Below are 576,716 nucleotides of genomic sequence, written 5' to 3'. Positions count from 1 at the left end.
TCTTTAGATTTGAATTTCCCTCTAGATTCCATTCATTCTGAAGAACTTCTTTCAGTATTAACTGTAGCATAGGTCTGACAGTGACAAACTTTCATTTATCTGAAGCTACCTTCATTTTCCCCTCATTTTTAACAGATTGACTGAGATTCAATTCACATAGCACACAATTCATCCATTTAAAGTGTACCGTAGTTTGGGGTACATTGCATAACTGATTTTTCAAATTGTGATAAATAATTATAGAATTTTCCATTTGAACCATTTTTTTAATGTTTATTTTTGAGAGAGAGAGAGAGAGAGAGAGCGCTCCAGCAAGGAAGGGGCAGAGACAAAGGGAGACACAATCTGAGGCAGGCTCCAGGTTCTGAGCTGTCAGCACAGAGCCCGACGCGGGGCTCGAACTCACGCACCGTGAGATCATGACCTGAGCTGAAGTCGGACGCCGAACCGACTGAGCCACCCAGGCGCCCCTCCATTTTAACCATTTTTAATGTACAATTCAGTGGCATTAATTATGCCCACAATGCTGTGCAACCATCACCACCGTTTCCAGTACTTTTTCATCACCCCAAATAAGAAATATAAGCATTAAGCAATAACTCCCCATGTCTTCCCTTCTGGTTTACGTTCTGTCTCTATGAATTTGCCTAGTGTAGGTACCTCATATAAGTGGAAGCGGGCAATATTTGTCCTCTTGTGTATGCTTTATTTCACTTAGCATATCTTTTCAAAGATCATCCTTGTTGGAGCAGGTATCAACAGTACTTCATTCCTTTTTAAGGCTGAATAATATACTCCTTCGTCTGGCTATACCACATTATCCGCATCCATCCGTTCACAACGGACGCACGAGTTGTTTCCACCTTTCAGCTATTGTGAATACTGCTGCTGTGAGCATGAGTGCACGAACATGTTTGAGTCCTTGCTTTCAATTACTTTGAGTTCATCCATATTTTTGAAAGGTATAGAATTCTATGTTGACGGTTTTTTTTTTTTCTTTCTCTGCCTCAAAGCTCTCATTCCAGGGGCACGCGGGTGGCTCAGTCGGTTGAGGGTCCGACTACGGCTCAGGTCATGATCTCGCGGTTTGTGAGTTGGAGCCCCACATCCGGCTCACTGCTATCAGCACCGAGCCTGCCTGGGATCCTCTGTCCCCCTCTTTGCCCCTCCCCCACTCACACACACACACTCCCTCGCTCTCTCTCTAAAAAAAATAATAAATGTTAAAAAAAATAAAGATCTTATTCCATTTTCCTTTGGGTTTCCACTGTTTCTGATAAGATGTGAGCCCTGATTTTTGTTGTCCCTCCAAGTGTGATGTGCCGTTTTTGTCTGGCTGCTTTCAAGGTTTTGGTCTTTATATTTGATTTTCAAAAGTTTGACTAAATTGTTTTCTAGGTGTGGTTTTCAAAGGCTTGGTGAGCTTCTTGGATCTGCCAATTAACGTTTTTCATCAAATTTCATCAAATTTTCATCAACTTTTATTTCTCCAAATACTTTTCTGCCTTATTTTCTGTCTCCGTGCCTTCTAGAACTCTAATCCATGTGGGTTACACTGCTTGATATTGGCTCAGAGGTCACTGAGGTGCTGTTCATTTATTTTTAATCTTCTTTTTCTTTTCTCTGTTCTTCACATGGGATATTTTCTGTGGACTGTCTTCAAGTTCACTGACTCTCCAATCTGATGTTGGAGAGTGAATGTGGATGCATCATCTCATTTTTCTGGGCTAAAACATTCATATGGTTCCTTTGTTTCTGTTTCTGCTGTGATTCATCATCTGTTTACTCAATCAGATCATCTTTCCTTTCAAACCTTTGAAAATATTTATAATAGCTTCTTCAATGTACTTGTCTGCTAATTCTAACATCTGGGTGTCTCTGAGTTCCTACTCACTTCTTTCTTTCTTAATTATTGGACACACAGGGACTCAAATAAAATCTTCTCACTTTTTATCTGTGTGACCAGGAGTGGACCAGGCAGAGAAGGAGGCAGGAGAGAGATCTAGGCCTAGCGATAGGGAAGAAAAGGCCCATTGGGGAGATGCAAATTAATGAATTCCTCTGGGTCTCAGTTCTTTCATCTGTGAAATGGGAATAATAGTTATCCCACAGGATGGCTGTGAGGACTAAGGAAGACAATGTAGGTCAATTGCTCAGTGTGTGCTCTGGCTCCAACTGGTCCTCAACAAATGACATCTGTCGTTACAATTGTTGTGTGGATTGGCCCCTGCTCCCTCAAGGTACCCTGGGTTACCCCACCCACCCTATTCACTCACTCTACCAAAGAGAGTCATACCCCTTTTATAAACATCACTGTTCAGAGCTTCATGAACCATGAGCACCTTGATGTGACCGGTGGGGTGAGGCATGTGCCCCTGTCCATGGAGTCAGAGAGAACTAAGCACCATGAACAGTCAGCCGAAAGAAACACTGGCCGAAGAGTCTGCAGAACTGGGCTTTCATACGACCTTGGGCAAGTCCATTATCTCCCTGAGCCCCCCAAATCCTCTCTTGTTAAATGAGAATAGTGACACCTACCTCTTGGAGTGATAAGGATTAAGTGGAATAACATGCTTAGTGTCTAGAACATAGTAACCCTCAGTTCATTCGCGTTGGTCTTCCTCATTCTGTTTATCATCATCTTCACCATCACCAGTATCTGCCTCCCAAGTTCACTGAAAGAAACAGTGGGCCAGGAGTCATGCATTTGAGTTAAAGGGGCTGGGGAGGACTGGGAATGACTTCAGATAGGAGAGGGCCACATGGGGAGGAAAGCCTAATGCATGAACCAGGTACTTATGGTCTTAGGGCAGAAGCAATGAGTAATCATGAGACGTTGATGCCATGAAAACGAAATGTCAGTAGCACATTACAGGCAAAGTGTAACTGCAGCCTCCACGAGACCTGATACAATTCACGCTAAATGCAGTATGAGCTTCAATTACAGCCTTACAGCGCTGGACGCACAGGGGCCCCCAGGTTTCCTGGCCTATGGGGAGTTCCCAAAACATTGCAGCTTCCTCCCCATGTAACAAACTGTATGTAATAAGCTGTTCAGACTGTATAACTGCTCCTGGCTTCTCCAAGAAGGGCCACTTCTGTTGAGAGCAACAGGTGTGCACTGAGGACCTACTGTGAGTCAGGGACACAGTAATGAGCACACTTTGTCCCTACTTTGGAGACCTCACAGCCTAGTAGGAGACCCTGGGGTGAGCAGATAATACAAGAACGTGCGGTTGGGAGGTAAGCCCAAGATATTGAGGGCACAGGGAAGGGGCAACCAACTCCAGATGGAGTCATCAGAAAGAGCTTCTTGTAAGAGAGAGTTCTCATGAGCTTAATCTTGAAGGCCAATAATAGCCACCCTTCATTAAACACCTATTATGTGCCAGGCTCTTCACATACGTTATCTTACTTGATCCATAAGACAATCCTGCAAAGTAGCTGTTATCATTCTTTTTATATGGAAGGGGAAACAACTCCAAAAGATGTTAAGTTGCTTTACATGGGTAAATATCATTTTATATGACTAGGTCCGTATATTAGTTTAGGGACCAGGGCCTGGTCCTAGAAAACTGGTTCCTTTGGTGGAGGCCCTGAGATCCCCCACTCTAGATGCAGTATACATCACGGACAGGACACCTGGGATCTTATCCAATCTGCCTTTCAAACCTGAGGCTGCCAATTTCCCAGATCCATCCACCAAGCTGAATTTTCTTAGGCATGGACACTGGCCCAAACTGGGTCCAGGTGCATTCCAATACCTGGACACTGGGTGTGGCTCATGGGATCTGCCCTTAGGGCCAGTCCAGCAGGCCAAAACAGCCTTGTCATTTTCCCCTTCCCCAAGTTTATGCCCAAGTTCCCAGCCTGCTTCGTGGCCAAGAGAGGGTAACAGCATGAATTCCCCATTTGGCCCACCCACAGTGACAAAGTCTACCCAATAAGTGATTAATTACATACTTTAATTGGCTTGGTGACCACCACCATCCTGGGCTGCCTCCCCAATTCTTTTCCTCCCATCATCCTCTTTAGTTTTTATAAAAGGTGGGATTACATGGAAGCATCAAGGGTATGACTCTTATTGAGAAAGTCCACGTAGAGACATGGTTATTTTGTTAAGGCCATAAGAGGAAATCTATGCCCTTTAGAGCAAAGTTGAGGCTCCCCTATGGAGAGGATGGTGTTCCCATTACTATGGCGGCAAATCAAACATGGCGGCATAAGATAGCCCTTTGCTCATCGATTCTGTAGGTCAGGGATTTGGGAAGAGCTCGGCTGCAGTTCTTGCTTGGATCCCCTGATAGGTGCAGTCAGATGTCGGTGGCAGCTGCCATGTGAAGGCTTGATGGGGGCTGGAGGATCCTCTTCCAAAGTGGATCAGTCATGTGGTTGGCACGTTGGCACTGGCTGTTGGCCAAGAGTCTTGGTTTCTTCTCCATGAAGCTGCTTGAGTGTTGCTCTCCTGGCGTGGCAGTTGGCTTCCTCCAGAGTAAGATATCCAAGAGGCCAAGTTGGAAGCTGCAAGAAATAAGCTCCCTTTTATGGCCTAGTCTTAGAGGTCACACACTGTCACTTTCACCATATCGTAAGGGTGACCCAGGCCAGACATGATCCATTGCCATTTTGTGTGGGAAGAGGCCACACAAACTCATGACTACCAGAAGACAATACTCATCAGGGCCATCTTGGGTTCTGGCTTCCATAGATGTCATTCCCAAGAAGAAAGGAGGATCCCCCCCAGGTGGGAATGAAAACAATGGGACCCAAAAGGAGGTGCCACATCCCTCCCGAGGTTCTAGATTTAGAGGTGTCGAGATGTCCAGCCATGCTCTCCTAAACTGTGGGTGCCATATAGTGCTCACCGCATGAAATTAGACTGCGGTCTGATGCCAGCCGCAGCTTTGGTGAACAGTTCCTGGTCACGCTGCATAGTCCCACCTACAGTGCCAGCTACATTTTGCTCTCCTGCCTGGTGCTTGCTTGGCCCCCACACAGGGCAGCCCAGAAATACAGAAGGGTTAACCCCTACCAATGGGAGTCAATGGATCCAAGCCCTAGCCCCTCTTAATCCCCAGAAACAATTCTGAGGCTCACTCTACCCTGTTTCTTGAGGGCGCCCGGTGGACATGAGCCCCAGTTGCCCACAGCAGCCCAGTCATGCCCTCATAGCTGCCCTTGTTCTCCTTGTCTGTCTCTCCCTCCCTATTCTCTCCCTTTAAGAACCAATTCCATTCATCCAACTGCCCGACTCTACTTTCCGGAGAACCTAAACTAAGACAGCCAGCTTCCCCTCATTTCCTTGTGGGTCCCATTTTCTAAATTCATAATATTCTCAGCTGCTTCTCCTACTCAGCAGACACTTTTTAAACACTTGATCTGCACCAGGCACTGGGACTCAAAGGAAAACCAGACATGATGTCAGCCCCAAAAGACCTCAGCCTCACGCACGGCAGTCCTAGACAGGGGAGTCAAAGATTGGAGCGTGGACCCAGTGTCCCAGGCAAGGACCTCATGTCCCAGGATGTGACAGGAACCCAGAAGAGGGGTCTCAAAATCAGACAGGGGTCTGGGAAGTCTTAGATCATTTATATTTGAGCTGAGAGGTAGCGAGGATGAAAAGTCGTTAATGAAACAAAGCAAGGGGTGAGGTTCATTTGGGCCAAGGGAAATGCTCGAGAGAAACAAAAGGGAACAACATTGTCAAGAAACTACTGCTAAGGCTCGTGGCTGTTTGAACACTTCTGGAGAGCTTTTCTAAATGCCCAGTCCTCCATGGATTATTTTATGCAATCCTCATAACAGCTTTGTGTTATATGCATAATTATCCCCATTTATTTTTTTTTCAAAGTTTATTTATTTTGACAGGGGGAAAGGGGCAGAGAGAGAGAGAATCCCAAGGAGGCTCCGCAATTACACTGAGATTGCAACATGGACTCGAACCCACGAACCCGCGAGATCATGATCTGAGCCAAAATCAGGAGTCAGAGGCTTACCTGACTGAGCCACTCAGGCACCCTGATGATCCCCATTTTATAGATGGGAAAATGTTGGCAAGGGTTAAGTAGCTTGCCTGTGGTGACCCAGCTGGCAAATGGCAGACCTATAATTCAAACAAACACGGATCAATCTGACTCTACATCCCAAGGTCTTAAGCCCAGAGTGTGTCTGCCTCTCGGGTCAGTGGTGCGTGTGGAGAGGCGGGGGCGGGGTGGGGGGGCAGAGCTGGAAAACAGCAGACTCTGAGAGCTGAAATGAGGGGGTGACAAGACCACATTTGGGATTTTCCAAAGATAATTTTGGGCGTTTCTAGGACATTCCCTTCCCTGCTCCAGAGGATGCGAAAAAGGTCCTTGTCCATACCGGGCCTAGAGGGGTAAAAGGCACACAGCATCCCCAGAAGCTGGAGTGTGGGTGGCGGCCATTATCAACATGGTCCCCCTCCCGAGCCATGGTGACTTTGTCCCAGCGAGGTTCAGCAACACCTCCCCACTCAAGCAACTGCGCCCCCCCCCCCCCATACTAACCTTCCAGGGTCTAGGATTTTATTATGGACAGTGACATGCTCTTTCAGGTTTCTCCCTCTTGGAAAGCATAACAAGCGTCACCTAATGAGCAACGAGGGCCTCCAGGGTGCAATGATATACACTATGACTATTTTTGACTCACTCTGCTCTTTTCCAGAACAATCTTAATTAAGTGGAAGGTGCCAGCAGCTCTAAAAGAATTTACCAACTGCCTCTCAAAGTAACTCTGATTAATAGCAAAGGCACAAAAGTGTCACCATAACCAGGTCACATGACATAATACAAATGACTGTCTGTTGCTATTTTTAAGTGATGTTTATTAGAATCCCTCGGCGCATAATAAATTTAATTTACGGCCGCTTGCAGCCCAACTTACACATGGCCTCCTGTGGCTTAGCTCATTAACACACTCAGGGAAGAAATGAGTTTTCTCTTGAATTCTCTCGTTCTATTTCTCCTTTCTAATAAGGCCAGATTGTGAAACTCTTCGGGAGAGAATTTCTCCATCGTCCCCAGTAAAAATCGGCTTAAATGCTCAATCTCTTTAATTATCACAGAAGTACACAGCACAAATTCACGTTAGGTGGCTCAGGGCGGAGCTGGAGGAAGAGACAGTGAATCATCCGTGCCCACGTGAGGGAGTGTGAACCCTCAGAAGGGAGGGCCAGAGTGGGAGGCCTGTAGAGGCCTGTGGGGACCAAGAATATTCCAGCTGGAGAGGTGGAAGCCTGTCAACAAATGCAACTATTGTCATTGGCCCTTCTAGAGAGCAGCAGGTGAGCTCTGATCTAGGAGGCCAGGGACCCAGGGTCTAATTCTGTTTCTGAGGTTGGATTAGAAGTCCTCCGAGGGCCTCCCATGCTGTTAACAGTCTGATTCTTTCCATTTCTTTTTTTTTTTTTAAGTTTATTTATTGATTTTGACAGAGAGGATGTGTGAGCATGAGCAGGGGAGGGACAAAGAAAGGGGGAGGGAGAGAGAATCCCAAGCAGGTTCCTCACTGTCAGCACAGAGCCCGACGTGGGGTCACGACCTCAGCCGAGATCAAGAGTCAGACGCTTAACGAACAGAGCCACCCAGGCACCCTTGATTCTTTCCATTTCTTGGCCTGAGGACCAAATTCAAAGATCAACATCTCAACCGAACTATCCTACAAGAACAGGAGTCTAGAAGCTTGTTCTGTAAAGAGCCAGATAGCAGATATTTTGGTCTTCGCAGGCCAAGAGGCTACATCAAGGATACAACAGAGATACTTACATAGTAAGAGGGAAGACATTTTCACAAATTATTAATGATGAAATACAAAGTATAATATAGGAATTAAATATAATACTAATTAATTAATTATTAATTAATTAATTAAATTATAACAGCAGACTTAGGTCTACCAAGGAGAAGGATGGGATTCCTCTTATGGGACAGCATTTGTTTAATTGGGGTTCAAAGCTAATGTTTACTTACCTATCATCACCCTGATGGAAAATATTCATCTGTAATAACCGTTCTTAGCACACAAGGTGCATAAATCAGGTGGTGGGCTGGATTTGGCCTCCAGGCCATAGTTTGCCAACAACTAGCCTACAATAGTATCTAAGAGTATAAGATCGCAGTCGGACTACCTGGGCTCAACCCTGGCTGCTCCAGTGATTAGTTGGCAAGTTATGTAATCTCTCTTTCTTTTTTTTTAATGTTTATTTTGTTTTTGAGAAAGAGAGAGACAGATCGTGAGCAGGGGAGGGGCAGAGAGAGAGGGAGACTCCGAATCTGAAACGGGCTCCAGGCCCTGAGCTGTCAGCACAGAGCCCAACGTGGGGCTCGAACTCATGAACTGGAAAATCATGACCTGAGCTGAAGTCAGACGCTCAACCGACTGAGCCACCCAGCCACCCATCACTTGGTGCCCCAAGTTATGTAATCTCTTGTATCAGCAATGTACCATCTCAATCAGGCTGCTAGACTTCAGTGGTTGATACTGAGAAGTATTTGCTTGGCTCCTGAATCTGCCGGACCCCCTGATCTGGGCTGGGTTCTGCAGATCTAGGTGGGCTTGCTCATGCCCCCGCAGGCAGTGCCGAAGGACTAAGCAGCTTTGCTGATCTTGGCGGGGCTCGCCCACAGGCCGGAGGTTGTTGCTTTGGCTGAACTAGGGTGGCCTTGGCTGGGAGGCCTTGACAACTCAACTCTGTTCCATAGCTCTTTCCACCTTCTGACAGGCTAGGCAGGTGTGTTCCTACCTCTGGGACACAGCAAAGGCGGGCGTAAGAGGGAAGTATATAGCAGTCCAGGCCTTTCCACAGAAGGAAGAAAGGTCTCAGATACACAACCTAACCTTATACCTTAAAGAGCTGGAAAAAGAACAGCAAACAAAACCCCAAACCCGCAGAAGACAGGAAAGAATAAAGATTAGAGCAGAAATCAATGCTATCGAAATCAAAACAGATCGATGAAACCAGGAGCTGGTTCTTTGAAAGAATTAACAAAATTGATAAACCACCAGCCAGTTTGATCAAAAAGAAAAAGGAAAGGACCCTAATAAATAAAATCAAGAATGAACGAGGAGAGATCACAACCAACACAGCAGAAATAAAAACAACAACAAGAGAATATTATGAGCAATCATATGCCAATGAAATGGGCAATCTGGAAGAAATGGACAAATTCCTAGAAATATATAAACTACCAAAACCGAAACAGGAAGAAATAGGCCAGGCCCTGTTCTTCATGCGGCCCCGGAAAGAGAAGCGAAAAGAAGACAGAGACAAACCCAGTGACGGGGCGCCCTCCAGGCTTCCGCTTGCCTCACACTGTCCAGTGTCCCATGGGTCCAGAGCACGGCCCAGGGGTCCAGACTCGGAGTGGGAGGGCAGTACCAAAGTCACAGGGCAAAGGGGTGGATGCCACAAGGGGTAGAATCACTGATGCAGACTCACTGTTCTTTGCGTTTTTCCCTATCTATGAAATGGTCAGCAACAGTAGCTTCCTTAAAAGGTGCCGCAAGGGCTCTTTCCGCCATGTGAGGATATAATGAAGAGTCTGTAACCCCCAAGAGAGCTCTCAGGAGCTGACCATGCTGCTACTGTGATCCCAGACTGCCATCCAGCCTCCAGAACTTTTCTCAGATGACAAATGCCTCCTGATACGAGCCTTCCACCATACAAAGATTACTAGGTGATGTGCCCAGGATGATCCTCCCTGCATCAAAAACATGCTGAGAGGCGCCTGGGTGGCTCAGTCGGTTAAGCGTCTGACTTCAGCTCAGGTCATGATCTCGTGGTTTGCGAGTTCGAGCCCCGCATCAGTTCTGTGCTGACAGCTCAGAGCCTGGAGCCTGCTTCGGATTCTGTGTCTCCCTCTCTCTCTGCCCCTCCCCTGGCTCACACTCTGTCTCTCTCTCCCTCTCAAAAATAAATAAACATTAAAAAAAAAAACATGTTGAAATGTCAGAACTTCAAGAAAGCAACAGGTCTCTCACTTTTCAGCTTGTGAAAGGTTTCCTAGGAACGCTCTGTTTCCAGAACATCGGGAGGAACCCGTATGTGAGGTTTTGCTGAGCCTCCCTATGGAGAAAGCATACGTGAACATGAAGAAGACAGAGAGGAAAACAGAGCCAAGGAATGGAGAGAGACCAAGTCCTCATTTTAACCCAGGAGCCAGCCACACCTGGAGGTTGTTTTATTTGTATGAGCTCATAAATTCCCCTTTTTTTTTTTTTGGCTTAACGCAATACGTTAGTGTTTCTGAAATAATTCTAATTTTCAAAAGTTTCCAGAAGCAGAATTGCATTATCAAACTGCTTTCCCAGGAAGCTGTATAAGTATCTCACCACCACCAAAGGTGTTTGAGTGCTTCTTCCATTGCGTTTCCAGCATGAAATGTTGTTACTTTGGGGGAAAAGAAAAAGGTTGCCATGAGGATAGAGGGGGTTAATATTGTAATGCCTTTAGAACACAGTCTGCCACTTAGTAAATAGCCAAGATGTCATTTTTATTGCCTGGTTTACCTACGTTTGGTATTAGCATCTTAATTCTAATAGCCTGGTAGAATCCATGCATGCTAAGGATCTAAAAATAAAAGTGCTTGGAAGAATGATTTACCCTAGGGCTCTTTCAGAGTGTCGTCTATACTCAGGTAAGTGTGAACCATGGGGGCGCCTGGTGGCTCAGTCGGTGGAGCATCCAACTCTTGATTTCGGCTCAGGTTATGATCCCAGGGTCGTGGGATCAAGCCCTGCGTCAGGCTCTGCACTGAGTGTGGAGCCTGCTTAAGATTCTCTCTCTTCTTCTGTCCTTCCCTTACCGCCCCCCCCCACCGCCAACTCAACTAAAAAAAATTAAAAAAGAAAAATTCTTAAAAAAAAAATAAAGTATGAATCACGGATGCAAGAGGAGGTCTGGTAGTACCTCGTCTCGGTTCTCTGCTCCACCCATGAAGGAAGTACAGAGGGGCTGAGAGAGGATCTCGTCTTCCAGGGACACACTCTAGGTTGTCTGGCCCCACTCCATCTTGCATGGGCTGGCTGCTTCTTCCTAGACTCCTCTTTCCCTCTCCCCAAGGTCAGTGTCTCCGTTGGTTGGCTGTATGAAGGGTTTGCCTCCCTCCCAACTGTCCTCCTGGCCAGCTGCTGCCATGCGGAACTCGCCCCCTCGCCCTGCCTCCCTGACCTGAGGCTGTTGTCTCTTCTGTTCATCATGATTGTGTCGACGCGAGGGGCTTCTCAAGCCTCCCCTAAGGAGGTAGGTGTCTCCTTCTGCTTGGAGTCGGACCCAAAAAAGGGCCCACGTTATGGGAGGAAAAGGGAAATCTTTGAGTAAGTAAGTCCCTTGTAACATATGGAAGCGTCCTTCCCTCAACACTGCCTCTGGGGTTCCTGTTTCTTGTCCCATGTCCTGTGGGTGATATATCACTTTAAAGAAACCTAGCTTATGAAACTCTATAATGAAATCGTCAAAAAGCGGTGAGAGAAATTGCTAGTTGTCTAGTTGTTCCCCAGCATCAATATGTCTGTTAATTACTCATAATGGATTTTCTGATTTTCAGCTGGGCACGTGGCTACTCTAAATAGGAAATGTGTTTTCCAGCCTCCCTTGTACCTAGGCGTCGTCATGTGATTATGCCCAGGTCAGTAGGAGATAAGCAGAAGTGTCATTTGAAACTAGTGGAAAGTGACCCCAAAGGGAGGAACATAGCCTTCTTTCTCTCTTGCTTTTTCCTACTGGCTGGAATGTGAATCTGAGGGCTGGAGTTCAAGCAGCCATATTGGACCACGGGGTGAAAAGAAACCTACATGCTGAAAATGGCAGATCAACAAGCTAGAAAAAGCCTTCACCCTGCTCTGTGGAGCACCACGATAGCCCCAAACTCCCTTTTGCGAGAAATAAACTTCTGTCATGTTTAAGCCTCTTCTGATCACTTCTAGGATTTGCATGGCACTTTAGAATCGACAAAACCCATTCCCATTTATGTTCTCTTGCGATCTCCCCAGGCAAAGAAAGTAATAGTGTTCTTCCCATTTTACAGATGAAGAAACTGAGGTTCAGGGAGTTTTAGATGATTGCCCAAGATCATACAGCTAGGCAAAAGCTGCTATCCCAACGTAGACTGGGTAACTCTAGGTGGAGGCTCTCAATCAGCACTTGGCTCCCATCTGCCCACCCCGTACGCACGTCCCCCTCCCCGGTGTTGCCAGTGTGTGTACAATGCCGCTCTCTTGCTTAAAACCGTTCGGTGCTTCCCCACTGCCCCCAGAGTGAATTCCAAACTGTCTCAGCAGAGCTCAAGAGTCCCACCCTGGTGGAACCTTTCCCTTCTGCAGGCTCGTCTCTGTTCTCTCTACTCTCCCCCGAGCCAGGCCCGAGAACACAGGCAGGAAACAACAGTCCTAAGATTCAAACCCAGTCCTGTTTGACACCAGAGTCAGTACGTTTTCCTCCTAAATCATGAGTCTCCCCATTGCTCATTATTCGCCCAAGAGGGTAAAAGGACAGCTGGACAGGTCCCCCCTATAACGCAGACTTCAGACAGCACAGAGGATGAACGAGCTTGGCGGGGTGTGGACACAGGGGAGGGGGTTTCAGCTGGGATCTGAAGTGATGAGGACTTTGCCAGGAAGACGGAAGGAAAGCTTCCAGGCAGAGGAAATGGCTTGTGCAAAAGCAGGGAGGCATAACCAGCAATGTGTGCAGAAAACCGGTTTAGTGAGTCTAAAGCAGAAGGTGCAATGGTGCCGAGACACCGCTGCACAGATCCTTCCTGCAAGTTTGCATCCTGTGCCCCCTTCTCCCTCAGTCCTCCCCACACCGTGTCTGTCATCACCTCATCCCTTCTCTGCCTCTCTGCCAGCCCAGGAGCTCCTGGAGGGAGGACAAGGATCCTGTCTTGGGCAATTCTGATCCCCAGTGCCCAAGCCTGGGACACGACGTGCATTCTACACACGTTTGAGGAGTGCCTAAATAAGCACACATTCTCTCAACCACATTTCAGGGACGATCAGACCAAATTAATCCTCCTACATCACACTCTGAGATAGGCGCGCTCTTAGAAAAGTTATAATGAGTAGCTGAGTGTTGGGCCGGTCAACTCAGGGGTTCGTAGGAGCTCTTCCGGCTCCTGGATGGCTTCTGACATTTCTGACTAAAGTAAATGGCAAAATCCTCATTCCCTGAAATATGTACAAAGCTCACAGACAGACAGGTTTCCAGTCAGAAGCCATTCTCTGAAAATCCCAGTGTAAACACCAAGAAACAGAGCTCGGCAAGCTTGCCCCACGATGAAAATTCACCCAGACGGTCCATCATAAGACGCAAAATGTAAAACTTTGTAAATGGTTTTTCTTTTCATTCACTCGTCCATTCACTCATTCAGCAAATACGTACCAGGCCAGAGTAGGTCAATGCCATTCTATGGGGAGGTGAGGCAGCTTGGGCCTGCGGGTTTGAGAAGCAGGGAGGTGGCAGGAAGGGTAATAGAAGGCGAGGTCCCTAGGCGAGGGGACCCTTCCCCAGAGGTCCAGTGGCACATGCTTTGAGCTGTCGCTCTCCAAGATGTCCGGAGCTATTACACATGGGGCGTTGTCAGGAGCCTGAACTCAAAGATGAATAAAACAGGGGCGTCTGGGTGGCTCAGCTAATTGAGTGTCTGACTCTTGATTTCAGCTCAGGTCACGGTCTCAAGGTTTGCGGGTTCAAGTCCCACATCGAGCTCTGCGTAAGCATGGAGCCTACTTGGGATCTCTCTCTCTCTCTCTCTCTCTCTCTCTCTCTCTCTCTCTCTCTCTCACACACACACACACACACACACACACACACACAAAATAAATAAATAAGCTTTAACAACAACAACAACAAACATGAGTAAAACACAGTCCTGCCCCCCATGGTCCACACAATTAGGAGAGGAGGCAGCCTCAGTCAGATGGGGTTCCTATGAGGCCTGCCCCGCAAAGGCATGAGGATCAAAGCTTTACAAACTTTGTTTCTAGTATTCCCCGTTGTAGCCCAGCAAGGTGAACATCAGCATCCTTGTTTTAGAGTCAGGGAAACTGAGGCTCAGAGAGGTTAAGGGAGCTTTCCAGATTCCATTCAACTGACATCAAAACCGAGGTTCTTTCCACTAAGCCCATGCTCTGCACACCCCTGACTGCATATGTCCCAATAATTAGAGTCCAGTAGGAGGGGTACCGTGATGGAGGGGTGCGTAAGACTGAGAGAAGGGAGCCCCAGGCTATTCTGGGGAACTGCAGGGACAAAGCACAAAGGGGCGAATGAGTGGGGAGGGGCTGGAGGGTGGTTGGGTGCTAAGATAGGGAGCCTTCTGGGGAGTTTTAATCAGGGAGGAGGGATGCCCCTATTTGTAGTTAGAACACGTGTATATTTCTCCTCCCTCTAATACAATGTGAGATCTTGGAGAATAGGACTTATCTGCTTTACTCTGTCAGCTCCTGCTTGGTGTAGCATATGTTGGAGCTCCGTTGAGTTAGCTCTCCTGGCTGCGTTGGCATTTGGATTTCACTGGCCTGCCCGAAGGGGTGGTCACCAAGTCAGTCCAATCAAATGTCCTCTTAAGTTATATCTGTTCAGAGTCTCCGTTGACATAGGAAAATGGCACTGGTCCAGATAATTTTTTCCTGATAATTTTTTCCAAAATTTTAGTTTTTTCTTAGGGTTTAAGAAAAGATGACAAGGGAAAGAAGATGCAGGTAGTTTTAAAGTGAAGTTTAAAGTCTGGGCTTCTTTCTGACTCTCTTCCACATCCAAACATCTAAGTTCAAGGGATTTGGACCAAAATATTCTTGGGGAACAGAGTTAACTCAGAGTTTGGGACAAGGCAAATCTACCCACCTGGCCCCACATAATGAGTCCTGCTCAGCTTCTAGGTGACTGGCTAGGGCGTGGGACCAAGCCGGGAAGGCCAAGTGTGGCTGGCCAGGTCTCAGACAAAGCCTAGAGGAGATTGGGTTCCCCTTCCCCCACACCTGGTCAATCAGGAAAACGTCCTCTCTGGACAGACTCGCAGCTGACCCATAAAATGTGACACTGACAATTACATATTTAATTCAAGCTTAAGTGATGAACAATTTGGCCAATCCCAATGTCTTTTTCAATAATTGCATGTTTATCTGCAGCATTTCAAAACATAATTAGCCTGCATGATCTCATGGTTCAATAATGAGTACTCGTAACGCATTTCCTTTGTTTTTTTGTGTGTGTCTTACTCAAAAAAGATCCCTGATGTCAAGGAGTGCTCTTACAAAAGGGCAGCGTCTTTGCCCCTCTATCCTTCAAAATAATTAGTGATGGCCTTTTTTGAGCAGTTACTTTGTGCCAGACTCAGTGTTTATATGAATTATCTGTTAATTCTTCCAAGAACGCTGAAATCTAATTACAGTTGACTGTTGAACAACATGGGTTTGAACTGCCCGGGGCCACTTACACAGATATTTTTCGATAAACACAGTACAGTACCATAAATGTATTTTCTCTCCCTTATGGTTTCCTTTTATAAACTTTTTTTAAAAGTTTATTGATTCGTTTTGAGAGAGAGGGGGGGAGTGTGCATGAGTTGGGGAAGGGCAGAGAGACAGGAAGACAGAATCCCGAGCAGGCCCCTCACCGTCAGCAAAGAGCCGGATGTGGGGCGCGAACTCACGAACTGCGAGTTGAATTTAGGGGAACACACTCAGTTCGTACCACCAGGGGTGCTCCGCCCTGTGCCCACTTTGTGACCGTAAGCCTCGATCCTCCTGGTAATCAAGGATGATCGGCCTGCCAGTGCAACAACTCTTCTCTGACTGTTGTGTCCTTAGCACGAGGAGCCCAGGGAGCCCGGTAGTGTTACAGCTTCTGGTCCAGTGGAACTCTGTGTTCAGTGCAGGAACAGAAGCACGGAGTAGCACTTGGGCTCTGAGGGGCCAATCCTACTTCTACACCTAGATTTGTGTATTCTAGCTATTGGAGACACTTCTTAGTTTGTTGTTGATTTTTTTTTTTTTTTTTCAAGAGAGAGCACACGCATGAGTGGAGGAGGCAGAGAGAGAGAGAGAGTGAGAGAACAGAAGATCTGAACTGGGCTCTGTGCTGACAGCAGAGAGTCTGATGTGGGGCTCGAACTCACGAACTATGGAATCATGACCTAAGCCAAAGTCGCAGGCTTAACTGACTGAGCCGCCCAGGCGCCCCTGGAGGCATTTCTATCAACTCACGCCTCATTCGGGAGAACGTTGCCGCAAATGCCGTGAGCCTCCATCTCCGAGCTGATGCCATGGCTGTGCCTTCAGCAGACCATTCGGGAAACACAAGGCTGGCCAGAGAGAGAGGCTGGTTGACCTCCAGAGCATGGGTCATCCTATCCAACTAATTGCTGAGAGCTTCCTTGGCAACGATGTTCTCTGGTATTAATATGGGACAGAAATGTGCCGGAGCTCATACCTCTACAGTTTTCCTGACCTCTATGCCCCTGGGTTTCTAGTCTCATTCTCTCCATGCTCCTAAACACTTACCCCTGAACACAGGAGCCAGTGTATGTCTGCACTCAGGCCCCTCTCCTTCCGCCCCTGAACGCGGATGTGATGTAGCCGTGCCGTTCCCAACGGGCACCAACATATTGTGTTGATCCGTGTGTCAATGAGGCCCGGTGCCTTCTTGCTCCAACGGACTATTGTACAAAACTCCCCTTTGAGACTCCAGGTACGAGTTAAGGAAGAATCTCAGCAGAGTTGGGTGAGAGAAGAATCGGGGCCATCTGTCTGGGTAATGTAACTGTTCCTTCTGGACCTGTTAGAGCCTGGTCCTGAGTGGACCACGTCCATCGCATGTCAGGTGGCTGCTGGTCGTGACTGATCTCAGGACTCAGTGGCATTGCGTGTCCTTCAAAGGAACCCAGCCTCCCCTTCAAGCCATGGGCTTTGCGCCGTGAAAAAACTCAGAAAATTTTCCACTGCAGTAGCTGATGTCATCTTTTTGCTCTAACGTTCTTGATTATTTTAAAGAAAATTCATACAAGTTGAGCAATAACCTTGTTAACTCTCCATCGATCTCCTCCCTAGTGACACCGTGATCTTCGAGCCATGGACGTAGACACCTACCGCTCAAGGCACCCTAACTGCCACTCCGGCGTTGTTTTCCATGTGGTCATCACATCCCCTTTGCCTCTCATGACCTAGAAGGCCAGCTGGCCTTGGATGCCAGGGAGTCAGCTTCACCACCACTTCCGGTCATTGAACCCGGCCTTCCTTCCTTCGGAGGATCGACACCACTGAACTTCTCAAAGATGCTGCTGCTTCCCTGACTCCCACCTCGCACTGGGCTTTTCTCTCCAGCTCAGTGAAGAGAATGCCCTCAGGGCCACCCCAGGAAACTTAGCCACAGGGTAGATTCTCAGGTCTTGGGATTCTAATATTTGCAGCTCTCTGGGCCCTCTGTTGTTTTTTTCAACACTGTGCCAAACAAGTTCCGGCATCTCACCTTATTTCCTACAGGCCATTGTCATGAGAACCAGCACCGTGGTGCAAGGCACCTGCTGCCATTAGGTCATTGCTTGGTCTCCAGGCCAAGAGGAGCTGTTTTTTGTTTGTTTGTTTGTTTTCTGACAAAGGGAGAGAGAGATGCTTCTACCAGCCAGCAGACTTAGGGAGATCTGGGGCGGGGGGGGGGTCTAAGATTTTTCAGGGCTTGTCACCCAAATGTCTCTATTCCAGATCACAAGGTCCACCTCTCTCCCCATCAGAGCCCTGCCTTGGACACGGGACACGTGCGTGGTTGCACGCCAAGCCTCCTTGTCAGTTCTGCCAGCCCACACACCAGTTCTGGAGCCTGACCTTCACACAGTCTGTCTTGTGGATGTCAGTTGGCAAATGGCTTCCCTGAGCCTATCATTGGCTTTCCAGTGCTGTCAGAAGCCATCTGACCCCACAGTCCTTATGATTATCATTTCCCCCACGTCGATCACGCACAGCAGCCACGTGACCTTCCAAAGCCTGGCTTTCTACCTGCATCTCATTCCAAGTAGCCACGGGTGGAGCTTCAGAAATTGTAGGGTCGCTCTATGCCATATACGACCCTGCTTACCATCAGTAATGGGGCTCGTATTGCTTCCAGACAGATCGCAGTCCGGCTCCAACATTCTATCCTGAAGCTCGGCTTTCTAGGGTCACTTGTGGTACCAATTGTCTGTAGTTCCTGGGGAGACAGAGCATGAAGCAATGCTTGCTTGCTAATCCTTTATTGAGGGATATGACCCTCGGGCAACAGACGTGGGCAGGCAAGGGGAGTGGAACAAGCAAGGGAACACAAGGCTGTGTGCTACTGAGCTGGCCATCTCTTCAGAAGAACACACTGTCGGTTGCCCAGTCGTGCCTACTCGAATCTCCTGACAGGCCCAGTGAGACCACTACGATCCAAGCACCAGATCTTTCCTCCTTTCACTGGTCAAAATTTGCCCTGCAGTTCTGAGCAGTTGCCCGGTCCCCTGTAGGCAGATCCCAGGGACTGTGGTGTGCGGTTGCCATTTGAGTCCAGAAAGGGTGAGAGGAACCCGAGCCCCGCCTCAGCCCTGCTATGGGGGGAGGGGGCCCATACCAGAGGCTGCTCTTTGCCATAAGGCTGTGATGCTCCACAGTGTTAGGAAGGCCAGGAGGTTATGGGCCCAGAGGTACACAGAGAGGGCCGAGCACAGGAGTCCTGAAGACCAGAATGTATAATGCAGGCCTTCCAACACATAAAACCTGCCCAGGTCCTTCCAAAGAACGGGACGACTGCCTGGGGCTCAGTCCTTCTCAATCCCAGGTGAGTGGCTGTGTGAGCCCGGACAAGTTCCTCACGTCTCTGAACCTGTCGAATGGAGCAATTGCCTTCACCTCGAAGAGTTGTGAGAATGGCATTAAATGTGATACGAAGAACGTTTTTTAAGTGGTAAAGAGCTCCGTGTACAAACATGACAGGTTGCTGTCACATCTAAAGACTGGAATCACCAACAGCACAAAACACCCTGACTGGCTTAAGTAGAAAGGCATTAGCATAATCAATGTTGTTTTGACCTCAGCTGATGCATAGTGGCTCAATTTTGTGACTCATCCTTCTGCTTCAAACTATTAGTGAGAGAAAGTCACCTGGGAAGCCCCCTCTTTCAATATTTTCTTACCATCCCTCCTCCCTTCATGGTTGTCGCACAGGACAGCACCAATATCTCGCTTGTGCCCTGGTGTATACCCCTCCTCAAATGCTCCGTCTGACCTTAGTAGGCACTCAAAGACACTGTGTATGGAATGGATGAATGAGTGAGTGCATGAATGAATGAGTGAATGCACAAGTATCTCCACCGCTTTGCCCAAGGGATTCCCAACACTTGAAATACTCTCCCATTCCCAGAGGCCATTTTCCTCTGGAAGCCTCGACTGCCTTCTGCCTCATCCACATTCCTCTACCCCTGCTTACAGCAGACCCCCTCTTGCACCACAGCTGGAGGGCAGAATGGCTGATTTCATGATCTGTCTCCTTGACTGCACCCCGGGCTCGCGGGGGCGGGGGTGGGGGGGTGGGGGGGTGGGAAGGCACAGAGTCCCATTCACGTTTCTCCCCCCATGCCTCCTTGGTTCAGATGTGGCTCTAAAGAGTTTACCCGGAGAATAGTCTTGGGTGAGCACTCTGCATGCAAGAGGTCCCTAGAAAACTGGTCGGAAAACTGGTCTGCAGGGCACTTTATACTCGGAGTGGGTGTCTATATGGGGTGATGCAGGGTGCCCACAGAGACTGTGAGAAGGAACTGAGTGAATGTTTCTTCAGTGAGTCAACTACAGTGTCTGACTCTCCACTCTTAGTCCTGGGCTCTTGGTTCCCTCCTTCCCCCCACCTAAGAATAGGATTGTCCACGCTTTGGGGGACCTTCTGGAAGGCCATCCATCAAAGCGCTTCCCAAGCGCTTACACGGGATAAACAGAGCGGCTGCGCGTACCTGCGGTGCGGTCTGGGAGGCCGGGGGCAGCGGGTTTGAACGAAACGTGGCAGGCTACTTCGTGACCGACTTGTTGATAATCTTGCCTCCAACAGAGGAGTTGGAGACGGTTGAGGAAAAGCAGTGGTGGAGAGGTCCTCCCCAGGGCCGCAGGCAACTCCCTCCAAGACGCAGCGTGTGGTTGGAGAGGTCCCTGCACTGAGACTACAGAAGGGACAACAGGGCCCTTGGCCCCGGGAGGGCCGGCTTGCCCCTTCCAGCCACGACACCCAGGGGACACCGCCGTTCCGAATGGGGCGGGGGAGGGGAGACAGTCCGCAAGGACGGAGCGCAGGAAGGGGTCTCCGCGAGTCAGTCCTTGCCCCCTTCCCGCAGCCCCGGAGAAACTCGGGGGAAGGGCGGGCGTGGAGCCAGACCCCCTGGGGCCGGGAGTCCTCTTCCTCGCGGGTGAATAAATAAATTATTAAGCTCCCAATACACAATAGCCTCGCTAGATGGAGACGAGGAATCACTGCAGCGGCGCTGGCGGCGACGGCGGGGAGCGCGGGCGGGAGCGCAGCTCCGGGCGGGAGGCGGGCGAGGCTCTGGCGAGGCTCACGTCTGTTTTCCTTTTTCGTGCATTATTTATTTCGCCTCCGCCCGCGGCCCTGCTGCCCGAGCGGGCGCACCCGGGCAGCGCCTCCCGCGGGCCGGCGTGACGGACGAGGACGGCTCCGGCACCCCCGCGCCCCGGGCAGCCGCGCGGCGCCACCGGGAAGGGCGGGGATCCGGGGAGGCTCGCGCCGCCCGCTCCCGGCGGCTCGGAGGAGACTTTCCCCGCCCTCCCCTCCGCCTCGGCAGCCCGCCCCGGCCCCGGGCGCGGGGTGCCGCCCCTCCCGACCCGCGCGCGGCCGGGAGCAGCCCGGAGCCGCCGCGCCCTGCGCCCCGTGCGAGCGCGCCGCGCCCGGCCCCCGCTCGGCAGCCCGCGAGGCCCCAGCCGCGCGCAAACTTTTGCTCCAGTGCCCGGCGCTCCTCCCCGGCACGTGAAGCCCCCAGGCGCCCGCGCAGTCGCCAGGGTGAGGACCGAGGCCCCGCCTAGAGGGCGGGGGACCGGGGAGGCGGCTGGCTTTAAATGGGGGCCGTCCGGCGGCTCGGCGACAGTCTGCCGCGGGGGGAACGCGGACCTCCCTTCCCCGCGCCGAGGATCTGCTGGGGCCGCCGCCAGGCAAGGTGGCGTGAGGCACTGGAGGGGTGCGGGCGGAGAGGGAGGCCGGAGGGAGGCTCACGCCCGGAAGCGGGAGGCCCGGGCTGGGGAGAGCGCGCGAGGGCGAACGGGGTGCGCACGGAGGTGCCTATGTTGCAGTGTGCGCAGTGGGGGCCGGCGGGGCAGGGAGGGTGCACGCAGCGTGTGATTTCCCGGTGTTGTGCATGCAGGGTCAGCGAGTGTGCAGGCATGAGTCGGTGGGTGTGCACAGCCGTATCTGTGGGTGTGCAGGCAGGGTGAGCGGTGCCCGCGGGGTTTGAAGTGTGCTCACAGTGGGAGTGAGTTGTGCATGGCTGGGGAGGTTTCTGGGGAGATGCACTGGGCTAGGTTAAGTGTGCTTGGCTGTTTCTGGAGGTGTGCATGGAGCTAAAGTGTGCACGCAGGATTCTGGGGGTGTGCACGGGGCCAAGGTATACACAGAGGGTTCTGGGGGTGTGCGCCAGGACAGAGTGTTCTGGGATGCCGGCTTCTGTGAGTGTGCACGAAGGGTCAGCGAATGTGCCAGCTGGAGTGAAGGGGCAGGCTTGGTTTATGAGGGTGCCCGCCCAACCGGGACTGCTACGTGTGCGGGTGCGCGCGGGAGACGGTGCCCGCGCGGCCTCCGCCTGACCAGGGCTTTGCTCCCCTGACAGTTCGCCCCGAGTGCGCGGGTGCCGCGGGCCGAGATGCTCCTCCGGGACTTGGTGCTGCGCCGTGGCTGCTGCTGGCCTTCTTTGCTGCTGCACTGCGCGCTCCACCCGCTCTGGGGCTTCGTGCAGGTGAGCGGCGGCAGGGGGTTGTGGGCTCCTAGGCAGGGAGGTGCGGGCTCGGCGGGCTGGACCGGGGGTGGGGGTGGGGGGTGGCCCTGCTTCCAGCAGGCGCCCTCTGGTTGCCCCTGGGGAGAGTTTAGGAAAAGAAGAGGTGCAAGCCCTCCCGCTCTCCCCACCCCTCCATACTCCTGCCGTGAAAAGATGGGGCAAAACTCCAGGGGGAGGCCTCAGTCCTGGCGCGCTAAGGCCTGCAGGACAGGGCCTGGGAACAGAAAGGGCTTGGGAGTGCCTTCTTGATGACAACATTCTGTTGCAGAAATGCGGGAAAAGAAACCGTAGAGCGCTAGCACACTTACAAAGAAAATGGTCCCAACAATATACATTCTTTATTTCCCACCAGAATCACTAGTAAACTTCCACTCGGGCTTCTTACACTGGAATTGACACAGCAGAGGCTGTGCTACTTGTAGGCGGCGGAGTTGGACAAGTGCAGGGATGGTGCCCGGTGGCCACTGGTGGGGATGGAGGAAGGAGCTGTCTGTAAGGACTGCCTGGGGCTGGAGTCCTCACCCTGGGCCCCCTAGACCCCCAGGGCAGAGGCCAGGAGGCCAGCAGCTGGAGTTCTGTCAGTTGGGGTCAGGGAGAGGGTTAGATGGCATGGCCCCTAGTACCTCCCAGGATGCCCACGGTCAGTGGTACGGTGGAGTGGTGAAGTGGACTTTGGTGTCAGCGCTGAATTTGGAGCCCCGGCTCTGGCCCTCGCCGGCTCAGGACCTCAGGCAATGCCTCTCGGGGCCTCGGTTTCTTGTTCCTCTCTGTGCTGTTACAAGACTGGGATGAGATCAAGCGAGTAAAGATCGCTTAAAGCCGTGCCTGGACCATAATCAACACTAAACGGTAGCTGCTGCGAGTAATTGATACTAGTAATGGTAATGCTGCTCTTCTGTCTTCGTGGCCGGGCAGTCCGTTGATCATGACAGAGTCTGTTGGAGATTTTTGAATTCTCAGTGGCTCAGCAGGCGCTGGAGGGCATTTTTATTGTTTTGAGCATTGAACCGCCCAACCCTGGGGTCTTTGCGTCGTCATGTTCTTCTGGTGGCATTTTGGGGGTCGGGGATCGTTCGGATGGTTGCCCTGAACAGGGAGGGAGAAATCAAAGAAAAGAGGATAGGGGGAGACCCCTTGCCAGTCTGCTGCGGTCCGTGAGCTGTCCCAAGTGATGGGGCCCCCCTGGGAACCAGCTGTCGTCTGTCCCGCTCAGATGGTGGCCTGGGTGATTATTGGGGAGCACCAGGGGTTCTCATGCTGGAAGGAGTGTGCTGGTTGAGCGGGTGGGTCAACCAGAGTCTGCCCCCCACCCTCAGCACCAGGCTCATCTTCTCCGCTCTCTTGTCTGGCTTGCCTCTGTCTCCCTCACCATTGTTTTCCTTTTGGAATTGACAGCTTTGTTTAATGTGTGAAACAGCAGTTATTAAACTCAGCTGTGCCGCCTCGGGATTCAGGGTTTTGTCACTTGTAAACACTCGGGCGGTTTGGGACCAGCTTCCCTTGTTCAACTTTTAGTGGAACCTCAGATGTTAAGTTCACTGTGTTTTTATATTCGTTTGTTTACCGTTTTCCCTAACACTTTTTTCAGCTGATATGTATAGACAGCCGCATGATGATGTTGTCAGTCTCCAAGACTGGAATTCTGTGGTGTCGGCTAGCAAGACTGAGGCAGCAGACCCCCTGTCTCCCCACCATGACCACCAAAAGAAATAATTTTGTGACAGCAGCTCAGTTTTTTTAACCACCTCTTTCAGCCAGGCTGTACTTACCCAGGCGTGTGTGCGTGCGTGCGTGTGTGTGTGTGTGTGTGTGTGTGTGCGCTTCAGATGCTGTTACTTAATACAAATCAATTTTTGTGAAAATCAATTAGAAAAGGAGTCCTCCAGACAAGTAAAATGGGTAAAATCTTGGCAGGAGGCTCTGGAAAAATTAATCTACAAATGATAAGGACCGAGAAGCCAGGGGAAGAGGGGCTTTAGAATGGATGGATCTGGTTGTCAAGCGGAAGAGCTGAATCCACGGGAACAGAGGGGAGAAGAGAAAAATACAAGTGCGCAAAGCCATGTATTTTCCTTTAAGTGGAGAGGTTAAAATCTGTCACATCATAGGAGTTCCTTGAATATAGAGAAAGAACTCAGAGCTATCTGTGTTTTCATAAGCATTTTGCCAGAAGAGTCCCCCAAAGTTGTAAGCGTTTGCGAGACAGAGACCGACATATCAAAGTGCTGTAATTAATAGGGTAATTGGTGAAGCAAGAGACCTGTGGTCCCCCCAAAGCACCAGGTTCCCACCTTGCAATCCGCCTGACGCCTCTGGCTGCCGCCCAGATGATAAGGAACTTAATCATTAAAGTCAGATGACATTTAAATTGCCACAAGGTTGGTGGGGGCATTCCCTAGCCTTTCCCCTTTCTTCTTTAATGTGTCTGGAAGAGCGATTCTGAGCTTTTGTGATTTAGGGTTCTTCTAAGTTCACTTCCCGATGATTCCTTTTTTTTTGCAAGCAAAGAGGATGACAGGCTGGCAAATTTATTAGGTGTGACAGGAGTGTGTCTCATCAAGTTACTGTGGTGCTGGCCTGTCTCCATAAAAGATGCCAGAAGCCATCATCTTTGTGGGCGTCCTCCAGGGAGACAGGCTCTGATCCGGGCCAGTGGGTCTCTGTGCGCTAAAGAGGAGCCACCAGCAAGGCTGAGCTCATTTCATCAGTAGCATTTATTGGGCACCTACTGTTTGCCAGGCCCTTTGTGAAGTGCGGGGGGCAGTCCCTGCCCTCATGGCACTGACAGTCTGGCACTGGAGAGATAATTAAGTAATGATATGTAAGAGAACTCAGCAGGAGCAGACAGCTTGGAGATGAGACCCGATGGAGGGGTCAGAGAAGCCTGGCAGGTGGAGGGCTTCAGCTGAGGCATGAACAAGGACAAGATAGGAGCAGGATGCCGTGTGAAGGAAGCCTCCAGGCAGAGGGAATAACCCTGAGCCCAGAGGAGAGAATGGGGCACTGGAAGAACCTTGGGGAGGGGAGGGAAGTCCCAGGTAAGGCTACTATTATAAGCCACTAGCATAGTGTCTCACAGCTTGGACTTGATCCTGAGGGCCATGGGAGCTGTCGAAGGTTTTCAGCAAGAAATGACATAATCTCAGCCTGGCATTTTAGAAATCTTGGTCCAGCCCCACTGACAAGATAGATTTGGAGAGGTGGGGGTGAGGCAAGAGGCAAGGAGGCCGCGGAGGGGAGCAGTTGCCAGATTTAGCAGGTAAAATTGCAGGACATCCAGTTAAACTTGAATTTCAAATCAACAGTGGCTCATGCTTTTAGTGTAAGTATATCCCATACGATATTTGGGACATACTTCTACTAAAAATTGCTGTTCGTCGAAAATTTCCCAAGGTGTCCTATATTTTATCTCACAATCCTAAGTCAGAGGCAGGTGCTGCCCTGGGAAGATACAATGGTGTCCTGGTTTAGGGCAGTAGTAGTGGGAGTGGGGAGACATTGATGGAGTTCAGGGCTATTCAGGAGGTAACATCCACCGACCCGAAAAGCTGCGCTGATTGGCCGGGAGTGAGCGGGAACCAGCAACCATGGAGCACCGTGGCCCCCAAACCACAGTGGCAGGTACCAAATCCAGGTGACTGTGGGACTTACCTGTCCCTCAGCCCACTGTCCATGACAGCAGCATTGACAAGATTCTGGCCCCAGGGGAATGCTGCAGAGCAGGGGCAGGAAGGCAGGAGACAGCAAAACGGGACCAGAAGTGGTCACAGGAAGTAATGGTGTCAGCTTTTGTTCGGCGGGCTTTAGGCAGGTCGTTGACCTCCCTGGGCCTCTGCCCATTTTTAGTCAAGTCCAGCCAAGAGCAGGTGACCTCAGGGGTAACTTTCTTCTCCTTGTGGGACTCCCCACGATTCAAAGCAAGCAAGCCAGGTGTTGAGACAAGCTCCCAGTGCTGAGATTTGTCTTCTCTACTGGTCTAAACACAACAACCACCAATCTGCAGAACCCCCGAGGGGACCCAGAGTTGGGGAACAGAAGAGATCTTGTGTTTCTCCACTGGTGGGCAGACCATCCCCCAACACATCTTTTCATTGTGCACCAACTGAATGCAGGGCCCTGTGAAATCTTAGTGCGTTACTTAGCCTTTCTGGGTCTGTCGTCCCTATCCGAGCCCCCGCCCCACCATAAGCACGGATGACAATACTTGCCTCTCTCCATGATCTTCATGAGAGTGAAACGAGAGCCTGTTTCCCATGGCTGACACACAGTAGGGCTCAGGAAGTCTCACTTGGTCAGGACTAATAAAGCACAGACCCACCCACCACCTGCCTGCCCCAAACGCTCAAGGCTCAGTGTGGGCAGCAGACGTTGCCAAACAGTGGGGAAAGTGCCCAGAGAGAAGGGTTTACGAGGTGAAGAAGCTACCCTGGGCAGATGGATCTATTTTCTGGGGTGGGGGTGGGGGACGTGGGGCTCAGGAAGTTGGCAAGTAACCAGTCAAGAGAGGCTCGGTAGCCACAGGCTTGCACTGGACCACACCCCAGTGAGGGGCCCCAAGTGGGGTCCACCCCCCAGGGAGAAGGACAGACAGCCAGACACCAAGGAACCATGGATTTTTTTTAAGTGCCATGCGTTCCTTTGTTCCCTCCCCCTTCAGCCTTGAAACTTGGCCCCGGCTCCCCCACTGATAATTTCATCGCATTAAACTCTCTTATACATCCGTACCCTTATATCCTCTCACAGAAAAATGGGTCATCGTGTTGGGCTGGGTTAAGCAGACGTGCTCCTCTTGAACTCTTGCATAAATTGCCCCTCAGAGAGAGGGAGAGTAATTGCTTTAGCAGTGGCATTGCTTGACGTTTGCACACTGGTGGAATCCAGCAGAGGAATGCCCTCGGAGGCCAGCATTGGCAGAATGGAGCCTTCGAGCAACCCCCGTGGTCTTAGAAGGTCTTAGAAGGTCGGAACCAAGAGGAGGGCAGCTCAATGGCCACAGGAGAGCTGACAGGCACACTGGTGAAGCTGCTATGCTACGGGTTAGGCATCTCCACGGACTGACTAGGAGAGGCCCACCATCTGACGATCTGCCCTTCCCGGCGGGTGATGAGATTGCCTTTGGAGTTTGAAACTCACTCCATGGCCCTCTGAAAGCATGCACCCTCTAAACAGTCGCAAGCAGCAGCTTCTTGGCCCGGTAGATATTAAGTTAGGGCTGTAAATCAGTCCACCTCCTGCTGCCATCCCCCAGTGGTCATTACCCAGCCTGTTCAAGGCCTCCAAGTGGGAAGGGAGCGTCGGAGCCCCGTGGGGTCTCTCTGCCGGGCCGGGGACACGCACAGAGGAGGAGGCTGCCTTGGGCCTCCAAAGGCCGTCTGCAAAATGCCTTTCCCGATGGCAGGCTGCATTGCAGGTGGCTGGTTGCAGAGAACCTGGGGTTTTGGGTTTTCTACTCCCCTGAGATGACAGCCAGAGAAGTTACGGTGGGCTTCGTTGAGGTGAGGGTGACCGCCAACTCTTCCCTCCAGGCCGTTGAAGCCACTTGTTCCCTGGGACGGGCACAGAGCCGGAGGCTTATGGGTTAGGGCCCTCTGCTGCAGGGAGGGACGCTGGCGGTGTGTCTAAGCCAGCAGTTCTCACGCGGGCTAAACAGTAGAAGTCTAGCCTGGGGACATTAAACAAAATAGTCATGCCCAGCTCCACCTGCAAAAATTTTGATTTAACTGGTCTTGGGAAAGGCTCCGGCACGAGTTTTTTTTTTTTTTTTTTTTAAGCTGCCCGGGAGGTTCTAATGTGCCATCAGGGTTTGGAACTACTGGTCAAGCACAGCCCCCGTCCTTGTTTACAAGTGACGTAATGAAGGCTGGTGTGGAAAGAGTACAGACCAGGAGTCAAGAGCTATGGATTCTGGTCCAGTTTTTAATACTCATCCATTCATCCATCCGTCCGTCCATCCATCCATTCACCAAGTATTTACTGAATGCCAGGCATTCCCTTAGTGGCAGAAAATCCAAGGCCCAGCCGCCACCCCCATAGAGCTTATAGTCCAGTGGTGAAAACAGGTGGGAACCAGGCAATCACCCAAATGTAGATTTTTGCCCCACAGAGTGGAACCTGGTACCAGGAGAGCCTATAAAAGGAGAGCTGACCTGGTCAGACATGCTTTCCTGAGGAGGTGATAGCCACTCTGAGTAATGGACAAAGCGAGAGAAAGGTGTTGGAGAACATTCCGGGACACTGGAGCAGCATATGCAAAGTGGAGGGGGGAGGGGCGATGCACGGCCAGGGTCCAGGGAGTAGAAGAAGGGCATTGAAGGCAGAGCGGGAGCTGAGAGCATGGGGTGCAGTGGGGCTGGAAACGTTGTCAGGGGCCTCCTGAGCACGGCCCTGTGGCCACATGATCTCCTGAGCTGTGGGCAAGCACTCGGGGATTGCTGGGAGGATGTGGATGGTTTGGTCCTGTGTTTCCCACAAGACCCCTCCGGCTCTCTTGCTCACATGGCCTGGGAAGGTAGGCTTCCTTCCTCAAGATGGGGGCACCTTGGCCTGAGTTGACGGAGGAAGGCTGTCAGGAGCTGTGGACAGAGAGAAGGCGAGGGCTTCTGGAGACTGGAAGAACGGTTGGCTAGGGTTACTGAGGAGGTACAATCAGTATCCTGTCACCACATGGTGTGGGAACCTTGGGCAGCCACTTCTCCTGCCTGGGTCTCAGTTTCCTCATGTGTACAGGAGGGAAATTCTGAGAGTTAACCATCAAATTCTTGTCGACCTCTCACTAATACCCAAGTTACTTGTCAGCGGGTCCCTGGCAGAGCTGGGAATAACACCTTGGTCTCTAAACCTGCCCTGCCAGCCTCCCACAACATCGTTCCCTTTGAGCCAAGCCCACGCCTTCATTCTTCCCCGCGGCGGTCTTCGGTCTTCGGGAAGGATCCCGGGTTCCACCCTGGCTGGGATCGGGTGGCGTGGGTCCATTTCCCTCCTGGTGGCCTCATTGTCTTCTCTCGGGCGCGTGTGCCCGTTTCTGCAGGTGACGCACGGTGAGCCCCAGAAGTCCTGCTCCAAGGTGACCGATAGCTGTCAACACATCTGCCAGTGCCGGCCCCCTCCCTTGCTGCCCCCACCGCCCCCGCCCCCACCGCCTCCCAGACTCCTCTCCGCCCCAGGTAAGTAAAGGTTTGTTTCTGGGGTTCTCTCTGTGTTTTCCGGGCCCAGAAAGGCCCCGGGAGCAGAGCAGAGGGCAGCCTTGCTTCCTTTGTAATTTTCCACTGGCCGAGCAGGAGGGAAGCCAAGGCCCAACTTTTCCCTGCAGTCTGCAGAACGCCTTTCCCACAGAATGTTCCTGCGGGATGGAGGAGGATGCCTCCATCGGTTAATCAGATAAAAGTCAATCTCCATTTGATGAGTAACTCGGCCTGGATTGTTCTGAAGGCCAGAGCTTGAGAGGGGTGCAGCCATCGGGCCAGTCTTAAATACCCTCCCCATGCGCATGCTTTCATGTCTGTATTTTAATTCGCGCTTGAGGAGGTGATTGGTTAGGAGCCCAAGCGGAGGCTCTGGGAGCGAACTTACACAGATGCCTGACAGCCATTTGCAGCGAGTTCTGCTAGAAACCTCCCTTTCAGCTAGAAACCTCCCTTTCACTTGTTTGCCTTGATTTCATCTACGAACAGGTTGATTGCCTGGTCATTCAAACAAAGGAGGGTTTTTCTTTAGCCGGAAATGGCCTCATCCTGATTCTCAGGGGTTAAGCCTCCTGCTTACAATTGCTGGTTGAGAAGGTCACTAAACAGAGATTCTGCATCTTGGATGGTACGGCCTCTAGACCACCTGTGATCGTGTGTGGCTGTCTCTCGCTGAACACATCTCCGTTGAGTTATTCGGGGCATATGTTAAATAACCTTGACGACGCTTATTCTCCGGTAGATGGTGTCTTCAGGCTCTCAGTGTCCAGACAGTGATGCAATGTTCTAGAGGATCTTTGCAGTTCAGATGCATTTCTGAGTTTGGTCTGCTAGGCCCTTACCTGTTCCCATTCTTCCGTGACACCTGTAGCCCGGTGCTTCTCTGAGTGTGGCCCTCAACGTCACCTGAAGCATTCCTTTTAAAGTGTAGCTCAGGACCCACTTCTAACCCACCCAGTCAGTCTTTGGGTGCGGCTTAGGAATTGGCATTATAACAAGTTCAGAGATGATCCAAATATAAGTTAAGGTTGAGAACCTTGGCCTACCGGGCTCTCTGCTCCAGGCCTCCGAAGGACCCTGTAGCCCAGCATGTTCACCTCCCTCTCTCTCCTGAGGGAACCCCTGGGTTGTACCGGGGGGGCCCAGCCTCAGGCACCTGCCTCTGCAGATCACTCCCTTCCCCCTTTGCTTCCTTTGGAAGCCCTCCTCTTTCCACTTTTTGGGCAACGAGCCTATGCCATCTCCTGTGCAAGCCTATGCTTGCATCTGATTGGTCCACGTCCCCCAGCAGGGGTCCCTTCCATCCGCCCTGCTCTAACTGAGCCTCTGTGCCAGACACAGAGGTGAAAGACCATTCTGGTCTTCGGGGGGTCTCTCAGCCTCAAAGAAGAGGCTCAAAAAGTGGCCTGAGAGAGCACAGGTAGCCTTCAAATCTTTGAGTAGTTGGGCCACAGTAGACAGTAACATTGACCTGAGTCTTAACATGGATAGGGTTGTTCTAAGTTGATAAGGAAGGTGTGGGGAAAGGACATCAGACAGAAGGAATAGCATGGGCAGAAGGTTGGAAGCATGGCTTTGTGAGACTCAATCATGGGAGTCCCAAGCCCTTCAGTGGGTTGGAAGGAGTTGTCAAGGGGCGGAACGTGAAGGGCCTTGTGTGCCTGGCTGAGGAGATCACATTTCATCCTGTGAATTGTTGTTTGCCAAACATCATTCACCATATCCAAATACATCCTGTTATTTGCCTTAGTTTTTATTTCGTTAATGTTTATTTACTCTTGAGAGAGAGAGAGAGAGACAGAGAGAGACAGAGCATGAGCAGAGGAGGGACAGAGAGAGAGGGAGACACTGAACCCGAAGCAGGCTTCAGGCTCTGAGCTGTCAGCACAGAGCCCGACATGGGGCTTGAACCCACGATCCATGAGATCGTGACCTGAGCCAAAGCCCGACACTTAACCGACTGAGCCACCCAGGCGCCCCTGCCTTAGTGTTTCTTTAAATAGATTCATTTTTTTTGTTTATATTAACCAATTTCCAAAAAAAAATCTTTATATAACTACTGAAATGAGTCAATGAAAAACCAGTATCATTGGCATAATTAGAGGGTGACCATAAAAATAAATGCAACGAACACAAAGCAGCGTTTCAGAGTTCTAGCTTGTTGTGGAAGGTTCCGAGCTCAAGGCTTTCCCTCTTCTTGTTAAAAAGGGAGAGGGTGCGCCTGGGTGGCTCAGTCAGTTAAGCATCAGACTCTTGGTTTCGGCTCAGCTCATGATCTCACAGTTTTGTGAGTTTGAGCCCCCCTTTGGGCTCAGTGCTGACAGCACAGAGCCTGCTTAGGATTCTCTGTCCCCTTCTCTCTCTCTGTCCTTCCCACTCTCACGCTGTCTCTGGCTCTTCCAAAATAAATAAATAAACTTTAAATACATTTAAAAAAATAAAAAGGGAGAGAAGCAAGTGGTAGAAAGATAGATGTCAGAGCTCGAGCAGGGACTGCGTGGAGATTTTTCTCTGTAAAGAAATCAGAAGGCTTGTGAGAGAACCCAAAGGGGCCTAAGTTTCTTGCTCCGTGTCTCAGTGTGTTGGTGTGCTGGGTCCACCTGCCACCTGCAGTCAGCTCACTTACCTGCAGGGACACGCACCCCACCCTTTAGAAAACTGCTGGCTGCGGGTAGCAGTGAGCCCACAGAGGTGTTAAGCGGGAAGGCGGCAGGATTCCGTATCGTCTTCTTCAGAAAGGTCAGCTTTCCCGACCATGTGGAGGGTGGCTTGGGGGGTGAGCTGCCGGACCGGAGTCGAGTGGGGAACTCGTCGGAGACTGCAAGCCCCAGACCACCCATCAGGGCCTGGAGCCAGGCTGGGAGCTGCAGAGAAGGGGAGGCAGGCAGAGAGTGCCTCGTGTGAGGCGAGAGAGGCCTTCTGGTGGGCTTTGGGCCTGAGGGCTTCTGGGGGCGAGGAAAGCAGACGCAGTCTGGTCCTGTGGCGGGGCTCTTTCAGTTACACATAGCTGTGATACCAAAACCGGGGAGAGAGATGTTAGTTTCTCAGTTCATGTGTCGGGACGTTCTAGAAGCAGGTCTTGTATGATGATAGCATTGGATCTCTGTCTCTGCCTCTCTGTCTTCTGAGTTCTCCTGGGTTGCCTCTTCTCTCAGGCTGGCCCAGTGTCTGTGGCTCCAGGCTCTGGGATTCCATCACCCTTACAGTTAGTAATCTTCCTACAAGGGGAGCTTCACTTTCTGAATCCTTCAACTGAAGTCCCGGGGCTGACTGTCATCGGACCAGCTTGGGTCACATGTCTGTCCTTGGACCAGTCGAGGTGGCCTCTGATGGGATGGAATAAGCTGATTGGTCAGGCCTGGGCCATGTGACCACCCTTGGCGTTGGCATGTAGGGACAGAGGTTAAAGGACAGATCGCTTTCCAAGGGAGGAGCTAGGTAGAGGGGCTGTATACAGCCCAAGGACGAGGATGTGGACCCTGGGCAGGTCAGACAGGGGAGGCACCCCACAGCCATGGCCTCCCTGAGGACGTGCGAGGCAGATTAGACCAGTGGCAGAGAAAATATTTTGCACAATTCGCTCTGTCCTTGTCGAGCCCAGCCTAGACCTTGCACACGGTGGTGCCCAGTAAATGTCAGGCACCTATAGAGCCACATTGCAACTTCAGCCTGTTCTGTAATCCCCAAGGGAGTCGCCTCTCCCAGCAGGCACGGGGCTTCAGAGCTATGAAGCTGCTGTTGTCATTTCGTTCAGTAGGCGTACATGGGGCTCAGCAGGGCTGGGCACTGTGCCAGCGGCTGGGGAGCCAGTGTAGAGCAAGAGAGGAGCCGTTCCTGCCCTCATGCAGCTCAGTTTGCAAGAGGTATTGGCAGGAGCGTCCTTTTCTGCTATCTTTCTGGAGACACTGCGTGTAGGCACGTGTCGCCTTTTGCCCATCGGATGTGCCTTTCATCCCTTGTGCTGACACGGGCCTCTCCTTCACTGGCCAGCATTTGCCAAGCGCCTGCGTTGGGCACACTGGAGGCACACAGAGGTGCACAGGGACTTGTGCACCCTTGCAGCAGGGGCTGGAAGGGAGCATCTGGGAAAGAATTCTCCAGTAGATGTTGGATGAGGTGGAGCAGAGGGAGGCCAGCCAGTCCGTGGAGGAGGGGGAGTGGCTGAAGCCCGGAGTTAGGAGCCCAAGGATCAGGCAGAGGACTCCCTGCTGAAGGCATGTTTGTCTGTAGGAGTGGGGGTCTGGGGTAGAGGGAGAAAGAGGGAAGGGAGAAACCTCTATGCGTCTTCAGGCAGACCTGTCCAGTCTCCCATGAAAGCGACTGCCAGAAATGCATATTGGAATTGTTGGATGTTCTGCATGCGGCCAGGCAGGCAGGCCTCCCTCTTCATCCAAACAGCACCCTGCTGCTCAAGGTGACCACCTTGTCATGTTTTGCCCAATCCTGTCCTGGTTTTACCCCTGAAAATCCTATATCCCGTGAAAGCCGCCAGTCCTGGGCTAACCGGGACAGCTGGTCTCCCTTTTGCTGAGCCACTCTTGTCTGGCAAAGGCAAGGTGGTGTGTTTGGGTGTTGATTTGTTTGGTTTTGGCATGTTTGTTTTGTTTTGTTTTATCACGAAACTTTCAAGGACGCTGCCTCCCCCCCATCTCCATCTGGAACTCATTGCTCATGGGGGCAGCTCAGCTGTGCGTTCCTCTGTTGGGGGCGGGGGGAACCCAACCCTGTGCCACCCCTCCCAGCAGCCCTGAGAAGTCTGTTGAGTCCCACCTGTCACTGGAAAGGAGCGTGGAAAAGCATCTCCACTGTCTGCCCTTTGTTCCTCCGACTCTGCCTACCACCCTTTGCACTTAAAAGGGGCAGCTGGACTTCGTAAACTTTTACAAGCTGTGGGCCAGAGGGAGAGGCTTGACCAGTGGTTCCCAAACATGAGTGTGGTCAGAATCCCCTGGAGGGCTTGTTTAATAAACCCAGGTTGCTGGAGCCGGTCCCCAGAATTCCTGATTAGGTGGGTCTGGGGTGGGGCCTGAGGATTTGCCTCATTCCCACATTCTCAGCTGTTTCTCCTGCTGGCCCGGGTGCACACTCTTGAGAACCAGTGTCGGAGAGAATGGCAATCAGGGCAGGGAACCTTAGAGTCAGACCCAGCCCTTCCACTCCTCGCTCTGTGACCCTGGGCACATCCCATCCCTCTCAGAGCCTCAGTTCCCGCATCTGTAAAGTGGGGCTAGTGATACCTCCTAGAGAAAGCATTGCTGTGAAGGCTGGAAATTATATAGGCTGCACTTGGCAGAAGGTATGTGCTTGAAAAGCACTGTTACAGCCCAATGACTCATAGCCTGGCTTTCCTGCCCTCCAGACCTGGTGGCAAATCCTTCTCATTAGCTAAGTGATTTGGGCAAGGTACCCTTTTTCTTTTTAATTTTTTAAAGTTTATTTACTTATTTTGAGAGAGAGAGAGAGAGAGAGAGAGAGCGCGCGTGCACAGGGAAGGGGCAGAGAGGGAGGGAGAGAGAATCCCAAGCAGGATCCCAAGAATCTGTCATCGCAGAACCCGATGTGGGGCTCGAACTCACGAACCATGAGATCATGACCTGATCCAAAATCAGGAGTCGGACGCTTAACCAACTGAGCCACCCAGGCACCCCTGAATAAGGTATCCTTAACTGCTTGGGACCTCAACTTCTGCATCTGCAAAATGGGGCTAATGACGCTACCTGGGGCATGTGCGTGGTCGTGAGGCTTCGGTGACATGTGGTAACCACCTTGCGGAACCCAAGTAACACTCCATAAATGGAAGCTAATAAATAATACTGGACATGCCTGGGTGGCTCAGTCGGTTACATGCCTGGCTCTTGGTTTCAGCTCAGGTCACAATCTCGAGGTTTTGTGAACTCGGGCCCCACGTCGGGGTCTGTGCTGGCAGCGTGGAGCCTGCTTGGGATTCTCTCTCTCCCTCTCTCTCTGCCCCTCTGCCACTCATGCTGTCTCTGTCTCTCTCTGTCTCTCAAAATAAATAAATAAACTTTAAAAAATAAAAAAAAAATAATACTAACAGTAACAGTCATGATAATGAAAGGTCACTGGCCTCCAGGCTGGGCTGGTGCCTCTCTGTTGTCCAAGGGGCATCAGGTTAGAAGCTTGAGGATGAAGTTGGCTCTTGAAGGGTGTGTAGGCTCCCCTAGGTATTCGACAGGAAGGAAAAGGTTTCCAGAGAGTTCCGCCCATGCCCCTTGCCAGGTTCACAGTCAACCAGAGTCCTGGGTGTTTCCGGAAGGCGTGGGCAGGGGTGAATCCTGGCAAAGGTGACGGCGTGCTGGGGGCCTGAGCAGAAAGCCCACACGGCAGCCGCCGGAGTTCAGGACCTGGACTCACTTGGTGGATGTCGGCGATGCCCACTCGTCCCTGCATGTGACTCAGACGGCGGAGGCCACGGAAGGAGACATGTACTAGCCCTCAAGGAAGAACACGGGCAGCCCTCCGTGCGACCTGCTTCTGAGGCTGATTGGGCCAAAAATAGCTGTGGCAGAACAGAGGCGGGCGCCTGCGTTTCCACAGTGCCTGTCTTCACGGAGTCGAGTCACCGATAGAGATTTTATTTTTGCATCTATTTTATTCTTAGAAAAACCAGAAGAGAGGTTAAGTGACTCCCCAGAGGTCACACAGCAGTGGTGGAGCTAGAATGGGGTCACCTGGTTCCCAGACCTGTGTGCCAAGGGCCAAGTTTTAACAAAGAGAAGCAAATGGGAGTGTGGGAGTTCTAGAATCCTTTTTTTTTTTTTTTTTTCCCCACTCACCCAGAACACTAGAAGGAAACCAGTGTTTGGTTCCCGGTGCTGAGGTGGAAGCTTGCTTTCCTCATCTCATTTACTCCTTAAACACTCTTTAGAGTAAGTGGTATCATCCCCAATTTCTGTGAGGAGCTTAGGGCTCAGAGAGGGTGAGTTACTTGTTCCAGGCTGCCCAGCTGGTAAGAAGGGGAGGTAATTCCTGCTTCCCGCTGCATCTTTTGCCCACCTCTGCCCCTCTGTGGCTGACCGTCAGGGTCAGGACCCCCTTTCCTTTCCTTGATCGGGCCTTCCTCCTTCCTGTCTCAGAGTCTTTGCATATGTGAGTCCTTCTGTTCCAGGCTCCCCCTCAAAGTGGTTGACCTTAACTCCCGCAGACCTCAGCCCAGGAAAATCCTCCCTGACCTCCACAGAGGTCACGCCATTCCCAGGTCCATCTATGGCCAAGGAACAAATCACCCCAACAGTTAGTGTTTAAAAGCACAACACGTGCATCATCCTTTCCTCTCACAGTGACGGGGTTGACGGGGCTCCACCAGGAGGCTCTCGCCTGAGGTCCTTCCTGTGATTTCAGTCCCTTGGCTGGGGCTGGATCCATCTTGACGGCCTCGCTGCTCACGTCTGGTGGTTGGTTCCGGCTGGTGGTTGGGTCCCCAGCTCACCGTGTCCACCTCCAGACAGTTTTGAGCAGAGGTGCGGTGTGGCCTCTGCAGAGACCAGTTCCCTAGTGAGGAGGCTGTCCTTGGGTCCAGGCCAGAACCGGTGGGGGGGGTGGGGAGCTGGATGTGGGGGCAATGGTGAGGTGGCAGTCTTAAGCCCCGGTCCAATTTAAGATGGTTTTGGAGGCCGGGGCGATAGGACTCGCCTGGTGGCTGTGGTTGTAGGGGAGGATTGGGGCCAGGGATTCTGCTGGGTTTTGTCGATGAAGGAGCAGAGAAGCCACAGGACGTCACCCACACTGCCCCCTCTCCTTGGTGCTCAGGACGTTGGTGATCTCACCAGTGGGGTCGTCGAGCAGACTCATACGGTGCCACGCAGGGGTCGGCAGAGGCTCCGATGTCCCGCAGTGTGTTTCAGCAGCTGCCGTTTTAAGGACACAACCTCTGGGGCTTTAGCACAAGTCCAGGGGTTAACGACACTTCATTGCTATAAAGAAGCCAACGAGAGTTTCTTCTTGGTTGTAAGGAGTTTGGGGCAAGCGGAGGAGGAGGCCCTCAGAGGCCTCTAAAGCCGAGGGTGGGTGTCCCAGGTGAGGCCGACCCCTGGGACCAGCCTTCTCCACAGGCTCCTTACGAGAGCATGGCTGCCATGGTGCTGTCCTTGCCAAGAGTGAGACCTGATGAGGGACCGGAGGTGTCATCTAGGACCCATGTCGCTTTGCACGTGTTTCGCTTCATGGCTGCATTGGCGAAGCTGGTCTTCACCGTCACATGCCTTTGGACCCGCATTCATCCAATTTGTGGGAGACGGTTTCCATCCTGTCACCTGTGAGGCACTTGCAGGCTTGCGCATAGGAGGACCGGGGGGCTGGGCCTGGCTCTGGCCCTTAACAGCCATGCACTGGTCACTCAGCACCTCTCTGAGCTTTATGCTTATCTCCCTCCAAAAGTGGCTGTGGAAGTGGAAATAATATGTGAGGGCCTTGCTTCGCATCTGGCACGTTCTCACTCTTAGTAGATAGGACCTCTTAGTCAACATAATCCTGGCTTGAGCAAATCTCGTATCCAGACTGGCCTTGGCTCCCCCATCCATGAAATGGGCTGGCTCCGTCTCGCATCCCACTCTGTGCTGAGCACAGTGCGTGCGTGAGCCTGATTTTTGTCTCTGGACGTGAGCGTCTGGTATCCGGAAGAGCTCTAATAGTTGCTGGCTCTTTCTTTTAAGTGATTTTATTTTTTTTTAAGTACTGAATTTTCTTCTCCCAATTCAATAAATGGAATTGTCTTCCATTTATTTGTTTGTATCCAGCAAATAAAATATTACACATTTATTTGGACTCTAATTTACTCAACCAACCTTTATTTGTTGATTTACTGAGCAAACCGAGTGCCAAGAGGTTGTGCCTTGGCAGGTCCTGGGGCTGCAGAGATGAATTATCCACAGCCCTGCGCCTCCAGTTGGATGCCGGAGCTTTGGCTGCTGGGAGGTGTTGGCATCACCTGGGAGTGTTAAAAATGACTGATGCTTGGGCCGAGCCTGGAGGGAGGTGGTTCTTGTCTGAATCGAGGTTGAGACCCTTGGCTGTAACCAGAGGCATGAGGCAGGAAGGGCTCTGTGCCAAAAGGAGAGGAACAGGTGTGTGCAATGGAGTTAGGGGCTGGAAGGCCGGTGAAACTTGCACACGAGTGAGTGACCTCCCAGCGCCACCATAGGCGCTGGGATGTCCCCAGAGTCAAGGCCAAACTGGACTCTGGGGACATCCAAGAATCCGGGATCTTAGGAGGGGTCGACTCGGCACAGGGGCGGAGATGGGGAAATATACATGTTGGCCAGTGCTCACTTCCAGCCCCGACGTGGACCTCCAGGGTGCTCTAGATTCATACAATATAAAGTTCACCATTTTACAACGTACAGTCAGTGCTGTTTTTAATATAGTCATGAGGCTGTGCAGCCATCACCCCCTATCTAATTGCAGAGCATTTTCATCACCCCACAAGGAAACCCCAAACCTCCTAAGAGAGTCCCCCTCCCAGTCCCTATTCTGGACATTTCACATAAACCTGGGTGCCTCGGTTTCCTCATCTCCTAGCAGGGATGAAGCCTCCTTCCTCAGGGTGGTTGTGAGGAGGAATCCAGACACTGTGTGCGGGCTCAGCCCCCTGCCTGGCGCAGGGCAGGTGTTCGGAGAGTGTGGCCTCCATAATGGAAAGGGATCCTGCAGGCGCACGATCCTGGCTGAAAGGCCCCGTCTGCTGCATTGGGATCAAAAGCTGGTTCTGGCTAATTCTGGCCTTGTGTGGACCTCGTGGGGCCCTTGAGTGGGTTGGCCAGGCTTGTATGCAACCATGGTTAAAACAGTGCCAGCCCCAGGTGATCACCCTGTCAATGTTAGCGACTTCATATTATGGCAGAATTCATATAGGATGTCTCACTTGTGTCCGGGACAAAGCAGCCATTCTGACCTATTAAGTTTCGGGTCCGACCCCTGAGAACCAGGACTATTGAATTCATCTTCATCCGCTGAGACAGCCCAGAGCCTGACGCAGGGAAGGTGCACACTGAGTATTTGAATAAATGAATGCGTGTGTGACTGGCGTGAAGACAGAAGATAAACTCTCCAGGAGCAAGAGGGTTGAGGGGGGACTAACAGTTTTGAGCGTGCCATTTGCCAGGGAGCATCTGGGACGGTGTCTTAGTTCGGGCTCCAGAAATAGATACTGAGACAAGAATTCGGGTACAGGTGGCTATTTGGGAGTTGAGCCCAGAAAACACCCATAAGGAGTGGGGGAGGGAGACAGGGCAAGGGGTGATGTCAAGACAGTTATCCCTGTGGGCAGCCCGAGGGAGCTCAGTCCTGCTGGGGAGCTCTGGGAAATGGTGTGGGACAGCACCTAAGAGGGACCCGACCTGAGGGCCGAGGTTAAGAGCTGATCCCGGAGGGAGTGGTTCCTCGGCAGTTGGAGCCGAGTCAGTGAGCCCTGGAAGGACACCAGTATCCGCTACAGGCTGTGACCTTATTCCCCTGTTCTTGCCATGGGTGACCTCGCCCCTGGCCAGACCCAGATGGGTCTATGCCTTCCAGGAGTCCGCACCCCGCTTTCCCACAGATGAAAGCACATCAGCGCTCATTGGGATACCTAATTTACATATTTAAAGAGCAGTAAATCATTCACTGCTCATTTACTCATTCAACAAAGACGTGTAGATGTCTCCATCGCGGTCAGAGCACGACTCAGTGGGTAGGGCAGGGAGAGCCCATAGGGAAGGTTCATGGGGGAAGATTGGGGTTCCGTTTTTTTCTCACGTGGAATGTGGGATGCGCGTGGAGGGCTCGAGGAGGCAGAATACGGGAATTGCGGACAAAACGGAGCACCAAGAATCCCCAAGCAGTCAAGCTGAGTGGAAAGTGTCCCACCCTGAGCAGGTGTCCTGCAGGAGGTGGTGGGAGCGGAGCTGAGGGGGAACGATTGGCCAGGTGAAGGCTGGGCGCAGAAGTGGGGAAGAGCAGCGCGCTCCTGGCAGAAAGTTTGGCAGGGCCAAAGGATTGGAGGCCACAGAGTCTGTCCATCCCAGGACTGCAGATGCGCACAGGGCTCGAGAGAGAAGCTAGAGGAACATGGGCAAGGCACCGCATGAACAAGTCCTGGACTTGAACCTCAGGCAGTGCAGAGCCCTGGACGGTGTGCGTGGAGAGTTACCAGCTGAGGAGCCTTCAGACAGCCCCGGTGAGGGGCTAAGTGGCAGGGACGGAAGACAGGAAGCAGGGAGGAGACGGTGGCCCAGGGGGAAGAGTGATGGTCTGGGTCAGGTGGTGGCTGTGAGCAAGGGGGTCCGGGGCTTGAGAAACTTCTGGACTAGCGACCCACATTTGTCCGGGATGAGCGGAAAGGAAGACTCCTGGATGACACTATCCGACCAGATGCCTCTCATGGAGACCGGACACAGAGGGGGGGTGTTCCAAGGGCTTAGCAGGTCCAGATTTTGTCACGTGGTGTTGGAGGTGACCTGTGATAGGAGGACGCAGTCGTCTGGTGGGTCTGGAGTTGAGGGCGAGGCCTGAGCTGGCCCTAAGGGGGAGGGGGTGGGGGCAGTGACACTGAAGCCACCAGAGGTCACCCAGAGAGAGAGTGGGGAGGACAGAGCCTGAGGTTCGGGAGGAAGAGGCTCCTGAGAAAGGGTAGCTAGAGAGAGGGGAAGAGAAAGACCAGAAGAGGTGACTCGAGAGGAGGGAAGGAGCCAGGTCTTGGAAGAGTTCACAGGATTAGTAACCAAACACTGTCTACCCTCCCCATCCACTTCTCTGTGCCTCCAGAGTAGAGAATGATGAAGTTTAAGGACTTAGAGCTCAAACAGGTGGGTGGCTCCCACTTGGGGGCCATGGGGAAGCAGGCGGGGATATAAAGCAGCATCCTTCAGGGGGCCCCCAGGAAGGCGTTGGAGCTCACTGTGGGCCTGGAAGGTGGGGAGAGGTCCGACTGGCCTCCCAGAGTGGGAAGGCCATGAAGAAGGTAAGGGAGCCAGCTGCACGTGACTGGGAGCAACCAAGGGCCCCCAGTGGAGGTGTGGGTTGTCTCAGGAGTGTGTGCCGAGGCAGGGCGGGGGGGGGGCAGGGGTCAGAGGCTGACTTTCCGAGACTCTGAGAGGGAAGCTGGGGGAGGTGATCACAGGGCAGGCAGACCTTTATTCATTCAAACATTTCTCGACCATTCCTACGTTCTAGGGGCTTGGGGTACGCCACAGAACAAAATAGATGCAGAGCAGAGCAAAGCGAATAGGATACACCTGTGAGTTGCATGGTGTGCTAGAAGCAGCAGGGGCTGGGGAGCTGGGGAGTGAAATGGAGCAAGTCGGGGCTGGGCCAGGGCAATCTGAACAGAGGGTGGCATTGGAGGAAAGCCTCACGGTCAGTGAGGGAATGGAGCTCGCTGGCCCCTGGGAGCCTGTCCAGGTGGAGAGCACAGCCAGCTGGGGCCTGGGTCAGGGACTCGCCCCGGAGAGGTTGAGAAGCAGCCAGGGGCCCGTGTGGCTGGAGCAGAGTCAAGGGAAGGGGCTAAGAAATGAAAGTGAGGAGAAGCAGAGTGGATCATGTACAGGCCCACCGCGAGGGTGTCATCGGCACTGGGAGTGAAATGCGGGGCCAAGCAGGGCGTAGGGGAGGGGCGTGATCGGACTAGTTCCTGATAGGATTGCTCTGGCTGCTGTGTAGACCAGACCACAGGGGTCGGGATGGAAGCAGGGGGAGCAGTTTGGAGTCCTGTTGCAGCCGTCCAGGTGAAAGGTGATGGCCACTGGGAACGGAGGGCACCAATAGGTGGTGAAAATGGTCACATTCCGGATGGGAGCCCACTGTGTTTCTGAATAAGCCAGGTTCCGAAGCGCTGCATTCTGGGGGCCCAGGACTTGCTCCAAAGCAAGTGCCACAGTGGACTCTTCTCTGGAGCGGCCCCAGCGATGGTAGGCTGGGGCTGTCCTCGAGTCAGGACTGAGCCATTTGGTTTCTGAGTGGCCTGGTGTTGGTCTAATTAAAAGGGGAAATGACTTCTGCACCTGCTGGTTTGGGGGGACTCTATCACCCAGTGCTTCCAAGAGGGAAGCCCAGAGTCCTTCATCGCTGTCATGGGTGCTGGGACCAGGCTCTGCAGCCTGGATCCACTCTGGGTCTGCCCTCACAGGGCCCCAGGACTGGTGTTTCGAAAACTGCCTCCATACTGGCACCCAGGCCTGGCCCAGGGCAGAGGTCCACCATGGAGGGACCGTCATGGGTGTTCTTCCTGTGGCTATGGGAAGAGAGTCGAAACATGGGGACAGTTTCTCTGAAGTAAGTCAATGCTGACAAATGACAGTAACAATGAAGAGGCTAACTATGGTCAGAAGCAAGAAGCCAGTCTTGGTTTCTGCTAAAAAAAAAAAAAAAAAAAAAGTTCACAACACCAAACTCTTCTAACTTTGTTAGTCGAGAAGCAAATGAAACTAGAATTTGGATGCCCAGAGGGAGACCACTGCAGGTGTTCAAGAGGACCATTCACTCACTCACACACTCATTCACTCAACAAATCACCTCCTGAACATTTACTGTGGGCCAGATACAGTGGTAGGCGCTGGGGATGTGAGCTGTAATGGTGGTTAAAGGCAGAAATGGAGGCTACAGGGAGGGCTCTGCCTTGGACAGAAGGCCAAGGCCAAAGAAGGCCCTTCAAGCTGCCTGAAACTTGAAGGAAGAGCCTTGTGTAGACTGGGGAGGGCATGCCAGGCAGCGGGTACAGCACATACAAAGGCCCTGTGGTGGGACAGCTCTGCTGGGCTTAGTGATCAAGGGCAAGAGTGGCATTATATGAGCATGGGGGCGGGGGATAGCACCGAATCTCGCAAGGCCTCATAAACCATGCTTTCCATAGCACAAAGCTGGATTTTATCCCCCAAAGTGCCATGGGAAGCCATTGAAGAGGCTTGGACCATGTAGGTGGCACTAATGGATTAAGTTTTTAAGGCAGTCATTGGTGGCTGAGAGGAGAACGGGTTGGAGGGGCAAGAGGACCATGGGGAAGACTCTTCAGGGAGCTACGGCAGCTGATAGAAGATGGGGGCCAGGCCTGGGGCAGTGGCTGAGGGGAACGTGATCCCAAGTGCAGTTTGGACACAGAGCCAGCAGGATGGGATGGAGGAGGATGAGGAAGGAAAGGAAGGAGTCGAAGGGAGGAGGTCCGGAGATGAGTTGGTGCCAGCCGGTGTCTGCGAAGAGTCTGGTGGCCCTGGGATCATCTGCTGATTTACCCAGCTAGTGTGAGATGAGTTTCTCCTGTGTCCTGGGCTCTGGGTCGTGTGACCCGGAGATGAGTAAGAATGGCTCCAGGCCCTGGCTGAGCTCCCTGGTCAGGGGACGGGGATGAGAAGTTGTCACCCAGCAGAGAGTACAGCGGGTACAAAGCACTGCAGAAGCCTGGAGGCCGCGGGCCCTGAGCCATCAGGGATGACTGCTTGGAGGAGGTGGCGTTGAGGTATCTCAGAGAGCAGTTGGGATTTTGAAAGGCAGATGCAGGGAAGGATATAAAGGTGCTTCTTCTGGTGGGAGGAACGGCCTGAGCAGAGGTGGGGAATCAAGAAGGTCCGAGGCCTTTTGGGAACCTGTGATTTTCCCTTTCAGGACTGTAGGATGCCAGGGAGGGTAATGGGAGTAGAAGTGCCTCAGGGCGGATGGCCCAAGGAGTTGGGATGTGATTCTAGAATAGCGGAAGGTTTTTGAGCAGCTGAGGTAAGCGACCGAGGTGGTGTTCGAAAACTATTAATCTTACAGAGATGGGAAGGAGGCAGGGTCCACCGCACATTTGTGTGTCTGTGCTCAGTCCCTGGCTGTGGCAGCCATCTTCTTCCAAGATGGCACCAAGACGTTGGCCTTCACAGATCAGTTTATGGGGATTGATTTAGGCTGCCTCTCTGTCCCATTTCTCTCTCTATGGTTAGGTTGCACGTGGGGATGGTGTCTTTTAGTCCTGCAGCATGGGCCTTCCACAGTGTATCAAGACTGGGCATGACCTGGCAGTGGCATCTAGCCTGCCCTTTGGCCTCGGGAGAAGGAACTCAGTGGAAGTTCAAGGTGTCTTGGACCAGACTGTCTGCGAAGCTTCCAGACCGTGTGTTCACACCAGGGCCTCTGCTGACCTCAGAGTGGGGTGGTGACACTTAGTCCCACATGGTTGGTTGCTCGCCTTTCAGGAAGGCCTCCTCTCCTTGACGTGTGATAGTTGAGATTATGAATGGCCCTCCAGTTGGCATGTGGGGCGGGGGGGGGGGGGCACAGCAGCCGCTTCCTTTCTTACTCCATCGGCTCTACCAGGAGAATTACCGGGTTTAAGAGATTCTAAACTGTGTGTTGGAAATTCAAGGCTACCTTGAGTACGCAAGGAGTGTTTTAATTCTTTCTCCTTCCCCTCCCTTTCAAGCCCTTTCCCTCTTATTCCAAGTTCATACTTTTCCAAGCTCAGATGAGTCTCCTGCACGCAGCGCACACACATGCACGCGCGCGCGCGCACACACACACACACACACACACACACACATTGGCAGGAAAACAAAAGGAAGGGATGGGGGGAGGACTGTGCTTAAGAAGACTTCAGGTCATGGGGCTGTTATCATGGCGCACTTGTCACATTTGTTCAAGATGGTGTCAATCTGGTTCACACACTCGTTCCCTCTCTCACCTTGAGTTGACTTTTATCCTACCAGTGGTTCCAAATCAGGGTTAAAACACCCCTTAGACTAAGTACATTTGGAAATGTGGGGATATTCATTTTTTGGTTGCTATAGTGACTGGAGGGGGGGAGACGAGTGTTACCTGCCTTTAGTGGGCAGGGGTCAGGGCTGATAAATGTCATGCAAGGGACAGTTTTACACAATGAAGTCCCTCCCCTTTATGCTGATAGAGACCCTGCTGAGAAAGTGCTTAGCCAATAAGCCTTCTTTTGAACCAGCCAGGTTTCACATCCTAACCTGATGTCCCAAGGAAAGCAGATTCTTTCCATGTTTTGGAAAACTCAGTGACCCGCCTTGCTACCGTGGAAGACAGTTCCTGTCTCTTTGGATGATTCTTTTTCACCCTCGTATGATGGCGTTGGGCTAGTCCACATTCATTTATGAAGTATTTACGAAACACCTTGCCAACAACAGAGAAGCAAGGTATCTAAGACCTGGTCCAGTCCTAGCAGTCTTTGAGGACCCACTAACTTGCAGGCCCCTGGAAGGCAGAGAATGGGTCCCACTTCATCCCTGCATCGACCCCATGGAGCCGACCGCGTGGTGCCTTGCTCACAGAGCACTAAGTAAATTTGTGTGTGTTGAATTGACCCAAGGACTCCCGCCATGGTTGTTGATATTCTGGTTGGCTGAAGGACACGGCTCTTTGGGTCCATCACCGGGGCTCTGCTCTACTCAATGCTTTTGAATGTTAACACGTGAGACTGAACTTTTACACATAGTCTTATGTGGTCAGCTACTTTATTAGGGTGCATCTTTATAGACTTCATGGCTTTCTTGATTTTCCTTAGCCGTCCAGTCTTAGATCAGGTGCCCTGGAAGCAGAGCCTGAGGCAGGGATTCAGGTATGCTGTTAGTGAAGGTGTGCTTTCAGGAAGAAGTGGCAGGGGTGTGAGGGAAACAGGGCAAGAAAGGGGAAGGAGTCCATTAAGGGTATGGCTTCAGCTAGAATCTAACTTCAGGAGAGCCTATAGGGAGTGCTGGCTTGTGAACAGCTCCAAAGAGGAGACCATGAAGCGAGGGATATGGTGTTTATGCCACCATATCAATGAGTCAGTGGCCATTGACTGTGCCAGTGATCTGGGGGGGGCCCAATAGCAAATACTACACTTCCCTCTTAGAAGTGAGGAGAGGGCTGCCTGGGTGACTTAGTCGGTTAAGCATCCAACTTCGGCTTAGGCCATGATCTCATGGTTCGTGAGTTCGAGCCCCACGTCGGGCTCTGTGCTGACAGCTCAGAGCCTGGAGACTGCTTTGGATTCTGTGTCTCCCTCTCCCTCTCTCTGTCTCTCTGCCCCTGTCCCTCTCATGCTGTGTCTGTCTCTCTTTCTCTTAAAAATAAATAAACATTCAAAACGAATTAAAAAGAAGTGAGGAGAGCCTCCATCCAGCTAGATACTACACCATGTGCGCTAAATTTCTTGGCCCCAATATGGCGCATCCTGCTGCTATAAAGATGGACCAAATTTCCTCCTCCTACTTTAAAAAAATGTATATATATATATATATATTTTTTTGTTTGTTTGTTTGAGAGAGTGCAATGGGGGAGGAGCAGACGGGGGTGGGGAGGGGGAGAGAGAGAGAGAGAGAGAGCGGGGGGGAGAGAGAATCTCAAGCAGGCTCCACACTCAGCATGGAGCTCAACATGGGGCTTGATCCCATGACCCTGGGATTATGACCTGAGCTGAAATCAAGAGTCAGATGCCCAACCCACTGAGCCATCCAGGCACCCCTACTCTTTCTGCTTTTGAGATGGACAGGTATCTCTCTCAGCTTCTCTCCCCTCTGGTTCCTTTCATTCCTTCCTTTCCCCACTTCTGCTGAACTTCGGCTCCCAGAAGGCCAGAGCCCAGCGCCCTGAAGCGCCTTGGGGAGCCTGAAGTGCATCCTGCGGCCTTGTGCCCTCCTGGGAACCCTGCATTCCTGCACAGTCAGAAACACACAAAAGGATTTTCGTTTCATCTCTGAGAACATTCTGGGCCTTATAGCCAGCAAAGCAGTTTATCTCCTTATTCAACTCTAAGATGCTTTCTGCCGGCCACTTAAAGCCCTGTGGGATTAGCCGGCTCTGCCATTTCCACCAAAGTGCTGCTCTTTCCCGGACAGTTCTCAGGAGGGTGGGCAGGAGGCGGCGGTGGCTGACGTTTATTAAGCGCTGCTGCCTCTGAGGGGCGGCCACTAAGTAATACGACTAATTCCTTTCTTGCTTTTTTTTTTTTTCTTTCTAACACACATCCCACAACTTATCCATCCTCCCTTTGGAAGTTATCCCACGAAGTGCCGGCTCTGGCAGTTTTGTCACTGCCTGGAAAGTTTCTAGATTCTTCCCTACAAGGGTTTGAACCGGCCAAAATGGGGAGCGAAGTTCAGCAAAGACCGTGGGGAAAAGATGGGATTTTATTCTACATTTGGTAAGAAACTGGTGAAGGGTATTGAGCAGGAGCGTGATACGATCTGATTTACATTTTATGGGGAATCTTCCAGCGGGCAGAGAATGGATTGGGGGAAGGGAGGACGTGTAGCTAGGAGGCTGTTGTAAAGGGTGGAGGAAAGGACTGGAGGGGGGGCCAAATCTGAAGGCAGAACTGATGAGAGGCATTTGTTCGAACGGAGGGGCCAGTGAGGGAGGTTGTCAGGAAGGACCCCCAAGTCTCTGAGTTGAGCCGCCGGGTAAGTGGGTGATTGGGAGGGAAGGAGGCTGAGGGGTGAAAAATGAAGTGTTCAGTCTGGGGCATATAAAATACGAGCTGGCCTGTGGACCGTCCAGGTGGAGATACTGAGTCATGGTTGGAGGTATGAATCAGCAGCTTGAGGAAGGTGCTGGAGCTGAAGCCATAAATATGGGAGCTGTCGGCACCTGACTGGTCTTTGAAGCCAGCGGCCTGGAGAGATCTTCTGGGGAAAGAGTACAGATAGAGACAGGGGCCAGGTGCCCGCAGCTGCAGGACCTTTGCCCCCCACCCCTTGGGTAGGAAGTCAAGGTCAGACAGGGCAAGGCCAACGGCAGCCTTAGGACCTAAGAACACTACATGAACTTTTCTTCCCATTTTTCTGGACGACAGCTTCCTTTTCCCCCTTTATTCCCCAAAGAGGTGGAGTAAAGCTGACCGTTACCCTAGTCGCTGCCTCCCAAGAGGTACGGGAATGGCAGCCATGGTGGATGCCACACCAGTGGGCCGTGGCCACGCCCAGTGTTTGAAAAGAAAAAGAGAGAAATGATATTTAACCATCAAAGATGTCTCACATTTTGCAGATCCTGATTTCTGTATTCTCTTCTAAAAATCAGCATCTTGAAATGCTTTTGAAAGGCAGTGCTTTGAAAGGAAAGGCAAGGTTCCTGGCAAAGGCCAGGAACTCAGAGTGGTGTTCCTCAAGGTGACAAGGGGGAGTTCGGGGCAGTGTTGGGTCAGGAAGGGGAAGAGCAGAGGAGGATGGCCTTTGGAGGCGGGGGAGGAGGGTAGGGTGCCTGCAGAACCAGAAAGTGTGTCTGTCCTGTGGTTTGCATGGTGGTCCCTTCCCTGCACTGGCCCCAGGACACCTTCAGCAAATGCCCGGCCCTCATCACTGCCTGAGAGTTGGCTCTGGAGGTGAGGGTAGGGGGTAGGAGGGACGCTGAGTTGGCCTCAGGGTGCATTTGGCCCTAAGAGCCCATCACCTCTGGTTGACCACACCTCCATCCAACACAAGTACTAGAAAAGCTCCACGTTGCCTGTCAGCTTGCAGCCGGGTGTATTTCCGAAATCTGAATACTTCAGATTTTAGATAAGCGGGATCGCGTATCTACTGTGGATTAAGGAGCACTACCAGAAGCCCAGCAGCATTGGTGGGTATCAGGGCATCTGGGTGGCTCAGTCAGTTAAGTGTCGGACTTCAGCTCAAGTCACGATCTCACGGTCCGTGGGTTCAAGCCCCGCATCGGGCTCTGTGCGGACAGCTCAGAGCCTGGAGCCTGCTTCCAATTCTGTGTCTCCCTCCCTCTCTCTCTCTGCCTCTGCCCTGCTCACATTCTGTCTCTGTCTCTCTGAAAAATAAATAAACATTAAAAAAATTTTTTTTAAGAAATAGGTGGGTACCACACTAAATGAGACCATATCCCATCAAGACCATAAAGGACCCCGCTTCTTGGAAGCTGAGGTTTTGCCACCACATTTGTTTGGGCAGCAAACTACCTTTTGGGTTTGGAAATGACAAATAAGGAGTTGAGGTCCTTGAAAAACAGTTTCTCCCAAACTGGTTATATAAAGCATGGCACAGCCAACAGTGACACTCCATTCAGCTCTTCAAGAAAAAAAAAAAAAAAAAAAAAGCAGTTTGGTTCGTACCAATGTGAAAGCATTGCCAAAGTATATTAAATGGAATATATATTTTGCGTCACCAATGATAGCAGCCCCGATGTGTATGGGTCTGTTAGAGCTGCTGTAGACTGGGGAGCTTATAAACAGCAGAAACTTAATTCCCATAGGTCTGGAGGCTGGGAAGTCCCAAGATCAAGGTACAGGCAGATTTGGTGTCTGGTGAGGGCCCCTTTCCTGGTTCACAGACGTCGCCGTCTTGCTGTGCCCTCTCATGGCAGGAGGGGCGAGAGCTCCCTGAGGTCCCTTTTATGAGGGCACTATCCATTCGTGGGGACCCCACCCGCATGGGCCTAATCACGTCTCAAAGACCCCACTTCCTAGTCACCTTAGGGATTAGGTTTCAATGAATGAATTCTGGGGGGGCAAAAGCGATCCGGCCCTTAGAGGGTCTCTCACACAGCCTGCTCTCTCAAAGGCTGCGTCAGGAATCGGTGACACTAGTGGTGACCTCTGGAGAGGGGAACTGCATGCCTGAACTGACCCCTGGGCCTCCTTTTCCTTCGCCGACCAGTTTCTGGGCATCTCGAGAACCTTCAGGGTTATTGATCCTATTTTAGGGTTCAGAAGATTCCCCAGAACTGGGGAATGTCGGCATCAGAAGAGCTCTTGAGACTTCCTCCTGTCTGGACGAGGCCGTCCTCACCTCCAAGGCCCCATCGATGTCCCTGTCAAAGGAAGATGATGGGACAGTCAGTTAGGGTGACCTGTCTGGCCAGCTGTCATGAGAAATAAAGAGCAGACGGCAGTGGTGGGGTCCTTGAGATGCTCCATGCCCGCTGGGGTTTAGAACAGTGTGTCCGGGGAGCCGGTGACTGTAAGGAATTCAAGTGAGGGCAGATTTCATCCTGTGTGTGATATAAAAAGTTACTCTCTAATTTCTCCCTCGTGGGGAGCGTTGCTTCTATGTCTCAACACTCCTGGGGTCCGAGGTGGGCATGAGGCAAACCTTGTGCTCCTAGGCCTTCCTCCTCCCAGACTCTTTTGCTGAGGATGTCCTGCCCTCAAGAGGATTAACTCAAGGGCTGGAGAAGCCTGGGGGCACGGCTAGGGACACCCTCACAGAGGCCACAGGTTCGAGGTCACAGCATCTCCAGGCAGTGTTAGAATCTGTTCCCCCAGTTGGGCCAAGGTGCTCTGCCAGTAAAATCTAGTTAACGGTGGTCTTTACCAGATTTGCAGTAGGACAGGGGACGAGGCGGATGGGCTTTGGCATCCGATTGCCCTGGAATGCTGGCTTCTCTGCTGACTTTTCCTCACAGAGTTTGTCCTCTCTTCTGTAAGTGGGGACAGTGACATCCACGTCTCCTGACGGAGCGGGAGACTTAAATCACGTAATACGTGTGCACGCAGTGTGGCTCGACAGGTACGTAGCAAAGGGGGCTGCTGTTATTACCATTATGTTCCTATGAAGCTCCTTGAAATATTTTGAAAATAGAAAGCTATTCCGCCATAAAGTTTTCTGGAACCTCGGGCATTTGCTTGTCTGCCCGTGGATGACAAATAACAAACACTAGTGAAGGCTCAGAAACAGCCTGGCAGGCCCGGGCCAGAGGTGTGGCGTTTTGCATGAACGTAGGTGATGGTGACGTGACCGTGTAGGTAGGTGGCGGTCCTGGCGTCTTTTTACCACGGCAAAGATGTTCCCGGTTCGCACGACGGGACTGAACGCGTTTGGCCTCCTGCCCTCGGATACGGAGCGGGTCAGAGAAGCCATGCTCCAAAGTGCTTTCCATTTATATCACGAGGGGAGAGGGCGGGACCATCCCTGCAGCCAGGCCAGGGTCGGTTCCAGGGGCCTGTGAGAAGGGCCCCTATTGTTGGGCTTCCCCCCAGGGAAAGATGATGCCGTTCTACCAGGCGGGTCAGAGGAGCGTCCTCCGAGCGCAGCCCCTTCTCCCACCAAGAAAACAGGGCAATATGAGCAGCGCCTGTTCCCTGCTCCCCAGTTCTGTGTCAGCCTTGCCAGCCACCCAGGCCAAAGGCCACCGTTTCCTGGAAGAGATGTTGGCCTGCCCCCTGCCCCTCCGGAGAGTAAAAGGGCTCCTTGTTCTCGGATGGAGAATGAACTGGCCTGTGGGTGGCAAAGGCACATTGTCTCCTGCTTTGGCAGAGAGAATTGTGGATGCCTGCGAAATAAGGCATTCGACTCTTCTTGGACCCTGTTCCAGGCAGTTCCGCCGTGGAAACTCTGAGCAGTTGGCGGGGTTGGCGGGGGTGGGGGTGGGGGGTCAGCGTGGAGGCAACTGGCCTGGAATCGTCGGTTCCAGCTGGAAGGCCGTCAAGCTTAACTCCTTGAGTCGCTGGCTGGGGTCGGTGAGGTGCACTCTGGGAGCTGAGTCAGGTCTGCACCACTGGCTGTGCGCGCGTGGGAGGCATCGTCTCTGCACCAAGTGTAGGAGCCAGGGAGGAGCACTGGAGACCTTCCAGGGCCCCGGTTTGCAAGTGGGAGGTTTTGCTCCCCGGGGAACATTTGGGCACCACGGTCGGGAGAGGGGAGCTGCTGGCATCTAGTGGGTAGAAGCCAGGAATGCTGCCCGCCAGCCCACAGGGCACAGGCCAGCTGCCCACAGCAAGAATGATCCAGCCCAAAATGTCAGCAGTGCCGAGGCTGAGGGACCCCGCTGCTCTAAGGTCATCACTTTCGTTTGGCAGATGGGCATTCGAGGTCCAGATTGATGAAGTGCTTGCAAAAGTTCAAAGGGTTTCCAAGACAACGCCGGAAGCCAGGTTGTGTGGCCCTTTGGAGCGAGCCGCTCGTCCAGAAAGAGAAGGAAATTCCCAGACAGGAGCTTGTTGCCAGGTCGGGACCTTCTGCCCAGTCCCAGCACGCCCCGTCCCTTGGACAGGCTTGTCCACGGGTAGCGTGGCTGCGGGGTCTCTGGGCCGCAGACTTGGCCCCATTTCGCCGCAGTGACACCCGCAGTCATCACAGGGGGTGCAGCCGGGAGCGGTCTTCTGCTTGGTTATCAGTCGTCTCAGAGACACAGCGGCCACTTTTTGGATTGCAGCTGTCGGTCTACTCACCAAGCCTTGTGGCTATAAAAGGAGCGAGCCTTTGCACCGAGCGTGGCATTAGAACTCGCCTCTGCAAACTTACAGGGTGCCCTCGGCGTTAGAACAGAACGTGCCCTGCATACTCACGGGATGCCCTTGGTGTCATACCGTGCCCCAGCACCCTCCCGGCCGCCCCAGCAGCGGCCCCAGCAGCCTTATCACTCACAAGCTGTGACTCTGTCCCTTCTTGGGCAGCTCGGTGACTTGGCCTCTTTGGCTCTAGGAATCCTCAGTTTCATTACCTAGAAAATGGCGCTAATAGTCCCCGCCTTGCCCTTTTTGGTGGGAGGGGATATGAGCATAAAAGGACCTAAGAGGGAGGTGCTTTGGAAACATCTGTGTCAGCAGGTTTGTGGCTCTTGCTTCGCTTTCGGGGGGCGGGGGGGGGGCACCAAACTAGTCTTGCTGCCTTTTTAGAAAGGGAAGCAGAGCGTCTCCCCTCTCATCGCCTGGCCCAGCGCCATCCAAGCAACCTGCTGCGATGGTGGAAATGATCTATGTCCGTGCTGTCCCGTGTGGTAGCCGTCAGTGACATGTGGCTATTGGATTTTTAATTCAGTTTGTTTTAATTAATTTACATTTAAAGTAGTTGCATGTTTTATATATATCATAGTGCAGCCATGGACCGTTGGTATGGGTTTGTTTCCCTCTTTAATATATGGTTTTGTCCCGAAGCCACACACATTTCACATTCCTCTTCCTTCCTTCCTTCCTTCCTTCCTTCCTTCCTTCCTTCCTTCCTTCCTTCCTTTCTTTCTTTTTCTCCCTTCCCTTTCTTCCTCTCCTCTCCTCTCCTCTCCTCTCCTCTCCTCTCCTCTCCTCTCCTCTCCTCTCCTCTCCTCTCTTTCCTTCCTCCCTCCCTCCCTCCCTCCCTCTCTTTCTTTCTCTCTTTCTTTCTTAACAAAGATCAACTAAACAGTAGTGATTTTTCTCAGCTGTGTCCCCATCCCTTTTGGGTCACAACCTGGACAAAAATCATTCTTAGCTTAAGCCAGCAGGGACCTTTAAACAGGACTTAGGCTCTGTCTGGAGAGATCGCAAAAGGTGGTTCTGGGAAGGAATCTGGAACATAGAAAGCTCACAGGAACCTCATAGGGATGTAATTTCACCTATTCGATGCTTGAGAAAGCAGGGCAGGATCCTTTGCAACTTGGGGACCTGATGCCTACGGTTCTTGACGTGGAACCTGTCCTCAGAGCCAGCTATCCCAGAGGAAACTGGAAGGCAACGGAAGATATGGGACAGGGAAGGGCAGGAAGCCAAGTGAGAGTCCTGGAGGCCTGAGCGCGATCCTGGGTGGGGGGGTGGGGGGGAGTCTGGAGGACCGCTTACGCTCTACCATTGCTCCCAGCCAGCCTCAGGGAGCCAGACTGTCTCGTCTAGCCCCTGTTGGTCACTGGTCAGGGACTGTCCGAGGTATGGGGGAGTAAACTTCCAGGCTCCCCGCCTCGTGCCTATCCACTCCAGCAGCCCGGAGGCAGCCTTCCAAAGAAGGGCTCCAGGGGCCCGGGAAAGTCAAATGTAGCTGCACATTCCCTTGCAGCCCAGCACAGGTGGGAAGCACCCCACCTTACAGTGCGCACCTCCATGGCCAAGACAGAGTGGGGTAGCTGCCGAAGATGCTGTCTGAGTGCCAAACAAACAAAAAGCCCCCGGGCTGCCCCACAAGGGATCGGTGGGAGAGAGGAGGGGCCAGCGGCTCTCTCATGTGCCTGAAACCACCGCCCCAGGAATGGCGGGAGCTGCCTGTCCCACAGCTAAGCTTCTTATCAGATTGGGAGCCAGAAAGAGTCTTGGAGGCTGGCACCAAAGCGGCGGGCTCTACCTGCCTTAGAAACCAGCCTGTTCCACTGTTGGACAGTTGAAGAGTGTAGACAGTTCCCAGGGATATCAGTCCTAAATCTGCCCAGTGTCATTGCCTCTGCCATTGGGAGAAGGCGTTCTTGTAACCCCCGGGGTGATACTTGGCGCATGACTACGGCTGATCCTCTCCACCAATGTTCCAGGGAATGGATGGGGGGCTTGTGCAATTTCAGTGCTTTATCTACGGTCACTTGGCACGTGTGGTCTGCCCAAGTCGGGATCCAAACTCGGGTCTGTCTGTCCTCTGTGCTTCTGCTGTCTCCTCACGGTGCCATTGCTAAAATCTCAGACTGGACAGAACCTGAGGCACATGCCTCGAGACCTCCCAGCAAGCCATTGGTATGACGTTTGGAGTGAAGCGCCCTTCTGAAAAATAATAGAGAAGGAGTGAAATGTTTACTTGCAAGATGCAAATGGGGTATCCTTGCAGGATGCTCTCAGGTCACTCTCCTAAGCTTGTCTAGTAATCTCAGGTTAAGATCACCCCAAGTTAGGTAGAAATAAGACACTTTGTTTCTGTAAAAGGCCAGATGGTAAATAATTTAGGCTCTGCAGAGCCACCAGCCAGAAAGCAGCCATGACCACATATGCACACGTGGGCGTGTCTGTGTTCCAACAAAACTTTATTCCCAAAGCAGGTGGTGGGCCGGGTTTGGCCTGGGGCTCAGAGTTTGTGCTGCACCCCTCTTGAACATGAGGGACGGAGCTGTTTAGACGGAGAAGGCTCTACCTGACTAGGTACTCTTGAGGCCCCATCATGTATTAAGTGCCCTCAGGAAGGGAAGAAAGGAATTCACCATCTGATATACTGTATCAATTTAGTTGATACTCAGTATCAACGAGCTAAGGGGGCGCTGCTGAGCATTTAATACACGCCCTCGGGAGCTTTTTCCCATCCCAAGGTCATGAGCCTCTCACAAAGAAAGGCAAGCTCATTATTCTCCGTCAACCTGCGCCGTCTCTGTGTTTTGCTTTGTGGTGCCCTGCTCTTTGTACCTAAGGCACAGGCACAACGAAGAGCCTTGGGGAGATAGGAATCGCTGTAAGCATTTACCTAGTGATTACTGAATCCGTGTCCATCCTCCGGTAGACTGTAAGCATCGTGGGGGCAGGGTCCCTGTTCTGTTTCGCTGACCCTCTTGTCCCCAGTACCTAGGTCAGTGCAGGTGCCACACAGAGTAGGCTCTTCGCAGATATGAGTGAGCGAGTGGATGGGTCCGCGAGGGGTGAGGAGTCAGGGCCAGGGCAATGAGGGTGGGCTCCGGGGGTCACCCAGGGCTGTCCCGATGTGGCACCATCTCGTCACTTTCGCGGTGTTCCAAAGCTGGCGCGTGTGGACCGTCTGGACAGCGGTGCGTCCGCAGCCCTGGGTGGGAACAGGAGGCTCGGCAGATCTGGGGAGGGTCCCCCAGAGCAAGGAACAGAGAAAGGATGAATCGCAGCAACTAAAAACGAAGGGTGCTGTTGAGTAACAAGTCCTGGCCTGAAGGAGCCTCACGAAGAGGGCTGTTTGGCCAAGGAACAAGGGGAGGGGTGTTCTGCACTCGCCGCCAGAAGCATAATTAATGGCACCAGGCAGCGGCCTGCTGTTCTCGGCTCCTGCCCCGGCCTCTGCCCAGATCTCTCCCTCGCATCAGGAAAAGCCGTGGCCGCCCCCACCATGGAGACCGAAACCGATTCATAATTTTCCTTTCCTAATTAGGCACGGGAATGATGGAGACAATTATTAATAATGTATTGGGTTTTTTTTTTTTTTTTTAAATGCCCCCTCAGGAGTCGGGCCTGAGAACAGCGTCCTTGATGATAAGCAGCCACACTGCCACCACGCTGGGCTCCGTGCCCGGGATGTTAGGCAGAAACAAATAAAGCAGAGAAGTGAGTGTCCCGTGGAGCTCGGGCAACAGTCTGGGAGTCACAGATGGAAAGGCGCGGAGCCCCTCACCGGGGCTGCAGTGGTGGGGGGGGGGGGTGGGAGGTGGAGCAGGGAGGCTTGGGTGCCAACTGCCCGCACCCCCTTTCCTTCCCCGGCTGGCCTAGGCCAACCCGCGTAGGACCTTTCCGTAGGGCTGCCCCCGCTTGCCCACCCAGTAGGGCTCAGCCTAACAGAAGCTTCCCTGATGCCCAGGGTGACACCCATGATCCCTTTCTGTGCACGGCATCAATCCCTCCACGTGACCCTGTGTGTTTGTCCCAAGTGTGTCTTTCCACGGTCTGGAGCCCGGCGTGGATCTGCTTCCTTGTTTTTGTCTGTGTAGCAATTGTGTGTCGGCCCTGGGACCAGATGTCTGGGTTCAGATCCCAGCTTGACCGCCTGCCCGAGTGAAGTTGGGCACCTTCACGAATCATTTCCCCTTCTGGCCCGGCACTGCACACACCCCCTGGGCACACGGCAACCCCCTGCCCGGCCCCCGCGTCATCACACACCGTGGGGGAACCCGTCCTGCCCCCCTCGCCCGGTCCCCGGCAGCTGAAGGTGGCTGGGCTGAAAAGACTGGCCCTGGACTGGACTCACCTCAGGTTCACAGCCTCAAGCCCACTGCCCCCATGCACCTCCCTGCCCCAGTCCATTTGCTCGCCTGCCCTCTAGAACACCAGTTCACACCTTCCCTGCCCCACGGAGGCCCAACACCTCCCCCATTCTCGCTCAGCTGCTGACCTCGCTTCCTGCTTCGCTCAGACAGCTGACACTTGTTGGAAGGAAAGAAAGAAGCAGCCACCGACCCCACCCGGTCACCCACCCACACACTCTCCTCTCACCTTTCCTACACATCGGGGGCCCGTGTACGGGGACCCACCCTCTCCTGGGTCACACCCAGCATGCGCGCACACTCACGTGCACAGGTGCGTGCACACACACATTCCATCTCCCATCTTAAAATCCTTCCGTGGCCACCACCTGTCCCCTCAGCTGTGGCTCCCTGTTCTGCTCCCCTCGGCATCAAGGTTCCACCAACAAGCTGTGCGTAATTGCTGTTCTCTCTTAAATGGCCCCACTCAGACTTCCTCCACCGGTCCCCCAGCACCGCCTCTGCATGGGCAATGGTGCCGCCATGTTGCTCCGTCTAACAGTTGGCTCTCGGTCCTGCCGCATTTGCCCATCTGTCAGCTGCAGTGGACACAGCTGACCGCCCCCTCCTCCTCCTCCATGTTCTTCCCTGACCTGGCTGCAGGACTCCCCATCACCTTGGGCTCCCCCCCAACCCCGCCCGTCCTTGCTGGCCTCTCTTCCCAGCCTCCTCTGTCCTTGGCCTCTGCATGGAGGTGCCCCAGGGTTCAAGTCCGACCCTCTTCTCTGCTCCGTCTGTGCTCCCGCACTTGGTGATCTCAGGGCGGGGTGCCGACAGCTCCCAGGTTTATGCCTCCAGCTGAGGCTTGGTTCTGAGCTCAGAATCTGCTGCTTGCTCGCCGTCTCTCTCGGGGTGTGATGGGATTGTCAGTCCTCACTCCCGATCTGCACACCCAGCAGGCCTGCCCTGCCTTGGCCTTCCCCATCGTTGATGGCAGCTCCATCCTTCCACCTGCTCAGAGTCACCTTTAATTCTTCCCTGACTCTCACACACACACAGCCACATTTCCATGCACTCGACCTTCCGGAAGTATCCAGAATCCACCCTTTCTCCCCGCCTCCGCTGCTGACCCCCATCTGAGCCATCATCCTCTCTGTCCTGGGCTACTGGCAATGACCTCGCAGCTTCCCACACTGTGCCACCCTACCGCGTGCATGCGTGTGTCCACTCTAAACAGAGTGATTGAGCCGACATGCAAGTCAGACCTGACCGCCCCCCCTCCACACCCACAACTGGCACCTGGTTTCTCAGTGTAAAAGCCCAAACCCTTCTCGTCTCCTCCGTCCTTCCCTTGCCTGCTTCATCCCAGCCACACGGGCCTCCTTGCTGGTCTTCAGACATGCCAAGCCCCCACTGGCCTCAGGGCCTTTGCTTCGGCTCTTCCCCCAGGTAGCTGCGTGATGAACCCCCTTATCAAGTCCCAGTCTCTGCTCACGTGTTGCCCCTTGAAGCCACATGGCTGTCCTGGTTCACATTGCAACCCACCCACCCTGCACCCCAGCACCCTCAGCCCCCCAAAGCCACTCTGTTTAGGGGTAAAGAAGCACATGGCAGTGTCCAAGAGAACAAGAGGCCTTTCTCTTCCCGTGCTTCTCCCTTAACAGCAAGGAGACCGTTCAGGAAGCCCCTGCAGACTTTTCCTCTCGTGTCTTTGGCCAGATCTGATGATGTGCCCACCTCTGAAGCAGTTAGGGGCAGGAGGGCTGGAATGACTGAGCCCGGCTCACAGCATGGAAAACACACCTCTGGGCTGGACACGCCTCCCCGGAGCCTGAGCCCTGTGGAGGGTGGGGGACGTAGAGGAACCTCCGGCCTCGGGGGGGGGGGGGGGGGGGGATTGGGAAGACTGTACCGTACCCAAAGCCTGAACCAGATTCCGGCAAAGAAAGGGGGGAGGCCCCCCCGACCCCCTTCATTCTGAGGTGCACATGCTTGCTGTTTTCATCGGGAACAACTCCAGAGGAGACTTTTTTTCTCCAGAAATGGGGGTTTATTTCAGAGGTTTGCATAGGGTGCCAAGGTCCGATCTTGTATTTGTGGCTGTAAAGTCCGGCCAACACACTCTGGCACCTTCAGGGTGGGAGATGAGCGGCCCCACACCCAAGCTGGCCTGCATGGGAGTGTGGACGCCCCTGGCACAGGCCTCCCCGTGGATGCCCTGTGCCCATGAATGGATATGGCAGCGGGCTGAGTCGGCCCCTTGTGTTCTGGAGACAATGGGCTCTGTGTGGGGGTGGGGGGGTGGGGGAGGAGGCCGCGCCATACCCCCTCCTTCCACGGCAGGGCTGGGGACACTGAGGCAGAGGCAGGGAAAGGGCTTCCAGCCACGAAGGAACTTCTGAGAACCCGTGTCCTTCGTGGGCCCCGGGGGCAGGACCTAAGGCAGGGCTGAGGTGTGGGGACAGGTCTGCCCCTCTGTTCCTCCCCTCCTCTGAGCTCAGCACCCTCCTTTGGCCACATGAAATGGATTCTGCTGCCACATGAATGTTTCAGCAAAGCTCCTGGACCCCTCACCGTCCTCACGAGCCTCATAAACCAGCGGTGCTTTACGTGAGGAGGCTGAGGCAGGGGCAGAGAGTGAGCAGCTCAGAAGCACTCTCCAGAGCTTCCCGGTATGTGTATGTTCCCAGACGGCTGCACAGCGTCCTCAAGTTCCTTCCTGTGGGCAAGAGGGCATGGTACAGAAGGGACAGAAAGGGCCCCCCCCCCCCCAGCTGTGCCAGGAGGCTGTCCGTTGGAGCGGGGCTGTGTGAGCGAGGCCCGGGTCAGCGTCCGACCAGTTCCCCACGGTAGTGGCTGTACGTGTCCTCTGGTTGGGAAGCAAGTTCATGGACATCAGCCCCTCGGAGGAAGCGGGTCACAGCTCAGGGGACCCTTGACAAGCCTGTGCTCAGCGGTTGTGACCCACTGATGGGTTGATACCACGGCTGCCAGCACCAGGCAGCAGGAGGCCACCGTGGGCCCCATCTCCTCTGCGACCACAACCCAGGCCAGGTCAGGAGGCTGACATTTCAGCGCCGAGGGGTCGGTCAGGAAACTGCAGAGGCAGCCTGGGCAGAGGCCCAGTGTGTGCCCATGGTATCACCAGCTGTAGCGGGCACTCAGGCTGTACTCAAGAGACAAGGAGCCATGAGGGTGAGTGGCTGGACGCCCCAGGTGGCCACATTCAGGGTCAAGAGATCAAGCCGCGGATAAATCCACAGGCTCCATCTCACCATAGGTAAAGTGTCAAAACGGAGGACGTGACTGTATCTCCCTTCTTCTGGGAACCGTTGGAAAATATCTTGCAAAACTGAATTGTTGCCACGCTGCTTGCTGTCCCCTTGATTCATTCACGCCCCGCTCGGTACCCTCCGGTCCCTCAGGCATCTTCTGCGTACAGCCGGCAAGGAGACAGAAGCGGCAGGTTCCCCTTGGCACGGATGCGTTGAGTTGGCCGTGAGTGCCGGCCAAGGCACATCTGGGTTCACATCTTGATGGCTCCGCTGGCTGTGTGGCCTCGGTCTCCCCACTCCCCAAGGGGGGTATCAGTGGGCTCTGCCCTGTCGTCACTGATCGTGTACCTTGGAATCGGTGCTCAGCTGTACCCTCGGGAACCCTGCCTCCGCTGTCTCATCTGATGGTCACAAGAACCCGCAAGCAACGCAGGGAAGGCACTGGTCCCCGAGAGCGCCTGGGGGGCCCCCTGGCCTCACACAGCTCCTCTGTGGCGCGGGGCCACCAGCCCGCGGGAATCTCGTTGGTCTGCGCAGGCTCCCTGATACCGTTCGGACGGGCACGTTCTCAGTTCCCCCGTCCCCAGCCGCTTCTTCTCCAGACACTTGCACAAGGTGTGGGGGCATCGTGGCCTCTTTTTCATCTCTTTCCAAGCGCTTGCCACACGTGTAATTATGCACTCCCTGGTGGATTTCCTTACCTGCTATTAGCCTCCTCCCCTCCTCCGGAAGCTCCCTGCCGAGCCATCTCCCCTGTCCTGCTCACTCCCCGAACTCTCAGCTCTGTCTCCCCCACTTACCCAGTTGTCTGGGCCCTGCTGGCTTCTCCCTTCCGGTCCGCTCTTTGCAGACTCTCGGGCAGCCAGCGGGGGCAGCCACAACTCCCTTCTTTGTTTCTTGTTCTTCAGAGATCGCTGCCTTCTGTTGCCTTGATGTCCACTATTTTGAAAGCATTGCTGTATGTATTGGTATATTTTTGAGATGTTTGTGGTGTCTGTGTAGGGGTGGGGGGCAAATCTGGCCCCGTTACTGTGTCTTGCTAGAAAGCAGAGGTCCCGAATTTAAGTTCTTAATGATGCATCTCTTGACTGAAACGACAGCGGCTCCTTTGATAAAGCAAAACGGAGCCTGGGTGGTTCTCCACTGTCCTCTAGTTGCCACTTTTATCATCTTTACAGGCGTCAGGAGTGGTTAATGTATACAGCAGACAGAGCCTTACTGAGTCCCAGGAGAGAGGGTATTTCGACCCCGGAGAGGTCATGACAGCTGCCGCCTTTCTGTCAGTGTTTGCAGAGTCTTGGCCACGAGCAAGGGGACGTGTTGGAGGGGGCGGAGCTCCACAGCCTCAGGTCCTGCCTCAGCCTCCCGGGTCTGATCACCTGCCTCTCAGGAACATGGCCCTCCCCCTTAATCCTCAGCACCAAATGGCCTCCTCTCCTCAGCCACTGATCACCCTCACCTTGTGCACATTAGCAAATCTACGTGTCTGGTCCCCTCTTGGAGCCTGCGGGTGGCTTGAGCGAGGCGACCAGGTCTCAGCCAGCTCTGCAGTGATCCATGGGCGGCTCATACCAGACCTGGTAAGGGCACAGTTTCTGCTGAATCCATATTTGTGCTCCCAGCTCCTAGCATGGTGCCAGGCACAGAGGGTTGATAGCAGATGGTTGGTGGATGAACGAACGAACGAACGAACGAGCACCTTCATGATGCCATCTTCTCAAACATGCACCATCAGTCTGCTCGCGTGGTAAGCTGATCACATCTGCAAAGGAGTGCTGGCCACACCAATGGGAAGGACGTTTAGGCAGGAGCAGACCTGGACTGCAGCCCAGAGCCTGGTGTCCTGACCCCGGCCCCTGGGAAAGCTGCTTCTTGATCCCGAGGGTCAGTATTTCTCCCTTTGCGGAAATGATCCGGCTCTGAGAGTCCCTGATCCTTTCTAATGCAAAAAGAATGACTGGGGCAGGGATAAATAAGGATGCATTCTTTGAACACAAGAGCTGTTTTCTTGGCAAAATCCAAGATGTATGCTTTGGACTGGATTCACAAAATACTTCCCTCTTTTTCATATCTGTTAGCTTTTTGCCTTGAGTAGTTTCCCCACATGCCCTGCTGAAGGGGGCCCTCCCCATAAGGACCCTCTCGAGTCTCCCTGTTTTCTGTATCAGCTGTGTTTGAAAAACATAAGCAAGAAGGAAATCCCCACCTCATTACCAACAAATGTGAGGAGCATCAAAAGAGGTGCTCTGAAATTAACTCTCAAATTGCAAATGAGGTTTGGAATCAACTCTTCTGTTTCCAGTGGATGGATTTTTCTCAGCAAAGGCCCTGGTGGCATTTTTGGAGGGACAATTCTACCTTGTAGGAATTTCCAGGTCATTGTTGTTAACCTCTGTAGCTCTTTGGCTCAGTTATTGTGGCAATCATCGTCAGCCTCCCTCCCCATATTTCCAAGTGCCCTCTGGAGGGGGGCTGCCCCCAGCTGAGAACACATTCTGGGGATGTGTGCCCCAGCCACCTGTGGGCCATTGGTGGGCAGGTGTGAGCGTCCCCTTGGGCTGTAGGCATGGCCCTTGGGACTTGCCCGGAGGTGTTACAGCCTGAAGTGGAATTGGCAGAAACCAAAATTGCTTCTCTTTGCAGTGATAACAAGGAGGCAAGCCCTTTGGGGTTGGGACTCAATGTATCTGGCTGCATTTCTGAGTGTCCTGCAGTGACCATGTAGGGAAGACCCAGCCTTGATCTGTGCTGAGTCACCCTGGGGAAGACTCAGGGACACCCCAAAATGAGGAACTGAGTGGGGGGAAGGATTTTGTATTTGGTACCTCACCAAAAAAGAAAAGCACTGAAGGGATTCATCATGGGAAAACGAGAATTCCATTGGATTTCCTTTCCCCTATCTTAGAGTTTATTCCTATGTTGAGTTCCATATTGTATATCTTTTCAGTGTTGGGGTTTCTAAAGGCCAGATCTCACCCTGGCTGAGGGCAGCCATGTGACTCAGTGACATCCTGGTCCCGGGCATTTCTCAGGAAGCATTTCTGAACCTGCTTGGTTGTGTGATGATCTGAGCCCCACCTCTGGGGACCTTGCAATTTGTTAAAGGCTTTAGCACCTGCTCCCTGTGAAGCACATAACGGCTCTCTGCATCTCCCCACCCAGCGGCAGCAATGCCACAATCTGATAACAATTCAGGAACCTGTAACCCCTCCTCGCTTGTTCCTCTCTCCTGGTTCAAGAGTAAAAGCACTTTGGAAAACAAGAGTGGCAGCTCCTTATAAAGTTACTCGCACGCACCATAGGACCCAGCGAGCCCACTCCCAGATATTTATCCAAGGAAAACCCGAAAACATGTCTATATCATATATGCAAGTGATTATAGCAACTTTATTTTCCATCCCAAACCTGGAAAGAGCCTAGGAGTCCACAGCGGGTGAACAGATAAACAGATTGTGGTTTATTCCTACAGCAGACTATCCCTCAGCCATCAAAGAGAAGGGACTACTGAAATTTGCAACAACGTGGATGAATCTCAAAAAAATTTGCTAAATAAAGGGAGCAAACACACACACACACACACACACACATACACACACACACACACACACACACACACACACACACTGCAGGATCCATTTTGTGACTTTCAAGAACAAGCAAATCTAATCTATGATTTTAGAAAGCAGAATAGTGGTCGGGGCACCTGGGTGGCTTAGCCGGTTAAGTGTCTGACTTCGGCTCAGGTCATGATCTCACAGTTTGTGGGTTCGAGCACCGCATCGGGCTCTGACAGCTCAGAGCCTGGAGCCTGTTTCCAATTCTGTGTCTCCCTCTCTCTCTCTCTCTCTCTCTCTCTCTCTTTCAAAAATAAAGATTTTGGGACACCTGGGTGGAGCAGTCGGTTAAGCGTCCGACTTCAGCCAGGTCACGATCTCGCGGTCCGGGAGTTCGAGCCCCGCGTCAGGCTCTGGGCTGATGGCTCAGAGCCTGGAGCCTGTTTCCGATTCTGTGTCTCCCTCTCTCTCTGACCCTCCCCCGTTCATGCTCTGTCTCTCTCTGTCCCAAAAATAAATAAACGTTGAAAAAAAAATTCAAAAATAAAGATTAAAAAAAAATTTTAGAAAGCAGAATAGTGGTTGCCTGCAGGGCAGGGATTGACTAGAAGGAGGCACAGGGAAACTTTCTGGAGTGATGGGAAAATTCTGCGTCACAATAGAGGTGTGGCTTACGCTGGCTAACTCATTTGTCAAAGCCAATCAGACCACACGCATCAGATGGGTAAGAGTCACCGTATGTAAATTACACCTTGATGATTATGACAACATCAGTAATAATGGTGATGATGGTGACAAAGCCATCCATGGTATCCTTTGGGAAGTCATTCACTTTATTCCCCATGTAGTGTTGCACCCCTGAAGGTATCTGTTATTAAGTAGACACAGATCTAGGGCAGTGTCTTGATTCCCTTTACATTTAGTCACAGGTCTTGAAGACCTGCCCAAAGCTAGTAGTGTCCGTATATCTGTCCATCCATATGTCCCTCCCTCCCACCCTCACCAGCCCCCCTCTTTCCCTCCCTCTCTCCCTCTCCCTTCTCTTTTGCAATTTGGGGCACTTCTTTACAATCGTCTCTGAACCTGTCAGAGCCTCCAGGATGAGGCTGTGTGATGTCTCTGCTTTCCTCAGAAGAGCGAACCAGCTTTGCCGTGAGCCTCGTCTACACCAGTGCTGCGGTCCGCCGCACACAGCTGGTGCCGAGAGGGAGGACAGGATCACCCCCAAGGACCCCATGGATTGAGTAACGACAGAGGGGCCCCATGGCAGCCAGAGTCAGATGCTTTGTCAGTGACAGACTTTTCCAAATTTTGGCCGCCCGTGCAGATTGAGACAGCTGTAGGCGCTCACCTCATGGGCCAAATCCAAGAGGGGAGACAGCCTGCCTCTTAGAAGAAATCAGCTTACCAAACTGACATCGAGGGGCCTCCTCCCGCCATGTGCCCTGTGAGCCCTGCTCCCCACCCCCGCCCTCAGAGCAAGCGGATTTAATGCCTCAACTGAGAGAATGAGATGCTCTGTTATTTTTCATGGGAAATTAAACCTGACCCTGCCGTCAGTTAGCTCATGCCAGGGGAGGATGGATGGCCCGGGGCTCAGCGCTTAACCCCTGCTCGGAGCACCCGCCTGGCGGGGGGCCAGCCATGATGTCACCTGCCGCCGGGGTGGGGGCAGGGACGGCAGAACAGGTCATTCTGGTGAATGAAGGATGGTGAGGCCACCGTGGTGTCACCACCCCCGTCCGCCAGTGACACGGCCGGCACCCGCTCATCCAGAGGATACTCAGCCTGTGCCTGTGTTTTTCAGCCCCCAACTCTACCTCGTGCCCCGCTGAGGAAAGTTGGTGGTCAGGGCTGGTGATCGTCATCGCGGTATGCTGTGCCTCCCTGGTGTTTCTCACTGTGCTTGTCATCATTTGCTACAAAGCCATCAAAAGGTGAGTGTTTACCCAGCTCTGAGCCCCAAGGGGGCGCCACCTGGGCCGGGGGCTGCTCGGCCCAGCCCCATCATGCTTTTTTTTAAACTATAAGAATTGTCAAGCATTTAATAAGCAGAATATATGATGAATGCCCATCTTCCTTCAGCAAACACTGAATGAGTGCCCCTTGTCAGGCCTAGTGTAGCGTGTGTGTGTGTGTGTGTGTGTGTGTGTGTGTGTGTGTGTAGTGACCCTATCTGGAAGTCACAAGCCCTGCCGTTGGGAGCTCACTCAGGGCGCCTAGGAGTAGAGTTTGGAAATGATCCTTGCAGGGTGGCTGAGGGAGGCGCCATGCTTCTTTGGAGCAGGAACTGGGTTTCGGAGTCAGATCGAAATTCAGATACCAGTTCAAACGGTGTGACCAGGAAGAAATCACTTTAACCTCTTTGGCCCTCAGTTTCCCTATTTGTAAAATGGGGGGACAGCGTGCCAACCTAATACTGTTGTGAGGAATGGTGACGTGCTTCTCTAAACAGTACGCACGACACGTTTACTCTGCAGTGCGCGGCATATAGTAAGTGCTCACCGAGTACTGCCCCAGCGTCCCTTGTCCCGGTAATTCCAGACAGAGGAAGAAGGATGACAGAGGAGCCATGCTTCTCTGGGGGGAAGAGAGAGGTTGAGATGCCTCAGAGAAGGTTTTCAGCGAATGTGACACCGAAGCTGGGTTTTGGAGGATGAAGAGGAGTGTTCCCGGGGAGTCGTAAATGATCCAAACAGCAAACTCTCTTTCAGTAATACTCGCTGTCATTTCTGTGACTACCAACTCACTTTGCCCTTCCAAAGCGATTACCAGTCACCATCCCCTTGTCAAATTGGGGTCCTGCCGCAGAGTGTGGCTATTGTTGGGTCTGAGGAGTATTGAGGGTCCTAAGTATGGTAGAATAGGCCATTCTGTGGACGGTACCCCCTGGAGATACAGCACAGCAGCTCCAGCTAGAGCCTCCAGGCTCCAAACAAAATGCAACCCCCAGCCCCCAAGGACCTTGGGGGAAGATAGAGTTTAAAAGACAAACAAAAATGTTGCAAAATGCCCAAGTGTCCGAGGCATTGTACATAGATTTCTTTTTTTTTTTTTAAGTTTTAAAACTTATTTTGAGAGAGACAGAGACTGTGAGCGGGGGAGGGGCAGAGAGAAAGGGAGAGAGAGAGAGAATTCCAATCAGGCTCCAAACTGTCAGCACAGAGCCTAATATGGGGCTCGAACCCATGAAATTATGAGATCAAGACCAGAGCCAAAACCAAGAGTCGGGCCCTTAGCCCACTGAGCCACCCAGGTGCCCCATAGATTTTTAAAAAAGGTTTTGGAAATTCCCGAAGGCCCAAAGTTAGGGGATCTATATTAAGAACAATTGTAAAACCTGACATATTTCACCATAGCCTTTTAATCCGTTGTTCTATGTGATTTGCTTTAATACTTGAAAAGCAGAAAGAGTAAAATATCAAGTTCAAAGTCTTAAAATGAATGCATGGTCGGGCACGGAGGGTGAAGGGCTGTTTTCAGGCAACAGCCTGTGCGCGTCCCAGTGGCCTGGTGGGAGAGGCAGGACAGGGGGCCGGGTCCAGGAAGTCCACGTGGACAGGCCAAGCCCCAGGGATCTGCCTCCCAGCCAGGAGCCCCTTCTGCTCCCTGCTCTCATGTTGTGAGGTCCCGTCCAAAGCGATGACCAGTCACAAAGAGTAGCTGTCATCCAGTGTCTCTTCCACAGCCGGGGGCTCATGGCCTCACCAGCATTCCCTCAGTTCATCCTTGCCACACCTTTTTCCAATCTGCTGCGTTTTATAGGCGAGGAAACTGAGATTCAAAGGGGTAAAGGGAGCTGCCCCGGATGGCATAACCAGGGAGCAATGGACTCAGAATTGGAACCCAGAACCACAGGACTCCAAAGCCCAGCCCTGACCATGGCTGGTGGTGATGAGGCTGCTGGATGTTTGCGAGGACGAGCATGCCATCCACCAGTAGACTGCCTGGGGGTGGGCACTAGTCCCCTGGAGGACGTCCCTCCTCCGCTGCCCCAAACCTCTTCTCAAAAAACATGCTGTCTGCTCCAACGTCAGGAGGGCAAGAGGGCAGCATCAGGAGAACTAACTGACATTAAGAGCTGACTGTGGCAGTGTCGGCAGCTGTAGCTGCTAGGCTTTGTTTCAGTGGAGCTAGGGGTCTCCCAGGAAGGCGTGTGGGGGCGCCTCCTCACCTCCCCTCAGAGCAGCCTGAGGGGGCCTCGTGTCTGCCCTCTGTCCCCTCCCACAGGCTCTGAGTTCTTGGGAACAGCTAAGATCTGTTCTTAGCTGAATACTTGCACACTCACTACTGTGCCTGGAGAGACAAGGAACTCAAGCCACATGGCTCAGGGTATCCCTTCCGGGTGTGTGGGCGGGGCTCCTTCCAGGGGTTGTAGGCGGGGATTCCTCCAAGGTGTGGGCGGGTCTCCCCTCCAGGGGCGTAGGCTGGGCTTCCCTCCGGGAGTGTCTGCTGGGCTCCTTTCCAGGGAATGTGGACAGGGCTCCCTTCCAGGTGTGTGCGTGGGGCTCCTTCGTGGGTGTGGTGAGTTCAGGGAGCCAATGGTGCTGGTGAAGCACTCCAGGACTAGTAGCAGTGGGGGTGGTCAGCACCCCTAGGACCAGGACAAGGGGAGGAAATTGTGCCACAGGGACTAGGGAACTGGAGAGCCCAAGACTCAAAAGAGGGGCCGCTTACCAGGATCTATGCTTGGAACAGCGGGAGATGAGCCCCAAAACAGGAAAGGAAGAGGAGAAACACCCCAGATTTTCTCCACACTCCCTGGTCTCCTGAGCGTGCTCTCTCATTAGCCAAACCCAAGGAACAGGAGAGGCCAGGACCAGCACTGGTAGGCATCAGCCCCCAGGGCACAGAGCAGGGAGAGAGGAGGGAATGGGTGAGGGGGGGCAGTAAAGAGACCAGCACAGTCCCTGTCCCATGTGCATCCGCACCGTGATCTGCATCCATCCTCTTCTGGGCAAGCCCTGGGACTTGGGGTGAAGACCCAGCCCTCTGCCCCTCCAGACCTCGTAATCCATCTGGCACACAAGGATGGACAGTCAGTGACAGGAGGGGGCTCCGTTCACAGTCAAGTGGAGACAGAAATAGAGGCCAGCACTTCCAGAACTGGCCTGGAAGGACTCCGTGGGAGAGGCTTAACCCTGTGGGGGAGGGAGAAGGAGGCAGCCCATGTTACAGCCATGGAGGAGAGCAAACGGCCCCCACTGCTGACCGAGCTGACCTCTGCCGGGGGCCGTAAGAGATAGCATCGTGCAAGCCAGCTGTCTGTCTGCATTTTTCTCCAGAGTCAATGGAGGATTTCTTGCTCACGGCCAATTCCTTTTGGTTAATAATTCATTGGAAACATGCCTTTTCTCTCAGGAAACAAAAGCATTTCATGTCACTGTAAAACCATTAAAAGGAAAAACCAGTGATAAACCCGGCTCTTTTTTTAACGCTCACAGCCTGGAGTCCCTAGGGGAGGATTTCTGAGAGATCTTTGTGAATGGCCCAACACAGCCTTTGGGAGTCAGATTGCTGGGAGGATGGTTCTAGAATCAGCTGGGGTAGGAAGGTGGTTCTGGAGATGCCAGCTTGGCTTGGCATCTGGGGTGCAGGCCACAGGGTCCACAGGCCTCTGCAGGGATGGGAGGAGACAGGAGCAGGTGCAGAAGCAGCACCCTGAGGTGCCCCCACTGGGCGCGACCTTGGGGGGAAGTGGGAGGTCTAATCAGCACTTCCTACACATAGACTTAGTGAATCAGACCTCGTCCTGTGACTCAACAGATGCACTTGAGGTCCGAACTCTGTGCTGGGTGAAATGGTGCTTGAGAGTGGGGTCTCCCAGACGAGTACCCTGAGGAGGGGCATCTCACCCAGACCTGGGGCCCTGAGAGGTTTCTTGGAAGTTGGGGGGGGGGGGGGGACGGGTGTTAACCAGACCAAGATGCTGAGAAGGGGAGTTGCTCACGGTGGGACCAGCACATGCAGTGCCCTCCAGGTCCCCTGCCAGTGACCCCAAACTCTGCGGGTCCCCAGCATGGGAGCCCACACAGCTTGCATTTCGGTGGCCTCACTGCCGTGAGCTGGCTGTGAGCAGCTTCTTTATGCATAGCTGCAGGATGATTGAGCCCCACACCCCTTGGGTGGTCTATACACTTGTGCCCCCCCCAGGCCTCCGCCCCACCACCCCGCCCTGGGCCTGGCGTGCACATGACATCAGACAGCCTGGGGTTGTTAAAAGAACCTGGGACTGGGAGTCCAGACCCCTGAGCCCCATTCCCAGCCTCAGCACAGCTCAGTGAGGTCGCTGTCTTCCCTGGGCCTGTCTCCCTTACCTGTAACATGAGGGTCCTCTAAGTCTCTGTCCAGCTCCTGAGCCTTTGTTTCCATCCCTAGATGACAAAGAGGATTGCCCCGAGGGCATTCCACATCTCAGAGGTATGAATGCTGATGGAAATGCTTGCCAAGGGCTAGGCCAGGCGGCAGGGCCATGCATGCTTGGCACAGGGGCTCCCGTCGTGGGGTGGGTGCTTCAGGCACAGTCCCTGCCCTCAATGCACACACCTCCTCCTGTGGGGAGGAGAGGGTATTGATCAGACCACCCTCGGAAGGACCACGTATTACAATCAGAGAAGAGTATCTGAAGGGAAGAGAGGAGTATCTGAGGGAAGAGAGGAGTATCTGAAGGGACTACTAAGGGGTGCCTGGGTGGCTCAGTTGGTTAAGCATGCGACTTCAGCTCAGGTCATGATGTCACGGCTCATGAGCTTGAGCCCCGCGTCTGGCTCTGTGCTGACAGCCCAGAGCCTGGAGCCTGCTTCGGAGTCTGTGTCTCCCTCTCTCTCTCTCTGCTCTCCCCTGCTCACGCTCAGTCTCTCTCTCTCAAAAATTAAAATTAAAATAATAATGATGATAATAAATGAAGGGACTACAAAGTGAAATAATGCTGTAAGCAGAAATAACAGAAGAAGCTGTCGGCCCAGGGTGGGGTAGGAACCTCAAACGAGCAGTGATCAGTGAGAGGCATCTAGACAAAGCTCCAGGGCACAACGTGCCCACAGCCCAGGTAGGAGGGCCAGGCCTCAGACCCCAGCCAGGCCAGGGCGAGGGAGTTCACAGGCCTGTGGACTCTTAAGAGTGACGCCACCCTCCTAGAGTGGCATTTGCAGCTTCTCTGGCAGCCACACCCTTCCTGCAGGGAACACCGTGTGTGGCAGAGAGATGACGCCCACCCTCTCCAAGCCCCTCGCCTGGAGCCACCCCCGTACCCCAGGTACATGCAGAGCACCTTTCCTCCTGGGGCCATCCGTGGCGCGGGTCCTTCACCTTCCCCCGCCGATTTGCTGTTAAGCCACTAGACAGCCGTTTCCTTCTAATTTACAAGGTATTGGCTGAAAGACCGATCAAGGGACTGCAGAACAGTTTGGCTCATCCTGCAGACCATTAATCGCAGACAACTAGGGCGCACACTGCTCGCTGGGAGTGAGCTCATGCGCGCATGGGCCGGAGTGAGCCTGAGCACACACGTTATTGTGGGACTCTGGTGCTCCTTGGCTTGGTCCACAAATATTGACTGAGTACCTACTATGTGTTGAGGACTCGACTAGGCTCCAGGGATGTAGAGGTCTACACCATGAGTCCAAGCCCCCTCACCAGTGGAGGAAATGGATTGAATACACACACACACCTACAAGTTAATACCTGAGGTGCTTTTAATGAGTGCTGTGAAGGAGGGGAGAAGCCTGAGAGTAATGGAGAGAGAGAGAAGGGGGTGGGAGAGGGGTTGCTCCCCTAACTCCGAGTCAGGAGCACTGTGCCCATTTCCCGATGGGGCTTTATGGTTAGGAAGTACCGTTAGGAGGGCGCCTGGGCAGCTCAGTTGGTTAAGCATCCGACTTCGGCTCAGGTTCGTGGGTTCGACACCCATGTCGGGCTCTGTGCTGACAGCTCGGAGCCTGGAGCCTGCTTCGATTCTGTGTCTCTCTCTGTCTCTGCCCCTCCTCTGCTCGTGCTCTGTCTCTGTCTCTATCTCTCAAAAATGAATAAACATTAAAAAAAAAAAAAGAAAGTAAAGTTAGGGCTTTGTAAATCCACTACCACATTTTAATTTTTATTTTTATCAAGGTAATGCGTGCACAAAGCTTAAAATATCAAATGTGGGGAGCACCTGGGTGGTTCAGTTGGTAAAGCATCCGACTTCGACTTAGGTCATGATCTCACAGTTTGTGAGTTCAAGCCCTGAGTCGGGCTCTGTGCTGACAGCTCGGAGCCTGGAGCCTGCTTTGATTCTGTGTCTCCCTCTCTCTCTGCCCCTCCCCTGCTCATGCTGTCTGTCTGTCTCTCTCTCTCAAAAGTGAATGAGCATTAAAAAAATTTTTTTAATGTCAAATGTGCCACAAGTCTGTTAAGAAAAACAGCGGTCCCTGACTGCCCCCCCCTGTTTTCTCCCCCAAGTCACATTCTTGAGAGGCAACCATTTCTGGGTGTCAGCTCTTCTTCTGGTATTTTCTCTCCATATTCTTCTCCTCCTCCTCCTCTTCTTCTTCTTCTTCTTCTTCTTCTTCTTCTTCTTCTTCTTCTTCTTCTTTTTCTTCTTCTTCTTGTTCTTCTTCTTCTTTTAAGTGTTTATTTATTGAGAGGAAGAGAGAGCAGGGGAGGGGCAGAGAGAGAGAGGGAGAGAGAGAGAATCCCAAGCAGGCTCCACCCTGTAGGGCAGAGCCCTATGTGGGGCTCAACCCCATGAACCATGAGGTCATGACCTGAGCCAAAATCAAGAGTCAGATGCTTAACTGGCTGAGCCACCCAGGCGCCCCTGTCCCCATATTCTAAGTGATAGTGTATACTGCTGTGAGAATTCTTGTTCAATTTCACACACTATCTGTTGACTTTCCAGTCTGGAAGATGCAAGTCTCAACCTCCCAACACAGCACCCACAGATGTACAAAACACTGCCCCTCTCCCTGTCCCCTGCCTACAGGTGTCTCCCAGGGGGGCGATCAGTGACAAGTGTCTGCCTTAGCACGATACATGTATTGTCTGCCGCTGACTCATTTCTTGTACTCTGATGTGTTTGCTGCCTTGCAGTGAGAGCTCCTCCTCTCAGTGTGGGCTAATACATCAGGTGATCTGTCCCTCAGTTCCATGTTCGCCTGGAGGCTCTGTCATCTCCAGGAGGATGGTTGCTCCCTGGGAACTTGGCTACACTCAGTTCTCTCCCTCTCCCATCCTCCGTTTCTCTCTCCAGCCTGACGCCACGGTGGAGTTTTTTCAGGACCTTTCCTGAATCATAGACTCCACAGCAAATCAGCCAGTGAAATTAATTTTCTTTTTAACATTGACATTCTCTTTGGAGCTTGGGGGGGTTGCCGAGAAGGGTTGGTTCTTACAGAACGTGTGGCAAGTAGAGCAGGCCTGGTGGCCTGGGGCTGTGGCATGCCACCGAGGGGTGGGAATGAGTTTCCTGTGGTGTCTGAGCCAGAGTGAGCCTCCAAGGTCAGGAGGAAACTGAGGCCTGGCTGGGGAAGAGAGCCGCTCAGGTCGCAGACGTTTCTAGCCCCTCCTCTCTGACGGCTGAGCCCCTCCAGCTCCTCACTCAGGCCCCAGCTCTAAAACCACCTCCTCTGACCAGCATCCTGGCCTGGCCTAGACCCTTCTTTCCTGCCCAAGCCCCGGAGTTGTAGCTCTCCTTGATTCATGTTTCTGCTTTCTGCTCTAGGTAGGTTAATGGTGGTGTCTTTTTTTAAATGTTTTGTTTCTTTTAACTTTGAGAGAGAAAGAGCGTGAGCAGGGAAGGGGCAGAGAGAGAAAAGGGAGTCACAGAATCCAAAGAGGCTCTAGGCTCTGAGCTGTCAGCACGGAGCCCGACGCGGGGCTCAAACTCACAGACGGAGAGATCATGACTTGAGCCGAAGTCAGACCCTTAACCGACTGAGCTACCCAGGCGCCCCATAATGTTGGTGTTTACACGTGCATGTGCCCCTGCGTGTGTGAGGGGCTGTGTGCACACACACGCCCACCCTTGCACACGCATCAGAGGTGGAAAGCGGTCACGTCTTCCTCATCCCTGTCCCCAGTGCACCTGGCATGTAGTAACTATTCCATGACTTTCTACGGCTTGAATGGAGGCTTGTTTACATAGACTTGCCAGATTCTACCTTTCAAATGAGCAAACTCTACTTAGAATTTCAGTAAACTCAGTTCTGTTTTGTTTTTTTCTCTGTCTCTGGGTAAGTGGAGGAGGAGCTGCTTTAGAGTACATAACATGCGCCCGATTTTAAGTGCCAGGCCCATCCCCTTCACTAGTTTGGGTGACCCTTTGCCAGCTGTGCTCCCCTTCCTCTGACCCTCGTGTCTTGAGCCCCTCGCTGTACTCAAGTACTCAAGCTGGAGTACATGTGCGGTGATTCAGCAGCCCCCTCCCCACGTCCAGAGTGGCCCAGCCTCCCCCACCCCACTCCCCCCCCCCCCCCCGGGCATAACACTCTCAGAGGAGCCCCCTCCCCTTCCTCCCCAGCACACACACCACCAGCCCAGCCCTCTCCCCCTGGCTTCTGCCGACCTGCAGAATCAAGGGCAGGGCTGGGCAGGAGGAAGACAAGATAGGTGGGGCCCAGGGACTGGGGACAGGAGTGGGACGTCTTTTTTTTTTTTTTTTTTTTTTTTTTAATGTTTATTTCTTTTTGAGAGAGACAGAGACAGAATGCAAGTGGGTTAGAGGCAGAGAGAGAGGGAGACACAGAAGCAGAAGCAGGCTCCAGGCTCCGAGCTGTCAGCACAGAGCCCGACGCAGGGCTGAACTCACCAGCTGTGAGATCATGACCTGAGCCGAAGTCAGACGCTCAACTGACTGAGCCACCCGGGCGCCCCAGGAGTGGGACGTCTTCATCCGGCCTCATCTCGCATGAACTTCTGGGAGTGAGATATTCACGTTGAGTGCACTTTGGATTCCTGGGGTCTCGAGACTGGGGCTACCTCGTGCGCCAAAACCTCTTGGGCCATGTAGGGCCCCGTGCCAATGATTGGGCACCTGAGACCCAGCCATTCCCATCTGTCACTTCTCCCTGCTGCCCCCGTATGTTCTTGTAGCAACACCACCCCCAGGGGCCAAATCCAGCCTCTCCGGCTGGGAATCAAGAGCAGCACGTCTGGCTATACCACGAGTCAAGTCAAAGCCAGTGCGCTCCGAGGAGGGACCGCCTTTGGCCGAGTGCTGAGCATGGGATACGTGACCTTTGCTGCTCCGAGACCATCTGACCTCCTTCGGGACCTCGGCTGGATTCAGGGAGCTGGTGCTTGTGCTTTGTTGCAGGCCCGAGACTCAATCCTCTCACTCCGGGGCCACTGCCATCCTCCAGGTGGTCCAGGGCTCGCTGTTCCCCACTGGTGGGGTCAACACACAGGCTTCTTCTGAGTCCCCTATGCCGCAGTATCTCATTATTGTCACCTCCACAACCCTTCCTCCAAAAGAAGATTGGGCCCAGAAAGGGTGGAGGCAATATGTGTCCCCACCTGCCTTGGGCTGAGACGTTTATTGGGCTCATTTCTTACCACCAGCCCCCCACGCCCCCAGAAGGGACCCACCTGCTGTGGTGGGTGATGAAATCCTGTCCTGGCGGGAGGAGGTGGGCAGCAGGGATGAGCTGCTTTTTGTAGCGGGGACCACATGGCGCTACCGGCCAGTCATTGACAGAAAGGCAGGCAGATTGTGGGCGCTCTCGGTGCCAGTGGGTAGGCCCCTGCTTCTCGGGGGCCCTTTTGTCACCAGGAAGCTGTATCCCTCTCTGAACTCATCTCTCTAGACATGCTGGTTGGAGGTCGCGAGGCAGGGTGAGGGGATAGACTGGGATCCCTGGCGTAAGGAGTCCTCCAATGGCTCCCCATGGCATGCAGAATGAGATCCAGATGCCTCGCCCTGCTGGCTGGGTCCCAGGGGCGAGCCGAAGCCTGGGAGACTCACAGACGCCAGCCTTCGACTTGCTCAGCCAGAGGTGGCTGAACAAGGAAGCCCTAGGGAGATGGTCAAACAGCGGGGCCAGCTGGAGCGTGAGGGTGCCGATGGGCTGCGTCCCTGACTCCCCTTCACCCAGGTGGTGGGGAAAAGTGTGCTGGGCTGGAAAGGAGGCCGCTGCTCCTCCTGGTCGACGACTTCCTTGGTGGCTCGGAAGGGCTCTTTTTGGCTTCTTCACCCAGGTTTGGAGAAGTCTGCAGGCCACAAAGGCATCTCATCGTGGAAGGGGGTGTGTGTTTGTGAAGGGGTATGTATGGACGTGCGTGTGTGTGTGTGTGTGTGTGCGCATGTATGGGTGTGGTGTGTGTGTATATGGGTGGGGTGGGCTGTGTTTGCGTATGGGTGTGTTTGTGTGTGTGTGTTTCGGGGACGATGCCTTCGGAAGAAGGGAGTCTGAAACTGCTACACTTGACTGAGAGCAGCCCCTTCCGCGGGGTGCACCCTGCGGAAGGGGGGTGCGTGAGACCAGAAGTGAGCCAGGCAGCCCTCCCTTCTTAGGGTGGGACCTGTCATAACATTGTCAGCAGGGCCCAAGAGGGGCAGCTGGGTCCTGGCCTTTCCTGTCCTGGCCCTTCCTGCCCGGCCCGGCGTGCGGGCGGAGGCGGCTCCCGTGGAGGCCATGGCTCGTGGCCCGAGCCCCCCGGAACTGTCAGCACAGCGCCCCGTGTAAAGAACAAGGAGTGCCTGCTGTTTGCCGGGATGGGGGCGAGGGGGGAAGGAGTCTCGGGGTGGAGAGCCCACCCTCCGACAAGCAGGAATCCCGGACATGGCCAAGGAAATCTCACCTCCCTTTCTCTTGGTTTTAGGAACCAGGCCTTGTAGGGAGTCGTCCGAGGCCATCTCTTCCCACACCAGGGTGCACATGCCTTACTTTGGTTTAGCGGGACCAGCCCTGGCTGGCTCACAGCGCTGCAGAGCCATGCTGGGTCCCGGCGAGCCTCTCTGGCCTTTCCTGAGCCCCACGGGCATCCATTAGGTAGGAAGTCTGTGCAGACTGGAGAGCGCTGGCCGTTGCCGGCCAACAGGACAGCTCCCCGCTGCCACCTTTCCAACAGCAGTGCTGAGAGCTAACAAACACTTATGGAGCACTTGCTGTATGCCAGATGCTCATCTAAGTGCTCGACCTGCATTAACATATCTAATCCTCCCAACAAGCCTATGAAATGGACACCGTTATTGTGCCCATTTTATAGACCAGGAAACTGAGGCACAGAGAGGTTAAGTGGCTTGCCCAAGGTCACATGGCTGGAAGTGGTGGGGCCTGGGTTCACTGAGGCATGACATCTCAGCACTCGGGCAGCATCACCCTGTAGTGCCCTTTAATGGAAGGATGGTGCGGGGAGGGGGGAGGTAGAGCCATCTCCTGTTGTAGGTAAAACTCCAGATTCCACTGGGCTCCTGTGACTCCCAGACAGGCTTTGGGAGGGGGCTGGGGCAGCAGTCCAGGGAGTAGAGCGGTTGGGAGCTTAGCTCTAGTAGAGGAGGGGAGCAGACCGAGCCCACTTCTCAGGAGAACCTTTGGGACACTAACCCCTCCCCTTGCCATGCCCAGGCTCCTGGAATGTTCCTGTAGGGGGCGCTGGGCCAGCCACCGGGTGCTACTTTGCTGGGTGGAGCCCCTATCCAGACGCCCTTTGTCCTGGGACAAAGCTGGTCTTTGGTGGGAAGCTGGCTGGGGCCATTGAGAAGGCCCTGGGGCTGTCTCCTGGCCTTGTCCTCAGTGTCCCTCTGGCCAGGCCTGCTTCCTGCCAGGCCCTCTGGGCCAACATTTCCCTCCAAGGCCCCAGGAACGCAAAGGGGTGTCCTAGCCAGCAGCCTGGCTTTAAGAAATTTCACCTCTTCTCCTGGCAGAAGAAGTCCTGCAGATTTCCTACCCTCACCCTGAAAAGGTGGGAACTCTGTGCCCTCCATGCTTTGCCCATTTCCATGGGAGTTCCAGACACATCTCTCCATTATCCACTCCTGAAGGCCCTTCATTCAGCCTCATCTCCCCTGACCTGGACCCATTCCAGTTGATTTTTCAGACTAGCCCAAGATTGAATATTTATTAGGGAGAAAAGCCGTGAAGCAGTGTGGGTTTGGGCTCAGAGATTTTTGCCTGTTAATATTTTCTGGAATCCCGATCCTGATGTCCCTCTCCCCCGTCCTCATATATTGATGATGAATGTAGGAATCTCACTTAAGTCCATCGGTGGCCTCATGGCGAGAGCAACACAGGATCTCACTGTAAGAAAATATACCCTCCACCCGAGTTTCCGGGCCATGCATGCTCAGAGTCAGAAATGACGCCCACCCAGCAGAGTCAGAGCCACTGGGAAGGAGTGGGCACAGGGGAGACATGAAGGAGACTGAGGGAGAAAAGGCCCAGGGGCAGAGGTTGGCTCAGAAACCATACTTCCACAAGCCCATCACAAACAAGGACACTCGTCTGACCCCTACACACCTGGGGGTTCCAGAAAGTGTCTGTAGCATCTAAATTAAGCGGGGCTCTTGGGATATGCTGGGTTAAAGCAAAACGAGACGGGCTTCTTGGAGAACTCTCGAGAACTTTTGGAACTCTCCAGGAGGAGGGAGGTGGGAGGCCTTTCCAAGCTGATGGGACCATAGAGCCTGTTTGCAGAGATAATGCCCTGCTGGGAATGCTGACTTAAGGGAAAGATGTCTGGACCAGGATATGGCGGAAGCAGATGGCGGTCCAGGCCGCAGCACCAACCAACTGGGAGCCCATGGGCAAGTCACAGCTATCCCTAAGCCTCAGTTTCCCCACGTAATGGATCTCTTAACCCCAGGCCTAGCTTCTTCAGGGGACCATCGTGAGAGGGGCCAGGAACATCTGTAGCTGAGAGTGCTTTGTCCAAAGCGTAATGCGCCACGGGAGGAAGTGCTGGTTTGCATCTCACACTTCTAGAAGCCACCGTGGCTGAGCCTGACACCCAGAGTCAGTGAACTTGGGTTTCTCTCTGTGGTTTGTGAGCTATTTTCTGCAGCAAGAAAAAAAGGGAAGGGAAGTTACTAGATTTGATCTCAGGGTGTTGTCTCTGAGCGGGCCTAATAATCCCACCCATGAAACTACCGATAACCACCTTGCAGACCCTGCCTCCCCTAAACTAATTCACCTCAGACTTTATTCCATAGGCAGCAGACTAGGCTCCAAGTACCAGTCCTCAGGCTGGGTTCCTAGAGGCTCCGGGGACGTTGGAGAAGGCAGAAGCAATCAATCACCAGGTTTTCAGAGATGGCCTTAGACATTCAACGGAGACAATACACAACAAAGGCCAGGTCAGGCTCAGCCCCAGAGTTCCTGGGGACAGAGGTGACTGAGCTACGGCCCCATGGGCCTCAGATTCACCCAAGAGAACAGCAGTATTGTGATATGGGACTGGGCTCCACAGCATGTGTGGCCTAGATCCAGAGGCTGTCGCCAGGGGCCTGGAGGCCTCCTGAACCAGCCAGGAGAGGAGGTCAGATTGGAGCCAGGCCAGAAAGTAGTGCTGCGAATTCAGAACCTCTGCGAGTGAGCAAGAGCCTTCTGAAAGCCTCCCAGCCAGCCTTCCTGAGCCTTGTATGTATGGGAGAAATGGCTCTTGGGGTCAAATAGCCTCTGGAATGGTCTTCAAATGGCCTGACATTAAGTGCTTGAGAACCACTAGTATGCACTTAGTTTGGACACTCGCCATTACATCACCGCTGCCATTGACACAACCATAACCATCAGCATCACCACCGCCATTACCATAACCGCCGCCGTTGACACAACCATAACCACCACCACCATCACTTCCACCGCCAACTCTACCACCATTTCCACCCCCATTACTCTTCCCACCGCCCCAAGCCACCATGGCCACCACCAGGTGTCACCATCACCGCCATCCTCTTTGTCACCTTTTCCATGTACCTCTGACCACACAGAGGCAAGGCTGCAAAATCCAACCTCTGGCGCCTCAACTCTGCACCCCCAGGTATTCATCTTCACAACTGCTTGCTCATAATCAGAGATCAACCAAAGCCTGACCGTACGTCTTACACAGGTTCTCCACTCTTGTTTGTCCCAGACAGTCCCAATTCATTATGAACAGCTGTTGTCCCTGCTTCATTATTAACAGCTCTCCTCTCTCACTCAATTGTGTCCTGGTGTGTACTACACACTGTGTGGTCCCCCTCATTAAGACCACCTCCAGCTCCTGATTGGCCCCCACAAGGACCAGCAGCCCAAGGATACTAACCCAGAACCGAGTCTGGTGGCCTGCCTGGAAGGACATGATGCACCTACCCCTGCCATTGGTCATTAACGGATGTCCCTGCCTCCCCTCCCAGGAAACCACTGAGAAAAGAGGAGAATGGCACCAGCGTTGCTGAGTATCCCATGACCTCCTCGCAGAGCAACAAAGGGGTGGACGTGAACAGCGCTGTGGTGTGAGTCTGCAGACCCCGGACTCGCTGGCCAGAGGGGCACATTGGTGGCATTAGTGGACACGGGAAAGCAGGAGGACACGAGCTGACTCTGGGCTTGTCCAGGATTTCCCAGGGAGAAACCATCCCGTTCCCAGCCTGCCCCTGGTCAGCTCGCGGGCCAGCTCACCGGCGTGCAGCAGCCGGGGCCGCACCGCCACACCCACTCTTCACGTCTCTTCTCCATCTTGGATTTGATTTACTGTCTCCCAGCTGCGCTCTGACAAAGGCAGGGAGTCCATCTGTCTGCTGGGGTAGGGGGGCATCCTACCTTAGCCAAGAGAAAGGTGATCCAGGAGTCACTTGCCTGCCAGAAAACCTCTCCTCCTCCCCAGGAAGACTGCTCTCCATTCACCATGCGTTCCAGCAGAAGCCATCAGCACAGCCATGAGATGTCCCCTTCCAAAGGTGCTTCCCACACATCTGTCTGTCACCCCATTGGCGACTTGTCTTTAGTCTTCAGGGCCTGCCTCCTTTCTTCCTGTTCCCTCCCACATCCCCGGCGCCTGGCTCTTGACTTCTGACCCCTGCCACGGCGGGCTGTGAGCCCAGCCTGCAAGGTCCCCTCCTGACTGAGCAGACAGAGGGGCTCTTTTACACCCAGAGCTAGTGTCTGACCTTCCAGGGGCAAAACAAGTCACTGAACGCCACACCAAGGACCCGGGAAGGACAGAGCCCCCTCTACCCACTTGCAGACTCATTTCCACCCCTGATCCTCGTAGGAACTGATGCCTCCATGTGAGCCACGCCCTGCCTTCATCCGGAGAGGCCACCGCTCATGCCAAGCCCAGCACTTTGGGTTAGGCTGACCCGGCCTGGCGCTGGGTCTCCCCGATGACCCCCTAAGGCCTTTCCCAGGTACTCAGACCCTCTCTGGAGAGTCACCAGCCTCTCTTCATCCGGAAGGAGGTGGTGGTCTCCCAGCGGCCCCCTTCGAATGTCTTGTGTTCTAAAAATGCTGAACCGTCCAGAGGGGTTGGTGGACGAAGGGAAGGAAGGGGAGGGAGGGAGGGAGAGAGGGAGGGAGAGGACCCTCCAGGCCTGGTAATCTTGGTCCCCTGGCCTGTTTCCCAGGTGGCCACCCGACCTGTGGGCACATCACTAGGCCCGTGGGGACAGAGGCCTGTGGTCTGGCATCGCCCGGATTGGGAGAACACTCCTGACCCCGTGGTTCCCTCACCTCCCATACACTTGCTCAGAAGGAAGTGGACACATTTAACGGTTCCGCTCTCTCTGTGTAGGAACTGAGCTAGGTGGACTCCGTCCACTTTCCAGACCACCAGTGTGGTTTTCCAGACCACCAGTGTGGTTCTCTGAAGGGTCTTTGGGCCACGGTGAGACTTTGCCATCCAGGTAAGCCTGACAAGACAGTAAACAAATCCCCGTTTGGGCTGAACCTTGGAAATCCACCTTGGGTTGGGAATCCCTTTGCCCATGGAGCTGTGTTCCATTGTGTTTCAGAGAGCAGAGGGGAGAAGGTGAATTTGCTGTGACCCTCACCCGGGTCCTCCCCGCAGGTCAGCAGGAACAGGCTGAGGACAGGCCCAGGCCCATACCCTCCCAGAAAGGGCTCTGTTCTTCCTTTCGGTTTTCCTTCTGCGTGAGGACCTGTGTTTGGTTTGGATTTGTGTTCTGCTTTCCCTGCCTACCTTGGCATGGCACGGTGCCACCAGTGGCCTTTGTCACTGCCTCGAGCTGGTGACAAAGGACCAGGGGATGTGGGTCTGCAGCAAGGCTCTTTCCCTTACTGCCTGTAGCCTGCCACCGAGTCCCCTGCGTGTTCCCTGAACAGACACTCGGGTGGGACCCCAGCTCTATGCACACGGCACCGTGGGCTCAGAAGTGATGGGAAGACACCTTCGGTCAGAGGGGAAGGCCCTGACTAAGGGGTCATGACGTGATGGGCATCCAGCCTGGGGAGACCTCAAGGGAGGCAGGGCACAGCCCAGCTTTGCACAACCCCACAACTCCCACCTTCCCTCACCCTGGCTGAAACCTAGGAGGTTTTACAGTTGGCCTAACCCTCCAGCTGCAGGCAGGGTTTCCCAACCGTCCACCCTTGGCATCCACCTCGCTCTAGGGACACGGCCAGGGCTCCACGAAAAGCTAACATTTGCGCATAAATTCCCCCCACATCGGGTTTGTAAAGTCTCCTCTCTTGGCTAGTGCAAGCCAAGAGAAGAACCCAGTTTTTAAAAACGAAGTCACACGAGAATTCAACCCCACAAACCTAGAACTGGCCATTTGGATACTGTCCTGTGTGCCGCAAGGAGGCCTCACTGGATTTTTCGCTTAAGTGACAAGAAGCATCTGTAAAACCACACCAACCTGGTCTTTGAAATCGGAACTTTTGTTTAAGGAACGTATCTGCAGCCCCTAAACGCAGACCAATCTTCAGGCTAGCCCAAACTTTGAGGTCGAGAAATGCACATTTCTTCTCTGCATTTTCTCAAATGGATATTTTTTAACTGTCTCCTAGTTGAGCCCGACTTAGAATGGCATATAGGATCTCCCAGAGTTTTTAGGTGTTATTTAGAAGCTTCTAAAGCAAGTTTTGGAAGAAAGACTAATAGCTATAAAAATATAGACATATATATTATATATAGTTATATATATATATTTAAAGAGATATCTATATCTATATAAAATTACTGTACTCTCTGAATCTGTACACAGTCTGACTTAAACAGCCCAGGTAGTATGGGATATCTAATGCATGAATGTAAATATCCTGAGATCTGCCTTCCTCGCAATGTGCCGTGTGCATACGGGGAGAGGGCTCTTGTCTCTCGTTCTGTCTCAATGGACAAATGTACAAGTGGTGCCGTCTTGTCCACCAGCGAGCCACTAATGTGGATTTTGTGCTGAGACCACGCAGGAAGCAGGACCGGTAGCACTGGGGGGGCAGACTGGATGCTACTTATGAGGAAGAAAGTACCATGCCTTTTTTATTTTCAATAAAAATACACTTATACAGATGATTATCAGCTGTCTTTTGTGGCAGGGGCCTGGTTCTGGGCAGTGGGGGGCATGGGAAGGAGAGAGTGGGCTGAGTGTGCGGTGTGACCCTTCTTTGAGGGCCCGGGGGGACCTGCTTCATTTCCATATGGTTTCATCATAATACCCAAGACTGGCATTGATGGGGACTCTAAGGTACCAACCTTGTCTCTCCTCCCCCGCACTCAGCCATCCTGATCCTTGACTCAGCTGAAAAGACCAACCCTCCCAGTTTGCCTGAGACTGGGAGGTTTCCCTAAAACATGGCACTTCCAGAAAAGTGCCTGGGTGGCTCAGTCAGTGAAGTGTCCCACTTCAGCTCAGGTCATGATCTCACGGTTCATGGGTTTGAGCCGTGCCATTGGGTTCTGTGCTGACAGCTCAGAGCCTGGAGCCTGCTTCAGATTCTGTGTCTCCCTCTCTCTCCCCTCCCCCATTTGTGCTCTCTCTCTCTCTCTCTCTCAAAAATAAATTTTTAAAAAGTTAAAAAATTTAAAAAGAAAAAAAACTAGAAGCAACTAGGAATTTTTCTGTGTTGCTCCTTCCATCCCCACCCTACACCTCCTAATTTAAAAACAAATGTCCTCCCTTCCAGACTCTGACACAGGGATAACAACATTCCGAAAAGGGATTCCTAGAAGGGCAATGCCCTGCTGCAAAGAGAGGGGCGCTCTGATGGCGACCTTACAGGCTGGCAGATATTCTGCTCACGTGGGCTCGCGGCCTGGAAGTGAGCCCAGCCCAGGGAAGTACAGTCCCTGCCCAGGAACACGGAAGGGTCCAAAGGGTATGAGGTCGTTCTGAAGCTGCCCTCAAAGAGCAGGGCGGAGGAAGATCTGGTGTCTGGGCACTTGTTCTGTGGAGTTCCAGGTGATGCTAGCTTCAGTGCCACTGACTTCTGCCTGGAGGGTTGCCCTTAACCTTTGAAACAGGATATAGTCTCAGGGGCTCGCATGTTCTTTATGAGAACTTGCGGTTTCATTTTTATGCCAGACTTCAAAAAACAAATGTAATAAGCATGCCTGGATCATGGGAATACACACAGAGATTTTCAGAGCCCGTATGTGTGTTCACAGCCCGACGGTGACAAACGTCGCGGTGGGGGATGAGAAAAGAAGCCAGCTGGGCGCCATGGCCAGCTTGCCTCCCCTCTGCCAGGCCTCGGCACCCATCGTGCCTGGACACTGCCTTGAGTGATCTCCCTTCTGTGTCCCCCCACGCTCCCCCAGCAAGCTCATCCAGGCCCGGGCGGCAAATCCCCTCATAGGCACCTGATTCCACGTGTGCACCTCCAGCCCCAGCTGTCCCTGTCATCTCCAGACTGGGGTTTGTCCAGCAGCTCACTTGCTGTGAACAGGCGGCTCATCTCAGCCCAGCAGGACTCCCAGATCCCCCTCCACTGCCATCTTCCTCAGCTCCACTCGTGGCCTCGTTGGCCACCACCGTGTCTCATGCAAACCCCGACAGGCATGCTTTATGCCCCTGTGCCTTGGGCCAGTGACCGATAAATCAGCAAGTCCTACCACCTCCCATCTCCACGTCTCTGAGATCCAGCCACTTAACACAGCTCCCCCTACCCGGGTCCAAGCCACCGCTGCTTCCTGCCCGGACTACAGTGAGATCCTGACCTCAGCTTCCTGCTTCCACCTCTGTTGTCCCCACCATCAGCTCCCACAAACGCTGGGGGAATCTTTACAAAACACAGGTCAAATCATACATGAATTAAAAACCTGCCCATGGGGGCGCGTGGGTGGCTCAGTTGGTTAAGCGTCCAACTCCTGGTTTTGGCTCAGGTCACCATCTTGCAGACTGTGGGGTTGAGCCCCACGTCTGACTCTGTGCTGACAGTGTGGAGCCTGCTTGGGATTCTCTCCCTCTCTCTTGGCCCCTCCCCTGCTCTCCCTTTCTCAAAATAAATAAACATAAAAATTAAAAAAAAAAAACAAAACTGCCCACAACTTCTACAATTATAATAAAAGCCACACTCCTTCCCCTGGCTCACGAGGCCCTTCCTGACCTGCCCCTTGTTTCTCCCTCACCCCCAACCCGACCCCTCCTCCTGTTCCCCTCCTCTCCCTTGGCCACCCTGGCCTTCCTGCTGCTCCTTATGTGCCAGCTGATGCGCTTACAGTCACTCTTTCCCCAGTGGTCACCTTGTGGCTTTCTTAGGCCACTTAGTCATTCTCCCTTCTATTGCCTTAGTTTATTTCCGTACAACGCTTCTCACCCCTAAGAACCCTTGCTGACACATGCATGCATTTACTGTCTTTTTCCTCCCACGAGAATAGAAGTTACCTGGGGTGCCTGGGTGGCTCAGGTGGTTAAGCATCTAACTCTTGATTTCGGCTCAGGTCATTACCTCATGGGCCGCGTTGGGCTCTGCATTGAGCGTGGAGCCTGCTTGGGAGTCTCTCTCTCTCTCTCTCTCTCTCTCTCTCTCTGTCTCTCAAGATAAATAAACCATTTACAAACAATAGAAGGTGCCTGAGAACAGGGACCCCACTCTGGTGTTTGGTCTTATTCATTGCTGAATCTCCAGCCCCTCAAACATTGCCTGGCACAAGAAATACTTGTAGAATTAATTGAGTAACTGTGGGTTGTGAATGTAACACCATACACACAGCATAGAGAAAAAAATACAGCATTTTATTGCATATAACTTTCGAGAGTCTCCACCTCATTGTGGATGGGGGTGTGAGAGGCAGAAAAACCTGGATTTGCAAAATCAATGGGATTCAGGCCTCTTCCTGTTTAGTGGGTCTCTTTGGGCTGTCTCTTGGGTGGACCGTCTTCCCAGGCCTGCTCCCTTCTAGAAGGCACCCAGGTGTACCCCTGAGCAGGTGCCGGGGTCTCTGGTGCAGAGGGAACCAAGCTCAGATGGAGTGGTTGAGGTCCTGGCAGGTGTTGGGGCCAGACCGGGCTGCCTCCCCTTCAGGTGACAGCAGGGCTGTGCCTGGGCCCTTCTAATCTCTGAGGGTGAGCAGTCTGCCCCCACTGCTCCAGATACAAATGTCTGGGTTGCAGCAATCTCTTCTCCTGACCGTGGCCTCTGCCCAGCTTCCTGCTCTCAGCCCCAGCCGCGGGGACCCTGGAATCTGCGCCCTGATGCAGGCTGGGAGAGGGTTGCCGGGGCTGGGGTGCAGACTCCTGTGTGCAGCCACCCCCTTCCTGTGTGCAGCCACCAAGGCTGCCCACGGCCACAGGCACTTCTGAGGATGGCATGCCACAATGTTGTGGGGCTCCCGGGTGCATATCCATCTGGGTATTTTTACGACCTCCTCACCCCCATGAGAGAGGATGCAGACATGCCCGCCTGGCCTCTCAGCCCTGCCCTACATTGGTCTCCCTTTTTCTTTTGTCAACGATCCACTAGGGTCTAGAAGAGCTGGGCTCTCTGCTTCCTCCTCCGATCTGAGCAGAACTTGCCCTACATCTGAACCTCATCCTGGCTCATGCCATCCATGAAGCTAGACTGGGGACTGTGGTTTCCTGGAGAAGAAGAAAGAACATATCCATTTATTATTTTCAAAATACTATTCCCATGACAAACACAAAGACATGTTCATACCATGTGAAGTCCAAATGATGACAGAACAAGCCATATGGAGGAGGATTTCCCCGTTGCTCATTCAAACAGAGGAACGTGGAGCCTTGAGTCACCACATGGAGCACCGCAGCGTGGGAACGCCCGCACTTGGAAGAATTGGAACCAAATTCCCATTGCAAGCTGTGATTTCATTTCAGCAAAACACCAGCTGTCACCTGGCATTACAGTCTGAAGAATAAATGGCTGCATGAACGTCGGGCGCTTAGCACAGAGCCCGGCATACCTAGGAGTCATGAGTGCTCCTTAAAGGCTAGCTGTCATTCTTGTTTATGATCCTCTCTCTGCTAAGTACCTGACAGATATCATCATGTTTACTCTTCACAGAAAGACTGGAAGAGAGGAATTACCACCTCCATTTTGTTACCGATGAAACCAAGGCTTAGCAAGATCAAGTGACTTGCCCGTGGTCAGAGAACAGGTCTGCGGCAAAGTCTCGAACCGATCTGGCTTCCCGGCCTGTGTGCACCTGACTCCCCCAGCCCTCGGCCCAGCGTTCAGCAGTCTGAGCTGCGGGCTCTGGGTACACCCTGCTGTCTGGAACTGGCCCGATCCCCCCCTCTGCAGAGCACCCCCACGCCCCCGCACCCCCAGCTCAGCGGGGGCCTGATTGTCCTCACCTGGAGTGTTTCTGTCCTTCATGCTTGATTACTTGCTGGTTCCTTTCTTTTCCAAGTGGCCACTTGAAGGAGCGGAAATCAGGGCGTCTGCCAGCCAGCCCCCGGGAGGCTCCCCTCTCCACCGCCCTCTCCACCGGGCTGCTGGTGGGGGCCTGTCTGGGCTGCATAATTAAAAAGCCAGCTCTTTGTTCAACCAAATCCGCGGCTTCTGCCAGCGTCCTGTGCACCCTGCAGGGAAGAGCTGGTGCCTGACATCACCCGCTGACCTCCAGTGCTCTGAGATGGGAGAAACCAGGATGGTGGTAGACTGGACAGACCAGCCCCAACCTGAAATGAGGTCAAATGGATGGATGGGTGGCTGTGGGGAGCACCAGGGGCTCCAGCCAGTGGCCATGCAGGTGGGGGCTGAGGAATGATGCTGGGGGAGCAAGGCTACTATGGGCTGAGAAAACAGCCCCAAATCCTGCTTTGCCACTGGCTTGCGGAGGGAGCCCATAAAATGCGAGGTTAGGCTAAACTGGGTGGCGAACGCACACGCCTGCAGGGTGGGACAGGTAAACGCGTGAAGCAAGCCAGGCCCTGTACATCAACCCAGATGCAACACGACTTTTGCTGAGAGGCTTTTGGATTAGGGTTAGGGTCTGCTTGCTTGGGAGGCAGAGGTCAGAGGTCAGTAATGGAGCCCGTGTGCTCCATCAAAGAGGTTTCAAACCAAAACGAGAAATGACAAATTGAAGCTCGTCAAACAGAACATGGGATGGATGGGCCAAGTTCAACCAGTTGTCTGCCAGGTGGTGACTTTTGGCCTACATTATTCTACCTTGTTGGTCAGGTGAGTAGCAAAGGACTCCACACATCATTGACTATCAGATTATGTATCAGAAAGAATCAGGGATTTAGGAGGCAGGCAGATCTGGCTCGAATTTTGTTCTACCTTCTACTGAGTGACTCCTACAAGCATTTGGTCTCTCTGTGCCTCAGTTTCCTCATCTGTAACATGGGGTTGATAATAGAAGTGCCTTTCTCCCATCATGGTTGTGGAGACTAAATGAGATGCTGTATCTGAAGTGCCTGACATGTAGTAAGCCTTTATATATGGCAGCTATGATTATAGTTAATTGGGGCCAGTGTCCGTAGGGCTGCGAGAACTCTCAACAGGCCTCCAATCTAAGAGTTCATCATCATGCTTTTAAATTCATACATTTTTATCCTTTTCCATAAAACTGTTATATTAAGTGGAAAACTATAAATGACATATTTTGCGAGCATAATTTTTTTCCCCAAATAAATGAATTCCCAAAGCAAAGGGGAAAATGCCCTTGTCAGAAGATGCGACGCTGGCTTGATGGAAATTTATGATGGATGATCAATAAACAGAAACACCAAGATTGAGCTGCTCCAAGAAGCCCTTAGATTTCTCTATCCCATGCTCTTAGCACATGTTAATCAAAAAAGCCCAGAAGCAGAAAAAGGTAAGAGAAATGAACATTTACGGAGTCTGACTTGGGAGTCAGACTCCGTCCAGTCCTAACGTTATTACAGCTGGCTGCATGACCTTGGATAAATTATATAATCTCTGGTCCTCAGCTGTCTCATCTGCAAAATGGGAATACTAGCGTGGGGGGTGCACTAAGAAGAGAGAAGGTAATATGTGTAACGTGTTCAGGACCTAGTACATCCCCAATAAATGATGGCTCTTGTGGTTTCTCTTGGATCCTATTCAAGAGGCTTACTGCTTGTTGCTCCTGCTGGTGGAATGAACCGGCCAACCTTTCATGCATAACATTTCAGTCCCCAGGGGGGTCAACTCTCATTAAAAACATGGCCTGGTACTATTCCATTGAGTTCCAACCACTCCCATTACTGTCAAAACACTCAACCCGCCTGATATACATATTTGCATGTTAATTGTATTAAAGAAGTATATGAAACAATCTGCATTGTCCAAATTATCACCGGAGGCCCTTCGACCCCAGCTCAGGGAAGAGTCTTGGTGGGTAACCCATCTTCTCCCATCCGATCCAATCTTAGCTGGCCTGTCGCAGCAAACGGCACAGTTGCTGCAACCGCTTGACTTCAGATGAGACTCTCTGGGAAGAGATTTGCTGAAAACACCCAGTGAGAGGCAGAATGACACGCTTGTAAAGGGAGGATACACGGTGGAGACTGGACACCTTTGGCTAATGACCACGTTTGGCTCTCATGGCCTGTAGGTCTTGCTTCTGAGGGACTAGCGGAAGGAAAAACCAGGTGACTCTGCAGCTGGGAGCTGTTCCCTTGAGTGGTCTTCACAAGGCGAAGGCGTCCCCAGTCTTCCTGGCGGTCCATATCTCCCAAGTGCCATGTGAGCTTTCCATCACCCCTGGGAGATGGGTAGATATCTCCATTTTATAGATAAGGAAAAACAGAGGTCCACAGAGGTTTAGTATCTTGTCCAAGGTCACCCAACTAGTAAGAGGCATGCTGATGGCAAACAATCATGGGATCTATGCGTTTGCAGATTTTGGTTCATTCTACCCTTGGGAATCTCAGAATGTTCTGTTCACACTCTAAGCCAGTAGGACTCCATGGGGGAAGGAACACTGACTGTATGCCTTGACCCTCTCCAAGCCAATAGTTAACACTGGCCAAATCTGGATCAGGAAAAGTGTGTTGGACTCCCTCTGCCTTCTGTGGCTGCCAGACTGTCACTGGGGGCTGGGGGGGTGGTATAGCCGGAGTCAACATGGGCAGTGATTGAGAGACCAGTCCTTGGCGTTAGCCAGCCTGTGGTCAGGTTCCAGCTTTGCCTCTTATTAGCCATGTGACCTTGGGCAAGCAGCTTTACTTCCCTAGGCTTTAACATGACAAAAAGAATAACTCATAACTTTTATTGAGTGCTTACCACGTGCCAGGCACTGCTCTCTTTGTTTGCGTCCTTGTATCACCTCAACAACCCTATGAATTAGAATGTGCCATTACCCCCATCATACAGATGAGGAAATATTAGTAATGACATTTCAAAAGCCCTGAGGTGGCAGGAAGCTACATCCATGCAAAGGTTCAACGCGGTTTCTCTCAGTGGCCTTCAGCTAGGCCAGGGGTCAGCAGACTTCTCTGCAAAGGGCCAGATGGTGAATGTTTTAGGCTCTCAGGGCTGCACGTCTCTGTCCTACCTCTTCAACTCTGCCCTTGTAGCACAAAAGCATCATAGACAGGATGTACATGGCGGGTGTGACTGTGTTCCGATAAAACCTTACAAAAACAGGCAGTGGGCCCACCCCTGATCTAGGTGAATGGCTTCTCCTCTTGTTAGGGCCAGTCCTGCTAAACTCCCATCTGTCCCCTCTTTTCTCCACTTTTTTCTTCTAAGAACCTGAGTCCGACTCACCCCGGGAGTGAAGGGGGGTGAGTGGCTAACATAAGGATATAAAAAGAAGATGAGGACACTGGGGAATGGGGGTGAGGGCAGTGTCGGTCAGAGAAGAGGCTTACTGGTCTCTCTAAACCAGTGACGTAGGCAGGGTCCCATCAAGGACAGTATTTGGGTCAGGTTGGCAGGAAGGTGGGTCACGGTTCTCAGGGGCAAGGAGGCAGACCTGGAGTAAAGGAAACATGTCTGGACAGTAGGAAGCTTTAGATGGGGGCCCAGTCAAGAGGGCTGAATTGAGGGTCCATCTCCGGCCCTTGGAGGGAGGGGAGGGGGGAAATGCAAATACAAAGGGACACTGAGCCCATTGAAAGAACTGGAGCTGGAGAAGAGCCTGTGGAGGACTCTGGACTTTGTTGGTAGGATGGGACTGCTAAGATCCCGGCTGTCTGCAGCAGGGTGGGCTCAGGACCAGCAAAGGGTTGGGCTACAGCTGAGCCGAGATGGGGAAGTCAGTTAAACCCCTCATGGGGAAAGCAGCGAAGGCCTCCCACTCTGGCCTGTGTCTGTTACCCGCTCCAGGAATCGCTGCTCAAAAAAAAGTCACAATTCAGCCCTTGCTGAGCCCACTGGGTGGCTCAAGAAAGACCTGTTGCTTAATCAAGTGCATTCAGTTCAACAGACATTAGTTAAACCCGTACTACGTGCCAGACCATGGGGATACAGAGACAGGACATAACCTCAAAGCTGTCACAGTTTACAAGTGAGAGAAATACACGCACAACTTCCTATACGAGACAGAACATTCACGGAGGCATAACCAAGCCCAACGGGGAGCCTTCTACCTGGGGATGGCCTTTCAGAAGAGCTCATTCGGAAAATATGAAGAATGATCATTGCTATGTTCTTAATCTAGGAACCGAGTGGCTCCCTGCAAATTTTCATAGGGACGAAGCTCTCCCACCTTGTCTTTCTAGAACTCACGTGAAACACTTAAACAATTGAGGACTTGTTTCCCCCTGAGAAGCATGAAGAGATCGGACTTCCCAGCAGAAAAGAGAAGCCTCCTAATAACCAACATAAATAAGTAAGTAAGTAAGTAAATAAATAAATAAATAAATAAATAAATAAATAAATAAAATGGCCTTGTGCCCTCAGGTCCTTCCTGGAGAACAGACTTCAAGTAAATTGTGTATTTCTCTTACCAAAATGACCCGAAAGAAAGCCTTTCCTCTCAATAGTTGTACTTAAGTGTTAAGGGAAGTTAGAGGAGTTTTCCAAGTTTACAAGAAACGTATAAACTGATTTTAAAAAACCCCAGGCTCACAGAGATAATAAAAAATGCATTTAATAGCATTTCAATATACAGCTTAAATGTATAGTAAGTCTTCTTGTCGTCAGTGCATTACAGGGATAGAGAAGAGAAAGATCATTTGTGAATGCACAGTCAAATGCTAAGTAGGAGTGCTGATAAATCTTGGTGTTCTTACACTATTAAAATTCTGTTTTATGAAACATAACTTCAGGTGCAGTGTTCTGTGCCAGCGTGGGGAGTCGTCTGGTCCAGTGTGCGATCTACAGTTTTAAATTGAATTGTATTACAAGTATTAACAAAAGAATAAAATTTATTATTCACAAAACTTAAGTGGTTGTCATAAAGCTTACAAGAAAGTACAGCCTAGAACGAATGAGTTGAAAAATTAGTTTTAAAAATAATAAAACTTACTGGACAGTTTTGGAAAATGAGATTATAAAACAAAGAAAAAAACAATTGGCACAGGTTAACCACCTAATTTCTAAGTGCACTTTGTAATGGTCCTTGCAAGCTGCCACTTTTCCCAGGATAATGACAAAAAGCTTCAGTCAAGTGTCACTGGCTTGTGGTGACGGGTTTTTTATTGCATTGCCAAGAGTGGATTTTAAGAAAAAACACTACAAAGGTTTCAAAAACCCTATTTATTCTCTATCATCAAAAATAGCAACAGGGGGACTTATACAACTTTTCTGTGAGTACCCACCAGTCTATTTTTTTTCTTAAAAAAAATAGAAGTTAGTTAAAGAAAAATGATTTGGTTTTTTAAAAAATAATGTAAGGAAACACTTAATCAGATAGCCCAAGGAGTCATCAGAAATATGTGTAGCAAGAAAGCTTCATTGTTGGCCCTCTCTGGCCTTTGCACGTCTTTTACTAGACTAGAAAGAGAATGGACAGTACCAGTATGTTCCCCAACCTGCTTGGATCAAATTGTTTTGTTTTGAAACCCATTATTGCTAAACCAGAGTGTTGACACTGAGAGCCGAGGAGTCCACTCATAGAGGATAAAATTGAGAGGCTGCTTCCGAGGACTGGATCTCCACCTGGGCCATTTTGAACTGGGTGCACTGCAGCCACTTGCGAAGGGCCACCAGGCCGGCACTGCTCTGGGTGGAGCCCGGCAGCGTCCGTAAGCTGTGGTGGTTCACGTGGTTCTGAATGGCCTGGAGGCGAAGCTGGAGTCCGGCGGATAAGTGCTGTTAAGAAAGGGCAAGACATCTAAGTTTAGTTTCTTTCCTCCAAGTGGGCACGGTCAACCCAGGGAGCGCCGGCTTGGGCATCTTCTGCAGGCAGAACTCCTACGTGGTTCAAGCGCTGTCTGGCCTGAACAGGAAGGCCAGCTCTCCAATTTGGCAGCGTGCAGGGCAGGGGATGTGGGCAGGCAGCATGATTCTAAAGTCACTCTGGCCCAGATCCATCCCAGTAATGCCAGTCCCAGCTTGACTCATCCATCGCAACGGGCACTGACAGCTGACACGTATTCTTGACCCCTGGGCGCTTATTCACCACGAGCGCCTGGGACAGCGGCGAAGGGCCTGGGCTCTGCAGCCAGCTCCCTGGGTTCAAATCCTAGCTCCTTTGTGGACAACCCTGGGAACAAGATTTTCCGGGCTGCGTTTGGATTTTCTCATGGACAGACTGGGGATAGTAACACCTCGTGGGTTTGTTTGTTTGTTTTTTAAGGATAAATGAGTTAACGGAGGGTTTAGAACGGAAGTTGGCGCGTAATATGTGCTCATTACATTTTAATCATGGTTACAGTCTCTCTGTTTTCGTGTTAGCGCACACAGAGAAGCTAGGTCCAAAGCTCTCTGGGCCTCCTCAGAGTTCCACAAAGCAGGGGCAGGGGCAATCCAATGCCTCAAGGAGGAAGTACAAGTGACTGTTTTCATAGTAAAAGCTAGCGGGAGATAGGACTTCGGCGGTGTCGGGGCCCCCACCTGTGGCCACAAACTGCACCAACACCACGAATAAGACCACGCCTGCAGTCACTGCAGATGGCTGCATTTCTCTCTCCGTGTCTGGGTACCTTGAGGTCACCCCCCCCTTATTGCAGCCAACATCCCTCCCCACCTCTGAGAAGAAATTCAGGCAGAAGGTTTCCATCTTCTGCCCCCTGCTTGTCCTGTAATCCTCACGCCATAGACGGAGCCCAGGTTTGGGTGGAGCAGGTGGCTAAGCTCTGCCATCATAATGTCAAGTAACTTTACTAGTCATGGAGTAGGTTTTGCCCAAGTGATGACAGTGTGTCACTCGAGGCGGGGTCTGGCAGCAGAAAAGTCACTGGGACAGGGTCTTTCCCTTCCTGACTGCACCCCCCCCCCCCCCCCCCCAGTTACCCTTCTTTCTGGTCCTATGTTTCCTCATATGTAAAACAAAGGATGGGGCCAGATCCTTGCCCTTCTAGCTCAAGTCCATCATTCATTCAATGTTATCCTTCCTTAATAGAATTCTTCTTGTCACAAAAAGTCCATTTTAGGGGCACTTGCGTGGCTCGGCTGGTTGAATGTCTGATTTCAACTCAGGTCATGATCTCACAGTTTGTGAGTTCAAGTCTCGCATGGGGCTCTCCGCTGTCAGTGCAGAGCCCACATCGCATCTTCTGTCTTCCTCTCTCGGTACCCGCCCCCTCCAACTTGCACTCTCTCAAGAATAAATAAGCATTTTTTTAAAGCCCATTTTATTTAAAAAAAAAAACAACAACAACCTTTTTAATGTTTATTTTTGAAAGAGAGAGAGAGAGAGAGAGCATGGGCGAGCAGGGGAGGGGCAGTGAGAGAGAGACACACAGAATCCGAACAGGCTCCAGGCTCTGAGCTGTCAGCACAGCTGACATGGGGCTCAAACTCACAAACTGTGAGATGATGACCTGAGCCAAAGTCAGACACTTAACTGACTAAGCCACCCAGGTGCCCCACAAGTCCATTTTATTTTTTACAGTTCATTTAGGTAATCTCTACACCCCACGTGGGGCTTGAAGTCACAACCCCGAGATCAAGGGTCATACGCTCTATTGTCTGTCTGAGCCAGCCAGGCGCCCCACAAAAAGTCCATTTTAGTGGCCAGGAGATAGCAATGAACACGCGCGGGCCCAGATCCCTACCTAAAGATAGGGTAGGCCTGTGTTCTGGTCAGGAACTGAGCCTCGTCCGGACTCTGGGATCCCCCCTCCACCCACATCCTCATAGAGAGCGAACAGGACGCGCGTGGCCCCTGCTATCATCTCGGCCTGCACGGCCCTTACCTGGCCCACAGTCTCCCACTTTATCAGCACTGGGCGGCCGAGAGCAGGGTGAATTCACCTTGCTCCATGGTAAGTGGAGCATCAGTGAGCCCTGGTAATGTCACGACCCTTCTCTGGAGGGGACTGGGCTTCCAGTCCACCAGGGATGACTTACCTTGGTATTTGACTGGATCATCGGCAACCACATAGGTATCAGCTGTGTGGAGAAACACAGAGGCCTTGTTATTAGCGGTCTCCATCCCCACCCCCATTCGCTTCCATTACTGCACAGGAGAGCAGAGCACACAGAACCCCTTTGACATCACAAAAGGGTGGGACCCTGCTGCGGAGTTATCCATTAACAGGAAAACATCTTTCTGAGGCCAGACCCTGCTGAGCTGGTGGCATTTGGAGGTTAATAAGTGCCCCATGAGTGCCTGAAACACACACTTTAGAGTAAATGACTGATTGTCTCTTGAAAGCGACCACACATGGGAAATTAAATGTGTATTTATTTAATTAAATCCTCACTTTCTTGAAACAGAATTTCCTCCACGGGATCTCTGAGACGGAGTCTCCGAGTAGGATGGCGACTCTATTTGCCCAGAGTCGTTAAGAAAATATCGCTGGGAATTGGTTGAAATGCTTCAGTGATGGAAAAAAAAAAAAATTAAGCCCCAAAGTAGCCTGGCTGTGATTTGGAAGGTGGGAATACAGCAAGAGTGACTTGGGGCGGAGGTTTGGACGGCACAGGTCACATGCAGGCGAGCAGCGGGGTCCCTGCTCCAACAGAGGGCGAGCCGCTCAAACTGCAGGCATCTAGGGAGCCCCGCCCTTCTGCTGCCTCTCTGGCCCACCCTGAGCCCCTCTGCTGTGCCTTTCCTAGGAAGCCACATGGTGTCTGGCCCAAGGGCCTCCAGGAGCAGCTCCCCTCTCCCTGCTTTGGTCTCTCAGCCACGTTTCAGCCCTCTGGAATATAAGGCTGCCTCGTAAATCCACAAGTTAGGGACAGAAGACAGTGTTTCCCAAAGTGTGTCCCATAGGACTCTAGTTTGGTGGGTTTAAATGGGGGAGCACTGGTATAGTAAGTCTGGAGATGCTAGGTTCCTTATTACAGCATTGCTCAGACCTTTACTGTACTAAATATGCATCATATCACTTCACTCTGTTCCTTCCAACCCTCTCTACTCCGAATTCAACAGAGAAGTACAGTGTCATGGGTTGAATTGTGCCCCCTCATGGTCCCTACCCACACTGCTTCAGAATGGGAATTTATTTGGAAGAGGGGTCAATGCAGATGTAATTGAGTTAAGGTGAGGTCCTTCTGTGGTAGGTAGCCCCTACCAGTATGACTGATGCTCTTAGAAAAAGGGGAAGATTTGGACACAAGCCAAAGAAAGCCAAAGACTGCCAACCAACCTCCCGAAGCTAGGGGGTCAGGATAGAGCAGATTCTCCCTCACAGCCCTCAGAAGGAACAGCCCTGCTGCCCCCTGACCTCGGACTTCTGGCTTCCGGACTGTGGGATAAGAAGTTTCCATGTTTCAGCTGCCGATTCTGTGGTGCTCTCACAGCAGTCCTAGCAAGCGAATTCCAGGGCACACTCCAGGAAGCACAGCCCACAGTTGGGAGTGTGCCAAGGGTGAGGAGGTGTTAGGGATTCAGTTGATGCTGAAGCGTGAGGTTCTCAGGAGGGGGGGGTCACGAGAAACATGTTTAGAAAAGCAGAGGTGAGGCCCCTCATCATCCGCCCATGATGCCTTGGGAGGCCACATCAAGGGATTTGGATTTGTTTCCAAATCCAATATAACTTTGAAGAGGGAAGCCCCATTCACCATGAGTGGAGCTGTGTTCCAGAAAAGTCACTGTGGCAGCAATCTGCAGACTAGGATGAGGAAGAGGATGGACCATGGAGGCCAGATGGAGGCTGCCTCGATGGTCCAGGTAAGACCAGGCATGGCTTCCAGGAGGGAGAAGGGTGGCTGCCTGCAGATACAACCTGAGAGGGTCTGAGGACAGGTCTGCTCTTTGGAGCAAGGAAAAGGTCAGAGCAGAAGGTGAGGTTTCTTTTTTTTATATATTTTTTTAATGTTTATTTATTTTTGACAGAGAGAGAGAGAGAAAGAGCATGAGCGGGGGAGGGGCAGAGAGAGAGGGAGACAGAATCCGAAGCAGGCTCCAGGCCCTGAGCTGTCAGCACAGAGCTCGACGCGGGGCTCAAACTGTGAGATCATGAGCTGAGCCGAAGTCAGATGTTCAGCCCCCCAGGCGCCCCGAAGGTGAGGTTTCAAAGTGTCGGCAAATGGGAGGGGAGCTGTGCCATGAACAAAATGAAAGAATTAGTGGGAGGACTGCTGGGATGCAGGATAATGACCTGTCTGTTTACTACTCATGGCCACGGGCTGCAAGGCTCATGTGATTCATCAACACACACACACACACACACACACACACAAACTTGGTGAAGTGACAAATTACATTTCTCTCTATGCTTTTGTTCCCAAGGCTCAATCTGGTTGCAGTTCTGCTTTGAGCATTTTGTTGAGATACACAATTTGCTAATTTGACTTCCACTGATGTTCACCCCTAAGCACATGGCTCATGTTGCAGCCATGTAATACTCCATCTCTAGCATAAATATTGTGTTTAGGAATGTGGTATGATATGTACCAGATGATATAATTGGACAAAAACTCAAAATATCAGAAAATGACATTTTCTCTCTGCCTCCTCCAACCACCAACCCTTATAAAAAACTTGTGGGATTACAAACGTCAGAGACAGATAAGGCTATGCTCTCTGGCCATTAGCAGGATTGGCTCATGTAAACATTCTGACTGGGAAAAAATAAACTAGTCTAACCACTTCCTCTCCAATGTCTGTACAGCAAAAAACAAGCTCTAAGGGTCCTAATGTCTACAAACTTGCATTGACTTTTGACCTATGTAATATGGAGCAAGCCTATATGCCTCTTGATATTTAGGAAATGCCCAAACTAACCTCCTGCTAAGATCCTGAGGGACCAAGGAGGGTAGAAGCCAGGAGGCACTGAGTACTCTGACCCTGGGTGGACACCTCTCCCAGTGCTGTTCTTGGGGCTAATGGCCTGTATGAGGCAATCAAGGGGAATAGTGAGGTTGGGTTTAGAAGGGTTTTTGCTATTAGCCCATTTACAAAACACGTGACCATATCATTCTAAAATATATCTGCAAAGGCCCTTCAGGTTTGTGACTTAAGAATCACATGACTGAAGTCTTCAAGTTAAATCTCATTATTATTGATAGCATTATATAAGCCAGCAGTCATCCTATTTCAGGAATGCTAATTTGACTTACTGAATAACAGTCATTTCAGTTCTCTTTTCCTAGTGGCTCCCACAAAGCTGTCAGTAGGAATTAGATGTAATTTATTCTGGGTTGTGTAATGTCATAATAAAGTTGGTTGGATTTTTTTTTTCCTCTGCAGAAACAATATCCAGAAAATGGAAGGACAATAAAAAAAAAAAATAGGTTGCTTTCCACCAAAATAAAAGTGATACATTTCCTTTTATCTCAGTTTATGCTACAGGATAAATGAAGACTTTCTGCTCAGTTAGACTGTATTCATTTCACTCCATGTTTGTTCTAGCCCTCAAAACTAAAATTAGTTGTAAAACTTTCTCTTTCAGCAAAGATGGACTAACAAAGACCAGATTTTACCCTCTTGCCTAGAACGAGTAAAATTCCAGATGGAGTGTATGAAACAATGATTTTCAGACACTGGGCATCAGCAATGCAGCACAGTGATCCCCGAGGGAGAGGAAACAAGGTAAGCCCTACAATATCTTAGCTAACTGCTAGAAAGCTTGCCAGCAGTAGCACAGGAGGAGGGACCTGGGAAGAGCCTAACTATCTTCCTGAGTTGAGATGGAGCTGGGAGTCCAGGGAGGTCAAGGTGTGTAGTCTGTCAGGCAGAATACTGCAGAGGAGAGAGCTTCACAGAAAGAGAGCACAAGAGAGAACTCTGAAGATGCATAAAGGGTCCCCCTTGAGTCTTCAGCTAAATACTGACCAGTGCACACATGTAAGAAAAACTACCCGAGGCTGAAGAAAAACAACCCCAGGAGATTAGAGAGATGATCACATGGCACCAGCAACAGTTTGTGTTCCCACAAACTGGTGACAGTAGACAATTCTTACATTTAATAGAACATCACGTAGAATACTTAGAAGGTTAGTCCCTTCATAGTGAAGAAACATTAGCTCTAGACAAAATGCAGCTCTGATCACCTGGCAAGGCTTACAAGCAAGTTTCAAAAGGAAAATAACTATTTCTAAATAATTTAACTATAACACAGAATACAGCTCAAAAATATTTATAGGGATACAAAAATATCCAGCACTCAAGAAAGTCAAATTCAAAATGTCAAGAATGTAATAAAAAATTACCAGGCATACAAAGAAGCAGGAAAAGGTGACCTATAATGAGAATAAAAATCAATCAACTGGAAAAGACCCCAAATGATACAGGTAACAGAATTAATAAAGAAGGACATTAGAACAGTTATTATAACTATATTCAATGGGGTCAAGAAACTAGAGGAAATATTGAGTGTGTCAAGTAGAGGCACAGAAGGAAATATTTGAAGAAACAATAGCTGATACTTTTCCAAATATAAAGAAAACTATAAATCCACGGATGCAAGAAGTTCAACAAACCCAAGCACAAGAAACACAAAGGAAACTACACTAAGGTGTTTCACCATCAAATTGCTTAACAATAATGGTAGAGACAAGATCTTAGAAGAGACCAAACAACAACAACAACAACAAAACCATATATTACATACAGGAGAAAAAAAGATTAGAATAATACAGATTTCTTGTTGGAAACAATGGAAGCAAGAAGACTGGAGGAGAAACATCTTTACAGCACTGAAAACAAACAAATCTTTGAACCTAAAATTCACTACCCAGTGAAAATATCTTCCAAAAATGAAGGCAAAATAAAAACATTCTCATACACAAAAGCTGAAGCAATCAGTCACCAGCAGACTTGTGTAAAAAATGGGTTTTTTTTTTTTAATGTTTATTTATTTTTGAGAGAGACAGAGACAGAATGCAAGTGGGTTAGGGGCAGAGAGAGAGGGAGACACAGAATCCGAAGCAGGCTCCAGGCTCTGAGCTGCCAGCACAGAGCCCAACGCGGGGCTTGAACTAACGAGCCATGAGATCATGACTTGAGCCAAAGTCAGATGCTCAACCAACTGAACCACCCAGGCGCTTCAGACCTGTGTAAGAAATAGTAAAGGAGGGGCGCCTGGGTGGCTCAGTTGGTTGAGCATCTGACTTTAGCTCAGATCGTGATCTCACAGTTCGTGAGTTCAAGCCCTGCATCAGGCTCGCTGCTGTCGGCTCAGAGCCTGCTTCAGATTCTCTATTCTCCTCCCTCTCTGCCCCTCCCCTGCTCTCAAAAACAAATAAAACATCAAAAAAAAAAAAATTAAAGAAAGAATAAGGAAGTCCTTTGAGCAGAAAAAAGATAGAAGTTTAGATCCATAAAAGGAAAGAAAAACACTGAAAATGGCAAATATAAATATGGCAATAATAGCAAATATAAGTTAATATTGAAAAAAAGTTTAAGTCTCTTTAAGAGATAATTATTTAAAGAACAAATAATAATAATGTATGGTTTGGTTTATTTCTACACATGTTTATAACATACACAAAGTGGTATAATATTACTTGAAGGTGGTAAGTCAAAAATGGATACTATAAACTCTAAATCAACCACAAAAAAAAACCCTAAGACAGGTAGCTAATAAGATAACTAAAAAACACACTTCTACTTCTAAATGACTTGTCGGAAAAGAAGAAATCAAAAGGGAAATGAGAAAGTATTTTGAACGGAATGGAAATGAGAACATATAAAAATTTGGAAGAACGCAGCTAAAGGAAGAAATTCAGTGCATTAAATATTGATGATAGAACAGAGGTTTCTCAAAATAACAACCTTAGCTTCGATCTTAAGAAACTAGAAAAAGAAGAGGAAATTATAGTCAGAGTTTAATCATTATAAATTCAATCCAAAAGAAGGCAAAAGAAAAAAAAAGAGGAACAAGAAACAAAGAACAGATGGGAATTACAGAAAACAAATGGCAAGGTGATAGATTTAGGCCCCAAAATGGCACAAAACACATTAAATGAAGATGGTTTAAAGACTCCTAATTAAAAGGAAGTGATTGTCAGATTGGATTTTTTAAAAAAACAAAACCCAGCTACATGCTGCCTATAAGAAATATACTTGAAAAATATAAAGACACAAATAGGGTAAAAAGTAAAAGAATGGAAAAAGATATACCATCCTAACACCAGCCAAAAGAAAACTGGACTACCTTTATTAATATCAAAGTATGGTTCACGGCAAAGAATATTAATAAAGATTAAGACAGCCATTTCAAAACTCATTTCATTAAGAAGACATAATAATCCTAAATATTTATGCACTTAATAACAGAGATTCACAACACATGAAGCAAAACTGATAAACCTGAAAAGACAAAGAAATCCATAATTACAGAGATATATCAATACCACTTTGTCAACAGTTGATAGAATAAGTAGACAGATATATGGAAGACTTGAACAACACTATCAATAAGCTTGAACCAACTGGCATAGGAAACTACCTGACAACAGCAGAGGACATATTCTTTTCTAGGGCACACTGAGCATTTACCAAGAACAACTATATTCTGGGACATAAACAAGTCTCAGTAAGTTTAAGATGACTGGAATTATATACAGTATGTTCTCTGAACACAAATGGAATTAAAAATCCGTGGGCACCTGGGTGGCCCAGCTGGTGAAGCATTCAACTTTGGCTCAGGTTATGACCTTGCTGTTAGTGAGTTCGAGCCCCACATTGGGCTCTGTGCTGACAGCTCAGAGCCTGGAGCCTGCTTTGAATTTTGTGTCTCCCTCTCTCTCTGACCCTCCCCCGCTTGTGCTCTGTCTCTGTCTCTGTCTCTGTCCCTCTCTCAAAAATAAACATCAAAAATTTTTTAAATTTGAACTGAATGTAAATGAGAACACAGAATATCGAATGGTGGGATACCGCTAAACCAGTGCTTACAAAGAAATTTATAAAAGACAAAAAAGATATTGTTTATAATAGACAAGAGTGAATTAAATCTAAAGTAATCAGAAGAAAGAAAATAATAAATAGAAATGAATAAATAGAAGAAAGAAAATAATAAATAAAAAAACAAAGAGAAAAATCAATGAAAACAACCCAAAAGCCTGGTTACTGTAGTTTGTTAGTCAAAAGCTCACTAAAATTGATATGTCTCTATACAGACTGACAAGAAAAAAGAAAAGAAAAGAAGTCACAAATCCCCAGTGTCAGGAATTAAAGAGGTAGCATAACTACTGATCCTACAGATATTAAAAGTATATTATAAACAATTTCATGCCAATAAAGCTGACTACTTTGATGAAATGGACAAATTCTTTGACACTACACCAAAGATGACTCAAGAATAAACAGGAAACTTAAATAGCACTATCTATTGAAAAAAATTGAATCCATAATTTAAAACTCTTCTGCAAAGAAAATTTCAAGACCAGGCAGTTCCAATGGTGAATTCTATCAAATATTTAAGTGAAAAATAATAATAAATCTACAAAAACTTTTCCAAGAAACAGAGGAGAGCCAGGAGTTAAGATGGCAGATAAGTAGGGGGACCAGAATTTCCCTTGTCCCTCAAACACAGCTGTACTGAAGTCAGACACTTGGAATACCCAAGGATACAGGCTGTGGAGTGACAGAGAAATCTCTACAGGTGGACAAAGCTTGGTGGGACAGAGGTGCCTATTCACGAATTGGAAGAGAGAAAACGGTGTCATAGGTACAAAGAGGGGGAACCCCTTCTATGGAGAGACAAAAGGAGGTAAAGAGTGGCTGTGGAAGTGTGGTTTTGTGTTTGGACAAGAGAAAAACCTCTCTGGACCATGGACTAAGGAACGAAGAATAGGGAGAGAGCCAGTTTCTACTTTGCAAACAGGCTTAAGAGCTAAAGACTGGAGTTTTCAGGGGTGCGTGACTTTCCCAGGACTAGAGTGTTGCCGTGTGCATTTGCCTGGCGGGGAGGGAGCCCTGGGGTACTGGAGCGATCTCGGGGGGCATGCTGGGAGAGAGCAATCCCCTCCCTTGATTACTGTGGGAAGAGGGTGTAGTGACCCCCAATGACAAAAGATCCTGCAGGCAACAGCCAGAGGCCCTTTGTTGGCTGCACAGCATGGAGCTACCCCAGAACGAGGTCCACGGGGTGTGGGATCCTTTAAGACATCAGGTTTTGAATCCCAGCCAAGTGCCTAGGAGGACACACCAGCTGCCTGAGCTACTCTGTGAGGGCTGCCTGAACAGGGTGGTTTGAGACACCTGGTCTGGGGAGGAGATATTCAGGTGTCACTATTTTTCTCCCCATAATCAACGTGGTGGGGCTTCAGGGAACAGCACAGTGGCCCCCAGTGGAGGTGGGACCCGCTTACACCAAACCCCACCTCTCCATGCCTGGTAACTATTTATCTACCAGAGTGAGATTGACACTGACCTAACCAGACGGCCTCTCCTCTAGACCATCACAGCCACCCATCCCAGGCACCAACAGACAACTGTCCTGTAGTTTTGAATGTTAGTCTGTTTAAAAAAAATTTTTTTTTAATTATTTTTTTCCCTCTTTTCTTTCCTTCTCTTCTCTTTTCCCTTCTTTTTCTTTCTACCCTCCTCTATTCTTTTTTCTTTCCTTTGGAATCAAGCTCATAGTTTCTGATTTGATTTTTGGTCAATTCTTATTTTCTTTCTTTCTTTTGTCTTTCTTTTTTTCTTTCTTTCTTCCTTTCTTTCTGTTGTTTTTTTAATGAGGAATGCTTATTCTTTTTATACCTTTTCTGTATCTCCTTCCTCTTTATTTTCCTCTCCCTCTCTCTGGATTAAGTCTTATAGTTTCTCTGATTCTCTGCCTATATTTCCCCCCCACCCCCTTTCATTTCTCTTCTTGTATGGGATAAGGCTCCCCCCACCCCCGCCCACCACCACTTTGCTTTCCTTTTTTCCAGGGATACTTCAATGAACAAATCAAAGCACACTTGGTAGAAGATCCAAACAATCCACCACTACAAGCAGTGGAAGTGAGCAGCCAAAGACAACAGAGTGCATACAACACACTCCAAAAACACTTACTGAAGTGCCTGGCCCTGGACAGTGTGTGACCCCTTCTTAAGATAGTAGTACTTGCAGGTGCAGGACATAAAACAAGCTATTACATCATGTAAATGACAGAAGGCTAGCCAAAATGATGAAGTGGAAGAATTCTCCTTGAAAGAAATTCCAGGAAGAAATGACAGCCAGAGAATCGCCCAAAACAGATACAAACAATATATCTGAACAACAATTTAGAAAAATAGTCATAAGACTAAGAGCTGGGCTTGAATAAAGCATAGAAGACAGCAGAGAATGTATATTGGTGCATAGATCAAGGACATAAGAAGTAGTCACGATCAATTAAGAAATTTTGTAAATGAGATGGAAAATAAACTAGATGCAGTGACAGCAAGGATGGAAGAAACAGAGGAGAGAATAGGTGAAATAGAAGACAAAATTATGAAAAATGATGAAGCTGAAAAAAAGAGGGAACAGAAATTACTAGACCATGAAGGGATAATTGAAGACTAAGTGATTCAATGAAATGAAATAATATTATCTGTATCATAGGAGTTCCAGAAGAAGAGAGAGAAAGGGGGAAAAGGTTTATTTGAACAAATTATAGTTGAGAACTTCCCTAATCTGGGGAAGGAAACAAACATCCAAGTCCAGGGGGACACAGAGAACTCCTTTCAAAATCAACTAAAACAGGTTAACACCATGACATATCATAGTGAAACTGGAAAAATACAAAGATAAAGAGAATTCTGAAAGCAGCTAGGGAAAAATGGGTCTTAACCTACAAGGGTAGACACATAAGGGTAGTAGCAGACCTGTCTATTGAAACTTGGCAGGCCAGAAAGGAGTGGCAGAAAATATTCAAAGTGCTGAACAGGAAAAATATGTAGCCAAGAATCCTTTATCCAGCAAGGCTGTCATGCAGAATAGAAAGAGAGATAAAGAGTTTCCCAGATGAACAAAAACTAAAGGAGTTCATGACCACCAAACCAGCCCTGCAGGAGATCCTAAGGGGGACTCTGTGAGTGAAAAGCAGCAAAGACTACAAAGACCAAAGACATCACCATAAACACAAAACCTACAGATAATGCAATGACACTAAATCCTTACCTTTCAATAATCACTCTGAATGTAAATGGACTAACTGCCTCAATCAAAAGACATAGCATACCAGAACGGATAAAATAACAAGATTCATCTATACGCTGCCTACAAGAGACTCATTTTAGACCCGAAGACACCTGCAGATTGAAAGCAAGGGGATGGAGGACCATCTATCATGCTACTGGATGTCAAAAGACAGTACAGCCATACTTATATCAGACAAACTAGATTTTAAAACAAAGACTGTAACAAGAGATGAAGAAGGGCACTATGTCATAATTAACAGGTCTATCCATCAAGAAGAGCTAACAATTGTAAATGTTTATGACCCCAACGTGAAGCAACCAAGTATATAAATCAATCACAAACATAAATAAATGTAGAGATAATAATACCATGATTGTAGGGGACTTTAATATTCCACTTACAACAATGGACAGATCATCTAGGCAGAAAATCAATAAGGAAACAACAGCTCTGAATGACATATTGGACGAGATGGACTTAACAGATATATTCAGAACTTTTCATCCAAAAGAATACACATTCTTCTTGAGGGCACATGGAACATTCTCCAAAATAGATCACACACTGGTTCACAAAACATCCCTCAACAAATACAAAAGGACTGAGATCATACCATACATATTTTCAGATCACAACACTATGAAACTTGAAATCAACCCCAAGAAAAAATTTGGAAAGCCCCCAAATACATGAAGGTTAAAGAATATCCTACTAAAGAATGAATGGGTCAACCAGGAAATTAAAGAAGACATTTAAAATATATGCAAACAAATGAAAATGAAAACACGGCAGTCCAAACCCTTTGGGATGCAGCAAAGGCAGTCCTAAGAGGAAAATACACTGCAATCCAGACCTATCTCAAGAAGCAAGAAAGGTCCCAAATACAGAACCTAACCTCACACCTAAAGGAACTAGAAAGACAGCAGCAAAGAAAGCCCAAAGCCAGCAGAAGAAGAGAAAATAATAAAGATTAGAGCACAAATAAACAGTATAGAATAAAATAAAAAGCAACCAGTAGAACAGATCAATGAATCTAAGAGCTAATTTTTTGAAAGAATAAGCAAAATTGATAATCCCCTAAGGAGACTTCTCAAAAAGAAAAGAGAGAAGACCCAAATAGATAAAATCATGAATGAAAGAGGAGAGATCACAACCAACACCACAGCAATACGAACAATTATTAGAGAATACTACGAAAAATTATATACCAACAAACTGGACAATTTGGAAGAAATGGACAAATCCCTAGATACTCACACACTACCAAAACTCAAAAGGGAAGAAATAGAAAATTTGAACAGACCCATAACCAGCAAAGAAATTGAATCAGTTATCAAAAATCTCCCAAGAAATAAGAGTCCTGGGCCAGAGGCTTCCCAGAGGAATTCTACCACACATTTAAAGCAAGTTAATACCTATTCTTCTCAAGCTGTTCCAAATAATAGAAACAGAAGGAAAGCTTCCAGATGCATCCTATGAAGCCAACATTATCTTGATTTCCAAACCAGAGACCCCACTAAAAAGGAGAGTTACAGGCCAATACCCCTGATGAAAAATGGGTGCAAAAATTCTCAACAAGATACTAGCAAATCGAATTAAACAGTATATTAAAGGAATTTTTCACCGTGATCAAGTGGGATTCATGCCTGAGCTGCAGGGCTGGTTCAATATCTGCAAATCAATCAACATGATACATCACATTAACAGGAGAAAGGATAAGAACCATATGATTCTGTCAATAGATGCAGAAAAGCATTTGACAAAATACAGCATCGTGTCTTAATATAAACCCTCAAGAAAGTCAGAATAGAAAGAACATACCTTAACGTCATAAAAGCCAGATATGAAAGGCCCACAGCTAATATCATCCTCAATGGGAAAAAACTGAGGGCTTTCCCCCTGAGATCAGAAACACAACAGGGACGTCCACTCTCACCACTGTTGTTTAACATAGTGTTGGAAGTCTTAGCCTTAGTAATCAGACAACAAAATGAAATGAAAGGCATCCAAATTGGCAAAGAATTCAAACTTTCACTTGTCACAAATGACATGATACTCTACATGGGAAACCTGAACGACTCCACCAAAAAGCTGCTAGAACTGATACATGAATTCAGCAAAGTCACAGGATATAAAATCGATGTACAGAAATTGGTTGTGTGATATACACCCATAATGAAGGAACAGAAAGAGATACCAAGGAACCAGTCTCATTTACAATTGCACCAAGAACCATAAAATACCTAGGAATAAACCTAAACAAAGAGGTAAAAGATCTGTATGCTGAAAATTACAGAAAGCTTATGAAAGCAATTAAAGAAGACACAAAGAAATGGAAAAATATTTCATGCTCATGGATTGGAAAAACAAATTACCCAAAGCAATGTACACATCCAATGCAATCCCAATCAAAATTGCACCAGCATTCTTTACAGAGCTAGAACAAACAATCCTAAAATTTTTATGGAACCACAAAGGACCCTGAAAAGCCAAAGTAATGTTGAAAAAGTAAACCAAAACTGGAGGCATCACAATCCCAGACTTTAGCCTGTATTACAATGCTGTAATCATCAAGACAGTATGATATTGGCACAAAAACAGACACATAGACCAATGCAATAGAATAGAGAACCCAGAAATGGACCCACAAACGTATGGCCAACCAATCTTTGACAAAGCAGGAAACAGTATCCAATGGAAAAAAGACAGTCTCTTTAGCAAACAGTGTTGGGAGAACTGGACAGCAACATGCAGAAGAATGAAACTGGACCACTTTCTTACACCATACGCAAAAATAAATTCAAAATGGATGAAATACCTAAATGTGAGACAGGAAACCATCAAAATCCTAGAAGAGAAAACAGGCAACAACCTCTTTGACCTCAGCCATAGCAACTTCTTATTTGACATGTCTCCAAAGGCAAGGGAAATAAAAGCAAAATTGAACTATTGGGACCTCATCAAGATAAAAAGCTCTGCACAGCAAAGGAAACAGTCAACAAAATTAAAAGGCAACTGACAGAATGGGGAAAGATATGTGCAAATGACACATTGGATAAAGGATTAGTATCAAAAATCTATAAAAATTTTACCAAACTCAACACCTAAAAAAACAAATAATCCAGTGAAGAAATGGGTAGAAGACATGAATAGACACTTTTCCAAAGAAGACATCCAGATGGCAAACAGACACATGAAAAGATGCTCAACACTACTCATCATCAGGGAAATACAAATCAAAACCACAATGAGATACCACCTCACACCTGTCAGAGTGGCTAAAATTAACAACCTAGGAAACAACAGATGTTGGCGAGGCTATGGAGAAAGGGTAACTCTTTTGCACTGTTGGTGGGAGTGCAAACTGGTGCAGCCATTCTGGAAAACAGTGTAGAGGTTCCTCAAAAAATTAAAAATAGAATTACCCTATGACCCAGCAATAGCACTACTAGGAATCTATCCAAAGATATAGGAGTGCTGATTCATAGCGGACATGTGCCCCAATCTTTATAGCAGTGCTATCAACAATAGCCAAAGTATGGAAAGAGCCCAAATGTCCATCAACTGATGAATGGATAAAGGAGGTGTGGTATATATACACAATGGAATACTACTCGGTGATGAAAAAGAATGAAAGCTTGACATTTGCAACAATGTGGATGGAAGTTGAGGGTATTATGCTAAGTTAAGTAAGTCAGTCAGAGAAAGACAGATATCACATGTTTTCCTTCACATGTGGAATTTGAGAAACTTAACAGAAGACCATCGGGGAAGAAAAGGAAAAATAAGCTACAAATAGAGAGGGAGGCAAACCAGAAGAGACTCTTAAATACAGCGAACAAACTTAGGGTTAATGGCGGTGGTGGAGGTTGCGGGGTGGGGGAGTGGGAAAATGGGTGATGGGCATTGAGGAAGGCACTTATTGGGATAAGTACCGGGTGTTGTATGTTAGTAATGAATTACGGGAATCTACTCCTGAAGCCAAGACTACACTGTATGTTAGCTAGCTTGACAATAAATTATTAAAGAAAAAAAAAAAACAGAAGAGGAAAGAATACTACCCAAATCATTATATAAGGCCATCATTACCCTGATACCAAAACCAAAAATAGTTATTACCAGAAAAGAAAATTACAATCCAACATCCCTCATGAACATCAATGCAAAAATTATTTTAAAATGTTAGCAAATAGAATTCAGCAAGATATAAAAAGGATAATACACATCACAACCACATATGGCTTGTCCCAGAAATACAAGATTTGTTTAACATTCAAAAATCAATCCATAAAAAAGAATACTCAAATGACCATCTCAATAAATGTAGAAGAAGTATTGGAAAGTCCTGCATTTATTTCTGACAAAATTCCTTAGCAAACCAGGAATAGAAGAGAACCTTACTCAACTTGACAAAGGGTATCTACGAAAAACTGACAGCTAACATTTATATTTAATGAGGAAATACAGATGCTTTCCTACTAGGAAAGCAAGGTTTTTCACTCTCATAACGTCTATTCGACTTGTACTAGAGGATCTAGCCAGAGCAATGTGACAAGGCAAAGAAATAGAAGGTAGAAAGACTGGAAAGGAAGAAATAAAACTGCCTTTATTTGCACATGACATAATTGTCTGTACAGAAAAGCTGATGAGATCCACAAAAAAGCTACTAGCACTAATAAATGAGTTTAACAGCTTATAGGTTATAAGGTCAATACAAAATCAGTTATATTTCTAGATACTAGCAATGAACAATCAGAAATTTAAATATAAAAACCCAAAACATTTATAATACCCTAGGATTATGATAATGTAGCGATAAATTTGACAAAATATGCTAATCTTGTATATGGAAACCTACAAAATATTGCTGGAAAAAGTATTTTTTTAAAAAATAGTAAGATAGGGGCGCCTGGGTGGCTCAGTCGGTTGAGCATCCGACCTTGGCTCAGGTCATGATCTCACAGTTTGTGGGTTCGAGCCCCGCTTCGGGCTCTGTGCTGACAGCTTGGAGCCTGGAGCCTGCTTCGGATTCTGTGTCTCCCTCCCTCTGCCTCTTCCCCACTCATGCTCTGTCTCTCTCTGTCTCTCAAAAATGAATAAATGTTGAAAAAATTTTTAAAAACTAAAAAAATAGAAAGATATACTGTGTTCGTGAATTGGAAGACTCAATATTGTTTAACATCTCAGTTCTCCTTGGGTTAGGCAAAGGTTTGTAAAAACACATTAAGGCATGATCCATAAAAGAAACATTTGATAAATGTTAGTTCTTCAAAATTAAGACCTTCTGCTCTTCACAGGACACTCTTAAGATAATGAAAAGACAACTGCAGGGAAAATCTTTGCAAATCACCTATCAGATAAAGGACTTTGCCTTAAAACTCAATTATAACAACAACAAAAAATCCAACCCAATATTAAATGCACAAATAATTTTAACAGATACTTCACCAAGCAGACATATGGATGGCAGATAAGCACATGAAAAGCTGTTTAACGTCATCTGTCAATAGGGAAATGCAATTTAAAACCATGATGAGATACCAATACACAATTCTTAGGGTGTCTAAAGTGAAAGATGGACTATACTAAGTATTGACAAAGATGTGCAGGAACTGAAATGCTCATACACTGCTGGTGTGAATGTAACAGGGCACAATCACTTGGAAACCTGTTTGTCAATTTCTTGAAAAATTATACACATATCATATGGCTTAGCCATTCTGCTCCTAGGTATTTATTCAATGTACATGACAGCATATCTTTACACAAAGACTTGTACATGAATATTCATAGCAGCTTTATTTGTAATAGCCCCAAACTGAAAACAGCCCAGATGTCCGTGAACTGATGAATGGAAAAACAAAAGGTGATATATCCATGGGGCGCCTGGGTGGCTCAGTCAGTTAAGCGTCTGACTCTTGATTTTGGCTCAGGTCATGATCTCACAGTTTCATGAGTTCGAGTCCCTGCAGAGCCTGCTTGGGACTCTCTCCCTCTCTCTCTCTGACCCTCCCTTGCTCACACTCTCCCCGTCTCTCTCAAAATAAATAAATAAACTTAAAAAAGTATTTTAAAAAGGTGATATATCCATACAATGGAATACTACTCAGAAAGAAAAAGAAATGATCTACTGATACATGCAACAAAATGGATTAATCTCAATGTTACTCTGAATGAGAGAAGGCAGGAAAAAAGTCTAACTATTGTATAAATCCATTTATATAAAATTCTAGAAAATGATAGGTAGCCTATGGTGAGGGAAAACAGACCAGTAGTTGGGGTGCCTGGGTGGCTCAGTCGGTTGGGTGTCCAACTTCAGCTCAGGTCATGATCTCACAGTTGGTGAGTTTGAGCCCCACATCAGGCTCTGAGCTCTCAGCCTGCTTCAGATTCTGTGTCTCCCTCTCTCTCTGCTCTTCCCCTGCTCACACACTGTCTCTCTCTCTCAAAAATGAATAAAGATAAAAAAAAAAAAAAGAAAGAAAACAGACCAGTAGCTGCCTGGGGACAGGGATGTAGGATACAGGAGTGGTGGAAAAGAGCAACTAGAAAGAATACGGGAAACCTTTAGGGGTATGAGGGACATGTTCATTAACTTGATTATGGTGGTGTTTTCATGGATATCATCTATGTGAAGACTTACCAAATTGTGCATTTTAAATATGTAGAGTTTATATAAATTATACTTCAATGAAGCTTTTGTAAAAAAGAAAATCAGGTATGATCATCTGAGTGTCAGTCAGATCGTTTCTCTCATGGTGTTGACTTTTGCTGTTGACTATCAAACTAGGGAAGCTCTCTCTACCCCATTTGAACCAGCTACCTTGCAGTGTTTGGACAACAGTTAAGTTTTCCCTGAAAATGGGTTGCTTTTCTCCAGCACTGTGTGAGTTAACTTGACAAGTGACCATAACTGAAGAATAGAGACAACCAAGGAGTGAAATTGCAAGTTATAAGGTCCCAAACTGACCCACTTTGTGTGGTGGGGGTGGGGGCGATGGCTGAGACACTGGAATCCAGACATGGCAGGTAAACAGGGAGTGCTGCAGGTAGAGGAAGGACAAATAAAAAGCAGGGAGTGAGAAACCCAGTTCTCCTTTACTCTCATTTTTTATCATACTAGTATGCTTCTGAGGTCCTTGGACAGATAACAAATACTTAAATTACACCCATAGACTAAACAGTGATTTAAGATAGTAATATTAGAAAGGAACTTAATTTATCTTAGAGAAAAGTGCTAGCTACCAAGTCAAACAATTAAAGACCATTTGCCTTGGTTTTCTGGCTATCTTGTAAGGTGAGGCATCACCAACCAATTTCTATGACCATCAGATCATTTTCAGATCGACGTTCCCCAGTAATATTTTAATGACTTGTGTTCACATGCAATATTGGGCCAACATATTTAACCCAGGTAGACTTGGTTACAATGGTAGAACGAGAGCAAAAATAAGATGATAACCATTTGGTGAAGGGTTGTCCCATGAGCCTGAGTCCTCCAGCCCCCAACTCTGTCAAAACTAAATCAGTTTCTTTTCCTCTTCAAAGTCACATTCAAAGTAAATCCACATTTGTTTTCAGCAGCAAGAATCAGTCTCATAAAAATCGTAAGATTTTCCTACCTTGACAAAAATTGTTGAATTGCACTCTTGCAATGCCTCCATTAAACTAATCACGTGGAGGCACACCATTTCCACCATCTGAAACAACAAGCATGAAAATCAGTTCCACTCCCAGTAGTGCAGAAACCTCGAAAGCTAGTCTGCAGCCACAGAGGATCCATGCCATGTGCCCGCGAGGCTTTTGGCACAATGACCAGAGGGGACCACAAGCAGTAGTGCTTATTCACCTCTAAAACTTCAACTAGAAAGTGACTTTAAAAAGCTCCAGAGGTTTTTCATTTGGCATGCCTTCCTTATCTAACTCGGGGCTGCCAGTGCAATGGGGTATTGATCTTGCTAATCTGCACTGAATTGTGATTCATACCAGAGGATAAATGCCTTCTGCTTCCCTCCTTCCAACTACAGAACTTGGGCTTATGTCCTTTTCTTCATCTTGACCCTTTTTCCACAGTTTCTTCACCTGGAGCAGCTGTTTAATTTATTACACACCTGTCTTTGTGGCTTTGTTCTCTAGGGAACAAGGTAGCCACGCTGATGACAGTTCAAAAGTCCCTGATCAGAAATTCCTAAGGCTGGATTTTAAACACTACAAGGGAATTTTACCAGACTAGCATACATAGTTTAACACATTTTTCAGAAAAAAGTTAACTCAAATCTGTTAGTAGCATTATTTGTACAAAACTCATTTGTAACATTCATTTCTAACATTTATATGTCAAAGAGATTTGGAGCAAAGATATTAATGGTGTCAAAAAACTAGTATCAACAGAAGGAAACCGAATCTCTATTTAAGGTCCCAGTTTCATTGCCTGTAAAGTAACAGAATGCTTGATCTCCAAGTTCTTCTTCAGTCTCAGACTCTATGATCCAATAAATGTTTCTCAGAACTGTTTGTGCACCCTAAAATTGCCACATAAATTTCCTCTAAATTGAACTAAAATACCTCTCTCCATACAGAATTGCCTCATAACATCTGCTTCTCTAAAGAAAAGAAAGTGCTTCACTAAAGGAAATATATAATCCCCTTTCCAATTAGAGCTGAAAGAAACTGTTTCTTAGAGTAGTATCAATCAATCAAAAGTCATTTCCGTTATGCCTTTTGTGGACGGTGCATTGTTGGGTTTCTGGGCACACTGGGATCATCGTTATGATGTTCTTCCAGATCCCCTGCCCCTCACAGAGGAGAATTAGCCTGATAAAGCCCCCCATAACCAAGATACTAACTGTTGCTTTCTCCACTGAGGATCCTCCTTCAAAGTAGCAAAGGACTTCCTTGTAAATTCCTTCCATACACCCTCCGAGCCTGACTTCACAGGACTAATCCAAGCTTGTTCGATGAAGTGGGCTCATGCTAACAATACCTCAGATATTTTCCAGTGAGGGTTAGAGCAGCCCCTCTCTTGGTGAGCCATCTGAGCTAAAACTGAACTGGATTTGAAGACTGGGGGAGCTCAGGTCCTCCTAGGGCAACTCAGAAGGGTGAGGCCCTTTTCAGGGTTTGAGCCCTGGGTAGAATGAACATGTGTGGTTGGTCTGCTCTTAAATACCACCAGAGGATGACCCAACTGGCTAGGGTTTTTCCAAATTGCCTTGGAATCCAAAAATAATATGAATCTCCTTTTGACTTTATAGCACAAAACAACCCTTAAAGGTAGATTTCATATAAAATAAATTTTTGGCACTAAGCAGAGCAAACAAAAGTTTCTACTAAATTTATTTGCTTGCTCTGTTTCTCATCAAACTTATTATACAAGCAGAACATCCAGCTTATAATGTAAAAACCCACTGATATAATATTACAACTGAGACCCTTAAAGAACAGACAATGTGAGGGCTGGGTGTAGGTTACACCTTTTATCCACGATGGGAAATTTATTCGTGGACTCACCACTTTGTTGTGAGCCATCAGCTGAAGGATGCTGGGTGTCACCCTGCTCCAAAACTCCAGTGCGGTCAGGATCGCCGTGAAGCTGAATTCATTCTGACTTTGGACATTTGTAGCTACGGCACTTTGTTCGCAATATACGGTCCAGAGCTGAGCAAAGATAAATGCGTGGAAGAGAGAACACATATGCAGCACGGAGGTCTGAAAAGGAGGAGACAGGAGCCGTTACATTTCAGTGGGCTACGGTGCTCCACAGGGCCCATCCCACACGGTCTCGGCCTTCTGAGGAGCACGGCCAAAGCACATCTACTTCCAGAGATCGGAGGCTGAAGGAGTTCTCTATGAGTTACGGATTCGTGATTCACCACCTTAAGACAATCTGCTTTTCGCTCTGTCAGTGGGAGTGTGCTGAGAGAACAAAGCATCTTTCCAAAGAGAAGGCACCTTAGCTTGCAGAACGCTACCCACCGCCTTGCCTGTTAATGACAATGACGTTCTCATGCCTAAACTAGATCAGGGAGAATAATCACTCTACCATCTTGAGGTGTTTCCTCGCCTGTAACATGGGGATGATAGTACCCTCCTCAAAGAGCTGGCGTTAGGAGGAATCAGGTGGCATGTCTGAACACATTGCCCAGCAATGTATTACTAATTATACTATTACCAGTAGTAGAAATGGCAGCAGCAAGCACTAGTGGTGAGCACGGACTGAGCATGCACCTACAATGTCCCAGACACCGTGCTAAAGACTTTCCAAAGACCGCTTCCATAATTCTCAAACCATCCCCTCGTCTCTTTTACAGATGAAGAGCTGGAGCTCAGAGAGGTCACAAGGTCAAGGTACCTTGACAAGGTACCTTGTACAAATGACCAAGTACCATCGTTAGGAATCAAACACAGCTCTGGCTTGAAATACTAGGAGCTGACTGCCTGGCCCCTTTTGCAAATATCATTCAGGCTGTTTGGACGGTGCTCTACTTTATCACAGAGTCAGCTTTCCCTGGCCCACATCCCAGCTGCTCCCAAACCCACCGTGACTTCCCGGAACTTGCCTAAGCTTGTGAAGGGCCCTTGGCTTCTCTTAGCTGATTAGTACCAGTGTGTCTGGTTTGCTTACACTGGCTCATGACTGATGCCTGCCTTGGGTTTACTTTATTCCCTTAAGCACATCATCTGTCTCTACAATTTACTAAGTTCCTCTGTGTCGGTGATTCCAGCGTGTGCTTTAGTGAGTTCCCAACTGGCCTTCTTATTTTCATTTTGTATCTTTATAGATCTATCTCTAGAGATGGGAGTTGAAAAGATAGCGCATGACAAATCAGAGCATAAATTTTCCTCCAATTCATATTCGGTTCCAAAAACTGATCATGGGATTTTTATTATATTTCTAGCCTTTTATTTCTCTTCATTATTTTGAGACAGAAATGCCTAGGAAGCTAACTCTTGCCTGCCTCCATAATTTATAAAAGTAAACAAAGACAATTTAAGGGGGAAGAAAAGATAGTGCGGGAATTTAAACAACTTTAAATAAGGCATTAGCACAAAGTCGCTTTCCTAACATCCACAGGAGGGCAAGTGATAAGATGCATTTTCTTCTCAGAAGAAACATAATAGGCTGATAACGTTTCCATTAGCAATTTCGATGCCTATGGTCTTAAGGTTGCAGAAATCGCTTACCTTTGATTGCTCTGGAAATCCAATCAGGATGACAATGAGATGGTCTGCAATATGAGAGCCGGCATCCAGAGGTATGGGCAGGCACGGAGAGGAGGCATTTGGACACACCGCGTTATGAGTGAGGGAGCCCAGGAGCAGCCAGGACAGCAGACGGATGCGGGAGATACACTCGATGAATTCTTTCGGCCTATCAAGTAGAAGGAAGTGTTAACGGCGATTTTTATGGTTTCCGTTTTGTTGGGCGCTCACCAACGGCTTATTGATGGCATTAAAAGTGTGGTTTTATAGGCGATTACCTACAATAAAACACCCAGGTGACAGTGCCAACAAAATGTATCTGTTTTTCTGCTCGCCCTCTCTAATCCCGGACCGTAGCTGCTTGAGCAACGAGCAGCTTCTGGTGACAACACGGGATTAAAAATCATTCTTCTACCAACCTTGCTGCCCTTCTGACTAGCTGCTTTTTCTAAACTCTTTCCTTTTTTCTTAGAAGGTCTCACATCCCCACTAGAGGGGAAGGAATAGAGGCGGGGATGTAACACACGCCACCCATTTTCCTGCCCTGCAGTCATTGTCTCCTGCTGCTCTCCTGCCCTCCTGCCCGCCTCGCCCCAGCTCCAAGCCTTTCCTCTAGCCAGGGAGCCGACCGTGCAAAATGGAGTGCTCACAGAAAGCAGCCCATGGGCCCCTCTCCTTTCTCCGCCTCCTCGCGCTCTACTTCATCTTTGCTATGGATTTTGTTCAAGCCACAATCTAACATGCTCCTTGAAGGCAGAAGCTATGTAAGTGCTCAATAAATACCTATTGATTTATTTAACGAGTTGAAATTAAGAGTTAAAATCGCACTTCGAAGCTCCAGGTTTTCGTCATCCATCAGGATATGGCTGAGGTTTTCGTAGGAGGGCAAGTTCCTGTTACTGTCAGCATAGCATGGAAGTGCTCGTGTTCAAAAATGCTGCTAGGTCAGCAGGTATGGAGATGCGGCTCACCTCCTACCTTCCCCACCATCACACTGCACTCCCATAAATCTTCAAGGCATTCATTTGCTCGGAGTCCCGGAAAACCCGGGGTGGTTCCCTGACTCACCGACCCCCACTGCTAAAATAATAAGGGCCTTACCCTTGTTGCATTGCAGAAGGGGGATGATAGAGCCAAGGCAGGTAGCGAATCACAGCCTTGTTATCTCTGTGGTTGCCCCGTGAGATTTCCATGGCTGTAATCTGAGCCAGCCCAACTTTGAGGTGTCCACCAAAAGTATCTTCATGCAGAGGCTGGGAACATGTCTTCATGTGGCTCTGCAAAAACAAATGGTATTTCATGGCTTTGGCAGAGTACCTGGAAAACTCCTGGTTGCTCTTTAAAAAGATCAGGTTGTCATTCCCTCACCTTCTATCACCACTCCCAAGCATACAACCCATTTAAACTTCTTCAATGGTTTCCCATTTTTCTTAGGATAAAGGGGGAGAGGGGAAATTCCTTAGCATGGCCTAAAAAGCCTGGAATGATCTAGTGACTGCAGACCTCTGCATCCTACCCCATCATCCCCTCTACACTGGCTCCCTCCCATGACCAGCCTTTGCTTGTGCTGGTCTCTCTGCCCGAAACACTGTTCCTGCCTCTCTTCACTTAATTGACTGCTATTCATTGTGCACGTTTTAGCTCAAGTGTCACGTCCTCCAGGAAGTCTTCCCTGACCTCCCTGGCTAGGCCATATCATCCTATTAGAAGCTCCTATACCACTGTGTACCCCTTCTTCAGAGCAATCATGAAAGTCACAATTTTACACTATGTTATATGAGATTTTCATTAAAATTGGCACCTCACTACCAGACTATAAATTAAATGAGCATGGCTACTGTGTCCTTTTGCTCATTATTGCATCCCTACATGCCTAGAACAACACCAGGCACATTATGGGTGCTTGGTACATATCTGTTGAATTAATGTAGAAAAGTTCCTTCTCTTGGTGTGGCTTAGTGGAAAGAGCACTGAAATGGAAACTGAGACCTAGGCTTCGGCCCCAGTTTAGGCCACTTGCCACTTGGCCTTTCTAATCTGTCTCCTAAATTGGAGGGTTGGATTATATCTCTAGTCCCCAACCTTTTGATCATCATGGATCCTTCTTACTGTTTTTCTCTGTATTTTGAAAGTGGTTATAAAGCTAGCTCAAGTGTTTAGGTAACAAGATCTCCTCTTCTTGACACTTGATGCCAAAGCCATCTGAGTGTGGGCCACCAGATTCGGGACTCGGTAACCAGCACGTGGTCAAGTACCAGGGGGGCTTACTTAGGAATGAGTGGGTTCAGATACTGTGAGAAGTCACCAGTTTAAATTCCGATTCTACTTTCCACCTAGCATTTGCAAATCCATCCCTATCCCAAGAAGCACCTGGATCATTGGAGCAGAGTCTAGAAACTGAGTTGGGCGATGGAGGAACCTCATTTGTAGCTGATGAGCTTCTGGGACGACTAGATCCTGTTTAACCAAAAGGATCATTTAGTGCCAGGTTGCCATCTGGCTGTTCCTTGGACCATGTTTGGATTCCCTTCTGCCCTCTGTCCAGGGCCTTCCCCAAATCTCTCAAGACTATATCAATCTTTTAGCTCCCTAGTCAACTCACGGCAAGGAAGTTGACTTACATCAGTGATTCATCCCACCCTGTGAGGCACTCAGTCAATAAGCTCGACAACTTTGCTGGGATCTTGTCCACATGCAAATCAGAGTTTGTCCCATCCCTTGTCTTTAATCATTTTCTTGAAGAAGAGAGCTTTGATGCAGATAACCATGAAAGGCTTATGTTTGCATAATGTGTTCCAGTTTACAAAAGTCTCTTTGCACGCACTGTGCCACATCAAACCTCCTAACAGTCAGTAAAGTTAGATATTAGGCTTGTGTCACAAATGAGGGAACTGAGGCTCAAAGGTAGTTAAATGACACCACATGGCATAGTGAAAAGAGAGTGATCTGGTGCCGCTACAGTCTTAGGCCAACCCTGACTCCACTGCTTATTGGTAGCGCCACCTTGAGCACAAATCACAGCACTAACCCAGGCCTCAGTTTCTACATCTGTAGAATGGAGACGCTTTAACAGGGGGCAGGGGGAGAACTGAATGAATGGCCAAAGTAGAGCCATGCACAGAACTCCTGCCATGCAAACAGCCTTTCCTTTCTCTTTTCCCTCTTGCGCAGGCTGAACTCAGTTCTCCAGGCTCCCAAGACAGGGACTGTTAGAGAGCACCACAGCTGCCGCCCCAGGTAACAATAAGTCCCGTCTGGTCTGCGTAAGTCCCTAAAACTGCTTCTGTCTTGCTCACCTGAGAAGTGAGCAGTGTAGGTAAGCCCTCTTACCTTCAGTTTGGTGAGAGTGTGCATGTCCGCCATGAAGTCCAGCACTTCGTTGATGTACTGCCTCACACACTCCATCGCGGCTGTCCCACACTGAAACACAAGGACACCGCTGGGTGGGCCGTCCGAGCCACCGCCTTCACTTTGGCCCTGACTGCGGTCACTGTCTTGTTGTGACTTCACGCTGTTTACTAACGAGTTGTTTCACATTCTGGAGTTCTGACTCACTCCATTACTCTCCACCATCTGTAACTGTCTGCCCGCAGTTTGGACAAAAATTGATAAAAGGTTTGTGGTGAAGAGGTAAGAAACGGGCGGCCTAGGGTAGACTGGGTTAACATGCTTTTCTCCCACTGGGTGATCTAAATGATTTTTGTTTGCTTGTTTTTGTTTTTGTTTGCTTTTAATATAATTTATTGTCAAATTGGCTAACATACAGTGTATACCACGTGCTCTTGGTTTCAGGGGTAGATTCCCGTGATTCATCGCTACATACAACACCCAGTGCTCATCCCAACAAGTGCCCTCCTCAAGGCCCATCTGTTTTTGTTTTGTTTTTATTTTGAGAGAGAAACAAGGAGAGCACAAGCAGGGGAGGGACAGAGAGAGAGAGAATCCCAAGCAGGCTCTGCACCATCAGCATGCCACCCAACATGGGGCTCAAACTCACAAACTGAGATCATGACCTGAGCCAAAACCAAGAGTAGGACACTCAACTGACTGAGCCACTCCTGTCTGCTTATTTTTAAACTGGTCTGGGGGCACCCAGATGGCCCAGTCAGTTAAATGTCCGACTTTGGCTCAGGTCATGATCTCACAGTTCGTGGGTTTGAGCCCCACATTAGGCTCTGTGGTGACAGCTCAGAGCCTGGATGGAGCCTGCTTTGGATTCTGTGTCTCCCCCTCTTTCTGCCCCTTCTCTCTCTCTCTCTCTCTCTCTCTCTCTCTCTCTCTCTCATAAATTAACATTAAAAAAACTTTAAACCAGTCTGTATACAAAAATTATCTTATGTAGAGCCATTATGCATCAGAGTCTTTATGACATGAATCACCCTAAAACTACAGTAACCCTTATCACTCTGGGGAGTCTTAGATACACATAAAATACGTGCCACCTAATTCTAACACCAGAATCTCGAATCTTTTTCCATCAAAAAAGAAAAGTATATAAACAAACCTCACATTTGCTGAAAGGGTCAAAAATTCTTATTTTCAAGTGACTTACAATCTAACTCCTTACACACAGCAGGCGTACTATTAAATAGATAAACGTGATTGCTGCGTTCTTGCTAGGGATAAAGCAAGAAAAAAAATGAAATGAAATGATCAGCTTCCCCACACGCACTGGTAGCATGTTTGGGAAATTTTAAAGGCAAAGAAAGCATACTTGTGTCTCTGGTTATTAAATGCCATAAACCTGCCCAGGGCAGTGCAGTGAATTTAGGATTATAAGCAAAGAAAAGGAAACCAAACAGGCGGGCTGCTACATCAAAGCTGTATGAGAAAACCCACACATCAGGCCGGGTGTAATGTGGATGAAAAGCAGCCCGTCTTTGAAGCCATCTGAATACTATGCTAAGGCCTTTCTTAGCTTTCTTTTGGAAAATCTGGAACATTATATACTTAACTAGCTCACCCAGTGGCTCTCATTTTCCCATATTCATGTAAATCTGCACAGCCCTGAACTGTATCACCTCCCATCTCTTCTACAATGTTACGCCTGTCAGTTCCTCTGACAGGATAACAAACAGTAAAATAAGGTCATTGGCGGTTCTGTCAGAGTGTTTTCCAAGCATTTCATATGTTCTAAGGTTTTCTTCTTTTAATTTAAATCAAGTGAAGGAATTATAAAAGGTTATTGTGTTCTTGCTTTTGGAATATTAATCCTTTGGTGCAAGAAAGGATTTCCCTCTGATTTATTCCATTTTCTCTGACCTTTCACATGTCATGCAAACAGGAGCATATACTCTGTTCTTTAATTTCTTGAAAGGGATTTGTTTCTCTCATAGGCAATATTTTATATCATTTCAGCTAGGCAAATGTCAAAGAAAATAATTACTAGGAGCATTATTCAATATTTGTCTTTTCACTTTGAATTTCAAAGAATGAGAGCAAAGAGTTTACTAATATGCAGTTACTTTTGCTCTAGAGACAGGATCTACATCTAATAAAAGCCTTAAAATACAGGATCATCTTAGGGAGCCTCTATACTTATAAAACAAAGCATGTAATTTCTAACCCCCCCCTTTTTTTCTACTTTGCAAAACATAAGCATAGCCTTGATGTGTTGTTTTAAAAAAAGAAAGTCAAGCTCCACTTGTTTTCAAAGGCTTATATTTATTTCAATGGGAAACTGATGATAAGGTGTTGAAAAAGTACTCTAAACTCAAAAACATGAACGCAAGTGAATCATATCCAATTCTTCCTTGAAACTTATGTCTGATTTTAAAGTTATGTTTCTTAGATTGTAAGGAACATATGCTCACTGTGGAAAACTTGGAAAAACAGAAATTAACAAAAATCACATAGTCCTAATTCTTGTCCTCCATCAGTGAAACCACTACCACCGGTATTTCCTTCCAACGTGTTTTGAACACATATAACATACACATATACATATAATTTTTATAAGCCTGAGATCATTTTTTTGTAATCTGCTTTTAAATTAAATCCATCATAAACATTTTCCAGTTATTTATTCTTTTAAAACTTGAGGCGGTAGCCACATAATAGTCTTTTTTATAGATGTATCTTACCTTTTTTTTGTATTACGAAATTTATTGTCAAATTGGTTTCCATACAACACCCAGTGCTCATCCCAACAGGTGGCCTCCTCAATACCCATCACCCATTGACCCCTCCCTCCCACCCCCCATAAACCCTCAGTTTGTTCTCAGTTTTTAGGAGTCTCTTATGTTTTGGCTCCCTCCCTCTCCAACCATTTTTTTCCCTTCTCCTCCCCCATGGTCTTCTGTTTGTACCTTACTTTATTTAAACAATACACTAATGCTGATCAACACCAAAAAAACCCCCAAAAAACCACAATCTGATTTAACAATGGGCAGAAGACACGAATAGACATGCTTCCAAAAAAGACACCCAGATGGCCAACAGACACATGAAAAGATGCTTAATATCACTCATTGTCAGGGAAATACAAATCAAAATCACAATGAGATATCACCTCACACCTGCCAGAATGGCTAAAATTAAAAAGGCAAGAAATAACAAGCATTGGTGAAGATGTGGGGAAAAAGGAACCCTTGTATAGTGTTGGTGGGAATGTAAGCTGGTATGGTCACTGTAGAAAACAGTGTGGAGGTTCCTCAAAAAACTGAAAATACAAACACTGTAGGATTCAAAATGTCTACTACTGGGTATTTACCCAAAGAAAACAAAAACACTAATTCAAAAAGACATGCACCCCTATGTTTACTGCAGCATTATTTATAATAGCCAAGATATGAAGGAAACGTAAATGTCCACCCATAGATAAATGGAGAAGGAAGATATGGAATGGAATATTATGCAGCCATAAAAAGGAGGAGATTGTGCCATTTGAGACATGGATGGACCTAGAGGTATCATGCTAAGTGAAATAAGGCAGACTGAGTAAGACAAATACCAAACGATTTCACTCATACATGGACTGTAAAATAATAAGGAAGTATAAACAAACAAATAAAAAGCAGAATCAGACCTATAAACACAGAGAACAAACTGATGGTAGCCAGAGCAGAGGGGTGAGGGTGGGCAAAATGAGTGAAGAGGAGTGGGAGACACAGTTTTACAGTTACGAAATGAAGAAGTCACAGAAATAAAAGGCACAGCATAAGGGATATAGTCAATGATACTGTAATAGTGTTCTATGGTGACCTAGCCTAGGGGTGAGCATGGCATAACAAAAACTTGTGGAATCATTACCTTGTACACCAGGAACTAATGTATCCTTGTGTGTCGGCCATACCCAAATTTAAACAATTTTTTAAAAAACAATATGCTAACATTAGATCTTAATTTTGCTTCCATATTTTTACTATTTTAAATGCTGCTTTAATAAATATATTTTAATAAATATACTCTTTATGTGTGTATTATTTTCTCAAATATATTACCAGAAGTAAATTGTCAAACTGTTTTTCAGCAAAGTTGCACCAATTTTCACTACCACCAGCAGTTCATAAGAATGCTTGTTTCACATCAATAACTTTAATCATTAAGAAAAACCTATTGAGTTGCTAGCTGATTTTAATTTTATATTTTAAAATATTTTAATACTTTATATCAATTTACACTTCACTGATTACTAGTGAGAGTAAGAAGTATATTTTGAATGGCTTATTGGTCACTGGAAAGGTTCCATAAATGGATCTTATTAACTTTTTTTAATGTTTTATTTTTTTGTTTTTGAGAGAGACAGAGAAATAGTGTGCACACACAAGCAGGGGAGAGCAGAGAGAGAGAGAGAGAGAGAGAGAGAGAGAGAGAGAGAGAATCCCAAGTAGGCTTTCCGCTGTCAATGCAGAGCCCCATAGGGGCTCAGTCTCACGAACTGTAAGATCATGACCTGAGGCGAAATCAAGAGTCAGTCACTCAACCGACTGAGCCACTCAGGCGCCCCTATAACTGTTTTTGTTTTTTCATTGCTATTGGAATGTTTGTCTTTTACTTGTTGATTTCAATAAAACTTTTATTTATTAGGGATATTATTTTTTAAGCCAGCACAGAGGTGGCAAATGCTGAGTTTTAAAGAACTAAACAACCAGGAAACTAGTGAGTGTGCAGCAGAGACTGGCTAAGTGCTCACAGTACCATTTCTCTTCCTCCCTAGCATGTGCCTAAACCAGATTTCCCATCATTGCTTGCAGTTGGGTGTGCCCATATGACAGTTCTAGCCAACAGGGTGGGAGTAGAAGTAATAGGCATCATTCAGACCTGGCCCATGAGAACCTTCCAAGGTACCATATTCCCTTCTCTTTCCCCAGCCACCAGCTGATTGCAGAGAGCTGCACGTAAACTTTCATTTGAAAGTCCTCCTCCTTCTTCTAATCAGGATACCCATTCAAATTTTACATGAGCAGGGCGCCTGGGTGGCTCAGTTGATTAAGCATCGGATTTCTGCTCAGGGCATGATCTCAGGTTTGTGAGTTCGAGCCACGCATCGGGCTCTGTGCTGACAGCTCAGAGCCTGGAGCCTGCTTTGGATTCTGTGTCTCCCTCTCTCTCTGCCCCTCCCCCACTCACACTCTGTCTCTCTCTCCTTCAAAAATAAATAAACATTAATTTATTTATTTAATTAATTAAACTTAATTTTATTAAACTAATTAATTAGTTTCATTAATTTTTAAACTTTATATGAGCAAACAATAAACATACTGTGTGTTAAGTGGCTGGGAATTCATCACATGGCATCCTTCATCACCCTAACTACTAAAAGCTCTTTAAAAACACATAGTCTAGGGGCACTTGGGTGGCTCAGTCAGTTAAGCATCCAACTCTTGATTTCAGCTCAGGTTATGATCTCACAATTTGTGGGATCAAGCGCCATGTCGGGCTCTGCACTGACAGCACGGAGCCTACTTGGGATTCTCTCTCTCCCTCTCTCTCTGCTCCTCCCCTGCTCATGCACACTTTCTCTCTAAATAAACTTTTTTTTTAATTTAAGAAGCATAGTCTAGTAATTCTACTCCCCAAAATCTATTATAAAAAAATAGTCTCAAATATGGACAAAGATTTAAACACAAAGATGTTTCTCATATATTAGAATATTGAAATTAATGAAAATATACAAAAATAAGTAATGTTGCTTAATATTCTCTTTAATAGGTTATGTTTATTTAGCATTTACTATATGTCTGGCATTATGCTAATATACTTTGCATACATTATCTCACTCAATCCTCAAACTAGACATTGGGCCCTATTATATCTCATTCTATAGATAATACAAATCAAGAATCGTAGGTTAAATAACTTTCCTGATCACACAGCTAGTAAATGGCAGACCTCAAACTCTGGTGTGAGTCTAACCCCCGTGCACTTAACCACTATTTTATGGTGCATTTGCATGAGGTAATAACTCTGCAGCCACCAAACTTTGGGGTAAATGCTTATAACATATGAAGCCAGAGCCACATTTATATGCTATGGTTTGAACTGTGTTTAAAAAAACATGCACAGAAAAAGTTAAAGTAAATACATTAATATGTTGGCAATAAAATTATCTCTGGGTTGAATTACTATTTTTCCTCTGTCATAGAATTTCTCTACATCAAAAAAATTAAATAAACAGCATTTTAAAAATATAATGTTTAGCACTGTGGGTAAAATTGGTATACTTATAAGTGTAAATAAATAAAACCCTTTTAGAAAACAATATGAGAATACATACCATCAAGATAGTCCTACTCTCTAAGGAATTTATGCCAAGGATAGAATTCAAAATAAACATAATGATGGTCTTTGTAGAAATATATGTGTGTGTGTGTGTGTGTGTGTGTGTGTGTGTGTGTGTGTGTACATACTAGCAATGAAACTGGAAAGTAAATAAACTTCTAACAATATGGAAATAAGCAAATTAGCATACTGAATAGATCAAAATATGAAAAAATTTTCCAAAACAATATTTCTGATTGGCAGAGGGATTACAGCTGATCCTTTTTCTTTTAAATTTTCTCTATTAAAAATTTAAATCATTTTTTTCAGTGAATAATTAATATCTCTAAAGTTTCTGAGTTTCATTGCAGTCAACTTGCTACCAATGTTATTGTGGTTTCGCATCCTTAGCCCTTCAGTGAGAATCTTAACCTATTTTGCCAAATAGTTCACTAATGGGAATTTTTTAATTTTCAGAGGAAATATTGTAAAGAAAAACAAAGTATCACAACGCTTATTTCTTTCTGGCAGTAGTCAAATCAAATTGGTTAACAGGTGCCAGTGTAATAAAAGTGATTCTGGAATAACTGAACTATAATCAAATCTATTTTTTATGTCTGGTAATTTCTCTCCTCCCCTTAACTGGCTGCTTCAATTTTACTCATGTTTCCTGGAATTAAAAGTTTCCAGGGGCTGGGGTTAATATAAATTTTCACTACCTCTCTTTTAAAAAAATGTTAACATGTTTTCAATTTTACAGTGTTTGTTCTATCAAAAATGAGCCAGGACACAGGCCAAAACTACTTCTTTACTAAATGGGGAAATGAGAAGAAATACAAAATGTAGAGATGATTAATTCAGTCAGGACTTACTCCAGGTACAGAGGCAATCATCTGCTTGCTCAGGATTGTTGACTCAGCTAGTTTGGTTCCAGCATCTGCACAAATAAACTAGTAAGAAATTGAAAGCATAATTACTTTTAAGAGCACTTGGACAGTAATAAGTTATTTATAGTTTTATTAACTTGGCCTACATTCATTAGTGTTTACTCCCGTGACAATCTGCCCTGGATATATAGGACTTGCTAATCATGACAGTTTGTTCCTATCAGAAATTGAGGATCATAGTACTGAGATTAACACATGGATTCTTACTTTACCCAGACAGCTCAGTGGCACTGAAATGGTGCATTCAATCAAGGGAGAAAGGAAAGACATCAACACTGTCAGATTTATTCTGAAGTTATTATATTTACTCCCTAGTGCTTCTCGAGAGTTCCTGACTTCTCATAGATTTTCCAGACTTCTATCATTATATATTTAAAATGAAAACAGAAATATAACCAACCTCATTGTGAGCAATCTGCCTGTGTCTTCTCTAACTTCACCCATGCCTATCCTCTGTGCTGATGATGACCCCACCCCCACTCCTGTCCTTGCCCCACGGGACACTTCACACACTTCCACTATAACAGTTGCGACTTTAGACTGCAGTGACCTATGAAGTCTGTTTCACAACCTGCTACAAGCTCTCCAAGGGCACAGACTCCATCCATGCATCTGACCTGCCTGACTAGCTTCCTGCCTGACATCATGGAGGGGCTCAGCAAAACTTGGTGAAATGAATCAATTAACCAATTATGACAAGCTCAGGATGAGGACGGATTGGCCAGGTTCCAATTTAATTTACTTCGTTACGGATTTTTATAGGTGTTTCCCACCTCATGCAACATCCAGCTATTTATTAATGGTTTCAAGACAAAGTTACACATGAAATCTGCAGACTTTGCTATGAGCTAGTAGGTCCTGGTTAATTTGTCCTCTCTGGCCTCTGGCCGGTGGTCCCAACAAATTTGGGGTCCAAAGCTGCTGCTGTGCATGGTTCAGTGGCTCTGAAAGCTTTCACACTGACAGCCCTACCTTCTAACCCATTCCACTCTCACTCTAGAAGAGCACAGAAAAGTTAGGAAGATCAAGATGAGGAGTTCAGCAAGGCAGGCTAGCTCCCTGGCAAACTGGGGAGAAATAATACGGGTTAGGGTGCTAGAGAAAAGCTCACGGGGGCCTAATGAAGACCAGAAACCAGCATGTTGTCAGGCTAATCAGGGGTCAGGATCAGAGCATAATAAATAGGTAACAGGCTTTGGCTAACAAGGCAGAGATTTAGGCCAAAGACCTTCTGAGGGCAAGTATCCCTGAGGCTTCTCATTCAAAGCTTTGTTCAAGAGCTGGTCATCAAGTGTGGCCCTGCAAGAGAGGTATTTCAACATGTAACTGAGCTGGGGGCCAGAGGACAACAGGCAGAGCCTTCTCTGAAAGCCACATTGCAGGAGCAGATACATACCACCACTCTACATTCATGTACAGTCATTTCCCTTTGCCTCAAATACAGTTCCAGAAGGCTGAGGAATCTATTTGGCCATTAACTCTGAATCTAGCAAAGAAAGTACCAGCAGGTACTATCCAGGGAATACCTGCAACTTTCCATTATTTTATTCAGGAATGCTGACGTCTTCTGTCAGCTGTCTAACTAGGACTTATTCCTAATATAAGAAAAAGTAGGGGCGCCTGGGTGGCTCAGTCGGTTAAGCGTCCGACTTCGGCTCAGGTCATGATCTCACAGCTCATGAGTTCGAGCCCCGCATCGGGCTCTGTGCTGATGGCTCAGAGCCTGGTGCCTGCTTCGGATTCTGTGTCTCCCTCTCTCTCTGCCCCTCCCCTGCTCATGCTCTGTCTCTCCCTGTCTCAAAAATAAATAAAAACATTAAGAAAAAAAAATTTTTTTTAAAAAGTAAATACATCAGAATTTTTTTTTTTAAAAGGAAAGCCTATAACTTTGGCCAGAACCTGTCAGTAAAAAAAAGTAAAATATCTGATAGAAGTACATGATCAAAAGAAGAAACAGTCCCAACCTCCTGGCAGATAACATATGTTTTCCCATAAAATGTATTTTCAAAAGCTATCAGAGTCTGCAATCTAAGACAAACTACTCATAACTAAGTTTCAAAACCTCTGTCAGGATACCAACATTTTAATTAATTTCTTTGCAACAGAAATGAGAGCCAAGAGAGGCCAGAAGGGAGAGGACAGAACTGCACGAAAGCGTGAGAGAAGGGAAGTCAGGGCAGTGGAGATGCTCTGTGGTAGGTTCATACCGGGGGCCCCCAAAAATGTGCTTGCCTGGCCTGGCTGTGCCCTTGAGAGCAAGAGAAGATTCGCAGAGAAGCAATACTTCAATGTCTCTAGCTCCCCTGAGCAGAAGCCTTTCTCACCTATGACACTCAGCCAAGCAGAATGAGTAGCATAATGGAAGCACGTCAGCCACGTAGCCCCAAGATACGAGGCCAAACTAAAATGTTTGGTAACTCTTAGAAGTCAGAATTAATCAGAAATCCCCCCCAAATTTATGGAAGTACCGTGGAGAGTCTGGTGTATTAACAGGTATAAAAGTGGATAAGCCTCTAAAATCATCTACTATTGGGGCGTCTGGGTGGCTCAGTCGTTTAAGTGTCCAACTTCGGCTCAGGTCATGATCTCATGGTTTGTAAGTTCAAGCCCTGCGTCAGGCTCTGTGCTGACAGCTCAGAGCCTGGAGCCTGCTTCAGATTCTGTGTCTCCCTCTCTCTTTGTCCCTCCCCAGCTTGTGCTCTGTCTCTCTCTCTCTCTCTCTCTCAAAAAATAAGCACTAAAAAAATAAAAATAAAAATAAAACCATCTAGTATTTATTTTTTATCAAGGCATTTAAATCCAGTGTAATTGCGAGGGGCGGGGGGCACCTCAATGGCTTAGTTGGTAGAGCATGCAACTCTTGATCTCGGGGTTGTGAGTTCGAGCCCCATGTGTGGTATGGGGCTTACTTATTAACATTTTTTAAAAGTTTTTTTTTATCAAAAATAAAAAATCCAGTGTAATTTTTACATAATATGTACAACTAAAACCTTAATAAACACTTCTTTTTACATAGCTGCGAACCATAAGCTGAAAAATCCCATTATAATTTTATAGAATTGCTCACAATATAAAGACATAACTAAAACTCAGAGAGGGGAAGGACGTCTGTTGCAGAAGGAAGAATTTCATACTTTGAGACAGAAATATGCTACTGAAACACACACTCCCACATGAATACAAAAGAATACAAAAGAAAGGCGATATCCATTATGTGTCTTACTAAATTCATTATCAAAATGAGACTCAAAATAGTATCTCCACCTCTCATCCAGAGAGTGATCAGATTATTACTAACTCAACTAATGTTAATACCCCACGTCAATAGTATCTGTGACTTAAAAAGAGGCGTCCCTCTGTCAGTTCTTTGTCCTCTAGCCCACCACTAGCCTGTCTTTAAAAGAGAAATCTTTCACCCACACGGTTTCTTACACTTGACTGTGCAGGTGTATCCCACACAGTGGGGGTGCTCCATGCAAATCAGCACAATGTCTACTCTTAACACATAGTAAGGGCTGAGGAAATTCATTTTGATTTGGGCTCATATAGCCTTTACAGAAGCTTTTAATGAGTTATCACCCTATTATGAAAATTCTGCTTTAATCTATCTAGATAACACTTATGATAACCTATTACACCCAAAACATCTCCAGCAGACCAGCAGCAAAGATGTCATAAGTGAAAAGTTAAAATGTTGACAGGTCTGAATTAAAACAAGATAGGGCATCTGTCCAATGTGCAGAAGAACTATATCCTGGTGGTTGACAACTTAGATTCTGAAGAATACATATATTTTTCTTATTTGGCAAATCCTTTCCTACCTCCAAGCCTCTTTTTCTTTAAAAAATAAAACATCCACTTGTGTGTTTACGGCCTTCAGACGTTATATGCAGGTAAAAACAAATAACAGGAGTCTATGGATAGACGACCACAAGAGAGCAGGTGGGAGATTTCCCATGATGCCGGGCCTCGAGAAAGAATTTCTAGGAATTAAAAAACAGATTGGTACCTATCATGACCCTGAAACATTTAAAACTTGGGTGGCCACACATCCCTTGGGCAAGTGTTTCGTTGTTCTTTAAGGGCAGAGTATTTGATAAACAACAAAGGTATCATCTATCTATGAGAAGAGTATAAATGGCTCAAGGCCTGTGAATTTATCTATCTAGGACATTATTAGAGGAGTAGTAATGGAAATACCCTGGTGGTCTCTGTGGGATGGAAGAATGAAGGGTAAATCCAAGGTCTGAGCAACTGACTATCTTGTCACTAATAGAGCTAGTGTCACTCATGATGGATCACCAGGGGAGTTTTTCCTTCCAATTGTTGCTTTCTTTTCTGTTTCCAAGTTCCATTTTCAGTTCAACAAAGCCACCCCCACTGCCATCAGATTATGTTTGCTGATATCTGTGGAAGAAGTCACTGTTGGCCCCAGACATATTATCTGTCCATACTGTGAGCCTGGTCCTCTAGGTGCCAGAAACTGATGCTCCATCAGTAAAGAGGAAAGCTTTTCTCTGACTGCAGACTACATTCACTGGCCTAAGAGAAGCCACCAGAGAAAGGCTATCACCTCCGCCATCCTCCAGAGAACACCTGCAGGAACCAGGTGGTCAAGGGCAAGAGAAAAGGAACTGGGAAACCCTACCAAAAGATGTCCTATTCTTGAAGAGAGACAAAAGATGCTTCTCCCTCAACCCATGAGGGGCCCCATGGAGGACCTCTCTCCATGGCTTAGCCAGGAACTACCAGGCAGAGATGGAAAGTACTTTGGTTTTTTAAAGCATGCCTCACTTTTGTTTCTCTCAGTAATGAAATGGACTGTATATAGAACAAAGACATAATACTTCAAAATAGCATAATGTTTAATATTTTTTGTTGGGAAGATTGAAACATTATTCATAAAGTTGTTTCTCTTTGGCATGACTTCAAATCTTCTCTGAAATACCTCTCCAACCCAAATAATTTTACAACTAGATTCTTAAAATGTAATGATTCCATGACAAATACATACTGGTTTTAAAAAGACGGAGATGGTATTTATTTGAAATGGTATATGAGAATCCAAAAAAAAAAAAAAAACCACATTCAGAACAATCTACTTTTTTGGCTTCTTTATTCCTAAAGCTAATTTGTTTTTGTTATTTATTCACCTAGCTGTGATACAATAATCACTGTTTTCATGGTTTCCTTAAACACTGGGGAATTTAAACTGCCAGTGTTCTTTTTCTGTCTTGTGACAAGTGCTTATTATGGTTGACTAATGTACTTCACAGAAAGCCAGGCCCCAGCAGCAGTCACTGAACGGCATGCTAGACCCCAAGAAGATCAGCCACATATATTAGCTCTGCTCAAGATTGAGGGCAACTGAGGAAACGTTCTCCCATGGAAGCAGGAAAGCACCTTCAGCATCTGGAAACCCAGGCTGTTTTGAGGCGGCAGGTTCCCATCCAGAACGCGATCAGAAGCAAGTGACTCCCAGACACTGTCAACCCGCTAGCTTAAATCCCTCACGGGCTTTTTCACTAAGGCCAGTTCACTTACCCTCTTCTCCAAACCAGTGTCGATCCCATCAATCCTTACGGTCAGTTTGGGTCAAAGTTGTTTGTACTCAAAAGCAGTGGTGCTGCCCAGGCATAAGTAGGAAGGGCTGGCCAGTGGCAATCCACTGGTAGAGATTCAAAGTCTGCCTCTCCTTAGGAAGGCCAGTAGCTCCTGGCTCTGATTTGTTTTTCTGTCTTCCTCTGGGGTTTTCTAGCATCCTGATACAATGGGAGCCATTTCATTCTGACTATATTCTACCTGACATTCACTGCTGCCACTCGCCAGCCATCACTGTTCTCAGCCAGCTCCAGTGTGCCCCGCAAAGCTAGGCCATGGCTCACTGAAAGTACACCAACTTCTTATTAAATCTCATGCCTTTGAGAAAAATTCAGTTCTGGTTCTAAGGATTAGTAGTATATGGCAGGGGAGGAAGGAGATCAGTAGTGAATGTTAGATAGTAAATGATGGGTATGGTTCCTCCTCTTCTCCCTGGTAAACTCCTGAACTTCGGCACATACTTTAAGGTCCATACGGTCCCTCTTCTACACCACACTTCCTTACTCAGTGCACACCTCTGCTACTGTACCCATCACCCTGTGTTGCAAATGCTTGCTTACATGTCAGCTTCACCTACTGGACAGCAAATTCCTGGAAGGACGGAGGCATGGCTTATTCATTATTTCCCCAGCACCTGGGCCAGGTCTGGGCTCCTAGTGGCTTAATGAGCCTTCTTCCATCTCCCAGGCTGAGCTGGCCACTCCCTCCTCTTCGGCACTCTACATACTGTGCAGACTTTCAGTATAGGCGTTAGCACATGATCAGGATAGGGTTTATGCCTTTTACATTGCTATACCCCTAGAATCTAGCCCCAGACAGATGGCCAGTAAACATCTGTAGATACTACTGAAGGGTCACATGGGGCCACAGGATGGAAGACAGCACAGTTCAGGTCAGTGCAGGTTATCAGTGCAGGGAGTGATTTGAGAAAAAGCAGAGTTTTAGCAGAATTCCTTTAGTTAGCCAGAGGCTGGAAGACCGGATTTGTGTGCAGAGAGAGGAAGGCACTGCAAACAGCTAGGAGCTCTTACGGTAAGAGGGGCAAGTGATGCAAGGAGCCCGACCGGGCTGTGAACAGACCCTGTGGTCAGATGCAGACACCACTTCTGCCAGCTGTGTGCTCTTGGGCAAGTCACTGTACCTCCCTGAGCCTGTCTCTCATCTGCGGTCCAGAACTAATACCTCACATGGCAGTAAGGATTAAGGGTAACATGTAAAGCACCCAGCATAGCCCATCACAGGTGCTTAGAATGTTTCCTTCTCCCTCATCTCTCCAAATGGCACCCAAGGTACCTAAGATTCAGGGAAACTTGCCTAGTTCCTTGATATCAAGCTCCCATTTTCCTCCAGTCATTTAACCTCAACTTTGTAGGCCAAGCCCCTAGGACGGGTCTTAATGCTCATCAGGAAGAATAAAACAGCTGTGACTCATTTAGTGCGCACTTTGCACAAAGGCAGTCTGAATGATACTCTGGTCCTAGCCCTGGCTCATGGCCAAGTTTTTTTAAGTCTAGCCTCAACCCTTGGGAGTATGAGGTGGGGTCCCATGTTACCTGATTTCCTCAGGTCATTATCCCTAAATTTGTCCCAACTTCCTCTTGAAGCCTCCCTCCCCACCCCCCACCCCCATTGCTTGAAGCCAGTCAGCCTCTCATGCTGAACTCCAACCTCATAGAAAGGCTTTTGCCTGCACCCAGCAGTCCTTTGTGGTCTAGCTCAAGTGCCACCTCCTTCATGAAGTCTTCCCTGATTTCACATCACATGGGATGGGATGCCTCCTGCTCTCAACTCCCCCCAGGACTTTGTTTATATCTCTTTCTCTCTCTCATGGCACTAGTCATAGCTGGTCTCATGTGATTAAAAACCTGCACGCTTGTCTAAGATGATGAGCTAAGGGAGCCAGGGATGGAGGGCTCCAGCCCCTCACAAGCAACCCTACAGCCAAAAGCACCAACTCTGTAAGTTCTCCAGAACCTGCCTTATATGCGTTCAAGCCCCTCTGCCTCAGGGCTCCCGTGGGTGCTGGTGCTTTTCACATCCACCTGCCACCATGCTTGAACTCTGTACATCCCACCACGGAGTGTACCTGGTCAGGCCTACCCTCACCCTCAGCTCTTCAAGGAGATTTGGTGACCCACCCACATGCATGGGACTCTGCAACCAGACCTCAGCCTGGTGCCCCACTAGTGGCTTCATTAGTCCTCCGTCAGCTCCATTAGCGGTCAATGAGCTGCCCTCCGACCTACCTGGCTGTAAATTTCTTGAGGACAGAAATTATTGTTTCATTATTCTCTTTGCCCCTTACAGAACTAGTTCCACAGTAGGGACAAAATAAATACTCCTTTTTTGTCTTGTTTAGCCAGTGGAGGTGTTAAGTGTGTAATATTGGTTCGATCATGGCTCAAGTAAGATAGATTATTTCTCAGTTCTGGGCAGAGATATTTGATTTTTGCATATGCCCCACACCTTCCTTAATTTTTCCAAACATAGTGGATCTCATGGAAAGTATTTCAAACAACGCATAAGCCCACCTGGACAAGCAGGAGGAGGTTTGTATCTGGTAAAGGAGATTTGAGCTTCAGGGCCTGCAGGAGTTCCAGAACAACACTACGAGACAAGTAGAATTTATCCCGCTCCTAAACAGAACAAAAGAGAAGAAGGTAAGCTATTTCTAAAAACTCAGAATAGATCTGTCAAAAGAGCTTCCAAAAGATTCACAGATCGGAAATGAAAAACAGTATTTGAATATGCATAATGAACTGTCCTTAAGAAATAAAATTAAAACTGAAAGGAAAAAATTAAAAAGGCATTTTTGTGTGTGTAATGAGTTTACTGAAGCACCCAGAGCACATAATTCAACGGGTAAGAAAAAGATAGGAGGTCTCTTCAATACTGAAATGGCCAAATTTGGTTTTTGCTTGCAGGAAATGATAGGTTCTAAGAAATGCAGAAATTAAATCCAAAAGCATTTTTTTTTCCAAAAGAAAATGATTTAGAGAGAAACATATACAGCTGTTTCCAGGGGCTCATATCCTCTCTGAGGAACTTACTTTTCAAATGGACTGCTTAAGCACACAGAAAAATAAATGGAACATACTAGGTACCACCACTCATCTTTGACACATTGTAACATTTTGCTTTATGTAATGTCACAGAAACAGTGGAAGCTTCCTGTATGGTGCTCTCTTTTCTTTCTCCCTTCCTTGAAGTAGCCACAATTTTGAATCTGGTGCTTACTAGTTCATGTATGTTTTTACTACATATGTATGCCTCCGTTACAAGGTATAATATTATTTTTCCATGCTTGTTTTTAACTTTCTCTGACAGTATCATACTGTGCATCTCTTTCTGCTTATAATTTCTCGCTACATTACATTTTTGAAGTTAGTTCCTATTGATACATGTAGTTGTAGTTCTTTTAACTAGGGTTTAACAATATTTTATTATAAGAACATACTGAAATTCATTGATCTGTTTTCCTGTTAATGGAACATGAGACTGTTTTCAATTTTGCAAGTTTTTTACTGTCAACTATAACACACATGCATAAAAGGACATAAAACACAAACGTGCAGATAAATGGGTTCATGTAGACTGAACACCCAGGTCAAACAGCAGCACGTCACAAGCACCTTGGAGCCCCTCATGTGTCCTTTCTTGATCACAACCAAGGAACTGGAGACCCAATGGGTCTGCATCCACTTTCTTTTCCTTTTCCTCATTTTCACTCATGGTATATATACTGCCACCTGTATGCCCAAATAGCCTTGCATGCTGAACACTTTTTTAAAAAATTATTTCTAGAAATCATTTGAGGCCTCTTCCTCCAAAGACCTTTCTGCCTGTTTTTTGCCAGGTCCCTGGAGGTACTAGCCTGGTCCGGGGTTACCTTAATAAACACACAAGCCTTGTAAGGTCTTATATTGGGCCACCAAAGGGCTTGACACTGAGCTCGATCTATGTGAGGACAAGTTCACCTCTGGGTTATCTTTATTTTGTCGTCCTGAGCAAACAGGGATGGGCTGCAGGGGTGCAGGATCATACCAAGTCCCTGCTCTTGGTAGGTCCTGGATTCTGACTCTTGTTCCCCGAGCCTCCTGGATCTTCTAGAACTGCAGCTCAGCGTCTCAGTCACATCCCTGCATTTCTGTGCTCTCCCGGATCTTAGTCTGGTGATTCATTTAAATCTGGTTAGCATTTTGATGCTTTTAAGAAGTTTTCAGAAAATATCTTGCTCATTTTTTTTAAGCTTTTAAGTAGGAAATGATCTAGTCCATAATTATCAGGAAAGAAGTCTAAACTTTTTATTGAAATTATACTAAATTTATAGGTTATTTTATGAGAATTAGCTGTCTTTATTATGCTGGGTCCTCATCCATGAACATGAGATCTGTCTCCATTTACTTAATGCTGTTTAATAAAACTTTCTGGTTATCTCCATTAAGTTCTTGCACATTTTTGTTAGATTTATTCTTTGTTGCCACAGGAAATGACATTTTAAAAGTATATTTTATAATCATTTGTAGCTGAATATTAAAGGTGGATGATTTCTGGGTATTCATTTGTAATCAGCATCCTTGCTGAACTCTTACAAAAGTTTTAAAAAGGCAGATTTTCCTTGGTTCATTTGTAATCATATCATCTATGGAAAGTGAGAGTTTTATTTTTCCTTTCAAATCCTTACACCTTTGATTTCTTCTTCCTATCTTACTGAATTGAGTAGGACCCCCTGGACCATAATGAATATAAACAGTGATAATGGGCATTCTTGTCTTATTTACAATTTTAAAGGGACTACTGTTGGCATTTCACCATTAAGTATAACATTTCCTAGAAGTTTCTGGTAGGCACAAGCTAAGGAATTTCCCTTCTATTCCTAGTTTGACAGGAATTATCACAAATGGGTGTTGAATTACATAGAATCCTTCTTTTGTATTTGCTCAGATAATGATATAAATTTTTCACCTTTCATCTGGTATCATGGTGACATAAATCAATGTTCTAATATATAAACCATTCTTATACTTCAAGAAAATCCTCACTGGGCCTTGAGGCTTTATGTTTAACACATTAATTTGCTATTATTCATTCAGAATTTGTATACCTCAGAAGTAGAACTGGCCCATAATTTTCCTTTCTCCCACTGCCCTTGTCCAGTTGGTGTCAAGAGTCCACTGGCCTCACAGAGGATGTTGAAAGTGTTCCCTGGTTTTGATTCTCTGCACAAAGTGGAACTCAGTCTGTTCCTTCAATGTTTAACAGAAGTCATCTTTAAAACTGGGACGTTTTATAGTTACCCATTCCAATTTTTAATCATTTAGGTCTAGCCATTGTTTTCCTTAGTTGTAGTGTGTTACATTCTTCTAGAAAATTGTCCCCTTGTCCAAGATTTCAAATTTACCCACACAGAGTTGTTCATTTCAAAATCTCTGCTATGTCTACAGTTATGGTCCCTTTTTCACTGCTGATAGTCTTTATCTGTGCCTGTTCTCTGCTTCTCTTGATCAGTCTCACCAAAGTTTTGTCAAAACCTCAAAGCCCCCTTCTGGTTGTACTGATCCTCCATTGTAGCTATGTTTTCTATTTCATTATTTCCTGATCTTATCTTTATTATTTCCTTCCTTTAAATCTTCGTATGGTTGCTCTGTTATGCCTATTAACTTGACTTGTTTACCTCATTTTGTTTCTCTTCTTTTCCAAGAGAAGTATTTAAGACTATGAATCTTCTTCTAAATATTTCTGTGGCTCCATATCTCAAACTTTAGAATATAGTATTTTCATATTTGTGTAGTTCTAAATATTTTTGTAAATTCTCCTATCTCCTCTGATCTATGAATTATTTAAAAGTATATTTCAAATTCCAAATATAGCAGGTCCCAGACACATTAATCCATTCAATACCTCTGTATGAATTCGAAAAAGGGACACACACATAATACAAATACACACACAGCCATGACAAAGAATGAAATCTTGCCATTTGCAACAATACAGATAGACCCAGAGGGTATTATACCAAGTGAAATCAGTCAGACAGAGAAAGACAAGTGTCCCATGATTTCACTTATAAGTGGAATCTAAAAAAACAAAACAAACAAACAAAAACCAGATTCTTAAATACAGAGAACAAAATGGTGGTTGCCAGACAGGAGGAAGGTGGGATGATAGATGAAGCAGATAAAGAGGATTAAAAGGTTGTAAATATAAACAATTCATGGAGATGAAAAGTACAGCATCGGGAATACAGTCAATAATATTGTGATAATGTTGTATGATGACAGAAGGTGACTATACTAATCACAGTGAGTATTAAGAAATGTATAGAATTATAGAATCAATATGGCGTGCACCTGAAACTAATATAACACTGTATTTAATTATACTTGAATTAAAAAACCAAATAAGCAAAATAAAATTAGATACATGCAAATCTAAAAAACAAACTTTGAGCCACTAAGCTCCCAAGACAAGCAACTCCCCCACCCAAGACTGCTACAATATCAGCTTATATGCTTCCCACTCTGGTTCTCAATCTCCTCTCCAATTTTGCCCCTTTCATTCTTATAAAATTACCAATACATTTAAAATCATATTCATTACATTTTACCCAGCACTTCTATTATTTTAAGCGGGAGAGTTTTCAGGTATTTAGGCTGCCAGATTGCCAGAAGGAGAAGTCTACAAAGCCCTTACCTTTCTATGCCTTTTCTTTTGATTTAACAAGGGAGAATGCTCAGTTAGATACTGCTCTTTCTGAAACCATTTCCAATAGTTTCCCATTATCTATGAAGAAGGTGGGAACACGCTAAGACTGAAGCTTTCTACAAGTAATAGTTATTTTGAGTTTGACCACTGGAGATGGGCAGATGACAACAGGAAGTAGAAGGCCACTAAAGCAATCATGGGGTAGGAGAGCATATAATGTATAAGGAATGTTCAAAACTAAGAATATCTTGACTTTAAAAAAGTGGAAGTTCCTTTGTGGTCAATCTCTATAGTGCACAACATAGAAAGTACAAATTCATTATGGTTCTTCCCCTTTAAAAAGTGCATAATTCAAACAAACCAAGCATAAAGAAAATGAAGAAATAAAATAACTTCTTTTCATTGTATATCTTTTCATTGCATCTGGTACTGTGTCCTATAGATCTACTGTTTTAAGTGACAAAAAAAAAAAAAAAAAGAAGTTATTTTTCAGGAAGGATTTGAAAGAAGAAAAAAAAAATGCTGATTATTTAGGTAGTTAGAAAACTCCAAGCAGAGTAATAAGTTTATAATCAGAAAGACTAAAGACAAGATTATCATGGAACACTTAACATGGCAGAATGGACACAAGATGGTAAGAAAAAAAAGACAAGAGTGTTTTAAATAGAATGAAAGACTTGATAGAAAATTAGATTTTTAATGAGGAAAACAAAAGGCTTATAGAAGTGGACAACATGAAAAATGGAATATTCTAGATGTTCAAGGGAGAACAACAGAAAGAGTCCCCACTGAAAAGAAACTTGGAAAATTTGGAAATTGGGTGAGTAACATTGTACACTGTTCTTGAGGGCAGAAACGCTCCCAATTGGCCTTGCTTTTCCTTTAGGACAGCATCTACCAGCTCCAACAAGGTTGCTACAGGCACTGGGCAAGCAGTACTTTTCCACTCCTCAGCAGTGGGCCAGGGGAGAAGAAAGATAATGCAATACAGAAACCATTATGAAGGCAAGATGACAAAAGATGAGATTACAATCTCAGAGGCCAAGAACCCAGAAGTGGAGAGACAAACAAGTGATGAGAATTAAGGAACTCTCCTCAGGATTTTACAAATGACAAGCTGATATTTTTCTACTTTGGGTATAAAAATGACACGGAGTTATGGCTTGCCCACTAATCATGGGATGGTGAACTTGAAAAGGACCTTAAGAGGTCATTTAGAACCACTATCTCGTTTTACTCAAAATCTCTCTTCTCTTCTAAACCATATGAGCCTCATTTCTCCAAGTTTGTATAATTAAGATACAGTTTATATAGATTTGCATAAGGTGTTTCCTTCCCGTGATATTTATTAGACCTCAGTAGAATTACTCATTTTTAACTACAGTGAAGCAATGAATGGAACAAGCATTGACACCGGTTAGAAAGAATGTTTCTGCCAGTTTTCAGTTTCCCCAGAACAAACGGATACGCAACCTTACCTTTGTGAAAGCTCGGTAACACAAACCACACACCTCCACCAGGTAGGCTAAAGTGAAGACGGCATTCTGAATCACAAAGCTGAGCAGTTTTGAAAATGGTTCCAACAGACTCTGCAATGAGATTGGGGCCAAATAAAACCAACTGCTGATTCTTTCATTTAAAAAAAAAGTATTAAAGTCTTCTGATACTTAAACTAATGGGATCATTCCTTTAGTTAAAATCTGTTGCCAGGTGGCTAGTGGAGTAACACTATTGGTCTAACAAGAACAGAACTGTACATTCAATCAGTACCTTTAAAGAGCATGATTTAATCATCTTGTTCCTCAAAAAAAAAAAAAAAATTCTTACTTTCCCAGGTGGCATCATTTATAAAGCTATTCAACTCCAATTTTGTCCCTATGTCCACCCCCAGCAATCAAGACTTTGTGAGGTTTGTTCTAAGATTTTCCACTGTATTTCTCAGAATCTGTAGGCATCTCTGGGCTCATCCATCCAGCTCCTTTAAAACCTCTCATCTCAGTTTTAAGTTGCACAAACCATCCAGCAAGTAAGTACAAGGCACTTTCACTCAGATAATGCTCATCATTAACCAGCTTCCTGCCTATGTGCATCAGGAAGGCACAGTTTTGGTTTCTCCATCTGAATCCCACCCCTAACTGGTCAGTTTTAGATCCATATGCTCTCTGAAGTCATTTAGAAACACCTTTTTTTTTGAGCACCTACTAAGTATCAGGCAGAGTTGGATGCTTGTATATGTTTTTCCCATTCAAATTTCTTACGACAATCCTGGAGAGACGGTATGTTATAATAGTGCCACAAGCCTTAGACTCTCACACAACTGTTCTCAAACTCTGGCTCTCTGTGACCTGGAGTAAGTGATTTAACCTCTCTAGACTTAGTTCTCCTCTCTGTAAAACAAGGATAACAATGGCCTCCACCTCATTAGCGTTGCTGCGAGAAATCAGGAGATAACCCAGGTAAAGCACCTGGCAACAGTGAGTCCTCCATCGCTGTTAGAACTCTGGAGCTTTGGTGCCCCTATTTTCCTCTGAGACTTAAGCAGGCAAGCAGCTTGCCTAAGGCCATACAGCTATAGAATGGAATTCAAATCCAAATTCCAGGGCAAGTTTCCCAAGGCAGAACCACTCTTTAGGGGAGACAGAATTTTAATTGGACTACGAAAGACTTCATGTGATTTCCACTACGCCTCAACCTCCATAGTCCTAATTGTCTGCATTATAAAAGTAAACACACTCAATGCACAAACGCAGGATCTGCAGGAATGTACATACGAGGAAATAAAAGTCCATAATCCCACCACCTCGAGATAACATTTTTACATACTTCCTTCTTTGCTGCATTCCAATTCACTCGACTAAAATCTTACACACATCCAATCCTACATTTTGTTAATTGCATTTTGTTAATAATATATAAGAAATTTGCAATGCTATTTCTTTATAATCATCATTTTAATGGCACAAAAGCCACATTTTATTATAAATAACATCCCACTATATACGTTTTTATGTGAAGTTTACATTTTCATTTTCTTCTTTAGAAGAGATTCCCAGAAAAGGAATGATTAAATCAAAAGACATGAGAATGTTTGTGATCTTTTTTCTTTATTGATACAAAAATGAATTTGTTACAGCTAGTTGCTGCTGAGGATAAGAATTATGTCCTTTGTTTATATTCCCCACAGAAAGCCATATAGAAAATCTTAGAGGAACCTCTTGACACAGTACTGTTGATTCAATATTCTTTGCTCTGTTTAATGTTGCCTTGAAATACTGATGATGGATGAATAAGGTCAGGAATGTATCTCCAGTTGATATATACTGCATCTTTACTCATCAAAAAAGGAAACCTGAATTCAAACCTATACAGAAACTTGTTATTTTATCCAGCAATCACATAGTGATGGGGCAATATAGTACAACAGAAAAATTAAGGAGGTTGGAATCAAAGGGTCTAGGTTCAAGTCTCAAATTTTCCACTAACCAGCTATGTAATCTTGGCCAAGACAATTTATCTCTCTGAGCCTGTTTCCTTATCTATAAATGAGCAGATGAGATCAAGTGATCTCTTTGTAACTTTCCTGCACAAAGTATTAGTTTATAAAAACACAGTCAAGGTATGAATTTACAGGGGGCGGGGCTTCTTGGTATATTAACTAGTAGCTCCAAGCCATTGCAATACAAACTATTGCACCATTGTGTGTAATGGAATACAAGCAGGAATACAAAGGTGAATGAGACACAGGGCTGGACTTCATGAAGCTCACAGTCTCACTGGGGAAACGTTTGTACCATGTAAGTGCTAATATAGAAAGCTCTATAGAGTATTGTGGGATCTGATATAGGAGGAATTTGCTACGGAGAGTTCATATCCATTTTTTGAAATTTAAATGGGATTCAGATTATCATCTTGAAGAATGAGAAGGAGTTCAACTCACCAGCAAAAGTATAAAGCATTTCAGGCAGAGGAAATGGCCTAAGCAAAGGCAAGGAAGTATGAAATTAAATAAGATTATAAATGTAAAGCAGTTAGCATAATGCCTGCCATATGGTAAGTGTTCAACAAAGAGTGCTTGTTGTTTTGATGATAATGATGATGATTCTGAAAGTAAACAGGAGGCATGGGGGATGGTACAAGTAGCCCAAGCTGAAATTAGAAAGGTAGGCTGGCAAATTAATGAAATACCTTCTTGTATGTCACATTAAGGAATCTGGATATTATCCTAAAAGAAATGAGATGTGATCAAAGACTTTTAAGCACGGAACCAAGGCATTAAGATCTGTGTTTAGAAGGATACCTAGATCATAATATGAAGGGCAGCCTGATGGCCCTGGCCCAGGATTAAGAGGACTAATTGCAAAAAAATGATATTGTGATGTATTAGAACTCTTCATACTAGAAACTGTCAAGGTGTGTGAAAGTGAAACATTCAGTATGCAGTAACCATTTCTCCAGTATTACTATATGCCTGTCTTTTTAGGTTAAAAAAATAACTAAATAACCAATGGGTTGTTTTTCTGAAACATACAATACATACCCTTGTGGCATTGGTAGAGGGTATCTTCAAGAGGCAAATCATAATTCTCAAACTGGAATCTAAAGAACACTGTGAACAAATATGAAAACAATAAAAGTCAGTACCCTTCTTAATGTATCTTTTACTTCATGTATTTTTTATAAGCATTTTTTTTAGGGGAAAAAATCTCAAGTATAGCTGCCTCTTTACAGTTTTCTATGCCATATATTCATGCTGAAAAAAATCCTCAGGTTTTAAAAAAACATAATTAAGCCATTAATTAAGCAATGTTAAACAACTAAATAATTAAACACAGCTCCTAAACCACTTTTCAAAGATATATTCTTAAAATTAAATTATATAGTTGGATAAAGAATTGAATGGATGGATGGATGGATGGATGGATGGATGGATATATGAATGGATGGACGGGTGGATGGATGGGTGGACAGACTGACAGAGAGGTGGATAGGTAAGTATTAAATGTGTCCAACTCTAAAGAGGTACACTAATTTGTGAAATTTTCCCATGTTGGGAAAAAAAACTACTCAAATCTATTTAAAATCATTAGGCTTATTAATCCAAATAAGAACCAGTTTCATCTGCCCTTTCTCTGTTGCTAAAGGATATGACAAAAACCTGGGAAAAAGCAGCAAAATTTCTAAAAGAAAAAAATCATGCCTCAAAAATCTATTAGAGTTGCATTTTGGCAAGATTCCATAATCAAAATATACTTTTAAAATTGATTTTACTGGTATGGGGAGGAAGGGGAGAAATGTTACAACAAAAATAAATCTTATTTAACACTGTAAGCCTATCACAATGGTAGGCTATAGTTAAATCCCTGCAGCTGTGTAGAATACTAGCCTTTTAAGATAGTACAAATTAAGCCAGTGGTTCCCCAAGAATAACCCCTGGACCAGCAGCACTTCTAATTACCCGGAAACTTGTCAGAAACTTGTCAGGTTGTACTCCCAGTGAATCAGAAACTCTTAGAACAACGCCCAGGAATCTGATTTTAGCCAGTCCTGCAGGAGCACCGGTGCACTCCGAAGTCTGAGATCCACATCTCTACACTGATGAGAACTACAGAAGGTTTTTCAACAGTTTAAGATTTTCCGAAGGTATTAAAAACAAAGCAGAAGATGACCAGAGACAGTGCCTGGATCTGATCTACCAGGGCAAGTTTTTGCTTTAATTCTGGAAGTATTTTACAGGTACCTTCTAAGGGAATTATTGGTCTATTTAGTCTGCTTAACACCCATCGGAGTTCATGTGACATTTACACTACTTTAAACCAGGGGCTGAAAACTGGCTGTTCATTAGCTCCCCACGGTGTTTTAAAAACCAGGAAATATCATCTTCAAAAACATGGGAAGACCAATGATACAAAACCTTAATTCCCACATGACAATTGGCTGGTGTATTGCAGCATATGGACTCATTAGAAGGGACTGGTTCTTTCCTGTTCTCAAGGGTCCCAGTTCTCTGTATAACCATATCCCATTCTACTCATTAACCTTGTAGTCAGGGTCCCTATGGGCAAGGCTGATTGTTACAAATTAGGCTTACCAGTTGTTTACTGCTGGCAATACTTCCAATTGGTCAGTGATCAAGTTAAATATTTTGATGATCATATCAACCTACAGGCATGTGAATTTGTCATGCCTGACTCACCCCCTTCTCTTCAAGTGTGTGGCTTTATGCAATGAACAGCCCTGAATGGCTCTTGGTCCTAGGGAGGCTCCATGTGGCCGTGTTAAAATGCATCACTTAATCTTCTACATGTATATGTACAGTATCTATATACTGTACATATGGTTTCAAAGTACAGTACTAACCCTCTTTGCTTGGATTTACTCAGCTACTCTATATTTGTGAGCAGATAGGATCGTAGGATGTGAGAGATGGTAAAGATTTCAGAATTTCCACTTGTCAGTAACTTCCGACTCAAAGAAAACAGCACACACCAAGCTAAGGGCCCCTGAATTATCCTTACAGACCCTATTTTGGGGTCACATATTCCAAATCTGCCAATTTGGAAAAAGGCATTATTAGGGGTGGTCCATCTTTTTTTTTTTTTTTAAGTTTATTTATTTATTTTTGAGAAAGAGGGAGAGAGAGAGAGGGAGAGAGAGAGGAAGGGGCAGAGAGAGAGGGAAAGAGAATTCCAGGCAGGCTCTTCACTGTCAGTGTGGAGCCCATGACCTGAGCCAAAACCAAGTGTCAAACACTTAACTGACTGAGCTACCCAGGTGCCCCGGGGGGGTGGTTCATCTTTATAAGACATTTTATATACATGTAATACTCATTTAAGAAACGGTGCTACCAACATGTAACTTCACTTGTCAGATCAACAAGTGATTGATTTTATTGTGAGTTGAATATTTCTGTGATCTGCATAAAGCTCAAAAAGCTCATGGAGCAAATGAGGTTCAAAGACATAGAAACGACCACTAACAGCCACCTCCTTTCTCCCTACTATAGAGACTAGATGCCTTCAATTCGCCCCTGCTGTAGAAGGACTCTAGGAGACTATTAGTGGAGAGGACACTGGGTCAGGAGTCAAGAGTCTTGAGTTCTAATCCTTACATAGCCACCACCTCTCTGATTTTGCAGTCCCCTATCTGGAAAATGGGGGGCATTGGAAAGGGATGGTTTTTATAGGTCTCTTCCAGCTTTAACAGTATAGAGTTCTGCTTCTGCATTTAATGGACTCATGTCAAAAATTCTCCTTAGGTCACAAGATTCACAGCTAGGTAATTGTGTGTGTATTCTTGGAAAGTGGTATGGTGGCCACAGGGAGGGGGCAATGGTGGTAGTGGTAAGGCAGCCAAACAGAAACATAATTATCACCTTGGCCTTGCAAGTAAGTACTTTACTCACAAACACGTAAACAATCACTTCCCTTTAGTTCTCTGAAATTTAGCTTTACATGGTATGTCTACTCTCCTTTTAGACAAAACTATGTACTTACTGACTTAGGCATTTATTGAAAAAAAATTTCTAGATAAACACCATCTACTACTATCTTCCTGATTTTTAAAAATCAACTGGAAACATGAAATCACTACGTCAAAATGCCTAACACATTTTGCTTTTTAAGTTTGTAACACTTGGAGACATCAAGCTACAGAATGCTCTGCACTCTGTGGCTAACAGAGATTCCTTACAGCCCTTTATGAAACATCAAATCTCTGTAAGCAGATGGTCTGCAAACTGTAAGATCACAATTGCAGATGAAATCCTGGACTCAGCTTACCTTTAGAGGCAAAACACAAGGCAGCTTGGCAAAAAACGTCTGAAACTGGTTGCTGATTGTGGTCCAGAGGCTGCTAGGAGAATCCATGGGCAAAGCTTCCATGAAGGTAGCAATGTTTTCCAAACAGCGTATCATAGCACCCCCTGCTGGTAAATTCTTTTTGTTATTTAGACCCTAAAAACACAAAAGCATAGGCAATCAACTGCTGAAACAGCTTGGGGATTCAGAGAGCTATTTGTCGAAGATCAGCTTTAAAAATCACACATTCACGGATTAAACATGTGTTGTGTGCCTACTATATAGGCTATTCATTGTAATTGGCAGGCGGTGAACAGAGAAGAATCAAAAAATTCGGACAAACGGGAAAAACTGTGACTTTTAATTCAGTGGGAGAAGGTGAAATGTGAGTAAGAAATAAGAAACACATTTTAAGGATCTGCAGTTGGTGTGGTTAGGTGCTAAGAAGACACAATGAACGATGCTTGCTGGAAACTCCACTGGCCAAAGCCTGAGAGTAATGACTACAGAAGCAGCGAAGTTTATAGGGCCATTGGCCAACCCTGCAAGCTAACTGAGAACGCTACAAAGCAGAGGACCTGACACGTGAACCCAAGCATCCGGATACGAACCGGCAATGGAACTGAGAACTGAAGTCGTCTCATGACTGAGCACAGAAGCAGGACCTGAATCCAAAACCTCACGCTAAATAAGCAGAATCCAAGTCTCGCAATACAGTGCACACAGCTCCACCCACTGCGCATTTGGAAAGCCTGAAAGCTCAGTGCAGGTGAGCGCTTAACAGCTGCCATCCACCCCTCAGTTGAGGGTGCCCAAGGAGCTTTAAATAAACAGTCAATCCACACACAACAGCAACGTCCAATTGGCACTCTTCCATGCGTTGGCAATTCTTATTTTTAATTAATTTTAAACATTTAAAGAATTTAAGATTAATTGGACATGTGTTAATACTTAGTTTAAATTTAATTTTTCAGTTAAATGACAGGCCTTCTTCCTCAGCTGCGATTTCGGCGGGGGCTTAGACAGTCATCAAAGCAAACCTACCTCCAAGAGCTGACTGAGAGCAGCGAGAGAGCTCAGCTCATTGAAGTCCATGAGAGACGTGGCTAAGGTCCGTAAGAAAGTCCCATCTGGAAAGTCAACAGTCAGATTTAGAAGCATGGGGGTTTCAGCGAGTAGCCACGTTTGTGGTGTTTGGATTCCCTGTGAAGGAATTACCTTTGATAGTGCTCTGGAACAGCTGTGGGAAGATGCCGTTGGGGGCCAGCTGATGGAAGATGCAGCGTAGGAACTGCTTGGCCACCCCCGCTGCGTTGCCGGGAACCATCATGCTGGGGGGTGAATGGGGAGAGAAAAGACAAGGACTCATGGGGCAACCAGCGTGAGCTTAGGTATTTCTGTATTTGTTTATTTTTTTTAATGTTTATTTTTGAGAGAGAGAAAGAGAGCGCATGAGTGGGGGAGGGGCAGAGAGAGTAGGGGACAAAGGATCCCAAAGTGGGCTTTGTGCTGACTACAGAGAGCCTGAGGCGGGGGATCCGGCTCACAAACAGTGAGATCACGACCTGAGCTGAAGTCTGATGCTCAACCCACGGAGCCACCCAGGCGCCCCTCTGTACTGGCTTATTTAGAGTTCAGGCATTTACACACCAGTCCTCTCATGGAATATCCCACTGTCTTTTTCATCAGTGAGATGAAATACTACAGTTGCACGGAATCCCTGTTAATAAGAAGCTTCTAGAAAGAGAGAACCAGGAAATGTCAGAGGGGTGCCAGACTAATTCTTCCAGCCACCCCAGAGTACAGATGAAGCTTCTGAGGCCCAGAGAGAAAATGTGACCCACGAAGGCTACACATCCAGAAAATGGCAGAGTCAGGATGAAAACCGGGATGAGATTATCAGCAAGATCCTCCCACGAAGGGTCATTAGCTAAAGAGAGCTGATCTGAGGGAAAATGCAGGGAGGGAGAAATGTTCATACCTAATGGGAGACAGGACAATTTTTCTTGGGGTGCCTTGAGCTGGTACTTACAGAAAGGAGAGGGCTTTGATCTGTGCAGTCGATCCCCACCCTCCACATCACTTATGCCCATGAAAACAGGGAGCCAAGAGGTGATATGTGGCCCCAGAGACCAAAGGATCAAGAAGGATGTTCCCAGAGGTGATTAGACAGTGAGTTACCAAAGGAAGAAAGAAGAAAAAAATCAAAGAGCCTGAATAGGTCGGTGGTAAAAAGTCCCTTTTACCTAAACTGTTATTATGCTACCCAGAAATGCTGATTCAAACTCACAGGTCAAAAACATTCTTCATTCAGAAATGACACCAAACTCACACAAACTCTTTCAAAAATTAGGGAAGGAGGGAACCCTTCCCACCTTATTTTATGAGGCTGGCATAGCCCTAGAAGTAACATCCGATAAAGTCATTACAAAACTAAAGTAAACTAAACTAAACCAACAGTCTTCATGGACATTGAATCCAACTATAAACAGGATGATGGTCCATGACCAAGTAGAGTTTATCCCAAGAATGTAAGAAGGTCTTAATATTCAAAATCCAATCAATGGAATTCAACATATTAAAGAATAAAAGGCTCAGTAGGTTACACATCTGACTCTTGATTTCAGCTCAGGTCATGATCCCAGGGTCATGAGATTGAGTTCTGTGCCAGGCTCTGTAGTAGGCATGGAGACTCCATAGGATTCCCTCTCTCCCTGTCTCTCTGTCCCTCCCCTGCTTGCACATATGTGCTCTCTATAAACAAACAAACAAATAAATAAATGAGTTACCATCTCACACCAGTCAGAATGGCTAAAATCAACAACTCAGTTAACAACAGATGTTGGTGAGGCGGTGGAGAAAGGGGAACTCTGTTGCACTATTGGCAGGAATGCAAACTGGTGCAGTCACTCTGGAAAACAGTGTGGAGTTTCCTCAAAAAATTAAAAATAGAACTACCCTATGACACAGCAATTGGACTTTTAGGAATATATCCAGAGGATACAAAAATGCTGATTCGAAGGGACACATGCATCCCAGTGTTTATAGCAGCACTATCAACAACAGCCAAATTATGGAAAGAGCCCAAATGTCCATCAACTGATGAATGGATCAAGAGAACACACACACACACACACACACACACACACACACACACACACACACACACACTGGAATACTACTCAGCAATGAAAAAGAATGAAATCTTGCCATTTGCAACAACACGGATGGAACTGAAAGGTTATGCTAAGCAAAATAAGCCAGTCAGAGAAAGGCAGATATGATTTCGCTCATATGTGGAATCTGGGAAACTTAACAGATAAACATAGGAGAAGGGAAGGAAAAATAAGATGAAAACATAGAGGGAGGCAAACCATAAGACACTCTTAAATACAGAGAACAAACTGAGGATTGATGAGGGCAGGGGGTTTGGGGGGGTGGGCTAAATGGGTGATGGGCATTAAGGAGGGCCCTTGTTGTGATGAGCACTGAGTATTATATGTAAATGATGAATCACTGGGTTCTACTCCTGAAGCCAAGACTATACTGTATGTTAACCAACTTGAGAATTAATGAATGAATGAATGAATGAATGAAATAAGATATAATTGAAAAAAATAAATAAAAATAAAGAATAAAGGGCAAAAGCCATACAGTTATTTCAATAGATACAGAAAATGCATCTGACAAATTTAACACCCATTCATGATAAAAACTCTCAGCAAATTAGAAATAAAAGCAAACATCATCAGTCTGGTGAAGAGCATTTATGAACACCTACAGCAAGCATAATTAATGGTGAGATACCAAAGGTTTTTCTGGTAGAGCAGGAACAAGGCAAGGAAACTCCCTAACATCTTTATTATTATTACTGGAGATCCTAGTCATTACAATAGGACAATAAGAAAATAAAAGGCATGAAAATCAGAGAGAAGTGAAACTGTCACTATTTGCAGATCTGACTTTTTTTTATATACAAATACTTTTAGATTCTATGAAATCTTAAAAAGCAATGACTACAACTAGTAAGTGAACCCAGATTATTACATTACAATGTTAACATAAAAATTCAATTGCATATTTATACACCAGCAGCAAAAAAAGTTGGAAAATTTTTAAAAATTCCATTTATGTTGGCTTTAAAACACTCAAAATTCTTGGGAATAAATTTAACAAAAGATGTGCAAAACCTCTACTCTGAAAACCACCAAACACTGCTGAGACAAACAAAAAAGACTGAATAAAATGAGAATATGCACCATATTCATGAATTGAAAGACTCAGTATTTTTGTGCAGTTATCCCCAAATTGATTTATAGTTTCAGTACAATCCCCACAGGCTTTTCTCCCCCAAATTGAGAAGCTTACTCTAAAATGCATATGGAAATTTGATAAATTGATAACATCCAAATCAATCTTCTTGAAAAAAATGAGCCAAGTTGGAAGATTCATACTATCAGACTTCAAGACCTATCGTATAGCTATAGTAATCAAGACAGTTTGATGCCAGCTTAAGAGTTAACATACAGATAAACGGAACAGGATAAAGTCTGGAAGTAGATCAACCCTAATGTGGCTGTTTGATTTCAACCAACACCAAAGTGATCCAGTGGGGAAGGAGAAAGTCATTTCTTTTAATGGTGCTAAAATAATTAGGTTTCTACATGGATAAAAAGGAACTTCAACCCCTACCCTCACACCATACATAAAAATTAATCTGAGGGGCACCTGGGTGGCTCAGTCAGTTAAACAACCGACTTCGGCTCAGGTCATGATCTCACGGTTCGTGAGTTCAAGCCCCACGTCGGGCTCTGTGCTGACAGCTTGGAGCCTGGAGCCTGCTTTGGATTCTGTCTCCTTCTCTCTCTGCCCCTCCCCCACTTGTGCTCTGTCTCTCTCTGTCTCTCAAAAATAAATAAATATTTTAAAAAATTTTTTAATTAATTTGAGACTGATCATATAAATGCTAAATATAAATGCTTACACCATAAAACTTTTAAAGGAAAATACTGGAGAATATCTTCTTGATTTGAAGACAGGCAAAGATAACAGGAAGAAATAGTCATAAATTGTTTAAAAATTTTAACACAGTAGTCTTCACCTGAATTAAAAACATCTCATCAAAAAAATATATTAACAAAAGGAACAGGTAAGCACCAGAGTGGGTGAAAATATTCTCAGGGCATATTTAATAAAGGACTGGTATTTAGGATATATAAAAAGGTCCTACAACTCAACCCAGTTGAACATGTACAAAAGATTCCAACAGACACTCACAAAAGAAGACTTACAGAGGGTCTTGAAGAGCACTTGATAATATACTCAACAGCATTAGTCACCAGAGAAATGCAAATTTAAAGTATAATAAGATACCCACAAGAATGGTTAAGATTAAAAAGACTAACACCACCAAATTTTGGTAAGGATGTCAAACAACCAGAAGTCTCATACATTACTGGTGGGAATACCAAAATGGCACAACCACTTTAAAGACACGATCTGCTAGTATCTTATAAAATAAAACATACACCCATCCAGGAACCCCACAATTCCATTCCTGGGTATTTATCTAAGAGAAATAAAAACATTTGTTTCCAAAGAGACTTGTATAATGGCCACAACAGCTTTATTTATAATAGCCCCAAACTGGGAACAATGCAAATGTCCATCAACAGGAGAATAAATAAATAAAGTATGGGATAGTATTTAGCTGTAAAAAAAAGAAACAAACTACTGATACAGGCAACAACATGGATGAATCTCAAAAACGTTATGCTAAGTAAAAAAGCTCAGACACAAAGAAGCACAAGCTGTATGATTCCATTTATATAAAGCTCTATGGTGGAAAAAAAAAAGTAAGGCTAGTATTTGCCTATGTGGGTGGGAATTGGGAAGATGCATGAAGGGACTTTCTGGGGGTGATGGTAATGTTCTATATCTTGACAGGGATTTAGGTTATGCAGGGGTATGTATGTGTCAAAAATCAGTGAAATGTACACGTAAGATATGCATACTCTCTAGTAGGTAAATTTTACATCAAAGGAAAAAAATCTTAATTTTTTTTTAACGTTTATTTATTTTTGAGACAGGGAGAGACAGAGCATGAACGGGGAGGGTCAGAGAGAGAGGGAGACACAGAATCTGAAACAGGCTCCAGGCTCTGAGCTGTCAGCACAGAGCCTGACGCGGGGCTCGAACCCACAAACCATGAAAGCATGACCTGAGTTGAAGTCGAGTGCTTAACTGATTGAGCCACCCAGGTGCCCCTAAGGAAAAAAATCTTAAAATCAAACTTCAGTCAGTGATAACTTTGCTGAAGGATGTATGGGGGAAGTATGCTAATATCTGAAATTGACTTTGAAATGCATCCAAAAATAAAATGGATTGATGACGGGTGGGTAGAAGGAGAGAGAGATGGTTGCATATATGATAAAGTGGGTAAAATGTTCATTGTAGAATCTAGGTGACATGTATGTATGAGTGTTCACTATTAAGTTCTTCCAACTTTGCAGTATATTTAAGTTTTTACAATAAAATGTTAGGGGGGAAAAGTTTTAAAAAAATCTATAAAGGAGCATAAAAAAGAGGAGCAAATATTCCTAAAACCAAGAGTTACAGAAGTACAGTAACAACAGCACCGTCTTATGGTTGTAGGGGTCAGTACAGTTATGCTAACACATATACTCTTTCACTGGGACCTCACAGCACATACCCCTGTGACCTAACAAGGCCATGCACTGGTATCCCTCTTTTATAGATGAGAAAACTAAAGCAGAGAGATTAAGTGTGTCCAGAGTCACACACAGTACCTACTCTTGCTCTCCTCTGGTTCTTCCTCCCCACTGCAGCCAAAGTAACCTTTCACACACACATCCCCTGCTGCATAAAAATCTTTCAGCAGCTTCCCACTGCGGCTAGTAGGAAGCCCAAGATATTTAATATGGTTTATAAGCCCGTATACACTGGCAAGCCAATCTCAGCAAGAGCTCACATGTCTGTGCTCTAGCCACACTGGACTTTCTGTGACTCTCCCTACACAATCTGTTCTTCACCACCTTCAGACCTGTGCACATGCTTTTTCCATAGCGATTTGCATGGTTAAACGCAACTCATTTTTTTCACATCTTAGTTTATTTTTTTTAATATAAAATTTATTGCCAAATTGGTTTCCATACAACACCCAGTGCTCCTCCCAACAGGTGCCCTCCTCAATGCCCATCCCCCACCCCCCATCAACCCTCAGTTTATTCTGGAGTCTCTTATGGTTTGGCTCTCTCTCCCTCTCTAACTTTTTTTTTCCCCTTCTCCTCCCCCATGGTCTTCTGTTAAGTTTCTCAGGATCCACACAAGAGTGAACACATATGGTATCTGTCTTTCTCTGTATGACTTATTTCACTTAGCATTACACTCTCCAGTTCTATCCACGTTGCTACAAAAGGCCATATTTCATTCTTTCTCATTGCCAAGTAGTATTCCATTGTGTATATAAACCACAATTTCTTTATCCATTCACCAGTTGATGGCCATTTAGGCTCTTTCCATAATTTGGCTATTGTTGAAAGTGCCGCTATAAACATTGGGGTCCAAGTGCCCCTATGCATCAGCACTCCTGGATCCCTTGGGTGAATTGCTAGCAGTGCTATTGCTGGGTCATAGGGTAGATCTATTTTTAATTTTTTGAGGAACCTCCACACTGTTTTCCAGAGCGGCTGCACCAGTTTGCATTCTCACCAACAGTGCAAGAAGGTTCACGTGTCTCCACATCCTCACCAGCGTCTATAGTCTCCGGATTTGTTCATTTTAACCACTCTGACTGGTGTGAGGTGGTATCTCAGTGTGGTTTTGATTTGTATTTCCCTTATGAGGAGTGATATTGAGCATCTTTTCATGTGCCTGTTGGCCATCCGGATGTCTTCTTTAGAGAAGTGTCTACTCATGTCTTCTGCCCATCTCTTTACTGGATTATTTGTTTTTCAGGTGTGGAGTTTGGTGAGTTCTTTATAGATTTTGGATACTAGCCCTTTGTCTGATATGTCATTTGCAAATATCTTTTCCCATTCCGTTCATTGCCTTTTAGTTTTGTTGATCAAATATTGTTAAAATGTCAATACTACCCAAAGCAATCTACACACTCAATGCAATCTCAATCAAAATTGCACCAGCATTCTTCTCGAAGCTAGAACAAGCAATTCTAAAATTTGTATGGAACCACAAAAGACCCTGAATAGCCAAAGTAATATTGCAGAAGACCAAAGCAGGAGGCATCACAATCCCAGACTTTAGCCTCTACTACAAAACTGTAGCCATCAAGACAGCATGGTTTTGGCACAAAAACAGACACAGACCAATGGAATAGAGTAGAGACTCCAGAATTGGACCCACAAAAAGTATGGCCAACTAATCTTTGACAAAGCAGGAAAGAATATCCAATGGAAAAAAGACAGTCTCTTTAACAAATGGTGGTGGGAGAACTGGGCAGCAACATGCAGAAGAATGAAACTAGACCACTTTCTTACACCATTCAGAAAAATAAACTCAAAATGGATAAAGGACCTGAATGTGAGACAGGAAACCATCAAAACCCTAGAGGAGAAAGCAGGAAAAAACCTCTCTGACCTCAGCTGCAGCAATTTCTTACTTGACATATCTCCAAAGGCAAGGGAATTAAAAGCAAAAATGAACTATTGGGACCTCATGAAGATAAAAAGCTTCTGCACTGCAAAGGAAACAATCAGATCTTAGTTTAAACATCGCTCCTTAAGGGAAGCCTGTCTCTCCTCCCTTCCTCCCATTACCTAGACTACCTCAACTCTGCCTCATATACACCCACCCATCTCCCATCTCAGTAAACGGCACAGACATCTACCCAACTGTTTGGACCAGAACCTGGGAGTCATTCTTGCCTTCTCTCTTTCTCTCACACCCAACATCCAGTCTATCAGTGAATTCTGTTGGCCTGACTTGAAGAACATTTCCTGAATATATCCTTAATGGGACCTCTTCTCACTTTATTAGCTTGCACCTGCACCACTGAAATGAGCTCCACACTGGCTCCTCTGTTTCCACCCCTGACCCGCTTTCCTGCATGACCTATTTTCTTTTTTTTTTTCTTTTTTTTTTTAACGTTTATTTATTTTTGAGACAGAGAGAGACAGAGCATGAACACGGGAGGGGCAGAGAGAGAGGGAGACACAGAATCTGAAACAGGCTCCAGGCTCTGAGCTGTCAGCCCAGAGCCCGATGCGGGGCTCGAACTCACGGACCGCGAGATGGTGACCTGAGCTGAAGTCGGACGCTCAACCGACCAAGCCACCCGGGCGCCCCATGCATGACCTATTTTCAACACAGAAGCTGGAGTGATCTTTTCAAAACACAAGTTAAGTCATGTCGTACCCGCGCCCTGCCCCGCCCCCCCCCTCCTGGTTTCTCCCAGTTAAAGTCCTAACTCCTTACAATGACCTCCTGGGCCCTACCCGGCCAGCCTCACCGTCACCTCGTCCATCTCCTCTCCTACCCCTTCTCCCCACTCACTCTGATCCAGCCTGCCTTAGTCCTGTTCCCCAAATATCCTGGGTACTTTCCTGACTTACACTTTTGCATTTGCTGTTTCCTCTGTCTGGAACATTCTTTCTATAAGTTGCCACCTGGATCACTCTCCCCCTTTTTCAGGTTTTGTTTGAATACCACTTCCTTAAAGAGGCTGTCCTTGACTGCTACTACATCCAAAATACCACCTCTGGTTGTTCTCTATCTCCTAGACTTAACGGATTATTTTTCATAGCGTTTAGCACTGAATGATACTAAGTTACATGATCAGTTTTCTTGTTTGTTAATTTGCTTATTGTCTGCCTCCTCAACTGGAGCAGAAGTTCCAGGAGAACCAGGCTTGCTGTTTAGTTAACTGGTACCCTCAATTCCTAGTGGTCACTCCATAAGTACTTACTGAATAACTGAATGTTATATGGTCTCCCTATACTTTTTGTTCATAGCACTAAGCACTGTTTACAATCATACATCTGCGCAAATATTTTCTTCTTGTTCACCTCCCAGGCAGACTGTAGGCCCCACAAGGAAAGGAATCATGTCACTTTTGCCCCAAGTTGAAACCTAAGTACCTGGCACAGTGCCTGCTACAGAGTGGACCTAAAATAAGTACTGTTGACTAAAATGAGTGCATGCATGAAAAAATAAATCAATAATAAAATTAAATGGGTGAATGCATGAGTGGGTGAATGAACGAATGAATGAATAAAGGCATGCACAGAAAATGAATGAATGCTCTCTGGGGCTAACAATATTCCCTCCGTGGTACACCCTCTGGTGTTTTAGAAACAGGATGAACATGCACAGAAGACAAAAAGAACGTGAGATTTGGGCTCACTTTGGCACCTTACCTTTCTGCTTGATTGGAAAAAGTAGTGCTGGATGCCAATCTAGGAAAAGCAAACAGAGTTACATGAATATCTTAAGTTTTCATGACGAAATGTATGAGTACTGCAGTAGGACCCATTGTGGCCCCAGTTCAGATGGGGAGACAAGAAAAACTGTTGGCAATTCCCCTGCTTATGGACAGAGCCACGTGGTGGTCAGTCTCCTGGGTTCAGCTTAGCCCAGTTCCTGAGACCTGCTTTCTGCACCAAATCAGATGTTTCCACGGAGATGCACAGAGTTAAATTTGGTTTAATATATCACCCGGCCAATCTACAAATTGGCCTTTACAGCCAGGTTAGACAGATAATCAGGACAGCATTTGACCCAGTCTGTCTCTTTACATATTAACTCAAAATTCATTTCTTTGTGTTCCACCTCTGAAACGTAACCACAAACTAACCACAAACTATAAAAGCCTCTCTAAGAGAGTAAAACAGGCAATAGGGGTCTCTGTCAACTAATCTGTCATTAATCAACTAAATGACATATTGAGAAGAGAAATGTATTAAGTAATCAATATATAACGTAATTTTTTGTCATTATATGGTTCATACACATGGAGATCTTCTATATGCATAGTAAGAAAGAGAATATCTAAGCCCACTAAATTGGTGGGTTTAGAAAAACGTGTCTTCATCAGTAAGACATTGAAGAAACAAATGAGGAGATGCTAAAGAGTTGATGTATTTAAGACCACAAGAGAGCGCCCAGGCAAGAATGCATCTGGAGAGGAGGGTCTAGCAACCCCTAACACAAGACACAGCTCCCCGTTGCTTTGCTTAATGACACCACAACGAATCAATAAGCGCTGGCAAATGAAATAAACAGTCATTAAGGGTGCGGCAAATGCAATCTTGATGGCTATATCTAAAAAAAGGGGGGTGGGTAAATTTTAAGGGGGAGCTAAGTAGAGAGCCAGCTACAGAATCACAGACAGCCTTGGGTGATAAATGCTGAGCTTACATACATACTCTTAGAACATCCTGGGAATAGTTCCTGTGGGACTAACACAAATAAACTAAGTGTTCGTAAATCCACATTACCTCATCTGGAATTAAGGCATGCAAGGAAGCCCTGAATCAGGTGATGACTGAATCCATTTCCTGGTAGGTTTGGAGATCAGGCTTAGGTTGCTAAGCACTGTGGCAGCTGCTTTAAGTGCTCCCCACCCACCCCCACTTCTCCTGCTAGTCTACCCAAAGGAGGTAGAGATTTAAATATATGTATATGTGAGCAGGTAAAAATATATCTGCTACTGTTTTTCCTTCACTTACCTTCAAAGCTCACATCTTTACATCCAGCAGCTGGCAATGCTTGAACATGGTTTATTCTCATTTATGTTAAACAAAAATGAAATAAAACCCCTCTATATATCAATTACAACTTAGACCAGCTATTTCAAGGAGATGGTAACAGATCAGACCAATAATGCTATCTGACCTACATCTGAAAAGTACTGATGGTAAGAACCATGACCTTGCATAAATAAAAACTCTCAATTCCACAGCTGGTACATTTGTTCCATAATTGCTATGATTAGGTTAAAATCAAGGACGTAAATGAGATTAACTCATCTTTTCTTATCTATCTATCACCCACTGTTCATCACTGCACACTGGCTATTTCTAGGTATCAGAGGCACAATAGTTATACCATTTCCTAAGGATGTACACTTCCTAAGGACACTACGGAAAAATCTGGGGAAGGAATGTTAAGGGTTGAGGTTTTTTTTTTTTTAATGCTTTCCTATTTGTCTTTCATTTGAAATCAGCATTTCTTCTTAAAGAGAAAAAAAAGACCAACTTTTAGCTCCATTACAATTTATGTTCTTTCCCTGCCTCGAATACCAGGAATTTGCAGAATCCTGGTTTTTCCCTACCTCCTCCATAGAGACCTTCCCTAAGAAATTGTTTCCATCCTGAACTTCTATAGCACTTACTACGTGCACCACTCGTTACAGCTCTTAATCACATCCTATCTTGTATGGCTCCTCAGTTATTCCGTACATCACTGAGCTCTTCAACAACTAAGCCATAAAGGGCTTCAGGGCAAGGGCTGGGTCTAATGCCCACAGCCTGAAGCACCTGGCTTTGTGCCAGCACACACCAGAAACTTAATACATTCGTGCAGAATTTAATCCGGTCCTCTCCGATAAGCTGTGCATGCTAGGACTACAATTTGTTACTGAATGTGAACTTCACTTATATCCATGAAGCACGTCACTTTTCTTCAAAAGTCCTATCCACTAAGTGGAGTTTTCTTAACATGAACATTCTCAAAGTAGATTAAGTTTAATCTCCCTTCAGTGAGGCTTTCAGCCCAAAATATGTGCATCCTTCCCTTTTCTGAGTCAGAAGTGTGAAACTACACTCCCAACTTCCCCTCATGTGACAATGCTCCAAGATTTCAAAGTGCCTTGAGAACTCATCTTAAAATAGGTAAAGAAAGATAATAATATCTAAATCTTACAAATAATAATATCTAAAGAATATCTAATAAGAATATCTCAAACTTGTAAACTGTTTAACCATGAACTGTGCACAATTCTGAGTACCATTCTGCACACCAGCCTATGCAGTCATTGAGGGCAAAAATATTAGACTTTTCTTAGTGCAGTTTCCTCTAGCTTTATCCTGACACAGTGACATTGTGACTCATGACCAACACAGCTAGGGCATTCAATCAAAAGTTTGGTCCATTCAGTTTTTAACATTAATCTGCATTGATCCCACAAATATCAAACACCTATAAGGTTACTGAATGTTTTGCTTCTGAATTGATCGTTTTTATTTCAAGCTGTAGACTGAATAAGGCCCCTTCCCCCCCACCGAAAACACAAGTGATGTTCACCTTCCCACAGACTGCATTATATCCAGCAACAGCGGGGCTGCCAAGTCTGGGCTTAGGTGAATGAATGTGGAAAGGACCACAATGGCCAGCCCAAGGGTTTCCTCGTCATATTCTTCAAGAATGGCCCCACAGTCATGGCATCTGCAAAGAAAACAGAGGAACGCTGTCCACAAAAGCCGGCAATGTTTCCAAGACATAACAAAGTATATACAGCCATTTCTGGTGAGTCTTGGAGAAGTCCCCAAAGTCCCCGAAAGTCTGCTATTTAATGCGGTCCCACTCTCATAATCAATAGTAGACTCCAACGCCACCCTCACCGTAGACACAGAAACAGCACACACGGCGGAAATCAGGAAGGTTCTTTAAATCACTGAAAAGATTCAACTCACAAGCATCTGGCCCACAGTGAGTGCCAATCAGAATAACAGTTTGGAGCTTCTGGTTGAGGGATTTCGTGCATGTAAAGTTATTGCTAGAGATAGTAACTAGATATTTTTTTCATTTGTTGAAAAGAAAAATGCCTTAGGCACAAATGGAAGCTTTCCTAAACCGTCAGCTTGAAAAATGTCCCATTTGTGGAGGCAAGATAGGGGGGTTAAGCCAAGAGAACACTCTAGAAAACGTGGGGAGTCTGGATCATAGTCTCTTCTCTACCACTCACTCAGATCAGCCTTACGAGCTCCCCACACCTACTCAGTGTAGTGTGTAAAAACACAATGGCCCCTGCTCCTACGTGCCTTCCAACTTATTGCTCTTTGTAGTGTCTAATGTAGGTTCAATTTAGTTCATCTCAACCAAAGCCACAGCCCTTCTATTCAGCCGCAGCTAGTCAGCTTTACAAAGTGAAGGGGAAAGCCTCCTGGGAAGAGCCAGTGAACTAGAGTGCAATCACTAGCACAAACTTATTTAGGAACTTCCTAAATGCAAACTATATATATGAAGTCCCTGGAGGCGCCTGGGTGGCTCAGTCAGTTTAGTGTCCAACTTTGGCTCAGGTCATGATCCCACGGTTTGTGAGTTCGAGCCCTGCGTCGGGCTCTGTGCTGACAGCTCAGAGCCTGGGGCCTGCTTCAGATTCTGTATCTCCTTCTCTCTCTGCCCCTCCTCCACCCACGCTCTGTCTCACTCTGTCTCTCAAAAATAAATAAATGTAAAAAAAAAAAAATTAAATCATGAAGTCCCTGGCAAACAGACCTTTTTAAAAATAGAGGATTCACATTTGGAAGTGAGAAAGAAGAGAAACGGAGTGCACACAAAGATTGGGACATGGAGGAGTACACAAATGGGGACATTGTACTGAAGGAGGAGCCAAGAAGAGCCCTCCTCACGCAGCGAGGTGCTCCCCACGTGGACATTCCAAGGCAGCTCTTCACGGTGGACACCTTCACTTCTTCAGTAATGAACGCTGGCTGTGGCCAGCTGCACGGATCTTCACGCCGGCCCCTGACAACACACACTCTTCCTCCCTTTATCCCAACCTACCTGACATGCCACCAAACTTGGAATCCTGCAAGTCTTATTCTTTACCATACTCACTGAACAGGCACCTGTGTGCCAGGCAAGGTATAGGGAGCTTAGAGTATAAAATACAGAAGAAAGAGTCCCAGGCCCCTAAGGGACTCCTACTCAATTAAAGAACCCATGTGTATAAGCAACTAAATAATCAAAATACAATGTGGTAAGCAGTAGAATAGAGAGATGTAGTAAATACTATGGAGATTAGGACAATGGTATGATGAATTCTGCCTTGTGCAGTCAGGGACACTTTGCCTTTAGCTGGGTCCTGAGGCATGAATGGTTGTTCACCAGGCACAGAAAGTCCAGAGAGAAGGGCACCTATGTAATCACAGACGGGAGAACACATCAGGCATGCTCTGGGGAGGGGGCTGGGGAAAGAGCTCCCGGTGAGGAGTGGTAAGGCCGTACCTTCACAATCTAAAGGGCCTTTATTATGATCAAAGGCATTTGCACTTTATCCCAGAAGAAATCTGGAGATATTGAAGGCCGACAAACCGTGAGGTGACCTTACTAGTTTGGGATTCAGAGAAAGGATACTGCTGGCAGGATGGGAATAAGAATCAAGTCTCAAACTGAGTCCGATCCTAACAATCTGAACCTTCTAATAATCAGTAAGTGGATATTATTTGCATTTTTGTCCAGACTGAAAAGGAACGTGCCCTGGCAGAAACAGATGCTGTCCGTGCAATGAGACTACGTTTCTAAAACAACAAGCGCATATGAACACTTGTGGCTATGGCCAGTTGAAGAACACGTTATGACTTAAAGCACTGCATGACTCCTCTGGTGCTTTCTCACAACCATGGTGAGAGAACTATCAGACTCTGTAAACACGGGGAGCGGAATGACTGTGTGAGCTTACTTGTCTGTCATCACCGTCGGCTGCTCGTCGGTGAATTCTTCGGGTGCCGGCACAAACATACTGACGATGCTGGGCGCTGACAGCAGGCTGGATTTCGTGGCGCCTGGGTGAGCAGCAATGAGACACCTGGTGAATAAAGGTCTGTTTCTGGGGGCCAGGAAAAGCCCCATCCTCCTCTTAGAAATCTTCCCAAGATCACACGGGATATGACGTGATCAGCAACACTGCATTGTGGTAAACCCTCAAAGGTAAAATGAATTCAAGAAAGACTGCGATTTGTTTCTGTTTGTAGGATTTCAAGAGCTAGACTCCTAGCTCCCCCTTTGCCTTCTGACTTGGAGAACATCAGAAAGAGCTCAGGTGTACCAACAGGGGACGAAGACAAAAGTGGAAAAAGGGGGAAATCTATTCAAGGGCACCCTCAAATGAGTTACAGCCCTTATTTTCTAGGCATAAAGGGAACATGTCCTTATGATCCTACATTTCCCGAATTACAAATGTGTACCAACCCTAAAATGCTGCCAATTTGAGAAGAGAATAAGATCCCAGAACTCTACTTAAGTAAGGGGAGGTGTTTGAGCTATCAAATATCAGAACAGCTTTCTACTTTGGAAATTAGTATCATAAGCCCTGAAGCAAAAGACTTCATTTTTCAAACTGAAATATTTATGAGTGAAATATCAAGTGTTTTGAAGGAATCATCCAGTGACTTCAGCTAATAAATACTGGAGTTTAAAACTTTGGGTTTTGATGCCTTCAAAGAAATCTAAGGCAGGAATCTTGGCAACATGCTCTAGTGATAAGTACATCTAAAGAGCCAGTTGACCATTCTCTATTAAGGAAACCACCAGTGCTGGACTGATTCTCCAGGAACAGTGGAAACGAGGCACTCCAAGAAGAATCTCAAAGGAACAATCCAGGATAACGTCACATTCTGCAGACTGATAACTGGGACTCAAGAGTTTTTCAGACAGCAAAGAATGCAGAAAATCTCAAGGGCCATTAAAGAATCTATTTCTCTTCTTTCCTGTCCTGTAAGATGGCGGATGCAAAAGCTGAGAAGCCAGATACCAAGAAGAAGAAACCTGAAGCAAGGAGGCTGATGCTGGTGGCAAGGTTAAGAAGGGCTAGGTGGCAAGACTAAAACGCCAAAGAAGGGGAAGCCCTGTCCTAGTCAGAGGAGTTGGAAGATATTCCTGATCAGCTATGTATTCCAGAAATACCACATACAAAAGGAAGTATTCAGCAACTAAGTCTAGGGTTGAAAAGGAAAAGAATGAGAAGGCTCTTGCTGTTGTTGCAAAACCAGTCAGTGGTGACAAGAATAGTGGTACCCGACTGGTTAAACCTCACAAAATGCCTAGGTATTATCCTACTGAAGGTGTGCCTCAAAAGCTGTCGAGCCACAGCAAAACCCCTTTCAGTCAGTACATGAGGAAACTGTGAGCTAGAATCACTCCTGAGACCTTCTTGATCATCCTCAGTGGACACCACAGAGGAAGAGGGTGGTTTTCCTGAAGCAACTGAGCAGTGACTTGGTATTTGTGACTGGACCTCTGGCCCTCCATCAAAGTTCCTCTGCATGCAACATACCAGAAATTTGTCATCACCACCTCCACCAAAATTGGTATCAGCAGTGTGAAAATCCCAAAACGTTTCATTGAAGCTTACTTCAAGAAGAAGCTGCATAAACCCAACACCAGGAAGGGGAGATCTTCGACACGGAGGAAGAGAAATACAAGGTTATAGGGCAGCGCAAGGTTGACCCAGAAAGCTGCGGACTCGCAAATTCTGCCAAAAACCAAAGCTGTTCCTCAGTTTTAGGGCTACCTCCAGTCTGTGTTTCTGTGTTTTCTTTCACAAATGGAGTTTATCCTCACAAATCAGTGTTCTAAATTTCTTACAAAGAACCTAATTAAATAACTGATCCATTTACAAAAATAAATAAACGGGTTCTCATCCAGAATTGGTAATTCAGTGCTGAAAAACAAAACAAAATTGTATGATCTTCCCATAAATAGGAGAAAAATAATGATTCAGGGAACTGGTTTTGAAAAGAAATAACGTAAAAATTTTAGAGACCTAGTGAAGTAGGCAATGTATTTCAATATGAGGGAGAAAAAGAAAAAGGGCATTGAAGCCTTTGAAGAATCAAGATGCTTCCACACTGTACAGACTCCCTTACCTGATCAAAGGCTACAAAGTATGTTTATGAGAAGCAGGAGGCCCTGTAGACCCAAACAGCAAAGGAAAGTATCTAAAAGCATCTTTATGTCACTTCCAAATGTCCCTCATGGGCATCTAATTTTACTATGATATTTAACAGATATTTCTGAGTAACATTCGTTCCTACCTGTACCCAAGTGTATCATTAAAAAGGATCTCCAGTTGTTCTCATCAAGATGGTGCTTTGAGTTGAAGCAACGGTATTTATGATTGTAGCATAACTATAAACTGATGGATAATAGAAAAGGCAAGAACTGGGCCAAGATAAAAGGTGGCATGATTGATCATTAAACACTAAGGTAAACAGCACAAAGTCACTTCAAGTAACCAAAACACAGAAGGTTGAAGTCCAATATTCCACATCTCTTAGACATTGACAGCCATGCCTACCAGATGCCAAAATGCCTGTGCTAAAAGTAGAAAAATTCAGCCCACAAGATGGTGATATAGACACAGTTTTACTAGGAATGAGAAATTGAACAGAAGACCATGGGGGAGGGGAAGAAAACAAAATGGTTAGAGAGGGAGGGAGCCAAAACATAAGAGACTCCTAAAAACTGAGAACAAACTGAGGGTTTATGGGGGGTGGGAGGGAGGGGTGGGTGGGTGATGGGTATTGAGGAGGGCACCTATTGGGATGAGCACTGGGTGTTGTATGGAAACCAACTTGACAATAAATTTCATAATAAAAGAAAAAGAAAGGAAAAAAAAAAACCTCTTGAGTCAAGGCTTTCAGAAGATTATTACCAATTACTATTAAATAGAAATCACAACTCAAATCAAGAAAAGGGATGGAATCAAAGTCATGTGGGTGGTTTCAAGCCAATTATTACCCAACACAAATGCCAAGACAATAGCATTTTTAGTGTTTTTGACAATAGCATTGTGAAGTTGCTTATTCACGTGACAACACAAAGTATGTCATGCAATATTTATGGCAGTCATCTATAAACGATATTGGGTGCTGGCTCCCATAAGGCAACATTAGCTGAATCAATGGATTTCTGAATATTGCTAATAATATGGGAGCAGACTAATGTATAAAAAGAAGGTGGGAACCATAAAAGGAAGCTATAAGACCTCAGTTACTTTTTGTTAGAGCTGAGTTACAACTAAGTGTGTAATATTAAAGGCAATCCCATTATCCCCCAGTTGTGGGCAATACTTCTGGATAGTACCACTATGGTTCCCTTATTGAATACCCAAAGTGCACTCTATATGGAACTGGGAACAGAACTAGAAGGTTCTCAGAGACTTGAATAAAGAGAAGACTTCCTCCAAAGACCAAACCCAAAGCTGGAGATTTTGACCAAAGCCCCTTTGGGAATCTTAGAGATAGGGATATTATAAAGGTGTTGGTTTGTCTCAAAGCACACATGTACCCATCAGTCCCTTAGCTACATCAATGGACTTCTTCAGTTTACTGTGAAAGAGACTCACTTTCTGTCTTTGTTCCCATGACCTCATTCCGTTTTTGCTGCTACTAACTTGGTCACTGGACCGTGGATAAGCACCAGAGTTGTTTGACCATCCTGACTTCTGTTCATAAAAGCTTTTCCTAGGCCCGTAAGTGAGAAGGGTCTCACCGCATACAGGGGCTAAAACTGCTACTCATTGCCCAATGAATATTAGCAAAAGCCAAAGATAAATGTCTCCTCGTTCCTAAGGAAAATTAGAAGAATGGTATGGTTCTGAGTGATATGGTCCTAAATAATAAGTCTGCTTGATTTAAGGAGCTAGCTAAGAGATGTGGTCATAGTTCATTTGTTTGTTTTTTTATTTTTATTTTTTTTACAAATGATGGTGAACCTTGCTTTATGAATTGAAAAAGAACGAAAGTAATGATTAACTAGCCATGAGATGAATTTTGAAAATACATATTCTGATGATCTTGGCACAGATTTATCTTCAGCTTCCTCCTATGAGCAGCATAAAGCCCAGTGTGTATTTGGTGCAATTTCCAATTTCAGATTTCAAAGAAGCTATTCATCTCTGATCTCAGCATTCTAGAATGAACACAGATAAGCTAGACCATGTTCAGAGAAGTTACACAACAATGCAGACACCTGACATGTATTAAGAGGAATACCAAAAGACCCAGGGACAGTGGTCTAGAGAAGATTGAGGGAATACGCAATGCATGGCTCTTTTCAAATGTCTGAAAAATCATGTGCGGGACTAGACTTGTTTTGTGTGGCCCCAACGGTTAGAAAGTCACCCTAAGGAAGAACTTTCTGTCGATAATGGTCAAAGATGAGGTGCCATGCATTCCCAGCCCCTGGAGGTATTTTAGCAAAGGGTGTATCCACTCTCTGGAGCTGCTGAAGAAGAGCTTTCAGCCCCCACTGGGGGACCGGGTGATTGACATACACAATGTCTTCCAGCTCATCCAGTCTGAGATTCCACAGCTCAACTAACCTCTCATTCTCAATGGTTGTCCCTCCAGGTCAGGGTTTAGGCACATCGGCACATTGCATTGGCGTTTCCCGGGCTGTATCTGTTCTGTGGATAAATAGAACATTTCAGTCTTCAGTGTGGTCAATTTATCACGACTCACAATACAGAGAATTTAACAAATAATTTCTTGGGGCCGTTTTTTTTTGGTCATTGTTATTGTTGATTATTGATATTTACAGGAAACATCCTAGATGTTAGGGGAGGGTTGTCTGGGCTTTCACTACAAACCTTTCATTCAGGTATATGAAGTGCAATTAAAAGCAGGAGAGCATCTAAAACTGCCCCCCAAAAAGTGCAGATTTTCTACCTCCTCACCAAGAAAGCTCAGATACTATCATCTCTTGATATGAAATGAAAAAAAAAAAAATAAAACCAACTGAAAGGCTAATGTCACAGCCATGAAATAAATGTATTATGCAACTCAGTAAATATTTAAGTGATCATTTGAGGCAATGGCCAGAAAAGTCATACAGAAAACATGTGGAACTGGTAGCAAGGACATGGCAGATGTTTCACTGAGGGCTGGGGAACAGGAAGAAGGGAACAGGGGAAGAAATGGAGGAGTGGTGCTTCTGGAACACTTGTTTCCTATGAAAGATGAGCCAAAGAAGCAACCATTGGATGTGCACGGATGGAGAAGAGGCAGGTATTCAACGAGCAAGCAGGTGCATGCTGAGGTGAATCGATCATGACCCAGGTTTTAGACTGCCTTTCGCAGTGTCTACGTGATTAGACTTGTTCCTCTGGGGACCAGTGAGTCACTGAGTCGACACGTGTAGTATAAAGTGGCACACCACCTAATACCGAACTCTACATTCATCGATTCTCCCGTGGTCTTAGATGCGGGGAAAACTTTTTGTGGCACTAATAAAAACAGGCGTATTGAGATGACGCTCCAGTGGGACTTGGTGGCTAGAGAACCAACTTGGAGAATGGAGAACAAGCCCAGGAAAACGGGTGAAAGAAATTCAGGCAGCATGTCAATGGTGAGTATTAAGTGAGAAGCCAGAGTGATGTGAACAAGGCTGAAGTTTGGCTGAATGTGAAACATTCAGTTAAGTGGGTTATTTGGCATCATGTAGATTTTCTAAAATTAAAATTTGGGTTTGACATTGAGATCTTTTTGCCTTTTTATAACTCTACTAAGTCAATCAAACTAGGTTGCAGTTGTAGTCTGAATCTGGAATGGTTAGCTTAGACTGAGGTACTTGCTACAGAAAACAGAAGCATGGTAAAATAATCTTCAGAGCCCCAGCTCAACCTACCAAAAGTGGGGGGTGGGGGAAGCATTAAATTATCAGAGAACTAACCAAACAAATGCTTCCATTCTCAGTTAATCACATAGTTTCATCTCAGTAGAGGGAGAAACAGAGGGGCACCTGGGAGGCTCAGTCAGTTAAGTGTCTGAGTCTGGATTTTGGCTCAGGTCATGATCTCATGGTTCATGAGTTCAAGCCCCACATTGGGCTCTGCACTGCGGGATTCCCTCGCTCTCTCCCTTTCTCTCCCTCTCTCTGCCCCTCCACCACCCCCACCTCACTCTCAAAGTTAATAAATAAAGAGAGAAACACAGTCCTCTCTGGTGTGGACAGAAAGACTCCACCTAGACCCAGTCAACTGTCAAGGCTGGTTATCCTATCTTTCTCCTTGTCTCTCTTGCCTGTTGGCTTTGGGCCATTACATTTTTCACTACCACTTACCACCAAAAAGAAGATAAAACAAGAAACCTTTAAAATGTTAAGAACCCTTATAAAGGCCAGGAGAGTTGAAACTATTGGTTAAATGTAGGCTTGGGTATGGTGTGGGGGCCTAATTTATCTAGCTCTCCTTTTCGGAAAAAAACAATGGATGGGGTGGGGGAGATAAGATAAAATGTATGTGATGATTATAGTTTTGAAAAAATGACAGTATGTCAATATTCTCATTTTGTAGACATGATAATTCTCGGCCATAAGGAAGGATATTGAAATAATAATCTCATATAACTATGGCCAGAAAGTACTAAACCAAGACACGAAAATAGTCTGGTACAGGTGTTGGTCCCCAGAGCATACCACTGTAATAAACTGTATCACTTTCATAGTGCATGCACGTTGCAAAGTGCTTTCACATATGTCATCTTGTAACTCAAATGGCCCCTGTGATTAGAAAAGAGAAACACGAAAGGCAGGCACTCAAAAGAGCAGGCTTGCAAGTAGTACGTGCTCGGAACGTGGTAACAAAGTTTAGAAAATGCAGAGTGATCATGTTTAAAATAGATATGTCATGGCAGCCAGTTCTTACTTTAAAATTGAGGTTAGATGCAACGCCACTATATAAGCATGAGGGTGTCCAACCTGGTGGCCCTGCCGACTGAAGTACAGAGCTCATATTCCCAAACCTACCGGCGGATCATGACATCGCTAAGCTATGTTGTTAGTATCAGTATTAGTGCTAATATTCCCTTATTTGGGGTACTTTACAACATAGAGAATATTGGTAAACTGGTGTTTCTGTTTGTTAATCTGCATTATAAAATCATAATTCCACTCCCTTCTATAGGCATTTACATCGTTTAACCCCCAGATAGGTAACCTAATATCCGGAATCTGGGTCTTAGAGGAGAAAGAGTTGGACCAGCCTAAACGGACAGACAGGTGGCTCTAGAGAACTGGGAAAGTTTAAATGGACTTATTTATTCATTACCGTAGGTTTAAAAGAAAAAAATTATTTGAACCACAAAACACAAGAGAAACATCTAATCCTTAACACGAGAGAGCAGAGGGGACACACAGAAAGTGGCATTAGCTGATCTGAGAGGTAAAACAAGAAGAAAAGGCTTGACCCACCAGTGTCCCAGTTGCTGATGTTATGGGGGGCGCTAGACTGATGCTCCAGCTGTCGCTTCATTAACTGGCTCATTGTTAGAGCTCCCAGGGATCCCCTTTTCATCTGCCTATACTGAGCTATATGGAGGAAATTAGGACATCATTACTAGGGGACATAAATTTCCACAGCACACAAAGGCTCTACAAATCCATATAGAATCTTAATTGAATCTTTATTGGCAACTTGTAATTGTTCAGCAAATTGTATGCTCTTGTCCGAGGCAAAAATTAAGGCACATTGCTATTCCCGGTGCCTTTCTTCCCTCAGTAAAGAAAGAAACAGTGCCTATGAGCATTTATCTGTAGTCTGTAGAATACCTACAGTTGCAACAATGTGGTTATTTTCATTTACTTTTTCATTTGTACACTCTGCCTTGTTCCAGAAAGGATTCAAGGCATATAATACTACTTTGAATTTAAAGCTTAACTTCTTTTAAAATGGAGCCTGTGCATCCATAGTTTAAGGCTCCATTATATCCCCGTAAGGTGCCCATATATATGTGTATACATGTATGTTTTGGACTAAAATGACACATATCAACCCCAATTTTTAGAGAGGGAAATTGAAGCAAATGAAATTATGTTACTTGGGAACCAAGTAGCAAATGGGGTGGTCATAAAATCAAAACATGTTGACTCCAAAGTCAATGCTGTTTCAATCTCTGTGTGAGCCTCTGCCTACTGTTTGGGAAATGTGAATCGAATCACATTCCACAGGTGTATTCCAGTACACATCTTTGTTTTAGAAAATAATGGTAATATTTTTATCCTGCGATTTAAGCATTGACAAATGCCCCACCAAAGAAATGTCAAGTTATGAGCATTTCCAAACCAGAAAAACAATGAAAAAACACTCCTTCCAGTAGACTGTTGAGTGAAAAAGCAACTTGCCTCCTACCCTCCTATTCCTCTGTCAGTGTCCCCATCGGTCTCTGCCACCAGCCCAGTGAGAAAAGCAGAGAATCAGTGATGTGCCTTTTCTACATGATCCCAAACTCCTGGACATTTGAGAGCATGTGGTTATTCACTCTCTTATGAGGACAATTTCAGAAACCAAAGTTCTGAACTGCAGGCCCTAGAAGGGGATGGTAGAAACCGGGATGAGTGGATGGCCCCTGGAAAGCTTTAAATGTTATACCCAGGCTTCACAATCACCATACCAAGACGGCAACTTGGTGAGATGTGAAATCAATTATAACATTTTGAATATAATTAGCATGCTGTTTGATTCATGGTAGTCACGGCATGGTTAGCTACAGAAGGATCATCTAGCAAACTGATCCAGAGAGAGGGGTGTGATGGGAATTCTTGTGTCTTGGAATCCATGTCAGCTAAATTCACCAACATGGGAAATCTCTGATTCTTGTTGACTGGCGGAATTTACAATGTTATGACTCACTGGAAATGGTGCAGCTTCAGGTAAAATACAAAAGCAGAAATCTTCTAGAAGGCTTAACCAATTTAAAAATTAGCATGCTCAAAAGAGGACTTAAAACCTCTAGTGATTTCATAATTTCTTCAATTCTCAGTTGTTCGTAAAGACATCAGAATTCCCTGAGAGTAAAAACCCTTAATGTTTAGCTCCGTGTGTGGGGTGCCTGGCATGACGCCTCCAAGAACACACCAGCAAGAGCCATCTAATACATGCTTTTAATGGAGAGGAGGAGGAAGGTGCAAGTGTAATGACGCACTATGCTAACTCCAAAGAAGCCAGATTCAGTCATGACGTTAGGATCATGAGACAGTGGATACACTTATTTTACGACACATTTAACTAGCACTCAAGTCAAGCTGACTTAGCCACCCTATCCCAATTTATACCCAACTTGGAATTCTAATTAGAATTTGCTATCTTCTTTTTTTTTAGATGACTCATGTAAATTAGGAGGAGAGAGAATACACTTGCATGATTTTAGTATGTGGGCTTAAAAATGGGCGTTTTATTATGTTATCAACAGACTTTCATGACAAAAGAGCAATTACATTCAGAACCAGCTGTCCTTCCCTGCTACCAAAAGGGCAAGTAACTGTCACTTGAAAACACTTTCTTAGAATTTCTATAACCTCTATTATAAGTGAATTTGAGTTATTCTAAGGCAGTGGGTTATACCAAAAAAGAGCACGGACTTGCAAATCAAACAGACCTAGCATCAATCCCTGTCTCTATCACTTAGTAGCCACCTGACTTTAGGTGAGTCACTTAGCCTCTGTAGCCTCTGTTTCCTGGTCTATAAAATGGGGTCAATAATACCTGCCATGCGAGGCTGATGTAAGGATTAAGTAAGATAACAATGTATATAACCATTTGGCACAGCGCCCAGCCAAAAGTACCAAATAAATGGTGGCTATTATTACTACTATGACTATAAAATCCTTGAACAAGGGGTGTCTCTTATTAATTCACCTTTGACCCTCAGTCGCAAGCACAGGGCCCGGCACCTGGCAGACAATACATAGTTGGTGAATGAACGAATGCATGAATGAATGAATAATGAAGATGACGAGGTTGTTCCATACTACCAGTCCAGCATTTAAGTTAGGATCTTTATTTGGTTTTCAGGATCATCCTCATTTAAAAGACAGAGAAAAATTAACCAGCTCCTCAGGCAGTGTTCACATGGAACACAAAATAGGCCAGCGCGTGAGATGAGGGCTGGCAGGAGCCTCCCATGCTAGAGTCCCTTCACTGGCCCCACTGAGCCAGGTGGGCACCTTACTGTCACTTCAACGGAACTCATGCTCTTCAAGGACCAGATCTAGGACCCGACCACAGAAGGCAGTTTCAAAACAGTTGCCTCCTACAGATCCTGTAGAATTTCATGCCATTTGTATTTTCAGATCCAAAAGGGCTAGATTCAATCATGACACCGGGATCATGGTATATCTGCTACATTTATTTTATGATAATTTAGATAACATTGTGTCAGTGATGGAAGTGATTCAAATTGAACACAGGTGTTCAATGTAAAATTCTGTCACAAACAGTGCTTTTCGTTTATCCCGAAACTAGTTCCGTGCCTTAGGTTTAGGCTACTCACACACAATTCTTATTTTATTTAATTATGAAATTTGGTGATTAATCCATAACAAATTAGGATTCTTGGCCAATCAGTAACCGTAGTGATTTAGCAAACACTTGAGATATTGATGAAACTGAGCCCACGTCTCAGGATCTCTGAGATCTTACAGCAGAGTGTCTGTCACCCAGGAAGCTAACACAACATGTATAAAGAAAAAACCCCGCCAATACCAGGAGTGTGAAAATTGAAAACAATGCAGTAGTTATTGCTCCAAAATCAATGTATACTTGAAGCGATCACCAAAGGGAATCTTACTTGATATTGAGGAATGGCTACTTGTTTCTGGCACCCCTGCTTCTAATGTTGGGGCAGATGAGGATTCTCGTGGCATTTCCAAAGTTGAAAGTCCTTTAGTAGAGGGATCTACAAACAGAAACATTATTTACAGCTCAGGATATCGAGTAAAAGCAAGGTCAAGAACCTTTTCCATATCTTTTCCCTCTTGCCTAATACACCCATTCAAATCATTCTGTATGTTCTGGCCCTGTTAATTACTTTAACAGAATTTTATATACACACTGGTTTCAAAATTCCGCGGAGAGTTGCTTCCACATTACCCTCTGCATCTGTGGATATGCCTCCCAGAGATTAACAACAGAGCAATTACAGAGTTAAAGCTCCAAGCATGCCCCTCCCGCATATCCTCAAGCAGGTTACTTAGCCTTTCCAGCACTGAATTTCTTTTCATCCATTACCTAAAGACGGTTACAGTTCATTCCACCATTCCACTTCATCCTGGCAGTATCCTACTCACTAACTATATCTCAATTATACAGACAATTCTTCCTCCAGAAGATCTTCGAGATACCCCCTTCCCCCCAAAAATACAAGCCAAAATATGGGTCATGTGATCCTCTTTCGTAATCCCTGCACACCCTGTCCTTAACCTTTCCCAAACTTAACACACTATAATGGAATTCTCTATATACTTGTCTATAACCTTTGCTAAGCTGTAAGTATTGCAGAGCAGAGATTGTATCTAACTTGGAATAAACAGTATTAACTCAGGTTTTCTATTTTATTCGTTGCGCAAGAAACAGACCGTATCATGTGCTCCTTCTGTTTGACAAACGTATCTAAGAGGAAATATCTTCTGCGTATAGTATTGTCTTCTCAATCTATCAGTAATGGGAAACAAGCTGTTCCACATTATTCTAGGTAAAGATGATCCTTTAAAACTTGATAGTTTATCATAACAAACCCCCTAAAATTCTTCACAAACATCTCTGCCACCTTAAAGCAACACTATATACTGAAGAGTGAGCAGCCTGGTGTTACCCTATAGGCTTCCATGAATGTTCCATGCTATCACCTGGGGGCGCCCCTCCTATATGGCTTCAAGTTCTCAAGCTTCACGGTGATTCGGTCCCATTCTTTTTATATTGTCAATTTTTCTCTTGTCCAGGGTAAGTCACCATACACTCATCCATATGTACATCTGAGGTATGCAGATGCGAGTCTATTATTAGATGATCACTAAACTTGTAGGGAATGAAAGTAAAATTGATCCTGGGTGAGATCCTGGGAGGAAAATTTTCAAGCACTGATGCTAGAACATCCGCTTTTTGACTCTCAGAGGTCTTTCTGAATAGATATGATTGCCAGATTAGTAATTTCTTGATTAAAAAAAAAATAAGTATAACTGTTACAGTGTTTCCTGCACCCTCTTGAGTAATTATGCACAAAATGACTACCTGTTTTAAATTACCTTAGTCACTAAGATATTAGAGATTAGGTTATTACTTTTCTCTTAGGTATTGTCCCCAAACCTCTAGTGAAAAACATGCACAATCAAAAAATAATAAATAAATTAAATAAATAAATAAATACACATACATACACAATCACCTCTCTTCACCCTCATCTGCCTCTGTTTTACGTATGCCTGCTACCACGGCACCATAATCCTACCAATAATATAGAACAAGAAAGCTTAAAGTTCATTTTCGAGAATTCTTTGAAAAGACCATTGAGACTTTTAGAGTTTTGCTGTGCTTATTGAAATCTTTGGTGTATCTCTAATTTTAAAGAAATGTAATTTCTTTACTGTAAGGTAGTTGTTAATAATTGCTAGTGTACAAAGATTTCATAAGCCAGGCAATTTTTGCTCAATCTTAAATCATTTTACAAAACCTTCCATTTGTATACAGTTTAAGACATACAACAAATATTTGAATAGACCTATACACTTAGCTTAAAATATTTTATTCAGTTTAAAAAAATTGTTTTAATGTTTATTTTTGAAGGAGAGAGGCACAGAGCATGAGCAGGGAGGGGCAGAGAGAGAGAGGGGGAGACACAGAATCCAAAGCAGGCTCCAGGCTTTGAGCTGTCAGCACAGAGCCTGACGCAGGGCTTGAACTCACAAGCTGCGAGATCATGATCTGAGCTAAAGTTGGACACTTAACCCAGTGAGCCACCCAGGTGCCCCTTTATATTTTTATTCAGTTTTTATAGTGATGTGTAGAAAATGGCATAACCATCCGTTCAATCATCAAAACATTTGCCAAAGCTGTTAGGCACTTGATATACAATCAGTAAACAAACCAGGCAAGAATCCTTGCCTTTGGGAACTTTCATTTTAGCGGGGAGAAACAGACAATAATTAATACACATAAAAGTAAATTTTAAGTTAGAAGAGTAATTCTCTGTAGAAGAGAACCAGAGAAGAAGGGATTCCAAGATGCCAGACAGGGGTGGAAAGGTGGGGTGTGGTCCAGGCCTCATCGGGAGCCTGGTGTTTGATCAAAGGATCAAAAGAAGTGAGAAAGTGAGCTGAGCAGACATGTGGGGAAGGCTGTTTCAGGCTGAGGGAACAGCCAGTTGTAAAGACCCTCAGGTGAAGCTATGTGGGGAGGGCTCAAGAAATGGCAGGAGGATTTGCAGAACATGGATGGAACTGGAGGGTGTTAGGCTAAGCAAAATAAGTCAGAGAAAGATACCATATGATTTCACTCATATGTGGAATTTGAGAAACTCAACAGATGAGCATAGGAGAAGCGAAGGAAAAATAAGATAAAAACAGAGGAGGAAAACCATAAGAGACTCTTACATACAGAGAACAAACTGAGGCTTCCTGTGGGGGGATGGGTTAAATGCGTGATGGGCATTAAGGAGGACACTCTTCAGGATGAGCACTGGGTGTCATATGTAAGACACGAATCACTGGGTTTTACTCCTGAAGCCAAGACTATACTGTATGTTAACAAACTTGAATATAAATTTTAAAAAAAGAAATGGCAGGCAGTCACTGCAGCTGGGTAGAAGCAATGTGGTGACAGAAGCACAAAATGAAGTCAGAGAGCTAATGAGAATCAAGACCACACAGCACTTCAGGAATATAAAGGACCTAAGCTTTTACTACGGAGGAAATGGGGAGCCACTGGAGGGTTATAATCAGAGGAATGGTATAATCTCATGTTTTAAAGGCTTGCTCCACCTGCTGTGTTGAGAAGATATGAAGACAATAAGGGTAGAAGGTAGGGGATCAGTTAGGAAGCTACCACCACTGACCCAGGTGAGAGGTGTTGGTGGCTCAGGGCCAAGTGGAAGAAGGGGAGATGATAAGAAGGGACCAAATTCTGGGTATGTTCTGAAGGTGGATTAAGGTGCCCAGACAAAATAGAGGATGCCCAGTTAAAATTTAATTTCAGATAACCAACAGATAATTTTTTATTATGAGTACATCCCGTGTAATACTTGATAGATATGGCTCCAATTCTTCACTCCTCCCTGAATCCATGTCCTTTGTCATGTGACTTACAAGTTCCTCCCTCATAAGAGGCAGGGTATATTTCCCTCCTGATTCGGGGTTTGGCCAGGTGATTTGTTTTGGCTAATGAAATGTTTGCAGGCATAGCATGACCAAAGGCTTGAAAAGCACCTGTGCAATTAGGCTTGCTGTCTTGTGCCTCTGCCATCATCATGAGAGGATACTCCTGAGCTCCAAGACTCCCAGGAGGAGGTTGGCCACCCAGCTCAGCTCAGCCTAGATTAGCCAATCCACAGTAACCAATAGACTGTCCAATTAAATAAGTACCCATTACTTATCGCTAGATATTGCAGAGATTTTATGCTTGTTACACAGCATTCTTCCAGCAACTGGCAACTGATGGAGTTGTCTCAGCATACAGACAATATGTAAAATCATAAAACTAGATGAGATCACCCAGAAGAGTGGGTGTAAACAGAGGACTGAGATTGTAGGGCACTCCCTTATTAGGGAGATAAGGAAGAATCAACAAAAGAGTTTGACAAGGACTGACCCCTGAATAAGCAGAAAATAAAGATAGTATGGTATCAGAGAAGCCAAGTAAAATGGGGAGAGGCGGGTAAGAGCTTAGAACTTACCACTGGTGACCTTGTCAAGTGATGTTTGGGTGAACCACTGGGGATGAAACTTCATAGGAATGATTAATTCTTTAGAAAAAAAAGAGTGAGGGGTATCTAGGTGGCTCAGTCAGTTAAGCGTCCAACTCTTGATTTCAGCTCAGGTCATGATCCCAGGGTCATGAGATTGAGCCCTACATTGGGCTCTGTGCAGAGTGTGGAGCCTGCTTGGGATTCTCTCTCTCTACCCCTTTCCCACTGGTGCCCTCTCTCTCAAAAATAAATAAACCTCAAAAATAAAAGAGAAAAGAATGGGAGAAAACTGGAGATAATGATTATATAGGCAACTCTTTAAAACATTTTGCTAGGGGCGCCTGGGTGGCTCAGTCAGTTAAGCGTTCGACTTCAGCTCAGGTCATGATCTCACGGTCCGTGAGTTCGAGCCCCACGTTGGGCTCTGTGCTGACAGCTCGGAGCCTGGAGCCTGTTTCAGATTCCATGTCTCCCTCTTTCTCCCTCCTCCCCTGCTCATGCTCTGTCTCTCTCTTCTCAAAAATAAATAAACGTTAAAATTAAAAAAAAAAACATTTTGCTAAAAGGGGAGGAGCAAAATGAGATAATAATTGGGAGAACTGGGATCAAGAGCTTTTTTTGTATGAGAGAAAAATAAGATTATGTTCATATGCTCACGTGAAGAATACCTTAGGAAGAAAAGACTAAGGAGGGAGAAAGAAAGGAGAATTTCTAGGCCTATGTCCTTGAGTAGGTGAGAGAAGTGGAATCTTGTCCACATGTGGAAAGGCTGCCTTTAAACAGTAACCAGATAGTTCACCTATAGCCCAAGCCAGAAAGGCCAGGTGTACAAGTGCAGACATTGGAAGGCAGGCAGAGGAGGTAGCAGGAGGCTGTGGACATTTCTTCTGATTCTGTCAAACAGGAAGAGTAATCAAAAGTTTGGAAACACAAGTAGCCAGGACACAGTCGCGTAGGAGAATGGAAATGTGAGTGGGCCACAGAAATATGGTATGATTGCCAGGTAGTTTAAAGAGCCAGTTGAGGTCTGGAGTCATGAATCTGAAATGAGACCAGCCACTATTGGTATGTGTTTTTCTCCAGTCATACTCATCCAATACCTATCTGTGCCTACTGCACCTACAGATGCTGGTAGGTGGAAAGGTGGATCTGACAAGGTTGTGTTTAGCCAAGCAAGCCTGAAAAAGCAAAGGCCAGGGAGGATGCAGCACCAGGGAGGGTTACACTGATTGACCTGAGTAAGGAAGAGGAGAGGAGACGTGAAGTATGGGAGGGACATGAAAGACAGTAGGACTGACACAGCGTCGTCCAGAGGGAGGGAAAAAGAAATCAGAGAACAGGAGACATGAGAATGACATGGAAAGGCTGCACTTTTTGGCAAAAACAAGGTCTGTGATGTGACCATGGGAATGAATAGCTGAACTGGGGTGAAGGTTAAAAACCAGTCACTAGGGCAGACAAATTCAAGGAACTAAGAAGCCAGAGCCTCAGAAGAGTCATCTACTCTAATATTGGAATCACTAAGAATTAAGGCAGAAACAGTTTAGAAAAGAGTGAAAAAAGAACCAGGAGTGAAACTGTCACCAGATTAAAAAAAAAAAAATCAGGGGTCAGTAATATGAAGTTCAGAGCTGGGTGTTTTCAGAAGTAAGGTGGGAATGGTCTGAAAGGGGCAGTGATGAACAAGGAAGGTGCTTACCCCTGACCCAAGCCCAAGGGCACAAGGCAGTGAGGAAAACTGTGTCCTCAGGCAGAGCTGGGTTTCCTCTGGACTAGGGCATGAAGGGAGCCATCAGAGGAGAGAGCATATATGAGATTTTGCTCATGAAGGACAAGGGAAGGATTTCAGTAGTTAGCGTAAGTTGGGACAAAGGTTCAGAACAGGAGATGTGCAGAGCCTTCTGGAAATTAGAAGGGCAACCTGGGCCTTCCTGCAGGGACTCACATGCATGAGACAAAGTGCTCGATGCGGTTAGACCTGGTGGTTCAAGGCAATCAGCAGTGGTAAGGCTCTGAGTTTGGAAGGACTAGGAGCCTCCCTTTACTCCAGCTGACAGACGCAAGAAGGTCTGGGGAAGCCTGTGTCTTCCTCTGAGAACACAGGCCTCCTTCCAGCTTCCAGATCTGTGTGTCTGTGGGAGGTGGGATGCTATATAGATATAAAACTGTGACAGTACTGCATATCTTAGAAACATTTTAAAGACATATTACCATAATTGTCAGGTGCTTTCCTCTTGTTCTGATAACAAATGTATTAATATGAAACCAATCTCCCCCCAGGTAGCCTGGGGAACAGTCTGACATAGGATGAATAAAGGAGGCAACACACACACACACACGCACACTACAACCTATATATCATACACACCCACTCTGTGGACTTAGTTTCTTATATATCCCCCCTATAGACTTTATATGGCTTCTTATATACCTACCCTATAGAAGTCTATAGTCTCCAGGTCAATGTTTTCCTTCATCTATATGTAGCAATTTTCCTGGCTCCAAACAATCAAAAGGTTTACCAGTTTCCCTAGAAAACTTCTTAAACGTTCTTCTTATTACCAGGATCTTATTCTTCCTGCTACCTGGAAAGGGTCTTCCCATGACCCTTTCCAAATATACTCATGTTCATTCAACAGATTTTTACAGACCCCCTTCAAGGTACACAGCTCTGTCCTAGGAGGTAGAGAGCAGCTGGAAATCTCAGGAAATGACCGGGGTGAATAAAAGATCTGAACGCCTTGTCTTAGGAGCTGATTTTGTGTGGAGCAGTGGGAGAGGAAGGACTAGAATCAGGGCAATGGTTCTGGCACTGCTACTGCCTATCTGTAGGACTGGGCACATGACTTCCTCAGAGTGTCTCCTTGTACAGAAAAGGACAGGTTTTCCACTACAACTTTCCAAGATCTTTGCCAGTTCTCAGCGATCCACATGCTATGAATCTACTACAATAATCATCCCTGGCCAATTTCATTTTTTCTAACAAGCCACATTCTTTATTTTGTTTGTTTGTTTGTTTGTTTATTATCTGAGCTGAGACACAAAGTGTTGTGATCAGCATTCTGGTAACACTGCAGAAGACTGTGTTTTAGGATGAGGTGGACGATTGGCTGGCCACCTTTTCAAATTCTCTTTCTTAAAAACAGTGCATCCAAGGAAATGTGAGAAATGACACCTGAGGCAGGAAATCCAAGTGCTGTGATAACTTCACCATGAACTGGTGCCCATGAACTAGGGTCTGGGTTGTAAGCTGGGTTTTTCGGTTCCTGAGGACACACAATGCCCACCAGACTACTGATGTTTGGTTAGAAGATGCAACCCGCTCTGGACCCTACGTGATTACAGTCAAATTCTTAACCATTCCCAAACGCTCTTTGCTTTTCTGTAGCCCTTCATGTTTGCTCCTTCTTTGGACTACGTGTCAAAGCTGGCTGAAATATACGAAAACAAAGAGAGCAAACAGAGTTCAAATTAATGACTTTTTCTGTTTGGAAGGAAGGCTGCGATGATATTTGGGATATCTTGATATGAGTTAACTATTTATTGCCTCTTCTTGCCAAGGAGGCCAAGAATTGACTGTAAAGCTTTAGAAACAACAAACACAGAAACACTGATGGAGCCAACAGAACCACATCTGAATCCAACACGCTCTAGTAAGCAGGAGGCATTCGGAATGATTCTGAAGCAATTATAATGTCACTCCCTGACATTATAAGATTGAGACTTCGATGCCTAGTCAGTGAGAGACCCTAACAAGAAAGAGGCACAGACTCGATCGAACACAAGGCTGGGAGAAAAGAGAGAGAGGCGCTTACCTGGATCTTTCTGTTCTCCCAGCTTATCTAGAATGTTGAAGGAAATGTCCAGGTACTCTCTCTGGATGGCACTGACAGCGATCTTCCTCTGTTTTCTCTGCCTGGGAACAATCTGGATCTTGAATTCGGACTCCTCAGCACCCTCCTCTTCGGTCTTCCTCTCCGGATTCTGTTCTGTATCCGATTCGGCACTGGCTTCCCCCTTCTCACTTTCCACTGGGTTCTCAGCATCCTCGGGGACTTTGAGGAGGACGGTTTTTACCCCTGAACTTGGCATCGGCCCACTGGGCTTCTCCTCCTGGATGCTGGGCTCTGGGCTGTCGTCCAGTGACACCTCAGGGAGAGCATATGACTTCTGAAGGAGGTCTCGTTTCTGCTTCAGCGTCAGCGGGCTGCCACAGGGAAAGTCCTGTGGCACCCCCGGCTTTGATAATTCTGCGGAGTCCGCGGGGTCCTCCAGAGCTATGAGCGCCGAGTCCATGGCACCTGCTGACTGGTTGTTTCCTGAGTCCTTGGAAGAAAAGTCTTTGGAACAATCCTCCACGCTCACTTGCACGAGGGGAGGCGTGCTGAGGCTGGGGACAGAGCGGGGGCTGGGGACTGAGGGAGAGGAGGTGGCCTTCTTAGCAGAGGCCCCCTCATTTCCCGGGCTCGTGGTCTCCTCTTCTTCATCGCTCTCTACTATTCGGAGAGGCGGAAGGGGCTCAAACACAAGGGAGTCGCTGTCAGACGTTGAGAGCACCGAGCGTTTCTCAGGCCCAGATGTTGAATCGGAGGACAAATCTATCAGATCTAAATCCTCTTTAGGGGCAGGCTTTACAGGAGAATCAACCTTGACCTCAAACGTCTCCATGCAGTTTAACCGAACTTCGGGTATCACGGGCCTGCGAGCTTCCTGGAAACTTTCCATTGCTGGGTTCTCGGGTGGTTCGGGGTCGTCGGGCCGAGTAGCAGAATTCTGTCTGGGACGTCCGTGGTCATGTCTTTGCATGATGTAAGCGGCATGGACGGGAGGCTTATCTAGGTCACACCGGTCTATGCAGGACTTCCTCCGGTGCTCGTCTAATGTAAACAAGAGGGAGTCTGCATTCCCTATATCAAGAGATTTTTGTTTTAAAGAGCGCAGCTTTTTTTTCTGAATGCTTTCTTCTCTCACACAGTGCAGAATGCTGTCTTGTAATGCACCCGTTTCTCTATATTCGGCCAGTTCTATTTCACCTGATTAAAACAGAAAAAGCTAGTACTATTTTACTTGGAGACGTCACCATTTTTCCCCCTCATACTTGGGCACACAATTGGCATAAATCATAACCACAATCCCGGCTCCAATAGGAGGTAAAACTGACTTTCTGGCCAAGTTTTTATAAAGTTCAATTCTAATTTCGAAAACCAGAAAAACTCTGGAATGAAAGAACCCGAAATGGCAGTTTAAGATCTTATTTCCAAAATCAGGCTTCAGGATAATTCCTCAGCTCTATTCATTTGTGCACAGGAGAGGGGAATCGCTTTTGGCTGAGGCAGATCTAGGAAACTGTATTCAAATTGTGTGGAAGAGAAGCAAACATTTTGCAACAAATCAAATCAAGCAATGGCCCTCTAAGACGATCATGACGTTAATGATGTATCCATCCAGTCACGTATATATATAAGTGCATATATATATATACTGTTTGTGCATACATATATATAAAATCAACGGTATTAAAATGTGTAGTAACATAATAAAAGTAAGATTTCACCCCAAACAAACGGTAGAGTACAACATTTCTGCATAAAATTACTAAGAGGAAAAAATTCATACTTCTCTGAACATTCATCTCAACCGGCTGATATTTCACCATTTTGCTGCCGCCTATTCTTTTCAATCTTGCAAAAAAAGTTTGAGACTCTTTATTGCAGGGTCCAGTAGGTGTATCATGAATATCAGATTCATCAAAAACACTATCTTCTTCTAATTGGGGAGAGAAAGTCAAAATTACACTTAGGAGGTTATTCTCTCTTAGGCTGTGTCTACACAAGCATTTCAATGAAAGCATGAGGGAACAAAGTCTGAGGTGGTTTCTACACCAGCTCAAGTTCTGGCCACAGCTTGGTATTTCATCCAGATGTCAAATTATCCAAATGTTGACAGAGCAACCTGTTACAAGGTGGCTCTCATTTCCCATGTGACAACTGGCAGCACTTTCAAGAGAGGCATCTCAATATTCCAGTAGGGCCTTCGTGGGGACACTTTTCCAATGCTCTTAAAATCGGATAACGCATACATTTCGGGAATCTGTGACACTCCTTGAACATGCCTGCTTTGGGTGAATTTTCAGGCTAATTTGGCAAAAGAGAATTCAACACAATGAGTAAGTCTTGCCCTTTCCAAAAACATATGCCTTCCTGGGATTTGAGAACTGGCATAGACACAGCCTAACAGTACATGCACCTTATACTTTGTGAATGCAAAATACTGTACTCTACATTTGGTAATGAGACACACGACACACAGAAAAAGCTTAGAGAAGCCACTGGTCATTTCAAAAGCTCCACAAATGATTATGGACTGAAAGAGTAAACAAAGGAAAAAGAAAACAGAAAATAACATTCCCCCCTATTAAAGTAAGACCCTTCTCTGGGGAGTTTGCCATGTGTAACTGTTATGAATCCTAGAAAGCCTCTTTGACGCCGATGATCCTGAGGCTCCGTAAACAAACCTGTCACTTAGAGTGCCTACCAAGATTATTTCTGGTACTCTTTTATCCCTATTTAGCTACTTTTAAATCAAAGATAAACCCAAAAACATATTAATGAGGAAAGGGTTTCCATGTTGCAACCCACAAAGTTCAGTTGATAAATTTTCTTCTTTCATCCTTTGGAAAAGCCAAAGCCCTATACAAAGCAGCAAAACAAAACAAAACACTACAAAAATGCATTTAATACCACAATAAACATAATTAACCTACTAGTCAAGGTGAATATCACTGAAATCATAGTACTTGGCCTATTTTTATGTCTACCCATATGACAAAATAAGGCTCGGGTGTATTATAGCGATTTAAGATTTCTTGAGCATTCGGGGAGTTCAAGAGAGAGCCAAATTTTAAGGATTAATCCTGTCCTAAGACACAAGACTCTACCACTAAATGAAATTTGAAGCAGCAGATGATAGATAATCATACTAATCTCTTTGGGTCAAACAATAACTAAGTGTTAATGATCAAAATGATACAAAACGTCTGCAAAGAAGACAAAGCCTATCAGATCCCCACATTTCTGGGGAGATGCCACACAATGATCTGTTCTATTTCTTTACATCCTTTAAAAAATATATTCCCTTTCGAAAAATACAGTTTTCAAGGAAATAGTTATGTGACTTCCGTTAGATAATTTTGAAATAATTCTCAAAACATACTGAATGAGAGCTGGAAGGACTTCAAGATGGCTCCTCCCATTCAGAAAGGCTCATCTGAGACTGGCCCAAATGCTGAGCCCAGATTGAGGACCTCTGTAGTTTAATTGAGTCTATCCAATTTTCCAGAAACTAGGACCGAAGCTGGTAGACAAGATATTCTTCAGGAAGGATTGGAGTGCTACCAGAACTTAAAGAACTTCGGTCTCACAGTTCCCATCTACGGCCAACCTAGATTCTTGGACCTTTTAGCAATAAATGAACACTGGTCCAATCCATCCTAGTGAGGTATTTCCAGAGTAGTCCTAACAAGTCAGAATCTACACAAAGGGTCATGGGGTGCTTGGCCTTCTCCCAGGATTGGATTAGATGATGTCACCTTTTACCAGTCTAGACACCTTGTGACTTGCACTAAAGACATACACCTTGGTTCTTCATCTCTCATCTGAAAACACCCAGGCTGGGATTTTACTCTATCTAAAGTTTCATTCTACTGCCTTCTTTGCAGAAAAGCTATCAATATAAAAAGTGTTGATACTGGAAATAATTTAAACCCACGCAGCAAAAACTGCATTTCAGTTGCCGTAAATCAATTCTTACTGAACAAGGAGGCTAGGAAGAAGCAATTGAGCGAATTTAGATTCCATTCAAATCTGTGAGCACAAAGTTCAGGAGGAAACTAGAGATGACAAGATTATGGCTCATGGTTCCACGGAGTGCTGACCAAGATGTATTTCACAGCCCAAAACAAGATGCTTCCAACGCACAGGAAAAGGCTTACAAAGGCTACTTAACCAAACTGCCGACAATTTTTTTTTTTTACAACACATTTCTTATGAAATGGGCTTTAGAAGCATATCAGTTATTTCTCTGGAATGCTCGTTTAAAAAAAAAAATTAAAGCAGCAACATTCATAGGAAAGTTGGAACGTTAACGAAGCAGTAGGCGGTTTTTTGATTCCAGAATGATACCAGGGGGCGTTCCACTATCTCCTAAGAAAAACATTGTCCAGAAATGTATTACATATTCAAGCTAAGTTTGGGGTAGAATTGAGATAGGTAAAGTACCTTTTTCTTTTTCGCTGTATCTGCTTATGTTACTGTTGTCACTGTACAAAGGTCCTGCCGTGGCATGGGGCTTGCAGCTATGATACTGTGCATTGAGTGTATTGACTGTTATGTGAATCAGATGCAGCAGGACCTTGCTGATATCACAGTCTCGGTATGGATACTGCTCAATAAAATGGAGGGAGAAAAATATAAACAGTTATTTTGAAGGGTGAATTTTTCCACTTGATCTTGCTAGATGTTTTTCTCAGTATTTCTCGGGGTGATAAAAAGAAATATACAGGAAAGCAAAACCGTTAAGTTTTTATTATGGTCTTATTTTGACAAGGGATCACATTCCCTTCTACTTGTACCAAACCACAGATGGCAATGTGTGCCAGTTCAGTTACAATTCCTTTCAAGGAAATTCTCTGGCATGAACGCAATTTTAAATATTTTCTTTGTTTTCTGACATAATAATTAAAACAAAGATAAAATCTGAGATTCTGACCATAAACAGAGATTGTTGATCTCAGTAGCCTACAATTTGTTATTTTTTGTTTTTGACATTTGTAGCACCTCCACTGGCCTGGTCTCTATTTCTATTTCTATTCCAATGGATTTTGACTTCTCAACACTAATTGTACATCATGATTCTTTCTCTGAAGGTCAAATTACTCTCCTACAAAATTCTCAAATTAGATCTCTTCAGTGTTCTCCTCTCTAAGAGAATCATTGCACCCTAAAAAGGAGTGACAACAGCCACTCACCTTGTAAAGGATGACAAGCAAGGCCTTCAACCACATCTGCCGGATGTGAGGTTTTAGGGACCAGAGGGAACAACGAGGTGGCTGTTGGAAATAATGCCGTAGCTGAGGACAAGAGCAGTATTTGAGCACCTGAACCACCAAGGGGAGAAGGTGTTTGCCCAAGTTAATGTTATAGTCCATAACCTGAAAGAGGAAAAATACTAGTAACTGAAGGAAAGCTGTAAAGAACGTTCGCAAGCCTAAAGGAACATTTGAACCATCAGAACAATAGGCAAAATATTTAAAAGGCATTTCACAAAATATTAACAGTAATGGCCAATGAACAAAGAATGGGAAATGTTAAACCCCACAAGAAATAAAAAACTTGCAAATTAAAATCATTTGAATCCACTTAATTATCTAATTGTTTATCCACTAAATTATGAATTAAAAATAAAATTTTATCTATTAAAATGTCCTATTAAACTATTAACTAGAATTAAACTAGAATCAATTAAAACACCCACTATTGGTAATCACTGGGGAAAACAGGCATTCTCAGAAGTCACTGGCAAGAGTATTATTCAACACAGCCTTTCAGGAGAGCAAGTTAGCAACATCTATTCAGAAGTAAGAAAAAGTACTTACAGCCCCCAATACAGATTTAAATAAATCTTAAGGAAAAAATCAGACAACTGTTGCAAGATGTATACATAAAGATATCCAGCCTTATAGTCACTCCAAATTTGAAAATAACCTCCATAGTCAACAATACGAGATTAGTTAAGTGAAAGATTGTTTGTATGACAACACTATGTAGCCATTAAATGGGATATGATACAAATTTATTTACATGATATCGACTTCATAATAAAGTTTAAAAGAGGTTACATATATTTATCCACATGTATAATATGATCCCATTATTGTAGAAAATATGTGTGCACATACATATACATGTATATATGTATATACGAATGTATATAAATTTGGAGCCAGCAGTATACACCAAAATGTTAGTGACTTATTTTGTCATGGGTTTCCTGGAGATTTGTATTTAATCTTTTGCTTTATTAAAATAAATATGCATAATATAAATATAGAAAGAGAGTAGGGGGTGCCAGGGTGGCACAGTCCATTAAGTGTCCAACCCTTGATCTCAGCTGAGGTCATGATCTCAGGGTTCATGAGTTTGAGCCCCGTATCGGGCTCTGCACTGACAGTGCAGAGCCTGCTTGGGATTCTGCCTCTCCTTCTCTCTGCCCCTCCCCTGCTTGTGCTCTCTCACTTTCAAAATAAACTTAAACATTTTTTTTTTTTTTTAAAAGAGAGTAGTGAGGGAAGAAAAGAGGAAGGGAGGGGAGTCTGTGCCTGAAATGGAGGATCCCTTCATCATAAACAACTGAGTATTCGTGCTGATCCGTCTAGTTACCAGGATCAGCAAAAAACTACATACATATTGCTGCCAATTTGCTTATCTGTGTTCATTATATTACAATCTATTTGAACTAATTGATAAAAGCTACCATCACTGAACTCCTACCATGAGACAGGCACTGATTAAAGGCTTTGCAATATGGTGTCTCTAATCTTTCAAAAACAAAAATCTGTTACTAATGAGCAAAGAAGCAGGGGATGCCTAAGGCCATAACAGTTAATAACAGTGGCAGAGTTGAAATTCATATCAATTTCTCTCTAGCCCCATGCTCGACACCCAATGCAGATTGGTTCTGGAGAGTGAGATTTGTAGCACTGGTCAAATTAGGCATACATATACCCAATAATAACATTAATTCTGCCCTCTATCCGTATCTGAAAGGAATTCTCACAGTGGTGGATAAGATACGTGTGCAGGATGTTCACTGCTGAGCTGTATGGAGTGGTGAGTAGATGGGAGCAATATGAGTGTCCATCACTGGGGGAATGACTATCCATCACGGGGGGACTGTATAGTTAAAGCATGGTAAATGTACACCATGGTGTAAAATTCAGCAGTTAGCAGTAACAGACAACACGGAAAAAGCCAGTGATGATAATGTAACATGGAGTAAGTCGTATGATTAACTCAATTCTCCACTTGAAGCCAAAAAAGATACGAGATTTTTAAAAACCCATAAACAAAAATTCTACACTCCCTTACTGTTTAATGGGTAGAGTTTCAGTTTAGGATAATGAAAAAGTTCTAGAGATGGATAGTGGTTACATAACAATGCAAATACACTTAATGCCACTGAATTATATACCTAAAAGTGGCTAAAATGGTAAATTTTATGTTAGGTATGTTTCACTCCTGCCCCCACCCCAAAATTCTATACCCCCTGTAAGTCTTACTCATCTCATACTCCTTTCCACACACCCCCACCTGATAAAGTGACTTGTGTAAACCTTTACACAAAACCAATGTTGGCCAAATGGAACTTAATGACTTGCTTCTCCTAAAACCCCAACAACAGGGCTCCTGAAAGCTTACACTTACTTGGGCAATTCCTGCAATAAACGCATTAAAGCAAGTTGACAGGCGCATTTTTTGAGGTGCGATCATGAAGCAACCTTCCTGTTGGTCATAGCCGAGTAAGACGTACAGGTGCCGCTTGACTGTGTTGAAGGCCTTCGCACTGCTGATGTCTGACTCGGCACTGCTCTCGTCCTTGGCCATGAACTTCATGAGCACTGTGATCAGCTGGTGAACTGTCTGGTGGTCGATCCCAGCATCTTCGGGGAGCAAGTCCTTGATGGTGTTGTCATTCTCAGGAGACTGTTGTCCTGTCAGTGCAAGAAAGGCCATCAGTGAGTGGCTCCCTCACAGGGAAGTTCACACTAAAATCACACTAAATGGTGTCGATAAAGCACCATTCTAGCTGCTTCCACTAAATATTGAAAGGGTCTGTTCTGGACAAATTTAAAGGCAAACTATGGCTACCAAGCAAAGCATTAGTCCAGGGGTGGACGTTATTGTGTCCATCCACGACCAAGTAATTTGGGAGTAATAAGGGAATAGAAATAAAAATAAGGTACTAGAAAGCACGGTTATCTTTGAACAGCAATAAAAATACCTAAAGAAGCTTTGCATTTAGCAATTTTTTAAGTCTCTGGGCAAAGTTTTATCCTCAATGATAAAGATAAGTTTCTCTTCCAGCTTTGTAAAATAAGCACATAAAGATAACCACAAAAATAATATCCTAAAATCCACTGAGCACAAAAACATCCACTGAGTTATTCTGTTTAAACTATTATCTCAATTCAGATATGTTCATCAATCAGCTGGTTGGGGTGGCGGGGGGTGGGGTGGGGGAGTAAAGTTTTCTTTTCCAAATCCTGAGATATTAGCAGTGTGTGCTCTTTGAAGGATATAGTCAAAGTTATAAATAGTAAATTATAGTCCCTGCTATATGTAATGAGAAACATATAAGGGAGGGGACAGACAGAAAGAAAGAAGCATGAGCTTTTGAAAACAGAAAAGTATCACATGAAGGTGAGCTGAGAGTTTACATGGAAAGAAAAAATACCTCAGTCCTTGACTTACTCTTAACCTAACAAATAATTGTATCTGAGCAGCTCCCTGACACTGACTTTGTCTCTGTTATTTTTCAAAGTCAAAAATTATACCCTGTCTCCACTTGTTTTTCTGCCTCTTCTGATCTGGCTTGGTTTGGGACTTTTGGTGAAGGAAGAGTGAGATTAGCTCTTCTATATTTATGTTTGGGGCCTTATTCAAGGGTTATTTGGGGTTTGAATTCGTGCCCTTTCTTTGACAGGCAACATCAGAATTTCTCAGTTGAAAACAAGGTTTTTGCCTGGTGGCTTAGGTGACACACACCAGCACTCTCGTCTCTCATTCTGCCAGAAAAGTTCTGCTAAACAATGACAGGCTTTGGTTACAAACCATTATAAACCAGACCTTGATTATATCCGGTATAATTGTGGGATGAAGGCTACAAAGAGGAGGTAGGTAGCAATTTATATCCATTAACTCCTCAACTAATTTGGCCAAGTCTCAATCTTTCAGGACACACCCAAGAGAAATGAGAAAGAGGAAATACTACTTCTGGGGACTGACGAAACCAGCTGTCTCAAGGCCAAACACCTCCCTAGAGCAGTGGCATGAAAGTAATGTCAACTTGAGAATTTACTAGTTTAGAAGTACATGTGAGGTAACAAGCTTGGCTGTCTAGTTTTCCCCAGATACTCAGAATAATGTTTGTCTGTTCAAGAGTGATATACTGAGAAGGGGTCATTGGCAGTGGGTGAACAGCAACATTGTCAACTAAGTCTAAGAGCCTCTCATTTAGGAGAAACCACCCGACAAACTTCAATAGGACCCTAGGACATTAACATTTTCTATCTTATAGAGTCTGTGTATGAAGAGTAAATGTGTGCAATGTACTTTAGAGAAGGTTTCACCAAAAACTATTCCTATAAAACCTAAGGACTGTTTATTACAGTGTTCTATATGCATCAATGACAGTGATCAATAATTTGCTAACACCATTATTTATGAGGCACACATCAGCCATCAGGAAAAAATAAGTCATTTATGTGGAACACCCTATTTTACCAAGAGGCCAGAAATGTGAAACATTGCTGTATATTACAATTAAATTAAATGTCTGAAATAGAAGATCAGACCAAAAGCAATACCTATGTAAATCCTCATAAAACAAAATAGGAAAAGTTTAGAGAACCATCTTTCCGGCATTGAAAAATATTTGATCTTGATTTTTTTTTTTCTCTTCTCCAGACTATTACTTTACAACTAGAAGGAATTATTGCTTTGGGCAAGATCGGACCAAGAATGTCACAAGTGTGAGAATGTAGGCCCCCTGCAGGGTTCAATGTTACTGTAACAGCAAGTGATGGCTGTTACAATATAGCTCCATTCCTCAATTTATTTCAGCTGGGGGTGGGGGGTGGGGGCAAAATTTAAGGGACTTTGTATCACTGTCCTGTGCAGCCACCTCCAAGTTCGGACTGGCTAGACTCCAAAATCCCCCTGTTAAAAATGGAACAAAGGAGCGTTTGCGAAGGAGTCGCTCTTTGTTTATGGCCCTAAGTATCCAGGGACCTCAATACAGAAGTAAGGGGGTTCCAAACAAGGCTGAACTAAGACGCTGGCTCCTCATATCATTCCATCCTAGTTCAGGTCTAGAAAACAAATCATCAGACTTCATCTTTTAAATATTTCAAAATCCTTCCCATTGTAAGTAGACGTTGGTTCAAAAAGTATGTAACCTAACCTTTCTGGTCAAATCCTATTTTCCTAACGATTAAGTACCACTTCAGGAATGCCCTATTTTCATTTGAAATATATCTTCATTGATCTTCAGTGTTTTAGCTTTAAGTTTGCTGCTCTTTCTTTGCTTCCCCTGAATAAGCAATAACGAGTGATCTTTAACCATTAAATGTACTGAAAAAAAAAACAAAACAAGAAATAGTTGATGAAACCTTTTGCATAAAGTGGAAAAAAAAAAATCTTTCAATCCAAAATTCACTCCTCTAGTGTGGGCTTTGCAAGTCTATGCCGTGTCTATTATCTTTCTTTACAACAGCATAAGTTTGTCACTGGGACACTCTCCATTAAAAAAAAAAAAAAAAAGTTTCCTTAATCAAATCCCTAAGAAAAATGAGCTTAGAAAAACTGGAGTTTTCTTTATTGATAAGGACAGTATTACTGGCTCAGTTATCTAAAAAGGGCATGAAATTTCCTTTTTAAAACTGAAGGACTATGATATTTTCTCTAAGATGTGACAATTAAAACACTTTGGAATTCTAGTTTTGAATCATAGTCTATGAAATTCCTGTATCTGTTTTTAACTATGGAGATTTAACGTGTTGAATTTTTGCTTTTACCATTTCTCTAAAGAAAAATGTAAGTATCTTTATAATCATGAGGCAGAGTTACTCCTACCATAAATTTATCATGGACTGTTTCCATCATAATCTGTCCACAGAGTGGCACAACTGATTGAAACTCCAAAGTGTAATATAATTTTATTTATTTGATGATTTGAAACCAGGCAGGATCAGGATCTGCTTTTCCAGACTTATCTCCTATTACTCCACCCCAAATGGTCAACATTCTTACAAGCTGGGCTACACGTGGATCTCAGAACATAGCCAATACTTTCCCACCTTTGTATCTTTGCTCAGGGTGATATACTCTCCCAGCACCCCCAACCCCAGCCAATCTCATCCTATGAATCTCAGAAGCCATTCTTACTACATATCCCCACCCTCCTCTCAGCCTCTCAGAATTTAGGGTGTGATCCCTAAATTCTATAAATCCCCAAAGACAAGAGAAGAGGGAAGATGGGAGAGAAGAATGGGGGGAAATTTCCATTATCATTTCCTAACTCTCATGTGGCAAACTGCAAGGCAGAACTTTTTTTTTTTTTTTTTAATTTACATCCAAATTAGTTAGCATATAGTGCAACAATGATTTCAGGAGTAGATTCCTTAAATGCCCCTTACCCATTTAGCCCATCCCCTCTCCCACATCCTCTCCAGTAACCCTCTGTTTGTTCTATTTAAGAGTCTCTTATGTTTTGTCCCCCTCCCTGTTTATATATTATTTTTGCTTCCCTTCCCTTATGTTCATCTCTTCTGTGTCTTAAAGTTCTCATATGAGTGAAGTCATATGATATTTGTCTTTCTCTGACTAATTTCTCTTAGCATAATACCCCCTAGTTCCAGCCACATAGTTGCAAATGGCAAGATTTTATTCTTTTTGATAAGGCAGAACTTTTTATTTACTCATTTGCCTATTTCCCTTATGGGAACAAAGGCTCCTTGAAGGTGAGTGCTATGTCTTACCCATTTTTATACCGCTCACAGAATATGGGGCAGGTTCTGACATATACTAGATGCTTATTATTCCTAAGTGTCTAAGTACACTGAATTCAAATAAATATCTCTAATAAATACTTCTTCTATATAGGAAAAAAAACTGATGAGGTCCCCAAACAGCAAGGAAGTGGTTAGGGAAATAGGGAATATTCCTCTGTGTAAGTGGACTCACTGACCCCCTGTCAAGCCAACAAGTGACAATTAGGTAGAGGAAGGAAGCACACTTCCATGAGCTTGCTCTGCATTTGTTCAGAGAAACCAATGATCAAGCACTATAAATGAGTGTGTATTATGTTGATAGTTCTAATGACACCACCTCATCGATCTCCCTGGCCCATCAACCCAACTTAAAGCTTCATTCACAGTTCTGTTGTGTGTGTGCACAGCCACAAAAGGGCTGTAAAGCTGGGGCCAGTTACTAACTCCATATTGTCATGTGCTCCCCATCCTTGCCTTTGCCTCTTCCTATCTCACATCCATGCCTTCCCACCCTATCCACCAGTCAAGACCTGGCTGTTGCCCCCCAAGTCTCTTCCTGCTGTACCTCATGTGAACCAACCTGTAGCACTGTCACATTCACTCTGGAAGAGAGCTTACTTATGTTCATCCTTTATCTCCCTTACTTGACTATAAGCAAGTTGAGAATATAAAAATTTCTGATGTGTCTTTGCATTCTTCATATTTCCTAGTATTGCAGGTGGCCAATAAATGTTTGTTCAATAGAAACTATCATTTCCCAAAATCATTATTTCAAACAGGGCATTCCTATAAAAATAACTGTTCTCTTTGAGTTACTGGATCTTAATGATCAATAGGCATTTTGCAAGTTAGTGAAGATGTGAGTTATTAACCACCTCTAGAAAGAAAAGAGAGAGCCCTTCCCAATTACTTCCAAAGAAGTAATTTGGAGTTTTAGGCTGGGACACTAACGGGGGGGGGGGGGGCAGGAGAGGCCCATACAAGAGAGTTTTACCAATGCTACGTAGCATTGGACACCTCTTGTTGATACAAATTCAGACCAAGAGATCTCAAGATCTCTCTGCAGGCTGGAGTAGAAATGAGAGTACCCATGTTGCTTTAGGGATTAGGATACTTCTAGATCAATCTGGGGATCCTAAATGGGAAGTTCTTTTGGTGTGGACGCTCATGACCTTAAGGCACACTGTAGCAGAAATGAACGCCCAGGTTAGCTCCATAACCAGACTAGTCTTTATGTGGTACAGGGCAGGAACACCCTAACATCAATGCATCAAGAGGTAGTTATAGTGGAGAGAAAGCAAATCAAGTCTCTTGTACTCAAGCATTAGTCTCCAACTAGTTAGTTATATGTGATCTTGAGCAAATTATCTAAGCAGAATTACTTAATCTCTGAGGACCTCAGTTTTTGTATCTACATGTAAAGCAAAATTAATAATAATAATACTTTATACATATCCAGAATTGTGAAATCAAAATTAGATTATTCATATTAAAAACCCTCTTAGTAGATAAAGAGGTACTATACATATATGAAATGTCATTCTTATTATTATATACCTATCATTATTTAATTCTTTATTCTGGGGGATGAGGAACAGGTTATAATTAAGCTCCCCGTGACCACAAGGGTGGATACTAGCTTTTCACTGGTAGGCTGTTACAACCTATCAAACTGTTATATTATATTCAATTAATATTCAACAGGTATTCTGAATCACCAAAGGTAATTCCTGGTATTCACAGAATCAGTGAAAATATACCTTATAAATAATTACAATTATACCAATTTCAGATTAGCAGGTGAAACTGAATATTTCATCAATTAGGATTAAATAAAGGTGCTGAGCTCCAGTTGGCAGTTACCATGCATGCCTTGCACCAGAGACCAAGACGCCTGGGCTTGAGACCCAGATCTGTCACCAACAGCTTGTGAAACGTGTTCCTTTCTGGGAACTTCAGGTTCCTCTTCTGTAAAATGAGAATGTTAACATACCTCTAATTTTCCAGCTATAATTTCCTGGGAATTTCATTTATGAGCAAAGATCTTTGATTTGACTCACAAACGTCATAAAGGAATGCAGCTCTTCACTAGCCTTGTGAAGTACACCTTCTATACAAGTGTATTTCTGATGCAAAATTTGCCGTATGTAATATGTAAAAGCTAAGATAAAAAAGCCATTAGTTACAAATCCAATGCCAAAAAGCTCAGCCTAAACAGCAATTAAAATAAGTCTTGATGCATAATTAAAGGGCATATGCTATATTTCAGGCCCAGTCAAGAAGAGGTCTTGCACAGAGAAGCTCAAGACTTGGACGGAACAAAAGTATGTTCCGCAAGTAACAAGTTCTTCAGTTTCCATTTAATTACTATCTTAAACCATCCTGTATAATCGTATGATTATCCTGGCATGTCTTTGCTCCCAAGGTAAAAAATATACTGTCTAGTAAACAATAATGCAAAAATGAAAAACTAGTTTGAAATGGCCTCTTAAGCTAAGCCAGTTGTTTCCAAATCTAAACAAGTTTTTATTATGGTGGTGTTGTGTAAATTACCTTTCCAGGAGCTTTACCTTTATATTTAATATAAACAACGCTGTTATCTGCCCCATTTCTATCTGGTCACTTTTGGTGGGGCAATTAAAGGCCTGAAGGCTTTTTTTTTTTTTAATGTTTATTTATTTATTTTGAGAGAAAGAGAGGGGGAGGTGCAGAGAGAGAGGGAGAGAGAGAATCCCAAGTGGGCTCTGCACTATCAGTGCAGAGCCCGATGAGGAGCTCCATCTCACGAACCTTGAGGTCATGACCTGAGCCGAAATCAAGAGTGGGATGCCCAACCGAATGAGCCACCCAGGTGCCCCTGAAGGCTTTTTTTTTTAACTTCAAGAAACATATGTATACATTTCCCCAAAGAGAAGTGAGAGGAGTCTTTTGGTTGGATTGTGAAAATGGGTAATAATAATAATTAGAGACTTTAATTGAATAATTAATTCAACTAAGACTTATGACAAAAAGAAAAGATGGGGTAAAATAAAAGATAACTTATGAAATTGCATTAAGACTCATCTCAAAAAGACCTCACTGTAGAGAAACTGGGTGGATTCCACATTGGTAATGAAGCTAAGGGTCAGAGGTTGTTACTTTTATTCTTTTTTAAATCCCAGTACAGCTGAGGCATGAGCAATGCAAAAACCAAGGTAGGGGGCCTCAGCCAAGGGTTTGCTGATCCTTCTTTCTCATCAATTTTAAGAGAAAATACACTCCGGCCAACACCTGTCATTGGCATTCATAATCTTTGGGGCTCTCTCTTCCCCCCCACTCCACCCCTAGCTGCCTCTCCTTCTGGCATCATTTTTTATAACACTTAGCATACACGGTCTTGAAAAGCCTCCTTACTTGAAATTTTCCTTTTGAGGCCATTCTGAAGAGTTTATCTTAAAACTATTCTTAGATGAAAACCCAAATGTTCTATAGCATGATAAATGGGTGGTAATTACCAAGTTTGTTTTTGACAAAAAAGCAGGTATTCAGACCCTTCACAACCCTCCCAATGCACTGTGGCATTTGTACAGACAACATTCGATCTGTCCCAGCCTTGCCAGTGCCCCCTCAATCCTTAGGATCCTTCATGATGAACTGTAATCTCTCAAGGGACATCAAATGGTAGTTACACTGAACCAAGTTGAATATGATCCTATGGTCTTCCAAATAGTTGAAATCCTCCTTCCTCGGAGACACAGAAATGCGCGTAGAGTCGCAAATAATCAAGGATGGCTACGGGGGATGGATGAGTGATGGTGGCTCCAATGTATAACCTTTTAAAATGTAAATGAAATGTATGTTTTTTCCTATAGCAGGTATAGATGAACATAATATTTCTATGTGTAAATACACATACAAATATAAGTAGTATGTATACTTCTAGTCATAACGGCTCTCTGGGAAAAAAGTGCATATTCAGGTAATGTGATACCTCTTACTGGACCAAAAGTGAATGGGATCAAAAAGTCATCCACCCATATTAAGAGAGACAGAACTGCTATGTCAGGGGCTCAAATGCTTGAGCCTCTGGGGTAAGACCCTTCCAGTTTGCAAACCCTAAATCTAGCACTCTGGTCCAGTTACAGGCACTGCATTCTTTACCTTGTGCACCTGGGGTATGGACACTTGCACACAGCCCTTCCACAGCAGAAGTACCTACCTGGTGTCTGTTCGGGTGTCCCACCGAGAGCTGGAGCAGACTGCTCATGCCTGGTCAACCTCATAGCTTAAAAATCAACAACAACTCTATTTAAATAAGCATTAAAAACAACTTGAGCCTAGAAAATACACTCAGCGCTAACTCACTGGATAGGAGGGGCATGTTTAAGTTTCGTTGTCCCATTTGTAATTAATGTCGCACAAGAGATGTTTGAGTCACAAAAGCTTTGTGGTTTTATGTGAATCTCAAGAACATCCTTGAATGTTACTTCAACTCTTAATCTTCAAAATTGTTATGTGGAGTCAGTTAACAAGAAAGAACAATAAACGAACTTTATATCCCCAAAGTGACGAGTTAAGTTATAAGAGAACTGAGAAATTCATAGAAATTGTCATTTATTTAATCTAGATATCAGTTTCTAGGATCTGATTCAGTCTTCCCTGTAGCCTAGCACTAATACAGGTTATTCCTAAATGGCCACCTGCTACTATCTCTGCTCCCTGAAAAACTGAGCTATTGATGGCTTAAAGGGCTTTCATTGACTCCTTCCAAACTTCACAAAACCACATTTCTATAGCTTGTCATAAATTAGAGAAAAATGCAATAAATAAAATCAAATCATATTTATGATTCAAAATGATTATGCTATATAAGGCTGTTGTCTAATAAATGCCAATGAAAAAAGCAAACCTTTCCACTTCTGACAGGATAAGAAATATGTCTTATGGGGTTGTGTTATGGATATCACAGCAGTTGTTTAAAAATTAAATCATTTAATAAATTTTACAAGTTAGTAACGTATTTAAATGTGCCCATTCACTGGTATGGTGATTTAGTTATGAATTTTTAATTATTCGTCATTCACGAGCCATTGCTAATCATTAGTGGTCATTTAGTCATTTGGTAATTTAGGGAAATTTTTGTTCTCTTTCAAAGTGCAATATAAAGAAAGACCTTTAGAAAACAAGTATATGTGGTCTTTTTTGTAAGTTGGCGATGAAGCTTCTTTTTATGTATAAATTATCTGGTGAAGTTGTGCAGAAATTCAACTTCTCCTCAGCCTGGTTCTTCCTTTTCAAAAGCAACCCTTATTTTTGGTTTGTCTGGGAGCTTGTTTGACTGTCTCCATCATGCATGAAAAGCAAATGTACGCCAAATTTCCACTCTGCCTCCTCCGCTGCCAGGGTCTGACCTGTCTACGTCTTCTTAGGGAAGCTCTTTGGTTACAAGGTTGGTCATGCACACCTTCGTATCATAGGACTTAGGAGCGAATGGGGCTTCTGCGTTTCTGGCCAGGCCTCAGTGGATTTGTTGGCGTCTACATTTCAAAACAATCTACTGCTGGACCAGGGCTTTGCTTCATCCACAAACTGGAAAAAGCCCCCCATAGCACTGACATCCCTAGGGTGACCCTCTAGAAAATCTGAAGCCCAAAACTGCTGAAGGAGCTCAGTTTGCTAAATATGCTACTCTCTGTGAACATTCGACAAGACAAGGCAGCCTGAGAAAGACATTAAACAGATTTCAAGGAAGGATGGAAGAAGATACTCAACGGATTTTGGAGGTCAAGGTCTCAGGGAGGGAGAGGGCCCTCTTGGATTCCACAGGCCCCTTCACGCTGTCTCTCAGAGAACGCACACTCTTCTGGCGGTTCCTCGCAAAACGAGCCCTCTTGATCTTCCACAATGCCGCATCACTGAGATTAGCGACATTGGTCCTTACAGCAGTGATAGCTGTGCAAAAGGAATCAGATGTTATTTTCTTTAACAAGCTACATAGCACAACTAGTTTGAAACAATCTGTGGATATTTTCAAGATTAAAATACATCTTTCATGGATACATGAATAATTCATCTCTCTTTCTGTGGTGGGTCTTATATAAAAAGTCATCACTATAGGGGCACCTGGGTGGCTCAGTCGGTTAAGCATCCAACTCCTGATTTCTGCTCAGATCATGATCTCACGGTCATGACATGGAACCCTGCATCTGACTCTGCACTGGGCATGGAGTCTGCCTGGGATTCTCTCTCTCCCTCTTCCTCTGCCCCTTCCCAGCACTCTCGCTCTCAAAAAAAAAAGTCATCACTATTGCCTATCATGACTATTGCCTATGATTTTCCCTTTTTCTTATTTTTAATTTTTTAAAAATTTTATTTTAGGGAGAGAGTATGCAAGAGGGGCAGAGAGGCAGAAGGGAAGAGAGAAAGACTCTTAAGCAAGCTCCATGCTCAGTGCAGAGCTAGACACAGGGCTCAATCCCATGACCCTGGGATCATGACCTGAGCCAAAAATCAAAAGTCAGACATTCAATCGACTGAGCCACCCAAGCACCTCTCACCTATGATTTTTCTGTTTAGACTGTAAGATTGCATTGTCTAATTTTTATTATCACTGGATAAATGGTTGAGTGACCAACTTTTCCCATCTATTTAGAGCTGTAGGTAACTAACTGATTAATAAGCATTTATGAGTAAATTTGCAAAGTGTAAATATATCTCACAAAACTGTTCACAAACATTGCGTGATGACTGAATAATATTTAAGAAACATGCCATCAGAAATGGTTATCATAGGTCCTCAAGGAAATGAGAAGAGTTTTGAGGTTGGAATGCCAGAAAATGGTTAACCTATGGATTCCTAAAGAGTAACTCAATAAATATTTGATAAACTGAGTTCATGAAGTCAGGGTATCCTTCATAATGGGAAATTAAGTTACAGGCATAGTATTGTCTGCTTTTCTAGCAGGTACAAGAACAGTTACTGTGACTGTTTAAGGCAAGCTCTTCTTTTGCTTACTTGTAGGAAAAGGAAATTCTTTGTTACAATCCAAATGTAGCTGAGCTTCCAAAGAAAGTGTCTCAAATCTGTTGACAAAGAACTCCCAGCTCAAAGCAGGAATATCTTGCTTAAGAAAATGCAGGAGTAAAAGCTTGCTCAGTATTGTGGGTCGATCTTTAACCACAGTATCAAACTGGAAATCAAGACAAAGACACAGACCCTGGGGTAGAGAGGAGAGAAAAGGTAAGTCAGATGTAAACATCTAAGCTACTTCAAAGCAGCTACACTAAGCAAAGTCAGTAAAACGAGGTAACCTCCTCAATCCATACATATAATGTAATATAGGATAATATAATGTAGAATACTCCAACTAAAATCTTTTTTCATTGCAAGTCTGGTAGAAATAAAATACAGAAGAGGAACTTCTACTTGTAGAATCTCTCTTGAATTTTAGTTCAGAAATCTAAATTAAATGTATGTTATTAGTTTTTAGATGCATTCCCTAATAACCACTTGATCCAAATGCTCTCAAACCAATGTATCTTTTTTCAATGTCTGTAGTTTCTATCAAGAGAATCATACTGCCAAAGCTACATTGTAGAATACACAATACGGTTTTCTAATTCCCTTTCAATGCTATATTCTGTGGTTCTGAAAGGAAGTAAACTCATCTTGTCATCTTGGAATATGAGTGGAACACAGAATCTTAAAAAATCAAAGTTGGAATGGATTAAGCTTCCATTTCTCTAGTATATGAGCCTGCTTACCATTCCCCCCGCTCCTCTTTTAAAATTTATTTATTTAAATTCAAGTTAGTTAACATACAGTGTACTATTGGTTTCAAGAGTAGAACTCAGTGATTCATCACTCACATATAACACACAGTGCTCATCCCAACAAATGCCTTCCTTAATGCCCATCACCCATTTAGCCCATCCCCCCACCCATGAAACTTAAAAGCCATGCTTCACTCAACCATTCTATTAATTCATTCAACTCTCATCTGTTGAGTGCCTCCTACATTCCACACCCTGAGCAGGGATAGGACCAACAGAAAAGGACTATCCAGAAGACAACTGGGAATTTTTATCAGAGAAGATGTGAGTCCACACTTAGCAAAACCATCTCATTTCTCAGCTCCTGTGCTTTCTTCTTGGTCCCTTTTAGAGGAAGAACCTTTACTCTGGATTGGAAGCAGTGTATACACTCAATAGTTAAGAATGTGGACTTTATTATGACTCAGACCTGAGTTTGCTCTGCCACGTACTAGCCATGTGACTCTGAAAAAGTTACCTACCCCTTCTGACCCTCAGCTTCTCTATCTATAAAATGGGAACCCACAAGGTTATTGTGGGGATTAAATGAGACCATGGATGATGGGACACTTCTAATACACTGCCCTGGAAAGACAGGACCTATTTGACAAATTTTAACTTTTGCCATGATTATTAGTTTTAATTATAATGATATAATAATAAGCCAGGTGCCATTGTGGGGAAACAGGAGATCAGATCTTTGGAGGTTCTAGTCTCCATTCTACTACTAATTCACTCTGTGTCTTTTAAAAAGTCACATTCTGGGGCACCTGGGTGGCTTAGTCAGTTGAGTGTCCTACTTCAGCCTAGGTCATGATCTGGCGGTTCCTGAGTTCGAGCCCCACATCGGGCTCTGTGCTGACAGCTCAGAGCCTGGAGCCTATTTCAGATTCTGTGTCTCCCTCTCTCTCTCTGCCCCTCCCCCGCTCATGCTCTGTCTCCCTCAAAAAAAATAAAATAAAATAAAAAATAAAAAGTCACATCATCTCTCCGAGACTTGGCTTCTCCAATTATAAAATAAAGGTGCCAAACAAAATAAATGCACAACTCTCTCCAGGTCTCATATTTCATGTTCCTTTGACTTTAATTTGTGGTGTTTCATTTTGATAACATATTTGCCTTCTCATGTTTTGCTTTGATTTATACAATAATTCATCACGGAGATTTCTCTTAAAGTAACTAGCAATTAAAGACAAGATCTCCCAGCCCAGGAACCAACCAAATAGTATAAGATAAACCAGCTTAGTGTAAAAATCTGCCATAAAAAAAAAAAGTTATACCATAATTATATCTGTCAAAAGTGACATCGCCATATGGACAAAGAAAAGAAAGTATTGACAAATAAAAACAAAAGGTCTGTTAATAAGGTGTGGTTCTGGGATATTTTCCCATTTGAAAATTCTCACTGTTTTTGTCCTCCTTCTCCTCCTCCTCCTCCTCATCATCCTCATCATCACTACCGTATGTGTTTATACCACCACGATTTGGTTGACCAGAGCACCATCTGCAGAGCAGATAACACACATCTGAGGGCCGTCACCTGCAATGCCGGCCTCTTTATGGTGTCAAGCAGGAGACCGGCCCTGGTAGCCACGGCTGGGTTGACATCCTCCACAGCTGTCAGAAAGCAGCAGAAGGCATGTGCCAGGGAGTACTTCAGCAGGTGGTTTTTGGTGACTGAGTGAATATCCAAAAATCTACAAATTACAGCCACTTTCTCCACTGCAAAGTAAAAGGCAGAGGGGAAAAAAGGGGGGGGGGACATTTAATAAGCTAAGAACTGAACACATAAAGAAAAAGTTAACTCTGGGCCCCCACACACTATTTTGAAATACCAAAAGGAAATTTTAATGCCACCTTCTTGCATGTTCCATCTCATCTGGCAACAGAGACCATTTCTACCTAGTGCAGTACTTTCCTGTGGGTTTGCCTTTTTTTTTTTTTTTAATGGTCTTCCTCACTGTTTAATTCAAACTACATTTCAAACTATTCAAAATGTCTCCATGCTCATTTCTTTGTCCATTCCATAAGACCTTCTGTGGACCACACAGGGAGACAGGAGGTGTCCACCAGGCCTGGCTTTAGATTCTAGATCCCCTACTCCACCCTTAATATGTCATGATGTGAAATGACAACAAATGGACTTCCCAGGGCTATAGCAGCCACATATTTTTTATATGCAATATATGCTTTCTTACTTGATAGATTTTTTTAAATTAAGTTTCTTTATTTTAATTCTAGTACAGTTAACATACAGTGTTATATTAGTTTCAGATATGTAATACAGTGATTCAATAATTCCATACATTGCTCAGTGCTCATCATGGTAAGTGTACTCTTTAATCCCCATCACCTATTATCTCACCCATCCCCCCACCCTACTCCATAAGTCAGTCAGTCTAATTATTCTGAAACTCTATATTAAATGACTCCAGGGGCGCCTGGGTGGCTCAGTCGGTTAAACGTCCAACTTCAGCTCAAGTTGTGATCTCACAGTTCATGAGTTTGAGCCCCACATTGGGCTCTGTGCTGACAGCTTGGAGTCTGGAGTCTGCTTGGGATGCTGTGTCTCCCTCTCTCTCTGCCCCTTCCTTGCTCATGCTCTGTCTCTCTCTGTGTCTGAAAAATTAATAAACATTGAAAAAATTATATTAAATGACTCCAGGCACCCTTAAAACATGGCTTTATAAGAAGTTAAAGTAACTAGTTAAGTAATAGAGTGCCATGAAAATAAAACTTCCAGTACTTTGTTGAAAGCATTCCAGCAGCCTAGAATATTCTTCCTGTTCTTCTCTACTTATTGCTATTGCATCATCTTAAAGAATATGCTGCTGAGATTCTACTTGTTCTGTAAAGTCTACTCTGACCTAGAATGGCCTTTTGGTCCCATGAACTCCTACAAAAATACTACTCATTTACATCCTATTCATTTACATAAGACATTTGTGTGCTCATATATAGCTATACGACATGTCTTCTTTTGTGGTCTTGAGTTATATTTGTATCTTTACTTTCTTTTTAAAAAATTTTTTTTAACGTTTATTTACTTTTGAGAGACCGAGAAAGAGACAATGTAAGCAGGTGAGCAGTAGAGAGAGAGGGAGACACAGAATCTGAAACAGGCTCCAGGCTCTGAGCTGTCAGCCCAGAGCCCGACGCGGGGCTCAAACCCACAGACTGCAAGACCGTGACCTGAGCTGAAGTCGGACACTTAACCAACTGAGCCACCCAGGCGCCCCTGTATCTTTAGTTTCTTAACCTCCTACATGTTTATATTTGGCTTTATCAATTAAATTAGTAGTTTCTTGAGAGCAGGAATCTGCTCTTACATTTCTTTTTATTGGTCCCATAGTATCTAGTACATATAATATTTATCAGTAAATTCACCAATTCACTTATTTTAAAAACATATACTTAAAAATATATTTATATATTTAAAAATGTGTGTGTGTGTGTGTGTGTGTGTGTGTGTGTGTGTGTGTAACTAAGAAACTATCCCAGGTACTTGGAGGAAGATGGAAGTAAGTGGAAAATGAATTGTTACAGACTCAATGTTTGTGTTCCTCTCCCTCCACACCAAAATTTGTATGTTAAAGCCCTAACCCCAATGTGATGGCATTTGGAGGTGGGGCTTTTGGGAGATAATTAGGTTTAAATGAAATCATGAGGGCAGGGCCCCCATGATGGGATTTGTATCATTATAAGAAGAGGAAGGGAACCAGAGCTTTCTATCTTTCTCTCTACCATGTGGGACACAGAGAGGAGGCAGTCATCTACAAGACAGGGAGGGAGCCCTTCCCAAGGAACCATATGTGTCAGCACCTTGACCTTGGACTTCCCAGCCTCCAGAACTGTGAGAAATAAATGTCTGCTGTTTAAGTCCCCCAGTCTACGGTGTTCTGCTACTACATGAGCAACCTAAGCACACTAACATATGAGTCATTCACAAGTCTTGGTTTAAAAGTCAAGTCAACTAAAAGAAATAGGACAGGCACAGCTATAACTGAAATGTAATTTTTAAAGCTATAAATGCCACTAATGAGGTATAAATAAAATGCCAAGGAGACCAAGAGATAAAGAAATAACTTTCCACTGAGGGAACCAAGAAGGTGGAACTCACTAGTGGCATTTGAAAGAGGATCAAATAGAGGCAGCATTTGAATGGACCTTGAAGGAAAGAGGATTTCAGATGGACAGCAGAGGGGCCAAGGCAAGGGTGATGGGAAGCAGGAAGCGATGGGGAAACTGCAAGCGTATGTTAGAAGAGTTCGAAATGAGGCTGCAAACACTCACATTTAGACATCCAATGCGACAACATTGGATTTATCATATAAACCAGCCCCAGGGATTCACCTGGCACTAAAAAATAAGAACTCTTTGAGGTGGCTACAGATTACAGATGAACTCTTAACATATAACAGTCAACTCATCTAATGGAACTTCCATTTCTTGGAGGAATTTTGGACACACTAAAATACACAGAACCATTCAGTAAGGCACACCATGGCACGTGGGCCCTGCTTGGTGCTCCCTAAGAATAGGAGCCCTAGCAGACTGGGATGACAGTGAAGGCAGCAGATGCAAGGCTATAAGAACATGTCCAGGTTCCTTCCTTACCATGTTCCTCTGAGCACCTGCCATTCTAAGCACCAAGAAATTATACCCATCACTGCACCAGACTTGGTCCCTAATGTTTCAATGGCAAGGGCATAACAGCAGACTATCAAACTTCACTGAATTGCCTGCAGACTTTGTTAAAAATGTAGATTCCTGGCCTTACCAAAAATCTGCACTTTTAACATCCCCAGTTACTTTGTACCATGTTGTATTATATATTATGTTGACCACATAATATCATGTGTTATGTTGACTATATAACTTATCATTCAAGCCAGGATCTATTTGAGAGTAAACAATTGTACAATTAATAAATGTACCTAGAAAACAGTCATAAAATAGGACTATCCCAGGCAAACCTGAACAGGGTCTTCCTCCATAAGAACCACTTTGCAAAATACTATTATAGAGGAAGCTCGATTAAGTTGAACCACCAAAGAACACTAGCAAGGAAGACAGCACTCTTTAAAAAGAAAGGAGAAAAGGGAAAGCCAACAAGAGACATCATGACTGGACATCTGGTTTACCTTGTAACCCCAAGAGAATTTTTAAGCTAACACAGAGGTTACCTGCTTCAAACCTCATCTTCCAGTCTTTGCTGTTGAAATTGCCATTTATAATTGTCCAGAAGATGTCAGCACCATGAGGAAGTGACAAAGCATGGAGAAGCAGAGGAACTGCTAATGAAGACAGTTGGGAGAACTCAGATTTGACGACTCTCCACAGGCTGAGGAAGCAACAAGAAGCAAAGTGGTCAAAGTTATGATAATGTTTCTAGACAACAAATATGAGGGTGCCTGGGTGGCTCAGTCGGTTAAGCGTTCGACTTCGGCTCAGGTCATGATCTCACAGTTTGTGAGTTTGAGCCCCACATCGGGCTCTATGCTGACAGCGTGCAGCCTGCTTAGATCCTCTGTCTCCCTCTCTCTCTGCTTCTCCCCCAGTCACACACATGCTCTCTTTCTCTCTCTCTCTGTCTCAAAAATAAATAAACTTTTAAAAAAAGGAAACAAATACAATCATCTTAGTTTATGGGAAATGTCGTTAACAAGTGACTGGTAGGAATGTTTTTGGTGAAATTACAGTCATCCACAAGACTATAAACCTCTGGTAAACTTTTCCTATGCTCTGTTCTGTTCATTTTTTTAAAGAGATTCCTTTTATGTAACAACATAGGAAAACACCACTTAATATTACAAATTAACATAAAAATTAAAAATCGTATATTAGAAATCAGATATATAAATGAGCAATGAGTTAAACACTATACAAAACTGACATTAGTTCTGGGAGTGAAAGTGATTCTTTTTTTAAATTTTCTTATAATGAACATCTGGGGAATTTTGTTGGTTTTGCCTGCCCAGCAGCCTTTTCCTCTTTATTCTAGCAAAGAACAACTCTTTCTCTGTTAAGAACAGCCTCTCCACCCACTGGCAGGCCTGTCATTCAAGGTCTCCCCCTTCCTTAATCATTAAGAGTGAACACAAAACCAAGGTTTTTCAAAGTAGTTGAAGGAAGCAAACCATATACTAGAGCTGACAGAAAACCATCTCAGTGACACAAAAAAAACCCCTTGGATTTCACCAGTTCCATATGGCCTTCCCAATTCTCTAAGGCAGCCTTGTTTGAAATTAGGAAAATAATGTCCTTCCCCAGATCCCATCATTGTCCATCATGGCTTTGGTATCAGAGTGGTACTTTGAGGAAAAACCTTGGCTACGTAGCCCAAAGGCCAAGGTGGAGACCCCAGAGCACCAACAATTGATTTGGCCTGGGTCAATGGCCTGTAAGATGCTGCTTTAACAACAAAAGTCAGTCCACATAGGATTCCCACTCCCATGGAATGCACAGAGCTTCTGCCTAACTACTCCTGACCCTGCTCCTTCAATGGCTTTTGCCTGGATTTGCTCATCCTTCTGTCCAGATCAGTCCTAGTCTTCCCCATATCCAGCTCAGCCAGGTCTACCCTTCCACCAGCTCCTCCCATTACACCTGTAGAGTCGCCATTTTATCATGAGGAAAGTTCTGGAGACCCTCCACCTTTCCCATTGTATGCTTCTGTACTGGTTTGAACCGTATTCCTACCCAAAATATTCCTAATCCCAACTAAGACTTCTTTTCCTTCTCTTTCATATTTTTCTCCCAAATATCAATCCTCCTCTGATTTCATTTGCCTCCCATCTTAGCCTGGATCCCAGAGTCAACCATTTCCTTACTCTAAAATTCCTTGTCCCCCTGACTTCTACCAAAATCACAAATCCCCACTTCTGAATAAACCCACATTGCCCCCTTTTCTCATCCATTCTCAGACCCCCGGGACTAACTTGTCCTACTAATTCCTGCTAACTTGATCCACCACAAACTGGTGCTAACTAATTTCAGCTTGACCCTGAAGCTGGTCATTCTTAGATTACTTCTGGTGGACACCCTGCTGCTTTCTTCTATGAGTTATTCCATACTTTTTCCCGTGTTCCTTGAGCTCCCAACCTAATCTCTATCCTCCTCCCTCTCAGGAAAAGACATTAGCACTCATTATTCTTAAGGTTCAGTAATGAGCTCTCTTTGACACTTTATTTCTCTTTTCCTTAAAATATATTTCCTTACAAAGGAAAGAACATCCTTCCTCTCTTCCACCCACCCTTTGTTCTTGATCACATATTCTTGCCTTCCAGGACCTGGCTCTACCAACTACTCCCTTTCCTCTGAGCCATTCCACTGACAATAAATATTTTCAGATCTTTATCCTAAAAAATCTTTGACATCTACTCCTTTTCCCCTCTAAATATCTGATCTCTCTCTTCCTTCTCTAATAAACTTTTTAGAAGAAAGTTCTGTGTTATATCTTTACATTCCCAAAGCCCTTGCAATATGCTCTTTGCACTCCCTTAAATGTGGGTGGTCCCTAAGGATCCCTCTCTAAGGATCCATATTCATGCTATTAAAGTACAACTCTGACCCTGTTCACTGTTTTAAGATCTTCCATAGATCTCCAAACATCATAAAATGAAGTCCTTATCTTCAAGGCTATTCACACTTGCATCCCAACCTACTTCTCTAGCTTTATTTTCCATTACTCCCCTAAAGCCACACCATGCAGCAAAAAATAAAACCTTGGTACCACCTAAGTATGCACTACTCACTTCTTGTCCCTTCCTTCTAACCCTGCCATCTTTACTCTTGACATTCCAACTTTCCACAAAATGTCCTGCCCATCTCACATCTCTACCTGTTAAAATTTTATCATCCTCTCAATGTCCATCCAAATGGTATCTGTTCCTGAGCCCTTCTCTAGTCAACCAGAAATGACCACTCCCACCCTCAAACTATCCAAATAGTCCATCACACATCCCTTGGATTGACAGTGACTCACATATACACAGGGTGACCATGTGTCTCAGTTTAAACCAGATCTTAGTCTACTTAATACTTATTGTTTGAGGTCATTATGAACATCACCCCTTCTTCATTCTCAAAAGTAGACCAATGTGAAGAGCAAATTATGTGGTCACCTTCTGTAAAAATAGTATTCACCCCCTTCCAAACTAGATTGTGAATTCCCAAAGTGCCTAGAATAAAAACATGTATCATAAACCCCCAATAATATTTGTTGAATGAATGACTCAATAAATGAAAAAATGAGCGAAGACAGATAAAGCGTCAAGTCAGTTTTGTCACCAAAACTTTTCTTACCACTTCGTTCTCTTACATATAAATGAGGATAATATTTTTCTGACTTCCTTCCTGGAAGACAATAACAGTTACTTTAAGGTTCTCAGGAAGAAAAACTCTATATAAATCCAGGGCAATATTTTATTATTTTTCTTAAAATGCTTCAAAAGTCTCTAAAAATTACCTTATCAGACAATATGCAGAGAGATTTCTGATGTCTGTTAGCACTTCTATTTCAAGTAAGAAATTGAGTAAGTCTTTAGTAGTAATGTTATACTAGATAATACTATGTATAGAGTAACTTAGCACATGTTGACATTTTTCTAGGGGACACTATATTCTTAAGCCATCCAACAACTGATTACTAACTATTCCTTTTTTTGCCTTTTCTATTTCTAAAGAATCTAGCATTTTTCCCCTTCCCCTCCCCCACGGTCTTCTGTTAAATTTCTCAAGATCCACATGAGTGCAAATATATGGTATCTTTCTCTGACTTATTTCACTTAGCATAATACCCTCCAGTTCCATCCACATTGCTTGCTATAAATGGCCAGATTTCACTCTTTCTCATTGCCAAGTACTATTCCACAGAGAATAAACTGAGGGCTAATGGGAGGGTGGAGGAGAGGGGAAAGTGGTTGATGAGCATTGAGGAGGGCACTTGTTGGGATGAGCACTGGGTGTTGTATGGAAGCCAATTTGACAATAAGTTATATTTAAAAAATAATAAATAAATAAAGAATCTAGCAAACAAAATTACTATTCCTCATGTTTACATACTTAAAAATCAGACTCAAAGAAATAGAAGTTATACCTATGACAATAAAAACAAAGAATGTTCAGTCCCTATTAGCAGAAGACAGAAAATAAATTAAAGTGAAATGATATTGATCATTAACTATCCATGATTTATTGATTGTTCAATATTGATATGCCAATTAATTTTATTGATACAAAGGAATAGACAAAAATTTATCAGGCAAACATAAGACAGTGCCTACGATATGTTTTTAAAATTTTTTTTACAGTTTATTTATTTATTTTGAGAGAAAAAGAGACAGCACAAGTGAGGAAGGGGCAGAGAGAGAGGGGAAGAGGGAGGATCCCAAGCAGGCTCAGCACTGTGAGAGCACAGAGCACAACCTGGGGTTAAACCCATGAAACTGTGAGATCATGACCTGAACCAAAACAGAGTCAGATGCTCAACCAACTGAGCCACTCAGGCATTCCTACAATATGTTTTTAAAAGTTAATAAAAATGAACTGATTAAACTCATAAGGTAAGTAAAAATACAAAAACCAGGAGTTTCCTAAACTTGAGCTGTAATCAGAAAATATAATGAATGGAAAAAAGTAAGGTTTGTAATAACACTAAAATTTCTTTCTGGAAAAGAACAACAACAACAAAAAAGGCAGAATGAAAATAATGAAAAACATTTGAGGAAAATAAAAGAGGACTTGAATAGAGAAGTCTTATAATTTTTTAAAGGAAATGTTCTTAATTAATCTATACATTTATTTCAAATTTCATCAAAACCCAAATAAAATTTGAAATTAAAAAAATCTATATAAAGTCTTTTAAGAAAAATAGACATTGGAGAAAAGCAAAGATAATTATAAGATTAACGAGACTGCCCTAAAATATAATAAATGATATACTGAAGTTAAAAAAAAAAAAAAGTCATTCCTATTGGCGATTGGGCTGTCCAGGCTCCCAGAAATGACCCAAATGAGTTGGTAAGACTTGTCCTAACTTTGATTTTCATAGCTAAGGTCTAAAATAGAAACAAACAAACAGGAAGACATACCTTGCAATCAACATATGATCCTGAATGTAGGCTAAAAATTGAGGATGGTCTTTTCTAGCGATGTATAAACACTCTCCATGTAGACAGAGAATCTTCAGGCAATTGAGCATATTAAAAAGAATGTCTGGCTCTTCAAACTTAGCCATTTCCTATGCACAGAACCACATGGTTACTGAGTTACCCTAAACAGCAATGCCACCAAAGCAAACCCTTAAATATCTCAAAAAACATACCTGGAAAATGGTGTATATTAGTCTCAAAGTTACTGGAAGCTGTTGGTAGCAAAACTTTCTCTCAGTGTCATTCTTTATTGCTGTGAAGAAATTATTACACAAAGGTTAGCATACCTCTTCCTTTCCCACCACTCATGACCTGATAAAGACCATAAAACCAAGAGGAGTAGAAATAAATATATACTACATTAAAAGGCATGTTATGTAATGCTTTTATTGCCTTTCCAGGGTAGCATATATCCCTTCTATGATGCAATTTCAGGAAACCTTCTAGATTCAGGGTTCTCAGCTTCCCTTTTCCACTGTAGCCCACCATATATTCAGATGTCCTTGACTCCCTAAAGCCACTCCATCCCAGCCCTATGTTCCTGTGGTCAGAGAGTTTGGCTGCTACCTATAGGGGCCTGGTGTCTGACTAGGTATGCCTTCCTTATTGAAAAGGAGATAAGAAGGTATTAAAGAGAGGTATTCAGGTTGTATTAGCACCTAAGGAGGAATTTATCCCATGGACTCATGCCAAAGGGAATTTTTTTAAATGTTTTATTTATTTTTGAGAGATAAAGAGAGACTGAGCACGAGCAGGGTAGGGGCGGGGGTGGGGGGCGGGGGTGGGGAGACACAGAATCCAAAGCAGGCTCCAGGCTCTGAGCTGTTAGCACAAAGCCTGACATGGGGCTCAAACTCACAAGCAGTGAGATCATGACCTGAGCTGAAGTCAGTTGCTTAACCATCTGAGCCACTTAGGCACCCCTGAATATGCCTAACTTCTTTAAGACACCTAGAGGGGCGCCTAGGTGGCTCAGTCAGTTAAGTGACCCACTTCGGCTCTGGTCATGATCTCACAGTTTGTGAATTCGAGCCCTGCTCTGGGCTCTATGCTGACAGCTCGGAGCCTAGAGCCTGCTTTGGATTCTGTGTGTGTGTCTCTCTCTCCGCCCCTACCCTGCTCATGCTCTCTCTCAAAAATAAACATTAAAAAATATTTTCTTTAAAGAAGTTAGGCATATTGAAGTCAGAACAACTACTCATGATTTTATTTTCCTGTGAGTCTAATACCTTTGCTCCTACAGTGGGGATGGTGGTCTGTGGTACATGAGACATGCTAGAGAAAAGAATTCACAAGTTAGCCAGATGTAAAAACTAATCTAAAATGTTTTCAAATCACTATTCTAAGTTTTGGCAATTACTGGAACCAGAGACAACAGGAGTCAAACTCTCTTAGCATATACACTAAATAGTTCATTAGCAATCTTGCACTTGACTGTTATTTTAATATCTTTCTTTTTTTTTGAGAGAGAGAGAGAGAGAGAGAGAGAGAGAAGGAAAGAGGGGCAGAGGGAGACAGAGAGAACTTCAAGCAGGTGATTGGATCATAAGTGAAATCCTTGCTTCCTTTGGGGCCTGGGGCACAGAAGCTGCATGAGCTCAAGTTCCACTGGCTCTCTCCCAAAACCCTCTGCTTTGGCCAAATGCCCTATATGGCTGTTGAGAATGCCAGAACCCTCCTTTCCAGTAGTTCAGCCTTGGATCAGAGCTACTTCTCCAGTGAGAACATGATACGCCATAAGAAGGAAGGTGCTGCTAACGTGACAGGTTTTGTTGATAAGCACGTGCTGCCAGAAAGATGCTCAGTGACCGCAGCTCTACTAGGAGCACATCCTGGACCTGCTCACTTCATAATCTGAGGGGGAATGGTTCATTTGCACCAGTCTCCACTAGGGACACCAAGCCTGAACTTGCCCAAGTCGGCAGTAATCTAAAAAACCAGGGCTCTGAACGTTAGGCCTGTGCAAACTGGGATATATGCCAGAGTTCACCTACCAGCATGCTCTGTGGACTCGGCGCGACTGCCTGGGTTCTCCCCATGCTTGGTTGCTGGATTCTCCTCCTCCTCACCTTCAGGGCCTATAATAAACTCTGGTCTGGAAGAAAGGAGGCTGTCCTCAAGGCTGTCTGTGGGCTCCTGAAACAAATACGACAAGCAGCCAGGTGAGCAGCCTGTTGGGGAGGTAATGAATGGTTTCCCTAAGTTCAATAAAGATCGACTGAGTGCCAGCTGTGTCCCAGCCCTGTACTGAGCCCCAAAGGGCAAATGCACCTGCCTCAGAAGAAATTTGAGTTTCTTTCCATACTAATTAAAGGAGATTTGGGTCAGCTGTTACCAAAACATGTTAATTCCCTTGAAATAAATATGGAAAAATCTCAAAAACATTGCTAAATCGGCCTAGGTCGGCTTTCCCTATGAGCCTGTCTCACTCACCAAGTGATTCCAATCCATGCACATTTTGTTCAGTAATAGGACTTAATTAGCAGGGAATAATAAAGGGCTCATAGCAGTATATTAAGACACAAACACTGGTTGTCCAGAGAAACCAAATTTTTAGGAGCAAGAAATTGCTATAACATGTGAGTTAAACAGAGTTAGGTATGGCAACCCAAGTGTTCATCAACAGATGAACAGATAGACAAAATGTGTTATATACATACAGCGAAACATTAGCCTTAAAAAGGAAGGAAGTCTGACACACGCTACGACATGAATGAACCTTTAGGACACTGTGCTAGGTGAAATAAGCTAATCACAAAAAGGACAGTTATCGCATGGTTCTAGATATATGAGGTCTCTACAGTAAGTCAAATTCAGAGATACAGAAAAATACAATGGTGGTTTCCAGAGACTAAGAGGAAGGGGGACGACAGGGAACTACTGCTTAGGGGATATAGAAGTTCAGTCATGCGAGATGAAAAAGTTCTGGAGATTGGCTGTACAACTATGTGAATATCCTGAACACAATGTATTTATAGATAATACATGTCATATATAATATATATATATAAAACAAGCTACAAATACAGGTGAAATTGGAAAGATTAAGTGAGAGAGAGAGCACTCCTATGGCTGCCACTTAAAACATCCATCTCCAATTATCCTTCTACCAGCCTTCTTCTTTCCTTCAAGTCCCACTTCAAATATCCTCTTTTAAAATCATACTATTTTGGTAACACTTTAACCACCACACATTTTCTCAAGAATTATTTGACAGCCAGCTCAAAGTGAGGAGATCAAGACGGATGAAGTGCTAGGACACCCACAAGAAAATGAGCACAATGGCTGGGAGGGCCCTGAAGAATATCTCTGCCAACTTCACAATTTTGTTAAGGCTGAACCGGTCCCTAGGTCACCCATGAGCAAGGTACTAAATCAAACTATAAAGTGAGTTGCATGAAATTCGATATGGTAAAGAGTTTCCTGCTATTTACTGACTCCTCAACATTCACCCACGTGTCTGGAATCATCCTGCTAGGTGGCAGGGACTGGTGTTGTCCATCTTGCATACTAGCTTAAGCCTTCTGCTAGCCCCCATGTCACATCATCGCCCTTTTATCCCCTGCCTGTCCCAGGAAGAGAACTAAAGAGCGAAGGGGGCTGACATGCACAGTGAAGACCATGCATTCTAGGGCACAGCCCTCTTTTATTGATGGGCATCTCTCCCATAAAATTTGAGAGAGGAGAACAGAATCCTTTGGGCTCACTTCCAAATTTGTTACTTCCAGCACATGACAAATGTCAAAAGCATCATGCACATGGGAGATTATTTGGATGGCTCAGTTCCTCCACACTTCTGCTTATTCCTCGCTTCCTGGGATGGTGCTGGGAAAATGGACACAGTAGAGACAGCCTGCTGGGGACAGGGTAGGGCTCGGGACATCTGCCTCCATCACCTTCACCCTTTCATTCCCTCCCTGAAAGAGAAGTCTGTACTTCATGCAGCCACACCCTCAGCTGATTCTGTTCTTGAGCACACACTCCTGGAATCCATGGTTACTCCCATCCCCAAGGGCATAGAGGACCCTCAATCTCAAAATCCCCTGGGCACAGTCAATCCTTTATTTTTCCTCTTTTCTCTTCATGTGAGCGACTATTCCTTCTTTTCTGAAACTGCCTCCTACCTTGGTTTTGGAGTTCTTGTTCTCCCCTGGCTCTTCCCCTGTGTCTCTGGCACCTTCTCAAATTGTTTCTGGTCCTCAGTTCTCCTGTTTTCCCTCTTAACAGTTGGTACTTCCCAGAATGCTAGCGAGGCTCTTTTCTCATTCTATGCAACCCAACACAATATGCTGGCGGCTCCAAACTTTTATCTACTTCTGACCTTCTTCCTAAAACCAGATCCACATACCCGCTGGTCATGACAACCTCACCAGGATATCTGAAGGCATCCCAATCCACCATGTCTGAATGTGCCTGCGTCATGCCCACTCCTGTCAAAAAGATCACTTGTACACCAGTAAAAATCTTCTATAAATGGCAACATTATCAGTTCCCAAGCCAGAAAACATGGGTTTGTCCTCAACATTTGCATACCTCAATGCCAACTAAATCAGCACTGCTGATTCTCTTTCCTAAAAATCCACCAGGCCTGCCCCTTCTCTTATCCCCACCACCATTGCTTTAATTCAGACTTGCCCATTTCCTCCCTGAGTGACCACATTAACCTTCTGACTAGATGCCTGTCCCCAGGGCCCAAATCCTCCAATCCCTCTTCTCCAATGGCAGAATGAATTTCTCAGATTCATCACATTGTATCACCACCCTGATTAAATTCTTCAGCAGTCCCCCATTCACCAAGACAAAATTCAAACTTCTTAGTTTGGCAGGCAGAGCCCTTAATGAATGTGAAAATAAGACCGAGTCCATCTTGCCTGACTCAGCTTTCATTCACTACTTTCCCATTCTGCTCACTGCTCCAGCAACACTGAACTGCTTGCAGTTTCCTGAATGTATCATTCCCTGCTTTCTTCTGTATCACTAAAACAGAGAGTTTTCTGGGTCTCCAAAGTCCTTCTCTCCTACCACCTTCCTTTCATTAACTCCACTCCTTTTAGATATGAACCCAGGAGCTCTCTCCTTCCTACCATACCTCCAGGCTGGATATGCTGACCCTTGTCTGCCCCCACGGTCCCCTTGTTCAGACCTCACCCAGCACACTAATCACTGTGTCTAATGGTTTTTCATTTATTTAAACATCTCTTTGATTAGACTATAAGCTTCTTGATTTTAATTTGTTTTTTTTTTTTTTAAGTTTATTTATTTTTGAGAGAAAGAGAGAGAGAGAGAGCACAAGAAGGGGAGGGGCAGAGAGAAAAGGACTGTCAGCATTGGAGCCTGATGTGGGGCTTGAACTCATGAACCATGAGATCACGGCCTGAGCTGAAATCAAGAGTCAGACACTTAACCGACTGAGCCACCCAGATCCAATTTTAATTTGTTTTCACATCATCTAGAACTGTGACTTTTTTTTTTTTTGGTTAAGTACCCAATGACAATGTTGAAAGACCATACTACAGGGATGTTATTTTGCAACACATAGGACAAATGAGTTCAGTAGGTGGAAAGGTATTTAAAAACTGTAGAAAAAATTTACTGTATGTATGTTACACCTCAAATGGATTTTTTTAAGAAGTCCCTTTCTACTTAGATAAATATTAGTGGAAAAGAAGAAAAAGAGAAGAAAGTAAACAAAGGCCCGAATAATACAGATCCATCTACCTTTGATGGTGTGAGGGTATTTGGGTGATGTGTGTGTCTTAAATGAAAACTGGCTAAACAGTAAGTAACTAATGTATGGAGTAGCTAATGAATGGCATATGTTAGTTGTTTCCTATTGAAACAGTTTTCTTGGAAAGCAGGAAATGAAGCAAAGTCTTTACCAGTTGTTGATGAAGTCAATGGGTTTTCCAAACCAGGGTTACCTAGGAATTCTCAATACCCATATCCAATCTATGTCCTCGATATTTGATACGTATATTTTATAGTTTTCACTGTTATCTGAACTTTGTAATAAAAGTTATTTCTGGAATACCAGTAATGCTTTGTATTTATGAAAATTGTATGAATGGATGCTCCACAACACTAACTCAAGACTCAAGAATTCTGTATGATATAGCTCCAGCTCATATCCCTTTCCACGAGCATAAGTTGATGGAAGGAACAGGAAAATTTCTCTTTTACCACAGTCTCACATATAACTCAGCATAGAGCATAATGTAATATTGGAAGAAGACACCATTATACATGCTTCTACAGGCATTATCACTATCAGACAAGGGCAACCTCATTTTTTTAACTTCTTACCACCAGCCGGCTTTCTTCTTTAGGAGCCAGTCTCTCCAAGAGTTCACAAGCAAGCTGATAGCAGAGAATACTAGACTGACATAAGTTACACTCAATTGCCTTTTCTTCCTTCTGGCAGGTGTGGGAGCCCCCCCAGGGAGCTTGGAAGACATTGTTTATAATGGAAATAATGTCCTTTGATAAACTGTGCTCTAAACCCATCGTAATCCCATCATCTTGTAACTCCATCTGAAAGACATCAAAATAAAGGCCAAAAAAAACCAAAAAACAAAAAAGAAAGAAAGAAAGAAAAAAAGGAAAGAAAGAAAGAATGAGAAAAAAGAAGAAGGAATTTGGTCCTTTTGTCCAATATTCCACTGGCATACTAAATGGGGATAAAATTTACTAACTAACAACAATATTAAGTTATTTAAAGATGATAAGAATTATAGACCATGAATATATATTGCTTTCCATGGATTCTTCTAAAAAGACTCTAAACACAAGACACACAATGGGAATTATTTTTAAAATCACGTAGGACATTTTAAAAAGTTGTTTTTTAAACTTATCACTTTATGAGATTTTACACATTAAAAAAAATGCTGCTCCTCACCTAACGTCCAGATCTTGGTTTCTAAATACCATTTATCCATTATCCACTAAGAGGAACCAGCGCTCCTTGGAGAAATGGCTGATTTCAAGGTTGGGGCGAGGAAAACATAAAATGAGCCTGGAACATCTTGTTATGCCAGAAATTGAGGAAGTGTTCAAGGAATGACTGGGATATGTCAATAGAACACAGGAGCCAGTCTAAAGGGACTCCCACTGGTCAAATACAGGACAATATGAACACCAAAATGAATAATCATAGTAACAGATTTTAACTTACTGAATGAAATAAGAATTCATGTGTACATGCAGATAAAAAAACAAATAAATATAGAAATGGGAGAGAAGAGAAACTGTTTCCTCAGTAGAATGTCAGCTAATAAATTAAAAGAAATGATAAAATTAGAAAATTATCATTTGGTAACTATAATAGTAATAATTGATCCAGGCATGAATCAGCCCTGGATGCTAAAACTATTAGGTAAAAGTCTGATGAGAAACAGGAAATCTCAGCCTGCAAGTTACTTGTTAATTACAAAGGGGGAAATAGTGGCTTTGGAGTAGAGAAATTTGGCAGAAATCACCTTCCCAAGTTATCACCATCAGGTAAGGCAACATTTTCATGTCACCTGCCTCCTGATATAATGCACTGAAAAGGATATAAAATCACACTAGTAGTCTTACTGCCAAAAAAATGCTTAACCCAAATAGATTCATAAAGAAACATCAGACAAGCTCAAATTGAGGAACATTCTACAAAATAACTGGACTGTACTCTTCAAAAATCAAGAAAATGGAAGATGAACAAAGACTGAAGAACTGCTCTGGATTAACAAAGACTAATGAGACAGGACAAATATTTGCAACGAAGTGATGCTGGGTTGTGTCCTACATCAAAAATATTTTCTTTTCTTTTGCTATAGAGATGTAGTCATTATATCAATTTAAAAAATGATTAGTTTCTGTGGGTCAGATAATAGATAATAGTATTATAACAATATTAATTTCCTAATTTTGATTGATTTCCTTATTTTGTACTTGGTTATATAAGAGAATGTCCTTATTTTTTAGGAAATACACTCAGAAGTATTTAAGGATAAAGGGGCACCATATTTGCAACTCACCCTCAAGTGGTTTATTTTAAAAATTCTACAATTCATACATACATATACAGATTAAGAGCAACAGAAATAAATGTGGTAAGTGTTAACATCTGGAGAATCTGGGGAAGGAGTATTTGGGAATTCTTTGTGCTATCCTTGCAACTTTTCTGCAAGCCTGAAATTATTTCAAAATAAAAAGTTACAAAGAAATGTTCTCCCGACCAGACTTTTAAACTTGTCTTTTAAAATTACCTTCAAAAATCAATTTCTAGAATATATTTAAATCAGCCCATCACTATAGAGTTGTACCTTGCTCTTTCTAACAATAGCATTACTCAGTTCCCCAAATTTGTTCAACAGATCTATGTTCAACAGATCTATGTTCAACAGCATCTAATGATGCTAGAGTGTTTCTAAAATTCATATGCATTCTCACATGTCAACATTATTGCAGATATTCATACAAGTATTTTTCAGACTCTAGGAAATCCCAAAAGGAGTTTGCAAAATGTCTTGAGTGATGTTGCATCATTTCAGCAAGTATGAAGATGTCAAACACATAGCAAGAATCACTATACAATGCTTTCCCTTATTCTTCACCTCTGAACTAAAGGAAGCTCATGCTTCAGCTACCTGCTTCAGGAGAAGATCAAACATGAGGATGAAACAATTTAGATTCATTTCATCATCTTCACAATCAAAGTCAATAGTCCTTCCTCCTGGGTGTCCAAAATTCTTGAAAGGGCTACGAAATGGACTACGCATAGGACTCCGAAATGGACTCTGAAAAGGACTATGAAATGGACTCAGCATATTGTGCTGAACTCGTCGGCCAGGATCAGAGGCAACACTCACCTAGAAGAAAGAACATCAACACACATAAGTGAACTCACAGAGGCTAAAATGGCTTATATAAAATATCTGGAGACTCATGGAAGGTATTTCCAGCTGTCACACTGATTTCCTTCCTTAGTCAATAGCATTAGTACTTTCAAATATTATGGATCTTCTCAAAATATAAAAACAAGAAATAAAATCATCTAAACTTTGTGACTGTCAGGTGAATGAAACATCAGCACCCTGAAGAATGAAGGCAGCTGTCTTTGCCATTATATTGTTCATCCCATCACACATTTCCAATTAAATTGTTTGCACCAACCTAAAACCATAACCAGATACTGCAAGATCAGTTTGAGAATCATGAGCACAAAATCTCAGTTTAACATGACTGACTAAAGAAGAATGGCATCTGGATAGTACAATTATCAAACTATTATGGGAAAACAATATATGTCAAATTGTTGTACTGGTTGTACTGATTATTCTCCATTTGCCTACCCAAGCCCCTCACTGCCCTCTTCTGCCCTGCCCTATGCCCAAGGATGCCAAGGATGGAGTCTTTCCCAGCTTTCTTGCAAGCTAGCTGCCAGTTGGGTTCAATCAGTGGGAGATACCAGCAGAAGCCCTGAAGCTGATGGAGAGAGAGGTAGACGTGTATCTCCCACCCTCTGCCTGCTTTGATGCTACATCTCTGGCTATCTCTCCACTACTCTTCCAGCCAGCCCTTCCTTAAAATTTCAGCACTCAATGGGCTCCGGGAACTCTTTTCCTTGTTCCTTCAGCCTTAGGGGTCTAATGGCTTCCTACTGAGCTGTTGCTGATGTCTAGGTGCCTCAACCAACCCTTATTGCTCCCTTAACTTTCCCCATAACTCTATAGGCAAAGTCTCCATGAAAGTCCCTTCATTTGAACCATCTAGGATAAATTCTGTACCAGGACCCTGACTGACATACCTGTATATCATTCTGAAATCATATTTTCTCTCTTAAAGATATAATAACCAGAGAGTTCCTTGAACACAATATTTAAACTAAAGAAAAAGAGTACCCCACCAAGAGTCAGAATATGTGGATATTGACAGTGTTGTCTACGGCAAATCACCTCAACTCACTGAACCTCAGGCTACGTATTTATAAAATGAGGACAATGAGCTCTTCTCCAACTGCCTCACACAGTTCTGTGCTATGGTTCACTGTGAATATATTGCACAGTATAAGGCACCAATTAAGTTATGTAATATTAAAGGTTACAGAAGAAAGAAACAACATAAAAATGTTTGCCAGCTGGTTCTTATGAGGCAGACAAGAAAAGTAATGATGATTAAAAATCAAAAGAGAGCACTGAATACAAACTATGATCCCATGATTCTGATATATTTTCTAGTCCCTAGATATCAGGTAGAATGACAGTAAGAAAAAATGGTATGGAGAGGCTGACAAGGGAAAGTTGCGAACAGTCCCTGCCTACCATCACATTGAGAGTGAACCTCTCCAGAACTGATCCTGGTCTAGGAATGTCAGCACACCAACAGAAGCTCTATCATGTCCTCCACAAAAATATTATCAGAAATTCCCAATAGTTTTCCTACACCTCGGACTAGACTATGCTGACTTTTCTCATTCACAGAAGTACAAAGGGGCCCCCCAAAATGGGCTCAGTTGGTCCACAGTGACAGCATCACTCACAGTAACCATCAGATGACCACATCTTCTCAAAACATGATAGAACAAAACACCCAAACTCCTCATCCCCAAAGTGAAGCACTGATCTGCCTAACAACTGGTAAAGAATTCTTATTCACCAGGAGACCAAAAGAAACAAACAAAAAAAAAAAGAATACCTCAAAGCTACTCTTTTTGCTTTCATCAAGGATGAGAGATAGCTAATAGGTATGTGCAGGAGAAAAACTCAAAGGAAAATGAAAACTCAATAATTTATTGACTGTAGATTATACAGAACATATCTTAGATCAATCTTTTCTATTATTTAATGTGCTTAAAAGATTAACAGAGTGAGATGGGATGAAAAAGCATTTTTAGAGAATTTTACTATGATGCTACTTTTAGACCTGGTATAATTGACAAAATCTTAACAAGTAAGACAAAAACAGTTGTGGCAATAATTACCCTTCGAGCTGCAAGGTTCCCTGCCAGTTCACTGACTCTTGATTTTCTTTGATTTGCCAGTTCTTTAACAGAATTAACTCCATCAGAAAACATACTTATCAATAGTTGAAGTGGAACCATGATGTCTAACTCCGATAATACCTGGGGAAAAAAGGCATATATCCCCCCAAAATATAAACTTTAAAACTCAAAAAAAAAAAACTGCATTTAACATTTTTTCCCAAAGTGAACTACTGAACATAAGGATACTTAGCCTTACGTATATTCTATCAGCACAGCCAACCTCAATTTTTCATAGTAAAAACTCAAAGTTATTATTGGACCTTCTATCTTCCCCACTCCCCACATCCCATAAACTGCCATGTTATTTCTATTAAAACTTCTAAGCATCTCTTGACATTGTCTCCTCTTTTCCATAGCACTGCTAGTGCCTTACTCATCATCTTCCTCCTGGACTAGTGTAACCTGTGTGCGATCTTCCTCCAGTCCATCCTCCCTCTGATCTGACTGCGCCATCTGACCTTGCTTTCTGATACAAGCTCAGGTACCCTCTGCCAAAGTCAAGTGACTTTATCTGTAATGAATTTTTGGAAATAGATGCATCTTTCCTTCAGACAGAATTAATTCATCCCTCTTCTCTGCTTCCTTAAAACTTTGTACATACATTTATTAGAGCAATGATTACTTTTCATTATATTTGACTATTTGATATTGTCTCTCCCGCTGTGAGCTCCCTGAAGAAAGGAAGTGTGAGGACAGGACCATCTCTTATCTCATTTTCATCCCAGTGCCAATTACGATGCCTGGCACAGAGGAACTCTATAAATGTTTCCACAATTAATTAATAAATGAGTCGGTTCCAATCACTATACTTTTCACTCTGTTCCCCAAATGTTAGACCAGAGGTTTAAAACCTCCTTCAGTTGCAGAACCCTGTCTTCAAACCAGAACTCTGGGAAAGCCCAGTCCTAAAACATGCAGCTGTAATTGCTCTAGCCATGCTGAGGACAGAGGTTTAGAGCCCTTTCTGCTCACCCCTACAGAACTCAGCCTAAAGGGCATGTAACTGAGTAACAACACCTAGCCATCTGTAGAAGGACTGGCTTTCCTAAAATGAGAGATAACCTTGCTGAGATCTGCTTGGGGATGAAATGTTACAATTCTGGGTCCAAAAGGTACTTTTTAAAAAATGGTCCCTTTACTCTTTCTCAGTTGTGAAAAATATTGTTCCTCAGTTTAGAACCCAGAAAGGCATCTTCATGACTTGAAAATTCATCTTTCTGTGATACAGCAACGTATCTGCACCCATAGCGAATCTAAACATTGACTCTGGCCTCCTTTTTTGAAACTAGCCAAACTTTCTGACAGACATTCAACTCAATTTAATGAATTTTTAAGAACATTCATCAAATAAATACAAGGCATGTGCTAGATGTTGAGAGGAAAGGATGAAGGGAGATATGATTTCGAAATGAAAAAAGCCCTGCCTGGTCCCTGCACTCCATGCATTTGCAATCAGGAGAAGAGACAAAAATGAACTAAATATTAGGCTGAATAAAATTTACACAAGGAGACTGTATGAGTACTGGGGGAAGGAATAGTGAATTCCAAAGAGAAAATGGGGGTGTGAAGAAAACTTCATAGATGAGATCATTTTTGAGTTGGGCTTTAAGGATAAGCTGGAGTTACAAATGCAGACTGAGGAGAAAGGCATTCCAGTAGCTCATGCTACTCCCTAAGGCAGCAGCTCTCAACCTTCCCAAGTAAAGCACCTATTTAATATCAAGAGATTTAAAAGAACCCCACAAGACAGCCTATTATACTTTTAGAATCTATTGATGGAAAAATACATAAGGACCAAAAGCTATTATGAATTCAGTAATAGTATTGCATAAATCTGTATTTTACTAACCATAATGATAGCCACATATATGTGACATATAGTTATTTATCTATGCAATGAGTTATTAGTCTATAGACTACCCTCAGCAAACATGCAAATTTATAGACTCTGCAATAACTCCCCGCTCCTCTACCCAGGGACCTAAAGTTCCCAGGCTAAGAACTATTGCCCCAAATGATTAAAAGTGCCATTTACTCACATGAAGCCACAGTAAAGCTTGTTCCTGCACAGAGGAAGGGTATCCTGTGAACCGACAACTAATAAAGCCAAACATTTCTTCCAATGAAAAAGGTAGAGGACAGAGCTCAATGTCAAACATTTTGCTGGAAAGCAGAGCAACAAAAGTAAATGACCAATGGGCATATATCAGGGTTGAGTTGCATTTTTTAACTGTATCTTATTGGGGGAGCCAAACACTTTAGATTGGGCTGTGTTCCAAATATTATTATCATGTTTCATTTTACTATAATAGTTTATTTCATTAGAATAAAGAATTCATACTGCTGTTAATAACATTAGTGTTTATACTCATATCAGGCTTAACAGAAAGAATTGCATTTCTAAGGAATTAGAGTTGCTCCCCAGCATCTAAAAACATTATCCCCTTGCATTCTCCCCACTTTATTCAAATCATAATTATATTTGAAAATAAACAAACAATATGGTGTATCTATTATTCCACCAGAACCAAATTTTTTCTCAACAATTCCAGGTCATCTTAGCACAGTTTATTGCAACTGCTTCATTTTGCACCTTCAGATTTCTCTATAGGGTTGTTAAAAAATAAACAAGATTATATAAAATACTTAACACAGTTCCTGGCACACATTACATGCTCAATAAATGTCAGACATCATTATAATTGTGGTGGCTTCATTAAACTACTTACCCACCTTAATACTTCCCTGAATTCTTTTAACTGGTTATCTGGGACTTCTGTTCTGATGGCTTCCAGCCACTCGGGCATAATACACTCCCACACAGACTGACTGATCACATTGTAGGGGATCAGGCAGAGGATTCGGTTGAGACCTTCCTTCAACTGAGTCACCGTGCTGCAGGATTTATCCCAGTAACCACCAACCTGATGGCATTTCCACAGCCATAGGGGAAAAGAACAAAATGCACCTGTTAAGGTTATACTCTAAGGACTTCCTAAAGGAGATGGATACAGAGGAAGACCGAAATCCATTACATCTGAATTGCGGGCCAAGTATCTTCCCAGTGAGATATGTAAGAATCTATAAACCATCAGGATACATTAATTACAAAAAAACCCCATACTTACAAATAGGTCTAAATATTAATAACAGACTGGAGTTCAACTATTCTACTGCAGTCCGAATCGCACACATGAATTAAAATTCCAAAGATTTATTCCTAACAGGATGAGCACACAATTGGAGCATTATTATTTCTAAAGTTTCACAAACCCATTACAAATACGTGCAGTTACACCTGTGCTTCAGAGGAATATAGATTTCTACTACTGTACACTTTGCATTTAATATTTTTCAGTATGGAAAATAAAGTGGCAGAGAGTGCTATTCTTCCCTATGCTATATTATGCCACAATTTTTCTCCTAAAAATGTTCTAAGGATGGATGAATTCATTAATTTAAAAAAAAAAAACGTGTTTTCTACTAAGATAGTATATTAATTTTCTAGTGCAAAAAAAATTATATCGAATTAAATTCGGGTTCTGTTTATAATTTCAATGTCATTTATTTATTTTTTAATGTTTACTTTTTTGAAAGAGAGAGAGAGACTGAGTGCAAATGGGGGAGGGGCAGAGAGACAGAGGAGGAGACACAGAATCTGAAGCAGGCTCCAGGCTCTGAGCTGTCAACACAGAGCCCCACACAGGACTCAAACCCATGAACTGTGAGATCGTGACCCGAGCCGAATTCAGACGCTTCACTGCCTAAGCCACCCAGGTGCTCTTATAATTCCAATTTTAGATAAAGACCTTATATTCTTATTATGTATGTCAAAGTAACAACAGCTCAACTGGTCCTGAATCTTTACCATATAATACAAGAATCGTTGGAAACTACCTTATTTTAAATGAATCCAATTTTAAACATTTAATTTTTATTCCTAGAATTCTAAATTATTGAAAACAATTAAATCAATTCTATTTAAAGCTCAACTATCTATTTGGTATCCTATTTCCAAAATCCTAGATGATTGATTAGAAATTTGCAGGAAGTGACTACATTTCTGGGACTGTCACTGTTGTTAGTTACATACACTCAGAGGCCTACGGGTTTTTTTCTTGTTGTTGTTGTTTTAAAGTTTATTTATTTTGGGGGTGGGTAGAGAGAGGAAGACAATTTCAAGCAGGCTCCAAGAGCTGAAGGCAGATCCCAACGCAGCACTCAAACTCACAAACCATGAGATCATGACATGAGCAAAATCAAGAGTCAGACGCTCAACCTACTAAGCCACCTAGGCGCCCCAAATGCCTACTGGCTTTGAGTCACATTTTGGAATAAGTATCTCTGGGGTGTTCCTAAATTGTCAATAGATAAACAATGGATCCTTTGATTCGGAAAAGTTGTTATATTTAAAAGGATTTTAGAGAGTTCTCACCTTAAACAAATGTCATATTACCAATATGGGAGGATCAAACTGGTAAGACACACACACACAAAAGATCACAGCTAGCCTAAAGACTCCCCTAGCAAAATTCTAGAACAGAGATCAGATTTAGAACAAAAATTAAAATCTGCCCCCACCATGAACTCCCCTCCACCACCTTCTCCTGCAAATGATCCAGTCAGAGGCCCATATTCAGAGCCTGATAGGAGCTATTATAGAGGCCTTCCCTCCAAAGTTTAATTGGGCTAAAGTGGAATGACATACTCCGAAGGAAGGAAAATATCCTAAAGTTTTCGCCAAACAATTTACAAAAATATTGCAAAGGCACACAGCTCTAAATCTACACATCTCAGAACATAGGAATCTTCTGTTTTCCCCTTAGTTGGAAAGCCTCTCATTGATATAAAGAATTCAAATTAATGCAGTCAAGGGGGTAGCCCAGCTCCTTAATTAAATATTATCAAGGCTGCCATCTTATTCTTTGAAGAATTAAAAATAACTGTCCTCGCCTTACTAATTGAATCTTTACAAAAAACGTAATTGTGGTTCTAGAAGTATCCCAAAGCCCACCCATGCTTCTTCCCAATCCCAGAGTTTCCCCTATTCATCTCAAGATGCCTGCAGATACTACAGAAAGTCAGGACATGGGAAAAGGGGACTATGCTGCACTGAATAAACACTTTATTAGTAATTGTCCCAGGCCTCAGCCTCCTCAGGCAGACCCCCCTGAACCCTCCTCTGTACTAAGGCCTCAACGTGGACCCACTCAAGACTTCAGACTCAGCACAAATAATGTTGCCCACCTCCCAAACCCCTCCTCCCTTAAAATGCCTGCTCCTAAAAGCTCCATGCTACCTAGAGAATTCATTATTTGTCCCAATCAAAACCCTCTTAGACCAGTGACTTTAAAAGTTTGCATCCTTTCTCTCCCTCTTTGAGATGTAAATCTTCTACCCCTCAGAACTATCTTCTCAAGGTCCTGAAAGCATCTCTCTAAGATGCAAACATCCAAGGAAATAGCTAGCTCTCAGGCCAAAGGGATGTCTTGCTTTTACTTGTACTATTGCCTCCTGTGGTTAAAAAAAAAATTAATTTTAAAAAAAGGAGAAATTTATTCTTCCTCCTGAGAAGCTCCAATTAACCCCCCCCCCCGCCTTAGCAAACCTCCAATGCCTTTTTCCTTAGCATATTCCAGCTTTTAAAAATGGATAAAGAAGATGTGGTTTATATACACAATGGAATACTACTTGACAATGAGAAAGAATGAAATTCTGCCCTTTGCAGCAACGGAACTGGAGGGTATTATGCTAAGTGAAATAAGTCAGTCAGAGAGAGACAGGTATCATATGTTTCCACTCATATGTGGAACTTGAGAAACTTAACAGAAGACCATAGGGAGAGGGAAGGGGGAAAAAAATGGTTACAGAGAGGGAGGAAGGCAAACCATAAGAGACTCTTAAACACAGAGAACAAACTGAGGGTTAATGGGGGCGGGGGGGAGGTGAGGGAGAGGGGAAAATGGTTGATGGGCATTGAGGAGGGCACTTGTTGGGATGAGCACTGGGTGTTGTATGTATGCAATGAATCATGGAAAACCAAGAGCACACTGTATACACTGTATGTTAGCCAACTTGACAATGAATTTTATTAAAAATAAATAAAGATTGTAGGCACCCCCCAAAAATAAAAAAATAAATAAAATAAAGTAAATACAAAAAAATAAAAAGTAACTTCTTAGTGGACTAAAATAACTAACTGCCTAAGGCTGAACCACAGCCTTCATTACACATCAGGGCAAATAAAAAGATCTTGAAGGTCTCTCTAAAAATATTGATAAAAAGCTTTAGTCCTTACATTGAATAGTTAACCACTTGTTCTATCTGCTAGAAACATAATTTGAATAAAAGTGATGATGAAAAGTGAATTTGAAAAACAACTCTTACATAAACTAGTGAGTTTTGTATTACTATGACAGTCTCTACTGTTAAGGTCTCTACAGATCTTTCTCAACTCAAAATTGCATTGTGTCCTAATAAGCCCATCATAAGTTGAAAATACCATAAATTAAAGATACACTTAACACTCCCAACTTACCAAATATCATTGCTTAGCCTGGCCCACCTTGCATGTGCTCAGGACACTCACATTGGCCTACAGCTGGGCAAAATCATCTAATACAAAGCCTATTTTATAATAAAGTGTTAAATAGCTCATGTAAGTTATTGAATACTGTACTGCAAGTGAAAAACAGAATGGCTGTGTGGGTGCGCAACGGTAGCTGGTATAGCAAAGGTTGACCCAGTGACCACGTGGCTGTCTGGGAGCTGAGGCTCGTGGCCCCTGCCCAGCATCATGAGTGAGGATCATACTGCATACCACTAGTCCAGGAAAAGATCGAAATTCACATGTTGAAGTACGGTTTCTACTGAATGTGTATCACTCTTGTACCATTGTAAAGTCGAAAAATCCTAAGTCAAACCATGGTAAACTGGGGACCATTTGTATGTGTGTCTGTCTATACTTTTGCATAGGTATATTATGTATATGTGATATTTTGTTACTTCTGAATGGTATTGACAATTTACAAAATCCATTGAAAGATCTATTCTAAATGAGTTTTAAAAACGTAACTTATATGAATTAAATATTCCCCAAACTCTCAGAAATATAGACAGTAACCCAAATGTTTTTCAAGTTCATGTGATTTGGGTAAATCTTTCATAAACAAGACGAGATTCATATAGTTGGTTTAATAAAAACAGTTGTGTCTTCTGAGTTATCAGCAGTGAGTATAATCTAATCATACATTTTTATTCTATGTCGGTTTTCTAGTCAAGTAAGTTAATATTATATTTACTAGATGTTTAAGATTATAAAACGTATAGATTTAATTTTAATTAAATTATTATTCTGACAAGCTTTATTTCAACAATAACTGTGTGTTATAATATGTCTACTTAGTAGTTTCCAAAATGTTTTTGATAGCTTGAAACGAAAGTTATACTAAGTTACATTAAATGATATATACCTGTTGAATATCTAGACCATTTCTAAATAAGACAAAACACTGAGGGGTGCCTGGGTGGCTCAGTCGGTTAAGTGTCCAACTTTGGCGCAGGTCACGATCTCACGGTTTGTGAGTTTGAGCCCCATGTCAGGCTCTGTGATGACAGCTCGGAGCCTGGAGCCTGCTTTGGAGTCTGTGTCTCCCTCTCTCTCCGCGCCTTCCCTGCTTGCGCTCTGTCTCTCCCTCTCAAGAATAAATAAACATTAAAAAGAAAAAAAGACAAAACACTGAAACATTAATTACTGAATACAAGTTTATATACTTTTAGATTCTTTTTTTTTTATGTTTATTTATTTTGAGACAGAGAGCACAAGTGCATGTGAGAGGGGGAGGGGCAGAGAGAGAGGGAAAGAGAGAAATTCCCAAGCAGGCTCTGCATGGACATGAGTCTCGACCTCACAAACCATGAGATCATGACCTGAGCCAAAACTAGGAGTCAATGCTTAACTAACTGAGCCACCAGGTGCACCTACTTTTGGATTCTTATTATGACAGAGAGACTAAAGATATTTTGATCTGTTAATAAATATGTTCTTTTTGCCATATTGAGAAATTATACCATGAAGTATAGCTCTTGAGGTTATAAAGTAGTATATTCATAAAATTTGCTAATATGCTACAAAACACTGGTAGGTGACAGGAAATTCACAAACTGTCTACCTCCTGGTTTTCTCTGAAAAATAGAGGTTATCAAGTGGTGAAAACTATGATCAATATATATAAGTGAAACTATTAGAAATAGTAAGAGTGATGGAAAAAACTCCGTATGCAGAATATTTAAGGAATATATGAGACAATTTTGTTAAGGACAAAAAGAGTAATTCTGTCCTAAAGTCATTCTGTAGAGGTGGTATGAAGGCTTCCTAGAATAAAAAAAGAGTAACGTGAAGGACAAAAACCTGAATAGAAATAAAAAGTTGTAAAGGATGGTGTGGAGGGTGGGGGTGGAGGACAGAGAGAGAATCTTACCTTGTGTGGTCAAACTGGCTAAGATTGATGGGGAAAGTTTTTTAAGTGAACTTTATTTTTTTTTATTTTATTTTATTTTATTTTATTTTATTTTATTTTATTTTATTTTATTTTATTATTTTTTTAAATATGAAATTTATTGTCAAAGTGGTTTCCATACAACACCAAGTGAACTTTAATATTAACAGTGTAGCAGTATAAAACCTGTGTTTGGGCTATTTTTTTTTTTTTGTCAATGTTTATTTATTTTTGAGAGACAGAGCACAAGCAGGGGAGGGGCACAGAGACAGGGAGACAGAATCCGAAGCAGGTTCCAGGCTCTGAGCTGCCATCACAGAGCCCGATGCGGGGCTCAAACCCATGAACCATGAGATCACGACCTGAGCCAAAGCTGGATGCTTAACCAATTGAGCCACCCAGGCGCCCCTGAGTTTGGTTTTCTTTCTCAAAAAAGGACAAAGTTTTTTGGGTTACTGGTGTCTTCTTAATAAGAAATTGCATGCAAAAAAAGCATTTGATAAAATATAGCATCATTTCTTAATAAAAACCATCAAGAAAAGGGATAGAAGGGATAAAAGGATCATACCTCAAGACCATAAAGGCCAAATATGAATGACCCACCACTAATATCATCCTCAAGGGGGAAAAATTGAGAGCTTTCCTCCTAAGGTCAGAAACATGACAAAGATGTCCACTCTCACCACTGTTACTCAATACACTGTTGGAAGTCCTAGCCTCAGCAATCAGACAACATAAAGAAATAAAAGGCATCCAAATCGACAGGGAGGAAGTCAAATTTTCACTCTTCGCAGATGACATGACACTCTGTGTGGAAAACCCCAAAGACTCTACCAATAAACTGCTAGAACTGATACATGAATTCAGCAAAGTCACAGGATATAAAATCAATGTACAGAAATCAGTTGCATTTCTATACACCAATAATAAAGCAGCAGAAAGAGAAATCAAGGAATCAATCCCATTTACAATTGCACCCAAAACCATAAAATACCTAAGAATAAACCTGATCAAAGAGGTGAAAAATCTATACACTGAAAACTATAGAAAGCTTATGAAAGAAATTGAAGAAGACACACACACAAATTCCATGCTCATGAATTGGAAGAACAAATATCGTTAAATGTAGATACTACCCAAAATAACACCAGCATGCTTCACAGAGCTAGAACAAAAAAAACACCCTAAAATTTGTGTGGAACCAGAAAAGACCCCGAATAGCCAAAGCAATCCTGAAAAAGAAAACCAAAGCTAGAGGCATCATAATCCTGGACTTCAAGCTGTACTATAAAACTGTAATCATCAAGACAGTATGGTACTGGCACAAAAACACTCAGATCAATGGAGGAGAATAGAGAACCCAGAGATGGACCCACAAATGTATGGCCAACTAATCTTTAACAAAGCAGGAAAGAACATCCAATGGAACAAAGACAGTCTCTTCAGCAAGTGGTGCTGGGAAAACTGGACAGCGACATGCAGAACAATGAACCTGGACCACTTTCTTACCCCATAAACAAAAATAAACTCAAAATGGATGAAAGGCCTAAATGTTAGACAGGAAGCCATCCCTAGAGGAGAAAACAGGCAACTACCTCTTTGACGTCAGCCGCAGCAACTTCTTACTCAACATGTCTCCAGAGGTAAGGGAAACAAAAGCAAAAAGAACTATTGAGACCTCATCAAGAAAAAAGGCTTCTGCACAGCAAAGAAAACAGTCAGCAAAAAAACTAAAAGGCAGCCGACAGAATGGGAGAAGATATTTGCAAATGACATATCAGATAAAGGGTTAGTATCCAAAATCTACAAAGAACTTGTCAAATTCCACACCCAAAAAACAAATAATCCAGTGAAGAAATGGGCAAAAGACATGAATAGACACTTCTCCAAAGAAGCCATCCAGATGGCCAACTGACACATGAAAAAATGCTCAACTTCACTCATCACCAGGGAAATGCAAATTAAAACCACAATGAGATGCCACCTCACCCCTGTCAGAATGGCTAACATTAACAAGTCAGGCAACAACAGATGTTGGCAAGGATGTGGAGAAAGAGGAATTCTTTCGCACTGCTGGTGGGAATGCAAACTGGTGCAGCCACTCTGGAAAACAGTGTGGAGTTTCCTCAAAAAATTAAAAATAGACCTACCCTATGACCCAGTAATTGCACTACTAGATATGTATCCAAAGGATACAGAAGTGCTGATTCAAAAGGGCATATGCACCCCAATGTTTATAGCAGCACTATCGACAAGAGCCAAAGTGTGGAAAGAGCCCAAATGTCCACTGACTGAAAAATGGATAAATAAAGAAGATGTGGTGTGTATGTATGTATGTATGTATATATATATATATATATATATATATATATATATATATATATATAAAATAGTAATATATATATTATATATATAATAGTAATAGTATTCCATTATATATATATGTATAATGGAATACTATTCAGCAATTAAAGAGAATGAAATCTTGCCATTTGCAACAATTTGGATGGAACCATAGTGTATTATGCTAAGTGAAATAAGTCACTCAGAAAAAGACAAATATCATATGATTTCACTCATATGAGGACTTTAAGATACAAAACAGATGAACATAAGGGAAGGGAAGGAAAAATAAGATAAAAGCAGAGTTGGAGACAAACTGTAAGAGACTCTTAAATATAGAGAACAAACTGAGGGTTGCTGGTGGGGTGTTGGGTGGGGGGATGGTCTAGATGGGTGAGAGGCATTAAGGAGGGCACTTGGGATGAGCACTGGGTGTTATATTACATGATGAATCACTAAATTCTATTCCTGAAATCATTATTATACTAATGTCAACTAACTTGGATTTAAATTTAAAAAAATAATAATAATAAAGTAAAAGGATAAAAAGAAAAGAAATTGAACAAGGTTTTTCTTTACCTTTTCAATAATGTGTCTAGGAAACAACTATTCTGTGTCTTACCATAATTTCCTGTGCCCCATGTCCTGAATTATTTAAGAGAACTAAGTCTTCTCAATTAAAACAAAAAAGCCTATTTTTTAATTAGCATGTTACATCCTATATTTACTTTTGAAATCTTTTTGTCCTTGTGGTTAAATGGATAATTAAGTATTGTTTCATAGTGACCCTGTGATCCTGGTGAATTAAGTGTTTAAACCTTTTGACATTTCTGACAACTTTCATATTTTTGCCTTCCCAAAATCAAGTCCTTAATAAAATCTTGATCTCAAACTGGCTTTGAGATTTCTCAGAGGGCCTCCAGAAAATCTCAAAGGATTTTTTTCTTTTTCTAGTAAAATAAGATATTGGGTTTCCAATAACCAATTAGGTTTACTTGATATGCTGAATTGCATGAAAAGCATCATCAAATACGAAGAGATGCTTAACCTTCCCTAGCTTATATTTGTATAGGTAAAATGTTATGAAATTTCTAGCAATTTTTCATTGCTTTTCCTGCTCATGACATAGCCTCCTGATGCTTTCCCTAATGTGATCATAATTCCAGTACTCTCAGAGGATCTGATTATAGCCATTTCTAAAGTCTTTTATCATTCACAGTTTGTTATTGTTTTTTTCCTAATGTTTTCCTGAAAGCTCTTGTGATCAACCACTAGATAGAAGGCTTTGGCTTTAGCAAAAAGAACTGTCTCTGAGACCCAGGAACAGTATGACAGGCAATACTGAGTACAAGCTTCTGGTAGTATTGCATGCTGCCGGCCTGAGAAAGGATTCCAGAACGCTGGTGGAGAAGCTGATGTGTTCCTAAAACTGCTACCCAAGATTAAAAGGAACAAAAGTTAATTAGATGGGGTTGGGGCACTTGGGTGGTTCCGTTGGTTAAGCATCTGGACTCTGTGTCAGCTCAGATCACAATCTCATGGTTTGTGAATTCGAGCCCCACATCGGGCTCCACGCTGATGGTGCAGAGCCTGCTTGAGATTCTCTTTCTCCCTCTCTCTCTCTGCCCCTCCCCACCCCTCTCAAAAATAAATAAACAAACTTAAAAAAATTTTTTTAATTAATTAGATTAGGTTGAATGAACTGATGAAGAAAGGTAATCTTTTTTTGTGGTTTTTTAGTTTGGAACTTTGCTGGCTCTTTAATGTTCTATTTTCTGGATATAAGGTTTTTCTTAAACTAGCTACAACTCACAAGAATTTAGTAGATTATTTTTGTAAACAACAACAAAACACTTGTCTTTTTCTCCCCCCACATCTGACCCTTCAGAGTTCAGAAACTCTTAGTGTTTTTATTTCCATGCACAAGTTTCTCAATCTGTTCTCCTTGTAAAAGAACATAATCAGAAAAACTGGTAAAAAACTTTGCCTAGACTGTCATAGTAGAGAAGGATGTGCATAGAATCAGATATGACCAGTTTTAAGGAACTAACGTTGACATGAAGGAGCCAGTGCTTACAAAGCCCTCTTGGAAAAAACAGGATAAGCAAATACGAAATGTTACTTTCTGAAAGGTCCAGGAAACTTAGAATATTTTGGTGACCTCAGAGATAAATTTACCCAAATCTAGAGGTACTGTAGATGAAGTATGATGACAAGTTACTGGCTTAGCATCCTAACCTCTAGCGGTTTCTAAAAGCCCAATCTGAGATTCTCCATAAACATTCCAGCACAGCCAACATTAAAGGTTTATTTTGGTCAATTACCATTGACTGTCGCTGCATCTACATAAATAATTAGGCCAAATTTAATGAGACTAGTCTTACTTTGTGAATAAGATTAATCTTATTTTGATTATCTATGATGAAAATGGGGGGTGACTATAGACAGAAATTTTATGTTTCAATGGAAAACTATAACCCACCCTTGTGAATTATCAGACTCTAGTCCTGCTCACGGTCTTTGAGCTATTTGTCACCTCCTCATAAACTGAATCCTGTTGTCTCGCACATTTTGTCAGTAACTGGTATTTCCAATTTTCCTCCCACCCTGCTTACTTGGTGTCACTGAAAACTAAAACCTGACGGCCTAGATCCTATTGAGACTCTAGGTTGTCTTGTCCCAAAGCCCTGCAAGCCAGAGCAAGACAATTTGATTTGAGGTTCAAAGGACTTGTGGCAATAGCCAGGGCCAGTCAGGAATCTCACCAAACACCAGCATCGCCCATGCACTGCTCATACCCAGGACAGAGACACTGACGACCTCACTCTATTGTCTAAAGACACTTTGAGCCCAACATCTGCAAATCCTGACTGGCTGCCCTCTGACCTTGGAAACTAGGTTTAGAGTCTACTGTCACCATTAATCTCAGGTTTTTTTGTGTTTGTTTCCTCGTCCTAATCTATGCCTGCTTCCTCCTTTGCAGATCTCTTACCTGGAAGCTCCTAACCCAAATCTACAGCAATCAACCTACCTTCCTTTTGGTGTGAAACTTCTCTCGAAGTTTCAGATGAGAGAAATGTGCGGAACCACTCAGACCCCCACACTTGTCATAAGGATCATTTTAATGAAAACGTTAGAACTAAAGAAGATGCAGAAACTTTATCCCAACTTCCCTTGTCCGACTAAAGCAGAGCTTTCAGAAATATCATTTCCATTAAAGGGAGTTACCTGTGAATTTTTGTGAAATTTATGTGAATTCAGCTGCTGTGGAGACAGACTGCCCAGTGCCACTAAGTAGCAAAAGGCTCAAGAGAACCTTCCATATCTTCCCATTCCAGCCCTAACTCCCTACCCTACACTGTTTATCTTTGGCTACTGAGGGAGATGCCCATCACTGATATGCAGCAATGTACTGAGTACTGACTATAAGTATAAATAAACTTTGTCTTTTCTCTCCCAAATGTGTCTTTTACAGGCCCTCAGCTACCATTTCCTCTTATCTTCGATAATCAGATTGGACCAATCCTTTACTATTCCAAAGGAAATAATAATAAAAAACATATCAACACAGTCAAATAATGCCACAAAATAGGGAATTTCTGTTATGCAAAACTCCAATTTTATATGTGAGTCAGTAGGTGGCACCAAAGAAGAAAAAAGTATATCTTGAATCACCCACAGAACTACTCTGTGTCCTGGAAACCTAACGAAAGCTATTTCTTTAGATGGTCTGTGTTCTATTTTATCCTTAAATGTCTTAACTAGACTGAAAAATGCCTCCCTATCTCATTGAAAACAAACCAAAATAATCACAAAATAAAATCCAGAAAATATCTTGAAAAAATGTCCTATATTTCTGCCAAAAACTGATTCTGGACATCTACCTTGCTAAGTTAGACACAAATTATATTATATTTTAAAAATATGGGGTCTTACCAGCTGTGTATCTGAAGCCTATAATCCACTAAGCAAAAGGATGAGCTCAGAGGAATTTGTCCTATAAGCTGGAGGAAAGGGAGCATTTTGGCACGTCCTATGCCTTTTGTGGCATTCCAAATGAGAGGGCAGGGATTTCTGCCGTTCACTTCTAGAAATTTATGTGAAACCACAGAAATTGCTCCTAATCAAATGTTAGCCTTTACACAGACAGTAGACCAGAGAAGGACTGAGACCTTGAAATCTCATAGAAAAACTTTTTTCTTCTGTTTCTTAATTTAAAAAAATACATTCAGCAAAGTCAGGGATGAATCCTCCCTTAAATTTTTTTTTTTTTTTTAATTTTGAGAAAGAGAGAGAGAGAGTGCACGAGCAGGAGAGAAGCAGAGAGAAAGGAAGAGAGAGAATCCCAAGCAGGCTCCAGTCTATCAGCTCAGAGCCTGACATGGGGCATGACCCCACAAACCACGTGATCGTGAGCTGAGCCAAAATCAAGAGCCACCGAGGTGCCCCATTTTTTTATCTTCTTGTAAATTCTTAAAGATATCTCACATATTCGTTTTACCATTCTTCATCCCAAACCAACATCAAAGCAGCACATCACCTAAAATGTAGTTGCTCAACTAACCTCATTCAGCTGTATTGACTAAAATAAGGAGAGACGCTCTTCTATAGACAATGATAACATGCTAATGGCTAGGGAAGTGTTTCTCCCAATTCCTCTCCAACAAGGTCAGAGTGGGGGGCCTCCACTTACCCTGGCAAATTCCATTGGTTTGGGAAGAAGGCACATGACCATGACATCAAAGCGAACATCACAGACTGTCTTCAACCACTTGGTGACAAACTGAGGCTTCAGTTTTTCCACCAAACTTCCAACTTCATCGTCCATCATATATGCCGTGGAGTGGAACCACTGAAACACCATGGCCACCAGCCTGGCCAAGCTCTCTGTAGGTGTGTTCTCACTGGGCGTGCAAAGGCTCACCTGGAAATGGGCAGATTAGACTCTGCTTTAGCCTTCATCCATTTTACATCATTATTAAGATTCGTTTAACGGCAAAAAAAAAAAAAAAAAGGTTCCCAATAATCCATCTAAAGTAGGCAGTTTATAAATGACACAGGATCATTTAACCTAGAAACTGCATTCCTTACAGGGAGAGAAGGATTGCAACAATAATTTCCCCTCGAGATTGCACCTTTCGATAAGCCTTTTCTCCTAGAAGAAACCTATTTTGTAATCTACACTAGATCAATGCTTTTTTAAAAGTTAGGTCTACAAAGTGAAATTTCATAAATATCTTCAGTGAAAAAGTAATCTACCTATGTTTGCATTCTAAAATTATCAGATTTAGCTAAGGATTTTCTATCAGTAATAATTCTGAAAGCCTAGAGCCCCCTAATTCAGCACATTACAAATAGCCTTTTAAAAACAGCTCATCGTTTATTCATTATTCATTCTGCAATAATCTTTTATGAAACACAATAGTAGGAGTCAGGAATGTACAAATAAATAAAACAGTATCCTTGCCTTCAAAGAGTTCATAATAGCAGTCATTATGTCATTAGGTAGTAAGCTCTAGGAGCAAAATATGTGAAATCAGCAATTAAATACCAATTTGGTAAGACAAAACAAAACACAACTTTTTCAGATAACCATGTAAAAGCATAAAAGAGATATATTACTATGGAGACTCAATCTATGTCTCCGTTGGGCAAAAACAAAAGTCCGCTTCTCTAACAGAACTGCCATGTTCAGCTTGCATGGAATTTGGGATTGGGATGTTTGATCTTTACTGAATGAATGTTGCCTGTGAATCAGTCAAAAACAATCAAATTGCCTGTGTTAATACAGCTCTGATTTTTCTGGTTGTATGCAAACTTGCCCTAAATAAACAAAAAGTGCCACAGATACTGAACTTTCAAGAAAAATGTCATGTGTATAGATGATAGGATGCGAATGATCTGTAAATTATATTGACTCAGTTATTTCACAACATACCCTAGCAACATTCCCATCCATTTTCTGTCAAAGGTGCATTTCAAACAGTCAAGGGTCTGGCCAGTAGGCTTCAACACCTGGCTATTCATTAGAATCAACAAGGAAGCTTTTTTAAAAGTTCCCAAGATGCTAGGGTGGGATCTGGGCATTGCCATTCTTTGAAAGCTTTCCCAGGGAAATCCAATGTGCAGCCCAGGGTTGAGAGCCACTGTCCTACAATATAGACAATATAGAGTTCCACCGCTAAGGTTAACTTTTCACTATTCACTAACTTCTTTAAAAAGAACGGGAAATATTCCTCATTGGTGCAATGTTGTCATGAGAAATAAGAAAGCAGAGAATAGCTAACTTATTTTCTTACTAAAAACCATATTCCAAATTGACTGAGTAGTCGCTGGTCGTGTTTATCATCATCCTTGTTGTCAAAGTCAGTGTTATCCAGGGAATGGTGGGAAGAGGAAAGTCCCAGCTGCCGCCGGCGATTCAGCTCATATTCCCGCTGCTCAGCATGGAACTCGGCTTCTTTCAACAAGCTGCCAAAGATGAGAGATGTCAAGTTAGGTGATTGAAAAACACATTCTAGGTTATGACCTATTCAGAGCAACTACTTCATGAGTACTCAGGCATAACTGACTGCTATCCTTCCAATTGGTAGAAGTTGCTCCAACAGGCCTAATTTCAGTTCTTTACTATGTTGTACTCCATCCCCATTTCCAAAGTGAATAAACTGAGGGACAAAGAGGCTGCTTCCTCCAATCAATTAGAATCAGGCAGAACTGATGCCTTCTGGCTTCCAGTGTACCAACCATCCCGCTAGATGCCAATACTTCCCCTAGATCTAATCTGAAGTTATGTGGACCTCAAATGCATGGTACAAAGAGAGACTGAAGAATTTATACCCAAATGGAAAAACACTCAATATCTGATATTCAAAGATCTGTAAATGAGCAACAAAGACTCCTTTTTCAACCTGCTAAACAAGTCATAATTTTTTTTCAGTTTATTTATTTATTTTGAGAGAGAGAGAGAGAGAGAAAGTGCAAGCAGGGGAGGGGCAGAGAGAGAGGGTGAGAGAGAATCCCAGTCTCTGCCAGTCAGTGCGGAGCCTGATACAGGGCTCAAACTTGCCAACTATGAGATCATGATCCGGGCCGAAACCAAGAGGTGGATGCTTAACTGACTGAGTTACCAGGGCACCCCAACAAGTCATAATTTGTAAGAATAAGACCCAATGTTGGCAAGAGTGTAGCCAAAACTAGCAATTTCATACAATGCTTTTGGCATTATAAATTCATATGTACACTCTGAAAATCGGTTTGGTAATGCATCAATAGCCATTAAAGCATTCATACCCTTTGACCCAGCCAACCATATCTGGTCATCTACCCTAAAAAAATAAAAAATAGAAAAACAGCACTATTCACAACAATATTTATCACAGTAATATATAATAGTAAAAATGGAAGCAATCTAAAAATCTAAAGGTGGAGGGAAATAATCTAGATGAAAATTATGTTTCCACTAAAAATGGTAAATACAGAAACTATCTAACAACATGCAAAAGAGCTAATGGTATAATGTTATATCAAAAATTATGATATACTGTGATTGTAATTCTATAAATATGCATTTGAGTAAAACTAGAACATGTGCAACACTGATAATGATGACAGCAGTATAGTTGGTTTTTTCTTCTATTTCCAAACTTTCTGTAATGTTTCATTTGACATTTATTGCATTTCTACATGCATCAGCCACTGAAGTAAGAGACACAGAAAAGAGTCTCTATCCTTAAAACATACAGTCCAATATTATTTCTTTAATTTTTAAAAATCTTGCTTCAGTGACTATTATGCAAAAAGAGAACAAGTCTGGAAGTTATCATTTCCAAAGCTCCTTTTTCTGTCACGTGATAGGAGAGAAAGCCAACCGCGTGCACGACTGGGCTCCTGTCTCACTGGAGAGCCTGCAGCTTTACCCCAGTACCGAATTACCTAGAGCTCGCCCACACTTTACAGTGCACAGTCAGGCCTCAGGCACCCCCTTCCCACCCCTCACTCTGAGGGGTGCCTCTGCTTCACTTTCCTAAAACTCTGCTCTGCACTATCACTCTGCTTACCATACTGAACCGCAATCCTGTGCTTCTGTCTTTATACTCCCTACATGGGTAAGGTGAAGGTGGAGACTACATTTCATTCTCTCTTGTCTCCCAAGTGCCTAACACACGCTTGGCTGAATGAATGAATTAAAACATCGTCACTGGGGTGGCTGTGTAGCTCACGTGGTTAAGCATCTGACCTGGGCTCAGACCATGATCTCATGGTTTATGAGTTCCAGCCCCGCATAGGGCTCTGTGCTCTGCACTGACAGCGCGGAGTCTGTCTGGGATTCTCTCTCTCTCTCTCTCTCTCTCTCTCTCTCACCCTCTCTCTGCTGCTCCCCAACTTGCATACACACACACACACACACACACACACACACACACTCTCTCTCTCTCTCTCTCTCTCTCAAAATGAATAAATAAACTTAAAAAAAATCATCACTGCATTATGGAAGGTGAGAGGCTAGGCTGAGGGCACCTGAAGTTGAGTGAACTTTACCAATGTGCCAAGGGTGGCTCAAAACCAAGGTGGTGTTTCCGGTAGACCACTAACCAGCTGCCTGTTACCTGATCACAGCCTCCACGGCGCAGACCAGCTCCTCGGCACCGCATTCCCGAGTGTTGATGGGTGGAGGGGAGGTCTGATAGAGGTGGGTCTCCGACGCGGCCCCCACTTCATTGCTGTGATGATTCGAGTGGCATCTCTTGCAGTACCGAACGGGCCTGTTTCCGTGACGGCCACAGCAGCCCGCTGAAAAGCAGGTAACAACTGCTCTTCTTACATGGGAACTGCAGTTCTAGAAGCAAAAAATAGCGAAATCAACTAAAACTGGTCACTGAGGTAAATGGGGCTAAGAAGTGGAACAAACGGAATGTAAAGGGGCCGCTGAAAGTGGCTGCACATTTCTAAAGTTTCCAAAACACGGGTCACCCCTAACCAGTTAGATTTCAGGCAGAGCTAAAAATGAAGGTAAGATGTGGTTTCTATTGGTGTGAGTGGCAGAAAAGCTCTAAAGAGGGAGGAGTGGAACTGTGTTGAAAAGCTCTCTGTAAAGCTACCTCAGTCATGGGTTGGGGATGGGGCGCTTTCTGGATTATTTCCAGTTAGTGTTTCAAGAGTTTTCAGCAGAAATATGGAGGAAAAAACCTAAAACTGTGGTCCAGAGAGAGTGCATCACAGCACATCAGAATAGGAAGGGAATAATTTCCCCCAAATTACTTTCAAATTACTTATCCACCACTGAAGGAGCAGATTTCCAGGGCAGCTCTCCTGTCCTTGCTGTGTTCAAGGACAGGTAGGGGGCCCTAAGCAGGCCTCCCACCCACTCACGCCCTCCGCCAGCATTCTTTCCATTAAGACCTAAAGAATACATCAAATACGTCAACAGACACCACAGGAATATAGCAAAACACAGCAAGAACCATTCATAGAACCAGCTGCTGACATTAACTATAGGCAAGGAGTCAACAGATGAAGGGATGCCAATGAGAAAAGTAGGGGCACGTAAGACAGATTCCAGAGTCCAAGGGGGCTATGTCAGAGCTGCCCTGACAAGAGGCAGGGGAGAGAGGCACCATCTGAGGAGCTGTGAGGAAACGCTCCTGACTTCTGCAAAAATATGTGTCCCAAGTCTGTGAGAGATGCCACACCATGTGCTCAACATCTTGTGTCCTAAGAGCTTTGCAGACTTTCAATAGAGCTTATAAAGATGTGAACACCTTGCGGGGATGTTATACTGTAGGCCATTATGAACTCAGAGCCTGGTGAAGATTTGAGACCCTTCCATGACAGATCTTTTGAGGGCAGAATAAGGAAGGAGGCCAGCACAAAACCTACACCAAAACACTGACAATGTGTTGAACTGCCTATCAAAGCAACCATTTCAAAGTAGGGTTTGTTCCGCCTTGCTTTTTAGCACAAGGCTTTGGACACTGGTGTCAGCAAATCTCATTTTCTAAACAGGACTCAGGCCTACAAATCATAAAAGCCAAGTTTAACATTTTTGTAATTTTTTTTCTTTTCATTAATAAGGTTTTAAAAATTATTTGTTAAAATACAGTGTGTTTATTCTGCAACTGAGGCCCAAGTCTTGTGAGCATCCAACTCAGTCCTGACTCACCAAGTGGTGTATTTTTCCCGCGTGTCCTTCCTTTCTCACTCACACGCTAACTTTCATTCTGGAAGCACAAGAACCCTTATTGGCTTGGGGCTTCTGCTCGCCACCAAACCAATACCACACCACTAGCAGTGTGGTATATATCAGAGCATGTTCTTAGTGTTTAACTTCTTCCTCTTCGTTATAATTAGTCTTTGTTCCTCTGGCATTCCCACCATTCTATAAACAAGAGAATGTGGATATGGGTTTAGTGGGTAGTTATTCACTATAATAAAGCCCTGAAGTTTAAGGCCTGCAATTTACCATCCTATTTTCTGTTCACATATTATTTACATTCTTCCCACATGCAAATTCTTGGCTGGAGGTTCAAGGTCTTGTCATCTAAATCAAGTCCAGCTGTGTATGAGGCTCTTTGGGTTGGCTTCCTCAGGTATGCTTCCATTTGCCTTGAATCTAGATGGACTCATGGCTGCTTCAATCAAGAGAGTATGGCAGAAGTGATACCTATATGACTCCTGAGGCCAGATTTAAAAAGACATGCAGCTTTCACCTGGCCATCTTAAAATGTTCTCTCTTCAGATGTTTCCTCATTGGAATACTCAGAACTTTGTCCTGGCCAAGCCATGTAGAGAGGCAATGGGTAAGTCTCTTGTCAACAGCGCTGCATAAGCCCAGCCTTCAAGTCACCCCATCCGAGAGCCAAAACATATGATCTGGAAGCCTCTAGATAATCCCAGCCCCCAGTTATTCAAGTCTTCCCTGATGAGACCTCAAACATCATCAAGCAGAGACAGGCTATGGACTGTGCCCTGTCCCAATCTTTACCAACAAAATCTATGAGCATAATTAAATGGATTGTTGGTTTATGCTACTACATTTGAATGATTTAGTGATTTCTTATGCAGTTATCTGGATACACACCAACTAAGAGTCAACTGCTTTATCACCATGTGCTACCAATTCTAAATAATATCAGCAATAAAATACTTTGCCCCAAAATAACCTTTGGTTGACTTAAGTTCTAACCAATTCTTGTGGTTCCCACTAAGTTTTAATAAGCCACAGTCAGTCCTCAACCCATGTGGACTCAGTTATATGCATTCATTTCAAAAGTAAAGTAGAGAGATTTCCCAGAGATTCAAATTCAGATGGGCATAGTTTCTCCAGCTACTCTGTTTCACTGCTTTGAACTTTAAACATAAAAAAAAAAAAAAAAAAATCCCAACCTGTCTCACAGAATGACAGAATTGACATAAATCAAAGTCTTTCTCTTTACCTTTACAATCTTGATGTTTATTTCAAACCCACTGTTCAAATGTAGGAATATGTACTCCAGAAGAGGTAGACACAAACTGTACCCAAAGCAAGCTCAAATAGTTCTGAACTATCACGAACTTAATGAATGTTCTCTAAATTAACTTTCATATAAAACACATTTATTAAAGGATAAGTAATAAAAATCTGCTAATTTGAAACTTATTACTAAAAATAATTTTGTCATATAAAGTAGGGCAGTGTTAAAAAAATGATCCACTCTGGGTATCAAATATGTTAGGTATACCACCAGAGTCAGGACATACTAATTTGGAATATAAAACTGCTTCTCATTCTCGTCCCTCCAGCTTATAAAAGATTCTCAAAGTAGGATATAGCCTCAGGATAAAAAATCAAATCAAAAATATGCTGACTGGCTGCACAATCCTCTGTTAAAACTTCAGAAAGATAAAAGATGGTGATGCTCAATTGAGCCTTTCAGCTAGAAGAGGGCTTCTAATAATTTTAAGGGCAGACTGAAATGCCCCAAGTACAGAAAGGACCGTCCCCAAAAGAATTATAGAGGCGGTTTGGGGGGCACTGAACTCCAATGAGATTTATTGAAAATCCACAAGGTTTTACAGAAAGTCTTATTAGCAAAAGCGCCATCGACTTAGACTACAGGGGACAGACACAGTTCAACATGAAAGGAAGTCTATGGGACCCGACTTCTGCATCAGGGAGCAAGCTAAGGGAGCCCCTCAACTGCACCATGTGCCATTTCTTCTCGGAAAAGATGTTTCAGAGAGTAGAGCAAAGAATGCAGGAGAACAACAATGGATTAGGGAACTACTCCCTGGATGTAAAACCACATCCTAGTCAAGGCACACTCGCTATCCCTGGAGACAGAGGAGCCGTTGTCATGTTCGTGGCTGGAGCTGCTACAGTCCTCTAACAGCTATGTGCTTCCATTTCCTCTTCCAAATGGAGGCCTACTGCTGTCATCCTGTCCCTGTCTCACCATCTTGTGTAGGGGGTGGAGGGGGCAGGTAACTTGCCTTTTTAGTTCACAGGTCTCTGGATCAAGAGAATTTGTACCCAAGGAGTTTCATCAGTGACCAGACCATATGCAGATCACAAGATGATGAACTGAAGCCATAAATGGATTTAAGACTTTAGGAGGTCTCGTAAGGTGGTGAAAGTATTTTACATGTGGAAGAAATGTAAGTAATTATGTCCAGAGGGTGGATTATGGTAGATTAAATGTGACCACGGAATTCTTGTCGCTCCTTCTCTAAAGGGGAGAGGTCTATGTCCCCACTCCTTGAATCTGGGCTGGACTTGGGACTTGCTTTGACCAGTGGAATGCAGCAGAAGTGATGCTGTGTGACTTAGGAGCTTCAATCTCAAAAGGCCTTGCGACTTCCTCTCTCATTCGCTCAGAACACTGCTGCCTTGTGAACAAATCCAGCCTCGCCCCCTGGAGGATGAGACACCTAATGGAAAGAGGGAGAGCCAGACACCCCTGTCATCCAACCATTCCAGCTGTGCCAGATGAGGCCCCAGACGTGGGAGTGAGCTCATCTGGGGCCGGCCAATCCCTAGGCTACCCACCAATGGACTGCAGGCACATGAGTGAACCTAGGGGAGTTTATCAAAAGAACTGTCTCATTGACCACAGGCCAAATTGCCAATCCACAGAACTGTGATCAATAAATGTCTGTTGTTACAAGCCATGATATTTTAGATTATATGACAAAAGATCACTGAAATAGCCCTCCAAAGGTACCCACTCATGACCAATTCCTAAACATTTAAGTGACTTGTACATGGTCTCATAGGTAGGTGGGGATAGAGCTGGCCAGAAACCAAGGGTCTCAACCAACTAATCCAAAGTTCTTTGTATGATGCCTTACTACCTTCTCTTGTACTTTTCAACAACTAGAACAAGAAAAGAAGATGGAAATGGCTCAGGGAAACTGTTATGAAAAGTGGCTAAAGGCAATTTGAAGGTAGAATCTTTAACTAGAGATTTCATTCATCTTACATCTAAATGAATGTTTTCTATATAAATACAGTCAGTCTGGGTATGTTTTTGACACACATATATTGAACTATTTGCACTCCACTTCAAAGCAATAAAGATGTCTAGCACACAAGATACATCCTTTACCAAGGTTAAGGTAAAAGCTTTTTGTAACTAGAGTCACATATGCTTTTATTTCAGATTACATACCAAAAACACTGTGCGTAAGATGGGTGAGCAAAAGCAGAAATGGAAAGAGAGACCACTCGGACACAGTAATCTTGCATGCTCAATGATTTATTTTCCCCCTTCAGGAATACAGTGACATGTACATACTGGGAAACCGTGGTGCAGAAATGAGGCAGATGTCAATGAATGAATTTACATACAAACACAGCAAATCATGCCCCCACCACACAGATAGTTTGCTCTTACCTTTTTCTGACATATAGCAGATATTTCAGCTGTAAGGGGAAGGTACACAATATATTAACAAAGAAAGACAGCCCATTTTAAATGAGGGGAGCCACGAAGGTGAGTAAAAGCAAGCTTAGTAACACAACCTCTAGACCTGACCAAAACAGCTTCTCTCTTGTCTTATTGTCATCTCCCTGTGTTTGATGAGGTTAGGAACACCTGCATGCTGCAAATACTTCCCCTATTCTTAAAAGTAATTCAACCTCCTCAGACATGACTTAGAATTCAGATCACATTAGGGGCACCTGGGTGGCCCAGTTGGTTAAACGTCTGACTTTGACTCAGGTCATGATCTCACGGTTCGTAAGTTCAAGCCCTCATCAGGCTCTGAGCTGACAACTTGGAGCCTGGAGCCTGTTTCAGATTCTGTGTCTCCCTCTCTCTCTGACCCTCCCCCACTCACAGTCTGTCTCTCTCTCTCAAAAATAAACAAACATTTAAAATTTTTTAATAAATAAAATAAAATAAAATAAAATAAAATAAAATAAAATAAAATAAAATAAAATAAAACAAAAAGAATTCAGATCATGTTAAAGCCAAAGCAAAATAACATTCATCTCACCTCCTCATCTGACATAGAACAAAACTGAGGTTTGCATAACTTCTTCAGCATCACACAGGCTATCAATTGATAAAGGCAGATCTAGAGATAACATCTCTGGATTCCCTGTTTACTGTCTTCCATTATGCTACGACACCAAGTTGATGTGATATATTTAGAGCTTCACCATGGAGATGATTTGCTATTTCAAAACTGTAGAAAAACCTTACTAACTTGGATTACTCAGAGACGAATTATTGATTTATATCAGTCCTTAACTAGTGTAAAACCACCTACATGCTCATTTCAGAGAAAGCAATTGGCAAACTCATGGATTGGCCAGTTGGAGTAAGGCTGTCAAACTACTGTCTACTTCAGGATCGACAAACAGATACATATTCTTTTCAGTGGGCAGAGCAATTATTTTCGTGAAAATTGATGCTTGAGAATACTTGAAAATAATTTTTCCAGGAATATGTTAACATTCCCTGTGAAATAGTTAAGTGTTCAAAAAATGAAATGAAGCATTACTTACAGTATAGTCTATGTTAAAATTTATCAAAAAGGTCAAGATAAATGTCTCCCAAACTGTCTGGAAATTATGAATTAGTAGATGCTAAACTGATGAAATTTAAAACTCAGTTTTTAAAACTGGTTTTGAATAATTAATGGTTACTAACAGTTTGATATCTTAGAGCCTGTCTTAACCTGAAGTTAGTGTCACACCTCTAGATAAATAATTAAAAGTTATTACAAGTTTTCTTCCAAAGATGAATATCTTCTGGAGAAGGTGACCAGAATTCAGCAACACATCTGATATTTAAAAATATAGTTTTGCTCCTGACTATAGACTTCACCTTGGAGCACTGGCAGTTCACTAACAAGGTAGCCTAATTTAAGGAGGGAAAAATTTACCTTTACCCATAAAGCCCAAATCTTTTCACAGTTATTCTTATATAAATTTTCAAAATGTCTCTTTGAAGGATATAGAGGCTGACATTACTGACCCATTTTACAGACAAAGATCATTCACTAATTTACTTCTTAAGGGTGAGATGACCTAATATTAAAAGTTAGACTACAGGGCACCCGGGTGGCTCAATCGGTTAAGCGTCTGACTTCGGCTCAGGTCATGATCTCGTGGTTCGTGAGTCTGAGCCCTGCATCAAGCTCTGTGCTGACAGCTTGGAGCCTGGAGCCTGCTTCAGATTCTTTGTCTCCCTCTCTCTCTCTACCCCTTGCCTGCTTATACTCTGTCTGTCTGTCTCTCTCTCTCAAAAATAAACAAACATTAAAAAAAATGTTAGACTACAAAGAAATAGTGTAATTATCATCAAGAAAATGTCCTTAAAGTTTTTTTTTTTAATGTTCACAGAATTTAGTTAACATAAGGTTTTTACAGTTCTTCTTAAATACGGCCTTTCATAGAAAGTCTTCTATTATCTACCTCTGAAGTCATATATCAAGTTCCTCCTATGGCCCCCCAGCTTTTCCACCTTTCATCTTTCCTCTGCTTTCCTGAATAATTTTCCCTGGTCGTTTCAGCCTCCAATTAAGTGGCTGGGATACCTGCTTCCAGATGTGTGAAGGAAACCTCTGTCTGGGACCTGCCACCTTACAAGACATAGCTTTCAGAACTCTAACCAACTACAAACATCACAGTCCCGTCTTTTAACTGAGATGAGTCACCTATACTTTATCCCCACTTTACTAGGGAGACTGAGTCTCAGAGCAATTAAATGATGTTCCCTAAAAACACAGAGCTAGTAATAGCAGTAGGAAAAGCCCCATGATTCAATGTTCTTCCCACTGATGTTTCCTATTCCCTTTCTGACCTGGCACAGAAACATCATTGGCAATGCCTGTTATATGTACAGAAAATCTCTTAAGACATAATTCAGCAGGGCTTTTGTCACACAGAATCTTAATTCCAACATCTACCCTTAATTTCGGCAAAGGTGATACCTCTTCCTTCATTATTAAATGTGTGGGTATAAGGAAGACATTGATGTAATGCTTCATCTCAATGACTATTCACAGAATATAATACTTTGGTTACTGTCCTTGTAAAATAATACAGTACAAAAGGAGACAAACCAACCATGCCATTAGTCATGATTACTTATTATTCATCCTTTCTCATGTAAACCATACCTTGAGGCAGAAGCACATCAATGAGCCATTCACTGTGGTCCCTGTAAAGAAAAGCAAAATTCATTTTTGAGCTTCTTTGTAATGTTACCCTTCCACATGAATGTTTATAAGCTGCACGCTATTACTAAGAGGCTTTCAATAGAAAGGAAATGTCATTAAGAGCACTATCATAATCAACTTTTTAAAAGTCTAATGCATTGCAGCTAAATTATAAATTATTGGCATTTCATCATATTCACTTATCTTTAAATGATACTTTCCAGATGCTAGTGAAGCCAACCAAAGTACAGCATGATGTGTACAACCCTGAGTGTGATTCTGTGAAACTAACAAGCAGAGAGAACCCATTTGAACTACACGTCACGTTTGAAAGCCACGGTTTTCTTTTCTTTTTCTCTTGTGGCCTTTTTTATTTATTTATTTTTTTAATTTTTTTTTCAACGTTTATTTATTTTTTTTGGGACAGAGAGAGACAGAGCATGAACGGGGGAGGGGCAGAGAGAGAGGGAGACACAGAATCGGAAACAGGCTCCAGGCTCTGAGCCATCAGCCCAGAGCCTCATGCGGGGCTGGAACTCACGGACCGCGAGATCATGACCTGGCTGAAGTCGGACGCTTAACCGACTGCGCCACCCAGGCGCCCCTCTTGTGGCCTTTTTTAACCGGGTCACTTGAAAATTTGAGCTGTTTTATTAAGTGTCACTGCTTTCTCTTATCACATGGGGAGAAGTACTGCAATTTTTCAAAGCTGAAATCTCTCAAATGAAAATTTGCTATGTATCAAATATTTGACTAACCTTTAAAAAACAGAGAGGTTAGTGGGAAATGTGGGCAATGTAACCAATTTAATAAAACTGGTTGTTCTTATCTTCTCTGGTTACCCTACTTTCTCTTCCTGGAGGACTCTTATACCTACCCCGCAATCCTCTGGCTGCATTCTTCGCAGAGATACAATGGGGGTGGTTTATCCCCTAGAGCTACCGACAGGGAAGGGTCGATACACATCTGAAACACAGGAAAAGGCAGAATGAACTCTCCTGTCCTGTTTATCACAATCCCCACATCGTAAGCGCAATCGTGACAGATTTTCAAAAGCAAACTGGAATAAATATTGTTAGTAAAACCCATTTTAACCTATAGCTATTTTTGCTGCACTGGCTGAGGAGTCCACACTGGAGATGTAAATGTGGCTACTATGGTTTTCATTTCTCCTCTTGTCTGCAGTTTCAAGTGACAAATAGTGTCAAGAAATCCACCCTCACTCCACAAAGAGAAAAAATCTTGTTCAATAGTGGCTCGAATTGCCTCTGTATTACTCGTACAGTAATTCCTTCTCGAAAGTGGTAAACATAGCAATCTCTCTTTAGGAAAAGGAAAACATATCAAGATTTTAAAATCATAACTGCTACCAAAATTCTGGCAGTAGAGAATTTTGCTTCTTAAAAGAAACCTCATTCAAAAAATTTCCCATGAAATCTAACACTGAGCAATTTGTTTTTCTTACTCTGAAATCTAAGTTCTATATCAGTCATCCAATGTTACATTTTTAGATGTTTTTTCCTTACACACATGACCTGTGGTTTGCTTAGCTCTGTTCAATTTTGGATTATTTATGGCTGAGTTTTCATGAGCCTAAGCACAGAGATGAAAAGTGTTAATTTTGCTGTTGATCATCAGTGTATTTTCCAATATCTAGATATTTAAAATCAAGTGAATGCAACTAGCTAAGTTTTGTACTTTGCATCATGTTAAATGTCTATAACTTACTAAAGTCATTTCGAATTCTGTTTTCCTGTCCTTCAGGAAATAATGAATCCATGCTATAGCTGACTGTACAGATAATGTGCCTAGGTCACAAATTCCTCTGGAACTCCACTCTGACTTTTTTTTTTTTTTTAGCTGTTTTTACTGATTTGGGAGAAAAAATGAACTGAACTTATAACCCAAACAGGCTGACATTTAAAGTTAAAACCCTGAAGAGTTTTGTGTGTCATCCTTGCACAGGGACCATGCTAAACTTCTCTGTATCATTACAATTTTACTATATGTGCTGCCGAAGCAACTATATGTGCTACCTGAAGAGTTTCAACAATTGGGGGAACAAGAGTTAGAATTCCTAAATTTCAATCGTTATACCATCAAAATCTGTAAATTATATATTCCCTGATGTTCCAAGTCCAGTGTGAAAATTTTCCTTAGATAAGTTTCATGCTTCCTTTAATGCCATGAATAACTACTTTTTGGTGTGTTAATCCAGGATTAGCAAACTTCCTGGAAATGATCAGAGAGTAAATAGTTCAGGCTTTGTGGACCATACGTTCTCTGTCACAACTACTCAACTCTGCTGTTGCAGCATGAAAACAGCCATAGACAATAATACACAAGTAAATGAGCACAGCTATGTTCCAATTAAACTTTATTTACAAAACAGTCAGTAGCCCAGATTTGGCTATGGGCCATTGTTTGCTGACTCCTGTGTTAGATAATTATCTGGGCTCCAAAGTATTTCATAAAGTGATCTGCAAACAGAACCAAGGAAAACCAAAAGCAGAGTGTGATATAATGAACTCTAAGTTCCAACATATTTTCATTTTGAATCCTGTAGGAGCTTTTGGCTCTTGCCTAAAAAATACTTTTTTGCAATGTATTGCAACCAAAATAGATAATACTTTTCTATTTGGCTAATCATCACTGCCTAGTGATAAAGCTCACGAATATGGAGAGAGTATTTTTTGGACAGATAAATCCACTTTCCCTGAGTCTTTCCCATGTACCCCATGAAATCTGTTCTTCAAAATAGTTACTTTACTTTCATTTCTAGTGAATCATTGATACTCCTGTCAGGTAAACATATTTTTTCATTCCATTCAAAAGGAAAAACTCCTAGGCTGTTAGAACTATAATCACTAGTGATTAGCTAGGTGACCTCTGACATGTTCAATGAATTAGTTCATATGACCCATCACATTTGTGGATAGTAGGGTCAACTCTGTTTACTCTGAACAGGCCAGTTTACATCCATATTAATATGTTCATATCTGACTGCTGCATTAAAAATAGTTATTTTCCATTTATAAATACAATTATGCCCAACGTAGAGGCTTGAGAAAATGGAGAAAAGAAGAATATTTAAGTAACTCATTAACCCTCCATTTCGATGCAATCACTGATAACATTCTAATGAGTATTATTGGTTGTTTTTCACTATAAATATGAATATAAATGTATGTTTATGTGATTTTTAAATTAAATTGGCATCATACTATACAAATTCATGACTTCATTTTCATTTAACATTATTCTGTACCTATCTGGATGTTGCATACCCTCAACCTACATGTCATATGGTCATATCTATGTGAGTTTGAGGAGTGCTTATATCATAATGAAAAAAACAATACTGAGCCAGACCTGTTGTCGAGCAAAAACAGCCCCAGCACTGAAATCATTAACAAGAATGTTACCTTTCCAAGGAAGCAGAGTAAAAATACAAAAGAAAACTCTTCAGGAAAACTGGAGTTCAGAAAGTAAAATCTGGAGGGTGATAAAAATGTTTAGGCAGATAGAGATGGTAGTTACACAGCATTGTGAATGTGCTAAATGCCACTGAATCATTCACTCTAAAATGGTTAGTTTTATGCTATATGAATTTCACTTCAATAAAATGGGACTTGAGAAAGTAGGATGGTGTGGCCTGTCCTCCACAACTGGCTACAGGGACCAGCTCGTAAGAGAAAGAAAAGCAAAGCCAGACCAGGGTGGTGGACTAACCCATTTGCCTAGAAGGGAGGGAGAAAATCTAATTTGTGATGACTTCTGTGAGTAGAAAATCAAAAGTCACTACTAATCAGGAAGTCAGAAGACTCCTGAGAATGTAGGCTGACATAAGATCAGGAGGAAAGTAATCGGAAAAATCAAACAAAAAATACCTTTCTATCCATATCTGAGTAAACCAAAAGAGGGCATTGTAACATAGGCAGAAAGAGAAAAAGGGCAGCTATAGAAACTAAAGTAAGGGAGCTATGCAATTCTCACCACCGTGAAGAATTAAGCTGAATTCCATGGTTAAAATGAACTCACATGTGTTTAGCTCAAAATGTCATCACACCAAAGAAAAGTACCTTTGAACCCCAAATGTTTGTGGAATTTCAGAGGAGGGGCACACATAGTAGGATGGGTAAGAACTATGCTTCCATTAGTGAGTTACCCTCACACATGCTCTTTCTCAACATAAAGTCATTCAATGTGCCTTCTTTAATTAATTATTTTATTTTATTTTTTAATGTTTTATTTATTTAAGAGAGAGAGAGAGCACGCACCAGTGGAGGAGGGGCAGAGAGAGAGGGAGACAAAGGATCCAAAGCAAGCTCCACACTGACAGCAGAGAGCCTGACATGGGGCTAGAACTCATGAACCGTGAGATCATGACCTGAGCAGAGATTAAGAGTTGGAGGCTTAACCCATTGTGCCGTTCACATGCCCCTATTCATTTTTTATTTTAGAGAGAGAGAGCATGAGCAGGGGGGAGGAACAGAGGGGGAGAGAGACAAAGAGAAAGAGAAAGAGAGAGAGGGAGAATCTTAAGCAGACTCCATGCTCAATGCAGGGCTCTATCCCATAACCCCGAGGTCATGATCTGAGCTGAAATCAAGAGTTGGATGCTCAACTGACTGGGCCACCCAGGCACCCTTCAATTTGCCTTTATAAAAGCAGAGATCAAGCATAATAATACAACAATGTTCTTTGTTAGGTATATCCGGATGACAATGTTATTATTGGCACTCCTCTGACATTTTTGGTATATGAAACACATTTTGGGGTCCCTTTATATTTCTTTTTTGGTTCCGTGTATATTTATATTTCTTATGTCTCATTTTACCTCTTCTACTCTGTTTCTATAAGATGATACTATTATGTTTCTATTATTTGGTAATCTTTATTATTATATGGTAATCTATTATTTGGTAGTCTTCCTGTCTATAGAAGAGAGGCAAACTCCCACGACACTAGGTTCTAACAATTATCTGTGAATTCTAATGACTTGACCTAATTCCCACTCTTCATAATATAAAAATTAATCCTTGCAAATCCAGACACAGGTCTCTCCAGCCAAGTGTTGTATCCAACAAATATACCACAAATAATTTTGTTAAAAGGTGTGATTATTTTTCCTAACATTCAAATTCAACAATTTAGGGTTATAACAAAAGAACCAATTTGATGTGGCAGAAAAAGAATAAGGCTGAGAGTTAAAGTACCTGGTTCTGGCTTAGAAAAGTGTCTTGGCCTCTCTAAACCACCGTTCCTTACCTCTAAGGTACCTTTCCATGTGACTGCTGCCCAACTACCTCTTAGTCATTTTGATGAAGTCATATCTGTGATCTGAGCTAAGACTTACCAATTTTATCAAGTTTTTCTATGACACTTGAATTCATGTAGTCATACACTAGACACTCATAATTTGAAATGAGTGAAACAGGGGCAAAGTACATTTCCCTGAGTTTATTAGCTCAGACAGAAGCCAAATAAGGACTATATAAGTGTTTCACCAGGAGTATTCTGATAATTACTCATTGCTACACAGCAGTTGACCATGAAATCATACCAAACCTGCAGACACCACTATTCATTGCTCTGTCATGAACCAACCCACCCAAGTACAGTCAAATTGAACACAGAGATGCTTGAGATTACTACAGAGCACAGGCCTTTGCTTTACAGAGAAGGATGTGATCTACTCCATTTCATTCAGCAGTTTGCTCCTGATAATTTGACCACTGACAATACAATATGGCACCAGGTCTAATAAAACAGTACCTTCACAGCTGGCTTGTTAATTGCATTGTGGCATTCAATGTGCTGGCAGTGGATGGGATTCCAAGCTGTAAAGCAAAGCATAGCTGATGAATACTTCTCATTGACATTACTTGTGCCTTAGTAAAGGCATAGCAAATATTACACTAGTTTTCTTTTTCCTAAATAGAACCATCATAGGAAGGCTTCCTAAAATAATTATTTTTTTTTTATCTATGACAAATTTAACAATTGAACAAATATATCACAACTCCATACATTTTCCCACGGGGAAAGACAAGCTAATATAATGTGGCATACATGGTACAATAACATTACCTCACAGTGATATATACCATTAAGTTCTTGAAGGTTTTATATCTATGGTTTCACTTCATCCTGCCAACAAGTCTGTAGGATAGGTATAGCAGATTATTAACTTCATTTCACATACGAATAAGTAAAAGTTAAAAAGGTAAGTAGCTCAGGGGCGCCTGGGTGGTGCAGTCGGTTAAGCGTCCGACTTCAGCCAGGTCACGATCTCGCGGTCCGTGAGTTTGAGCCCCACGTCGGGCTCTGGGCTGATGGCTCAGAGCCTGGAGCCTGTTTCCGATTCTGTGTCTCCCTCTCTCTCTGCCCCTCCCCCATTCATGCTCTGTCTCTCTCTGTCCCAAAAATAAATAAACGTTGAAAAAAAAATTTTTTTAAAAAGGTAAGTAGCTCACTATAGTCACAGAGTTAGTACCTGACAAGCTGAGACTAGAACCTCTATGTCTTGGATCTCAACACCTGCTCTTTTCATTGTAGTGTATACTATGCTGAACATCCTAGATTTCTGGCACCAGGAAGTGTTTCAAACTGATAATAACTGAAATGAATGCTAAGGCAACTTCCACTATTCCATTTCCCACCCCATTCCCAGCAAATGTGGAGACTGAAAAGATGAGTTTCTTGCCCAGATGAAACACATCTCTCTCACACACCACAGATTGGGACCCACAGACTAATGTCTGCTAGTTTGTTAATACCCACTCCTTAACACAGTATGCATGCAGAATATAGATAAGAAACAAGTGATCTGGGATAGATTAGAATGAAAGTCACAACAAGTATTTATCATCATCTAGATGATTCTGTAAGTCAAAGCACTTAGCTAACAATATTCCATCATTACAAAATGCAATAAAAGTACATATTTGGAAGTAGGACATTTTTCTAAATCACCAAATTCTAATCTTATAGGACTATGATCAGCCTAATATACAAGAATTTGCAGATGAGAGGATATTCTTACTTACTTATAAATCCAATTGTAATTCAAAAACATGTATTGATAATATTCCAGACCTAATTTATGCTCCAAATATAAAGTTTTTTTTTCCAGGGGTGCTCCACCTTCAAATCTTCTAGCCTATGGTTAGACCAGGTATAAGATTATGTGTCTGATTTAAAATTTAGGAAAATATGGTCAACAGAGCCATTGACCTTGAAAAATACACAGTGGGTCAATTTATGTAGAAAGAAGATAAGAAATATAGACCAGAAACCACTACTCTAATAACACAGTATCATATTGCTTATATGTTCGAAAGAAAGAAAGAAGAAATGAGTAAGGAATGGATGAATGAAGAAATAATTTGAATATAGGCATTCCAAAACTATAAAATTTGTTTACTACATGTGGAAGTCAGGATGAAAATAGAGAGTAGCAAAAAAAGTTTTCTTGTGTAACTAGAGAAATCTAGAAAAAAAGAAAGAAAAAAGACTGCCTTTAACAAGTATAGGAGTTGCAAATACATGGGACAAGTATCTCATTCCTCCAATCCCAAACTCATGACAGATATCACTAATCCATAAGAGCCTTCCTTCCTGCTGAGTCCAGAACTGGCCTTAGGATCCTTCTCAACACTGAGCTTCAGAAAGTTGCCACTAATAAAACAGAGTTAGCACACAAGATAAAATATGCTAGCCATTTTTGAATCCCTATATTATGAGAATATTTGCAGATCACTTTACAAATATTAAGAATCTTGACACTTAGAAACAGCGGTAATATTCAAAATATATAGCAACTGCTATGGCAAAGGCACAGAGAAATAAGAATGTACAACAGCGATAGCACTTTATCAGGGCTCTAAAGACTCCTGCTTTTCAAGAAATTAATGCTTTATATGTGGGGATATCCAGGAGGTTCTACCCCTCTAATATTCTATTTCATTTTTACAGAGTGTCACTGAGTTAAGAAAAGATTGTAAGATACCTCACTTAGTTTACCAAAGTCACACTAGATTTAAACTTACTAAAATATGGATTCTTAGCCTTTCTTGTGTATCAAAAATCACTTGTCAAGATTTTAAAAAATATGATACCTGAAAATCATGTTAGATCTACTGAATCAAAATCTTTACTTTTTTTTTTTTTTTTTTTTTTTGAGAGAGAGAGAGAGAGAGAGCATGTGAGTTGGAGAGAGGGGCAGAGTAAGAGAGAGATAATCTTAGGCAGGCTCCAGCTTCAGCATGGAGCCTGATGCAGGGCTTGATCCTACGGGCCTGGGATCATGACCTGAGCCAAAATCAAGAGTTGAATGCTCAACCGACTGAGCCACCCAGGGATCCTAATTACAAGTATTTGTAATTAGGAAAAGCACTACAATTGATTCTGATATAGGATTGATCTACATACCTTACCATATGGGAAATATACTCATGATGGATCTCCCTTCATTTGAAAATAAAAACAAAAAAACATAATATAAAAACATGGTAGGTAATAAATCTGCTTCCAACTACGACGGAGCAAATGGTATTAAACATGCCTTTCTACCATAAACAACTAGAAAACTGGAAAATATATATGAAACAACTGTTTTCAGAAACTGGACTAGGTAGTGTAGGACAATGATCCTTGAGAAAAGAGAAACAATAAAGTCAGTCTTACAATCAACATGACTTTCATCCCAGAAGTAATTTCTAGACCTTGGACATAGAAGAAGAAAGGTAAGCATCCACAAAAACTTGAGTTTAAAGAGGCAAGGTGGCTTGTATTTGCTGGGTAGTGTGCCAAAGAAGAGGGAGCTACGTGAAGAAAGAGCTCCAGAAATCTGACTAAGAATCCTTTTGGGTCTTTGGCTTTATACTAAGAAGAACACGTGTAAGGCAAAACTCCATTAGGCTGCATAGAAAACAACTATGGAGGATCTGTAAGCAGAATAATTCCTACATCTCATACAGGACTGGGAGATATTCAAATTCCAACCAGTCAGAGTAAAGGGAACTCAGTGAAAACCTGGGACATTCAACAGAGATGACTCTAGCAGGTCATACCTTAGCAGTAGGGCTAAACCAACATTAGGGACAAGGCTATTCCAGGCTTACCCTAACAAAATATAGGAACAGGACTTAAAAGTGTAAAGTTGATCCACCAGTAACTTGATAGCCAAAACAAACCTCAAAACACTGTAATGAAAGACAACAAAATCCAGATACTCAATAATGCAATACTCATTAAGTCCAGAATCCAATTAAAAAATTACTGATATTTGGAAAGGAAGGAAAATGTTACCCATAATCAGGAAAAAAACTGACCAATAGAAATAAACCCAGAAACTATAGAGACAAGGTAGTTAGCAAACACGGACTTTAAAACTGCTACTTTAAAACATATTCAAAGGAAAATATGAACACAATGAGGATAGAGATGAAAGATAATAAAAGAAAAATGAAATTTATAAAATTAAAAATATAACATAGAACATGGGAAATTCACTGAATGGGCTTAATAGCATATTAGACAATGCAGAAGGAAAGATCAGTGAATTAGAAGACATAACAACAAACTATCAAAACTGTAGTAGTGGAAGAAAAATAGAGCTTCAGTGAGCTGTGGGAAAATATTAGGCATTATAAAGCACATGTGGTTAAAAGTCCAAAAGGGGAAAAGGGGGGGGGAAGAGTGAAGACATTTGAAGAAACAATGGTCACAATTTTTCAAATCTAATAAACACTATAAGCCCACAGATCTAAGAAGCTCAGTGAATCTTAGGCAAAATTAAATCAAAGGAAATCACACCAAACTCATTATAATCAAACTGATTTAAAACCATGATAAAGAGAAAATCTTAAAAGCAGCCAGGAAAAAAAAGACACATTACTTACAGGGGAACAAAGATAAGAATGATCGCTGATTTCTCGCCAGAAACCATGCAAGCCAGAAGACAATGGAACGACATCTTTAATAGGCTGAAAGAAAAAAACTGTCACCTAGAATTCTATAGCCAGTGAAAATATCCTTCAAAAATGAATATGAAATAAAGGCTATTTGAAGACAAACACAAGATAAGAGAATTCATTGCCAGCTGGGCTCCACAACAAGAAATGTTAAAGGAAGGCTGATGGAAAATGATACCAGATGGAAGCTAGGACCTACACAAAGGCATAAAGAGTTCTGGACACAGCAAATATGGTGAATAACTGCAAAAGACCTTCTACTTATATTAGCATGTTGTTAAAAGATGATTCACTGTTTAAAACAAAAATAACAGCCATGTATTGTGAAACTAATAATATATATAGAAGTAAATATTTGAGGGGCGCCTGGGTGGGTCAGTCAGTTAAGCATCAAACTCTTGATTTCAGCTCAGGTCATGATCTTACAGTTTGTGAGTCCGACCCAGGCCTCAGGCTCTTCGCTGACAGCACGGAGCCTGATTGGAATTCTCTCTCCCTCTCTTTGCCCCTCACCCCCCCCCCACACACACACTCTCTCTCTCTCAAAATTAATAAATAAACTTTAAAAAAAGAAGTAAATATTTGATAACAAGAACAAAAAAAGGATGAGAGGGAGGACATGAAAGTACACGGGGTTCTTACACTACATGCAAACTAGTATAATATTATTTGAAGGTAGACTGTGAAGTTAAAGGTGCATATTGTAAACCCTAGAGCAATTCTTCTTAAAAGGAGGTATAGCTAATACAGAGATAAAATGGAATGCTAAAAATAATTAACCAAAAAGAAAACAAGATATTAAAAAGAAAAGAGACAAAGAATAGATGGGACAAACAGAAAATGAGTGTAAGATAATAGACTTAAGTTATTTGTAATTACATTAAATGTAAATGGCCTAAACAATAATTACATTATATGTAAATGGTCTAAAAGGCCGAGATTGTCAAATATCATTTAACTTTTTCAAAAAGCATGGCCTGAATAAATGCTGCCTGTGAGAAACACACTTGAAATATAAAGATAGATAAATTAAAAGTAAACAGAGGGGAATCTAGCTGGTTCAGTCAAAAGAGCATGTGACTCTTGATCTCAGGGTCATGAGTTCAAGCCCCATGTTGGGTGTAGAGATTACTTAAATAAATAATTTTTTTTTAAAAAAGTAATCAGAAAAGTTATACCACACTAATATAATGCTAATCACAGGAAAGCTGGAGTGTCTATATAAATATCAGACAAGTAGACCCCAGAACAAAGAATATTACCAGTAATAAAGAAGGATATTTGACAATGATGAGTCAATTCATCAAGATGACATAACAATTATAAATATGTTTGTATCTAATGATGGAGTTTCCAATTAAATGAAGCAAAACTGAGAGAACTAAAAGAGAAAGAAGTCCATAATTCGTGTTGTAAATTTCAACAATCCTCTCTCAGTATTGAGACAGTATTCTGGTCCATTACACAAAGCTCAAAAATTTAGATGGAGTGAAATCACAGTGTAAGTTTTCTGACCACATGGAATTAAACTAGAAATAAAAAGCAAAAAGATACCTGGAAAATCAGCAAAAACATGTACATTTAAACAAACACACTTCTAAACAATCCATAAATTAAAGAAAAAGTCATAAGGAATATTAGAAAATATTCTGTACTGAAATACAATGTAATCACACCATATCAAATTTGTGGGCTGAAACTAAAGCAATGCTTTTAGGTAAATTTATGGCTTTAGACTCTTAAATTAGAGAACATAAAAGGTCCAAATTAATGATTTATGCTTCTATTTTAGTAATATAGAAAAACAATTTATGCTTCTATCTTAAAGCAGAAAAAAGAAGAAGTTAAACTCAATATTAAAGAGGGAATCACAGAGATAGAAGGCAGAAATCAATGAAATTGGAAACAAAAAACCAATAGGGAAAATCATAAAACCAAATGATGGGTCTTTGGAAAGTTCAATAAAATTGATAAACCCTCAAGCTACCCTGATGAATAAAAAATAGAGAAAAAACAAATTACCAATATCAAGAATAAAAGGTAGAACATCACCACAGATTCTACAGATATGACAATAAATTTGGCAAGTTGGAAAAAATGTATATGCCATTTATTCCTCAAAATACAGACTACAAAATTATAAATATGACTGGACAGAAAGTAGAAAAGTAAAATGTGACATAATATTAAATTGAATTCATAATGTGAAACCTTCCTACAAAGAAAACCCCAAGTCTAGATAGATCCACAAGTGAATCCTCTTAACTATTTAAAGAATAAATAATACAAATTAATTTTCTTTCAGAAAACAGAACAGTAAGAAACTCTTCCCAACTCATTTTATGAGGCCAGCATTACTCTGGAAACAAAGCCAGATGACATTATAATAAAAGGAAACTAGATCAATGTCCCTCATAAATACAGGAGCAAAATATTTTAACAAAACTAGCAAATTGAGTCTGGCAATATAATATAGCTGACAATGTGGAGTTTATCCAAGGAAATACAAGGTTGCATTAACAATGCAAAGCAAATCAATGTAATTTACCATATTAACAAAATAAAGGGAAGAAGTCATGTGATCATCTCAATAGATGAAGATGTATTTGACCAAAATTGACATTCACTCATGATAAAAACTCTCAGTAAACTAAGAATAGACAGGAACTTCCTTACTCTGATAAAAAAGCATCTGTTAAAAGCCTACAGCTAACACCAGACGTAATGCTGCATACATGCCCCATAGAGACAGAGGGAGAAAACAAAATAGTCACTTGCAGTACTTCTATTTAACACTGAAGTGGAGATATGAGCCAGCACAATGAGGAAAAGAAAGAGAGAAAGGAAGGGGTGACAGGGGGAAAGAAGAAAAGAAGGAAGAAAGGACGGGAGAGAGGGAGGGAGGAAGGAAAGGAGGCATGGCAGGAAAAAGAAAAATTTTTAATTATATTAATTTGCCAGAGAGTATAACCATGTACATAGAAAATCTTAAGAACTTAAAAATAAGCTACGAAAACTAATAAGTGAATTTAGCAAGGTTGCTGGATATGAAGTCAAAATAGAAAAATCAATTACATTTCTATATAATGGCAATAAACAAGTAGAAATATTAAATTTTTAAATACATTTACAACAGTATCAAAACCCACAAAACATTTAGGAATACCTTTAACAAAATATCTGTAAGACCTATACACTGAAAACTAGAAAATACTGCTGACACAAATTAAACAAGGCCTAAATAAATGGTTAGATATGCCATGTTCGTCAATCAGAAGACTCAATTTTGAGTCTTTTCTCAAGATGTCAAATTCTCTCTTTCTCCATTTTAAATAGCTATACTGGGGTGCCTGGGTGACTCAGTTGGTTACGCATCTAACTCTTGGTTTCCACTCAGGTCATGATCTCATGGTTGTGAGATCGAGGCCTCTGTCAGTCTCTATGCTGGGCATGAAGCCTGCTTGAGACTCTCTCTCTCCCTCTGTTCCTCCCCTGCTAATGCTCACTTGCTCTTTCTCTCAAAAAAAAAAAAAAAAAAGTAGCTATACTGGACTTTCCTATGATATGTACCAATAAAGTTCCTTTTGTTGCTTAAGTCAGTTTCAACATTCTGTTATTTCCAACACAAAGGAATTCTAACTGATGCAAGTTCAGAAAAAAACAAAATTTCAGAATTCTTCTTGCCAAAGTAATTTTGATGATTTGAAGTTTGTATTGAATAATGATGTCTTAGTCTTTTGGGGCTGGTATAACAACCTACCACACACTGAACAGCATCCCACATTCATTACATTTATAGGATTTATTACCAGTATGCATTTTTTTCATGCCTATTAAAATAAGAACTATTACTGAAGGCATTTCCACATTCATAGAGTTTCTCTCTAGTTTGAATTATCTGGTATATAATGAGGTTTTTCTGCTAAAGGCTTTCTGGCTGAATTTGCATTCATAGTGTCTCTCACCTGCATGAGATCTCATGTGTCTAGTGAAGGATGATCAATCAGTAAAGACTTTCTCACACTTATTACATCCATAGGGTTTCTCTGCAGGATGGACTCTCTGGTGTCCAATCAGGTATGACTTCTGACCAAATACTTGCCCTCATTCATAAGGTTTTCTTACCTGTATCAGTTTTTTTCATGGGTAATTTGAAATTAATTATAGTTGAATAATTTCTCATCTCCATTAAATTCAGAAAGCTTCTTTCTTCTAAATTAAGTAAATCTAAGTTATCTTTCAAACTCCTTCCACCTAAGACATGTTCATGGAGTTTTTGTTTGGATGTGACAATGTTTACACTGAGATGAAATATGTTTGCAAAAGCTTCATATTCATAGACTTTCTGCTTAGTAGGTGCTTCATCATAAACGAAATTCACTTGATTCAAAAGTCTCCTTAAATTCTTGGTGCATTCCTATTTGATTACCAATTTCCTAGTCATCTCCTGGACAACCTGGAGGTGGTGTTCCTTCCCCTACTATCCACAGCTGTCCTCCTGACTCCAATGTGAAGATCATATCTGACATGGAAACTGAGCATCCCACTGATGTGAAGTTCCTATATTTCCCTAGCCTCACATCCCCAAAGGTAGTCCTTCAAGCAGGATCAAGCTGCTGCCACTTTTCCAGTGTTAAGTCAATGGCCATATCCTCACAGGTCACAGATCCAGCACAGAGAGTATGAGTAACTTGACAAGGTCATGAAGCGAGGTCATGCTGGAGTCAGGACTGCACCCACGCAGCCTGGCTTGCATCTTTGCACATATATGGAATGAACATAGCAATCAGGCCACATGACAATCTAGCTGACGCTTCAGGGGTGGCCAGTGGTCCAGTCGCCTGGCCACAGCCTCCTCATTCACACAAGTGGGGCTCCCTTAGGCAAAGATACATGTGCATCTGGCCCAAGAGACCCAACAGCCCTAGCCTGGCACAGGCCTCTGCACCCTTAGGGTGAAGAGATGGAAGCCATGCACAAGATGGTCCCCACTGGTGGGACTTAAGTCCTGGTTCAGGCCCACCTGGCTGCTGCATGGGCCAGGACAGCACCACCATGAGGCACAGTCCATACTCACCTGGCCACTAATGGGACCAGCAAAATTGATTTTAAAAAGAAAAAAAGTGAAGGACCAACCAAACATATACTTCAAAGGAAAGGAAATATTATGCAGACACTTGAGAGAAAACATGTCTGAAAATTATCTAGTCTATGAGTCAAAATATTTTAGGAAGATATTATAGCATCTGCAACTTGATGTAAGAACACATGGCCTCTATAAAAACAGAAGTAGAAAGTCACAGAAATTCATGGTGAGATGGGAAGCTAACAGAATGAGATAAAAAGGAATTTGGACAAGAGATATGATAAGTATAATTAAACTAAAAATGAAATAGCAGAATTAGAAATCCTAATTCAAAGCAATAAATAGAGCTGATGGGGGGGGGGGAGTCAAATAAGTTACACAGTAAACCAACCTGAGAAGCTAAGAATATAGAAGATAAATGTATGGGAAATAGTGGTTAGAATAGCTACACAGTACAGAAAATGAAATTTGACCTATGAATTATAGGTATTCCTGAGGGACATACCAACTTGAAAAAGCAATAATTTAAAATTTCATTAATGAGAAATTTCCTAAAAAAGATTGAAAAGGGATCTGAAAGCACTCTTAACGTTATTGGTGAAAGTCAATAAAAAGATACTCATACATAAAGATACTTAAGAAAAGCCTTTTTAATAAGTAAATCTCCAAGAATTAAGAACGACCAAAAGGATTTCTATAACAGACAAATCACACTTGTCTAAGATTTGTCTTCTATAATTCTAAATGCCAGAAAATAATGAAGCAATATTTACATATTTTTCACAGTGAAGCAGTCTTCTTTCATGTGTGAAGAAATAGAAAGACATTCTTAAATATGCCTGAACTCAAAAAATACATATGACCTACATTCCACTCTTGAAAATATTACAAGAAAAAAGTTTAGGTTCCATTTCCCCAAAAATGACAGACAAATTAATTTAAGCTGATTCTCCTACTGAGAACAATTACAAAACTGGACAAGATTAGAAGCAAAACCAACAACAACAAAAACAGAGAACTTTAGGGGGGTGTTAAGGGGCCATGATCCAAAAAAAGAAGGAATCATCAAAAGGTGGACCTGGCATTTGATGCCACACCTCCTTCTTTACCTATTTCTCTATATGCCAATCCCACAAGAGGAACAGATTTCAACAAACTATTTGAAGTAGGGGAACAAAAATTGAAAATGGGAGACCTAAAAATCCCCCTAGGACGTGGGCAGAGGTCTCAAAAGGCCACACCATAGAGTAAAGGGGAACCAGAATTAGACCAACCCTCAAAGGGACTGAGAACCAGCCTCAAATCATCTCAAGAATGGATCATAGGTCTTCTTTTTTTAAGCTGCACTAAAGTGACCTGGATTGCTAATGTCCATAGCCTCAAAATTTCCAGAAGCAAAAGCAAATCCTGTTTGAAGAAATATAATCTTCTAAACCTCAAATTAGCTCTACAGTTTTTCTATTGGCTTGCACACAATTTATAATATATACAAATATAAATATATATATGTATAAATAATGAATGAATAAATTTATACACACACACACAAGACAAGTAAACAAAAGAAACAACAATAAAATCAGAATTTTCAGAGATTCAAAAATTGAGTTATCAGAAGCCAACTAACTTTCAAATAACTATGCTTAATATGTTCTATAAAGTAAAAGACAAGTTTAAAAATATCAACAAGGAATTGGAATTTCTTTTTTAAAGTACCAAATGGAAATTCTAGAACTTAAAAATACAGTGAACAAAACTAAAAATACAATTGGGAGGCTAAAGGATTAGTGAACAGGAAGACAAGTCAGAAGCAAGATTCAGAGTGTAGCACAGAAAGATGAATATATATAACTTTTAAGAAATATTGGCCACAGAAGAAGAAAGCATTAGTAAACTTGAGGACAGATTAATATAAACCCAACTAAAGCACAGACAAACTTTCCCCCCTCCCCAAAAGCGAGGCAGTGGGGGATGGAATACCTGAGACCTCTGAAACAATAGAAAATATTTTTTTTTAATCCTAAGATGAGAGGTGACAAAGAAAGGGCACAATAAATACCTGTAGAGGATAACAACCAACATTTTTCCAACACTGAAGAAGAACATGAAACCACAGACTCAAGAAACCCAACAAATCTCAAATAGAATAAATAAAAAGGCCTTTACTCTTAAGCAGATCATAATGAAACTATATGAAATTTAGTATCATTACGAAGCACTGAAAATCAAGAAAAAATCTTTAAAAGAGGCAGAGAAAAAATATATTACATTTAGGGATACAATCATAAGAATGATGTCTAATTTCTGTCTGATAATTTGTTTCATTATCAGAAACAATGGAATGACATCTTTGAAGTTTTAAAAAAAATTCAGATTACAGTGCAATTACAGTGGAAATCAAAACAAAAAATTATTAGAACCCAAATATCTGAAAAGATTCTTCTAAATAACACAGGCAAAGAAATATCTAGCACTAGAAATTTTTAAATATTTTTAAATCAATGACTGTAAAAACACAACAAACCAAAATTTGTGGGATACAGCTAATGTAGAGCTTAGAGGGAAACTGGTAACCTTAAATGGAAAATTAGAAAAAAATTAATGTTGAAAGCCAACAATTTAAGCTTTCACTTCAAGAAGCTAGGGAAAAGAAAGAAGAGAAAATTAAATTCAAAAAAAGAAAAGGAAGAAAATAGTAAAGACAAGGGCAGAAAGCAATGAAATACATAACTATTATTGTTTTCTTTTCTGTTGTTCTTGTTTTAGTTCATCTAAGTATTTGTAAAAAAAAAAATAACACCTTTCCTGGATAAAGCTCTCAATCAACTGGAAATAAAACAAAATGTATTCAAACTGACCATAAAAGATATCTGCAAAACCCAAGAGCTAAACCCACACTTAATGGTGAAATATTCCCTAAAGTTAGGAGCAAAGCAATGGTGGCCATTCTTACCACCTCTATTCAACATTGTTCTGAAAGTGCTAGGCAATGAAACAAACAAACAACAATAAATGTTAACAAAATTAGAAAGTAGCAAATTTGTCTTTACAGATGACCACATTTATATAGAAAATCTGACTAACCAACAAATTACTAGAACTAATAACTGAATTTAGCAAAGTCATGGGATAAAGATGAATATGCAAAAATCGACTGAATTTCTGCATACTGTTAATAAACAAATGGAAATTAATATTTTAAATAATGCCATTTACAACAGCAACAAAAAAATCAAATATCTAGCAACTAATTTAACAAAAGAAATACAAAAATTCTACACTGAAAACTACAGAACACTGTTGAGAGACTTAAATAATGAAGACTTAAATAATGAAGAAATATATCATGTTCATGGATTAGAAAACATATTTTTGCAATGTCAATTTTTTCCTAATAGAATTACAGATTTAACACAATACAGATCAAAATCTCAGCAGAATCATTTTTGCAGAAATGAAAGCCGATACTAAAATTTATATGGAAATGCATTAGACATAAAATAAGGAAGATGATCAAAGAAGAAAAACAGACTTGCAGTATCTGACTTCAAGACTATAAAGCCAAATTATTTAACATAGTTTGTACTGGTATTCAGATCAATGAAACAAAATAGACTCCAGAAATATACTCACATATATATGACCAAGAGGCCAATATAAGCCAATATAAGAAAAAGGATAAACTTTTTAACAATGGGTGCTAGAACAAACCATAAGGAAATAAATGAATCATACCTACCACACACAAAAATTAAACTTAAATGGGGGAGCCTGGGTGGCTCAGTCGGTTAAGTGTCCGACTTCCGCTCAGGACATGATCTAGCGGTTTGTGGGTTCCAGTCCCGCATCAGGCTCTGTGCTGACACCTCAGAGCCTGGAGCCTGCTTCAGAGTCTGTGTCTCCCTCTCTCTCTGCCCCTCCCCTGCTCATGCTCTCTCAACAGTAAATAAATGTTAAAAAAAAAAAATTAAACTTAAATGAAGCATACACCTAAATGTGCAAGCTGAACTAAAAGCTTCCAAAAGAAAACAAGGGAAACTATCTTCATGACCTTGGAGAAGGTACATATTTCTTAGAACAAAAAGTCACTAACCATAAATGAAAAAATGATAAATTTTAGTTTATCAAAATTAAAAACTCATGCTCATCAAAAGACACTGTTAGGAGAGTAAAACAGCAATCCTAGATTGAAAGAAAATATTTGTAATATATAAATCTAACATATGACTCCTACCAAACGACATAAAAAGACAACTGTATAACAATAATAAAAAAGGCAAACAAGGGCGCCTGGGTGGCTCAGTCGATTGAGCGTCAGACTTCGGCTCAGGTCATGATCTCACAGGTTGTGAGTTCGAGCCCCGCGTCAGGCTCTGTGCTGACAGCTTGGAGCCTGGAGCATGCTTCGCATTCTGTGTCTCCCTCTCTCTCTCTGCTCCTCCCCTGCTCACACGCTGTCTCTCTCTCAAAAATAAATAAAGATTAAAAAAAAAAAAGGCAAACAATCCAATTAATGCCTATGCAAAAGATTTTAGCAGGTACTTCATAAAATAAAATATCTAAATGACCAATAAGCATATGAAAAAATACTCCACATCAGTCACCCAGGAAATGCAAATTAAAACCACAATGAGATACACACCCCCTAGAAGAGCTAAAATTTAAAACACTGCAAAGTGTCCGCAAGGGTGTATAGTATCTGAAACTCTCATACATTGTTGAGTGAAATATAAAATGGCATAAACACTTTACAGAGCTGTTTAGAATTTTCTTATAAACCCTATGACCCAGCAATTCCACTTTTAGAAGTATATACCCAAAAAAAATGAATGCATATGCCCACACAAGATTTGTATAAAACGTTCATAGCAGCTTCATGTATGTTGGCCATAAACTTAAACCAAATGTACATCAATATCAGAGTTGAAAACAAAACAAAACAAAATTGTGGTATGTTCATGCAGTGGAATACTTACTTTTAACAATAAAAAGAACTACTAATATCCTCAACAATACTAATTAATCTCAGTAACATTATGTTGAGCGAAGAAGTCAGAAATAAAAGAATACATACTTTGATCTCTACTTATATAAATCCCTGAATTATATGAATATAGGAATTATACATAAACAGGAGTAGTGACTACATCAGAGTGGAAGAAAGGGCATTAACTATTAAGAGTCATGCCATTACTTTCTGGGGTGATGGAAACATTCTATTATGTTTATGCGGGTAATGATTAAATGAGCATTATACATTTGTCAAAATTGATCCAGCCATGCACTTGATACTTGTGCACCTTGCTATATATGGAATATGCCTTTAAATAAAGTATTATACACACCAACAAGAGAGAGATAATGCCTGACAATTTCCCAAAACTGATAAGAGATATCAAGCCAAGAAGTCCTATGAACCTCCCAAAAAGACAAACATAAATAATATCACAACTAGATGTATCATAGTAAAGCTACTGAAAAAATAAAAAATAAAAAAAATAAAGAAAACCTACTCTCAGCAATGGATAGATCATCCAGACAGAATCAATAAAGAAGTGCATATTTGAGCACTAAAGACCAAATGAACATGACAGACATGTACAGAACATTCTATCCAACAACAGTACAATACACTTTCTTCCCAAGCACACATGGAACATTTTCCAAGCTAGACCATATAAACAAGCCACATATATAGAGAAACAGGCCACAAAACAAGTCTTGGCAAATTCAAGAAGATTGAAATCATACCACATACCTTCTCTGACCACAACAACATGAAACTAGAAATCAGTAACAAGAAGAAAAATGGAAAAATCATAAACACATGGAAATTAAACAACACTCTCTTGAACAACCAATGGGTTACAGAAGAAATTAAAGGGGAAATAAAAGTTTCCTGAGACACAAATGGAAACATACCTATGAGATGTGGTAAAAGCAGTTTGAAAAGGGAAGTTCACAGTAATAAATGCCTACATTAAGAAGCAAGAAAAATCACAAATAAAAAACCTAACCCCACTAGAAAAAGAAAAAAAACTGAGCCCCAAGTCAGCAGAAGAAAGGAAATAATTAAGAGTAGAGCAAAAATAAGTGAAATAAAGAACAGAAAAACAATAGAAAAGATTAACCAAACTAAGAGTTGGTTCTTTGAAAAGATAAACAAAACTGGCAAATCCTTAACTAGACTAACCAAGGAAAAAAGAGAGAAGACCCCAATCAACAAAATTTTAAATGAAAAAAGAGACATTATAACTGATACCCCAGAAATACATAGGATCGTGAGAGGCTACTGTGAACAACTGTATGTCAACAAACTGGACAACGTAGAAGAAATGGAAAATTTTTTAGAAACATACCACTTACCAAGACTGGATCAAAAAGAAATAAAAAATCTGAATAGACTATTAGTAAGGAGATTGAATTAGTAATCAAAAATCGCCCAATGAACAAAAGCCCAGAAACAAATGGCTTCACTGATGACTTTTCCCAAACATTTAAAGAAGAAAACACCAATCTTTCTCAAACACTTCCAAAAAATCAAAGAGGACAGAACATTCCCAAACTCATTTTATGAGGCCAGTATTATCCTGATACCAAAACCAGAAAAGACACTATTAGAAAAGAAAACTATAGGCCAATATTCCTGAATAATATAGAAGCAAAAATTGTCAGCAATACTAGCAAATACTAGCAAACCAAATTCAGTAGCTAATAAAAGTATCATTTACCATGATAAAGTAGGATTTATCCCTGGGATACAAGGATCACTCAACATATGCAAATCAATTAATGTGATACATCACTTAATAGAATGAAAGAAAAGAATCATATGATCATTTCAATAGACACATAAAAAGCCCTCGACAAAATTTAACATCTATTCATGATAAAAAGTCTTAAACTACATGCCAGAAACATCTCAATATACTAAAGGCCATATGTGACAAGCCCAACAGTTAACAACATACTCAGCAATCAGAGGTTGAAAACCTTTCCCCTAAGATCAGAACCAAGACAGGGTGCCCATTCTCACCACTCCTATTCAACAGAGTACTGGAAATCCTAGCTAGAGTAATCAGGCAAGAAAAGGAAATAAAAGGTATCAGAATTGGAAAGGAAGAAGTAAAATTATCCCTATTTGCAGGTGGCATGATTTTTATATAGAAAATCCTAAAGACTCAACCAAAAATCTGCTATATCTAACCAATGAATTCAATAAGGTTGCAGGATACAAAAATTAACATATAAAAATAAGTAACATTTCTATACGTTAACAATGAACTTTCTGAAAAAGAAATTTAAAAAACTGATCCCATTTACAATAGCATCAAAAACAATAACATTATTAGGAATAAATTTAACCAGAGAGGTGAAAAATCTCTAAACAGAAAACTATAAGACAATAATTAAAGAAACCAAAGACACAAATAGAAAGGTATTGCATGTCCATGGATTGGAGGAATAATTATTAAACTATCACTACTACCAAAAGCTATCTATAGATTCAATGCAACCCCTATCAAGATTCCAATGGCATTTTCTACAGAAGTAGAAAAAACACTCCCAAAATATATATGGAACCACAGAAGACCCCAAATAGACAAAGAAAGCCTAAGAAAGGAGAACAATATAGGAGGCAACACACTCCCTGATTTCAAACTATATTATAAAGCTATAGTAATCAAAACAGTATGGTACTGCATAGAAACAGACAAATAAACCAATGAAACTGAATCAAAAGCCAGGAGATAAACTGAAACGTATACAGCCAACTAATATTTGACAAGGGAGTCAAGAATACTTCAATGGACAAAGACAATTTCTTCAATAAAATGGTGCTGGTATAATTTGACATTCATATATAAAAGAATGAAACTGAACCACAATCTTATACTACTCACAAATGTTAACTCAAAATGGATTAAGGAGTTAAATGTAAGACCTGAAACCATGAAACTCCTAGAAGGAAACATAGGAATAAAGCTCCTTAACATGGGTCTTGGTAATGATTTTTTGGATATGACACCTAAAGTATAAGCAACAAAATCAAACTACCTCAAACTAAAAAGCTTCTGTACAGCAAAAGAAACAACAAAGTGAAAAGACAACCTCCGGAATGGAAAAAAATATTTGCAAACCATATATCTGATAAGGGATTAGAATCTAAAATACATAAAGAATCTATACAATAACCCAATTTAAAAAATGTACAAAGGACTTGAATAACTGAATAGACATTTTTTAAAAGCAGATATACAAAAGGCCAACAGGCACATGAAAGGATGCTCAACATCACTAGTCACTGGGGAAATGCAAATTCCACAGTGAGGTATCATCTCATGCCTGTTAGAATGGCCATGATCAAACAGACAAGAGATAATAAATGTTAACATGGATGTAGAGGAAAAGGATTCCTTGCACTGTTGGTCAAATTGTAAATTGGTACAACCACTAAGGAAAACAATATGGAGTATCCCCCCAAAATTAAAAATAAATCTATCATATGATCCAGCAAGTCTACCTCTGGGAATATATCCAAAGGAAATAAAAACACTAACTCAAAAAGATATCTGCATGAATGTAAAAGAGCAGCATTATTTACAATAGCCAAGACATGGAAATAACTTAAGTGCACACCAATAGATGAATAAGTAAAGTTGTGATATACACACACAATGGAATATTATTTAGCCCATTAAAAATGAGGAAATCCTATCATTTGCAATAACATGGATGGACTTTGAAGGCATTATGTTAAGTGAAATAGGTCAGAAAGAGAAAGACAAATACTGTATGATCTCACTTATATGTGGGATCATAGAAAAAGAGAAAAAGAGATCAGACATGGTTACCAGAGGTGGGGTGGGGAGGAGGAATTAGAGGAAGGTGGTCAAAAAGTACAAATTTTCAGTCATAAGACACATAAGTAGTAGGGATGTGATGTAAAACATGATGAATACAGTTAACACTGCCAGATGATATGTAGGAAAGTTGTTAAGAGAGTGAATCCTAAGAGTTCCCAATACAAGGAGAATATTTTTCTTTTTTTTCTCTTTTATTTTCTTTTCTTTTCCTTATATTATATCTATATGAGATGATGGAGGTTAGCTGAAGCTACTGTAATAATAGCAATATATGTAAATGAAACCATCATGCTGTATGCCTTGAACTCTTACATTGATGTATGTCAATTATTTCTCAATAAAACTGGGAAAAGATATTTTTTAAATTTCAACAAAATAGAAAAAAATGCAAAATACAAAAGGCAATTTACCTTCAAAAGAGCAACAATGACAGCTGACTTCTCAATAGAAACAATGAACATGAGAAGATCATGAAATATCTTCAAAGTATGAAAAGAAAATCACTGTTATAGAATTCTATATACTAAGAAAATAGCTTTAAAAAATAAAGGCAAAATAAAGATGTTTTCAAACAAACACTGAGAAAATTTATCCCCAGTAGAAGGGCACTAAAGGAAATATAAAAACGTATTATTAAGGAAAAATAAGTAAATCCCAGATGGGAGCTTAGAAATATCAAAAGGGGCGGGGGGAGCCAGAAAAAAGAAAATCAAATGAATATTGGCTGCAAGGACCAATAATAATTACATGTTGTAAAATTATAAAAAATAGAGAATATAGCATGGAAGTTTGGAAGGGCTAAAAAAAAAAAGTTAAAATCATCTGTCATTTTACAGGAAATGGTAAAAGTACTATTTTATACTAGACACTGATATGTCAAGAATGCATGGTATAATCTCTAGGGTAATAATTAAAAGACTACAGAAGATTGAATAATTCAATAAGACAAAGACAGAATACTTAAATATACTCAATCAGTGCAAAAGAGGCAAAAGGGAGAGAAAAAAAGGGAACACAGAAAAGGCAGGAGAAATGGAAAGCAAACAGAAAAATCATGAATTTAAAATGAAATATGCCAGTAATTATATTGTATATATATGGACTAGGTGCTCCAAACAAAGGCAAAAATCATGAAAATTGACTTTAAAATATAGAACTCTATGCTGCTCAGAAGACACACATGAAATATAAGAATGTAAAATGGTTGAAAATAAAAGGGTGGAAAGTTATAGTATGCAAACACTCATGAAAGCTGGTACAGCTATATTCCTGAAAGCTGGTATCGTTATATTAGTCTAAGACAAAGTAGATTTTAACACAAATAAGCATTGCTAGAGATAAGACATACATTTCATAATGATATAAGTTTTAATTCACTAGAAAATATTGCATTCTTGGGGAGTCTCAGTGGTTCAGTCAATTAAGCATCTGATTTCAGCTCAGGTCATGATCTTACAGTCTGTGAGTTCAAGCCCATGTCAGGCTCTGTGGTGACAGCTCAGAGCCTGGAGCCTGCTTTGGATTCTGTGTCTCCCTCTCTCTCTGCCCCTCCCCACTCACATTCTGTCTCTCTCAGTTTCTCAAGAATAAATAAACGTTGGAAAAAAATAAATATTGCATTCTAAATTTGTAAGCACCCAATAATGCACATATCGGCAGAACTACAAGGAGGAATACACAAATCCACAGTCATAGTAGGAGATTTTAAAATTCTACCCTTGGTAACCAATAGAAGAAAAGATGCAATAAGGATATAGAAATTTTAAACTACACAATTAACAAATTTTATTTATTTGACATATATAGAACACAGTAGCAAACAACTACCAAATACAAGAGATGTTTTTCAAGTATACAGAACATTACAAAATAACCATAGGCTCAACCCTAAAGAAAGTGTAAAAAGTGTTAAAGAAATGAAATAATACAAAGTATGCTGTCTGGCCACAGAGGAATCTAACTATAAATCAATACAAAATTTCGCAAGGAAAATCCCCATATGTTTAGAAATCAATCATCATCCTTCTATATGACCCATGGGTCAAAGAAGAAACCATGAACTTAAAACTCAGCATAGCAAAGGAGGTTTCAGCCAGTGCAATAAGTCAACAGACATAAAAGACTTAAGGATCGAAAAGGAGACATTAAATTGCTATTATTTAGCAGTAATATAATTGCACACACAGAATTTTTTTAACTGCAAATAAATTATTAGAATTAAAAAGTGATTTTGCAAGTTTTCTGGATACAAAATCAATATACAAGAATTACCTGCATGTCTACATACTAGCAACAAAGAGTTAGAAAGTTTAATTTTTCAAAGATGTATCACTGACAATAACATCAAAAAAAGAAATACCTAGGAACACACTACATGAGATATAGGTAAACCACCTACACAGAAAACTTTAAAACAGCATTGAAGGAAACTAAAGAAAGTCTAAATAAATGAGATATGCTATGCGCATGGATTGGAAGATTTAATACTATAAAGAAGTCAGTTCCCCATATTGATCGATAGATTCCAGGAAATGTCTGTCAAAATCCTAGTAGTTCAGGTGTGTTTGTGTGTGTTTAACTTAACTCTTTAACTTAGCAAATAGCTAGGAATAACTTTGAAGTAGGAAGAAGAAAATAAGGACCAGGAGAAAGAACAGGAAGAAGAGAAATCAGGGGGAGACAAGGAAGAGAAAAATAATAACAAGGTAGAAAGACTTGCACAGAAAGATATAAAGTTTTATTATTAAACTACATTAATTCAGTGTGGCTTTGGGGAAAAGAAAAATATACTAATTAAACTAAATAAAGACCCCAGAGAACCATCCTTAAATAAACACTTGATTTATGATAAAAATGTACCAAGCAGTAAGAAGAGGTCAATCTTTTCAATAAATGATGTTGAGTCCACTGACTATCCACAGAGGAAAAAATTGACCATTACCTCACACCATACAGAAAAATTAATTTCAGATACATCTAAATGTAAAAGGTAAAATTTTGGAAACAAATCAAGTATTGCCCCAAATGTGGAATATAGACAAAAATAACTCTCATATACTGGTACTAGGAATATAGTTTAGTACAACCCTTTTTGGAAAACTGTTTGCCTTCATCCATTAAAATTAGATATATGCTGGGGGGGGGGGAGATGTAAAAATTACATATGTGCACACCCTTTGATCCAGCAATCCCACCATGGGCATATATCTAACAGAAATGTGTGCATGCACACACCAAAAGATACATAGAAGAATGTTCAGAGCAGCATTACTTATAATAGCCAAAAAGTTGGAACAACCCAAATATCCATTAATAGTAAAATCAATACATACACTGTAGTACATTAATTTTGTAGAATATATGTAGCAATAAAAACGAACAAAACACAGTTATGCTCAACCCACAGACAAATCACATGCACATACACACAGACACACACACACAAATAATGTATGATTCCATTTATATACAATTCAGAAATAGGCAAAACTAATCTTGGATGTTGGAGGTCAAGTTAGTGGTTACCTTTGGGGTAGAAGGAGGAGGTAATCATGGTGGTAAACATGGTGGAAGATGTTCCCCATACACCTAAAATCTGTGTTTTTCCATATGAGTATAAAGTACAAATACAAAAGGTTTAAAATACTTTTTTAAATTTGTGGAGATAAAATAACAAAAAGATAAATAAGAAGTCAATAATGGAGAAATTATGACATAAAAGTACTGGTAGACTTTCTTCTACTTGTATACAACTCAAGAATCCAACTGTACTAAGGTAAGGTTAGATATCTGGTAGCCTAGCCCAAAGTCTAACCTTGCAGTACTTATTCTCAGTTCATTTTTATCACTTCGGCAACAAACTGTCTTGGAAATGTAGATCTTGTGCTACATCTTTTGTTCCATAGTTCAGAGGGAAACCACACAACAACCAGTGCTGACCTAAATTATTTACCAGTTGAGACACTGTCACACACATACAAAAACAAAAGACTCAATAATTTCTTTCTCCCCCACAGAAGCAGAGTGTTATAGGACAACAGAATGGCTATTTCCATTGCCAAGAAACTTCTTGTAATTTTTGCATCTTTAAGACTCATATTCGATGAGCAAACTAATTGAAGGAGTTTTTGTTGTTGATAAATAGTAATAAGCCCAAAAGAGGCAAACATTGCATCTTGCCAAATCCTCACTATTTGATTTTCACATCAGCTGTAATTATTCCTATGTTACTATGCTTAAAAAACAACAAATAATTTATATACACATATATAAAGTTAAAATAATGGCTAATTACTAACAATTATTAAATCTAGGTGGCTATAGATATGTTCATAGTGTTATTCTTTGAACTTTTCTGATCTTAAAAATGTCCTAAGGAAAGCTTGGGAGGGAAACCTTGTATAATTATATACAATATGAGGTCTATTTCGTTTTAAAATACATATCAAAAGGGGCGCCTGGGTGGCGCAGTCGGTTAAGCTTCCGACTTCAGCCAGGTCACGATCTCGCGGTCCGTGAGTTCGAGCCCCGCGTCAGGCTCTGGGCTGATGGCTCAGAGCCTGGAGCCTGTTTCCGATTCTGTGTCTCCCTCTCTCTCTGCCCCTCCCCCGTTCATGCTCTGTCTCTCTCTGTCCCCCCCAAAAAAATAAATAAATGTTGAAAAAAAAATTTTTTTTAAATAAAATAAAATACATATCAAAAAACTAGAGAGAAATACACGAAAATGTAACACTGGTCATCTCTGGGTAGTAGTATTCTTTTTTCTTTCTTATATAGTTCTATAATTTTTCTAAGAGCAATGTTTCCTTTTAAAAAATTAATTTTACTTTTTAAAAAAGAAATAAATCACTCAGAAAGCATACAAAAGCTTCTGGTCCCTAAGAAAGTTATTCATATTTGAGTTTCCAAGCCCATGAAATTCTGTATCCATAGAACTTTTATTATTAAGAATAATGTATATGTAGAGTCAGATAACAACTAAATACTGATGATACCCTTCAGTGCATCTTTCATTGTGACAGATGTTGTAGAAAATTTCTTTTTTTTATTTAAAATTTTTTTTTAATGTTTATTTATTATTGAGAGACAGAGAGAGACAGAGCATGAGCAGGGGGAGAGGGAGACACAGAATCCGAAGCAGGCTCCAGGCTCTGAGCTGTCAGCACACATGCGGGGCTCGAACTCACAAACCACGAGATCATGACCTGAGCTGAAGTAGGACGCTCAACCGACTGAGCCACCCAGGCGCCCCTGTTATAGAAAATTTCTAATGCTCCTGTTAAACTTTAATTGAAGAACTGAATTCAAAGAAGTGATGTCACACTGTTAGAACAGAAAAATGTGGGTTTTCAATGAACATAATGTAAGTCCAGATTCAAGCTGTGCTCCCTTATTCTCTGTGTGAATTTAGGGATGTTACTCAAACTCTGTGTCTCATTCGTCAACTATAATGTTTAAATAAGAAAACCTACATCCCAAGATTTTTGTGAGGATTAATTGAGAAAATGTCTGTAAAACCCAATATAATGCTGGTCCATAACTGTGTTCAGTCAGGATAAGGTGAAAGTATTAAGTGAGACAGAAGCAGCTAGAACAATGTCTGACAAACAGCCATTGCTAGATCAATAGTAATACATGGAGCAGAATGATTCATTTTTTCCCATGATCTCTTGTTTCCTGCATAGAATGCCATGGTCAACTAGGATGGGGGTTCCAAGAGAGTCACTACCCCAGGGCCTTGGACAGTGCCTGGCAGGTAGCAGGCACACAATGACACACTTGAAAGAATGAAGGTGGACGGAAGTTCAATCACAGCAATGGACTGAAGAATGGATGCCGGCAGACACAGGCATCTTGTTCAGATCGGCCAAGAAAAGATGAAAGAGTAGCTCTGATCTCAGCAGACACAGACTGAGCTATTCTGGGGAGACATGGTTGACTGGCTCTTCCTAGCAGGTAGGGTCACAGGGATAAACGGAAGCTGCTGTCAGCCTGCCAGGCTTCTGGGATGCTCTGAACAGGCGAATCTCATCATGCGGCTTCTCCGGTTAAAACCTGTCAGTGGTTTCCTTTTGCTGTTAGGATAAAATCCCAACTCCTTCACAGGCCCTGCCAGCCTTTCTGCTTATCTCTAGCTGCTCTCCTCCTGTCACTCCATTGTCTGGCTGCACATAACCCTTTCTGTTTCCTAAATAGGATCATGCTTTCTCTGGCCTCTAAGTCTGAACCCATGTGTTCCTCCTGCCTCAAATTTGCATTTTATCCACTCATGATCCCTTCTCCCTTTGACATCTAGAGTGTGCATATCTTTCAGGTGTCAGCTTACATGTGAGTGACACACGACACATGACAATTTAACCCTCCCCAAACTTGCCCACCCTCAGGGTGACGTCAGAGGCCCCTGCTGCATATTCCCATAGCTCTTTGTATTTGTTCTGCCTTAGCCCCTATTACACCGTAAAGCAGTTTCCTGGTCTTCCCCGGAAAACTGAAATGTCCACACACAGTGATTTTAGTCTGTTTTCATCACTTTACCACTTGGTGCCTAGAATAACACCTGTCGACACCCTACAAACATTTGTTGAAGAAATGAATCAGTTTCCATATCCAGACTGCATTAAGCTCCATGGGGTCTGGTTCTGAATCGGTTCTTACGGCATCAGCAAACAGTGCCTGGCACATAATAGTTACTCTTCAAATATTTATCAAATAAATTTCATTTGATACTGGTTCCCCATTCATACATCATGTCACGCTTATTGCAGGGATATATTGAGAAGTTGAATATTCCAGCCATTTCATGTATTTTATTAGCGCTTCCAAATTTTTTCCTTTTTTTATATTCAGATTATCCACTTACCAATATTTAAATATTCTCTACTATCCATGATTTAAAACACCAATGATACCAATTTCCATTTTTTAAAAAGGTACTCACTATTTACCTTCATTGCTTTAATTAATATTATTGCTACCACTAAAGCCAATATTATTTTTTCTGAATTCAGAATAAGCCCACCAGAGACCATCAAAGCCCAAAAAACAGGTGTTAACATCTCTTAACACTTGGCTTTCATCAGGAACATAAATCAGACACCTGAATTAAGTTAAATCCCCTTTGAATCACCTCAAATCATCATGGGAAAGACAAGTAATACCAAGAAAGAAGGAGATTCTCAGAGGATCAGTGTACAATCTCACAAGAACTTGAATAAAAGCTATCTTTGCCAAAATATCCACTTCTCCTATTTTCATGAAAATATGTAGACAACTAGGTGGGGGACAGAGCAGGCAGGGACATCAGAAACTCCATTAAGCATAGGTTCCTTCTTTGACTTTATAATATACAAACATAAACAATAGGACTCAAGGTGTTTTTTTGTTTGTTTGTTTGTTTGGTAAATATACATCTTTACATTTAAATTCAACGTTTACTTCTTGGTTATTACACAAATATTCACCAATTGTCGACTCTTCCTGTCCAACTAGGCTCTCACGGTCACTTAATTTTTATTTAGTGTGTGAACTGGTAATGTCAAACGTGCAAGTCTTCTCCAGGCAGAATTAGCCAGCTGAGGTTTTGCTAAATGGTGGGCAAACCAGCGGCAATACTCACTGCTCACACCTTTGATTCAGCTTAACGATAGTTAACACCCACGCCAGGTGTGCAGCGAATGAGACTAAGACTTAGGCTATTTGCTGCAATGTCATAAATGCTCTTGAAATTGATTTTCATTAATTGATTTTATAACACCTAGTTTCAGAAAGGGTTTATAACAATGTCTCAAGGCACATAAATATAATCCAGCAAGACTAAAAAAAAAAATAATAATAAGTAGGTGAGGCAAATGTGGCCGAAGAGAATTAAAATGGGGCATCCCAGGGCTTATTCTCATCTTACCTGTGTACTGCAAGCCCCTGTATTCGCTTATTGCCCCAGGAGGTTTTAAATTGGGCCAGTAATGGAACAACATTTGTACAGCCGGAGGTTTCACTTGTGAAGGCCCATAGGCAATCACGTACAAAAGATCCTAAAGGAAACAGGAAGCATATTTTCACTTAGCATCATCAAATAAAAATAAAAACAGCTCACTTAATATTACCAAAGCAGTGAAAATTCCAATAGAAGGGTTGGGTGGTTAATTTCCCTGACATCTCATTACCTACGTCTGTTTCTCAGACGAGATCACATTAAAACATTATTTTTTATTATTCATTTATTGGTTCTGTAAATAAGCCCTCCCTAATTCGCCCTCCAGGTAATGGGCAAAACTACACTGCCTTTTAACAAATTCTTCTCTATCCAGGATAACGTTAAAGAAAGATTTTAGAATAGCATAAACCAGTTTGCCAAACACTGCATTTTAAAAATAGTTTTCTAAAACATATTTCATAACAATTCACATCTCCTATTTGAAAGAAGACAGGTTCTTGAGCACCATTTCGAATTAGATAAAATTGTCACGTAATATAGTATTTGCTAAATTATAAGAATAAGAGATAATCAATTACTTTTTCTGTCAGGCTACTGTGTTAGTCAAGTAACATTTCTGCTTTAAATAGTAAGTTAACCAGGCAGGAAAGAACTCCAAGTTCTGCCACACCAAAATAATGAGACACCAATAAATTTGACCTTTGTTTTGCAAACAATTTTTACTATATTATATAAATTAAGTTTGTGGCAATGAGTTAAATTTGGCCCAAAACTTACTTTCCAGACTTCTTGCTTATATTTCATGAGGCATTCCAATAATTGACAATGATACACTGTGAGGAAGAAAATATAATTTGAGCATGAATTGTAAATACTAGATAAAATATCCTTTGAGATATAATAAAATATATTAGTATGACTTTACACTCTAATCATTAAATTAGAAGTTACTTATTTCCAAAAGAATAAAATTGGATTACTATCTTACAGATACATAAGAATAAACTCAAAATGGTGGAGCCTGGGTGACTCAGTTGGTTGAGCACCCAACTTTTGATTTCAGCTCAGGTCATGATCTCATGGTTCTTGGGATCGAGCCCCCCATCAGGAGCCTACTTAGGATTCTCTCTCCCTCTTTCTCTGCCCCTCCCCAACTCATACGTGTGTGTGTGTGTGTGTGTGTGTGTGTGTGTGTGTCTGTGTGTGTGCGCACGAGTGCACATGTGCACGCATGTGTGCCCGCTCTCTCTCTCTCAAAATATACAAATAAGTATTTTTTTAAAAAAGAATAAACTCAAAATGGGGCACCTGGGTGGCTCAGTTTGTTAAGCGCCAGACTCCGGCTCAGGTCACGACCTCACGGTTCGTGGGTTCGAGCCCTGCATCGGGCTCTGTGCTGACAGCTAGAGCCTGGAGCCTGCTTCGGATTCTGTGTCTCCCTCTCTCTCTCTGCCCCTTCTTGGCTCACAATGTCTCTCTCTCTCTCTCAAAAATAAATAAACATTAAAAATTTTTAAAAATTAAATAAGAATAAACTCAAAATGGATTAAAGACATAAATGTGAGACCTAAAACCATAAAACTCCTAAAAGAAAACATAGGCAGTAAACTCTTGGACATCAGCCTTAGCAACATATTTATGGATCTGTCTCCTTAGGCAAGGACAACAAAAGCAAAAATTAACAAATGGGCCTACACCAAAATAAAAAGCTTTTGCACATTAAAGGAAACCATCAACAAAACAAAAAGGCGACCTACTAAATGGGAGAAGATATTTGCAAGTAATATGTCTCATAAGGGGCTAATACTCAAAACATAAAAAGAATTCACACAATTCAACACCAAAAAAACAAATACTTTTATTAAAATATGGGCAGAGGACCTGAACAGACACACAGATAGCCAACAGACACATGGAAAGATGCTCAACATCACTCATTATCAGAGAAATGCAAATCAAAACCCCAAAGAGCTAACCCTCACACCTGTTAGAATTGCTAGCATCACTAAGACAAGTAATAACAAGTATTGGCAAGGACATGGAGGAAAGGGAACCTTTGTGCACCATTAATGGGAATGTAAATTGGTACAACTCTTGTGGAAAACAATATGGATGTTCTCAAAAAATTAAAAATAGAAAACACCACTGGAGGAGTTGTGGGAGGGGGGATGGGCTAAATGGGTAAGGGGCGCTAAGGAATCTACTCCTAAAATCCTTGTTGCACTATATGCTAAATAATTTGGATGTAAATTTTAAAAAATAAAAAATAAAATAAAATAAAACAGAAAAATACCATATGATTCAGTAATTCCACTACTGGGTATTTACCCAAAGAAAACAAATACACTAATTTGAAAAGATACATGTAACCCTATGTTTATTGCAACAGTATTTACAAAAGCCAAGATACGGCAGCAATCTAAATGTCCATCAATAGCTGAATGGATAAAGATGTGGATATAATATATACAATGGAATATTACTCAGCCATAAAAAAGAATGTAATCTTGTCATTTGTGAAAACATGGACAGAACCAGAGAATATTACACTAAGTGAAATAAGTCAGACAAGGAAAGACAAATACCATATGATTTCACTTATATGTGGAACCTAAAAATCAAAACAAACAAACAGAAACAGACTCATAAATACAGAGAACAAACTGATGGGTGCCAGAGGGAAGAAGAGTGAAGGATGGGCAAAATAGGTGAAGGGGATTAAGAGGCAGAATCTTTCAGTTATAAAATAAATAAGTCATAGAGATGAAAAGTACAGCAGAGGGAATACAGTCAACAATATTGTAATAATATTGTATGGTGACAGATGTTAACCACATTTATCACAGTGAACACTGAGTAATGTACAGAATTGTTGAATCACTATGTTGTACACCTGAAACTAATATAATTGTATGTCAGCTATACCTCCATAATAAATTTTTTAATAATAACAAAAAATTTTAATAAGATAAAAAATACTTATGTCCTTATAGTATTCATACATTTCAAAAATCATGTAAGCCCTTGACTTTATCAAGCTTTTTACTGAGATCCTTCCTCTTATTAACAAAAGAAATATTAAGGAAAATCCCTAGCAACAATAATTATATAATATAAACATATCAATGAGATCAAGAACTATTTAGGATAAAAAATTGCCCAATAGGATTGTAATAAAGCCTCATATTTATTGAGGGTTCATTATGTGCTGGGTATTGTTTTAGAAGTCTTATACATATTATCTCATAACCACCATGTTGCAGTTAGGAAACAGGCTTAGTTTCCTATCTTGCCCAAGGTTAAACAAATAGCAAGTAACAGAATGATAGATTAGAATGGTAGTCTTTTATCATTCAGTCACCAATTTCACCTTGTTGAGGAATTCTTAGAAGCTATGCAACAGCAAGCTTCTTTGATTTGCCTATGTTTACTTGCCTATGTTTACTTGTCACCTAGTTAGACACCTGTTTTGCATATTCCTGAAGCTGTCGTCCAACCCTATCACAGCACTGAACCAGGTTCCACTTTGGTCACCAGTGACCTCTGTGTCATTCAATTCAATGGACATACTTCAATCTGCCTCTTATTTGACCTTCAGAAGCACTCAGTAGTGCTGACCGCTGTCTCCTTTTCAAAATACTCTCTTCCCAGGGCACCTGGGAAGGTTGAGCCCAATCCATTGAGTATACGACTTCATCTCAGGTCATGATCTCACGATTAGTGAGTTCGAGCCCTGCATCAGGCTCTCTGCAGTCAGGGTAGAGCCCGCTTGAGATCCTCTGTCCCCCTCTCTCTCTGCCCCTCCCCTGTTCATGCTCTCTCTCAAAAATAAACATTTAAAAAAATAAAAAAAATAAAAACCTCTCTTCCCTTGATTTCATGACTAACCCTCTTTTATTACCTGTAGCTGACACTACTGTTGCTACTCAAACACTATCAACAACCCTTTCTTCCTCGTGTGTCTCCCAATGCACAGACTACAAAGCAAGACACATTCCCAGAGCCCCTGGCAGCTAGAGATGGCCATGTGACTCAGCCCTGACAAGTTAGACCTAAGAGAGAATCCACTGGGGGCTTCTGAAACATTTTTCCTCTGTGATAAAAGAGGGACAACAGGAGACCTTTCTGTAATTACCCTGACTGATCCTGTTACCTGTTTGTGGATGTGATTATTCAAGAATATAACAAGTCCCACTGTGACAGCCATCTTGCAAATATGAGAAGTCCAAGAGAAACACAAAAGACGCCATCTCAGTCCCCTGATACTGTGGCGCTGTCTGTAAGACTTCCTACTAAGTAAACAACAAACGTTCTTGTAGTTCAAAACACATCCTAACAGATACAGCCTCTCTGCCTCCTTGACAAGTTCACCCTCTTCTACTAGATCTTTATCTATTGGAGTCCTTGAAAGCCCAATCATAAGCCCACTCCACTTTTCATTCTATGCTCTCCTCTCCCCTAAGCAATCTCACACTCATATACAACTTCAGTTACCATCTATATGCAATTCAATAAAGGTCATTGAACATTTATGTGTAGGTTCAAGTTTCATTACCTCTAGCCTAGAGCTCTGTACTGAGTTCCAGACTCATAATTCAACTTCCTAATTACCACTGCCTCTTTTTTTTTTTGACATATTTGGAATATTTATTGACTTGTCAATATATTAGGACCTATAAAAGAGTTCTGCTCAAAGTATCTTAAAAATTCACATTTTAGGGGCACCTGGGTGGCTCAGTCGGTTGAGCGTCCGACTTCAGCTCGGGTCATGATCTCACAGTCTGTGAGTTCGAGCCCCGCGTCGGGCTCTGTGCTGACAGACCAGAGCCCGGGGCCTGTTTCAGATTCTGTGTCTCCCTCTCTCTCTGCCCCTCCCCCGTTCATGCTCTGTCTCTCTCTGTCTCAAAAATAAATAAATGTTAAAAAAAATTTAAAAACAATTCACATTTTAAATGGTAATTTATATATCCTTATACATTAAAACAATTGAAAATTTTGATCTTAATTTTATAATAATATATTCAATTTTTTTATCTTAATTATGTGATTACTAACTTTTTTTAAAAACTTGTTTTATTTTTTATTTTTTAAAATTTACATCCAAATTAGTTAGCATCTAGTGCAACAATGATTTCAGGAGTAGATTCCTTAGTGCCCTTTACCCATTTAGCCCATCCCCCTTCCCACCACCCCTCCAGCAACCCTCAGTTTGTTCTCCATCTTTATGAGTCTCTTCTGTTTTGTCCCCCTCCCTGTTTTTATATTATTTTTGTTTCCCTTCCCTTATGTTCATCTGTTTTGTCTCTTAAAGTCCTCATATGAGTGAAGTCATATGATTTTTGTCTTTCTCTGACTAATTTCACTTAGCATAATAGCCTCCAGTTCCATCCACGAGGTTGCTAATGGCAAGATTTCCTTCTTTTTGATTGCCAAGTAATACTCCATTGTATGGATATACCACATCTTCTTTATCCATTCATCCATCGATGGACATTTGGGCTCTTTCCATACTTTGACTATTGTTGATAGTACTGCTATAAACTTGGGGGTGCCTGTGTCCCTTCGAAACAGCACACCTGTGTCCCATGGATAAATGCCTAGTAGTGCAATTGCTGGGTCGTGGGGTAGTCCTGTTTTTAGTTTTTGAGGAACCTCCATACTGTTTTCCAGAGTGGTTGCACCAGTTTGCATTCCCATGCCTCTTTTTTTTTTTTTTTTGAGGAAGCTGATTTATTTGCAGTGTTGTGTTTGGGTCATATGGAATTATTACTGAGATTATGCATGGGGTTTTTTTCCAGTTTTATTGAGATATAATTGACATTTAACATTGTATTAGTCCAAGATATACCATCTCCTCTTCAACATCTCAAAGACACCTTGAACACAACATGTCCAAAACAGATCTCATGAGCTTCCCTCAGAAGCTTGGTTTTCATCTTCTAGTGTCTCCTTTCTCAATGAATAGAACCACCGTGCATTCAGTTATGCAAGCCAAAAATTCACTATATCTAATATGTCACCAACTCGTATCAATTTTACTTTTTAAATACTACTTTTCTTGGTCTCAACTGCCCCTGACTTTTACATGCCAAGACAAATGCAAGGGCTCCTCAAGAGTCAATCTACATCCACTCTGGTTCCTTTTTCTTTTATTTATTTATTTATTTATTTATTTATTTATTTATTTATTTATTTATTAATTATTGAGAGAGAGAGAGAGCACAACCTGGGGAGGGGCAGAGAGAGAGAGAGAGAGAGAGACACAGAATGCGAAGCAGGCTCCAGGGTCTGAGCTGTCAGTGCAGAGCTCGACACAGGGCTCAAACCCACAGAACTTGAGAGCATGACCTGAGCTGAGGTCAGACACTTAACTGACTGAGCCACCCTGATTCAGTTTAAAATCTACTCTCAACTGCAGTCAGGGTGACACAAGTACAACTACCCAAAGTCCTCCAGAGCCTTCATATTAGACTCAGGATAAACACAGGACTCCCAAGCAGAGCCCACATATGCTGCATGTTCTGGCTCATAGATGTCCACGATATTACCTTCCATAAGGCAGCCCTTACACTGAGCTCCAGCTGTACCAATCTCTCAGCCCACCTGCTTACCAGGCTTCCTTCTGACACACGAGACTCTTCTATTTGAATCCCTTACCCCTTGTAGGCCTTGTGAATCGTACGCATCCTTCAGTCCTCAGACCAAAGGTTACTTCCCCAGAGAAGCCCTCTCTGACATCTTCATGAAAACAGAAACCCCAGAGCGCCTGGGTGGGTGGCTCAGTCGGTTAAGCGTCTGACTTCGGCTCAGGTCATGATCTCATGGTTCTTGGGTTCGAGCCCCAGGTTGGGCTCTGTGCTGACAGCTCAGAGCCTGGAGCCTGTTTGGGATTCTGTGTCTCCCTCTCTCTCTGCCCCTCCCCCACTCATGCTCTGTCTCTCTCTCCCTATCTTTCTCAAGAATAAACATTAAAAAAAAGAAAAATCCCCTTTTATAGAGTCTCATAGCACAAAGTGCATCTTTCAAAGTGCTTATCACAGCTGAAACTTTATATTTGCTTTTAAAATTACTTAATTAATGTCTTCTCCCACCACTACCATATAAGTTCCATGAGGCAGGGGCAGAGGTCAGTTCTGTTTTGCTAACCATGGTGTCTCCAGTGTCTGGCACGGACTAGATATTCAGTGACTATTTACTGAAAATATAAATAGCCCTCTAGAATTGGAATTTTGTCATTAAGGCATCAATGAGTTCACAAGTACAGATGTTCCAGACCACTTTCTCTTTCTCCATATGGCTGTCACATGAACCCAGTTCACAGTAGTCCACTGACTGTCCCATGAACACACCTGGAGAGTCCCTGTGTTTAAACTGCTTGCCTTCCCAGATTGTCCCACTTACCCTCTCAATCAAAACTTTATCCATATTTTAAAACCCACACTTTGCTCAAGTGGCCCAAAGCCTTTCCTGATCATTCCAATCCATAGAGTTCACTCCCTCTGATGAATTAATACTATCTATAGTACACATTTTGTACTTTCTACATTCTACTTTACATTGTAAATTAATGATTTATGTGAATATGCCTAATATTTCCAATTAGACCTAAGGTCTACAGCAAGCACCATACCTTGTATTTCTGGGTGGTTTTCACAATGTCTAGCTCAGAGCAGTGAACAAAGGAATCAATCAGTTGAGCAGGTCTATGCTTCATCCTTGATATACAATGGGCTACAAGGACCAAGCTGCCACTTGCTGTCTTCCCCAATAAAAATTCAAATGACAAAATGACGCCCTACCACTTGGTCCCTGAGAGCCCCCTGGTGGATATCGCCTCACTCTTAACAGTTTCCCACAACATAAGACTAGTTTTGAGTCCCAAGTGTAATTTTTAGCATGGAAAAGCTGGCTATAAACATTCCCCATGAATAGATTAAGATACAGATTTGGGAATAACAGAAGTAACGCAGCCTGATCATAGTGGTTTTCCAGTGAAACGCTCAACTCCGGGAAGAAAATGGCAGATTGCAGCAACTTGCGTCACTCTTTATTGAGCATTTACAAGGTGTCTGTCACTATGCTACGTAAGCATTTTACATATACTTAACTCATTAAATGCTCACAACATTTTAAGGCATTGCAGAAATTACTATTCCTGTTTTAGAAATGAAGAAACTTGATCTTAGGGAGGTTAAAAAACTTGCTCAAGGTTAACACTAACCGGCAATTTGCTGGTGAGCTCAGATATGACCCGCAAACCTCTAACCTCATAATTTTAGGGCCCCTACTCTACTGTCTCCCAACTTAGAAATTAGGATGAAAGGCTCAGGATGAGATTTCAACTTACACCCTCCAAATGAAGGGTGTTTTCAAAAAATAATATATAATAAATATAAATGACATTTTGAGGGCCCTCCAAGCCAGAGTGAGATAGGAGACAGAACTTCCAAAAACTATACATTTTAATTACTCATATAATAATCACAAGCCATTTCGTATTTAAAGGGTAACACTCCAAATGAAGAAGCATTAAGGCTTCAAAATAAAACACTTTTGGGGCACCTGGGTGGCTCAGTTTGTTAAGCATCTGACTTCAGCTCAGGTCATAAGCTCACAGTTTGTGAGTTCTAGCCCAATGTCGGTCTCTGTGCTGACAGCTCAGAGCCTGGAGCCTGCTTCAGATTCAGTGTCTCCCTCTCTCTGCCCCGCCCACTTCTCTCTCTCTCTCTCTCTCAAAAGTAAATAAACATTAAAAAAAAACACACACACTTCTAGGGGCACCTGGGTGGCTCAGTCAGTTGAGCCTCCGACTTCGGCTCAGGTCATGATCTCACAGTTTGTGAGTTCGAGCCCCATGTCAGGCTCTGTGCTGACAGCTCAGAGTCTGGAGCCTGCTTCGAATTCTGTGTCTCCCTCTCTCTGCCCCTCCCTTGCTCATGCTCTCTTTCTCAAAAATAAATAAACATTAAAAAAGATTGTTTAAACAATTTTTAAAATAAACAACAATAAATTAAAAAATAAAATAAAACACTTTTCCCCCATCCTGCGTCAAAAATGTAATTATATTTATTATGTAATTAAGCAGAAGATTGAAAACAGTGCCACCAAATTTGTTCACTTTCTATATAAACAATACATGAAAATTAAAATTGAGTTCATATCATAGCATGTGATGCCAACAGTCAGCCCCTTTTTCAGGTCAGTTTCCCAAAGTTCATATGCAATTATACTGGTGAATGAAAAGCAAATTATACAGATGAATGGAAATGACACCAGTCCAACATGAGTCATAAGAGAGGAAATACAAGTCAAAACAACAAGATATTCTTCTTCATCTGTCTGACAGAATACAAACTTTGATAATACTCAATGACAGGTTACTGTACTCTCCTATGTAGTTAGTGAGACTACTAAAATTGTTCCAAGTCCCTTAACTTATTAATCCCTCTTTTATGAATTTGTTCTAAGGAAATAATTGGAAATGTAGTAAAAATTCATGTTCAAGGATACTCGTGTGGCACTGGAGTAGCAAATTCACAAAGTATTAACAGTAATTATCTTCAGTCATTAGAATTGCAGATGATTTTTTACATTTCTAATTTAACTTATTCCTATATACTTACATTCAACTTCTAGTCAGTGTTCTAAAATTGCCCCAAACATTCAAAAAATATGACCAGCCAGCAAGATTACTGCTAATAGCAACAGGCAAGGTGAATTTATTTCAACCCGAAAATCTGTCTTGTAACACATCCCCAGTTGTCTATCCACAAAGAAAATCTCTTCCCACATGAGAATTTCTAGCTTACTTATTTCATATCTTGTTTAACAACTGTTTCTGAAATTAGTCAAGCCATTCAAAAGGCCACTTACCTGGGTTGGATGTGTATTGCATTGCAATCATTAGCATGGATGATGCAGACAGATTAACATGGGCAGGAACGCCTTCTCTTCTTGAGGAACCCACTGAAACAAAAAATCTTTTGATTAGACACAATTAGTCTGTATGTATACTTCTTGTCATACAGCATGATAGCTGAGAGGAAACTTTGTTTAAAGTCTGAACCAATTCAGTGGATATTTTGCACAAATAAAAGCACAAATTCTGTCCTAGCATACAAATATTACATCTGTCATCATCAATAACACACATTTGGTAAGAATCTCCAAGGAGAAGAAAGAGTGCCAGAGCGTGATGTCATGGCTTTATCAGAAATATACTTAGATGCAATCTCTGCTCCCAAGATGTTTACATCTAGGTGGAAAAGAAAGAAAAAACAAGATCCTCATGTGCCCAAATATAAAGGCATGTTGAAGGTTATCTCAATAAAAGTAAAAATAAAAGATTTATTTATTTTGAACTCAACTTGAATGTATCACCTTTCAGAGATGCGAATGAAGTAATAGTCCACTTATAATGGGGACCTTATTAATTCAGTTACACAAATTTCAAATCACGTATTATTAAAAAAATTGTCTACTAATTTAAAAATTATTTTCAGCTCTCACATATCATTTAACAATTTTATTCAAACCTTTACATGTAACTCAGCAGCAGCATCTTCATCACCGTGAGAACCACTTTTTTACTTTTCCAGAGCTTACCGTCTTCATATCCAACTGAGTTGTTTGAAAGAATGCATTTTTCGAATCTGTGAATAACACTGTCACTGAACATTTTAACCTGTGCCACAAGTATTCAGTCACAAAGCAAGCTGGTTTCTTCAAAATTCATCTTGTAGCTGTGTATCCATGGTCTCCACATGATAATCACTTACATAATGCTTTTAAGACATCTTTAAGTGGCTTGTTTACGATGCATCCAACACTATATTACATTTCTCTCTCTCTCCTTTTTAGTGGTATGTCAGGGAACTCCAACAAGCATTCAAAACTAGCACTGATGGAGGTCATTCGGGGTAATACTCCACACAGCTGCTGTCTCCAAAGAGTACTTTATTATTCTAACCAGTAATTGAGAGAGGGCTCATATAGAAGAAACTTTAAAAGCGCTCAAACATAAAATGAATTCCTTTTCTCAGGGATAATTGCAGAAGTAGGTAGGAGGAATCTCTCCTTATAGTTAGGTTTGTGGCAGATCATCAAGAAAGCATGAGCAGAACGGTGTAGAATGAGTATGACACCCTCAGTCAACCCTCAGTTTCCTCCACACAATAGAGAAAACCACTAATGTGGGCAACCGCAAAAAAAATCAGTTGACCAACAAATCTGCTTTATTTTATTTTTATTATTATTTTACATTAAAGTGCAATACGTGGAAATAGTATCTCAACTCCATCCATTAAGAATAAGGCAACTTATAATCATACACATGGATAAAAGAACCATTAAAACACTACAAGATTTGTCATGTAATAGAGAAAACAGAAAATTTTAACATGATTCTATTCTTTTCTTTAAGTAAAAGAAAGACTTTGAGCACCACAATGGATGGTTTACAACAGCTTTACAGACATAAGCAAACAAATAAAGAAAAGGGATCTATCATTATGTTCTATTTACCCGAATTTGCTTTTATTAATCACTCACAGCTGGGATGCTGCTACTCCCACCAAGCCGGTGATATTCAGGTAGATGAACTAGTTTGGCTGTGCAACATAAATGGGTACTAATAATTATACAAAGTTATGCACATCATGTCAATGCTCTTAGATGGTAAAGTTGATTAATCAAATGAGATTAATCAAGGGAAGAGAACTTTGAGCCAAATACGAAAGAACAAGATGCATTTTCTCTCAGATTTATCCAGGGAGCTTGTTAAAATTCAGCTTTGGGGCCCGTATCTAGAGTTTAACTCCATCAGTTTGGAAGCAGAAAAGGTACAAGTTTAATAAGCACATCATGTGACTCTGATCAAGGGGGCCCTTGAGCCTTGTGGGAGAAGCATTACTAGAGGGACAGGAAATAAGGAAGCACTCAGTAAGGTGTCTAGATGTGGGAGCAAGAAGTGCATGCCCCAGTGCCCTTTGTTCAGGGCGGTGGCAGGAAAATCTAGTCTCTGACATACTCGGGGAAAAATAATTACATACGTTTAAATAATTATCTATATCTGTATCTATATCTATATATGTATACACATCTATATATGGTCCTCCTGGGACAAGTGTTTTCACCTTTGTTTAAATTCATCTGAAACTTTTTAATAATAAATGTTTCTAAAAAAAAAAAATAAAATGACTATTAAGGGAGTCTGAGAATCCCTGTGCCTGGAGGCCTTTAAAACTGGGAGAGATGCCCAAAATGTCTTGATGATTTAGGTGAAGTCTATTTGGAGACTAGCCCAAATGGCTCTGTGACCTTTGCATGTCCCTTTTACCCCTACAGAACCGTGCTCTCCGTCAAGTATGGTCAACCACAAAGCCAAAAGTGTTCCCCTGGTTCAAGCCCTAGGAAATTGGCTCCAGAACCTCTATAAACAGACAGGGCCTTGCAATTGCATAGCCTTCTGACAGACTGAATAAAATTACCACAATTCTAATTAATAAACATGCACAGGCACACATCATTTATTGAATCTTGGTAAAAAGACATGATGTAAACAGATGTGCAGCTTGTCCCCGTGCGGGTGTATAAAGCCAAAGCTACATACAGTGGAAGGAGGAAGAGAATTAATCCAAATAAGAAAATTTTATATGTAATATTGTGCTCAGGAAATACAATTAAAAGTTTTAAGACCTATTTCCTGATCCTCCAGCACCACCAGAACAACCATTTCTAACCTTTCCTCTATGAGCCATAACTCATAGGAGCTTAATCTGTTCCTGCATCTTATAGTTCCTAATGTACTATCCCATACAGCTTTCTTACATGATTCTCACCCAAAAAACAATGAAGTATATGGGGAAGGCCATTTTATAAAGAGAAATCAGATTATTTGCATGGGATCACCAACTTAATTATTAGGACGATAGCCCAGGTCACTTAACATCACAGCTAATGTTCTAGTGACTTATTCACTCAAAATTCATTTAAAAATTCAAAGAGTATTCTTCCCATAGCTCCCATGTCCCAGGCATTGTTCTTCCCCTGGAGACACAGTTGTAAACAAGACACGTAAGCCTTTGTCCTTATGGAGCTTAAATGGTCAAGTTCTGCCACCCAATACGGTAGCCACTAGCCACATGTGGCTATTTAATTAAACTTCAATTAAATTAAAAATTCAGTTCTTCAGTCTCACTAGATACATTTAAAGCACTCAGTTACCATATGTGGCTAGTGTACTAGACAGCATGGAGGTTTTTTAAACATTTCCATCATTGCAGAAAGTTCTATAGACAGAGCTGTTCTAGAGGAACAGGCAAACAAGTACCTGTGAAGAAATGTAAAGCAGGGCAAGGGAATAGGTAGAAAGTGATGAAGCATCCTGATTTAGCTTGAGGGTAAGGAAAGGCATGTTGAAAGATGAGACACTTGAGCTGAGACCTAAAGAGAGTGAGGAAGAATCATAAGACCATCTGGGAGAAGGGCTACTGAGACACAGGAAAGCTTAGTGCCTTTATGAAACTGCAGAATGGCCAATGTGGACAGCATGCAGTGAACATAGAAGAGACAGTAATAAAACAGTAAGGTCAGCAGTGGCCAGAGCACAGAGGGCCGTGTGGGCTAGGGAAGGACATTGAATTTGATTTGTCAGAGTAATGGAAAGTGATGAAGAAAGTGACATGGTCTGATTTACATGTTTGGAGGATGGCTCTGGCTATTTGGTAGAGAACAACTGTAGGATTGCCAGGAGTAGAAGCAGGGAGACGGGTTCAGAAACTACTGGACTGGTCCAGGTGAGAGATGGTGATAAGAAGTGGTCTGAATTGCAATATATTTAAATAAACCCCACTAGCCTTATTATTTTTTAAGGGGTAAAGGTAGGAGAGTCATCTGGGAAGAAGAAACACATTCTGGTGCCATCCGGCAGAACCGTTTCCTGTGCTTGGGCAGACTGCACTGCCTGAATTAACAAGCATCTCTGTGTAATCACAGGTATTTGTATTCCATGAGATAGGGTTTGAGCATAAGATACCTATGCCTTCAGAAGGGCCTATCAATTCAACATAATGGGAAGACTGCGACATCATGACCCAAAAGTCCATGCAGCATTGCAATATTTGTAGACTGCTATATTAATGAAAATCATAGAGACAAGAGTGCCCATCAACAATGCAGAGGTGAACTGCCTGACTGGCTCAGTCAGTAGAGCATGCAACTCTTGACCTCAGAGCTGTAAGTTCAAGCCCCATGATGGATGTAGAGATTACTTTAGAAAAACAAAATCTTTAAAAAAAAAAAATGCAGAGGTGTTCTGTCAGATTCTATGCGATCAAAACCTATTCTGGTCATTATTGTTACTATACAACAAACTCTAGCGGGGGAAAAATCCCAAGCCCCAGAGGCTGGCCCCTTTTCCCAAGCTATGTTTAAAATAATAAAACTTTAGGACAACATGTGAATTGGTACAGTATATTGGAATTAGTTGCAATGGGATTTGACATGTCCGTCACATGACTGTGGATTTGGTCTGTTATACATTTGTTTAACATGACACAATATTCAAAGGCCATTGCTGTACATTATCTTCTGGTCTTCACAACAAACATGGGCACAGGCAGGGGAGATCATGATAATTCACAATTTTACAGCTAAGGAAACTAAAGTTTGATGAGGTTAAGAGATTTGCCAATCGGCGAAAGACTACATAATTCAGCTCTTCTGGATTTCTATTCCAACATATTTCCACAATTGAACAATAAAGCTCTTACAAAATAGTAAGACCTATTTTATAAAAACAATCATTAGTTAATAAAACAAATTTTATATCTAGAAGAATATTTAAATGTCATCAATATGTGGTGTTGGGTTCTGTCTTTTTTTAAATATATATATTTATTAGTTTTTGGAGGATCATAGAAGCATCACAGGCATCCTCTGTAATAGTAGTAGAAGAAAAATGATCCAGGGCTAATGGCCTGGAACCAGATACTCACTTAACCCACACAATTGCTTTTAAGTGCAAAGATCTAAATGAACCTTTATTTTTCCTAAGGGTAAGTGATTTTTTGAGGAAATTTAAGTCTAGGCTACCAAGATACACTAGAAGGGTCTTTCACCGATATCATCGCTCAGTCTTACTATCATCTTTGAAATAACACAGCCTATATCAATTAATGTTCATTTGGGATCAGCTTTTCTCTTCTTTGCCAATATCCATATCATCTTCCCAACATCCATATTTCAAGTTGGTCCACAAATCACAGACCCTTTATTGCAAAAAAAGAGGTTTCCATGGTGAAATGCTAATGACTTTTTCAATTCTTAGTACTCCTTTAATATTTTTAAAAACAAAAAACAGAGCCTATTGCACACATTTGGAATAAAAAGAAGTATATCTTATTTGTGGAAGGAGTTAAAAAGAAAAGATTATGTCAGATGAAATTTTTATAATAAATTGCAGTTTTCTCTGCAGCATCTCAAAAGGAGTGATTTAAAATAAAGCCACAGTACTAGATTTATTGACAAAAATGATGGGAGGGCGTAACTGACAAACATGCACAGCCCTTCCATGGGAAGAACCGTAATACTTCATTAGATCCACTTCAGAGCTTGGCGCTTCATAGTCTACGTTCTTAACAACGCTAACATTTAACACCTGAAAAACTGTCCACATTTTACATCTTGACCTTGTGAACAGCACACCAAAGACATAAAAGCTGTCTTGTCTTGAAGATTTTATCAAATACTCAGAAAATGCAGCCTCCTTAATCCCCTAACATCTCCGTCCTGAAATGAAAACATTCTGGAAGAAGTTAAATGCTCCTCTCTCATTTCGGTCACAATTTCTAGACATCGAAACAACTTCCAAAGAGAGAAACGACATGGATGCAAGCAACAGACACATAATCTCACATCAATTCCTTTACACGTGATTAATCTGGAACCCGATTCCCTCATTCTTTGGGGCTGTGTCTTTGCAAAGAAACAAATACAAAAAAAAAAAAACAAAACACCTCAACGGGGCGCCTGTGTGGCTCAGTCGGTTAAGCGTTTGACTTTGGCTCAGGTCATGATCTCGCGGTTCATGAGTTCCAGCCCGGCATAGGACTCTGCGCTGACAGCTCAGAGCCTGGAGCCTGCTTCGGATTCTGTGTCTCCCTCTCTCTCTGCCCCTCCCCTGCTCATGCGCTGTCTCTCTCTGTCTCAAAAATAAATAAAACATTAAAAAAAAAAACAACACCTCAATCATTTAATAGAATGTGGTTTTAAAGGGTATTACTACTGGGATGCTTGGGTGGCTCAGTCAGTTAAGCAACCGACTCTTGACTTCAGCTCAGGTCATGATTTTGTGGTTCTTGAGTTCCAGCCCCACATCAGGCTCTGCACTGACAACAGAAGCCTGCTGAGGATTCTCTATCTCCTCTCTCTCTGCCCCTCCCCCACTCGTGCATGTGTTCTCTCTCTCTCAAAAAATAAACGTTTTTTGAAAAAGGGTATTACTACCATTTATTTTCAAAGATTTAAAGGCTCCTCAACCCACAGGGATGGTAACAATAAATGGAAGTCACAAGTAAGAAACTAAAACCAGAGCAACAGAGATAAATGAACTAGATCAACAACTGGGTTACAGGAAGACATGTGCCTCTTACATAAAATAAGATTGATGTTATTTAACCTAGAACTAGTAAGCCAGAAATAACCTTAGAGATGGAACATGTTTTCCAAAACTCCCCTTTACAGCTGAAAACACAATGGAGCCCCAGAGACATAAACAGCTTGTTCACAATTTAAATGAACACCAAGTTAATCTACCAATAAGTATTAAAATTCATACACATTTTGTAGACTCAACTTAATATTTTGTTCCCCTCAGTTGCCAAGGCTCACACATTTAAAGAAATAAGGATTCTAATGTGACTTTAAGACATGTTTTGGGGTCTGTGCTTCTAATTAAGTAGAAATTAATAACCAGGGATGAAGAAACAAATTGCCAGTCATCACAGTGCTTGATCAGAGTGAAGCATAACTTCAGAGGCCTGATATATTCAATGCCTCTCCCTAAATTATTAACTTATTCCTAAGAAGGAGGGTAGAGTGAATTTAGATTAATTATTACATGGCACAAAAACAGACACATAGACCAATGGAATAGAATAGAAACCCCAGAACTAGACCCACAAACGTATGGCCAACTCATCTTTGACAAAGCAGGAAAGAACATCCAATGGAAAAAAGACAGTCTCTTTAACAAATGGTGCTGGGAGAACTGGACAGCAACATGCAGAAGGTTGAAACTAGACCACTTTCTCACACCATTCACAAAAATAAACTCAAAATGGATAAAGGACCTGAATGTGAGACAGGAAACCATCAAAACCCTAGAGGAGAAAGCAGGAAAAGACCTCTCTGACCTCAGCCGTAGCAATCTCTTACTCGACACATCCCCAAAGGCAAGGGAATTAAAAGCAAAAATGAATTATTGGGACCTTATGAAGATAAAAAGCTTCTGCACAGCAAAGGAAACAACCAACAAAACTAAAAGGCAACCAACGGAATGGGAAAAGATATTTGCAAATGACATATCGGACAAAGGGCTAGTATCCAAAATCTATAAAGAGCTCACCAAACTCCACACCCAAAAAACAAATAACCCAGTGAAGAAATGGGCAGAAAACATGAATAGACACTTCTCTAAAGATGTCCAGATGGCCAACAGGCACATGAAAAGATGTTCAACGTCGCTCCTTATCAGGGAAATACAAATCAAAACCACACTCAGATATCACCTCACGCCAGTCAGAGTGGCCAAAATGAACAAATCAGGAGACTATAGATGCTGGAGAGGATGTGGAGAAACGGGAACCCTCTTGCACTGTTGGTGGGAATGCAAATTGGTGCAGCCGCTCTGGAAAGCAGTGTGGAGGTTCCTCAGAAAATTAAAAATAAACCTACCCTATGACCCAGCAATAGCACTGCTAGGAATTTACCCAAGGGATCCAGGAGTACTGATGCATAGGGGCACTTGTACCCCAATGTTTATAGCAGCACTCTCAACAATAGCCAAATGATGGAAAGAGCCTAAATGGCCATCAACTGATGAATGGATAAAGAAATTGTTGTTTATATACACAATGGAATACTACGTGGCAATGAGAAAAAATGAAATATGGCCTTTTGTAGCAACGTGGATGGAACTGGAGAGTGTGATGCTAAGTGAAAAAGCCATACAGAGAAAGACAGATACCATATGGTTTCACTCTTATGTGGATCCTGAGAAACTTAACAGAAACCCATGGGGAAGGGGAAGGAAAAAAAAAAAAAAAAGAGGTTAGAGTGGGAGAGAGCCAAAGCATAAGAGACTGTTAAAAACTGAGAACAAACTGAGGGTTGATGGGGGGTGGGAGGGAGGGGAGGGTGGGTGATGGGTATTGAGGAGGGAACCTTTTGGGATGAGCACTGGGTGTTGTATGGAAACCAATTTGACAATAAATTTCATATATTAAAAAAATAAAATAAAAATTAAAAAAAAAGACTTCTTAGGAAGGGGGAATAAAAACAACAACAACAATAACAATAATAATAAAAGAGGTTCAAAAATAAATAAATAAATAAATAAATAAATAAATAAATAAAAGATTAATTATTACAAAGATGCTCCTCCTCACCTGTAATTCTTTAAAAATAATAATAATAAATAAGAATTCCTATGCCTAAATTTCACAGTTAACATAACTATACAATTCTAAGACTGTATTGATAAGCAAGCGCTTGTCAGGTCACACAGAACAAAAAAAAGAGAGAGAAAATGATCAATAATCTATTGCTTGAACCATACCATCGGTCTGCTAATGTTTCTGAATCACCATAAAATTTAGGCAGAAGACAGACTCTTTGCTTAAAAGACATGAAACTACAGGGGCGCCTGGGTCCTTGGTCAGTTAAGTGTCCGACTTCGGCTCAGGTCATGATCTCACGGTCTGTGAGTTCGAGCCCCGCGTCGGGCTCTGTGCTGACTGCTCAGAGCCTGGAGCCTGTTTTGGATTCTGTGTCTCCCTCTCTCTCTGCCCCTCCCCTGTTCATACTCTGTCTCTCTCTGTCTCAAAAATAAATAAATGTTACAAAAAAAAAATTAAAAAAAAAAGACATGAAACTATAATTCCCTAGCTAAAATTAAGCTTAACTATAAAATAAGTAATGTAGCTTAAATGGTGAAAAATGGTCACTAGGAATCAAATGTGACCAATAAAGGTATTTTAATGGCACAAAAGTTTAGGGAAGGAGAGCAGTAAACTAACACTCAGTGAACACCTGGCATTGAGCCAGCCAGCACCTTACCAATTTCCAGGTGAATCATCTCTGTTATCACAACCACCCAGGCAACTATTATGATTATTCTTCTTACATAGGTAAGAAACAGAAAGGTTAGGTAACTTGCCTAGGGCCACACAACTAGTTTGGCAGAAGAGCTGTGATTTAAATCTACATCTGTTTGGCTCCTAAATCCACAATCTTTTCAGGTTATCCACTGAAGTATAGATTGATTCATAATCTAATTCTTTTTTTTTTTTTAAGAGAGAGAGAGTACGCAAGAGCAGGGGAGAGGGGCAGAGGGAGAGAGAGAGAGAGAGAGAGATTATCTTAAGTAGGTGCCACACTCAGCCCAGAGCCCAATGCAGGGCTCGATCCCACGACCCTGGGATCATGACCTGAGCCAAAATCAAGAGTAAGAAATTCAATCGACTGAGCCACCCAGGCACCCCTCGTAATCCATTTCTTTACAAAATACTTTAGAAGGATTTTGATCATAAAAACCAACCCAATTTGGCTTTTTCTCTCTGCTCTCATGTGTGGAAAGCCTATTAGAATTAATCTGCAACACTTCTCCAAGGAAGACATCCAGACGGCCAACTGACACACGAAAAAATGCTCAACATCACTCATCATCAGGGAAACACAAATCAAAACCACCATGAGATACCACCTTATACCTGTCAGAATGGCTAACATTAACAACTCGGGCAACAACAGATGTTGGTGAGGATGCAGAGAAAGAGGATCTCTTTTGCACTGTTGGTGGGAATGCAAGCTGGTGCAGCCACTCTGGAAAACAGTATGGAGGTTCCTCAAAAAACTAAAAATAGAACTACCTTACGACCCAGCAATTACACTACTACGCATTTATCCATGGGACACAGGTGTGCTGTTTCAAAGTGACACATGCACCACCAAGTTTATAGCAGCACTATCAACAATAGCCAAAGTATGGAAAGAGTCCAAATGTCCATCAATGGATGAATGGATAAAGAAGATGTGGTGTATCTATACAATGGAGTATTACTCGGCAATCAAAAAGAAGGAAATCTTGCCATTTGCAACCTCGTGGATGGAACTGGAGGCTATTATGCTAAGTGTAATTAGTCAGTCAGAGAAAGACAAAAATCATATGACTTCACTCATATGAGGACTTTAAGAGACAAAACAGATGAACATAAGGGAAGGGAAGCAAAAATAACATAAAAACAGGGAGGGGGACAAAACAGAAGAGACTCATAAAAATGGAGAACAAACTGAGGGTTGCTGGAGGGATTGTGGGAGGGGGGATGGGCTAAATGGGTAAAGGGAATTAAGGAATCTACTCCTGAAATCATTGTTGCACTAGATGCTAACTAATTTGGATGTAAATTTTAAAAAATTAAAAATAAAATTTAAAAAAAAGTCTGCAAAAGTGAAACAGAATTCAAATCAGCTCCACATTTATAACAAACTTGCACATGAGTTGCGAGCCTTTTTCCAAAGTGTTTTCATACGTATTGATTCACTTTATCATCACAACATCCCTGTGATGGGAAGTTAATGCTAGCATCATTCTGGAGATGAGGTATCAACCATGTGAGATGCCTAACACCACACAGCACATTTACAGGTGAAGCTGAAACTGGGATCTATATGTCCTGACACTGTCTACTGCTCTTCCCATCACAACCTTCTGCCTTCAGGTGCAAAAGATAAGAATTTCTATACCTGAGGCAGCACTCTCTCCATACTTTTTTCTTAAGTTACACAAAATACCATAGTTTCTATGTCAGTAATAGACTATGCCTTGATGTTTTCTTCCTACTCTATAAGATCAAATTATGCAAGTAAAACAATTCTAAGGTATAATCATCATTCATTTCTTTGATTCTCTCCGTAATCATCATGCTGAAATGACAATTTAAATCACAGCACATGTATATAGCAAGTGATTCCATTATAATCTTGAAAATCTACAGCCTAAAACAGTGCAAGCAAATTCCATTCGTACAATACGTTAAAAGAATCTAGTATTAGGCAAGATTGAACTTACATATAGCCATTGGTAGAAAAGATGTGCTAAGATATTCAATAATATCCTTGTGCAGAAATGGAGGAAAGGTAGCTAACGTTGATATCATCGTGTAGGGCAAAGTACTCAGAATATCATCATTGAGAAAGGGTAGCAAACATGTAGTTGTATAAAATATCGACTGTCCAAGATCTACAAAACAAAAGTGAGTAATCAGTCACTGAATATCTTGCCATTTAACAAAATATGCCAATTCTATATTTTTAGCTCTTATGAACTGGCTTAAATTGAAAACAGCTTTGCTCCCTTCTTATTAAGAGCTCTGAAACATAATGCTCAGTAGAGTGCATAGACAGTATATTTGTTCAATAAATGACTGGTGAATAACTGCATTAAGAAATATAAATATCGATTTCATGAGCTTTTCCTCAACCCTCTATCAATCTTCAGTAACACTGGGTATTCCTATTATTCCTTGATTTTAGAAACTAAAAGCACTTTCCACGTGATCATGAATCCTAAAATGTTGTCTAGCATTCTTACCATCATTACATTTTACACAAAGTAACTGTGGCACAAAGATGTTACATTATTTACCCAACGGAAGTTTTAGCAAAGTCAAGGGCAGGACCGGAAATAAAGCCAGGCTATCCCTGCCCCATCAACCAAAAAGCACAGTCTTCCTACATCTGGAGTGTTGAGCAATGAGGGAACATGCATCTTCCAGTACAGCAGCATATTCCGCAGGTGCCAAAGAAAGGAAGCTGTAAATTGATGTTGTGTGGCCCTGTGCATTCAGTTATCAATTATCACAGAAGGATGTACTACCTAGTGGTAATCTTCCTAACAACATCTTTAAATGGGGAGAGGAAGAGTACCTACCTCACTTCTAGAAGGACTGTTAAGAGGCTTAAATGAGATTAATATAGAGTGCTTAACACAGCACATAATGTGTGCTCCACAAGTATGGCCATTGTTAAATATATTAATAGTGTTACTATTATTACCTGCACAAGGAGCAAAAATAAAGGACATTCAAAAAAATCATAACTATTTAGCTTTAGAATGCATGTACACCAAATCCCAATATACTGAATATATCTTTCTGTTTTTAAGTAGGCTTCATGCCCAGCGCAGAGCCCAACACAGGGCTTGAACTCACACCCCTGAGATCAAGACCTGAGCTGAGACCAAGAGTTGGGTGTTAACCGACTGAGCCACTCAGACACCTCTACTGAATATATCTTTTGATACTTCTGGATCTCCCAATTTGTGTGTCATCAGTCAGGACTTGACAAGGAAGATGTGGATCACTTTCCTGTCCACTATAAAAGAAAATTATTGGGTTTGTTTGTTTCGCAGCAGATTTACCTTCTTAGTGCAATTTTGATGCCTAATGTTATTTCCAACTATCATGGAATTAACCTGCCATCTCAACAAGCACATCAACTGACAACAGAGAGGATGAGGCCACCTGCACGCTGGTGAGTGAGGGTCAGTCAACCTTGGCCTCAAGCTGATAAGACGTAAAAGTCATAGGTTGTTTTACTAAGAATTAAATGAGGCTGTGCATAAAGGACACCTTAGTTGCATTGTAACGTAGTTACAGAACATTAGTGTTGAAAGGGGCCTGAGAGCCAATCTGGAATATCTTTCAAGTAAGGAAACTGAGGCCCGGAGAAGGAAAATGAGGGTCCAAGATCGCCTGACAGCTGGTAGCTGAACTGTGTCAAGAATGCAGCTCTCACCAGTGCACAGCCCTTCCCCATGTGGAGACACCGCCTCGAGCCCTGGAACGGTAGTTCACATGCTCAGTACACAAAAGAGTCACCCAGAGAGCTCAGTAAAAATTTGGATCCCCAGGACACACCCCTCAGCGATTCTTATTCCTAAATCCCAGTGTGGGACCCAGAATTCCATATTCAAGCTCCCTCAGTGATTCCAGTGTTGTTAGGAAACACTGCTGAACTGCTTTTTTTACCTCTAAGGGAGAGTCTAGTTTTTTCCTCTCTTCTAAGAACAGAGAACACAGTCTACAGATAACAGTGAAGAGTAAAGTCGCAACATAGTTGTAGGTAAAAAGCAAATATATACATCATTCCCCCTGAAATTGTTGTAATTTAACACAGTTAAATTGCAGTTAAATGGATTGTGAGTTATCAAACTGAATGCTTTTTATCTTAATAAAGGGGCTCTAACACAGTGGCCCAGCCCAGGACCAGGCAGGTCTACAGTGACCTCAGGACAGGTTGTCACAAAGGAAAACTACTGATGAGCACCACCACAGTAAGCTCTGGCAGTCTTATGTTCAGAGAGTCATCTCTTTGAAATTCTGAGTGGGTACAGGGATCACAGTAAAAGTGACTGGGCTCAAAACAACTACAAAGTTACACAACAAGCAAATTTACAAATTTCTACATTTTTTTATATTCACTATAATACAGAACTGTAAATATAAGAAAAAAAACAAATTCAACAATCATTATTTCATCATTTTTAAGAAAGTAGGTTTTTTTAAATTTTTTAATTAGGAACACATCTTAATAAACCATTAAGCATTCTCTTAGGAGAGCTAGCTGCAAGTAAAGGGTGAAATAACTCCCACAACTCACTCATTTCCCAAATTCCAGTTTTTCTATACGGTGAAACTTGGGGTATCGTACTTCCAGAGACCAAATTATCAGTGTTTTCAAGTTAAAATGCTGTTCTAACCAATGTTTTAAACATTCATTCTCTGGAAAAATCCCTTTTCTTACTGCATGGTTTTCCATTTGATTCTCACAAATATAATACTGAATAGTTAAACAAGAGATATTGTACTCCTTTTTATGGGTTAGAAAATGGTAAGCAAGTGAGATCATGACATTGGCTAAAACACACTGTGGAAAGGGAAAGCATTAGGCAAAGAAGCATGCTCTCAGGTCACTCTCCTGAAGCACCCCTAATAGTGTGTAGTATATGCCACATACAGCTTGTAGCAGCACCATATATCATACCGACCGCCAACACTTTGTAATAATAACCAGTGATCGCTGGTTAAATTTGGAAGAGTTCTTAGAGATTTATTCTTATCGAACCTCCCAGATTTAAAAGACAGGAAAAGTAAGTCCCAGGGAGATTCTGTGATTTGCCGCGAAAAATCACAGGATTAGTCAGTGGATTTGACGTGCCCTTCAGGCTCCATCTCTTACATTTTATGGGGGGCAGCTTTCTAAATCTTAGCCCACAAATCATAATTCCAACAAGCACCTCCATGATAAGCAGGTAAATTCCCAATACAGCTCTACTCATCCTTCCAGCCCACTCCCCTCCAAATGTAGGCCGACCTGGGTAACATCCCTCTGGTCATAAATGAGCGAAAAATGACAGGATGGGAAAAGCCATAATTAAGTTTCCATATAAGAAGGGTTTTAGCCACACAAAGACCTTTTAAGCAATTTATTACAGTAACAACGGTCTCCAGCATCCATAAACATACACTACATTCTCAAAGATTTTGATTAAATGCTCACCGTGTTGGCCGTGCTGGAGTAAAGGAACTAGATCCAGAAGAGTCACCAAAGTCACGTAGAGGCCTTGATAGTCCAAAGAAGGGTAGTCTGACAAGTGAGCATCACGACTTTGCAGGCCGCGTTCAGAGGGAGCATCTCGCAGGACGCTGTAAAGGAGGGAGCGAGTAACAGTAGGGTTGATGGAACTGACCTGCGGTCTTAGAGATGGGGTGAGTGGGAATGGCACAGGAAAAAGACACATGGTCATGGGCACTGTCAAATTGGAGGCATCTTGGTTTTCCTTCTTCCCTGTGCGGGACAAAATGCTGTTGGGGGGACAAGGAAAAAAAAGAGACAACAAAGACACAAAGAACAGCACATTACATTGAAATGACACTCTAAAACAAATAATAAAACTCCAGATATATCCCACATAAGATGCAATTGCCACACCAGCAGTGTCTACACATCGAGTAGGGGTCACATAGCTTCGTGCTCAGAAATACCAATAACGCACGGTTTCTTTCGTGGAAATTGCATTGCATCTCATGTGTTATCTGGTTAGTAAGGAGCAAAAATATAAAAATGCATGTTTCAGTGCCAAACCCATGTTTTACAGTTTATCGGTTTGGTGAAGGAGAGGTTTCCTCGAAGGAAAAACAATGGTTTCATCTAATGAATTAGGGCTTTTATACTAATTAAAACAAGCTTTCAAGGCAAAAGAAGTTTTCAGCTAGACTGCCTTAATCGGGTAAACAAAAACCTGCAAAATATAGGTATGGCACTTGCAGAAACATGTTTTAGCAAAGAATAAACATGTGTGTTTATTAAGAAAGTCTTAAAAATCACATGTTTATTGCATCAAAATAATGTCTATATGTATATTATGATACTGTTTCATGACATTCTATCAGTATCATTTGAGATAATGAAGTTCAAACAGGCATATGAATTTAGAAATAATACATATTTCTAAAATGTTAGCTAAACTACATTGGAAAAGCTATAAAATAATATATAGTAGATGGTCCGTAGCATAGGTTTGTGAACTAATGATAATGGTTATTTATGTGTGTTTTTTTTAATTTTGCATGTTGGGGAGGAAACATTTTATTCTATGAATACAAACATTGGTTTATTAAATAGTTACCTTCAAAATTCTAAAGACTAGGCAAGCAGTATCTGCCATATAGCTGCACATCATACAATAGTATCTTATATATTACTGCTGCTACTTACGTTATTATTCAACAAAACTCACTAAAAACTAAAGGAAAGATAATTTAGAAAGTTAAAAAAAAAGTTTAATGGGAAGAAAAATAAACTCTAGAAATAAACTAGCTTTCTTTTAGCCTTCATTTTTAAATAAAAGCCTTTTAGTAAAAGCAATAAAGCAGAAAACTTGTTAATTTAAAAATAGAAGAAATAACTGCTTGGCCAGATGTTTTAAGTTTTTAAAATTAGGTTTACTATTTATCATCAAAGACAATAGTTATACATTATAATGATAATCTCTGCTGCGCTTACAAAGTGCTTTTATATAGTACACTTATATGTGAATCAAAATAGATAACAATTTATAAATGTTTCATTACATAAAAATAACCTTGTTTTACACTTACTCTATGTGCATCAAACATTACTAAGTTCTTAGTTAATGATATTACGTTTACAATTTTACAGTGGTGTGAAGAATTGGTTAGTGTCGAGCATGCTTGCTATTTCAAATTGACATTTATTTTTATTTACTCTTAGTGCAAAATATGTTACAATGTAAGAAAAATGACTACATGCTTTTTATTTTCCATGTGCCTAATTTACCTCGATTTCCTTTGTCTTCTGTTACCCAATGTCCAGGGAAAAACAATTAATAATAATAAAGATAATTTCAGAATAGTTATGTAATACTTCTTAGCAAGAAATAACTTAAGATTTAGTGTTTTTTTTTTACTTTTAAAGGGATTAAATTAACCTTTTTTGTGTGTGATGTATTTATCTTAAAGTAAGATACATATACTTTATACTTTACAATGGGATAATATCAACATTCCAGTACCATCAGATTTTCCATCAGATTTTATAGTTTCCTCATATAACTTGATTATTCCTAAATGTACCACCTTTAAATGTTATGTTCTTGATAAGCCCAGTCACCAAAAATCTATTTGAATCCTGGAGGATTCTATCCCACTGAAAATTCCTTTAGAATCATAATGGATATAAGTTAGAAATACTATTTCCCAAATTTCAGTCCTAACCAAATTTCAGTAGTTAACCCTACTACCTACATCTTTTCAAAATTACAAGATGTGGATCTTCTAGAAGTGATATAGAAAAACAACATTTTGCCTTAGAGAATAAAATTAGCTACATGTCATATATTAATGCTATCCTTTAAATTAAGTACCGTTCTGTCATCAACTGTTCCTTGGTGGGGGAAATATAGCACATTATTTTTTTCGAGTATACTTCAGTATTGTTCCAAAGTTGGATATAATTTAAGACACCAGTCAAATCAACTTTGGAGACTCCATTTTGGTATTTTTCCCTTCCTGTATATGTGGGGTTCCCAAATGATAGCAGCAACAAGTTCATACATGCAGGGAGGGAGAATGTCAGCATTGAAACAGTAAAACTTCTCTCTCACTGCCTCTAGATTTAATAAGTAGGTGAGGTTGAGGAAAAAAATGGCTGAAATGAATTATCCATGAAACCAGTTTTAAATTACCATTCATGTTTCAATGTAAGGAAATGTTTTCATTTGTGGTAAAACTTAAGAAGGGCTCATGAATCAATGTACAATGCATTGTGATTTTATGATGTTTTGCGAAGTTTATTCAGAAAAAAAAAAACTTATTTCCCCAACCAAACTGTCTAACTCGGGAATGATAAAACCATCTACCCCATCTAAAATTCTTTCCCAGAGGACTATACACCCAACCAAAAAGAACATTAAGAATGCCCTGCTCAGAAGAGTTTGACCCAGCAACCAACTTTTCACCTTTCCTTTTCCCTCCTGAGATCCTCTTTATCAAACGTTTACTTCCAACATCAAGAGGAACCAAGAGAAGACCCCTGTGGGTATGGAGAAAGATGAAAAGTTGCCCTGAGGTATTTATAGCACATAAAAATAATACATCAAATAAACTTTCTATAAGCTTATAAATTTTGACATCTTAGTTGAATCTATACACTAAATAAAATTTACTTTATCATGCAATACTCTAAAGCTACTCTGTGGACTTCAAATCAGTCATTGGAAGGTCTGTTTTCTTCCTAAGCAAGTAAAAATTACAATTCAACTAAGCTTATTGAACTGAGACTAGAATCCCTTTTAAAAAACATATCAAACATTTTCTAAAGAGTTAGCAGCAAGTAGTTTTCCCCAAAGATAATGATTGTTAAAAAGATTTTATGCACAAGCAGCTGGAATGGCACCAGAAGAGAGATCTGGGGGAAGGAATTCCAAAAGACTGCATGACATAGGAAGACTGGAAACCTTTAAATATTCTGCCAGGTAAGAGGCAAGATCCTTAAAGAAGAACTTAGATATTTTAAATATGGCCCCAGAATGCTTTCAATGTAAAATGGACAGACTCCTCTGTAGCAATGAGGGGGGGATTAAACTAGATGATCTTCATAGTTCCTTCTAATACTAAAAGCAAACAAAAAACTAAACTCTGAAGTTGTATGTAAATTGTGTGTCTGTTCCCATACTTAGGTCCCTACTAAATTAAAATGAGTACAAGTTAGCACTCAGACAAAATTTTACCCAGTACCCCAGGTCACTGCTAGATGAAATAATGCTCTAGAAGGGTTACTGCAATGGATAAAATCTGGACCAAAGTCAACTCAATTCAACAAGTATTTGTTGACCCTCTTCTAAGGACCAAACTCTGCTTTAGGCTCAAGGGTTAGTAAGCTGAATACCACGTAAGACTCATCTTCTACTAACCTAAAATTTAGGGAACCCCCATGAACTACAATGTGAGTCTAATTAAGAGCTAAGTGAACAGATGTGGACTATTCAACCACTGATATAGTTAATTACAGTAACACATAATCTCTCCTCTCCTGTGGATTAAATTAATTGAGGTTAAACACCTGGGCTAATCTCTGCCTTTGGGAATATGTACAAAGTCTACTGAAATCAGTAAGAGTCACATGCCACACATGAATACCAGAGGACTATTCCTCTAAAAATGCAATTCTGGCTCAAATGAAGCTGCTGGTACTTCAAGTTGCAGATTTTACTCAAAATAATAATAATTTTAACTTCCTTGAGAATATCCAAATAGACAGAGGGTTACTCTGAGAATTCATCTCTAATTCTTTCTTCTTGTTTCTTTCCAAGAATCTGCATTCTGAAAGCAAGAAGTGCTTCTGAATGTAAAAGTCGTCTAAAATGCAAAGGGAACCAACTTGTTAGTGAGTAGAAACTCTTACTGTCAATAATCTTGGACACCAAATACCTAGACCATCTTATCTGTCTTGAATTTTCTAATAGCATAAAGAAAATTAAGAAATATAAATATTATTATGGATATATATATATCAACAGTGAAAGTGGTCATAGTTTGGTCCAATGTAGGACAATAGTTGTAAGTTCTATATTTCCAATAAACAAAAGAAATTAAAGAATTTTGCGTTGGGTTTTGTGGGGTTGTTGTCGGGGGTTTTTTGGGGGTTTTTATTTATTTTTGCTTTTTGCTTTTTATTTTTTTAATGCTGAGGTAGGCAAAAAAGAAGAAAGAAATTGCATTGGGTTCAGCCCAAGAGTTGAAACCTCTAAGCACTGAAGTTCAGCCTGTGACATGTTATGCTTCTTACTGTTTTCTTTCTTCTTCCTACTTCATGTGAGTGTGTCCTATAGGCTATCAACTCTGCTCTGACTTACTATCCACAACAAATTGCTAAGTGAGAGATAGCTAAAGCATCTGGGAATTAAAACACTATCCAGATCACCTCAAGTACAGCTCAATTTAACTTCCAAAAAGTTGGCAAATCTTTGCACTAAGCACAGCCTTTCCTCCCTTAATCTCAAGGAAAACCAAAACTATGCCAAGAACTCATAATGGATGCTGGTATTCCCAAAGGCCAAACCCAAGTATTTACTAAAAGAAGTGTCTTTGCACCATGATAACTAGTAGTATGAGGGAGAAGCAATACAGTGTAATTATTGAGAATATGCTGTGGATTAAAACCACCAGGGTCAAATCCAGGTTCCAATGCTGACTAGATAGGTGACTGAGCAATTTCTTTAACTGCTTTACACTTTAGTTTCATTATCTGTAAAATAGGTATAATACTACATTTATTTCATATAATTATTATAAGGGATTAAATGAGATGACATGTATAGTTCTTAGAACAGTGTTTGACACATATAATTACTAGTATTATCATACAATATTGCTATGATAATGGTAGTTATTGTTAATACTACCATTAGAAGCAGCTGCTGATATTGTCTCCCTTGAAAATGGTGGAACTTAAGAAACACAACAGATGAACATAGGGTAAGAGAAGGAAAAATAAGATAAAAACAGAGAGTGAGGCAAACCTTAAGAGACTCTTAAATACAGAGAAAAACTGAGCACTGCTGGAGGGGAGGGGAATGGGGCATGGACGAAATGGATGTTGGGCATTAAGGAGGGCACTTGGATTCCACTCCTGAAACCAATACTACACTGCATGTTAACTAACTTGAATCTACATAAATAAATTTTAAAAAGAAAATGGATTCAGCTCAATGGCACAGAATCTTCTCCAACAGCTACTTGAACAAACTACCTTAACACCAGTTTTATCATTAAAATGCTATGAACCATGATCATATCCTAATAATCCATGGCTCAAGAAAATGGAAACTTCATGTCTTGCAAACATGACTTCAGTATCCTAAATTTCCAAACTTTCTGACACAATGACTAAGACTTAAGCAGTAGGCTTCAAAGTGCCAACAAATGTCACAGTTTCTTTGCAAAGTGAATTCAGAATCTGCTTGCTACTGAAAAAAAGCCTCCCACTTTGAGAACTTCCAGAATTTGTGATAAAGGACAATGTTTCCCGTTGAGAACCCTGACCTCAAAGACAAAAGGAGAATTCAAAAGAGCAGGATCAGATGCTTGTATATCAATATAAACAAACTGATTATTTCAATGAACACTGAGCAAATAATCCCACTGCAATTTGAAAAGAAGGGAAATCGCCTCTACTTACTAAGCAAGTATGAAATCTATGAATCTGATACACAGAATCCCTTTAATACAGAATAGGGACACCAAGTGTTCTAAAGAAGACAAGATACTCCAAAGAATAAGAAGAACAAAGAGCAGGGCTATATAAGACGAGCAGCTGACTTAAACGCGTGAAACTTCTTTCTACAAAGCATTCAGACTGCCAAAGGCTCGCCTTGCGCGAGCGGGGACTCCAGGGCAACTACACTCAGTAGGAATTGGTGTTCCCTCCCTAATACCTATCTCACAAAAATATTGCTGTTACACAGCAAAAAGAAATAGTAGCAAGTCAAGTTGTGTGTTTCCAATATCAGATTTGGAGTGAGAAGATCATGGTAATGGGGAGACCAAGCCTTAGAATGTAATGGAAAGTGAAGCGTTCCCCTTTATTCTTCAGTGTTATTTTCCAAACCACGGAGTCTTTACTGGAAAGGCTCCCCTTGTTTTTCCTAAAGAGAACTGTGAAGTAGATAGGTCCCTCCTGTCTCCGTCTTATAGCAAAAGCATCCAGGATTTGTTTTTCATTCCTCGTCCTCCTCAGAATTTCCACATCAATTGTAAAGCACGTTGAACGCTTGAAGTGTTGCACAGATTGTTATTACCATACATTATACTTCAAGAAACAGGAAATACTATTGATGAACCTAAAACACTACTTAATTCTGATTTTCTTTAAGACCATGTTTCTTATTAATTTTAGCAATGTAAATTCTCCTGTCAATCTCATTCTATATTAATGCCAGACATATAACCTTTATCACTGTATAAATCTCTTGAAAAGACGTAAAGTGGAGGAAAGCAGGCGGTAGCCATGCAACCCTTTTTTTTTTTTCAGTTAGGCCTGTGAGCTGACCTGCTATATACACCCAGAGAACTTGAGTCCAGACTCTTCTGGCAGAGCACTAGAAAACATAAGGCCCTTCAAAACTTTCAGTGCGATAAAAGTTTAGGTCCCAATCAATTCAGCAAAACTACCTAATAATTCTTTTGAAGTAGAGGATATTTTAAAGCTTACCTTAACAAGGTCTGAGAAAAGTATTTCAGGGTGTTTGCAATATCTGTTCCTGAAGGTACAGGATAAATGTTGTGAAGAACCCGGTTATGATATTCCTGTAAGTACCGGATCTTGGAAGCAACTAGATAAAAGCAAAAAAAAAAAAAAAAAAAAAAAAGAAAAATTATCTTGTAATATGTATTAGGTACACAGCTTGTTGGGTTTTCTTTTAATGATTAGATACAGGAATTTAATTAGTATTTTAAGGAAAATATGCTGAATTTTATTGGAATTCCATGATAGAAACAATTTAATTTCTTATAATTGTATCCAGCACACAATTTTTTTTTAAGTTATCTGGCTTAATATCCTATTCACAAATCTTCCATAACTTTTTTTATCACTAAGAAAGGCAATGCTCCAAATCATTGTATAATCACCCCCAAGTTAGCTTCTTATTATCAAAATAATAATAGATATAAGTCTCTGCCACCAGAGAATTATATTTAAGATTGCTTAACTAAAACTGAAGGAGAAAACTCAAAGGTCTTTCAACAATACTCCAAAAATCCTGAAATATAGGGAGTCCGTTGCACAATGGCATCAGTCAAAATCAGATTTTTAACTCAATGTGATCATAAAAGCACGTAGTGTGTTTACTGAATGTTTGAACTGTGAGAATACGTTAAGAGGAGAGTAACTTGGTGAGTGTTGAGTAAGAATATAATGACTGGATAGTAATAAAAATATGAAAAATAAACGTCACATTTTTCCTTCCAAGGAGTTTCATAAATTAGAAAACTTCCTAATAGCTTTTCTGAGCAGAGCTGCTCAGATCTTCTCAAGATGCAGGAGGGACTCAATGGGCTTGTTTACCCTCCTAGACCTACCTGGAGTCACCAGCATTGTCCACATTCCTGACCTGACCTTTGACCTGGCTGCAGTGAATGGCCCAGTGCTAGTCATTCCTCTTTGCAAATCCCAAGGGGCCATGGTGATCACCGTCTCTCAGGTCTCTTCTTCCACAGAGCTCTCAACACTGTCCATTTGTCCTTTCAATCTTTAAGGCTACCAAGGGAGCCTTTTAGGTGGTATGGCTCACTGTCAGCAGTTAACAGAAGACATATCAAGTCCTGGAGAAGCAAGGTCTTGCTGTTCCCAACAGCCCATGGAAACAAACTCCTGGATGCAATTCTAACTGAAATGCTGGCGTAAGCAACTTAAAAAAAGTCATATGCTTTTGACAGGCGAAGAATCACAGAATGATGAAATAGAACTGGAGGGACCTTAGCGACCTTTTCTCATAACCATTTCATTTTAAAGATAGGGAAAATGAGGCACATAGGTAGTCAATGGCAGAGGTAGACCAGAATTTATACCCTTAGTTCCCAACCTGTGTTCCTTCCACTAGGACATACTCTAGATTACGAATCTGAAATGAAGTCAATATGCAGATAGTGGGTGTTTGTTGCATGATATCAAAGCAATTTTTAGCTGCTATTTGGTTAACCATTGATTCTAAATCCCACACATACCATTGATCAAATATGCCTTTCCTCCCCCCTACTACCTGCACTAATCCCATAATATGGTTATCATTTCCCACAAAAAGAAGTCTATATTGCAGATAATAATACCTTGAGTTTGTATAGCATATCACCTCTGAAGAAAGCAACAAGTTTATAGCCGTTATCTCAATGAACCCCATAAATGTTTGGTTGTAAATAACTGTTTTCCTGAGATGAGGTAAAAAGAAGGGATACTTGAATGTTTCAATTACATAATAACCCACTTTCTTCTCAGTGTTTTTGATCTGCTGTTAACCACCTTTGAAAAAAAATCACATTACTGGGAACCTCCTCGCCCATTAATACATAGTTCCAAGTCCCAAATATTTGAGGTATGTTCTAGCTAGCATATGTTCTCAGCTCACCTACCACCACAGGAGTGCTCTGTTACTGTGATTTTTCACAAGCTTTAATATTCAGCAGGTTTCTGTCAAGTATTTCAGGGACACCATTAACCATCCTATCACCTAAAAAAAGGTGTTGATGGTGTCAACTGTGGACAATAAACTCATGGGAAGAGAAAAGCCATAGATCCCAAACTCGATGTTTGCTTGTAATTCAAGAGCTACAAAACCATCACTACACAACAAAAATAAGCATTTAGAACCACGGGTGAAATGAATGGATATTCTTTTTATAGTTCCTTTTGTTAAAATGCAGCAACGGCTCCTTTCAACAGGTATCCAAACATGCAAGGGAAAGCAGAGACAAGAATCACTCCCTTCTTTGAGAAGTGATTTTAATATTTTACAGATGTCACATTGCATTGTCTTTATTTACTTACCTGTTTATGTTTTGTATATCAGGTTGTAAGTTTCTTGAGGGCAGAAACTGTATCTTACTCCTGTCTCTATACCAAGCCTAACACACTGCCTGACACTCAGTAAAAACTCAATATATTTGCAGGATAAATGAACAAATGAATTATTACCTTAATAATACCCCTTACCAATTGGGGGCTTTTTTTTTTTTTTTGCATATATACATCTGTGACTCCCACACTAGATTGTTGACTCTTTTTACCCTAGTGCCGGACATCTAGTAGATACTCAATAAATAACTGATGAGTGAAGATGATAACAGGGAAGAAAGAAAGAGGGGGAGAGAAAGAAGCACAAAGAGAGTGGTGAGTAATCATGAAAGACAACTTGTAGAACCTGTTGGAAAATGTTCAAGCTAAATTCTGCATTGGTGAAATGCAACAAAATCTTAGCAATCATAGATTTATTTAACTTTCATGTTTTCAACTATTTGAGAATATCCAGAAAGGTCCCTGACATACAGTAATGTGTAATTATGCTGAGAATGTGAACAGAATGCATTTACATTTCAACTTTGTACACAAAAAAAATGGTCATGTAGCTGGTTAGTAAGCCTATGTGAGCAACCAGCAGCCTCGCTGCAGCACTGAGTTCTTACTCTTTCCTCCAATCATTTACCAGAATATTGCTATAGAACCTCAGATAATTGAGATATAAACAAACGATCTCCAAGCTCAACTGACTGTAAGACTGTAAGACTACCTTTTTTGTAGTAAGCTCCTATCCACCCTCTTCAATCACTGTTTCATCCCTCTCCACATTCTTCAAAGCTCCCCCACACCTACTCTTTTCCTTACAGTTTTAAGGAAACAGAAGTCATCTGTTACAGACTGCATTGTGCCCCCCCCCCCAAAACACATAGGTTGAAGGCTTGATGTCAAAATGTGACTATTTGGAAATAAGGCCTTTAAAGTGGTAAGTAAAAATTAGACCCTTGGAGTAGGCTTTGATCCAGTCTGACAAGTGCCCTTATAAAGAGAGGACATTAGGACACAGGAGAGACACCAGGGATACATGTGCACAGAGAAAAGGCCATGTGAGGACAGGGAGACAGTAGCCATCTGCAAGCCAAGGAGACGGGCCTCGGGAGAAACCAAACCTGCCGACACCTTGATCTTGGACTTCTGGCCCCCAGGACAGTGAGAAAATTAATTTCTGTTGTTTACACCACCTGGTTTGTGGGAATTTGTGATGGCAGCCCTAGGAAACCAACTAATACACCACCATAGAGGAAATCCTCCAATAGTATAAGCCAGAGCTAAGGGTCTAAGCTCTGAAATCAAACACTTCTGGATTAAGACTTTGGTTCTACTTCTACTTAACTCCTGTTTCCTCATCTGTAAAATAGGGATAATCATACCAACTTCATGGGGTTACTGTGAATATTAATCACTTACTGTGCCAACCACTTAGCATAGTACCTAGTACAAACTCAACACAGAGTAGACAGCAAAGCCTACTTGCATCTCCTTTCTTTTTCCAATCAAACATAATCAATCAGACCACTAGTACTCTCCCTCCCACTAAGTCATGGCCATAAGCATCCAAATAAACTCTAGAATCTCCCTTGTTAAAGGGAAACAAAAACCCTCTCCCTTGACCTGACATTCCCCTCCAGCACTGGCCTCTCTCTTCAGAGCCAAGATTATAAAGAGTTGTGTACACTCTCTCATTTCTCCATCACTTCCAATTCTTGGACTCACTCCTGTCAGGCTTCCACCACCACCACTGCCCTGAATCCCCCTTTCCCACCATCATCTGGAGCCCATTGCCACATCCAATGGGCACTTTACCATCATCATTTTCCTGGATGTTTTAGCCCATTCCATACAGCCAATCCCTTCCTCCTTGATACACCCCCATGGGCTTCCCAGCAACCCCACATTCTAGTCTTCCCCCTTACTGCTCCAGTGCAGCCCCTCACTGAGCTCCACTACTTCCTCCATTACTTGATGTTTAATGTGAGAATTCCCCAGGGCTCAGGCCTAGATTCTCTGTTCCTCTGTCTCCATATTCTATCCACAGGCAACCCCACCCATCCATAGAGCCTGCAGCACGATCTATGCCAACTACTCTTAAATTTGTATCTCCATCCCAGATGGGTAGCTCTTCTGAGTAACATACCTCATCAATTCAATTTCTCTACTTAGGAATCTTACAGATATCACAAAGGCAAACATGTTCCACACTGAACACTTATCTCACCCTTTACCCCCCCCCCCAAAAAACCTATTCCACCATCTATACAATCTACTAAGTCACTCCAACAAAGTATTCTGAGAATCATCCTGACAGCTCCTTTTCCCTCTCTCTCACACCCTTAATCCAACCTGTCACTAAATCCTGTCAATGGATAATATACCTCCAAAATATACCTCCAATCTGTCTTCTGTTCTTTATCTTCATGATCGTTACTGGGCACCATCACCTCCCCATCAATTGTGAAAGCCCCTTATTCATCTTCCTGGTTCTCTCTTGCCTCTCTCCAGCTCTTTCTCCTCAGAGCAGTCAAAGAGATTTTTCTAAAATATAAACTGTCTCAGGGGCACCTGGGTGGCTCAGTCAGCTAAGCATCTGACTCTTGATTTCAGCTCAAACACTTCAGCTCAGGTCATGATCTCGCAGTTTGTAAGTTTGAGCCCTTCATCAGGCTCTGTGCTGACAGTGCAGAGCCTGCTTGGGATTCTCTCTGCCCCACCCCCATGCACTCACGTGTATGTACACACACACACACACACACACACACTCTTTCTCTCTCAACATAAATAAACTTTAAATAAATAAATAAATAAATAAATAAATAAATAAATAAATAAATAAATAAAATATAAACTATTTCATGCAAATCCTTCAGTGGCTTCCCATTGCCCTCAGAACAAAATCTAAAATCCTTAACATATTATACCAGGTCCCTGCCTACCTTCCAACTTTGCATCATACCTTAACAGTCAGACATACTGGCTCTTGCTCCAGTTTTTTGAAATGGCAAAGCTACTTTTTGCCTAAAAACCTTTATATGTACTTGTCCCTCTTCCTACAATGCTTTTCTCTCCATGTTTGTCTGGCTAACTACTACTTCTACTTCAAGGCTGACTTAAAATATAACTTCCTAATGGAGGTCTTCTCTGACTTCCCTGTCTAAACTGATTCCCTTTCCTCCACCTTCATTTTGCTCTGTCATCATACCCTATGCTTTTTTTTCCCCATAGTCAACACAATTTTTAACACATATTTTGGTGATTTTTTTATTGTCTCTTCCAAGTGGACAATAGGCTCCAAAAACTAGGTCTTTTGTTCTCCATTATATATCCCTGAGTGCCCAAGGAATGCTGAATTTGCTGGGTCCCAGAAAAGGTGAAAGGAAAGAAGGGAGGGAGAGGGACAGTGGGTTTTCCCAGTGGTTAAACTCTATTTCTTTATGAAAATAGCCAAGAAAGCCAACTGTTAAAGCTGTGATAAAAATAAAGAAAACACAGAAAGGAATCTGAGAAAGTGATGAATTTTATCCAGGTGTATGCAAGTCTAATCTCTGCTCTGCTCCTAGCCCCACCATTTGCTAGAAGCTTTGCTACATGTGGAGAGAAACATCCACAAGGACAAAATTCAGGCATTCATTTTAGGCATATACAAATACTTCAACAAAATTAAGATCATATAGTACATAAGTTTTAAATCATTTTTTCTTTAAATCTTAAGTATTTTCCTATGTCACTAAGTATTTTTAATAACAACCCATTCTTATTTTTAAATTTGTATCAATCTATGCTTATTACCATAAAAGTAAAAAATTCATATTAAGTTCAATGAAGAAATAAAAATTAACTAAAGGCGCCCTATTCAGAGATAACTATACTTAACATTCTGGTGTATTATCCTTCCAGGAAATTTTCTTTGCATAAACTCAATTTATAAAATTGGGAGTATTCTGTAGCTTTAGAATCTGTTTTCCTCACTTTCTATATCAGAAATACATTCCTACATCATCACTTTAATGTAAGTACATTTTATTTATGTAAGTAAATTGTAATTTATGTCACCGATCATCTATCTGTGAGATTTGGGGTTATTTTTCATTATTCTATTCAATGCTGCAAAGAATATCCTTTCAAACATGTGCACACATCTTCAGCTATCTCCTTAGAATACATTTTTAGTCACAGAATTGCTGACTCAGACAAGAAATACTCATTTTAAAGCTTTTCATAGGAATTAAGACATCTTCCTTCAGAAGGACTATTTCTCTTTATATACCAGTCATGCACATATGAATAATAATGAACAATGTTTATTGAATGTCCACTATTTATCAGGTGCTCCATACACATTATTTTTTAATCTTCACAATAATATTATGGAGGGATTATTATCATTTCCATTTAATGTTGACTAAACCAGGGTGCTTGGATGCCTCAGTCAGTTAGGCATCCAATTCTTGATTTTGGCTAAGGTCATGATCTCACACTTTGTGAGTTTGAGCCCCAGGTCAGGCTCTGCACTGACAGTGTAGAGACTGCTTCAGATTCTCTGTCTCCCTGTCTGTCTGCCCCTCCCCTGCTCATGCTCTCTCTCTCTCTCTTAAAAATAAATAAACATTGAATAAACCAAAGCTCAAGCATAACTGACTCACCCAAAACACAAAACTAGTAAGTGGCAGATAGTTTCCTGGCTAGAAGCCAGACTTCTCCTTCAGGCCACACTGTTCTTTAATTATTCTTACGAGCTTAATAATATTTAATTTCATGATATGGAAGGAAATATTGATATTTCCCCTATTTCACTATTTGAGGATTGTGTTGTTTCCAGTATTTCATTGAGGAACACTGCAGTGAGCAGATGAAATATTAAAACTAAATGAGTTTTACTTTTGTTTTTAGAAAACACAAACTGATACTTGTTTACTTCATTGGTACCACAATTTTCTTCTTGAAAAATCAAATCCTGTTAATCCTTTAAGGCCCATCTTAAGAGTCACACCATTCATGACTGGTTGACTCTAGACATTCTGGTTGACTCTAGACATTATCACCATCTCCCTTTTCTGCCTGACTGCTCAGAGCACTCATTATCTGCCTCAAAAATTTTGTCACTTCATTATATAAATTTATCACTGATAATAAACTGGTCCAGATGGTTCTAAATTAGTTTCATGTTTGCAAATATAGTAACCCTAACAATACCTTAATACCTTTGAGGATATAACTGTCTTATATACCATTTGTAATTCCCTTAGAATTTGTCACAATGCTAGGTACATAAGAGATGGTTAAAATGTTTAACACATTTCATCTTTAAAATGTGATGTGATGTTTAACACAGCGGTTAAAATGAATTAAAGTTTAAATGTCACCTTTGTTATATCCTATTAATACTCTCTAAATAAATTCTTTAAAATGCTAATGACATTTATGCAAATAAATAATTTCTAGATAAAAATGTGTTAGTAGAAAATGTAAATAGTGGAGGTTTACTCAGTTTTCCTGTGTCTCTTGTGTGAACACAGAACATAAGAATGCAGCCCAGCTGATATCTTGATTGTAGCTGGTGAGACTGAAGCAGAGAACATAGCTTCACCACATGAAGACTCCTTAAAAACTCAAACTGTGAGCTTCCTTCAACAAGCAAACCAAAATGTACCTAGGATCTAGCTTCGTTTACTTTTTTGTTTTGTTTTTAATTTCTAATTCTTATTGTTTTATTTTATTCATTTTTTTCTTCCTCCAATATGACAAAATGAAGGAATTCACCCCAAAATAAAGAACAGGAAGAAATGACAGACAGGGCTTAATCAACACAGATATAAGCAAGATGTCTGAACTAGAATTTAGAACCACGATAATAAGAATACTAGCTAGGGTTGAAAAAAGCATAGAATCCCTTTCTGTGGAGGTAAAAGAAATAAAATCTGGTCAGGACGAAATTAAAAATGCTATAACCAAGAAGCAATCTCGAATGGATGTCGTGATGGCAAGGATGGACAAAGCAGAGCAGCGAATCAGCGATATAGAATATAAAATTATGGAGAATAATTAAGCAAAAAAAAGAGGGAAACAAAGGCAAAAGAACATGACACAAGACTTGGAGAACTCATGACTATTAAAAAGGAATAACATCCAAATCGTAGGAGGCCCAAAAGATGAAGAGAGGAAATGGAACAGAAGGTTTATGTGAGCAAATTATAACAGAAAACTGCCAATCTGGGGGAGGACACAGACATCAAAATCCAAGAGGCACAGAGAACTCCCATTAGACTGAACAAAAACCAACCATCAACAAGGCATATCATAGTCAAATTCACAAAACACACAGACAGGAAAGGAAAGAATTAGGAAAGCAGCAAGGAAAAAAAGTCCTTAACCTATAAGGACAACATATCAGGTTCGCAGCAGACCTATCCACAGAAACTTGGCAGGCCCAAAGGAGTGGCTGGATATATTCAATGTGCTGAATCAGAAAAACATGCAGCCAAGAATTCTTTATCCAGCAAGGCTGTCATTCAAAATAGAAGGAAAGATAAAGAATTTCCCAGATAAACAAAAACTAAAGGAGTTCATGAGCACTACACCAGTCCTGAAGAAATCTTCAGGGGGACTCTTTGAGTGGAGAAAAGACAAAAGAAAACAAAAAAGACCAAAAGCAACAAAGACTAGGAAGGACTGGAAAACATGACCAGAAACACCAACTCTACAGGCAACGCAATGGCACTAAATTCATATCTTTCAGAATTCACTCTAAATGTCAATGGACTAAATGCTCCAATCAAAAGACATAGGGTATCAGAATGGATAACAAAGTAAGACCCATCTGCATGCTCCTTACAAGAGACTCATTTTAGACCTAAAGACACCTGCAGATTGAAAGGGGATGGAGAACCATTTATCATGCTAATGGCTGTCAAAAGAAAGCTAGAGTAGCCATATTTATATCAGACCAACTAGATTTTAGAATAAAGACTGTAACAAGAGATGAATAAGGGCATTATATCATAATTAAGGGGTCTATCCATCAAGAAGATCTAACAACTGTAAATATTTATGCCCCCAACATGGACGCACAAATATATAAATAAAATAATTACAAACATAAAGAAACTCATTGATAATACTACCATAATAATAGGGGACTTCAACACCCCACTTACAACAATGGACAGATCATGTAAACAGAAAATCAACAAGGAAACAATGGCTTTGAATGACACATTGGACTGGGTGGACTTAACAGATATATTCAGAACATTTCATCCTAAAACAGCAGAATACACATTCTTCTCGAGTGCACATAGAACATTCTCCAGAATACATCACAGGCTGGGTCACAAACCAGCCCTCAACAAGTACAAAAAGATTGAGGTCATACCTTGCATATTTTCAGACCACAACACTTTGAAACTCAAAATCAACCACATGAAAGAATTTGGAAAGATCATGAATACTTGGAGATTAAAGAACATCCTACTAAAGAATGAATGGGTTAACCAAGAAATTAAAAAGGAAATCTAAAAGTACATGGAAGCCAATGAAAATGATAACACCACAGCACAAAACCTCTGGGACACACAGCAAAGGCAGTCATAAGAGGGAAGTATATAGCAATCCAGGCCTTACTAAAGAAGGAATAAATGTCTCAAATACACAACCTAACGCTGTACCTAAAAGAGCTGGGGAAAGGACAGCAAATAAAGCCCAAAACCAGCAGAAGAAGGGAAATAATAAAGATTAGAGAAGAAATCAATGATATCGAAATAAAAGAAAAATATCAATGAAACCAGGAGCTGCTTCTTTAAAAGAATTAACAAAATTGGTAAACTCTAGCCAGATCGATCAAAAAGAAAAAGGACCCAAATAAAAAAAATCAAGAATGAAAGAGGAGAGATTACAACCAACACTACAGAAATACAAACAATAATAAAGGAATATTATGAGCCATTATATGCCAACAAATTGGGCAATCTGGAGGAAATGGACAAATTCCTAGAAACATATAAACTACCAAAACTGAAACAGGAAGAAATAGAAAATTTGAACAGACCCATAACCAGTAAAGAATTGAATCACTAATCAAAATTGTCCCAACAAACAAGAATTCAGGGCTGGATGGCTTCCAGGGGAATTCTACCAAACATTTGAAGAAGAGTTAACACCTATTCTTTTGAAGCTGTTCCAAAAATAGAAATGGAAGGAAAACTTCCAAAGTTATTCTACAAGGCTAGCATTACCTTGATTCCAAAACCAGACAAAGACCTCACTAAAAAGGAGAACTACAGACTAATTTCCCTGATGAACATGGATGCAAAAATTCTCAACAAGATACTAGCAAACTGGATCCAACAATACACTAAATACGTTCACCACAAACAAGTGGGATTCATTCCTGGGCTTCAGGGCTAGTTTGATATATGAAAATCAATCAGTGTGATACATTACATTAATAAAAGAAAGGATAAGGGCCACATGATCCTCTCAATAGATGCAGAAAAAGGCATTTGACAAAATACAGCATCCTTTCTCAATAAAAACCCTCCGGAAAGTCGGGATAGAAGGATCAAACCTCAAGATCATAAAGGCCATATCTGAAAGACCCACAGCTAATAATAAGGAAGACACTTGTTGGGATGAGCACTGGGTGTTACTTGTAAGTGATGAATCACTAAATTCTATTCCTGAAATTATTATTATACTATATGTTAACTAACTTGGATTTAAATTTTAAAAAATAACAAAGGCTTAAAAAATGTAAATAGTGCAGAAATTTTTTCATAATTTATTTTCCTCCCATCTCTCATATTTTCCTCCCAACTCCAAATAATCATTTCCCTTGATATATTCCAAAATATTTATAGGTTCTTCATTATCATTTGCAAAATTTACTCATTTTTTCTTCAAGTGAACCACTCATTTTCCTTCTCATGACTTGAACCCTAAACATTCTGGGTAACTGTCTTGGAGTTGTCACAATGTCCTGCAGACAGCTCTGAGATGCAGTGTGAGTTCCCACCTACACCAACGTGTGACCTCAAGCAAGTCACTTAATATCTCTGAGCCTCAGGGGTTCTTGCTTGTCTGTTTTGATTTGTTCTGTTCTGGTTTTGCCAAATGAGAAATTAAAATAGTATTTCCCCCATATTCTTTATAAGCTGGTTATTAATGTTATAGACTTGAAAGCATATACCCTAATTCCATCTTAATTTTTATTGGTTTCTTCTGCTGCTACGTAAAGTCCAAGACTTTATGGATTTGCTGTCATTGTTCCCTTTTAAACTATTCATCTTCTTTTCAGCTAAGCTTTCACTGAGAAATGATAGACATAAATAAAGAGGCCTGGACATACTTTACAAATTTGGAGTACTATAAATATTTACCACAATGGTTGAAGTAAAAAAGTATGCCTCATACCTTTTTCATTTCTTCTCATAATTAGAGGATCAGTAAAGAATCAGACATCCTTCTTAATCACCTTGCATATCTTAAGAGATGACTTTTTTGTCTCCCACGTCCTTAAGATTCTACTTTTTTGTTTAATTTTTTAATTACATTTATTTATTTTTGAGAGACAGAGTGAGACACAGCACAAGCGGGGTAGGGGCAGAGAGAGAAGGAGACACAGAATCCAAAGCAGGCTCCAGGCTCTGAGCTGTCAGCACAGAGCCCAACGCAGGGCTCGAACCCACAACCGTGAGATCATGACCTGAGCTGAAGTCAGACACTTAACCAACAGAGCCACCCAGGCGCCCCATTAAGATTCTACTTGTTGGTCCAATTGGTTCTATCTAGAAATCAGCTCTAAAATCTACTCTCTTCTCTAACTGCACTGACATCACCTTAATTTAAGCCTGCAAAAGCTCTTTCCGAGATTATTGCTGTGATATCCAGACGGAAACCCTTAAGATCCCTTTTTCACAAGATCTTCCAGAGTGATGGTTCTAAAATGCAAATATTCCTCATTTCCTGCTGGTTGAAATCCAAGCAATTAGCTAGAAGAGTCCAACATGAACAGATCCCTGTTCATCTGTCAAGCTTCAACTGTCTCTTCCATATGTATCACAGTGTAGCCATAATGACTTGCAAAAATCCCAATTCATATTGCTTTTACCCTTCCATAGTTTTGTACACTATTGTCTCTGCAGGAATGCAATCCATACTTGTCTGCCTGGCCAACTCCTAATAATTCTTCAAAGCTCAGTTGTAACCACTTCCACTATAGATAACTAACCCACCCTACCACAAGATACATCTCTTTGGTGCTTTCATAGCACACAAGGCTTCCCTCTATCACAGCACTTACCACTATATTCTATAATCATTAACTCATTCACTGTCTCCTCACTAGGCTATCAGGTCCTTGAGATCAGAAACTGTCTCTTTCATTTTTGCATTCCCAGAATTTAGTAAGTATCTGGTTCTAAATAAACGTCTGATGAACAAGAATGAATGAATGAATTCATATATCACATGATTCTTGGTAGCAAAGCTGTTTCAAGTTTATATGCCTTTCATGGGCTGGTTTTGGATCTTGGATATGACACTAATTCTCTCTACCTCTTTTTCCTATTTCTTGTAGGAAGGACAATTTATATCACAAGAACTACTGTATCACCTTCTTCCACAGTCCCCAGTTCCACCACTAGCCATCTTGGGGATCTGGTTGAAAGTTGACTAAAGGGCTGAGGATGGACTTGTGTCTACACAGATGGAGAGAGAGAGCAAAAAATTACCTACTCCAAGAGTCAAGAGGAACAGACAGAAAGCCCCGCTCTAAAAATTTAACTGTGTGAGAAACCAGGCATGACCTTATAATCATAGGACAATATGTGCCCCATTCTCACCTGACCAGCTCAAGGAACAGAATCAGGGCAGAGGAATATAAATAGTCCTTATCCTCTGAGTCAGTCTCAACTGAAGACTAGAGCTATGTACCCCCAGGTTCAGGAAAGTGAGATACCCTCCATTGAAGCATACCCTTAGGAAGGATAATTGGCAAAAATAATTTCAGGAGAAGTAGAAAATATACAGGGCTTGGCACAGCTAAAATTGGTCCTAATCTATTCAGAATAAATTAGAGTCACTTCCTCCACTACATAAGGACCATAGAGAACTTCCGAGGGCAGAGGTGCCAGACTACCCCATTTGAAGGCACAACTTGAAGCTCTGATATTGGTAAAGAAGTCAAGCTGAGGGAACTTTGGTTGGGAATAAGGCTCTACCAACAGACCAGAATTTAGAGTCTTGTCTACTGCCCACTGAGCCTAAATTCAGCTCGTTGCACTTGAAAGTCCTCCTTGTATTTAATGTCTGTCTATCCTTTATTTTCATGTGGAGTTTGGGGTGATGGAGTTAGGTTTTGGTCTTTTTATTTGTTTACTTTTTACTATGGAAACTGTAAATACGTAATAGTAGAAAGAAAAGTAAAACAAAGCCTTGTACCCAACACTACACTATCACATTTGTTTTTTCATCAGACTATGCCACTTATAAATACTTTAATATAATCTCCAACTAATAAAGACACATATAATTGAATACTACTACCACACCCAATAAAATTCACAAATAAATCTCTTAATATCAGGGGTCAAACAAGATTTGCAAGGGGCATTTCACGAATTGCATCTGCATCCCTTCATCATTCCCTTCTGGTATCACAACTTCATTATGCACTCACCAGGCTCCTAAGGAGGCTCTAGAACACAGAGAGTTTGGGCCTGTGGTCTCATCTGCATCTCTGCCCCACATACCAGCTCCTCCAAGCCTCTCAGTATTTATTTCATTATATACCTGTAATTGTCTGCAGCTACAAGCCACATCTCAACCCTGTTCCTTACATCACCTCCAACAACTGGAGCTTTTCACACATAAAAAGTTCCATTTTATAGACAGAAAGATGGAGGAACCAAGAGTTAAAAGCAGAAAGACTGGGGTCAGCTAAACTGAAACCTAGCTCAGTTGAATTCAGGCTCTTCTACTTACTGACTATGAGAACTTGGGTAAAGTAATGAACTTCTATGAGCCTCAATTTCCTCACCTATAAAATGGGGATAATGATATCTGTCTCACAAGGTTGCCACAAGGGTTTTTAAATATTACATTAATAAACTACTTAGCACAATTACTGGCACATAGCAGACAATAAATTGCAACTATAATTAGCAGCCACACGTGGGATCTTTCTCCTTTCCCTTTCCCAGTCCAAAACTCTGAACCTTAAAAAGGAATAATCTGTGGAGTAAAGAAAACACAGCAGTGATATTTCATCAACAAAATTAAGCATAACCTCCTACACACACACACACACACACACACACACACACACACACACACACACAATCTACTACTGCATTTGGTACTAAAATCTAGTTTTATATTCAGAGACCTATCATTTTTAAAGAATAAAAAACAAATATAGCTAATAATAAAGACATTCCAAAGTGGAGATGTGAGGAGAACAATTGTTTGGGAGGTCTAGCAAGAAACCAAAGCTCTTTGCAAATCCTTGATCAAAGGATGATCCTTCTTTGAGGAAGGTCATCCTCTTCAAATGAAAGCAAAACCTCATAAAAAATACAAATGAAGAGTGATGGAAAAGGATACACCTATTTAGAGAGCTAAAAGAGTCAAATCTCCCTTCAAAAGCAAAAAAATTCAAATGTCACAAATTTCATTGTTAATTCATCCAAATATTCATGTACTTACATATATGTTCCTCAGTGGGTTTTAGTTCCAGGTGGCAAACATTACCTGGAACTTTCAGCAGACAGGGTAGATCAGCAAAGAACACTTCTGTTCTTTGGCAAGTGAGGCCAATACCATCAACATCATTACATTGTGTATCATTACATTCTCATCATCAATTACATTTGTATAGCCATTTACATTGTTTAAAGCACTTCCACATACATTATTCAGTTACATTTCTGTGCAGTTAACTTTTAAGAAACACTGTAAGTCAGGAGTTGAAGGGAATTTTAGATATCAAGTAAAAGTTAGGCAACAAAGGGAAAGGAAAAAATATCAATATTCTTATTCATTAGATATTGATTGAACACTCACTATGTGCGAGGAACTTTGAACTGTGAATAAATCAACAATAAGAAAGACATAATCATCGTCTTATGGGTCACAATAATCCCAATAATAATTCTAAATTCTGAGTATTTACTTTGTGTCATAAACACAAAAACAATAGTATTACTATTATTATTCCCATATTACCAATGAGAAAAACCAAAGCTCTGGAGGTTAACTTGCCAAAGGTCACATAGGAAGTAAATGATAGAGCCACTTTCTGACATGTCACCTATAAAGAGAAACAACTGAACTAGTTGTAGCCCACCATACATTTTTCAGCACTTTTTTAAAAAAACACATAGATACATAAAATCACCCAGTGCTTTCATGCATGAATTAGTGAGACCTAACCACTTGCCAAGTAGAAAAGGTCTTAACATGGAAATACTGCATTTGCCAGAGATGGGGCACTTGTAATAAAGAAAAGGGAAAAAGCAATGTATTCAAGTCAAAAGAGAAGACTACTGTTCGAGTTTTTATTGCACTACTGGTCAGGAGAGTTTGTTCTAGGAACTATGAAAGATTCCATGCTGTGATGGAGAAAATGATAAAGGCAGTGAATTTCTTCAAATTGAGTGTTGTGTTGGATATTAGCAATGATCTGACATGGAATATGGAGCTCCATTCTATTTTAATGCAATCAAGTCAGGTTATAGAAGTTTCTTTTAAAAGTTTATTGAGCAACCTCCTCAGATCAAGATTTTGAAATTGAAGAACCTAAGAGGCCAAATCTTAAGTAACTCCCACCCCACCCAAAGAGAGATTCACAAATTTGTATCTTCCTTCTGATGTGACATCTGAATACTGTACTTGAAACTACAAGGGTGAGGGTGGAGGGTGGGGAACAGGAACATCACTGATTTGTTCAAGGAAATATAAACCCAGATACAGATTTAGCAGATGAAAACTAGAGAATGTTTTAATCTATCACTACTAAACTGTACTGCACTCTCTATAATCACAGATTTTTGAGGAACTGAGGAACTATGTGGTGGAAATAATGTCAGAGATATACAGAGGCTGATGACTATGAATCATTTATGTTTCTACATCTAAGTACAACACTCAAGACGTATCTGAGTTATCAACCATCAATCCATCAATCAATCAATGTGGCTCCATTTTAAAAGGAAAGGATTGCGCCGAAAATAAATTCTACTACCTAAGGAAATATAGATATCCCAGAACTGCCCAAATAAGAAGATGAATTATAGACAGCACTGTCTGGAAATGTAAATGTCTGGCTACATAGACAAACTCTAGGAAATATCTGGGATCCTGCTTTTCTGTTAAAGTACACTGTCTTTCATGAAAGTCCAAGCTGAGATTCATGACCCATCAGGGGTTAAAAGTCAGATGTGCCATGACTCAGAATACACATGGTAATTCTCAAAAATAACTCAGTCCAGGGATGTCTGTGTGGCTCAGTCAGTTCAGCAGCTGACTCTTGATTTCAGCTCAGGTCATGATCCCAGGATGGTGAGATCAAGCCCCAGGTCAGACTCCATGCTGAGCATGGAATCTGCTTTCTCTCCCTCTCCCTCTGCCCCTCCCACACACATTCTCTCTCAAAATAAATAAGTAAACATTTTGAAAAAAAGAACAATTCAGCCCATCATACAATATTTTCTCTAACTTGATCAAAATAGAGCAATAAGTAAATATAAAAGCATAACTCTTTAGAAACTCTCTGAAACTCTTAAAATTATAACATGTCTTTAGTATTTACTATGTCCCAGGCATTGTTCTAAGCATTTTAGCCTTTTAACTCTTGTAAGCCTCACAACAAGCTTGTAAGATAGATGCTATTTTATTCCCCTGCCCTTCTTTTTTCTACATATGAAAAAAATGGGGAATTTACTATCAATTTTTTTATTTTTATTTTTTTTAATTTTTTTTTCAACATTTATTTATTTTTGGGACAGAGAGAAACAGAGCATGAACGGGGGAGGGGCAGAGAGAGAGGGAAACACAGAATCAGAAACAGGCTCCAGGCTCTGAGCCATCAGCCCAGAGCCTGACGCGGGGCTCGAACTCACAGACCACGAGATCGTGACCTGGCTGAAGTCAGACGCTTAACCGACTGCGCCACCCAGGCGCCCCTACTATCAATTTTTTTAAATCATGCAGTCCACATATAATTTGTTCTTTCACTCATGAATATCAGCAGATATTCACTGGGGGTCAACCACGTGCCAAACAGACAAGTAGGAACTGACTTGGCGGAATCCCAGGCCAGCAGCAAGGAAAGCTGAGAACCAATGATTTGTCTCAGACATAACAGTACATGAGACAGCTATAGCCCCTGATCTCATGATGCTATGGTGAAGTATAAAAGACCAACAAAGAGAACAAGAAATTGTTCTAAACATCTGTAAAGAAACATACAAGAAACAAGAAGAAACATACAAGCAGCTACAACAGAGAACAAAGAAAGCAACAGGGAATGCTTTCTTTACATAAGGTGGTTTAGGAAGGCTTCTAAGAAGAGATTGTATCTAAGTTAAGACATAAGAATGAGAAGGTGCTAGACATGAAAAAGTAGGAGAAAGTTTCTGGGTTAAGACCACAAAGTGAACACAGTCATCCAAATCATAGCATCTGGAATGCCACCAAACTACAGTAAAAAGACTTTTTTTTAAGACAAGAAGAAAGGGACAATAGGCCACAAGACACACAGCAACATGATATTGGAAGCTTGAAAGCCAGTAGACAAGTAACAACGGACTTGGCATAATCCCAGGCCAGCAGCAAGGAAAACTGAGAACCAATCATGTGCATCTCAGAATTCTCAAAAGACATGGAACTGGCAGTACCAGATAGCTCCAGAGCTAGAGATGCAGGGAAGGAATGGGAGCTATAAAAAGAGGGATTGGCTGAAAGCTATTTAAGAAGCAATTGGGTCCTTACATTTTCTCCCCTACCTCATCCCTGAGAGAGTACCTCTCCCCAACTCGCTGGATCTAAAGTTTTTGTCTAAAGAGAATATACAACAGAGGGTCTCTGGAATGGAAGAAACCAAACACAGTTGAAGACCAAAGTAACTGACCTAAACCAAGGAAATGTGGTGGCTATATGAAGTGTGAATACAGAATACAGAACCAAACCAAGCCCTGCCCTCTAATACCTAGCAGCCAGACCCTCACTCTCCATGCTGGAGAATGGAAGCTCCTTTGTAAATCCTTCCTTCTGTGAATCTGACCAATCAAAGAGGAAAGACCTGAAGATAGATTGTGATGTCAGGGGTTCCCAATAAATGGCTCATCAAACGCACAGGTTAGCTTCTTAGTCTGAACCCTTAACTGTGAGTAGATAGTAAAGAATGGCCAACCATCTAAAATAAAGCCTCTAACATGGAAGACAGGCAAGAAAGAACAGAAAATCAACTGTTTGGAGAAAAAAAGAATCTATGTAGAAGAAAATCTTCAAAAAAAAACTGTTATTACTGTCAGAAACATGAAAGATTCCACCTATGAATAAATGTTCAGGTGCTATAAAAAAATACACAGAATAAAAGAAAACAGAGTTCTAATAAATTAAAAGAACATAACTGAGGAAATTAATAATTAACAGAAGGGCTAGAAGATAGAGATGAGAAGATTTTCTCAAAGTACAGCAGGAACAGACAAAGTAAGAGAGAAATATGATCAATCCAGGAGGTCCAACATCAGAATAAAGGAGTTTCAGAAAAAGGCAATAGCAAAACGAGAGGAGTTAAAAACATTAACAAAATTAATTAAGAAAATTGTAGGGGCGCCTGGGTGTCTCAATGGTTAAGCAATCGACTTCAACTCAAGTCATGCTCTCATGGTTTGTGGGTTCGAGCCCCATGTCAGGCTCTGTGCTGACAGCTCCGAGCCTGAAGCCTGCTTCAGATTCTGTGTCTCCCTCTCTCTCTGCCCCTCCCCCATTCATTCTCTCTCTCTCTCTCTCTCTCTCTCTCTCTCTCTCTTTCTCTCTCTCTCTCTCTCTCAAAAATAAATAAACATTAAAAAAGAAAGAAAATTTTAGAAAATAGCAGATTAAAAAGACCCATCACAATAAATAAAAATAAACACATAATAAGGCATATCATAGTGAAACGTCAGAAACTGATGGCAGGGAAAATATTCCATAGGCTTTTAAAGACGTTTTTTAGGGCCACGTGGGTGGTTGAGGTTCAGTCACTTAGGCATCTGACTTCAGCTCAGTCATGATCTCATGGTTTGTGAATTCGAGCCCCACATTGGGCTCTCTGCTATCAGCACAGATCCTCTGTCCCCCCCACCTCTGTCCCTCCCCTGCTTACACTCTCTCTCTCAAAAATAAACATTAAAAAAAATTAAATAAAAACACAATAAAATAAAGACTTTTTAAATTTACATCAGAAATCAAAATGGCTTTGGGTTTCTCAAAAGCAATACAGGAAGCAAGATAAATAATGAACTCTGAAAAAAATTATTATGAAAGTAGAATTCTATATTCAGGCAAACTATAAATCAAGAATAAAGTCATACTTAGACATTCATGATTTCAAAAAATTTATTTCCCATGCGTCCTTTAGCCTGGAAGAGACCCAGTTGTACATCAGCATAGAGGGCCATCTGTCACTACGAAAGCACTGTGTGTAGCTCAAGAGACAGACTGTCAAAAGATGTCATCACCAAGAGCCCTACAGCCAATATACTGGATTTTTAACCCAAAGCAGAATATCTGAGAGACTGTGGCCCAGATTCTTAATTTGTTCTTGTATGAGTAAAGTTCCTATTCTCTTCCACAGTCTCCTGAAACAACTAAGGACACTTATTTTACTCCCAAAGAAGTGTTCTTCCTTGACCTACTTCTAAGATCTAGAGGTAGACCATGTGAGCTTAAGTAAAAAATACAGAGTAACCCACTCCCTAATCATATTTTTGCCAAAAGTCCAGGTCCTGAAACACAATGCCATATCTGCCAAAAGCCCCAACTGTGGTGAACCCTGCTTTCCTTGGACTGACTCCTGACCTTGCTCAGAGATGTCGCCCAGGAGGGGCTCTCAAGGACACCAAATTCAGACTGTGTCCCAGACACTATGTTTGGCTTATTTTCATAAAATGAAAGACAGCTCAGAATTATATATATAATTTCAAAAAAAAAAAAAAACAATAAATGCAACACATAAATACAACACATAAATACATAAGTACAAAACAATAAATACCCAAATCTGGGTACCTACCACCCAGATTAAAAGGCAGTACATTCCCTACCTTAACCTGTATCCAGCTATAATTTCATTCCCCTTGCTCATCATAGAGGTATTGACCCTTCTGTTAGTCAGTCTGTTGCTTTTCTTTATCATTTTATCCTGAACATGTGTATAGCATATATAAACACTACATTATTTAATTTTTACAAACTGAAGAGCAGGGGGCCTGGGTGGCTCGGTCAGTTAAGCATCCAACTTTTACTTTGGTTCAGGTCATGATCCCACGGTTTGTGAGTCTGAGCCCTACATCGGGCTCTGCGCTGACAGCACAAAGCCTGCTTGGGATTCTCTCTCTCCCTCTCTCTGTCCCTTCCCCACTCACACTCTCTCTATCTTTCCCTCAAAATAAATCAGTAAAAACTTTAATAAATAAGTAAATAAAATTTAAAAATAAAAAACTGAAGAGCAAGCACAAACCCAATGGTGAAAGGAAAACACAATATTGCCACTGATTTGGACACTCCCACATTTACATGTTTTGGTCCTCTCTGAATGGCAACAAGAAAAAAGATAGAATAAAGGGGCTTTCTAAACTTCACTTTGATACAAGCACAGCCTGTTTCTAAAAGCAGCAGCCACTTATTCAAGAAATGGATTTTAAATACCAAAACATAGGTTTTTTTTAAAAAAGTCAGGTTAAGTTGCTAAAAGAGGAGGATTCTGGGAAGAGGGCAATGACAGCAGCATTGTTTCTTAATCAAACCAAGCCTCTCCATTAAAAACAAATCAATGACAATGACAAACCCAAAGACCGGCTGACAGTATCTATAACAAAACTGGGTGGCAAGGTGCCCCATGAACCAAGTATGAGAGGAGGGAACAACTTCTGACAGCTACATGCCCATGTGATATCAGCACCCATGATAAAAGACCCAAAAGGAAAGCCTTTGAACTTCTGATGGTCCTCTGAACAAGAACTCCTAAATTGTCCACAGATACTCAGTAGAAACTGTGGTGGCCCAATCTGAAAGCCAAAGTCAAAGCAAGAAGGGTGTTCTTCAGATGATAAGACCTGATAGTGATGATGAAGCAGTCTCAGCTCTAAAAACTAACAAACCAAGGCAACCGTCAAGATAAAGCCCTGTGCTCAGAAGAAACTGCTGGAAGTAGAATCCCAACTGAACAGTGTAAGGATATGAAATGCAGGAGAGAAAGAAAATCTGAATAAGAGTGGGGATAGGAACCAAGGAAAGTAGTTGGCAGAAAGTATATGAGGATATTTTGTATCACTTTGCAAAAACAAAAACGAAAAAAAAGAAGAGAAGCCCTAAAGTTATCCAGACCTCCCCCCACTGAAATTATAGAAAAACCTATTTTGCTTAAAAAATGAGCAAAAGAAAATTCCATACGAATTTAGCATAGGAAAAAAGAATAGGGAGCAGAGACATGTGCACTAATCAGATGAAAACTGTTAACCTAATATTTCAAAACAAGCTGAAGGAAATTGAGCTGTGTTGCTGAACACACTGAAATTAGCTAACTAGAGAAAAGAGAAATTTTTTTTAAAAAAGGTGAAAGGACTCTGGAGAGAATTAGAAATAAAATAAAAGATATTTTAAAAAGGAAGACTCGGGGCGCCTGTGTGGCGCAGTCAGTTAAGCGTCTGACTTCAGCCAGGTCACAATCTCGCGGTCCGTGAGTTCGAGTCCCGCGTCAGGCTCTGGGCTGATGGCTCAGAGCCTGGAGCCTGTTTCCGATTCCGTGTCTCCCTGTCTCTCTGCCCCTCCGCCGTTCATGCTCTGTCTCTCTCTGTCCCAAAAAAAAAAAAAAAAAAAAAAGTTGAAAAAAAAAATGAAGACTAAACCAGCAGAAACACAGGAATAAATAAACACAATGGATAATGCTTAAGAAAAATAAACCATGGAAAAAGAGAAATTCTTAAAAATGAAAAGAAATTAAGGGCTTTGGGTTATGATAAAATAAAGCTCTACCAATAATCCCAATTCCTCTCACATAAAACAACTACAAAGCTTAGACGCAATGAAAAACTCCCTGAAGGTAAAGGAGAATGGATTTCCAGTCACCAAGGAGGACAGAAGACAGGCAGCTAAACCAGTTAAGTTCCCATCTCCAAGGCTTTTAGCCTGGGGCTAAGTGCAATCCAGGCAGCATGCACCCTGCTGAAGGCAGACATAGAAAACCCACAATCTTTTTGGCCTGGGGAACCAGATAAGGAATGTTGGCAAGCTGTGAATACTGGCTGGTGACAAAGCAAGAGGAGGAACCCCACCAAAAACAAAAAGAGCAGGACGGGGTACCTGCAAACTCCAAATATTCACCTCCCTCTCTAACACCTGAACCACACAAATACAAAGCAGACTCAAAGCAGCCTAGTTAAAGATGAAAGATCTAAGCAGAGTAAGAGGTTACTTCATAAGTAACAGAGTCTGCGGTTCAAGCCCAGCCAAGAAAATGACCTACTAATATAAAGAAAACATTCTTCATCAGTGGGAAATGACAGAATCCAAAGTATCCACAACTTCACATTTATAATGTCCAGGACAACAATCCAAAATTATCCAATACAAAGAGCCAAGAAAATGAAACACATTTCTTCTGAGAAGAAAAGAAAATCAGTCTAGTTCCATCATGAAATGAAACATATTGGAACTAACAGGCAAGGTATATGGCGACGGCTAGAATTATCTTCAATGAAGTAAAACAAAACATGCTTTCAGTGCATGAACCTCTAATCAGAGAAATAAGAAGTCTCCGCAGAAAAATAAGAATAATTAAAAAAGAACAAGATGGAAATTCTAGAACTGAAAAATATAATTTCTGATATTAAAAAATTCACTGGATAGGCTTAACAGCCAAATGGACATGACAAAGGAGAGTATATGAACTTGAAAATAGATCATCAGACAGTATCCAAGATTGAAGTACAGAGAAAATAAAAGACTGGGGGGAAAAAATGAACAGAGCTCCAGAGACCTATTAGATAATATTACACAGTAAAATTATGGGTGTGTAATTGGAAGGAGAGGAAAAAAAGAATGCAGCAGAAAAAATATATGAAGAAATAACAGCCAAAAATTTCCCATGCCAATAGAGACCCATATGATAGTCAAACTGTTAAAAGCCAAAGATAAACAACGTATCTTGAAAGCAGCTAGAGAAAAACAATATATTACATACATAATATGCATGTATTGCAATTGATGGCTAAATTCCCCTCTGAAACACAAAGGCCAGATAAAATATTATCTTTAAAGTACTGAAAGAAAGAAAAAAAACATCAAATCAGAATTCTATATTCAGCAAAATATTATTCAAGGATGAAGGCAAACTAAAGACAGTTTCAGATAAAAGAAATCTAAAAAATTTGGTCACAAGCAAAGTTGCACTACAGAAAAGGCTAAATGGAAGTTTTGGGGTAGAAGAGAAATGATACCAAACAGAAACCTGAATCTTCAGAAAACAATGAAGACCATCAGATATAACATATCTCTTGGAAAATACAAAAGACTGTATTTCCTTTTTCTTCTTAATTTATTAACCCTATAACTGAAACCATATAACATTAAAATCATAACATTGCCTTGTGGGGCATATAACATATGTAGATGTATTACATTTAATAACCATAAAATAGGGGCACCTGTGTGGCTCAGCCAGTTGGGCATCCGACTTTGGTTCAGGTCTGATCTCAGCATTTGTGAGTTCGAGCCCCGCGCCGGGGTCTGTGGGAGAGCTCAGAGCCTGGAGCCCACTTAAGATTCCATGTCTCCCTCTCTCTCTGACCCTCCCCCACTCGTACTCTCTCTCTCTCTCTCTCAAAAATAAACATTACAAAATTTAAAAAAAAACTATAAAATAAAGAATGATATGGGTATTAAGGGTACAAGATTTCTATATATTAGCTAATGTTGGACATGATTAATTGTATATTAGCTGTGAAAAATCAAGGATGTGCATTCTAAACTTTGTTTTAAAGATTTTTTCAGTAATCTCTATACCCAATGTGGGGCTCAAACTTACAACCTCGAGATCAAGCGTCACGTGCTCTAATGACTGAGCCCGCCAGACACCCCCAGGATATACATTCTAATTGCTATGGCAAACTTTACTTAAAAATGCAAAAGACAATATCTTAGAAGCCATAGGAAATTGGGGGTGGCTGGGTGGCTCAGATGGTTAAGTGTCTGACTCTTGATTTCGGCTTAGGTCATGATCTCATGGTTGGTGGTTCAAGCCCCATATTGGGCTCTGAGCTGACCACACAAAGCCTGCTTGGAATTCCCTCTCTCCCTCTCTCTCTGCCCCTCCCTTGCTCACATGCTCTCTCTCCCTCTCAAATAAACATTTTTAAAAAACTTTTTAGTATTTATTTATTTTTGAGAGAGAGCACAAGCTGGGGAGGGGCAGAGAGAGAGGGAGACACAGAATCCAAAGCAGGCTCCAGGCTCCGAGCTGTCAGCACAGAGCCTGGCATGGGGCTTAAAACCACAAAGCACGAGATCATGACCTGAGCCAAAGTCAGACGCTTAACCAACTGAGCCACCCAGGTGCCCCTAAATAAACACTTTTTAAAAACAGATTTTAGAAAAGAAGCCAATAGGAAATGTTTAAAGACTATAAGGCAATTAATGGAAAATATATGCCACAAAAATAGTAAATAAAAGTAGCCTGGAGTAGCATTATTAATATCAGACAAGGAGATTTCAAAGCAAAATATATTAACAAGAATAAAGAAGATACTTCAAAATGATAAAATAGAAGATTCAACAGGAAAACATAACAATCATAAATAAGTATGAGCCCAATAACAGAGCTGCAGAACACATGAAGTAAAAATTGGAAAAATAGTTTCATAATCATAGTTAAAAACTTTAATATGCTTTTATCAACTGATAAAAAAACTAGACAAAAAATAGCAAGGACATAGATTTAAACACATCACTCTACAACTACAGAATACTCATTCTTTTCAATTATACAGGGAATATTTACAGTATAAACCACATTCTGGACCATAAAACAAGTCTCAATTAATGCCAAAAGATTGAAATCATATAGATTATGTTCTCTGACAAAAATGGAATTAAGTTAGAAATCAAAAACAATAAATAAGATGACCAGGAAACATTCCAATTATTTGTAAATTAACACAATACTAAAGAAACTTGAGGTCAAAGAAAAATTATGCTATAAATTAGAGAATATTTTGAACTGAACAATTATGAAAATACAGTCCATCATAATTTGTGGAACGTGGTTAAAGTAGAGTTTACAAGGAAATCTGTGGCTTTAAGTGCCCGTATTAGAATAGCAGAAAGGTCTCAATTCAAAAATATAAGCTTCTAATGGAGTACTATGTGGCAATGAGAAAGAATGAAATATGGCCCTTTGTAGCAACGTGGACAGAACTGGAGAGTGTTATGCTAAGTGAAATAAGCCTTACAGAGAAAGACAGATACCATATGTTTTCACTCTTATGTGGATCCTGAGAAACTTAACAGGAACCCATGGGGGAAGGGAAGAAAAAAAAAAAAAGAGAGAGAGAGAGAGAGATTAGAGTGGGAGAGAGCCAAAGCATAAGAGACTCTTAAAAAATAAGAACAAACTGAGGGCTGATGGGGGGTGGGAGGGAGGGAAGGGTAGGTGATAGGTGTTGAAGAGGGCATCTTTTGGGCTAAGCACTGGGTGTTGTATGGAAACCAATTTGACAATAAATTTCATATATTTAAAATATATATATATATACATATATATGTGTGTGTGTGTGTGTGTGTGTGTGTGTGTATATATATATATATATATATATATACATATATATATATATATATATAAAAGCTTCTACTCTAAGAAACCAGAAAAAGAAGAGCAAATTAAATCCAAAGTAAATCAAAGAAAGGAAATTGTATAGATAAGTGCAGAAATCAATAAAACAGAAAAACAGGCAAACGTTAGAGAAAATAAGCCAAATGCTCACTATTTGAAAAGATCAATAAAACTGATAAACCTCTAACTAGATAAGTCAAGAAAAAAGAAAGAAATGTAAATTGCCAATATCAGAAATGAAAGAAAGATATAGCAACAGTTTCTCCAGATATAAAAAGGATAAAGGGATAAGAGGGATTGTTACAAATAACTTTGTGCCAATAAATGGACACCTGGACAAATCTAACAAATGGACAAAACAGACATATTCCTTGAAAGACACAAAAAACAGAGGCTCATGGGTGACTCAGTCAGTTAAGCATCCGACTCTTGATCTCAGCTCAGGTCATGATTTCACAGTCATGGTATTGAGGTACATGTCAGGCTCCATGCTGACAGCAAAGAGCCTGCTTGGGATTCTCCCCCCTCTCTCTGCCCCTCCCCTGCTTGCATGCGCACACATATGCATGCACTCTCTCTCTCTCTCTAAGTAAATAAAATAAACATATTTCTAAAAACACACAAAGAACAAAACTGACAAAGAAGAAATTAAAACAATAATAACAAAAAACTTGAACACCTCCAAATCTATTAAATTCAACATAAAATTTAAAATTTTCTCACAAAAAAGGGAAAAAAAGGCTCCAGTGGCTTCAGTCATGGATTTTATCAAAACTTTAAGGAAAAATAGGGGCACCTGGATGGCTCAGTCGGTTAAGCATCTGACTTCAGCTCAGGTCATGATCTCAGGGTCTGTGAGTTCAAGCCCTGTGTCAAGCTCTGTGCTGACAGCTCAGAGTGTGGAGCCTGCTTCGGATTCTGTGTCTCCCTTATTAGCTGCCCATCCTCCCTACCACACTTTGTTTCTCTCTGTCTCTGAAAAATGAATAAACCTTTAAAAAAATTTTTTTTAATTTAAGGAAAAATGAAGATCAATTCTATACAAACTCCTTCAGAAAATACAGAAAAGGAGAAGACTTCCCAACCTATTTTATGAGGACAATTTTATTTTACTCTGATTCCAAAACCAGGTAAAGATACCACAAAAAAAGAAAACTATAGACCAGTATCTCTCAAGAACATAGATAGAAAAACTCTTAATAAAATATTAGCAAATAGAATACACCACCATTTTTAAAAGATATACATAATGACCAGATGCAATTTATTTCAGGAATGCAACATTGGTACAATATTGTGAAAGGCTCAAAGCATTCTATGTAAAACCAATAACTAAGCAAAGATGTCTGTTCAAATAACTTTCATTTACACTGTTCTGTAGGTCCTAGCCAGTGCAATAAGGCCATAAGAAAAAATAAAAGGCATAAATATTAGGGGTGCACAGGTGGCTTAGCCAGTTAAGTGTCCGACTCTTGATTTTGGCTCACATCATGATCTCATAGTTCACGAGTTTGAGCCCCACATTGGGCTCTGTACTGACATCATGGAGCCTTCTTGGGAGTCTCTGTCTCTCTCTCTGCCCCTCTCCCACTCATGCTCTCTCACTCTCTCAAAAATAAATAAGCATTTTTTAAAAATTGTAATGTTTATTTATTTTTTGAGAGAAAAAGAGACAGAGCATGAGCATGGGAGGGGCCGAGACAGAGAAAGACACAGAATCTGAAGCAGTCTCCAGGCTCCAGCTGTCAGCACAGAGCCCCACGTGGGGCTCGAACTCATCAACCATGAGATCATGACCTGAGCCAAATTTGGACATTTAGCCAATTGAGCAACCCAGGTGCCCCAAAACATATTTTTTAAAGGCATAAAGATTAGAAAGGTAGATGTAAAAACATTCTTTATTCACAGGTGACAGGATGGTATGTGTTGAAACCTTAAGTAATACCCCCCAAAAAGCTACTAGACTAATAAGTAATTAGCATTGCAGCAGTGCAGGATATAAGATCAAAATAGAAAAACTAACTGTATTTCTCTATACTAACACCAAGTAACTAGAAAATGAAATTTGGAAAACAACTCCACAAAAATACTTAGGAATAAATTTAATGAATGATGTAACGATTGCAAGACATTACAAAGAGAAATCAAACAAGACCTAAATAAGTACACATATGTCTCATTCCAAGAATTAGAAAACTCAGTGTTCCTAAAAAACTCAGTGTTCCTCAGTAATCCTCCTCAAACTGATGTATTGGCCAAAATCCAAATAAATTTCTTTTGAAAAACAATGACATGTTGGTTTTTAAATTTACATTGATAGAAAAGGACCTACAATAGTTAAAATAATTTGTAAAAAAAAAAAAAAAAAAAGAACAAAGTTGGAAGATTTATACTACTTGATTTCAAGCCTTGCTATAAACTTACAGTAATAAAGAGAGTATGTCACTGGCCTAAGGATAGACATATAAATGAATAAACAGAATAAAGTCTAGAGAGAGACCCAGATATATGATAGGCTGATTTTCAACAAAGGTACCAAGATAATTCAAAGGAGACAAGATATTTTTTTATAACAAATGGTGCTGGAACAACTGGATACTGTATATGGAAATAATGAACCTCAAACCTTACCTCTTGCCAAACATAAAGATTGACTCAAAGTATTCATAGACCTAAATGTTAGAAATTAAACTATTATATTTCTAGAAGAAAACAATGGAGAAAATCTTTGTGTCATTAGGTGAGGCAAACATTTCTTAAACAGGACACCAAAAGCACAAATTATAAAAGAAAAAAAATGTTGGTGAATTGGACTTCATGATTTGAAAGTTCCACTTCTCAAAAGTCAGTTATGAAAACACAAAGGTAAGCCACAGACTAGAAGCAAAATTTTTCACAACAAAGAGCTTGTATTCAGAATCAACAACTTTTACAACTCAACAAAAAGGCCAAAAATCTAACAAAAGATTGAAAGAGACATGTCCCATAAAAAGATATACAAATAGCCAAGAAGCACATAAAAAGCATCACTAGTCCTAAGATAAATGCTAATTAAGACCGCAGTGAGATACCACTATACACACCTACTAGAACAACTTACGTTAATACCAAGTCAATGCCCAGTGCTGGTGAAGATGTGGGACAACTGGAACTCCCTCCTCCAGTACTGGTGGGAATGCAAAATGTTACAGCCACTTTGATAAACAATATGGCACTATCTTATAAAGTTAAATATTCATTTACCATAATACCAAGCATTTCTACTCCTAGATGTTCACCCTAGAGAAATAAAAAATATGGCCCCATGAAAATATGTATGCAGATACCTTTAGCATCATTATTTGTAATAGCCAAAAACTGAAAACAGCCCAAATATTGTATGCATACCATGGAATACTGCAGAACAATAAAAAGGAGAAAAATATTAATATATACAACAATAATTTGCCTCAAAGACATTATGCTAAATAAAAGAAGTCAACAGAAGACTATGTTCTCAATTGTTCTATTTATATAAAGTCTAGAAAACACAACACAATAGCAACAGAAAGCAGATCAGTGTTTGCCTGAGACCAGCAGTAGAGGAAAAAGATCAAGAGCAAAGGTGCAGATAAATTGGTGCAGCCACCATGGAAAACAGTACTGGAAGTTCCTCAAAAAATTAAAAATAGAAATATCATATGATCCAGTAATTCCACTACTGAGTATTTACCCAAAGGAAACAAAAACACTAATTATAAAAGATATATTGACACCTACGTTTACTGCAACATTATTTACAATAGCCAAGATACGGAAGCAGCCCCAGTGTCCATCAATAGAAGAGTGGATAAAAAAAATGTGGTATATATAAGCAATGGAATATTACTCAGCCATATAAAAGGATGAGATCTTGCCATCTGTGACAACATAGATGGACCTAGTGGGTATTACACTACGTGAAATAAGTCAGACTGAGAAAGAAAAATACCATATGATTTCCCTTATATACAGAATTTAAAAATCAAAACAAACAAACAAAAAGAAGAAACGGACCCACTGCTGCAGAGAACAAACTGATGGCTGCCAGAGGGGAGGGGAATAGAGGGATGGGCAAAATGAGTGAAGAGAAGTAGGAGATATAGGCTTTCATTTATGGAATGAGTAAAGTCAGGGGAATAAAAGGTACAGCAAGGGGAATACAGTCAATGGCACTGTAATACCATCATATGGTGACAGATGGTAGCTACACTTGTGGTGAGCAGAGCATAACGTACAAACTCATCAAACCACTATGCTGTACAACTGAAACAAATGTAATATTGTAAGTCAACTACACTTCAATTTAAAAAAGAGCAAAGGCACACAAGGACTCTTTTTAAGATAAGGGGATTATTCGTTATACTGGTTAGGGTGGTAGTTACACTATTATATATACTTAGCAAAATTAATTAAACTCTGCCTTGAAAATGGGTGAATTTTTTATATATATTATTTCCAGAAAAAAAAGAGGGAAGAAAATAACATGTATTCCAATACGTAGGTACTTGGGCATGTTTACACTAGAAGACATAATGACATAGTCAGATGCTTGTACTTACTTATACTGAATAAGTTTGAATTTGTGAGAAATAAGATAATATTCAACAGAACGGTTTCATTGTTTTATTTATATGTGACATTTCAAATTAAGGATTAAATAAATATATTTCTACATATATGTGGAATCACCATGAATAAGCTGATTCACATATAGAGAAATAAAAGTACATTGTGTGGGTGACTCTTAAAAAAACTCAAAAGAAATGAAGAAAGATTTTAAAAACATTCAACAGAAAGTGATCCATACGGAAGATAAGCAAAAAAAAAAATTACATATGATAGGGATCACAAAGAATGTCAAATAATAGAACAAAATAAATACTAAAACTATTCCAGAACATGTTCCTAAAAATTTTTTTTTTAATCTTGAAATTAGGGCATCTGGGTGGCTCAGTCAGTTAAGCATCTGACTTCAGCTCAGGTTATGATCTCACAGTTCTTGAGTTCAAGCCCTGCATCAGGCTCTGCGCTGACAGCACAGAGCGTGCAACCTGCTTCGGATTCTGTCTCCCTCTCTCTGCCCCTCCCCCACTTGCACTTTCTCTCTCTCTCTCTCTCTTTCTCAAAAATAGATAAATATTAAAAAAAAATCTTGAAATTACATATTGAAAAGACACACCACAATCATTTCAGCATGGCCAACACAGAATCATATTATAGTTAAAACTACTTTAAAGAAAAATTAAAAAAACCTTGGGCAATCAGGCAAAAAGGCTAAGTCACTCATAAGGGAAAGAAAACAAGACTGCACCAGACTTCTCAACAATTCTTAATGCCCACCCCACCCTCAAAAAAAATAGTGTAACATATGTAAAATACTCAAGGTAAAGAAATATGAGTCAAGGGTTTTATATCTCACCAAACTGATGTCTGAATACAAACTGCAAACTACTATAAACTTGCCAAATTTGGGATACATTGGTCCTGTGAGTCCTTCCTAAAGAATCAATTAGAAAAGAACATTCAGACAATCAAAAAGATTGAGAAACAGTAATATAAGAATCCGTGATGGTCATTAGATATAAATATACCTGTAGAACAAAGCTAAACTGTGGTTATAAAGGAAACAATATAGTAAATACAGTATAATTATCAATAGTTGGAGTGAGGAAATAAGGAGTACATATGGATATGATTGTCTAATAGACACTAATTGGAAATAAAAGGATATTACTTTAGATCAGATAGTGGAGTAGAAGGAGTAAGGGAGAAGAGGTTACCAGATAATTTCAGTGTTGTTTAATGTAGGCAACCAATAAGTATGCCCCCCAAAAATGGACTAATGGTATATAAAGGTATCAGTAAAAAGTTAACCAATGAAACACACAAGCAGATAAAACCCACTGTATGATGAAAAAGCACAGATACAAAAGATATAAAAATAAAACAATTTGATAGAACTGAGGCCAAACATATTAATGATATCAATAGATGTAAATGGACTTAACTCACCTATTGAAAGAAAAGGATTTTCAGATTGTCTAATAAAGCAAAATCCAACACTATGCAGAATACAAGAGACATACCTAAAACAAAGAGATTCAAAAGAGTTAAAAATAAAAGGATGGAGAAAGATATATCAGGCAAACACAAATAAAAGAAAATAGGGTTCATAATCTTGATATCCAACAGGGTGGAATTGAGACCCAAAAGCATTAAAATGTATAAAGAAGAACACTTCATAATGCTTAAGTCTACAATTCACAATGAAGATATTATAATTATTAACATTTATGCACCCAATAACACAGCAATAGCCTTCATTAAGCAGCAACCTACAGGAGATGAAAGGAGAAATAGACAAAAACACATTAATAATAGACTTTAACATACCTCTCACAATCCAAGATCAAGCAGATGAAAAATTAATAAAGGTACAGAAGACCTAAACAACATAAATAAGATAGATCTTATAGATCTACATCAAACTCTGAGCCCCAGTAATAGAGATTACAACTTCTTTTCAAGTACACCCAGAATACTCACAAAAACTGACTAAATCTTAGGCCACAGAGAAAACCACAGTAAGGTCCAAAGAATAGAAATAATGCAAATATCATCCTCAGATTATAATGCAAAAATAGAAATAAATAACAAAATTTTAAAAAACTAAAATATCCTTCCACTTTTAAGCAACTCTTGGATCAAAGGCAAAATACAAAATTAAACTGTAGAATTTCTTGAAAATGATAATTAAAGCCTGACATTATCAGAATCTGTAGGCTACAGAGAAAGGAGGGATCAAAGAAAAATACATAGCATGAAATGCCTATATAGAAAATATTAAAATAAATAAATTAGCACCCGACTCAAAAAGCCTTCTAGGGAACACCAAAATAAAACAAAGAAATCAAGGAAAAGGAGAATTAATAATAAATGGCACAAGTTAATTTAGAAACCAAAAAAAAAAACCAGTAGAATCAATACATAAATCCAAAAACTAGTTCCCTAGAAAAGAAAGCAACAATGGACAAACCACTAATTCCATCATGACAAAAGGAGGGAGGGGGTAGTCAAGAGAAAACATAAGTATATAGCATTAAAAGCACAACAATTGAAATGACAAGGAAGTCAAAATAAAGAAAATTTTTAGAAAAGTTCTAAGAGACTCTTTTGCAAAATTTTATGCAAACAAATTTGAAAACTTGGATGACATGAATAATGTTTTAAAGAAATAAAACCTACCAAAATAGACCCCAGTAGAAACAGAAATTCTAAACAGAATAAGAGTCATAGAGGACATAGAGAAAGAAGTTAGAGTTCCACTACAAAAGAGCACCAAGCCAGATGGTTTCACAAGGGAACTCTAACAAACTTAAAGATCAGGTAACCCCAATGTTACTTTAATCATTCCAGAGCATAAAAAGAAGGAAAACTTCCAAACTCATTTTCCATAGCGAATACAACAATGTTCTCAGATCCTGACTAGAACTGCTCCCAACCTCCACCCCTACAAAAATAAATGAATGAATGAATGAATGAATGAATGAATACATAAATTTTTTTTTAAGTTTAAATTTATTTATTTTGAAAGGGAGAGAGACAGCACACAAGTAGGGTAAAGGCACAGAGACAGCGAGAGACAGAATCCCAAGCAGGCTCTCAGCACAAAGCCCGATGCGGAGCTCCAGCTCACAGTTGGTGAGATTGTGACCTGGGCCAAAATCAAGAGTCAGGGGCTTCACCAACTGAGCTACCCAGACACGTCTATAAATAATTGTTTTAAAAACCTGTGGACCAATATAACTCATGAATATCAATGCAAAAATTATTAAATAAAATATGACAAAATCTAACCCAGCATATTCATAAAGTTAAGAGAGGTCATATGGCTTCCAAAAATATAGAAAACTCAGCACCAGTCAAGTTTTTGTAAAAAGCTCAATAACATAGAAATTGATGGATACTTCGTTAGTAAATTATCTCAGCCCCAAATAATAGCTTATTTAAAAGAGAAATACTAGAAGCTTTCCTACGAAAATTAAAAACAAGGCAAAAATACCCACTATCTACACCATATTTAACATTGTGTTGGAGATATTCACCAATGCAATTAGAAAAGAGAAAGCAATTCAAGATATAAGAATTGGATAGAAAAGAAAGGATAAAATTATTTCCTGTTGTTCACAGACCGTATAATTATATATACATTGAAAACTCCCCCAAAAATAAATGGCAAACTGCTACACAAAGATCATTTAGTAAAGTAGGATTATAAAATTTGCATACAAAGATCAATAGCCTTCATGTAAAAAATCAGAGATGGAAGATAGACCCCAATTATGATAGAAAAAAAAGAAAATACTAAACATAAGGTTAACAAAAAGTTCCAAAGCATCCCTAAAAAGGCATGAAAAGACTTGAACAAACGGAAAAACATATCATGTTGTTAGATAAGATTCAATATCCTGGGGCACCTGGGTGGCTCAGTCAGATCATGATCTTGATTTCAGCTCAGATCATGATCTCACGGTTGGTGAGTTCGAGCCCCATATGGGGCTCTACTCTGACAGCACAGAGCCTGCTTGGGATTCTCTCTCTCATCTCTCTCTGCCCCTTCCCTGCTCGCGCACACACACTCTCTCTCTCACTCTCTCTTTCTCTAAATAAATAAATATTTTTAAAAGTAAGATTCAGTATCCTAAAGATATTAGTTCTCCCTACATAAGTTATTTTCTAATTTTAATGTGATAGTCATAAAAATGCTATCAGGCTTTTTTCTGGAGATATATAACTTTATTATAAAATTAATTTGGCAGATTGAGAAAGAATAACCAGAAAAGTCCAGAAAATGAGAACAATGCTGAGTGGCAGCCAGGGATTCTAACAAGATTCTCTACAAAAATTTTAGCCTCCAGTAAGAACAACAACAACAATAACAACAAAAGCAATAATGGTCACAAGGAGCAAGCATTGTCTCTCTATGAATAAGTCATGACAAGTTCATCAATTTCCTATTATTTTTAGGGACCTAGACAGCGTATCAAAGGAAAGCTGAAAATAGAGTATATACACCTCAGCAAAGTGGGATGCCCCTGAGTACTCAACTGTAATCTCCTCTAAAACCTAGTACAGAGTCTGACACATTGTAAACACTCAATAAATATTTGCTAAGTAAGTGAATGGACAAGTTGATGAAAAATGGATTGCTTGGTACCACAAAAGAAGAGAAAAACAAGACAAAAATATAACATATGAATTGAAAAAAACTAAAAATTCTAAATAAAATGGTTGAGCTTTCCATACTGGTTGGCTTGAGTCAACGGGGAACATTGCTCGACCCGGTCTCAGCCTGACCTCGGTGTTTGTCGCGCCGGTCGCGACACATACTATAGAAAGCAAGCTTATTGATAAAAATACATTTTGCTTAATGTACTTCTTGATGCAATAAACATTTCAGTTCTAAGCCAATATATGTGCTCATCTATGAATAGCTACTCCTATCTTTTCAGAATATAAGCAATAAGTGTGAGTTTACAACACAACAATACTATAAAATGAAAATCCCAATGTAAAGCCTACTTATAGGTTGAGTAATCAATACATAAAACTTGAACAGATGTATTATCAAAGGATCCACATTAAATTACAGCATCACAAGTCCCCAACTTCAAATGTATTGTCACTTTATCATAAGAAAAACAGTTGGCTATGTACTAAGATTGTCTACCAATTAGGAATCATAACTATTATGCTGAATATAGTAACAGAAAATTTTAGCTAATGAGAAAGAAGCAAAAACACAATTAACATTCAGAAAAAGTATAACTTGTTATATAAATACTATAAAATTTGATTTAGCAAATATGTTTTACATACTTTTAAAGTGTATTTTTATTTACTTGTAAATCCAATTGAAAAGCATGCATTCTGTATAGTTTATATTCACATTGTACTGAGTGCAAAACTTCACATTAACAAAAATATGAAATCTTCAAATTAATGTATCCAAAAATTGGATTATGTAATCCTTCTTTATAAAAAGACATTTAATGCACTCTCAATCATTTTTACTTTGAAGAAACAGCTTTTGTGCATACACTGTGCCCTAGACAATGGTGTTTGCACACTGGAGACACAAAAATGAACATAATACAGTCTATACATAAAGTAAATGAGGTCACCTAACAAGAAAACAAATTATTCCATACAGTGTGAGTACACGAGAGGGGCGTACAAGGGGAGACTGGCAATCAGGCAGGGCTTCCAAGCTAAGTACTGGACAAAAGAAAGGCAAAGAAGAGGGCATGGAGAAAAAGAAAGCATTTGAGGCAAAAAGAAAACAGTACATTGGAGGAACTGGAAAAAAAAATCCAAAATAAGTAGATCAAAGAGTTGGGCAGCAATTTAGTTGCATGGGCTAGAATCAACAGGGGTTGGTGATTTGTTGTATCTCTGTAATAACAGAGAGTAGGAGAAGTTTAAGAAGACTCCCCAGTTTTTTCACTTGGGTGAATGGGTAGATGGTAGTGCTATTCATTAAAATGAGTAATACCCAAAGAAGTACAAGCATGAGGGAGAAGACAAAGAGTTTGGGTTTGAGATGACTATAGGATGCCTGGATAGAGATAGAGGCTTTTGTTCAAGAGACATGTTTAGACTTTAAACTTGTATTTGGGTGCCATCCACATAGAGGTGATAACTGATGAAAGTGAATGAAACCAAGAACCTGTGCAATTTAAAAAAGGAGGGGGGAACCTAATGACAAAATGCTGTTCATAAAAAATAGGGAGAAGAAAATAGCCCTAAGGGAAATAATCTGAGTAGGAACAGCCAGAAAAGAAAGAAGAAGAGTTCAAATTTAAAATGTGGCAACTACTGTCAAATGATGCAGAGAAACCATGTAAGACAAGAGCTAAAAACCATGTGCTCTTTTTGCTACCACAAACACGGCTAATAACCATATTCCAATTTTTGTATGTGTGAATAAAACTAGTTTTCTCTATGAGGTTAGCAATGTTGTTGTGCCAAGATTTCTAAATGACTACAAGTTGCAGTACTATTCAAAGAGGTGTTTTTCTATTATAATAATATTAGTAATACAGCAATATTCTATTTACAGTAATATAATGTACATAAAATAATTTTTTAACTATCAATTTCTCTTTTTTTTTAGTTTTTTTAACGTTTATTTATTTTTGAGACAGAGAGAGACAGAGCAAGAACAGGGGAGGGGCAGAGAGAGAGGGAGACACAGAATCCGAAACAGGCTCCAGGCTCTGAGCGGTCAGCACAGAGCCCGACGCGGGGCTCGAACTCACGGACCGTGAGATCATGACCTGAGCCGAAGTCGGACGCTTAACCGAACAAGCCACCCAGGCGCCCCTCAATTTCTCTAAATATGACCCTTAAAGATGCATGGGACAGGGCCAAGTTCAACTTCAATTCATAGTGCTAATTACCTCTACTCTTAAAAGTGTTTTTCATATAATCAAAAAGACTTTTAGTTACTAAGATAAAGATGTTGAGTAGGACTGGGGCACCTGGATGGCTCAGTCGGTTAAGCATCTGACTTCAGCTCAGGTCATGATCTCACAGTTCATGAATTTGAGCCCTACATCAGGCTCTCTGCTATCAGCACAGAGGCCCCTTTGGATCCTCTGTTCCCCTCTCTCTCTGCCCCTTCACAGCTCATGCTCTCTCTCTCTCAAAAATAAACATTCAAAAAAAATTTTTTAAGATGAGTAGGATAAGCACATTAAAAATAGCATATATTCACATTTCTATAATTAGCTTTTTTGAATTTATACTCAGCAGGCTAATTTCCAAAATTGACAAACATTTTGATGGATATTTATATAAGTGATTTGTGTTTATCAGCTACTACACCATCATTATAATACAAAAAGTGATGGATAGGGATTTCATGCTTTAGAAATCCTCTGTTTAGATGATTAGCCAGTGCCTTGCTAGATATACCAAGTCAAGGAATTGCCATGCAGAAATCTCCTCCCACTTAAAATGGGTTAGGCTGACTGCTGTAGAGGAGACCCAGAGACAAGGAAAGGAGAATAAAAAATAGTCCAATAGACCATGTCCCATTTAAATAATATCATGGTTACTTTTTTTTTCTGCTACACTCTGGGGGGGTGAGTAGATCCAAATTTATAATTATCCTCATTTTAGCAGCAAGCATAAGATTTTATACTTGATGATGATGATAATAATAGCTAACATTTATTAACCCCTCATTACGTGCCAAGATTCTGTGCTAAGCACTTTTCCATGGATCACCTCATTTTAATCTTCACAACAACTATGACTATCCCCATTTTATAGATAATACAGTCAAGGCTTAGAAAGGTTGAGTTAACTTGTCTAAGGTCACAGAGATTCCAAGAAGCAGGGCCAGAATTTATACTTAGGCAGCAGTCTGATTCTAGAACCCCAACTCAACTTCTGCTGTTACTGAAAGATGCTTCTTTTGAAAGAGCACATCCAAAGTACTCCAGATTATTCCATTTTAACTCTTAGAAGACAGAGAAAGGGAGAGGAGGTGGATTCCTTAGAACCCCAAATAAAAGAATCATTTCAGATTCTACAGAAACTACAAAAACATTTTCACTACAGTGAATGTTGTAAGAAAAAGAAGCATTTGGAGGAATAAAGTTTTAGCTCTGTGCAGTCGCCTTAAGAAATTGCTAGGAAGCTTTCATCTTCTGTTATGATGTTCTGTACATTATACAGGAAACAGAGTGAATGTATAAAAACAGCTCCAAACTATATCCTAGCTAATACTAGTCTCTCTTTCATCATTATTACTTATTTCACACAAGAAAATATCACTACATAAAAATAAAATCATTTTTCACATATCTGTGATACATTACATCTCAAAGGTAAATCACGTAATCTGTTTGGGTTGAAATGCAAGTGCTTCCTCTTGCTGGTTCAACCAAACTATCTCCACTTCCTGCACCAGTGAAACCTCTACCTACATCAAGACGCCTCAGGAAGAAGAGCAATAGAAATAATATTGTGACATTATATTAAACCTCATTCTTCCTCTTGGTCCTTAGACAAGTGGTACTGTGCATAATCCTGAATTCAGAGGATAAATAAACTCTCTAGTTCTCTCCTGTTCTGGTGGTCTTCGCATCCAGTAGGAGAGAAAAATATCGTAGCCTTCCCTTCTTTCTCCTTCCTTCTAGCCATATTCCTACTAAGTCCAAGCATAAAATACCACAAATCTGCAACTTCTCTTTATTAAAAAGTATTCACCCTTCATGAACATCAACCATGCAGATTTTCATGTGTTTGCTCTATTTTCAGGTATACAATGTGCACTCAAGTGACAATACATTCATGTTAGTGCATGTAAAACAGAAAAAAAAGAAATTTTTAACTTCCCTTCACTATAAATAAAGATACCTCAAAACACCCAAAACATCTTTATCCTTTTCACAGCCTATTCCCATTTACCTTCTTTGCCTTCCAGAACAGAACACTTAGGACAAATAAAGCTGCTACTATTATCCCGTAATTCATAGATGGAAACTCTGAGGCACTAAAGTATTAAGTTAATTGCCCCGTGTCTCACAGTTAATCAGAAGGGCATGAAAAACTCAAATCCACATGTTCTAACTTCAAATATGGTGTCCTTTCCATTATCTACAGAGGGAAAAAAAATCTGTTTTACAAACACTTCTAAAATAGCTTCTTAACTACACACTACCTGCACTACACAACCAAATCCACCAGTAGATTTTATTCATCCTGGCATTAACTGCCCAGGAAAGAGACAAGACAATGCATCCAGTGCATCTCAAATATAACAAGGAAACGAAAACACAGAAAAAAGACAGTAATACTCACTGGTTTTAACTTGAAGTTACATAATATGTAACTATAAAATCAAATGACAGGTGGTGGTTTTTTTAACAACATACTATAATAAAACCTTCAAGGGTGTGATATTCTTAAGTGGAAAGTTCACACTGATTCCAACTATGTTACCATTACTCAAAACATAATGCATTCAATTTGTTTGAAATCCTATGTGGAAGCAAAATTTTTCTTTGAGGTTTAGATTTAACTTTTAAAAACAGGCCAAAAAATTCACAAAAGAACTTTCTGTTTAGAAGAGATGGAATATTAAGAGGGAAGAGCTATCATTTCTTGAGTTCTTTTATGTGCTAGGCTCACTACTCAATCTTCCATGTGTATTCCCTCATTTATAATCACAACGCCATCAGCATAATTACCCCAGGTTTACAGATGAGGAAATAAAGTTTAGAGACATCAATTATCTTGCCCAAGGTCACACAGTAAATGGCAGAACTAGGATTCAAACCAGATGTTCCAGATTCCAAAAATAACATTGTTAAGAGGTACAAGCACTGGATGGTAGGTGGGCATAGAGAATCTCTAATGAACCATCAATCTGGGAATTCTGTGAGCCTTCAGTTCATTTCATCTATCTGGTGAATAAGTGGCACACTGCATATGCATATCATATACAACATACTGCCCCACAATAATGAGACTACTGTGTCGGGTGTCTCACAAAATGGTTTTTATAGCCATTCCAAAAAAAGAAATACAAAGACTTAAGTAGTGACGGGACAGCATTATCAACTTAACTGTGTACTTCTTTGAGAGAAACAAGAGTCAATTAGATGAACCAGTTCTGGCATATTTGTTAAAAATTCAAACTCATTGCTTAATAAAAATATCTTTTACTTACAAAAACTAAGTTCCTGAATCCCTCAAGTGCACTCGGGAAAAGATTTCACATTAATCAACCTACGAAGTACATACCACCGGCCTACAAATGCGCACTGCAATAAGAGAGGCTATAGGAAGCATATTAGAAACTTCCTCTGTCCACAAGGAGTTAGCAGGTTGTTTCCAACCAAACACACTGAGACAACTAAAATCCTCTTGCTATTTGTTGTAGTTTGTGTGAGCTTCCCTACAAAGGAAACCTCTTTGGAAAAATAATTAGATCATTTTCTCAGAGCCCCTTTCACCTTCATGCAAAGCACCAACTCTTGCTTTAACCTGTGGTTGGGGTTAGTTTTTGCATTAGTGTAGGTATTCAGGAGTTGATTTTCCTCACACTGGTCCAGAATTCTGCCTGACTCCCGGCTCCCTCTCCCTTCTCTCCTTTCCTGCCTCTCCAACCCGAAGTGGAAACTGCAGACTCAAACTCCCCGATGGCTCCAGCACCTAGAACTGGGCATGCTCAGAAGGCCAGGCAGGCTTTGGTTGCACTGACAGTTCCCCGCCCCTGATTTGCCGCTGCCCCCCCTTCCCCCACTCCAACAAGAGATACTGAAATGTTTATTTGAAAGATATGAGGCCTCTTTTTCCCGAGAATGACCCCATTTCAATTTCATTTCGCAGGGTCTTTCAGTCTTGCGAAACCCCACCACAAGCCCGAGAAGACAGCATTATTTTTCAGCACCGGGGACAGCGCCGCGTTGCCATCCACGTCCACCCTCCCCCACTTTCTCTTCCGCCCCCCACCCCCCACCCGCCCCAACCTCAGCCCCCACCCCCGCACCAGCACGATGCCAAGGTCTCCCGGCAGCCGCAAACGCCGCAACTGCAATAGCTCCCAGCCGGAGGCCGGGCCGGAACGCCGGGCCGGCTGCTACTTACACTGCTCCGCTTTGGTGGACATGGTGCTGTCCAGATGGAAAGGCTTTGCCCCAAAATCTGTGTCGTGTGAGCTCCCTCGCTCCGCCAGCGATGTTGCGAGGAAAAGAGCGCATACCCCCCACCCCCCACCCCCTCGCTTTCCCCCTCCCTTAGGCCCGTGTCGCTACCATTCGGACAAAACGCACATCAAATTGCAGAATTCGGTCCCGGAAGGTTAGGAAATCGCCCCCGGAGAAATGGGTGGGATTTAATAGGCGGCCAAAGGCTTCCTGTCCGTCCCCTCCTGGAGCTGCCCGCGTTGATGTGGGCGGGGAGACCGAAAGGAGAGAGCAACCCGCGGCTCCTGGTGAAATGGGAAAATGGGCTCGACCGGGGGAGGAGTATTTCCATTCATAAGGCGCTCGGAGGGGACGGGTGTTTCCCAGAGAAAAGCCTCTTAAAGTGCCGGAGTCCCCGACCATTTGGATCTCCCATTGGCGTTCTCCGGGCCTGTAAATCCTGCTCCGGGAGCAGCCCCGGTGCCTCAACGAGGTGACCGGAGAGGGACACAAGTGCGTCCCACGCTTGGTCTCAACCTCCCGGAGGAAGGAGGGGGAGGCGGATCCGGGGCGGGCTGGAGACAGCCGGGGCCGGAGGGCGGCGAGGACGCTCCAGAGGACCGCGAAGAAGGAAATGCACAAGTAACCCTCAGCATGGCTTCCCGGCGTGCTGCGGTCCGTGCCCTCTGCCTCCCCTCTCTGATGGGCTCTCCTGCTGATGATTAGTATGGGAGGTCCCACTGCCCGGGAGCTGGGAGACGACTTAAAAAGTTGGGGCAAAGGAAGGAGGAGAATTCCACGGAAGGTGAAGCTGGAGGGCCACAGAAAAGAAAAATGAAAGATTAGAGACAAGGAACCCAGGTGTGTTCCCTTGCAACCCCCCAGAATGTAAATTGGCACGTGAGGAAATTGGCACGTGGCACTGCTGAAAAACCAAATGAAGCCAATGGAAAGGGGCATCATACATGTTAATAGAAGATACTTAAAGAATCAACTGCGGAGTGGAGGGACGTTCTGAGCCTGGACTTAGAGTCAGGCAGAACCAGATTCAAGACTTACTCATTTTAGGACCAATCTTTTAATGTCCTTGAGTCTCAGGTTCTGCATCTGTAAAATGAGAATAAAACCTGCTTGGTCGCTGAAAGACTTATTGGGCAGATCAAATGATCATGGATGTGAAAGTCCTTCTAAATTAAAGTCCTTTTAGTTGAAGTCTTTTTAAAACTAATGTACTGTACATTTGCCAACCGCTGTGACCACTCTTTAATTCAAATAACCTAAATAATTTGTGAAAGCTAAGAAGCAATGATCAAAGCACGTTGATTTAGCAAAAGCTATGGAAACAATACTGTAAGAGTTGAGCAATTGTTTTCAGTGCTAATAACTGTGGTGACTAAATCAATATCAATATTTTTCCATCTCACCAAAAAAGAATAATCCTTGGGGCGCCTGGCAGAGTCAGTTGGAAGAGCATGCGACTCGATCTCTGAGCTGTGAGTTCAAGCCCCACGTTAGGTACAGAGATTATTTAAATAAATAAAATGTTTAAATAAAAATAATTTAACAATTAGAAAATAAAAAACTTAAAAAGCATAATCCTTATTTTAGGGAAAAGGATGTTAAATTGAATATGATACATACAACACATTCAAAATAAATCTTTGACAATTAAGAAAAAAATATGTGACCACATATAATAGCCTGAAAAAGTCTTCTGACAGCAAGGAAACTGCCCATTATGATGGCACACACAGTGGCAAAGCTCTATAATAGTGGCAAAAATGTTAACAATTTAGCTCTTTGGGGTGTATACACAACTAAGACTAAATCACATCACTGATTGACAGGTTGGTCTTCCTAACCAGGCTGATCACCCTACACCATTGTTCATTCCTAAAATTACATCCCAGAGAAGTTCCATTTTTCAGTCAAAGATAAATGATGGTGTAAAGAATAATGCTGACGAGTTAATTTGGGGTAAAAATAAGCTAGAACCATTCTGAAAGAAAATATGAATATAATATAAATCTTTGAAGATATCAAATATTTTGTGTGATTAAAAGAAGGCTCAATGATTTACTCAGAAATTTCTGGAAGGCTTGAGGCTTTGATAAAGAAAACAATTGGAAAAAAATTTAATGGTGTCCTATGGGTAACCCAGAAAGAAAGCAACAATGTGTTGGAAAATACTCTTCCATGGCCTGCTTACTAATCTTGCTGTTTGTCATGAATTAAAACCTCCTACTACCCCACTGAGAGTGTAACATTGTTAAGGGGTACAGACTCAGGAGTTAGATAGCCTGAGTTTGACTTCCAGCTCTGCTTCAGTGTGACCTTAAACAAGTTTCTTCTCTGTCTCAATTTTTCTCACCTGCAAAATACTCATAATAATATAGCTACCTCAAAGGTTGTTGTCAGGATTAAATGAGTATACACAAAGAATCTAGAATAATCCTTGACACATTTTAATGACATGAGAATCTAGAATAATCCTTGACACATGTGTTTGCTTTTGTTAGCATTACTGTTCAAGCCATTGAAATGTACCCATTCCATTAAGGCTAGTTCTGACTGTTTCAAACCCTTCAAAGCCTGAAATCATCTGTATAATTGATACCCTAATTAACAACCTAGGCTCTTACAACCTCAACCTTCTAACATGCCTATTGAGCTAATTCACTAACCTGGATCATATCCATTATCCACTTTCTCCACTCCAACAGAGGGCGTAAATTACTACTTCAAACAAAGATGAACCTCTACTTCCCTTTGTCTCCACCTACCTGTGTCAACCTTTGTTTCTTTTATTCTACTGCAAAAGGAGTGCCTCTCCTCATTGCCAGGTGAAATGCCCTTTTCTAAAACTATACCTCTAATTAAAAATGCTCCCATGAATTGTCCTGTCTTTCCAACATTTTAAGTCTCTATCTTTTCAATGGATTGTCCCATTCTGGTCACAAACATGAATCCTGGAAAAGCTGTACCTATCATAATAGCGAATAAGTGATCTCCATTTCTCCACCTACTGTCTCCATTTCTTCAGCATCGCACCTATTAGCAACTTTTGCTGAAACAGTTTCTTTCAATAGTCACTAATAATTTCCTAATACTCTATTACAATTATCTTATCTCTTGATGACTAATTCCAGCATTTCAAATATCTCCCTATTCATTTTTAAAACCACCTCTTCCCTTAAGTTCTATACTACCATGTTCTGAAAAATCTTCCCCAAACCTTTTGGTGTCCTTTTGTTTAATGAAGTTATTTCCCACATAAAAATATAAAAAACAATATAACCACAACTTTTGCCACTACCCAGTGCCATTAGATCTTAATATAGTCATATTTTCATTAGATACTTTATTTAAAAGAAATAAAACATTTTATTTTTTTAAGATTTTAAAAAAATTTTTTAACGTTTATTTCTGAGAGACAGAGAGAGACAGAGCATGAGCAGGAGAGACGCAGAAAGAGAGGGAGACACAGAATCCGAAGCAGGCTCCAGGCTCTGAGCTGTCAGCACAGAGCCGGATGAGGGACTCAAACCCACAAAGTGCAAGATCATGACCTGAGCTGAAGTCAGACACTTAACCGACTGAGCCACCCAGGCACCCCTAGATTTTTTTTAAGTAATATCTACAACCAGTGTAGGGCTCAAACTCACAACCCCAAGATCAAGAGTCACATGCTCTACAAACTTGAGGCAGCCAAGTGCCCCAAGAAATGAAACATTTTAGATTCATGAGAAGCCCCCATAAAACTTTTCTAACTTTGTAGTTAATCAAACCTTCATATATCTATACTATTCAATTATTCATTCAGCAAATACTTATTGAATACCATATATATATATATATATATATATATATATATATATATATATATCCCTGGAGATACTATAGAGAACAAAGAAAACACCAATCTCTGCCTTCATGGAGCTAATAGTCTAGTGTAGAAGAAAAAAAAAAATTAAATGAGGTAAACATATAGAACACTAAAAACTGATAATTGCATAAAAGAAAAAATGCTACCCCAGGTAAACAAGATAGGAAATGTTTAAAGAGATTGGAATTCTGGGTAGGGTAAAATTTCAGATAGGGTAGCTACAGACATACTATATATATATCTGCAGCCCAAACTATATGAATTGTTTCACATATTTTTTAAATTTATATAATTAATACTATACCATACATATCTTTCTGAGAGTTAACACTTTTCAGTCAACATCGAATTTGACTTAATCACATTGGCACATATAGCACTAGTTTATTCATCTTTAATATTGTATAGGATTTCATTTTATAAATATCCCACAATTTATTTACCTCCTGTCTTATTGATGAACATATGGGTTATTTTGCCATTTTTTCCTATTACCAAAAAAAAATGCAATGATCATTCTTACATATGTATATATGTGCAAAAATTTGTTTTAGGATATTCTAAACTTCAACTTTTGCTAGCTATTGCCAAATTTCTCACTAAAACTATTGTATCAACCTGTACTCCCCTCCAGGTTCCACTTGCAGTATGGCCAAATAAATGATTCCTGGACCTACCCTTTCAAAGATAACAGCTACAAACTGAATAAAATACAAAAACAAAACAAAACATAACTTACCTGAAGCAATTGAAGACCAACCAAAAGCAGGTAGATTCTAGAGAGATGATAACACTTGCAAGAAGTAAATGGCACAGGAATATGGGTTTCCATTCTCTATTGCTTTTAGACTGGATGATGGCTTCAGTTTGTGCCACACAGGGTGGCTAAAATTCCAATAGCTTGCTCACAGATATTTTTGGTCTGAATTACCAAAGCACAGAGTTTAAAACAACCATATCTACTGGAAATGGAAAGGGGAACTGCAAAAAAGTGAGAGCCAGAGAGAAGGAAATGTAAATTATGTGTCTCTGTCCAAATCTCTAGCTGATCCCTGAACCATACACATGCAGAACTGTGTGCAAACAATGACAATGCAGATAGGAATAAAAGAACTAAACTCAGACTTAAGCTGCCACCAAAAAGTTAGTTTGTAGTTTTACTCTATTTAAATTATCTACTAAAAAAAAAAAAAATCAACACCTTTTAGAGGAAAATAACAAAATACAGAATCTTCACAGCATAACATTCACAATGTCCAGAATACAATTCAAACTTATTTGACACATAAAGAATAGGATCTTTTCTCAAGAAAAAAAAGAAAAAAGAAAAAACAAGATCCAGAGTTGGAATTAGCAGACAAGGATTTGAAAACCTAATTCTGCTTAGTGAGGCAAAAGAAAATATGCACATAATGAGTGAAAAGATATGAATGCCAGCAGAGAAATAGAAAGGTTTTTTAAAAATTTTTTTAATGTTTATTTATTTCTGAGACAGAGAGAGACAGAGCATGAGTGAGGGAGGGGCAGAGAGAGAGGGAGACACAGAATCAGAAGCAGGATCCAGGCACTGAGCTGTCACCACAGAGGCTCGAACTCACAAACCATGAGATCACGACCTGAGCCGAAGTCGGTCTCTCAACCAACTGAGCCACCCAGGAGCCCCGAAAGTTTTTTTTTTTTCAACGTTTATTTATTTTTGGGACAGAGAGAGACAGAACATGAATGGGGGAGGGGCAGAGAGAGAGGGAGACACAGAATCGGAAACAGGCTCCAGGCTCTGAGCCATCAGCCCAGAGCCTGACACGGGGCTCGAACTCACGGACCGCGAGATCGTGACCTGGCTGAAGTCGGACACTTAACCGACTGTGCCACCCAGGCGCCCCCCGAAAGTTTTTTTAATAAAAGAGCCAACTGGAAACTTTAGAACATAAAAATACAGCATTTCTAATTAAAATTTTACTTGGGTGGGCTTATGACATAAAATAGATGAAATAGTAAACCTGAATATAAATTTATGGAAATTGCCTAATATGAAGAAGAGAGAGGGGAAAGATGGTACAAAATGAACATACCCTTGGGACCTTTGGGTCATTAGCAAAATGTCTAACACATGTGTAGTATTAGTCATAGAAGGAAAAGATAGAACAGGCAGAAAAAAAAACACTTAAAGAAATACTGGCTGAAAAAAATAACCCAATTTGGTGAAATAAAATTTACAGATTGAAGAAGCCCTGAAAACATCTAAGCAGGAGAAATACAAAGAAAATCATGTCCAGCTCCCATTAGATTCAACAAAAACTGACCATCAACAAGGCATATCATAGTCAAATTCACAAAATACTCAGGCAAGGAGAGAATCATGAAAGCAGCAAGGGGAAAAAAAGTCCTTAACCTATAAGGAAGACAGATCAGGTTTGCAGCAGACCGATCCACAGAAACTTGGCGGGCCAGAAAGGAGTGGCAGGATGTATTCAATGTGCTGAATCAGAAAAATATGCAGCCACGAATTCTTTATCCAGCAAGGCTGTCATTCAAAATAGAAAGAGAGATAAAAAGTTTCTCAAACAAACAAAAATTAAAGGAGTTTGTGACCACTAAACCAGCCCTGCAAGAAATTTTAAGGGGGACTCTCTGAGAGGAGAAAAGATGAAAATATAAAAAATAAATAAATAAAGACCAAAAGCAACAAAGATTAGAAAGGACCAGAGAACACCACCAGAAACTCCAACTCTACAAGCAACATAATGGCAATAAATTCATATCTTTCAGTACTCACTCTAAACGTCAATGGACTCAATGCTTCAATCAAAAGACATAGGGTAACAGCATGGATAAGAAAACAAGATCCATCCATATGCTGTTTACGAGAGACCCACTTTAGACCTAAAGACACCTTCAGATTGAAAGTAAGGGGATGGGGAACCACCTATCATGCTAATGGTCAACAAAAGCTGGAGCAGCCATACTTATATCACACAATCTAGACTTTAAAATATAGACTGTATCAAGAGATGCAGAAGGACATTATATCATAATCAAGGGGTCTATCCACCAAAAAGACCTAACAATTGTAAACATTTATGTAGCAAATGTGGGAGAACCCAAATATATAAATCAATTAATAACAAACATAAAGAAACTCATCCATAGTAATACCCCACTGACAACAATGGACAGATCACCTAATCAAAAACTCAACAAGGGAACAATGGCTTTGAATGACACACTAGACTGGATGGACTTAACAGATATATTCAGAACATTTCATCCTAAAGCAGCAGAATATACATTCTTCTCCAGTGCACATGGAATGTTCTCCAGAATAGACCATATACTGGGACACAAATCAGCCCTAATCAAGTACAAAAAGATCAAGATCATACCGTGCATATTTTCAGACCACAATGCTATGAAACTCGAAATCAACCACAAAAAAATTTGTAAAGGTAACAAATACTTGAAGACTGAAGAACATCCTACTAAAGAATGAATGGGCTAACCAAGAAGTTAAAGAGGAAATTAAAAAGTATATGGAAGCCAATGAATATGATAACACCACAACACAAAACCTCTTATGACCGCCTTTACTGTGTCTGGGACGCAGTAAAGGCGGTCATAAGAAGAAAGTATATAGCAATCCAGGCCTTCCTAAAGAAGGAAGAAAGATCTCAGATACACAACCTAACCTTACGCCTTAAAGAGCTGGAAAAAGAACAGCAAATAAAACCCAAAACCAGCAGAAGACAGGAAATAATAAAGATTAGAGCAGAAATTAATGCCATCGAAACCATAAAAACAGTAGAACAGATCAATGAAATGAGAAGCTGGTTCTTTGAAAGAATTAACAAATTGATAAACCACTAGCCAGTTTGATCAAAAAGAAAAAGGAAAGGACCCAAATAAATAAAATCAAGAATGAAAGAGGAGAGACCACAACCAACACAGCAGAAATAAAAACAATAATAAGAGACTATTATGAGCCATTATATGCCAATAAAATGGGCAATCTGGAAGAAATGTACAAATTCCTAGACACATATACACTACCAAAACTGAAACAGGAAGAAATAGAAAATGTGAACAGACCCATAACCAATAAGGAAATCAAATTAGTAATCAAAAATTTCCCAAAAAAACAAGAGTCCAGGGCCAGATGGCTTTCCAGGGGAATTCTACCAAACATCTAAGGAAGAATTAACACCTATTCTCTTGAAGCTGTTCCAAAAAATGGAAATGGAAGAAAAACTTCTGAACTCATTCTATGAAGCCAGCATTACCTTGCTTCCAAAACCAGACACCCCACTAAAAAGGAGAACTATAGACCAATTTCCCTGATGAACATGGATGCAAAAATCCTCAACAAGGTATTAGCCAACCGGATCCAGTAATACATTAAAAAAATTATTCACCAGGTAAGTGGAATTTATACCTGGGATGCAGGCTGGTTCAATATCTGCAAAACAATTAATGTGATTCATCACATCAATAAAAGAAAGGACAAGAATCATATGATCCTGTCAATAGATGCAGAGAAAGCATTTGAGAAAATATAGCATCCTTTCTTGATAAAAACCCTCAAGAAAGTAGGGATAGAAGGATAATACCTAGAGATCATAAAAGCCATATATGAACAACCCAACGTTAATATCATCCTCAATGGGGAAAAACTGAGAGCTTTCCCCCTAAGGTCAGGAACAAGATAGGGATGTCCACTCTTGCCACTGTTATTCAACATAGTATTGGAAGTCTTAGTCTCTGCAATCACACAACACAAAGAAATAAAAGGCATCCAAATCGGCCAGGATGAGTTCAAACTTTCACTCTTCGCAGATGACATGATACTCAATATGGAAAACCCTAAAGATTCCAGCAAAAAACTGCTAGAACTGATTCATGAATTCAGCAAAGTTGCAGGATATAAAATCAATGCACAGAAATTGGTTGCATTCCTATACACCAACAATGAAGCAACAGAAAGAGAAATCAAGGAATAGATCCCATTTACAATTGCACCAAAAACCATAAAATACCTAGGAATAAATCTAACCAAAGAGGTGAAAAATCTACACACTGAAAATTATAGAAAGCTTATGAAAGAAATTGAAGAAGACACAAAAAGTGGAAAAAGATTCCATGCTCCTGGATAGGAAGAACAAATATTGTTAAAATGTTGATACTACCCAAAGCAATCTACACATTCAATGCAATTCCTATCAAAATAACACCACCATTCTTCACAGAGCTAGAACAAATAATCCTAAAATTTGTATGGAACCAGAAAAGACCCCGAATAGCCAAAGAAATCTTGAGAAAGAAAACCAAAGCAGGAGGCATCACAATCCTAGACTTCAAGCTATACTACAAAGCTGTAATCATCGAGACAGTACGGTACTGGCACAAGAACAGACACTCAGATCAATGGAACAGAATAGAGAACCCAGAAATGGACCCACAAACGTATGGCCAAGTAATCTTTGACAAAGCAGGAAAGAATATCAAATGGAATAAAGACAGTCTCTTCACCAAGTGGTGCTGGGAAAACTGGACAGCAACACACAGAAAAATGAACCTGGACCACCTTCTTACCCTATACACAAATATAAACTCAAAATGGATGAAAAACCTCAATGTAAGACAGGAAGCCATCAAAATCCTCAAGGAGAAAGCAGGCAAAAACCTCTCTGATCTTGGCCGCAGCAACTTCTTACTCAACACATCTCCAGAGGCAAGGGAAACAAAAGAAAAATGAACTACTGGGACCTCATCAAAATAAAAAGCTTCTGCACAGCGAAGGAAACAATCAGAAAAACTAAAAGGCAACCGACAGAATGGGAGAAGATATTTGCAAATGACATATCAGATAAAGGATTAGTATCCAAAATCTATAAAGAACTTATCAAACTCGACACCCAAAAAACAAATAATCCAGTGAAGAAATGGGCAAAAGACATGAATAGACACTTCTCCAAAGAAGACATCCAGATGGCCGACACATGATAAAAAAAGGCTAAAAATCACTTATCCTCAGGGAAATACAAATCAAAACCACAACGAGATGCCACCTCACCCCTGTCAGAATGGCTAACATTAACAAGTCAGGCAACAACAGATGTTGGCAAGGATGCGTAGAAAGAAGATCTCTTTTGCATTGTTGGGAATGCAAACCGGTACAGCCACTCTGGAAAACAGTATGGAGATTCCTCAAAAAGCTAAAAATAGAACTACCCTATGACCCAGCAATTGCACTACTAGGCATTTATCCACGGGATACAGGTGTGCTGCTTCGAAGGGACACATGCACCCCCATGTTTATAGCAGCACTATCAACAATAGCCAAAGTATGAAAAAAGCCCAAATGTCCATCGATGGGTGAATGGATAAAGAAGATGTGGTATATCTATACAATGAGTATTACTCGGCAATCAAAAAGAGTGAAATCTTGCCATTTGCAACTATGTGGATGGAACTGGAGGCTATTATGCTAAGTGAAATTAGTCAGAGAAAGACAAAAATCACATGACTTCACTCATATGAGGACTTTAAGAGACAAAACCGATGAACATGAGGGAAGGGAAACAAAAATAATATAAAAACAGGGAGGGGGACGAAACAGAAGAGACTCATAAATATGAAGAACAAACTGAGGGTTATGGGAGGGTTTGTGGGAGGGGTGATGGGCTAAATGGTAAGGGGCACTAAGGAATCTACTCCTGAAACCATTGTTGCACTATATGCTAACTAATTTGGATGTAAATTTTTTTTAAATAATAAAATTAAAAATTAAAGAAAGAAAGAAAATCACGTCCAGGCACATCAGATTCCAAATGACAAAAACCGAAGATAAAAAGGAAATATTGGAAGCAACCAGAGAAAAATGACAATTGCATACAAGAAAATATCAATTCTACTAGCCATTGATTTCTAATCAGAAATCATGGAAATCTGGGGCGGGGGGGGGGGTGGCTCCTGGGTGGCTCAGTCGGTTAAGCGTCTGACTTTGGCTCAGGTCATGATCTCATGGTTTGTGAGTTCAAGCCCCATGTTGGGCTCTGTACTGACAGTTCAGAGCTTGGAGCTTGTTTTGGATTCTGTGTCTCCCCCTCTCTCTGCCCCTCCCCTGCTTGCTCTCTTTCTCTCTCTCTCAAAATAAATAAATAAATAAACATTAAAAATATTTTTAAAAGAAATAATGGAAATCAGAAGATAATGAATCACATCTTTAAAGTGCTGAAAGGAAAAAGGAAGCTGTCAGTGCAGTATTCTATATCCAGCAGAAATATACTTCAAAATGAAGACAAAATAAAAACATTTCAGATCAAAGAAAACCAAAAGAATTTATCATCAACAAATTAGCACTCTAGGAAATGGTAAAAGATACTCTTCAGTCTGATGAAAAATGATACCAGATGAAAACTCAGATCTTCTCCCAGACTCTGGCTTGTTTTTCATTTGTTTGTTTACAGTCTTTATTGAACACAAGTTTTAAAATGTAAATGTAGCCAAATTTATCAATGTTTTTCTTTATAATTTGTGCTTTTTGTATTTCAAGAAATGTCTTTCCTATCTCCAAGGTTGTAAGATATCCCTATATTTCATTCTAAAAGTTTTAAAGTTTTACTTTTACATTTAAGTGTTAATTACAAATTAAATTTACCTTTGTGTATACTGTGAGGTAGGGCTTACTTTTTCCCATATGGATAAGTATCATGCTTAAACATTTGCTAAATTCTTCCCTAATAATTTCTTTTTTTTTAATGTTTATTTATTTTTGAGAGAGAGAGAGAGAGAGAGAGACTGTGAGTGAGGGAGGGGTAGAGAGAGGGAGACACAGAATCTGAAAGCAGGCTCCAGGCTCCGAGCTGTCAGCACAGAGCCCAATGCAGGGCTTCAACTCATGAACCATGAGATCATGACCTGAGCCCAAGTTGGACACCCAACCAACTAAGCCACCCAGGCACCCCTTCCCTATTAATTTCTAATCCCATGCCAACTTTGTCATAAATCAACTTTTCATATATGCATGAAACTGTTGCCTACAGTTTTCTCCTTTTCTTCCATACTATTTTAAATATTAAAAAATTTCTTTTTGGGTGCCTGGGTGGCTCAGTTGGTTAAGCATCTGACTCTTGATTTTGGCTCAGGTCATGATCTCACATTTCTTGGGTTCTAGCCCCATGTCGGGCTCTGCACTGACAGTGTGGGACCTGCTTGGGATTCTCTCTCTCTCCCTCTTTCTCTGTCCCTCCCCCCACCACACTCTAAATAAATAAACTTTTAAAAGTTTTATTTTTTCCTCTGCTCATAGACTGTGTTTCTAGTCTTTTACTGATTACTTATTTTAAAATAAAATGCTGAACTATAAATTTTTCTAAGAAACTCAAACTATCAGTATTTCTATCATCTTTGAAATTGAACATGATTCCCCATTTTGTTATTGTCTAAAGTTTGTTTGCCTTTTAAAACAAAACTTCTCATTCATTTCACCAACATATTTTGCAACATATTTTATTAATTTCTGTGCTCACAATTATTTCTTATATACCATACCTTACTTCTGAGTTCACTTTTCTTTCGTACTGAAGTACATTCTTTATTTTTTTTAAATATATAGCTCGAGAATTTCCATATACTGAAATGTTTCTCTTTTGGTCCACACTTTCAAATATATTTAGCTGGGTATAAGATTCTAGCTCAAAATCATTTTCCTCTCAACATTTTGAAGATGTTATTTCATTTCTTTCTGGAATCCTCTATTGATGAAAAGTTTATTGTCACTCTAATTGCCTTTTATTAAATAATCCATTTCTCCCTCTCAGTAGCATTTAAGATATTATTTTGATCATCAATGTTCTGCAGATCCACTATGATGTGTCTACATGTAAATTTATTTTATATTGTTTGGTATTAAGAGTACGCTTTCTATCTGAAAAGTCATGACATTTTTTAATTCTGGAAAACATCTACCATTTTCTCTTAAATATTTGTTCTCTACTGCTTCTTCCCTTTTCTTGTTGTGGGATTTCTGTATGATATTTCATAACCTCTCATTCTATCCATATCTCCCAACTCCTTGCTTATATTTCTTATCTTTTTACCTCTCATGGAGCATTCTGAGTAAATTCTTCCGAATTATCTTTTAATTCACTGATTCTCTTTGTCTCCAATCTGATGTGTGTCCCAACTATTGAGGTTTTCATTTCAATGATGTGAATTTTTCATTTTTATATATTTAGTTGTATTATTCATATCTACTTGTTCTCATTTCATGTACATTTGATATTTGTTCACAATTTTTTCTCTCTACGAATTTTAGTCCTTTAATCTAAAACATACTTGTTTTAAAGTCTTTGATAGCTTGTTCCATTAAAAATAAATTTATTTGTATTGAATTCATCTTACGATTTTTCTCTTGGCCATGTTTCTTGCCATTAGACTTATTTGTGTAGTCTTTGTTTTAATGTATCTTATTTAAGAGGATTTTGTTCTTATTTTTCTTTTTCTCTCTCTTTTCCTCTGTTTTCAACCTTTCCGTACCAGCTCTCATGCCAGCAGATAAGATTATTAAATAGAAACATCACAAATCAGCAACAAGTGATTGCGCAGTTTTGATTCAGTCCAAATCTCAAGGCTATCTCAATACCTTCCTGAATCTCTGTTTACAGTGTGCTCTAAGCTGTATGTATCCCAAGCAGGAGCCAACAGTTTTGGGTTTTTTTTCAGACTCTTCTTAAGGTGGAGTAGGGCTGGGGAAAGCAGAAGACTTCAAGCAGTAAGTGTAGTTCCAGTTACTGTCTTACATGAAACACTTTAATCCCCATTACCTTGGAAGAGCTAAATCCAAAATACCATTGCCTACTTTTAGCCTGGAGTCCAGTAGGCTTGTGACATTAACTCTACTCAAAATTTCTATTTCAGTTGTTTCCAGTATAAATTGGTATTTATCTTGTTTTGAGCTCAGCCATATTTTATCTATCATTACTGTAAGTTTAGGCCCAATGCGTAAATATACTACCATCTTGGCCAAGTAGAATCTGACTACTTCTCCACTGACTCCTCCTTCATCTTTTGCATTCTAGTCCCCCCAAATGGGAGTCATTTCTCAAAGCATCAGCCTTGGAATTCTTTTCTTTTCTCTAAATATCTCCCTCCTTCAGATATATCACCCATTCCCCTGCTTCAACTACAACTTACATGTTGAAAATTCTCAATTCTCTTTATTTTTCCCCAGCCAGTCTGCCAAGATTCAAGCTCAAATTCTTAACTATTTGATAGACGTTTATATCTGGATGTCCCATTAGTACCTTAAATTCAATATACATAAACCATGCATTATTTTCTTATCCCCCATCAACACCTTTTCCTGATGTTACTTATTTGTTTTTAAATGTTTATTTATTTTTGAGAGAGAGAGAGAGAGAAAGAGAGCGAGCATGAGCGGGGTAGGGGCAGAGAAAGAGGGAAACACAGAATCTGAAGCAGCCTCCAGGCTACAAGCTGTCAGCACAGAGCCCAAAGCGGGGCTCAAACCCACAAGCTGTGAGATCACGACCCGAGCTGAAGTCGGACACTCAACCGACTGAGCCAACCAGGCGCCCCCTGATTTTTATTTATCATAATGGAGCCATTATTCTCAGTGTTACCTAGACTTGAAATCTCAACGTTGTCTTATTCTCCACTATACTTCATCCATATACACTAATCAGGCTTTGCTATGGACTGAATGATGTCTCCCCCATCAAATTTATATATTAAGCCCTAACCCCCAGTGTGATGATATTGGAAGGTGAGGCCTCTGAGAGAATTGGGATTAGACAAAGCCACGAGAGTGGGGTTCTCATGATAGATTAGTGTTCTTATAAGAACAAGAGGAGACAGAGCAGAGCTTCCACTCTTTCACTCTCTCTCTCTCTCTCTCTCTCTCTCTCTCTCACATGTGAGGACACAGTGAGAAGGTGGCCATCTTCAGCCACCCTCACCAGAGAACTAAATTGCCCAGCACCTTGATCTTGGATTTCCCAGCCTCCAGAACTGTAAAAAACAAATTTCTGTTGCTTACGCCATCAAGTCTATGATAGCTTATAGTATTAGCAGACTAATAAAGACTAAGTCACATCATTTCCGTTTCAGAATCATCCTTGAGTTCAATTCTTTCTTGCCATGTTTTTTTACTATAACACTAATCCATTTCTTCTTGATTTCACATATGAATCATGGAAACTTCTTCCTTGGTAGTTTCCCTAATGTTACTCTCACTCCACTCTAATCCATTCTTCATGCTGCTCCAAGATTAATCATCCTAAAGTAGTATGTACCATAGATCCCAGTACCCTATCCTATAGTCAAATTGATCCTTGTGATTTCTCATCATTAAGCCTTTATTCGTGTCATTCCCCTTGCCTAGAATTCCTTTCTGTACATTTCCACATATTAAGTCTACCTCTATGTTCAATTGCTTATTTTAGCCATAAAAATCCTCAGCATTCACTCAGAAAAAATTTCTCCTTCACTGAACTCCCACAATGCTCCGCCTGTGCTATTCATATGGCTCTTATTTGTTCACTTATACCACATACTTATGGCATCTATTTACTGTTAGTTCCTTGGGAATGGGGTCATTTACATACCTACATCAAACCTAAGAAAAGGCTTACCCACAAGTACAGTAAAAAGAATATAACCTTTGAGATAAATTGTTATTCAAATGTTGGCTCTGCCAGTGCTTAACATTGGGCGTATTAAATTTCTCTAAATACCAAATCTGTCAAATACCATGCCTGATACCCCTGCAGCTTCTTAGGTATATTGACCCAAAACAGCCTCTACTGAAAGAGTATAAGAAGTTCCTTCCAAAAAGATTCCCCCTCACAGAAAGGTAAACAAAACTGTTTTCAAAATGAGCAAGTTAATCATGGTAAGTGAAGAGCACAGATATATAAATAGGCAAGTAGGGATCCCTGAGATAGGTCAATGGTAGACCACTCACAAAGACCCACAGACTGAGCTTCTAAGGTTCCTAAAACTCCCAAGAATTATGAATGACCATCTCATTCCAGGCTCTATCTCAGCTTGTCATGGTTCCCAGTCTTCCTGAGGCCTAGTAATTTAGCTTTTCCCAGACAACTATTAACTAAGATTCCTGTTTCCTATATTCATGAGCATGCACACACACACACACACACACACACACACACACACACTTCCTTTATTTGATATAATAATATTTGCATATCTTCTTATAGGTGTGCAAATATTACTATATTATTATACTAAACTATTAACATCATGAAATAATATGTTACTATATTTTATATTAAAAAGTAGAGCCACAATTCCTCTTAGGAGGTCAACTGTATTACTCTAGTCTAAATACTCTGACAAGTGCTTGGGAAAAGAAAGTCTTACAGATTTGGGTGTGGAAAGAGCTATTCTGCCATGGGTAAAAGGTATTTTCCTATTATTCATGATAAAGTGAGAGAAAAGAGAAGGAGAAAGTAGAGACAGAAAAATGATAGAAGTCTGTCCAGTGCTTGATCTGACTCCTTTCTGTTCTCCCCTGAATATTCAACAAAGTTAGCTAAATAGTAAAAAGTCTTGGTGCAAAGGGATATTTTGTGGAAAGAAGAGTCTGGGCTTTATGGTCAAGACAATATGAGACAAAACTTACATAATCTCAGAAATGCAGGGATAGAGGGTGACAGAAGCATGATAAAACATGACAAAGGAACAAGTAAGTACCAAAGAAAGGCCAATTTAACCAGACGTCTACTGCAAAGAAAGATCCCAACTAATCTAGGATTGCCCCCACAATAAAACTTCCACTACTTGTGGTAAGTTTTGGTTCCATAGAAAGAAAGGGGCCACAGCTAACATGCCAAATTCCTTGTATCTGTAAAATGGGTAACAACGACTACCTTTAAAGGTCAGATGTGAGGATTAAATGAAATATACATGTAAATTGTTTAGCATGGTGCTTGGCACATATTAAATGTGTAATAAAATTAGGCCTCTTTTTTTCCTCAAAAATTCTAAGAGATGAACAGGGAAAAAATAGCAAAAAAAATGACTGTACAGAATAGACTACTATTGATTCATGTTGTCTAATTTGAATAGGGCCTAGCAATCATTTCACATATTTCTTTTTGATTCCCTAGTAGCCATTCATCATTCTGTTGTGGACGATTTCTTCTTTTAAAATTTCTTATTCCCCAGTATTTTACCAAGAAAGTTTACATAACCCAAAGTGAGTTCCCCTGTTTACCCCAACATATACCTTCCATTTCATATTCATTTCTACTTCATGTCTGTGGGTACATGAAGCAATTCTTTAGGTTCTTACCTATCCAAACCCTATCTATTATTCAAAGAGCAGCTTTCCCTCCTACATGAAGACCCTCCTAACAACTGCAGCTGTTACTGATTTCCCTCTCCTCTAAAACCCTTCAACATTTATAGACTAAAACATTCAGGAAATCCTAAACTATCTTGGATACTCAACACTTCATTATGGTTTTGTCTTGACAATCAAACTACAAGTGATTTACCAGGTGCAACTCCTGTGAGCCACAATACCTCTACCACACTGCCCCAGGAACATGCAACAGACATCAGATACATAGAACTCTCTAGTCTGCTACTCAAAATTTCCATCTTAAATGAATCACTGGGCCTGCTTATGTGATTAGGCTCTACCAATCACTGTAGACATTTCCTATTTCTGCCCACATTTCCAAGTTTATGTGTAAAACTTATGCACCCTTCCAAATTTATGTGCAATATTATAATCCAGGCCCCAACTCTGTCTCTTCGACATAATGTTGTTGCTTCACTACCTTGGATGCCCTACCTCAAATTCCCTTGGCATACAGTCCTCCTGGTTACACTCAATCTTGTGCCTGGGGCAAAATCCCACCTAACTGGTCTATCCCAATCTGATAGATAGGACTAAATCACAAGATTCTCATGGCATGCAAAAATATATATCTTATGCTTCTGTATATCCACATCATGTAAAACAGAGCAGCTAAGTTCTTCACAGGTACAGAGAAGATGTCAGTAAAAAGAGGGAGTAAGAACTTCTGAAAATTCTTTTCCATAAAAGCAAAAGGAAAACTAGCAAAAATGGTCGGAATCGGTTTCTGAACTCTGGAAATTAACTAAAGGTTTCCAGCAATCCAAGCAGCATTTTAAAAACAAACAAACAAACAACAACAAAAACCCTGAGTCTCAGTAAGAAGAGAGAGCTTTGTGGCATTTTAACTTGCCCTAGTCCAATCCCCCACTCTCCTGCTCTGAGGCAGCCTTGAAAACTAACAGACTGCAATGGCAGTGAAAACTAGCATCTGGCAGCCACTGATTGGGATAGAATCAGCTGGGGGCTTCTTCAAAGCCCAATTCAAAGAAGATTCTCATTATCTGGCCTGCCTAATGGCTTCCTGGAAGATTGCACTTACAAAGTTGTCTGTGTTTAACCTGACTTGGAGTTTGCCCAAATGCAAATACAAAAAGACTTTTCTTGAGGCATTTGTCAAAAACAATCTCTGGCAATTTTTTAACTTCACAGCTGCCTGAGGGGGTGTATAATATTTGGGGTAAACAACAGGGCAACCAAAAAGCTTAAAAGGAAAAGATGGAGAATGAGATGTTGTAGGGGCTTTGAAAAGCTCCAACATATTCCTAAAAATCTAGAAGACCATCCACACATAAAGGGCTGTGTATATGCCCAAAGGTGTGCAATGCTCAGGAAATACCTGAGAAGACCCTAAGCTCTCACCTCTGGCTGATCATAAGATATTATACATGAAGTGAAGGCTAAGATAGAGTTGCCAATTGCCTGGCTGAGAGTTGAAAGTTTACCCCCAACACACACACACGCACACAGGCACACACGCATGCACGCACACGCACACGCACACACACACACCTTCAGCAAAGACTGGAAGGCTTGTTGGTTATAAACAGTTAAATCTCCATCCAAAAATTAGCTAACTGCTAAGCTAACTAGAGACTTCAGTGGCGACACACAACAAAGAATACAGACTTTACATAATTAATTAAGAAAACTCACTAGCTAAACAAGCTATAACAAAACAATAACAATAACAAGTCCTGGGAAAAAAGAAGAAAAACCAGATTCCTAGAGTTACTACATTACGTGATTTTAAATGTCCAGTTTTTGACAACAAAAAAACTGAGAGGCCAAGAAACAAGAATGTATGACCAGCATACAAGAAAAAAAAAAGCAACCAATAGAAACCGGCCCTGAGAAAGCCCAATGTCTGGACAAAGACTTAAGTCAGCTATTTTAAATATGTTCAAAGAACTAAAAAACAAAAACAAAAAAAACCACACATATAAAGGACTAAAGGAAAGTATGAGAACAATGTCTCACTAATTAGAAAATAGCAACAAAAAGGAAAACTTTTAAAGAGCCAAGGAGAAATTCTGGAGTTGAAAATGTCAGTGACTGAAATGAAAAATTCACTAGACAATCTCAGGAAAAGATTTAAACAGAAAAAGAACATCGGGGAGCTTGAAGACAAGCCAATTGACAGTGTTCTGTATGGGAAACAACAAAAAAAAAGTAATTTTAAAAACTGAACACTGCCTCAGAGACATGTGGGACATGATCGAGCATACTAACATATGTGTAATGGAAGTCCCAAAAAGAAAAGAAAGATACAGACACATTTGAAAAAATAATGGCCGAAAACTTCGCAAATAGGATGTAAATATTAATTTACACATCCAAAAAGCTCAACAAATGCCTAGTGGGATAAATGCAGAAAGATCCACACCTAGACACATACATCACAGTCAAAAGTCAAAGACAAACAGAATCTTGGAAGCAGTAAACAAAAAGCAACCCAACACTTAACACATGAGCCTCAGCAACATTAACAGCTGATTTCCCGTCAGAAACCATGTACACTAGCGGCGCCTAAGTGGCTCAATTGATTAGGTGACAAACTCCTCATTTTGGCTCAGGTCATGATCTTGCCATTTGTGAGATTCAACGCTGCATCCAGCTCTGTGCTGACAGGGCAGAACCTGCTTGGGATTCTCACGCGCTCTTTTCTCCTCCCCTACTCATGTGAGCACTCTCTCTCAAAATAAATAAATACACTTAAAAAAAAGAAACCATGTATACTAGAAATGGTGGGTGATATATTCAGGGTACCAAAAGAAAAAAAGTTATCAACCAAAAACTTTATCTCCAAAAATGAAGGTGAAATTAAGATACTCACAAATAAAAACCTAGAAAATTCATTACTAACAGATCATCCTGAAAAGAAGCATTAAAGAGAGTCCTTGAAAAGGAAATGAAAGTACTCAAATCCACAAGAAGAAATAGAGCACTGTAAAGGTAATTACATAGATAAATATAAAAGGCAGTAAAAATGCATTTCTTGTAACTCTTTTTTCTCCTATATGATTTAAAATGCAGCTGAATAAAGCAATAATCATCAATCTATGTTGACATGAGGATAAAATGAGTTAATACAAGTAACACTCTTAAAAAAGTACCTGGCACCTAGTGAGTACTTAATGATGAAGTATCATTATTATTATCAGTTATTATTCCTGTGTGTGAAACTTCAGTGGAGATAACCACATAGCTAGAGAAGGCTAACCAAACCTGATGATCAATGAGATCATAGATTTCACAGTCAAATAGCCTTCACTTCTGTCTTGAGAATAGTAGAACTATTTATTGGTGGAAGCTGGCAGTTTGAAAGAAGTCATGGGTTCTAGGAATTCTATTTAGAAGACATTTAGCTTGAAGTGATGGTGGAATGGAACATTCAAACATCCCAAAGAAACCTAAAATAATTGGACTGGAGTTTGAATAGGAAGTAAAAGCCTAGAAATTATCATCATAAAAGTGATGGTTGAAGTAAAGGGATAACAGTAGCTTCCTAAGTGAAATAGTATGTACACAGAATAGCAGAGGGCCAAGGATTGAGACTTCAAAGAAAACTGAAGAATGGGGGTGGGGGGGTGGGGGAACTGGGCAAAGTATAAATATTTTCTAGGAGGAAACTAGTCAATCATACAACAAAAAGAAAAACGATTCTTGAATTTCTAAGAATGATGTGGCTTTTAAAAATTGGTTCAATTTAATTGTTTCTATAAGAAGATTCTAAAGAAAATGCTAAAATAAAAGATCCTCTACAGTATACCTAAGAGGTTTTTTCAAAGATTTTATTTTTAAGTAAGCTCTACACCCAACATGGGGCTCAAACTTATAACCCCAAGATCAAGAGTTGCATGCTCTACTGACTGAGCCAGCCAAGTGTCCCTACCTAGAAGAGTTTATACATGCATACTTCACATGACTGTGCTCCTGAAATGTAATTTCACCAAGAAAAATAGCAAGCATACTTAAGTAATGCTTTAATGTCTTTATCTCAAAATTATTCTTGACAGGTAAAAATTTTGGAAATAAGCCTGTGTCATTTGGCTCACTTTGATAAAGAAAGGAATCTTATTTCCTATGTTAATTATGAAGAACTCTAACCTTTATTCTCAATAAAATATTAACTGAAGTCATCAAATGTAAGGACCAGTTTCTGAAAAGAGCCCTATTTAATGACTGAATGCTAGGTTATTCCAAGAAACATTTAATGAATCCTATTATGTGACATAGATTCTGTTCCTCATTCTCTGGAATATCAAAGTCTCTCTCTGCTACCTGATGCAAAAGACCATAACTAAGAAGCTAATAGGAAATTTTGGGGTGCCTGGGTGGCTCAGTCGGTTAAGCGTCCAACTCTTGATTTTGTCTCAGGTCATGATCCCATGGTTCGTGGGTTCAAGCCCCACATTGGGCTGTGCACTGATGGGTGGGTGCAGAGCCTTCTGGGGATTCTCTTTCTGCCCCTCTCCTGCTTGCGCACACACTTTCACTCTCTCAAAATAAATAAATGAACTTAAAAAAGAAAAAAGGAACAGTATCCTTAAAAAAAAAGAGAATGTATACTTTTCTGTGTAAAGATATTGTACATCTTTTCATTGATCTATTCCCAGGGTATTCTTTTTTATACTACTGTAAATGATTGGATTTTTTATTTCATCTTATAACTGTTTCTGGCTGATATACAGAACTATAATTGATTTTTGCTTAGTGACCTTCTATCCTACATCTTGCTAAGCTTATTTATTAATCCTAATAATTTACTTGCACATGTTTTTGTTGTTGCTGTTGTTGTTGTTGTTGTTTTCTAGAGAGAAAGAGACAGTGTGCAAGTGAGAACAAGAGGAAGAGGGAAAGAGAGAATCTTAAGTAGGCTTCATGCCCAGTGTGGAGCCTGGGTGCAGGGCTCAGTATCAATACCCTGAGATCATGACCTGACCTGAAATCAAGAGTTGGATGCTTAACCAACTGAGCCACCCAGGAGCCCCAACTTGTACATGTTTTTGGATATTCTTGTACACAGTTATCTGCAAATAGTGACAGTTTATTTCTTCATTTTAACATATATTCTTTTTCTTATTGCACTAACTAGCACTTCTAGTACAATGCTATAGAAAAGTACAGTAGGCATCCTTGTCTTTCACATAAAAATAATCCCTTTACTTTCAATTTTTAGGATTGTGTCTCTAGTAATATAGGTGGATTTTTTAAACCAGTATGAATATTCTAGTAGATAATTTTGATTCATTAAATTTTTGATTGGTAGTAAAATTAAACAAAAAGTCTCAGCATACCAGAAATACCTTTCCTCAAGCCAAACCCAAATACAAATAAAAGCTAATCAAAGAAAAATACAGGGGCACCTGGGTGGCTCAGTCAGTTAAGCATCCGACTTCAGTTCAGGTCATGATTTCACAGTCTGTGAGTTCAAGCCCCGCATTGGGCTTTGTGCTGACAGCGCAGAGCCTGGAGCCTGCTTCAGATTCTGTCTCCCTCTCTCTCTGCCCCTCCCCTGCTGATGCTCTGTCTCTCTCTCTCTCTCTCAAAAATAAATAAACATTTTTTTTAAGTTTAAAAAAAAAAAGAAAAATGCAGATATAAAGCAAAAGCAATTCCTAACTCATTTGTGACTGCAAAATGAACAAAACTGGAAAATGGGCTTAACATGGGCTTAAAGGTTCACGGCATGTGGTATAGTAGAATCACTCTGAGAAAGTATTAGACAGGAAGAAAGGACAAAAAGGGTTTTGGATTTTACAGAAATATGTAAATCCAAGCCTGATTCACAAGAATGCTGTGTCCCATTGCTTCTCACATTGACTCTGATCAGGACACTGTAGTTACTATGTTCATATTGATTTCTCTATTTTCATTATTCCCATCCCTAGGAGAAATCATGGCCTAGAGAAAGACAAATGGTCACTCTCCTGTTGGCCCAAATTAGAGGTGACTGGGACAAATTGTGCAGCCTGTTGCTTAGATTGTGTGCCTGCCATTACCACTACCCAGGATAGCTGGGCTTGCCCAGACAAGGAAGTAACACAGGGAGTCAACACACTTGTAATTACTAACATTTTAAAATTATTCCTGCCCTCTTATGTCAATTTTCTAACTTATACTTCTTTATTGTTATTTTCTCTTTCTGCCTTTATTCAGATTCATTTCCTTCTCCATTTTTCCCTCTAGCAATTTGGAACATATATAGTCTATTTTTATTCTCCTTATAACTACACTTAAATTTTGAAGGAACACATTTTAATTCAAATACTAGCTCCATGGCCAACATAATTCCATCAATATCAGTATCTATAGTCTTCCCTGCTGGTCACCATCTACCATTATCCCAATACATATGCTACCATCTGAGGGGATCATCTGAGAGCCCAGTTCCAGATTACTAAATTGTTTATCTTTACAAATCCAACTATTACTTAGACTTAACTATTTCATTTGATCTTTTTCAACACTGTTTCATCTACCCATCTCTCACTGCTCCTTGGTTCGATTGCAGGAGAAAGGTAGACAAATGGATTTATGGTAGTCTTCAAAATCAGTATGAAAGCCACCCAGATAAGAGTCAGAGGACACAGCTGTGAAAAAAAAAAAGATTCCTATGAAATAAGACGCTCAGGAACACGGGACACCACTGCTATCTCTTCACAAAGGAGGAAATGTTGTGGTAATGCTGTCTTTTGTTTAAGAATCAAGAGAGCCAAGTATTGGCTCCCACTAACGGAAGCACATACATTATTTCTGATTGGTGATCTCAACCTCAAGAATAAATGGGCAAATACAGGAAGGCTTGAGTTTTTCCAGATCCAACAGAACTTTTCTCTGCCTGGATATCCTCTCCAGCAGCTGCACATCCCATTAAGAACCTGAGGGCCATGAAAAGATGAACTAAGATAGATATACTCCATCTCATCTGCTCTGTGCAACCATTTCATTGGTAACATCATGTGTATCCATAATTAATTAAATCATAAACTTAAAAAAAAGATTTTTGCATGAGCAAGAAAGAAAAGGATCCTTTTCTACAATCCACAAACCAACTGAAACACCCAAGTGGCAAACTTTGAGGCCTTACACATCTAAAAATTACCTTTATTTTTCCCCTCCCTCTTAAATGCTTTTGGGGCTAGGGATAGTACTCTGATCAGTTATAAACTCATTTTCCCTATCTTTGAAAGTGTTGTTTCACTGTCTTCAAACATTGTTACAATAAGATCTGATTATTTCTTTGTAGATACCTCTTTTTTTTTTCTGTTTGAAAGCTTTTTGGAAACTTCTCTTTATCCTTTGTCTTCTCAGATTTCACCATAATGTATTTAGGTGTGGGCCTTTCATAATTTATCCTACTTGCACTTGATGTATTGTTGGAATGCGAAGATTTTGTCCTTTCAGGCTCTGGGAAAACTTGCTTCTTTGATTCCTTCATTTCCTCCCTTCCGTTTTCTCTATTCTATCTGGAATTCCTATCAGACAGATACTGAATTCCTGAATCTATATTCCATGTGCTTTTTTTCTCACCGTTTCCAATCCCTTGACTTTTCCTCTACGAATTTCCTCCAAGAATTTCACAGCTTACTCTTGCAGCTATTTTGTGCTTTGTGTCACTCTGTTATTTAGGTCAGAGATTGCTCTTCATCTTCACAATCACATGTTTAATATCCAAGATCTGTTTGATAGTCAAGGATGCAACATTCTCAAATCTATGAGAATATAGTTGTTGTAAAATCTTTCTCTGCTTGCTGTATTAACTGATTTTTCAGTATTATTTTTTCTATTTCTTTTTTTTTTTTTTAATGTTTATTTTTGAGAGAGACAGAGACAGAGACAAAGCATCGGGGGGAGGGGCAGAAACAGAGAGACACAGAATCCGAAGCAGGCTCCAGGCTCTGAGCTGTCAGCACAGAGCTCGACATGGGCTTGAACCCACGAGCCATGAGATCATGACCTGAGCTGAAGTCAGACACGCAACCAACTAACCCACCCAAGCGCCCCTAGTTTTTCTATTTCTTAAAGTTAGTATTTCTTTCTCATGGCATTGATTTTTCTCAAGTATTTGGTGAAACTTGGTAGCCTAATTACTTCTGTACTTGAAAATTTTTATGCTTTTATTTATTTTTACTGTGACCGGACTCTGGTAAAGAAAGGGGGAAAGACAGGGTATGTCTCATGTAGGGCCTGACAGTGATTGTAGAAGCTTTTCATCCTCTCTACAAGTCAGTAGCTACCTGCAGAAAATTCCAGTCTCTTTGGGCCCAGTGACCATGTTTACAATGTAGCAAGAAGTCAATGCCAGTCAATTGTATATATGTGAATTATATATCAACAAAGCCAATTTTTTAAGTCAATGACACAAATTGGTAGGGGAGGGGGCTGACATACTAAGCATCTAAGTGGAATTCCTCCCAAATGACCCCTGAAGATTTTCCCAGACTCCTTTCCCACTCCTTATGTATGTTGAAACTGGGAATGGAATTCTCTACTACCAAAACATCCATCTATTGTGGTGTGTTTTTCTCCAGATTTATTTGCAGTTGGAACATATGTGCCCAGACCACCTTCTTTATCTAATCTTCTTCCACCTACAATAAATTTATTAAGAGAAAACTTAAATTATAATATGGATAACTCTCACATAACATTTAACTAATGAAGACAGAGGTAATATAGTGTGTTCTGTCTTATTCCATTTATATAAAGTTGAAATAGGCAAAACTAATTTATGCTGTTAGACACTGGCATAAGAGTTACCTCTAGGAACCTAATGACTGGAAGGAGTACAAAAAGGGCTTCTTGGATCTTGGTAATCTGTTTCTCAGTCAGAGTGCTGTTACATGGCTGTATTAACCTTGCAAAATCTATTGAGGCAGAGGAGGAGTCAACATGGTGAAGCGAGGGGAGGGGGCGCGAAGATCCCTCTCCCTCAAACACAGCAGTATTGAGGCCAGAAGACTTGGAATTCTAGGAACCTGGGCTACAGACTGACAGAAACATCTCCAGGGGCCCGCAGGGACAGCTTGGCCAGCCATAGGTGCATGAATGCAAATTGGTAGAGATAAAATGGGTCTCATAGGCACAGAGGGGAAGGATCCTCTTCTGTGGAGAGACAAAAGTAAGAGAAAGAGAAGCCATGGAAGTGTAGGATTGTATTTGGACAAGAGAAAAACATCTCTGGACCATGGACAGGGAACAGACAAAATGGAGAGAGAGCCAGTCTCTAACTTACAAATAGCCTTAGGAGTGACGATGCAGGGTTGCAGGACTCCCTCCAGACTGGGGCCTGCCACCCTGTACACAGGCCTGGAGGGGAGAAGGATCCAGCATCAGGCTTGGTAGCTAGCTCAGAGGTTTGTTGGGAGAGCAGTCCCCTCCCTCAAGTGCTGTGGGAAGGTATATTGCCACTTCAAAGACAAAAGATCCTGCAGGGGCCCACCAGCCAGAGGCCCTTTGTCAGCTGGGCAGAGTGGCACTACCCTAGAACCAAGGCACACAAGCAGGATCCTTTGACAGCAGGGTCTGAACCCCAGCTGAGCACCCAAGAGGCCCATGACACTGTGGAACGAGACAAACTGGCCCGCTCCCACCCTCATGGTACTGTGAGGACTGCTTGAACAGTGTGGCTTGAGACATCTGGTCAGGGGAGGAGAGACTGGGGTGTCACCATTTTTCTCCCCATCACCAAAAAGGTGGGGCTTCAGGGAAGAGGGCAGTGGGCCCACAGTGGAGGCAAGTCTGCTTACACCAAACCCCACCCCTCCATGCCTGGTAACTCCTCTGCCAGACCGAGATTGACACTGACCAAACCAGAGGGCCCCTCCTCCAGAACCAGCACAGCCACTGGTTCTGTCATCAGACATCCGTCCAGCAGTTTTGCATTTTCTGATATGATTCTTGGTGAATTCTTATTTTATATTTATACATATTTTTTCTTTTCTTTCTCTTATTTCTTCCCTTCTCTATTCTGATTGTTGGTTTGTTTAAGCATTTTTAATCTATTCTTTTTACACCTCTTCTGTATCTCCTTCTTCCTTATTTTCCTCTCTCTCTCTCTCTCTCTCTCTCTCTCTGGATTAAGCTGTATAGTTTCTCTGATTCTCTGCCTGGTCAATTTCTTTTCCTTCTTCTTACCCCTGTCATTTCTCTCTTTGTATGGGATAAGGCTTCTTCCACCACCAGCCCCCTTTTAAATTTTTTCCAGAGTTACTTCAACAAACAAATCAAAGCACACCTGGTGGAAGGTCCAAACCACCATTACAAGTAGGGAGATAAAGCAACCAGAATCACAACAAGAGACAGCACGCAACACACTCCCTTCCTCTGGAAAGGCCAGGCCATAGACAGTGTATGACCCCTTTTTAATATAGTAGTGTTCACAGGTGCAGAACACATAACAAGCTATTAAAACACATAAAGGACAGAAAACTAGCCAAAATGATGAAACCAAAAAATTCTCCTCAAAAGAAACTCCAGGAAGAAATGACAGCCAGAGAATTGCTCAAAACATATATAAACAATATATCTGATCAAGAATTTAGAATAATAGTCATAAGACTAATAGCTGGGCTTGAAAAAAGCATAGAAGATAGCAGAGAATCTATTGCTACAGAGATCAAAGAACTAAGAGATACTCATGACAAATTAAGAAATGCCATAAATGGGGGCCGTCTGGGTGGCTCAGTCAGTTAAGCATCTGACTTCGGCTTAGGTCATGATCTTCACAGTTCACGAGTTCAAGCCCCACATCGGGCTCTGTGCTGACAGCTCAGAACCTACAGCCTGCTTCAGATTCTGTGTATAGGTGTCTCTCTCTCTGCCCCTCCCACACTCATGCTCTGTCTCTCTCTCAAAAATAAATAAACATTTAAAAAAATTCTTTTAGGGGCGCCTGGGTGGCACAATCGGTTGAGCATCCGACATCAGCCAGGTCACGATCTCGCGGTCCGTGAGTTCGAGCCCCGCGTCAGGCTCTGGGCTGATGGCTCGGAGCCTGGAGCCTGTTTCCGATTCTGTGTCTCCCTCTCTCTCTGCCCCTCCCCCGTTCATGCTCTGTCTCTCTCTGTCCCAAAAATAAAATAAAAAACATGGAAAAAAAAATTTTTTTTAAATTCTTTTAGGGGCACCTGGGTGGCTCAGTCAGTTAAGCATCCAACTCTTGGTTTCAGCTCAGGTCATGATCTCACAGTTCATGAGAATTCTCTCTCTTTCTCTCTCTCTGACCCTCCTCCACTCTGTCTCTCAAAATAAAATAAACTTTAAGAAGAATTTTTTTTTAATTTTTTTAAAAAGAAATGCTATAAATGAGATGCAAAATAAACTAGATGCAGTGACAGAAAGGATGGAGGAAGCAGAGGGGACAATAAGTGAAAGAGAAGATAAAATTATGGAAAATGATGAAGCCAAGAAAAAAAGAGATAAGAAAATGCTACACCATGAAGGGTAAATTAGAGACCTAAGTGATTCAATGAAATGTAATAACACTTGTATCATAGAAGTTCCAGAAGAAGAAAGAAAGAAAGTTTATTTGAACAAATTATAGTTGAGAACTTCCCTATCTGGGGAAGGAAGCAGATATCCAAATCCAGGAGGCACAGAGAAGTCCCTTTAGAAAAAACAAGAACAGGTCATCACTACAGCATATCATAGTGAAACTGGCAAAATACAAAGATAAAGATAGAATTCTGAAAGCAGCTAGGAACAAATAGCCTTTAACCTACAAGGGTAAACACATAAGGGCAGTAGCAGACCTGTCTACTGAAACTTGGCAGGCCAGAAGGGAGTGGCAGGAAATATTCAATGTGCTGAATAGGAAAAATATGCAGCCAAGAATCCTTTATCCAGCAAGGCTATCATTCAGAATAGACAGAGAGATAAAGGCTTTCCCAGACAAACAAAAACTAAAGGAATTCATGATCACTAAACCAGTCCAGGAGGAGATCCTAAGGGGGACTCTGTGAGTGGAAGGCTACAAAGACTACAAAGGACCAGAGACATCACCACAAGCATGAAACCTACAGATAACACAGTGAAACTAAACCCATATCTTTCAATAATCACTCTGAATGTAAATGAACTAAATGCCCCAATCAAAAGACATGGAGTATCAGAATGGATAAAAAACCAAGATCCATCTATATGCTGCCTACAAGAGATTCATTTTACACCTGAGGATACCTGCAAATTTAAAGTGAGGAGATGGAGAACCATCTAGCATGCTACTGGAAGTCAAAAGAAAGCTGGAGTAGCCATACTTATATTAAGACAAACTAGATTATAAACTAAAGATTGTAACAAGAGATGAATGAGGGCACTATATCATAATTCAGGGGTCCATTCATCAAGAAGAGCTAACAATTGTAAATGTTTATGCCCCCAAGTTGGAAGAGCCCAGACATATATATCAATTAATCACAAACATAAGCAATCTTATTGATAATAATATGGTAATTGTAAGCAACTTTAATACTCCACTTACAACAATGGACAGATCATATCAGCAGAAAATCAACAAAGAAACAATGGCTTTGAATGATACACTGGACCAGATGGACTTGAGAGATATATTCAGACTTTTCATCCAAAAGTAGAATACACAGTCTTCTGGATTGTATGGAACATTCTCCAAAATAGAGATCACATACTGGGTCACAAAATGGCCCTCAATAAATATAAAAGAACGGAGATCGTACCATGCATATTTTCAGGTCATAATGCTATGAAACTTGAAATCAACCACAAGAAAATATTTGGAAAGCCTCCAAATACATGGAGATTAAAGAACATCCTACTAAAGAATGAATGGGTCAACCAGGCAATTAAAGGAGAAATTTTAAAATATATAGAAGCAAATGAAAATGAAACACGACGGTCTAAAACAGCAAAGGCACTCCTAACAGGGAAAATACATTGCAATCCAGCCTATCTCAAGAAATAAGAAAAATTCCAAATACAAAACCTAACCTCACACCTAAAGGAACTAGAAGCAGAGCAACAACAACAACAACAAAAAACAAACAAACAAGCCTCAAAACCAGAAGAGAAATAATAAAGGTTAGAGCAGAAATAAACAATATAGAATTAAAAAGAAAAAAAAAAACAGAACAGATCAATGAATCTAACAGCTGGTTTTTTGAAAAAATATACAAAACTGATAAACCCCTGGCCAGACTTCTCCAAAAAGAGAGAGAGAGAAGACCCAAATAGATAAAATCATGAATTAAAGAGGAGAGATTACAACCAACACCCCAGAAATAAAAACAATGATTAGAGAATATGACAAAAAATTATATACCAACAAACTGGACAACCTGGAAGAAATGGACAAATTCCTAGACACCCACACACTACCAAAACTCAAACAGGAAGAAATAGAAAATTTGAACATACCCATAATCAGTAAGGAAATTGAATCAGTTATCAAAAATCTCCCAACAAATAAGAGTCCTGGGCCAGATGCCTTTGTAGGGGAATTCGACCAGACATTTAAAGCAGAGTTAATACCTATACTTCTCACATTGTTCCAAAGAATAGAAATGGAAGGAAAGCTTCCAGGCTCATTCTATGAAGCCAGCATTACCTTGATTCCCAAACCAGACAGACACCCCACTAAAAAGGAGAATTACAGGCCAATATCCCTGACGAATATTGATGCAAAAATTCTCAACAAGATACTAGCAAATCAAATTCAACAGTATATTAAGACAATTACTCACCATGATCAAGTGGGATTCATTCCTGGGTTACAGAGCTGATTCAGTATTTGCAAATCAATCAATGTGATACATCACATTAATAGAAGAAAGGATAAGAACATATGACCCTGTCAATAGATACAGAAAAAGCATTTGACAAAATACAGCATCCTTTGTTAATAAAAACTCTCAAGAAACCTGGGATAAAAGGAACATACCTTAACATCATAAAAGCCATATTTGAAAGGCCCACAGATAACATAATCCTCAACAGGGAAAAACTGAGAGCTTTCCCCCCGAGATCAGGAACATTGCAGGTTGTCCACTCTCACCACTGTTGTTTAACACAGTGTTGGAAGTCCTAGCCTCAGCAACCAGACAACAAAACGAAATAAAAAGCATCCAAATTGGCAAAGAAGAAGTCAAACTTTCACTCTTCACACATGACATGATACTCTACATGGAAAACCAAAACGCTCCACCAAAAAGCTGCTAGAACTGATAGATAAGTTCAGCAAAGTCACAGGATATAAAATCAATGTACAGAAATCGGTTGCATTTATGTACACCAATAATAAAGCAATAGAAGGAGAAATCAAGGAATTGATCCCAATTACAATTGCACCAAGAACCATAAAATACGTAGGAACAAACCTAACCAAAGATTATAAAAGATCTGTATGCTGAAAACTATAGAAAATTTATGAAAGAAATTGAAGACACCAAAAAAATGGGAAAACATCCCTGCTCATGGATTGGAAGAACAAATATTGTTAAAATGTCAATACTATCCAAAGCAATCTACACATTCAATGCAATCCAAATCAAAATTGCACCAGCATTCTTCACAGAGCTAAAACAAACGATCCTAAAATTTGTATGGAACCACAAAAGACCCCAAATAGCCAAAATAATGTTGAAAAAGAAAACGAGAGCAGGAGGCATCACAATGCCAGACTTTAGCCTGTATTACAAAGCTGTAATCATCAAGACAGCATGGTATTGGCACAAAAACAGACACATAGACCAATGGACCCATAAATGTATGGCCCCATAAATTGGACCCATAAATGTATGGCCAACTAATCTTTGACAAAGCAGGAAAGAATATCCAATGGAAAAAAGACAGTCTCTTTAGCATATGTTGCTAGAAGAACTGGACAGCAATATGCAGAAGAATGAACTTGGACCACTTTCTTACATCATACACAAAAATAAATTCAAAATGGATGAAAGACTTAAATGTGAAACAGGAAATCATCAAAACCCTAGAGTAGAAAACAGGCAACAATTTCTTTGGCCTCAGACGCAGCAACTTCTTACTTGACATGTCTCCGAAGGCAAGGGAAATAAATGCAAAAATGAACTATTGGGACCTCATCAAGATAAAAATCTTCTGCACAGCAAAGGAAACAATCAACAAAACTAAAAAGCAATCTATTGAATGGAAGAAGATATTTGAAAATGACATATTGGATAAAGGGTTAGTATCCAAAATCTATAAAGAATTTATCGAACTCAACACCTGAAAAACAAATAACCAGTGAAGCAACGGGCAGAATATATGAATACACACTTTTCCAAAGAAGACATCCAGATGACAAACAGATGCCTGAAAAGATGCTTAAAGTCGCTCATCATGAGGGAAATAAATCAAAACCACATTAAGATACCACCTCACACCTGTCAGAGTAGCTAAAATTAACAACACAGGAAACAATAGATGTTCCAAGGATGTGGAGAAATGGGAACCCTCTTGCACTGTTGGCAGGAACGCAAACTGATGCAGCTGCTCTAGGAAACAATGTGGAGCTTCCTCAAAAAATTAAACATAGAATTACCCTACGACCCAGAAATTGTACTACTAGGAATTTATCCAAAGGACACAAAAATGCTGAATCAAAGGGGCACATGCACCCCAGTGTTTATAGCAGCACTATCAACAATAGCCAAATAACAATAGCCCAAATGTCCATGAACTGATGAATGGATAAAGGAGATATGGTACACACACACACACGCACGCGCGTGTGTGCATGCACACACCACACACACAATATTACTCAGTGATCAAAAAGATGAAATCTTGCCATTTGCAACAACATGGCTGGAACTAGAATGTACTATGCTAAGCTAAATAAGTCAGTCAGAGAAAGACAAATATCATATGATTTCACTCATATGTGGAATTTAAGAAACAAAACAGATGTACATAAAGGAAAGGAAGGAAAAATAAGATAAAAACAGAAAGGGAGGCAAACCATAAGAGACTCTTAAATACAGAGAATAATCTGAGGATTGCTGGAGGGGGTAAGTGGGGGGAATGGGCTAAATGGGTGATGGGCATTAAGGAGGGCACTTGTTGGGATGAGCATTGGGTGTTATATGTAAGTGATGAATCACTAAATTCTTCTGAAACCAATACTACATATATGTTAACTAACTTGAATTTAAATAAATACATATTTTTATATATGTTATTGAGAGTGTGTGTGTGTGCGTGTGTGCGTGGAAACGAAACAAAAATACATCAAGAATGGTTCCTATGTTTATTTCTGGTATAAGCAGCTGAAATAGAAACCATGGCATCTTAGTTTTGAGATTCAAGTATGATTCACCTCTAATCACATATCACTTTGATTCACTTATCACTTTGATAAGCTTAAATTACTTGTGTTATATTCCTAAAACTAGATCCTATCGCCTCCATGTTCAAAACCCTTAAATAGCTCTCTTGTACATATAATAAAAAATGTTAAAATCTGTAACATGAGGGGCGCCTGGGTGGCTCAGTCGGTTAAGCGTCCAACTTCGCCTCAGGTCGTGATCTCGCGGTCCGTGAGTTCGAGCCCCGCGTCGGGCTCTGTGCTGACAGCTCAGAGCCTGGAGCCTGTTTCAGATTCTGTGTCTCCCTCTCTCTCTGACCCTCCCCCATTCATGCTCTGTCTTTCTCTCTGTCTCAAAAATAAATAAACGTTAAAAAAAAAATCTATAACATGATCTATAGGCCATCTATGATTTGGCTCCCACCTATCCTGTATCATTTTCTCACAACACTTTGCCTCCTACCAACAACACATACAGTTATAAAGTTTTCTTTAATTCTATAAAATGTCAAGATCTTAGCCACAAAGGGTCTCCTGCATGATGTTCCTTCTGTATAAAATTTTAATTTCCTTCCCCACTCTCCACCTCTTTTTTTAGTACTCAAATTATATATCATTGTAACAAACATATCTTCAATGACTCCCCATCCCCAACTTCCATTAGGTCCCCTGGTTAGTCTTCATATCTTACCTGTGATAATATATTTAAGTTTACATGTTTGTCTCTCTCCCACTCTAGACTGAGTTAGTCTAGATTAACTAGACTAACAGTAATGTCATTTATTTAATTCCTAAGATATATCCAGTACCTAGTACAATGTATAGTGTACTCAAATACTGAATGAATGAATGCATACAGGAAGAAGAGCAGACGTGAGGGGAGAGAGATTTCAGGTTGGATATTTTTTTATGTTTATTTACATATTTTGATGGGGGGCCGGCCAGAGAGACAGGGAGATAAAGAATCTTAGGCAGGCTCCATGCTGTCAGTGCAGAGCCTCATGCAGGGCTCGATCTCACAACCCTGAGATCACGACCTAAGCCAAAATCAAGAGTTGGACACTCAACCAACTGAGCCACCCAGGAGCCCCAGGTTGGATATTTCTAATGTGAAATATCTATGCAATAGCCAAGGGGAAATGCTAGGCCAACAGATAGAACTATCTGGATTTCAGAAGAAAGATCTAGGATAGAAAGATTGATTTGGGAGTAATCAACAAGTCTATGGTAACTTAAGTCACCCAAAGGTATGAGAATATATAGACAATGAATTTTAAACATTTTTTAATGTTTATTCATTTTTGAGAGACAGAGAGAGAGAGAGAGAGAGAGACAGAGATTGCATGCGTGCGTGCGTGTGTGTGTGTGTGTGTGCCGCAGGGGCAGAGAGAGAGGGAGACACAGGACCAAAGCAGGCTCCAGGTTCTGAGCTTAGAAGAAATTTTAAACAGAAGGGGAAGGGAGGCTAAAACTAAAAGGACAATCAAACTTTTATTCAACATAGTACTGGAAGTCCTTACCAGACCAATTAGGCAGGAAAAAAAAAATAAAAGCCATTCCAAATTGGGAAGGAAAAAATAAAACTGCTGCTATTTGCAGACAAATGATTTCATGTATAGAAAACCCTAAAGACACCATACACAAAAAACTATTAGAACGAATAAATGAATTCAGTAAAGTTACAGGGTATGAAACTAACATAAAAATCTGTTTCACTTTTATATACTAACAATAAACTATCAGAAAGAGAAATTAAGGATAATCCCATTTATAACTGCATCAAAAAGAATACTTAGGAATAAAATTAACAAAGCAGATGAAAGACCTGTACACTGAAAACTGTAAGATACTGATAAAAGAAACTGAAGATATAACTAAATGGAAAGATATTCCTTTCCCATGCACTGGAAGAATTAATACTGTTAAAATGCCCTATGTTACCAAAGCAATGTACAATTTCTTTTTTTTTTTAATGTTTATTTATTTTTGAGACAGAGAGACAGAGCATGAACGGGGGAGGGGCAGAAAGAGAGGGAGACACAGAATCAGAAGCAGGCTCCAGGCTCTGAGCCATCAGCCCAGAGCCCGACACGGGGCTCGAACTCACGGACCATGAGATTGTGACCTGAGCCGAAGTCGGACGCTCAACCGACTGAGCCACCCAGGCGCCCCGCAATCTACAATTTCAATGCAGTTTCTATCAAAACTCCAATGGCACTTTCCGCAGAAAAAGAACAATCCTAAAATTTGGATGGAAGCACAAAAGATCTCAAATACTCAAAGCAATCTTGAGAATTGATAACAAAATTAGAGGTATCATGCTCCCTGATTTCAAACTTTATTACAAAGCTACAGTAATCAAAACACTGTGTTATTGGCATAAGAACAAACACATAGATCAATGGAACAGAATAGAGAGCCAAAAAATAAATCCATGCATATATGATCAATTAATTAAAGACAAAGGAGGCAAGAATATACAAAAGAGAAAGGACAGTTTTTTCCATAAATGGCATTGAGAAAACTGAACTGTTATACACAAAAGAACTTATACACCACTACCTTACAGTATACACAAAATTTAACTCAAAATGGATTAAAGACTTGAATGTAAGATCTGAACCCATAAAACTAGAAGAAAACATAGGCAGTAAACTCCCTAGTATTGATTTTGGTGATGACTTTTTGGACCTGACTCCAAAGGCAAGGTAAACAAAAGCAAACAAATGGAACTACATCAAACTAAACAGCTTCTGCACAAAGCAAACCATCAAGAAAATGAAAAGCAAACCTACCTAATGGGAGAAGATAATTATAAACAATACTTCAAATTAGGGGTTAATATCCAAAATATATAAAGAATTCATCCAACTCAATAACAATAACAACAAACAATCCAATTAAAAACCTATGGAGGATCTGAATGAACATTTTTTCGAAGAAGACATACAGATGGCCAACACTTACATGAAAAGATGCCCAATATCTAATCAGGTAAAAAAGCAAATCAACACGACAATGAGATATTAGCTCATACCTGTCAGAATGGCTATTATCAAAACAAAACAAAACAAAAAATAACAAGCATTGGCCAGGATGTGAAGAAAAGGAACCCTTGTGCACTACTGATGGGAATGTAAATTGGTGCGGCCACTATGGAAAACAGCATGGCAGTTCCTCAAAAAATTACAAATAAAACTACCATATGATCCAGCAATTCCACTTCTAAGCATTTATCTGAGGAAAATGAAAACACTATGTCAAGAAATAAAGGAGTAAACATGAATTCCCATGTTTATTGCAGCATTATTTACAATAGCCAAGATAGGGAAACAACCTAAGTGTCCACTGATGAATGAATGAAGAAGATATGGTATATATACTTATGAGATGTGGTTATAATATAATACATAGTGTGTGTGTATATATATATATATATATATATATATATATATATAATGAAATACTACTCACCCATTAAAAAAAAACGTGAAATCTTGCTATTTGCATGTGACAACATAGATGGACTTTAAGGGTTGAAGGTATTATGCTAAGTTAAATAAGTCAGACAAAAACAAATACTGATTGATTTCACTTCTATGTGAAATATAAAAACTCATAGACACAGAGAACGGATTGGCGGTTGCAGGGATGTGCAAAGAGGATCAGAGTACAAAATTCCAGCTGTAAGTAAGTCTTGAGGATATTATGTATAGCATGGTGACCATAGTCAACAATATTGTATTGCATATTTGAAAGTTGCTAAGAAAGTAGACCTTCAAACTTCTCATCATAAGAAAAAAAATGTATGACTCTTATGGTGATAAATGGTACCTATATTTACTGTGGTATCATTTCACAAAGTATACAATATTAAATCATTATGTTGTACAACTAAAACTAATATGTTATATGTCAATTATATTTCAATTAAAAAAGGAAGGAACATCAAATTGATAGGAGATAAATAAAAAGTGTGTGATACTATAACTGTGTGATACCATTGAGGAGATTATAGGCACATCTCATTTTACTGTGCTTCAAGTTATTTTGCTTTCTCAGATACTGCATTTTTTTATAAACTGAAGGTTTGTGGCAACCCTGCATCAAGCAAGTCTATCAGCACCATTTTTCCAAAAGCATTTGCTCACTTCGTGTTTCTGTGCCATATTTTGGTAATCCTCACAACATTTGAAAGTTTTTCATTATTATCACATCTGTTATGGTCATCTATGATCAGTGATCTTTGATGTTACTATTGTAATTGTTTTGGGGTGCCATGAACCATATCCATATAAGATGGAAAAGTTAATCGATAAATGTTGTGTGCTCCACTGATTAGCTTTTCCCCCATTTCTCTTCCCCATTCTCTTGGTCCTCCCTATTTTCTGACACACAACAGTATTTAAATCAGGCCAGTTAATAACCCTAAAATGGGTTGTAAGTGTTCAAGTGAAAGGAAGAGTTGCACATCTCTCACTTCATATCAAAAGCTAGAAATGATTTAACTTAGTGAGGAAGGCATATTGAAAGCTGAGATAGGCCAAAAGCTATGCTTCTTGCACCAGGTAGCCAAGTTACAAATGCAAAGGAAAAGTTTTTTGAAGAAAATTAACAGTGCTACTTCAGTAAACACACGAATGATGAGAAAGCAAAACAGCCTTATTGCTGATACAGAGAAAGGTTTTTTGTTTTGTTTTGTTTGGGGCTTTTTTTTCTTTCCTAATTTTTATTTAAATTCTAGTTAGTTAACATATAGTATAATATTATTTGCAAGAGTAGAATTTAGTGATTCATCACTTACATATTACACCCTGTACTCAACACAAGTGCCCTCCTTAATACCCATCACCCATTTAGCCCATCCCACACCCAACTCCCTCCATCAACCCTCATTTTGTTCTCCATCATAAAAAGTCTCTTATGGGTTAATTTCCTCTCTCTTTTCTCTCCTTCCTGTATGTTCATCAGTTTTATTTCTTAAAACTCCACATATAAGTGAAATCATATGGTATTTGTCTTTCTCTGCCTGCCTTAATTTGCTCAGTATAATACTATCTAGCTCCATCCACATCATTGCAAATGGTAAGATTTCATTCCTTTTGATGGCTGAGTAATATCCCATTGTATATACATACGACATCTTCTTTATCTATTCATCAGTTGATGGGCATTTGGGCTCTTCCCATAGTTTGGCTATAGCTGATAATGCTACTATAAACATCAGAGAACATGTGACCCCTTCAAATCTATATTTTTGTATCTGTTGGGTAAATACCTAATAGTGCAATTGTTGGATGGTAGGGTAGTTCTCTTTTTAACTTTTTTAAGAACCTCCATACTGTTCTCCAGAGTGGCTGCACCAGTTTGCATTCCCACCACCAGTACAAGAGGGCTTCCCTTTCTCCACATCCTCACCAACAGTTGTTTCTTGCATTGTTAATTGTAGCCATTCTAACAGGTGTGAGGTAATAGCTCATCATGGTTTTGATTTGTATTTCCCTGATGATGAATGATGTTGAGCATCTGTTCATGTGTTTGTTAGCCATCTGGATGTTTTCCAAAAAATGTCTATTCATGTCTTCTGCCCATTTCTTCACTAGATTATTTGTTTTTTAGGTGTTGAGTTTGATAAGTTCTTTATAGATTTTGGATACTAACGTTTTATCAGATATGTCATTTGCAAATATATTCTCCCAATCCATAGGCTGCCTTTTAGTTTTGTTGATTGTTCCTTTCATTATGCAGAAACTTGATAAAGTCCCAATAGTTCATTTTTCCTTTTGTTTCCCTTGCCTCCAGAAATGTGTATAGTAAGAAGTTGCTATGGCCAAGGTCAGAAATTGCTGCCAATGTTCTCTTGATGGTTTTCTGTCTCACATTTAGGTATTTCATCTATTTTGAGGTTATTTTTGTGTATGGTGTAAGGAAGTGGTCCAGTTTCATTCTTCTGCATGTTGCCATCCAGTTTTCCCAACACCATTTGTTAAAGAGACTGCCTTTTGTCCATTGGATTTTTTCCCATGTTTTGTGAAAGACTAATTGACCATATAGTTGAAGCTCCATTTCTGGGTTTTCTACTCCATTACATTGATCTGTATGTCTGTTTTTCTGTCGCCAGTACTATACTGTCTTGATGACTACAGCTTTGTAATATAGCTTGAAGTGTGGAATTGTGATGCCTCTAGCTTTGCTTTTCTTTTTCAAGACTGCTTTGGCTACTTGGGGACTTTTGTGGTTCCTTACAAATTTTAGGATTGTTTGAGCTCTGTGAAAAACGCTGGTGGTGTTTTAATAGAGATTGCATTAAATGTGTAGATTGCTTTTGTAGTATAGACATTTTTAAAATGTTTGTTCTTCCAATCCATGAGCATGGAATGTTTTTCCATTTCTTTGTGCCATCTTCAATTTCATTCATAAGTGTTTTATAGTTTTCAAAGTACAGATCTTTTATCTCTTTGGTTATGTTTATCCTTGATATCTTATGGGTTTTGGTGCAATTGTAAATGGAATTGATTCCTTGATTTCACTTTCTGCTACTTCATTATTGGTGTATAGAGATGCAACAGATTTCTGCATGTTGATTTTGTACCTATTTGCTGAACTCATGTATCATTTCCAGAAATTTTTGGTGGAGTCTTTTGGGTTTTCTATATAGAATATCATGTCATCTGAGAATACTGAAAATCTGACTTCTTCCTTGCCAATTTGGATGCCTTTTGTTTCTTTTTGTTGTCTGATTGCTGAGGCTAAGACTTCCAGTTCTGTTAAATAGTAATGGTGAGAATGGACATCCCTGTCTTGTTCGTGACTATGGAGGAAAAGCTCTTAGTTTTTTTCCTTTGAGGATATTAGCTGTGCGTCTTTCATATATGGCCTTTATGATGTTGAGGTATGCCTCTATGCATTCTTTGTTGAGGGTTTTTATCAAGAATGGATGCTGTATTTTGTAAAATGATTTTTCTGCATCTATTGAGAGGATCATATAGTTATTTTCCTTTCTTTTATTGATGTGGTGTATCACATTGACTGATTTGTGAATATTGAACCACACTTGCAGCTCAGGAATAAATACCACTTGATTGTGGTGAATGATTCTTTTGTACTGTTGGATTTGATTTGCTAGTATCTTGGTGAGAATTGTTGCATCCATGTTCATCAGGGATATTGGCCTGTAATTCTCCTTTTTATAGTGGGGTCTTTGTCTGGTTTTGGAATCAAGGTAATGCTGGTCTCATAGAATGAATTTTGAAGTTTTCCTTCCATTTCTATTTTTTGGAACAGTTTGAGAAGAATCAGTGTTATCTCTTCTTCTTTAAATGTCTGGGAGAATTCCCCTCGGAAGCCATCTAACCCTGGACTTTTGTTTGTTGGGAGATGTTTGATGATTGAGTCAATCTCTTTGCTGGTTATGTGTCTGTTCAAATTATCTATTTCTTCCTGTTTGTTTTGGTAGTTTGTGAGTTTGCAGGAATTCATCCATTTCTTCCTGATTTCCCTTTTTTTGGCATATAATTTTTCACAATATTCACTTGTAATTGTTTGTATTTCTTTGGTGTTGGTTGTGATCTTTCTTTCATTCATGATTTTACTTTGGGGGTCCTTTCTCTTTTCTTTTTGATAAGTCTGGCGAGGGGGTTATCAAATTTATTAATTCTTTTAAAAAAATCTCTTAGTCTCATTGATCTTAATATGGTTTGTTTGTTTCTGTATTACTTCTGGTGTTATCTTTATTATTTCCCTTCTTCTCTTGGCTTCAGGTTTTATTTGCTGTTCCTTTTCTAGCTCTACTAGGTATAAGGTTGAGTTGTATATTTGAGACTTTTCTTATTTCTTCATGTAGACTTGTATTGCAATATACTTGCCTCTTAGGACTGCCTTTGCTGCATCTGAAAGGTTTTGGACTATTGTTTTCATTTGCTTCCATGTATTTTTTTTTTAATTTCTTCTTTAATTTCCTGGTTAACCCATTCATTTTTTAGATGTTCTTTAACCTCCATGTATTTATGGTCTTTGCTAATCTTTTCTTGTGGTTGTCTTCAAGTTTTATAGTGTTGTAGTTCTGAAAATAAACATGGTATGATCCCAATCTTTTTGTATTTGTTGAGGCTGATTTGTGACCCAGTATGTAATCTATTCTGGAAAATGTTCCATGTGCACTTGAGAAGAATGTGTATTCTGCTGCTTTAGGATGAAATGTTCTGAATAGATCTGTTAAATCCATCCAGTCTAGCGTGTCATTCAAAGCCATTGTTTCCTTGTTGATTTCCTGTGTCAATGATCTGTCCAATGCTGTAAGTGGGGTGTTAAAGTCCCAAACTATTATTGTATTATTATCAATGAGTTTCTTTATGTTTGTGATTAATTGGTTTATATATTTGCATGCTCTTGTATTGGGGGCATAAATATTTACAATTGTTAGCTCTTCTTGATGGATAGACCCCTTAATTGTGATGTAATGCCCTTTTTCAACTCTTGTTACAGTCTTTGGTTTAAAAATCTAGTTTGTCTGATGTAAGTATGGCTTCTTTGACTTTCTTTTGACGTCCTGGCATGATAGATGGTTCACCATTCCTTCACTTTCAATATGCAGGTGTCTTTAGCTCTAAAATGAATCTCTTGTAGGAGCATATAGATAGGTCTTGTTTTTTTATCCATTCTGATAGCCTATAACTTTGGATTGGAGCATTCAGTCCATTCACATTCAGTGTGATTATTGATTGATAGATATTAATTTAGTGCCTTTGTGTTACCTACAAAATTGGTGTTTCTGGTGATGTTCTCTGTTCCTTTCTAGTCTTTGCTGGTTTTGGTCCTTTTTTCCCCAAAAAGTATCCTTTAATATTTCTTGCAGAGCTAGTATAGTGGTCATGAACTGCTTTAATTTTTGTTTGTCTGGGAAACTCTTTATCTTTCCTTCTATTCTGAATGATAGATCCCAAAGATCTAGCTAACATAATTTATGAAGGTGACTACACTAAACAAGATTCTCAAGGTAGACTAAATAGCCTTCTATTGGAGAACATGCCATCTGGAATTTTCACAGCTTTCAAAGCTTCAAAGGATAGGCTGACTCTTCCCTTGTTAGGGACTAATAGACCTGGTGACTTTAAATTGAAGCCAATGCTCATTTACCATTCTCAAAATCCTAGGGCACTTAAGAATTATGATAAATCCACTCTGTCCATGCTCTATTCTATAAATGAAACAAAACCTGTATGACAGTACATTTGTTTACAAGATGGTTTACTAAATATTTTAAGCCCACTGTTGAGCTCTACCACTCAGTAATATTTCAAAATATTACTACTCATTGCATGCTACAGAGAAATCACTTGTGAAAGAGTCAATCAGTGAGGCAAACTTCACTGTTGTCTTATTTTAAGAAATTGCCACAGCCACCCTAACCTTCATCAATCAGTACTCTGATCATTCAGCAGCCATTGATATTGAAGCAAGACCCTCCACAAACAAAAGATTATGACTCACTGAAAGCTTAAATGATGGTTAGTATTTTTTAACAATCACGTATCTTTTAATTAAGGCTTATACACTATATTTTTAGACATAATGCTATAGCACACTTAACAGACTACAGTGTAATGTTAACATAACTTTTACATGCACTAGGAAACCAAAAAAAATGACTCTCTTTATTGTAGTGGTCTGGAACCAAAACCCACAATATCTCCAAGGTATGCTTATACACTTAGCTATAATCAAAACACATTGTGTCCATGAATCAAAATTTGGCAGCAGATGTAGAAGCCATCAAGGGGAACCAGTGAACGGCGAGTAAGTTGAGAACTACTTGTCTCTGAGAGTTAGACTCACCTCAGAGCATACCATATTCTTCTGATTCCCTCTTAATTCATAATTAATGGAGAGTTAACCACATTTTGGCTTTCTATCTCAGGCCTACTCTGCCTATGCTCAACAAAGCCTGCATGATAGCATGGTTTACTGAGTATTTTAAGCCCACTGTTAAGAATTATTGCTCAGAAAAAAATTCCTTTCAAAATATTACAGCTCATTGACAATGCCCCTGGTCACCCACAGCTTGGATGGAGATGTACAAGGAGATTACTGCTTTTATGCCTGCTAACAGAATATCCCATCCATACTGCAGCCCATGGATCAAGGAGTAATTCTGACTTTCAAGTCATTATTTAATAAATACACAACACAAGGCTACAGTTGCCATAGATAGTGATTCCTCTGATGAATCTGGGCAAAGTAAATGAAAACCTTCTGGAAGGTATTCACTATTCTAGATGCCATTAACATTCATGATTCACAGGAAGAGGTCAAATATCAACATTCACAGGAGTTGTGAAGTTGATTCCAACCCTAATGGATGACTTTGAGGGGTGCAAGACTTCAGTGGAGCAAGAAACTGAAGATGTGGTGGAAATAGCAAGAGAACTAGCACTAAAAGTGGAACCTGAAGATGTGACTGAATTGCTACAACTCTTGATGACGTTTTAACAGATGAGGAGTTGTTTCTTACGGAGAGGCAAAGAAAGTAGTTTCTTGAGATGGAATCTACTGCGGGTGAAGATGCTGTGAAAACTGTTAAAAAGACAACAACAAGACTATTACATAAACTTCATTGATAAAGCAGTGGCAGGGTTAGAGAAGAATGACTCCAATTTTGAAAGAAGTTCCACTGTGAGCAAAATGCTGTCAAACAGCATCACATACTACAGAGAAATCATGAAAGGAAGCGCCAATCATTGGGGCAAACTGCAGTGTTGTCTTTTTAGAAATTGCTCCTGCCACTGTAAACTTCAGCAACCAGCACCCTGGTCAGCAGCCATTCAATACCTGAGGCAAGATCCTCCTCGCCAACAGATTTTGACTTGCTGAGAGTTGAGATGATAGTTAGCTTTTTTTTTCTGCAGTATTTTTTAAATTATGTACACTGTTTTTTAAGATGTAATACTATTGAACACTTAATAAACTACAGTGAAGTGTAAACATAAATTTTATATGAGCCAGGAAATCAGAAAATTCATTTGACTCACTTTATTGTGATGGTCTGGAACCAAACCCCTAGTATCTATCTCTGATGTATGCCTGTATTTCAAAAGCAGACTAAATAATATCAAATACTGCAAAAAGATAAGGACTAAAAACTGTCTACGAGATTTAGTGACAAAACCACTGACTTACGATAGCAGTATCAATGGAATGATAGGAACAGAAATAGATTTTCAATTACAGGCTAACATTAGTATATTTTGGCTTTAATTCCAGACCACCACGATAAAGCAAGTATCACAATAAAGCTACCAAAAACTTGGACACTTATGTTAAAAGAGGGATCTCAGGGCCTTTTCTTCTTTTTTAAAGGCTGGAAGCTGAGCATATTTAAATTATCTGAGATAGAATCAATAGAGTAAGAAATCAAATTTAGACAACTTCTAGAGCTTTATATCCCAGAGGAAGGATGTAGGACCCAAAGCACAGGCAAAGGGATTCAGCCTTAGAATGGTAATTCCCCTTCTCTGCACTAAGAGGAAAGATGGGGAGAATTCTGTTACATTTGTAGATGGAGGGGGGCAACAATTAAGGAACAGTTTCAACTTTCTCTGTGAATTAGAAAATGAGGTAGTCTGCTAAAATTGGGTAGAGAGCTAACAGAATAAAAAGTTCACATATGCGAGATTTAAATTAGTCACTACCCTGAAAAGTAAAGGAAAAGAGAAAAAAATTTTAGGCAGCATTGTGGGATTATGAGTATGGAAACAATGAATTTCTAATAGCACTAACTGTGTGATTCTATGATTTCCTCTGCAGCACTTGCCCAAGCCAAAATTGAGGGACTATGACTGATCCATGGTTTGTATTTGGAAGAGTACAATGAACAAAAATAAAATAAAATAAAATAAAATAAAATAAATAAAATAAAATAAAATGGCAAGTAAGTTAAAGGTATTGGCAATAGAACACTTAAATGAAAGTAGACAAGGTGGAAAGGCTGCGTAAGTAAAAAAGAAAAAAATTGCAAGGTCCTAATGGAGAAGAATCGAGTGGAAATCTAACTAATGCCAAGTAAAGGTGTGGTGGGAACAATGTAGTGATAAAGCTGAGTAGAGTGAAGGCTGACATAACGTAGATGACATTTGAGAAGTGATTTTCCCCACTGAAAGGCCTACCCAAACATCATATTGTATGCACTTGTTTATGGATAAATTATAAATAGGATCGATTTTATATACTTATTATTAAATCTTAAATACTTTTAAATAATATTTGATTTATAAAATGTAATTCTTACTAGCTCAGGTTACCATTAAAAAAAAACCAAATGCCCTGTTCACATGGTAAGCCACAAAATACTTCAATAATTATGTATTGATCTGAGTAAAGCAAAAAGCTAAAAATTCCTGGTCTAGGTCAACCTGTTAATTTTACAGAAAAGGAAACAGGATTCTAGAAGTCAAGTGATTTACCCAAATTCAGCAACTTGCCATAGCAACAGAACTTTAAAAATAAATGGAACTTTTCAGAAAAATGTTTCCTGTATTGAAAAATAACTCACTCCTTACCCTTCTAAATAGAAATATTTCATAATTATCAACCTTTCTTCTAAGAATCTCAGAATATTTGTCACAAATATTTTATCATGCTTAAAAATTACTGTGTTCATCATGCTTATAAATTAAAATATTACACAATTCATAAGCCCTTGCCTAATGTACAATTTCTATGAATTTCTTTGCCAAAAATTATCAAGGAAAAATTGATCTGCTCAGTCAACATAGATGATACATTTTATTTACACCACTGATTGAAGTTATTTCATTTCTTTTATAATCTTCCTCAACATAGCACTACAGCCATTACTAGAAAAGATGAATTTGGCAAGTGAGATGAACCTATTTGTCTTACCAGCAGTTTAACCACTCAACTGGTATACAAAAAACAAACAAACAAACAAACAAAAAGCTCAGAATATGTGCCAGGCATTGAGTTATGCACTGGAAAAAACAAGATAGGAACTATCTTCCATACATAATAGAGGCTCACTAAGTACCTGGTTATAGGAAGGAGCAATTTCAGTCTTCTGATTAAATATTTTGACTTATCCACTATGCTACACCTAAAGATTAAAAATATTATACGTCACTCTACCTCAAGGAATTTTAAATCTGGTGGTGGAGATGAGACAGACAGGCATTATACATACCCACTAATGAGTTAACTGTATCAGATGCCAGAATTTTATATCCAACTGGATGTTGGCCAATAGAGTACTCATCTGGGAAATGGACAGTGAAAGTTCTAATCCACCAATGATATCACTATCAAAATATTTTATAATTTTTACAGTTTTTCCTGTCAGTTTCACTAAGATCATTACTTTATTATCAAATCTCATTTTAAGTGAAGAAGTGCACTACTTCATTTATTCCAAGTCAAACCCACATTTTTTAAGCTATTCCTCAAAAATCCAACCTCAAGGGATGGTTTCTCCAGCCTTACTTCTTCCCAAAAGAACATCCTGCAAATTCTTAAAATTTCAAAATAAGAATTTCCAAAATGATTCATAAATGAGAGCAAGACCTCCTCTTAAGAATAACACTTAATCCCCATTATTTGTAGATTCCATGTCTGCAAATTCTCCTACTCACTAAAATTATTTTCAAACTCAAAATCAATGCAACACTTTCACATCATTCACAGAGAGAGTGGCAAGAAATTTGAATCATGCAGTGCTGAGGTCAAACAATGACAAGTTCTGCCTTCTTGTTCCAGCTCTCATTCTGGAATACTGTAAATTAATGTCCTTCCCATAGCCTATTTGGTCTCACTTTTTTGTAATTTTGTCCTTTTTTGTAGATGAATTCCCTGTTTAAAATGGACCCCATACATAGTGTTTAAATGTTGTGACAAGGCTCACAGGAACCTAATGTGTTATTTCTCCTAGGAGCATTGGTTCCAGATTCACTAATTCAGTTTTCATGGTGACTATTATAGAGTATAACTACCCCAAATAACAAATGTGACACTTTCATGCACTGAAAGTTAAATAACGTGACAGGGCAATAGAGTTCACTCATCAAAATGACCTACCACTTCCCAATACTGAGCATTATTCCATGAGAATAATGTCAAATAAATGGTTCAGAAAATAGGTGCTAGGGTTCTAGAGAAGAGACTCCTTTTTTTTTTTTTAAATGAAGTTTATTTTGAGAGAGAGAGCGAGAAAGCACACGTGGGGGAAGGGCAGAGAGAGAAAAAGAGAATCCTAAGCAGGCGCCGCAATGTAAGCACAGAGCCAGATGCAGAGCTCAAACTCACGAACCACGAGATCATGACCTGAGCTGAAGCTGGATGCTTAACCAACTAAGCCACCCCAGTGCCCCTAGGGAAAAGACTGTTATTCCTATAGTTCAATAGTTTCCCCAGCCAGGACAAAGGTAGACCAGTCTTCTGTCATTAGCTGTAACGTATACAGGCAGGTATCAGAAGCTTAAGCACAAAATCATCAGAGTCAGAAAAGAAAAAAGTAAGTTCAAAATGGGCAGTAAGTTCAAACATGGTCTTGGTGAATACAAGAAACCGAAACAAAGCCTGTGTCCTGATGGGCCAGAGTTCTTTAAAGGGCCTAAGAGTGGGTTTGACACGAGTGAAGAGAGAATGTAAACTTAAGTGGGTAAGATTTCAATAAGCCACTGTACTCATACCTTTAAATTTTAAAAGTATCACACCCTTTTCATGGTTTCCCTCTGAAAAATTATTTTACCCAATTGTGACAGTTTAATTTTGTGTTAGCTAGGCCACAGTACCCAGATATTTGGCCAAATGCTATTCTCGATGTTTCTGTGAAGGTAATTTTTGGACAGGATTAACATGTAGCTCAGCAGACGTTGACTAAAGCAGATTGCCCTCTATAATGTGCGTAAGCCACATCCAAGCAATTGAAGGCCTTAAGACAAATACTGACTTTTCCTGAGAGTTCAATTTCACCAGCGACTGACTGCAGACTCAAACTGCAACTCTTTCCTGAGTCTCCAGCTGGCCAGAGACTCTCTACCTTGCAGATTTTGGACTTGCTAGCTTCCACAGCTGTGAACCAATTCCTTCAAATCAATTAATCAATCTCTCACCCTCTCCCTATGTATATATATATACACACACACACACACATACACATACACATACACACACAAATTGTCGCAGTTTCTCTGGAGAAATCTAACACACCAATGTAAATTTCAAAATGCAAGTACAATATTGAAGTAATTAGAATGCAAGTCCTCCATGTCCTACAAAGGCAGAGATCTATTTTCGGTTCATTGACCTTGAACAATACCTGGCACATCAACAAATGCAATACTTGCTGAATGAATATTAGTAAACATATATTCTCTTAATAACTTCTATCTATTGATTACTCTGTTTCAGGCACTATGCTAGAAAGTGTCTTATCTTTGTTCAGCGTTTTATTCCCCCACAATATCCCTTCAAGAGACCAATTTTAAGTTCCCATTACATACATAGACAAGGAAACAGTCTCAGAGTTTAGGTCTGTTGCCCACAGTCACAATAATTGGCAGAGTGAGCTAAAATTCAAACAAATGTATATATGATTCTTCAAACCTGACTTACAGAAAATAACAAAATCCATAAATAAGGAGAGACACAAATAAAGTACAAAGATAATTACTAAATCCCAGGCTGTAGAGGCAAACTTAAGACAAATTAATAAAAACTTGTATTTATCCCAGTGGAAAGTAAAGTCTGGATCTCACTACTAAAAGGGCAGTACCAGGGCTGGGTGGCTCAGTGGGTTGAGTATCCAACAGTTGATTTTGGTTCATGTCAGGATCCCACGGCTGTGGGATCCAGCCCCATGTCAAACTCCATGCTGAGCATGGAGCCTGCCTAAGATTCTCTCTCTCTTCCTCTGCTCCTTTCCCCCTGCTCATGCCGTCTAAATAAAAATAAAATCAGGGTGCATGGCTCAGTCAGTTGAGCATCCGACTCTTAATTTCACTCAGGTCATGATCTCACGGTTCACAAGATGATACTCCATGAGGAGCCTGGAGCCTGCTCAGGATCCTCTCTCTCCCTCTCTCTGCCCCTCCCCCACTCTCTCTCTTTAAAAACATTTTAAAAATAAATAAAAATTAAAATAAATAAATGAAGGGGGAAGTACCAATGGAACATTAAAAACAGTAAGAAGAATCATTTAACTTACATTACTTACTGCTACATATCTAATCTTTTAACGTTGATGCCGCTAGATACGTGCATTCACTCCCATAAAATACATTTGATGGCGTGACCGCCGCCATCCCTGACCTTCTGTTGCCGTTCTTCTTATTCTATTTTTCATCATGAAATTCTCATCAGCTTTCACTGTCAAGAAAATAATCTGAGATCACATACCGTGCATGAATGCTTCAACTTTATTCAACCTTTGGAAATGAGTCTACAAACTCATCTGCATGTTACGCACAGTACTAAAAAACTGCAAAATATTTACCAAAAACACACGGTTGTGAACTGAATACCCACAATGGCTGCAGCGTCAGCCCAGCTAAACGCTTTTCCTCCTTTAAGCAAGCCACCGCTTTTTCTGAAAGCTCCTCGGGTGTTAACGCAGCTCCACAGCTTCTTCCACCTACGCTCTTCTGAGGTCGCTCAGATTGCTCAGCACATACCCGCTCGGTGCTAAGAAGGTCGCAAAAACCATCACGAGCGCAACGGCGCTGTCCTGGGAGAGAAGACGAAAAGCGAAAAGCGCGGTTAATGCCTGCGGCTCCCCGGGCCAGTCCCTCGCGGCCGAGCAAGATCCGCGTCCACCTGCCGACGAGTGTGGCTGTTCTGTGACGCGGGCCTGACGAGGCCTGAAACAGGACTTCCTTTCCTAGATGACCCAGCTTCAACCTGAGAAGCAAACACCTCTTTCTTCTTCCGCCCCCCCCTCGCCCCCCCACCCCCCCCCCACTTCCCCACCTTTCCGACCGCTGCACCCTGGATCGCAGGTGCTGCCCAGGATTCCCCGCGTTGGCGGGCAAGCAGCCGGCGAGACGACGTTCGACGGCGACGGACACCGCGCGGCGCAACGACGGCTCTGCCCGTGCCCTCTGCGCACTCCCCGAGGCCTCCCCCGACCGCCAACGGCCGCCCGTCACCGACGTCCCCCGCTCATCCCCGTCCGTCGCAGCGCTCCCGCCCCGGCTGCGCGCCCCTCGCCCGCCCCCGCCGCCGTGAGGCGTGGGCCGCCACTCACCACAGACGACTTGGGGTGCTGGCGGCGGCGGGACTCCGAGCGGGCCAGGCGGCGGCCGGGTTGGAGCCCCAAATGGATCACACGGCGGCGGGGAAGTAGGCGAAGAACGAGCAGGCGGGGCATGGCGTCCGGTGAAGCGAAGCGACTGAAGGCTGAGGAGACAGCAAGCGCGAGAAGACGTGAAGCGCGGCCCGACGTCTGGAGCTTCCAGAGGGCTGATTTGCGCAGGCGCCCGGGGCCACAGGGGAGACCTCCCCACCGGCTCCGCCCCGCCCCTGCCCCGCCCCTTCCGCGCAGTACTCTACTAGTACTCTACTAGGCTCCGCCCATACGCCCACTCTTTACGCTCAGCCGGTTCTGCTCAACCCCCACCCCCACACACGTTCGCTTCAGTCCCCAACCGTTTTCCCGGGCGTTCCACCCGGATTACCCCTCATCCCTGTGCCCGTGGGCTCAATGTCTCTCACCTGTTCGCCCTGCTCAGCCCCTCCAGCCCCACGTTCAGTGTTTCTCAGTGTTCTTCTGGGTAAGGCGAGACACTCAACCCCCTTCACTTACTTTCCGTTGTGTTTCTGCCCTCTCAATGGGCATTACTTCTCATTGGCAGAGGTTATACCATATTCTGTTCTCTAATGTTAGTTATGTTTTCCATTTATTGTCTGTAAATTAATTCTCAAGAATTATGTCCCTTGTGCTGATAATATAACAAATATTCATGGTAGGCTCAAATAGAGCCATCCCAGTAGCAAAAGTGATGTCGTCACTAAACTTGTAGCTCTTGAAGGAAAAATGGAACTTTTTTTTTAATGTAATGCTGTAATAAACCTTTACCCATTCTAAAATGATGCAGTTTCTTCACATATTTTAAGCCTATTACACAACTAGCGTTCAAGGATTTCCTTTAATTGCCCAATTCCTGCAAACTGATTATCTTCCTATTTCTTAGATTCCTATTTCATTTTGCTGTAACACCTCCTTAGGCAGTTGTTTTAGGAGTGGTCTGTAGGTGATAAATTTCTTAAGTCCTTGGACATAAAAAAAAAAAATCTTTGCTTTGCTCCCCACTTACATGTTAATTTGGCTGGCTATAAAACTCTAAGCTCAAAATCATTGTCCCTCAGAATTTTTAAAGCATTATTCCTTGTGTTCTAGTATAAAGCATAACTGATGAGAAGTGTGATGCCAGTACATTTCTCAACTCTTCATTTTTTTTTTCCTTTGAAATCTTTTTAAGAGTCTTGTCTTTGGGCTTGTGAAGTTTCTCCAAGATATGACTAGATACAGGTCGCTCTTCATTCATATGGATTAGTACTGGGTGAAGACATGGATCTTTGGCTCTGGGAGATCTACTTTTTCTTTACTTTTAATCTGAAACACCTATTAGATGTATGTTGGCTCTTCTTTATGGGTCATCTCTGTCTCAACTTTTCTCTTTTGTTCTCTTGTTTTACATTCTGGGAGAGTCCTTTGATGTTTTTCCTCTAGCCTTTCTGTTGAGATTTTCATTTTAGAGTTACATTTCTAACACTTATTAAATATTTGGGGTTGTTAGAGTCATCTATTAATATTTTATAGATGCACTGTCTCCTCAAATTTCTCTGAGAATATTAATTTCAACTTTTTTTAAAGTTCACTGCTATCCCATGAACAATTTCTGTTTCTTCTAGGGTGAATTCTTATTCATTTTGGTCCTGAGATTTTGCACAACTCTCTTCTGGCTCATGGTTGTCCTTTTGTGTTGACGAATATGAGGAGCCAGATGAATTACTTGGGTTGTTTTCTATCACCAGTCCCTTTCCAAAATGAAAATGCTCATTACATGATCTATGTGTGCAAGCTGACTGTCAACTGGTGGGAAGGAAGACTTCCTCTCTCACCCCCATGCCAAAGTAAGGTTCTGCTCTAGGCTTTCCAACTGCTCCTATCCAAGGACATAACATGATTTCTTTAGAAGAATTTCTCTATAGCCACTACTTAGGACACTGCCAAAATATGCACAAAGTTGGGGGAGAAGAAGAGGAACAACAAACCCACACATCCTTTCCACTCACTGTTTTCCATCAGTTCCCTTGAACTTGTGCCTTTCCTCCCACTCCGGGTCTTTGTAGCTCATCATTTAAGTAGCTGAGATGCTATGGAAAGCATCTCTGTTGTTCCCTGCAGCCTCTTGTGTGCTAAGAGCTATGGCTCCTTCTTCTCTGCTTTACCAATCGATAAGATCACATTTACCTTCAATCTTAGGGAAATTCACCAAAACTACATTGCTGATACAGCCCTGCTCCTCCACCTCTTATTTCACTCATGGATTCATTTCCTCTTGTACTTCTTTACTGTCATTGTAATGGGATTTCAAGAAGAAGGATTGATAAATACAGAAGCTCTTCATCTGCCTCAAAGTGGATGCCCCACTTGAGTCATTGGGATTTACTAAATGTCATAGGAAGCCACTAGAGTTTCTAAGCAGGGACAATGTGAACTGATTTCCATTTTTCAGTGATCACTCTGGCTGCTCTGTGGAGAAATATGGAGTGAGAGGTCATTGCAGTCATTGATGCCCGCTAACCACATGTGTTATCCAATATGACATCTATCAGGCTTATGTGGCTTCTGAGCCCTTGGAATGTGGCAAACACTGCTGAAGAACTGAATTTTTGGTATTATTTAATTTTAATTTGAAAACTTGATGACTGATTCAGTTATTGAAGAACTTCTATATTGGGAAAAACTTGGATATTTCAATCTACTTTTTCAGCTATACTTTTTATGAAGTCTAAATATAGATGAAGTGCTTTGGATGAAAACTTAGCATCCAAATTGAATTGTGACTGTAACTGCTAAATACAAAAATTTAGTGCCTTAGTCTGTTCAGGCTGCTATAGCAAAGTACCACAGACTGGGGGGCTTAAGTAATAAACATTTCTTCCTCATAGTTCTGGAGGCTGGGAAGTCCAGTATCAAGGTATAGGCAGATTTGGTGTCTGGTGAAAAGTCACTTCCTGGTTCAAAGACAGCTGTTTTAACGTGTCCACACATGGTAGAAGGGGCATGGGAGCTCTCTGAGACCTCTTTTAGAAGGGCACTAATCCCAAGGAGCTGGGGTGGCTCATTGGTTAAGCATCCAACTCTTGGTTTCAGCTCAGGTCACAATCTCACAGTGGTGAGATGGAGCTCTGCATCAGGCTAAGCACTGGACGTGGACCCTGCTGAAGATTCTCCCTCTCCCTTTACCCCTCCCCCGCCCATATGCCTGTGTGTGCCCTCACATGTGCTCTCTGTCTCTCTCTCTCAAAAATAATAAATAAATTAAAATAGGAGCACTAGTCCCATTGGTGAGGGCTCCATCCTTATAAGCTAATCACCTCCCAGAGGCCCCACCCCACATACCATCTCGTTAAGAGTCAGAATTTCAACATATGAATTTGGGGGAGGGGAATACAAGCACTGAGTCCATTGCATTTAGTAAGAAAAAAGAATGCAGAATATCTCGGGGCACTTTCGGTGGCTCAGTTGGCTAAGCATCCAACTCTTGATTTAGGCTCAGGTCAAGATCTTATAGTTTTGTGAGTCTGAGCCCCATGTATGTAGGCTGACCATTCAGAGCCTGCTTGGGATCCCCCCCCACCCCTCCCCTGTTCAAGCTTTCTCTGTCTCTCTCTAAATAAATAAATAAACTTAAAAAAGAACGCATAATATCTCAGTAATATAGTTTTTATATTGATTACATATTTTATATGATTTAATTTTAGGTATATTTGGTTTAGAAATACACTATAATTAATTACACCCATTTCTTTTTATTTCTTTTAACATGGCTATTAGAAAGCTTAAAATTACACATATAGTTCACACATGTCTTGGACAGCTCTGCTCTAGAATTTTATCCTGATCAATTCAGGAAATGAAATTCAGGATACTGAATGAAAGTGCCTGGCCACTTCCCTAGCCTCATCTCCCTATCTCCACTCTCCCTTTTGCTGATAGTGCCCAAGTCACCCTAGCCTCTTGTATCCACCTAGCTTTTTCTACCTCGCTTGCTTGTCCCTGCCCAGAAAATCTCCCCCACACATTCTCACAGCTCACTCCCTTACATCATTCAGTCCTTGGACTGCCCTGCAAAAAACAGCTCTGACCCTGCTGCCAACTGCTCTCTTTCCCCTTCTCTGCTTGATTTTCTTCATGGCCCATAAGGATCATCTGAACGTATACGTTTTGTTTGTTAATTGTGTGTCTCTTTTGCTAGGAGGTGAGTATCACAAGGGCAGGCGTCTTGTCTGACTTGCTTACCAGAACACACTCCAAAGAGCACCTCACACATAGTAGGTACTCAGTAAATCTTTGTTGAATGAATGAATGAATGCTCATACCTCTGTGCTCTCTTTTCCTTTCCCTACTAAAGACACTGTCTGGAGAGAGTGGAGGATTAAATGCTGAGGGGAATTATACCCTCTCCCACACAGCAGAGGCTGACAAAATAGGCAAGGAAGGGACTGGATTGTGAAAAGAGAGAATGAACGCACGTGGGAAATTTAGATAGTGGCCATCTCTTTGTAGCCATGAGACTAACCATGGGAGAGCACGACTAGACAAAATATATTGATGTATGACTGTTCCCAGATGTTTCTTTCCTTCTACGGACCAAAGAGGACTCTGGTTTTGCCCACTCAATTTCATCCTCTACTTTACCCTCCAAGAAAGGTGTCAGAAATACCTTTTGAAGATACCTTTTGAAGATACTTTTAGGAACAATCTTCCGAAGAGTCGAAAAGAAAGAAGTGTGAAGAGTCCTACTTTGTGAGTAAAGTAGAAAGAAAAATGAAGGAAAATTTTGAGAAGGATTGCTGTAGTCTGTGTGTCCCCCTTAGGATAGCTGAAAAAATTGAAATGGAAACTTGTAATTTTGAAATTGTTTCTGGGTCACAAATTCTAGGTCTCAACTGACATATCTGAACCTGGACCACATGGTTGATAACTATAAAAGTTACATACATTTAGATCATTTATATTAAACATAAATAAATATAATTGATAAAAAGCAAAAGTCAGATTGGATTTTTTTAAAAAGATCCAACTATATACTGTCTAAAAGAAAACCATTTTATTTTTTTATTTTATTTATTTCGAAGGAGAAAGCGAGCACAAGGGGGGAGAGGCAGAGAGAGAGAGAGAGAGAGAGAGAGAGAGAGAGAGATTATCCCAAGCAGGCTCCACGTTGTCAGTGAGGAGCCCGACGTGGGGCTCAATCTCACAAACCGTGAGATCATGACCTGAGCTGAAATCAAGAGCCACACTCTTAACCAACTGAGCCACCAGAAACCCATTTTAAAGATGGGCACCTCAGAAACCCATTTTAAAGATGAAGATAGAGAGAGACTAAAAGTACAATGGTGGAAAGAGATATTGCATGCAAATAGTGCTTACAGAAAACTGGAGTGGCTATACTGTCAAAGTAAATATCAGAGCAGGGAATATTAGCACAGATGAAGGGAGAACAATTCATGAACCCCACATTGGATGCAGAAATTACTTAAAAATAAAATCTTTAAAAAGGAACAATGAGCTATCTCCTTACACCTGTTAAAATGGCTATCATTAAGCACCTATGCAGCTCGGTCAGTTAAACGTTTGACTCTTGATTTTGGCTTAGGTCATGATATCCAGGTCATAGGATCAATCTCTGAGCTGGGTGTGGAACCTGCTTAGGATTTTCTCTCTCCCTTTCCCTCTGCCACCACAGCTCACATGTGTATGCTCTCTCTCCCTCTTTCTCTCAAAAAATAATAATAATTTTAAAAATGGCTACCATCAAAAAGACAAAAGAAAATAAGCATTGGTGATGTGAAGAAAAGAGAGCCCTTGTGCACTGGTGGTGGGAATGTGAACTGTTGCAGCCACCATGGAAAACAGTATGGAGGTTCCTGAAAAAAATTAAAACTACAACTACCACATGATCCAGCAATTCTGGGTATTTACCCAAAGGAAATGAGAACAGCAATTTGTAAACGTATTTATCTGCACTTCCATTTATTGAAGCATTATTTATAGCAGGCAAAATATGGAAACAACCTAAGTGACTATCAAAGAATGAATGGATAAAGAAGATGTGATACACACACACACACACACACGTACACATGTACACAATGGAACATTATTCAGCCAATAGAAAGGAGGAAATCCTGCCATTCAGAACAACATGGATTGAGCTGGAGGACATTATGCTTAGTGAGATAAACCAGACAAAGGAAGACAGATACTGTATGATATCACTTACACCTGGAACCTAAAAAAGCTGAACTGGTAGAAACGTAGAATAAAATGGGGGTTACCAGGGGATGGGAGGTAGGGGGGAAAAATTATCCACCACAGGCAAGTGGGATTCATCCCTGGGCTGCATGGCTGGTTCAATATCTGCAAATCAATGTGATACATCCCATTAATAAAAGAAAGGATAAGGACTACATGATCCTCACAATAGATGCAGAAAAAGACATTTGACAAAATACAACATACTCTCTGGATAAAAACCCTCCAGAAAGTAGGGATAGAAGGATCATACCTCAAGATTATAAAGGCCATATTCGAAAGACCCACGTATAATATCATCCTCAATGGAAAAAACCTGAATTCTTTCTCCCTAAGGTCAGGAACACAAGGATGTCCACTCTCACCACTGTTATTCAACATTCTGTTGGAAGTCCTAGCCTCAACAATCAGACAACACAAAGGAATAAGAGGCATCCAATCAGTAAGGGTGAAGTCAAACTTTCACTCTTTGCAGACATGATACTCTGTGGAAACCCCAAAAGACTCCACCAAAAACTGAGCTAGAACTGATCCATGAATTCAGCCACATCGCAAGACATAAAATCAGTGTATATAAATCAGTTGCATTTCTACACACCAATAATGAAGGAACAGAAAGAGAAATCAAGGAATCAATCCTATTTACAACTGCACGAAAACCATAAGGTACCTAGGAATAAACCTAATCAAAGAGGTGAAAAATCTATATACTGAAAACTATGGAAAGTTTATGAAAGAAATTGAAGAAGACACAAAGAAATAGAAAAACATTCCATGCTCATGGATTGGAAGAACAAATATTGTTAAAATGCCAATACTATCCAAAGCAATCTACACATTCAATATAATCCCAATCAAAATTGTACCAGTATTCTTCCCAGAGTTAGAACAACTCTAAAATTTGTATGGAACCAGAAAAGACCCCAAATAGCCAAAGCAATCCTGAAAAAGAAAACCAAAGCTGGAGGCATCACAATCCCAGACTTTAGCCTGTATTACAAAGCTGTGGTCATCAAGACAGTATGTTATTGACATAAAAATAGACACATAGATCAATGGAACAGAATAGAGAACCCAGAAGTGGACCCGCAAATGAATTGTCAACTAGTCTTTGACAAAGCAAAAAGAATATTGATAGTCTCTTTAGCATATGGTGATGGGAGAACTGGACAGTAACATCCAGAAGAATAAACCTGGACCACTTTCTTACCCCATACACAAAAATAAACTCAAAATGGATGAAAGACCTAAATGTAAGACAAGAAGCCATCAAAATCCTACAGGAGAAAACAGGCAACAACCTTTCTGACCTTGGCTGCAGCAACTTCTTACTTGACATGTCTCCAGTGGCAAAGGAAACAAAAGCAAAAATGAACTATTGGGACCTCATCAAGATAAAAAGCTTCTGCACAGCAAAAGAAACAATCAGCAAAACTAAAAGGCAACTGACAGAATGGGAGAAGAAATTTGTAAATGATATTTCAGATAAAGGGTTAGTATCCAAATCTATAAAGAACTTATAAAATTCAACACCCAAAAAAACAAATAATTCAGTGAAGAAATGGGCAGAAGACACGAACATATACTTTTCCAAAGAAGACTTACAGATGGCTAACAGACACATGAAAAAATGCTCGACATCACTCCTCATCAGGGAAATACAAATCAAAACCACGATGAGATATCACCTCACGTCTGTAAGAATGGCTAAAATTAACAACTCAGGCAACAACAGATGTTGGCGAGGAAAGAGGAACCCTCTGGCACTGTTGGTGGGAATGCAAACTAGTGCAGCCAGTCTGGAAAAAAGTATCGAAGTTCCTCAAAAAATTAAAAATAGAACTATCCTACGACTTAGCAATTGCACTACTAGGCAATTGCTAGTAGTATCCAAAGGATACAGGAATGCTGATTCGAAGGGGCACATGCACCCCAAAATTTACAGCAGCACCATCAACAATAGCCAAGTATGGAAAGAGCCTAAATGTCCATCAACTGATGAATGGATAAAGAAGATGTGATATATATACATACAATGGAATATTTCTTGGAGATGAAAAAGAATGAAATATTGCCATTTGCAACAAAGTGGATGGAACGGGAGTGTATTATACTAAGCAAAATAAGTCAGAGAAAGACAGATATCATATGATTTCACTCATATGTGGAATTTAAAAAACAAAACAGATGAACATAAGGGAAGGGAAGCAAAAGTAATATAAAAACAGAGAGGGAGACAAACCATGAGACCCTTTTTTTTTAATGTTTTTTTTTTTTTGAGAGACACAGAGACAGAGCACAAGTGGGGGAGGAGCAGAGAGAGAAGGAGACAAAGAATCCGAAGCAGGCTCCAGGCTCTGAGTTGTCAGCACAGAGCCTGATGCGGGGCTCAAACTCACAAGCCATGAGATCAAGATCTGAGCTGAAGTTGGACGCTTAACCAACTGAGCCACTCAGGTGCTTCAAGAGACTCTTAAATACAGAGAACAAACAGGGTTTCTGGCAGGGTATTGGGTGGGGGGATGGGCTAAATGGGTGAGGGGCATTAAGGACACTTGTTGGGATGAGCACTGGGTGCTATATGCAAGTGATGAGTCACTAAATTTTATTCCTGAAATCATTATTACACTTTACGTTACTAACTTGGATTTAAATCAAAAAACTAAAATAAAATAAAATAAAATAAATGTTTAAATATTTATTCACTTAAAAATAACAGTAATAAAAAAAATAAATAACAGTAACAGTTGCCTGACTGGCTTAGTTGGAAGAGCAGGCAACTCTTGATCTCGGGCTCCTGAGTTCAAGCCCCATGTTGGGTGTTGCAATTACTTAAATAAATAAAACTTAAAAACAGCAACAACAACAACAGTAGGGGCACCCAGGTGGCTCAGTCGGTTAAGCGGCCGACTTTGGCTCAGGTCATGATCTCACAGCTCGTGGGTTTGAGCCCCATGTTGGGCTCTGTGCTGACAGGTCAGAGCCTGGAGCCTGCTTTGGATTCTGCGCCTGCCTCTCCCTCTGCCACTCCCCTGCTCGCTCACAATCTCTCTCTCTCTCTCTCTCTCTCTCTCTCTCTCTCTCTCAAAAATGAATAAACATTAAAAAAATTTAAAAACAGGGGTGCCTGGGTGGCTCAGTTGGTTAAGCATCCAACTTTGGCTCAGGTCATGATCTCGCGGTTTGTGGGTTCGAGCCCCACTTCGGGCTCTGTGCTGACAGCTTGCTCAGAGCCTGGAGCCTGTTCTGTATTCTGTCTCCCTTTCTCTCTGCCCTTGCCCCGCTCGCACTCTGTCTCTGTCTCTCTTAAAAATAAATAAACATTAAAAAAAATAATAATAAACAAACAACAAAAAAAAAACAGTAACAGCGGCGCCTGCCTGGCTGGCTTATTCAATACGGCATGAGACTCTTGATCTAGGGCTTGTAAATTTGAGCTGCACACTGGCGTAGAGATCACTTAAAAATGAAATATTAAAAAAAACAGCAACATTGGGGCGCCTGGGTGGCTCAGTCGGTTAAGCGTCCGACTTCGGCTCAGGTCATGATCTCGCAGTTTGTGGGTTCGAGCCCCGCGTCGGGCTCTGTGCTGCTAGCTCAGAGCCGGAGCCTGCTTCAGACTCTGTCTTCCTCTCTCTCTGCCCTTCCCATGCTCATGTTCTGTCTCTGTCTCTCAATAATAAATAAATGTTAAAAAATTAAAAAAAAAAAACCAGCAACAAACCCAGCACATACTAACATAAATAACATTATGAAATACAATTTTTTTAATAATGGTAAAGGAAATGTTCTTTAAAAAAAATTTTTAATGTTTATTTTTGAGAGGGTGAGAGAGAGAGAGAGAGAGAGAGCATCAGCAGGGTAGAGGCAGAAAGAGAGGGGGACACAGAATGTGCAGCATGCTCCAGGCTCTGAGCTGTCAGCACAGAGCCCAACGCTGGGCTCAAACCCACAAACCGCAAGATCATGACTTGAGCCGAAATCAGACACTTAACCGACTGAGTCACCAGGCACCCTGGAAATTATCAATTTTTAATGTTTGCGGGCCCTTCTCCTGGGCCCCCAGGGAAACTATAGTTTAACTTTTACTACAGTCAGAATGACTTCAAAGCTTGAGCTCTGCTTCTGCCCCAAGCACACATTGTACATCTGCTTTGTTAGCAAATAACCTAAAAGAAACATTTCAAACTAAAGATAAGAGTAAAAAATCCCCCTAAGTTCCATTCCCATACCTCCGAAGCCTGTAACCTTGCACAAACTAAAAGCATAAGATAAAGCCTGTAATTTTCTGGAATGTCCTTCATCATGATGATTTGTAACTCTTGATGTAACAAAAAACATATACAACCCTGTATTAAACATCCCTTCTCTGGAACACTCTCTTCCTTGTGAAGATTGTATATCCTGGGCAGCTGTCCTTACTCCACTCTAAGAAAACTCTCCTCCTCTTGGCACCTGGATGGCTCAGTCGCTTAAGCATCCGACTTCAGCTCAGATCATGATCTCATGGGTTCGTGGGTTTGAGCCCCGCATTGGGTTCTATGCTGACAGCTCAGAGCCTGCAACCTGTTTCAGAATTCTGTCTTTGGCTCTCTGACCCTCCCCTGCTTGTGCTCTGTCTCTCTGTCTCTAAATAAATAAACATTTAAAAAAAGGAAAACTCTCTTCTTTTTTTTTTTTAAAGAAATTCTAAAAGGTTTGTTCATCTTGCATCAACGATAGTGACAGAAGAGTGGCATTCTTTTACTTTTCAAAATTTCTTTAAAGTATGACCTAATAGAAGATTTGGCCACATGAATTTTCACATCTGCTTTTGCATTCAGTCTATGCTGATATCCCATGTCACGCAGCCTCTGGAAAATTCCACCATACCCTCTGCAGAGAATGAGTGAAAAGGTCAAATATCTTAGCTTTATTACAAAAATAATTTTTGTTTAATTGGTTTTCATGAAAATTAATTTTGACATCGCAAGACCCCTAAAATGATCCAGGGGACTTCTAAATCCCCATAGTTTGAACACCTGGTTACATAATGAATCCCGTGAGAGCTGATGTAATACAGCCTTGCCCCATTTCCTGGTCCCAGTTGATTAGTTTAAAGTTGGGTTCCTGACAAATACCAGGCCAAAGAGCCCTTCTGTAGGGATGTTATGCTTGGGACCAGCATCCTGGAACTCAGACTGCTTTATGCGATGAACAGTCTAAGGAGCCATATTTTGTTTTGTTTTTTTCTACCTACAGAAAAAGCCCTTCCATGGTGAGTTAATAATGAAAGGCCACTGAAAAAGCAGAGAAAAGGGACAGAAGGAACATCCAGACCATATTCAAATTCCTGTTTCTTATTGTTCTTAAAGCTTGGGTGAATGTCTTGTCCTTGAGTTTGGGGCCACTTTATTATTTTTTTTAATGATAAATCCTGTTTTTTTTTTAAAGTTATCTCTTCACCCCATGTGGGACTTGAACTCACAACCCCAAGATCAAGAGTCATATGGTCTACCGAGTCAGCCAAGGCTGAATGCTGCTTTTTGGTTCAGATTAGTGGTAGCTGGATTTCTATCACTTGCAACCAAAAGAGTCTTAATGAAGGCAATATTACTCAAGTTTTGTCTTCTTGAGGTTCCCCCACGCCCCGCCTTTTTTTTTTTATTAAAACAGAGTAACAAAAAATGCTGAAGTAAGTTAAAAACGATCTCAGTGAACGACAACCCTGACTGAACTAATCCCAATCTTAAAAGTTTAGGCTACAGACAGTGCTGTTGATGTGAGAATCAAGCATTTTAGGTCTTCCTCTGTGACAAAAACTTTAAATTACTTCTGACCTTGTCAGTAAATCTGACTCCAAATTCAGCCACGACACAATTAAGCTCCCCGCCGCCTACCCCTACCCCAGGAGGTGGCACTTTTAGCTTCTCAAATTACAGGTACAAACAACCTTCCTCCGTTTAAATTCTCCAAGTCACAAAAGACTAGCTCTGTTAACTCAAACCTCTACAATTTTCAGGAAAGGCCTTAGCGGGCCCTGGATTCAATATATTCTCGGTGACCTACAATATGGGACATTCCTGCTGCAGTTGTATAAAAGGGCATAATTAGAGCCATAGCCTAGAGATCAGGTTTTTTGATTTGTGAGCTCTACATACAATGAACAAGTAATGCACACTCGCCCACTGGCTTCTTTTTAATGTGATTTTTATAAATGTTCATGCTCTAAACAAACTGGTGTTAGGGTTCTAGAAAATTATATAATGAATGAAGGCTGCACCACCTCTGGCCCAAACACCCTGACTTCTTCTCCTTTCTAGAAAAACACATTTAATTGCTATTCAAGGACCAAAGGTCTTCGCAGAATGCAGGGCATCTCTCTGGATCTATTTGTGACTGTCTTTACAATTGCATGACCTCAAAGACAGAGAAACTCAAATAAGCAAGAAGCAAAAGCAGAAGAGTTACAGAGGTGGGAAAAACATGCCAGAGTGATGCAATTGGTAACATTAGTAACATACTTTTGAATTGCCAGCACAACTGTAATGAGAGATCCAGTAAAAGCCTTGGTCCATTATTATAAAGAGCCCCGAGAAAGAACTGCTGGATTCTTTTTTCAAAAAAATTACATGTGATGAAAACTATTTTAGTTTTCTTCTCCCACCTTTTAGTTCTTAAATTTGACATTCCTCTTCCTCTCCTGAACCACATCCAGAAATTCTTCAATGGATTTCTGTTATGCTAGAATGGAAAGGCATTGGTAATTGAAGCCAAAATATCAAAGGTCAGACCTTCATACTATCATTTACTAGCCACAAAGCCCCAAAGTTGATATAATAATATCTCCCTTAAAATGCTGATGTGGAGATTCAATGAGGTCATATATGTATTAAGACTACTTTGAATGAGGGGCACCTGGATAGCATCCAACCCTTGATTTCAGCCCAGGTCCTTGTTCATGGGATTGAGCCCCATGTCAGGTTCTGTGCTGACCGTGTGGAGCCTGCTCTGGCATTCTCTCTCCCTCTCTCTCTGCCCCTCCCCACTCACACTCTCTGCTTCTCTCTCAAAATAAATAAAAATTTTAAAAAAGACTACTTTGAATGAATGTTACAGAAAACCTAATAATAAAATGGATTGGCTCACATAAGTGGAAAGGCCAGAAGAAGGACTAGTTTCAAATAAAGCCTGATTAAGTGTGTCTGATGATGTCACCAGGGTGTCAGCTTTTCTTAAGGAACAAGTTAATATTACCTTAAGGCAGATTTCCCTCAGTTAGCAACATGGTTGTGAACAAATACTGGGACTACATCGTCTTTCAGTCATATTCAATGGAAGAGGGAAAGACCCTTCCAGCATCTTCTGTGGAAGAAGAGATTTTTCTCTTCCAGAAGTCCTAGCGAACATTTCACCACATCCTGGTTCTTGATGGGGTTCCATATCCTCCCTGAACTAATCTTTAAAGTCAGGGGAATAGGGGCGCCTGGGTGGCGCAGTCGGTTAAGCGTCCGACTTCAGCCAGGTCACGATCTCGCGGTCCGTGAGTTCGAGCCCCACGTCAGGCTCTGGGCTGATGGCTCAGAGCCTGGAGCCTGTTTCCAATTCTGTGTCTCCCTCTCTCTCTGCCCCTCCCCCGTTCATGCTCTGTCTCTCTCTGTCCCAAAAATAAATAAACGTTGAAAAAAAAAAATTAAAGTCAGGGGAATAGCATTTGCTAAAAAAATTTAAATCAGGCAACCAGGTACAAAACATGGGATCGATCCAACTCAAACCACTTAATTGGGAAAAATGAGGAATTATGAAGAAGGAGAGTGGGAAATGGATGCAGGGCCGTGACAATGTGGGAGGATGATCCTGGAAGTAGGATGCTGAAGAAACTGAGGCAAATTACATCTCTAGGTTTCATGGGGGAAACATATCCTTCCAAAGGATTAAGAACTGGCTGGCATCCTTGCCAATTAGACCTCCAGAATGTTCCATAGCATCTTAAATACTTGAGATTGTATCACCATTACTCATCCTTGCCTTTCCCTAGAGTTTAGGGTTTCTGTATCTATAAACCAAATGGTTTAGCTTTGCCCCCCCCCTTTTTTAACACAATGTTAAGTCCCATTTAAAAAAATGTTTTAGATTTATTTATTTATTCATCTTGAACTATACCCAACATGGGGCTCAAACTCATGACCCTGAAATCAAGAGTTGCCTGCTCTTCCATTTCAGCCAGCCAGGAACCCCAAGATTTGCCTGTTTTTTAATTTTATAAAATTTAAGATGCCATTATTTAATGTCTCACTAAGAAAAATATATACATTGAACTAAATCATGAGCCAGTGCTAAGAAGTTATACATTGTAAGATGGGGTGCCTGGCTGGCTTGGTCAGTAGAGCATACAACTCTTGATCTCAGGATTGTGAGTTCAAGCCCTGTTGGGTATAGAAATTACTTAAAAACAAAATCTTTAAAAAAAAATGTAGGGGCACCTGGGTGGCTCAGCCGGTTAAGTGTCCAACTTCAGGTCAGGTCATGATTTCATGGTTTGTGTGTTCAAGCCCCACATTGGGCTCTGTCCTGACAGCTTGGAGCCTGCTTCAGATTCCGTGTCTCCCTCTCTCTGCTCCTCCCCTGCTCACACTCTGTCTCTCTCTCAAAAATAAACATTTAAAAAAATGTAAGACGGGATGCCTGGGTGGCTCAGTCGGTAAAGCATCCGACTTCAGCTCAGGTTATGATCTCACGGTTTGTAGGTTCAGACCCCATGTCAGGCTCTGCACTGTCAGTGTAGAGCCTCCTTGGGATTCTCTCTCTCTCTCTCTCTCTCTCTCTCTCTCTCTCTCTCTCTCCCTCTCTCCATTTCCATCTCTCACCTCTTTCAAAATTAATAAATAACCTTTCTTAAAAAATTGTAAGACAACAAATTTCAGCATTGTTAAAAAATGTAAAAAAAAAAGGGGGGGCATCTTAGAAAGGATACAATATATGGTATTATCTTGTATGGTTACTTCTGTCTCACTTCTTTTCCCCTAATCTTTAAGTCTCTGATTCTCTATTTCTGGTGATAAGAATTTTTTTTTTCCTTCCTGGGATCGGGAAGACATCTTTCACATCTTTCAAAGTACCAGTCATTCTCCTGGGCACTTTGACACTTGTGTTTTCATTTCACTTAATATTTTAGACTCTAAGAGATCCAGAAAAACATTTGGAAACAGAATCATTATGAGCAAAGCATAAGAAGAAATAGAATTTTCCTTTTTTTCATTTCAAAAACCTGGCTTCCATACTGTATTCCAGAATGGAGCCTAGGAAGGGTCTTCAATGAATGGTTATGTATGGTAGAAAAACGAAGGAACAGACTGGAGTAGCAGAAAATAGAAGACAAAGTTTTCAGCATAGGTGTCCAGGTGGATGGGGTTCCCTCCATTTGCTGATGGAGGGAACAGGAAGAGGAACAGAACATAAATTCAGGACTCTTGATTCCAAGTGACAGAAACCCACTGTTCTTACCCACACCCAACAAGTTTAAGATGTTTAAAAAGAAAAGTAAGGGGCGCCTGGTTGGCTCAGTTGTCAGAGCATGGGACCCTTGATCTCAGGGTTGTGAGTTGGAGCCCCAGTTGGGTGTAGAAATTACTTAAAAACAAAATTCCAAGACTTCAAATGATGTCATGACTCCCCTTTCTGTTAAGTTCTCTGTTTCTTTCTGCATGTGATCTTCCTTCTCTCCTATTCCTCATGGCTTTCTCCTCACAGGTAAAAAAGAAAATCGACATTGTCCTTTAAGGTCATAATCCCAGAGAAACAGATTAAGAGGAAACATATCCTAGGATAGCCTGGCAGAAATTTCCAGAAAGGATTTTGATTGTCCTGGCTTGTAGTCACATACCCACTCAGATCTGTATAAGTCTAGGACTTGTGCTGTTCACCACTACTGAATTATCTCAGCACTAGCCTTCCCCCCTCCAGTCTGTCTTCCTGTTTAGACTCTAAGCTTCTCAAGGGCAAAGAATGATTTATTTTTTTTAGCCTGAGCATTGGCACTGTGCTTGGCACATGGTATTGAATGCTTTAAAAAAAAAAAACCTGTTGGACTAAATTGAACTAGACACATCTAGACACAACTAGACACATACAAGGTAGATGAATTATAGGGTGGAGAAAATCGTGGAACACCAATGCTTAGTTTCTGTGAAAGCAAATCATACCCAACTCTAGTCTACTAGAGTTCTCTGAATATGCAGATGGACCAAAGGACAAGGTAGAACCAGCAGACCTTATCTGGTATTTCCAAAAGCCTTTGATAGATTTCCACATCAAAGGCTTTTAGGAAAACTACATTACCCTGGAATTTTAGAGTTCTATTGTTGTTGGTTTTATTTTCATTTGTTTTCAAAATTGTGTCTAGGAAACAGAACCAAAGTCAAAAAAGGACGGTTGGGAATAAGTGAGAAAGTGTAAATGACAGGGACTTAATTTTTTTTAAAAAATGTTTAATGTTTATTTATTTTTGAGAGAGAAAGAGAGACAGAGAGAGAGCTGGGGAGGGGCAGAGAGAGAGGGAGACACAGAATCCGAGGCAGGCTCCAGGTTCTGAGCTGTCAGCACAGAGCCCCACACAGGGATCGAACTCATGAACAGCACGGTCATGACCTGAGCTGAAGTCGGAGGCTTAACTGACTGAACCACGGGGCCTGTGATGGGGACTTATCTTATTTAATATTTTAATAAATTATCAAGAAGTGGTATGGACAATGCAATTTTTAGTACAATATTAATATTTTAATATTAATGCAATATTTAGCTGATTAAGACAAAAATAAACTAATGGAAAATACCTTGCAGCACAGCCACTGGCCTTAGCAGTCTTGAGTCAGAAGAACTCAGCCAGGTGGGGTGTTTTGGAGGTCTGAAGGTCTGCAGGCCCCCCCATTCCTTTTTTTCTTCAGTGATGAGCACTCTAGCCATCCCAACTCTTTCACCTCCAAGGTTAAAGAAAAGGATAATGTGGAGCACGCATGGACTTTGACCATGCTTTGCCTCACTGAGGGGGCCAAAGATAAGTGTAATGTGGTAGAAATCGTGGCCTGGTGGGGGTGGGGGAGAGGGGAAAGTGGGTGATGGGCATTGAGGAGGGCACCTGTTGGGATGAGCACTGGGTGTTGTATGGAAACCAATTTGACAATAAATTATATGTAATTAAAAAATAAATAAAACAAAACACATTACTGTATTTACTTCACCACAAAAAAGAAATAAATATTTGAATCCAAAAAAAAAAAAAAAAAAATGGTGGCCTGGAACCATGACCACCAGGAGACTGCAGTCCTTGTGACCAACCTCAAATTGTCCTGCCAACTCAGTTGGCTGACATCCGGCTCCAATTACCTGTAACTTTCGGCCTGAAGTCAGGTTCTGGTCCTGTCCGGATCACCTGGTGGTACCAGATTATTTTTGTGAGCCATGACATTTCTGAGAAAGAGAGAGAAGAGAGGAGTGAGGAGGTGGAAGCTGAGTTGTGCCCAATTTTACCTGCCAAGAAGCAGGGGGCGGGCCCTAAGCCCTTTTTGGTCAGCTAGCTGCCCGCCACATATGCTATGGACCAGATTCCTGTACAAGTGTCAAGAATTTTAAATGGGTCTTCACTGTTGAAGAGGAGGGTTGCAGGTAGGGGAGGTCTTAGGAGAGAAAGGGTCTCATTTTCCAAAGGACCCTAGTGTTCTTCTAATCCTATACCATGCTTGTGGCTTCCCTTTTCTCCAGGAGTGGAGAACTTCTATCCAGTGAACTTCTTAATTCTTTTTAAAGTTTATTTTTGAGAGAGAGAGAGAGAGAGAGAGAGAAAACAAGTGGGGGAGGCGCAGAGAGAGGGAGACACAGGATCCAAAGCTGACTTCAGGCTCCAAGCTGTCAGCACAGAGCCCGATGAGGGGCTTGAACCTACGAACTGTGAGATCATGACCTGAGCCAAAGTTGGACACTCAACTGACGAACCATCGAGGTGCCCCTATCCAGTGAACTTCTACCCTGACCCTCTCTTCCCATTTGCTATGAGGTTGGAGGTCAGCATCTGAAGCTCATTTTCAACACTTCTCACATTTTTGGATAAAGGTTGGAATAAAGTGGTATGGGGGTATTTTGTTTTGTGGGACTTTTTTATTTTTGCAAAAAAAAAAAAAAAAAGAAAGAAAAAGGAAGGAAAAATAATGGTAGGTGGCTTGAATTTAGATAAGGTTCAATTATGCCTTTAGGGTTAAGTATTATAACAGTGTAGGTAATAGGAAGTGGCTGTCAGAGTCTTTGCTTCAATTGGATAGGCCTATTTCCTCTGTATTTTCTCACTTTTCTATGTACTTCTTGTGCATTGCCCACACTTGTATGCTCAGTTGAAGAGAACTTTACCAGCTAAAGGAGAATCTGTTTCAGACGAGGGAATACTACAATCTCCAAACCTTCAAGGATTGGGGTAGGAGAGATGTACAGAGTGAGTGGGGGGAAAATGAAGTAATACAGACTGGAAAGAAATATCTTTTCAAGGAAGTAAAGAGGGGATCAATGAGCACAAGAAAGATATAACAAATCTGAAGAAAGTTCAGAGAAAAGCAACTATAATATTCACAGAGATAAAGTCCTTCCATTGAAGGATGTCAAAAAAACTTAAATCCTACAATCACATATGAAATGTTTGGATAAAATAATAAAGGACCAAGAGACGATTTAAAACACCACAAAATTCAAAACTGCTCTTACTTAGCTTAGAGGTGGTTTGAGAACAAAAAGACTGGATGTGACTTAAATAACTTGTTTTTCAAAGCGTGTGTAGAGATTGAAAATGCAAATACTTTGGGGAGCCTGGGTGGCTCAGTCAGTTTAGCATCCTAGTTGGGCTCAAGTCACAATCACGGTTGGTGGGTTTGAACCCCACATCGAGCTCTATGGTATGGACTTGGAGGCCACTTCAGATCCTCTGTTGCCCCCCCTCCTGCTGATACTCCCACCCCACCAAAGTAAATCAATAAACTATAAAAAATTATAATAAACTTTAGGGGCACCTGGGTGGCTCAGTCCATTAAGCGACCAACTTGGGCTCAGGTCATGAACTCAGGTGAGTTCTGGAGTTTGAGCCCCACAGGTGGCTCTGTGCTGACAGCTCAGAGCCTGGAGCCTGCTTCAGATTCTATGTCTCCCTCTCTCCCTGCCCTTCTGACACACTCTGTCTCTCTCAAAAATAAATAAATATTTTAAAAAAAATTTTTAAAGAAAAATGCAAATACTTTAAGAGGGTTTTAAATAAATTCCCAGAGGACAAATACATCAGGTATTGCTAAGCTCTACTTGGGAACTGTGAGGAGTGATATACCTGGCGACCAGGGTCAAAGTGTCTGGACTTCTAGTCTGGGCTTGCCCACGTCTACTTATTAATGCTGTCTACTTACTAATGTTGCACGTGTGCCTGGGGGCAAACGACTGAGTATTGCTGAGCCTATTTCTTAGCTATAAAACGGCTATAACCTAATACCTGTCCCGACTACTTCAAAGGGTGGATCGGTGTTCAAACGAAGCCACGTATTTAACGGTGTTTTAAGTACTATAAGATGGTGCAGAAACATAAGGTGTGGTTTTTTGTTTTTGTTTTTTCTTTGTTTGTTTTTTTGTTACTGCATCGTTGGAACTATTGCAAACTCCCAGACAAGGGGCATCTAGGAAAGGGCGATTTGGCTCATCCACGTAGCGATCGTGCGTTTTCATCAATTCTCGTCCCTCATTCACGGAGGTATTTTGTTGAGGAAAACTTTTTTTTTTTTAACCTGATACAGCAAGTATCAAAGTGCTGTCTGTAAAAGTACCATGCAGCAGTAGTTAAGATAAAGTGCCAAGAAGCCACCGAAACGCCAAGACTGTCAGAAAGGAGTTTTCCGCGGAAGCGCTGTCTTCTCTTGGACGCGCCTGCAAGATGCGCGATCCGTGGATGCCGGCCACCGAATAGCAACAGGAATTGGTAGACCTGGTCGTCCAGTAACGTAGTTATTATAATTCCATTCTGATACATTTAATGATTTGTCACAATTCCCCAGGGTAAGCAGGATGCTGCAACGAGCTTCAAACTCCGAGCGTCCCGCTCTGTGCTCCGAGGCGCGGAGCGGGAATAATGCGCGCGCACTCGGCTTCGACCGCTCCCGGGGCTCGCGAACGCGCCTCCCTTGCCCGGCCCGGCCTGGCGCTCGCGCGCGCCCGCCGCCGGCCCACGTGACTCTAGGCGCGGCGACGGCGGGGGCGGGTGGGGGCTCGGGCCGGCTCCGCAGCGCCGCGCAGGCGCCCCAGGGCCGCGCCGAGCCGAGCCCCTCCTGCTCCCTCTAGGAGTCAAAATGGCGGCGAGGGAAACCTGGAGCAGCCCCGGAGCCTGAGCCACTGACAGGAGCGGAGAGGGCGGCGGCGGCGGCAGGAGGAGAATGGCCGGGGGTGCTGGCGCCGGTGCGGACGGCGGTGCTGGTGGCGGCGGCGGGGGCGACGGCCGCGGTCCCAGCGGCGGCAGCAGCAGCGGCGGGAGGAGCCTCCGGGGTGAGTGTCCCTTGGTGTCTCCGAGACTGGGAGCCGAGGCTGTGCCCGGCGCAGCGCGGGGCGTCCCGGCAAGGAAGGGGCTGTGTCTAAGAGGTGGGGGCGCCGGGCTGGGGCCCGGCCGCCGCGGGAGGCGCCGCCGGCGGGGAGAGGAGAGGGCAGTCGTCCGTCTGGAGCTGAGGCGGCGGCGGCGGCGGACTGGCCGGTCCCCGTGCGCTCCCAGGGGCTGACTGGGCTGTGCGCCGTCGTCCCGGGGACAGAGGCGCGAGGTGTGGCACTCGGGACGGAGAAAGCGACCCGAGGTGGCCGCGACGACGGCCCGACCAGCTCCGGGCTCCAAGGGGCGGGACCCGCCGCTCCCAGGACGCCGGGAAACCGCTCCCGATACTCGGGCGCGTGTTTACCCGACTGCGGGGCTGCGACCGCCCCGGGGTGGGCGTGAGAGCGGCCGGCCGGAATTGGGGAAGGAGCAGGCCTGCGGACGGCTGCCCCAGGGGGGAGAGAAGTTAGATTGCCCGGGTAAGTTACTGTTCCGGGCTCCAACTGGAATCGTGTTTTGACAGGTTGGGAGGGAGACAATACCGACTGTTTGATAAAGGAGTCTGTGCTTGGAGTACTTGAATGGCCCAAAGCGTGCATTTTCAGTGCCTTATCATTTGCACAGCTGTTCACTAGCCTTACCCCGAGGATGAGAACTTTCTCGCCGTCTTTTTGGAGAAGCTCTGAGGAGTGTTGCTTCCGCTTTGAACCATGATAGCACCTCTTTACATACCAGCACGGATAATGAGTACTCTGGATTAGGCCTGATGCACAGCAGTCTTGGTTATCTTTACCAGAGAACTGTTCCCTCTGCCAAAACATCTTACTGTAATGAGGAAATAGGCATTTTTACAGAATTACTTAGTTTTTTCCAACGGACAGAATCTTTGGTCTCTGAATAGCATCCATTTCTTTCAGGTTGCTGAAATACTTGACTTTCTTCTGGAAATGTGGAAGAAGGAGTTGAAATAGCAAGAATTATACATGTTAATGGAATCTGTGATTAAACTTGTCCTGGAATTTTTGGAGTCAGAAAAACCTTTAGAGCTCTGGTGTGACTTGTTTTAGAGCGGAGAATCTAGGCCCAGGGAGATGACTGACTTGCCCTGGGTCTTACAGCTGGCCAGAGCTTGGGCCACAACTGGGATCTGAGCCTCGCCGCGCCCCCATTTAGAGAGCTCTTTTCGCTGCACTCCTGAGCCTCTTATTCTTCATTGAGAAATGCATTCTTAACCACCAATACTGGTGCCCATGTCTAGGTCCTCGTGCAATAAAGTTGAAAGCAGAAATGAGAGAGAGTGCCTCACTCTGATCTGACATTTCATTTAGAGTTTTCATAGGCCTGTAACTATATTTTCACCCAGTTACAGGCATGGTCCATTCTTGCATGCAGTCAGTAAAACCCATAGGTCAATATTCTGTCCCACAAAGCCAAACTAGTGTTCTGTGCCCCAACACCAGCATTTAAACAAGTTCTTTATATCAGACTCTCATTTTAAGATTTAAAACACCGGTGTTGCATTTGCTAGATTAATACTGCCTAGTTTCCGTCTATTTTCTTGTTGAATTACAAGAGTCTTCTTTGTTGTGTGTCATGGGGTAACCTTCTGAAATGCAACCTCAAATGATTCTGATCACATTCTAGTCAGTGAAACTCAACATATCAAAGTTGTACCTTGTGTTCAATGAATTACACTGTAATTAATTGTAATTATTGAAAGTCTGCTTTGCATTTTGCATTATATAAGTTGCTATAGTAGAAAAGAAAGAAGTGTAGTATATAAACTTTGCCCTCAGGAAAGATAAGGTGTACCCTTATGACTCTAGAAGACAATCTAGTACATTCTGTGAATACAGAGAATGCTGTAGGTGTTCTGGTTAGAGGGAGACGAGTGAGACTTAGGAGTCTAAAGAACTTCCTGGAACACTTGGGACTTGAGCTAGCCTGCGAGGGTTTAGATTTACAGAGATACTGGAGCAGTTACTCTGTGAGAGAAAAGCGAGAATATGATGTGGAGATTAGCTTTGGGGGAGGGGAATAGAGGGAAACTAGGATGAGCTGACAACTGAATTTGGGAGGCTAAAAGGAAGAAAAATCACGCAGTTGGAAGGATATGTGTAGAAGGGTTTGAGTACTAGTTTGAGGAGATTTTTATCCTCTTGGGCAAGATATGGGGAGCCTTTGAAAGGTTGGAAGCCCCATATTAATGCGATAAACCAGCAAGATGAACCTGCCTGTGATCTACAGGTTGAGCTTGAATGAGGACAGAATGGAATGAGCCAGCAATGACAGTAGCTGTTGCAGTTACCTAAATATGAAGAGATGAGACCCCAGACGAGGATAGAGTCAATAGGAAGGATGTGTGGCAGGTGTTTTTGTTTTTATTGTGGTAAAATATACATAAACATAAAATCTGACATTTTAACCGGTTTTAAGTATACAGTTCTGTGGCATTCAGTACATCCACATTGTTGTGGAGCCATCACCACCATCCATCTCCAGAACCTTTTCATCATCCGCTACTGAAACCTTTCACCTATTAAACACTAACTCCTATTTCATTTCCCTTTACTCCCAACCCCCTGGCAACCATCATTCTACTTTTTGTCTCTATGAATTTGATTACTCTATGTACCTCATTTTAGTGTAATCTTATAAAATTTGTCCTTTTGTGACTGGCTTATTTCATTTACATTTTTAAAAATTTTTTTTTTTAACGTTTATTTATTTTTGAGACAGAGAGAGACAGAGCATGAATGAGGGAGGGTCAGAGAGAGGGAGACACAGAATCTGAAACAGGCTCCAGGCTCTGAGCTGTCAGCACAGAGCCCGACACGGGGCTCAAACCCACGAACTGCGAGATCGTGACCTGAGCCGAAGTCAGACGCTTAACCAAATGAGCCACCCAGGCGCCCCTCATTTAGCATGTTTTTAAGATTCGTTCGTGTTGGGGAATTTTTCAGAATTTCCTTCCTTTTTAAGGCTGAATACTATTTCATTGTATGTATGTACAGTATCTGTTTGAGTCCACGCTTTCATTTCTTTGGGGTATAACCCAGAAAATTTCACATTCCCACCAGCAGTGCACAAGGGCTCCAATTTCTCCACTTCTCACCAACACTTGTTGTTTTCTGTTATTTTGATACTAGTCATCCTAATGGGTATGAAGTGATTTGTAATTTTAGGCTTTTTAATTATTATTATTTTTATTTCTTTATTTTTAAGTAATCTCTACACCCATCATGGGGCTTGAACTCACAACTCGGAGACCCAGAGTCACATGCTCTACTAACTGAGCCAGTTTGGTGCCCCTATTGTGGTTTTGATTCCTATTTCTCTAATAATGATTTCTTCTTGTGCTTCTTAGTCTTTTGTATATCTTCTTTGGAGAAACATCTAGTAAATTCTTTTACCATTTTTTAATCTAGTTGTTTGATTTTTTTGTTGTTGAGTTGTAGGAGTTCTTTATATATTCCAGATACCAATTCCTTATCAGACATATGATTTGAAAATATCATCTGCTATTCCGTGGATTACCTTTTCACTCTGTTGAGTGTTCTTTGATGCTCAAAAGTTAAAAAAAATTTTTTTTAACGTTTTATTTGTTTTTGAGAGAGCAAGAGAGCATGAGCGGGGGAGGGGCAGAGAGCAAGGGAGACACAGAATTTGAAGCAGGCTCCAGGCTGTCAGCACAGAGCCTGACGCTGGGCTCAAACCCACAAACTGTGAGGTCATGACCTGAGCCAAAGTTGGACGCTTAACCTACTGAGCCACCCAGGTGCCCCGACACACAAAAGTTTTTAATTTTGATGAAACCCAGTTTATATATTTTTTCTTTCTTGCTTATGCTTTTGGTCTTATATGCAAGAAATCATTGTCAGATCCAAAGTTATGAAGCTTTCCCCCTGGAAAAGTCATACATTTAGATCTTTGCATGTGGGTATCCAGTTTTTCTCAACACCATTTGTTGAAAAGACTGTCTTTTTTCCACTGAATGATTTTGGCACCCTTACTGAAAATGACTTGATTATACTGTGCTTGGCTTTATTTCTGAACTCTCTATTCTGTTGGTCTGTGAGTCTGTCTGTATGCCAATACCACATTGTTTTGATTACCGTAGCTTTATAGTAATTTTGAAATCAGGAAGTGTGAGACCTCCAACATTGTTCTAATTCAAGATTGTTTTGGCTGTTTGTGGTCCCTTGAGATTCCATATGAATTCTAGGATGGGTTTTTTTATTTCTCCAAAATTAAAAAAAAATATGCCATTGAGATTTTTTTTTGATAGGGACTGCACTGAATCTATAGATTGGAGCAATATTGACATATTGATATTAAATCTTACAGTCCATAAACTCCAGATGTCTTTCAGTTTATATGTATCTTTAATTTCTTCCCACAACACTTTGTAGTTTTAAGTGTAAAACTTTTAAGTGTAAAAGTCTTTCATCTCCTTGGTTAAGGTTATTCCTTAGTATTTTATTCTTTTTGAAACTATCATAAATAGGATTGATATTTTAATTTCCTCTTTGGATTGTTCATTATTGATGTTTAGAACACAGCTCATTTTTGTATGTTAATCTTTGCATCCTGCAGCTATATTGAAAGCATTCATTAGTTCTAACAGGCTTGTGTGTGTGTGTGTAATCTAGTTTTCTACACGTAAGATAGTGCCTTCAACAAAGGTAATTTTATTTCTTCCTTCCAATTTGAATGCCTATTATTTCTTTTTCTTGTCTAATTGTTCTGGCTAGGACTTCCAGCACTATGTATATTGAATAGAAGTGGTGAAAATGTACATCCTTGTCCTGATCTTAGAGAAAAAATGTTCAGTGACCATTGAGTATGATGTTAGCTGTGGGTTTTCCTTTATTATGACCTTTATTATGTTGAAATGGTTTCCTTATGTTCCTGGTTTGCTAGAGTGTTTTAGCAGGTATGTTTTAATGAAAAAAAAGATTCAGTTATAGGTGCTGAGAGCATCTCTAGCCTGGTGAAAGGGAAAATTCTGCTGTCATTGGCAAAGTAACATATTAATGCCCAGTTGGTGTTTTAGGCATTGTCTCTCTACATTTGCAGTCATGTTTTGGCTTAATTCAGTAGGGAGAAGTGACATCAAATAATCATACAAATATATTCCTGAATATAACTATAGTATAATTTTGCTCACAGCTGTATTCCCAGCATCTAGCATAGTGCCAGGACATAGGTGCTCATTGAAGTTATTAATTGATATAAGCAGAAGACTTAAAATTTAACCACATAAGCTAAAAACTATATGCTTATAATTTTTAATGACAAAGTATTTTTATTTTATTTTATTTTATCTTATTTTATTTTATTTTATTTTAAGCCATCTTCCCTGAACCCAGTCTTGGTACAATGGTAACAAAACAAAATCAGACTTCTCTGCCATGAAAAGAAATAGGCAAGTGACTTTTTCTAAAACAAGTGTCTTTAAGAGTGAGGCCAGGGGTGCCTGGTTGGCTCAGTTGGTTAAGCGTTCGACTTCAGCTCAGGTCATGATCTCATGGTCTGTGAGTTCGAGCCCTGAGTCGGGCTCTATGCTGACAGCTCAGAGCCTGGAGCCTGCTTTGGATTCTGTGTCTCCCTCTTTCTGCCCCTCCTCTGCTCACACCTTTGCCTCTCTCTCTCTTTCTCTCAAAAGTACATGAACACTTAAAAAAAAAAAAAAGGCAACATTTTTCTTTTTAAGTTGATGATAGTGGAAATCGCTTATCAGAATCCAAAGTTTCAAAGGGATGCATAACTTAGAAGAAACTTTTCAGGTGCGTGTTGACTCCAGATTTATAATGAAATTCAAATACTCAGTACCTAGTTTATTTGCAAAACAAGTTCAAAATTCTTTTAATGCAAGCTTCAGTGGTTTTTAGTATCCTTTATTTTTTAATTTTTAAAAATTAATTTAAATTTTAAAATTTGACAGTTTTGGGGCACCTGGGTGGCTCAGTAGGTTAAGTGTCCTACTTTGGCTCAGGTCATGATCTCGCGGTTTGTGAGTTTGAGCCCCACGTTGGACTCTGTGCTGACAGCTCAGAGCCTGGAGCCTGCTTTGGATTCTGTGTCTCCCTCTCTCTCTGACCCTCCCCCGCTTGTGCTCTTTCTCTGTCTTTCAAAAATGAATAAACATTAAAATAATTTTTTATAAAAGATTTTATAATTTTTTATAAAAAATTTATGAAAAAAATATTTCTTAATATAGAAATTTCAAAAATATATAATGTACTAAGTTATGTAAATTGATACTGAATATGTGTAGTGAACCTTATGTTAAGGTTGGAATAAATAGGAATCACTTTAATGCAGAACATAGAGCATCCTTTACATCACAGGATTCAAAAAAGTCTTTTGAGCATTGTTGGAGTTTTTAGATATAGTTGTTATGTAAAAGAACATTGGACTAGGAATCAAACCTCCAGTCCGATTCTGACTACTGTTTATAGGTTTGTGATCTTAAGCAAGCCCTTTAACCTGTCTGAGGCTTCATTTTCCTCAAGAGTCTGTGTGTGTGTATACATTCACACACGTGCACACATGTACGTCACAGTGTTTTACAAAGCAGCTTTGCCACCTTATGTTTGCTCTTCAGTTGTTTCCCTCCCTGTTACTAGTCTGAACTATTTATTGAATATCTACCAACCAAGTCTCTGCCATTTGTTTTCCCACTGTCCCCCTAATTCTCTATTCTCTATATTGCTACCACACTTAATGTTTCTAAAAAACCCAATTGGGGCATGTTACTTCCCTACTTAAAAAACCTGTGTTAACCTCCCATTGCTTATAGGATAAAGTCCAAACTCACAGAGTTTGTGGACTGTGTCCAACCTTCCGTTTCCCATCACTCCAGCCTTACCAAGCTGTTTCTTGTTCCTGTGCTTCTGTATCTCATATGTTTATCCCAGTGCTTGGAGTTGTTTTTCTTTGTCATCCAGGAAACTCTGAGAAGGTGATTCATCATCCACTGCAGGGGTAGATTTTGATTACTCCAAGCCAGGTCATTTCCCTGTAAACTGTTGATTGAAAGGAAGGAGACACATTCTTTTTCTGGGGGACAGGACTTTTTCTCCTGTTGTGTATGAACAAGAGAACATGTGACTCCAGTTGCCACTGGCAGCTGTCTTACAACCCCAAGGGATGATGAAGCGTGCCTGGAAGATGATAGAGCAGAGAGAATGAATGTAGGTCCAAGATAACATAATTTTAGACACATACTGTACTGGGGGTCTGGGCCTTTCCCTGCCATGGGACTTCTCCACCTAACAGATTAATTCCTTATTGTTGAAGCCATTTCTTTGGAGTTATTTGCCATCAAAAATCTCTTGATCGATACAGTTGTGTTTATTCTCAAGACCCAGTTCAAATAGGACCTTGACCAGTAGTCATACACTCATTCCCTGAGTACTTTGGCCCACTCTTCCAGCCCTGTTGCAACTGTACTATAATCATTTGCTTGTATGTCTGACTCCTTCATGTAACTCTGTGTACTTTGAGCCTTGGCTTACAGGATGCAGCACAGTGTCTGCTACGTTATAGATATTCAGCAATGCATTGTCAGGATGAAAAAGGGTTTTGTAAACAGTTTTTAAATAAACATGAGGTATGTTATTATCTTTAAAGTGAAATGGAGAAATCAATTAGACATGCAAAATGTTCTTTGCTTGCCTTTAAATATTTTCTAAAAATGTTCACTTAAATAAAAAATTTGACAGCCTCTCTGGCCACAGTGCCTTGAATTTTATGAAAAATCTAACTTAAAGTAGGAGTCCTGGAAGGAGCAATAATGAATTGTGTTTTTACCCTGCAACTAACTAACTTCCTTCCTTCCTTGCTTCCTTCCTTCCTTCCTCCCTTCCTTCCTTCCTTCCTTCTTTAGGAGGAGACTTGAATGCCAGAACTAACTTCAAGCATAATATGTGTATTTGTTCCCTATATTTTGAAATTATATTCAGGTCTGTTTTTTCTGGGATTTATTTGTGAATTGTTCTTTAGAGAAAAATTCCATAATATACCTCATAAGAAGACCTAATTATTCTTGCCTTCAGACTTTCCCAAAATATTTCTTGCTTGCTTGAGTATACACAGAACTTTTCTGGTACGAAGAAAAAAAAAAGCTTTGTGGCAGAACTAGATGAGTTATAGCAAATTTTAGTAATGTCTTATGACAGAGAAATTTCATTATAACCTTAATTACAGAGTCATAGTTCTGTCACATGCTTCAACAATAAAGTCTGACAGAAGAGGAAGGGTGGAAAAGGAGAGTTAAAATTCCTGATTTAGTATACTTCACCATTTGTTGGCTTGAGTCAAATAAATGATAGTTCAACATAGTAAATTGTAGTCACAGTAGCCCTCCTCCCTTATCCATGGGGGATATGTTCCCAGACTCTTAGTGGATTCCTGAAAGTGCAGATAGTACTGAACCCTATATATACTAAGATCTTTCCTATATGTACATACCTGGGATGAAGTTTAATTTATAGATTAGGTGCACTAAGAGATTAACAACAATAATAACAAAATAGAAGAATTGTTAACAATATACTGTACTAAAAGTTATGTGAATGTGGTCTCTCCCTCTCTCAAAATATCTTACTGTGCTGTAAAGTACTTACTGATATACTGCCTATGTGATGAGGTGAAGTGAAGTCAGTGACCATAGGCGCTGTAACACAGCATTAGGCTGCTGTTGACCTTCTGACTGACAATACGCTACAGAAAGTGAACCCATGGATAAGGGCGACTACTATAACTATGCTTAAAAATTGTCTCTAATAATTGAATATCTCTTTTAATTATTCTTTTATTGGTTTTGATTTTCTTAACTTATTTAGAATGGTGATCTACAAAATATCCGTAGTGACTGTTCCTAGGTTGTTCAAGACTCCTTAGAGATTATCCTTTTAAAATCATTTAAATAGCTAAAAGATAACAAATTTCAGACCATGTGAAATATACATTTTTAAAAATGTTTATTTCTGAGAGAGAGAGGGTGAGAAAGACAGAGTGTGAGTGGGGGAGGGGCCCAGAGACAGTGAAGAAGACACACAATCTGAAGCAGGCTCCAGGCTCTGAGCTGTCAGCCCAGAGCCCAACACAGAGCTTGAACTCGGGAACAGAGAGATCATGACCTAGGCCGAAGTCAGACGCTCAACCAACTGAGCCACCCAGGCTCCCCAAGATGTACATTTATAAAGTGGTCATTTTATTTAAGAAGTATTTTTCATAACTAGAAATGTTAAGAGAACACTAAGAATATAATAAATTTGGGGTGCCTGGGTGGCAGAGTCTGTTAAGTGGCTGACTCTTGATCTCTGCTCAGATCATGATCTCACAGTTTGTGAGTTTGAGCCCCACATCAGGCTCTGCCCTGGGATTCTGTCTCTCCTTCTCTCTGCCCCTTCCCCACTTGTGTTTCTCTCTCTCTCTCTCTCTCTCTCTCTCTCTCTCTCTCTCTCTCCCTCCCTCCCCCCCTCCCCCTCTCCCTCTCCCTCTCTCCCCCTCTCCCTCTCCCTCTCTCTCTCCCTCTCTCTCTCTTCCTCTCTCCCTCTCTCCCCCCCATAAACTTAAAAAAAATTTTATATAATTTTAATTTTATTATCAAAAACTCAGATACCTCCCATCCTGAAATTAAGCTATGACTCTCTGTGGTAGAGCCAGAGTTGTAAGAGCCAGGCTCATCTCTCTGCATTCTTTCCCTCAATTTCTAATTTTAAAAATTCTAATGGTTACACTTAAAAGGATGTTGTATAGATTAGTGGAATGTGATGTACTTTTATATTCTTTTAAGAATGCATTTTTAATAGGAAATAAAAGTATCAGCAGGGGACTGACAGCTGCTTTGAATTACAATAGGTTATATTAGAAAAAACCCACATGGGCTTAATAAGATTCTCCTAAGCAAAACTCTAACAAGTAATCTCTATTTTTGGTAATGCAATGGAATTTTATAGAAAAATGGCATTTTAAAAGATATCTTCATGGTAGCTACACTTATCATGGTGAACATTGGGTAATGAATGTGTAGAAATGTTGACTCACTATGTTGTGCACCTGAAATTTATATTACATTGTATGTCAACCATACAAAAAAAGATACCTCCATTTAACATAAATAAAGATGTTTTCTGACTTGACTTTTTTGGTTGGATTGGGGAAATACTGTTTTTATTTACTTATTTTAAAGTTTGTTGGGGTGCCTGGGTGGCTCAGTTGGTTGAGCATCTGACTTCAGCTCAGGTCATGATCTCACAGATTGTGGGTTCGAGCCCTGCATCAGCTCTCTACGTCAGCAAGAGCCTGCTTCAGATCCTCTGTCTCCCTCTCTCTCTGCCCCTCCCCCTCTCTCAAAAATAAATAAACATGAAAAAAATTAATAAAGTTTGTTTTGAGAGACAGAGAGAGCATGCATGCGCGCGCGCGCGCGCGCACACACACACACACACACACACACACACACACACACACACACACAGGGTAGTGGGGAGGAGGGGCAGAGAGAGAGATAGAGAGAGAATCCCAAACAGGCTCCATGTTGTCAGTGCAGAACCCAACACAGGGCTTGATCTCATGAACCATGAGATCATGACCTGAGCTGAAACCAAGAGTTGGACACTTAACTGACTGAGCCACCCAAGCGCCCTGGGAAATACTATTTTTAATATATGATCTTAAGCTACTAACTACACAGGTCGATACTCTGTTATTTATAATTTGAATTTCCAGAAGTTATGAAAACCATTTCTTAGGGAGACTCCTTTGATGGCAAACAGCGATATGACATGGATTCATTTCATGACAAAACCTGATCTAAACTAACATAGCTTAGTTTAAATATTTAATATACTTTACTATAAAATACTAATTTGATTATGGGGTGCTATGTTAAATATAACTGAGGTATTTACATAATATACAGTAAATAATCCACATACTCTGTTATCTTCTTCAAAAAGAAAGAAAGAAAAAAGGCTGAATTTTAGAACATATCTAGCTCTAGAGGTTTCTGTCTGATAAGGGATTGTGGACCTGTATTCGGAATAACACTTTTAAACTGGTAATGGACATTAAATACATTTTTTAATGGTGGAACTAAGATCGAAAAGACAGTATAGTATGTAACACGCAATAGTTTAATTCTGTAGATAAAGTTTATCAAAAATGTGGGGAGAATCTATAAAAAGTAGAGTAAGTTCACTGAGTACCTCTTAGGTATTAACTGTAAATAAAAATATATTATTAGGGGCACCTGGGTGGCTTAGTCGGTTGAGCCTCTGACTTTGGTTCAGGTTGTGATCTCACGGTTTGTGGGTTTGAGCCCTGCGTCAGGCTCTGTGCTGACAGCTCAGAGCCTGGAGCCTGCTTCCAATTCTGTGTTTCCCTCTCTCTGCCCCTCCCCTGCTCATGATCTGTCTGTCTCTGTCACTCAAAAATAAATAAACGTTAAAAAAATTTTTTTAATATATTATTTAAAATTAGATGCCAGAGTAAAGAGAAGAAAGAACTTACTAGCTAATTTCATTATTGCTTGTAGGAGGGAGGTAGAACACAGTAACCAAAAAAGAGGGAATTTGAGGTATTAAATAGAAGTATTAGTAAAGGTGACTTTTTATATGCCCTTTTGGTCCCAAGATTATGGCCAGAGGGATGTCAAGGTCACCAAGAATAACTTGGAAGTTGCCATGGACTTGTTTTAAAGTGTTTTCAAGTCTGACCGAGAACTCTGACATGTGGGGTAGAAAAAAAGAATAAAGTTACCTATGGGGCAGGGAGGAATGAAATTAGAGTAGACAGGGAGAGCAACTGGTGGTTTTTGAACATATCTTGTTGTGTGGCTTTGACTTTAAACCCATCTAAATATTTTATGTAGCAGCGAAATTAAAAACTCAATGCCTAAAAATCAAAAGTAACATAAAATTTACAAAGTGTCTTACTGTTAGTGATATAATCACACAGTAAACTATTCTAAGTGACTCATATACACAGTAATTTGTAGGATATCTTGAGTTAGGTAATATCCTAAGGGTAGAAAGAATTGTAATAAATAAATATAAAGTGATTTTCATTTATCATATTGTTGGTGGTAGATAGTATTGATGTATATATATTTTTAATGTTTATTATTTTGAGAGAGAGAACGAGCTTGAGCGGAGGAGGGCCAGAGACCAAGGTAGTAGGAGAATCCCAAGCAGGCCCCGTGCTCAGTGTGGAGTCCTGAGCCAGTATCAAGAGTCAGACACTAACCAACTGAGCCACTCAGATGCCCCAGTACTGACATTTTAATTCTCAGCTGTTTCATGTATACTGTAGGATGAAGTAAAGGAATAGTTATGTAGGCAGCATTGGGAATAGGGTTTTGGCACGTAAGAAGGGAGAAAAAAATGAAAGATTCATGAGATTAAGTAAAAACCCTATAAATCTGTATTTGAGTTGGAAGCATCAGTATAAACTCATGATATATGTGTGTCTGTATCTGTGTACGTGCTTATGTAGATATGTGTGTATAAAATTACCTATCTGTATACTTAACAGGCACTTAGCTCCCCTAGCACCCAGATTGTGGTTTCTAAATACCATTTCCCACCGAAAGAAATGAGAACTTCTTTAAAGAAATGACTGATTCCAGGTTTAAGGATAGAAAAATACAAGATATGTCTGGAATAAGATGTAATCCCAGAAAACAAAGAAGTTATCAGAGACAAGTAGTATTGTGTTATAAGATCTCAAGAGCCAATTTAAGTAAGCTTCCACTATCTAAATATGGGGCAATTTGAGCATCAGTAAGGATAACTACAGAGGATTGAAATACATTAAATATATTTAAATTTACAAATACATAAAAATCTTTTAAACTTGCTGATCATCTTTAGAGAATTCTGGAAAGTTCATTGTTTTTGAAAATTAGTAAATACAGGTAAGGAATCATTTATTTTTTCTGCCTTTTTTGTGTAAACCGTAGATCAGACAACTGAATAATGAATTTCTCCTGCAGAAGTATTCCAGCTAATGAATAAAGAAAGAGATGATAGAACATCACCATGTTGCAACTCCTAATTAATTAATAATTCTAGTTGGTGATCATTGATAATTTTTAATATCATAGACTGAGAAGTAGACCCTTTGTACCTATTATTGGAATTACACATCACCACCTGTGAAGCAGTCTTGGCAAAATAAACTTTAAAAGTACAAAAATGATCCTGAATGTGATCAAATCACTAGTTCTATCAATTACAGTAAATACTGTATTTGCCAGAGAAATACATTAAACTACATCCTGGTGATGCATTTGGCAAAATCTATACTGTGGGAAACTACCAGATAATCTGATATTTTTAACAACAACAACAAAAAATTGCAAGGGGGAAAAAGAGCGAGGGGGGAAGGAACATATTTAAGAGACATGGTCACGGAGTCACAGTATGTAGACCTTATTTGGATCCACAGTCACACTAAGAAAAAATAAAGCCGTTGTGGAAATATGAACACTACCTGGGAAATTCATATTAAGGAATTATTGTTCATTGCTTTAGATGTAATAATAGTACTGTAGTTGTTCTTTTACATCCTTCTCTTAGAGACGTATAAAGAAATATTTATAGATGAAATAATATATGCTGTCTGGAATTTGTTTCAAATAATACAGAGGGGTTGGGTAGAGAATGGATTGGGATATAATGATACAAGACTGTTCACAGATTGATAATTATTGATGGGCAGAGATTGTTTTACTATTTTCTCTATTTTTGTACATTTTTTCTCATTACAGAAATTGCAAAGGTACCTTCTGCAAAGGATGAAAAAAGTAATAGGAAGGAATGAAAATAGAGAAGTGTAGTCACTAGGGAGGGTTGATATTTATAGAGTATAACCTACAATCTGGAAACTTTTTTTTTGTTTACCAACAAGGTACAACACTAGAGATTAAGATTTATCCCTTAACCGTAATTGAGTGATTAAGTAGAAACTAGCAATTTGAGACTTGAATAACAAGAACAGCAGTCAGTAGACATAGAGAAGCATAAAGAAGACTTTGCTCTTCTGTTCAGAAAGATTGGTATAGGACTGAAGACTTGAGGTGCTTTCTTGTTCAGGAGACAAAACACTAGATTAGAGATCAGAATGCCTGGGATCTAGTTTTGGCTTTGCCATTTTACAATATATTTACTTTGGATAAGTCACTTTTTGCATTCCTTGCCTTATTCAGGGATTAGAGAATGAAGCTTGTCTACATGGAAGACTTGATGTGAGAATAAAATGAATTACTGTGTGAAAAGCACTTTGTAAACTCTGAGTCCCTCTTATAAGATACTCTCACTGTATTCACAAAAAGAATATTGAAAAGGGAAAGACATTGTTTTTCTGTTTTAATGGAGATTTTTTCCATTTACTTTTTAAATTATGGTTAAAAATATATATAACATAGCATTTATCATTTTAACCAGCTTTAAGTGTACAGTCTGTGGCTTTAAGTACATTCACATTTTATTCAACCATCACCACCATCCGTCTTTGGAACTTTTTTCTTTCCCACTGAAACTATAGCCATTAAACGCTAACTTCCCAGCCCCTGGTAACCACCATTCTACCTTCTGTCTCTATGATTTTGACTACCCTGAGTACCTCATGTAAAATAGGATCATACAATATTTGTCCTCCATTGACTGAAATATCACTTAACATAATGTCCTCAAGGTTTACCCATGATGTAGCATGTTGTCAGAATTTCCTTCCTTTTAAAGGCTGAATAATACTCCATTATATGTTATATACCATTTTGTTCATTCATCTGCCGATGGATACTTAATTTGCTTCCACCGTTTGGCTATTGTGAATAATGTTGCTATGAACATGGGTGGACAAATAGCTGCTCGAGTGGCTGTTTTCATTTTGTTCTCATTTTTTCAATACCCAGAAGTATAATTGCTGGATCATATGGTAATTCCATGTTTAATTTCTTGAGGAACCAGTATGGGTTTTTTAGCTAATAATTTCATTGTGCATTTTGCAACATCCCAACAGAGTGCCCTATTTAAGGCTGTATGTACCCTGGGATTCAGGGGTCTTTTTTCTAGGAAGTTTTTTTTTCTCCCCTTCCCAAATACTAGTGCAGTTTTTAAATCACAGTCTTCTAAAGGCTTCGACTATATCCAGTGGATCTTCAGAAACAATTTTTGGATTGAAAAGCTTAAAGAGTAATTATAAACAGGTCTTTCCTTTTGTAATGTTTATTTTTAAAAAATTACTTTCATTCAGCAGTTTTCAACTCAGTACCTCATATCTGCCAGGCACTGTTATATTTGCTAAGGATTTAATGTTGAATACATGAAGTTCTGGCTCTCATGAAGCTTACATTGTAGTGTGAGACTGTTAACAAGAAACAAGTATATAATTTCAAGTGCTGAAAAGTGCTGTAGAGAAAAATAAACTGAAGAATGGGGATAGAGAATGATGGGATAAGATGGCATGTTGTTTTCTAGAGGATAATTAGGGAAAGCCGCTTTGAGGGCATGGCACTTGAGCAAAGATCTGACTAAAACGAGAGAGTGATCCATGTGAGGACTTTGTGGAAAAGCGTCCCAGGCAAAGGTAATAACAGGCCTGAGGTAGGGGCAGGCAGTGCTTTTAATGAGATGACTTAGGAGTCAAATGAAGACCTGTCTATCTCAATCAGTACCCAGTATCCATATAAAGGAATGAATTGGTTTAAGATAGCTCATTAGAAAGAAAGTAAGGGAAAACTTAAGATGGAAAAAACGTGAAGGAAATTTATTGGTATATTCTGTTAATGATTCTAGAAAATATCATACATCTATTCACTTGTGGAGTGGAAGATGCTGGCAAAATATTTCTGCTGACAAGACATTCCAATAATGATTACCACATGGAAGACATATCTTCTTCCTCTAAGGTATAATTTTCTTGGCACAGTGAACCCAGAGGGTATTATCTTCTGTTCAGAGAAGACATAAATGAGACAACTGATAAAGAGAATCTGTTTCAAGAAGCCTAAAAGTCTTAGTTAATAAAATGCTTTAATATCCAGCATATCTTACTGATAGTATATATGACAGTACTACAGATACTGTTAGAGCACATGGACTCAAACATGTTAAGGATTGGAGGAAAGCTTCAATATCACCTTTGTTTCACCGGGCACTATGCAGTAATGAAGTTATGCCAGAGATGGCTTTAGGCCTCAAAAAATGAACAGTGTCAGGGAGCTTGTCTGGCTCAGTCAGTAGAATATGTGACTCTTGATCTCGGGGTTATGGGTTCAAGCCCCACATGGGCATAGAGCTTACTTTAAAAAAAAAAAAAAAGAAAAGGAACATTGTCACTTCTTAAACTCTCTATCTTTTGCAAACATTGATAGGACATTTAGAAATCATTTTCTCAAAAGTAAATGATCATATTGAAAGAATGCTGTATTGTAATAAATATCTGAGGGTTCCCTCTAGAATCGAAAGCTAGGAATATCTTGTTTTTAGACTTCTTCCTTTATGTATGGTGTTTGTATTATTTCTTCCTTAGTATGTCTCTTTGTGTCACAGACTGTGAGTCTGGAATTCTCTTTTGTCCAGCAAGAGAGCAGATGCAGAATTGAATACGAGAGAGGCTAATGTTCTAGAGGAGACAAGAGCCCCGAACCGGAGTTTCATCTCCATATTTATTGAGCACTCAACATCTTACACACATGGTGAATGTGAAGAAAACAATCAGATAGTAATCATTAACTTCTGTGAGTAAGAAGCAAAGGGTCAGCGGGTGAGTGGTATTTGTGATCAACGTACATTGGTACCAATGGAAAGTAATTTCCTGCAGGTGATATAACAAGTTTCTCATTATCCCATTACAATATCTCACTAATCTTGGGCACTTTCACCCCATGATGGTGGCTTTCCACCCTAAGCTTTTTTTTTCTAAACCATTTATGTAAGTATAAGGAATTCTTGAACCTATTTCCCCACATTTTTGGAATGTGTAGCCGCATCGGTCCTTTATCCATCTCTTTCTGGGAATTGGCCTCAGCTTTAAATGTCTAAACCCATTTTCCTTGTTACTCCTAGTTTACCGACATATTGTATGCCCTGTGTTTCTTCTAGGTTCATAGCATTGCTGACCAACCGGTCATGCAAGGTAGAGACATCATCATTATTCCCTTCTTCCTTTCATCATCCCCTCACTGATTTGAGATGTTCTGTGGTAAGGACTTCATAGGGATTATCTCAATTTTTTATTACTAGATATCCTAAACAAATGCAAAATAGTGTTTTAAGATGCAGACTTACATTGCATAAACAGGGCCTAGAATATCTGTTTCAGTCTTATATATCTGGACTGTAATATCCTCTTCCTGTGTTTCTTCTGCAGCAAGTGGGTAGCACAGGATGAGCAGTGGAGTCAAGGGAGGGGAGAGGAAAAAAATTTACCATAGTTCCAAGAAAGGCCTCAAATAATCATTATGAGGGTAAGAGTTTTGTCTGATTTTCTACTTCTTGTTTTACCGAAGAGTCCTTGTTGGGCCTCTGCTAGAGGTCTTTCTTTTCTAGCTGACGTTTCTCAAAACTTGTTCATCATCAAACCAGTTTACTAGCACCTCTGTATACAAAATTCTTTCTAACTACAGACTTCAGAAGAAAATTAGGAGGAACACTCTTCATTTGATATGTCAACAAAAATTCTACAAGTTTCAGAATGAGTGGCCCTTATTAAGGCTAATGCCCCATTATAGGTAGCTTGCCATCCCTTTTCACTGAAAATTTAAAGTAATGGGGTTTTCTCCCGTATCTATTTGGACTCTTCTAGTCTGATGGATGTGAGGAAAAATAAAATTTTAGTACAGAATTCTTTCTAACTTCTAAATTGTTATTATTTTCCCATTTATAACAACTTAAATAATTCATGGAACCATTCACATGACTATTCCCTTGATGTTCCAGTAGTTTGGAATTTGATGTCCTTAAGAAGACTGCCTTGGATGAGGATACCTTTGAGTGTTTGTACTCATGTTTCTGTTTTGTTCTATTTTCTGCTCTTCTCCACGCGCAGCCATTGTCTCAGGCTTACTATCAGGCTCACCCAGCATGTTTATTGTTGTTGTTGTTGTTGTTTTTTATCTCTCCATCTCTACCACTAGAGTCCACAGAAACTCATCAACAAGAAATATGTCCTTGTATTTTTTTTAACATTTTCATAAGTTGTTTTCGAAAATGTGAGGTTTTTTTTTAGCTTTGAATGGAGTTTATGAGAAATTCCATGTTTTTTCTTTTAAATTCAGTTGCTTCGAGTATATTGTCTGGTTTCAGCTCTCTTTCTCTCTGTAAATCATTTATAAACTCATATCTAGACTGAGATTTCTTATTGCCTTCTCTGAATCATTCAGAGCTGCTTTTTTATATACCACTAAGCCAACAGTAAAAACAGTTGTCCCTGATTAGAACAGCAATTTTATTTATTCACTCAAATATTGTGCGCTTGGCTCAAAACTCGTCTTCCTATCATGAACACAAAAGCACTAAATGACACCATTATCTTATAAGACAGTTGATTGGGCAGTTCTATAATCTGTCTTGGAGGGCCTCATAATCATTTCCACCCTTGGCTTACAGGCTCTTTTTCCTAGCTATTGGAGAACATTTTCCCCATTCCTGAAGAGCTACCTCAGCTTGGGGGATATAGCTGCTAGAAGACAGCAAAGACTTGGGGGTCGGGGATGGCTGGGCCAAGCAGCTCCTGCTCTGGTTGCTGTTCATGTCACTGTTCTGGCCCCAGCAGCCTCACCAGATCTGTTACCACTGCCAGAGGCCCAGACAAGGGGGATAGATAAGAGCCCCCAGGAGCTGAGAGTCAGACTTCCAAACCTTTTCAACCCTGTATTCCCATTTTCCACCAGTTACTTTGGGAGTATCTTATTCTGAGGTTCTAGGTCTGCGTGAAACATTTTGAATGTGAGCTCTGAGATAAAGGTTGCAGAGTAGGGGGCTTATTCACATCTTCACTGTGTAGCCGCATCGGTCCTTTATCCACCTCTTTCTGGGAATTGGCCTCAGCTTTAAATGTCTAGAAACCGAGGGACAGCTATTTCGGAATACCTCAACATCTCTAAGATATCTCTCATTCAGGCCAGGTCAGACCTGGCACAAGACCAGGCCCTTTATGAAAACCCTTATCGTGGGCTGTTTCTGCTTTTCACAGTCAGTCCATATTACTTTACTTTTAACATTGTGAAGTAGGCGATAGTGTCCTCATTTGGGGGATTAGGAAAGCCAGGTCCTTATTAACGGTTTCTTGGAGTATAGCAAGAACCCTCCAATAAGTCTTCTTGCATCGAGTATCTTCTGCATTCAGACCATCTAGTGGTCTTTTAAAACAAATGTAAGGGTGCTTCCCTCGCACTGTTCTGTGCTTTGCATCAGTGGTTCCCCTGTTGTGTTCTGAGTAAAGGCTCAACACTTTAGTGTGGGATTTGAGGCTTTTTGACCCAGCCCCTGCCCATACACTTAAACACAGGTACTCCTTAGGCCCTAGGCATGTTATTTATCAATGTTGATAGATAATCGCTAACATTTATTCACTCGAATGTTGTGTCTACTTTCTGTTCTGGGGTAGTCGGTAACAAAGTTGAGCTCAGTGCATACCCTTAGGAAGTGTACAGTTTGGTAGAAATACAATCACACTGCGGTGTTAGTGGATAAGAGAGGTACAGGGTTGTGAGAACTGGGACAGGGACGCTGACTGGGACCGGACTTTTTCCCATCTATTCCTCTTGTTTCTTCTAACGTGAATGACCTTTCCTTTTTTGCTTGATGCACTCCTATTAATTCTTGAAGGTCTGGCTCTAAACTACGAAGGTCTGGCTTCTAAACTACGAAGCCAGAAGCCAAAAGTAGCCTTTTTTAAAATTTAATGAGAAATCCTGTTCAGGGTATAATCACCCCTGTATTCCTAGGGCCTGTCAGAATACCTTGCACATGGCACGTGCTCAGAGTTGGGTGGGTGGGTGGGTGTATATGGATGATCAGACATAAACAAGTGTCGTCCTGCCATCAAGGAGCATATATTGATTTTTGAGAGAGAGGGAGAGAACACAAGCGGGGTAGGGGCAGAGAGAGAGGGAGAGACACAGAATCTGAAGCGGGTTCCAGGCTCTGAGCAGAGCCAGACATGGGGCTCAAACTCACAAGCTGTGAGATCATGACCTGAGCTGAAGTTGGCCACTTAACCAACTGAGCCACACAGGTGCTGCCAGAAAGGTGCTTTTGCTTTGATTTCATAAGCTACCCTTCCAGTTAAGTCATTTTTTGCTTTATATGAGAGAGCCTTTTAAGCACCAGAAGTAACACTGTCAGGTGTGTGCTCATTTCCCACTTCTGGAATGGAACTATGTTTGTCTGCTCTGGAAACTTTGCCTTCAAACATTTTGGGGAAAAAACTACAAAGATAATATTGTCCATAGATAACAAGAGCCTTAAGGCCAAGCCTGGTTCTGCAACTTACCAGCTCTGTGATGTTGGGTAAGTAACTAAACCTTCCATGCCTCATTTTCCTAACCTCCCTGTCTTTTTCTTGTGCAAAGTGGGGATAGCAGTAGACCTGATTAAAAAAAATTAAAGGAATTAATTCATGTTCAATGATTAAGAATGGCTGGCTCATGGCTATTGATCAGTATTATAATTATAATATGCATATATTTCTTCGGGTTTTTTTTTTTTTAATGTAAGAAGCTAATAACATTTAAATTCTAGCCATAAGCTTTATACATCAAATTTAAACATTTAAATATAAGCCAAAACTGGGGCACCTGGGTGGCGCAGTCGGTTAAGCGTCCGACTTCAGCCAGGTCACGATCTCGCGGTCCGGGAGTTCGAGCCCCGCGTTGGGCTCTGGGCTGATGGCTCAGAGCCTGGAGCCTGTTTCCGATTCTGTGTCTCCCTCTTTCTCTGCCCCTCCCCCGTTCATGCTCTGTCTCTCTCTGTCCCAAAAATAAATAAACGTTGAAAAAAAATTAAAAAAAAAATAAATATAAGCCAAAACAATTTTGACAGTTCTGAGATCTGGATGATACCGGCTTGAAGGCTCAGTATACTACCTTTTGTGTATTTTTGAAATTTTTCATTATACAATTTAAAATGAGAAATGTATAAATATAAAAGTTTGCAAATAACATTTTTTTCTAAATATAAAAATTAGTTTAAAGTGTACTACATTATTTCTGGCAAATATTATAATTTTATGAAATACTCTTTATTTAATTGACATTGAAATCTTTGTATATATTTTATTAATGGTTGATACAATGAGACTTTTCTGAAATGGAAAGATTTTGCCCGTCTAGATTTTTTTCAGATGAAGTCTCTGATGCTTAAAGAGAAATCCAATAATAACTATTTTACTTTACCTGGAAAAGAAATTTCCTTAGATAAGTCAATTTTGAACCTTAGCCATAAAGCTTCAAAAATGTATGTTTCTTGATGACAATAGTTTTTTGATAGCAATGTTTATAATTCTTTTTTTTTAATTGTGGTACAATATATATAACACACAATTTACCATCTTGACCATTTTTAACTGTACAGTTTAGTGGTATTACGTGTATTCATATTCTTGTATAACTGTCACCACCATCTGTCTCCAGAACTCTTTCATCTTCCTCAAGTGAAACTCTATACCCATTAAACAATAACTCCTCATACTCTCCCTTTTCCCCGCTCCTGACAACTACCATTCTACTTAGATCTCTACAATTTTGACTATTCTGTGTGCCTCATATAAAGGGAATCATACAATACTTGTCTATTTGTAACTGGCTTATTTCACTTAGCATAATGTCTTCAAGATTCCTATGTGCTGTAGTGTGTATCAGAATCTTTGTCCTTTTTAATTTAAGTCTGAATAATATTCCATTGTATATACATACCACTCATGCTTATTCATCCATTCGTTGATAGATACTTGGGTTGCTTCTGCATTTTAGCTACTGGGAATAGTGCTGCTATGAACATGGGAGCACATGTCTTAAAACCCTGCTGTCAGTTCTTTTGGGTGTATAGCCAGAAGTGAAATTGCTGTATCACATGGTGAATCTGATTTTAATTTTTTGAGGAACCTCCATGCTATTTCTCACAGTAGCCATTTCCACAACATACCATTTTATGTTCCCACCAACAGTAACAGAAGTTTCAATTTCTCCATCCTTGCCAACACTTATTTTCTGTTTTATTGATAATAGCAATCCTAATAGGAGTGAAGTGGTATCTCATTGTGGTTTTGATTTGCATTTCCCTATTGATTAGTGATGGTGTTTTTCATGTGCCTAATTAGGTATCCATATACCTTCTTTGGAGAAATGTGTTTAAGACCTTTTCCCATTTTTTAATCAATTTGTTTGTTTGTTTGTCTGTTTGTTTTGGTTGTTGAGTCATAGGAGTTCTCTATGTATTTTGGATATTAATCCCTTATCAGATATATGATAGGCAAATATTTTTTCCCATTCCATGAGGTTATAATTGACTTCAAAAACAAGGTTGACCAAAAGAAAATTGAAGGCCCTTTCCAGCTCCATCACTGTGGCTTCCCTGCCTTAATAAATGTTTAATGGAACAGAATTTTGTCTTTCTTTAATAAGCTGCTACTATCATAAACGCTGTTATGTGTCATTGGAATGAGTGGGGTTTGCGGTGCTGGGTGGAGGTCCTCTGCCTCTGTATTAGATGGCCCCAGAGGAGACATATGAGCCTAGTTGGTGGCTTTCTGAACTCCCTTCCAATCTGGTCTCACGTTTTTGAAGAGATCTTCTAACAGCAAGGGTCTACTGCTGACTCTTGCTTCTGACTTAACTGTTCACAGCCTCTCTTTGTTTTGTTGCTTTTAGAATGTATCCAAGGATAGAATTGAAGGTTACAAAGTAATCCTGGCTTTTTCACTTAGTATCTCTGAAACTTAGGCAAGTTGCTAACCTCTCAGCCTCATCAGTAGAAGTTACTGGGAAAATCAAGTGGGTTAATTCATGTGAAGTTCTAAGAACAGAGTCTGGCATTTTGTAAAACCTCAATAAATGTGAGTTGTTATGTTAAAACATGCTTGGGGAATGAGATGGATGTAGGAAGTCTTATTCCTCTAACTTGGGTTTCAGGAAGATTTTTCTTTTCTTTTTCTTTTTTAAGTTTATTTTTTTTTTTTGAGAGAGAGCACGTGTGCACAAGTGAGGGGCAGAGAGAGAGGGAGACCAAGAATCCTAAGCAGGCTCCAAGCTGTCAGCACAGCCTAATGCAGGGCTCAAACCTACAGACTGTGAGATCATGACCTGAGCTGAAACCAAGAGTTGGATGCTTAACCAACTGGAGCCACCCAGGCACCCCAGCAGAGGTTTTTTGGTTTTTTGTTTGTTTGTTTGTTTGTTTAAACTTTGTCTTATTTCTAGCTCTGGAAGTGTGAGATTTAGCTGTAGGGGGTTGGCCTTCTTCCCACTTGGCCCCATTAGACCTGGGCTGTACATATTCTGGCATCTCGTCTGGTTTGTACCCCTTTTCACTCTCAAGTATACTGGTGTGATGGTACATTATATGGTTACCTTAAATTTGACAGGAGTGTGGGATTATCATAGTTTAGCATTTCTCTTTTATTAATTGCTTTTCATGAATATTCACAGGTGCCCCACATTCCTATCCTTCTATATCCTTCTATAGTTCTATAACTATAGCTAATAATCAGAGTAAGGAGAAAACATGTGTTTAAAAAACTTTTTTTTAATGTTTCTTTGTTTTTGAGAGAAAGAGAGAGCACGAGCAGGGGAAGAGCAGTGAGAGAGGGAGACACGGAATCTAAAGCAGGCTCCGGGCCCGGGGCTCAAACCCACGAACTGTGAGATCATAACCTGAGCCAAAGTTGGATACTTAACCGACTGAACCACCCAGACGACCCAAGAAAACATGTTTTTGTTTATTTATTTTTTTTTAATTTTTTTTAACGTTTATTTATTTTTGAGACAGAGAGAGACAGAGCATGAATGGGGGAGGGTCAGAGAGAGTGAGACACAGAATCTGAAACAGGCTCGGCTCCAGCTGTCAGCACAGAGCCCGACGCGGGGCTCGAACTCATGGATCGTGAGATCATGACCTGAGCTAAAGTCAGCTGCTTAACCGACTGAGCCATCCAGGCGCCCCAAGAAAACATGTTTTTAAAACCCAAAATCCACTTGCCTTTTTCCCCCCTTCGTACACTAACATTTAGTATAAAAATAACCCCCTGCTCCATCCTCATTTTTCAAGCCAGTGTCATACAACTTCACTGGATTTTGGGAACCCTGTATCAGCTTTTTTATTTTACAGATGCTGAGACTCATACATCTCAGTTTCAGTTTATAAAAATTGAGATTCATAGAAGTTAAACATGATTTATCCCATGTAAGTGGTAAGTTAGTGACGACAATACTCTATCCCAGGTAACTTGATGCCCATTGTTCCCTCTACTGTGTAAAGCAGTAAAAAGTGTTTTTATGGCAAAGGTCAAGGTTTTCTGAAGTGTATCATCCAAGTGCATTATGCTCTATGGGGGCAAAGGCTCCTTTGGATCGTGCGGAATATCTCTTCTTGGAGGGTCACAGTGCACCTTCGCACTTTAAAAATGCTGAATCCTGAGAAACTTAACAGAAACCCATGGGGGAGGGGAAGGAAAAAGAAAGAGGTTAGAGTGGGAGAGAGCTAAAGCATATAAGAGACTCTTAAAAACTGAGAACAAACTGAGGGTTGATGGAGGGTGGAAGGGAGGGGAGGGTAGGTGATGGGTATTGAAGAGGGCATCTTTTGGGATGAGCACTGGGTGTTGTATGGAAACCAATTTGACAATAAATCTCATAAATAAAATAAATAAATAAGCTGGAGATTTCTGAAGTAAAGAAATCTATCAGTTTTGTTTAGTCCTGTATTTTCCAAGCTTTGGAAAAACTCGTTGGAAATGCTGGTCTAGGTTTTTTTGGAAGGCAGAGAGGTTGATTTTTTTTTTCCTGAAAATATTCTCCCAAGATTAATTCTGTTGCCCTCAGTATCATTTTTCCCCTCAGTTGGGTCAGCTACAATCCCTGAAGCTTGTTGTAAGCCAGTTTGATTTTGATTGAGATTGGTCATATTGACTGTTAACAGAGGGAGCTCTCCCAGAATGGTGATTCTAGAAAAAGGATTTATCAGCTTTCTAGGGCCATTTGCATCCTGTGGGCCTCTCCCAGTCCCGTAAGCCTTCTCTTTTGCTTTCCTTTCCTTTCCTGCTGTATCATTCAAACGTTGGATTTCATCCTGTTTTATGTAGGAGACAGACGAAGCTTGCCTAGAGTGAAAATAACCCTGGAGAGATTAAATTGTGACTTATTCTCATTCCCAACATCTAAAGACAGTGGATTAGATTAAGAACTAAATAACATACTACCCTGTTCCATATGGCATAGGCTTTTGGTTACGTACTTACTAAATAAATAAATAGATTAAAAATAAACAAAATTGTTCTCTGAGAATTTTGAGAAATATGGCTTTAGTACTATAATTGCACAGTCAGGGTTACCCACAGGATTTGGAATTGGGGGCACAAGATAGACTTAAGGTTTATATCTGATCCAGAAAAATCTCTCCCACTAAATCTTTCCAAGACCCTATGTTTATTTTAGTATTAGAGCTCCAGTAGGAAGTATGAATGTTGCCCCAAATCAGTTCATCTTGAAGGAGATCCCTATTGACTAGGAACTACGAGGAAGAAAGATTCTGTCCCTAAGTCCCAACGAGACTTTTATTTCAAGTCACCTCTCCAGGGTTAGACCCCAGCTGTCCCTGTGGTGCTAATTACAGTGGCAATTGGCCAAGCATCCTTATCTCAGCTTGTGACTTCCCTAGTGCTTGCTGGGTGGTCTTATGTCTCCAGTGGGGTGGATGATGTCTTGCAACCTTTGGACGGTTGCTCTAGAATATCTAATTACATTCATTGTAAAATTAACCTTTAAAAAAAAAGGAAAAAGAAAAAAGACATTTTTGACATGGTTTAAATTTCAGACAGGCCAATGCAAGAGTATTTTGTGTCCCCACAAACCTTACAGAATTCTCATTGGAAATAATTCTCCTGTGTGTATTTGCACACTTTGTTACAGTGTGACAAAGTGAGAGTAGGAACTGTCCACTACTATGGACACGCTGATTTTTCTTCATCTAGAAGCATGGTGCCATTCTTCCTTGTTTTGTTTCAGCAGCATACTTTGTGCCATGTTTGCAAGTTTGCTCTGTAGTCATTAAAAATGAAAAACCAGGGGCTCCTGGATGGCTCAGTTGATTTTGGCTCAGGTCATGATTTCACGGTTCATGAGGTAGAGCCCCACATTGGGCTTGGAACCTGCTTCGGATCCTCTGTCTCCCTCTCTCTGCCCCTACCCCACTTGTGCACATGCGCTCACTATCACTCTCTCTCTCTCAAAAATAAATAAATGTTAAAAAAAAATTTTTAAGCAGACAAAAAACAAAAACAAAAACAAACGAAGCAATATGTAACTTCAAGAATGAGTGAAGAAGGAAGTGAGAAGAGACCTACTGGAGTAGGGACACTTTACCAGCACTTTTTACCATCTGTTACTTCCACATTCAAAGCTTATCTTTTTGGTAAAGCTCTCTCATTTTGCTAAGGCTTTTATTTTGCGTAATGTTTTTATTCTAGATTTTTTTTTAAGATTTTATTTTGGGGGTGCCAGGGTGCCTCTGTCAGTTGAGCATCCAGCTTAGGTCATGATTCCAGGGTTATGGGATCAAGCCTGTGTTAGTCTCCATGCTGAGCGTGGAGCCTGCTTGGGATTCTGTCTCTCCCTCTCCCCTGCTCACATGTGCGTGCGCTCGCTCTCTCTCTCTCTCTCTGTCTCTCTCTCTCAAGACAAAACAAAACAAAGATTTTATTTTTAAGTAATCACTACACCTAATGTGGGGCTTGAGCTCAACCCCGAGATCAAGAGCCACAGGCTCTTTCTGTTGAACCAGCCAAGTGACCCTGGATTTTTCTTAATATATTATTTCAAATTTGAGAAAGAATTCTCTGTGCTATTTTTGTGGGTTTTTAAAAATATTTATCTTGAGAGAGGGTGGGGGGGGGGGGGAGCGGGAGAGAGAAGAGAAAAGAGAATCCCAAGCAGGCTCCACACTGTCATTGCAGAGCCCCATGCAGGGCTGGATCTCACCAACAATGAGATCATGACCAGAGAGGAAATCAGGAGTCTGATGCTTAAAGGCCTGAGCCACCCAGGCACCCCTATTTTTGTGTTTTAACTAGAAATCTTCAGTGAGAAAAGGACTTAGCCTGTAAATGAGGACACAAACTTGGCTTCTAGGACCCTAATTTCTTTTAATGAATTGCTAAAAGTACCTAATAGAAACTTGAAGCTTTTGAGGAGCTCAATTTGAAAACTAAGATTTATTAACTTAACTGTTTCTGAAGTTTAAACTAAAATTAACACAGGCAGATTTAATTTCTGTTTTATAAGAATTGACAACATTTAATGTCAACTGTACTTCAATGATAAAAAAGATTTTTAATTGACAGTGTTAAAAATTACCTAAAACAGCCCCTTCTATAACATTGCTAATATTTAAGAATAGAAAACCGTGAATTTAACTTACACTAAGCATCAGACTTTAAGAAAACAGACTTTGCTGGAAGAAATAGTTTTCTGTACCATTTAGTGTTTACAAAATAGTGTGTGAAACTCTGGATTCTTTGCTAGGTAGTTCTTCTTACAGAATGCACTGTCACGTCTCTGGCTACCCATAGCATCTGACTTCAGTAGCATGCACCAGAGTAAAAAGTCTAACATACTGTGTTTTCCTTGGTAGGTAGGTGAATTTCAAATAGTAATTTGCTTGTGTGAGTGTATGATTTGATTGAAGTTACTGCCACTTTGCATAATATCTACTTTGTAGAAGGATTCCCAGTCTTGAACACTATAGGTAGATCATTCTATGCTTAAATTCTCATATATACACATGTATATATATACAGATAAATATATACATGTATATATATATACATATATATATAGTGGGAAAAGATTGAAGGAAGCACAGATGTTAACAGTGATTTTCTTAACCTTGTTTTCCTAAGGTTATGCTGTGTCAGTAGCAGAGATGAAAATAAATTCTAGGAATCTTGACAAAGTTCTTTTTCTAGCAGGTTTTTTGTGATTTTCATGTGTGTATTTAACTGTATTTGTTAAAACTTCATCCTTCATTATGAGGCTAGATTAACTATTTCCTGGTTGGCTTCCTAATAATTCCAATAATAGGTGTTAAATTGTGTGTTCTCTTAAACCATTATCCCTTTCAGTCAGATAAATTTAATATATCCAGATGCTATACAGATATAGTATTCCTATTAACCCTATTCTCTAATATTAGAGCTTTATATCTTAGTGCATGTATCTTCTGCTGGCAGCTCTGAGAGTTAAGCTTCCATAGTATGGAATTTACTCTGTAATTGTTAAAATTACCTCTTACTGGTACCGCCTCAGTTAAGTCATCATATCAGGTAATAGCAAGCAATGTATTTAAGTTTATTTATTTTGAGAGAGAGCGTGCACGGGAGAGAGGCAGAAAGAGAAAAAGAGAGATTCCCAAGCAGGCTCTGCCTTGTCAGCACAGACCCTGATGTGAGGCTTGATCCCACAAACCGTGCATAAGATCATGACTTAAGCCAAAATCAAGAGTCGGATGCTTAACTGACTAAGCCACTTAGCCGCCCCCAAAGTAGTATTTTTATTTCAGGACTTCACAAGGAGGATCAACTTCTGGTATCAACCTCTTCAATGTTTATAAATTGCTTAAAATGTTAGATTATAATAACTGGTGCTTGCCTCTAAAGAGTAAAAAAAAATAAATAATTTTTTTCAATTTTTTAGTCTCTACTTTTCCCTATGATTTGAAATACTCTTTCCATAATTATATATTTAAATTAGTCTGATTTGTTACTTTTCATTGCCTTAGAAAGTACATAATTGGTACATTTTATGGCTCAAAATTGCAGCTAACACTGATTCATAATTCAAGTTTAACTATTTGTTTACATTTTCTGAAATTTTTACATGTGAATTTGACAGCATGTCATTTGCAAATAAAAGCAGTTTTCAGTAGCTTGCTTTTTTTTTTAAACTGTGCAATTTGAGATACATTTGAAAAATGAATAAAATTATTTTTGTTTCATATAAAGAAATGGATGAAAAGAGGCTGCTGGATCCAGGGTTGAAAGTTCGTAAAGGCCTCTGGGATTACACTCTGAAGAACCAGCAGATGGAATGCCTGAGTGACTGAAGAAAATGGGTGCTAATGCATCTAACTATCCTCATTCATGTTCCCCGAGGGTAGGGGGAAATCCTCAAGCCCAACAGACTTTTATAGGTAATGGTTTCAGTTTTTCTGATTTCATTTTCTTTTGTGAATATAAATAGAATTGTGTCTTCAGTGGTCTTTTTGGATGAAAAGAGAATTGAATTGTGAAGAAGTTATTATAGATAATGATTCTGTAGCATCCAGATTTTTCCCCCAACAAATGTGAATCTGGCTTGTATGATTTTTATCCTAACCAAGCTGCTGTAGCACCATTGATCTTTTCTTTGGTGTCTTAACCATAATTGCCATCTGCCTCCAGAAAGCTAGCAATCTCCACTGTTGTGAAAATAATGAAATACATGCTTCTTGTGTCCTGGTCCATTTATTTTCCCCAGTGCAAAGCAGCCTTGGTGTAGTTAAGGAAAAAAAAAAAAAAGACATTTCACAATTATATGTAAGTAGTATTCTGAATTTACAAATCCAGTTAACTCTCATTTCCTAAAATTCCATCATTAAAATCTATGATATTTGGGTTTTGATAGCCAGAGAACCAAAAGCATGTTTTCAAGTAAAGAATAATCTGCTCTGTTAGTCTCTGTTCCTTATTTAATATGAAAATGAATGATTTGATCTTTTAAATTTCTTTATAGAAACAAAAGTCAACTTCATTTGAATGGTTCAGGAATGTCTTCTCTAAAAATTTCTAGCGTGAAATATGTGTTAAAATGAATATTGAAAATGAACGTTAAGAACAAAGAAATACATTTTCATTTGTTTGATTTCCTTTTTAGGAACATCATCCTATTCTCAGCAAGGCTATGGTTGTGAATCGAAATTATATAGCCTTGACCATGGCCATGAGAAACCACAAGACAAAAAAAAGAGAACCTCTGGCCTTGCCACCCTCAAAAAGAAGTTTATTAAGCGTCGAAAATCTAATAGGTCTGCCGATCATGCCAAGCAGATGCGAGAACTCCTCTCTGGGTGGGATGTTAGAGATGTTAATGCTTTAGTGGAGGAATATGAGGGAACTTCAGCCTTAAAGGAGCTTTCTCTACAAGCCAGTTTGGCTAGACCAGAAGCTCGGACATTACAGAAAGATATGGCCGATCTTTATGAGTACAAGTATTGTACTGATGTAGACTTAATATTTCAAGAAACTTGTTTTCCTGTTCATCGTGCCATTTTGGCAGCAAGGTGTCCATTTTTTAAAACGCTGCTTTCTTCTTCACCGGAGTATGGGGCAGAGATCATTATGGACATCAGTACGGCTGGTATAGATATGCCCATGTTTTCTGCTTTGCTACACTACCTTTATACAGGAGAGTTTGGAATGGAGGACTCAAGGTTTCAAAATGTTGATATTCTCGTCCAGCTTAGTGAAGAATTTGGAACACCAAATTCCCTTGATGTAGATATGCGTGGACTTTTTGATTACATGTGTTATTATGATGTCGTCCTTAGTTTTTCTTCAGACTCTGAACTGGTTGAAGCTTTTGGTGGAAATCAGAGCTGTTTAGATGAAGAGCTCAAAGCTCACAAGGCTATTATTTCAGCACGGTCCCCATTTTTTCGGAATTTATTACAAAGGAGGATACGGACTGGTGAAGAAATCACAGACCGAACTTTGAGGACTCCCACAAGAATTATATTAGACGAGTCCATTATACCCAAAAAGTATGCGAAAGTTATATTACACTGTATGTATACTGATGTGGTGGACCTCTCCGGTTTGCACTGTAGCCCCTCTGTGGGGAGTCTCAGTGAAGTTCAGGCTCTCGTCGCAGGGAAGCCAAACATGACCAGGGCAGAAGAAGCCATGGAACTTTACCACATAGCACTGTTCTTGGAATTTAACATGCTTGCACAAGGTAAGAAATTCTAATTTTTAATTTTGATTTCTAGAATTAACATATTTGTCTTCCACATTGAAAACACAGCCAGTATGTTCTATGATTTCACTGTTTGGGATATGAGGGGGTCAGTTTTTTCAAATGTATTGTTATGAAATTTGAGAAAGAATCGAAGGTTAGTATTAATGTGGCTGTTCATTTAGTGTTAAAACCAAGCATTCACAACTAGTGACTAAGAGCAATAGATGAGACGTGAGGCTCTTTTTCCCTAATGTAAGACAATAGGTGTGGGAACGTATAATAACCACCTGCACTCCATCCACACCCAAGCTTTGAACTAGCCTCGTTTCCCAGATTTCATGGTTATTCTTGATCTAGGACTTCTTGGGTAACTTAGATTCTCATATTTATACTCAGTAAGTTATTGATGCCTAAATGTTTAGAAGAATGAATATTTATTCCAAAAATGAAGATACTCACATTTGGATACAATGTGTTTGAATCAAAGAATTAGGCAGGGTTGTTTTTTTTTTAATTTTTAAATATTCTGTATCTTCTTTTCAAGCTCAACTTGTACATCAAGCAACAGCCTACAGTGTGTAAGGTCAGTGCTAGACTCCTGTGCCTTCTTCATTTAATTTAAACCTTTTAGGTTAGGATGGCACATTTTTTTGTTATAGGCAAATGAATACATGAAAGTAACATTAAAGAATTATAGATCCATCGGTAAACATTAGAATCTTAAAATTTCAGAGCTAGAAATCAGCCTTCCACACACAGCAAAGAGAATTTGCTGTCTTGAAAAGATGCATTCTTTGCTTTCTGTGACCATATATTAAAACAAGTTATATGACATGAAATTACTTGAGAAATTCAGCTAATGAGTATTTGCTAAAAGAACATTAGAAGTTACCAATTAGACGAAAATGTTAATGGCTGGGGTAAAACACAGGAATTTAATGAAATAAGGAATAATGAAAGCTATGCACATTTTTCTAACTTGAAAATAAAATGTGTGTTGTGTGGCTCAATCAACAAATTAATGGGACTTAGAGAAATGAGATAAAAGCCTCAGTTAAACAACAGCAACAAATTAGTTAATACAATGAGAGGAATTATACAGAAGAAAGCATTGATAAACCTGAGTGAAAAAAGTTGAGATTTCTGCTACATAAAGAATCTTTTAAATTATCTTTTTAGCAATAGTACTAATTTAGTCTTATTACCACAATCAAAATCGTTAAAATATTTTGTTAATTTAAAATAATCATTAAGTTAATAATAGTAGGCTATTTTGATGTCAGGCTAGGAAAGTGTGTTCTCAAAAATAACCTAGCAGCTTGACCTACCACTATTTTATTCTGTAAAACCAAATTTGTCAGAAAATGCGTCTACAGAAAAATTTGAAGGTTGAAACATTATTCAAAAGATATAATAACCTTTATTTTCTCAAATTGGTTTTATTTTTTGACATGTTTAAATAATAAGAAACTGAAGTGTATTATATACGCTTTGCTGTTTTTAAAAAACAGGAAAGCTGGGCTCCTGGGTGGCTCAGTCCATTGAGCATCTGACTCTTGATTTCCACTCAGGTCATAATCTCATGGTTCATGAGATTGAGCCCCATGGCAGGTCAGCAAGGAGCCTGCTTGGGATTTTCTCTCTCCCTCTCTCTTTCTCTTTCTCTCTCTCTCTCCCCCCCCCCCCCCCGCCCCACCTCTGCCCCTACCCTGCTCACTGTCTCTCTCTCAAAATAAGTGCGCTTTAAAAAATTTTTTTGTAAATGGGAAAGCATCCCTTAATACAGGTTTTTTGGGGGGGGTAGTTAAGTTTTAAATGAAAAGTAAAATTATGAGCCAGCTCTTAGATCTTAGGTAGTACTTCATCTAAGGTTCTTTTATGTTAAGTGAGTTTAATTTTTTTTTAATCATTTAGCTAGAAATTGTATTTTTTAGTACACTTAAAGATATAAAACAACACTCCTTGTGCATGTCTTGGTTACTGTAAGAAAAAAAAAAATATATATATATGTATATGTATATATTCCCTTAAACCTGGGTGTCAGGTTTCCTGTTTCCTTTTGTTATGCATGATACAGAGTTGAGGTTATTTGGTGTTTTGGTTTTTGCACTCCTTGTAGGCATTATTTTTCTCCCATGCCCATGGTATTCAACCAATCCTATTAGTGCTTATAACAGACTATACCTTTAACACAGTTTTTACCTCATTTTTGTGGGAAGGAGAATATTTGGTTGCTTGAAGAGGAATTTTATACCATGAAGTTTAAGAGCTCAAGCTCTGGGACCAAACTGGATTTGAATCCTTCTCTATCATGTTTTAACTTGCTTGACCTCAGGGCAAGTCACCTGTCTAAGCCCCTATTTTCTCATTTATAAAATCAGAATAGTAACGTGTAAAGTAGCATTATAAGGATTAAAAATATATAATATTAAGTGATTTGACTGGCACCTGATACATAGTTAGCATTCAGTAAATATTAGCTGCTAAATACTATTCATCAGAACATATTTCATTCATTACCATGTTCTTTTCTAAAGCTTTATGTTTAAAAATAATTTTATAATTATATTAAACCTAATACTAATACTTTATAGATTTTTATTAGGTTATTACTGATTATAAGTTTTTCTTATAATTTTATCACTGGTGAGATGGGACATGCCACTTATCAAACTATTGTAAATGTCTGGCTGTTTGTCATTTTACAATTGGTTTTTCTCAGCAGGAGTTCTACAAGCAGATTAAGCCTGTGATACTCTGAGGCATCTATGGTATCTAATGAATTAGCATCTCTCAGATGCATCCAGCATGATTATATGATAGTTATGTACCATTTTGGAGAAAATTAAGAAAATAGTCACCCAAATCATCATCTGTGATCTGTGATTAAGACGAGGGCTTAACTTCCAGTTAAAAAACACTGTGAGACTAGCCTGTTGGGCAACTTGAGGGTTGGAGTGTACTGTTCTCATCCTTGTGTCCCCTATGCCTGGGACATGGTGGGCATTCAGTAAATGACTTTAAATTAATGACGGTTACTTTTTATTCCAAATTAGATTTAACTTCAAAAGTTAAAGCCCAGTTTTAAAAGGAAACAAATTCTGTCAGGGGAGGCTAGGACCTTGAGACTAAATATGTCCTTCAAGATGGAGAGGTGATTTAATGGTTTCAAGAGCATCATAAAAAGAGGCAGTATAGGCAGACAGCCAGAGTGGTGTGGATAAAAGAGTAGGTTCCTGGCCTATACTGAGAATGTGTTTTATTCAGACAAATAGGCAGTCACTATTAGGGAGGTGGATTAACAGGTAATGGGGCCTCAAATTGCTGGCCTGGCATTTTAGGATTAGATTTAATTTCACCTGATATCCTACGTAGCAGATTAAACATAACTTTATCTCTGTCTCCTCCAAAGCCCTAATAGTAAAGAAGTAACACAAATATAAACCCTCAGGACAAAGATACCTGAGAGGAAAACAACAGAGGAAAAAGGATATTGAAAATTTTGGAAGCTGGAAAGCAGATCATGAGTGATTATTGGCTTACCAGAGAGGAGAGGTCTGTAACTCTAGATCCTATAGAGGAGTCTACTGAGGATAAGGGAGGCATTTCACAGGGGCTACTTAGTACTCTAGAAAGAAGGGATAAGCGTGGTGAACTAAAAAGAGATTTGATTTTAAGTCTGAATACTGAATGGATGAACCCTTTCCCCCCCACCATGGAATTCACCTTTATAGGTGGCGTGTGTCAGAAAGGAATGGGGTTTTTGTTTTACTTCATAAAGTGAGCTGGTTTTCTGAGTATGCTGTATTAAATAATCCATATTCTCTTCTGATTTGTGCAATCTTTTATTAAGTTCCCACATAAATATGGGTCAGTGCTTTCCATTTTGTCTCCATAGCCCATTTGTCTGTTTTTGCATCAGTATCACTTGTGCCAGGTGACAAATCCTAACCTGCCCTTCAGTTCTCTTCTCTATCCCCACCCCTCCCCCCCACCAAACACAATAAACCTGAGATTTATTTTTTGAAGAAATTGAACTAGAGAGATCTCAGATCTGGAAATAGCTATGAAAGGAAGGGTGGGGGTGTGGGGTAAAGCACAAAGTTGAAATCTGAATTTATGTAAAAGCCTACAAACTAAATGTCAAAATCACTCCTCTTCCCTGCTCTAGTCCAAGCCAGGCAGATAAAAGATTAAAAAAACTGGAGCTCTGGCACAAAAACAGACACTCAGATCAATGGAACAGAATAGAGAACCCAGAAACGGACCCACAAACGTATGGCCAACGAATCTTTGACAAAGCAGGAAAGAATATCCAATGGAATAAAGACAGTCTCTTCAGCAAGTGGTGCTGGGAAAACTGGACAGCAACATGCAGAAGAATGAACCTGGACCACTTTCTTACCCCATACACAAAAATAAACTCAAAGTGGATGAAAGACCTAAATGTAAGACAGGAAGCCATCAAAATCCTTGAGGAGAAAGCAGGCAAAAACCTCTTTGATCTTGGCCACAGAAACTTCTTACTCAACACATCTCCGGAGGCAAGGGAAACAAAAGCAAAAATGAACTACTGGGACCTCATCAAAATAAAAAGCTTCTGCACAGCGAAGGAAACAATCAGAAAAACTAAAAGGCAACCGACAGAGTGGGAGAAGATATTTGCAAACGACATATCAGATAAAAGGTTAGTATCCAAAATCTATAAAGAACTTATCAAAAAACAAAGAGTCCAGTGAAGAAATGGGCAAAAGACATGAATAGACACTTCTCCAAGGAAGACATCCAGATGGCCAACTGACACATGAAAAAATGCTCAACATCACTCATCATCAGGGAAATACAAATCAAAACCATACTGAGATACCACCTCACACCTGTCAGAATGGCTAAAATTAACAACTTTGGCAACAACAGATGTTGGTGAGGATGTGGAGAAAGAGGATCTCTTTTGCACTGCTGGTGGGAGTGCAAACCGGTGCAGCCACTCTGGAAAACAGTATGGAGGCTCCTCAAAAAATTGAAAATAGAACTACCCTATGACCCAGCAATTACACTACCTAGGTATTTATCCAGGGGATACAGGTGTGCTGTTTCAAAGGGACACATGCACCCCAATGTTTATAGCAGTACTATCAACAATAGCCAAAGTATGGGAAGAACCCAAATGTCCATCGATGGATGAATGGATAAAGACGATGTGGTACACACACACACACAATGGAGTATTACTCAACAATCAAAAAGAATGAAATCTTGCCATTTGCAACTACGTGGATGGAACTGGAGGGTATTATGCTAAGTGAAATTAGAGAAAGACAAAAATCATATGAGAACTTTAAGAGACAAAACAGATGAACATAAAGGAAGGCAAGCAAAAATAATATAAAAACAGGGAGGGGGACAAAAACAAAAGAGACTCTTAAGTATGGAGAACAAACAGGGTTAGTGGAAGGGTTGTGGGAGGGGGAATGGGCTAAATGGGTAAGGGGTATTAAGGAATCTACTGAAATCATCGTTGCACTATATGCTAACTAACTTGGATGTAAATTTAAAAAACAAAAATTAAAAAATAAAAATACAAAAATACAAAAACCACAAAAATAAAAAAACAAACCTTGGAGCTCTAGAAATAGTGAACAGCCCAAGAGCATATAGACTGGTGTGGGGACTGATGCGGGGAGTGCCATGATGAAGTTATGCTCAGGAATTACATGGTAAAAAACCAGTTTGCCTTCCAATTCTGCAAAGAAGAATAAGTCAGCAAGCCTGCTTTTGCAACAGAGTTTCCACACAGCTCTGTAGTGCTTCATTCTTAAATATGAAAACCCATTAAAGTTGAGGAAAACTTCCAAATTGACACACAGATGAGAACGAAGTATTAGAAGAAACCGTTGAAGAAAGCAGAAGAAAACTTCAACAGAAGCAAAATGCCCTTATATAGGGGTCCCTGGGTGGCTCAGTCAGTTAAGCGTCCAACTTTTGATCTCAGCTAGGTCTTAATCTCAGGATCAGGAGTTCAAGCCCTGTGTTGGGCTCTGTGCTGGGCGTGAAGCCTATTTTAAAAAAAAGGAAAAAAAAGCCCTTTTATAAAAGCGTTCTGTTGAATCAATGAGACATAAATAGGATTCTGTAAGAGTAAAGACAGGAGCTGTTGGAAATAAGGTAGCAGAAATGAAAAACACATAAAAAGATTGAAAGGTAAAATTGAAGAAATCTAGAAAGTAGAACAACAAAGATGGACGAATAGAACTATAGTATTGGTCCAGGTGTAACAATTTAACAAGCAGTGATTTTAGAAACATACGAGAGAAAATGGAAGAGAAGCCAGTGGTAATATAAGAAGTACTGCTAAAGCTAAAGGAAATTCTGTATTAAAAAGTTTTATCCCTTTCTCTAGGGAACTCTAGAGAAAAAGAGAAGATTCTACAGTGTTGCAGAGAGAGAAAAATTAGGTTCCATACAAAGAAATAGGACTCTGAATACTGTTGAACTTTTCAATAGCAGCAGCTGAATGCTGCAATCCAGTGGCATAGTGCCTTTAAAAAGCTGATGGAAAATTATTTTCTACACAAAATTCTATATTTAGCCAAACTGTCAATCAAGTGAAAGGCTAGATGAAGGCATTTTTTTCAGTCTTGCTTCAGAAAATTTTTCTCCCCTGCAACCCTACTGAGGGAAGTTACTAAGGATGCATTCCACTAAATCATGAAGTGAACCAAGAACAAGTGTGGGACCCAGAAAATGGGGTCAAACACAGAAAATAAGAAAGGGAAATCCTAAGTACTAGCTGTATAGTAAGTCTAGTGGGCATCAAGTCTAGACTGGACTAGGAGGGTGAAAGTCTCCAGGAACATTAAATGACAAGTGGCATTAAAAGATTTCATGGGGGCAGGAGGGATTCCTGGGTGGCTGTCGGTTAAGCATCCGACTCCTGATTTCAGGTCAGGTCATGATCTCGTGGTTTGTGTGATCGAGCCCCACATCAGGCTCTGAGCTGACAGCACAGAGCCTGCTTGGGATTCTCTCCTTCCCTCTCTGCCCCTCCTCAACTCATGCATGAGGGTGTTCTCTCTCTCTCTCTCTCTCTCTCTCTCTCTCTCTCTCAAAATAAATCTTAAAAATTTTTCACGGAACTTTTGGTGCTTTTATGAAGAATTAACAATAGGTTTATAGAAAATGAAGCAAGTGGGAAAAGTAGAAAATAATACCTCCAAGAAAAATTTAAAATTGCATATGGAAGAAAATATAATTCTAGTTGCACAGCTTGGCTCAGCAGTAAGCAGTATTTAAATAGTCTTAATATGAACACTGAATATTGATTTAATAAAAATTATAACATAGAGGTAAATATCAGAAGAAACAACTTAAGAATTGACAGTAGTTAGTTGCCTCTGAGGAGCAGGACTGGGAGTGGAAAAGAGATAGGGCAGGGGGGTTTGTTTTTAGAGGAAGCTTTTTATTACCACTAGCTACAAGACTTTTTAAATTATGAGCATATGCTGCTTTGATTACAAAATTAATTTTTTTATGATATGACATCAGTGCTCAAAAGAACCAGAGAGACCTAGATAGGATAGGCCATAATCCTAAGGAACTGGGGGATTTGTCATACAAATAAGTAATGTTAACTAAAAAGATCGTGCTTATCATTTTAGGTTACAAAGGGTTTTTACTTTCTCTCATTTGGTTGTCCTGACAACCTGTCAGTATGGTGGGGCTCAGAGTTGAATAACTAGCCTTTTCTCCAGGTTGTCAGTGATAAGGTTGTGACTCATACCAGCTCTTCTGACCCTAAGCCCAGAAACCAGTTTCCAGGGATGAAAGTGGGAGGCCACTGTAGGCCTGTTTGTAGGAATGAAATAGCAGACTAGTGATTGAAGCATCAACTCAGAGGAGTCTCAGCCATGAACCTGATTTGTGCTGAACCTCTTGGGTAAATGAGGGAAATGTGGGCCCAGCTAGGAGGTTTAAAAACTGAGCAGGGACCTGGGTAGGTCACCTCTCAACTTTGCTTCAGAGCACTTAGCTAAAGAACAGAGGGCTTTGTACTGAGTAGGCTGCTCTTTCCTGAATAATGTTTCTGTACCAATTATTTGACTTTTGGCTGCCAGCATAAAGACCTTCTTCCTAGTTTTGAGAAATTCCTCATTATACAGGTCTTGATAGAAGGCAGAGCACACCTCCCAGTGTAAAAACCTAAAAGGTTAAATGCTTGCTTTCTCAGCCTTCTCACTGGTTAATGTTTAAGCACATTACCTGCGCTTTTTGAATAGGAGCTCATAGCACAAAGAAGCAAGGACTATAGAAGGGTGCCTGGCTGGCTCAGTTGGTAGAGCATGCAATGTCTTGATGTCAGGGTTGTGAGTTCGAGCCCTTCACTGGGTGTGGAGATTACTTTAATTAATTTAATTAGTGGCACCTGCGTGGCTCAGTCAGCCATGATTTTGGCTAAAGTCATGATTTCAGGGTCATGATCTTAGGTATTGAGGCTGCTTAAGATTCTCTCTCTCCCTCTCTCTTTGTCCCTCCCCCATTCACACATGCGTATACTCTCTCTCTCTCAAATAAAATTAATAAATACATTTAAAAACATTATTTAAAGGCAAGGGCTATAGAGAATTCTTTCTGTAAGCAGGGTGAGAGCCGCAACATCCAATGGAAAAGAGAGAGGTCAGTGGCAGTGATGCCGATGATGGCATCCACTGTCTCTACACAGAGCAGGAGCTGTAGTGGCCTGGGGCCCAGAGCGACACGGGCTACTCACTGGCTCTTTCCCTGATGTAGTCCTCAGTGCACAGCCTTTGTTCTTGTTTGTTTTCCGTGTCTGGTCTTCAACTTTCCCAGAAACTATGGGCTAAAGTATCCTTTCAAATAAAGTCCTTTTCTGTTGAAGCCAACTAGAGTTGTTTTCTGTGGTTATAACTTGGAAGCCTGGTTGATAACAGTACATATATTAAAAAGACCAGTGTATAAAATTCCAAAACAGGTGGCTAGATTAGAAGAGCCTCAAAAAAGGATCAGGTGTTCGATCACTGCTTTCACAATGATTTTAGCATGCACTGTGTAAACACCTCTGAAAACATGAGCACCTTGGTGAGAATATATATTGATTTATAATTTTCTGAAAAAAATTAGAAAATTCACTCTTTAGAGGAACTATAGGTTTTCTCATGAATTTTAACAACCCATGGCCTACCATAAGAAGGGGGTATATGATGTTTCCTTATTATAAAGACTCTTGACCTCAGAACAAAATAGCCCAGATTATCACCAACATGTACATGCATGCATATTCCAGTTCAGGATATTTTACAGTAGTGTACTTTCAATTGCAGATTTTATTTTTTTAGCTTGATCAAAACTGTATTTTTCAGTCTTTGGAATATGAAATTTACTTATAACAACTCCAAAGTGGACCCTGTAATGCATTGCCCATATTTTTAGTTACAATGTATGTGATTATATTTTTTTTTGAATTAAAAATCTAACAGAGAAACAGCTGAAAGCAATGACCTAATTTTTCCCTTAGCAACTTGGTCAGATTTCAAGAGTGTGTGACTTGAAACAAATGCAAAGCAGTAAAGACTGTCTCCATTCACTGAGCCATTCCTCCCTCTTCCTGTCCTCTCCATTGTCCCCATGTTAACACTCTTCTTGTGTCTCAGTTCAGTTGAACTGGCAGTTCATTTTACTTCTGTCTATAATTATTTCCTCTTCAGCAAGTTAGTCTGAATCTACTTCCTAGAGAATGGAGCTAAGTTAAAGACCATTATCAACAGATCAGAATAGTAAATGGAGATTTCAGTTAACTATGCAATATAGATGAAGAATTAATCTCAGTTTCAGGAATGCAGTTCAGGTGACTCTCAAGTTCTGTATCTGTAATCATAAGGACACTTAGCACTTAAATTCTTTACTCAAAATTATGAGTAGAGTTCTAAGGCATAATATTTTATTGCATTTTTTTATTTAAAACTTAAACCATTTTTCATGTAGACTACAAACTCTCCACCTCTGCCCGTCTGCTCACACTTTTCTTTGTCTTAGAATACCTTTGCCTTTGACCACTAAATGTCCACGTTCTACCCCACTCTTTAAGACCAAATTCACATGCTACTTCCTTTGTTTCCTCTCAGGCATTCCAAATTAAAAGTATTTTCTACTTCCTGCAAACTTCCAAAACACTTTCTTTATGTTTCTTTTAGGTTTTTACATCTTCTAACTTATTTTGGAATTGTCTTTGTACATGTGTCATTTCCTCTATCAACTAGTGTATTATATACCCCCTAAAGACGGGCAAAATCTTAGTCCTCTTGAATCACCCAAAGAACCTAGCACAGTGCTTTTTTGCTGTTAGTGGACTCTGAGTTACATATTTTGAATTGTCTTTTTTTTTTTAAGTTTATTTATTTATTTTGAGAGAGAGCGTGTGTGCATGCGCACATGTAGGGAAGGGGCAGAGAAAGAGGGAGAAAGGGTCTCAGGCAGGCTTGGCAATGTCATCACAGAGCCTGGTGTGGGGCTCAGACTCACAAACCGTGAGATCGTGACCTGTGCCAAAGTCGGATGCTCAACCCCCTGATCCACTCAGGTGTGCCAAATTATCTTTAATACCTATGAAAAGTGAGTAACTTTTTCTTTTTAAAAGGGGGGGAGGGTATGTAATAAATGTTTGACTGTAGAAGTTACAAATAAAATTAAAACACTCTAGGAGATAAATATGAAGCAGTATTTATTTTTATTTTTTTAAGTTTATTTATTTTGAAGAGAGCGAGTGAGCAGGGGAAGGGCAGAGAGAGAGGGAGAGAGAGGATCCCAAACAGGCTCCGCACTGCCACAGCCCTACATGGAGCTCAAACTCATGAACCGGGAGATCGTGACCTGAGCTGTAATCAACAGTCAGATGCTTAACCAACTGAGCCACAGGTGCCCTTGAAGCATTATTTTTAAAATTAAGTTTAAAGTTGGTCTAAATACTGTATAATTCTGTACCATTAAACTCAGTTTTAAGTTAAATTTCAAATAAAGTTGTCTTATCAACTTTTTATTTTGTTGTCCACTGTTATGTAAATAAGATGTCAGTTGAATTTAAAATATTCTTGGAGGGCTCCTGGGTGGCTCAGTCAGGTAAGCGTCCAACTTCGGCTCAAGCCATGATCGCACTGTTCAGGAGTTCAAGCCCTACATTGGGCTCTGTGCTGACAGCTCACCCTGGAGCCTGCTTTGAATTCTGTCTGTCTGTCTCTCTCTCTCTCTGCCCCTCCCCCACTCATACTTGGTCCCTCTCTCAAAAATAAACAAACATTAAAAATTTTTGGTTTTAATATTCTTGGAAGCCATTCAAGGCTATTAATCTTTTGAAGCCAGAAAATTTAATCTGAGGACAGTTAGAAGCCTTTTCTCAACAATAAACAAAACTTTTCTATGCATACTAAAATCCCAAGGATGCCACAGTCAAGGGAAACGGTGAAACAGAGGAAGACTTGCTTGTTTTGGTTTGGTTTGTTTTTCTTCCCCAACACAAAATTTTTTATTATAGTCAAGATCTGAGAGATTTAATTTGAACTTTACAGACATTAATATAATCAGACAAAAGATGAAATGCTGTACTCAGGTCATTATGGATATGAATACAAAACTTTGAACAACATGGGGACAAGGAAGAACTACGCATTTATTATTTAAAGTGTATATTGAACTCTAGACACCACGAGAATAGCGGAAAGCATCTGCAATGATGCCACCCAGTACAGTGTATTCTGAAGTAGAGACTTGATTTCAAGTTAGCATTTTTTGAACAACATTGCTATGCAAGGTGCAATACCAACGAGAAGAGAATTAAAAGGAGCCGTGTTTGAATGTCACTATGTACCTAGTGTCACGATGGGCACTTATATCTTTTCGTCTTCACAACAATCCTGTGAAGCTCAGAGAATGGGTCTCTCATTTGCTCAGGTTCAGAGATAAATAACAGTACCCAAATTAAATGGTATTTTATAAATATGAAGTCTGGGGTTAGATCTGTGCTCCAGTCCTGGCTCTGTCACATGCTAACCATATAAATTCTTCCCGGTTTCTCAACTCGAGCTTGTCTCTTTCTCTCCATTGAAGTGTGGGCATCAAGCACTATGCCTGACAGTAGGGAGGGTCTTAACAAATGTTTTTAAAACTGACTTACATTAACTCTTTGGTAGATAATTTCTAAAGATAGAGCTGAGTTGTTTTCCTTATGCATCATTCGACAGCGTGGTTCCAAGTTTCCAAAGTCTAAAAAAAAATTTACCAGATTCAGACTTTTTTTCAACACTGATACATAGGATTACAATTGTAGGGAACATTCAACATTAGATGGCAAAACAAGGCCATAAAAAAATGGTCCACAGAGCTTTCCCATGGTGGTAGACTGCTTGGTGTAAAGTGGCCTTTTCTGAAAGCCCCAACTTATTTTTATTTTTCTGATTCTGCAGTAGTCAAATTTTGGCCACTCCTCTTCTGTTGCCAAGGAATACAAAAATGTAATGCAACCCAAGATGCAGGTTATTTGGGGGAAGACATTAGTGATTGAGGAAAGAAAATGATAGAAGGAAGAACCTCAGCATTGTACAAATATCCTGGCTTTTCAAATTCAGTATTGAGGTACAGAGTTGAAGTTTCTGCCTTAAAAACAAATATTATACTTACCTCCTAAAATATCTAGAGTAGAAGGACTTTGACCAGACACAGGCATTTTAGAAATGGTGGGAAGAAACTATTCCAAGAATTAAGATGGATTAGTAATGACATTATTTAGCTATTACTGTGTGGAATACTTCACTTAATCTTTATGGTAACCTGTATGGTAGCTACATCGCTGTTCCCATTGTAGAGATGCAGGAACAATTGTGTTGTTTCTTCCCCAAGGCCACTTCTGCTGATCAAATCTGCTTTATAGATACATGAATGTGTGTTTCTATTTCACATGCATATTTTGTTCTGTAGTGTAAATAAATAGTAGCACACTATACATATTATTGTCTTGCCTTTTTCACACTTAAGCTTTGGAAAAACGGTGTCAATACATGTAGACATTATGTTATATGTATTTGTTTTGTTTCTAAAAATATAAGAATGGGGCACCTGGATGGCTCAGGCGGTTGAGTGTCCAACTCTTGATTTCGGCTCAGGTCATGATCTCAGTTTGTGGGATTGAGCCCTGCGTAGGACTCTGCACTTACAGAGCCTGCTTGGGATTCTCTCCCTTTCTCTCAAATAATTAAAAAAAAAAAAAAAAAAAAAAGATTCACTCTCTCCCTCAGCCATGCACACACATGCATGTGCTTTCTCTCAAAAAAATTTAAAAAAAATATGTGATGTACTGACGTTTGGATATTCAGATAATACAAATAATACAAAAGTGTTTAAGAACCGTTCAGTCTCACTTCCCAGTGAAAAACACTGCTAACAAATAGCGCCTTTTTATAAATATCTTGTAAAGACTGAATCTTACTTTGGAGTATGTATAACTGACCAGAAAGTTCTTGCCTTCAACTATTTTTTCATATATTTAGATGAAACGAAATACCAGTTTCTATTACAAGTTAACATGGGGTGGCCGCACTATGTCTCCACGAAGGGAATGACTTTGATTTATAGAAAGACTTTGAGTTCAACATAAGAGACTCTTAAAAACTGAGAACAAACTGAGGGTTGATGGGGGTGGGAGGGAGGGGAGGGTGGGTGATGGCTATTGAGGAGGGCACCTTTTGGGATGAGCACTGGGTGTTGTATGGAAACCAATTTGACAATAAACTTCATATATTGGGAAAAAAAAAAGACTTTGAGCTCTGTTTTGGTTATCTTCGCTATAACATTTTCGTATACCTCATACGTAGCATTGATACGTCTGTAAAACTTCTGATACGTGCTTTACATGTCATGGCATTTGACAGTGAAATATCCACACATCAGAAAGTTGTGCCAAAACCCCCAAAACACAGTTGGCACACCTGTACATCTTTGTTTCTAACCATATTCCTCTTCAATCATAGTAGAGTTAGGCCTTTTCCAGAATGGGTTGGTTTTAATACCGTTTCCACTGTCAGTGTGTTTCTTCCTGATGGAAGCTTACATTAAAGAACAATACTGAATTTTGACACTGATTCACTAAAATACTTCTAGAAGATCCATAGGTATCACATTGGTTCTCTAAACCTGTTGATGTCTGAGCTGTATCTAATTATGAGAGGTTCAGAAATTTTTCTAAGCTAAACTGAGATTAGTTTTTGTTATTCTAATGCATCATCTTAACTTCTAGATTGATAGTTTTTCTTTATAAGTGTAAGCAGTAAATACAAATATAAAGTATCTAAAGTCTTCAGTGTCGTGAGCCCTACTTCTAAACTACATTTTGATGTCAGATTTTTAGAGATACTAAGTTAAATAGAAGTGGATGCATACAATGTTGTAAATCTGATCGTTGTAATATGTCTGTAATCCTGAGAAAATAGCAGCGGCCTGAGTCTGCAGCAGATATAGATGAAAATGGTACATTATGGAGGAGAAGGAAGAAAATAACCTGTCAATTCAAACAGACCTTGGTATAGAATTAGCACTGTGACTCCTATACTTTATTTATTTATTTAGCAGACTCACTGTATGCCGGACCCCAAGATTGAAGTAGTGAGTCTTGTAATAAGTACCCAAACTGTGTAAGTGCTCAAGTAGAGCAAAGCACTGTATGAGAGGGGAACACACAGGAAGAAGAGCCCCAGACCTCAGTATAGGAAGTCAGGGAAGGGAGGTCTGGAGAATGAATGGGAGTTAAATAAATAAAGATTGGAGATAAAGGTTAGGCAGAAGGAAAGCAGGTGGAAAGGCCCAGAGATAAATGAGAGCAAGGCACTTTGGGTTGGCATAGGGGGTGCAGAGACGAGTGGTGTGGTGAGAAATGAGGCTACAGAGACAAGTAGGGCTCTATAATAAAGAACCTGGTCTACCATGCCGAGACATTTGGCTTTATCCTGAACATAGCAAGTAATATGACCTGATTACATATGCGTTTTCCGAAAGATCTCTTTGGCTGAGATCATAAGCAGCATGCAGACACCATAAGAAATGTCCCAGAAATAGTGTGTGTGTAGGGGGGCAGGGGAGTAATACATAAACAGATATAGTCTATAAATTACACATCAAAAATTGATAATTCTTTTTAAAAGTTTCCTACGATGTGTATTCATTTGTTTAGTAGAATTTTTGAGCACCTATTTTTTGCCAGGCACTGTGCTAAGCTCTTAACTTACATTATCTTCTATGGTAGGTATTATCTCCATTTACAGGTAAACTGACACTTGAAAATATTGTAAACTGGGTCTATAGCTAGGAAATGTTATGGCCAAAATTTGAATCCTGGTCTTTCCAACTGCAGAGCTACTCTTTCCCATCACTGGGGAAGAGGGAACATGGTCTCCATGAGAAGAAGTCATCTGTTAGGTACATAGTTTTGAAGGGAGTGCACAATTGTGTTAAGAGATAATTAATCAGTAAATATCACAAAGTTTTCTGAAAATCATAATATGGCTGTACCCCAGAAGCTTTGGATCTTTTTTTTATTATTAAAACAGAATTGAAGATACTAACTTACTGTTTTGGCACAGTGGGAAATGGTTTAAGGATAGTAACGTATAGACATAAATGGGTATTTTTTGTTTTTAGTTGAAAGGATGTGAACCTCTGAGTTTTTCACTTACTGAGACTATTAGAATTGTTTTTGTTTAACATTTTAACAAATGACATGTGAGTGGAAAGTGCATGGTACATTTGGGTTGTCAGCATTTCTGTTCCCTTTATGACCTTTGACTTGCTCTGCCCCCTCCAGACTCTGCTCTCCTATCCTTACCCACCCCCCACAGATCCCATGCTTGCTTCTGAATTAGAATGCACCAGGATAATAATGTATAAGGAAACTTAATTATAGTAAGAGTTGCATCTTATTTAATCCTGAAAATAATCCAATGAGGTAGATTTTGAGAATTAGGGAACATTTTTCAGATGAGGAAACAGGCAGAACTTCTTGTATCACACAGTTAAAGGGAATTGGGATTGGGTCTTTGGTCAGACTGACTTGAACGGTGTATCTTGCGTCTCTCTTCTAGTAAGATGCCTGTACATTAGGATATGTGTTCAATTTCAAGATCGGGCAACCTGTAGGTTCCAGAATTAGATCTCCCTGCATTGTAATATAGTGGAGGTTTACATATTATGCAGGGTGTCTATATTTACAGAACTGACATCCCTGTGAATGCTTTTCCCTTTCCTCGTGCTGTTTTCACCTACCCCCAAAACTCTTAAGCCTATTAAAAATAGCATATTAAACATTAAGTTATAAAGAAAACATTGAAGCAATATAAAGAATATACATATGTATCCAAGTGAGTATCTTAAGGGTTCTTAGTCTTGTCTTTTTCCTTTCATGTCTTAGAGAAATCTTTAATCTTTTATAATTGTCTGTGTGCTTTAGCCTCCTCCCTTCTTTACCAAGTTAACTTCTTTCCTATCTTCCTCTGTCTATTCTTTCTTTTCACTCAACTTGGGAAAAGCTATCTGAATAAAGAATACAAGCACTCAGGGTACATCTTCACACACAAGCAGCATGAATCTCAGTGATTGCCTCTTTCTCATCAGAAGGGAGTAATGTTCTCAAAGCAGAGAACCTTCTCATTTCCTTTCCAATATTTGCTTGGATTTTGTGGTCAGTGATTGATTTTATGTTGGCACTGAGGGAAGGAACTCCTGGCAACTTCCATAGCCTGATGGTTTTTGTTTGTTTTTGCTTTGATTTTTTTGAATAGATATAATATATTCAGATAGGACAAAAGTCAAAATGTATGAAGAGTACTCAGCAAAAGGTCTCCTGTTCCCCCAACTTTTTGTCCCCCACCGCTGAGTTCCCCTTCTTGTTACCAGTGTTACCAGTTTCTTATGCATTTATCTGCTGAGGTAGACAATCCAGAGATAGTCTCAGTACATATGTTTTAAAATATATTGAAAGGAAACATAAAAAGATATTTGGAATAGATCTACAGTATTACTAATGCCCTCTGACATTTAGGTATTGCAAGGAACTTGTGAGACTATTAAAAGGGGCAGAAACTTGAAAGATAGTCTTCCATGTAGAATATATCTACACTTTATATATGGTACACTTTAAGAGTTTGCTTCTATATTATGTATAGAGGGTAATTTTTTTTTTTTTTTTTTTAAAGAGAAAGAGCAGGGGAGGGGCAGGGAGAGAGGGAGAGAGAGAATCCCAAGCAGGCCCCAAGCTCAGTACAGAGCCTGATACAGGGCTTGAGATCATGACCTGAGCTGAAATCAAGAGTTGGACTCTCAACCGACAGAGCAACCCAGGAGCCCCAAGGGTATTTTTAATATCTACCCAACAGGAACAACCAAATTCTGAACATTAGCCAAAAGGGTATGAGAAATAAAACCCAGAAAAACTCAACTTGCTTTTCGTCTTTTTTTTGTAGTGAAAATAGATTTTAATTTAAATTTCTTTTTCTTTTTTCTCCCTAGCTTTGAGATATAATTGACATATAGCATTGTGTTAAGTTTAAGGTACACAGTGTAATGATTTGATACATGTATGTGTTGTGAAATGTTTGCCACAGTAATATTGGTTTATGCATCCTTTACCTCACATAGTTAACATTTTGTTGTTATGGTCACGTCTCAAAACAACTTTCAAGTATACAATACAATATTAACTGTAGTCACCATGCTGCACATTAGATCTCTGGACCTTATTCATCTTGTAACTAAAAGTTTCTACCCTTTGATCAACATCTCCTTGTTTCCTCCACTCCTCAGCCTTTGGAAACCACCATTCTCTTTATTTCTGTGAGTTTGATGTTTTTAGATTCCACATATAAGTGAGGTCATACAGTATTTGTCTCTCTCTATCTGACTTATTTCACTTAGCATGATGCTCTCAGGGTTCATCCATGTTGTTGGTATATGGTGGGACTTGCTTTTTTATAGCTGAATAATATTCCTATATATACTCTCACACACACACACACACACACCCCACATTTTCTTTATCCATTTGTTTCCATATCTTGACTGCTGTGAATAATGCTATAGTGAACATGGGAATGCAGGTATATCTTCACGATAGTGATTTCATCATCCTCAGATATGTACCTAGAAGTGGATTGCTGACTCATATGGTAGTTCTGTTTTTATTTTTAAGGAACCTTCATCCTGTTCTTGGTAGTGGCTATGCCAACTTATATTTCCACCAACAAAGCACCAGAGTCTCCACATCCTTACCAGTACTTGTTATTTCCTTTTTGATAATAGCCATTCTGACAGGTGTGAGGTGATATCCTATGGTTTTGATGTGCATTTCCCTGATGAGTGATGTTGGGCACCTTTTCATGTACTTTTTGGCCATTCGTATGTCTTTGGAAAAATGTCTATTCAAGTCCTCTGCCCAATATTTTAATCAGATTGTTTGCTGTTGAGGTATAGGAGTTCCTTATACATTTTGGATATTAACCCCCTATCATATATGGTTTGTAAATATTTTCTCTCATTCTGTAAGTTGCCTTTTGATTTTGTTGATTGTTTCCTTTGCTGTGCAGAAACTTTTTACTTTATGTAGTCCCACTTGTTTATTTTTTGTTGTTTGTGTTTTAGGTCTTATTTCTAAAAAATCATTATGAAGACCCATGTCAAAAAGCTTTATTCCTATGCTTTCTTCTATGAGCTTCATTGTTTCAGGTCTTACATTGAAGTCCTTAATCCATTTGAGTTAGTTTTTGTGAGTGGTGTAAGATAGGGTCCAATTTCATTCTTTTGCATGTGAAGTTCGGTTTTTCCAGTAGCATTTTTTGAAGAAACAAACCTTTCCCCCTTGAGTGTTCTTGGCTCCCTTGTCAGTTAGCCTTTTTTTTTTTTTTTTTTTTTTTTTTTTTTTGCCAAATTATAATGCAACTTTACCTAAAATATTGATTGCAGTTTTTCCTACCCTTCCTCAGGGAAGTGGAAAGTTAGACATGTTCTGAGAAAAGACAACTGCAGTAGATCAAAGAAAGGAGCGCTCAGGGCAGACTAAAATGATGAGGACTGTCCAGTATGTCAGAAACTGTGTTACTAAAATGGTCGTAAACTTACTGTGACAAGTAGACCCTAAGGTGACCCCTAATGATCTTAATCTTCTGGTATTTATACCCTTCATGCAGCCCCTCCTCTTAAGTGTGAGCACAGCATACATCTTGTTTCTAGCCAGTACAGTGTGGCAAAGATGAGATGTCATTCCCATGATTACATCACATTTGAGAAGACTGTCGCTAACAGTAGACTTACACTGGAGACTTTTCCCTTGCTGGCTGTGAAGAAGTAAGCTACTATGTTGTAAGATGGCCTGTTGAGCAGACCTCATGGCAAGAACTTCAGGAAGCTGGGCCTTTTTTAGTCATATGGCCACAAGGAAATGATTTCTGTCAACAACCTGAATGGGCTTGGAAGCCAGTTCTTCCCCAGAACTTCCCCAGTTCCTCAGATGAGAATGCAAGCCCAGCTGACACCTGATTGTAGCCTTCCAAAACCCTAAGCGCCCAGGTGACCTGTGCCCAGATTCCTGACCCACAGAAGATACGAGATGATTTGTTGTTTTAACCTGCTAAGTTTGTGGTAATTTGTTACACAGTAATAGAAAACTAATACATTATTTAATCTTATGTTATTTTCACATGTCAAAATGGTTTCATATCAATAATTTGATGTGATTTAACTTAACGAGGAGAAAAACAGTAATTTAGATCCAATTCATCACAGAGTCTTCAAGGTGATAATCAGCCACACCTCTACAAAAGACTCAATTCAGGAACGATGGCGCAATTAGCCACAGTCCCAGCTGCTGCAACTGGCTGGAGGCTATAATTGATATTCTCCTCAAAACTATATCACTCAGAGTTCAGTTAGGGAAGCTGAGCAGCTCTTAGGGGATAAGGGAATTCTAGGAATTGAGCCTCACACAGCCACAGGGGAACCCTGGGGAAGGGAAGGGAAGGGAAGATGGGAACAGGAGGGAAGTAGAATGCGGAGGAGCTAACAGCCCGTCAACCTGAGAGGCCCAGCACTCTAAGCCACTGCCCTGAGGCTGCACAAGGGAGGGGAGCATGTGCAGAGTGGCTGTTTTGTCTGGGGCTATTCCGTCAAGCATCTGGTGGTGACCTGGGGCTGGTGTAGTCACCTGGGATGCAGCTGGGAGGGAGAACTGGGCTTGGAGCAGACGAGAGCGAGGAAAAGCTAGAACCCACGGGCACCTCTGTGTTTGCCCGTCACCACACCCAGTTATGGTGACTTTTAGAGAGGGAGGACTGCTGCTTTTGCCTTCCAGATCTCACACATTTCTCTTGTGACCAACTTCGCCTGGAACCATATAGGAATGGAGATTGTGGGAAACAGTTTAGTGTTAAGCAAGTTGCAACAGTACAAATTAGCACAGTCTCCCTTTTCTATCACCCAGCCTAGATTTTCATTATCCTTTGCTAATATTTCAGCAGGTCTGGGTGACTAGCCAGGTGTTTTGACCCAGACTTTCATCCCAGAGGTCTCTGGGTTGCTTTATCCACGGTTGCTACAGTTTCCCAGTCTCTGTTGTCACTGTGCAGAGAAACAACAAAGGATGTCCTGGTGAATGCCTTGAATTTCAGACAGACACCTTCCTGCACCTGTTGTATTTCCCCAGACCTAGCATCCTGGTCCAGCATTCTCAAGATCTCCCATGAGCGATCCTCTAAACACTGCCGGTCCATATTGCCAGGTCTTGTAATTCTTGGGAGAAAGAATACACTCCTCCCAGAACAGAAACTGTTTTCTCACTCAGACTGTGATCATGAGTGATCAGATCCTGATTCTTGGTTTGGAGCTAGTGAGAGGAGGCATAGGCAGACCTTGAAGAGGACAAGGCACCTGAAGGGTCTCCTGGCAGTTGGAGGCTGCTGTCCTCTACAAGGAGTTAGGAGAGCTGTTTCTCCCACCCAGAAAGTACAGACAAATCTTGGGGTTTGAGATTCCTCACTCATTCACCCAAATATACCCATTCCAGATTTCTGTCACCAACTTTTTCTTTAGGACCCAGATTTTATCTCAGATTTGTTAAGATTTTGCATTCAAGTCTCTGTGAGTCTGATATTTTTAAAATTAAATCTGGAGCCTGAGTTTTGGCATCTGTTCTGCAGCTGCAGGAAATAAGGGTTTTTTAAAACACTGACCTAGAAGTCTTCTGACTTTGACAGAATGCCTAGATTGAGGGGTGGCTAACCTGAGCCAATTGTTTCCTTTCTTCATGTCTTTGAAACCACTTAGCGAAAGCCGGCCAATTTCAGGTCCTCATAGTTCCTAATGTTCCCATTAAGTGTCACCACTCCTACTGAACTGACACCTCACTTAATGAAGAACCATAGTGTTGTCATAAGTATCACTTACCACTAGGAATGGGGGTCCTTCTTACCAGTTGTTCAGTGACTGATCTAGTTCCAGAGTCTCATTCAGGAATCTTGTTTTGTAGGGCCACTTCTGTTCCTTTCATATGCGGGTGTCTCTTCCCATTCCCCCACAACCCCTACTGAAATAGCCTAAAACACAGTCTTGTGTGCCTGTGTTATTTGGTAAATAATCCCCCGAATAGGAGAGTGACCCAGTGAGAGTGAGATCAGGGAGGAGGTAAAGTAGTAGAAGAGTGGCCTTGGGGTGGTTGCCACTGGAGGTGCCAGGGTTTCAGCCCCGCCAGGACCCTCTAAGGCGCTCTGTAAAATCTTCAGCATGGTCCTTCTACGGAGTGGGAGAGGAGTATTCATCCAGCCAGCTTTCACAAATGGCAGAGTCCAAGGACTGGCAGGTTAAAACCACTGCAGCACAGATCGACTTTCTTCTAATCCCTGTATGTCTCACTCTCATTTTCTGCCTTGGCTCTAGAATTCCGGTTGCCTTTTTAAAATGGAGAAGATGCAGGGTTGATGTGATGGTGGTACACCTTTCAGCCGTGTGCTCAATATGGATTGGAATACTGAGGGAAGGAGACAGTAGGAAGCTTTTCAGTATTTGATGTGTGAGGTACTGAGGATTTAGAAAATAAAGAGGCTAATCAAAGTGCATCTTGAAGGAAGAATTGGTAGGACACATTGACCAGGTCTGTATGTCAAGAGAGGTAGAGTCGGCACCGCTGATTTAAGACTTCTAGCCTAGAAAAGGGGGAGTGTTAATGGACATACTGGCCCACTGATGTTATTTAACATAATCCTCAGAACTCTGATGGGATTGTTTCATCCTCTGAATGAGCAAATGAGACCCATGGAGGGTGTACTTTGATTCGCACAGGGTGCTAAGGGAGAGAATCAAGAGTTAGTGATGAAACTGCCTGAATTCAAACCTATATGCTCTTTTGACTGCCCTCACTTGCCTCTCTTTTCATGATTCCTTTCCTTGGGAACTGAAATCAGTCCCATGCAGGTTACTTGGAAAGAATTGAAGCAACTTTTTTCTCAACCCTATTTGCAGTTGAAGTCTTATTTCTATTTCTGACTGATGCCACTGAAGAGCCACCATGCCTGCTGTAAGGCCAGACTTCCTCTAAATTTAATATACTGTCTGTACAGTAGAGCTATACAGGAGCATGGCAAGCTGTAGGCTCCCTCCACCATTCCATTCCCTTCATTCCTTTCTCCTTGCCTGTTTTCTTCCTTTTCCCCCCTCAAGCCCACTATGAAACTCTGAATCTAGAAGCTGCTCGTGGACATGAGCCGATGAAAAGGTTTCCTACCGGTGCTGGTGAAACAAGTATGAGAGTGTACTTAGGAATAATGAAGAGCATGAGAGTGGCAACAAAGACAGATCCTGATAGTGTATTCAGGAAATCTGACAACATTGAAGCTTATCTTAGTTATCAGAGGAACATGAAGAGGGAGGGAAAATGTTGATAGTAAAAACAGAAAGTGATGCTATTTTACATGCAGCAGTAACAGTCATTTGTATTACTAAATGTCAGATTGATTTGTTTATTTCTTTATATCTCTGCCTTGGTCATTCATGGTATGTAGCTCAAATTTTTGAAAAGAGGCATTTTTGCCAACATCAAGTTTTAGAAGGAAAATATCCTGGTAAAAGAGAATAGAAGAAATGATTAAACAAGTAGGCAATGGATCTGTAAAATGAAGTTTTCACACAAGCCAAAAAAGAAAAATCACGAGAAGTTGACTTCATATTTCATCTGCTAACCTTACAACTATATCATTGAAAATCTGCTACCTGAGCAGAATAAATACGTGGGCACCTTTGAGCCATTATATATCTTGGCTACAGATGACTTTTTCTGTTACAAGGAAATTGGTAAAGACTTGTAAGTTCATCCAAAAAGGTATATGGTATATTGGTCAACCATTGCTGTGTAACAACCGACTGGGGAATCTCAGTGGTATGGGACATGAACATATATTTCTCACAAATTTCCAGGTCAGCTAAAATTACGAATTTAAGTTTGCAGTGGCTGATTGCCACTGTGATTTACCAGGGCTGGGTGACTCTGTTCCCACTGCTGCTCATTCTCCTAGGATCAATAAGCTAGCCACAGTATGTTCTTACCGTGGCAGTGGCAGAAGGCAAGAGGGCAAGCCCAGTTCCTAAAAGTACTTCTGAAACTTTTTGTCACATCATATCCACTAACCTTCGATTGGTCAAAAGAAGATCTCATGGCCAATTCCAAGTCTTGGGGTCAGAATGTATACTCTGCGCATGGGTGGGGTGGGATCAGAGGGCTTAGTGGTGGTGATTATGAACGGTAAGCTGCCATCTCTGGATAATAGTCTTAAGATTTAGGCATCTAGTTTAAAAAAGATAAAATAGTTGTTCTGATTGTGTATTTAGTTATCTTCAAAGAAACACAAATACCAGGGCGCCTGAATGGCTCACTTAAGCTTCCGACTTCAGCTCAGGTCATGATCTCATGGTTTGTGAGTTCAAGCCCTGCTTTGGGCTGTGTTGCTGACAGCTCAGACCCTGGAGCCTGCTTCAGATTCTGTGTCTCCCTCTCTCTCTGCTCCTCCCCTGCTCACGCATGCATGCGCTCACTCTCTCAAAAATAAATATTTTTTTAAAAATTTTTAAAGAAATATAGATACAGTTTTATCTCTAGTTAGGAAATGGAGTTAGCAAATTCTGTAGAGAAACAAAAAAGGAAGAAAAAGTTGCCTCTGAGGGTTAATTATTACTAAATGGCAGGAAACAAATCTGACTTTTATATATTGTGAAACTGACATGGGGAAAGCATTCTGGACAGAGTGGTGCTCCTCAAAGTGGATCTGTAGTAAGTACAGTTATTGAGAGTAAGCATTTAGAAATTCTTTGGCAGTTTGACATTGCCACCATTTTCAAGCAGTGTTTTTACTAAACTATTGGTCCATGACAGATTAGAAATTTAAAAAGAAGCAAAAATAACTTTCTTGACCCAAGATAGTTTGAGAAGAGCTGAGATAGACTATGGCATTCTGCTCACTAGGAATGAATACCAGCACTGTACATAAGTGAACCTTCTGATTTATACATTGGTCTTACAGGGTTTGGTTAGTATCACTTTGTCAACAAGAATCCAATCATCTTTGAGAGTGTGCTGCTCATGTTTTTGGACCAATAAGACTGGTCAGAAATTTACCAAAGAAATGGCATTGTGTGAAGCCTTTTAACATCTTGCTTGCTGGCCTTTCCCTGCGAGCGTCCTTTCTGCCTTGCTGCTTGCTGTATATACATTTTCATTCCATTATCGATAACCTTGAGAAAATGCAAATTACTGCTAGCTGAAATCCTTTACTGTAATATGGAAATATTACATTTGACAATATTAGATAAATCTCTTCTTAAAATATGTCTTTTAGCATTCTAGTTTTTTGCCTAATTGTCTTCCTTTCACATTTGTGAGTTAATATCACCGTGTTCGGTATATTTATAATGTGCTTTCGTGTCCATAAGAGGAGTGGTTCAAAGTGAAGAGGTTCTGGGACGCCTGGGTGGCTCAGTCGGTTGAGCGACTGACTTTGGCTCAGGTCATGCATGATCTAGCGGTCCGTGAGTTCGAGCCCCACATCAGGCTCTGTGCTGACCACTCAGAGCCTGGAGCCTGTTTCAGATTCTGTGTCTCCCTCTCTCTCTGACCCTCCCCCATTCATGCTCTGTCTCTCTCTGTCTCAAAAATAAATAAACGTTAAAAAAAAAACCCTTTAAAAAAAAAACAACACAAAGTGAAGAGGTTCTGATGAGCATTGATTCATATAAGACCTAAGTTTAGAGGCATAAAAAGGGGGAGAAATTTTTAGGCGGGGGGGGGGGGGAGGGTGGGAAGGCTGTGTTTAGTTAAGTACAACTTTTCTTCCTAGTTGTATTACTTTAAGCAAGTGTATTAATCTTTGTGAATCTTAGTTTTCTCATCTGTAAAGTGGGAATAATAATACCACCCTCTTTGAGAAAGAGTGCTAAAATCAAATAATTGTAAGTAAGTTAAGTACAGACTTGGCACATAAGTTTCAAAAAGATTAGATATTTTTGTTTTTAATTGATTAGCTCCTAGATGTCAGGCATTGTAGAATCACTAAAGTGGGCCCTCTTCCCCAAAGGAGTTCTCAGTCTGGTAGAGAATTCTGACAAATATTTCAGAAATATAAAATAATTTAATGCTATTATATAGAGGGAAATAGGTCAGCCTGGACACTTACGTAAGAGGAACATGTGACCTAGGCTTTGGGGAACAAGATCAAGATAGGCTTTTGAAAAGAGGCAACATTTAAGCTAAGTCTAAAAAACGTGGATGAGTTAAGGAGAATTAAGAGCATTACAGGGGTGCCTGGGTGGCTTAGTTGATTTAAGCCTCTGACTCTTGATTTCGGCTCAGGTCATGATCTTGTGTTTTGTGGGATCAAGCCCCACATCAGGCTTTGCGCTGGCAGCATGGAGCTTGCTTGGGATTCTCTCTCTCTCTCTCTCTCTCTCTCTCTCTCTCTCTCTCTCTCTCCCTCCTCCCTCCCTCCCTCCCTCCCCTCCCTCCCCCCCTCCCCCCCCCCCCCCCCCCGCCTCTCTCCCTCTCCTCTCTGCCCTTTCCCCCTTGTGCTTGCTTGCTCTCTCAAAATAAATAAACAGTTTTTAAAAAAACAACATAAAAAAGAGCATTTCAGAAAAATGGAACAACATATGCAAAGGCCTGGAGGTGAGAGTTTGGTGGAACTCTAGGAAATGGCAAGTAATGAATGCAGTATGACTGGAATGTAGAATATGAGCAGGAATGGAACTGGAGAAGTTGGCAGGGGCCAGACCATCAAGAATATGTAGTTTGGATTTTATCTTGAAGTTATTTGCAAGCTATTGAATAATTTGTTACATATATAATCTAATTTACATTTTAAAAGATCATCTGGCAACAGTATGGAGAACAGATTGGAAGGGAGAAAGATAGGAACTTTTTGAGGCTATTTCAGTAATGCGGGGAGAAAGTATCAGATTCTGAAATGGGGAGGTGGTAGAGATTCAGCGGAGGGGATGGATTTAAAATAAGAATAGAATGAACAGCATTTGATGGTGAGTGCATGTGGGCTTCAGAAGGAATCAGTAATAGTACTTAAGATTTCTGGCTTTGGTGACTGGGAGGAAGAGGTATCTTTCTCTAAAGCAGGGGTGAAGAAGGGGGGGGGGGGTACTAGGCGTACCTGGGTGGCTCAGACAGTTAAGTGACTTCAGCTCAGCTCATGATATCATGGTTTGTGGGTTTAAGCCCCGCATTGGGCTCTGTGCTGACAGTTCAGAGCCTGGAGCCTGCTTAGGATTCTGTGTCTCCCTCTCTCTCTGCCCCTCCCCTGCTCATGCTGTCTCTCTGTCTCTCAAAAATAAATAACAACATTTAAAAATTTGTTCTAATAAAAAAAGATGGGGGGGTTCTAGATTTCCCAGAGGAAACGAATTGACTTGCATTTAAGAGGTCTGCAGAAGAGCCCCAGAACGCCCCGGTGGGAAGTTGAAGGGGTGAGTCTGGGAGTCAGGAAGGAGCTCTGGGTTGGAACTATATGTAGATTTGAAAATCACGAGGATGCTTTGGGAGTTAAGGCCACGGGGGACAGATGTGCGGTGAAAAGAGCAGTGTATTCACAGTGCTTGGCAAGTAGGTACTGCCAGATGAACAAATGAAGAGTGTCAAGAGTACAGTCTCGTTTAAATCTCATAACAATCTTGAGTCAGGAGTATAATCCCAGTTTTACAAATGAGGATATTTCAGGCTCACAGAGGTTAAGGATTTATCCAAAATGACTTTGCTTCTAGGTGGCCAAGGTGCGATTTCAAGTCCAGTATGTTTTGATTTCAAAGGCCACTTTTTCCTGTCATGTCTCACTTCTTTGAAAACCTCAGAAGTTTAAATATATGATGTTATTGTTAATTCTCTTTCTTTTCCTCTGCCAATATCCTGGTTTCATAGGATTGTGATACATCCTTTTCAGTAACCACTTTCTCTCTAGCTTCACTTGCTTCATTCCCAAGCACATCTCTCAGATTGACCCATTCTCCCCAACCCTAGTCCAGTGCCTGTTCACAACAAGTCTTCCTCTAGCTACTGGAGGAGGCCTGTCCTCCTCAGCTGGGCATTTGGCTCATAAAATCATGAGAGCTGTCTAGAACTTCTCCGTATTTCTCACTCCTCATTACCACATATACACATTGTTGGGTGTTGTTTACATGCATGTTTCATTGTGGTGGTCTCAGTGTTCCTTCTCAGGATCTCATGTTAAATAAATCTTTAATCTTTAGATGAAATTACTCTTATGTTGATGCTCTGTTACCACTTTTCTCAAAATGATTTTATCTTTGTGATGGAAGCGTCTCGGGTACTATCTGACCTTAGCTCCATATCCAGCATAGGGGTTCTTTGTACTCTGTCCCTTATGTGATGAGCCAGCCTTTGCTCCTGCATTTTTCTAGAAGGATCCTGTTATGTTTTTGAAGGGAACAAATCTAATTGTTAGAAATTTCTTAGTATTGAGGCAAAGTCCCCTTCTTTTAACATCCACATGTTGGACCTGCCCTTGGAACAACAGGGAAGTCGGTTATTTCTCCTCTGCCTCATCGAGGTCTATCAGACATTTAAAGATCACTTCCTGTGTCTCTCCTCAGGTTTCTCTTACATAAGCCAAGTAATCTTGGTTGCTTGGAGCTTTTCTTCTGTGACAGGGCTCAAACTCTCTACTATTCCTTTGCTCTCCTCTGAGAATTCTGGTGTTTTGTCAGTGCTTCATCTAAAACACAGGGCCCAGAGTAGAACACAACACTCCATACACAGTAGAGCAGTGCAACATTATTCCATTGATTAGGACTCTGTGCTTGAATCTTAAAAGCCTGAGATCGCTTCAGCTCTACAGCAGCGATGTCCCATCTTGCATACGTTCCCCTAAGGTACCCAGGTAGTATTTTTACATAGGTTGTGGTTAAACTAGCTCTCTCCTGTCATCTGCTGTGCAGTTGATTTTCTTTCACTGAAATATAGAACTTTCTAATTTTCCTGGTTCTGTTTCACCCTCATTTTGACCCATCTGTCTAGCCACTTATGATCATGTCATCCAGTGTGTCTTTGTGTTTCCCAGTTTTCGGTCACCTGGAGATTTTGAAGCATATTTTCCACATCTTCATTCAAGTTCTTGAATAACATCAAGAAAACAGAACCCGCACTCCATCCCCCACGTTAATCAGTGCCACTTCCAAGTGGTTCCCTTAACCACCATTCTGTCATCCATCTCCAGCCCTTCATCTTATCTGCAAAGATCTCGTTTGCACACTCAACAAATTTTTATTTAGCACCTGCCATGGCAAGAAGGTGCTAGACATACAGTGAAGACAGCAGTCTCTGTCTTCTAGAAACATCAAGAAGTATATTGTTAAATGCTTTGCAGAAATCAGGTTACACGATTCTCTATGATGTTCTCCTTATCTGGTACCATATCAGAAAAGGGAATGAAGCCTTATTTTTTGCACTCTGTATTGGCTGTTAATGATCTTATATCACCTGGAAAGGGTGACCATAGTCATTACCTTTCTGTCTTTGCCTTTCATGGTTTCACAGTAATGTTGAGCTTTGCAAGTCTCTGGAGTTCATCGATTCCTTTTCTTTTGGCTGTATCTTTCAAAGCCTTGGGCTCATTAGAGAGCAGCCTCTCTAGCCTCATTTTTGTTGTTGGTAGTGGTAAACGCTTCTTTTTTCCTCCCAAATTATCAGGATTCCTTTTGATTTTACAGTAAACTTAGTTATAAAGAATTTCCGTCCAACTTCAGCAATTTTCCCTTCCATAAGCTTTGTCACTCAGATTTTACTTTTATCTTGTATCAGTATTTTGAAATGCTCTTTCCTAAGGAAAATAGTTGACTATCCTCAGGTTATCTTCACTTCTTTGAGCCCATAGAGTGTCGTAGTCACTTTTTCCAGAAGTCTGGTCCTTTTCACTTAAACTACTTCTTTCTTTTGGGGTGCCTGGATGGCTCAGTCGGTTAAGGGACCGACTTCAGCTCAGGTCATGCTCTCGTGGTTTGTGAGTTCAAACCCTGCATCGGGCTCTGTGCTTAGAGCCTGAAACCTGCTTCAGATTCTGTGTCTCCCTCTCTCTCTGCCCTCGCCCACTCACACTCTGTCTCTCCTTCCTTCAAAAATAAATAAATATTTTTTTTAAAAAACCTACTTCTTTCATTTTAATTCATCAGAATTAATCTCAGATGAGCGTGAAGTTGCATTATGTTGTCTCTATGCTGAGGGATTAAACTATCAATAATAAGTTTGTTTTGTTTTGTTTTCGTTTTTAGAATGATGCAAAGAACAGATGTCCTACTAGTTCATGGAAGATAGCCCACCTGTCTTCCCAGGTGTGGATTCTCTTAGCAGTCAAGTGTCATCTGTACCCTTCCTTTGACTGGCTATTTCCCACAATTGTATCATTTCTACCTTCTTTTCTTTCCCCTTTGGTCCAGTGCTCTCCACTAGAGTGTCTCACTCAAAGTGTTGGATTTGCACAGAGATACTTATTTTTTAAAACAATTGTGAAGATTCTCTGCCTTTTTCTGTGGATCTGTCTCTATTGAAAAGCAGATTTCCTAAAGATGTTATAGTCTATTGTTACCTATTGTTATCCCATTCCACCAAGTCTTGGTGATTTCCATGAAATTTTATTTATTTCCTTGTTCTTTTTTACTATTGCTACTTTTAAGTATAGTGTCTAACACACTAATGTTCAATCAACAATATTTATGATTAATCTTAAGAAGTATTTGCCTTCTCTTTTAGGCTGTGAGGATATCATTGCTGAGAGCATCTCATTAGATACCTTAATTGCCATCCTCAAGTGGAGCTCTCATCCATATGGCTCTAAATGGGTGCACCGACAAGCTTTACATTTCCTCTGTGAGGAATTTTCCCAGGTCATGACTTCGGATGTTTTTTATGAACTCAGCAAAGATCATCTGCTTACTGCTATCCAGTCTGACTACCTACAGGTAATCATTTATACACCTCTCAAATTCATTGTCATCCATATGTGCACCAGAAAACCCATCTATATTCTATTCTCCCGTCTAGGGAGATTGGCCCACCCAGGGATGCCCTCTTTAGATGTGTACAGGAAAAGCCTTCTGGCTCTCTGGCCCTTTGTGCCCCTGCTGCTATGACTCAGCATTGTGAATAAGCCCAGGTCCCAACCACCTACACCAAAGGGGTGGAGGCAGTAGGCAAGGTCAGAAGCATATCCCAACAGTGATTTTCTTGGCTTCCATTAATTCACTATAACAATTTATTGGTTTTCATGGAGTATCAGATACTTAGACTGTAGACAGTAGCTTAAGCACACAGTAAGAGTAGTATTCAATTTCTGATCCACTCAAATGCTTATAAAAACTCAGTGTGTGTGCCTTTCCCAAATACAATAATGTTTTCAACTATTTATTTTTAATCAGAAGTAGTTTTTAGCAAATTCTTGTGTCATTGACTCATATATGTCAATCTAATTTGGTAATTTAAACCAACAATAGGTTTAAAATATTGCAAAAAATACTTTCAAGTAACATATGTTCAAGTTTAATTTTTTTTGGCATTGGTTGTATGAATTTTATGCCGGAAACTATACAACAGTTTTAATGTTATAAAAACATAAACCCATTGAGCCATTTCCTCTTTCTTTATATTTGTGCTAGGAAAATTATAAAACTGCTTCCATCCCAGTCAGAAACTAAGCGCAGAGGTAAATAATCCACTGAGCACCTGTGATTTGATTGCAGTACAAATGTCGTAATTGGATTTGATTTATTTAGGATCTGTGTTCATTAACCTTGTTTCATTGTCCTGATCCAGACTGCGTACATTATGGGAGTTAGTTTGTCAGGTCTTTCAGATTATTGTCTTTAGAAAGCTTTGCATTTCTGCTTATAAGGTAAAAACCTTTGAGAGCAGCCTAGATTTGCTCTAAGATTTTCAGTAAAGTGCAAAAAATGACAGGCGCCTTGCCATTTCGCAGATTGTGCTTGAAGGGTCCTTCACCAGCCAGTAGCATACCGTGTGCAGATGGTAGTCTCTCTGCCAGAGCAGGTTGCCATTCCGGTTTTTTCTGTTCTTGCAGGAGATAGTAATCACTTGGTATCTGTACACTTTTAGTTTCATCTATTTATCTTCACCTTGTCCCAAAAAGAATTTAAGGCAGCTGTGTAGACACCATACAGAAGAAACAGTAAGTTTAAAATAGGTGAAGAGAATAGGATAAAGACGAACACAAGAATAAAAGATTTAGTTGGAGCCAAGAGGTAGGTTACTGGACAGAACCCGTGCAGAGTGGTCTTGTGTGTTTGGTGTTGGTAGACCACAGCTTTAATGGAACATTTCAAACAGCCAGTGTATAGTGAAATGTGGCTAAGTTGTGCACCGTGTACATTATCACCTAGGTGCAGTCATTATGAAATTTGCCATTTATCTAATTTCGCTAAAATAAATCGAAACCATTTTTTTTGTTATAGGCAAGTGAACAAGATATCCTTAAATATCTGATTAAATGGGGTGAGCATCAGTTGATGAAAAGAATAGCTGACAGAGGTAAGCTCAGAAAATTAGCTTATACTATAAGTTTTTTTTACCCAGAAGTATACTGTGTATCAGTCTTGACAGTAGCCACTATTGCCTGGTGAAAATAGAAATTTTTAGTGGAGAAGAGTACACTTTGTTAGAAATAAATATACCAGAGGGGCGCCTGGGTGGCTCAGTCGGTTAAGCGTCCGACTTCGGCTCAGGTCATGATCTCACAGTTCATGAGTTCGAGCCCCACATCGGGCTCTGTGTTGGCAGCTCAAAGCCTGGATCCTGCTTCAGATTCTGTGACTCCCTCTTTCTCTGCCCCTTCCCTGCTTGTGCTCTGTCTCTTTCTCTCTCAAAAATAAACATTAAAAAATTTAAAAAGAAAGAAAGAAAGAAAGAGAAAGAAATATACCAGAAAATTTCGTTTTACAACTTTAAAGCGTACTTTTAATATTACCTCTCTATGTGCTTAATAATACATGGAGTATTATATACCAATTTATAGAAGTATTAGAATGAAATTTTTATTTAATGATTAAAATATTACCAAAGCATATTGTTGGTGGAAATGTTCAGGAATTAGATAGCAGTGGTGTGTGTGTAACATTGTCTACACTGGGGACACCTGGGTGGCTCAGTTAGTTAAGCCTCTGACTCATGATTTCAACTCAGGTCATGATCTCAATGGTTCATGAGTTGGAGCCCCACATCAGGCTCTGTGCTAACAACGCAGAGTCTGCTTGGGATTCTCTCTCTCTCTCTCTCTCTCTCTCTCCCCCCCTCTCTCCCTCTCTCCCTCTCTCCCTCTCTCCCCTTCTCTCTCCCTCTCTTCCTCTCTCCCCTTCTCTTTCCCTCTCTTCCTCTCTCCCTCTCCCCCTCTCTCCCCCTCTCCCCCTCTCCCTCTCTCTCTCTCCCTCCCCCTTCCTTCCCACCGCCTCCCTGCTCATGTGTATGCTCTCTCTCAAAATAAATAAACATACATTTATTTATTTTTTTATTTTTTTAATGTTTATTTATTTTTGAGAGGGAAAGAGACAAAGTGCAAGCAGAGGAGAAGCAGAGAGACAGGGAGACACAGAATCCGAAGCAGGCTCCAGGCTCTGAGCTGTCAACACAGAGCCCAACGTAGGGCTCGAACTCACAAACTGTGAGATCATGACCTAAGCTGAAGTTGGATGCTTAACTAAGCCACCCAGGCGCCCCTAAATAAACATACATTTAAAAAAATTTCTTGTTTTTTTAGAAAAACTTTGTATATACTAAAAGCCACTGAATTATACACTTTACATGGTTAAAATGGTGGGGCACCTACATGGCTCAGTTCAGTGTCCGACTCTTGGTTTAGGCTCAAGTCATGATCTCATGGCTTCATGGGTTCAAGCCCCTGCATCAGCGCAAAGCCTGCTTGGGATTCTCTCTTTCTCTCTCTCTCTCCCTCCCTCCCTCCCTCCCTCCCTCCCTCTCCCTCCTCTCCTCTCTCTCTGCCCCTGCCCCCACCACTCATGCTGTGTCTTTCTCAAAATAATCTTTAAAAAAAAAAAAAAAAAGGTTAAAATGGTTAGTTTTATGTTATGTGAATTTTACCTCAACAAAAAAAGATAGGACTACCTCCCAAAAAAGCCTAATGTGTTGTTTGTTTTTAAATTTTGTAGAAGGTAAAGGAAAAATAATGCTTTTGAATGGTTTCCATCTAGGGATACTGCAGAAGAGATGGAAACATCATACGCATGCTCCTTCCCTCAAAGAGTGTTGTGTTCCTCTATATAGCAAACCCAAATCAAAACATTTTTTTCAAAACATTTTAATTTAGAAAAATACAGATTTCCCTTTCCTGTCATTTTTTGATGGCTGTATCTAATTAGATATACTTTACATATCATGAAGTTCACTTATTTAAAGTGTTCAAGTCATGATTTTTAGTGCACTTACAGAGTTGTTCTGTCACGTTTTAAGGCAAGCTAAGCCTGCCTTTCACAACCTCTTATTTTTCCTAATTTATTTTTCTGTGGCCTACTTGAGCCATTAGCAATTCTCAGATGTTATTGTTTTTAAGTTTTTATCTGTTTTGGGAGAGAATCCCACGCTGAGAAGGGAGAGAGAGAATCTCTGCACTAACAGTGCAGAGCCCAATGTAAGACTTGAACCCATGAACCATGAGATCATGACCTGAGCCGAAGTCATGTGCCTAATCGACTGAGCCACCCAGGTGCCCCATCAGATGTGAATGGTTTTTTATATTAAAGCCACTACTATTAATGTGGGACTTTTTGAAATGCCAGTATACCATCTGTCCTTCTTATTTGCAGGTTCTATATTTGCAAATTCACCTATCTGCTAAAATTTATTTACAGCCTCAAAATCAGTACCTACAGCACTTTCACGGTCATTTGCAGACATGCTCAGAATGACAAAAATTTTGAGTTCTCTGTTGCACATGTTCCCAGCTTAAGGTGGAACCGAATGACACTGTGCCTTCTTATTGAAGTTCTCACACTGCAAACAAGGTTCTTTTCACAGTCTGTTAAGGGCCATGTTTTTCATATTTTATGGGGGTGTGATCTCACTGATCACAATGGCTTCCAAGTGTAACTTTTAGTGCTGTGTAGTGTCCCTAAGCAAAGGAAGGCTGTGATGTGCCTTACAGAGAAACTATGAGTTAAACAAGCTTCATTCAGGTATGAGTGACAGTGCTCTCAGCTATGATTCAATGTTAATAAATCAGCGATATATATTAATAAAGTGTCTTTAAACAGAAACATACATTTAAAAAAAGGTTATGTCTTGATCGGTTGACAAAATTGTTGGGACCACAGGCTCACAGGAACCTAACCATGTGTTTTCCCTTAGGAGCAGTGGTTCAATATTTACAAAGTGTTTACAATGACTCTATAGAATATGACTACTACAAATAATAAGAATAGATTGTATATAATTCTTCATAATCATTGTAGGCCATGGGTTTGTTCACTGATGCAATGTTGGTAATGATGAAATGTCATATTTATTTTGGGCAGATAATGAGCATCCTTGATAAAATTTCCCTTAATTTTTTTTTTTTTTTTTTTTTTTTTTGAGAGAGAGAGCACGTGAGCAGGGGAGGGGCAGAGAGGGAAGGAGATACAGAATCCAAAGCAGGCTCCAGGCTCTAAGCTGTCAGCACAGAGCCCAACATGGGGCTTGAACTTGTGAACCATGAGATCATGACCTGGGCTGAGGTCAGACACTCAACCAACTGAGCCAGCCAGGCACCCTGATAAAATTTCCCTTAAAATAGTAGTTTTCAGACCAGGTTAGAACGGAAGACTCTTTCACAGGGATGAGAATGAGAAGGAACCTAAGCAAACCAGGCTGCACCTTTTAGTCACCTTTATATATAATGGTTCTGCCCTTAGCTGTGATGTATTTGGGAGTCTTCTCTAAGATTTCATGCCACGACTTTAAGGGGAAATTTTCTTTTTGAAAAGCAATGCTTTGTGTAAGTATGAAGCCAAATCATAGCAAGGCAAGGAAAAAAAAACCTTTTTTCCACATGCTTGCAACAGTTTTATTGAATGATGCCAGAAAAAGCTTAGCTTTTCAAAAATAATTATTTCTTTATCTCTCTATCCATCTGCCTATCACATGATTTAAAGGAAATGCCTGTTTGCCTATAGAGTATTTGCAAAAAGGCAGCATTTATATTTGTGAATGATAAAGATCTTGTTTTTTAAGAAAAATACAGTCCCTAGATTATAGACATGATTACATATTCCCAAAATTTAATTTTTCTTTTTACCTCAGTATCATGAGGTTATGTGTACTCCAGATCTTCCCCTTTCACTGATACCTAATGAAGAAAACCTTGACTCTCTGCTCTGGACGGTGGAAATATATTGCATGTCAGAGATCAAAGGGTCACTTTTTGCAGTAACATTCCCACAGTAAGAAACTTAGGAGACTATCATAGAAATCAGAGTTAAATACAGTGTACATTAGGTTCTGCTGCTTTAGATACCAGGTAATTAATATCTTGTTAAGTTGCTGGTAAACATATGGTAGCCTAATGAGTACACTGATAACCTACAGTGACCAGAAATACCACTTGCCCTGTAGTGCCCTTAATTGTACTAAAAACTGGTCACAGCAATGAGAAAGCTTTAAAAAAAGCCCTTGGTCAAACTAGATTTTAATAGATTGTCCTCTTTTCTCCTTTGAATTAGTATATGGAAAATAATTCTTTATTCCTTAGTGCAAAACAATCAAAAAAAGTTATCCTAAAAGTTGACATCATGCTTTTGCTTTGCCGAAGAACATCTCTGTTAAAGGTATTAAGACAAAAAAAAAATTTATAATCCTTTTTAAAGCAGATGCACCTAAGTATAAAGAGTGTTACTGAAAGCGTACTAGAGAGAAAAGTTTGAATATTTGGATTTGGTTGGAGACTTCTCATTTTCTGTCTCATAGAGCCAAACTTACTGAGTGGCACTGCCCACAGTGTGAACAGAAGAGGCGTAAAAAGACGAGACCTGGACATCGAAGAGCTTAGAGAGATCCTTTCTTCTCTCTTACCTTTTGTGCGAATTGAACACATCTTACCTATAAACAGTGAAGTCCTCAGTGATGCAGTAAGTGTCTTTCTTCATTCATCCCTTTCATGAAAAGAAAATGTACCAAAATGTACAGGCTTATCTTTTTTTTTAATCATCATACATAATTTCTACTAATAAGAGTACCGTGAAACTGTGAAGTCCACGAGGACAGAGACAGACGTGTTTTGTACCATGTCATGTCCCCAGTGTTGGCCACTGGCACAGTTAAAGGTTGGGTGAATGAGAGTTAAGTGGGGATAGCAGTCTCACTTTTTCAAGAGGATAGTCTCCAGGGGAGGTTACTTCAGCCATTTGTCAGCGTAGATCAAGTAGATCCTTATTCACAAAGGAAAGGGTAGAAATTACCTTTGGAGACTTTTCAAACACAGCAATATATCAGGGAGCAGGAAGGAAGGAGATTGGTTCAGTGTGAAAAGGATGATAGAATCTTCTGATTGTACTTTAAAGATTAATGGAGCTGATCATGTTACTTTCATAATTTTTTCAAAGTGAATTTTTTAAACCAGTAATTGCTTGAATTAATGGATGTGAAAAATAAATATTATAAATATTGTATACAAATTGGCTTGTAACGTTAGTGCATTGTTTATAGACATAGTTTTTTCAACTGCTCAGAAACATAAAAGTCATCTGGAAAAAACCTGATAAGAATTTTTTTCCATTATATACAAATGTTTTATTTTTTTAATTTTTTTTCTTTCCAAGTCTTTATTTAAATTCCAGTTAGTTAACATACAGTGTAATGTTAGTTTCAGGTAACTAAATTCAGGTAGAATTTAGTGATTCATCACTTACTACCAACACCCAGTGCTCCTCACAATCAGTGCCTTCCTTAATTCCCATCACCTATTTCACCCCCACTCACATCCCCTCCAGTAACCGTCCGTTTGTTCTCTGTAGTTAAGTCTGTTTCTTGGTTTTCCTCCCTTTTTCCCCCCCTGCTGTTTGTTTGTTTGGTAAGAATTTTTTTTTTTAAGCTCTCTCAAAAGAACATAATGAAGAAAGGATAACTCTTCCAGAATTTAAAATACATTATAAAACTCAAGGGGCGCCTGGCTGGCTCAGTTGGTAGAGCATGCGACTCTTGATCTCAGGGTCCTGAGTTAAAGCCCCATATTGGGCCTAGAGCTTACTTTAAAACAAAATAAAACAAAACAAAACAATTTAGATATTTAATCTGTGATGATAGAAAAACAGACGAGACAAAATAGCTGGGAAAAAGATCCTGATTAATACATAAGAGCTAAACATAGGTGAGCCTAGGTGGCTCAGTTGGTTAAGCGTCAAACTCTTGATTTCGACTCAGGTCATGATCTCACAGTTTCGTGAATTTGAGCCCTGTGTTCGGCTCTGCACTAACAGAGCGGAGCCTCTTTGGGATTCCCTCTCTCCCTGTCTCCCTCTCGCCTTCTCTCCTTCTCTCCTTCTCTCCCTCTCTCCCTCCTTCCCTCCCTCCCCCCCTCTCCTGCTCATTCTCTCTCTGTCTCTTTCAAAATAAATAAATTTTAAGTTAGAATTAAACATATAATAATCTATCAGAAATCAGTGAATCATTGTGGTGCTAGACTAGCTGATGAGCTGGGGGAAATTTGTTTAAAGTTAAACCCTCATTTCACTTGCACACAAAATTAATCCCTGTTAGATTGAAGAATTAAATATTAAATCGAAATATGGAAAAACTAGAAGGAAATGATTAAATATTTATGGTATTTCTGATTAGAAAAAATGGTCAGTCTCACTAGTAATCACACACACCAAAGAAAGCAAAATAAAGCCATAAGTTACCATTTTTTTCACCTATTAAGTCAATAATTTTTGAAATAACATTACCATCCCGTAGGGGAAGCATAGCTGGTACATTAGTAACATTGTCCTTAAATATTTGGAAATAGCTTAAATGTCTAATAACAGAAAAAAATAAAAGTAAACTATAGTATGACTACTCAAAAGAGTATTTTGCTGCCCTGAACAATAGTCATAAAGACTAATACAGCAACATGAAAAATGTTAATGGAATATAATTTTAGAAGTATACAAAATAATGCATTTTTATGTATTCTAGAATTCAATTCTGTAAACATCCATTTGAAAAATACTGGCAGGAAATATATCAGCATTATTATGGTTGAAATAGGGTTACGAGTTTTTGCCTGTTTCCTAAATACTATCTAATGCTATATTTTATTAGTTAAAAATAATTTTAACTAATGCAGCAATTAGACATTTATTATATTTAATGAGATTAATATTGGAGAAACGATGTTTGGTTTTGTTTAAAACCTAGGACACAAACCAAATTGAACTCTGAATTTGGTTTAGAAAAATACTTTAGAACTTTGGTTTAGTAGAGTGAGAAAATACCTATCTCTGGGATGCCTGGGTGGCTCAGTCAGTTAAGTGTCTGACTTCAGCTCAGGTCATGATCTTGCGGTTCATGAGTTCAAGCCCCGCATCGGGCTCTGTGCTGACAGTTCAGAGCCTTGGAGCCTGCTTCGGATTCTGTGTCTCCCTCTCTCTGCCCCTCTCCCCATTCGCACTCTGTCTCTCTCTCCCTCAAAATAAATAAACATTAAAAAAAAATTTTAGAAAATACCTATCCCTGTTCTTAATTCCATGCTTCATGCCTAAGTCCCCAGTGAAAGTTTGCTAGTCATGCTGTTAAAACCTTAAAACACTCCTAGTGTGTGTGGAGTGCTTTTACCTCATGACCGCCTCACAACCACCTTAGGAGCTATAGGTACGTGACTTATTTTCTCCCAGCATAGACATGGAAACAACAGGGCTACCACATATAGATGTGCAGTGTTCCATCTCCAGGGCCATCTAGAAGCCCTTAAAGTGAAGCTCAGATAAAAGGACATGTCTGCGGGGGCACCTGGGTGGCTCAGTCAGTTGGGCATCCGACTTCGGCTCAGGTTCCTGAGTTCAAGCCCCATGTGGGGCTCACTGCTATCAGTGCTGTCAGTGGTGTTAGCCGGCTTCAGATCCTCTGTCCCCCTCTCTCTGCCCCCCCCCCCCCCGCTTGTGCTCTCTCAAAAATAAAACATTCAAAAAACAAAAAGGGACATGTCTGTGGTCATGCAGCTGTTAAATGGGGAGTTAGGGTTTTGTGTCAAGTCTTCCTTCCCCTAGAGCTCCCGCCCCTAACCACCATGCAGACTGCCTGTCTCCTTGTACTGTAGATCTAGGCCCAAGATGTTCCTTTGTCCTTTGGGGGGAGGGGGGAGGATGGAATCCATGTCTAATGAGTAAGGAAAAAAATAGAATTTGGTTTTCATTAAAAGTTCTGAAAACTAGTCCAGCTCATTATATTTGTAATTATTATAGCTCTTCTTTTAAAAACATCTTTCCTCTGTAGAGAGAAAAGTGGTAAATTGTAGTACCTTTTTATTGCTGAATTTTTGACATATTGTTAAACATTAGGAGTATTTTGAAATTTAACATCTATTCCTAAATTTTTGTGATTTATAGGTATAATTATTTATCTTAGTAATATTCTAGTTCACTCAAATCTCTAGTTCATCTAAAAAAAATTTTTTTTTCCAAGATGAAAAGAGGCTTGATTAGTACTCCTCCATCAGATATGCTTCCTACAACAGAGGGTGGAAAGTCAAATGCCTGGTTACGGCAAAAAAATGCTGGAATATATGTTCGTCCTCGGCTGTTCTCTCCATATGTGGAGGAAGCAAAGGTAATGAAAATCATTTTAAGTTATTAGAGTGCCTTTTATGAACTATAATTTGTGCTTGTAAGCACAAAGATATTCATTGTGGCATTGTAAAAAATATTTAGAGATAGCCTAAATATTTGATAATAGGGAAAGTGAAAGTAAACTCTAGTTTACTCACCAGAATAGTTTTCTGAAATGTTTAATTATCAAGCATGTCTTTATAACTTAGTTTATATTAAATTGCATTTTACATTTTTCTTACCTTAGTTGTGTTGCAAATTGTTAATTTGGAAAAAAATTAATTTTACGGAGATGATTGTCAGATATGTGATCTTCAAGATGGGAATAATGTTCTGAAAAGATTGCACACATTTTGTCTTTCTTAAACTAAAGAAATGACACAATTTCTTGCAAAATGCTTCTGTAATGGCTTCTGGAAATTATATTTTAGTTTCAGAATATGTACATAAAACTAAGACAGTTTCAGGCTTTCTAAGTAAATTATGTATTATAATATGAAGAACTCCAAGAAAATATGGTAATGTGAAAATGGAATACTGTGATTTTTATTAGCTGTATTTAGCCATGAGAACTTTGAGACAGCCTTTTGAGGAACTGGCACTCTTTGATAGTCAGAAATCACCATTAAGCTTTCTGAAACAAATTAACAGGGAAAGCATTGTTTGGGTATAGAATTAAGTTATCTTAAATTTTTTCTTTTTTTGATTGTCGGAGTTCCTAACTTAAGATATGTGAAAGGATTGTGAGAAGTTAATTTTATTGACTAGATCGATAATCTATCTCTTACTGAGTAGTTGACACTTAAATAGTCTAAAATCGGGAAAAAAGCATAATGGTTGGGTCTCGTCTTTCAGAAGTAAGTTCAGTCCTTAACAGCACACAAGTATCACAGCCTTTACCAGGGTTGCAGCTGATGATAAAAGGTCTGTAATAAACTACTTCGTACTCGGCTCTGTCTCAGAATGGGGCAGCAGGGAGCTGATCAGATAGTCCTCCTGGGACTTCCCTGTTCCCAGATGGCTGTACCCACACTTGATAGATAATTGCCCTCAGTAAATGTGGAAAAGGTTTATACATTACTTCATTTTGGACATTCTGCAGTTGAAATTCATCTGAAACTAACTTAACAATTGGGTTTATATATAGATCTGTTGAATTTAAAGTTGATCTTCAGTATTTTATATTTTGAACATTTCTTGTTGGATCTGATATTTAGCCCATGTATACCTTGTTTTCTTTATAGTAACTTTAGATATAAATTACTTCTGATTGATTTTATACCTTCCTTCAAATTTCAAATACTTCAATTAAAAGCAAATTTTTCAGAAGGTGATTATTTCAAAGATGCTGCAGAAATATTTTTTAAAAATTAAAGAGGTTGGGACGCCTAGGTGGCTCAGTTGGTTAAATGTCCAACTCTTGGTTTCCGCTCAGGTCATGATCTCACGGTTGTGAGTTCAAGCCCCGCATTGGGTTCTGTGCTGACAGTGTGGAGCCTTCTTGGGATTCTCTCTCTCTCCCTCTCTCTCTGCCCTCCCCACTCGTTCTATCTCTCAAATAAACTTCAAAAAAAATTTTTTTTAAGAGCTTTTAAAAAAAATTAAAGAGGTAAAGGGGCTCCTGGGTGGCTCAGTCAGTTAAGTGTCCGATTCTCGATCTCAGCTCAGGTCTTGATCTCAGGGTCGTGAGTTCAAGCCCCATGTTGGGCTCCACACTGGATGTGACGCCTACCTAAAACAAACAAACAACAAAATTAAAGAGATAGGAGTTCTTTCTCCTTTCATTATTTTTTTTTTTAATTTTCTTTTAACGTGGTTTTTTTTTTTATTTATTTTTGAGACAGAGAGAGACAGAGCATGAACGGGGGAGGAGCAGAGAGAGAGGGAGACACAGAATCGGAAGCAGGCTCCAGGCTCTGGGCCATCAGCCCAGAGCCCGACGCGGGGCTCGAACTCACGGACCGTGAGATCGTGACCTGAGCTGAAGTCGGACGCTTAACCGACTGAGCCACCCAGGCGCCCCTCTCCTTTCATTATTTTAAAGCTTCATACACTGGAAACAATAAATTACTTCCCGTTTTATATGCTGAAGGTAATAATCTTTCTCCGGATGTGATATACAGAGATGGTTGACTGATACTCTTCATATTGAATTGTTCTTTCAGTCAGTGCTGGACGAGATGATGGTGGAACAAACAGATCTTGTGCGTTTGCGAATGGTTAGGATGTCCAATGTGCCAGACACGCTTTACATGGTTAGTACCGCCGTGCCACAGTGCTGTCACATGATGAGCCACCAGCAGATCAGCAGTCACCAGTCAAGCCCTCCTTCAGTCGTAGCCAATGAAATTCCAGGTGAGGCAGTAGCCTTCTGTCAGGCATTTATATTTAAATGAATAATCTGATCATTTTTGTAGCCTTTTTTATATGTGTTCATTCTCTCAGCTTTCCAAAATTCATTACTCATTGTTTTCATAATAAGCTCGGTTTTTTGTTTCATATTTTATTTTCCAGTAACAGGTGTATACAGGTTTTCCGGTTAGTACAGAGTTTCTCAACCTAAGCTGTCTTGACATATGCTTTGTTGAGGAGGCTATCCTGTGCACTGTGGGGTGTTCAGCAGCATCCCTGATCTGCACTCACTAAATGCCAGTAGCATGCACACACACACACACACACACACACACACACACACACACCCCTTTGTGACAACCCTTTGAAAACATTTTTGTTTCTAGACATTGCTAAATGTGCCCTGTGAGGCAAAATCGCTTCCTGTTGAGAACCACTAGTTCAAAGGAATTCAGATTTTTCATCACCATAAAGCATTTCTCACAGAAGACTCTTTGAGTTATAAACTTGTATCTTTTGAGTCTAGACATGTCCCCTGAAATGTTATCACTGTTGGTTTCCTAGAGATCCATCCAGCTTCCCAGGATCTGCTCTGTGAATTCTGTTGGTAGTGCAGGCTTATGTGATGACTTTGAGGAAATCGACCATAGATTGAGATATAACTGTTATATCCAAAATTTTCTGAGCATCAGGTGATGTTGACTTTAACCAAAGGGCTCTAGTGTCCATCTTTAAGGTAAGAAAATGCACAGTGATCTGGGGGGTCAGAGATTTACAGCTCTTGCCAGTTACTACTGCAAAATTCAAACACATTGCAAACTGTATAGCGTTATTAGAAATAGCCCCATTCAGGGGCCTGGGCATCTGACTTTGGCTCAGGTCATGATCTCACGGTTTGTAAGTTTGAGTCCCGCATCCAGTTCTGTGCTGATAGCTTGGATCCTGGAGCCTGCTTTGGATTCTGTGTCTCTCTCTGTCTCTCTGCTCCTCCCCTGCTCACTCTCTGCCTCTCTCTCCTTCAAAAATAAATAAACATTTAAATAAATAAATAAATAAATAAATAAATAAATAAATAAATAAATAAAAAGGAAAAGAACTAGCCCCATTCATTTTCTGCTTATATTGTTTTAATTAAGGATAAATTTAAAAAAAATAACTTTTAATTGAGCACATTTTATTCTGGGACTAATGTCTGATCAGTTGTTGGCCTTATCAGATTTGGCCACTAGTGACAAAATACTGACTGTCATTTATTTAAAGTATACATTAGACAACAGTATGAAGAGAAATGTTTCTGTAGCTGATTTATGCAGATATTGAAGCTACAGTAATTAGCCGGTTTTTATCAGCTCAAATTAATACAATTAAATAGCATAATTTAATCTTAGAACTGAGTCTAAAAAGCCCAAAGACATTCACAATTAAGTACATTCAGAAGAGTAGGACTTGCCTTTCTTGTCTTGCTTTAACAAGACCTGGTCCTGTTCTGGTGTTATCTGATACTTCCCTCTTCCTTGCCCACCACACTCTAAGGAAGGCCATGTAGCTTATTGGAGAAGACTCATGGGCTCATATCCTGGCTCTGCCACTTTTATGTGACTTTGGGTAAGGTTACTTACTTAGCATTAATTTCTTCATCTGAAAAATGGATATAATGTCTCCTTTCTAGTGTTGTTAATGAAGATTCAAGGAAGTCCCATGAGTAAGATGCTTAGGAGTGTGCCTGGAACAAAGTAAGCACTCAGTAAATGGTCGCTCCCTTTCCCCAGAAATAATAACCAGTGGCTACTCTAGTCAGTTTGTCTCTTAGATATAGAAGACTCCATCTTCGACTTCCCACCCTCTCCTATAGCCTTAGTCTAGGTTCCCAATTGGTGTTCCTGCCTCTAACCTTACTCCCATTCTGGCCTTTACACCAGGACTCGGCAAACATTTTCTGGAAAGGCCATTTGGTAGATACTTTAAGTTTTGTGGGCCATGCAGTCTCCATCACAACTACTCGACTCTGTTGTCAAAAGCAACCACAGACAATACGTAAACAAATAGGTGTAGCTGTGTGCCAGTACAACTTTATTGACAAAACAGGCAGCAGGCTTGATTCAGCCTACAGGCCGTAGTCTGCCAACCCCTGCTTTACACTGTTCTCAGAGCACGCTTTCTGTCACTGCCCTGATCCTGTCCTTCCTTCCCCTGCACAAGGGAGTACCTGTTGTTCACAACATAGAATTTAAATTCCTTATCGTAATATGCAGGCTCATTCGTGATCTGTTCCTACCCATCTTTCTCGCCTTCTCTCTTAACACTACTCCTGCTTGTACCTATGAACCCTGAGTTCGCTAATGCTGCCAGCTGCTTGTGCCATACTGTCACCTGCGTGTTTGACACATGCCTTGTCCTTCTGCTCGAGACACATACCTTCACTCTGCTTTCTTTACCTGCCTGGTTTTTCTCTCATTCTTCAAGACTCCACTCAGGATTCCCCTCCTCCAGGAAACCTCTCTTGCCTGCCTCCATCTGAGGTGGGCCCTTCCTCCACGTCCCGTTAGCATCCTTCACATGTTTGCCTTTGTGACCACTTAGGGCCTGTGCTCTACTGCTTTACTCAGTTTACTTCACTAAAACTAGAGCTCTTCGAGGACAGGGATCATATCTTTGATTCTGAGCACCCCAGTACCCAAGCCCAATACCTAGCACATAACCAGGACTCAGAAACTTATTTGAATAAAAGAATGAATATATTTAAAAGATTTCTGAAATACCCTGAGATGTAGAAAAGAATATATGCAAGTAAAATTTTAGTTAGGTTGTGAACTAAGAAGACAGTTCAATAACTGTTTCGTATTATCAGCAGCGTTTTGAGCACAGTGAAATTTTATTAAAACTTTAAAAAATAATTAGAAGCACATAAATTAGTATTTTCCAGGAAATTAAAATTCTAATGCAGAACAACACAGGCCTTCTTCTTGTGCTCAGTGGGGGACCTTTGATGCAACTCAGATACTTTGCCTACAGAGTGTTTTTCTTTTTTCAGTTCCTCGTCTCCTCATTATGAAAGACATGGTTAGACGTCTGCAGGAACTACGGCACACTGAGCAGGTGCAGAGAGCCTATGCACTCAACTGTGGGGAAGGCGCCACGGTCAGCTATGAAATTCAAATTCGAGTGTTAAGAGAGTTCGGTCTTGCAGACGCGGCTGCAGAGCTCTTGCAGGTGGGGATGGCATTCGACTGTGTGAAATAGGGAGCCTGTGCAGATGGTATTTCAGACATTCCAGGAGCCCTCCCAGCACGCATCTGCTTCTTAGTGCATGCCCTTTCACTGCCTCATGGGTCTGGGATAGCCTGGAAGTCCCCCCTGGGTAGAGGCGGGGTGTGGAGTGGATGGAGCACATGGGCTCTGGTGGGAGAGCTGAAGTTATAGCTTGGCTCTGCTGCTCACCAGTTAACTTGGGCCACTTAACCACTCCCAAGTATCAGTTTCCTTACCAATAAAGTGGATGTTGTGAAGACAAGAGGTGCTGTATGTAAGCAGCTATGTCTCTTAATACCTAGTAGGCCTGCTAAAAGTTAATGGTGTGCATGCCCATCAAAGGTGAAAAAGGAAGCAGAAAATTCTGACCTTCCACTGCTCTCTGCCCCTCGTTGGGTCTCTAGATTTCGGGTTGTGGCCTACTACCAGACTTAACAGGTCTTCCAGATGCCCCTCTTATTCCTCTCCCCTCCTCTTCCGTATAATAAGAAATTTTTTGCATGATGTTGCAAATCCTATAAGCACGAGAATCAAAAACTGAATGTGGGGTTTTTTTTTGTTTTTTTTGTTTGGTAACCAGCATGGGGAAAAAAACTCCCTTGTTACCAAGTACAGGAGCAGGAGCAGGAGCGTTGGTTTTGCAGTGAAGGAAGAATGTGTAAAGTAGTCTGCTCACAGCCACTAAATCAGAACCTAAAGTAAAATTTAATTTTGTCTGGCCAAGTGATTGAATTTTTTTTGCCACTGACTCTAGACTTGTTTAGCTGGAGTCTTCAAAAGGGAATGTGGTGTGATGTTCTTAGGCAAGGGAGCAGGCCACTTATAGGTTCTTGATTTTCTTTTTTTTGCTGTGGATTCCATCCATGAAATAGTCTTGTATACTATACATTTCTTTCCCCCTTGACATTCTAAACTGTATCTTAATTTGGTATCTTAAATTGCATTCAAGTTTTACAGATTAAGTATTCTTACATAATGTTTACCAAAATGCTCATAAAACTGAGTTATATGTAATAGGTAAGGATTAGTATTTTATAGTTTTTATTTCAGACAGAGTGCAGATGTTTTGTAAGAAAGTTCTAGGAGGATCTTTACTTGTATGCCTTTTTGTCCTTTGGTATTTAATTTTATTTTCTCAGCAGAGACTCATTTGAATTAGGTTTTACTTCCTGCTTTTGCATTATCACATAATCTTGCAGGAGATTACCAACCTGCTTGCTGGAATATTTAGTTAAGCTGTTCTCCTTGATAGCTGTATCTTAGGCTATAGAGACTCCACTCTATCCTTTTGTGCTGTTATTAAGGTAAATTTTTCTTGGGCTTCTGGCCTAGAGAAATAATGTTGTGCCTTTTACTCTTGCTGAATGTGGTTTTCTTAGGATCTCACTTAATGCTCTCAGCCTGTAAATTTCTATCTAGAAAATTTGCTGATAAATGTCTTGTTTGTTTAAATCTTTCAGAATCCTCACAAGTTCTTTCCGGATGAACGTTTTGGGGATGAAAGTCCGCTCTTGACAATGAGACAGTCTGGGAGATGTCGAGTTAACAGTACCCCCACTGCAGAAACCATGTTTACAGATCTGGACTCTTTTGTGGCCTTCCATCCACCCTTGCCCCCACCGCCACCTCCGTACCACCCCCCAGCGACCCCAATCCATAACCAACTCAAAGCAGGCTGGAAACAAAGACCTCCCAGCCAGCATCCTTCGCGTTCATTCTCTTATCCCTGTAATCATTCACTGTTTCACTCCAGAACGGCCCCTAAAGCCGGCCCCCCTCCCGTCTACTTGCCAGGTGTTAAAGCAGCAGCACCTGATTGCACCAACACCACAGGACTGGGGAGACAGACTGTGGCCACCGCCGCCACCGCCACCACCTCAGCAGCAGTAACTTCTGAGAAACAAGTGGTAAGTTAACATCTCACTAATTTAGGGCAAATAAAATGTTCATGGAATATGAGAGGCAGTTTCCAAGAGCCCTAGTGGGACTCAGCAGTGCCCAGAAGTATTGCCACCAAGCCGAAAGCGTGGACTCCAGGACTATGGAGAGAGGGAGGTAAGGCCAAGTGAGAAGACAGGAAGAGAGGGTGTGTGGGGAGGGTGGTTGGCACCTTCCTTGTCTTTGTGTTCATTGTAGGTACTTAGAAGGGATGATGTTACTGGGCAGTGCCACTGGATGCTCTCGGTTTCACGATGCTCCATTCAAACACATGTCTAGAATCTGCCCTAGCTTCTCTTCTATAGAATCTGCTCTTCTACCAAATGCTTTGATGGGGTAGGAAAGGGAAGTTATTTATAGCTAAGTGTACTGTCAGGAGCAATGTGGCAGAAGACTCCCCATTCAGAAAGTAGATGGATGATCGGTCCTCATGCCTGTGTCAGCCTCTGGCAAGCTCTTCCGTCAGGAGGCTCATTTGACTAGGAACCATAGTAGCTAGCGTTAGTAGCTAGTAAATTAAGCGAGGACCTTGCTCAGTTTTGCACTGAATGAAAGGTTGAATTTCTGTTTATATAATACCTTTGAAACAAAATAGTGATTTTTAAGTCCTTCTGCTCAGTCACACATTATCAGTGGCCTTCAATAGAAAAACAAAAGAGGGGTGCCTGAGTAGCTCAGTCGGTTGGGTGTCCGACTTTGGCTCAGGTCATGACTTCATGGTTTGTGAGTTCGAGCCCTGCGTCAGGCTCTGTGCTGACAGCTGAGAGCCTGAAGCCTGCTTTGGATTCTGTGTCTCCCTCTCTCTCCTCCCCCACATGCACTCTGTCTCTGTGTCTCTCAAAAATGAACAAACGTTAAAGAAAAAAACTAAAAAAAAAAAAAAGAAAAACAAAATATACATATATTAATTCAGGGAATCTTTATTAAAATATGGCTTTTGGAGGTGCGCCTGGGTGGCTCTGTCGGTTGAGCGTCCAACTTCGGCTCAGGTCGTGATCTTGCAGTTCGTGAGTTCAAGCCCCGCGTCGGGCTCTGTGCTGACAACTCAGAGCCTGGAGCCTGTTTCGGATTCTGCGTCTCCCTCTCTCTCTGGCCCTCCCCCGCTTGCACTCTCTCTCAAAAATGAATCAACATTAAAGAAAAAAAATTTAAAAAAAAAAAAGAAAAAGGATACATATATTAATTCAGGGAATCTTTATTAAAATATGGCTTTTGGAGGGGTGCCTGGGTGGCTCAGTCAGTTGAGCGTCCAACTTCGGCTCAGGTCATGATCTCAAAGTTCGTGGGTTCGAGCCCCGCGTCGGGCTCTGTGCTGACAACTCAGAGCCTGGAGCCTGCTTTGGATTCTGTGTCTCCCTCTCTCTGCCCCTTCCCTGCTCATTCTCTGTCTCTCAAAGATGAATAAACATTTAAAAAAATTTTTTTAATACAGCTTTTGGAATCTGTGGACTAGTGTACACCTTGGGTCAAATTATATTCTTTCCTCACTTTATACCCTGCTACCTACTCTCCCACCTGTCCTCCCAAGCCCCTAAAAAAAGAAGAAGCAACAGAGGTCGATAACATTTGATAAGGCAAATTCCCATCCTATTGGCCCGGCCCTCGGTTTTACAATTACAAAGTTCTATTTTTTTTCAATTTTATTTTATTTTTAAGTTTCTTTTCAGAGAGGACAGACGTGCACACGATCAAGGAAGGGGCAGAGAGAGTGAGGGAGAGAGAATCCTAAGCAGACTCTGCGCTGTGATCACAGAGCCTGACTTGGGGCTTGATCCCACGAACCGCAAGATCATGGTTTGAGCCAAGATCAAGAGTCAGACCCTTAACTGACTGAGCCACCCTAGTCCCCTTACTTTTTATTTTAAATAAAATTCCTTTTAAAGGTAATTTATTTGTATGTTTGTCGCAGTCTCTTTTCTTAAGCTTTTGTTTTTAAGTAGTCTCTACACCCAATGTGGGGCTCAGACTCACAAACCCCAAGATCAAGAGTCACATGCTCCACCAACCCAGCCAGGTACCCCCATTACAGTCTTGATTATGATAATGAGAAATAGGAAACAACCTTCATATCAGCAGTGGGAGAATGGTTAAGTAAGCCATGGCTCATCAGTACAGTGGAATAATAATCTCAAAATTTAGCCACAGATTTATATATGCACTACATTTTGTGAAAATTAATATATGTGCAGAGAAAAAAAAAGTGAGAAATACCTTAAATTGTTAATGGTGATTATCTCAGGGAAGGTTAATGGTTTTGTTTTTGGGTTTTTTTGGCTTCTATGGTTTTCTAAATTTTTATCATTCTTAAAACTAAGCCTGTATTACTTTTATAATGAGGAAGCAAAATCAGTGAACATCAGTTTTACAAAGAGGGTGTCATGGGCCTTTTTCTTTTAATCTCTCTTCCTTTATCTCTGTTTGCAGTGTACCCAACCTGTGCTAAACGATCTAATGCCGGACATCGCCATGGGTGTGTCCACACTGTCACTCAAGGACAGGAGGCTTCCAGAACTGGCTGTTGACACAGAATTAAGCCAATCAGTTTCTGAAGTAGGACCAGGGCCTCCCCAGCATCTGTCGTGTATTCCACAGAGGCACACACACACGTCTCGAAAGAAACACACGCTAGAGCAAAAAGCAGATGCTCGAGAAAATCAGCAGGAATATCCGGATTTCTATGACTTCTCAAATGCTGCTTGCAGACCTTCTACGCCTGCTCCTGGCAGACGCACCCCCTCCCCTTCGCAAGGTGGATATTTTGGTCCCGATTTGTATAGCCACAATAAGGCATCACCAAGTGGCTTAAAGTCAGCCTACCTACCTAGCCAGACCTCTCCTAAAAAGCAGGAAGAAGCTAGGAGGGAATATCCACTTTCCCCTGACGGGCATCTACACAGACAAAAGAATGAGCCAATACACCTTGATGTCGTTGAGCAACCTCCCCAGCGGTCAGACTTTCCTTTGGCAGCCCCAGAAAATGTTGGCAATGGTCCAGCCCATGTCAGGGGACGAACAGCAGTAGAAACTGACTTGACTTTTGGGCTGACTCCCAACAGACCCTCACATTCTGCATGCAGCTCTGAAGCTCCGGAAGAGAGACCCAGTAGGAGACTGGCCGACAGCGAGTCCCTGGGCCATGGAGCTCCGCGAAATTCCGATTTAGAAAGGGAAGATTCAATAAGCAGGGGAAGGAGGTCACCAAGCAAGCCAGACTTCCTCTATAAAAAGTCTGCCCTCTGAGAGCAACCTCCAAGTCGTCTGTGCCTGAGATGTGAAACATCCCATTTTATGATGTAACCCAACAACTTAGAGACCAGTTTATTGATGCCAGCGAACTCAGTTTCACATTAGTTTATTCTCGTTTTTGTATATACATGTTTATTAGACATGGCATGCTAAGAGGGTTATTTTGAATGCTGCATCTGTCTATTTTGTGTTTGAACAATTATGTGGGGAAGCATTTTTAAGAGCAAGCAAGCTGGCACTTTTTTTTCTCTTTACAAATGATGGGATTTTTTTTTGCACTTGTACATTTATTTTATCTGTGTTGATTTTATATCAGTATGTTACACTTTATTGCCACATTTAAAGGAACTGTATTTTCATACTTTTTTGCATTTTACCTTTCATCTACCAGTTTCCACGTGCATTGGATTGCACACTAAGATGTATTTTCTTATGAAATAGTTCTGTGTTTATTTTTTAATTATAGAAATTCCAAAGAACAGCACATCAAAATGCTCCTCTCTTTTCGGTAATCGTTTGAGTTCAGAAATCTTCCTGCTCAGTCTCCATAAACCTAGTGTCATTCTTTCTTACTTAGTAAGTCTTTGGGAGCTGGTCTTCATTCCTCCAGCGGGAGTCCAATCAGGATCCTGAAGTTTTCTGGTTCAATAAAGAACAGAAAGGAGCAAAGCCTTTTGTGCCCAGGCTTAAAGCTCTTGCTTTGTTCCCAGTGTGGACACTGTCAGAATTCCTGCAAATGCTGGTAGTATGGATCAGCGTATCACTAGATGAGGTTCTAAAGACATCAGATTTTCTGGAATCCTAAGGCAGTGGAAATAACGAAGTGACTTAAAGCTTGCACTACGGGATTTCTGGTTCTGAGCTTCGACTCTCCAGCTGAGGACTGCTTGCTGCCTTCAGTTGTCTTGCTCTCTGTGGGAAAAAAAAAAACAAAAGGGCTTCAGTCTTATGGATGTCATTTGGTGTTTGTAAGCCTATGTTTTCTTTTAAATGTTTTTCAAGTGTGTCTGAATTTTGGTGTCCTAAAAAAGTTGTTGTAGAACGCATAATGCTTTGTCACCAAAAAAAGAAAAAGAAACCTTTTTTTTTTTCTTTTCCCAGTGAAACACTACATGTCCTACTTGAACTCCATTGGGGGGCGCTGGTTTGGGATTTTACTGAACCACTGAGCACATGGGATCTTTTAAGATCCTCTCCCTTGGAAGGGCAATGTGTGAGCTAAGGACTGTTTTTTTTTCTTACTCTCCAGTGTAAATATATTAGTATTTGAGTTTTTAAATCACTTTAACATTATTTGAGCATTCACTTTGTATTTTTACAAACACATACACACACAGCCGTAGCACTTAGAAGAAGAGAGACTTGCTGAACATCCCCTCATATGAAGGATGTCTGGGAGCCTCTTTTCTGTGTATGTATATATATATAAAACTATGAATCACTCACACTCACTCTAAAACTATGCAGGGCTAGGGAGCCTTTACAAGCTACCATATAAATGAATTACATGCACTTTTAAGTAAATAGGTTTCTATTGGGTGTCAACAACTCTGATTTCTCCCGAAGCTGTAGTTTCTCTTACAGTCTTTCCTAGTTCACCCTGTGGATATACACTCAGGAATAATCTGACATTTTAAAAAATCCTAACAGTCGGTAGTCTCAAAGATGAGGAACTCGTCAGTCTATCCGCATACAGCCAACCGTTGCCCCGCGTTGTGCTGCCCGCCGAGTTGGCTGCTGCTGGCGTGCTCATCGATGCCGGCGGTGGTGCGCACTGAGCTCGATGCCTCCCGGAGCGAACACTCAGCCCCTGGGAGGTTGGCTAGCTTCGCCTTTGAGGCTCCTTTTTTTTTAGAGCTAGAAAAACATAGGACTCTGTTCTCATTTTGAGGAGGTTTGACTCTTTATAATAGATGATGGTGTCTTTTGAAGCCGATCTCATTCTGTCTCCAGAAACAAAACTGTTAATTCCATCATATTCCTTAACGTGTATTTATATACATGTCTTGACATGAATTACTTTGATGTAGTTTTAGATTTCTATTCTGAATTCAGACCATACCACGCTAGTACCGCAAATAAGAGTGAGTAGAGCTAATCTGGGTGGGAAAAAGCTTTCTCATCTCTGACCTGTATTTTTCAAAATGTTAGATAAGAGCTATTTGACGTCACACGTTCATTTTTTTCTGAAAATGTATCAAATATTCCTTCATATTCCCCAAACATAAAAACAAGTGGCCACTGTTCCTACTTTAATTTATGAAGTTTGCTTTTACTAATTTAATAGCTGCTCTGACTAAACTGTGTGTAGAGAGGAACTGACTCTAACCCGTGGGATTGTGGATTGGTGAGACTTTGCAGAAGGTAAGCAGATGTGGCTTGTGTGTGTTCAGGTGGGCGACAGTGGACTTCTGATGTACCTTGTGAGGCGTGGTGGCCGGGGTAGGTGAACAGCTGTGTGCCTCTGGCTTTGGAACCCACCTCTTCAATCCTTTGTAATGCGAACCTGGCACTAAAATCTTCTAATGCTGTTGTTGTACTAAGATAAATGTGAAGCCTGAGTAAGATGGCTCTTAGGGAAAAAAAGCGTATGTAGAATATAAAATTTGGGACCTGGCATGTCACTCAGTTTAGAAATTTCATGAGAACCAAATCTCAGAAAGAATACCAGATCTCCTCTTGAGACCGTGGACAATCAGGCCATCAGACAATCACCTCCCTCGGTTGCCCACTGTGTGACAGTTTAGAGAACTACCGTTTAGCCCCTGGAGCAGAAAGAGAAGATCCATGTTTCTTCAAGATGCTGTTGGTCTTTTTCTTATATTTTTGTCTTAGTTTTGTGATTTTGATGGATAATTTACAAAGTCACCTGTGACTCGAAAAGAAATAGCATGAAAGGCAAAAACGATCACTGAAAAGCAGCCATTTGAGTTTTCCACATACCACGGCCTTTGTCCCATGCCCCTTAGCCTTCTCCAGGCACACATCCTAGACCTAAGCTCTCCTGGCATTTCCAGAACCAGTTGGATCTTGAGGATTTTTAACAAGTTCTTTGTATTTGAGTCTTTTTGTCGAACTGTCTGTGAAACTTTACCTATTCTTGGTTTTGCGTCCTCAACTCTTTTTATTACAAGATTGCCATCCTTTATTGGATTTTCTTTTGGTTGTTTGTTCACATTCTGGCATTGGACCGTCCTTGTCCATTTGAATGAGGGTGATGATGCAGAGTGTGAAGGGTGCAGTGTGGGGGCGGCAGGGGCTCCCAGCCGACCCCGCACCAGTCTCTGAAGGGGAAGGGTTAACATTTCTCAGTAACTACTCCGCAAAATAGGTATTTTCGTGATGTGTCATCCTCCTTTTAGGGGGAAACGCGTTTCATGAAACACTTCTAAGACACTTGTTTTGCAATTCTAAGGCATTCATGTTTTTAGCTTAGGAATGAACTCAAAGGGAAATGACTTTTTTTTTTTTTTTAATTATTATTTGGTTGACTTTCAACTTTTCAGTTGAAAGTTACTATTACAGCAGCAGTGATGGGTGCTATTCCCGGTTCTGCAATGGTTTACTTTGTCTACTAAGTGGTTTACTTTCAAACCTCATTACACATAACCTTGCTAAAAGAGTTGCCGTCGCACACTAAAAGGTATTTGACTTTTCCACGGACACTGTCGTATGAACAATGTTTTATGAACTGTTAAGTTGTCTTTTTGTCCTGGAGATTGCAATAGCGGTTGCACAATTGTTTTATTGGCAAGTCTTTGGGGTTTTTTTTTTTTCCTTCTAGAAAACCCTCAGACCATGTGTCAGCCTTCCACATTCTGAATATCATAACGCTGTGGCCGTTTCTAGAAAGATGACTTACAAGTGTGTGTCTTGAAAACAGCCTCTCGTGTTGGTGTGTTTACGTGGGTTCTAAGAGACGAGGTAAGCTCTGGAAGCTTCTTTGTGTACTACACGTGACCGTGTATCCGGGTTCCGTGGGCAGGTGGTGTGGGATCCTGCTCTTAGATGGGGTGGCTCAAAGATACAGATTCCTGAATTCCACTTGCCGTCTGTGTACCACATCTATACTTCAGAGAGGTGGCATCTTCTACAACACTGCATTTCCTGTGGTTGTGCTGTTACTGCTATGAAGTCAAGTGCCTTCAATGCTAAAGGCTCAGAAATTTTTCTTAAACGGATTTCATGTCCTATGCAAGTGTTTTCTACAACCTGCATAACCAGTACTTTGTAAAACTTGTTTACGCTTCAATTGTACATAGTGTTTTTTAAAGAAATATATAGTATTTTTATTTAGGTACCTCCAAACTTGAATTCGTCTGTGTGAAGCATTGTAAAACGATACATTTCTCTTTTGAGTATCATTACGGTTGTACAAAGGTTTCCACTGGTTCTATTTTTCTACTGTTACTAATAAGCATGTAGCACTGACTTTATCCTACATATAGTTGGCATTTCAAATAAACGGCTTGTATAGAACCTGCTGACTTGGATAGTCTGTTTCAGCCCTGTAGCACGCAGTCCTCAACTTAGGGGTGGGGTGATGGTACCACCCCAAGGGTAGAATTGGGAAGAAAGGTGAATGTCCCCTGTGTTTCCAGGGTTTCAGTCCATCAGGGGCTTTTAAAAATTATTACGGTTTTCTTGGAATACCACATTTTCATCGGAGTCAGATTCATTCTTTTACTTCACTGGGAAATTTCTGAGAGATTTCAGCTTACAAATTGTAGCAAAGTTACTTGCACAGGGGTCTCCAAAGGAAGTTCTGCATCCTGACCGCATGAACCCCCGCCCAGAGTGTGCCAACCACGGTGGTCGGTCACTGAGAGACCCAGATGTGTCCCAAGACTCATAGGTGTCCAAGCGTCTGCACTTTTTTCTTTCAAACTAGGGCTCCTTCGTATTTTTCAATTTGAAAGGGTAATGGAGTCATGATCTTGATGATCTTGTCTAGTTTTCTGAAAAACCATATGTGAAACAAAGTTTTCTAATTCCCATTTTCTCAATTGCTATAAAATACCATTTTTTAATCCTTTTACCAATAAACTCATTCTAACCTTTCCACCTTCATGCCTTACTAAGGCGATTCTCCATCTTAGGTTTAACTGTGGACTTTCAAGATAAAATATAAGGTGTTTTGGTTTTTTTTATGTGAGCTTCTTAAAAATCTAAAAATGAAAAATTGAATAAGTCCACTTCATTCCTGTGCTTGCAGATGGCCCTGGGACAGCGGGTTCAGGCAGCTCCTTAGCCACATCAGGCCTCGCCTTAGGGCACTGAGGAATAGTTCTTGGGTCCAGCCTCCACAGCAGACAGCCAACAGGACACCTATTCTCAGAAACTTTGGACTCTTGCTGGAAATAACTTTTGTCCCAGAAACAAAGCAGGACAGAGTAGTAAGAGGTTATCATGGCTGAGGGGAAGACCGGCTCGACATGGCCCAGGAATGAATGGGAGGCGAGACATGCCAGATTCAATGTGAGGCACTTTATTTTTTCTCTTTAATCAATGAATTAGATACTTCCTTTAATACATGCTATCATTAGTGCTATTTTATTACAGATGAGAAAACCAAGGCACAGAGATATCAAGTAACTTGTCCAAGGTCACACACCTAGTAAGTTAGTAAAGGCCTCAGGCTCAAACCCAGACAGTGTGGCTCCAGAGCCCAAGTTCTGAACCATGGAATTGTATGGCGCACCAGGAGGTGTGGTGGCCCAGGCAGGGAAGCATAATGTGCTGGGGGTGGAGGTAGGCATGTGTGAGGCGTGCATTTGTTCCGCAAACATTTATTTGTTCAATAAATAAGTGACTTCTAACTGCCAGACAGCTGCTAAGTCCTGAGATGACAGTGATGAACAAGACACAGCCATGCCCATAACAATTTTTGGGTCTTGAGAAACAAAAGACACTGGATTATTACAGAAGTTAAGGCTGGGGGTCTAACTAGTCCCGGGATTGGGAAGACTTAGTGCGGAAGGAAGTGAGCTGCAGAGTGCAATCAAGGGAAAGCCTGGACCACAGCGTAAGGAGGCGAGGGATTCGGGGGGAGGGTTTCCAGGAAGATGCAGAACCTGAGGCAGGAGGAGTCGGGTCGGCAGAAAGTTGGGAGTCTAATGTCAGTCATCTGCACTTGGCCATTCTGTGCAAGCTTAGACGCTCAGAGGAAAGGGTCTAAGCTGGAGGTGCTAGGTGGGAGTTGTCTACATATGTGGGCACATGGAAAGCCTTGGGAGTAGATTGGTGACTACGGGGGAAAGGTTTAAGATGAAAAGAGGGCCTGGGGTGCCTGGGTGGCTCAGCCGGTTAAGCGTCCGACTTCGGCTCAGGTCGTGATCTTGCGGTTTGTGAGTCCCAGCCCCACATTGGGCTCTGTGCTGACAGCTCGGAACCTGGAGCCTGCTTCAGATTCTGTGTCTCCCTCTCTCTCTGCCCCTACCCTGCTCATGCACACGCGTTCTCTCTCCCTCCCTCTCTCTCTCTGTCTCAAAAATAAACACTGAAAACAAAAAAGATGAAAAGAGGGCCCAGGAATCAACTTGAAGGAACTCTGACCTTCACAGTTCAGCTAGGGGGAGCTGGCTAAGGCCGCCTACCAGGTAGAAAGGAAACCAGCATGTGTGTCATTCCAAAGGCCAGGCAGGGCCTGACTACAAACCAAGGACTATGAGGGGCCTGGGTGGCTCAGCTCAGTTGGTTAAGACTTCGGTTCAGGTCATGATCTCATAGTTCCGTCAAGTTCGAGCTCCGCACTGGGCTCTGTGACGACACTGCAGAACCCACTTGGGACTCTCTCCCTGGCCATCTCAAAAAAAAAAAATAGTTAAAAAAAAAAAGCAGGGACTATGATCTTCAGAATGTAGCAAGTAAAAGAAGTGAAAATCCAAAGTAATGCACACCATGCTCCTACTTGTGGGAAAACAAGACAAAGGAGGTCTGTAATACACCCACATAGATGAAAAGATGTCCAAGGGGTCTGTACAAATGTTCCCAGGACAGCCTTAAGGGGCGTTGTCAGCGGGTGGGGGCTTAACTGCACACATTTTGTCCTGGTTGAATTTTCAAGTTACATGCATGTATTACCTTTTCAAGCTAATTAAAAGAAGTTAGAGACCAATTCCACCCTTCTTGCTGCTCAGAGATTTGGGGAGATAAGGCCCAAAAGATGCTTTGGGCTAGCAGCCCATGGAGGAGAGTGAGGCTGGCAAGGCTGCAGGCTGGGGAAGGAGAGAGTAGGAGGTGAGACGCAGAGATGAGCCCGAGTGGCTCTGGGGTGGGGGCGGGAGAGAGGAGCTACAACACCCCACTCCTAATCCAGCTGCTTTCTGCAGGTGTTCAGAGATCATTCAGCAATAGCTGAATGTTCATCTTAGAATCCTCAAGGGAACACCAGGGAAGGTTTCCCGCCCCACCCCTCCCCCCACCCCCCGCCACGATGCCAGTTACCAGAACTTACCATCCCCCACTTGATGGCACCAGGGGGGCAGATGAACCGAGACATCTGGTCATTCCTGGTGTTTGGTCATCCTGTACAGAAGGACACTGGCATGCCGCCCACAGGAAGCGAGCCTCAGGATCCCCAGATCCCCCCTGTCACGTTCTCTCTGCTTGTCTGGGTTTGAAGTGCGTTCCCTTTGACAGAAAGGACCGAAGTCAGGTGCAAGGTTCTGCCCTCCGTCACCTGCTAACTTTGCACTGTCCCTGCTCCAAATGCAGCTTTACACATGGCACTGATAATGACACTGGGATTTTTCATGGGCTTCACTTCAGTGACCCCCTGACATGTCCCCCCATCTGCATATTTCTGGCTCACGGACCCCTTTTTATTCAGTCTCTGAAACCTCCCCGCCTGCCCGCCCCGGAGCTGCCCATGCACATTTCCTCAGATGCCCGCCTGAGCTTTGCATTGGCACCAGGGTGACGTCCTCCTCTGAAGTCTCCCCGGGGTGGGAGCCTCACTTCCTCACAGAGCCTCAGATTTGGAGGCCAGCATCACTGGTCTCTAAACTTTGGGGAATCTGCTGGATGGCGGCTGGACTTCGGAGGGAGTGAAAAGCTGAGGACAGGAAACCCGAGGGAGGAAGGGCTCAGTGAGGACAGTCACGGGGGTGCCAACCACGGCACATCCGGGCCTTGGGGACCTGGGGTCAAGCAGCTAACCCTCAGGGGCCTCATCCTTAAATGGGGTGACAGCAGTTTACTCGCTGAGCTCTGATGGTGGACTTTGTGTGTTTTGCCTCATAATCCTCAAGGCACCCTGAACCCATTCTCAGAGCAAGAAACTCCTGCCTCGCAGGGCTGCCGTGAGGTGCTGCGGGCAGCTGCTGCCTTCTGCGCCCTCCTCCTGAAACCCTTCAGCCTTACACTACTCAGCTACGTAAGTATCCTCTGTATCCAGAGTCTTCTCTGGGATGTACCTTAAGTTCCTCCCCACCCTCCGTGCCTGAACTAAATGCAGTTGCTTTTCCCCTTTCTGTATATTCCAGAAGGTGCGCCAAACCCCTGAGAGACCAGAGTGTCCCCACTTCCCACTGGCCCCCCCCCGCCGCCCCCCGCTGTGCTTCCTGCCCTGCTGGGGCCTTACCCAGCCCTCCGCCCTCTCCAGCTCCCATGGAGGTCCCTGACCCCTGCCCGTCGCCCAGCCCTGCCCGGGGCGTCCCGCCCCCGCAACACCTTCCTCCTCCTCTTCCACCTCAGCTCGGTCCCAGCTCTCCTGACACCCTGCAGCCTGCTCCCAAGCGTGGGCTCCTTCCAGCACTTTCCATGCACCGAGGGTCAGGACGACGAGTGGTGCACGGCTGCCTCCCTCAGTAGCACCTCGAAGCTCCTACCATCTGCCTGCCTTGCTTCCCTTCACCTCGCCCCCACACTGGCTCTCCTTTCACACCCTGAGTCAGCCTGGCTGTTGTCCTCTCCATCCACGTCTTCACCATCTCCAGCCACCTGCTCTTCCATTTCTGCTGCCCACTCCGTGGCACACCTTCCCCTTGTCCCCAGAAGGGCTCTCCTCACTTCCTGCTCTCAGGCCCCCATCTTCCCTGTCCAGGTCCTCCTGATACCTCTCCTGTGCCTTTTCTAGAACTCTGGCCTCTGACCTCCCGACTCCCCACTCCAGGTGTCTGCCCCTTTCCCTTGTGCACTTTCTCAGCCGTCCTCCTGGCCAAACTCAACACATAAACAACGGACGTGTCCATATCCTGCGCCTGGACCCAACCTTTGGAGGACTATTGAAGACAGTCACATGGTCCCCAGCCCACACCTGCTCTCCCCACCTTCCCAAAGGGCCACCCTCCCGCTTGCCGCTTGCTCCTTGGCCTTGTGGGCCAGATGCCTTCAGATGGACACTCACTCAGCAGTGACCTCAAACCAACACCCCACCTACATCGCCCACCCCTGGTGCGGGGAGGCGGCCTGGCCCCCTGCCCCCTTGGCTCTGGAGCCCACCCTGTCTCCTAAGGTCCTCACTTGGTCAGTGAAGCTCTCTCACCCGCAGCCCCTGCTCTGGGTGTTGCCTCCTCACACAGCACTTAGCTGCCCTAGTGTCTCTGACCTTTCAGCCACACCTCCCAGGCCCACGTCCTCCCTCTCTGTCCTGCCCTCCTCCCTGTGCTTCCAGCTGTTTGCTCCCCTCCCTCCCAGCCATCACACCTGGCCTGGTCCCCAACCACCTTCACGTGACAAATTAGGGCGGGCACTGCCCACCTCGTGCCCCCACGTGGAGGGCACTCGGGAGTGCTCTTGACTGTCGCGAGCTGACGTTAGGGAACAGGCTGGCAAGGCTCTGCCTCGGGCCGGCCTCTTCTCTCCTTCCTCTGTCTTGGGAACCAGCTACCCACAGATGGCAGAAACTCCCCAACGTCCTCGGTCAACGGGGAAGCCAGCCCGGCCGTAGAGACCCTGCTTGTCTGTCCCACAGCTGGTGCCTGCCATTGTCTGCCCAATCCCAGAGTTCAGGGTCAGGAGCCCATGACCCCATAGAGAAAGTCATGTTACCCAAATCAGCTTTATGAGGAATGAAGGGGGGTAGGGGAGAAACCCACCTATCTTACCTTTGTCTCTTCGCTCAGTTGGCTTAGAGCTTGTCTAGATCTCAACAGACGCTTTTCGTCTTATGGGACTTGGCAACAGTGACCCCACGAAACCCCTAACTTCTGTGCCGTGGCTCCTGGGTCCCGTCCCGCCGCTCTGGCTGCCTCTTGGCTTCCTGTTTCTTGGCTCATCTTTTCAACCTTGTTGCCGGGCATCCTACCTCCTCACTCTTCACATTCCTCCCTGTGACGAGCTCATTCATTCCCACAGCTTCCATCACTCAGCCTGCTGATGACTCACAGCTCCACCCCTGCCTTGACCCCTGAGCGTCAGGCCCGTTGATGACACCCCCTCTCCGATGCCCACCCCCCCAGCACCTCCCCGTTCCTCCCAAACCTACCTGGTGCCACCACAGAACCCATGGTCTCTCCCTCGCTCTTGTCCACTCGGGAGCCCCAGCCACAGGGTGAGGTGGAGACCCCGTGTCCACAGACCCCAAGTCACTAGTGGACACTGCAGTCTTCCTTGGACACCCTGGAATCCTACATCCCTGAGACTCCCACACCGTAAGCTCCAGCGGCCTCCCACTTTTTTTTTTTTTTTAATGTTTATTTTTGAGACAGAGAGAGCATGAGCGGGGGAGGGGCAGAGAGAGAGGGAGACACGGAATCCGAAGCAGGGTCCAGGTTCCGAGCTGTCAGCACAGAGCCCGACGCAGGGCTGGAACCACAAACTGTGAGATCATGACCCGAGCCGAAGTCGACCGACTGAGCCACCCAGGCGTCTACAGTGGCCTCCCACTTAATCATGGCGCCACCTTGTGGACTCGCGCTCCCAGCGCACTGACCCTCGCTTCAGCCTTGTCTTCCAGGAGTCCCTTCCCCTGCCCCAACCGGGCAGACACGGGGCACTGTCGCCGTGAACGCACGCAGGATACAGAGTGACAAGGTTGCGTAAACGTGATCCTCTAGGTCCGGTCGGGCCGTGGACCGCGAAGGTTCAAATGGCAAATATGACAAAAACTGCCGCGCGCAGAGGGACCGAGCTCACTCCGCAAACATGCTTGCGGGGGTGGGGGGATGAGACACAACAGATGGGTTGGTTGTTGTGATGGTTAATTTTATGTGTCCACCTGACTCGGCCATGGGGCACCCAGATGTCTGGCTAACATGATGTCTGGGTGTCCGTCTGTGAGGGTGTTTCCAGATGAGGTTAGCATTAGAAGGCAGGGGGGCGCGGGGTGTGGGTACCCTCCGATCTGTTGAGGATCTGAATAGAAGAAAAAGGCGGAGGAAAGAAAAATGTCCGCTCGGCCTGAGTCGGAACATTGATCTTCTGAACTGGGAGAGTCCGTCAGCTCTCAGCTGCTGGTTACCTCATCAGCTCCCCTTGGGTCTTGGGTTTTCAGTCTTGGACTGGAACCTCACCACCAGCTTTCCCGAGTCTGCAGCTGACAGCAGATCGCGGGACTTCTTGGCCTCCATAATTGTGTGAGCCAATTCCTCATGATATATACAGATAATATATATCGTATATATGTAAGTGTGTGTGTGTATACACACACACACACACAAACACCCAACAGGATATGTTTCTATATCCTATTGGTTCTGTTTCTCCAGAGAGCCCTAATTCAGTTATAAAACTTTTTGATCCAACTATAGTAGAGATGCACTGAGGAGTCTTCAGGCCTGAGGCGGAGGCAAGAGAGAGAAGCCAGGAGACTGGGATGTGGGTGGGAGGAAAGGGGAGCACGAGCCACGGGCCCCACAGGAGGAGAGGTGGCTGAGGAGAAGCCCAGGTGGGAGTCTCCAGGTGGGCAGTCAGGGCAGAACTGCTAAGGCAGGTGCCCGAGAGCCTCATGAACCACCCTCCCACTCCAGCCAGAGGCATCGCTGGGAGAAGACCAAAGATTTGGATGGGAGGTCGATGGACAAGTCCAGAAACCACAACTAACCTTTTTGCTTGGGAAAATACACCAAGGACTAAGAGAACAGGGGATGAGTACCATGCGAGACAGCGAGCACTCTGTCACTGCAGGTGAACCACAGTAAAGTTCTCTGCTACAGAGAAGTCTACTAGTTGCACAAGCTTCAGGTAAGGCTTGATCCAGGGGCTCGATGCCTGAATCACCGAACCTCTCTCTCCTCTTTGCCTTCCATGGTGTCGACTCCCTCCAAAGGCTGACCCCTCCAGTGCTTAGAAGATTGATGCCGGCAGCTGGGAGAGGTGTGATCAATGAACCTCAAACCACATAGCAGGGGCGGGGGAGCAGAGAGCGAACTGAAAACTGGGGCACTGTCACCAACAGCATGGAGACAAGGGAGCCGAGTGGCCGAGGCCAGCATAGGTTGCCAGTGAGGCTCATCCGTGCGGGAGGCCCTCCTGTCCTGACAGGTGAGGCTGGGTGACTTCTCAGGTCCCTTCTAACCGAGGGGTCCAGTGACTGTAAGCAGGAGACTATCTAACACCCAGTGGTTCAGGGGGGCAAGTGAGGCACGTTTGGCTTTGGCCCAGTGCCAAATGCCAGGTGCCTCCTCAGACCAAGGCTCGTATCCAGCAGCCACTTCAAGGTGACCTGACTGGGCGACAGTGTCACTGGCTGCTGGGAACTGGGTTGGTTTCCTGAACGTCCCATGTTCCCCAGACCACACTCGTCTCCCCTGGGGAGCTGAACTAGGTCACCGCCAAGGTCCTGCAGTACTTGGACTGCTCTCAATTTCCTTCTGCTTCACCAGAGTCCTTTAGGGGAGCTGCGAGAACTGTGGCTTTCCTGGCACCGAGGGGAATCTAATCCCGAGCTGTCAGATAGGTGGGCGGTTCCGGGGCCACACACAGCCCTTCATTCGCGAGCTTAACTCACCACGGGTGATGACCACAGTCTGAATAATTTCCACAGAAGCAAGATCTGGGATGAGGCCAAAGATGGGCCTCTACATTGGCTTTTTGGTCTGTTTTCATGTTTACTTTTGAAATAAGAGCTACCGTGACGGTGGACCTCATCTTTTCCCCAGACTGTGGGCGCCTGGCCTTTCCACACACAGCAGTGCCATTGGTCGCAACCCAAGCGCCTTGCTCGGTTCTCCCGTTCCCTGGGGCCCCAGCGGGAGTCCTGAAACCTCCCTCGAGGAGGGGTTATAAAGCCAGGGCAGTGCAGGAGCCCTGCTGGCAAACCTCAGATCAGGCCACATCTTCTAGAACAGCAGGGGAGAAATTAACCGGTCCCTCTGCTGGAGCAGGACGCCAGGGCAGGAATAGCTGCTGTAATACTCACATCATATTCATGTTTCTTATTACCTGCAGAGGGAGGCTATGCACATTTAAATATGACTAGAAACGATCTGAAAAGCCACATTTTGTTGGAACTGATTTTATTTAAATTTTACAGAAACCTGATTGAAGTATGTAACTGTAAGTCCAGTAACAAGTCTACAAAAATGCACGTACGATGCCAGAATTCCTTAAAAGCAACTAATATCGTATTCTCGTTCGGCATAAAACATGCATTGATATCAACTGCCACATGTTGGCCAAAATCAGTCTCTATAAGAAGAGACAGTCCATTACGGTCAATAAGAAAACTAGTTGTGAACACAGATTAAAAAAAAAAGAGGTTTTCTGGTTAATGTAAAAGGAGGAGCAGTACCTTTCTAAACGAGCCCCTCAGCCCCGGGTGATGCGTATTATCGTGCTGCGCAGTAACGCGTCACCTCCGAGACCTGGTCCTGACCTGTCATCGGAGCAAGGAACTCCCTGGCAGTTAAAGCAAACGTTTGAGAAGATAGAAGCTCTCGGACCACAGCAAGCACACTAGCGCAACCTTGCAGAGGGCGCTCAGAAATCCTCAGACTTGGAAAAGGGTTCCCAGGCTGGGGATCATAACCAGCCTCAAAGATGCCCCGAGCTTTTCAACCCAGCCCTTCTGCAAGGCCGGCTCAGGGCACACGAGCACCTCCTGTGGCCGGAAGGCCTTCTAGCTCCACACATCACTCTTCATGGGGATCTGTACTTAGGAGGCTTGATGCAGAAAACCACGGTTGGACCATTTCTTTGAGGCCCTGATGTCCTGTAGGCCGGGTTCATCTCACCCCAGGACGGGTACATGCGATTGCTGGACACACGAAGGAAAATCAACGTACACTCGTGGCCCCAAAGGCTCCGACGCTTAGGGTCACATACCTTGAAGCAGGTCCTCTATTGTCCGGAGAGACCGTGTTGCTCCAGAGGGACAGCAACTGAGGACTCTGCATTTATCAGAGGTGTTTTCCCCATAGACTGAGGGCTGTAAAGAGACTTCATACCAACTGAAAGGACTTCCCCTTAAAATACAACATTCCACAAGGTTCTTCAAAAGCGGGTCTCATGGTCATCAGAGAACCAGCCGTGGACATTAACATTTATTTACATAAAGCTCATCATTCATGCAGCCTGGGGCCTTGTTTGGAGTCTCTCACATACCCTCTGCCTCTTCCAAAACAGGGCACTCCCTGCCCTGCTCGCTAGAAGTAAGCTAAACCAGTATTTTTTTTCTTTCAGCACAGATTTAAGGGGGAAATTAATAATTTATTGGGGTTCTCATAACATTTTCATAACAGAACAATATCAAAATAGGTCTGTTTTTAATATATGCTTATGAATATCCCTGATAAGATAAAGAAATCCAGAGGACTTTGTAAACCACTAAGATTTCACAGGGTAGTACCCGGTCTATGTTCTAGGCAGCAGAAGAGGGACTAGTACACTGGCGAATTTTCTCCAGGAAGCCCTGTGAGCACTACAGTACTGAAATTCGAATATCTGGTGCCAGTGGAATTGTGAATGAAGTTTTCACTTTATTAGTAAAAATCATAACAAAGGTTGGCTTCCTCAGTCCTGCCATCGGCCAATCTCCCCGCCCGTGACAGACGTCCAGCCCAGAAAACCATCAGCCCTGACTCCGCTGGAGGTCGGGCCCAGAGGAGGCGAGTTTTGAGACACCCTCTAAGCCGTGACCACGCTTGCGAAAGCAGGGATGTGGGAGAAGAGGCAGACCGGGCCTGAGGAAGCACTGACCCAAGGCACCACGATCGGAGGGGTGAGGGACCTAGAGGGGTTGTGGCAGACAGGAAGGACGCTCCCGCCATGCCCCCCCACCGCGAGGGTCCCGGGAGACAACAGCTCTGTGGCAGAGTAGACACGTTCAGGAGTTAAAGAACAAATCATTGGGAAAAAAAAAAAAAAAACTAGTTTACTGTCTCAAAACCAAATCGAACTTCTTAAAACTTCTAAGCGAATAACCTGGGGGTTATCTGGTAGTCAGGCGGCGGGCCGGCAGTCTGGAATGAGCTGCATTTAGCGGAGTCAGAGGGCGCTGGTTGTGAAATCGGCATACACACTGTGGCGACCGTGGTTAAGGAGGAAAGGAAGCTCAAGGCCGGAGGGGAGGCCTCTCCAAGGAGAGGCCGGAACAGGACCAGATGCGAGAAACGCCTCTTTTATTCCGGCCACAGTAAGTGGCCTTGGCGGTGGCCTGGCTGAGCAGGTGCCATCGTCCAATCTAGCTGCAGTAGTACTGCATCCCGTCCACTCTCCTCCTCTTTTTTGACTGAAATTCTTCAAAGAACTGCTGGATGTCCTCTCTCTTAACCACCTGTGCAGGAAACAGCAAAGACCAGGAAAGGGAAATGCATTACAGAGCGGCAATAACCAGGCATGCTATTCACAAACAGGTTGAACAACACTGCTGGTAATAATTATCTTAGGGGCGCCTGGGTGGCTCAGTTGGTTGCGCATCTCACTGTTGATCTCGGCTCAACACGATCTCACCGTTTTGTGAGTTCAAGACCTGCATCAGGCTCTGCGCTGACAGCATGGAGCCTGCTTGGGATTCTCTCTCCCTCCCTCCCTCTCCCTCTCTCTCTCTCTCTCTCCCCCTCCCTCCTTGTCTCTCTCCCCCTCCCCCCTTGTCTCTCTCCCCCTCCCTCCTTGTCTCTCTCCTGCTTACGTTCTCTCTCCAAATAAATAAGTAGACTTTAAAAAAGAACGACCTGAATGTGTAACTAATCATATATCTCCATCCTATAGAGGGCTCATTCATCCAGGTGCACAGACACGGGCTGGGCCAGAGCCATACAGCAAGGAGGGCAGAACAGTGCCGAGAGTGGGTTCCATCACTCACCTCGCTTTCCTCACACGAAATGAGATAAAAGCAGCACCTATCTAACAGGATGGGAGATCAGATTGGATTTAATGCCTGTGAAACACTGCCTGGCACATAATAAGTTCTTTTTAAATTTTTTTTTAATGTTTATTTATTTTGAAAGAGAGGGAGACGAAGTGTGAGCAGGGGAGGAGCAGAGAGAGGGAGACACAGAATCTGAAGCAGGCTCTGAGCTGTCAGGACAGAGCCTGATGTGGGGCTCACACTCACAAACTGTGAGATCATGACCTGAGCCGAAGTCAGACGCTTAACCAACCGAGCCACCCAGGCGCCCCTAAATTTTTTTTTAAAGTTTTATTTATTTTTGAGAGAGACAGATCATGAGTAGGGTAGGGACAGAGAGAGAGAGAGGGAGACACAGAATCCGAAGCAGGCTTCAGGCTCTGAGCTGTCAGCACGGAGCCCGACATGCGGCTCGAACTCATGAGCTGTGAGATCATGACCTGAGCCGCAGCTGGAAGCATAACCGACTAAGCCACCCAGGCGCCCCAGGTAGTAAGTTCTTAACTGAGTGCCTGAAGGTCTCCCAAGCCCACTGCCCTCGCCCAGGACCACAGCTGTCTCTTGGGAACATCCTTCAGCTCCACGTGAGTACCCACAGGAAACAAAGTCTGTTTTGCTTTGAGATTTGTGTTTTCTTCTTTAATGAAAAAAAAGAGCCAAAACACTTTTCCTCTTCAGGAGGCCAAAATTAGAGGTGTTTGCCACATAAAAAGAGTAACTGGCAAAAAATAAAGTAGCAACTACTCTTAGTAAATGGAATATCCACTTTATGCAATGAGAAATTTGTCTTCTGTTTCACTGGAAAAAGATTAGAGCATCATACAAAGGTGTTCAAGATATTAGCAAAATAAAACACTAGAAATAAGAAAATAAGACAAAGGGACAATATGGATGAAAGAGTAAATTGGGAAAACCTGACAGGAGCCCCGGCTCACCCAGGAGTGCTCGGCCAGCTGATCTGACCCAATAGCTGCCTCCAGTCTATCACAGGAAACAGGTGTTAATTTACTTTTTAATTACAAAGGTAACACATTCTTATTGTTCTGAAAGAATGCAGGAGGGGCAGGGAGAGGGAGGGAAAGAGAAAGAAGCCCAGAAAATGCAGGTGAGCAAGAGTGAGAGAGAGAAAAAGAAAGGAGGTGGTAAATACTTGGCTATAAAGCGAAACACTCCCTCGCTCCCCAAGAGTAAGTGCCGCTAACATGCACAAACAGCAATGTCAACTCGAGTAACTTCCTTGGGGGAAGACCCTCGTTAATCCTCTAAATGGAAGAACGGCACAGACTGATACATCAATTTCACAAGCACCAAGGCTGAGACAGCTGGTCAACAAGTGAGGACTCAGAACCCCTAACAAAGTCAGGATCTAGACACTGAAGATACTCGCGATACCACAAAGCTCTAATGTATTTGCTAAATGGCGTGGAAACTCACACTTATGAAATGCTAATATATAGGACACTCGGAAATTCCAGTTCGAAGGATCTGTCCCTACTTCGGATCACCAACACTAAACACTGAAAGGCAAAAAAAGAATTTTTCCCGCAAGGATGTTGGGAGAGGGGACCTAAAAGCACGCAAATCAGAGCGTTCAATTTTTAGCTTCTAGACCCTCAAATGGTCACAGCCAACATGCAGAGTAGAATGTTAAGGAATAAATACTGGGGTTCAGTAATAAATCATTTTATTGGTTTCTTTCAGAAGATTTGTAGTTTCTAAGTGGTTTTTTAATTTTATTCATTTTTCATATTTATTTTTGAGAGAGAGCATGAGTGGGGGAGGGGGGAAGAAAGAAGGGGACAGAGGATCCAAAACGGGCCTTAGGCCGACAGTAGTGAGCCCGATGTGGGGCTCGACCTCATGAACTGCAGAACGATGACCTGAGCTGAAGTGGGACACTCAACTGACTGAGCCACCCAGGCGCCCCTAAGTGTTCTTTTTTTATAGTCAGACACAAACATAAAAGGCAGTCCGTTATCTAAGAACATCTAGAACTTATAATCTTATGTGGACAAATACAACCAAAGTAGATTAACCTTATTGCAACTTAAGGTTCTTATTTGTTTTTATAAGGATCTAATTAGTAATGTCATGGAACAATAAACAAATATATTTTTCTGTCTTTTTAACTCATCGTATCAGATAAAAAGCGGCCCTAGTGATGACAGAGATCCCTATGTTGAAGACTGAAGAAAATTGCTAGTTTCAGGGGCACGTGGGAGGCTCAGTTAAGTGTTGGACTCTTGATTTCAGCTCAGATCAGGATCTCACAATTCATGGGATTGAGCCCTGTGTTGGGCTCTGCACTGGGAAAAGGAAGCCTGCTTGGGATTCTCTCTCTCCCTCTCTCTCTGCCTCTTCCCTGCTTGCGCACTCTCTCCCTCAGAATAAATGAATAAACTTTTTAAAAAATAGCTTGTTTCAAATGTGATTGGAAAGATATCGGGGCGTCTGGGTGGCGCAGTCGGTTGAGCGTCCGACTTCAGCCAGGTCACGATCTCGCGGTCCGGGGGTTCGAGCCCCGTGTTGGGCTCTGGGCTGATGGCTCAGAGCCTGGAACCTGTTTCCCATTCTGTGTCTCCCTCTCTCTCTGCCCCTCCCCCGTTCATGCTCTGTCTCTCTCTGTCCCAAAAAATAAATAAACGTTGAAAAAAAAAATTAAAAAAAAAAAAAAAGGAAATATATCTTTTACATGATTTTAACTGTGTAATCAAATCAATAAAGAGCCTTGTGATCACAAACAGCACAAGAGCAGAGGTCCTAGAGTCAGGAACACACATGCTTTGACACATTTGAAAGACTTCAAATGTCCATCAATAATGCAGAGATTAGTGTACACCAGAAACTAATGTAACACTATAATTAAAAACAAAAGTGCCAAGGGGCACCTGGTGGCTCAGTCGGTTAAACATCTGACTTCGGCTCAGGTCATGCATGATCTCACAGACCATGGGTTCGAGCCCCACGTCGGGCTCTGTGCTAACCAGCTGGGAGCCTGGAGTCTGCTTCAGATTCTGTGTCTCCTTCTCTCTGCGCCTCCCCTGCTCACACTCTCTCTCTTTCTAAAATAAATAAACATTAAAAAACAAAAACAATAATGCCAAGGGGTGCCTGGGTGGTTTAGTCAGTTGAGAGTCCAACTTTAGCTCAGGTCACGATCTCATGGTTCATGAGTTTGAACCCCATATCAGGCTCTCTGCTGTTAGCGCAGAGCCTGCTTGGGATTCTCTGTCCCCCTCTCTCTGCCCCTCCCACTCTCCCCCCACTCGTGCTCTCTCTCAAAAATGAATGAAATTAAAAAAGAAAAAAAAAACCACAAAAAAACAGTGCCAAGGTTAAAAACAGTTACACCTATGAACATTCTTAGTTCTAGCAAGAAGAAACAGAAGTCTGCAGTAACCAGAGGGACAGGAATAACTGTAGTTTAAGAACTGCTGAGAGGCAGGAGGAGGTTCACAGTGACTGTGAAGAACATCCTCTAAACAATGAGAGAAATCTACTAAAGACAAAACTCTTAACTTCTGACTTTACAACTCATTTTGCAAAAAGGCAGCACTGTGACCCTGTCCACCCAGGCAGTTTCAAGTTCTTCCCACATTCACGAGCAAGGAGAAAGTGGCCTTAAGCAACATGGCAGAGACTCCTTCCAAGAAAACAAGTCTTGGGGCACCTGGGTGTCTCAGTCGGTTAACTCTTGGTTTTGGTTCAGGTCATGATCTCACGGTTATGATATCGAGCCCTGCATCGGGCTCTGTGCTGACAGCGTGACATCTGCTTGGGATTTTCTCTCTCTCCCTCTCTCAAAATAAATACATAAACATAGGAAGGAAGGAAGGAAGGAAGGAAGGAAGGAAGGAAGGAAGGCAGGCAGGCAGGCAGGCAGGCAGGGAGGGAAGAAGGAAGGAAAAGAAAGAAAGAGAAAAAGAAAAAAAGAAAAAAAAAGAAAAAGAAAGTCTCAGCATACTTCCTTGGCACCCACCACACCCACATCTAACTTGATTTCTGTGTCTGGACATAGCAGAACAAAGCATCAACTGTCCATAAGGACAGCCTTAGACCAAGAAAAGTTAAATTTTGTTTTATATCTGCCTTTGGAAGGCAGAAAAGTATTTCATGAAAAAATTCTGTCACAAATATGTGAATCATAAAGAGCAAGTATTTATAAATTCATCTGGAAGACTATTTAAAAAATTTTTTCTTAATGTTTACTCTTTTTTTTTTGAGAGAGAGAGTGTGAGCTGGGGAGGGGCAGAGACAGAGGGAGACACAGAATCCGAAACAGGCTCCAGGCTCTGAGCTGTCAGCACAGAGACTGACATGGGGTTCAAACCCATGAACCGTGGGATCATGACCTGAGCCGAAGTCAGATGCTTAACTGACTGAGCCACACAGGCACCCCAAGACTATTTTAAATATTATACATTTTAGAATCAGTGTCACCCTTAAAAGTAGATAGACTCTCTTACTAGCCAGAAAAATGTTTTAGTCTCAAATTCTGAAGTTCTTTTATTCTAAACTATAGAATCCAAAGTCCAAAATAAGGGGCCTGGAATTAATTTTTCCCTGCCTGATCATTTGTTCTTCCTCCTCCAAGGATCTCTGCCAATGTCCTGGCCTTCCCCTCAGCCACAAGCACACTCTGCAGACCCTGTGTGGCTGCTCCACCTCTCACCCCCTCGAGCCCAGGGCTGGAAGGACTCCCAGTGAGGCCAGGTCCTTGTTTCACCACCTGCTCCTGATTCCCCTCCACTCTGCCCGCAGTCACCTCTTAAGGATCCAGGTTAAGACATATGGTCATTTTTTCATCCAAGAAACTAAACAGTTTATTCAAAACATACAGAGCTATGATTAAAATTCTGTAATGCAACATACATACCGTGCCTTCATCAGCAAATCTCTTGAGATAGTCTTTAAGTTCAGTCTTCAAGTCATTGTATTCTAAATCAAAACAACAAAAAAGGTACATAGACTTTAGGCAAGTCATTTGCTTTTAGAAACAAAGTGCATCTTTTCCACTGATAGTTGAGTAGGTTAATACTTTAAATTTTCTCTAAGCGAAACATGCATGGAAACTTGCTTCCAATTTCTCACAAGTTCTTTCATTTTGATATTGCGGACCCTACTTCTTAAAACAAATAAACAAACAGAACTCAAAAAAATTGCCACTCCAAAAATATTAGCTAAGAATTTTTGTAAGAGGTTTCCTATCTCTCTGGAATTCTAGTAATGGAAATAATCTTGGACTCATCAAACTTTATAAGCTTCAAAACTGATTCACTCACTTAACAGTTCATATTACATATGAGGTACCCTGAGGGCTACAAAAATCCTTCAAATGCAGCCTTCATCCTCAAAAAGCTTTCAGTCTAATAAAGGCAAAAGAAATTAATCAGATAGTTAAAAATAAAAGACAGGGGGCGCCTGGGTGGCTCAGTCGGTTAAGCGGCCGACTTCGGCTCAGGTCACGATCTCGTGGTCCATGAGTTCGAGCCCTGCGTCGGGCTCTGTGCTGACAGCTCGGAGCCTGGAGCCTGTTTCAGATTCTGTGTCTCCCTCTCTCTGACCCTCCCCCATTTGTGCTCTGTCTCTCTCCGTCTCAAAAATAAAAAATAAACGTTAAAAAAAACAAAAAACAAAAAACAGAAACAATCAATGCCACAGAGGTGGTGGCATCTGAGTAGTCAGGGTGGAAATTACTAAAATCAGTTGGGCATGCTGGGGGGAAAAATGTAAAAGCCTGCAATTAAGGGCTCAGGGATATTTTCCCCTCTGGTGGTTTCCTGTGAACTACTAAAGCAACCTCAAGAACCATCCAAAAGATAACATGCTTCGCTCAAAAAGAGGACACATGATGCTCCATGAAAACTATTTAAATCGATGGACAAAGAAATTGATTTTCTATTATTCCATATTCATACATCTACCCTGAATCAAAACAGCATGTTAAGGTTTCTCAAGCACGTAATTATTCTAGCACCTAACTCTGATTCAGTGGTAATCACAGCTAAATACCCAGCAACGCTACAATTCAGCAAGCATAATAAGCGTAATTGAAGCCTATTCTATAATTCCAATTTTAAGCTTTTTTTGTATTAAATTAAAACCGTAGGTGTTAGTAGCCCTCCTTACACATATTTTAACAGTGAAAGAAACTTTATGAACTTCACGACTTTTTGTTCAAACAGCATTTACCACAAATAAGTTCCACTTGCTGGACTCTGTCCATGCTGTTAAGGGTGTCCATTAAAGGGTCTCTCCTGTCAGCTGCCTGGTCAACCTTGCCCTTGTTTTCATAAGCCAGAACTGTGTCGTATTCATCTGTCAGGAACAGGACATCTAGCTCGCCATACATTTTCTTCAAAAAATAAAACCAGTTTCCCATTAGAACATATGTATATCATTCTCAGAAAGTCAATTCTCAAGAGCTGAGAATCACTAAAAATTTATTTAATTTTTTTTTTTACATTAATTGCCAGAAAAATCTGAGCCTTTTAGTACAGAATTGCTTGAATGATTTATTCTTTTTGCCCAAATCTGTTTTAGGAATCTCCCAACTTCCCAATAGGTGTTGTATGGTCTAAAAGATCTTTATTTAAAAATCTTTAAAAAAAATGTTTTTTAATTAAAAAATGAAAACTACTGATTTACTGGAACTTTCAAGTAATTTTTATTCCCAAGCAAATTCTATGATATGAAAAAGATAAAAATTTATGTTTTCCACTAAAATGAAGATAATAAAAAGTACTGCATGATTCTTAATTTCTCCCACAAGCATTCAGACTGCAAAGAGCATTTCATAAATTTGCTTAATATGAAACATTTTAAAGTTCTCTACAGAGCTAACATCAATTTCATAAATATATTTTTCAGAAAGTCTTATTCTAGGCATCAGTCCGTAAAACACAGTGACATTGACCTTGATCAGTCACTCACCATACAGTCTTTGCAGGTACATAACTTGCTACGCCAGTTCAGGGGCCAATAGGTGGCAGTGTCTTTCTTTATCAACTGCTTAGCATTAAGATCCTGAAGTCTGCAGCCAGACTGTGATTCTGTGTTGAGATGTTGATTCTTAAGTGCCGTCTGAAATAAAATTAAGTTTTGAAGTATGCTTTTTACACTCTGACAGTTTAGACTGTACAAAGGAATTTCTTTGGGCAAAGGGTACAATTGAGATCCAAAGCTACAGAGCTTACAGAAGTAATTTTGCTTAAGCTTTAGTTCTTTGATGGCTTATACTTCATATGTTACCTGGGGATCAGACTCAGAACTAGAGCTGGTACATGGTTCGTTAGTCTGCTCTGCTTTAATTTCCGTGACAGCATCCTTTCCGTGTTCTGGAACATCCTCTTTGAGGGTACTATCTTGATGATCTCCATTTTCAGGTTTGATGACTTCCTGATCACCTATTCCATCAACATTCAGCACCAACCCATCATCCTCCACAGATACTTTGGTTACTGTGGGTTCAATGAAAGCAAACACACACACATATCCATAGACAGTGAAATCACTTAGTCTGATTAAAAAAGATTTCAGAATCTGGAAAAAGAGAAAGTCAACCTTAATCTCTGGAATAATGAGAAAGAAATTATCAACTCTTCCTTTGGCTATGCCTGCCTAATCCAGAGTTCAAATAATTGAACAGTTCATTTAAAAATGTCAATCACAGGGCACCTGATTGGCTCAGTTGGAAGAGCATGTGACTCTTGATCTCAGGGTCATGAGTTCAAGCCCCACATTCAGTGTAGAGATTACTTAAATAAATCTTTAAAAACAAATAAATAAAAATTGAAAATGAAAGAAAAACAGGGCCGCCTGGGTGGCTCAATCAGTTAAGCCTCTGACCTCGGCTCAGGTCATGATCTCATGGTTTGTGGGTTCAAGCCCCACATCGGGCCCTGTGGTGACAGCTGGGAGCCTGGAGCCTGCTTTGGATTCTGTGTCTCCCTCCCTCTCTGCCCCTCCCCCACTTGCACTGTCTCTCTCTTAAAAATAAATACATATTAAAAACATAAAAAATAAAAATGCCAATCACTACTTAAGCATTTTCTATGTAAAGGAAAAAGAAAAATACTGCAGACAGTAAAAAGAGGTAGGATACCTCAAGAAGCAAGAAGCAGGAAGAGGTTTAACTATAAACACAGGTGGAAGGGTAGTTTTGAAAAAACAACCAGCTTTTCTCGATGAGAGGAAGGAATAAAAAAGGATGGATATAGACCCAGAAATATTGTCAAAAAGAAAAGAGCAATGATAGGGAAGTTCATGTTGAATGATGGCACTTCGATTTAATGGGAAATGAGGCCATCTGTTGACAGACAAGGAAATGAAAGTACAGGGGGAAGACTGATTAAGAAAACCCAACAAATGAGATATAGATACAGGTCCAGTGGAAAGTGGGAGATGTAACTGAAAAGGGTAGGAACACAAGGAGGACGCACCAAGTTTAAGAACTTTGAGACAGGGGGGTTAAGTGGCTCAGTTGATTAAGTGTCCGACTCTTGATCTTGCCTCAGGTCATGATCTCACGTTTTGTGAGATGGAGACCTGCGTCAGGCTCTGCGAGGACAACATGGAGCCTGCTTGGGGTTCTCTCCCCTCTCTGTCTGCCCCTCCCCCACTCGCGTGCTCTCTCTTGAAAAACAAACAAAAAACCAAAACTTAAATGCTTAAAAAAAAAAAAAAAAAAAAAAAAGAACTTTGAGACAAATCAAAAGTGTAGGGTGAGATTTTAGGTACGGCTGTGCTGTTTGCAGTTTGTGTGGTAAAATGTTCCCTGAAGGTGAGAGGGGCAAGAAATTATGAGGTCAGAGCAGCAGATACTATGAGTAACTGCCACTCTAAAAATAAATTAAGTAACACATTTGCATTACCAGTAAAATTAAATAATGCCTCAAGACCATTGCTGATCAGTTGTTTTGGGCCAATTTCTTTGGGTACAATAAAAGTACTAGGTAACAAACTATACCCCACATCTCCCAACCAATAGCATATCTTATACTTAAGAACAATTTATGGGGCGCCTGAGTGGCTCAGTTGGTTGAGCGACCGACTTTGGCTCAGGTCATGATCTCATGGTTTGTGAGTTCGAGCCCCGCATCGGGCTCTGTGCTGACAGCTCAGAGCCTGGAGCCTGCTTCAGATTCTGTGTCTCCCTCCCTCTCTGCCCCCCACCCCCACTCTCTCTCTCCTTCAAAAATAAATAAACATTAAAAAAAAATTTTTTTTTTTTTTAAAGAACAATTTATTCTGGGGGAGCCTGGATAGCTCAGTCGGTTAAGCATCTGACCTCGCCTCAGGTCATGATGTTGCTGTTCCTAAGTTCGAGCCCCGCATCAGGCTCTGTGCTGACAGCTCAGAGCCTGGACCCTGTTTCATATTCTGTGTCTCCCTCTCTCTTTCTGACCCTCCCCTGCTTGTGCTCTGTCTCTCTCTCTCAAAAACAAACAAACATTAAAAAAAGAACAACTTATTCTGGTTTTATTTATCTTTCAAAGTCCCATTCAAAAACTGCCTCCATTTTCCCTAACTCTGGTCTCATCCAGCCTCTGCCTCATGTTATTTAAGCACAGATTTGTTCTTGGTAGTCTCCCAACCATTCTATAAGCACCGTGTGGAGAAGGTATGTTATCTTACACTTTTTCTACACCTTGAAGTCCAGTCAAAAACAGTTGCTAAAAATTCTGGACTGAACAGAGAAATTTCACAAGTACGAGACTGTGGCACACCAACTCCACAAGACACCCACCTGCCAATTGTGCAGCATAAGCCCACAAGAAGGGGCAGCGCTTCATACAAGCCGGGCACACCATCTCCTGGAAATCCCCGCTCTCGGGGGGGATGGCACCAAGATGCTGTGAATACAGAAAACCCACTATTTTCCTTGTAGTCTCCAAGTTGTCCAAAATGCTATTTAATAAACAAATATTGCAACAGAACACTGATCGTATCTTTACAATTTCTTTTTAGAAGAGTAATTATAATGTAAAATATAACACAATTCAAAAAGAAGCAAGAAGAGATCTTTTTTCTTTCTGTACAGACAATACCTTTTAAAAGGTAAAAGCTGGGGCGCCTGGGTAGCTCACTCAGTTAAATGTCCAACTCGATATAGATCACGATCTTATAGGTCATGATCTTTCGGTCATGAGATTGAGCCCTGAGTCGGACTCAGTGCTGAGCATGCAGCCTGCTTGGGATTCTCTCTCTCCCTCTGTCTCTGCCCTTCCTTCCTCCATGCATGTGTATGTGCGTGCATGCCTTCTCTCTCTCAAAAAACCAAGCATTTTTAAAAATTAAAAAAAACAACAATGTAAAAAGCTTTCCTTACCCTTCCATGGAACCAGTCTTCACAGACTACACACTGGATCATCTCATCCGGAATCTAACACGGAAAAGCAGTTTGTATGTTAATGATTACAATGAATTCTGGGACACGGAAGTAAATCCAGCAAACAGAAGAACTATATATTAAATTCTCTATACCGATTCTGTGAGACGGCTATGCACATGCCAACAGTCAAGGGGCCAGGGAGAAATAGCGGGTCACAGGACCAAAGAAGTTCACTCAACACGAACTGATGTTGCCGAAAGGTTACACTGAGATGAGCACTTTGGAAACAACCGTCAAAGCTGGTCCACTTTGGTTACTTGGCACCTGACTCTCGCAAGACTTTATAAGTAACATCTCATTTTACGTGAAAACCAAGACCCAGGAAGGTGAGATGGATTGACCAATGTAGAATGTGGCAACCCCACATTCTTCAAGCCCTTCACTTTACTTAAACTGAAAAGTAAATATTATAAACAGTCTCTTGCTAATATGGACAGCAACAACTTCCCTAATTTGAATTAGTTAAGAAATTAGATTCTGGCCCTAGGAAAATGACATACCATAGGGCACAGACTGTTTTTGGAATGATTTTCCTTTCATTCCCAGACTTTCATACCTACTGATTAATATCCCAATGTTGTTCTGTCCTTTCCCTATTATAACTTCTCAAAGGGGGAAAAAAGCATATATGCCTATATATATGTCAATACAGATAAACACACACACATATCAAATATACATATATATAAAGCAGTTTTATTCTTTCTTCTACCTTGATCAATTTATTTGGCATCTTATTTTTTGTCTTTTGATTTAACAGTGTTATAACACTTTACCCCATACCTTAAAATATCCAGTTTTAAGGTTTTATCTTTGTTAACTCAAAGATATCTTCAACTTGTTCCTCTATATAATTTGGTTCAATAATTACAGTTCCAAGACAACTAGAAAGCAAGGAAGAAGGCAGAAGGCTAATTTTTCTAAACATAAAGCACTCCTTCAAATCAGTAAATACACAACAAAATCCAACCCAGTCAAAATATGGGCCAAGGATATGAAAGGACAATTCAGATAGGTTATTACAAATGTTCAATAAACTCATGAAAGATGCATACTCTCATTCATGATCAGGGAAAAGAAAAAAGATACACCTCTTCATCTATCAAGATGGCAAAACTTAAAAAGACTGGTAGTATGTAGGGCTGACAGAGTATTGGGGAAAAAAACCACTATCACCTACTGTTGGTGACTGAACTCTTTTGACAGAGGTGATCACAATTTTATTTTTTTTAAGCATTTTCTTTTTAATGTTTATTTATTTTTGAGAAAGAGAGACAAAGTATGAGTGGGGGAGGGACAGAGAGAGGGGCGAGACACAGAATCTGAAACAGGCTCCAGGCTCTGAGCTGTCAGCACAGAGCCCAAGGTGGGGCTCAAACTCATGAACTATGAGATCACGACCTGAGCCAGAGTCGGATGCTCAACCGACTGAGCCACCCAGGTGCCCCAACACAATCTTAAATATAAATATCCTATGTCTCATCAGTTCTACCTCTAAGTATCCATAAATTCTTGCAGGAATATTACTGAATCAAATTACTGTATAAGGATGTCCACTGTAGCTTTCTTTAGAATACTGAAAAAAGAGATCGGACCAGTCTGCTACAGAACATTTAGGTAACTAACTTATAGCATGTCAAATTATGAGTACTTGGCTGTGATCAGAACAAGGTGGATGTGTGCTATGTAGCATGGAAAGAAGTCTATGATATACTGAGAAGTGAGAAAAGCAAGTTGCAAAAGTGAACATACGGAATTTTCACTTTTGTCAAAAGGAAACTACAAATTGAAACACACATCACTTATGTTGGGACCGAAACAGGTCTAAAAACATATACACCAAAAAGTGTTAACAGTGGTTATATCTGGGAAGTACAATGGAATGAGGAAGAAAAATTCTTTTTAAATTCTGTGTATACTTTTTTTTTTTTAATTTTGTGTATACTTCTAATTGAGGATCCAGTCTGTACACCCCGTTTCTTTTCTTCCATGGAGGCAAGAAGTTGAAAGTCATTGTTTGGAGAGTGCTTGGCAGTGGAGCAGGCAGGCAACGAGAGAGAGAGGAAGGACGAAAGCACTGGCCTTGAGAATGTCCTGCCCAATATTTCATTCTTGTAATGTAGAATGAGAAGAACACTCAAGATCTGTACCAGTTACAGCTCCAGCCCACACTCCTAAGAAAGGATAAACCTAGAATCCTCTCGCAATCCCCAAATCCCTTCTGAACAGCTATAAAGGCCCAGATTGGACAACAGGCTAAGGAGTGAAGGCTAGAGGTATTAACCTCCAATTAACCTCCAATTGCCTTACCTCATCTTCAGGATCAGGATAAGGTCTCTTGCAAATGCAGTACAATCCAAAAAAGTTGTCATTGTATTTATTGCCAGAATTTATCTTTGCTTTGTCCTGAAAGATATTCATTTCAATATGTAATATGGTCTAATTTTAACTATAATTTCAGGCATCATGAAAGTATAAATTATAAGTAACATATAAATATCACATATGGCATATATTATATTTATAACACCAATATACTATAAGAACATATATTACATATATTTATAACACAGCATCAATATATTGTAGTAAAATATAAAAAATACCATGACACAATAATAAAATATCATGTATTTCATGTTGTATGACATTAATACATTCAATAAATTTCTGCATTAAATATCTTCCTCCCCAGAAGCTGGTTTTTAACTTTCAAAGTACAAAGAAAAAGAATTCACTCCTATCAAAAGGATATTTTTTCCAGGATACAGAGAAATTTGATTTTTTGTACCTTCTTTGTAGTAATTGGGGAAACCAAATACATCCATTAACAAAATGCTGATAAAATTATATCATCAACCTCTATAACCCAGAATTTCAAAGTACTTTTTTATTTTTTTTTATGTATTTATTTCTTAGAACTTGCGAGTGGGGGAAAGGGGCAGAGGGAAAGAGAGAGAATCTCAAGCAGGGCTCCACATTCTGTGTGGAGCCCAACCTGGGGCTCGATCCCACGTCCCTGGGATCACAACCCAAGCTGAAATTAAAAGTTAGACACTCAACCGACTGAGCCACCCAGGAACCCCAAAGTACTTCTTAATGCCCAGCTGTGATAGCCAAAGCTCCCAGGTTACTAGACGGTAAAAAGTAAGCAAGGAAATTGTCTAAAAATAACCTTCAAAGGAGGGAAAAAGCATGAGAGTTTTAGCAATTATGACTGAACAATGTAAAATCCCTGACATTCTAGTTTCTGTTACTTCAGTAAATGTTATTGCGTTAAGTATAAAGCAGAAAAATCCCTGTGCACCTAGCTCACATTCATTATTACCAAGTTTTATTAATTCAGTTTTTACAGTTATACCCTTTGTTGGGGTGCCTGGGTGGCTCAGTCAGTTAAGCATCTAACTTCGGATCAGGTCATGATCTCACAGCTCATGAGTTCAAGCCCCGTGTTGGGCTCTGTGCTGACAGCTAAGAGCCTGGAGCCTGCTTTGGATTCTGTCTCTCTCTCTCAAAAATAAAATAAACCTTAAAAAATTTTTTTATACCCTTTGCTTTAAAAGCCTTAAAGGATGAACACAACCAACATAATTAAACCTCAGTTACATTAAAGAACATTCCCACCAAAATCCTTCATACTACAGTCTGTAATGCAGACTCTGAACAGGTTAGTTTTCCAATAAAATAAAAAATAGAATACAGTCTTTTTTTTTTTTAAACGGAATACAGTCTAATACCAATTTGTCTACTTGAAAGAATAAGCATAAGAACTTCCTTTTTGGAAAATGCATGGTTTTTATCCCCTCTGGCAAATATCCATCTCAGCTACTTTCAATGTATTTTTACACTGCTCACTTACAGGAAATAATTTGCATTCCAAATTTTTAAACTTGCTGTTTCCGCAATCACAACGAAAGTTTCTGAAAAAAATGAGGGAGAGCCAAATTTTAGTTTTTCTTTTAAATCTAATGAATTACTCTTTAAATTTATTGCACAGCCCCTGCCCTTTCAACTCATTTCTAGGGTCTAAAAAGTGACCTTGATTGCTGTTCATATGTCCAATTTGAAATTTCTCCAAGCACAGAATAAAAGATTTAACAGTTTGGGAAATTAACATGCACAGAAATAAATATTTATATCACACATACATATACGCACAAGTAAAATAATGACAAAGAAGGATGACTAGTTTGAGTTTGTGCAATAATTATATTTGATTTTTTTTAAGTTTTTATTTAAATTCTAGTTAACATATATGGTAAAACTAGTTTCAGGTGTAATAATTATATTAAAAGGCCCTCCAGAAAAACTATTCTAATTATATAAAACAATTATATTAAATTTTACCAGTACACAACTACTTTAAATGGAAAAACAAGAAAAAAGCGCAGGTGGAAAAGAATCTAAACATTTAAAAAGCATCCAGCACCAATCTCTGTTTTTACCTTTTTGTGTATAGCTCAAATAGTTTATGACTTCCATGACATTCGTAACTGCAAGCGAGGCAAATTCCTGCTGGTTCTTCTCCCTCTGGGGTGCAAGTACTACAGGCATAGAGTGCTTGTCTCTTTACTGAGCCCTAAAAGCCACAAAATGGAAGGAGAATAATCACACAAGAGAGTGCCAAAACACTGTCACATGTTTTATGTCATTATATATGCACTATGGTAGTGCTCATTTCATACAATTTTTTCTTACAATGATAGTTTAAAATTCTCAGGCAGCTGAAAAGAAGAATCAGCTGGCCTGCACCAACATCTTAACACATGAAAATGTAAGAGAACGTGTACAGGCTTATGTTAGCAATATCACACTTACAATTAAGATCAATGCACTTTATGCAAGAATCCTTTTGATTTTAGGAGATGCATGCTGAAGTATTTAGAGTGTCATGATGTCTGCAATTTATTTTCAAATGGTTCGGGGAGGGGGTCTGGGGAGGTGGGGGGTAGGGGAGATGGGGGGGTCGGAGTGTATTACATAGAGAAGAGAGATAAAAGCAAATGTGGCAAAAAGTGAATATGTGGAAGAGGTACACAGGTGTTCATAAAAGTATTCTTTCAACTTATCTGTAGATTTAAATTTTTTCACAATTAAAAGTTGAAGGAAAAGATCAGCAAAGGTTTTGGAAATCTTGACAATCGTTACCCTCCTCCAGGAAGGAGGGAGGCAGCGAAGCTTCTGGGATGCCAGTAATGATCTGGGGGCTACATGCATGCATATGTTCACTTTTTTCCACAAACCATACAAATGATTTGTGCATTTTCCATATATTTTACTAAAGTAAAAAGAAAAAATTTACAAAGTCCAATTTATAAAGCTAACCACATTTCAAAAATAGCTTACATACATTTTAAGGAAAGCAGAAAAAAAGTTGTTTTAGTGGTGACCAAAGGTTTTAAAATACCAGCCAACATCTGGGTCTGTCTGTGGATACCAGGTTTTTTCAAAAATCTAACCACTGGGCAGGGTTAAACTCAACTGGTCAAGATGACAACTGGTATTATGAGCTCAGTCCACACCACATAATGACCCCAAGTCTCTCACCTCATCCCCCAATGTTGCCATCCCACCCACCCCCAGCCCTGGGGCTAGGCAACCTCCTTCTTCCTACCAATTCTCATCCCGTGTAAAGTTTTCTTCTACCCACCTTTCTCCATTTTTGTACCTAGAAACATAGGATGAGTCACCAAACACTACAACACACCCTCTCAAATCCTGATTCATAACGTCTTCCAAATGCCAAATATACCCTTCAAGCAAATCCTCTCCCCTCCTCCCTCCTTTACCAGTGCCACCTGCTGTCGTGGTTCCGGTCTATTTCCATGGGGGGCGGACTGCAGATAGACACCATACTTGCTTCGCCTCGCAAAAACAACAACAACAACAACAACAAAAAACCTACCAGCTTGTACTTGTCAAACTAAATTGCAGAGGATTAGCTGTCAAGGGGCCCAGCTCGGGGAGATTTTCAAATCCAGAGCTCTCTCCTTTAACTCTGCTTCGACTCTCCCATTCGGTTCCAAATAAACACTCTTAGGATGGGAAAAGTAAGGACAAAGATGTCGGGATTTGAGCGGTCAAGGGGATAGTTTCTGAAAAGCAGCCAAGGCGCGGAGAAGAGAAGGAGAGGAAGGAAAGAGCAGGGGTCCCAGAGCCAAAGCCTGGAGAATCCTGAGGGACTAGACGGAGGAAGACCGAGGGAGGAGGGGAGCCCTGCTGGAAACAAGCTGAGAAAGGGAACCAGGAGACTGAGGTTTAAGGGCAGCTGGGCCTGGGATGGGGAAGTCTACGACGAACGGTGGCCTGGGACCACCCCAGGGGAGCCGGGCCGCGACACGCGGGAATGGGGCAAGTCTGGTCGGGAACAGGAGGTTCAGCGGGAGCCCGGGGAAGGCGAGGCCAGGGCCGCGCGCCCACCTGCGAGTAGGAGCACTTCTCGGAGTCGCTGCCGCCCAATACGGCGCACGCTTCATTCTCCAGCTCCTCGTCCTCCTCTAGTACGTCGACCAACGATACCACAGGCTCCAGCTCCGACTGCCGCCCAGCAGACCCCTCCGCCCCAGCCATCCTCAACTGTCAGCGGGTCCGCCGCTCGGCCCGGCGGAGGCGGGAAAAGCGGCTGCGAGAGGCGTGGCCGGAGGAGGAGGGGCCCAGTGCTAAGAACCAATCTCAAGGAAGGGAAGCTAAGGAAGGGGGAGGAGCAACTTCCGACAAACGGAAGTCACTCCTCTCCCTTCTCCCGCCTGCGCCAGGCTGCGCCCACGGCGAGTTGACTTCCGCTTCCGGGTGGCGCCTGCAAGTCGGTGGCTGTTGAAGCTCAGTCATCGCCATGGAGTTGTTGGGCGAGTATGTCGGGCTGGATGGGCAACAGCAGCGGCTGCGGGTGCCCTGTGAGGTGCCGGCCGACGCCGATCCTTACGAGACCCTGTTGTCTGGCGTGGCCCAGATGAGAGACCTGGTGACAGAACTCTTCGGCCCCCTGGTACAGCAGGAAGCGCAAGACCGGGTGGCGGCTCCAGAAGAGGCCTTGGACGGTGAGCCCTGAGAAGGTGCTGGAGCGACAGGAGGGCGGGGCAGGGGAGCCCGGGTATAGTGGCCGTCTTGGAGCAAGTGAGCCTCGGGGGAAGAAGAATCCCAACTAAAAATTGTCAGTCCTTACCGCCATATTATCTGCGCTCCTTCTGCTTAAGCGTTTGACGACTCTCTTTCCATATGTATCACAAAAAGCGTGGTGAGTGCCGACTGCTCTGTGCCAGGCACTGGGCTGTGCTCTTGAGAAGGAATGAGGTGAATGCCACTCAGTTCCTGGCTTTCTGAAACTCTCAGGCTGGTGGGGGTTAGACAAACAAATACTTATTAACAGATTGGAAGTGTGACCCCAGGGCCCTCTGTAACTATTGCAAGCTGAGAGGACCCAAGAAGGCTTCAGAGAGCATGGCTTTTGAGCTGGGTGTTGAAGGATGAAAAGGAGTATTACCTTCTTAACGTATTTGTAATTTAACGAAATTACACGAATTTACAGAATTTCATGAAGTTACAAACACGTTAAGAAGACTGTCCTCTGCGATCCAAAAGAATGAAATCTTGCCATTTGCAACAATGTGGATAGAGCTAGAGTGTATTATGCTAAGCAAAATAAGTTAGAGAAAGACAAATATGATTTCACTCATGTAGAATTTAAGAGACAAAACAGATGAACATAAGGAAAGGGAAGCAAAAATAATATAAAAACAGAGAGGGAGATAAACCATAAGAGACTCTTAAATACAGAGAACAAACAAGGTTGCCGGAGGGATGTTAGGTGGGGGGTGGGCTAAATGGGCAAGGGGCACTTGTTGGGATGACCGCTGAATGTTACAAGTAAGTGATGAGTCACTAAATTCTATTCGTTAATACACTGTATGTTAACTAACTTGGATTTAAATTTTTTAAAAATAAGTAATTTTAGAATTAATTTCAGAGTAAGTTCTGAAGATTTCAGTTTAAGGAGTCTTAACTCCCAGGGACTCCTTTCCATATGCCAACTTAGAAGGTGCAGTTTGAAAGGAGAAATGTGAAATTTAAGTCTTGTCTTGAATACGAAAAGAGGTAGGTACCTTTTTTGCCTGGAGCTGAGGGGCCAAAGAATTAAATATTGGAGTCAGGACTTAACTCCTCTCTAAAGGGACTTACACTGTACTGTACTTTCCATCTTTTGTATTATGTGAAGGAGCCAGTTCAGAACATTACACTGAGTTCAGACAATAGACTGGTTCCATGGATATATTAATTGGGAGTACCAATGTATTGAGAATGAAGTCCTGTTTCTTGGCTCCAGAAGTACTTCTGTAATCTGTTGAAAACGTTATCATTGGCGTAAGGATGAGTATAGCTGGAGCCATTTCTTAAAATATCATTACTTGTTGAGAAAATAACTGCCACCTATTAATGGAAGGTCAGTAGTATATTTGTATCAGAGGACATGTTTTTTGTTTATTTAATGAAGAGCCCATAAAGCTTAGGTTTTATTTTGTTAAAAGTAATTGAGATTAACATGGCACATATTGTGTTCTGTGAATTTGATCTCAACAAATATACAAAACTTTAAAATTGTACCAGTTACTAAAGAAAAGTGATAGAACTCAGTACTAAAAAGTACTCAGTACTAAAATTGGCTTACAAACAATCCAGTTACCAGATGTGAAAGGATTTGAATAGGCAGTTCTTTAAATAAGATATATAAATGGCCAATAAGCTCGTGAAAAGATGTTTAGCATCATTGGCCATCAGGGAAATCCTAGTGAACCCCAAGGAAATACCACTTTGCGCTCACTAGGACGACTGTAATCAAAAAGAACAATAACAGGTGTTGGCTAGGATGTGAAGAAATTGGAGTCCTCAGACATTGCGGGTGGAAATATGAAAGGATACACCTTCTTTGGAAAATGGTTTGGCAGTTCCTCAGGAAGTTAAAGTTACCTTATAACCCAGTAATTCCACTCCTAGGAACTCCTAGTTCCACTCCTACTTCTCCAAAGAGAACTGGAAACCTACGCTCACATAAAAACTTATATATGAATATTCATAGCAGCATTATTATAATAACGAGAAAGTGGAAACAACACCATGTCCGTCAGCTGATGAGGCGATAAACAAAATGTGGTGTCTCCATCGATGGAGTAGTACTCAACACTAAAAAGGAATGAAGCACCGGTAAATGGCTATAGCGTGAATGAACCTCAAAAACATGTGAAGTGAAAGCAGGCAGACAGAAAAGGTCGCATATTTTAGGATTCCATTTATATGAAATGTCCAGAACAGACAAATCTATGGAGATAGAAAGTAGATTAGTGGTTGCCAAGGGCTAAGGGGAGTGAGAAATGGTTGTTGGTGTGCGATTTCTCAGATGATGAATGTGTTCTAGAATTAAATGTCAGTGACAGTTGCTCAACCTAGGGAGTATACTACAAATCAATAAATTGTACACTTTAGAAGAGTGAATGTTATGTGGTGTATAGATTATATCTCCAAAAAAAGTGGCAGATAAGAAAAATTTTAAACACCAAAATTCCTGAAATCTTTTTAACCATACATACTTTGAATCCAACGTATGCATAACTTAATTAATCCTTCAAGTGAAATGGTCTCAGTATCAACCATTTTAGCAATCTCTTTCTTTGAACCACTGAACATATTGTCACACAACAAATATTTATTTTAAAAGGTGATGATGAAGATGATGTAGAAGATGAAAATAACACTGATAACAGAACTAACTCAGATGGACCATCTGCAAAACGGCCCAAACCACCATCTTAAGAATAGCTTTTATGAAATTTAAAAGACTGCTACTATATCTGAATTATCACACGCTGACATTTAGGAAAGACTGGTGCTCTAATTTGGAAAAGCATTTGTTTTATTCCCCTAGGACAATTTTGTCAAAGAAAAAAATGTACCTTGTTTCCACCAAAGAAAGATATAATAAATGTTTAGAAATGAATCTGTTTTCTTGAGTGAGAAATAAATTTGATACTGTGGAAATAACTAGAACACTCAATGCTATATAAAATCCTCTAAGTTGGCAACTGAATATTTGTTCAGTTTTCTACTTTTTAAATAACCATTGAATTAAGTTGTGTGATGTCTACATCTTGTGGCTTCTGCTTGTTATAAAAAGTACACATCATAGTCCTGCACAATAACATTTCAAAGAAGATGTAAGTGGAGAAAATCGGATATTAGATTTAAGAATGGCAGATCTGTGTAAGAAGAAGGAAAATGGGAATAGAAATACTGAAGAGGGAGATGAGCCCGGAGAGAGACCCAAGGAAACCTGGAGTCCATACTTACACCCAGTATATAGACATCCAGAGATGATACCACTCAATGAATATATACATTTAACTTGTAACTTAAGAGAACGAAGTTGGGCGGACTTTTATGCTGTAGCATGTTATATATATAAACACAAATGTAAGTCTTAAACAATCTATGTTGACTTTAACTTAAGGTATTTCTCATCCTGTATCCATGCTTTGATTTTGCTTACCCCAAAGGCCTGTTGAATCCTTGAAAATACATATATATTCCTAAAATATGTGTGTGTATTCCTTTTCGGCTTGTTGATGGGACCAAGGCATTTTTTATTTCCTGTGCATCTTTCCTGATTCATTTAGATAGCTAAAATGCAAAGAAATCAAGTAGCATGTATCTAAGGAAATGCAAATAGTTATAGAATTTTAGAGTTGGAAGTAACCTTACAGATTATATATGACTTATTCCCAAGATGAATTGAACCTTAGAAGAAGTGTTGCCCTGAATTTGAGCTAAATATTGGCAGAGATGGGTTGTACACATAGCCTTTAACAGATTACCAAAAAACCCCAAAAGCAGATTATCATAGTACTTTCCCAGTTACATATTCTGAAATCTATAGTTTGCAAAGTACATACAATTAAGGAAACTGAATTTAGATACCTTTTCATGTCTTTTTTTTTTTTATGTTTATTTTGAGAGAGAGACAGACCACACATGCAAGTGGAGGAGGGCTAGAGGGAAAGGGAGAGAGAATCCTAAGTAGTGCCATACTGTCAGCATGAGCCCATCGTGGGGCTTGATCTCAACACCTGTGAGATCATGACCTGAGCTGAAATCAAGAGTTGGATGCTTAACCGACCGAGCCACGAGGTGCCTGATACCTTTTCACATCTTTGAAGTATTGTTTTACTTGGAACATCAGCCTTCCACTAAGTGCTCTTATGTAATCAAAACAATACCAACTAGGAAAAAAAAATACTAACTGGGAAAAGTTCTATGAATGGTCAGAAATTTCCTTGTTTAGTTTGTGATAATGTCTCTAGTATTGGGACTTCTACTCAGTTATTGACTTCTGATAATCTTTTTCTTCATACAATCCTTTAAAAAACTTACCAGCACAGTTAAAATAGTTCATATGTTTTTTAAGTTTTTCTTTTTTAAAGTTTATTATTATTTTTTTTAGTAATCTCTACAGTCAACGTGGCGCTCAAACTCATGACCCAAGGATCAAGAATCACATGCTCTCCCAGCCAAGCCAGCCAGGTGCCCCAAAATAGTTCATATTTTTTAAGTAATAGCTGGATTTTGCTCCTGACTATTTTGCTTTCTTTACTTTTTTTATTTTTTTTCCTTCTTTGTTTAGTAAATATGTTTATAAAGAAGAAATTTCAAGATATTTGTGCTTGTGGCCCAGTGTTTTGAGGTCTGGGTTATAGGTCTAATTGATCTTTTCCTTAATTTTAATACTGATTTTTTTTTTTAATTTTAATGTTTATTTTTGACAGAGACAGAGCATGATTGGCGGAGGGGCAGAGAGAGAGGGAGACACAGAATCCAAAGCAGGCTCCAGGCTCTGAGCTGTCAGCACAGAGCCCAACGCGGGGCTTGAACTCACAGACTGCTAGATCATGATCTGAGCTGAAGTCAGACGCTCAACCGACTGAGCCACCCAGGCGCCACAATACTGATTTTAATACTGCCTGCTTCATAAGTGAGCTACATGTGTGACAAAAAAGATCAGTGTGAAGGCCCAGTATCGAAGTGCCTTGCCTGGTTTTCTAATCTTCTGACTCCTAAGAGTACAAACATTGCCATAGGCAAGCAGGACACAGTTAATCTCTGAATTTCTTTCGAGTTTATTTTTGTACAGGAAAGTCAACCTCACAATCCTAGCTAAAAGTAAGCTTAACACCCGACTTGGATAAGTAATCTTTTAAAATGTGAGACATGGAGTTTAAAATATGAAATATATGGACATTTGCAACATAATGGTTTTTCTAAAAGTGCATTTGTGTCACAAGAAATACTTGTTTTAATAGCATTCTGTGGAACCTATTATAATAGGTGCTGTTTGTAAGAAAGTTGGAAGATTTTTTTAAAATCACTTGAGAAGAGGGATGCTTGGTTGGCTCAGTTGGTAGAGCATGCGACTTTTTTTTTTTTTTTAATGTTTATTTTTGAAAGAGAGAGTGTGAGCAGGGGATGGGCAGAGAGAGACGGAGACACAGAATAGGAAGCAGGCTCCAGGCTCTGAGCTGTCAGCATACAGCCTGACGTGGGGCTTAAACCCACGAACTATAAGATCACCAGCTGAGCCAAAGTCTGCTGCTTAACTGACTGAGCCCCTCAGGTGCCCCTAGTGCATGTGACTCGTTCTCAGAGTCATGAGTTCAAGCCCTGTGTTGGGTGTAGAGCTTACTTTCTAAAAAATTTGGGGGCACCTGGGTGGCTCAGTTGGTTAAGCGTCCAACTCTTGGTTTCGGCTCAGGTCATGATCTCATGGTTTTGTGGTCTGGAACCCCTCCTTGGGTTCTGCGCTGACGGTGCAGAGCCTGCTCGGGATTCTCTCTCTTCCCCTCTTGCTCTGCCCCTCTCCCACTAATGCTGTCTCTCTCTCAAAATAGATAAAAAATAAAAATTAATTTGGGGAGAAGGAAAACTTACTTTGAAAAAATTATGGGAAGTTTTGTCCCCCCAGTTTAGAGATAGTGTTCATACTCCGAGGATTTACGCTTCTGCAACTGGCTGCCTTTCAAGTCCTCAACCAAGTGACGTCCTTTACCTGTCTAGTTCTTCCTTCAACTTAAACATTTCCTCCAGGAGACTTTCCTGGCTTCCTAGGTGATGTTAGGTCCTCATGCTGTGTGTTTCCTGGTACCTAGCCCCCTGTACTTCCCCCCACCTTGTATTACAAAATGTACTTTAGGGGTGCCTGGGTGGCTCAGTCAGTTAAGCATCCAACTTTGGTTCAGGTCATGATCTCAGGGTTCTCTGAGTTTGAACCCCACATCAGGCTCTCTGCTATCAGTTTGGAGCCCACTTTGGATCCTCTGTCTCCCTCTCACTGCCCTTCCCCTGCTCGTGTGTGCACACACGAGCTCTCAAAAACAAACATTAAAAAAATTTTTTTAATAAAAAAATGAAATATACTTTATTAGAATTATTCCTTCAGGGGAAGGAAAAAATTATGCCTTCAGCTGCTTAGAATTTTTTTTTTAATTTTTACTAAAAGAAAATTCAATTGATAGTAAAAAAAATTTTTTTTTTATTGAGAAGACTTGTACTTTAAAAGGAAATAAAGTTTAGGTTTTCTTCCAAATGACAAAATCAGTTGGAGACACTTGTGGCCCTCAGTTTATTGTACTTTTGTTTAGTTCCTATTTAGCCTATTAAAGATACATCTATTTCTCAGTGGGATTGTCCAGTCTGAACAAATAGAGAATATCTTCTATACTCCTAGGTTTCGTACATAAGAGATTCTGAAAACCTAGGCTTTTTAAACTCAATTGTCAATCAGTGTGTTGTGCTGAAATGTTTACAAGAAATGCCTGTTTGGACTTACTGTGGGGTAGCTGAGCACTGCAAAATTCAAAACTGCATTGCCATAAAATTAGCATGTGATGGTTACAAATAAAATTTACATGTTTGAGGAAATTGATTACAATCATTTTGTGATAATTATTTCCTGGATATTTAATGTAAAATCCTCACCTAATGGAGAATGTTTGTAAAATGACACTTCCAGTCTTAACAAATGAAAAACAAATTGACTAGTTTTTGTGAGAGTTTAAATCTCTCATGAGTTAGAACATAATAAATTTCAGGGAGAATCAAGATTTGTAATGTAAAACAAAACCACAGAAGTACTAAAAAAATGGAGTAGGGGCACCTGAGTGGCTCAGTTTGTTCAGCGTCCAACTCTTGGTTTCTGCTCAGGTCATGATCTTGCGGTCATGAACACATGGTCATGGGATCAAGCCCTGCATCTGGCTCCAAGCTCAAAGCCAGGAGCCTGCTCGGGATTCTCTCTCTGTCCTTCCCATACAGGTGTGTTTTCTCTCTCTGTCTCTCTCTCTCAAAAAAAAAAAAAATTAAATAATAACTCTTTTTAAAAGAGAAAGAATATAAAGTAATAGTTTTTATAGTCTCAGAGTGAGGAAGGTGTCCTTCCTAAGCAAGATTTTTTAAAATCCGGAAACCATAATAGAAGAGATTAGTAAATGTGATTACATAATAATGAAAAATTTGGAATATTCTATAAATAAGATTAAAAGACAAAGAGGGAAAAAGTATTTGGCATTTTCAGCACATAATGACTAAGAACTATTTCCTTTTATAGATCTCACGTATACCAGTCAAACCATAGAAGTGGGCAAAGGAAAGAAATAGCAAAATCACAAGAAGAGAAATACACATGGTTTTTAAATGGAAAAAAAAGTAATACTTCAAAGAAATGAAAATTAAAGCCACAATGTGATACCATTTTTTACTTTACAGACTGAAAGATCAAAAGTTTTGATGTAATGTTGAGCTGGAAAGGATGTGAGGGCTATACGGTACTGATGATGAGAGTGTAACTTGGTATAAGCTCTTTGAAAGTCAAGTTGAGGGGCACCTGGGTGGCTCAGTTGGTTAAACATCTGACTTCGGCTCAGGTCATGATCTCACGGGGCTCAATGGGCCCCGTGCTGACAGCCTGGAGCCTCCTTGGGATTCTGCATCTCCCTCTCTCTCTGTCCTCCCCCACTTGTGCTTTCTCTCTCTCTCTCAAAAATAAACATTAAAAAAAAAAAAGGGGGGCACCTGGGTGGCTCAGTCAGTTGAGCGACCGACTTCGGCTCAGGTCATGATCTCACAGTTTGTGAGTTCGAGCCCCGTGTCGGGCTCTGTGCTGACAGCTCAGAGCCTGGAGCCTGTTTCGGATTCTGTGTCTCCCTCTCTCTCTGCCCCTCCCCCTTGACAGGCTCTGTGCTGACGGTGTGGACCCTGCTTGGGTTTCTCTCTCTCCCTCTACCCCTCCCCTGCTTGTGCTTTTACTCTCTTTCTCTCAAAATAAATAAATGTTAAAAAAAAATGTTAGATGTACTTGTTCTTTGACCCAGCAGTTTCATTTATAGAAACTTTTCCAGTGATAACGGTACACAGGTGCACAGATTTATTTACAATACTATTCATTGCAGCATTATTCTTAGTAAGAAGAGTGTAAAGAACCTAAATGTCCTTTGGCAGAAGACCCTGGTTAATTAAATAAGAATATTCATACAATAATTTGGGGCAGCCATTAAAAAAGGCCAACGTGTAGCTCTGTGTTAAAGATCAATCTCTAGGATACGATGTTAAATGAAAACCAGCAAGATACAGAATAGCGTGTAGAATGGTGCCATTGGAAAATATTGGTGAGATACACATGTAGTACCTAAAAGGATAGCCAGACTGCTTCTGGGCAGAGAGGGAGTTGGGCTAGGAATAAGAGGGAGAGTTTTCACAGAACACTCTTAACTCTTTGCATTTTTTTAAATGTATTTTGTAGTTTTCTACACACAAGTTACTCTTTCTGAAATGTTGCTGAAACTGTTGAGTTTTTTTTTAAGTAAGCTCTGCACCCAACGTGGGGCTTGAACTCATGATCCTAAGATCAAGAGTTGCATGCTGTACTGACTAAGCCAGCCAGGTGCATAAGTAATTCAGGGCAAAAATTAACCAATCTAGACTTAAAAACCAAAAAAAATCCACATTTTCCATCTGATTATTACTTTGTCAGAAAAGGGAGCAGAATGTGACCTCTAAAGAGGTTAGGAAACTGAGCTAATGTGAGGTAAGATACTGTAAAAAAAAAAAAAAAAAAAAGGCAGTGTTGGTAAAACTGATGTACGTAGCATTAACCTTGAAAAAATGCCCTCTAGATAGTGCATTATTCTTAAAGTATAAAATGAATTTCACAGTGTTGCTGTAACTATTCCAGTTCTCAGGTGACTTTTGGGATCAGAATTGCTCTATTTAAAGACATGGCCCAGGGAACAGTGAACGCTAGAATATAAGCTTCTATTTAAATCTTTTAAAAAGCAGTAGCTCACATTGGGGCAGCAACAAGGCCATTGGGGTACAGTTTTAAATAGAAATTTACTCCACAGCGCCTGGGTGGCTCAGTTGGTTAAGCATCTGACTTTGGCTTGGGTCATGATCTTGAGGTTTGTGAGTTGGAGCCCCATGTTGGGCTCTGTGCTGACAGCTCAGAGCCTGGAGCCTGCTTCGGATTCTGTGTCTCCCTCTCTCTCTGCCCCTCCCCCACGCATACCCTGTCTCTCAAAAATAAGCATTAAAAAAAAAATTTTTACTCCAATGCAAAAAATTCTGCTGGAGATGGAACTAACTTCTAAAAATACATTACAGAGCTCCTGGGTGGCTCAGTCGGTTGAGCACTCCAGCTCAGGTCATGGTCTCACAATTCATGAGTTCGAGCCCCACATCAGGCCCACTGCTATCAGCACGGAGCCTGCTTCAGATCCCCTGTCCGCCTCTCACTCCCCTTCCCCCACTTGCACTCTCTTAAAAATAAATAAAACAAATAAATAAAGAAATGAAAATTAAAACACATTTTGGGGCACCTGGGTGGCTCAGTTGATTAAGTGTCAGACTTAATAACAGGGGCACCTGGGTGGCTCAGTCCATTCAGCCTCTGACTTCGGCTCAGGTTATGATCTCACGGTTACTGGGTTCGAGTCCCACATTGGGCTTTGTGCTGATAACACAAAGCCTGTTTCAGATCTTCTGTCCCCATCTCCCTGCCCTTCCCCCGCTTGTGCTCGCTTTCTCAAAAACAATCATTTAAAATAATAATAATAATAATAATAATAACACATTACTACTTTAAATGAGTAATTTACGGGCCAAGGTATTGGCTTAAACACCAGAATACTGAAAAATTGTGTGCTGTAACCCTAAGAGTTTGGCAGGACACTTGATGCATATGTTAGGTGGTTTAGGAAACTGTTATCTTCATGATTGTACCTTGAGAATTACTCAAGGCTCTAACCACCACTTAAAACCTTGTTTGTGAATGGGGTATTTTTTTTTCCTGCTTGAATAAGGAGAATCCCGAGACAACCAACATCATTGTTGGCAAAAGTAAATGGACTCATTATAAATCTTGGCCTCGGAAAGAACATACCACTACTGAAACCTGAAAAAAGCTTAGCCACTGAATTTATCCAGAACATGTGACAGGGTAGGCTACACACTTAGTAGAAAGTGTTAACTTTAACCTTTATTTTCTCTGGAGAGCAAACTAGATTGTTTTGCAGTCTAATGAAAGAGGTATTCAGTGGCAGTAAGAATCGTTCACACAGTAAATAATTAATGAGCACCTACTATGTGCTGTTCTAGGCACAGGGTATACAACAATGAACAGACAAAACCCCTGCCCTCATGGAGTTTAGATTCTGACAAAATACGTAACATGTCATGGGAAGGTAAGTGCTGTGGAGAAAAACATGGGAAAAGGATGCTTAATTTTATTTAAATAGACTGGTCAGAGGAAGCCTCACTAAGCTGACAATTCAGCAAAGGTCTGAAGACAGGAATAGAGCAGGCCAGGGCTGAGCATCCAGACAGAAGGTACACTGAGTGCATACGCCCTGAGACCAGTTTTTCTGGCATGTTCTAGAATCAGCAGATCAGAATGGCTAGAGTGGGGTGAGGAGTGGAGAGAGTAGCAGAAGAAATGGCAGAAAATGGTCAAAGGCCTCTTATTTAGGACTTTGTAAGCCACGTTAAGGGCTTGGATGTTTGTTCTCAGAAGGAAAGCCATGGGAGGGATTTTGAGAGGCATAACATTTTATGTTGCCATTTGTTTGATAGACTTCTAGGGGCCTTCAGCAGATTTTGGTAGGTGGAGATAAGATGAGGAGCTTGATGTTGAATAGGTCAAATCTCAGATGCCTCGTATGACATCTTAGTAAATGTCAAATAGGCAGCTGAATACCCAAGTCTGGAGCTCAGGAGAGATGCAAGGTAGCAATATAAATTTGGGCACTTAAAGCCATGAGCCTGGATGGGATGACCAAGGGAGTAAGTATAGAAATGAGAACTGGGGCATGTCTGCATTCAGAAACTGGGCGGATCCCCAGGGAGGAACCAACAAAAGAGACAGGAGAAGCTGGTGAAGAAGAAGGCAAAGCAGGCAAGTGTCTGGAACTGGGGTAATACCCAGTAGCTACTAGCCACATGTGGCTATTTGAACTAATTAAAAAAACTTTTTTTAACGTTTATTCATTTTTGAGACAGAGCGCAAGTGGGGGTGGGGCAGAGAGAAAGGGAGACACAGAATCCAAAGCGGGCTCCAGGCTCCGAGCTGTCAGCACAGAGCCTGACTCGGGGTTGAATTCACAAACCCTGAGATCATGACTTGAGCCAAAGTTGGATGTTTAACCGACTGGGCTACCCAGGCACCCCTGAATTAAAATTTTAAATTCAGTTCCTCAGCCACACTAGCCACATCTCAGGGGCTCACTTCATATGGCTAGTGGCTACTGATTGGACAACACAGATAGACATAAAACGTTTCCACTATCACTAAAGTTCTACTGGCAGTACCAGTAGAAACCAACTGAAGAAGGTATCTTCAAGAAACCAATTGAACCAAATCCAGAAACCAATTGAAGAAGGTATCTCAAGGACAGGGAGTGTGTCAAAAACTGCCAAGGGATAATTTAAGGGCTGAGACTTGACCATCTGGTGTAGTTAAGAGTAAGTGACCAGTGACCTCTTGACAACAGAGCAATTTGGGTAGAGTGGGAGGCTAAGCCTGATAGAAGTATATTCAGGATAACCTGGAGAGGAACTAGAACCAGAAAAGATGCTTCATTCTTGACCCTGGGCTCCAGCAGGCCGCTGTTTGCAGTATACTCTATAGGCCATGTCCATGCTAACACTGCTATTGTGGAGGGCCTGACAAGCCTGGTATGGGGCTCCTGGGGCTACAGACCCGGATCCATTCCAATCTGCTACAGAAACAACTCAGGACCATGGACATCACCATTGGACTCACCTCCTGCTTTGTTTTCTCCTGTCATGGGCTGGGTCTTGTCACATTTGGAGAGCTACACGAAGCAGGAGTGAGGGGGACTGTCCTCTCCTTCATCTTGTGACGTGACCATCCCTGGTCTGGTCTGTCCTTATCATGTCTGCTGAATTCCTAGCTGGCCTCCCTTGGATCATGGCCTTCAGTTACAATGACCTCTTCTATAATCATGACCTGTTGATTTTCCATAGTGACATCCTGGGACCACATGTATCAGTTTATAAGGCCCTGCTCTGTAATCCCCCCCTCCCCCCTTGTAACAATGTCTACTTAAACCTTGAAAAAATATATAGACATCTGTTTAAAGATTTGCAGTTCAAATAGCTCAGGTGAACTTACCACAAAATATTTGTTGAAGCTGTGCCAAAGACCAATACAGCTGTCATGACTAACAGTTGAATCTTTGTGGTGCATAAGAACCCATGGCCCAGGGGTGCCTGAGTGGCTCAGTCGGTTTAAGCATCTGACTTCAGCTCAGGTCATGATTTCATGGCTTGTAGTTCAAGCCCCTCATCAGGCTCTCTGCGGTCAGCAGAGCCTGCTTCAGATCCTGTCTCCCTCGCTCTCTGCCCCTCCCCCATTCACACTCTCTCCCTCTCTCAAAAATAAACATACGCACACAAACCATAGCCCAATGGTTCCAGTACAATCATTTGAAGAGCTCTAAAAACACAGTTGTCTGTTCTCCTCCCCCAGAGACTGAGAAAACTGGGAAGGGATCTTGGCATTGTTCATATGAAGAGTTTTGCTTTCTTTTTTTATTTCTTTGGATGACTCTAATATACAACTCCTGTTCAAGACATATTCACTGTCTGAGACCAAAACAAAAATACTAATGCATGATTCCCAATCATGGTCCAGAATTCTATGGAACTTAAAAATATATTGGAGGATTTATAAAGTGATGGCGCACACTTGATGCAAAGAGTCATGCGGTATTGTGGTAAGCTTTTCTACCAGTGTTTTGGAGACTGAGAATGTTAAATCCATCAAGAAGGAAATCAACACTAGATAATCTTAATAAGACTAGAACACTCACTACCCATGGTGAACAAACATACCAGTTTGATTATTTTATGGGTGCAGTTACTCTTGTAGGAGTACTTTATCTCATGATTCCACCTCCCCAAAGAAAAGCTTTTTTTTATTTTGTTACTTTATAAAGTTTTTTTAATATGAAATTTATTGTCAAATTGGTTTCCATTCAACACCCAGTGCTCATCCCAACAGATGCCCTCCTCAATGCCCATCTCCCACCCCTCATCAACCCTCAGTTTATTCTCAGTTTTTTAAGAGTTTCTTATGGTTTGCCTCCTTCCCTCTCTGTAATTTTTTTTTCCCTCCCCCTCCCCCATGGTCTTCTGTTAAAGAAAAGCTTTTTAATCAATTATAAAAGCTTTGAAATAGAATCATATTCTAAACTTAGGAAATCACTTTTACTTTAAAACTGGTAGCACCTTTAAAACAAGAAAGGTCACGTGGTGACTCCATGAATTAGATGTTGTTTCTGCAGTTCAGTTTATTCTCTATCCTGGCACTTTCAAAAAAAATAAAATATCTGGCATATTTCCATGAAAAGCACTCAACAGGTTTTACTTCATTTCAGGTGTGGTTGCAAATAAAGGGACTTAGTAAGCCACTACGGGATAGAACTCTGTTTTTCTCACTTCTGGAAGCAGATATCATTGGCTAGTTATGGATCCTAGGATGCTTGCTCTTTCCCTAAAATCCCTGAAGCACTTTCTATATTTGCCATTTATCTAATCCCGTATTTACTGCTTATTGTATCGTGATGTGAATATGAAACAAATGACTCAATGTAACACACAGGTCTTCTATCCATCAGTTTTAACCTCCCCCTCGATCTAATACAGTTAGGTTAATTTCACCTTTCCCTTTATAAAGAGCGCTTTGAACTATTAAATAGCCATAGACAAAACAGGAATGATTCACAACTTGGATACTTCATTCCTAAATAATCAAAAAACATGAACCTTACAATCTGAAACTTAGTAATTATTTTTTGGAAGTACTCAATTACTCCTACTCTATTTTAATATTTCTACTACCAAGGCAATCTGGTCTTGAAAGATAGAGATGGACTGAGCATTTACTTACCAAATCCCCAAACACTACAATTTGAAGTATAAGAGATAAAATCTACTTCAATAAAAGCAATTACTATTTAATAAGACAAATGATAAGCTCACAAACCTTGCATTACGTCAAGCATTTATAAAGTGAAAAAAATTGAAATCGTTTTCTTAAATCGTTTTCAAACTACCACTGCCTCAAGAGTAATCAAATAAAGAAACTGCTCAATGATTTTCCCCAAATTACCCTCTTTTTTTCTGAGAAGCAGTATAATGGAACGATAGAGCTGGAGATCTGAAGCCAGACATCCTGGATTCATATCCTGGCTCTTCCACGTGCTTGCTGTGGAACCACGGGCAAGTTCTTAACTCCTGTGCTTAATTCGGGTCTCCTCACATTCACTCAGAATCGCTCAGAAAGGGGTAAATCGCTCAGAAAGCGGTATCTGCAGTATGCACACTACCAGTTAAGTGCTCAAGAGATGCCAAGTGATTGGGTTACCTGACCCTCACAGAACAAGGCATTTCAAATTGCTGCCTACTGGGAAGATTTCGGTGTACTGTAGCCAAGATGCATCATTGCAGTCACTAGAGCTTTGGAAGAAGTAAAGGGAAAGTGAGACTGCCTGCCTGGAGAAGGATCTGACCTTGCCGCTTTTGAGGTAGCAAACATACCCGCTCTATCTTTCAAGGAAAGCTTGCTGTGGAACGTTCAGCCCTCCATTCGAATCAAATCAGACTTCAATGCTGAGGCTGGTAGAACACGTTTAGATTTTCGGTAGCTCATACAAACTGATAAAAACCTTCCAATAATGCCATTTCCATTCCTTGGCCTAGCTAGACAGAGAATACCGTGAAACGTGTCATTTGTGAGAAGCAAATGACGGCGGTCAGGAACAAAGGAAGCAGATGCCTGGTTACCCCTGGCTCGGCTGCTTACCAGGTGTGTGACCTTAACAGGCAAGTTACTTTTCACTTCTCTACCTCAGTGTCCTTATCTGTAAAGCCTGGATAATTGTTTTCTTAGGGCTGTTTAGAGGATTCAATGAGTCAATTCGTGTAAAGCTCTTAGAAGAAGGCCCAATAGAATAAGCACCAAAAGAGGTTATGGTTATTATTAAAATCTATTCGTGTAAAATATTTCCTTGGTATTAATGCCATTACTGTATAAAAATACGTCTTGATCCCACCCAGAAAAAAAAAGAAAAAGAAAAAAATCCTAAAATCTGAGATTTCCATGTTTTAGTTATTTGTATTGGTACCAGACATGAGGTAGGAAGTACAAATGCAAAGGAGGAAGTACAAGGATCACATCTTCATGCAATTAACCTGTTGCCTGAAGACTGGACCTTAGGCCAGAAAAGAAACTCACAAGGCTGATGACCCGGTAGGATGTTAGAGTGGTGTCACACATCGACAGAGACTGGACGAAATATTTTCACTGAACACCTCGTTTCCATCTTCCGTGTGTGAGATTTCTCACCTTCCAAACATTGAGTTTCTTCCCAAGTAATTTTTAAAAAACCAAAGGCATTAATAATGCTGATAATGCCAGTAGCCTTACCAAAAGGAAGCACAAACTTTGTTGATCAAGACAGCCATCACCTCAATAATTGTATGCCAATTTCTCACAAACTGATAGCAAGCAAGCATAGTTGGCTTAGTTTACAAGGTTGAACTGGTGTTTTAGTTTGAAGAATTTTAAAGCAAGCCAGGTAACTGTATAAAATTTAAATTTTATGACCATGTTTGGACCTTTTTACATTAAGCACAATGGAAATTTTCATATTTATTTTCTTCCCCAAAGGAAAAATTTCTGAATCATCACTATGTTGCACAGTAGAATAAAAATAGGAGTTCAGGTACTTATTCAAGTTTCTAAAGAATGCGAATAACAGACACGATTTTACTTCCAAAAGCTGAAGTCATCAACATGATTCTGTAGTACTGTATCTCAGGCTTCATTTAAAAAGTCATTATTATTCCGATAAAGAGAGCCCCCTGGTCACACTTTTTAGAAAGCCTCTGCCCCACCACAACTTCCTGAGATCTGTGAAGAAACTGCAGTCTTGTGATCAGGTTCCATATAGCACTGGCAGTTTTGTATTGTAAGGAAAAATGGTGACCGATTTGATTTTACTTGATTTTACGTGTCAATCAGTTGTAGTCTGCTGATCTGATTAGAAGCCTTGACAAATGCCTGGTGGCGATTGCAAATAACTGCCAAGCATATGGGGATAATACAATAGCCCACCGTTTTGGGGTCAGCTCTTGTACAAGAATAGAGGAACAAAAACATCTGTAAATAAGGGATCAGAAAAATAATTGTCCAAAACCAAAACGGCAGGGAGAGTAACCGAGCTTTCAAGGAGTGTGTCCATGTGGTTCCTTCAAGGGGCTCTTCCGGGTGCTGCTGAATGTGTTCCAAGGCCAGCCTGTTGTAAGTCTCATTGATTTCAAAAACATAGTAAAATGCTGCTGCACTTGCTAACAAATACAATCCCACTCCAATCCATCCCATCCTCTGACGGAAGTTCATCATTCTCCATGCTCTGTGCCTTCAAATTTAAAAAAAAATTACAAATTAGGGTCTAGTAACGCGGTCATGGCAACTATTCCATTAATGCATTTAAAGTTCAAAATCAGGGGTGCCTGGGTGGCTCCGTCGGTTAAGCGGCCGACTTCGGTTCAGGTCATGATCTCACGGTCCGTGAGTTCGAGCCCCGTGAGTTCGAGCCCCGCGTCGGGCTCTGTGCTGACAGCTCAGAGCCTGGAGCCTGTTTCAGATTCTGTGTCTCCTTCTCTCTGACCCTCCCCCGTTCATGCTCTGTCTCTCTCTGTCTCAAAAATAAATAAACGTTAAAAAATTTTAAATAAATAAATGCATTAAAAAAAATAAAGTTCAAAATCATTAGATTTACATTTTCTAAGAAAAGTAAACAACTCACAGCTTCTTTTATGTAATAATTACGAAGAAGTAAGGTTTCACTGCATATTGAGAGTGCTTTTTATGTGACTCCCACAGAAAAAAATCAAATCACTATATTCCGGCTGAAATGGGTCCAGCACAACTTCCCTTGAGAAAGTGGAATTAAACTGGTTTCCTACGGAATACTTCACTTTTATAGTTCAAATACTTTCTGGCTTACACAGCACTGTTTCAGTAATGTTTTACGTGAACATTCGATTTTCCAAGTCAAACCAATGTCGGAGCCCCCAAGTTAAGACAGTAACTCTTAAACACTTACAATGGTCCCGAAAATCTTCCTGTTCCCACGGCAAGCGTTAAAGAGTCACTCAGTTCTGAATAATCGGGTGGTTTTGGCATTTCAGAGAAAGCCACCATAAGAGAAATCCCCGGGGTCACCGGCTGGGAGAAATGGGAGCGCGGCCAGCCCGGAGCACAAGCTAATTGTGATTAAGCACAGCGTGACTGCGGCCAGTCACGCGGCGGCCGGGCCACTGTGGCTGCGGCCGGAGCCCCAGCCCGTGTCACCCGGCCGGGCCGGGAGGCTCCCCAGCCCCCCGGGCCTCCCCGGCAGCCGGCCCCGCCCCCCGCCGCGGTGCAGCCCCGGCGGCCGCGACCAAGGGCTGCGCGGGCGGCGCCGGGCCCGGGCCTCTCCGCCTCGCCGCGCCGGGAACCCAGTGCCGGACAGCGGCCACCGGCCACCGGCCGAGCCTGCAGGAACGAGCAGCTCCCGGATCTCACCTTCCTGTCCCGTTTGGCCCGCCCGCCCGCCGTCCCGGATGCTACCACAGTCGGGACTTCCGGCTCGGGCCGGAAGGGCGCGCGCTCCTCCCCGTCGTGACGCGGCGCCGCCTCCCCGCGCGCCGGGTACTGCTCCCACTTGCCCCGGTGGGGCCCGGGACCGGGGACCGCAGCTGCGACCCCGGGGGTCGGAGCGCATCCCTTTCCGGGGGCGGCCGTCTGGGCCGGGCGACTCCGGAGCTCCTCGGCCCGGTCCCCGGTGGCTCGCCGCGGACAGCAGCGCGGCTACGGGGCGGACCGCTGTACCCCGGTCGCGCCTGGCGGAGGATAGCGGCGAGGGGCGCCCGCGGCCGCAGAGAGGGTGAGACGGCCGCCTGTTGCAGTGGGACCGGTGCGGGGCCTCTCGGGGCCGGGGTCACTGACACCTGCAGCTAACCTGACTGCTTTGTCCTCGCAGGCCGCCGGTCGGGACGTTGACGGCACTTACCTGGGGTGCCGCAGAGAAACGCCGTGAATTGCGGGGGCATCAGTACCCCGGCCAAATTAGAATTTAAATCCGTTGTTTTGAGCACCATGACGCTGAGACTTTTAGAAGACTGGTGCAGGGGGATGGATGTGAACCCTCGGAAAGCGCTGTTGATTGCCGGCATCCCCCCGACCTGCACTGTGGCGGAAATCGAGGAGGCTCTGCGGGCTGGTTTAGCGCCCTTGGGCGAGTACTCACTGCTGGGGAGGATGTTCCGGCGGGTGGAGAACTGGAATGTAGCCTTAGTAGGGCTAACCGAGGAGACTAGGCATGCTCTGGTCCCTAAGGAGATCCCTGGAAAAGGGGGTGTCTGGAGAGTGATCTTTAAGCCTCCGGACCCGGATAATGAATTTTTAAGCAGATTAAACGAATTCTTAGAGGGAGAGGGTACAACACTGGGTGAGTTGACCAGCGCTCTTGGATATGGAAACGACCGTTCCGACCTAGACCAGGACAGGATCCCAGAAATACAGGCCCCTATATTGGCACAGGCATTAGATGAGGCTCTTCAGCCTGCCCTGCAATACCTGAAATACAAAAAGCTGAGAGTGTTCTCAGGCAGCGATCCTCCAGAACCAGGAGAAGAAGAATTTGAATCTTGGCTGTTTCATACCACTCAGATGATGAAGACATGGCAGGTGTCAGATGCAGAGAAAAGAAGGCGATTGCTAGAGAGCCTTAGAGGCCCAGCATTTGATGTTATTCGAGTCCTTAAGATAAACAATCCTTCCATTACAGTCGCTGAATGCCTGCGGGCCCTTGAGCAGGTTTTTGGGGTTATCGACAATCCTAGGGAATTGCAGGTCAGGTATCTGACCACTTATCAGAAGGATGAAGAAAAACTGTCTGCTTACGTGTTAAGGTTGGAGCCTTTATTACAGAAGCTGGTAGAGAGAGGAGCAATCGAGAAAGATGTTGTGAATCAGGCCCGCCTAGACCAAATCTTTGCCGGAGCAATCCACAGAACGCTTCGCAGGAAGCTTCCCGTGCCAAAGGACGGCCCCGCCCCTGGCTTTTTGGAATTACTGGCACTGATAAAGGATGAAGAGGCAGCTGAGGAGGAGGAGGCCCTTCTCCAGGCAGGGTTAAAAGGGCATTTCTCCTGAATCTTAGGAAACCAGGAAGAGACAGCCGGCCGCAAGCATGAAGCATGAAGGTAGAACAGTCATTGGACCCCGTGATGGACGTTAATCAATCCCTTCCTCTCGCTGCCAAGTAACTCATTGTGTTCTTCTCGGTCTAAATCCTTTGTCATTCCTGTGCCTCGTTAATGTTTCCTAAGTGTGTCATAGACTAGGAAGGATGTAGTTCTGCACTAGCATTTATGTATTTAAATTTACCCCTGTGGATTTGCCATATAAAATTGTACAGAGGGTCTGGCACCACATACGTATGGTGCTCCGAGAGGACCAGGCAAGGCTCAGTTGCATGTGCTGACCGTTGAGATGTCAGCTTCTGTGGTAACAGGTGCAAAGATAGCATGTTGGATGTGATTATTATAGATCTTAGATGTGTGTTGTCTATATTTATTATGGAGATACGAGCAGTGGTTAAGATGCTAAGGTATTTTCTGTTTGAATCACAATTTTACTGATTCTGTGCAATCAGAACAAGAAGCAGAATCAACTGCTGAGGTTGATAAGTTTGTCAGCTGTTCCCTCGAACCCCAGATTTCTGATATGTGTCGTCAGAACATCCGTGCTGAATGCCATTTTAATAGGTGTTATAAGATGACCTATGTGAACTTCTAAAATAAAGGAATGCTGATAAAATGACCTTTTTTAAAAAAATCTGTTTTATTTATATCAAGATTCCAAGAGAGATTTCATCTGAACATACGGTTCCAGCAGCGCCTGGGTGGCTCCATCCGATAAGCATCCATCTTCGGCTCCGGTGATGATCTCACAGCTCTCCTGAGTTCAAGCCCTGCTTCAGGCTCTGTGCTGACAGCTCGGAGCCTGGAGCCTGCTTCAGATTCTGTGTCTCCTCTCTCTGCCCATCCCCCCCTTGTGCTCTGTCTCTCTCTGTCTCTAAATGAATGAATGAATGAATGAATGAATGTATCTTGGGCGCCTGGGTGGCTCAGTAGATTGAGTGTCCAACTTCAGCTTAGGTCATGTTCTCACAGTTCGTGAGTTTGGGCCCCACCGTGGGCTCTGTGCTGACAGCTCAGAGCCTGGAGCCTGCTTCGGATTCTGTCTCCCTCTCTCCCTCTGCCCCTCCCCTGCTTGTGCTCTGTCTCTCTTTCTCTCTTAAAAATAAACAAACATTAAAAAAAAAAAGAAGAAGTAGGAGATACACGGGACGCCTGGGTGGCTCAGTCGGTTAAGCGTCTGACTTCGACTCAGGTGAGTTCAAGCCCCACGTCGGGCTCTGTGCTGACAGCTCAGAGCCTGGAGCCTGTTTCAGATTCCATGTCTCCCTCTCTCTCTGCCCCTCTCCCGCTCGTGTTCTGTCTCTGTCTCTGTCTCTCTCTCAAAAATAAACAAAAAAAGGGTTCCAAAAGCATAAATCTGAAAAACACCAGGGTTAACACAATCTTACTCCCTTGGATATTTTCCTCTTAGTGCCAAGGGGTAGGGAGTAGTTTTCTAAGTGAGATTGCCAAAGGGACCTTGTATTGATGCACAGTGGAATGAACAAGATCATACACAAATTAGTGCATCAGTGGAAATCAGTGCATCCGTATGTCGAATTTGGGGAGTGAAAGGAAAGAGATGAAGGTTGTGTGCTTGTCCATGACAGACTGGATGAAATTAAAGCTTTCCCATATGCTTTCTCATGTAATCTTAAAAATCCTGCAATATAGGAAAACAGCTTCTCGCTTGTAGAAATGGGCACAGAAAGGTTAAAAAATGCTTGCCCAAGGCGAAACAACTAGTAAGTGGTGGGGCCAGAATTCTATCCTCTGCCCTACCACACAGCCCATATTCTTTCTGTTGCCAGAAAGAGAAGCAATCGTAAGGGTGTCTGCACCCAACAGCCTCAAAGGGAAACACGGCAGATGTTAACCACATTTCATAAATGTCTTCTATGCATTAGTGTAGAGTACGTTGTTCCGCATCATTACTGCAAATGAGACATTATTAGAAGTAGGGAGTATGAGAACCTGTAAGTCCTAGGGGCAGCCAGGTGGGTGGGCATGGGTTAGTGATTTGGTTCCTAAAAAAACAAACAAAAAAATCACAGCATGAAGAAAGTTTGAAAAGTAGGAGAAAAGTCTTCCTCTTTAAGGGGTAGCTGGGTGGCTCAGTCAGTTGAGTGTCTGACTCTGATCTCTGCTCAGGTCTGGATCTCAGGATCGTGAGTTCTAGCTCTATGCTGAGTGTGGAGCCTACTTTAAAGAAAAAAAAAGTCTTCCTCTTTAGTAAAAATAGCCCAAGAATTTTGGGATTTACATCATTGGTTTAGATTCAAGGGCGTAGTAAAATGTTTGTGTTAATGTCATCATGGGACACCTGGGTGGCTGTTGATTTCGGCTCAGGTCGTGATCGCACAGTTGGTGAGATCAAGCCCTGTGTCAGGCTCCGAGCTGACAACGTGGAGCCTACTTGGTGGGATTCTCTCTTTCCCTCTCTCTTCCCCTCCCTCACTTGCATGTTTATGCATCCTCTCTCTCAAAATAAATAAATAAACATAAAAAAAAAAAAGACTCAATGTCCTGGTTTCATTCTTTATCAAGTCCTCCCACCATGGGAAGCTAAATACAGATCAAACCATCACAGTATACACCATATATATATATATATATATATATATATATATATATATATATAATTTTTACTTGTCAATTAAGGTGAGAAACAAGAAGCTAAATGCTAGATGGCATAGACTAGATAACTTCAAAGGTACAATTCTGATCTTGTTTGTAACGTGCTTTGTTACCTTAGTCCTGGGGAGTGGCACCTGCAATTTGCTGATAAACAGACACTGTGCTCACACACAGGTGTTAGTTAGTATTCACTGTACCCCTCCTGTATATAAGGGACTGAGCTGGGGCGGTTGGACTATATAGTTAAATTTAGGTTATAATGCCTGCCATGGAGGTCTACCCAGGATTAATAATAACAGCTGACATCAAACACTTGCCGTGGGCACCGCCGCACACATTTAGTCCAACAACACTGAGAGGCAAGGCTGTTTGCTTTCCCCATTTTACAGATGAAACCGAGGCACAGAGAGGCTAGGTAACTTGCCCAGGTTTTCCCAGCTAATAAGTGGCAGAGTCAGGCTTTACACTCAGGCCATCTATTTCCAGAGTCCTGGTCTATGACGCCTGGTTAAAATCTCACAGAAATCTGTACAACAGACCATCATTTCCCTGTTTTATAAATGAGAGGCTTCAGGCTCAGATTCAGTGCCAGGAGCAAGGGCACATAGTCTGACTCCAGAGAACTTTTCTTAAGGTATTCTGACTTCTGCATCTGGTAAACACTACATAATTATCAAAAATGGCAGGTATGTTTATGAAATCATGTGAAGTAGTAAAAATATATTCTTTAAAAGCTGTTTCTGGGCCCCTGGGTGGTTCAGTCAGTTGAGCATCTAACTCAGTTTCAGCTCAGGTCATGATCTCACAGTTTCATGAGTTCAAGCCCCACATCTGGCTCTACACTGGAAGCACAGAGACTGCTTGGGATTCTCTCCCTCTCCCTCTCTCTCTGCCCCTCCCCTGCTCACGCTGTATCTGTCTCTCTCAAAGTAAATAAACTTTTTAAAAAAGTTTTTTAGGGGCGCCTGGGTGGCGCAGTCGGTTAAGCGTCCGACTTCAGCCAGGTCACGATCTCGCGGTCCGGGAGTTCGAGCCTGGCGTCAGGCTCTGGGCTGATGGCTCAGAGCCTGGAGCCTGTTTCCGATTCTGTGTCTCCCTCTCTCTCTGCCCCTCCCCCGTTCATGCTCTGTCTCTCTCTGTCCCAAAAATAAATAAACGTTGAAAAAAAAAATTAAAAAAAAGTTTTTTAAAGCTATGTTTCAAAAACGTGAACAACAAAAAAAAACACTAAAAAACTAACTAGTTGTATTGGGATGATGGAATTGTAAAGGTAATTTCATTTTCTTTTGCTTCCTAAAAATGTTTTTTCTTAATGTTTATTTACTTATTTTTAAGAGAGCACAAGTAGGGGAAGGACAGAAAGAGAGAGGGAGACACGGGATCTGAAGCAGATTCCAGCCTCTGAGCTGTCAGCATGGAGCCCAATGCAGGGCTCGAACTCATGACCTGAGCCAAAGTGGGATGCTCAACCGACTGAGCCACCCAGGGACCCCGAAAAGTGTTTTTTTAAAGTAATTTCTACGCCCAGTGTGAGGCTTGAACTCATGACCCCAATATCGAGAGTCAACGGAGCTAGCCAGGTGCCCCTAAAAGTGTTTTTTTTTTTAATTTTTTTTTAACGTTTATTTATTTTTGAGACAGAGAGAGACAGAGCATGAACGGGGGAGGGGCAGAGAGAGAGGGAGACACAGAACTGGAAGCAGGCTCCAGGCTCTGAGCCATCAGCCCAGAGCCCGACACAGGCTCGAACTCACGGACCGTGAGATCGTGACCTGAACTGAAGTCGGACGCCCAACCGATTGAGCCACCCAGGCGCCCCAAAAGTGTTTTTTAAATGAAAAATAAATATGCAAAGGAAGTGCTCAAAAAAAAGGAAGGCAGAATGTCAGAAAGACAACAGGAACCAGCCTGAAAGAGCTCCCACTGGTGAAAGCTACAATTTGAACAAAACGAATAGCACAGCATTGGGTTATTACCCAAAGTATAAAATAAATATCCACAAGTTCATGCTGATATAAATACATGACTGAATAAGTACATGCGGGAGAAGAGTCAAATTTTCCTTCATTCAATTTCAAATCATTTATGTGGATACTCCCCCTTCAGGAGGTGGAGTTTATTCCCTTCTCCCCCTTAAGTGTGGCCTGAATTTAGGAATGGGGTATGGAAAGGGAGAAATAGTAACTTTTCAGTGGAGAAAACTGTCAAGTACTAGTTAACATTTAATTAACTAATTAACTAACAGCTAATTAACATCAAGGTTAACATCAGAGAATGCACAATTTGGTCTAATGAGAAAAATACCAACAAACTAAAATTGAAGGGTATTCTACACTCTTCAAAACTGTCAAGATCATGAAAAACAAAGAGAAATTGTCACAGACCAGAGGAGACTAAGGAACCTTGGTAGCTAAATGGAACATGGTATACCGGAAGGGCTTTTGGAACAGATAAAAAGGACTTTAGTGGAAAAGTAAAATCTGAAATAATCTGGAGTTTAGTTAATAGTAATATATCAATGTCGGTTTCTTGGAGGTGACAAATGTACCATGGTAAGATAAGGTGTTAACGATAAGGGAAAACTAGGTGTGTATGTGTATAGGAACTCTCCGTACTATCTTTGTAAGTTTTCTGTAAATCTAAACTATTCTAAAATAAAATGTTCATCGAGGGGTGCCCAGCTGGCTCAGAGCACGCGACTCTTGATCTCTAGGTCGTGAGCTCGAGCTCCATGATGGGTGTAGAGATTATGTAAATAACATGCGACTCTTGATCTCTAGGTCGTGAGTTCAAGCTCCATGATGGGTGTAGAGATTATGTAAATAAGTGAACAAACAAAAATAAATAAAATATTCACTGAAATACATACACAGATACTTGCATACATACATGCACAAGTAAATAACAAACGACCTGGCATGCCAACCAGTGAAATAAGTCACTAAGGAGTGAATAACTGGAGTGCCCACCCTGCCTAAAGATGGTTATTCATCTAAACACCACCAGGTGGCAGCAAGTACTAAGAGTAGTGTGCGTCCAGGCCAAGCAGAAAGGGATTATGTCTTATGTAAGTGGTGTCATACTTGCCCCCGTCAAAGACTGGAAAATTTCTCAAGCCCTTATGTGGAAAAATATTTAAATGCTCAGTCTGGGCCAGTGACTTCCTCTCTAGTCCCTGACACTTCTAGAATCTTCTAATTAGCTTGTCAGAGAGGCCTGGCCTAAGCAAATGGACTAATCTATGTAAGTGAGAACATCCTTAATGATTGCATTTCACTTCCAGCCAGAACATTTCATAAAATTGGAAACTAGATGGTTTTAGAATTCAGCTTCAGAAATTCTCTTATTTTAAGGAGTATGACATGTAGGTCTAAGGTACTCTTTAGCTGTGGTGGGTTTCCCAAATACTATCCTGCTTATGCTACCAACGAGCCTAACTCTGCTTTTAGAGATGTTAATTTTCTAATGTACACATGGATTACCATATAAACTGGACCGATATATTAAATAATTCAGTGTCCAGTAGGGTTGTAAGGCTCTCAGTCATCATTCTGAGAGTGGGTCAGAAGGTGGGGTTCTAAGCAGCACCTGGCTGGCTCAGTTGGTGGAGCTTGCGACTCTTGATCTCAGGGTTGTGAGTTTGAGTCTCACGTTGGATATAAAGATTACTTAAAACTAAAATCTTGAGGGAGGAGGAAGAGGAGGAGGGGGAGGAGGAGAAGGCTGGCATCTAAAATGATAGAATTTGCCCATGAAGTGAGTGAGGCCAGAGATAAGTGGCTTGCTCAAGAACGTACAGCTAGTTAGTGGCAGAGCCTCAACTTGAACCCAATCTGAGCCTCCTTCTGGCTTGCTCTATAACCTGCAAGGAAAGGCATTAAATTCCTCTTGGAATTTAAATTAAATTCCTCTTGGTTTACTAACCTCCAAAATCTATGGTCTCTTTTAGCTCTAAAACTGTATGACTCAAAAGATATCCTAGTTACCTTTATTTGGATATCCTTAATTTAAAAACTGACTCTAGGGGCGCCTGGGTGGCGCAGTCAGTTAAGCGTCCGACTTCAGCCAGGTCACGATCTCGCGGTCCGTGAGTTCGAGCCCCGCGTCAGGCTCTGGGCTGATGGCTCAGAGCCTGGAGCCTGTTTCCGATTCTGTGTCTCCCTCTCTCTCTGCCCCTCCCCCGTTCATGCTCTGTCTCTCTCTGTCCCAAAAAGAAATAAAAACGTTGAAAAAAAGATTAAAAAAAAAACACAACTGACTCTAAATTCTTAATATGCCTAATATATGTCACTTAACATGTGTTCCCAAATATTATCAGAATATCTTTGGATGAGTGTGCTTTCTAGCTCTGCAACTAAATTCTATGTTCCTCTTGATATCAAGGTATGTTATATCCCATATAAGCCCAGCATGGTGTCTCATACTTGGAAGGTAATATTTCACAACTAACTAGTAAGGCCCTGATGTGCCTTATTATATATAAAAATAATCATGGCAATCTTGTTAAGCTCTTCCTCTGTGCCAAGCATGGTGCTAAATGCTTTACATGTTACCTCATTTAGTTCTGACCACAGTCCTTGTGGGTTTATTATGATCCCTAATTTCAAACGAGGAAACAGACCTTTGGATGGGTAAAGTGGTTTGTCTGGAGTCACACAGCTGAAAACTACTAAGATCTCTGGTTCCAGAGCCAGTACCACTATGCTAGACAGCCTCCAAGAGTATCTTGGCTCTGAACCAAACTACCACCTTGTCAAGAGTGGTACATGAATATAATCACTGGTGAGCCGGTTTTGGGGCATACAAGCCGAATCTTATCCATCACCACTTCCTGCTGTTTCCCTCCAAAAATTAATAATAATAATAATAAATACAACCCAATGTATACTGCAGAAGAGACAGCACTATTAGCCACTGCTCAGCAACCATTAGTCCTTTTCCTCCTTTGTGTCTAAGCCAGATTGTTCACCCATTTCACGGAACCATAATTTCAGGGGAAACCCAGCTGTTCCATAGCCCCCGCAGAAAGCAGGGGTGGTAAATTTTGATTAAAGATGAGCCCATCCCCTTTGCCAGACTTCTTGTTTTAGGCGTGGGCAACTAATGCGATGATAGCCAGTGGAATATGAGCAGCTGTTTTTAAACCTTTATGTGAGCAGGGCTCTGACTCAAGAACGCCTCAGTTCGCATGCCAGCTTCACTATTTCCTAGCCCTGTGACTCTGGGTGGGTTTATTTACCCTTCGGGGGCCTCAGTTTGTCCAAATGAAAACGAGGGTAAGAATGGCACTTACAGCGTCACTGTGCAGACCAGATGAAATAATCATATAAAGTGCCAGGGACTGTATCTGCTACGTGGCAAGTACAGGGAAGCGGCCACCGTAAGTGCTCCCTACTGCTGCACAAAACCTACCCCGAAACCCTGTGCCTGAGAACAGTTGTTATTTGGAAGTATCTGTGGATCAAGAGCAACTGAACAGGGAGGGCCCGGCTCCCTCACAGACTGCAACAGAGGTGTTGGCCAAGGCCGTGGCCATCTCTTGGAAGAACTCCCCAGCCCACCCGTGGGGGCCTCTCCACAGAGCTGCCTCATGACACAGCAGCTGATTTCTGCCTGAAGCAAGCCGTGCAAGAGGGAGTGAGAGAATATCCCAAGATGGAAGCCACAGTCTTTTTATAATCTCATCTCCAAAGTGACACCCCATCACTTCCGGCCTATTCTATCCACTAGAAGCAAACTCGCAATCCCAGCGCTACTCAAGGGGAGGAAATGACACAAGGGTGTGAATTCCAGGAGGTGAGAACCCTGGGGGTCAACCTAAAGGCTGCCTCTGGCAGCTATTGTTACTTTTCTTTACAAATGCAGAGAATGAGCTTGTGCTTTTGTTACTTCTACTTTATATTTTCCATTTAAATGAGAGAATTCCTCTACAGAGATCCAGGCTGAAAGAAAAAAAAGCCTCCGTTACCTTCCCTGTCACTAACGCGCTCATGTATCACAGCAACAAACACAGGAGGCTTCTTTGTCCATTCCAAGGCCGCCATGGGCCCTCTTGGGTTTTACAACCAGCGCGTATGTTCAGCTTTTTAGAGCACAGGCATAACTACCCCTGCAAACTCTACACCAAGCAGTAAAGGTCCGGCTGCATCTCAGTTTCCAATTCCCTTCTGATCTCGCCTCTCTCCCTTTTGAGTGGCCTTTTAGAAGCAATAAACTGCAGGGCACCTGACACTCCCATCCTCCAGGCAGCGGGGAGATTTACCTCTTACCAAGCAGCTTCTGGCTTCTCAGAAACTATACCTCTAATAGACAAGAGAAGCTTTTTAAAAAATTTTTAATGTTTATTTTGAGAGAGAGACAGAGACAGAGCTCGAGTGGGGGAGGGGGAGAGAGAAAGAGAGAGAGAGAGAGAGAGAGAGAGAGAGAGAGAGAGAGAGGAAGACACAGAATCCGAAGTAGAGTCCAGGCTCTGTGCTGACAGCTCGGCACAGGGAGTATGGGGCTCGAACCCACAAGCAGATTCTGACCTGAGCCAAAGTCGGACCTTTAACCAACTGAGCCACTCAGGTGCCCCTGCAATAGAAGCTTTTAAAATGTTCCTTTTATCTAATTTATAGAAATGGCCCCTAAGAAACTAAGACAGGATGTCCACAAAGAGTGGGCTGAGTTTTCCCTTGTAATTTTTTTTGTATCATTGTGAAAAGCTAGAAATTATATAAATGCCCAAAACAAGTGACAGGTTGAGTAAACTATCCCATGTCCAAAGGGTAGTATATTCTCTGCAGCCATTAAAACAAAATTGTGTTGGATGGAACATGATGGCTGTTTTCGTGGGTCAAAACTGGTTAAATTGTGGTAATTTCATATGGTTCAGCCTAATAGAAGGATATTTCTTGGTATGCAAATGCAAAACAGTAGTTCTCTTTGGGGGACTGAATTATGGGAAATTTTACCCTTTAAAAAAATGGGGTTCCTGCTTTTCTCCAGTGAATACTTCCCATCAGTGTAATGTGTACAGATTATTAACTAAAAAAAAAAAAAAATCATGAGATAAATTTCAAGAGGCAAACACTATTCTCTTATTTTGTGTTAGTGATTTATAATGATTAGGCAAAGCAGGGGGGAGGCAGCTTCACCGGAGGGAGCAGATGTACCAGTTCTAGCCGGCTGGAGGGCATTCATCTCAATCCTGCAGAATGACCTCGTCTGGGTCACTCAGAAGACAAGTTTTGTCTCTAAGTGCCTGATCCCGTTTGGGTTTAACTGAGACCAGCACAACTAAAGAAATGTGCTTATTTGGAGGGCCTGGCTGGCTCAGTCGGAAGAGCTAGTGACTCTTGCTCTCGGGGTCGTGAGTTCAAGCCCCATGTTGGGTGTAGGAGATCACTTAAATAAGTAAATGAGTAAGTAAGTGAGTGAGTGAGTAAATAAATAAATAAATAAATAGGGGCGCCTGAGTGGCTCAGTCGGTGAAGCTTCTGACTTTGGCTCAGGTCACGATCTCACGGCTCTTGGGTTCAAGCACCGTCGTATCAGGCTCTCTGCTGTCAGCATACAACACGCTTTGAATCCTCTGCCCCTTCCCTGCTCATGCTCTCCCTCTCTCTCTCTTTCTCTCTCGAAAATAAATAAATAAGTAGACTTAAAAAAACAAAAAACAAAATAGTTTTGGAAAATGTGCACATGCCGAGAATGTCTGAATTAAACACCTGCTCTTCTCTCCGGTGCCCGCTCTGCCTTCTTCAGGATCTAGTGTGGGTTTTGCTTGCAGATTCCCTCTCCCATGACTCAGCCACAGTTTAGGGCATGGATGGATGGCCTAGACCCAGGCTAATCAGTGAATCACACTTGCACAAGGTGAGCATGAGATGGGATCAAAGCCAGAGCAAGAAGTCCATGGCCCCAGCAACCTCGTCCAGGCTTTGTGGTGCATTTTCTTTTCTTTTTCTTTTTTTTAAGTAGGCTCCATGCCCAACATGGAGCCCAGCGTGGAGCCCAACATGGGGCTCATACTCAGGACCCTGAGATTGAGACCTGAGCTGAAATCAAGAGTCAGACGCTTAAGCCACCGATCCACCCAGGCACCCCTGTGGTGAATTTTCCATTCACTTACAGCACTACTTTCCTCACGTTCGTTCATACTGTGTGATCATTCCATGTTTATTCACTTAATTGCTTATTATCTCTCATGGTTTCTTTGGGTCAGGAATTCAGACAGGGCTTAGTGGGGCTATTGCATGATATCTGGAGCCTTAGCTAGAAGACCCTAAGGCAGGGGCTAGAAGCCTCTGAAGTCTTGGCACTCATTTGGCCACAGACGGTGGTGTCAGCCCAGGGCCTACCTGGGGATGCTGTCTGCCAGGCCTTTCCTTGTAGCCTAGGCTTCCTTGCCACATGGTGGTTGGGTTCGTGGGCAAATGTCCCAAGAGTCAGGCAGGAGCTGTATCCCTTTTATGACCTAGCCCCAGAAGCCATACAGCATCATTTGTGCTGGATTCCCTGGGTTACTGGTTGGGCAGTCGCATGGCCTCTCCCAACCCAGATTTAATAAGAGTAGAGATTCCAGGTCAGTGCCACCGTGAGAAGGACATGTAAAATGGGATAGACAGATCATTGGAAAATGCATTCCGTCTCAGGGGCTGATTGCCCTTTATTACCGCTCTTGGCACATTTATTCCAGTTTGGTGGTTGCTGTTGTTGGCTTTTTAGTTTATTTTTTTAGTTTTCTAGTCTTCCCTACCGTGTTATTGTTTCCTCAGGTAGATCCATCCCTTGGGTAAGGCAAATGGAACAGCTGTCCTGAGCCTCTCACTTGGTAGCAACCCTCAGGGGGCTGCATCTTATGACATTTATGTCCCGTCTATGGGTAGCCCTGCATCCAAGTTTCTTTTTTCTATTTTCTTCTCCCTTCCGTGTTGGAAGCTTTTTTCTAATGAGTCTGAGAGAATGTGTGTTGTATTCTCAAATGCATCGTGCTCCTCAGCTGTCGGTCAATTCTCCTCTAAATAGCTGATCGTAAGTGCTGTTTTCGTAGATGCGACTGGTGGTGGGACAGCAGGTCAGCTTTTTGGCTGGGGGACCCCCGAATGTCAGTAGCCGACGGTCTTCTCTCTCAGGCTGTTCGGTTTCTCCAGGGAACAATCGTTTCTCTCTTGCCCAAAGGGGTATAGCCTGACTACTTACTTTCGGGGGCCAGGTGGGAAACAGAGGCCCTGGGTCTCCCTGTTGGGAATGCAGACCCTTGTCACTCTCCTGGTTTTCAGTCAGGATCCTCCCCTGCACCCCACACTGTGTCTGGCGTCCCTGGGTCAGGAGCATCTCAGGTTCAAATTCAACTCATCCAGAGAATAAATCTCCCATCTCCTGCCAAGGGAGCAGCACAGGGTAGAATGGGGCTGCAGGTGTCTCACAGCACCTTCTATCTGACGCATTCCTTATATCTGGCAAACTCTGAGTAGCTCCCTGTGGCCACTATGGCAACTTACCACAAACTTCATGACTTAAAACAACAGAAATTTATTCTCCCGCAAGTCTGGAGGCCAGAAGTCCACGGTCAGTTACACTGGTCCAAAATCAGAGTGTCAGCAAGACAATGCTCCCTCCACAGCTCTCGGGAAGAATCCACACCTCGCCTCCGCAGCCTTGCTGGCTGCTGGCATGCCTTGGCTTGTGGTCATATCGGTCCAGTCTTTACGGCCACCATCTTTATTACTATTATTTTTTTGGAGAGAGAGAGAAGGTGCACCTGAGAGGGGGAGAGGGGCACAAGGACAGAGAGAGAGAGAGAGAGAGAGAAAGCGAGAGTCTCAAGCAGGCTCCATGCTAAGTGCGGAGCCTGATGTGAGTCTCAATCCCACAACCCTGGGATAATGACCTGAGCCAAAATCAAGAGTCAGATGCTCAACCAACTCAACCACCCAGGAGCCCCAAGGCCACCATCTTTAAATTCCTCTCTGCCCCATCTTCATGTGGCCTTCTCTTCCATGTCTATGTCAAATCCCCTCTGCTTCTTTTAATAAGGAGTACATTTTGGAAGGTCCATGAAGGGTGAATATTTGCTTTCTTTTTTTTTTTTAATGTTTATTTATTTGAGAGAGAGAGAGAGAACAAGCAT

At 41.7% G+C, this 576,716-nt stretch overlaps 8 protein-coding genes, 1 non-coding gene and 1 pseudogene across 39 annotated transcripts; 5 read left to right on the top strand and 5 right to left on the bottom strand.

Moving 5' to 3' along the window:
- Nucleotides 1–20,631: 20,631 nt before the first annotated feature.
- Nucleotides 20,632–80,210, top strand: PRIMA1 (proline rich membrane anchor 1). Of its 4 annotated transcripts, XR_003422711.2 has the most exons (6): nucleotides 21,033–21,179; nucleotides 21,846–21,971; nucleotides 29,038–29,173; nucleotides 65,302–65,431; nucleotides 76,290–76,459; nucleotides 79,801–80,210. XR_003422711.2 is itself a non-coding variant. In XM_027066509.2 (5 exons), the coding sequence occupies exons 2-5, from the start codon at nucleotides 21,879–21,881 to the stop codon at nucleotides 79,901–79,903; spliced, it is 462 nt and encodes a 153-aa protein (XP_026922310.1). In that variant the 5' UTR covers nucleotides 20,632–21,025; nucleotides 21,846–21,878; the 3' UTR covers nucleotides 79,904–80,210. The 4 variants fall into 4 exon arrangements, 3 of the variants coding, with proteins under 3 accessions (XP_026922310.1, XP_026922309.1, XP_026922311.1); XM_027066509.2 differs by lacking the exons at nucleotides 21,033–21,179; nucleotides 76,290–76,459 and adding an exon at nucleotides 20,632–21,025; XM_027066508.2 differs by lacking the exon at nucleotides 76,290–76,459.
- Nucleotides 80,211–91,837: 11,627 nt separating this feature from the next.
- On the bottom strand, nucleotides 91,838–407,507 carry UNC79 (unc-79 homolog, NALCN channel complex subunit). Of its 20 annotated transcripts, none has more exons than XM_053224882.1 (56): nucleotides 407,224–407,507; nucleotides 406,474–406,704; nucleotides 406,186–406,346; nucleotides 357,429–357,476; nucleotides 356,517–357,180; nucleotides 314,205–314,325; nucleotides 306,972–307,276; nucleotides 303,481–303,651; nucleotides 292,005–292,097; nucleotides 282,909–282,964; nucleotides 282,099–282,228; nucleotides 256,044–256,108; nucleotides 251,143–251,231; nucleotides 250,227–250,267; nucleotides 247,490–247,518; nucleotides 242,225–242,454; nucleotides 239,918–240,089; nucleotides 238,312–238,542; nucleotides 225,511–225,701; nucleotides 224,817–224,940; nucleotides 222,715–222,855; nucleotides 220,382–220,603; nucleotides 218,055–218,282; nucleotides 213,746–213,887; nucleotides 211,925–212,004; nucleotides 211,692–211,840; nucleotides 206,784–206,941; nucleotides 203,138–203,319; nucleotides 200,801–201,002; nucleotides 199,558–199,737; nucleotides 198,005–198,070; nucleotides 189,461–189,747; nucleotides 187,006–187,188; nucleotides 186,257–186,419; nucleotides 183,597–183,746; nucleotides 181,796–183,013; nucleotides 173,874–173,981; nucleotides 170,500–170,616; nucleotides 167,633–167,716; nucleotides 162,989–163,091; nucleotides 160,609–160,749; nucleotides 157,722–157,760; nucleotides 148,546–148,658; nucleotides 148,372–148,457; nucleotides 147,310–147,483; nucleotides 144,069–144,137; nucleotides 141,010–141,120; nucleotides 135,358–135,462; nucleotides 127,151–127,228; nucleotides 119,907–119,996; nucleotides 117,678–117,853; nucleotides 116,559–116,745; nucleotides 114,885–115,082; nucleotides 112,997–113,074; nucleotides 95,219–95,260; nucleotides 91,838–93,016 (listed from the first exon to the last, which is right to left on the bottom strand). In XM_053224882.1, exons 7-56 carry the CDS (start codon nucleotides 307,216–307,218, stop codon nucleotides 92,816–92,818), a joined length of 7,920 nt encoding a protein of 2,639 aa, XP_053080857.1. In that variant the 5' UTR covers nucleotides 307,219–307,276; nucleotides 314,205–314,325; nucleotides 356,517–357,180; nucleotides 357,429–357,476; nucleotides 406,186–406,346; nucleotides 406,474–406,704; nucleotides 407,224–407,507; the 3' UTR covers nucleotides 91,838–92,815. The 20 variants fall into 20 exon arrangements, with proteins under 20 accessions (XP_053080857.1, XP_053080859.1, XP_053080858.1 ...); XM_053224884.1 differs by having other exon boundaries at nucleotides 406,506–406,704; XM_053224883.1 differs by lacking the exons at nucleotides 356,517–357,180; nucleotides 357,429–357,476.
- Nucleotides 163,928–164,883, top strand: LOC106980839 (60S ribosomal protein L6-like; annotated as a pseudogene).
- LOC113601732 (U6 spliceosomal RNA) lies at nucleotides 252,185–252,288 on the bottom strand. Its single transcript, XR_003423005.1, has one exon. It is a non-coding gene; the product is annotated as a U6 spliceosomal RNA (small nuclear RNA).
- Nucleotides 407,508–419,246: 11,739 nt separating the features above from the next.
- On the bottom strand, nucleotides 419,247–428,916 carry LOC128316178 (basic proline-rich protein-like). The gene is made up of 5 exons (XM_053225107.1): nucleotides 428,673–428,916; nucleotides 427,019–428,433; nucleotides 424,888–424,971; nucleotides 424,338–424,481; nucleotides 419,247–420,249 (listed from the first exon to the last, which is right to left on the bottom strand). The coding sequence occupies exons 1-2, from the start codon at nucleotides 428,914–428,916 to the stop codon at nucleotides 427,550–427,552; spliced, it is 1,128 nt and encodes a 375-aa protein (XP_053081082.1). The 3' UTR covers nucleotides 419,247–420,249; nucleotides 424,338–424,481; nucleotides 424,888–424,971; nucleotides 427,019–427,549.
- Nucleotides 427,918–514,976, top strand: BTBD7 (BTB domain containing 7). Of its 6 annotated transcripts, none has more exons than XM_027066478.2 (11): nucleotides 427,918–428,058; nucleotides 457,331–457,518; nucleotides 458,241–459,320; nucleotides 489,664–489,872; nucleotides 491,379–491,454; nucleotides 495,877–496,037; nucleotides 499,570–499,713; nucleotides 501,878–502,067; nucleotides 505,096–505,274; nucleotides 506,774–507,220; nucleotides 509,676–514,976. In XM_027066478.2, the coding sequence occupies exons 2-11, from the start codon at nucleotides 457,437–457,439 to the stop codon at nucleotides 510,489–510,491; spliced, it is 3,384 nt and encodes a 1,127-aa protein (XP_026922279.1). In that variant the 5' UTR covers nucleotides 427,918–428,058; nucleotides 457,331–457,436; the 3' UTR covers nucleotides 510,492–514,976. The 6 variants fall into 6 exon arrangements, with proteins under 6 accessions (XP_026922279.1, XP_026922280.1, XP_026922282.1 ...); XM_053224867.1 differs by lacking the exon at nucleotides 427,918–428,058 and adding an exon at nucleotides 428,351–428,574; XM_053224868.1 differs by lacking the exon at nucleotides 427,918–428,058 and adding an exon at nucleotides 445,166–445,318.
- A 10,357-nt stretch (nucleotides 514,977–525,333) lies between these two features.
- UBR7 (ubiquitin protein ligase E3 component n-recognin 7) lies at nucleotides 525,334–543,857 on the bottom strand. Its single transcript, XM_015078908.3, has 11 exons — nucleotides 543,542–543,857; nucleotides 541,567–541,700; nucleotides 540,981–541,041; nucleotides 539,432–539,527; nucleotides 537,059–537,112; nucleotides 536,477–536,582; nucleotides 533,980–534,188; nucleotides 533,662–533,811; nucleotides 532,921–533,083; nucleotides 531,605–531,666; nucleotides 525,334–526,155 (listed from the first exon to the last, which is right to left on the bottom strand). Exons 1-11 carry the CDS (start codon nucleotides 543,689–543,691, stop codon nucleotides 526,063–526,065), a joined length of 1,278 nt encoding a protein of 425 aa, XP_014934394.2. The 5' UTR covers nucleotides 543,692–543,857; the 3' UTR covers nucleotides 525,334–526,062.
- Nucleotides 543,858–543,865: 8 nt separating this feature from the next.
- On the top strand, nucleotides 543,866–547,187 carry GON7 (GON7 subunit of KEOPS complex). 2 transcript variants are annotated; one of them, XM_015078909.3, is made up of 2 exons: nucleotides 543,866–544,158; nucleotides 546,828–547,187. In XM_015078909.3, the coding sequence occupies exons 1-2, from the start codon at nucleotides 543,954–543,956 to the stop codon at nucleotides 546,920–546,922; spliced, it is 300 nt and encodes a 99-aa protein (XP_014934395.3). In that variant the 5' UTR covers nucleotides 543,866–543,953; the 3' UTR covers nucleotides 546,923–547,187. The 2 variants fall into 2 exon arrangements, 1 of the variants encoding a protein (XP_014934395.3); XR_008299624.1 differs by having other exon boundaries at nucleotides 544,015–544,173.
- A 13,124-nt stretch (nucleotides 547,188–560,311) lies between these two features.
- On the bottom strand, nucleotides 560,312–562,437 carry LYSET (lysosomal enzyme trafficking factor). Of its 2 annotated transcripts, none has more exons than XM_027066476.2 (2): nucleotides 562,305–562,437; nucleotides 560,312–561,153 (listed from the first exon to the last, which is right to left on the bottom strand). In XM_027066476.2, the coding sequence occupies exon 2, from the start codon at nucleotides 561,135–561,137 to the stop codon at nucleotides 560,742–560,744; it is 396 nt and encodes a 131-aa protein (XP_026922277.1). In that variant the 5' UTR covers nucleotides 561,138–561,153; nucleotides 562,305–562,437; the 3' UTR covers nucleotides 560,312–560,741. The 2 variants fall into 2 exon arrangements, with proteins under 2 accessions (XP_026922277.1, XP_014934401.1); XM_015078915.3 differs by lacking the exon at nucleotides 562,305–562,437 and adding an exon at nucleotides 561,844–562,119.
- An 87-nt stretch (nucleotides 562,438–562,524) lies between these two features.
- Nucleotides 562,525–565,473, top strand: MOAP1 (modulator of apoptosis 1). Of its 2 annotated transcripts, XR_008299623.1 has the most exons (3): nucleotides 562,525–562,665; nucleotides 562,762–563,986; nucleotides 564,641–565,473. XR_008299623.1 is itself a non-coding variant. In XM_053224866.1 (2 exons), the coding sequence occupies exon 2, from the start codon at nucleotides 562,878–562,880 to the stop codon at nucleotides 563,934–563,936; it is 1,059 nt and encodes a 352-aa protein (XP_053080841.1). In that variant the 5' UTR covers nucleotides 562,525–562,665; nucleotides 562,762–562,877; the 3' UTR covers nucleotides 563,937–564,605. The 2 variants fall into 2 exon arrangements, 1 of the variants encoding a protein (XP_053080841.1); XM_053224866.1 differs by lacking the exon at nucleotides 564,641–565,473 and having other exon boundaries at nucleotides 562,762–564,605.
- Nucleotides 565,474–576,716: the final 11,243 nt, after the last annotated feature.

Source organism: Acinonyx jubatus, chromosome B3 (assembly GCF_027475565.1).
Source record: "Acinonyx jubatus isolate Ajub_Pintada_27869175 chromosome B3, VMU_Ajub_asm_v1.0, whole genome shotgun sequence".
Taxonomy (NCBI): domain Eukaryota; kingdom Metazoa; phylum Chordata; class Mammalia; order Carnivora; family Felidae; genus Acinonyx; species Acinonyx jubatus.
The sequence above is the reverse complement of the archived record's forward strand: the minus strand, read 5'-3'. Positions and strand labels throughout refer to the sequence as shown.

Excerpts from the sequence above, each read along its gene's own strand:
- MOAP1 (XM_053224866.1), top strand. The coding sequence starts at position 562,878 with ATGACGCTGAGACTTTTAGAAGACTGGTGCAGGGGGATGGATGTGAAC.
- LYSET (XM_015078915.3), bottom strand. The coding sequence starts at position 561,941 with ATGGTGGCTTTCTCTGAAATGCCAAAACCACCCGATTATTCAGAACTG. Across the intron at positions 561,154-561,843 it reads GGAAGATTTTCGGGACCATT|GCACAGAGCATGGAGAATGA; the intron begins GTAAGTGTTTAA and ends TTAAATTTGAAG.
- BTBD7 (XM_027066478.2), top strand. The coding sequence starts at position 457,437 with ATGGGTGCTAATGCATCTAACTATCCTCATTCATGTTCCCCGAGGGTA. Across the intron at positions 457,519-458,240 it reads AGCCCAACAGACTTTTATAG|GAACATCATCCTATTCTCAG; the intron begins GTAATGGTTTCA and ends TTTCCTTTTTAG. Across the intron at positions 496,038-499,569 it reads GTGAAGTCCTCAGTGATGCA|ATGAAAAGAGGCTTGATTAG; the intron begins GTAAGTGTCTTT and ends TTTTTTTCCAAG.
- PRIMA1 (XM_027066509.2), top strand. The coding sequence starts at position 21,879 with ATGCTCCTCCGGGACTTGGTGCTGCGCCGTGGCTGCTGCTGGCCTTCT. Across the intron at positions 21,972-29,037 it reads CGCTCTGGGGCTTCGTGCAG|GTGACGCACGGTGAGCCCCA; the intron begins GTGAGCGGCGGC and ends CCGTTTCTGCAG. Across the intron at positions 29,174-65,301 it reads CAGACTCCTCTCCGCCCCAG|CCCCCAACTCTACCTCGTGC; the intron begins GTAAGTAAAGGT and ends TGTGTTTTTCAG.
- LOC128316178 (XM_053225107.1), bottom strand. The coding sequence starts at position 428,916 with ATGTTTTGGCAGAGGGAACAGTTCTCTGGTAAAGATAACCAAGACTGC. Across the intron at positions 428,434-428,672 it reads GCACGCTTTGGGCCATTCAA|CGGTTTCCCGGCGTCCTGGG; the intron begins GTACTCCAAGCA and ends GAGTATCGGGAG.
- GON7 (XM_015078909.3), top strand. The coding sequence starts at position 543,954 with ATGGAGTTGTTGGGCGAGTATGTCGGGCTGGATGGGCAACAGCAGCGG. Across the intron at positions 544,159-546,827 it reads TCCAGAAGAGGCCTTGGACG|GTGATGATGAAGATGATGTA; the intron begins GTGAGCCCTGAG and ends TTATTTTAAAAG.
- UNC79 (XM_053224869.1), bottom strand. The coding sequence starts at position 315,176 with ATGGCCCCTTGGGATTTGCAAAGAGGAATGACTAGCACTGGGCCATTC. Across the intron at positions 212,005-213,745 it reads CGAGTCCACAGAGCATGCTG|CAATAAAGAATGACACTGAG; the intron begins GTAGGTGAACTC and ends ATTTCTTCACAG. Across the intron at positions 148,659-157,721 it reads TTTTCCAATCAAGCAGAAAG|CATGATGGTTCCCGGCAACG; the intron begins GTAAGGTGCCAA and ends TTCACCCCCCAG.
- UBR7 (XM_015078908.3), bottom strand. The coding sequence starts at position 543,691 with ATGGCTGGGGCGGAGGGGTCTGCTGGGCGGCAGTCGGAGCTGGAGCCT. Across the intron at positions 537,113-539,431 it reads ATCCTGATCCTGAAGATGAG|ATTCCGGATGAGATGATCCA; the intron begins GTAAGGCAATTG and ends TTTCCGTGTTAG. Across the intron at positions 536,583-537,058 it reads AAGACTGGTTCCATGGAAGG|CATCTTGGTGCCATCCCCCC; the intron begins GTAAGGAAAGCT and ends CTGTATTCACAG.